At 45.0% G+C, this 576,716-nt stretch overlaps 2 protein-coding genes across 4 annotated transcripts in view; both read right to left on the reverse strand.

Annotated features, from left to right (window-relative positions):
• Nucleotides 1-19,945: 19,945 nt before the first annotated feature.
• NR1H4 (nuclear receptor subfamily 1 group H member 4) lies at nt 19,946-462,637 on the reverse strand. 3 transcript variants are annotated; one of them, XM_086918025.1, is made up of 10 exons: nt 462,495-462,637; nt 357,956-358,092; nt 294,288-294,656; nt 215,600-215,740; nt 172,972-173,111; nt 118,519-118,617; nt 111,027-111,126; nt 86,697-86,843; nt 42,042-42,155; nt 19,946-21,090 (listed from the first exon to the last, which is right to left on the reverse strand). In XM_086918025.1, the coding sequence occupies exons 2-10, from the start codon at nt 358,038-358,040 to the stop codon at nt 20,852-20,854; spliced, it is 1,434 nt and encodes a 477-aa protein (XP_086774151.1). In that variant the 5' UTR covers nt 358,041-358,092; nt 462,495-462,637; the 3' UTR covers nt 19,946-20,851. The 3 variants fall into 3 exon arrangements, with proteins under 3 accessions (XP_086774151.1, XP_086774149.1, XP_086774152.1); XM_086918023.1 differs by lacking the exon at nt 462,495-462,637 and adding an exon at nt 461,947-461,988; XM_086918026.1 differs by lacking the exons at nt 357,956-358,092; nt 462,495-462,637 and adding an exon at nt 338,100-338,293.
• Nucleotides 462,638-488,364: 25,727 nt separating this feature from the next.
• Nucleotides 488,365-576,716, reverse strand: part of SLC17A8 (solute carrier family 17 member 8) — a 323,457-nt gene continuing 235,105 nt past the window's right edge. Inside the window, exons 9-12 of the mRNA XM_086936990.1 lie at nt 567,809-567,941; nt 507,213-507,323; nt 489,528-489,655; nt 488,365-488,962 (exon numbers count right to left, since the gene is read on the reverse strand). Of these exons, the coding sequence (XP_086793116.1) occupies nt 488,606-488,962; nt 489,528-489,655; nt 507,213-507,323; nt 567,809-567,941 (729 nt within the window). The 3' untranslated portion in view covers nt 488,365-488,605. The remainder of the gene's footprint in view (nt 488,963-489,527; nt 489,656-507,212; nt 507,324-567,808; nt 567,942-576,716) is intronic.

Genomic DNA, 576,716 nt, shown 5'->3' on the forward strand with positions numbered 1-576,716 from the left:
TCGTTTGATTTTAATATCGTCCTGTCCGACCGTCCGGTGGCGGTGAACCCATGATATTTTCGCAATCACAAGACACGTGCGCTCCTGGCCAAGGCCATCGACCTATACTTCTCCGAAAATGTAGGCTCGGTTGGCTCGGCTGTCACCTTGTGGGAGGCATTCAAGACTGTGTTGAGGGGTGAGGCCCTTGCTCTCATTGTGGAGGCCAGGCGAGTTAGGGATGCCGACCTCGCGCATATTGAAGATGAGATTCTGTACCTCGAGTCCCGTTTGGGGCCCGAGCCCGACCCTTCTCTCTTGCATGACCTCTCCCTTAAGCAGTCGGAATACCATGATCTCGCCACGAATGCTGCTCTTATTTTGGCCAGGGACCAGCAGGGCCGCATTTATGACGTTGGGGACAAGGCCGGAAAGTTGCTGGCCTGGTTGGACAGGCGCAAGATGGCTAGCCGGGTGGTGCCGGAGATCTTGGGCGATGACGGAGTGACTGTCACGGACCCAAGTGCCATTGCCGAGTCTTTTGCTGATTATTTCCGGGGTGTCTATACTTCCAGCTCAGACCGCTCCGAGGCTGACTCGGCCGGGTTCCTCTCGACGATTGACCTCCCGTGTCTTTCTGACGAGGAACGTGCCGACCTGGATCGGGACATAACCGCTGACGAGGTTGCCTTGGCGATCCGTGCATTACGGTCGGGTAAAGCGAATGGCCCCAATGGTATTCCGGTCGAGTTATACAAAATTCGACCGGATGTGGTTTCCCCGTATCTGAGGTCCATGTTCCTGCGTGCTCGGGAGGAGGGCCTCCTCCCCTTGGATCAACGGTTGGCCACCATTGTGGTTATTCACAAGGAAGGGAAACCGAGAGACGTTTGCAGATCCTACCGTCCCATCTCTCTCCTCAACGCGGAGCCTAAGATCCTAGCCAAACTGCTTGCTAATCGGTTGATCGGAGTCATCAGTGACTTGGTGCACCCGGATCAATCGGGCTTTATTCCCCGCCGTAACACTGCCCTTAACCTGCGTCAGCTACATGGCGTCATGGCCAGAGCTCACACCCTGGAAGAGCCGGCGGTGCTTGCTTGCCTTGACGCCACGATGGCCTTTGACTCCCTTGAGTGGAGTTATCTTTGGGCGGTGCTAGCAAAGCTTGGATTCGGACCGGGCTTCCTGAGTTGGGTGCAGCTTCTTTACGCTGGCCCGTTGGCTACTGTTACAGTCAATGGCCGCATGTCGGCGTCCTTTGCTCTTCATCGAGGTACTAGACAGGGTTGCCCCCTGTCACCTCTTCTGTTCGCACTGGCCTTGGAGCCACTTGCGGCCATGCTACGTTCGCACCCGGACCTGCACGGTATCACCTGGGCCCCGGGTTTTGAAGATAGAGTTTCCCTATACGCAGATGACATCCTGCTTTATCTTACTTCTCCCTGTAAGTCACTCATTGTAGCATGTGACGTGCTCCGGCTGTTTGGGCGCCACTCTTGCCTGGTCATTAACTGGGCTAAGTCCTCCCTTTACATTCTGAAAGGAGACACGCCGCGCCTCCCTAGAGGTTGCAATATCCAGTTGGCCGGACAGGGCTTTAAGTACCTGGGAATATACATCTCTGGTAGTCCGAAGGCGCGATATGATCACAATCTCCTTCCCCCTCTCCAGCGGTTGCGGAGAGATGTGGAAAGTTGGCGCAAGCTCCCGCTCTCTCTCCTGGGCCGGGCGGCACTGTTTAAAATGATGTCCTTGCCCAGGTTCCTGTATGCCCTACAGAACACTCAGGACTCGGTTCCGGCTCGCTATTTCCGAGAAGTTGAGAGCCTGCAACGTGCCTTGCTCTGGGAGGGTCGACCCCTTGTCGCCATCCAGAAGCTCACATTACCGTGGTATGACGGAGGTATCGCTTTACCGGATGTACGGCGGTATTACTGGTCCTCTCAGCTCACTGCCATCAACCATGGTCTCTATGGCCCCGTGGATAGCCCGGGCTACGCAATGGACAGATGGCTTTTGCGCGGTGGCAACTACTATCGCGCCCTGTATTCCAGGTCCTTTGATCGGCGCCTCACGGGCCCGACCAAGGCAACGGTTCACACCTGGCGGACGATTACTAAAATACAGGGTTGGCAGGGCAGACTGACTGGATTCACCCCACTATACGACTCTGATATCCTGGGCAAACTCTGGCACACCAAGGGTTTTGATAAATGGGATCTCATAGGTATCTCCAGGGTTGACGATATGGTTGTTAAAGGAGAAGTCAAGACCTTCCCCCAACTGCAGGCCGAGTATCATTTGGGCGGCTCGGAGTTTTTCCGCTATGCCCAACTGAGGCACGCGCTAATTTCCGCTAGGCCAGCGGAGGGCGAAATCCCTGAAAGCTCCCCCTTGGAAGACAGGATTTTGGACGGCCATATGCCTGATAGTGCCATTTCCTTGTCTTACAAGAAACTGATCAATGTTAGAACTGATCTCCTCCTGCGCTTGAGAGAACAATGGGTAGCGGATGGCCTGGAACTAGACGACGAGGACTGGCAGAGTGCAGTGTCCTCCCCTAAGGAGGTCGCCATTTCCTCGCGTCTCCGGCTGGTGCAATTCAAGATCCTTCACCGGGTGTATGTCACCGGCCCCCGGCTTGTGCACATGGGCTTTTCGCCCGATGGCCTTTGTCGTCGTGGTTGCGGGGTCCTCGCTACCTTTATGCATATTCTGTGGGAATGCCCCGTCATCGCCCCTTACTGGGAGAGAGTGCATCGGATTATGAGGGAAGTGACTGGAGTTGAGTTGGCTGCGGAGGTGCGGAGGTGCCTCCTTAATGTCTGGGAACCGAATGATTATAACACGGCGCAGACTCGTTGGGCGACACTAGGCAATATGATTGCTAAACGAGATATTGCTCAGAAATGGGGTGCTGCCACGGCCCCCCTGGTGGTACAATGGAAAGCCAATATGGATTGGTGTATGCTCCGAGAAAAGACGGTTTATGCTGCCAGGGGGAGGCCTCAAACGTGGAACAAAGTATGGGGGGCATGAAATGCATACAGGGGTGATTTGTGCCTACCACCAGAGCCTATTCCCCGGGACGAACGCCTGTCACCGTAACCTGTGACACCAACTGCGTAATACTGATTGTAATTCTCCTGTTATTTCCCCCCCCCCCCTCCCCATCCTACCATTCATTCTTTTATGGATTCTCTACCTGACCTCCTCTGCCTCTGACTGACTCACACACGTCCTCTCTACTCCATTGCCTTTCCTACGCGCCCTTTGGCGTTTCTTTCTTGGTTTTGGTTATCTTTATAAAAAATAATAAAAACAACCTGCAATGTTCTGATGTGAATTGTCTTGCACTATTTTCCTCCTGATACTATGCTGCCTTGCCTCCGGGATGTTAGGCTGAATAGCTGTGTGCTCTTTTCTAATAAAGGTTTTAAAAATGTAAAAAAAAAAAAAAAAGAGCACAAAAAGATAACGAATCTATCGAGAATTACATATCTGCTTTGCGTGCTTTAGCTGGATCCTGCGCATTCGACACTATCAACTATGAACAGGTTCTTAGGGATCAAATAATGATGAAAACTAAAAGCAAGAAAATACAAGAAAGATTGTGGCTGGGAACTGAAACTTCACTTAAAACTGTTGTTAATATAGCAAAAGGTATCGAACAATCTGAAAAGTTTGTGACTGAAATAAGAGGTCAAAGTCAAAGTTTGTCTGTCAAGATACAAGAGTCTATACCTGAAGTTTCAATTATCAAAAGTCAAGCTGTCCAAAAGAAAACTGTTTTCCTACTTTCAAAAAAGATGGTTTTACGAAGGAGAACAAGTTTAGTAACAGACGCACATTTATAATATGTTATAGATGTGTAAGTTTTGACCATGTGGGGAATTTTAAAAGTTGTCCTGCCTTAAATAAGATTTGTGTAAAATGTAAAAAGTCGGGACATTTTGGGAAAATGTGTTGTTCGCCTCAAAAAGAAAATTGTATTTCTTTAGATGAAGGAGAGTCAGTAGAGGAATTTAGTGAATTCAACTGTATTTCATGTATTTCTTCTGATAACTGCAAAAGTTTTCCTTCAAGTTTATTTTACATTGATGGTAAGGAAATTTCCATGTTAGTGGACTCTTGTGCTTGGTACTCTATAATTGGCAAAGATGTGTTTGAAGAGTTATGGCCTAATAGGGAATTTTTAAGTCCTGATATCAAACCTGGTAGTTATACTGGGCATAAAATTTAACTTATTGGTTTCTTTAGGGCCAAAGTAAGTTTTAACCCTTTCGCTGCTGATGACGAGCTCAGCTCGTCATCACCCACGGGTGTCGTGTGCTGATGACGAGCTGAGCTCGTCATGCCAGCAGCAAAATGGCAATTTGCAGCACAGCGCAAAAATCACAGCAGCAGCTATGCGGTTAAAGACAGGTCTACTGAAGCTAAAATCTACATTGCTCGTAAAGGGGAGTCTATTTTAGGATGGCCTCATCAAAAAGAGATGGGAATCAAACTAGACCCTAATGCTTCACCTCCTGTATACATTGATCCCAATGTTTCACCACCAGTTTTGTTGTAACCCAAAGTAATGGTGAATTTGTTGATAATATAAAGAATATTTTTCCTAGCGTTTTTGAGGATAAACTAGGATAATATGCCAAATTTAAACACAAAATTATTCTTAAAGACGATGCGGTACCAGTTAGACATAGGGTTAGAAACGTACCTCTAGCCTATCGTGATAAATTAAAAGATATCCTCAATAATTTTGTTAAATCTAACATCATTGAACCTATCGAATCATCTCCCTGGGTTTTTCACATTGTTTTTTCCCATAAAGCTAATGGCGAACTCCGCTTATGTGTGGACCTTCGCGGCTTAAATAAAGAAATTTGGACTGATATGCATCCTTTACCAAAGATTAATGAACTTATTTCCACCCTATCTGGTGCTTGCGGGTTCTCAACGTTAGACCTTGCTAGCGCATATCATCAAGTTGTACTACAAGAGGAATCCTGGAACTTGACAGCTTTTGTCACACCTGAGGGTATGTTTCGCTATTTGCGCATGCCATTTGGTCTTGCGAGTGCTGCATCTGTCTTTCAACGCTTAATGAAAGAAATGTTGGATGGTTGCAAAGGGGCTATTGCCTTTCAGGATGACATTCTAGTCTTTGGCAGTGATGTAGTACAACATGATGAGAATTTGAAAGCTGTTTTGGGAAGCATTCAATCAAAAGGGTTAACACTAAAGTTCTCTAAGTGTAAATTCAGACAACAGAAAGTTGAGTATTTGGGACATGACATTTCTAAAGAAGGTATTAAACCTAAGTTTGATCATATTGCTAGCATTTCCAAAGCTCCTGCTCCAGTCAATAAGGATCAACTGTTTTCCTTCCTAGGTTTAACTGAATATTTTAGCAAATTTGTAAAAAATTACGCTTCTAAAGTGTCTTCCCTTCGAGTTTTAGTAAAAAAAACATGCAAAATTTTCATGGAGTAATTAACAGCAATTGCAATTTGATGCGTTAAAAAAGGAAATTTGTTCCGCTCCTTTTTTAAAACCATTTGTTTTGGGTAAAGAATGTATTGTTTCTGTTGATGCAAGTAACACTGGATTAGGGGCAGTTCTTATGCAGAAAGGTATTGGTGAAGAAAGCATTGTTTCGTATGCTTCAAGAACGTTGAAGGGTGCTGAGTATAATTATTCAACAATTGAGAAAGAATTGTTGGCATGCACTTGGGCAGCTCAGCATTTCCGACAGTTTTTGTGGGGTACTAAATTTGTGCTTAGAACCGACCACAAGCCCCTTGTGAATATGCTAGCTGCAGGTGGTGGAAGGATTTTAACAGCTCGTTTGGCTAGGCTGGCAGCCAAATTACAAGAATATCAATGCATTGTGGAGTATATTCCTGGTAGACTTAATGTGCATGCCGATTGCATGTCTAGGTTGGCCTTACAGAATTTGTGGTGTATGCATCGAAATGCTGGTACATCCCCAGATGAGGCACTCCGTTAAAGATCAAACAATGATTCAGAAATTGTTATCCAAAAGTCGTTATTTATTCAATAAAGTTCATGATGATTTATATGTTGATATTAAGATCATATCAATCCCATTTAAGGTGAAGATAACTTTAGATTAGAGAAAGATGAAAGCAAACTCCTCCAATGCGTTTCGGGCGGGGGGCCCTTTGTCACGGAGTGCTGAAAGGAAGACGATTCAGGGTCAGGGTGGAGATGACTCAGCGTGAAAAATTAATCTGTTAAGTGCCGATCAATGGTGGTGCTCGGTGTTAAAATAGTAGAGGTAAAACTATGAGGGGTAGTGTCGAAATGTGAGCTAATTAAGTGAGGGAAGGGTCAGCGCGGGACGTGGATGAGGCTTACTTCGAGTGAGGGTGACACACCTGGCTCCTTGAAACGCTAACGCGTGGAACGCTAAAGCGGACTTACTTCTGGGCACAGGTAGCGGGGCTCGCTACTCCGGTGCTTCGATGGGTTAGTTGGACGCCGAAGCGCAGGTGAGAGGGAGGTTAATGACTCGTAGACATTAAGGTAAAAAGCGGACTGGAGGCTAGGGAGGTGGAGGTAGAGAAAGGACTCATGAATGACGTGCGGGGGCCATGATGGAATGGTGTGTAAGGGTGAAGGGGATAGAAAAAAGGTGAAAGACAGGTTGAGCAAGAGAGAGCAATGCAAAGCAAAACATAAATACACAACAGTTAGCAAACAGAGTACAACTAGTTTACAAGTAGCAACTATACTCGATCCGATCGTTAAGACCGTGAGGTTTGAGAGTCTGTAAACGATAAATCCATTTGCGTTCTCTTTTAAGGAGAAACTTGCGATTGTCAATCCCTTCTTTTTTGGAAACTGTTTCAAGGATGATGAATTGTAATTGTGCTATGGTATGGCGTGCTTCAAAAAAATGCATGGCTATGTTGGATTTCTCATATTTTAGACGTATGTTAGATTTGTGTTCGTTCATACGTACTTTGATTTTGCGCTCCGTCTTACCGACATACAGTTTGCCACAAGGGCATTTCAAGGCATAGATCAGGTTTGTGGTGTCGCATGTGGCGTTTACTTGGAGTTTGATTGCGTTACCCTTCATTGGGTGTCTGATGATATTCCCCTTGATGATACAGTTGCAGTGATTGCAATTAAGGCATGGTTGGGTTCCTTTGTAATGTTCGGTGGTGAGTGTGGGTTTGGAAAGAATTTCTTTAATGTTCTTGCTCCTGGTGTAAGCGAACAAGGGAGGACTCTGAAAGGCGTCCCGAAAGTCGGGTTCCATTTGTAGGATCGGCCAATGTTTAAGGATAATTTTTATGTAGGTTGTGCTTGCCGTAGAGTATTTAGAGACTAGCACCATGCGTTGTTCTCTTTAGGTTGGCCTTACCTCATCAGGGTGATGAACATTCTGATGAATGTGATGTAGCTTTTACCATGAAGGGCAGAAATGTGAATGATATGGAGGTGATTTCTGAAGATGTTTGGGTGAAGGCTATGTCTGAAGATGACACCCTTGGTCTTGTTGTTACCTATCTGAGGTGTGGATGGCCTGAAGAAAGGAAGCTGTCAGGTGACTTGAGTTCTTTTTTCAAGGTCAAGGATGAACTTATGTGTTCTCACAATATTATTACCAGATGTGACAAAATTATTCCCCCTTTTTCTGTCAGGTAAAATTTGATTAGGATTGCTCATGAAGGTCATATGGGCATGTCAACCACTAAGAGGCAGTTTCGGGAATACTATTGGTGGCCTTCAATGGACGCTGTTGTTGATAGATGGGTCAGGAATTGTCCTCCTTGTTCCAATAGTGATAAAACTGTCAAACCTTTATCCTACTTCAGTTACTCCCATTGAGTTTTCAGAGGGCCCCTGGAGAAGATTAGGGATTGATATCATTGGTCCTTTGAGTTTATCTGGTAGTAAAGAGGTTTATGGATTAGTCTTAATTGACTATTTCTCGAAATGGACGGAGGTCAAAATTGTGGAAAGGATCACTTCTAGTCAAGTCATTGACTTTCTAAATAACATATTCAGCCGTGAAGGTCTTCCTTCTGAAATAATTTCTGATAATGGCATGCAGTTTATCAGTTGTGAGATTGAATCATTCTTTAAAGAGCATGGTATATATTACTCACAAGAGGGTTTCCAATTATAATCCACAAGCCAATGGTCAAATTGAGCGTTTCAACAGGGTGGTTAAGGAATCCATCCAGTTAGCTGTTAAGAATAATTTAACTTGGAAAAAAGCACTTTCTGCTACTTTACTCACTTATCGTATCTCGCCCAATTCTGTAACTGGTTGTTCTCCTTTTGAATTACTAAGGGGTCACAAATCTGGTTCTAAACTGTTGCCCTGGTGGTTAAAGTCTGATGAATCTGCTGTGTCTGGTCCAGATATTAAGAAAGTAAGAGAACGTGTTAAAACTTATCAAGAAAAAATGGGTAAATGTTCTAACAACAACAAGAGAGTTTCTAGTCACAAGGTCAAAGTTGGTGATTTGGTTTGTGTAAAATTTGGAAGTTCACTTTCTAAAAGTTGGGCTAAATGGTCTGATCCTGTTAAAGTAATCGAAGTGTTTAGCAAAGCTGTACGTGTTGAAGGGGGAAAAATTTGGAATTTTAGACGTGTATCTATTGTTAGATCTGATAAATTGTTTGCCAATCCTAAAAAAATTATCTTCTCATGTGTGTGATAAGGATGATGATCAGTTTTTTTGGGATGATTTTTGTTCTCTGCAGGGTTCTCAAAATGTTATGCCTAATGATTCTGTTTGTTCTAATGAACCTATTGTTCCCATTTTTGATCCACAGGATATTGTCAACAACACCGATGATGTTTCTGGTGTTTTGAGTGATCATGGGGTTGTTGATAATGATCCTGTTGTTCAAAATGAGTCTGTGCAAAGAGTCGCAGATTGTGTAATTAGGAAAAGTTCACGTGTTTCACATCCACCTGTAAAAATGAAAGATTATGTTTTTTTTTTTCCTCAATGTAGGGAGGTGTGTTGTATGCTACTTGTGTGCTTCTTGGCATGCAAGCTTCTTAGAACTTAGAATGTTCTTGTAGATGTTTCTTGTAAAGGTTCTGTGATAGTCAGTTGAAGCCTGACTGTCCTGCTTGCCAGTCTCCGTGGTTGTTAAGCTGTTCCTCAGATCTGTAATTAAATCCTGTTCCTGGAACCAAACCAACTTTTGCGGACCTTATTACTTCTCAACAATAAACTGAAAATTGTTAATTGCATGTTAACAATGAAGGTGAGGAACATTTAGAAACATTTCCATAACTCCAAGTGGAACCATCATCTAAAACCACAACACTTTTCCTCACTACTTTGACTTGAAAAGGTTTAGAAAACTTACTATCTCCCTTGGCAACAGCACCACCCCGTTTCACAACCACCCAGTCACCCACTTCAATAGTAGGAACCCTGACACCTTTTATTTGATCTAACGAGAAGCAGCAACTAATTGTTGACACTTGACTCTTCTACCAATACTCTCACGGTCCACCCACACACACTCCTTATCTTTCAACCAACCAGGTACCTCCTTAACCCCTGGCTCTCTTCCCTTGAGTGATACAAAAGGTGACACACCAGTCACTGAATGAGGTGTTACTCTATAGGACCAAATTAATTTCCTTAACTCATCTGACCATGACAATCCATTACACAGAGAAAGCTGAATATTATCCATTATCAACCGATTAATTCTCTCCACTAAACCATTCGCTTGAGGCCTGAACATAGCAACTCTTTTATGTCTAACACCTTTACCGTGGAGAAAGTCCTGCATAGCCCTAGAAACCAACTGAGGACCATTATCTGATACAAGAATCTTTGGAAATCCTTCATTCATAAAGACCCTCTCTAAACATTTTATAACCTTCTCAGATACAATAATATCAGCAGTTTCTACAACAAACCATTTGGAGTGGTAATCCACTAAGACCATAAAAAACTTACAATTTGACCCCAATTTAGAAATGGGACCAAGGAAATATATTGCTACTCTTTCCCAAGGACGTTCAGGAAACTTAACACAAGAGAGTGGTGGTTGACGAACAACTTTAGTTTTGTCACTAGTAGCACAAGCATAACAATCCTTTACAGCATCTTCAACATCCTTATCTATTTTTGGCCACCAAAATGACTGACGTATGCGTCTTTTTAGTCATACTCCTTCCCAAATGACCTTCGTGTGCAATATTGATGATCTTGGCTTTCAAACCCTGAGGAGGTACCAGTTTATCCCTTCTCCACAACTTACCCTCTCTTACACTCAACTCTTCCTCCACATTCCTGTAACCTCTTAAAGACACATCAAGAGAAAAAATAACCCTTCCAACCATTAGACACCTGCATAATGACATCTTTTAATACAATATTCTCCGACATTGCAATTTCCCATTCTTCCTTATCAAAGGATTGTTCTTCAGTATAACATACCAAATCCTCAACAACCTCCTCCTCCTCACTTATTTTAACAGGCAATCTGGACAAGCAATCAGCCACAATGTTCTTTAAACCTTTCAAATACTCAATTTCAAAATTATAATCCAATATAGAAAGAATCCACCTTGAAATTCTCGGGGTTACACTTCCTTCCAATCCCTTTTCACCTTTAAATAGGTGCACGAGAGGTTTGTGATCAGTCCGAAGTTTAAAGGGAATACCCCACACAAAATACCTGAAGTATTTAATTCCCCAACAGCATGCTAAAGCTTCTTTCTCTATCACAGAGTAGGAAATTTCAGCATTTTGTAACCTTCTAGATGCAAATCCAATCACCCTTTCTTTACCATCCTTTACCTGAGACAAGACTGCTCCGATACCCACAGCACTAGCATCGGTTGTGACATATCTCTTTGCTTTCACATCAAAATGTCCTAAACAAGGAGCAGACAAAATCCCTTCTTTAACTTGTCTTAATGCTGTTTCACAAACTTCACTCCAAACAAACTCTACCCCCGTTTTCATTAACAATCTCAAAGGTTCAACAATGTTTGTAAATCCATTTACAAAATTTGAACAGTATTCAGCTAATCCCAAGAAACTCCTAAGTTGTTCTTTGTTTGTGGGAGTAGGAGCATCTCTGATAGCTATAACAATGTTTTTTTAGGTTTGATCCCATGCTTAGAGATTTCAAGACCCAAATAACATACAACATCCCTTCTTAATTGACACTTTTCTCTTTTGATTGTCAAACCATTTTCTCGCATCCGGCATAGAACATCTTCCATTACCATATCATGATGTTCATAATCCCTCCCCACAATGAGCACATCGTCTTGAAAACATAGTACATCTTTCAATCCTTTTAACACTTTTTGCATAACTCTTTGAAAAACTGCTGAAGCCGAAGCTAAGCCAAATGGCATTCGACAATAACGGAAAGCACCTAGGGGAGTCACAAATGATGTTAAGTGTCTAGATTTTTCATCAAGATCTATCTGATGATACGCTGCTGACATATCCATGACACTAAATATACACTTCCACCACCCATTGCAGTGAGCATTTCTGATATATTTGGCAAAGGTTGACGATCCACCCATATATTCTTGTTTAAATCGCGGAGGTCAATGCATAAACGAATCTTCTTCCCACCATCCTTCGGTGCGACTACAATGGGTGACAACCATTCAGAGGCCTCAATTGGCTCAATAATACCCATTTTTAATAGCTTATCGAGTTCTTCCTGTAAGGGACCCCTCATTAAATGAGGTAGTGATCTAACCTTATGAACAATGGGGGTAGCATTGGACTTAAGAATAATCTTATGGGAGAAATTCTTGAGCTTCCCCAAGTCTTCAGTAAAAACATCAGCGTATCTGTTCATTATTAAGGATTCATAATCATCAATGCTACTCAGTATCACAGATTGAACTGGTTCAGCAGCATTCGGATTCAAAACAATCCCCAAATCTTTTTGATGTCTCCATCCTAATAGATTTGACCCTTGCTTAGTCAAATAAACACGTCCATAAACTTTTTAAGATTCGAATTCAATCGCCATCCATTTCAACCCCAAAATATCAATAATTTTTCCACTATAACCTACAGCCTTAATATCTGGAGGATCCCAATCTTTTTCACTACTTGACTCCCCCCAAGTTTTAAGATACATTTCTTTGGACAAAAGAGTATAGAGGCTTCCCGAATCAATCAACATTCTTACCCCATTAGAATCTAAACTGATAACATAGTGTGGTTTTTCTAACTTACTCGTACTTTCCATTTTGATGGATGAATCAGTGATGATAGAGTTAATTTTAACAGTAGAACCATCAGTTTGAGTAGAAATAACATTGATGGAAGGAACAAATTCATGAACGCTTTCACAAGAATCATCAATTTCATGTACAACGGGCATTTTAGTCTTACAAACTTTAGCAAAATGTCCTTTTCTACCGCAAGTTCTACAAATTGCATTCCTTCCCATACACCTAGTGCTAGAAGCAATATGGCCTGGTGCACCACAACGATAACAAGTAACAGGTCGTGAGCCAAAAGATACAGGTCCTTTAGATTGAATAGATTCATTATTTCTATCAGGGACCTTATTAAAAGGTGGCTTAGAAAAAGATTTTGTTACTTTAGTTTCGTTAATGGCAGCTTCAGAATCTTTAGATGGCATAACTTTTGACCCAGACTCTTTGCTCATCATAGAAGTAGTACATTTGTCCATTTCTTTAATCCAAATATCAGTATGCTCCAGACCTTTCCCAATTTGAATTGCCTCTTCTAACGTAGAATCTTTAATTAATAGCTTTTCACGAACTCTTTTATTATTTGTAAACCTGACAATTTGATCACGAATTAGTGAATATGCCAATTGTTCAAATTCACAAGTCAAGGATAATCCCCTCAAGGCTGCTACATAAGATAAAATATCTTCATCTATTTTTTGAATTCGGCAAAAGAATTATGCCTCTCTAATACCACATTAACCTTAGTGATGAACCTGATGTCTAACATTTTCATACTCATTTCATATAAATTAATAGTCTGACCATCACCAGTACCCAATGAAACCTCGGGTAAATTTTCATACAACCTCCTACCCTCAACTCCTAGATTATGAAGTAAAATAGCCTGTCTGCGTACTGGTCCATACTTATCTGCACCTGTAGCAAGCATATATGTAAGAAATAATTGTTTCAATTCCTTCCAGGGAATAACAGGCTCCCCAGGAGTAGCAAGAAAAGAGGGAGGAGCAGACAGACTTTGGTCACCCATCCTAAAGGAAAGTAAAACGACAAATATAACAGTCCCCCTGTAAGAAGGAAAATCAGTTAGTAAAGAAAGAAAATAAAATAACAAACTAAAATAAATACAGATTAGCTTTTACTTGAATCGACTGAAATTCTGTGAAAATCCAATGCAGAAAGAATCACAGAAGAAATCACTTCAGTTCAAATTGTCCATGTAGTGCAGAAACCGCTTCGATTAAAATGCTGGAAGTTTGAAACAATCGATCGGAAATCTATAATAAACTTTCTATTCCCGAGAAAATTGGACGCATCCACAATGTAACACCTTTAATCCTTTCCAACGACACAAAATGGCCGTCACGTAACGTGGTTTACGCTTGTTTCTGAAGGAAATTCCTTCTGATGCAGTGATAACGTAATTCACGTTTGTTTCTACAGGAAATCCTTCTTTATCGATGTCGCGTCCTTCAAAACTTCGGAAGGTTCGGATGCAGTCAGCGAGGACAACGCATTCTTCAAAAACGCTGTAGTTGAAAGCGCATTCAGCATGTAAGCGATATTTTCTTTCAACGATAACGATGCCAAACAAAGATTTTCAAGTGAGAATCCAGAACAAGTCTCTACAATCTACCAAAATATTCAGTAGAGCATTCACTCGATATCATATTAAAATGGCATTAATTATCGGCATTTCTGCAAATTCAATTGTTCATCCTTATGACTTCTTTGGGTTACTTCAACACATAACCCATGAAAAATCGAAAATCGACTTCTGCACAAACAAATTTGTATAGAGTCACAAATCAAATCAGATAAAGTCACAAATTAAATCAGGAATTATGTTCCAATACTTCCAAAACTCTTCTTAGTTGAAATGTTCAAATGAAATTCAGCATAGTACTTCTGAATTTAAAATGCTCGAATTAAATTCAATACAGGCACTCCTTTTTAGTTTGAAATAGTACTCACAGGCTGGATGAGGCTTCCTTTCTTTTTCTTATCAATAAAAGAATAATAATCCAAGGGTGAAGAATCCAAAACTTGCCCCTTGCGCAGAAATATCCACAATCATCCCATTCTCGTCGCCATTGTAAAGATGAAATGAAGAGAAATGCAGGATTGTAGGATTGTAGATATATGTCTTTATTTGAGAATAGGACACAGGAAACTCCAGCTCCTTCATCCACCAGCTCCACACTGTACTACCTCTGCCTTTCCAATGATAACATTCTACGTTACCTAGTTACACATGAGCATTCTAACAGAGACATCTCTACACATCCCCACAGAGACAAGGAAAACAGTCACCCATGCACTCATCATCAGCAGACTCAACTACGGAAAGGAAGTCTATGCCAGTACCACAAAAAAACTCCTAAATTAACTGCAACACATTTAAAACGCCTACGCAAGACTTATCCTAAACATCCCTTGCCCCAGCCATGTCACCACCCACCTGAGAGACCACCACTAGCTCCTGGTCAACAAAAGTATCACCTACAAGCTCCTCACACTTGCCTAAAAAGCCCTCCACAATGCCGGACCTGCATAACTCAACCACCGCCTCTCCTTGCGCACCCCCACCACACATCTTCACTCCCCCCATCAGGCCTTGGCCACCATCCCACAGATCCGCAGGACCACTGCTGGAGAAAGATTCTATTCCTACCTCTCTGCAAGGATCTCAAACTACCTTCCACTGCTTCTCAGGCAATCACAATCTCTTCAATTCGGGAAGGTCCTCAAGACCTGGCTTTTTTATTGAACAGCAGACCCTCCCTCCCCACAACCCCTTGAGACCCTTACGGGTGAGTAGTTGCACTCTACAAATCCCTTATTGATTGATTGAAAGAACAGAACATAGCCATATGCCTCCCGTTTCACCTGCCTAAATATACCTCATTATCCCACTAGCACAGTCAGTTACATTGGTTATCAGTGAAAAAGCAGATTATATTTAAAGGACTGCCAAGAGCACATGCAGGCTTTTGAAGGGCTGGCCCCAAATACACACATAACAGACTGTTCCCCTACTCTCCTAAAAGACCCCTGAGATCTCAATCATCCCTTTTGCTATGCACCCCTCCTACCAGACAAATGAAATGGGGAAGCTCAGCCTGCTCAGTATTAGCAGGTAGACACTGGAATGCTCTTCTGGTAGCCTTTAGAAGCATCCAGGATATCAACATCTATCATAAACAGCTGAAAACCCTCCTGTTCAATGACTAAGATGGTCCTTCTGCCGTTGGGCCTAGTGCCAGGACACTCTAGTAGTAGCTGGGCACTTTATAAGTTCTCCAATTCATTAATTCATTCAGAAAGGTCACTCGATCATGTCCCTGTCTTGTTGGGCAGCCTAACCCCTCAATATTGACCAGGCGATCTACCTATCCAGCCCATCTAAGGTGTTAAATAGATGGGGGCTGTATAGCCTGTGTTCTCATGGGAACTTCAACTGCAATTTGGACCCCCTTGACAGACCCCATCCCTCTCTTTCACACTCCCCTGCGAACACAGTTGTAACAACACTCCTTCAATTGCTATCACATTGGTCCTGCCTTTAGAGTTTTATGGGACTTACCCCGCACCCTTGGTTGCTAGATTAATCGCCAGAATGCCTTCAGACCTGACAGATCCACCTCTCCCAAAATAGCAGCTCCCTGCATGTAGCCCTATTCCTCATGCTTCGTTTTGGACCTGAAGAAAGCGTTTGATATTCTATTAATAGCCCTATCTGAATAGCCATACCCACAACACCATTTCCCCAGTGCCAGCATTAGAGTTTGTTGCACTGCCCCTATTCTTGCAAGTTGTTGCTCATTATTCCTTGCCCAACTTTATGCAACAGCTATTGTTTTTTCAGAAGAGAGCAAAGCTTTTGATGATTGCTAGCGGAGTTTCCAGCTACAAAGAGACAGAGAAGTAGCTTAGATTCTATCCATTGAGGATATGTGCTAGATGCTAGTAATGTGGTGGTATGGATTCTTATGGACCTGTCTACAACATTATATATGGTGGCTCATGTTATACTACTGCATCATTTTAAAGAGATTGGAATTAAGGATAAAGTCCTTCTTTGTTTTGCCTCTTTTTTGGAAGCTCAAATTGAGTTAGTCAATGTGCCAAAATTCACTCCGACATCTGTCTGTTCACATGGAAGTGCCAGAGGGATTCTCCCTCTGACCATAAGCTCTTGAATGTGTATTTGTGTCCCCTCATCCTTAGGCTACTTGGCTAAAAAACGTTGTCTTCGGCATACAACACACAAATCATTGTTCAGTTGAACAGTCAATCTCTACTATCCCTATCTAACCAGAACTCTCTTGAGGTAATCCAACAATGGATGGGGAATCATTTCATTAAACAGAATTCCTGCAAAATGAAATTCTAATTTTGGAAAATATCAGGAAACATTAGGGTGATTTCCTTTGGCTGAATTATATGGGTGAGCCTTCAGAGCCTCTTTCAAAGTTAAAATTACCTGGCACAGTCAATGACCAGTAAGTGCCTTAAACACAATGCATGTGAATGTAAGAACTCTGCCTTTTCTGCATGGTCATCCTGTTTTTATCACCTTTTGCTGGGCCCCTATATGTTTGCTGACTTTGGACCCCTGTGTATTTTACCCCTGCTAACCAGTAATAAAGTGCCTCTGGTATCTCTTAACCATGGTCGAATTGGCATATTCTATACATTCCTAGTATATGTTACAAAGTATACCTAGGACTTGGAAGGTAAATGCCACTAGTGTCCTGCAGCACATATTGGTCCATCCACTACAGTGGCAGTGCAATCATGGCTTCAAGTCTAAACTGTGTAGCCTGACTCTAGCAGTGTAAGAATTGCAACTCGACCTTTCAAAATAAACCAGTTTGACAGGTCAAAACCTACCTTTTGAATATTAATAAGACACACCTCTGTAGGTCTTGTTGCCCACTAGACAGGGTGCTTGATATTTAAAAGTACAACCTGTAGAAATGTAATTTTAACATGTACTTACAGTGACTAGCACCCAAAAATGTTTTTCACGGTTGCAGGAATAGCTGTCTTATGAGAAACCAGAATACAGATTAAAATACTACAACTGTATCTCAGAAAGAGGGCTATCTAGAAAAATTATTAAAAATGCAATTCAATAGTGAAGTTTGATTTTAATAAATATTAAGGAAAAGTAGCTTTTAGAAAGTTATCTTTTGCCCGGCTGAAGCTCCTGATAGTTAATTTGGATTTGCTCTCAAACTACTCTGAGCCACTGATCCCCCCCCAGGTCAAACAATAGGCTTACCTGAATGGACAGAGATGACTCCTCTGAAACATCAAGAATATGCAGGGTGGGTGTTGTGAGCATCATTTCTGAGTTTACAGTGTCAAATCGTGCTTAATTGTCAAAGTTTCTTAGATAGGTCCGCAGGGTGTACATAACACTTTGGGCGCACTTGAAGAACAGAATGCCAGGATAATTTTTGCGTATCCAGTTTCTGGTTAATGAAAGACTTGCTTTGTCCCCGCAGACATCTGTTTCTCAGGTTTTAAATATAACACTGGGGGCGCAATTTAAAGGAAGGAAAACCGGATTCCAAAACTGTTTTTTATATTGAATGCCTGGTTGCTGGAAAGTCCTACTTATCTTCAATCAGACATCTGTCTCTGGGTTTATTGCAGGTACGGAGCGTGCCCCACACTGGGTTTTAGTGTTAGATGTGGAGGAGACAAGGATTAAAATAATACACTAACACACACACACACACAGTGGCCAAAGACTTTTGCCATCTTGAAAATGCCCAACATGGGTAGGATTCACCCCGGGACCTTTTACCCCATTGTTTGGGGCATCCCCGGGAATCAATGTCTCCCACAAGCTCATGCCAGGCATAAATGTGGTACTCTCGGCCCACATTTTAGAACACTCCTGGACCTAAGGAAGGTCCGAAGACTATACCTTCTGTCTGCAACTTGAGAAGAGCCCTGAAAGACTGGATCTACTCTCCAACGCTCGCAGGGGAAATAAGTGGACTCAATGGTAAAAAGGCTGACCTCCTGTTCAAACTGCAGCGACACAACAAGCTACATGAGGGCTTTCTTGCAAGGAAAGAGCAAGTTCGGGTACAATCTGGTAAAATATGTTGGTCACAGTTCTGATGGTGAGGGAGTGAGCCACGAGAAAAATCTTTAATTTGCCGTGATTTATTACACTATTTTCCAGAGATTTGATATATAAATATTCAAATACGTCTAAGCATCCAACCCTCTTTTGGCCATGTACTAATCTCAACTATTTGAGTGCACTGGCTCTTGTTCTGCATGTTTTTTCAGGAATGGTAGCTTTATTTAATTTCTTCAATACCAGCCTTTACTTGCTGCTGCCAATAACGAACGGTGAAAATTGGTGTTCTTTCGTCAGAGTTTGTTCATAATGTAGAAAAGAATGTATACAGGGTTAATGGCATATAAGCCGTCTATTCAGGCAAAGGCAATGACATTCCGAATTTGCCCGCATTTTTTATATATCCCAGAACGAGTTATGCAGGGTATTTGCTCCAATACACATTTGTGAGAGTCTGAATGATTTTAGATCACTGATACTGCTCTTTCAAAATAGTTGATTTACAGATTTCCAAAATGCATTAAATGAGGCACAGCATTGAAATAATCCTTCCCGGATGAATACATGCCATGATTTAAATTCCTGGAACACTTTGTTTAATTGGAACATTGGGGCATATTATCAAGGGGGTTTATCTCCGCTTTTTTGGCTTTAAAAGCCAAGAAAGCGGAGATAAAATTATCTCCCTATTACCAAGCTGTCGCTAACACCAGTTAGCGACAGCTAGTAGGAGATAGCAACCATCTTGGGCCCCACTTTGCATGTCAGTGATATTTATCACTAATGAGATGCAAAGTGGGCGTGCCAAGATGTTAGAGACTGAAAACAGTCGCTAACATCGCTATCTCCTATTACCAACTTTTGGAGATATTCGCGCTAAGCGGGAATATCTCCAAAAGCTAACACCTGCCCTGAGCAGTTCTTAGCCATGTTATCCAATGGGAGGTGGATAACATGGCTAAGAGCATTTGCTCGATAATGCATGAATATCGCTGACTTTTCAGCGATAATCATGCATTTCCGGCGTTTTTTATCGCATTTGCGATAAACCTTGTTAATAGCAAGGTTTATCTGCGATAAAAATCGCCGATGTGCGGCGATAATTTTTGTCTCTAAACAAGTTAGAGACAAAAATGATCGCTAGTTGTTGGTAATATGCCCCATTGTATTTTATTGTTTTCAGCTCATCAATTGCTTTTTCAGGGCTTTACTCTGTGAATCATGTTGTCATTTGCGATCATTTTATGTTTTTATTAGCTTTAGTTTTTCAACGAATGTTATAATATTGAACGTGAATTATACCTCAATTGTAATTTATCCCCAAAGAAAGAGTATGTAAATCATACCACTTGTTTTTACCTGTCAGATGTTTGTCCAGATTTTCCTCTTTAGCTGCTTCTTCAAGTTTATGTTTCCAAACTTTATGATGAAACATTAGTAGAACATGGATCTGACGTGTATCCAACACATAACCAACCTTATTTGTTGAGCCCTGTTTGATTCTCAGCTTCACCAATAAACAGGTGTGCGAATTTCTGAGACTTTTTCACTTTCTCAACCAGCACATTTTAAACAACACTCAAACTGCAAATTTGGAATTGGCCACAAATTCATCGTTAGCCACTGTGTTATATTCATTGTCTTTAATGTAGCGTACTGTCGGACTAACTTGTAGATGCATAAAGAGCCATATTGCATGATAAATGATGCATTTTCTTGCAGAGGAAAATAAATATATTATGAATTATGTGCATGGAGCAAGGGAGTATGCATTATTAAAAGGCCGCCATATTTACATCATGTTAGTAAACTATCTGAGTAGTATGCTGTAATTTTATTATGTTTTTTTCCATCTCGATGGAGAAGCTTCTTCTTTAGAGGCTCTTCTAGTAACACAAATTCATTGTTCACAAATTATGATTTAACATAGTTGACTGAATTAATATTTGATAGAATAATGTATCAGTAATTATCGTTTGTGCAAATTAGTGATTATCAGTTGAATTATACACATTGTGATTGTGAATAAAATGAAGAATTAAAATGCAAGGTAGCAAAAAATAAATACAATTCTGTGCTTCAACTACACTGAAAGAAGTTAACCTTGATCCACCGGAATTTTTTTCAAAGTGTTACAAATAGTACTGAAAAATAATATTCTTTTATAGGCTGCTTTTACGTTCTAATTAGTTTTGGGTGGGTTGAGCCATCCTTGAACATTATAAATCTTTCAACTTTATATTAAATATAACACTTCATATTTTTTTAAGACAGATGTAGGTAAGCATGGCCCATACGCCTACACTATTAAATATCAATCCACACGTGCAGGCAAAAATGTACATGTAATGCATAAAACGAAAAAGAACGTTGACCAAATGAAGAAAAAAGTTAACAGTTCCTAAACCAGAACACAGATTCACATATTTGAGCAAATCAAGCTTCTATGCATTAATATACGCTGGTGAAATCCAGCTGCTATTAAGTCCTAAGTATATATATATAGGCTCTCATTTCTCAAATGTATCATGTAGAAATTATTGCACATCCCATATCTCACAGAGAAGAGGTGTAAATTTGTGATCTTTAACTCTCCAAGACATGAGCATCTCTGCATGGTGATGATTAAATGTTCTTAATTCTGTGAGTCGTCCAAGAAGCCGTGCAAAGTGCTGAGGATTGTCTGGGTGGTAAAGCTTGCAGAGTTTCTGTAGAACTTCGAGCAATGGTTCTTGAAGCTTTTCAACCAACTCTTTATTGTTTATGTATTGTCGATCTGTTGAAATAGAAAAAATAAAAAGAATTTTAAACAAGCCAGGTAATATATTAAAAGTTAATTAATGCTTTTGAACATTTTGAATCATATAGTGAACTTAAATGCTGATCTTCATAGTATTTCTACTACTACTACTCAACATCCTCACAACAATAATAATACAATTAGCAATAATAGTAATATTATAGTTTCTAATTGTATTATTATTTCCACAGACATAGTGTAGGAAATTGATGTGTCCTGGTAGTAATCCGTAATATATTCATTTATGTGCAACCCTAGGATTTGACCTCAGCTTGGTTGGAGGCCTGTGAAACAGTCTTTAGTCACTGTTCGCGCGTTTTAAACTGGCATGACCTTTACCTCTATTGTAGCCCAAAGATTCGAAGATCTGTTCTCACATGAGCTGTTAGCACTAGGATGGCAATGGTAGGTGTATACAATTTGATAAATAGAATCCTCAAACATACTGATAGATGTATAGAATGCATCTGCTGTTACCTGATTGGCAATGGAGTGGTTAGAGAGAAACAATCTTCCTAGCAATTTAGACAATGTGCCTTCTGTCCTCCAACCTACACCACTGGGATGGTCTGTTTTATATCCCCTATGTGTTTTGACGCTATTTGACTCCTCAGCGCATGTTGCAAATTGATCAGCATGCAGTTGTAAACCTAAACATTGTTTGTATATCATACTGCTATTGTCTGCTCTAAGCTGTTATTTGATTCTAGATTCAAGTTCTATTATGTCCCCAGTAGTAAAACACGTATAAAATAAGTAGTCTGAAAAGCATAGATCATCAAAGTATACAGGATAAAAAAATGCAATATCATTCTTCTTACTGCACTAAGAGTTAATAAAAATTACCATTTAAAATACCACAATTCAAATCACAAGCCTCCAAACAGTGGGGGTATTGGGTTATATGGTTAAACTGTGCAAAAATGTTCGAATCAATATCTATAATTTGTGCAATAAACGCAATAAAGGGACAAGTAAAGTGCTACATTATCCCAATTACAGATAGATTCGTAAATAAATATTAAAAATAGTTATCTTAAATAAAAATACACCCTTTTAAAATTATAAAACCATTTTAAAAATATTATTACAAACCCTATGTCACATTGGGCCTAATTCGGGTAATTTTCATAGTATTTCCAGAAAATAAAATAAATATGAGGCTATGGGTTAGCAAAACTTTTGAGATCTAATGCATGTCTCCTTCGCTTACAAGCCCACAGGAAAGAAGCTACAATGAAACATACAAAAGGGTCTTGGAGCTTCTTTATAAAAAACAGGGCGAAATGACATTGCTTAGAATTGTGCTGCCTTAAAAGAGGTATAATATATTTAGTTCTCTGTTCCCCATAAAAACGAATAAAGAAAAGGAGGTGAAGGTCAGACTCGGGGGATAAATTATCACATGGGGAAGTAGTCAGGTCACTAAACATGGGCGAATTTTGCGAATTCGCGATCCGCAAATTTGCGGATTTGCGAATTTGCGATCCGCAAAATTCGCGAATTTGTGCGAATTTTTGTTTTTTTGCGTGTTCGCGGGGTTTTTTGCGTGTTCGCGGGGGGTTTTGCGTGTTCACGGGGATTTTTGCGTCTTCGCGAGCCGCTTGCATAGCGAAGTTACCCATGCAGTTGTTTATGGGAGAGGGAGAGAGAGATAGACAGATAGATAGATAGATAGATAGATAGATAGATAGATAGATAGATAGATAGATAGAAAAAGAGAGAAAGAGAGGGAAAGAGAGAGGGAGAGAGAACGAGAGAAAGAAAGAAAGGCCGGATCTCTGAAGGGCCAGATTCCTGAGTTGCCCCTACAGAACATACAGCTTTTTATTTTGAGCAAAATGCATATGAAAATTGTGCTGTAAAGGTCTCTTTTAGTTTAACCCCTCATGACAACTCGAATTGGGTGTATTTGCCATCCTCTTCCTTCTTCCTGTTTTTTATATCTGTAAGTGCTTCCTGATGAGGTTTAATTCCTTGGACAGGTGCCTCGTTGCCTACTTGTAACTATTCTCTGACCCTGCTTCCAGGGTCAGAGCAGGGTCAGAGAATAGTTGCAAGTAGGCAACGCGGCACCAGGAAGCAATTAGCAGCAGGTGTCCAAGTTGAAGTTAATTTGTTTGTAACCCTTTTGTAAAAGGTTACAAAGAAATTAGGTTCAACTTTTGCACATGCTGCTGTAACCCTTGCTTGGCTGAAAATTCGTCCCCGCTGATTCGCGGATTTTACCGCGATTTCGCAAAATTCGCGGATCGCGAAGTCGCAGAAAATCCGCAAATTCGCCCACGAAACGGATTTTACGCCCACCCTTACAGGTCACTGAAAACATAATTTTTCGAAGGGAAACCCAACATCAGAGGGATCAGATTTACATGAAACCTTAAATGGATAAACCTATGCTGCAGGTTCCTTGCCGCCACCAAATACGAATATTCACCCTCTGTCAAGGGGGAATCAAATAATTACATTTTGTAGTTGATTTTGCCTTTTGAATTTCCTTCCCTACATCAGCTAGCTTTGCAACGAATAATGCCTTTAGCCTCTTTTTTAGAAACCTTAAGCATGAACAAGGATTTACATACTAGTCCCAGCGAGTAGAAGGTCATTTTAACATACTCTAGCCAGGGGATTTTATGAACCTTATCCAATAAAATACAATTTTGTATAGTAGTCTGATTAAGGTCCACTGTATAATAATAATAATAATAATAATAATAAAACCAGTTATAAAGCGCATGGTTGCACTAGGGAACAACCCTAATCAATACTGAGTGCCAAAGCATAATCAGGGCTACTCTCGCCAAGTCAGACACATGGGGCAAGTCCAGCTCTAGGTGAGTGATGTTGTTTAAGAATGAGGGAGGGAAGAAGGCGATCCTCTTTAAAAACCCATTCTCTATCTTCTGTAGGGGGTCAGTTGGTACTATGCCCCAAAGCCCTGCCCCATATGTTGTTGCCAAGATTGTTTTGGTAGTGTAAATCTTTTTTGTCGTTTCTAGGGGCTTTGAGCCCAGTGTCTTAGTAAAACTGGAGACTGCCGCCAGGATGCGCTCCATTGTTGTGCCCTGCTACCCACCATGTGTGACCAAGTTTGTTTAGTATCAAAAACAACTCCCAAATATTAGAAGGTGTCCACAACTGCTAGTTTGCGAGTCCCAATATAGAATGGTGGAATATTTTTAGGGAGGGGTGAACCTGAAACTGAGATAAAGGTTTTTGACTTGTTTACTTTAAAATCCATGGATGACATGAAGCTCACATAGTGTCAATTTGGCATTGGAGTGCTACGCCTGTCCTTGCTATCAGGCAGGCATTGTCCGCATAGGCCAGGATTGGCAATGCACCTGAGAGAAAAGATGGAACATCAGGAGTGCACCTTTTCAGGGCGGCATCCACTCCATTGGTGTAAAGTGAGAATAAGAATGGGGCAAGGACGCAGCTTTTCCTGACTCCTCTCATGATCTTAAAAGGTCTAGTGCATTCCCCATCCCTTCCATAGTGGACTGACCCCAACACCTGTGAGTATATTTGGCGTATAGGGATTATCAACCTTGGGTTTATGCCCATCTCAGCCATGGTTGCCCACAGTTTTAGGTGAGCTTCGCAGTCAAAAGCCACAGAGAGGTTCATGAAGGCGACTTATATATTCCCTCTCTTTGCTCTGGTGTATTTAGAGATGATCAGGCTTAGATTTAGGCATTGGTCAATCGTCCCTCTCTCCTTCTGGAATCCATATTGAGATGGCATTAAGATATTATTTTCTCTTGCCCAGTCTTCTCGCTTGTTCAATAAAACCCACCCCAAGAGTTTAGCAGTAAAATCGAGAAGGGAAATAGGGCGGTATTTCTGAGGAATGGATTTATACCGTTTTATAAATTGGAACTATAATACTTGTTCTCCATAATGGGGGTGGGCCTCTCTTGGAGATTTCGTAAAATATATTGGTCAACAGAAGGGGCCCATCAATCTTGATATTCTAGAAAGAAATCAATAGGGACCCCATCTAGCCCTGGCGCTTTGGAGCAACTACATTTGGCCAGGGCAGAACTTATTTCCTCCTGATTAAAGGTCATTGGCTTAAGTGAGACCTCCAAGTGATTAGGCAATTCAGTCCCAGATGGAGTCTCAGATCCAAAGATAGTTTTGAAATGTGCTACCCATGTATCTTCATCCACAAGGTTGTCTAATAGTTTTTCTTGCTCCTTCTTAGAAAAAGGGGCATCAACTATCTCCCAGAACTCCTTACTGCTATTTCTGGATGCGGCCTTAGCCACATTTTCCTAAGCCTCTTCTTTTATCTCTTCTTTCCAATTTGTACGGGCTTTATAATACACCAATCTCAGATCCTTCATCTGAGATTGATTTTTAGGGAATACTTTTAGATCCCCACGAAGGTCCTTTAAGGCCCGGATACAAGTCTCATCGAACCATCGTGATTCAGGTCTCTCCATATTGCTTTGGGTCCAAGTCATGGCCAGTTTAATCTCCTGAAGTATTTCTGCAAAATTACGAATTAAAATCTCTGATGCAGCGTCTTGGTCTAGGCAGGTTATGACCAAATTCAGCTTGTTAGTTACAACTTGCTGAATAATTTTATAGTTTTCTATGTTGTCCCACTAAAGCTGGAAGCCATTTGACCTGGCTAAGATTCATTTTGGAACACTGTCCGTTTGTCTGGAGTGTATTCGAACTCCAAAAAGCTCAAGAAAAAGGCTGCAGGGTCACTTAAAGAAAATATAGTGTTTGTATGAAAAACGTATCCCTGACAATTAGTAGATGCAAATAAAATAAGTGGTTAAAAAACAGAAATGTCTTTGTGATCTATATGATCACAAAACAAGCAAAACACTAGCAGCAGCATGAAGCACAAGTTGTTAAACTCTAGGATGGGTGCTACCAATTAAATTTTTATTAGGTTTGTTTTAGCTGCTTGGATACCCTCTCAAGTGATTAGCCATGCTGTATATATCCGAGTAGATTGATATGAAGAAACCATCAACAGATTTTTGTTTTTGTTCTGGGTTTAAGTGTAGGAAGTTCGCCTTTTCTGCATGGTTACCCTAGAATGTCTGCCATTTTCTGGACCCCATGTTTGCTTGTTTTAGAACTCTGTGCACATCATCTCTGCTAACTAGAAATATAGTGCCTGCGCCCCCCTTTAAACAAGGCTAAATTGACTTAACCTTGATGATCACATTCTACTTTTCTGTAAGACCATAGTACATGGTGTGGAAATACACCCATGGTCTGTAGAGGTAAATACTCCTTGTGGATTGCAGCACATACTGCGCGACATCCACTGCTGTTGCAGTGAAAACATGACTTCAGGCCTACCCTGTGTAGCCTGACAGCAGCAGCTTTAACCCTGCTACCCAGGTCTGTTAAAATCCCCCTTCTGACATGTAGGTGAACCTGATCAAAATATTAAACGAGGCACTTTTAAGTGCAGCTTTCTGCCCACAAGGTATATTTAAGAGTGGAAATATGTGACATTAAAAATGGCATGTCCTGCCAGTGACTGGGCCTATTGTATTGTATTGTATTGTGGTATACTTATATAGCGCAAACCTGTCACCACCAAGGGCATCCTGGCGCTTTCACCCATGATCCAGCAAATTCAGCAGCTCAGCCTGTCCTAGGAAAGAGGTGAGTTTTCAGCGCCTTTCTGAGGCTGAGAGATCCTCAAGACTTCTCAGGGATATTGGCAGGGAGTTCCAGAGTTTGGCCGCCGCTACTCTGAACGAACGGCCACCCATCCTCACTCTCTGGAAGCGCGGAACTATAAGTAGCCTGGATGAAGAGGAACGTAAAGCTCGGGATGGAAGGTACCAGGCAAACATTCTCCGCAAAGGGATTGGGCCCAGGCCATGGATAGCCCTGAACACAATGCACGCTGCTTTGTAGCGAACGCGTAAATGGACCGGCAGCCAATGGAGTTCCTGTAACGCTGCCGTAGAAGAGCTTTGGTAGGGGCGAGAAAGGGCGAGTTTGGCAGCCATATTTTGCACCCTTTGAAGCTTGCCCAGAAGTGTTACCGGGGCCTCCAGAAGTAGTGCGTTACAATAGTCAAGTCGACTTAGGATGGTACTTCGCACTACTTCTGGTCTGGCTTGCTCAGGGAGGAGGGGTAAAACCTTGCGCAGCATGCGGATCAACATCATGCACGTAGAGGTGGTCTTATTTACGTGCAGATCCAGCTGCAGGTTGGGCCCAAAAATGACGCCCAGATTACGTGCCGATTGTGCGGCTGACACCGTCTCTGAAAAAGACGGGGCCAAAAGTCGTCTGGGAGATCTCGGGGAACTCGGTCATTGGAGCAGTACAGGACCTCTGTCTTGGTTCCATTGAACTGTAACGAGTTCAGACGGAGCCATTCCGCTATAGCCTGCATGCACCGGTGGAAGGTCTCCAATGGGACTGCATCCTGTCCCTCCAGAGAAAAGACCAGCTGGGTATCATCCGCATAATTAAATGCGGAGATCCCAAATGATTTAATAAGCTGGACTAGAGGGCGGAGGTAGATATTAAAGAGTATAGGGCTGATGGCTGAGCCCTGAGGTACTCCTTGTCCTACTCTCCGCTCCTCTGAACTGAAGGGAGGGAGTGAAACCCGTTGCTGACGGCTGTCCAAATAGGAGATTAACCAATCCCTGGCCTTATCTTTGACCCCGCATTCTTCCAGCCTCGAAATCAAGGTAGGATGACTGACCGTGTCGAACGCGGCCGACATGTCGAGCAGCACCAAAAATGCTGCCCGACCACTGTCGACTCGCGCTCGCAGATTGTCTAACACGGTCACCAACGCGGATTCCGTCCCATGGGCTGGGCGAAAACCGAATTGCGTCTCGTCCAGCCAGGTGTTCCCTTCTAAGAAGCCGGACAGAGTGCGGGTAACCAATTTTTCCATGATTTTGACTGGAAAAGGAAGCAGGGAGATTGGCCGGTAGTTGGAAAGGCAACCAGGGTCGAGTGTAGGTTTTTTTAAGAGCGGAGATACCACAGCCTTCTTTCAGCAGCCCGGTACCGTCCCTGTTTCAAACGACTGGCAACAGATGGAGTGCAAGGGCTGGAAAAGATCCTCTTGAAACACCTTCCAGAGTTTTGGAGGAAGAGGATCAAGAGGCGAGCCGGATGAAATCGTAAGGGCTAGGCTGCCAAACTCCTCCAAAGAGGGAAGGGGAAAGCTGCTCAGCTGGGGTCGACTGGCCTCAGTCGCCGGAGCTCCCAAACTGAGATCTGGATCCAAGGAGGGAGGAGAAAAGCTACTCAGCTGGGGTCGACTGGCTTCAATCGCCGGAGCTCCCAAACTGAGAGCCGGATCCAAGAAGGGAGGGGAAAAGCCACTCAGCTGGGGTCGACTGGCCTCACTCGCCGGAGCTCCCAGACTGAGGGCCAGATCCAAAGAGGGAGAGGGAAAGCTACTCAGCTGGTGTCGACTGGCCTCAATCGCCGGAGCTCCCAGGCTGAGGGCCAGATCCAAAGAGGGAGAAGGGAAACTACTCAGCTGGGGTCGACTGGCCTCCATCGCCGGAGCTCCCAGGCTGAGGGTCTGGTCCTCTGGTCGGGGTCGACTGGAAGGCGTGGCCGGAGCTTCCAAACAGAGGTGAGCGACCCTCTGCAGGGGTCGACTGGCCATCTCCTCCGGAGCTCCCACACCAGTGGTGGGATTAACTGGGTCCTGCAAAACCCTCCAGGATTTTACGGATTTTCTCCTCGAAGGCATCCGCAAGTGAGTCACAAAGAGCTTGCGATGAAGGGACGGCGCTAGCCACACACGTAGGGTGGGCAAGGTCCCTAACGATTTTAAAGAGGGCCTGTGCCTTGTTTGGGGCCTGATTCAAGGTGGATTCAAGATAGGTCGCTTTAGCCATCTTGATCTGAGCCTTGTATTTTTGTATAGCGGACCTAAACACCGTTTTCTCCGAGCGTAATACTGTTTCCTCCAAGCCCTTTCTGCGCGTTTGCAGTCAAGTTTAAGCTGGCGTAATTCGCTCGTGTACCAAGGGCTAGCTCGATTCACCCTCCCTCGTGACTTCCGAAGGGGTGCCAACTTATCCAGCCAGCTCGATATGGACTGGCAGAAGAGAGTATAGCTCTCTTCAGCTGTGTTGCCAAGCTTAAAGTCCTTACCTAAGATGTTCGGCAATGGAGAGGTTTTGAGAATTCAGGACCAAGGTCTCTCTAGCTTGGCTAGGGATAATCCAGCCTTTCGCGAAATATGGTCCTCTGAAGAAAGGGAAAACATAATCAGAGAGTGGTCTGTCCAAAACTGGCACTTGATATCATCTAATGACACCCACCGTGGGTCCGCAAACACTAAGTCCAGGATGTGGCCCTTTCGATGCGTGGAGGCGTTCACCAACTGTTCCAGATTGATATCTGTACAGGCTTGGCTAAGGGAAAGGAATGCATTGTCCAGTGAACTGCCTGCCCACAGATTAAAATCTCCAAGAATCAATAACTTGGAGTGGGAGCTAGAGAGTTCGTAGATAAGGTCAATGAGGAGAGATATGGAAGGTGCCGGTCCCGGGGGACGATAGCATAGGACACCTGAGCAGAGTATCAGCTCCTGCTGTTTGACTGTAAAACCCATCAGTTCAAATCCCGGTACTTCTAAACCTAAACCAACATTATTACTGATCAGCCTGTAAAAAGCACATAGCAAAGTCAAAGTATAGCTTATATTCTATAATCACTAACATTTGAATTGTACTAGCTACTTCACTTCAATAATTATTTGTATATTTAATAGAAATCCCATCTAACGGTTAAGTCAGATTATTATTAAATATAGAGTAAATGTAACTTTAAAATAATGATCTTCACCCCGAAAGTGAGGTGCATTGTGGGAGTTGTTTGCTGTAGGGCAAAGAGGTGTTGCTGAAAAAGTTTGTAGCGGTACAAAAGGGGTTGGTGGTGGACGGAGCCTCTGAATCAATCAGACACTCACACCCAGTCAAGAGATCTGGGTTTAATCCATCACCGTTCTTTAGCCCACTCTGCCACCCCAGTTCAGATATGGCTATATGCAAATCAGACTGACCCTGTGCCTCATGGGAACAGTGCAGCCCGAACTGCCAAGCCATGTCTTCCCTGGACCGGAAACAAGCTTCCGAGGACCAGTTTCTGGCATTACAGCCGTCTTACGCCCGGCTTGCTTGAATCCAGTGGCAAAGTGAGCAAGGGACTCACGTCTGAGTAGACCCTGCCACACTTATGGCGGCCAAAAGCGGTACAAAAGGGGTTGGTGATGGACGGAGCCTCTGAATCAATCAGACACTCACACCCGGGCTGAAGACGGCTGGAATGCCAGAAACCGGTCCTCAGAAGCTTGTTTCCGGTCCAGGGAAGACATGGCTTGGCAGTTCGGGCTGGACTGTTCCCATGGGGCACAGGGTCAGACTGATTTGCATAAGGCCATGTCCGAACTGGGGTGGCAGAGTGGGCTAAAGAACGGTGATGGATTAAACCCAGATCTTTTGACTGGGTGCAAGTGTTTGATTGATTCAGATGCTCCGTCCATCACCACCCCCTTTTGTACCGCTCTTGGCCGCCACAAGTGTGGCAGGGTATGCTCAGACGTGAGTCCCTTGCTCACTTTGCCACTGGATTCAAGCAAGCCGGGCTGAAGACGGCTGGAATGCCAAAAACCGGTCCTCGGAAGCTTGTTTCCGGTCCAGAGAAGACATGGCTTGGCAGTTCGGGCTGGACTGTTCCCATGGGGCACAGGGTCAGACTGATTTGCATAAGGCCATGTCCGAACTGGGGTGGCAGAGTGGGCTAAAGAACGGTGATGGATTAAACCCAGATCTTTTGACTGGGTGTGAGTGTTTATTGATTCAGATGCTCCCTCCATCACCACCCCCTTTTATACCGCTCTTGGCCGCCATAAGTGTGGCAGGATATGCTCAGGCGTGAGTCCCTCGCTCACTTTGCCACTGGATTCAAGCAAGCCGGGCTGAAGACGGCTGGAATGCCAGAAACCGGTCCTCGGAAGCTTGTTTCCGGTCCAGGGAAGACATGGCTTGGCAGTTCGGGCTGGACTGTTCCCATGGGGCACAGGGTCAGACTGATTTGCATAAGGCCATGTCCGAACTGGGGTGGCAGACTGGGCTAAAGAACGGTGATGGATTAAACCCAGATCTTTTGACTGGGTGTGAGTGTTTGATTGATTCAGATGCTCCGTCCATCACCACCCCCTTTTGTACCGAAAAAGTTTGTAGGGTTGTCCCAGGAACTTTAACTCAATTGGCTATGGAGTGCCCGAAATTCATCCCTACCCACCATCTAGAGGCATACATGTGGCACCCCACAGCAACCCCATTAGAGCATGAAGCACTCTGAAGGACTGGGTCTGCTCCCACTTATATACATATGGCAAATAAGTGGAGACCAAGGGCCTGCTGGCTCACCTAATGTGTGGCATCATGGACACAAACAACTGCAAAGGCCTTTTCCATACAATCCTCTGGTGACCCGTATCAACTGTAACTTAGGCTGGACGCTTCTAGTGGCCTCTGGCTGGCACATCATTGGAGTGTCTAGGTGCCTCCCATGAGGTCCTTGGTTCTTATAAGTATACTACTGTGGTTGTTTTGGCACCAGGAAAAAGTTTTCAAACTGTTGAAAACCTTTGCTACAAAGACAAGAGGACCTACCGTGAAACATACCTGGCAGTTCGATTGCATCAGATTTAATTTTAGATTTGCCCCCAAAAGACTCCAGAATCTCTGAAAAAACAACTAAGTACCTTTCTGTGGTGAAACCGTTTTAAGCAAACACCTGCAAAGCCCCAGAGCCTGAGTGGAACTGACGTGCGGTAGGTGTGCGACTGACTGCAGCAGCAACAATTTTTATGTGCCTTACTGGGAAACAGCTTTTTCCTCACAAAAATGTCCCTTTTTGGATTAAGACAGTGAAACCATTTCATCCCACTTGGTGTGTCCGACCAGCACTTCATTGCAGTTGGCCTCAAATTGTGCCTAGGCCCCGCTCTACCACATCCATTGACCTCCATTGGTGCTTTGCTTTTTGGTGCTATTTTCCCTTACATTTTGTAATGATAAGAAGTGGAATTACCTTACCACATACCAGGAAAGTGTCTATGGCCATTTTCTTTAAGTTCTAACCACTGTGGGAGCTTTAACAGGTTTGCTGGATGTATAATTTTAGGGGGCTTGCCTGTGGCCTATATAACCGCCTTTCGAAAGGAGACTTTGGTGAGGACTTTCTTTTAGGTATTCACTGGAATGTTATTAATTTATTTTTATATTTACATTTGCTTTGCTTCAGCATTTGCACAACACAGTTCCTACTATAAGGCATGTTTCTTCCCTTTCAAATCCTTGGCGAACAAGTTGGCTTAAGTTCATCTGTCTTCCTTTACAGTATAGTCCATTAAAACTCTCACTTAAGAAAACACACTGTTTTGAAATGTTTAGATTTTTTTTTAACCTTTTATCATGTCCCTGGACTGACACATTTCTTTATGTTTTTATATTTCTTTTATTCCAGTAAGCCTCAGCCCATTATCTGAATTTCATAGAATTATATTTGTGAGACCGTAAACATATAACACAGTGTTTGTGATTCATAATCATAATTTAATTCCATTGATTGTGGATTGGACTGAAAAAGACAAACCACCCAAACTCTATTTTGGGAATCTTGTGACAGCTAATAACATTGTAGCAGATAACCTAACAACCTGAAGCTGGACCCAAATAATTCACTGTGATATGAGCTAGCCAAAGAGCTATCATGTCCTTTCATCCAAATTCACAAGCTGTTGGACTTAGCTCTCTCTGCTGCCCCAAATGTTTAATTCAATCCTCCTGTTTTTTTAACTTGTTTTTGTTGGTTAATAACTCTGTGACCACTGCTAACTAGGGCTAAAGTGCTTGTGTTCTCCCACAAAACATGGTACAGTTGGCTTACACCTGTTTGGTCTGTTTAATTTACTTGTAAGACCCTTTATATGGTACTAGGTGTACCCAGAGCCTGTAAATTAAATTATACTACTGGGAAGCACCCCTCATTGTGCCACTCATTGAACATATCCTTTTAAAACAATTCTCAGGCCTGCCATTGTAGGGTGTAGTGCAGTTTTAAATTGCTAATGCAAACTGGCAAATTAGACCTTCCTTTTTAATACATATAAGGCAGAGTGGATTGCTCTTAAAAAGTTGGCCATGTACATTTAAGTGTTACATGTACTGGTTGTGAACAACTCTTTAATGCATTTTTCTCTACTGCAAGGGATATTTCACCCTTAGGATAACATTGGGCTACCTAATAACATTTGATAAGTAATAACTTTTTCTTGGGAACAGGACCAAATATCGTGTTTGGTTTCTAGAGAACTGTAATTTGAACTAGTCTTTAATGGTATTGGTTGAATTTTAAATCACAATTCTGATAATGCTATTTTTTGGAGGAATTTGGCATTTTATTGTCCTAACAATTTGGTGCCTGTTTCCGGGTTCACGTGACTAGGTGTAGTTGGCCTTTGTTTATCTATTCCAGACAGTGCCAGAGAGGGGGAATACGTGTTGGCAGGGTGGGCCATCCTGACCAGATGTGTGAGGTGGAGCTGTCATCTACCACTCTTGTACTTTAATAGGGGCTGTCTCCCATACTCACAAAGAACTTCACCCTAACTTTTTGTGTTCCCGGAAACCTGTGAAGACTGGGCAGGGAGGCAGGAAATTCCAGATCCTTTTGTGGGGAAGGGGACTCCAGAAGTTTCTTTCATTGAAAAGGTAGCACCAGATAAAAAAACAGGACCCTCAGATGCACTCTTCAGTATGCTTCTGCACCTGTGAATACTATAGAAGAATGACTGCTCTGCTGCCAGAGAACTACCTTGCATCTTGAGGGCTGCCCTGCTCTTTAAGAATGAAGACTGGACCTGCTCCCTTCATCCCAGGCAGAGTAACGCCAAGGGTCAGCTGATGACCACATGGTCTAAGCTACAGGGACACACAAGACAAGCTCTGGAGGACTACTTGCAGTTGCTCAGATGGCCTGCTGCAACTGGACCCCCCCTAGACCCTGCTGGCCTCTACTTGAGGGAGTTCAAGATCCCCAAGAGGTGCCTGAGCCTTTGGTTTGCATCAGATGCACTCTTCTGAAGAAAAAGGGAAAAATCATGAAGGTTTAGGCTCTTTGTGTCAGCGAATGGGCTCATTCGAGCCAAGATTTTTCTGACCCAAAAAACCTCCAATGGACCTGACTCCGTGCTACAGGGACCACCAGCGCCATCAGCAATGCAAGATCTGTACTGTGTGGTACAGCATTGACAGCCTGCCAGCCCACAGTAACCACCAATGTGAAGCTCCAGCAACAACTGTCAAAGACACCCAACAGGATCTTCGTGAAACATCGGTGATCATTCACAATACCAGGCCTGCTCTTTGCGCTACAGCGATGACCATCTGTGAAGCTCCATCGCAGTCAGCCAGAACTTGTGACTTCCCCCAGTCTAGCACAAACATATAACTGTGAGTGGCACTTTGTGCTTTTAGGTGCCATACTGACCTAAATCTTTTAAATTGCATATCCCTGGTCTGGGTTTTTGTCCTGGTGTCAAATCATTTATTACATTTTACCATATTTTCTTAAATTGGTGGGGAATTTTACTTGTGTTGTGTTTTCACTTTATTAATTTTTGAGTGTTGCATAAATATTTTACACATTGCCTCCGAGTTAACCCTGATCCTGACTTTTGTCGCAACCGACCAGAGGGTTAAGCAAGGTTAATTTAGTGACTTTTGGTTCACCCTGACAAGGATTGTGGTTGTTCCTCGAGAAGGGTTACCATCCTCCTCAACCATCTACACATTCAAGAACTTCAAAACATTGATGTTTAACTGTGACATTGTATACGTAGACAAAACAAATGCAATGAGCGTCCGAGCATAGGTGCAATGCAGATGATTTGTACAGAACCCTGTTCCCCTCATTTCAGGATGAAAATAAAATGAAACGGTAAATTACAAGCACATTTTCCTTTATGATAGACAAGCGAAGGTATGTCTCCTGTTCACACTAGTGTTTGTGCATAGCATGAAAAGAGAGAGCTGCAGAGGGAGAAATTACAATTGCAGGCTTGGTAACAAAATGTGAACACACCCAAAAAGGGACATACATGCATATCAATGACCATAGAAGCAAGTAGTGATGTCATTAAACTTTAGAGGGTTTGCCTGCATGGTATAGTGGAGGGGACTCCACCACATCTCTCTTCCATAAGATCCCCAATTTCTGACTTCATTAATTCCTTTTGAGTAAAGTTATCTAACAGATTACACAGAACCACAGGCTCTGGACTTAAAATAAAGGGCTAAGCTTCATGTGCAGCACAAGTTACAGGCTCACTTCTCACATGTCTGAATTCACAGTTGCGCTCACTCCCTACAGATATCTGTTTTTCACCACATCTTTCTTGTCCCTCTTCAGAAACAGTCTGACCCTCCTCCAGTGCTCTAAGTTTAACGCACATTTCTTAATGCCCTGTACCGGCATAGTGAAAGCATTGAATAAAGGTGGAGAAACACTCAACAAAAACCATGCGTTGTCTAAGACTTTTCATTCCTGGACTTTGAAACAAGAAAACAATATCAAGAAGAATGGTGCAAGGTAGGCTTACTTTGAGTTCTCCGACATTTCTTTCTGTCCTGGAAGGGAATTCCCTCATGACGTAATGACTGTGACGAGGACGAGTAGAATTAAGAGTAATGAAGATTACTGGTAAGTAATCAGGACATTCCTTCTGCACAACAGAGCCTGCTTCACTCTTTGGCCTCAAGAAAGAGTGCATAGGGAGAATCCTCATTATTTCCCATCCCTGAATTGCTCATATTGGCGGTCCCTGTAATGTCAGGGGCCCTCATAATTTCAAGAGTGGCAAAATGACAATAATTACAAGTCTTTAGAGCAGTTGTCTTCAAACCGTTTGCTGTAGAGACCCCCCATGAAAATGTTTTAGGCGTAATGGACCAGCTCACGACAAATATTTCTAGAACTTGTTAATCCATATCATTGACAACCATAATGTTCTCCAGATAAACGGTCAATCTATGGTTGCACCTCATTAGTACCAGTTTCACACCCAAAAATAGCAATAAGCAACAAAAGGTGACCAATACAGCTTTACAAAGGGCCTTCTACAGAGCGACAACACCTGTTGCTGCTTTTTAGTAACTTTTAAACCTTTTGAGTCAATATTTTTTTGGGGTTAAAACCAGCAGAATATGCGGCACATGATGGATTATGTGGCAAATGCAGCAAATCTATAATAATGCTAACACTGCTGCTGCCACATAGTCACATAATTCCAGTGGCCCTTGGTATAATAGCTGGAATGCATGACGTGCAACTTTACTGCACGGCATTAGAGGAAAACCATACTATATTTCATGGGATGCTGACAGCTTGGCATTTACACCTGTTTGTAACTGGAGGTAGCTGAACATCATTCATCAAAATTAAAACATACATAGTTTTTTTAAGTCTCTCCCGTAAGGTAGCTACATATAAAATAACAGGCAGCTTCAATGAATAATAAATGCCTTTTAAAAATGCACTATAATAAAAACTCTGTGTGAAATCAGAGATCCACAGAATAAAATCGTATTTGGTGCAGTGGAGAATAGTGACTTGTGTATTTTTACTACTGTGAGGTCACAGCCTGTGAAAAGAATGCATCATGCATATGTAAGTCATTATTTTATACTTGCATTACACACAGTATAAGATAGGCTGCTACAAAAGGCGCAAAATGTGCAAAATGTTTTCGATAAAATGGTGCTTTCAAACTATACTGGCTGCTTCCAAAATATTGGGGCTTATTTATAAGCCCCTTGCGCTGCCGCTGAGTCATTTTTTTCCCCGCTCTGGTTGCACAGAGAGCAGACCCATATTCACGAGGCCACGCAAAGTCACTTTGCGTGGCTTTTAATTGGCTCCTATATATGGTGTAAGGCAACGCAGTGAAAGCCGGTGTATTGCTTTACACTGTGTCATGGGGGCCTTCCAGGGGCGTTACCATGGGTTTTCCCCTAGGTTTTGCCACATTGCCAGATTTACAAGGATCTGTAAACCTGAGGATGTGTCAAAACTGTCTGCTGCCCCAGGGGATGCCTAACGAGGAGAAATATCTTTATTTCTCCTCAATTATTTCCTCTTTCTATATGTAGAACTCATAGAAAGAGGCAAAGGCCTCCATGGGTTGTTTTTGTGCAGGAAGGCATGCCTTCTTGCCCAAAAACAATCCTGCCAACAACGCAGACACCCTTGCACCATGGTCCAAGGGTGCCTACGTGGCCATGCACCAAGTTGTGCACCTGCAAAAACGACAGGATTGCACCGTATCTTATGAATACAGTCCATACCTGCCCTTTTGAATTGGCATAGGGCGGCGCAGCAAAAATACTTGTGGAGCAGTTCTACACAATTTCCTTGTAAATGAGACCCTTAGATTGTAGTAATTTCCAGACCCTATGTAATGTAATTTTTTTTAAGCTAACTCTGTGCACTACCACTCAAAAATATTCAGGTGATTCGAACAACTAACTGCAATAGCACTCTCTTAGCCTAAGAAATCAAACCCAGGCAGGCAGCTAAATACACCTTTCAACCAGTGTGCTGCTGGCCTGAAAGAAATGCAAATGTGCACAAAGAGTTAACCTGCAAATCCTTTACATTTGCAGATTAACTCTTTGTGCACATTTGCATTTGTTTCAGGCCAGCAGCACACTGATAGAAAGGCATGTTTAGCTGTCTGTCTGGTTTCGATTTCCCAGCACAGAGAGTCCCTGAGTAACACCCCAGGGAATGTTCCCTGTCCCCACTTTTTTCTCAATTTCTTTCTGTGCTATCTATTTCTCACCTTTCTCTTTCATAACCTGTCTCGTTTGTACCCCTCAATATAACCTTTTTACCTCCCTCACTCTTTCTCTCTGTCTTTTACGCACACACACACGCACACGCCCACACCCACACCCACACCCACACACACACACTGCCTTTCATGCATAAACCTTTTTTCAGCAGGGCCCGAAGTGCTTCGCTTTTACACGGGTAGCTCGGTGGCACCAGGGGCAGGTGGTAGAAGTGGGGACAAATATTGATCTCTGGGTGCTCTACTATTATAAATGCAGTATTAAGGGTTGGAGAGGGTGGGTTGAAACATGCATGCTGGGCACTCTGCCCTTAAGGAGGCAACCAGGCAGCAGCCTGGGGAGGTGTTAGGGATGCTGAAACATGTCCACTGCACACTCTTTCTTAACAAGAGCAGCCCAGTGGCAGCTACAGCAATAAGGGGAGAAAGCAAGGATGGGGCAAGCAAGGGCAGGATGGGGAGAAAAAGTGATGATATGCAGCACTACATTTGAAACTCATCATCATAATAATAGTAATGGACAATGTAAAATTCCATAAAATGCCATGGGCTTGTAGGACAGCCCATCAAAGCAGTTGTGAATCATGGTAAAACTCAGCAGAGTCAATAGCTGAAAGGAGGCTGACCCAAAGCTCACTCTCCCTGTATTACATCCTATCCGAATGTGCTGAATGTACTATTTAAGTTATTGGTAATATGAGGTCTCCTAGACAAGGAAAGCTGGACCTAGCAAGACCTAAAAAAGACGAAAGCAGGAACAAGGAAAAAGGATGGTGCCTGAGTTTTTGCTGTTGAAAGGAAATGTCTGTCTGTCTGTCATTCCTACTGTTGTTGAGAGGTTTACAGTTTACGAATTTGTGTACTGTTTTCATAGGATTCACTGTGATGTCCACATCTGGAGATACGGCATTAGAAATATTATCAGGTAGTATTACCTGGTAATATTAGAAATATTACCAGGGAAGTTGCCTCTGGTACCCCATACAGAACACGTCAGGCTAGTGATGAAATATCCCATAGAGCTAAACTGTATAAGGGTGTCCGAGGAAGCGCCATGCATTACTTTCATAGGTGACAGGTTTCCCCACCACCTCTTCTCATTCAAAGATTCCAATCTTGCAGACGAGTGTTTTATTTTGTTTAATGTTAAAGTATGTAACTCTGTATCGAAATGTTTCTACCATGATCCTATATTAGCTGCTCTTCATCAGAGCCTGGGAACAACTGTAACAAATTAAACAAGTTGACTGGCAGGCTGCATCTCAACACAATGCACGAGATGACAATCTTTAAGCAGAGTGTGGGCACAAATTCGATTTATTGGAAGTAGTTGCAGTAGTTTCATTTCATAAGAATCTTAATGGTAGCTGTACCTTTCCACCTCATATTGCCCAAATGAAATAACAAGAAATGACGTCACACCACCTCTGACACCAATTGATGGCACATTCTATGTACCTTTTCAAATAATTGTGAAAACTATACAATTCAGCATGTTAATTAACATCAATCATCTATTTAAACTTATACGCCCTGCAGAATACCCAAGATCCGGTTCCCGCCCGATACTTCCGGGAGATCGAAGGCCTTCAACGCGCCCTGCTTTGGGATGGCCGGCCCCGCATCGCTATCACGAAGCTCACGCTCCCGTGGTACAATGGGGGTATAGCGTTACCAGATGTACGTAGATATTATTGGGCCTCCCAATTGGCGGCCATTAATCATGGTTTCTATGGTCCGGACAATAACCCTGGATACGCAATGGATAAGTGGCTCTTGAGTGGCGGTAACTATTACAGGGCGCTCTACTCGAGGTCTCTGGACAGGCGGATGTCGGGCCCAACGAAAACGGCGGTCCACATTTGGAAGGCTATCACCAAGGCGCAGGGCTGGCAGGGCAGGCTGACTAGATTCACCCCATTGTACGATTCGGACATCCTGGGCAAATTATGGCACACCAAAGGTTTTGATAAATGGGACCTCATAGGTATCTCCAGAGTGGATGATATGTTGTCGAGAGGTGAGTTTAAGACCTTCTCCCAGCTACAGACTGAATACCAGCTGGGTACTTCAGAATTTTTCCGTTATGCCCAGTTGCGACACGCACTACTTTCTGCTAAGCCTGAGGAGGGTGCGATCCCGGCAAGCTCCCCATTGGAAGACAGGGTGTTGGATGGCCATATGCCTGACAGCGCCATTTCACTGTCTTATAAGAAGCTTATTAATGTTCGCACTGACCTCCTCCTGGGCGTGGGTGATCAATGGGTACGTGACGGGTTGGAAATTGATGATGAAGACTGGCAGAGTGCGGTTTCCTCCCCTAAGGAGGTCGCCATCTCTTCCCGTCTCCGGCTGGTACAGCTTAAGGTCCTGCATAGGGTGTACGTGACTGGCCCCCGGCTTGTGCATATGGGCTATTCGGTCGATGGGCTTTGTTGCCGCGGCTGTGGTGCCCTTGCCACTTTTATGCACATTCTCTGGGAATGCCCCGCCATAGCCTCCTACTGGAGACGAGTGCACCTGATTATGGATGAGGTGACTTGGGTGGTGGTGAATGCGGAAGCTAGGAGATGCCTCCTCAACATTTGGGGACCGACGGACCACAATGTAGCTCAGACACAGTGGGTGACCCTTGGCAACATGGTGGCTAAACGCAATATCGCTCAGAAGTGGGGGGCCTCGGTAGCTCCCATGGTGGTGCAATGGAAAGCTAACATGGACTGCTGCATGTTCAGGGAGAAGACGGTCTATGTTGCCAGGGGTAAGCCCAAAAAGTGGCTGAAGGTGTGGGGGGCCTGGAATGCGTACAGGGGAGACATTTGTGTGCCCCCGGAACCTATCTCCTTGGCGGAACACTTGTCGCCATAGCCTGTGACGCCAACTGTACCACGTTATGCACTTTATCCTGTTTTCTCCTCTCCCCCTTCCTCTTTCCTGGTCTATTCTCCTGTTTCCATGCTTATGGTCCCTATGCTCCCCCCCTGCCCATGCAACAACGCTTCGCTGTTTTCTTCTTTTCCATTGCCACTCTATCTGTGCCTTCCTGGCGCCTCCCTTTTTTCTTCTCTCTTTATGTTCCTTTATGACTCTACAAAACAATAAAATCAAGCTTCATTGTGCTGTGACATCGATCCTTGCACTATTGTTCTCCTGTTCAATTCTGCTGCCTTGCCTCCGGGATGTCAGGCTGAATAGCTGTGTGCACTTTTTCAAAATAAAGGTTTTAAAAAATTTTTTTTTAAAAAAGAAATCATCTACTTAAACCAGCTAAAGCTGAACGTATACATACTTTTTAAATGCTCAGAGGGGGCGATGTAGGTATTTCAGATTCGGTAAATACCGAATCTGTAAGATTCGATATTTACCGATTCTGTAAATACCGATTCGGTATCCCACATTGCTTCCTATGGGCCTTGAAGCCCATAGGAATCAATGGGCATTACCGAATCGGTAATTACCGATTCGGTAATTACCGATTTGTGCAAGGGTGCAGGGGGTGTCACTTTGACACCCTCTGGCACCCCCAAAACAGGCATGTGAGCCATGTGGCACACAGACATGCCCTAAGGGCATGTCTGTCTGTCACATGGCATAGGTGTGCATGCACACATGTGCATGTACACCTGGATTCGGTATTTTAACACCCAATTGGATTGGGTGTTAAAATACCGAATCTGAAGGGCCTGTGGGACAGAAAGTAGTCCCACCTACATCCCAAATTTAAAAATCGGTAAAATTACCGATTCTGTATTTTTGCGATTCGGTAATTTTACCGATTCGGTAAAATACCGAATCGGACAAAAAAAGGTCCCCTACATCTCAGTAGGCCAAATACCGGTCGGAAACGGCCGAAATCGGCCGTTTCCGACCGGTATTTGGTACCTACATCAGGCCCTTAGTGTCTATATATATTTTGATTCAACATCTATCGTACATAAATTTCGGAAAAAAGAGAATTTATGAAATATTAGTATTATCTCTTTCATAAGCTGGTCAAATGAATTAACATAAATGTGGAAAATACCTGGTGTTAGAATTACGACTGCCGTAAGAACGGCATATTCTTCTTGTGTCATCTTGAGTTCTCCAACACTTTTGTAGAAATTAAACATTGGCGTAATGTAGTCTTCAGATATACCTGGACTCGGAAACATAAAAATAAATCCTGAGTAAGGTATTTATCCTCTTGTATTTAGAAAATATTGTAGTCCGCATCAATGTGCACCTACCTATGTGCACCTACCTATATCTGCGACTTTACCAGTTGGGTAACTAGAGTAAGAAATGCACTCCTAAATTCCATTGAATATTCATAGTATCAAACTTCATATCTAGTTGGGTGCAAGAGAACTACTTTAACCCAGTACCCAGAGTTCCTACTGAAGCGATAACAATCACCTTCATAGGAAACATAAGTAGGTTCGCACTCCGCACAGTTTTAGAAAAATAGTTTGGTTGCACCAGTATATCAAAAAAATCCTTAATCATTGATTTAACAACCTCACAAATTGAATTTTAAAATGATATTATGTATGCTTAATTTATAAAAGAAAGAATGATGGTGGCCAAAGCTCTGCTCAGAAACTCTCGCTGCACCGAATACCAAGGCTGAGTCTTGAAACCACCTTGGGCCGTATTACATATTGGCATTGTTTGCGCCCGAGGCACCTCTGAAAAGGTGCGCTGGTCGCAAACAATGCCAATGCGTCCCATCAGGGTGAATGCGCTACCCTGAGGGCAGGCGCGAGCACGTGCTGCCCTGAGGACAGCACATTCATGTGAAAACACGGAGCAGCCGCTCCGTGTTTTCACAGTGCAGGCGGCACCCGCCTGCACTTTTCAATGGGGTTTAGAGATCCTCTTGCAGGCGGGGGCAGTCAGTGATGGGATGACTTGGGGGTCCATGGGACCCCCTTTACCCCGTACAAAGGGTTGCTCTCAGGAGCCTCACGACAATGCTCCACCTTATAAATGGCAGACTATCAGTGTGCCTCCTGATGGCTTCTTTGACTCAGTACCCTGGTCTATAATATGGCGCGGGCGCAGAGTTAAAAGAATCCCTTCATTTGCATAGGGTACGCCCCTATGTAAATGAGGGAACACCCTCTGTTGATAGCTATCAGTATTTTAGAAGGGGATGCACATGAGTCTGTGCCCCTTTCTATTATACCAAAGTTCCCCTCGGCGTGCAAAGCAGACGCAAATGCCCGTTGCACCCCCCGGAGCACCTTATGCAATACGGCCCCTTGTAGTTAATTAACTACCCGACACGTCCGGCCACCTTATCTCTCTCTTAAAGGTTCCTGCTTCCTTCCTCAATTAGGGTTTTGGGATCCTTCTCTTTCTACATCTTTATGATCTGTGTGTTTTCCCGCTCTTCCCTTAAGTAAATATCTGATGTGCAAAAATAAGTGTTGGTCCCTGAAAATAAATACAGTCCCCCCATGGGAAACCACAGGCTCAAATTAAGCACTGTCATATTTACATTAAATACACAATTCATCCAACCATGTGCTACAATACACACAAGACTAATCCGGCCAGCATGTGTTTTGTCAGCTGGGTCATTCCCCAATCACTTCTTCAGTACATACACAACGTCAGCAAACATAAGAAAATCCATTTCAAAATTGTCAAAGTGCAAGTTGTTCAGTCTCCTTGTTTTAATTTTCGTATTGGAGGACTTATTTATTTAACTTTTTTCCAGGGTTTGTTCTCTACAGTACACTCTCCTGTATGTACTACTTCCTGTGTCATTCTTTATATCTATTTCTTGGTGTCCGCACTGTCATATCTCAGATAGATAACCAACGAGGAAATCGTTGGGATAATAATGATGACACCAACATGGGTATATATTTAAAGGCGTGGACACCAAGTAATATCTAAGGAGAATGAAAACATAATAACCACACACAATCAATTCAGTAGTAGATATTTGTTTTTGCAGCCAAATTAACTATCTAACAAAACAAACAAGCACTGAAAAAACAATAGGTCTCGAATGTAATACGGGAGATTTCATTTAGGTTTTATTTTAATTTTATGTTATTTAAAAAGTTTTGTACAGTGCGAACAAGACACAAGTGCTTTACATATGGGTTGAGGGAGACATAGGCAAATAACTGTAGACAAGACTAGGGAGAAACCATATACAACAGGAAATAGAGAAGCAATATGCAACAGGAACACCATGACCAACATCAAATACATAGGAACAATGACAAATTGGAGGGGGACGCAGGTCATAAAAGATGCCAGGTCATAGCTAAAGTAGCTAGACCAGAGCAGATGCAGGAGGAGAAAAAGTTCTAGATCAGGGCATTGTTTATTAGGAGGGTCTTAACTTACCTTTTGAAGTCAAATATTGAGGAAATCAGTATAGTTTCCGCTGGGAAGGAATTCCAAATTCTCGGGGCAATGCCAGAGAATGCGCGATTGTAAGTTTTCAATTTTTTTAATTTCTTTGGCTTGAGGAGCAGTGTGCTTGTGCTCTTTGAGTGCCGGTTGCCGTTGGAGTGTTCTTGCTTGTTTTTCAGGTAGAGTGGGGTATGGCAGTGTAGGGCTCTATGAGTCATACAAGTAATTTTTAGGTGGATCCTTGCTTCAAATGGAAGCCAATAGAGCGATTTCAGGTCAGGAGAGATGTGGTTGGATTTCTTGGAACCAGTGATGAGTCTGGTCGCCCCATTGAGTGATGCTCTGAGGGGGGCTAGGCTGAGTTTTGGCAGTTTGCATAGAGTAGCACTACCGTATTCTAGTCTAGAGATGACCAGTGCGTGCACCACCGATTTGAAGTCCTCTTGTTGAAGGTAAGGTTTGGGTCTTCTTAGGACGGTCAGTTGGAAGTTCGCTCCATTGGTAGAAGCTCTGATGTGGTCTTGCATGTTATGGTTCTTGTCTATCACCACTCCCAGTGATTTCGTGGAGTCAATTATGTGTGGTGTACAGTTGAGAGCGTGAGGTTACTTCGAAATTTCACAACAGTGGGAGTTTGCTTAGTGGGTGAGATGAGTAGGAATTCCGTTTAGTTTGAGGTGGTTGGTGATTAGCCAGTTAAGGCTTTTGAGCAGGGTTCTGTAGAGAGACTTGATGTCATCGGGGAAGAAATGTTCATGTACAGTTGGGTGTCACCCGCATACATGTGGTATTGTATGTTGGATGCTCTGAGGATTACAGTTAGTGGTTCAATAAAAATGTTAAAATGTGTGCGGGAGAGAGAGGATCCTTCAGGGACACCCAGAATGCAGGTTCTGGATTTGGATAAGGACTTGTTGGATTTGACTCTTTGCATTCTGTTGGTGAGAAAAGAGGCAAACCATTTGAGGAATGTGCCTGAGAGCCCCATCCTGCGTCCCAGTAGATAAGTAGATTGGCATGTTTGACAGTGTTGAAAGCAGAAGAGAGATCAAGTAGTATTAGTAGGCATGTGGGTGATGGCTGTTTCAGTGCTGTGGCCAGAGTGGAAGCCTGATTGGAATTGGTCGAGGAGTTGGAATTTCTCAATGTGATTGCGCAGTTGTTCATGAACACATTTCTCCAGTAGTTTTGCACAGGTAGGGTTTTTTGTGATTGGTCCGGAGTTATTAAGGTTTTCAGGTCCATTGAGGGTTTTTTGAGAATAGGGAGCACAAGGCTAAGCATGAGCGAATTTTGCGGATCTCGCGTTCGCGAATTTTGCGGATTTGCGGATTCGCAATCCGCAAAATCCGCGAATTCCCGCGAATTTGCGGATTTTTTTTTTGTGTTCGCCCGTGTTTCTGCAAGTTCGCGAGGGTTTTGTACACTTTCGCAAATTGCGAACTTACCTGTCGGGTCGCAAGTTTCGCGAACTTGTTGTTTCTACGTGTCCAGCCTGTTTGGGACACTCTTCTTCATCACTGCCACTCTCTGTCACCACTGCCACTCTCTGACTACTCATGCCACCCTCTGGCCCACCCATGCCACCCTCTGGCCCACCCATGCCACCCTCTGTTTCATCACCACACCCTCTGGTTGTCCAGTGTACATTATTTTCGGCAAAGCAAATCACACCTTCCCTGCCTCAAGTGACCTGAATTAATTTGGGGCTGATTAATGTGTCACAGAATATTTTTTTAGCTGGCACCTGCTTCCTTAGTGCGCCCTGATTAGTGATCTTTTGCACTTGCTAAGTGCTTTCATTGTTGCAAAATTAGTTACAACACCTGCCCTGCCCCAACTGACAATAATGAATTAGGGGCTGATTAATGGATTTTAACTTCCAGCCTGGCTCCTGCTTGTCTCCCTTAGCTGTAATTCAGGACCTTTGTGGCATATGTGTAACTATTCTGAGGTTCAGAGCAGGGTCACATAATAGTTTCAACTGGCAACTGAACTCTGGAGGGGCCCCTCAGGAAGCACTACAGGAAATGGCTACTAATGATGAGCCTGAACTTTTGAACCTGGTAAGTAGTTACTTTCAGTTTTGCTAAGATCGTATTTCTGCAATTTTGCACTTATTCGCGGGGCGCGAACTCACGCGAACTCACGCGAACAGTGCGAGCAGTGCGAGCAAAATCCGCTGCTCGCGGATTTGCGGATTTTGCGGGAGATTCGCAAATCTCGCGGATTGCGGATTTCCCGAAAATCCGCAAAATCCGCGAGCGGAACGGATTTTCCGCCCATGCCTACACAAGGCCCGCCTGCAGGCAGTCAGGGATTTCACCTTGAAGAAGAGAGGCATTGATGATGTTGACCAAAGTGGGACCAGTGATCCTAATGAAGTTAGGGGGTCATTGAAGTGATTAGAGATTTTCAGGGTCGTGGGTAAAGAGGGGTCAGGGGAGGGTGTGAGTTCAAGTAGAACAGACTTAAGATCTGATTCGAACTTGCTTGCTTTACTGAGGAAGAAGTCTGCAACCGCATCACAGTTTGGTTGCGGGCAGGAGACGTGCAGAGATTGGATAGAGGTGTTATTGGATTGTGACTTAATATGCTCAAAAAGCCGTTTCGGGTGATTTTTGGCCTTGTCCAGTTGGGATTTGAAGGTTTATTTTGCGGTTCTGATGAGTTTGTTATATCTGCTTCTTTTTCATCTTAGCGATTTTAGGCGAGCCATGGATGGTGAGGATCTCCAAGCGTGTTCTGCTAGTCTCAGGGAGCGTCTGTCAGCATTTAGGCTATCATTGAACCATGTTTTGGAGTTTTTGATTGGTATTCTTTTTAGTTGAAGGGGGGCAGTTGCATTTAGGGCAGACATCATGGAATTACTATAGTGTTCAATGAGGTCGTGGAAGTCAGTCATGTATTTAGGCTGCGGTAGGGAGATATTACAGTGCGATATGAGATCATAAATGTTTGTATTATGGAGTGACCTTTTCCACTGTTTTTGTTTTATTAGTTGTGATCTTTTGGGTTTCCAGCTTTCAAGGATGCGGAAGTTGATATAGTGATATAGTGATGGTCTGACCAGTCACAGGGGTGAATAGATTCATGATGAATGGTGTTAGGGTTGGAGATAATTAGATCAAGGGTGGAGCCTAGGTTGTGGGAGGGACTGTCACAGAATTGAATCACAGAGAGTTTGGTTAGGAAATTCTAAGAGTGTTAACCTCCTGAGCGTGCTGGTCATTCCAATGGAGATTGAAGGCCCCAAGGAAGATCTGGGGACGGTGTCGGCCCAGGTTGGAGGAGATGTTCTGCATAGTTTGTTCAATGAGATGGAGGCTGTCTCCAGGTGTGTGGTAGAAGATGCGCATGGTGCATAGTGGTCTATGTGTGAAAGTGATGTCAATGCATAAATATTCACAGGAAGAGAGATTAGGTGAGGTGGACTGTTTTGCAGACAGGGAGTTGTGGTAGATGCAAGCTGTGCCCCGCCAATTTTCTTAACTTGATCTAGTCTAATAATCTTGTGGCTTGGGGGGACTAGAATGTCCACGATGGGGCCTGAGGTGTCAGTAATCCAAGTTTCTCTAGAAGGGCAAGTTCTTGAGCAAGGATGAGAACTGCAAGGTCCGAGGCATATTTCACAGCTGATCTACAGTTGAGTAACATGCATTTCAGGTATGATTTGTTGTCAGAGATCAAGGGCTGCGTTGTGGGGACCTGCTTGAGGAGATTGAGATTTAGGGTATTGGTGTTACGTCTGGGCGCTCTATGTGGATAAGTAGTGATGCTTTGGATGGCCCCCGAGTTCCCTTGCTTGGGATGGGCCTAGGTAGGGGCATTTAGAGGGGCAATTAGTGGGGTTCTAGGACATACTGGTGTAAGTGTGGGTGGGGTGTTGTAAGCACAGAGGAGGGAGAGAACGTCTGTTTCTGATAATTGATTTTTTGATCTGGCGGGTCTAGAGGGGGCATTCGGTAGGGAATGGTAATCCAGGTCTGGGCTGGAGGTTAAGGACTAGAGGCACTCAGTAACCAAGTAGGCGGCGGTGGGCGAGTAAGGTGGAGTTGGCACATATGCCAGATCTTCTGCGAGAACTTGTTGGAGGAAAGATCGAGGGCCAGCTCCTCAGTGGAGTTAATGAGATTTTGAATGAGAATTTTGAGATTTATAAGTTCCTGGTTTATTTCCTTGAGCTTAGCAGCAGGGTCCGGATGTGGATAGTGGGTTTTGGGGGGAGGAGTGAGGTTATTCTCTGGGGAGAGGGTAGGCGAGTTCAAGGGCAGGGGGGCCAACAACAGAGGTAGAAATCCATCTCTGATGGATGGGAGAGCACATTGAGTGGGTGTTGGAGGGGGTGTGAGTGGGAGATGAAGTCCTGGTGGAGAGTGGGTGAGTCATCTGTGGGGAGATGGAATTATGTGGGCTAGAGCTAGTGATCGTGGGAGTGGGGGAGGTGGGGTTGAGGAGGTCGGTTCTGGGTATAAAATTTGCCCTGTCAATGCGGGCATGAGGTTCATATTACATAGTTCACAGTTATTGTTATTGTGATTAAAAGCTTACCACGAAAGCAGCTAGCTACCCACTCAGTGAAAGTGCCTTATGCTCCAGTGACAGAAACAAACACATCTGTCTTATCCTGCAGACATTTCTGTAAACACAGGGCAAGATACTACTTAAACATATGCATTCCTAAGCTTGGAAAGGATTAGGGAGGAGAAAAGACTTGCATCAAGAGAGCTATTGTATTAAATTCTGTGAAAACGTGCGCGGAAGGGGCAGGGCTACTGTGGTGTCTTGTGATATACACTGGGAATAGTCTGGCGGCACTGGTATTTTTTAGTTTTGTTTTCTGCAGTTTTATATAGCGCACATTTGACCCGAAGGTATTGAAGCACTTTACATGAGCGCCAGTTACGTTAAACGAAGACCGAGGGTGGGAGGTGGTCATGTGCTGTAAGCATACTTCAGAATCAAAATTGATGCAGCGTCCCGCATTGCTACTTGGTTAAGTACAGCATATTTTGTGTGTGACACTGGGGAGTGCATCTGCCAAGATTTCCTTAAAATATGTTCCGGAACTTCCGATCTGTATTAATTTTACTTTCAGGGTCACAGAAAAAGGAGGATAATTCGTTTTTTTTCAAAAAGAACTGACAATAGCATGTTAAATGATCAATAACAAACTGCTTTTACTTATGTGATCCATAAAAAAAAACTACTTTTACTTGACACAAGTTCCGTGTTCGGTGTGTGCACTAACCAGCACTAGGGAGTTATTTTCTTAAAAAGTTGTAACAAGAGATTCCCCAAGCTGCACATGAAACGCAGCTTCCGACACTTTACATCATCACCAGTACTGTATTTATGAAAATATTTGCGTGGAAGAGGCGGGGCTACTGTGATGTCCGGTGAGATGCGATAGGAATAGGTAAGTGACATTGTTTTTGCAAAGATCTTAAAGCAATCAGGTTACAATTACACAGTTGTGGTTACCGCGTTTAAAAGTTTAGCATGAAAGCAGCTAGCTACCCACTCAGTGAAAGTGCCATAGGCTCCAGTGACAGAAACAAACAACTGTGTTCCCTTCCGGACATCTTTAAACAAGCATTGGAAATGCAATAGGTCTCGCAGCATTAGAGTTAGTGCTTTTAGAATTGTTTATGGGTTTTTTTTGTAAATCTTTAGCATTTTTGTTTCCTGTAGCCAATGCTAAAGAATTACAAATAAAAAAAGCCATAAACAATTCTAAAAGCTCTAACTCAAATGCTCCGAGACCTATTGCACTGTGTGAGGGTGAGGGGTTGAGGGTGAGTGAGGGTGAGGGTGGGTGAGGGTGAGTGAGGGTGAGTGAGGGTGAGTGAGGGGTTGAGGGTGAGTGAGGGGTTGAGGGTGAGTGAGGGGTTGAGGGTGAGTGAGGGGTTGAGGGTGAGTGAGAGTGAGGGTGAGTGAGGGTGAGGGTGAGTGAGGGTGAGTGTGAGTTAGGGTGAGGGGTTGAGGGTGGGTGAGGGTGAGGGGTTGAGGGTGAGTGAGGATGAGTGAGGGTGAGTGAGGGGTTGAGGGTGAGTGAGGGTGAGTGAGGGTGAGTGAGGGTGAGTGAGGGTGAGTGAGGGTGAGTGAGAGTGAGGGTGAGTGAGGGTGAGTGAGGGGTTGAGGGTGAGTGAGGGTGAGGGGTTGAGGGTGAGGGGTTGAGGGTGAGGGGTTGAGGGTGAGGGGTTGAGGGTGAGGGGTTGAGGGTGAGTGAGGGTGAGTGAGTGAGGGTGAGGGGTTGAGGGTGAGTGAGTGAGGGTGAGGGGTTGAGGGTGAGTGAGGGTGAGGGGTTGAGGGTGAGGGGTTGAGGGTGAGGGGTTGAGGGTGAGGGGGTGAGGGGTTGAGGGTGAGGGGTTGAGGGTGAGGGCGAGTGAGCGTGAGGGGGTGAGGGGTTGAGGGGGTGAGGGTGAGGGGTTGAGGGTGAGTGAGTGAGGGTGAGTGAGGGTGAGGGTGGTGGCCCGATGGGAGAGAGCAGCCAGGATGGGAGAGAGTGTGAGAGAAATGGCAGGATGAGAGAGAGATGGCAGGATGGGAGAGAGAGATGTCAGGAAGGGAGAGAGATGGCAGGATGGGAGAGAGAGATGGCCGGATGGGAGAGAGTGTGAGAGAAATGTCAGGATGTGAGAGAGATGTCAGGATGTGAGAGAGATGGCAGGATAGGAGGATAGGCGAGAGGGCGTCAGGCAGACAGAGAGAGAGAGTGGGAGGAGCAGTGACTCTGTTACAGACAGATCGAGGGAAGAAGGGAGAGAGGTGAGGGGAGGGAGAAACGGCGGCCGCGATTACTGACACTTCAGGAGAGAGGGCGCGTGAGGAGAGCTGAGAGTGACAATGTCAACAAAGGACGGGAGGGCATGAAGAAAGGAGACCCCCTTGCAGAGGTGACGGGCAGAGAAGAAGAGACAGCGACTGGTGAAGGGTCATAGACAGAGGGCAATGGGAGAGAAAGGCGACATTGGCAGGGAGAGAGAGCAGTGATGGAAACACAGTTCATTAGACAGGAAGCGTAAAGGGTGTGAGGCTGGAGGGGGTACCAGGTGCGGCCCCCGCTCGGGGAGACGAGGTGGAAACAGAGAGAAGCGCTCCACAGCCAGAGGCAAAAGACGGGGTCCGGGCACAGGCGAGGAACAAGGGCACATTGGGTACAGGCATCATTCATAACAGGGCGCGCTGGTGAGCGCCAAGCCTTCCTGCCCCCCAGGCCTGGAGAACAGACAGCAAGGCCCAGCTGCAGCCGCCCTGGCCTCCCGCCAGCCCCAGGAGATCAGCCGCCTGCAGGAGGAGTGATTCACCGCGGCGGCACAACGGAGCCTGTGTGCAGCGGCAGCGGCGGGCCGAGGGCCTGCTTGTTTTGGAACAGACGTATTGCATTGAAAAAATAAAGTTTACGAGGGCTTGAACCGGAGCTCAGCGACCGCTGCTCTATTTTAAGAAGCGTCTCGCGCTGTCACATAGACGCAGGCAGCGCGAGGCGCGTCTTTGCTCGCTGAAATGGTTTGCGAGATGTTTGTCACGAGCAAATGTAGCGCCTTGAAATAATAACGGGGCACTGCGCTGAAATATTGTGTAAATCAGTGTGCATAAAAAAGGTGGCGTTCTGAATTGAAAATGTACATACTGGCTGGTTTGTCACTCCTTGATTCTGGTGGTGAAAACCCTAACAAGACGAAGAGAGCGAGAGTGAGCTGGCCCTGGAAACGCCTCCCCTCCCTGCTGTTTGTTTCAACAGGAAGAGGAGAGGAAGCAGCGCTGCTTGCCAGCACAGCCGCCCATAGGCAACAAGACGGAGGGAAGAGAGGGGAGGGGGGAGGAGAAATGCGACACGGCGGGAAGTGGAGGGGGCGGAGCGGGTAAAATAAACAAGACGGAGGGAAGAGAGGGGAGGGGGGAGGAGAAATGCGACACGGCGGGAAGGGGAGGGGGCGGAGCGGGTAAACAAAGACGGCAGTGCACGCGCTTTTAAGCTCAATGCGCATGCGCATTGAGCTTAAAAGTCACGGGCACTGCAAGGAATCGCCACGATTCCTTGCAGTGTGGATAAAGAGTGGATAAGTCCCAATACTCTCGCCTTGCTCGATGCGCATGCGCATCGACAGGCGAGACCTAAAAACTGTCCCTAGCATGTTATGGGATGAATAAAAAACAGCTTTTACCTGTCACAAATTCTGTGTTCAGTGCTCACACGAATTTGCACGAGGGAGACATTTTCTTTTAATAGGATTTCCCGTGCTCTACATGAAAAGCGACTACCGACGATTTACATTGAGAGAGCTACTGTATTAAGGGTTGTGAAAACATTTGTGTGGAAGGGACGGGGCTTACTGTGGTGATCGGCGAGATGTGCTGGGAATAGGGTGCATTGGGAGGGGGTCCTGTTCCAGTGACAGAAACTAACAATTGTTTTCCCTGCGTTCATTTCTGTAAACACAGGTCAAGAGGCTACTTATACACATCAGATGAGATTCAGATCAACTGCGCTTCTGCATTAATTTTGTGAAAACACTTGTGTGGATGCGGCGGGGTTACTCTGGTGGCCGGTGATATGCTCTGGGAATAGGCAGGTGGCATTCGTAAACCAGGGAAGGGGGTTATGTGCTGGGGTTATGTGCTCTAAGCATACTCAGAATGAACATAGATGCAGTGTACCACATTCAAGTTGCCACTGTGTTAAGTACATTTTATTTCCTGTATGATGCTGGGTAGTGCGCTTGCCAAGATTTCATGAAAATATGTGGACTTCTGATTGGAATCAATTTCACTGCCAACATCACAAAAAAGGAGGATCATTTGTAAAAAAAACAACTGATAATAGCACGTTAAGTGATTAATAAAAACAGCATTTACTTGACAGAAGTTCTGTGCTCAGTGTGTGCACGAACCTGCACGAGGGAGGATTTTTCTTTTAATAAATTGGAACATTGGACCGCCCCCGTGAAACACGGCTTCCTCCCTCTGCACTCATTCGTAGTCTGAATAAGGAACACTCTTCACTTGACCTGGGAGGGTGGGGAGTGGGCATAAGCAGCAACGCCAGGAAGCAACTGAGTGAACAAACCTGCACAAGAGAGGTTTTTTCTTTTAATAAGTTGGAACAAGGGACTCCCCCATGAAATAGGGCTACCTCTATCCGTGCCCATTCGCTGTCCGATTAAAGGAAACGTTGTGCTTGAGCTTGGAGGGTGGGAGGCGCGCGGATGCAGATTCGTCGGAATCCAACCTTTGAAAAAAGGTTCTTCAAAACAACAGATAAAGAATGCATGTGTAAGGAAACTGTGCTTGGCCGGTGCTCCTCAGCCTTGACCAGAAAGGGAGCTACGGGCTGCGACTTAGGAGGCAGCAAAGAAGAGCGACACTGGAGCGAACCACTGGTATAGCAGGCGGGAAAAAAGTACTTTTTTATTACAACAGGTCTTGCAGACAGTGCAGGTGCGCTGAAGCTCGACCTAAAAAGAGTCAAACAGACCTGATCTGAAATTAATGCTACAAAACTCAAGGAGGTTAGTGTTTGTCCAAATGACCATACCAGAATATGACTGAAAATATATTCAGATGTACATTTTAAGAATTGAGTAATCTAGCCACTGCCATCACAAGAAATTAATCAAAGAGGAATTAGTGATTGCATGTTAACTGCAGTTTGAAAAATGTTTTTTATAATTTTCCTTTTTAAGAAAAATTAGGCAAACCCTTTAAGAAGAGGTGAATACATTAAGGTATTCATTGCTGAAAGAGTAGTAACAATAACATTGTTCAATGAGAGAGTATGTTCAACTACGAAAGCTACCATTTTTAAATTTATCTAGATCTCTGTCACAAAATCGAAATGGAAAGGTTTACTTTTGATAATTATTATGAGTAAAACCATCTTTTTGTAGTTTTTCACAATTAATTTTTTCCTTAAGATATTTCACATCTCTTGATCAGCTTTTACCTGCTGATCAGAATCCAGCTACACGTGCTGTGACCACAAAATGAAAAAGATTTTGCTCTAAAGACACGATGGTTGACAATTTAGTGAGGCAACTTTAACTCTGCATAGTCGTTTGTTGCATTTACACAAAAATTAATTAAGGGAATCACGAGTGTATGAAATCTTTCCACCGACCATCTGAAAAACGAGCATGTCTGTTTTCTGCTCCATGCACCAAAGTCCTTACTTTAAAGTTACAATGCAGATATAAAATCCAAAGCTACTAGCTTATGCTATAGCCATAGCCCAAACTTCAAATTTATAAGTTATATGTATTCCAGTATTACAAAATAAATGGAACAATTATATTTGTATTTCCAGTACCATGTACCCATATTTTGTTGTACTGGGTGACTGAAACATAGCTGAAGTGTTTAGCAAAGAGGCCTTTTTAATGTCTTGGCTGGCTTCCTACTGATTACTCCTGGTGATAGCTCATTTTTAGATAGAGCCTAGAGTCCGCACGCAATCGCATATTTTCATTGGGTGGTGTCTTTGTCCTTCGTAAATGCTGCCTTCTGATTCGTTTATATTCTTGTTAGTCCCTCCTTATTACGGTCATGCCATCATTTGTATCTTCCCATGGCTACTGACCCCTTTACTTTGAGTGTTACACAGTACATGTTATTTAAACTGTGAGCACTATTTTCTTTAATGAGGTTCTCCTACTGCCTTCTCTACTCCCCCACCCTCCCGCTGTCCATGCCATCGCTAGCCCTCCCCCACCCGCACTCCCGTTGTCCATGCCTTCTCGCCCCTTCTCCCACCTCCCCCCGCCCGCACTACCGTTGTCCGTGCCTTCTCCCTCCTCACCCCTCACTCCCTTTGTCCGTGCCTTCCCCGCCCTCTCTCCCGTTGTCTGTGATGACTATCGTTTGCAATGCAATAGCTCTCATGTAAATGCGAGTCCTATTGCATTGCAAATTCATGTTTCCCTTTTGTTCATGCTGCACAGCGGCACCATTTTGCCAATGCTGTACATTATGAACAAAAAGCATTGGCAGAGCCATTTGGTCTCAATGGCGAGACCTATTGACTTTGCCGTTGCTTATTATTCAAATTTTGAAGTCTTCCAGTGTTTGTAGGAGCCTCCCACCTGTTAAACTATTTTGTTTATAAAAGAACAAATTGAAATGGTTCATCAGTTTGTGCTGACTTAAAACTTGCATAAAAATTACTAGATGTTTTACAGTCTACTAGAGCATGTTAACGTAGTTTCTTTTTAAAGAGTTCCCAACTATTGACAGTACAACTCTGCCTGGGAAGAATAGACTATTACATGGGTTTTATATGGACAGGTCAGTTTAGCACATGGTTGTTATTGCAACTTACAAAGTAAAAACAGGAAGCAACGGAGTGCTGTATAATGGTTAGGGACGGTGAACTTTTCAAGAAGGTATAGGGATAGGGGAGAGAAGTCTTGATTGTTGAGCTTCCCGGTCTAGTGTTTGAGAGCGGGTCCTCATCCGTGGCAGGTTAGCTCACTGGAGCGACGTCTGTCTTCTTTTGGAATTGCAGAAGCAGAGGACGTCAGTAACACACACCTAATTGGTTTCCTGCTAATTTTGTTAGAGATTTTCACGTTTTGATGCTCTCTCTAGTGAAACAAGCTGTATGTTTATATGGGTGGGGCGGCATTCTTACCATTTCGTCTTTGTGGAGTCCTTCATTCGTGGGCCTCTTCAGAGTGTCCCCCAAAAAGTACACAGTGTCTTAACTCTTGCATCTTAAATCCATTAAAGACCATTTATAAGCCAGCAATTCTTGCATGCGGAGAGTCAAATTCCCATAATCAAAGCCATTTCCCAGCACCGGGTGTTTTCCGCACTAATTCAATACAGAAGATGATGATGCAGAATTCCAGGCTGGTTGCTAAATGTCAGACTGATGTTTGTAATGAAGGGACTAGAAAACCATTTTCTTTACGGTTGAATAAGTCTGTGCGCAAGTCTGAAATTGAGTTTTTCTAGATAGTTTGGTCTTTAAGAAAAGCCTTTTTTACTCGTGCAGTCAGAAAATGTATCTACATTTATTCTAATGCAATATACACCAATCTTTGGCCACTTTAAAGCACTGTTTCAAGGTCAGGTAATAAGGGACTTGGACTATGCTTGAAAACAACAGGAGGTGGGGCTTGCTCACCTCACCTTGGTGACCTGGGGGCAGACTCCTCCTGCAGTATTTCCGAAGTTTTTTGTTTGCTTTAGTGTTACATTTTTCAAATGCCTGATCCAGAGCGAAAAGGTTCACTGCAGATTTGTTTGTGTAAGCAGTAGGGGCAGTTTTTAGACATGTGCTTTGCCTTCCAGGCATGTAGCATAGAGAATTAGCATCTTGGCCCATGGGTGTCGAACCAGTAGTGCTTAGATGAACCTAGCATGGTCCCTGTAGGAATATCAGATTGCTTGCTGCTAGACGTGGATGCTGTGGGAGGAAGTTTCACCTTGTTGAGCTTGGGGGCCGCCTTTCAAAGATGTTCCATCAGGTTGTGCAGATGACGTACATTTTAAGAGGTAGACCATAATGTTTTTACGTCCAGATAAATTTGGAGCTCTAGCCTTGAGTCAGGTATTTTCAATAATATGTGCTTTAACTTTAGTCTATTCAGAAAAGGGGGTGGTGATGGACAGAGTATCTGAATTAAACAGAACACTCATACCCAGTCAAGAGATCAGGGCTTGATCCATCACCGTTTTTTAGCTCACTGCACCATCCCAGCTCAGAACCTGGCTACATGCAAATTAGTCTGTCCCTGTCCCAGTGCATCATGGGAACAGGGCAGACCAAACTACCATGCCAATTCATATACTGGGAAGGAAACAAGCTTCCGGGGACCGGTTTCTGGCATTACAGCCGTCTTCGGCCCGGCTTGCTTGAATCCTGATGGTGCAATGAGCAAGGGACTCGCATCTGAGTATACCCTTCCACGCTTGTGGTGGACAAAACGATTAAGGAAAGGGGGTGGTGATGGACAGAGTATCTGAATTAAACAGAACACTCATACCCAGTCAAGAGATCAGGGCTTGTTCCATCACCGTTTTTTAGCTCACTGCACCATCCCAGCTCAGAACCTGGCTACATGCAAATTAGTCTGTCCCTGTCCCAGTGCATCATGGGAACAGGGCAGACCAAACTACCAAGCCAATTCTTATACTGCGAAGGAAACAAGCTTCCGGGGACCAGTTTCTGGCATTACAGCCGTCTTCGGCCCGGCTTGCTTGAATCCTGATGGTGCAATGAGCAAGGGACTCACATCTGAGTATACCCTTCCACGCTTATGGTGGACAAAACGATTCAGAAAAGGGGGTGGTGATGGACAGAGTATCTGAATTAAACAGAACACTCATACCCAGTAAAGAGATCAGGGCTTGATCCATCACCGTTTTTTAGCTCACTGCACCATCCCAGCTCAGAACCTGACTACATGCAAATTAGTCTGTCCCTGTCCCAGTGCATCATGGGAACAGGGCAGACCAAACTACCATGCCAATTCATATACTGGGAAGGAAACAAGCTTCCGGGGACCGGTTTCTGGCATTACAGCCATCTTCGGCCCGGCTTGCTTGAATCCTGATGGTGCAATGAGCAAGGGACTCACATCTGAGTATACCCTTCCACGCTTGTGGTGGACAAAACGATTAAGGAAAGGGGGTGGTGATGGACAGAGTATCTGAATTAAACAGAACACTCATACCCAGTCAAGAGATCAGGGCTTGTTCCATCACCGTTTTTTAGCTCACTGCACCATCCCAGCTCAGAACCTGGCTACATGCAAATTAGTCTGTCCCTGTCCCAGTGCATCATGGGAACAGGGCAGACCAAACTACCAAGCCAATTCTTATACTGCGAAGGAAACAAGCTTCCGGGGACCGGTTTCTGGCATTACAGCCGTCTTCGGCCCGGCTTGCTTGAATCCTGATGGTGCAATGAGCAAGGGACTCATATCTGAGTATACCCTTCCACGCTTGTGGTGGACAAAACGATTCAGAAAAGGGGGTGGTGATGGACAGAGTATCTGAATTAAACAGAACACTCATACCCAGTAAAGAGATCAGGGCTTGATCCATCACCGTTTTTTAGCTCACTGCACCATCCCAGCTCAGAACCTGGCTACATGCAAATTAGTCTGTCCCTGTCCCAGTGCATCATGGGAACAGGGCAGACCAAACTACCAAGCCAATTCCTATACTGGGAAGGAAACAAGCTTCCGGGGACCGGTTTCTGGCATTACAGCCGTCTTCGGCCCGGCTTGCTTGAATCCTGATGGTGCAATGAGCAAGGGACTCACATCTGAGTATACCCTTCCACGCTTTATGGTGGACAAAACGATTCAGAAAAGGGGGTGGTGATGGACAGAGTATCTGAATTAAACAGAACACTCATACCCAGTCAAGAGATCAGGGCTTGATCCATCACCGTTTTTTAGCTCACTGCACCATCCCAGCTCAGAACCTGGCTACATGCAAATTAGTCTGTCCCTGTCCCAGTGCATCATGGGAACAGGGCAGACCAAACTACCAAGCCAATTCTTATACTGGGAAGGAAACAAGCTTCCGGGGACCGGTTTCTGGCATTACAGCCGTCTTCGGCCCGGCTTGCTTGAATCCTGATGGTGCAATGAGCAAAGGACTCACGTCTGAGTATACCCTTCCACGCTTATGGTGGACAAAACGATTCAGAAAAGGGGGTGGTGGTGGACAGAGTATCTGAATTAAACAGAACACTCATACCCAGTCAAGAGATCAGGGCTTGATCCATCACCGTTTTTTAGCTCACTGCACCATCCCAGCTCAGAACCTGGCTACATGCAAATTAGTCTGTCCCTGTCCCAGTGCATCATGGGAACAGGGCAGACCAAACTACCAAGCCAATTCTTATACTGGGAAGGAAACAAGCTTCCGGGGACCGGTTTCTGGCATTACAGCCGTCTTCGGCCCGGCTTGCTTGAATCCTGATGGTGCGATGAGCAAGGGGCTCACATCTGAGTATACCCTTCCACACTTATGGTGGACAAAACGATTCAGAAAAGGTGGTGGTGATGGACAGAGTATCTGAATTAAACAGAACACTTATACCCAGTCAAGAGATCAGGGCTTGATCCATCACTGATTTTTAGCTCACTGCACCATCCCAGCTCAGAAACTGGCTACATGCAAATTAGTCTGTCCCTGTCCCAGTGCATCATGGGAACAGGGCAGACCAAACTACCAAGCCAATTCTTATACTGGGAAGGAAACAAGCTTCGGGGGACCGGTTTATGGCATTACAGCCATCTTCGGCCCGGCTTGCTTGAATCCTGATGGTGCAATAAGCAATGGACTCACATCTGAGTATACCCTTCCACGCTTATGGTGGACAAAACGATTCAGAAAAGGGGGTGGTGATGGACAGAGTATCTGAATTAAACAGAACACTCATACCCAGTCAAGAGATCAGGGCTTGATCCATCACCGTTTTTTAGCTCACTGCACCATCCCAGCTCAGAACCTGGCTACATGCAAATTAGTCTGTCCCTGTCCCAGTGCATCATGGGAACAGGGCAGACCAAACTACCAAGCCAATTCTTATACTGGGAAGGAAACAAGCTTCCGGGGACCGGTTTCTGGCATTACAGCCGTCTTCGGCCCGGCTTGCTTAAATCCTGATGGTGCAATGAGCAAGGGACTCACATCTGAGTATACCCTTCCACGCTTATGGTGGACAAAACGATTCAGAAAAGGGGGTGGTGATGGACAGAGTATCTGAATTAAACAGAACACTCATACCCAGTCAAGAGATTAGGGCTTGATCCATCACCGTTTTTTAGCTCACTGCACCATCCCAGCTCAGAACCTGGCTACATGCAAATCAGTCTGTCCCTGTCCCAGTGCATCATGGTAACAGGGCAGACCAAACTACCAAGCCAATTCTTATACTTGGAAGGAAACAAGCTTCCGGGGACCGGTTCTGGCATTACAGCCGTCTTCGGCCCGGCTTGCTTGAATCCTGATGGTGCAATGAGCAAGGGACTCACATCTGAGTATACCCTTCCACGCTTGTGGTGGACAAAACGATTCAGAAAAGGGGGTGGTGATGGACAGAGTATCTGAATTAAACAGAACACTCATACCCAGTCAAGAGATCAGGGCTTGATCCATCACAGTTTTTTAGCTCACTGCACCATCCCAGCTCAGAACCTGGCTACATGCAAATTAGTCTGTCCCTGTCCCAGTGCATCATGGGAACAGGGCAGACCAAACTACTAAGCCAATTCTTATACTGGGAAGGAAACAAGCTTCCGGGGACCGGTTTCTGGCATTACAGCCGTCTTCGGCCCGGCTTGCTTGAATCCTGATGGTGCAATGAGCAAGGGACTCACATCTGAGTATACCCTTCCACGCTTATGGTGGACAAAACGATTCAGAAAAGGGGGTGGTGATGGACAGAGTATCTGAATTAAACAGAACACTCATACCCAGTAAAGGGATCAGAGCTTGATCCATCACCGTTTTTTAGCTCACTGCACCATCCCAGCTCAGAACCTGGCTACATGCAAATTAGTCTGTCCCTGTCCCAGTGCATCATGGGAACAGGGCAGACCAAACTACCAAGCCAATTCTTATACTGGGAAGGAAACAAGCTTCCGGGGACCGGTTTCTGGCATTACAGCTGTCTTCGGCCCGGCTTGCTTGAATCCTGATGGTGCAATGTGCAAGGGACTCACATCTGAGTATACCCTTCCACGCTTATGGTGGACAAAACGATTCAGAAAAGGGGGTGGTGATGGACAGAGTATCTGAATTAAACAGAACACTCATACCCAGTCAAGAGATCAGGGCTTGATCCATCACCGTTTTTTAGCTCACTGCACCATCCCAGCTCAGAACCTGGCTACATGCAAATTAGTCTGTCCCTGTCCCAGTGCATCATGGGAACAGGGCAGACCAAACTACCAAGCCAATTCTTATACTGGGAAGGAAACAAGCTTCCGGGGACCGGTTCTGGCATTAAAGCCGTCTTCGGCCCGGCTTACTTGAATCCTGATGGTGCAATGAGCAAGGGACTCACATCTGAGTATACCCTTCCACGCTTGTGGTGGACAAAACGATTCAGAAAAGGGGGTGGTGATGGACAGAGTATCTGAATTAAACAGAACACTCATACCCAGTCAAGAGATCAGGGCTTGATCCATCACTGTCACTGTTTTTTAGCTCACTGCACCATCCCAGCTCAGAACCTGGCTACATGCAAATTAGTCTGTCCCTGTCCCAGTGCATCATGGGAATAGGGCAGACCAAACTACCAAGCCAATTCTTATACTGGGAAGGAAACAAGCTTCCGGGGACTGGTTTCTGGCATTACAGCCGTCTTCGGCCCGGCTTGCTTGAATCCTGATGGTGCAATGAGCAAGGGACTCACATCTGAGTATACCCTTCCACGCTTATGGTGGACAAAACGATTCAGAAAAGGGGGTGGTGATGGACAGAGTATCTGAATTAAACAGAACACTCATACCCAGTAAAGGGATCAGAGCTTGATCCATCACCGTTTTTTAGCTCACTGCACCATCCCAGCTCAGAACCTGGCTACATGCAAATTAGTCTGTCCCTGTCCCAGTGCATCATGGGAACAGGGCAGACCAAACTACCAAGCCAATTCTTATACTGGGAAGGAAACAAGCTTCCGGGGACTGGTTTCTGGCATTACAGCCGTCTTCGGCCCGGCTTGCTTGAATCCTGATGGTGCAATGAGCAAGGGACTCACATCTGAGTATACCCTTCCACGCTTATGGTGGACAAAACGATTCAGAAAAGGGGGTGGTGATGGACAGAGTATCTGAATTAAACAGAACACTCATACCCAGTCAAGAGATCAGGGCTTAATCCATCACCGTTTTTTAGCTCACTGCACCATCCCAGCTCAGAACCTGGCTACATGCAAATTAGTCTGTCCCTGTCCCAGTGCATCATGGGAACAGGGCAGACCAAACTACAAAGCCAATTCTTATACTGGGAAGGAAACAAGCTTCCGGGGACCGGTTCTGGCATTACAGCCGTCTTCGGCCCGGCTTACTTGAATCCTGATGGTGCAATGAGCAAGGGACTCACATCTGAGTATACCCTTCCACGCTTGTGGTGGACAAAACGATTCAGAAAAGGGGGTGGTGATGGACAGAGTATCTGAATTAAACAGAACACTCATACCCAGTCAAGAGATCAGGGCTTGATCCATCACCTTTTTTTAGCTCACTGCACCATCCCAGCTCAGAACCTGGCTACATGCAAATTAGTCTGTCCCTGTCCCAGTGCATCATGGGAACAGGGCAGACCAAACTACCAAGCCAATTCTTATACTGGGAAGGAAACAAGCTTCCGGGGACCGGTTCTGGCATTACAGCCGTCTTCGGCCCGGCTTGCTTGAATCCTGATGGTGCAATGAGCAAGGGACTCACATCTGAGTATACCCTTCCACGCTTATGGTGGACAAAACGATTCAGAAAAGGGGGTGGTGATGGACAGAGTATCTGAATTAAACAGAACACTCATACCCAGTCAAGAGATCAGGGCTTGATCCATCACTGTCACTGTTTTTTAGCTCACTGCACCATCCCAGCTCAGAACCTGGCTACATGCAAATTAGTCTGTCCCTGTCCCAGTGCATCATGGGAATAGGGCAGACCAAACTACCAAGCCAATTCTTATACTGGGAAGGAAACAAGCTTCCGGGGACCGGTTTCTGGCATTACAGCCGTCTTCGGCCCAGCTTGCTTAAATCCTGATGGTGCAATGAGCAAGGGACTCACATGTGAGTATACCCTTCCACGCTTATGGTGGACAAAACGATTCCGAAAAGGGGGTGGTGATGGACAGAGTATCTGAATTAAACAGAACACTCATACCCAGTCAAGAGATCAGGGCTTGATCCATCACAGTTTTTTAGCTCACTGCACCATCCCAGCTCAGAACCTGGCTACATGCAAATTAGTCTGTCCCTGTCCCAGTGCATCATGGTAACAGGGCAGACCAAACTACCAAGCCAATTCTTATACTGGGAAGGAAACAAGCTTCCGGGGACTGGTTTCTGGCATTACAGCCGTCTTCGGCCCGGCTTGCTTGAATCCTGATGGTGCAATGAGCAAGGGACTCACATCTGAGTATACCCTTCCACGCTTATGGTGGACAAAACGATTCAGAAAAGGGGGTGGTGATGGACAGAGTATCTGAATTAAACAGAACACTCATACCCAGTCAAGAGATCAGGGCTTGATCCATCACCGTTTTTTAGCTCACTGCACCATCCCAGCTCAGAACCTGGCTACATGCAAATTAGTCTGTCCCTGTCCCAGTGCATCATGGGAACAGGGCAGACCAAACTACCAAGCCAATTCTTATACTGGGAAGGAAACAAGCTTCCGGGGACCGGTTCTGGCATTACAGCCGTCTTCGGCCCGGCTTACTTGAATCCTGATGGTGCAATGAGCAAGGGACTCACATCTGAGTATACCCTTCCACGCTTGTGGTGGACAAAACGATTCAGAAAAGGGGGTGGTGATGGACAGAGTATCTGAATTAAACAGAACACTCATACCCAGTCAAGAGATCAGGGCTTGATCCATCACCTTTTTTTAGCTCACTGCACCATCCCAGCTCAGAACCTGGCTACATGCAAATTAGTCTGTCCCTGTCCCAGTGCATCATGGGAACAGGGCAGACCAAACTACCAAGCCAATTCTTATACTGGGAAGGAAACAAGCTTCCGGGGACCGGTTTCTGGCATTACAGCCGTCTTCGGCCCGGCTTGCTTGTATCCTGATGGTGCAATGAGCAAGGGACTCACATCTGAGTATACCCTTCCACGCTTATGGTGGACAAAACGATTCAGAAAAGGGGGTGGTGATGGACAGAGTATCTGAATTAAACAGAACACTCATACCCAATCAAGAGATCAGGGCTTGATCCATCACAGTTTTTTAGCTCACTGCACCATCCCAGCTCAGAACCTGGCTACATGCAAATTAGTCTGTCCCTGTCCCAGTGCATCATGGGAACAGGGCAGACCAAACTACTAAGCCAATTCTTATACTGGGAAGGAAACAAGCTTCCGGGGACCGGTTTCTGGCATTACAGCCGTCTTCGGCCCGGCTTGCTTGAATCCTGATGGTGCAATGAGCAAGGGACTCACATCTGAGTATACCCTTCCACGCTTATGGTGGACAAAACGATTCAGAAAAGGGGGTGGTGATGGACAGAGTATCTGAATTAAACAGAACACTCATACCCAGTAAAGGGATCAGAGCTTGATCCATCACCGTTTTTTAACTCACTGCACCATCCCAGCTCAGAACCTGGCTACATGCAAATTAGTCTGTCCCTGTCCCAGTGCATCATGGGAACAGGGCAGACCAAACTACCAAGCCAATTCTTATACTGGGAAGGAAACAAGCTTCCGGGGACCGGTTTCTGGCATTACAGCTGTCTTCGGCCCGGCTTGCTTGAATCCTGATGGTGCAATGTGCAAGGGACTCACATCTGAGTATACCCTTCCACGCTTATGGTGGACAAAACGATTCAGAAAAGGGGGTGGTGATGGACAGAGTATCTGAATTAAACAGAACACTCATACCCAGTCAAGAGATCAGGGCTTGATCCATCACCGTTTTTTAGCTCACTGCACCATCCCAGCTCAGAACCTGGCTACATGCAAACTAGTCTGTCCCTGTCCCAGTGCATCATGGGAACAGGGCAGACCAAACTACCAAGCCAATTCTTATACTGGGAAGGAAACAAGCTTCCGGGGACCGGTTTCTGGCATTACAGCCGTCTTCGGCCCGGCTTGCTTGAATCCTGATGGTGCAATGAGCAAGGGACTCACATCTGAGTATACCCTTCCACGCTTATGGTGGACAAAACGATTCAGAAAAGGGGGTGGTGATGGACAGAGTACCTGAATTAAACAGAACACTCATACCCAATCAAGAGATCAGGGCTTGATCCATCACAGTTTTTTAGCTCACTGCACCATCCCAGCTCAGAACCTGGCTACATGCAAATTAGTCTGTCCCTGTCCCAGTGCATCATGGGAACAGGGCAGACCAAACTACTACACCAATTCTTATACTGGGAAGGAAACAAGCTTCCGGGGACCGGTTTCTGGTATTACAGCCGTCTTCGGCCCGGCTTGCTTGAATCCTGATGGTGCAATGAGCAAAGGACTCACATCTGAGTATACCCTTCCACGCTTATGGTGGACAAAACGATTCAGAAAAGGGGGTGGTGATGGACAGAGTATCTAAATTAAACAGAACACGCATACCCAGTCAAGAGATCAGGGCTTGATCCAACACAGTTTTTTAGCTCACTGCACCATCCCAGCTCAGAACCTGACTACATGCAAATTAGTCTGTCCCTGTCCCAGTGCATCATGGGAACAGGGCAGACCAAACTACCAAGCCAATTCTTATACTGGGAAGGAAACAAGCTTCCGGGGACCGGTTTCTGGCATTACAGCCGTCTTCAGCCCGGCTTGCTTGAATCCTGATGGTGCGATGAGCAAGGGGCTCACATCTGAGTATACCATTCCACGCTTATGGTGGACAAAACGATTCAGAAAAGGTGGTGTGATGGTCAGAGTATCTGAATTAAACAGAACACTCATACCCAGTCAAGAGATCAGGGCTTGATCCATCACCGTTTTTTAGCTCACTGCACCATCCCAGCTCAGAAACTGGCTACATGCAAATTAGTCTGTCCCTGTCCCAGTGCATCATGGGAACAGGGCAGACCAAACTACCAAGCCAATTCTTATACTGGGAAGGAAACAAGCTTCCGGGGATCGGTTTATGGCATTACAGTCCTCTTCGGCTCGGCTTGCTTGAATCCTGATGGTGCAATGAGCAAGGGACTCACATCTGAGTATACCCTTCCACGCTTATGGTGGACAAAACGATTCAGAAAAGGGGGTGGTGATGGACAGAGTATCTGAATTAAACAGAACACTCATACCCAGTCAAGAGATCAGGGCTTGATCCATCACTGTTTTTTAGCTCACTGCACCATCCCAGCTCAGAACCTGGCTACATGCAAATTAGTCTGTCCCTGTCCCAGTGCATCATGGGAATAGGGCAGACCAAACTACCAAGCCAATTCTTATACTGGGAAGGAAACAAGCTTCCGGGGACCGGTTTCTGGCATTACAGCCGTCTTCGGCCTGGCTTGCTTAAATCCTGATGGTGCAATGAGCAAGGGACTCACATCTGAGTATACCCTTCCACGCTTATGGTGGACAAAACGATTCAGAAAAGGGGGTGGTGATGGACAGAGTATCTGAATTAAACAGAACACTCATACCCAGTCAAGAGATCAGGGCTTGATCCATCACAGTTTTTTAGCTCACTGCACCATCCCAGCTCAGAACCTGGCTACATGCAAATTAGTCTGTCCCTGTCCCAGTGCATCATGGTAACAGGGCAGACCAAACTACCAAGCCATTTCTTATACTGTGAAGGAAACAAGCTTCCGGGGACTGGTTTCTGGCATTACAGCCGTCTTCGGCCCGGCTTGCTTGAATCCTGATGGTGCAATGAGCAAGGGACTCACATCTGAGTATACCCTTCCACGCTTATGGTGGACAAAACGATTCAGAAAAGGGGGTGGTGATGGACAGAGTATCTGAATTAAACAGAACACTCATACCCAGTCAAGAGATCAGGGCTTGATCCATCACCGTTTTTTAGCTCACTGCACCATCCCAGCTCAGAACCTGGCTACATGCAAATTAGTCTGTCCCTGTCCCAGTGCATCATGGGAACAGGGCAGACCAAACTACCAAGCCAATTCTTATACTGGGAAGGAAACAAGCTTCCGGGGACCGGTTCTGGCATTACAGCCGTCTTCGGCCCGGCTTGCTTGAATCCTGATGGTGCAATGAGCAAGGGACTCACATCTGAGTATACCCTTCCACGCTTGTGGTGGACAAAAAGATTCAGAAAAGGGGGGGGTGATGGACAGAGTATCTGAATTAAACAGAACACTCATACCCAGTCAAGAGATCAGGGCTTGATCCATCACCTTTTTTTAGCTCACTGCACCATCCCAGCTCAGAACCTGGCTACATGCAAATTAGTCTGTCCCTGTCCCAGTGCATCATGGGAATAGGGCAGACCAAACTACCAAGCCAATTCTTATACTGGGAAGGAAACAAGCTTCCGGGGACTGGTTTCTGGCATTACAGCCGTCTTCGGCCCGGCTTGCTTGAATCCTGATGGTGCAATGAGCAAGGGACTCACATCTGAGTATACCCTTCCACGCTTATGGTGGACAAAACGATTCAGAAAAGGGGGTGGTGATGGACAGAGTATCTGAATTAAACAGAACACTCATACCCAGTAAAGGGATCAGAGCTTGATCCATCACCGTTTTTTAGCTCACTGCACCATCCCAGCTCAGAACCTGGCTACATGCAAATTAGTCTGTCCCTGTCCCAGTGCATCATGGGAACAGGGCAGACCAAACTACCAAGCCAATTCTTATACTGGGAAGGAAACAAGCTTCCGGGGACTGGTTTCTGGCATTACAGCCGTCTTCGGCCCGGCTTGCTTGAATCCTGATGGTGCAATGAGCAAGGGACTCACATCTGAGTATACCCTTCCACGCTTATGGTGGACAAAACGATTCAGAAAAGGGGGTGGTGATGGACAGAGTATCTGAATTAAACAGAACACTCATACCCAGTCAAGAGATCAGGGCTTAATCCATCACCGTTTTTTAGCTCACTGCACCATCCCAGCTCAGAACCTGGCTACATGCAAATTAGTCTGTCCCTGTCCCAGTGCATCATGGGAACAGGGCAGACCAAACTACAAAGCCAATTCTTATACTGGGAAGGAAACAAGCTTCCGGGGACCGGTTCTGGCATTACAGCCGTCTTCGGCCCGGCTTACTTGAATCCTGATGGTGCAATGAGCAAGGGACTCACATCTGAGTATACCCTTCCACGCTTGTGGTGGACAAAACGATTCAGAAAAGGGGGTGGTGATGGACAGAGTATCTGAATTAAACAGAACACTCATACCCAGTCAAGAGATCAGGGCTTGATCCATCACCTTTTTTTAGCTCACTGCACCATCCCAGCTCAGAACCTGGCTACATGCAAATTAGTCTGTCCCTGTCCCAGTGCATCATGGGAACAGGGCAGACCAAACTACCAAGCCAATTCTTATACTGGGAAGGAAACAAGCTTCCGGGGACCGGTTCTGGCATTACAGCCGTCTTCGGCCCGGCTTGCTTGAATCCTGATGGTGCAATGAGCAAGGGACTCACATCTGAGTATACCCTTCCACGCTTATGGTGGACAAAACGATTCAGAAAAGGGGGTGGTGATGGACAGAGTATCTGAATTAAACAGAACACTCATACCCAGTCAAGAGATCAGGGCTTGATCCATCACTGTCACTGTTTTTTAGCTCACTGCACCATCCCAGCTCAGAACCTGGCTACATGCAAATTAGTCTGTCCCTGTCCCAGTGCATCATGGGAATAGGGCAGACCAAACTACCAAGCCAATTCTTATACTGGGAAGGAAACAAGCTTCCGGGGACCGGTTTCTGGCATTACAGCCGTCTTCGGCCCAGCTTGCTTAAATCCTGATGGTGCAATGAGCAAGGGACTCACATGTGAGTATACCCTTCCACGCTTATGGTGGACAAAACGATTCCGAAAAGGGGGTGGTGATGGACAGAGTATCTGAATTAAACAGAACACTCATACCCAGTCAAGAGATCAGGGCTTGATCCATCACAGTTTTTTAGCTCACTGCACCATCCCAGCTCAGAACCTGGCTACATGCAAATTAGTCTGTCCCTGTCCCAGTGCATCATGGTAACAGGGCAGACCAAACTACCAAGCCAATTCTTATACTGGGAAGGAAACAAGCTTCCGGGGACTGGTTTCTGGCATTACAGCCGTCTTCGGCCCGGCTTGCTTGAATCCTGATGGTGCAATGAGCAAGGGACTCACATCTGAGTATACCCTTCCACGCTTATGGTGGACAAAACGATTCAGAAAAGGGGGTGGTGATGGACAGAGTATCTGAATTAAACAGAACACTCATACCCAGTCAAGAGATCAGGGCTTGATCCATCACCGTTTTTTAGCTCACTGCACCATCCCAGCTCAGAACCTGGCTACATGCAAATTAGTCTGTCCCTGTCCCAGTGCATCATGGGAACAGGGCAGACCAAACTACCAAGCCAATTCTTATACTGGGAAGGAAACAAGCTTCCGGGGACCGGTTCTGGCATTACAGCCGTCTTCGGCCCGGCTTACTTGAATCCTGATGGTGCAATGAGCAAGGGACTCACATCTGAGTATACCCTTCCACGCTTGTGGTGGACAAAACGATTCAGAAAAGGGGGTGGTGATGGACAGAGTATCTGAATTAAACAGAACACTCATACCCAGTCAAGAGATCAGGGCTTGATCCATCACCTTTTTTTAGCTCACTGCACCATCCCAGCTCAGAACCTGGCTACATGCAAATTAGTCTGTCCCTGTCCCAGTGCATCATGGGAACAGGGCAGACCAAACTACCAAGCCAATTCTTATACTGGGAAGGAAACAAGCTTCCGGGGACCGGTTTCTGGCATTACAGCCGTCTTCGGCCCGGCTTGCTTGTATCCTGATGGTGCAATGAGCAAGGGACTCACATCTGAGTATACCCTTCCACGCTTATGGTGGACAAAACGATTCAGAAAAGGGGGTGGTGATGGACAGAGTATCTGAATTAAACAGAACACTCATACCCAATCAAGAGATCAGGGCTTGATCCATCACAGTTTTTTAGCTCACTGCACCATCCCAGCTCAGAACCTGGCTACATGCAAATTAGTCTGTCCCTGTCCCAGTGCATCATGGGAACAGGGCAGACCAAACTACTAAGCCAATTCTTATACTGGGAAGGAAACAAGCTTCCGGGGACCAGTTTCTGGCATTACAGCCGTCTTCGGCCCGGCTTGCTTGAATCCTGATGGTGCAATGAGCAAGGGACTCACATCTGAGTATACCCTTCCACGCTTATGGTGGACAAAACGATTCAGAAAAGGGGGTGGTGATGGACAGAGTATCTGAATTAAACAGAACACTCATACCCAGTAAAGGGATCAGAGCTTGATCCATCACCGTTTTTTAACTCACTGCACCATCCCAGCTCAGAACCTGGCTACATGCAAATTAGTCTGTCCCTGTCCCAGTGCATCATGGGAACAGGGCAGACCAAACTACCAAGCCAATTCTTATACTGGGAAGGAAACAAGCTTCCGGGGACCGGTTTCTGGCATTACAGCTGTCTTCGGCCCGGCTTGCTTGAATCCTGATGGTGCAATGTGCAAGGGACTCACATCTGAGTATACCCTTCCACGCTTATGGTGGACAAAACGATTCAGAAAAGGGGGTGGTGATGGACAGAGTATCTGAATTAAACAGAACACTCATACCCAGTCAAGAGATCAGGGCTTGATCCATCACCGTTTTTTAGCTCACTGCACTATCCCAGCTCAGAGCCTGGCTACATGCAAACTAGTCTGTCCCTGTCCCAGTGCATCATGGGAACAGGGCAGACCAAACTACCAAGCCAATTCTTATACTGGGAAGGAAACAAGCTTCCGGGGACCGGTTTCTGGCATTACAGCCGTCTTCGGCCCGGCTTGCTTGAATCCTGATGGTGCAATGAGCAAGGGACTCACATCTGAGTATACCCTTCCACGCTTATGGTGGACAAAACGATTCAGAAAAGGGGGTGGTGATGGACAGAGTACCTGAATTAAACAGAACACTCATACCCAATCAAGAGATCAGGGCTTGATCCATCACAGTTTTTTAGCTCACTGCACCATCCCAGCTCAGAACCTGGCTACATGCAAATTAGTCTGTCCCTGTCCCAGTGCATCATGGGAACAGGGCAGACCAAACTACTACACCAATTCTTATACTGGGAAGGAAACAAGCTTCCGGGGACCGGTTTCTGGTATTACAGCCGTCTTCGGCCCGGCTTGCTTGAATCCTGATGGTGCAATGAGCAAAGGACTCACATCTGAGTATACCCTTCCACGCTTATGGTGGACAAAACGATTCAGAAAAGGGGGTGGTGATGGACAGAGTATCTAAATTAAACAGAACACGCATACCCAGTCAAGAGATCAGGGCTTGATCCATCACAGTTTTTTAGCTCACTGCACCATCCCAGCTCAGAACCTGACTACATGCAAATTAGTCTGTCCCTGTCCCAGTGCATCATGGGAACAGGGCAGACCAAACTACCAAGCCAATTCTTATACTGGGAAGGAAACAAGCTTCCGGGGACCGGTTTCTGGCATTACAGCCGTCTTCAGCCCGGCTTGCTTGAATCCTGATGGTGCGATGAGCAAGGGGCTCACATCTGAGTATACCATTCCACGCTTATGGTGGACAAAACGATTCAGAAAAGGTGGTGTGATGGTCAGAGTATCTGAATTAAACAGAACACTCATACCCAGTCAAGAGATCAGGGCTTGATCCATCACCGTTTTTTAGCTCACTGCACCATCCCAGCTCAGAAACTGGCTACATGCAAATTAGTCTGTCCCTGTCCCAGTGCATCATGGGAACAGGGCAGACCAAACTACCAAGCCAATTCTTATACTGGGAAGGAAACAAGCTTCCGGGGATCGGTTTATGGCATTACAGTCGTCTTCGGCTCGGCTTGCTTGAATCCTGATGGTGCAATGAGCAAGGGACTCACATCTGAGTATACCCTTCCACGCTTATGGTGGACAAAACGATTCAGAAAAGGGGGTGGTGATGGACAGAGTATCTGAATTAAACAGAACACTCATACCCAGTCAAGAGATCAGGGCTTGATCCATCACTGTTTTTTAGCTCACTGCACCATCCCAGCTCAGAACCTGGCTACATGCAAATTAGTCTGTCCCTGTCCCAGTGCATCATGGGAATAGGGCAGACCAAACTACCAAGCCAATTCTTATACTGGGAAGGAAACAAGCTTCCGGGGACCGGTTTCTGGCATTACAGCCGTCTTCGGCCTGGCTTGCTTAAATCCTGATGGTGCAATGAGCAAGGGACTCACATCTCAGTATACCCTTCCACGCTTATGGTGGACAAAACGATTCAGAAAAGGGGGTGGGGATGGACAGAGTATCTGAATTAAACAGAACACTCATACCCAGTCAAGAGATCAGGGCTTGATCCATCACAGTTTTTTAGCTCACTGCACCATCCCAGCTCAGAACCTGGCTACATGCAAATTAGTCTGTCCCTGTCCCAGTGCATCATGGTAACAGGGCAGACCAAACTACCAAGCCATTTCTTATACTGTGAAGGAAACAAGCTTCCGGGGACTGGTTTCTGGCATTACAGCCGTCTTCGGCCCGGCTTGCTTGAATCCTGATGGTGCAATGAGCAAGGGACTCACATCTGAGTATACCCTTCCACGCTTATGGTGGACAAAACGATTCAGAAAAGGGGGTGGTGATGGACAGAGTATCTGAATTAAACAGAACACTCATACCCAGTCAAGAGATCAGGGCTTGATCCATCACCGTTTTTTAGCTCACTGCACCATCCCAGCTCAGAACCTGGCTACATGCAAATTAGTCTGTCCCTGTCCCAGTGCATCATGGGAACAGGGCAGACCAAACTACCAAGCCAATTCTTATACTGGGAAGGAAACAAGCTTCCGGGGACCGGTTCTGGCATTACAGCCGTCTTCGGCCCGGCTTGCTTGAATCCTGATGGTGCAATGAGCAAGGGACTCACATCTGAGTATACCCTTCCACGCTTGTGGTGGACAAAAAGATTCAGAAAAGGGGGGGGTGATGGACAGAGTATCTGAATTAAACAGAACACTCATACCCAGTCAAGAGATCAGGGCTTGATCCATCACCTTTTTTTAGCTCACTGCACCATCCCAGCTCAGAACCTGGCTACATGCAAATTAGTCTGTCCCTGTCCCAGTGCATCATGGGAACAGGGCAGACCAAACTACCAAGCCAATTCCTATACTGGGAAGGAAACAAGCTTCCGGGGACCGGTTTCTGGCATTACAGCCGTCTTCGGCCCGGCTTGCTTGAATCCTGATGGTGCAATGAGCAAGGGACTCACATCTGAGTATACCCTTACATGCTTATGGTGGACAAAACGATTCAGAAAAGGGGGTGGTGATGGACAGAGTATCTGAATTAAACAGAACACTCATACCCAATCAAGAGATCAGGGCTTGATCCATCACAGTTTTTTAGCTCACTGCACCATCCCAGCTCAGAACCTGGCTACATGCAAATTAGTCTGTCCCTGTCCCAGTGCATCATGGGAACAGGGCAGACCAAACTACTAAGCCAATTCTTATACTGGGAAGGAAACAAGCTTCCGGGGACCGGTTTCTGGCATTACAGCCGTCTTCGGCCCGGCTTGCTTGAATCCTGATGGTGCAATGAGCAAGGGACTCACATCTGAGTATACCCTTCCACGCTTATGGTGGACAAAACGATTCAGAAAAGGGGGTGGTGATGGACAGAGTATCTGAATTAAACAGAACACTCATACCCAGTAAAGAGATCAGAGCTTGATCCATCACCGTTTTTTAGCTCACTGCACCATCCCAGCTCAGAACCTGGCTACATGCAAATTAGTCTGTCCCTGTCCCAGTGCATCATGGGAACAGGGCAGACCAAACTACCAAGCCAATTCTTTTACTGGGAAGGAAACAAGCTTCCGGGGACCGGTTTCTGGCATTACAGCCGTCTTCGGCCCGGCTTGCTTGAATCCTGATGGTGCAATGTGCAAGGGACTCACATCTGAGTATACCCTTCCACGCTTATGGTGGACAAAACGATTCAGAAAAGGGGGTGGTGATGGACAGAGTATCTGAATTAAACAGAACACTCATACCCAGTCAAGAGATCAGGGCTTGATCCATCACCGTTTTTTAGCTCACTGCACCATCCCAGCTCAGAACCTGGCTACATGCAAATTAGTCTGTCCCTGTCCCAGTGCATCATGGGAACAGGGCAGACCAAACTACCAAGCCAATTCCTATACTGGGAAGGAAACAAGCTTCCGGGGACCGGTTTCTGGCATTACAGCCGTCTTCGGCCCGGCTTGCTTGAATCCTGATGGTGCAATGAGCAAGGGACTCACATCTGAGTATACCCTTCCACGCTTATGGTGGACAAAACGATTCAGAAAAGGGGGTGTGATGGACAGAGTATCTGAATTAAACAGAACACTCATACCCAATCAAGAGATCAGGGCTTGATCCATCACAGTTTTTTAGCTCACTGCACCATCCCAGCTCAGAACCTGGCTACATGCAAATTAGTCTGTCCCTGTCCCAGTGCATCATGGGAACAGGGCAGACCAAACTACCAAGCCAATTCTTATACTGGGAAGGAAACAAGCTTCCGGGGACCGGTTTCTGGCATTACAGCCGTCTTCGGCCCGGCTTGCTTGAATCCTGATGGTGCAATGTGCAAGGGACTCACATCTGAGTATACCCTTCCACGCTTATGGTGGACAAAACGATTCAGAAAAGGGGGTGGTGATGGACAGAGTATCTGAATTAAACAGAACACTCATACCCAGTCAAGAGATCAGGGCTTGATCCATCACCGTTTTTTAGCTCACTGCACCATCCCAGCTCAGAACCTGGCTACATGCAAATTAGTCTGTCCCTGTCCCAGTGCATCATGGGAACAGGGCAGACCAAACTACCAAGCCAATTCCTATACTGGGAAGGAAACAAGCTTCCGGGGACCGGTTTCTGGCATTACAGCCGTCTTCGGCCCGGCTTGCTTGAATCCTGATGGTGCAATGAGCAAGGGACTCACATCTGAGTATACCCTTCCACGCTTATGGTGGACAAAACGATTCAGAAAAGGGGGTGTGATGGACAGAGTATCTGAATTAAACAGAACACTCATACCCAATCAAGAGATCAGGGCTTGATCCATCACAGTTTTTTAGCTCACTGCACCATCCCAGCTCAGAACCTGGCTACATGCAAATTAGTCTGTCCCTGTCCCAGTGCATCATGGGAACAGGGCAGACCAAACTACCAAGCCAATTCTTATACTGGGAAGGAAACAAGCTTCCGGGGACCGGTTTCTGGCATTACAGCCGTCTTCGGCCCGGCTTGCTTGAATCCTGATGGTGCAATGAGCAAGGGACTCACATCTGAGTATACCCTTCCACGCTTATGGTGGACAAAACGATTCAGAAAAGGGGGTGGTGATGGACAGAGTATCTGAATTAAACAGAACACTCATACCCAGTCAAGAGATCAGGGCTTGATCCATCACCGTTTTTTAGCTCACTGCACCATCCCAGCTCAGAACCTGGCTACATGCAAATTAGTCTGTCCCTGTCCCAGTGCATCATGGCAACAGGGCAGACCAAACTACCAAGCCAATTCTTATACTGGGAAGGAAATAAGCTTCCGGGGACCGGTTTCTGGCATTACAGCCGTCTTCGGCCCGGCTTGCTTGAATCCTGATGGTGCAATGAGCAAGGGACTCACATCTGAGTATACCCTTCCACGCTTGTGGTGGCAAGTGTGCAGTGAGCAAAGGACTCAGACATGCGTAGGTGAGCCGTATCAGGATGCACGACAGGTATCCATGGTCCTCCACTTCATTGTGCTATTTTTACTGCCATTTTTGCCTCCCTCCGCTCCCCCTCCCACTCCCAAAAAATTGTAAGTGTGCCATGTGTAATTGTCCGATAATCTGGAGGTCAGTTTTGATCGGAATTGTCTGAATAGAAAAAGCACATTGGGTAAGACCGCCATTTGTACGAGGTGATTTGACCATACCAAGATAATAATCAGTTACGCCAGCTTTGTAATTCTGTTTGGGTATCTATTGCTAGTGGTGGGGAATTTGCATTGTGTAGGTTCTGCAACTTAGTCCCTTGTTGGATTCCTAAATATTTTATTCTAAAGGCAAATGATGAATTGGGTTTAATGCACGTCTCGACTCGTTGCTCTCCAAGGTGTTAATCCCAAGGGACTCTCATTTAGTCTGAACTCTTATATCTTGCAGTACCAGTGGAGTTATTCCATGATCGGTGATAGTGATTGTTTCGGTTCTGTGATGGCCACTAATATGTCTCCTGCAAATGGGGATAATTTAAATTCGTCCCTGCCAAACATCACACATTTGATTGCAGCTATATTTCATATTTGTTGTGCCAGTGGCTTTAAGTAGAGCATAAAGACCAGGGTTGATAGTGAGCATCCCTGTGTTCCAACCCCACCGCCTATACCATCCTGGCTAGGTGTATCTAGTCGGCCATCAAATTATAGATTCGATTAGCTAATATTTTGGTATAGATCGATGCATCTATACTTTGGAGCAAGAATGGTCGATAAGAGTTGCGCTCCGCAATGTTCTTCACCTTTTGAAAAAAAAATGTCAGATTTTTTTTAAGTGGTCCCAGATCCCCGCATCTGTCATTGAAGATTTCACTTTCCTCTGCAGTTATGGGGCTGTCTAGTCTTTCCTTTTTGTTGGCTGTTAGTTTGCCTAAATTGACCTCTTCTATGTATGTAAGTGTTTCAGATGAATGTACTGGTTTGGCTGACTATAGGGTTTGAGAAGTAGTTAGAGATCTCCATGTGTTTATTTTGAGGTCGAGCCTAGCGGTGGTGAGCATGCACTACTCGCTCTGCAAGAATTCTGTGGTAGAGTATGGGAGAGAAGTCGGGCCTACTCTCCTCCCATATTTTTCATTAGCTTGTGTCATTGTCTTTCATGAATGCTGCCTTCGGGTTTGTTAATAGGCCTGTTGGTCCCTCCTTAGTACGGCCTTGTCCTCATTTGTTCCCTCCGGTGGCGACTAGCCCCTTTACTTTGGTTGTTACATGGGACCTGTTAATTAGTCTGTTAGCACTATTTACTTTATTGAGTTTCTCTTACTGCAGGCCGGACATGCGCTGCCTCAGCTGAAACCCCTTGTGTTTTTTTAAGCAGCACAGCCGCCCCCATAACACAGGCCGCTGCTTTCAATCACAATAACCCGGCATTATCTTGTGTCTGTTTCAACCTCCCAAGTAAAATGGATTTAGAAATGATTGTGCGAATTAAGTCATGAGAATTCCATGTTGCACATAATCCTGTGCTAATGGGCTGAAGCTGACAACAGCACATCCGTGTTACATATCATTTGCACTGAAGCCACCTGACGGTTTGTTTTCAAAAGCCTGTTTTATTACCACCACCAATACTATCAATACCACCAACACAACCAATACCACCACCACCGCAAATACCAACACCACCGCAAATAGCACCACCGCCACCAATACCACCACCACCAATACCACCACCAACACCACCAGCAATACTACCCCCAATACCACTACCACCACCACAACCAATACTAACACCACCACCACCAATACCACCACCATGGATACCACCACCACCACCACCAATACCACCACCACCACCAATACCATCAATACCACCACCACCAATACCACCACCACCACCAATACCACCACCAATGCCATCAATACCACCACCATAACAATACCAATACCACCACCAATACCGGTACCACCACCAGACCGATACCCCCACCAATACCACCGCCACCAATACCAGTACCACCACCATCAATACCAATACCATTGCTACCAATATCGCCACCCCCCAATACCACCACCACCGATACCACCACCTGCAATACCACCAGTGCCACTACCAATACCACCACCACCAATGCTACCACCACCAATATCACCACCTCAGCACCTCTTGCTCACTAGTAATAGCAAGGGCACTTTACGAGGCCAGAGCAGCAGCTGTGACCATCCCTCCCTCCCTCCTTGCCTGCCATAAAGCACAGCCCGTCCTGCTTGATCTTGCTAGTTTGTTCACTTGGGCATTCATTGATAGCTTGGAGTACATGGCCATTCCAAGGTTTACGTCCTTTGATTCTAATCATCAGGCCACGTGGCAAGTGGGTCATAATGATTCCAAATGCCACACATGAGTATCTCCATGTTGGAAGCATTTAATTTGAGATGGTTTCACATCATCCATTGATCCACAGCTCTGAGACAATTGGTAATTGGCGAGTTTACAATGTTTTTGGGGCATTCCAGTTGAAGGAGTCTTTGCGTGTCATCTGCATAGTTATAGCACGTGAGCTGAAATTGTTTGATTAGTGCAAGTAATGACTTCATGTAGATGTTGAAAAGCATGAGTGAGATGAAGCCTTGAGGGACCTCTGATTTTGTGAAGTATGGTTTGGACGAGAAAGGGGGTGATATTAGTTTAGTTGGGAAGGTAGGATGCGATCCAGTCGAGAGCAGTCCACTCTATGCCGGCTTCGTAGAGTCTTTGTACTAGAGTGTCATGGGCAACTGTTTTTTCAGGGTGTGGGCAAGCCATACCCAATTTTTCCAGTTGGTAATTCCTTTCCAATTCCCTAATTCCTTCCCAAAAAATTGCATAAGGCTTAGAGAAGGTGGTAAATGTATGCATTTAAACCCCAAGGAATTGTGAAATCTGTGTAGTTTTTGGATCCGAAAAAATGGTCTCAAACCGTAATTCCCCATTCCATGGGGTTTTATTTGTAAATGCACTGTGCTGGTGCATATTTACCACACTGTTATGATACATTTGCAAGGATATTATAATCAGGCAATTTGTCTTTCTGAGAGTTATCATGAAAGCATGGATGAGGTTATATTATGTTGTATCTTGCCATATGTGGAAAGGCTGCACTTTTCAAGTCGGCATATAAACCTCAATTTTTTCTATTACTGTAAACTTCGATTTACCAATCATTTTTTTTAATCCACACTTATGCTCTTTATTTGTGTATTTATTCCTCCTTTCTCTAGATATTAAAGTGATGGATGATTTTTACAACATCCTGCTATTTTCTCATTTCGTGTCATATAAAGAGCTTCTTCTGGGGCTTTCCCTTTTGTTATTCCCATACTGCTTGATTATGTTAGAGACAAGTTCTGTGCGGCTTTTCTGTTTGTAAAGATTGTTAATAATTATGACTGACATTTTTAATTCCTGGCACATCACATGGCACTCGATAGAAAACCCATAATAAATAAACCCCTAATGATCTGATGGAGGGTGGTTGTAATTAGTTTGGGGGCGGCGCCTTTCATCTATAACTGCTGATAAGACGCTTTATCAGACTGCAGCTTTCAAGGAGCCAACATGTAACCACATAGAGCTGTTGCCATTCAAAAAACTTTTAATAATGCTTTATTAAAAGACGATGTTATCTGAAGCGGTACAATGTTTGTTTTCCCGCAATGAGCGCCAGGAGCCTTCATCAGAAGCCTGCTCAAATATTACAGCTACTTTGACAAATAACAGGGAGACATCCAAGTGAATTCTTTCAATACAAACGAGCAATGTAATTAACTCAATGTTATCATACTGAAGCTGTCAAGTAAATTCCTAAAAATTAATTCTACTTTCATTTCCATTTCTAAAAATAAGAGTACAGAGAGACTGAGGACCTGTTGGTCATCTTAATACTCCTGACCCTGACACAGGATGTGAGACTGGAGACAGTAGCAAGGTCTACGCAACAAAGGGTGGCTGAAGCATCATTTATAGCACTCTGCAGTGGATTAGAATCTGACATGTTCTCTGATGCTGCTTGCCACTCAGGCTGAATTTGTGAAACGTATGGGTCCACAATCCCATTTGGAAGCTGTCAGCCTGAGTCAGAATCTGACTGTAGAACAAAGCTATTTCTCGTTGAGTGTGCCTAGAAACCTGCTGGCCCTGTCCCCTCCCTCTACTGCACATGGAGACAAAGCATGGCCCCCTTCATGAAGAATGTGACGACCAACATCTGTGGTACTCTCAAACACCATGTGCCATCCAGCATTGCCAAGGGTAGAGGCAGCATGACACCCCCTTTTATTTAGCTGGAAGCTGTGAGCAGCACACTTCTTCTTTCATGTTAGAACTGCAACTATCACACGCCCCCAGCGTATTTCATTGGACTTGATGGTCATGCTAGACTGGAGTGTTTTTTAATTCAGCTCTATGAAACATTCAAGAAGAAAAGAAAGCAAAAGAATAGTTCTAGAAAAAAATATGTGTTGTTTTTTAAAGGGATACAAGTTGTCAAAGTAGTGTCTACATATAACAGATCTCCATTCCAGCCATACTATCTAGTGTCTCCGCTATATGGCTTATGCTCTCCTCACCTCTGCTTTTCTACTTTTATCAACTCCTCCCTCATATCTCTCCTCATGTCTACTCTGCCAGGCTTCTCTCTAGCTGGGTTATTACTTTTTTTTTTTTTTGGAAGACCTTTATTATACTTAGCACAAGAACACAGCAGTTGGCCTACAACCCAGAAGGAGGGCCGGCCGCAAAAAAAAACGGAGAAAACATTGCACATATAATCGGTATCATCTGGAAAGTCTTTACGGTGAAAACTGAAGGCAAGTGATATAGAATGTACCATGCAATGAGTGTATCTTGTATTATCATTATTCATATGATAAGCACTCTCATTTTGTAGTTTTATAAGAACAACAACTTAGAACATCAACATCCCCCCACCCAAACATCCCAGAATTCAGATCATGGCATTGTCGAGTTATACAGAAGAGCAGAAGGCAATTAAGGTATATAATATATATGTGCAGTTAAAGTGTCGGTCAGATCCCGCATCCCGCAGAAGACCATCCCAGTGTAGGAGATCATGCCACCGGCATACAGAGGTGAAATCGATGTGTCTATTCTATTATCTAGTAAGAGTCAATCATTGCAGACGGGAATAACCACAGCGCAATAGTCACAACTGTATGGAATGTATTGCACAGCTAAATCCCACCAGGGCATCCCTCACCTGTTGGTGAGTCCCCACTGACACTTTTCGTACTATCATCATCAAGCAACGAGAACATGTATGCTGTGTATAGGACCCAGATATCTCGCGGTCGGGATGTGACAGGCAGTTCCTCGTAATAGCATGTCAGTTGATCTCGGCAATATGCCATGTCTTTCAACCACATTCAGACATCTGGCGCTCGCCTCCCCCCCCAAGCCATAGCCACCCTGCGCTTAGCAATCTGTAGCGCCAGCACTATCAATCGTCTCACACCTGCCGGTACTCCAGAGGCCAACCCCAGCAAGCACAAGCGTGGGTCTAGCGCAACTTCAACTGATGTCATCTCAGAAAGCGCCGCAGTCACTGCAACCCAGAACTCATACACAGGCTCACAACCCTAGGCCAGGTGAACAAAGTCGGCGTCCTCCATACCACAACGGACACATTTAGACGTATCACGGAGACCATACCTAACCAACTGCGCAGGCGTATAGTACCACTGGTGTAAGAATTTATAATGAATGAGACGAAAATTGCCATTAGCGAGAAATCCACCAGTCATGGAGCAGCATTCAGACCACTTATCATCGGTTAGTGGTTCAGGTAGACATGCATCCCATCTAGCTTTAGCTAACACTCTACCCCCTCCTTCGTCCTCCTGTGAAGCCCGGTATAGTCTCAAGATTAATTTCACTCTATTTGTCGTGGTATATAGTAATTGTAAAGCACCCAACACCGGCGGTTCATCCGGATATGTAGGGTATAAAGCATGTATGGCAGCCCGGAGCCTAACATATATAAACGTGGTCATAGTGGCGTTAGTGGTCTGTTCCAACAATTTCTGTAATGAGAGGAATGCTGCACCTGGAAACACATCTCCAATAGTGTTAATCCCCGCACCCTGTAGCAACTGTAAAGCCCCAATTTTGCTCGAGACCGAAATCTCTGCATGATACAGCAATGACATATTCGGGGCATACAACGGTAGTCTGTTCGCTCGTTTACCCAATTCCCGCCAAGCTTTAGAAGTAGATTGCACCGTGTCCACTTCCCCTTTGTCAAATACCGAGTGTGGATTTACAATCATTGCCTTTAGGGGAAGCGGCAGGACAGCACTAGCCTCAAGTGCTACATGTGGCGTATATGGTGGGGCTGATAGCCAGTAAGTGGCAAAGTGTGCCTGAGCGCAGAGATAGTACAGTTTCATTTCCGGTATAGCGAAACCCCCCAGCTCGTATGGCTTAGTTAACACCTCCCACTTCACTCGTGGCTTCTTCCCGGCCCAGGTCAAGGTAATCAACAAGGATTGCAGTCTTGCAAAAAAATGTGACGTCAGTGCGAGTGGTATGTTAACAAAATAATACAAAAATTTCGGAAGAACCACCATTTTGAGCAGGGATACCCGATCAGCGAATGTGAGAGGGAGCCGAATCCAACGCGTAACCTGGTCCTCTAATTTCGAAATGGCCACCCCATAGTTAGCCCGGATTGTTTCTTGGCTATCCCTATGCATCCAAATCCCTAGGTAACGCACGGGTTCTGTCGCCCATTCCAACGGAAATTCCAAGGGGAAAGGCAGTGTGATATCCGTGAGTGGCAACATAATAGATTTCTCCCAGTTGATGAATAGGCCCGAGAAGCGCCCAAACCGAATGAATTCCCGAAGTATTGATTCCAAATTTCGAGCAGGTTCCCGTACATACAGGACCATATCATCGGCATACATGGATACCGCCAGGGACCGGAGAGGGAATCTCAATGCCGTATCTACATATCTTTGCAGCAGAATGCACGCCAGGGGTTCCAATACAATAGCGAATAGCAAAGGCGAAAGGGGACAGCCCTGCCTAGTCCCCCTCTGCACAGGGAATGGCGCCGATACATGACCGTTAACTCGTACGCGCGCTATCGGATTTGTGTAAAGCAAAGTGATTAGGGACGTAAAGAAAAATGGTACTCCCATGCGGTGCAGCACCGCTATCATATACCGCCACGCAACGGAGTTGAATGCTTTCGCAACATCTAGTAGTACAGCCACCGCTGCCAGGTCTGGTTTGAGGAGATGTAGCACTGCAAACAGAGCCCTCAAGTTGTGAGTTGTGGATCGGAGGGGAATAAAACCGGACTGATCCGGCAACACCATAACCGGTAGTAGCAGGCGCAACCGTGTCGCGAGCACTTTGGCAATGATCTTAACGTCGGTATTCATAAGGGACAAAGGCCGATATGACTCACACCTATTACGCGGTTTGCCCGGTTTTGGCAAAGCCACCAGGAGCGCTTCCCTCATCGTAGCCGGTAATTGACCCTGCTCCAATGCCTCCTCCAGAACCATCGCCAAATGTGGGAGCAATAGATCCACATATTCTTTATAAAATTCAGATGGTAAACCATCAGTTCCGGCTGCCTTGCCATTTGGCAGAGCCGCAATCGCATCTCGAAACTCCCCTTCCGTTATGTGATGCATTAGAAAATCCTGTTGACCCTTCGATAGCCAGACCATAGCTATATCTTCGAAATATTGCACTATTTCTTCCTCCCCTGTCGTCTCCCTATGCTCATACATCTGCTCATAGTATCGTACAAAGCAGTCGAGGACACCGGCCGCACTAGTCACAGTGGTATCCCCGTCCTCAATCTCCTGTACTCCACAGTGCCTAGCCCACGGTTCTCTTATTCGGTCCGCCAGTCCACGTCCCGGACGTCCCCCTTCGCCATAATACCGCGCCCTAGTACGTTTGGATAAGAATTGGACCTCCTGATCTGCTAGATCATTATATTCAGTAACTTTCAGCCGAATGGTAGCTAATAAGGACTCCTCCGGTAGTACCTCATGTTGGCGCTCAAGAGATAACAATTCCCCCTCCAATTTAGTCATAGAGTCCCTCAGCGACTTGAGCACTCCCGATCGCAGCCCTATACATGCTCCCCTTATCGTCAACTTAAAGGCTTCCCATACTGTGCCCTTGCTCTCCACAGAGCCAACGTTTTTATAAAAGAATTCCTCAATAATGGTTCTTAGTTTTTCGCGCAGTACTAGGTCAGTCAAGGTTCAAGCTGGGTTATTACTTGTTTATGGTTTCAAATCTCCCATATTTATCAAAGTACTCATCTATACCAACGGCCCTGTAGTATTCACTGCCGCATCTATACTGGTTTCATCAGCCTTGCTGTGGAACATCAGCACCTTGTGAGTCACTATTATGAAGTCCATTATAGCCCTGTACTAGTGCTAAAATGGTAATTTGCACTCATTTTGGGCCATATGTATGAAAATGGCCATTTGCGATTCTCAAATAGCGATTTTTTGCGAATCGCTATTTGGGAATCGCAAAACCCTATGTATGTAGGATTAGCAAATAATTTTTCGAATCCTACATATTCCTTAATTACGAATCGCAAATTGCAATTCGCAATTAAGGAATACCTCCCCATTCATTCCTCTGGGCCTAGAGGCCCAGAGGAATGAATGGGAAGACATTCTCAATTTGCGATTCCCAATTAGAGAATCGCAAATTGAGAATGCAATTTCAAGGGTGCCAGGGTGTCAAAAGGACACCCTGTTGCACCCCTGAAATGTGCACCTGCATGAGGACATGTATGTGCGCCACATGGCACTTTGAAAAATGGAAAAAAGTGAATTTTTCAAAGGAACTTGAAGTTGGTGGTAATTTGCGATTCCTTATGGCCAAATTGCACTTTTTCTGGGCCTTATACATTGCATTTAAGGAATCGCAATTTGCGATTCCTTAAATGCAATTGCAAAATAGAGAATTGCAAATTTGCAATTCCCTATTTTGCAAGGCTGTTTTTATTTCATACATACCACTTAGCTATTTTGCGATCGCAAACGTCGAAATTCTGCGAATTTCGGCATTTGCGATAGCAAAATTGCCTTCATACATATGGCCCTTTATCATTAGTGCCCCACAGTTATGTGCAAATAGTGCTCACTCATTTGTTGCATAGCCACGCACCACCAGATCATCCCCAGTCGGCAGTAGGAGTTCCTGCAGGGCGATGATGTGGGTAGGGGAGGGGCAGGGTGGGGGGTAGTAATGTATGGATTACATAGTTTAACAAGTAAGTAAACATATACATAAATACAACGAATTTCGTTGCGCGCACTGCATCGCATTTGGTGATGCAGTGCACGCAACGAAATTCGTTTTATTTATTTATATGTTTACTTACCTGTTAAACTCCGTAATCCATACATTCCTACCCTGCACCCTGCCCCTCCCCCTCCCCACATCACCGCCTTGCAGGAACTACTACTGCCGACCGCGGCTGCACCAGATCCGACCAGAAGCTAGGATTCTGTGCGGCACAAGCACAGAAGGGTCTGTGCATTTTTTTTCCCCATCTCCAGCACATACATTACTTAACAAAGCTCTGAGTTAGTGCATGGGCATCAGCAGAGCTCAGACACGCAGGTTAGTAGTTGCCTCTTTGTTCTACTGAGCTTTGCTGTCAACAAAACATGCACTAACTCAAAGTTTTTCGAGTTAACGAATTCCATGAAATTGCGAAAAAGAAAAGCAAACACCCGGCCAGCGCAGCACAGAAAACAGGGCCCTGACACAGCACATCCTGAGCAAAACCACTAGCTAGCAGCCGCGGTCGGCAGTAGGAGTTCCTGCAGGGCGGTGATGTGGGGAGGGGAAGGGGCAGGGTGGGGGGTAGTAATGTGTGGTTTACGAAGTTTAACTACTTGGCTGTGGCGGTAATTCCACCGCGGCACTGGGGGGAAGGGGGGGCCGCAAGCACAGCGCGCCCGTGACGGAGTGGTTCCGTCACGGCCCTGCCCGCTCAATAGAACGCGCCGCACAGGCGCGAAATTGATGCCACTCAGGCGCGGCGACCGGGCGGTGACGGAACCATTCCATCACCAGCACAGCGCGTCCGTGGCTGGTCTCCGTCACCAGCACGCAAGGAGTTAACAGGTAAGTAAACATATTAATAAATAAAATGAATTTTGTTGCGTGCACTGCACCACCAAATGCGATGCAGTGCGTGCAATGAAATTCGTTGTATTTATTTATATGTTTACTTACCTGTTAAACTCCGTAATCCATACATTACTACCCCTCAGCCTGCTACCCCCCCTGACCCCCCCCCCCCACACCTGCCCCCCCACGTCACCGCCCTGCAGGAACTCCTAATGCCGACCTCGGCTGCTAGCTAGCAGTAATAATGTGTGCAAAATAGGTGCAAATTGTTTTGTGTGGTTTATTTCACATTTTTAGCCTTGATTTGCAATCGTGTGGAAAAGCCCCACATAATGATGGGTGCATTTTGCGTTCTGCGCCATGGTGTTTTTTTGTGTCCGATATTATCAGTAGTATTTTGAAGTCTTAAATATTTGCATCAATCCTACAATAACAGTATAACTTTGGCACAAGGTAGCAGAGTTATAATACCTCTTAACAAAAATAATGCTATAAAACAATTTTGTTTAAAAAGAACCTACCACTATTGCGAATTCTCTCCTCGAGTGCGTCTGTGTGCCCATTTGGCAACTTCCTGTTGAATATCTCAGCTGATCGAAGAAACATGGCTTCCATTGCGGAGCCCTTCAGCAAGGCTATTTGGTCTTCATGGTCCAAAGATTGAAATCCTGGAAAACATGAGGTTGATTGTTGAAAGGTGTATCTTCAAGTACTCAAAACGCAGAGAATCATTGCTCTTTTCACGTGTTGGGGTTAAAAACTACTTGTGCTCGTTGTACAAGTACACCCGACACGAGTATTCTTGTGGTTTAATAGTCCTGAGCCAACGTTCTTGAAATATACAGTTTAAGTGGCTAAAAAGATAGAAGGGGTATTTCTAACAAATACCTTTCCATGGACAAAAACATAAAAAATCAAAAAAACTACATGTTCTAAGGTAACCAAATTGATTAAGGCACTGAGAAAATAGTAGGTCATTTGTGGAAAATATTGTCAAAACATAGCAGCCAAAGTACCCTTTTGGTTCTGCTTTAGAAAATGTTCTTCTTTTCAGCAAATCTTATTAAATAGCATGGCATCCAACAATCAGCTTCCAAAACCAGCCGAACTTTAATCACACTTGTATTCTTTATTGTATAACTTGTCTTTAACGTTTTTTGGGATGGTTTTTTCCGTGGACATCAGACAGTTTAAAAGGTCTTCAAAATGAGATTCACTTTTACAAAGTTGTCCTGTTTTCTATACCTTAAATCTATTACCTTTTCATGGTTAAATGTTCCGCACTCATCTTCGCTTAAGTTAAATCTCCCCCTCACAAAACTTTATTATTAGGGATCTGTGGGCGGCCGCTAACTAAAAAAATAAATAAAAAAATACGAAAAAGGCTAAAAGCAAAAATATTTTTTTACTCTCAAAAGGACACTATCGTAGTAGTTTGTAGCACTGCAGGGAACTACTTTGTGACTTACGGCCTGATTTAGATCTTGGGGGATGGGATACTCTGTCACAAAGGTGACGGATATCCCGTCCGCTGTACTAGAAGGGCCCTAGGATATAATGATCTCGTAATATAGCGGATAGGATATCCGTCACATTTGTGATGGAGTATCCCATCCTTCAAGATCTAAATCAGGCCTATATTGTGTGCATGTACTCCTTGTGAAAGGGCAAATTGCCCTCAAATAAATTGAAGTTAGCCAATGGCGGAAGTGAGCTGACCCATTAGCCCATTCTGTGTTCAGTGGTGGGCAGAAGAAATGTCTTTAACCGACACAATGTCAGAACAATGGACGAAGAGGGCTGGGCAAAACCCTGCTATGTAGGTATATTATAAATATAATTCTAGTAATATCAAAAGGCCTTTGTTTACACCAGACCCAATAATGCATAACAACTCTGTTTATGTAAGTTTTAGCAGAGGACAGTGATTTAGGGCCCAATTCACAAAGAAAGTTGGCTATTTGCTCCTGCATGGTTTCAACTGCCCTTAAGTAAATTCTGAAATTTTCGAAATTTGCAAAGCATTCCCAGAGTACACTGAATAATAAGATGTAATGCATAACTAAAATCTCACTTGGTCTTTGCAGCAAAAGCATTGTTTGGGTGTTCTCTCCTCTTTCCCACCCTAAAAGGAATGTAATCTGCTCCTTAAATGGAGTATATCACTGACCATTTTCTAAGGGTGGGAAACTGCCTGCATTATTTTATGTGTTTCCACAAACATGTGATTTTATGGGTGTTCACCAACGTTAGGAGGTGCCCCCACTGTGGAATGCTTAAAACAAACAGTTATTGTTTTCTTTCTTACACATATTGTCTTCTGGAGCTTTCAGTTACAATGAATATGTTATACACTAATGACTGATTGGCCGAAACATGAAAAAGTACTAAGGGCCAGATCTAGAATTTGGCAGACAGTACTCTATCCATCAGATTGCGGAGGACCTAACAACAGCCAACCTGACAGAACACCATCTACCAAACTTAGAGATCGCCACCGGCTCAGTGGTGATCAATGAACCTTGACAGGGGGAAGGTATAAAAAGGTTGCTGGACAGTTGCCATTGGTTGTGCTGGCCGTCCACCAAAATTCATCACACACTCCCAAAGTGGGGCCTTGTTATTGAAAAACAAAAACTACCTGGTGGTGATAGACAGGGAAAAAAGGATATCACGCTGTCCACCCTTAATCAGACCCCCCAGGATATAGCGGCATGGATTAGCAAATTTAGCGGCACAAAAATGGAAATTTAGCGGCACAAATATGGAAATTTAGCGGCAATTTTGCGGCATTTTATGTGGCCATTTTTCCTACAACAAACACAGATATCTTAGTTTTTTTTGTTATTTAACAACATGAAGCTATGTATATTTGGTTTATTTACAATGTAGACACTTTGGGGCAGATTTACAAGCCCCTTGCGCTGCTTTTACGCCGCCGTTGCGTCACTTTTGTGACGCAGCTGCGGCACAAAAGATGAACCATGGTGCGGGGTATTTACTATGTGACGCATCTCCCAGATGCGTCACGTTGCAAAGCCCTGCGCCAGAAGAGGCGTACCATTGCAGGTCAGTTTGTGTCTTGCAATAGCCTTAGAGCTTGGTGCCACTGTACCTGCTGCACTAATGATGGTTATACCTATCGCCCCTTTTATTAGTAAGCACGTTAAATAGTACAGTGTATTTTGAACACGACCTGATATCCCACCGGATGCCCGTTCGACAGACCTAACCACTAGAGAAAGAGCAGTCAAAACCGCCAAGTGGTCACTTGTTAAACAGTAGCGAACTGCATGTTGGTACTTGTAGTTTCGTTGCAAAATGTCAGCCTGCAAATCGTCTCCGATTTAAAAGTGGGGACCGGTTGAAGTTGACACCCATGACATGGGGCCACTTGACGCCCGTGTTAAATTTCTTGCCTCTAGGATTTTTCCCATGGCTCACTCCCAGGGGGAAATGGTCTGCAATAGGTGAGCTCAACCCTCTGACTTCATCCCTTGTCCAGCGCGCCTCTGCAGATACCCCGTCCCGTGTGCGCCTCAGCTCTCTCGGCTGAGTGGTTCTGTCTGTTTATCTTGAGGGACAGACATCTCTGCACGGCGCTCCGTCTCCAAGCCAGCGAATAGGGTGACCAACTGGCATTGGTGCAAATTCAGGATGGTGAGTGTAAAAATTCAGGACAAAGGGTCAAAATTCAGGACACAAATTCAGGACAGGAGCTCAAAATTCAGGACAAAACTTCAGGACAATAGGTACGTTTTACAGACACATCAGAGGTCGCGCAATAGTATATAAGTAAGCCCAGCCATTTCCAAACATATTCAACCGTTTGCAAACCTATCCATCATGTATCCTTCCATCTATCATTTCACTCATCCATCCCTTCATCCATCCCCTCATCCATCCTTTCACTCATCTCCATTATCCATCCACCCTTTCACCCTATCCATCTGTACACTTATCCATCCACTCTTCATCCCATCCATCCATTCACTCATCCATTCAGCCATTTACCCTTTCACCAATCCAGCCATCCTTTCACTTACTAATCCTTCCACCCATCCACTATTTTAGTCATCCATCCATCCTCCCTTTCTCTCTCCATCGACCCTTTCACTTAGCCATCCTTCCTTCCATCCATCCTTTCACCCACCCATCATCCATCCATCCATCCATCTGTCCTTCCCCTCATCATCCATTCTTCCCCTCATCACCCATCCATCCTTTTCCCTCATCATCCATCCATCCATCCTTTTCCGTCATCATCCATCCATCCATCTACCCACCCACTCTTCATCCATCCATCCTTCCCCTCATCATCCATCCATCCATCCATCCTTTCACCCGCCCCCTCATCATCCATCCATTCCCTCATCATCCATCCATCCACCCTTCCCCTCATCATCCATCCTTTCACCCACCCCCTCATCAACCATCCATCCATCCATCCCCTCATCATCCATCCATCCTTTCACCCACCCATCCATCCATCCTTCCCCTCATCATCCATCCATCCTTTCACCCGCCCCCTCATCATCCATCCATTCCCTCATCATCCATCCATCCACCCTTCCCCTCATCATCCATCCTTTCACCCACCCCCTCATCAACCATCCATCCATCCATCCCCTCATCATCCATCCATCCTTTCACCCACCCATCCATCCATCCTTCCCCTCTATCCATCCCCTCATCCATCCATCCTTCCTCTCATCCATTTTTCCCCTCATCCATCCATCCTTCCCCTCATCCATCCTTCCTTTCATCCATCATCCATCCTTCCCCTCACCCATCCATCCATCCATCCATCCATCCTTCTCCTCATCCATCCATCCTTCCCCTCCATCCATCCATCCTTCCCCTCATCCATCCATCCTTCCCCTCCATCCATCCATCCATCTCCTCATCCATCATCCTTCCCCTCATCCATCTTTCCCCTCATCCATCATCCAGCTACCCTTCCACCCATACATCCAGTTATTTACATTTTCTCTCCATCCTTCCCCTCTCATCAATCCATCCATCCTCTCTCATTATCCATTTATTCAATCTTTCATTCATCCATTCACCCTTTCACTAATTTATCCAGCCATTCACCCATCCCTTCACTTACTTACTCGCCGACCTTTCAATATTAATTTATAGCTGAGCCCTTTTGAGAAGAGGCCCATCAAGAACTTCACCCTCGCTGCAGGGGCCGTTCCAGGACTGGGACAGAAGCCACCCAGGGCGGAGACAGGATCCACCACAGGGGGGGACAAGAGCCATCACAGGTGTAGGTGGACTGGAGCCACAACATGGGGGGACAGGAGCCATCACAGGCGGGGGGTGGACTGGAGCCACCACATGGGGGGACAGGAGCCATCACTGAGGGGAGGGCAGGAGCCATCACAGGAGAGGGAACACAGGGGTGGGCATGCAGTATTCTAGTATCATCTTGGGCTCCTCTCTTGCACAAGACAACGAGAAGACAGGCTCTCTGTCCAAAATGCCACCCCCCACTGTGATGTACTGTACTTACAGGAGATGCTCTAAGAGAACTGATTGAACTGATTGTCCTCCATACTTTGTTAATCAGTGTGTGTGCGATTGTGCCATTTCTTTATTTTCTTACATTATAGACTGCATGTTTGAAGAACCGAGGTTTGCTTACAATTTAGTGACAGTAATTACGCTCTGTGAAGAGAAGCAGGTGCCACCTCGGTGTAATCAGGGGTGTAATCTGGCCGAGTCTCGGATGTTTGGGGCCCTGGGTAGAAATGGAATGTGTGAGCCCCTCTCTAAATAGCAGAGACATGACACATTCAGGGCTGTTTGCATGTGAATAGATGTCGCAGCTCCTGAACCGGCAGCCCCTCCCTCTCAGTCACCTTCGAGCACCTCTTAACAGCTCATCAAGGGCTGGAGGTGTGAGGGTTGCCATCCCGCTGTGCCTCTCCAATGCTGCTGGGCATCTGCGGAGCTTTGGTGCAGCATCGGAGACAGAGGCACAGGCGATAGCCACATAAAGCAGAACCCCCAGGATATAGGGAAAAATGCCGCGATTTCTACAAAAATGCCGATTTCGCGGGCATTTTTGTAAAAATCGCGGCATTTTTTAAAAAGTGCCGATTTCGCGGCAAATCGCGAAATCGCGATATCCTGGAGGGTCTGCTTAATAGGGTGTTTGCTGTAATGTGCTCTTTCTCGGATGGTCTCTACTCTGTAGGGCCCTCGGAGAAAGCATTCTGGCGACAGAGCTAATGGGGCCTCCTTTGATGGAAAGCTCTCAACCCTAAATGGGATGGGTGGAGCATCAGCTCATAAAACAATAATTTCTCATTTTTAGGCAATGAAGTGTATTGTATTCCTTGAGCACTGTAAAATCGTTTTTAATACTGCCATGTTAGGGTTGTAATAATTAAGACACAGGCAGCCATAGGGGTTATTTATTTCAGTCACTATGATGAATGTGGCAAAGGGACTCCTGGATTATTGATTTTCCCATTGCTCTTGATCATCAGAATGTGCTGAAGTTAACCATGTAGGCAAAAAGCAGTGAGTTTCCTGAATCTATACTGAGGGTGGTAGAGGGGGTCAAGAGAGGAGTATTTGATGCTCATCGTATTAAGCTTTCCCCAGTTCTAAATCAGTCTCTGAGAAGGTGCTCACTTTCTCTATCAGGTTCATCTTCTGCTTCCTCAGGGCAAAAGGAAGGAATTGTAGACAAGCCACGAGGACTGTAATCCCTGTTCTATTTTTTATATATTAACAGCTAATGGATTGGCTCTCCACTATCAAATCAATCTTACTATGGAATTCAAACTATCCAGTAAAGTAGCAGCTAAGATAAGAACATCTGGTACCATAGGCCTATTTTCAAAGGTCTACATAAGCAGAGGGTTTTAGATCCTCTTTCTCTAGCTGTCATTTTTCCATTCAGGGTATTGACTTTCAAATGGTTTATGGTCTGGCCCTGCAAAACCTCCACAGAGTTCAAGAATTCCATTATTAACCCCTTCACTGCGGCGGCAATTCTGCCGCATTGCTAAGGGGGCGGGGCGGCCGCGCGGTGGCCGCATGCTGGTGACGGAACCGCTCCGTCACCAGCGTCGGTTGCGCTGTGCTTATGACGGAGCGGTTCCGTCATGGCCCACCCCGCTCAATGGAACGCTCAGCGCATGCGCGGAATTCGCGCCGCGCTGGAGCGCCGAGCGGGCCATGACGGAACCGCTCCGTCATCAGCACAGCTCCATGGCAGCTGATGACGGAGCGGTTCCGTCATCAGCAGGCAAGGGGTTAATAGCTAGCACTACTTACATTTTGTTCTATTACTGGGTGAAGTCAGGAGATAACAGTGATGTTCTTGAATTGGTAGGCTTCTTTGATGGATCTTCACCTCCTAACTGAAATTAAGTTCACCAAAGATCATCAAAGTTATTATTGTGAGTCATTCTAAATGAATATTTGCCACTTGGAGGGGCTACACATTGACACCTTTATTGTTGTGTACTTGTCTTGGGGCCTGATATAAAGTATGGTGGTATGTACTTTGTCAGGGTGGCAGAAGGAATTATATCTTCACAGCAGGTCCTCTGAAGGAACCAAAAGTTTGGCAGACAGCGACGGTCAGTTCTTGTGGCCAATCATTAAACTTTTTGTTTTTCAAAAACAACCTCCCAAAGTGGGAGGTTACTCAAGAAACACAAAAACCTAATGCCCCTACGCCAAGGGATTTTATACTGTGGTGGTCATTATTTGTATTTTTCTGTTCATCACTACCAGGTTTTCCATGGGGGTGAAGAGCAGAAAAAATGGACATCAAATCATCAGCCCTAAGTAGGGTAGGAGATGTGGGGCCCTTACTCTGACAGCCAGCCCTCAGTCAGGCCATTGGATTAAGCTGTCCACCAAAGAAGCCAATTGGGCCCTTGTTATGGAAAGCTGACAGTCTGTCCACATCTAAAAAGGGCGGGTGACCCAAGAGTTGGTGGACAGGCTCCTCTATACCGGTCAAGCAAACCCTAAATATGGGACTTTGTCTGAAGACCACTGGACATGAGACAGACCATAGCAAAAGCAGAAAAGGCATTACTTCTAATGTCCATGTTTTTTTTAAGTTGCTACCTTAACAGAGCTCCATAGAAATCATCTAGGTGTTCTGAAGCACCATCAAGGGGTTGAGAGGCAGAGCTTTAACAACTATGTTCTCTACAGATGTAAGAAGTCTAGATATTGCTGTGTAATAATATCAAAGTTGAGAATCCCTTTCTTGTTACATCCTCCCTCAGGGTATTTATTATAAATTGCAACAACTTCATATGTTACTGTCCAAATAATGCTCCACGTCACTTATTTGCACAACCTCACTTACATTTGTCAGACTGATCTAATCTCGATAGCAAAATCAATATTTACAAAATATTCTTTTGATAGAAGATGTGTGTTCCCTTAGAATATAATTGTGTGGAACACCTCAGCAAAAACAAGCATTTGCAATGCAATAGGTCTCGCATTAGGAAAGTTTGAGCTATTGGTATAGTAAATGACATATTTTTTATTTATGTTTTGTTTTTGAAAATAGCTAAATTAATAGCTTTGTCATTAACAATGCCAATAGTTGTAACTTTCGCAAATGTTGCACCTATAGCATTTGTAATGTAATATGTGTTGTATGTACCTGACTTACATTTATTGATATTACAAATAACAATGGCTTTTAATTTTGTTTATTAATTAATACTTAACTAAAAGTTATTGTAATTGATAATGGCAATAGCTTAAACTTTTGTAAATAACTTTTGTGAAGATTATGTTCAGTGTATTTTATTGTGACGAAAATCCAAGGACAGTAGTGAAATATTAACATCTTTTTGTTACATTTGTAATAAAGCTTGAAACATTGACAGAACATATTTGAACCAGTTGTTGTTGAATGGTTGCACAGATTGATGCTGTGGTGGCGCTGAGTGATGTTGTGATGGCGAACGAGTGATGATGTGGCGTTCAGTGATGCTGTGGTAGCGCATAGTGATGTTGTGGTGCCCCTGAGTGATGCTGTGGTGGTGCTGAGTGATGCTGTATGCTATGCTATGTTTTGTTTTGCTATCCTATGTTTTGTTTTGTTATGCTATGCTATGTTTTGCTATCCTATGCTTTGATTTGTTATGCTATGCTATGCTGTGATTTTTTATGCTATGCTATAATTTGTTATGCTATGCTATGTTTTGCTATGCTATGCTTTGTTATGCTATGCTATGTTTTGTTATGCTATGCTATGTTTTGTTGTGTTTTATTATCAAATGCTTTATTTTGCTATGCTATGTTTTGTTATGCTATACTATGCTATGTTTTGTTGTGTTTGGTATGCTTTGCTAGGTTTTGCTATGCTATTATATGTTTTGTTTTGCTATGCTATGTTTTGTTGTGTTTTGCAATGTTTTGTTATGTTATGTGTTGTTGTGTTTTGTTATGTTATGCTATGTTTTGTTATGTGATGCTATGTTTTGTTATCCTATGCTATGTTTAGTTTTGCTATCCTATGCTCTGTTTTGTTATGCTATGCTATGATTTGTTGTGTTTTCTATGTTTTGTTGTGTTTTGCTATGCTATGCTTTGTTATGCTATGCTATGTTTTGTTGTGTTTTATTATGCTATGCTTTGTTTAGCTATGCTGTTTTGTTATGCTATGTTTTGTTATGCTATGCTATGCTTTGTTATGCTGTTTTGTTATTCTATGCTATGCTTTGATATGCTATGCTATGTTGTGTTTTGTTATGCTATGCTATGTTTTGTTGTGTTTTTTATGCTATGCTATGTTTTGCTATGCTTTGCTATGTTTTGCTATGCTACGTTTTGTTATGTATGCTATGTTTTGTTGTGTTTTGTTATGCTATGCTATGTTTCCTTGTGTTTGCAGTGAATTCTTGCGCATTTGCCATATAAAATGTAATGTCATCAGATGAGGGGTTTTCACATTTCTGACCAGTATATTACATGCTATATCCCTCCCAGGAAAGTTGGTCAGCTCTTCATCTGGATGAAGGTTTCCCATACTCTGGTATTGCCAAACAGAACGTGTTGAATATCCAGAGCCTCTTACAGCATGGTCTGTTGGGCTAAAGGAGAAGTAACAGAGTTGGACTGGGAAAGGAAATAACACCAGGCATCAAAATAAAAGTGTCCCACATTAGTGGATTAGAAAGCTAACACAAAAAGTGGCTAATGTTCACAAATTGGGGCAGTTTTGTATGTGTAAAGACATGCTGTATAAGTGTTTTGCATGTATGGAAGCCTGCAAGGTTATGTGCTTGCTGCAAGCAGTGTTTGTTTCACTATCAGGGAAATAAACAGTAAAAGCCAGACCAGCAGAGCATACTACAGGTCCACAATCAGCCAGAAAAATAGCCCACACAATGACCTATCAGACCAGCTAATGGGGCACTGCCTGATTGCCCTCATGGTTTGAGAAGGTGGTGATATACCAGCTGTTTTTTGAGCAGCTCCAATTAGTGGTAGCCAGAGTGTAGGTTATGTTTGGAGAACCATTGCGCCCTATTCATGTCAGCAATGAGGCTGTTGGTCGTCAGTGTGATGTGTCATTCTCTCTTGATCACTTTGTTTGGTAGCCTTATGTTGATTCAGGGCCTGATGCTGCAGGGCTGCTTGGGCTTCCACATGACTACCATGGACAAGTCCACGGAGTGGGGCCAGAGACTTTCTCTATTATGCCTGCCTCTACTTTTCGGAGTTCTTCCTCCAAATCTGGGGGATTGTGGAGCAGGATCTATCTGTCCCATAGGGCAATTGGTATAATGAAGGTAGATACCTGGAGAGACACCAGGGGCACCCACAGTCTTTGAAGATGTGTGGAAAGTCCTGGAGGGCATAGCTGATATTTTCGTCATTCAAGACCTGCGCTAAATGGATTCGCTTGAGGTCTCCTGCTGTGGCACAGCTGAGGAGAGTTTCAATGCCCTGAGATGCAACATAGAATTTGATGCTGAATGAAACAAGGTCATGTTTGATGATGCATTGGCAAACCCCTTCCAGGTAAAGCGAAGAGAGCCACCATAGGCAAAGGTGTTTGTAGGAGCCAGTCGTGGCTGAGGGTTGAGGAACCGAACTTTTGCCTTGCTCATAACAATCATGGATACTCTGGTGTTGATAAAGGACACCACAGGAGTGACGGCAATAGTAACCCAGCAAGTTGGGCAAGTGTGGGTGGGCTTGTCCTTGGCCCCTGTCATGCAGGAGATGAGGAACATCTTGTCGTCGTCTCTGTCTTGGTTGGTGATTACTTCTACTAAGAAGGCCATTCCCCACACAGAGGAGATGTCCTTGCCTGTCCAAGGTTCATTCACCTAGGCACCTCATGTTTCCTTTGCCACTCAAAGGTCTGTTTCAGTGCCCACCCTGGCAAACCTTCGCAAAGTGGTTTGGTCTTTGCCAGCTGGAACATGCCTTGTCTCTTGTTGGGCATTTTGGTAGGGGGTGCGCAAGAGACCGCAATAGTCACTCTTGACATCCCTTGGAGCACTTGAGGATGTTGCTCTAGGCCTGCCTGCCGAGAGACAGCGGCCGCTGACTCCACTTTAATTAGCTTACGCCCTGGATCTTGTGTGTTGAGAGTTTGCTGAATGCCATTTCCATCTGTTTTGCTTGTTTATTCGAGAGTTAATGAGAATTTGTGAATGAGGCTTTCATCGAGTGCCATGCCGGCCTTACATAGGATCTGGCGATGTAGGGCAATCAAACAGCAGCCCTGTTTGAGCTGGACCTGTACTTCCTTTTGAGGGGTCATCGTATGTGCAGGTACTAGACAGTCCTCAAAGCCTAGCATGGAATACATAAATGGATTTCCCTCCTCGTTGGTGAGCTTTAACAGAGTCGCAAAGTGTGCATTGCCATTCACAAAGGCCTTTATGAATCACAATGTAACTTTTGTGCATGGGGACTGACAGTTTTGCAGCAACAAAGCCTGGAACTTTGCAAGAGAGAGCGAGAGAGAGAGAAAGAGAGAGTGTTTGTATGGGGGTATATGTGTGTGTGTGTGTGTGTGCGTGCGTGCGTGTGTGTGTGTCCGTATGTGGACTCGGAGGAAGAGCAGTCTTGTAGCTGCTCTTGATGATATGTTACTTTTCCTGTACATACTTATATAGTTGCATTAAAAATCTCTGTCTTAATAACTGGTAAGTCCTACTTCATAAAGGCAACATAGAAGTAACTTCCCTTATTACAGGAGTAGCCTAACGAAAAGCTGGTTCCTGCTATATCTTTATGGACAGAAAGTAGATGCAGCTGCAGATATAGAATCAGAATTTATCGAAAAATCAAAGCATGGAGGCTCAATCTGACAAATATATCTGACATACATGGGGCCTGATTCACAAATGTAAGCTTAGGCGGTTCTCTGCCCGAGTGTGGACATAAAGATAGTACTGGTAAATGCCCTTTGTGATTTCCCAAATTCATAAACTTAGACTTTTGCTCTAAGTTTAGACTAAACAACTAAGTTTACCTTTGAAAATCAGGCCCAGAAATTTCACATTCCAGAAAATATAAGAGAGGAAAGAAACGTTTGAGATATGATTAATTGTATGTGTCCCTACATTGATTTGAATTCCTGATAAAGTAGTTATTCTTTCCTCAAAAACTCTCCTGGTGCTTATGTAAATGAAAAGATTTTCTAGGCTCCTTTCCAGCTTCTGTTTCCAATCATCAAAAACTACTGATTTAACATTTTACATGACTCCTGACCATGTACATCCGCCAACCCAGGGCTCCGCCCATGCTGGTACAGAACAGACTGACAGAGGTCTGGGAAGACTGCAAGAAATATATGAGGCATTGAGTAAGGCAATAGCTCCTTTCTTCCAGTGTAATGTAAGAGAGCAAACAGAGTCTGGAAACGAAGACAAGTAAACTGAATAATAAATCTCTCTTTGAACTTTTAGTTTTGGTGCTGCCACACATGGAGAGTAGCTCAGAGGAACATTCCCTGTCGCTGGGTACTGAGTGTCCCAGGTTGTCAATACTGCCACGTACGCCCTTGTCATGCTACAAAGTATCGCCGCAGCCCCACTGACACAGGGGCTTTTTAAACTTTTGCCACCTTGCCACTGGGAACATTCCCTGCTGCTGGGGAGTACGTGTTCCAGGCTTCCCAGAGTGCCATGCTCCCCAGGACTTTCTACAAAGTATCGCTGCAGCCCCGCTGACACATGGGCTCTTTGAACTCTTGCCATTGTAGCCGCCACACCTGGGAGAAGCAGCGGTAACATTCCCTGCAGCTGGGGACTGCGTGTTTCAGGCTGCACATATTGCCATGTCCACCAGGACACGCAACAAAGTGTCATCGCTGCCCTGCTGCGCGGTACTCACCCGGCCAAAACACAGGCCATGGACGGGCCCATCCGTGGCCGGGTGAAGCTGGGCTTGGCTGGGCCCCCTCTCTTTGATCTTCGCACCAGAAGGAACCATTAACTTTGCCTTACATGTGGAGCACTGCCTATGGGAAGGTGAGAAGATCTACCGCTAACTTATATGGGGAAGCGCAAGGTTCTTGGGGGTACCGTTACTGCACATCCTTCTGTTTCTATCAACAGCATGTTGGAAAGGGTTGTTGGGACTACCACGAACGAAACTGAACTGATGGAGCATAGATTCTCTTTGGATCATAGGGTGTTGCTGACTCTGCATATTAATATTGATTCTACTGCAAATACTGCAGTTAACAGTCTTTTAGGTGAGAAGGGGGTTGATCAACAGCCTATATTCCTTGCACTGGTGAATATTCTGATGTGGTCGTTATCGATTAGCCCATACCTAACCTGGGCTATCTCCCATTGCTGCAGTCTTCTCTTGCTATAGCTGTCATGCGCAAAAGACAATTGGCGAGATCTGAGGCTGTAAAGTGGAAACAGCCACCCCACACTGCCAGTAACAACAGCCACTTTCTCTCCTGGATCCAGCCCCTGCCGGCACCTAAACTCCAACCCCAACCTCACCATTTGACACAATCTTCTGCCTGCCAGACATGCAACTTTCTGCCTCTTGACCCTCTCATTTTAAAGCTCTTTGTGTGAGGTCTAGCGATATTCTTGAGGAGAAACTCAAGCCATTGATTGAGCATTTGGATCAGCTCGAGGGCTTTTTGGGTAGAGCTCCTAATCATGTTCCCATTGTGGGCACGAGCAATAAAGACAGTTGCCCACTAGCACTTGACCAATTATCCTTGAGTAATCCCATCAACACTGCCCACCAGGACGCATTCAAGTATCCACCTGCGATCGTTTTGGATATTCATAGACATTCATTAAACACCTTGGATGGGGGGGGTGAACTGGGGATAATTGTAACACAGGTGCTTTGTGTAATCCAGTTTGTCATGTTGTGTCATCTCCTGACCCAACCCCCCAATCTGCTGGTAGCTTGCTGATTCCCCTTGTCAAGGTATTCCAAGTCTCCCCCTCAACTTATCCTTAAGTATTGATCCTGTTGAGGTCTTCCCTCTAAGAGCTGGTCAACAGGAGTCATGGGACCAGCACAGGAATAAGGCTGCACATTGGCTATATAAGTACACACACTTTAATGCCTGGGGGCCCAAAGAGCTAATCATCGTGATGCAGGTTGGGTGGCTCGGACACTCAATGAGAAACATCATGGGAGACGGTATTGTCATAAACTTTTGAAGGCCTTCATGTGTCCGTAATATATTGAGTATAACGGAATCCCACAGTCTAAATTAAACAAAGGTTGTTACCCTTCCCCTGGGATTCTTTTACAGACCACCAACCCATTTTTCTGCTCCAACACCAGGATTTCGAGTATCCCCTTTTAGTATCCCTTGCACTAATATGTTCTCAACACTCAGCGATCTGGAGAAGGTAGATTGACTTTATGGGAGCTCACCAACGACCAATCAATAATGATACGCCCATAGAGTGCATTAGTATCACTACTCCATCACAGAGTTTTAGAGTAGGGTGATGAATTTCATTTGCCAGTTACCCGCAATGAGGATCGAGCACGGCATCCAGCCAGTGCCAATTCAGGGGCTTTTGTTAGAGATAGGAGCAATACTAAGGACAGAGGTACAGAGTCCCTTAAAATAATTAGCTGGAATGGGGCTGGCCTTAGATCCAAGATCAACTTACCAGATTGGCTCTATTTTAGTAGGGGTTACAACATCGCCCTGTTTCAAGAAACATGGGACATACTGCCTGTGTTTGTGGGCGGGTACCATTGTTTTAGTGTCCCTGCTATTCCCTCATGTAGAGGGGGTAATGGGGGGGCTAGACACCTGGGTGAGCATTGTATTAGCGGGGCATGTTAAAACAATAGAGCCCCATGATAGCAGCTTTCTAATTATAGTAGTCAAAACTGTTTTGACCCTGCACATCGTGAATTTTTTATAATAATGACTTCAGTGGTATACCAAACACTAAATTTCCACCACTATTGAAATATATCTCCAAAATACCGAATGACTTGACATTTTCAGGGCACATGCTGTATCTCTGTTTGGCTGGAGACATTAATGAGCAGTTGCACAACAACTTTGGAATCCTCATTTACAGGCAATCGCAAATTGAGAATGTCTTCCAATTCATTCCTATGGGCCTTTAGGCCCATATGAATGAATGGGGAGATATGCCTTAATTGTGACTCGCAATTTGCGAGTCGCAATTAAGGAATATTAAGAAATCGCAATTTATTTAGCGATTTCTTGATGCATTGCATTTTGCAATTCCTTAATTGCGATTCCTTATTTTTCGCAATTAAGGAATTGCAAAAAGCAATATTGATGCATGTGCCTGTCTCTGCCCTGTCCCCCTGCTAGTACTGACCCGCAGAGTGCAGAATAAATTTGTATTTCTTGCTGCACTTGACTTGGTAAATGCACTGGCCATCGCTGGTTTGCCCAGCTGTGAGGTTCCTACTTTTAGAAGTCATGGCATGGCAGCCCATCAATTATAGACTATGTTTTTGTTACTCACAACTTAGAGGTCTTACTCTCACATGACATTGTCACTCCATCATGCTATAGCTACCACAATCCCATTGAAGTCACACTATCACTGTGTCCTAAGGGAAGGTTTAGCCGGGAAATTAGGGCCTGTAATTTGTAACTGGCCACTGATAATTGAATATTGGTCTGAAGATTGTGTGGTCCTCTTCAATTTTTTAAAGTGATAATTGGGGTTCACTTGGAATTTATGAATTTGTGTCTGACATTGGAGGTTCAAGGTTCGTAAGTGGTGGAGGTATTCACCGATCGCTGTTCAAGGGTTTAGGAAGGCTATCCTGAAACCCGTAAGGCTTATACCTGACACCCCTAGATGGTTCAACTTTGAATGCTCAGCAGCAAATAGGGCTCACCGTTCAGCCCTGGAATCTAAAACCAGAGACTCAGCATTAGTGGCCCTTCAGCATAAGCAATACGAACAAATCACTGCTAAACGATAGCAGGAGGCTGTTGTAGCACAATGGGAAATGTTAGCTCAGGCATCACAGCTGGGCAATAGCAAATCATTTTCCGTCTCTGTAGCCGATTTAAAGTGTAATAACAGATCATCCAGCTTAATTTCCGGTCATATTGTTAGCAATATCTGGGAGGAGCATCTTGGCAAAATATAAGCAGCACCTACCTCTCTTGACATTTTTATAATAGAGTTCTGCCTAGTATCTTGTTTTCAGGCAACCTTAGTGGAGATGGGGTACATCCATCATAGTCATTATTTTTTTGAAAAACGGATCACTCCCTTCCAGGTTTACTGGCCAATCTCACTCGTTGACACATCTGCTGAAATACTCTGCCGAATTTCTACAATGAAATTATGGTTCGGGTGCATGAGGAGTCTGTTTTACATTAATGCCAATATGGGTTTAGGCACAAATTAGGAACAATTCAACAATGCCTCAATTTAAATTTAGCCCTAGGGAAATATATGGTGGCAAAACAATCCCTACTTTATTCAGCGTTCATGCACCTCTTGTCAGCATGTGAATTGGGCTAAATTGTGGCATCTGCTTGTTGCACGAGGCGTGGACACAGTTTTAGTTTGTTTCCTTGCCTACCTGCACATGGATTTGAGGGACAGGATCAATATTAGTATGCAGGGGGAGGTGTCAGGGGACATTGCCATTCATCGTGGAGTGAGGCAGGGATGAAGGCTGACCCCCCCTTATCAATCTTTAATATAAATGATTTACACTTTCACTTAATATGAGCCACTCCAGACATACCCATTAATAAAGGTAACCCCCTTCCCACGCTCCTCTATGCGGATGATGCAGTGCTCATGTCATGAACTCCCAGGGCACTTCTTCAGTTAGTGCATGCCTTACTCAATTTTATCTCCTCCCTTGATCTTCAGACTAATTTGACCCAATCTCATATTATGTCCTTTGGCCCTAAGTCCAGATCCCTTTTGAACTTGTCAATTAGTACCATTGCTTGAGTATTATTAACAACTTTCTTTACTTAAGCACTATTTTTTCAGCTCAAGGATCATGATGGTCTCCTAATTTTGTGCATCGAACTACCAAACTTTCCATGCCCAATGAGTCACTATGTAGCCTCCCACAAACTGGGAGGTGGATGCTTCCTTGTCCCCATACTACAAATATATAGATCACAATGTTTGTCCAGTGCTACGTATGGGGCCGAGGTGTGGGGGATTTCTAATTGTATGGACATCCAGTGTGAAGACATCATATTCTGTAGAATGCTTTTATCTGTCCCTATATCAGAATCACATTGTATTTTCCACAAGGAACTAGCTATGGCTTGCCATTTGGCGACATTATGAGACTGTCCTATCAAGAGAGACAATTATGGATTGTCTCTCTTTTAAATAAAAGATTATCAGTCACCTGGCTTGCCTTTGTGAAGGCTAAATTCAGCAAAATCACGATGCAATCTACTTTTATGGACCAACTGTCATGTCATGCTGTAAATAAGAAGGCTGCGGCCAATGCTATTGATAACTGCGAAAATCGAGGCGGCTAAGGGACATGGAGGGGAAGACTAGCGTGGCTTGATATCTTTACTTGCGTGAAATAGATTGTACCACCGCCGACTACATTAGGTTTGCTCGCACCTGCTGGGAACTTTCTCTGCTTTTCGGTTTTAGATCTAATACTGTGAAATATTTGCTTGGCTTCCCCTTGGTACTTGCACATAACCTTGAAACCAAGCCCTGTCCTTGTGAGGATGTATCTGGGCAATCCAGGCTTCATTTTATGTTTTTTAAACATTTTATGCAAGCTATACCAATTTCTTTTTAACTCAATTTAAGAAAAAGAACTGTGTAATATTGGCCAATGCAGACCCGCTTTTAAATTCTTATTGCTACTAAAAAATGAGGAAACTGTTTTGCATTGTGGGTCCTTTTTAAAATTTGCTGTTTAAGCACGCAGGTCCATGTTATTTTAAACATATCGCTGCTATTGATGTATTTTACTTTTGTTCATTGATTTCTTTGTATATCTATCTGTTCTTGCTATGATTGTTATATTTCTATGTTTTTCACTATGTAATGCTTTTATCAATGGCAGATTTCCTCAGAATAACGTTTTACTGAATTGAATTGCATAATACATGGAATACCCCATGAGAGGAGTCCTACAAACATTGAGGTTGCATGTTCTGTCTTATATTGAAAATGTATGTGAGGAGTTTGAGTATGGTGTCAATAAAATGTAAATGGTAAGCAAATGTTGGTAGTATGTCTCCAAAATGTAACACCACTAGCATAGCAGAATCAAGCTAAAGAGAAAATTATTCTGTCATCGGTATTTTGGTAAAAAATAGTAATAATCCAGGATATCTTCGTCTGAGCATGTCTTTTAATTATTTCATGCATACAAAAAGAAAGCATCTTTTTCATGGTAAGCGTTTTTCCATCCACTGTGGTGTAAGCATGGTAGATCAAAATGGATACCTACAACCATTCATTGAAAAACCATCAAGGAGGACTCTGAGTGGAAATATTAAAATCGCAGCACATAAATGCAAGCAACGTGCAATATTTGGAAATCACTGAGTTGAATCTTTGTAGAACGGATATCAATATAGCTTAATACAATTTACAGTACCTCCTTCTGCATAAGGAATGACACTGGAAAATGTTCATCCTCTCATGTTCATCTTAGTTTTCCTACTGAGGCGGAGGCCGGGAGGTGTGCTGTGTGCCCTGCTAATACTGTGTGTGTGACTTCTCTGTTGTGCCACTCGTTTTCTTAATCCTGTATTTTAATACTCACCTTGCACTTTACTTAAAATTCGCCAGATTTTAAAATCGCTTTCCCGCATTCCGCATCAGCCGAGTTAGGTGCTGAGACCCGGGCGGTGGAAATTTGCAGCGGCCATCTTTGATGGGAGAATTCACCTTTAGCAGTCTAGTCGCCAGCATATAAGGAGCATTCTTGGGCAGGCGCAAGATCTTGCTGTTTGTTTTCCTCCTGAGGCGGAAGCCAGGGGTGTGCTGTGTGCCCTGCTAATACTGTGTGTGTGTGACTTCTCTGTTGTGCCACTCGTTTTCTTAATCCTGTATTTTAATACTCACCTTGCACTTTACTTAAAATTCACCAGATTTTAAAATCACTTTCCCACATTCCGCATCTGTCGAGTTAGGTGCTGAGACCCGGGCGGTGGAAATTTGCAGCGGCCATCTTTGGTGGGAGGACATTCACCTTTAGCAGTCTAGTCGCCAGCATATAAGGAGCATTCTTGGGCAGGTGCAAGATCTTGCTGTTTATTTCCCTCCTTAGGCGGAAGCCGGGAGGTGTGCTGTGTGCCCTGCTAATACTGTGTGTGTGACTTCTCTGTTGTGCCACTCGTTTTCTTAATCCTGTATTTTAATACTCACCTTGCTCTTTACTTAAAATTCGCCAGATTTTAAAATCGCTTTCCGCATTCCGCATCAGCCGAATTAGGTGCTGAGACCCGGGCGGTGGAAATTTGCAGCGGCCATCTTTGGTGGGAGGACTTCACCTTTAGCAGTCTAGTCACCAGCATATAAGGAGACGGACATGCCTCCGCGCAGCGGACATGATCAGCGGATGCGCCGTATTAGCGCCGGAGTCGCGCCTGATTCCAGCCCGTCTGCGCCCGTCAGCGCCAAGGGAGCGCCAGGGGCCAGGGAGTCTGGTACTCCATATATCCTTCCCTCAGTAAGTTACTCCTTATTTGCATTATTGCATTAAGAGCACTAAAACCTCCCTGGCAACCCTGCCATCATATGTCCCCCCTGAGAGGCTATTAGATGCTCTTGAGTGCCGATGTACTGAGGAAGGAAGTGACCCCAATCCCCCTGACTCCACTAATAAGCTGCCCAAGCCCAAGAAGCAAGAACTCTCTTCTCTGAGTAAGGAAACTGGATTTTTTATTAATGCACGGTCCCTAGTAAAGAACAACATTGCGTTCAGGGACTTTATTTCGGACAGAAAACCTTCATGGGCCTTTATTACTGAAACCTGGGCCTCCGAGTTCACAGGGCCTGAGCTCATAAACGCTATTCCCAAGGGATACGCCCTGTCAAGAATGGATAGAATGGGTCGTAGGTGGGGGGTCTGGGCATACTATACAAAAGCTCAGCAAGATGCTGTACCGAGCCCCTCCCTTCCCCTCTGGATTCTTTCCAGGCCATGTATTTTTCTCTCAGATCCTCCCCCACTGTGTCCTTTTCTGGTATTCTGATATATAATCCCCCGGGCCCTAGGTCTACTTTTAGCCATGAGCTACTGACAATTTTAGAACCTTATATTGACAGACCTAATATGACCATTTTGGGAGACTTCAATTTCCTTTTGGAAAATTCAACCTCTGGCGACACCTCTTTCCTGCTAGACTCCCTGGCCTTGTGGACTGCTGCAAGAAGTAAGAAGTCCCACCCATTTAGCTGGACATATCTTGGACGGGGTTTTTACCAATGACCCGAGGATAGAAATAGGTTCCCCCCTTCCCTTGTCCTGGTCAGATCATATGGCCATCCCACTTGAAGTTACTCTTCAATATACTTCCGTGTCCTTATTGGATCCCAGTACGTGGGTAATGAAAAGGAATTATGGGGAATGAACAATGAGACGCTTGCCCTTTTGATGTCTAGTCTTAGGCCCCTTGCGATGAGGGACACTGACACAGCTGCCCTTGACCTTTATAACACTATTGCAAGCGCCGTGGATACTCTGACTCCGGCCAAGCAGCGCTACTCCGCCAGAAAGTGAGCTTCGGCTCCCTGGTACTGTGACTCCCTCAGACTTCTGAGACAGGGTTGCAGGAAACAAGAGAGACTTTGGAGATCTCACCTTAATCCGAAGGAAAGAGAAAAACACAAAAATTTGCTTAAGGGGTACAAAACCGCGGTATTTACGGATAAGAAGGCCCACTTCGCCAAGCTGACTGCCTCACTTAGCTCCCCTATGAATTTGTTCAAAATCATAGATTCCCTGTCCGTTCTCCAGTCACCCGATCCCATAGTGGCATCCTAGGAACTGTGTGATCAGATAGCCACTTTCTTTCATTCTAAGATAGTGGACATCCACACAGCCTTAGAAGTTCTCAATTTAGATTTAGAGGCTTCATCTTCTTCTTCGGTGGCACCCCCACTGGAAGATCCGGGGACCGGACCTTGTAGCAATTTTTCAAACTTCCCCTCCCTCACATTGGACCAACTGGGCAGCCTTCTGGATAAGCTTAAATCTGGGTCCCCTTTGGACCCCTGTCCCCTGAAGATTCTTAAAGAGTGTAGGGAGGTAGTGCTGCCTTCACTCTTGGAAGTGATGAATCTGGCAATCTCCGAAGGGGCCTTCCCTACTTCGTGGAAAATGGCGATTGTCAAGCCCCTCCTAAAGAAAGCCACCTTAGATCCTGGTATCTTGAAGAACTTTCGCCCCATATCCCTGCTTCCTGCACCCGCCAAAATGCTCGAGGCTCATCTCAACCATCATCTGAGTGCCTTCCTGGATAACTCTAGCCTGCTGGATTCTTCTCAGCATGGCTTTCGGAGGGCGCACAGCACTGAGTCTGCCCTTACAGTGGCTATCAATAACATCCGGGCTAAGGTCGACAGTGTTCAGACTACCCTTCTGATCCTGCTCGACCTGACATCTGCATTTGATACCCTGTCCCCCTCCATTATGGCTACCCGCCTTAGTGAGATGGGAGTGGACGGATCAGCACTGAGCCTCCTGACATCCTTTCTCAACCAGCGAACTCAAAGGGTTAAGCTGGGTAACTTCCTATCGCCCGTTTAGCCTGTGCAGTGTGGGGTCCCTCAGGGCTCATCTTTGAGCCCCACACTTTTTAATATCTACGTGGCCCCACTTGCCAGGCTTGTAAGATCGTTCGGGCTGGAAGTTCTATCATATGCTGATGACACCCAGATTATGGTCTCCCTTTCTCAATTGGTGAACGCCCTTAACTTCAGGAATTGCATGGAAGCAGTTGCGGGCTGGATGATTAAGAACTTCCTGAAATTAAATGGGGAAAAAAACGAAGTTCTTATCTTTGGTGGCAAACAGGAGATCTGGTCAATGGACTGGTGGCCTTCTGCTCTTGGTGCCTGCCCCTTGCCCTCCCTATCTGTCCGCAACTTGGGTGTTATTCTGGCACCACGTTATCTTTTGACAAACAAGTTAGCAGGACTGTTTCAACCTGCTGTGGTGTTCTAAGAATCTTGAAAAGATTACACACTACTTTACTATTGAAGCACGAAAACAGGTTACGGTTGCTCTCATTTCCTCCAGGCTGGATTACTGCAACGCACTGTTTCTCGGCATAAATAAAAGACTGGTTCAACGCCTACAAATAGTGCAGAATGCGGCAGCCAGGTTCGTTGTCGATGCCCCTAGACACGCATCAGGCTCCCTTATTAGGAAAGATCTGCACTGGTTAGCTATTCAAGCCAGGATAAATTTCAAGGTCCTATGCATCACCTTTAGTGCGCTGCATGGGTCTGGAGCTTCAGATATCAGGTCCCTTGTGTCCTTTTATGCTCCGGGAAGGGCCCTACGCTCCGCCAATAAGACCCTTCTGTCCGTCCCTCGAGTTCATAAGGCCAGATACGGAGGGAGGGCCTTTTTCGCCCTCGCTCTTAGACTGTGGAACACTCTTCCTGCCGAGCTTAAAGGGCAAACTTCACTTGCATCTTTCCGCAAAGCATTAAAGACCTAGCTCTTCTTAGCAGCCTACCTGTAGTTGGCGCATCTTTACACCTCAAACAGCTGTACCATCTTGTACGCGCCTTTATGCCCTTGGGCTAAGTTGCGCTCTACAAATCCCTCCTCAATCACTCACTCACTCATGTTGCTTTTGCCTAATAAAATTATAGTATCTTCTAGTTATTATCTGACTGACATTATTGAAGAGCTTCTTTACAGTATGTGAGATCTTTGACATTGTTAGGTGTTGCAAAGTCATCCTGTGTGCCCTGTGCACCCCCATTTTGTTGCTGACTTGTACTGGTGGTATCTGACTCTGTCTGTCCCTGGGCTCTGTCAAACCAGCCCAAGGGCTAGTGCTATGTTGACAATACAGTGAAAACATACACATACATGAGGGAACACTATATATTAGGGTATACTTATAATTTGAATGACCTACTCTGTAAGCACCTAGTAGTTAATAAGGCAGGGGTATTAAAACTATCTATAGGTTCCTTGTATATAACATAGCATGGCAGTTTAGACTCCAGCAGCTTTGTCCGCACTTGCATGTGTGCACTGCTGAGAGCCTGAGGTCATTTTAAAAACAGCCTTGTGTTACAGAACTGCTTTTAAATGTAGATCATGAACAAACTTTACTCTGGTGGTAGGGGCACTAAAAAAGTGATCAACTACAATATGTTGTCATTTTAGGTAACCCAGGGTCTCCCCTAGGCGCCCAGGGGTGTGGGGGTCATGTTGTTATAAGAAGGTCCCTTATAAAATATGTTCTATTTCCCCTGGGGCCAGAGAAATTTCACTTTCCCCATTGTAGTAAAGTGCCTCCCAAAATCAACTTTGGTGCTAGGAGCACTGTGGAGTCTACACTATTATTGCATATTCAGGACCCCTAAAGTCTCCCCTAGTTGTCCCAGGGTGGGGGGCATCTAACTATAAGCAGGGCCTTTATAAAAGATGCTTTCTATATACCCAGGTGATGGAGAATTTTCACATTTTCCCGATGAACACATAACTATTACTAGAAATTAAATCAAAAATACCATTCATGTGCTAAATATTTAAACATTCATATCTCCGGTTCCCTTAATTGGATGTCTATCATTTTGGTGTCATTTTAAAGATAACAATATTTCCTATTTTTATAAATTGATGTTGGATTTGTATTGCGTGTTGTGTTTTAATTATTTACTGAACTGGTGTATGTAATTGCTTTACAGTGTTAAGCCTTCCTGCTCATAGCCAAGCTATCTAAGTTGAGCATGGGAATAATTTATTGAATTTGAAACCTATACTTAGCCCTAGACCATGTCAGTGGCCTTATTGACAGTGATAGCTGCATATTTACCACTACTAATAACTCACTTTCCAACATTAGGTTTCTATTTTTGACTATTTCCTTGTTGTCTATTGCAGCCTGCAGGGGCTATTATAGTTTATCTTGAAACAGACTATTTATAAAGCTATAATGACTGAAGAGTACTACTCAGCAAATTCTAAACACAATTCCATGCTTCCATTTGTAATTCAGTATCTTTCTAGACCATTGGTGTTTCTATTTAAATTGGGGGGTTTCTCCGTTTTCTGGCTTTAGCTCTGTCATTTTTTGATTCTCCATTTCTCCCACCAAGTGTCTATGAAGTGCAACATGAAGCAAACATGAATATCCTTGATATTTCCATAGAAATGTGAAGTTAGTATACCTGGTAATTTTTTTGTGAATTCCACCAGGACCTGGACGTGGCTTGTAGCCATTTCTGTAAGAAGTAAAAAGTTTTCCTCAGCATTGGAATCTTCCTGGAGCTACAAAACACACAAATAAATAAAAGATGAATCGTAAATGTAATACTCAAAATATCATTACCACTTATTATTAATGATAATCTTCAATGCGGATCAGGCAGTTTGTGTACACACAACAAATGTAAAAACCCTTGGAAATTATACCACAAAAGATAGTTAAAGCGATTCAAAGTTTTATAGGGCCTTATTAAACAAAATATCTCTGGGTCTGAGATGCGTCTTCTTTTTCAGGGGAAGTGTGTCATGGCAGAGAGGAATTACATAAATAATCCCTCTTTTAGGAAAACTGATTCTGACCCATGAAAACCTCCAGATTCTGCTTTTGGACACTATGAGGGCTATTTGACCATCATCAATTTTCTATAGTACACACCAAATATAGTTGGCGGGGCATTTTCGCAGGTGCTCCCATTGTTTTTTCCACCTGCCGGTTTTATGCGTAGTTAATATTTTGTGTGCAGTATTTAGTTTGGTGTATATTAAAGTACCATCCTTAAAAAAAATCTGCTTCCTGTACATTGATATATCTTGTGTTATTTGTTACATTGGTTATTTCTGCGTTTCTTGCCTACAGCACATCCTTGAGTCAACTTTGTGTTGCTCTGCCTCACTTTCCTGAGAGTCAAATGCTGAAAGGGCTACTTTTCCTCCAGCCTGAGCCTCTGCAATATATAAGCCAGTGGACATCAGAAGCCAAAGACCATAGTACTTACACTAGTGGCCCAGAAACTAAATATTGCCCCCAGCTCCTATAACCTAGACTTCTGACACATTTTTACTGGTGTATATATAGTAAAGTAGACTGGAAGAACAGTAATGGTTTTCACACAGGGTATTTTGGAGGTCCTCGCACTCAGGATTTGGGAATGAGATCACCTGGATCTATCAGGAAAGCCCCTGCACCATTGTATGTCACAGTTGAAGTACTATATCAGAAACACCACCAATCGGACCAGAAAAAGTTGAAACATTGTTTGTTACTACTAGTCTACTTCTAAGGGATGGGAGACATTTACCAATCCAGACTGTGAGGTCTGAAGTCAGGACACATCTAGTACTGGATCCAACCATCATTTACTTTCAAGCCAGAAAGCCAGGCTCAACAAGTATACCTACACCACCTATGACCAACTCCGGTCCCCATTCAGACATTTACGGCTACAACGGAGTTAGGCCGATATTTATTATTTGATAATTTGGACTCTTTTTTGAGCCACTAACTGTGGCCCTGTTTCAGGGACCACATGTACATTGTCTTAGAAGCTTGAATAAGACTTATCACGCAATGAATCAGATCACATACATCCTACCCCTACACTTTCCCTCACGTCACCCCCTTCCTGTTGTGAATGTGGGCACACATATTATATATAAACTGTGATAAAAAGTATGTTGAAAATGAATATGATATCCATTGAATAGGATATATGCAATCTTGAATTAAATTCTCTTTTGCTTCCAAAAAGATTTTTTCCTTTCTTTAAATTGTGTGAATACAAATGGTATAATTTTGCAATTACCTAACTTTGGTCACGGGACCCCTTCCTTTTGCATCAATATAATAGGCAGACCTCCCATTGCCAGATATTGCTAAGAGGGGCTCTGATACCCTATTACAAGCAGGCAGTTGGTAAGACTGTGACTTCAGTGATCTAAGGCACAACATTACCCATTTGTACGGCAGAACCTGGTCACCTGAATATGCTGTACACCCAGCAATGCAGGGGCAGTATTAGTAAACTGCAAGGTTGTACATGAGTTACCAATAAGCCGATGAACCAGCAGCCACATACCAAAGGCCATTTCCCAGAAGCACTTACTAGCCACCATTGTCAGGGTCAATCTTCATAGATGTCTACAAGTCAGACACCAGCATGCAAGCTACTGTTATCTATTTTACAGGCTCTTTAGAACTAGTAATCCATTTGTAGAAGAAATCACAGAACTCACCATCAACACATTAACAACTCCAGTAACATCTGCCACCTGAAACATGGCTCCATCACAAAAGTCATAAAAAAAGCTTTCCTCTCCTAAAACCTATAAACATCAAAGAACACCCCTTCAACCCAACTGCCACTAAAATCAATACCCTCAACGTGGCTTCAGATTCTCACTTTCCACTACTACTTGACTTGTGTGATCACAATGGCTTCTCCATCAGCATTCTGAACCCTTCTTAGCCAACAAACATCAATACTGATCCTTTTCAAGAACTTGATTCCACCTACAGCATCAGCTCCAAGCCAGACTCACTCAATAGCACATTAGAAGCCAAGTTTTGACTTCCCATCTTTCAGTAATCATGTACCCTAAATCTAAAGCCCTTTATACTGTGGAAGCCAAAAATATTTGCAAAAAGTGAGTGGGCCATCTAGAGACAAAAAAAGCAATGTCAAAAAGCTTACCTGAAGAAGACCCTACTACTCAAAAACAGCTAGTCCATTAACAAGAACCTTATGTTGACAGCAAAATACACCCACTTCACAGTAAATGTGTCAGTGAGGCCTGAATCAGCAGTTCCGTGGCACTTTCAAACCTAAAAAAACATTGCATCAGCTCAGCCCTCCATTACCAATCATATTGATAGTGCCATATATTTTACCACGCAGCTGCAGTCCCCCATAACATCCTGCCCAACTTGCTAATCTTCCAGCCACATGGGACCCCATGAAGCTTTCCTACTGAGGTTCTATGCTTGCAATAATTTCTTGAAGCATTGGGATTGGACCATCAGCAGACATGTGTCTTTACATTATCAAACTGTAGATTTGGCTTTTATGCTGTTTCACTGTCTCTAATGCTTATGGATAAATCATTTTTCTGCACGTGTGTGGGTCTGGCTTGTTGGATGTGTGCATATGAAGGAGCACTCTGCTGGTGCCCAGAGCCTCACATGCAGTTTCCTGCGATGGCACAATATAATGTTCTATAAGGTTGGTGTGTGAGACTGGACAAATAGCAGTTGGAGAGATACTGAGAAACTGCCAGGAAATGCAGTGCTCCTTTAGCACATTCTAGCATCCTATGGATGCCACATCCACGGGAAGATCCCTGGGCAGGCCTCAGGGCTCTTTCCATCTACTCATATCAGTGCTCTAGGATCTCACTTATAGGTAGTTAATTAGTGAAGGTATCCACTTCTTACAGAAACAAGCATTGGTAAATGCATTAGGCTTCATCTAAGAAATACATATTAAGTTTTGATGTGTGGGAACAGTGTATGAGTGCAGGGTGAATGGTGTGAGTGCTCTCTGTTCAGGGATTGGTGCATGAATGGAGGTTGATAAGTGTCTCAATACAGGGTGAAAATGCATCATTGAATGATAATTGATGTGTGTTCAGTGCAGAATGATAATTGTTAGAATGGACAGGGTGAGATGTGTTACCCTGTACAATACAAAAAGGTATGTGAGCATAGGGGGAGCACTGACATAGGAAATGGCAATTTGTCTGCACAGAAGCCCAGTAAGTTCATTAGTTTGCATTTTATGGAGATATAAACATATCTATATACATAAACTGTCATCACTAGACTTTCATGTGCTTAGTTTTGAATCTACTCACAAATCCCAATAGTACAAATCCAGCCTTTCTGGATCCAAAACAATGTATGACTGCAATAATAATGGGTCTTGCCGACCATAAATGCCGCAGCAGATTAATTTGCATATCTGAGTCAGCTGCATCCCTGCTCTTGCTCCCATTAATATTGTGGTCGAAGGTTGAGAAGAATGTTCCTTCAACACAAGCACTGCTGACAAGAGAAGACATCAATCAATACTTATAGAGTCTGTGCACAAGTAGCACAGCTTGCATAAGTATTGTATTGTAGGGACAGCTTGCGAAATGCCAAAAATATATCTTCACCAAAAGTACAATTTAATCTACTCAGCATTGGCATGGACTACCAGATTCAGTAGTGAACAACAAAAGACAAGTGGCAAGTCGAACTGTACTCCGCCTATATGACAGAAATGTATAGGTAAGGTTCTAAATTGATAAACAAAATGGTGGACACCCTTTACAGTGAGACACAGCTGTCTATACTGTACACATTTTAAACACACACTACATGCAACACTACCACATTCAACTCAATCTTATTTACGAAACATATACGTGTGGCTCCACTGCCATCAAACTCAAACAAGTACATTTTGAAATAAAAACTGGCCACTATTTCTTCAAGAGCAATGGGGTGGAGGGAGCAAGCAAATTGTACATGAAGGGGAAAAAACGACATGAAGAAGGGGGGTAGGTTGGGGACAAGAAAAGTTCGTAAAGAGAGGCAAAGATAATAACCAAGTCCAAAGGCAAACACATTTAACGCAAACAAATACAAGCCTCATAAACTGGCAATGCATACAACACTTGTACAGAAACGCACGCATGTCATACAATGTGATACTCATCATTGTACACATGTTTTACACAGACATATATATGCTCACTTATATACACAATACGTGTACACAAATTCACATATAGCATTCCAATGGTGTACACACACATTTTTAATTGTGCTGCTAAAAATATGCAGCCTTAATATTAAAAGCAACTGCTTAGCTTTAGTAAAGAAATGAACTTAATAGGATATACAATGAAATAACATTATCTCACAGAAACATCACTGTTTCCCTTCTGCTAACATGAAACATCAGCAGTTTCCTTTCAGCTCTTGAGCCGGAGCTTCCCTTCCCTAGAAAACAATAATCCAGTGCTTGTTTTTGTTCAATAATGGCTTCACGCTCCTGCCCTCCGCCTCACAGCTCTCTTATGAAACACCCACGCACCCAAACAGCTTCTCATCAAAAGATCTCAGATAAAGAGACCCTTGGGGGACCCGTAGGGCATTGTAGCGCTGGCCAGACGAGGAGCAAAGCCCAAATGATGAAGCATGACATCCTTTGGGGTGTGTGAGGGCATTATGATAAGGGCACACTGTCCCCCACAGATAGAGTAGCACCCAAAAAAATGTTCTTCCTCTTTCATCCTCTACAAGGAACAGTGACTCCCTTTGTGTACTAGATACTTTTCGGGAGCAAGGTCGCTGGACCTATTAATAAGCTCCGAGTGTCCCCCCTCTCTATAAATAGGAATATTTCATAGGCACTGCTGTGGGAACGCCAAAGAATAACCTGCCAGACAGGAGAAAACTCCCAATAAAGCAGGTGGTTCAACCAGCGATTTGGGGTTCCAGGAGAGGGGCGGTCCCGCTCCTGCACCGCCAAACTCTTAAAGAGGCCCTCAGGAGTGAGAGCTGGGCTTTCCTTGCAGTATTCAGATAACAATAAATCAGGAAGACCTTCTTTTTATTCATAGACTTGTAGCCAAAATGGCTAAAAGACCATTTTGCTTACGTGTAAAGCACTATGTACTTTGCGACATAAGTAAACCAGTCCCACATTATGAACTGTTGATTCATGACAAAATGAGTAGCTATAATTGCATCCTGATGTAATGCACTGCTCAACTTTTTATTTTTATATAAAGGTTTCATAAATTAACCTGTTTTTTAACATAGTGTGTTAATCCATAGGTTGCTTGTAAATATAAACATAAGGTTAGGTATTACCAACATTTCAATAAATTAATAATCTCAAATGCTTCTCTCAATTAATCACAATAAATATTCTGGCTGTAACGGACACTCTGAATGATTATTGGGAACTCAACATTCCATGAAGGCAGACTAGTTTATATCTAACCTAACAAAATTTTCCTAATTGGGGCATTTTTGGTCGACCACATAGCCTTTTTTAGGAAAGGTGAAGGCATTTATCAATAAAGAGGATCACTGTTGCAGGATTTACTCATCAGAAAAAAGGATACTGGCATTATGCTTTTTCTAAGGTTGGCAGTTTTAGTGGTTAAAAGAACTCAGCGTGCCCTAGGTTAGCAACAAGAGTTCTTCCTGAAACTGACTGCACAAGGAAGAACTTAAAAAATAGAAAATGTTATACTGTAGTGATAAATTCATGTAAACACATTCATGTTATATTGATTGCTTTATTTTCCCGGTTTTTGTGCAGAACTGTAATGTGTTGAATGTCCCCACTGATTGCGGGTATCTGTGTTGTGTTCAATGTTTCACTTATGCAATTTAATTTGTGCTCGTTTTCCTTCTTTCACCATAGATCTAAAAAACATTATGGAATGTATATGGGTGCACAGGTAGACTTAACATCTTCTGATAAATGTACTCATGATTGATCTAGTCATTTTCCAGATGGAAATGAATTCTTTCATTGTGGCATGAATATGTTTACATGATTGTATCCCTACAGTATACATTTTCTATTTTTTAGCGATCTTCGCCCAGGTTACGTGGGGTTAGATGGACAAACCCCTCTTTTGTACTCTCTGCATATGCTACCGGAGGAAGAAAGCAAGCACTTCAGACAGTAAGCAAGCACCCCTCTCTTTTCACCTGAATGCAGTGCCTGAAAAGCTGACCTCTAACCAGTGATTAATTTGTCAAAAAATATAACCTGGGGACCAAGGTTTTGCTCAGAAGCACATCTATCGAAGGTTGGAAAGCCAAATACCAAGGCAGCATAATCTTGATTCCATCAGATATAGACCACCAGATATAGAGGCAGAGACCAGACGGTCTCTGCCTCTATATCTCACTCATACAGGTTCATTTTCATGCAAGCTTTCTCCCTTTATCACTGTTTTTTCATCTTTCTGCTCCTCCTTTTCTCATCTTGTGTTTTTTTCTGTCTTGTTCACATCAGGCACATATCCTTGTGAAGAAAAATAATCAAAGCGAGAGTCACCAATCAGAATTCAGACCACCCTATATCACTGAGATGATGATTAGTCAGATCAAAGGTGATGCTCTTCACATCAGAGACAGTGCTAACGATTTCTTTCTTGACCTCATTACTAGGCCTGGAAGGTAATTCAAATTAAGATTTCTTTACCATGCCTATATGGGTGGTCAAAATGTGGGATACCAGCTCCATTGGTGACGTTTTATACTCAAAATAAATTAATAAACTACGTCATTTCCTTCATGTGACTCAGTCTGCGGTCCTGAAAGTCCCAATGATAGTTCATTTAAAGCATGAATCCCAGTCAGGGCTCCAGGAGCTCAAATACATTGCGTCAAATGTCCTCCTATGTCACTCATTGGCACAGATTTCAAGAATGGCAAGTGCTCTGGCAGGCCTAGGTTTGGGACCCCTGGGGACCTGGTTTTTGTGTGCCGCAGGAAATCTAAAATGCATTAAACAAAGGTATGTAACAAGGACAGGTGAAGGAATGAAATACAAAGTAAGAAAAGGTACCATTGTTACATTGTATTGTCATAACAAATAGAGAACTGGGTAATTTACAGATGATTTTAGGTTTCTTCAAACCAGTGTCATTTACAGTACTCACAAGTTTTTTGGTCATGTCTTGCGGGATACATTGTCGGTTATATGACTCCATTATGTAACATAGAAGATCCTGTTGCTCTTGTGTGAATTCAATTTTCTCCTGTGCTGACATAAAGGCAAAATATATGGCTTTAAAGAAGGAAGTTATCATCAAAACTCAGTGTGTTAAAAAACATAAAAAAATTGTACATCAGAATGCAGAATCTAAAAATGTATTTTAAATGGCTTCCATTTAATCAATATCTTCATCTGAAAGAATAAGAGCAAAGAACTAAGGCAAGACCTTTAACATATGGACAGCACTGGTGATGCATATTTTACTTACCCTAAATCCAATTTTTTATATGATAATCTATTATCTTCATGAAAAATCATGAGAAAAAGCTGATTTCTCACAAGTCTTTGTATTACATTAACAAACTAAAATATACATTGTGAAATGTATATAGGGACTTAAAAATCACATGAAATTCTGAAATCAAAGTAGTCCAACCAGCATAAAATGTACATTGTGCCCAAAAGATGTTGACATGCTGCTGTTTGTCACTCTGATGATGACCAAGTAATTATCGAATGACAAGCTACCCCATATAGACATCTTACACCCTGTGTTGCTTCTGGCACAAACCTATCTCTTCTTCATCTCAGTGACTTATTTTATCTCTTTCACATTTTAGGGCAGCTTCCTTTGGTCACCTATGGTACTTATTATCAGGATTTGATCCACAGAGAAGGGCCCAGTACTTATACATTAAGGAAAGCCTGTACATTACAATTTGTAGAACAATTTATACATGCACATTGCACACTGCACACTGGCACCTAATGGCAATAGCAAGTAATCAATGTGTATTCTACTTGCAGACATTATATTGCTGCCTTTTTACACACGTTGCTATTACTTTAAGCGACCAAGTCTTTTGACAAATCGATAGCCATTAAGTTAGTTTCTGCTATTTCTACACTGATATATTTAATTTTTTGATTTTTTTATGTTTCCAATGTTTATGGAATGGTGTTAGGTTACAATTTTTTGTTTCATTGAATATTTTTATAATTATTATGAGCATATTTAATTTAAAGGTATACATTTTTCAATATTTACATTTCTTTTCTTGATTTTGTTTTTACTTTATTTTTTTGTTAATTGCTTTAACATGTGACAAATATTAATTTTTGCAACATTTAAAAAAATATTTTTAATTCTATAATAAATGTATTACGTTAAAAATTTTAAAAATATATTATCTAGAATTATCCATGTTTATATTGAGTTTTACTCTTTAAAGTAAATTGTTGGCTCTTAACCTTTTCACTTAATAGACACCCAATGAATGACTACTGAACACCAGAGGCCTCCGCCTAGACAATTTCTGTGATTTCAACCTCAAAAACTACACAAAGATACGTAAACAAGGGTACATCAAACATATGCACAAATACGGAATATTTTATTTAATTCTCGAATAAAGAATATACAAATTTTGAATGTGACCTAGCATGTCTGCACATATTAGTGCTGCTTTAATTGAGACCACAAATACTTGGAAGATTTTAAAACGCTCTGAGGAATTAAATCAAGGAAGCTAGGACCATATCACTGTCAATGAAGTAACAGATGGGTGTCATGGCAAATCTTATCGACTTTGGCATCAATTAGACAGAAGTTGGCCCTTTATGAGAAATTAGCCAAATGTGAAATCAACAAGTGGTGGGAAGTATCATCTCTTGAAAATTACGGAGAGGTGTGTAGAGTCCCACTGGGTTTGCGAATTTTCATCATGCCTACTTATTAGAACCCACTTCCAGATCTCCTCAATGAATGGACACAATATATGGCTAAGACCTGCAAAGGGATGCTTGGAATCTCGTGAAATATGATAAGACTGACATAAAACCCACCAAAGTTGAATTGGAAAAATCGAAGGAGGAACTTGACAAGCATAAGGACGACAGATTTATAAATGAATTCCTGGAAGTGCCTGAGGACAAAATCTAGAAATACAAGAAGGATATCAATATGAAAAAGAGAAGGGAGTTCTTGAGGGACAAGAAGATAACACAAAGGATATAATCATAACATTAACCAGAAATGTGATCTATCCATGCAACAAATGCAACCCATTCAAGTTGATAAAAGACCAGTGATGTCACCAATAGCCTCAAACTTGGACATCATTTCTGGAGTGGATGAATCACCTGGCTCGTCTGCAGGCATTCATTTATCTTACTGTTTTTTAGAGGAGATCAGACTTATCAAGAAAAACCAAGAGTCACCTAAAAGAGGCAGACCAAAAGGAAGAGGAAGAGGCAGATGCAGCAGTTACAGGCACCAATGAGAGGAGGGAGAAGACCAGGAAAGAGCATCACTGAAAAGAAGGAGTGATGAAAACAATTGAATTACCAAAATGCCACGTGGTGGTAATAGTGAATGGCTACTACAAATCCCTGAATCTCACCTTATTACTGATTTGGACGCCAAATGCCCTCATGGACTGCATCCGGATGAGGAACTGACAATATATTTGGGGTCAAACCTTGAAATATGATGGAACCTATTTTCATGACCTTATAGGACCATATTTACTGAGCTGGCTAACTCTCTCGTCTGTTACTTCATTAATACACATGTGATAGTCCATTTTCTTACATTATTTTCTATATTGTTGCATTCTTCTCCCTTGCTATTATTTCTACTACTGGTGTATCATCTCTTTATAGTTATGAGCATATTACAAGATTTCTGTAACCCTTAAGTTGTCCACATGGATAAAATTGTATGGATGCCTCATATTTCCAGTTGAATCATAAAATTAGATTACTATGTTATACATTGAAGCAGGTTAATAAACAGTATGTTTATTAATTTTCAGAAGGGTAACAGAAGGTCTTGATGTTACCCACTCGGATGATATGCTTGTGAGACACCACATTATTATATCATTTAGATAGCATATTTGTTTTACATGTGAATTTTCACCTTATCTTCTGTTTTTTTGCCTACTGGGGCTATTAATTATTTTAATGGCTGTGATTTACAAGCTTGTTTTTCTGAGCAATATATGTATTGAATGCAGTTATCGCATTTATTTTCAGATAATCAGTTCAGGTGGTACGTTCGCATCTTGAACACTTACAAGAAAATGGGATGCTCAATAATTACATCTTACGATGATGGGACATTATTTAAAATGGATACCCCTTTATTCCATCAAGACCAGCGGACATATAACTCATTACTGGTTGTCCCGACAGGAAGTTACTTATGGGGCCTCATTGGTAATGTAGTCCTCCTGAGTATTACATAAGAGATGTAATGTTATGTTTTACTTAAATGTCTATATGTTAACACCATGAATTCAATGATGAGCAGAACCATGAATGATTAAAATTTATCAGTTATGTTTTTGATGATGATATTGCAAATTGTGAAATCTTTTTAAAGATACAATATTTTTGTTTTGCTCATTTTAAAGACTTTTTACTACTTTTGCACTTAGTGCACCATATGCATCATAAGGTAAATTGAGTTTTTACATGAAAAAGGCCCTGTGAAGCTGAAATATGTTGTCTTTGAGGTTTTAGGTTTTTAATTCTATAATGCACTTACATTTAACATAAATTAAATTAAAGTTTTAAATTTGTTTTAAAAGTTAAAAAATATTATAATTAAATAAAAATGTAGCTTATAACCAATTTTCTTTTATGAATTAAATTACCAAAAATGTATCCGTGATGTCGGGTGATTAAAATTGTTAAAAAAGCAAATATTGGCCTGGTGGCTTAGATGGCGGCTCGGTAGGACGTGTTCCGCGGTGGCTCCCTGGACCCTATCCCCCGTCAGGTATTTTAGCGGACCGCCGCCCTGACCGAGCCGTCCACCGTCAGTGGACAGGGTCCTCTCCAGCAGCTGAGGCACAGGAGCCAGAGCCGAGGCTCAGAGAAAGCGAGAGGCGCGGCGCCACGGAGACACCCTACTGCCGCCGATAGGCGCAAAACGTAGCAACCCGGGCACCGGTGTCTGGCGGCCCGGTGTAGCCCCCCCCCCCGCAAGCATCGCTGACACAGGAGAGGTGGAGTCGGGGGTTCCTGCGGCATCTGCGGGGGCCAGGGAGCGACGTCCAGCAGCAACAGACGGTGAGTCCGGCGGATCGGAGGCGGACTGCGTAGTGCCGGGTCCGCCGGCCACCAGACCTACGCGAGGCCCCGGCTTGGGCCTGGTTGAGGAGGACGCGGCCTGGTCGTCTTGGCGGCCAGAGCGGCCGGACCACAACACAGTGCGGGGCCCGGTTGGCAGCGGCAACAACTGGTGCACGTACAGGCGGGGGGTCGGTTGGGAGGACACCCCCGCCACGCGACAACAGCTAACGTGGCCCAGGCGGAGGACAGGGGTCGCCGGGCTGCGGCTGGGCCTTGACAATCTGGGCGAGGAGGAGAGAGGCCAAGGAGTAGCTGGGGGTACAACCGGGAGTCCCCCCCCACCACTGGCAAGAGAGGCGCGCCCCGCGACAGGTGACCTCACCGGGCCCCATACAGAGTGACCTCGCCTGCAGTAGCGGCCAGCCCCCCCCCCCACAAGGGACCAGCCTCACGGGGCAGGGGGGAGACGGAGACCCCCCGAGTTGGAGTGCAGACTGCCGGTGGGATCGCATGGGACTGGGGCCCCAGCTAGCAGCGGAGCAATCGGCTCATCCCAGAACGTAGGAGCACCTGGGGCCGGGCAGGGTGACGCAGAGGCCCAGATCAGGGACGCCCAATGCACCAGGACAGGCCACAGCAGAGCCTCCGGGAGGGTTCGAGGAGGCGTTGGACCACGAGGGCGGCGGGCCCTTGGTGGTGAAGGCCCGGGCAGGCCGGCGGGAGCCTGGTAATCGACCACGTGTGACACAACCTGCACAGCACACAGGAGGGGGCTGCAGCACGAGGGCCTCTGGCAGAGGTACCAGGGACACGGAGTCTGACACGGCGCGGAACCGAGGCGCTGGTTGAGCACAGGCGTTCCCCCCTCACACGGCTCGAGCACCCCGAGGAGTTCTGCAGTCATCTCCGGGACTAAGACCTAACTGAGGCCTGCAGCCGGGACTGGGATCGGCATGGCGGCCCACAACCGCAAAGGGAACCACAACATCTCTGAGATGCTGACCAAGGGACCCCCCAAGAGCGACAAAAGCCCAGACAAGCCGACCTCGGGCCCCCCCCCCAAGGGGAAGGACCACACAGAAGGCGAGACACCGGCGACTAAGGCATTCATGGAGGCCCTCTTCACCTCCCTGAAGGAGGACATCCAAACCTTCCGGCAGGAAATGACCGGGGAATACAAAGAGCTCTGGAGAGATGCCGATGATCTGGGGGAGAGAGTGGCTGCCAACGAGCTCTCAGGTCAAGCCAGAAGTGAAGAAATAGAACTCCTCCGGCAGGAGATAGTTCGCCTCCACGACCAGCAGCTGGACCTCCAGACCCATACTGAGGACCTGGAGAACCGCTCCAGGCGGAATAACATTCGAGTCCGGAACGTGCCGCCCAAGGCAGAGGGAGACGACATGGCAGGGTACCTACAAGCGCTCTTCCGGATGGTGCTGGGGGAGGAGGACGACTTTGTGATTCACATTGACAGAGCCCATCGGGTGGGCCCAGCCTGCCAGTCCCAGGGCCCCCCGCCCAGATATCCTGGCCTTCCTGCCGGATTACCCCCTAAAGGAGTGTATACTGAGGGAGGCGCGTCACAAGCAGCCCCTTCGTTTCCAAGACCACAACGTGGAACTTTTTCAGGATCTGGCAGCGACCACCCTACAGAAACGAAGGGCATTCAGGGTTGCCACCGCCTTCCTACGTAAGGAGGGGGTCCCCTACTCTTGGGGGCACCCTTTCCATCTCGTCTTTAAGTGGAATGGCGCCCTGCACCAGCTGCATTCCTTACGGGACACCTGTGCTGTACTGGGCATCCCCCACGAGGAACCGCACCAGGATGACGTGGACGAAGGCCGGTCCTCTGAGACCGCATCTGGCTCTCCTAAGACGGCGGGGGACGGCTGGCAGAAAGTGCGTCAAGACAGGCAGCGGAGGAAGACTCTCAAGCCTAACCCAGACACAGTGGCCCAGGAACAGGCCGCAGCGATCCAAGTAGTATCTAAGGACACCGGCGCCGATTCATGAGTCGACTCCAGCGAAGGTCGTCATCAGCTAATTTTGACTCCTGGTCGGGGGGGGTCGGGGGGCCGAGAGCCGCCACTGCCACACACCCATACATTGACTCATTTACCACAGGCCTAGACTGTCAAATGATTGGCCTGGGACTATGTTCACCTGTTGGGGGTGGGGGGGACGAGGGCGAAGGTTGGGGGGGGAGTTGGGGTTAGGGTGGGCAAGGGGGAGGGAACTCGGTGTGTTCAACCCAGACTAGCGACAGGCGTTCCGGGGAGGGGTGGCTCGGGGCTAAATGTAGGGCAGGCAGGACGCTCACATACCCATGGCTGCTGACAGCATTCGTATCTTCTCCCTTAATGTGAAGGGACTTAATAACCCTATCAAAAGGAGAGCAGTTCTTTCATTCCTCGAGCGCTCTGAGGCGGAAATCTGTTTGTTACAAGAAACGCACTTGTTAGCGAAAGACTGGCACCGCATGAAAGCACGAGCCTTCCCTCACCAATTTTACTCCGCGACCACTGAGAAAAAAGTGGGAGTAGCTATACTGGTAGCCAGGCATTTTAGAGGGCGGGTGGGGAGCAAGGTGGCTGAGATCAGGGGCAGACTTCTAGCGCACACAATACATATAGGCCCTTCTTCCTTCACGCTGGGGTCGATCTACGCACCTAACACTAAACAGGAGGCCTTTTTGAGGGGGGGCGCTGTCTGAAGCGCTGTCGGGAGACGTGAGGCTTATGCTGGTGGGGGGGGACATAAACCTGGTCATGGACAATGAGATGGAAAGGTCCGGGAGGCGGTTTTGGGACACAGGGGCATTGTCGGCGACTGGGAGGCAGTGGCTTAGGGACAGGGGGCTGATCGACATATGGCGGGACTTGCATCATACCACCCCAGGATACACCTTTTATTCACATGTGCACCACACGTATGCCAGGATAGACCACTTCCTGGGCTCCACAGACATGATCCCCATGATTCAGGGCATTGACGTAACACCGGCGGCGCTTTCAGACCACGACGCGGTGGTCCTCCAACTGACAGTCCCACGCACACCTCCACACAGGGGAAGGTGGCGACTCAGGGAAAGTCTACTCTCCTGCAAAGGAGTGGTACAACAATTGTCCCAAAGCATCACCAATTACCTGGATATAACGACACTGGGGAGGTGGCCCAGGCGACATTGTGGGGGGCGCTCAAGGTAGTCATTAGGGGCGAAATCATGGCGATCGCGGCGTCGGACAATAAGGAGCGTAAGGAACGCAGGCGGGAATTGGAGGCGCAGGTGTTGGAGCTAGAACAGGTTCACTGCCAAACGGGCGCTCCCCGGATTTGGCGCAAATTTAAAGCGGCCAGGGCACAATTGGCGAGTCTGGACCTAGACAGGGCAGAATATGCAGCGCTCCGCCTCCGCCACACGTACTACGTAGGGGGAGACAAGACGGGTCGCCTGCTGGCCAGTAAGCTTAAGGCTAAAACTGTCCACTCCCAGATCCCTGTTATACGCGGAGACGACGACGGCGAGGTCCGGGAGGACAATCGCATAGCGGAGGCATTTCGTGCCTTCTATGCGCAGCTATATGCTGCAGACCAGGCTGTGGGGGAGGAGGCAGGGAGGGCCTACCTGGAGACTATGGAGGTCACTGCTCTTACTGAAACAAACGGCAAAGCGCTGGACGCCCCTTTCCGCCTGGAGGAAGTTATATTGCCCATTGCCCGTCTCAAGCCCTTGAAAGCCCTGGGCCCAGACGGCTTCTCCGCGGGCTTTTACAAGTCCTTTTGCCCTCTTCTGGCGCCGGTCCTCACGAAACTATTTAACTCGTTCGGGGGCCCGGGCTCGATCCCGAAGGAGATGTTAGAGGCAGAGGTCATTGTCCTGCCAAAGCCGGGCAAGGACCCTTCGCGCTGCGCGGCATACAGGCCGATATCGCTCCTCAACCTCGACCTCAAGCTCTTCACGGGCATTTTGGCCTCCCGTCTGGACCCCTGCCTGCCAGGCATCATCGAACCGGACCAGGCAGGCTTTGTCCTCTCCCGGCAGTGCGCAGACAACACTAAGCGCATAATGCATGTTATAGACAAAGCTAAATTCAACGCCTCTGATGCAGCACTACTCTCGGTCGACGCCGAGAAGGCGTTCGACAGAGTTGTCTGGAGATTCTTGAACACACGCTGACGAAATTCGGCGTGGGTCCCCGCTTCCGCTCATGGGTGGCAGGCTGCTATACGTCCCCAAGGGCAACCATCAAAGTGAATGGGGTTAGCTCCAAGCCATTCGACATCCAAAGAGGCACGCGGCAGGGCTGCCCACTCTCGCCGCTCCTGTTTGCTCTCTATATTGAGCCCAGCGTGTTCGGGACAATAACTCCATCACGGGGATCCGGTTCGGAGGTGTGGAGCAGACCATGAGCCTCTACGCGGACGACATCCTTGTGGCAGTGGATAGTCCGAGGGTCTCCTTACCGGCCTTCCTGTCCGAAATGAACACGTTCGGAGAGGTGTCGGGCTTCAAAATGAATTTACAAAAGTCCGTTGTCCTTCCGCTAGGTAGCAACACCCGGCCAGCCAACAGAGACTCGCTGCACATAGGGGGACTCGAGGTCAGCACCACAATACAGTACCTGGGGATAGACCTGACGCCAGCGACTGCCCAAACGGTTGACCTTAACTACACTAAACTCCTGTCACGCGTCCAGGGGGACATAGCGAGGTGGAAACAACAGCCGCTCTTGTGGTTGGGACGAGTGGCAGCCATCAAAATGTCCCTTTTGCCCAAGATCCTCTATGTATTTCAGACTATCCCGGTCACCCCCCCCACTGGGGATGCTGAAGAAACTGCAGGACACCCTGAACCACTATGTTTGGGCTAATAAGAGATCAAGGCTGCGGCGCGACTTGATCACGAGGATAACGGCTGAGGGGGGCTTAGGCGTCCCGGACTTGCGGCGCTACTTCCAGGCTACGCAGCTCAGATTCCTTCTGGAGTGGTCCAGGCCGACTTCGGAAAAGCACTGGTTATTCCAGGACAGGGCTATGGCGGGCCTGCCCCTTTGGAAAGTTCCCTTCCTGGCAAGACCTGACAGACCGCCGTACCTCAAGAAATCCCCTATCACCAGGACTCTTTTACAAGTATGGGACGCAACCGCTGTCCCGAAGGGCCTGACGACCTTTCCCTCCCCCATGACGCCTCTGCTTAATAACCCGCCGTTCCCCCCGGGACGGTCTCCGGGCTCGTTCCCCCAGTGACGACAGTCTGAATGCCGCTCCGCAGGCCACTTGTTTGATACGGATGACTTTTTGACTTGGGACATAGTGAAGGCGGACTACACACTTGATAAGCCGCTCTGATACCAGTACTTCCAGCTTAGGCACTGGCTAACGCACGCAGACGTGGCACCTCTAGCCAGTCGTCCTCTTACCCCCTACGAGCGGTGGATCATGACCAAAACATCGGACTCACGGTCCATCACTGAACTATATCTAATGCTGTCCCCGCCTCCCCCTACAGAAAGATCAGCCGGGCAGAGACGTTGGGAGAAGGAACTAGGGCGCACTCTTTCTGATAAAGAATGGCATGACATCTACTACCGGGCTCACCACACGGCCAGAAATACAGCTAGCAAAGAGGCGGCAGTGAAGATCGCCTATTATTGGCATTTGACGCCTGAATGCCTACACCAGGGGAACCCGAGCAAAGACCCCAAATGCTGGAGAGGATGTGGACACACGGGGACCATGCTACACATTCTGTGGGAATGCACCGCGATACAGGAATATTGGGAGGTTGTGCTTAAAGACATAGACACCCACTGTGACACCGACATTCCACGTTTCCCTGCTTATGCGATTCTGGGACTCCCCAACAGCCTAACGTTCCCTCTCAAGTCAATAAAGGGGAAACAGATGGGACTGGCGATGGGAGCAGCGACCCAACATATCCTGTCGCTATGAGGGACCACGAGGAAGCCCACACACACGGGGTGGCTACACAGATTGTGGTATGTCATGGGGATGGAGAGGATACAGGCCTCGCTCACACAGACATCGGAAACGTTTAGAGAAGTATGGCAGCCACTTATCTCTCTGCTCTCCCAAGAATTCACAGAGCTCACATGCCCGAAGTATCTCAGAGTTCTAAAACTGGCAGAGGGATTTCGTGACGAGACGGCCAGAGTGGAACACAAGGTTTAGCCTGCGCCCTGAATAGTCACTTCTGGGCGCCACAAGGAACACACCGAGTGGGGAGGGGGTGGGGGGGGGGGTTGTGGGGGTTGAGGGTAGGATACAGTTGGGGTAGGTTGGGACGGGTGGGTCTCTGGGGAGGTTGGTGGAAGAGAGTTCTTGTGGACACTGCGGGGCTTGTCTCCCACCATGCGAGCATACATGGACACCCGGTCACTCCGCGCTAAACGGATATACGGTTGAGTACAGTACAGCCCTGGGGACGGGTGCAGCAGCTTTGCTCATTTTGTTTAATGTATGTATGGTATCGCCTTGTGGAACTCAATAAAATACATTTGATCTAAAAAAAAAAAGCAAATATTCAAAAAATAATTCATATATTTAAATTAATTTATAATTTAATACAATTTAGGTGGTGATGTGTTGTATACTTTTCTTGAAGTAGTCCTGGATTCGTGTTATTTGCTCATGTATTTTTTCATGGAACATGTAATCAATTTGATTTATTTCTTTGTTTAAAAATTAAACAAATTTACACTTTTAAAATTCTCAACATTTCCTATAGGGAAATTGCCGCTCCACAAATTGGTCAAAAGTTAGGAACAGCAACCTCACACTCCGATCCAGTCTCAGGAGTTTTGACTGCCTCATTTGAAGGTCTGGAGTCTCTCAAGTAAACTAAACTAAGTAAAGTGACATAGGTGATGAATAGCTAAAAAGTAGAGAAATGAACCTATGATTAGGCACAGATCTACATGACAGTAGATATACACATGCAAACTTACCTTTGGGAATCTGGCCCATTGTGTGTCAGGTCAAATAACAGACAGACAGAGAGAGTTGTATAGAGACAGACAAACTGGGAGGGTTTCATAGAGAGAGAGGGTTGTATGGAGACAGACAGAGAGGGTTGCATAGACTGACAGGGTTGTATAGAGACACAGGCAGAGAGGTTTGCAGAGTAAGAAATGAATGAATAGAGAAGGACAGGCAGGAATGGGAGCATGGACAGACAGGGATTGGTAAATAGACAGACAAACAGAGAGTTTTGTATAGACAGACAACAGAGACGGGTGTAGAAGCAGACAACAGAGAGGCTTTTATAGATAGAGAAGGGTGCATAGTCATACAGAGAGAGACAGAGACAGAGATACAAACAGACATACTGCTACCCTTGTTGCGAAGAGAGGGCGCACTAGTTCTGGGCGGCTACTTTTACCTTACTGGTGACATCTATAGGCGCCATTTTATGCGGCTCTAGATGTTCAATCAGCTCCCTCAGATGGGTTATTTCAAGGAAACCTAAGTGCATATGCCTACTTAAATTAAGAAGGGTGCAGGTTGTTCAGTTGTCCTTTGAAATCTATTTACTTCGATTGTTATTCTGTCATCTTTATTTTTAGTTACCATTGGGTCATGGATGGAGAAGACGTTAAGTTTGTTTTTTAGCATGGTGAGTGTTTTATGTTTTTTGCTTTGCTTTACATGTTTTTATTGACACTGTAGCATTTTAGCAAAGATCAAAAAAGCTTAAAAAATCAAATCTCAAATAATCACTCGCTCATCATTATCTCATCTGTGCTCCATCTTCTCTTTGTAGGCCCTCCAGTCTGCTTCTCTTTTTCTGGAGAGGGCACGCTGGTTGTTGGCGGCCACATTTACCTTTCTGGTGACATCTAGAGGTGCAGTTTTGATTGAGTGTGCACTCTAGATGTTCAATCAGCTCCCTCACATGGGTTAGTTCAAGGAAATTGAAGCTTGAATCCCCGCTTTAAGTTAAGGAGGGTACAGGCTACAATGTCATGTTTATTTTTGCTTACCAATGGATCATGAGTGGGGGAAATGTAAAGTTTGCATTTGAGCATGGAGTGTGTTTTCTTTGTTTGGCTCCCTTGGCATTTTTTGTTGACATTCTCACATTTTAACAAGTGTAAAAAAAGAATTCTTAGATAGTCACTTACTATCATTATCTCACATTTTCTGTATGTTTTCTTCGTATGTCCTCTGGTCCGCTACTCGTTTTGTGGAGAAGGCACGCTGGTTTTTGGTGGCACCTTTTACCTCTCGGTTGATATCTAGAAGCAACAATCTGAGTGGGTGCGCACTCTAGATTTTCAATCAGTTCCCTCACAAGGGCTATTTCAAGGAAGCCACACTGTGGATGGGCAGTGGATACATGCAGTGTGCATGCAGCTGGCGCACTGAATGTGCACCAAAGCAAGCCCATCTGCACCCATCCATGTCCATTCGATGGCTAGCACCAGCCATAGTGCCTGTTTGAAGGTAAGGATGTAGGGTTCAATTACATACTTAAGAGAGTCCTTGTTAGTCCTTAAAGTACCCTCTATGAATTGTGACAGTCTCTCTTTTGATGAATCTACTATATTGGATTTGCATGAGAATAGTCTTTCCTCGTTAGGCTGTATTGTGTCTGAGGTGGTGTTGAGGTACACAAATTGTACCGTTTTGGGGACTTTGAACCTGCATATGGATGTATCGAATGATAGGGATGGTCAGTCTCTGATGGATTTGTGTAAGGCTTTTAATTTGTATCCTTTGTTCTTAACGGCTACTCACCAAACTGGGTTTTCTTTATATCTAATACTTTTTACTCTTCCACTCACGGCTAAAATCCCATTAGCATTAGGTTGGTCTGATCATTTTTTGATCCCTTTCAGCTGAGGCAAAGGTTGCGCTACCTTTAAATCCGGCAACCAGTGTAGTTCTGAATATCGGTATCGAATAAAATCAAATTCTTTGAAGAAAATATTCTAAAAATCCATATTGCTCTGTCCATGTCTCTGCAAGATACATCTGCTATGTCTCTGCAAGATAGATCTGATATGACTCTGCCAGATACATCTGCAATGTCGAACAGTAGTTTGAGTCGGACACCTAATGCTATTGCCTGTAATTTGACTGAATTTAGGCCTTTTCCCCTTGAACAAATGTAGCAGGCCCTCTTGCTTTGCAAATTAGGGTCTCCTGGAAATCTTTGTCCTCCAGCTATGCTCAACAGGCCTAGCAAGACTATTGTTCCAGTGTTTCAGCAACTTTTTAACTGCTCATTGGCTTCAGCAAGAATTCCTCTCTGCTGAAAAAGGGCCAAAGTAGTCCTTTTGTTAACAAAACCATCCTCTAACCCAGAGGTTTTGTCTAACTTGCACCCTATATTTCTACCGCCTGCAGCATTCATAATTTTAGAAAATTAGCTAATACTCAGCTGACTTCATATCTGGAAGATAATGCCCTTTTGCATTATACCCAGTCAGGCTTTTGTTAAGGTCTTAGCATGGAAATAGTTATTTTGGAAGTTATGGAGACTAATAAAATCACGTTGGACAAAGGGGAAAGTGCCACTTTTCTCTACTTGACTTGTCAGCAGTGTTTGATACAGTGTCTCACCCTTTTCTACTACAACGCTTCCGGCATTGGTCGGGGGTTGCCTCGAGTTAACTCAAATCCTTTCTTGAGGCGAGAGAACAAGAAGCATGACATGCTTGTCATCAGCAAGGAAGCTTGTTTTTGGGGGTCCTCTATGAAATGGATCCAAATAAGGAGCAGGATTCATTCTTGTTCCCTTGCGAAGTTGATCCAAATATCCGAGTCAAGCCCAAAGCAAGAGATATGTACTTACTGTGGAACATGTGCTTACAGTGGTCAATTCTCTGATGTACAACATTAAAACTGGCCTTGTCTTCATGCCGCTAAGTTAACCCTGATGCCAAAAACATGGATTGACTTGCAAACAATGAATGTTAAAAGTGTCAAGGGAATGCATTTCAGTGATTTAATTCCTCTCTTCTCTCACATACTTTACCTAACCCCTTCACTGCTAGGCCTTTCCCCGCCCTTTGCGAAGCCTTTTTTTGGCTATTTGGGGTAGTTCACGCTTAGGCCCCTGTAACTTTTTGACCACATGAGGTATCCACCCCAAATTTGTGTACTTTTTTTCCAACATCATGGGGATTCTAAAGGTACTCAGGGTACATGGATTCCCCTGAAGGGGACCCAGAAAATTGCCAAAATACTGCTAATTAATATTATTATTCTTATAAATATGAAAAAGGGCTATAGATGAAAGCGTCTTTTTTCCCTGGAAATGGTATAAAAAAAGGGATTGTGGTGCTGAAATCACAATCTTCCCAGCTTTCAGGGACAAGCAGACTTTTGTCAGAAAAATAACATTTTTACACAGTTTTGGCATTTTTATGGGACATAGCCAATTTTTGCTATTTTTTGTGCTTTCAACCTCTTTCCAGTTAATGGTAGAAATGGGTATGAAAGCAATAATGGATAATGGAAAGCTATACATTTAAAAAAAGTAGAAAACATTTTGAATTCAGCAAGGGATCATTTGTGTAGATCCTTCAAGGTTTCTTTATAGAAACAAACTGTTGAATATGGGAAAAATTGAAAATTAGTTGAAAAAACAGCCATTTGTGTCACAGTTTTCCCCTGTAACTTCTTCTAATTATGACAGCTGTTTGAAAGCAATATACCGTTACATCTGCTGGATCTTCCTGATTGTGGGGATGTATAGTAATTGTAGGTTCACCGAGAACCCGATGAACCCAGAGCCAATAGCTGAGCAGCGCCTTGTAATGGTTTTTTATTTATGTACCAAGTATATAGCAGTTAATTTGGGAAAATATATAAATGGATAAATCTGTATGAAAGACACTTATGTATTTCTGAAATTGGGACAAAATATAGAGGAGCAGTGTGTGTGCTTTGGTGCAACCTGGGACTGTGGAGATGATCAGCTGATGTTTGTGTGCACCGGAAGAAAGTGAGTCTCTGCAGCGCGGTGTCCGTGTCTTGGTGCCAACTGAGACTGCAGGAGGGAGTGCCTGTTGAACGTGCATTAGGAGTAGACATGAAGTCCCATCATCGTTGTGTGTGTGGCTTTGTGCCACAGGAGACCTGGTGGGTGCTGTGGTGAACGTGCGCCCGGAGTAACATACTCTCAGAGGCGTGGGGTACGTGTGCCCTGCGGCCGCATGAGACCATCCTAACAGTTGCGGCCCGGACCGTCAGCCCCGAAGGAGCTGAGCTGCCAAGCCAAGCTGCTGAGGCTCATTGAGAAAGTTCTGCACGGAAGGCCCAGTTCACTGAAGGAGGAGAGGAGTGTGGGGTCATGCCCCCAGGTAACGTGGATCACTACCTGGGAGGGGTGCAGGCTCAGAGGGACACTCTCTCGGCCTCTCCGTACTTCTGGCGATGTGAGCCTTTGCTTCCGCTCAGATTGAGGCCCGTACTGACCAAAGGAGTGGCAGTACTGCGGCCAGAGTAAGAAGCTGTACTTGATGTCATCGTTGATACATGTGGGAGGCAACTGTTATCAAAGAGGCTGACTGTCGTAATACACATTGCCAATATTGCTGCTAACGAACTGCCGGACTGTCTTATGAGGTCTGACATTATTTCTGCATAACAAAGTACACGATTGAAGCGCTACGCATTGCATTATTTCTCCATTGCAAAGTACAGGATTGTAGGGGCCCGCATTGCATTATTTCTTCATTGCAAAGAACATGATTGTAGCTACACATTGCATTATTCGTTAATTGCAAAGTACATGATTGTAGTGATGCGCATTGCATTATTTCTTCATTGCACAGTACATGATTGAAGCGGTATGTATTGCATTATTTCTCTCATTGCAAGGTACCGGGGTGCATCGTTACGCATTGTATTATTTCTCCTTTGCCCAGCTTTTAACCTACCAGCCAGCCGGAACGAATAGTACCCTTTATTATATGTTGACTTTTTTATCGTTTGGTCTGATTGTATATCTTTTTATATAAAGTTTATACTTCTTTTATCAAACTCGTGTGGAGTTCATTTGTGGTGTCACCAGTGGGTTGCTGTGAGTGTGGTTACACATATTGTACACTGGTGCCTTGAAGATAGGCCCAGCTGCTCGTGCCAAGCTATTAAGTGGGTGAGCAGGGCTATCTCAAACGGTGTCCTTACTTGGCTTAACGTTGAGTGAGGAGTCCCGGGTCTTGCTTTTGGTGACAATGGTGCGGGACTGGGACTCTGGCTTCCAACAACTAGTTACAGCCAGCATCTGTGGGTGCTTCTCGGAGTCTGGTTAGAGCATATTTTTCCAAAGTGAATGCTGCATGCAGTGCAAGGCACTGGTCAAGCATACATTTTAATGGGCTAAAGTTGTCATGCTGTACAATTTACACATTACAGTAACTGTTGAACAAATTAATGCAGGAGGATATGGGGCAGTTTTTAATGTATTTAATATTTCAAGACTATACTTCCCCACTGCTTAATAAGACTTGCTTGATTGCTACATTCATTTGCCTTAAAATGCGCCATTTGACAATCTTTTTTTCATTTCTTTCTTGGGATAGGGACTCACCCTGGACCACAGGCTTGTCCATCACTAGCTATTTATAAAAGTCATGCCCGTTTACGTCCAACCACTTTCAAATTTCACCAACTGCAACTGGAGAACTGGCCACCGTAAGCACATATCTCTCACTTTGGGCTTGACTCAGATATTTGGTACAACTTCCCAAGGGAACAAGAACCAAAACGACTCCTTATTTTGATCCGTTTCGCAGAGGAGCAAGTGCTGCAGCTCCACTTCTAAAGGAATGAGCAATGTGCAACGATGGCGTGGGGTGTCACAATTGGAGAGGTTAGCTTGAACACAGCCTTAGCTTGCAAACACTTACCATTACCAAGAACAAGGCACCGGATAAGACTTGTTTGCATCCACTCTCACTTATGACGAAAGGGTTGGATCTACGCCTTTGAATGGCGGACGTCTAAAATCTTGCAGGGACGAAGTCTCCGACGCGCGAAACCATGATGCTTATTGCGTCACTGGCCTACAGAGTGCATACAACCAAAGACCACAATGGCAAAAAAGGGCTTTACAACAAAAAGCCCTGCATCATGCATTACCGTTAGAAAGTTGATTTACTGCCTGTCTTCCGTCTCCTGCTTCAGAGCGATCTGGGGCAGGCAGCCTGAAACACACCAGCCCAGACTTAAATACATCAATTTATTTGGAGATAAGATTGTATCTCTAAATAAATTGATCTATTTCATTTTTTTAATGTAAATTTGTAGGCATTCAGAGGGGCGCAGCTCCTGAGCCCTAATGGAGAAACCGCCCATGAATTTTGGCTGGCTTGAATTTGTCAGCTAGTGATTCAAGGTTGCACTTTATCTGCTAGGAACTTACAGTGCACGGCCAAGGAAAGCCAATAGTGTTGGAGTTATTAGTAAAAGTAACTGAAATAATGTTGATAGAAAATAACAAGTGAACAGATAACAGTTGGAGCCGGTCTAGGCGAGGCTGGAAGATCATAGACATGAATCCAGCGAAAATACGTATACAGCAATGCAAAGTAGAATCAGTTATGCATTCAGCTAGCACATCAGTAAATATGTATCTTTTGTGTTAGCTGAACACAACCAGAAAAATATTTTTTTTAAACAACTATCGCCTGGCTGTCATAACATGATGGCAAAAACAGAATCATTTTCGGACAGCAATGATCAAACCAGACATTCTTGCATTAAAGGTCTGCACACTAGCTATCATGCAGAGTGCACATACAGGGTAGCTGGCCGACACCTGCTTTTGCCTATGGCCTATTTTTAAGTTGGCAAAAGGGAACGAGTGAATCTTTGCATCTACTCCACAGTAGAAATGCAAATGGCAGCAGTGTATGCAGATGCAGTTCTGAGAATAATACACAACTGTTTGTGCTTTCAAAGTCAGTACAGTATGTCTTTATAAAGTTTGGCATTACGTATAAGGCAGGGCATAGAGCCTGGCAAAGAATGCAACTATTGTCGGATTTCTAGGTAAGTTCTCAATAGGCTGCCTTCGTAAGTTTCTCTTAACACTGAAAAGGGTTCCTTCTGTGTACTGTTTCTCAGCCAACTTGTCTTCTCAGTCTGGTGTATTGTATGCTCAATTGTATTTATCTATAGTTTATTTCAGGCAAAATCTCATTTCACCTGTGCATTTCAGCACTTTTATTTTGTTCAAGTACAACCTTATTTGAGTTGACATTAGTCTTTGGAAAGTAAATAAAGGTACAGATAAAATATTACTTTTTCATTAAATGAATGCAACTAAAATAACTTTATCAAGCACAAAAATCGATAATTACTTGATCTAAGAAAACTATTTCTTGCTGGTAATCTTTATTACCCCTTGAATAGTTCTTCTTTTCATAGTAATAACATTTGAGGCCATTCCACCTCTAGACAGAGACCGATACACAAAATGTTTCTATTTCTAGAGTCAGCATGAATGGGACATAAAGGTTCCCTCCCCTCACCCCATTTCCTGCTTTGTCCGACCTCATGTAATTTTGTTGCAGAAATGAGGCGGGTGGAAACATGCTGAGAAGAAGATGTCATTGTCTATCCTAAGAGTAATGAAGATTACCCATAAGTAGAAGGGTCTTTACACCCACGTCTTTTCTCTTCATCATAGTAACAACATTTGAGAATGTACCAAAGCCCAAAACCATATATATATATATATATATATATATATATATATGTATATATATATATATATATATATATATATATATATATATATATATATCCACACGGGTTTTCATCAAACAGCGATGAAGTATCATGTCACATCAACGCCATCAGAAAACAGCAGACCCAAAGTTTTCCGTGAGTAAGATTAGTTTATTCTCCAACACACGGACAGCATAACGTTTCGGCCTCCCAGAGGCCTTGGTCACATGGCATTCCAGAGGGGAATGGCAGAATTTTAAAGTGCAAGTGCATGTGGCGTTAGCCAATCAACATAGTCAAGTCAAGTCAAGTCAGAAATTTATATAGCGCGCTACATACCCATAGGGTCTCAAGGCGCTTGAGGAAGGGGGAAAAATTACTTGTCGAATATCCAAGTTTTAAGTTGCTTTCTGAATGCTAGGTGGTTCTGAGTAAGCCGAAGGTGAGTGGGAAGAGAGTTCCAGGTTTTGGCTGCCAGGTAGGAGAAGGATCTACCTCCCATGGTGGCTTTGTTGATGCGAGGAACAGTGGCCAGGGCTTGGTTGGAGGATCGTAGCTGACGGGAGGGGGTGTAGAAGGACAGTCGTGTGTTGAGGCATTCGGGTCCAAGTTCGTAAAGTGCTTTGTGTGCGTGGGTTAAGAGGCGGAAGGTAATCCTCTTATTTATGGGGAGCCAGTGGAGGTTTTTCAGGTGACCAGAGATGTGTTCTTTACGCGGGATATCAAGTATGAGCCTGGCTGAGGCGTTCTGGATGCGTTGGAGTTTTTTCTGGAGTTTTGCGGTGGAACCGGCGTATAGGGTGTTTCCGTAGTCCAGGCGACTCGTGACCAGTGCGTGAGTGACCGTTTTTCTAGTTTCGGTGGGGATCCAGCGAAATGTTTTTTAGAGCATGCGAAGAATGTTGAAGCAGGATGATGAGACAGCGTTGACTTGTCTGGTCATTGAGAGTGAGGAGTCCAGGATGACGCCCAGGTTCCGTGCGTGGTCCGTCGGGATGGGTGCTTTTCCAAGGGCCTCTGGCCACCAAGATTTGTCCCAGGCGGAGGGGGAGGTACCTAAGATTAGGACTTCTGTTTTGTCTGAGTTCAGTTTCAGACGGCTGTGCTTCATCCACTCGGCTACTTCTTTCATTCCTTCGTGTAAGTTGTTTTTGGCGGTGTTGGGGTTCTTGGTGAGTGAGAGGATCTGTTGGGTGTCGTCAGCGTAGGAGATGATGTTGAGATTGTGTTGGCGAACGATGGCTGCGAGGGGGCTCATGTACACGTTGAAGAGGGTGGGGCTGAGTGACGATCCTTGCGGCACGCCGCAGATGACTTCAGAGGCCTCTGATTTGAATGGAGGGAGTCGGACTCTCTGAGTTCTTCCGGTGAGGAACGAGGTGATCCATTCCAGAGCTTTTCCTTGGATTCAGATGTTACTGAGGCGCTGTAATAGGGTGCTATGGCAGACTGTGTCGAAGGCTGCGGAGAGGTCAAGGAGGATGAGGGCGACTGTTTCTCCATTGTCCAGTAGGGTTCGAATGTCATCGGTTGCTGCGATGAGTGCGGTCTCAGTACTGTGTTTGGCTCGGAATCCGGACTGTGAGGGGTCGAGGGATTTGTTGCTTTCGAGAAAGGCGGCAAGCTGGTTGTTGACAGCTTTCTCGATGACTTTGGCCGGGAAAGGAAGGAGCGAGATGGGGCGGTAGTTTTTGAGTTCGGTGGGGTCCGCTGTGGGTTTTTTCAGAAGGGCGCTGAGTTCTGCGTGTTTCCAGCTTTCCGGGAAGGTGGCGGAGTTGAGGGAGCAGTTGATGACGTCTCGGAGGCGTGGTGCTATGATGGAGTCTGCTTTGTTGAAGATGTGGTGAGGGCATGGGTCAGTTGGGGATCCTGAGTGGATGGAGTTCATCAGGCGGATGGTGTCCTCAGTGGAGATTGGGTTCCAGTCGTTAAGGATGTTCAAGGGGGGAGAAGGTCCTGCAGAAGGTTGGGTGGGTAGGTCTTCGGGTCGGTTGTTGAAGCTGTTGTGGATGTCTGCAATTTTGTTGTGGAAGAAGGAGGCTAGGGAGTCGCAGAGGGCTTGAGAGGGGGTGATGGCGTTGGAGTTGGCTGATGGGTTGGTAAATTCTTTGACGATGTTGAATAACTCCTTGCTATTGTGGGCGTTGTTATCTAGTCGGTCTTTGAAGGCGGCTTTCTTGGCAGACCGGATTAGTTGGTGGTGTATGCGGGTGGCGTTTTTGAAGGCATCTCTGGTGTTGGAGTTTGGGTCTTTTTTCCATGCTTTCTCGAGGGAGCGGCAGAGTTTCTTGGATTTCTTAAGATCATCGTTGAACCAGGAGGCCTTCTTGCTGCTTAGTTTGTTTTGATGTTTTTTCAACGGTGCTAGGATGTCGGCGCTTTTGGATAGCCATTGGGTGAAGTTAATGGCTGCTTGGTCGGGGTTTGAGGAGTGGACAGGAGGGATTTTGAGGAGCGATGAGGAGATCTGGTCGATGGTGAGTTTGTTCCAATTTCTACGCAGGGTGGGTTGAGGGTGGTAGTGGATTGTGGGCTTATTGTAGAAAAAGTGACCGCAGCTGTGGTCCGTCCAATGAGGAGCTGTGGTGTGGCTGAATGAGACGTATTTGCTGGAGGTGAAGATAGGGTCGAGTGTGTGGCCTGCAATGTGGGTGGGGGAAGTGACAAGTTGTTTGAGTCCGAGGTTTGCGAGATATGTACAACGGTGTGATAAACATAGTAAACATACTACGTGTTAACTTAATGTTGAAATTAACCGTACACCGCGACTTTCCAAAATCCAAGTATTGGGATAAATCCTTAAAATCTACAAAGCCTGTAGTTACATTGAACGCAAACAAATAGACAGGCCCATGACTGTAGTGATGTCTATTGCTGCAAGAAGTACAATGAATGGATAAATCCATTTGTAAACAACCCTGATCAAGATTATTTAAGCACATATATACATGTTGGTCAATATATACATAAAAATACATGGTCCGGTTACATACCGTGTAAACCATACATGGCTAAATCCAAAATCATAATTATGCATTAGAAACATGTCAGTGATATATATATATATATATATATATATATATATATATATATATTCACAGAAAAAACCATAGGTTATAGACCATATATAGTTAGGAATTCGCATTTACAAAACCTTATTTTACTCACACAAAACCATTGAAATTCCATATATAGTTAGTTGCACTAACTATATATCGCGCACCCGCAATCCACTGCTGATGATGTAACATATTACATCATTCATGACATGGTCAGTGACATCACTGATGACATCACTGATGACATCTCAAATGACATCACTGATGACATCACTGATGACATCTCATTTGACATTACTGATCACATCACTGATGATATCATTCATGTGATAATACGATGAACCTCTTCAGACTCTAATATAACCTTAGATACAATCAGTGTAAACAGACACTCACAGACTGTCACTCATCCATGGAGTTACTCACACACCTAGTCAGTCATGCAAAGAATCAATCACACCTCCATTTCCTCAACTATACAGTTATACAAACTTTACTTATTCAAACATATACTAACACATATTTACTCTCTTATACAATCCCTGATACAAGTTCACAATGATCCATACAGCCACTCACACATTCACTGGCTCTTATGCACAGTTATTTATATATGTCAACTCTCACATGTACTGTGTTTTACATATGTACTTACTTTGACATGTAGCACTGAGATATCCATTCACTCACCAATACACTCATGCACACAGTCAACCGCCCATACAGCTGTTTCCACATGCACTTTTGAAACCATACATCTAGTGAATCAACTGCTCACACATCTATGCACAGAGTCATACACCTCCCAGCCACCCACACACACACTCAGTCTCCCATACAAATACTTGGGCAACCAATCAATAACCCATATAGTTACTCATATAGCTACTTATCAACACATGCAACAGTTTACAGAACAACAGACATAATGATGCACAAATTAAGACAGTTTAGTCACTAACCCATGCACTCAGTGAGACACATTTAATCACTCACTCATACAGTCAGTCATGCACCTACTAAATCCTTCATCCAGACACTTATACATCCACTCATTCTTCAATATGTAAGACATATTTTAACTTTACAGAAACATACAGTCACTGGATGTTGTCATCAGTGATGTCATCAGTGATGTCATTTGAGATGTCATCAGTGATGTCATCAGTGATGTCACTGACCATGTCATGAATGATGTAATATGTGACATCATCAGCAGTGGATTGCGGGTGCGCGATATATAGTTAGTGCAACTAACTATATATGGAATTTCAATGGTTTTGTGTGAGTAAAATAAGGTTTTGTAAATGCGAATTCCTAACTATATATGGTCTATAACCTATGGTTTTTTCTGTGAATTTTCAAGGTTTTGTAAATGCTAATTCCTAACTATATATGGTCTATAACCTATGGTTTTTTCAGTGAATTTTCAAGGTTTTGTAAATGCTAATTCCTAACTATATATGGTCTATAACCTATGGTTTTTTCAGTGAATATATATATATATACATACATATATAAACATATATCATCTGTATATCTATATAAATACAAACATAAATGCATGCATACATATACATATATGCATACAGATGCATGTTATTTACATGAAAGTTGAAAAAACACTAATAAAAGCAAAGCTAAAAAGCCACCTCATTACAAACAGAATGGCTTTAACTTAAACGAGGGCGAGATCTATTGCATTTTCAATGCTTGCTTACTTTGGTTCCATCAAGAAGGCATTCAGATGTGTCACACATTTGCCATAAATTCTGAATGTTAGCACTCTAGTTGCACATTAGATCACTGTAGTAAAGCTACTGCTCACCAGGGACGTCTGCTGCTGGTATTCAAAGTGCATGTTTCAGTCTGCATGTCAGAATTTTTTTAATGAAATAGAAGAGGATTTGAGAAGTCACTCAAAATGATCCTTAATTTTTGTTTCTGAAGCACTAATCATACTTTCTATGGCAAAATTAACCCCCTCATGTTGTTCCTTTTTAAATTGAGTGTTTTCAGACTTACCACTTCATTCCAATCAAGATGGCTTCTGGTGTGCCATACTTTTGTCATAAGTAAGACTGTTAGCGCTCTAGTTGTTCTTTAGAACACTCTGGGACATTCTGTCATTGGGCTATACTTGGGGTACATCTGGGTGATATTTGGGCTACATTTGGGCTCTTTTGCCTCTGGTGGCCATTTTGGGAGACTGCATGTCAGAATTTTTTAATGAAATAGAAGAGGATTTGAAAAGTCACTCAAAATGTGCCCTAATTTTTCTTTCTGCAGCACTAATAATACCTTCTATTGCATAATATACCCCCTCATTTTGTTCCTTTTTAAATTAAATGTTTTAAGAGTTACCACTTTATTCCCATCACGATGGCTCCAGGTGTGCTATACCTTTGTAATACGTAGGACTGTTAGCGCTCTAGTTGTTCTTTAGAACACTTTAGGAGGCTGCAGTAGAGCACAAAGGAATCAACTGACAGTCTCTGTCCTTGTTGGATGTACATGTTTTACTGAGAATGTCAGACTTCATTTTCACATGACTGAGAAAGATAATGTGAATTTACAGAAAATATGCTTTCAGTTTAGCTTATAGATCCCCTTCCAAACCACTGTGGGAAAATCATGAGATATTAGTTTTCTTTCAAACAATATTCGTGATATCACAGCAGAAGGCTTTTTCACATGGTAAAATCACCTTAGAACCCACCACAATTCCTAAAACGAGTATGGTACCATCAACAAATGATTTATAATGTAACTAAAGTCCTAAAACCCTCTATTAACTACAATGCTTTTTAATGAGGTGCTATCATGTATATTGGTCCCAAGATGGCTGCCAACACTTCTTGGATGAAGTGCTGACAGCCAATCAGATCAGATGTGTGGTTAGGCTCCGCCCAGATATATATCTTTTTTTTAACCTAAATTACTCAAAATCCACTGGAGCACATATATTGAGACCTAGCAAAGGCACATCGGGCTAACAGTCCCTACAATTTTGCCAAGTTTCGTGCAAATCCATTCAGCCGTTCGAGCTAAAAGTGAGGCCAACCGCCCTATGGAAATTAACATGGGAAAAAAGCGTTTTGGGACCCCCCTTTTTTCTCGGCCCCCCCTTGATGAAACCCCCCCAAATTTTCAGGGGCTGCTCAGAAACAAAATGTTCCATTTCCCTGAAAATTTCAGCCAATTCCGTCTACAAACGCCAAAGTTATTAGACATAGAATTTTCAAAAATCCCATAGAGAAAAAATCCTAACTATATATACCTACTGGCGACCGCCAGTAGGTAATATATATATATATATATATATATATATATATATATATATATATATATATATATATATATATATATATATATATATGTATGTATGTATGTATATATATATATATATATATATTCATACAATAATTACTTCATTGCTCTTATCAAAGACGCTCGAAAATTGTCAGTGTCATTTCAAAACTAATCTAATTTGCAGTGAGATAGAAAATTGTTTGAGTTTCCCCATGTGACTGCCCTGCATATCTCCTGCGGTGATACACATCCTGACACTGCCCAAAAAGTTCTCATGGCTCTGGTTGACTTTGGTAAGATGTTCCCCAGCAATGTATGGCCTACAGAGAGATAGGCCTGAGTAATTGCTTACCTTGCCCATTTGATTGTAGCTGTTGTAAATTTATTTTGCTCATTTGCTGCCCCATCAGGGGGAAAAAAGTAACTGATATGTCCTAAAACCCTTCAATCTTTCAAAAATACATTGACAAAGCTCTTCTCCCATCAATGGACCAGGGTTGGACTGGTCTATAGAGCAATCAGGCAGTCCACGATAATCAGTGTGTGGGCTTGTTGTTTATCGGTTTGTGGGTCTGTTTTATGGCCACGTGGTCCGGTTTTTACTGTTTATTTCCCTGATATTACCACAAGCTATGCCCCAGCACACACAAATATATCCAATCTCCAAGACTCATACAGTGTGTCTTTACAAGCCCAAAACTGGTTTGATTAGTGAATTTGGGCCATTTTGTAGCAATCTGGTTCACTAATGGTGGCCACTTTTATTTTGGTGCCTTGGCCTATTTTGTTGTTCCAGTCCGACAATGCAAGGGACGAAGGGACATTATCTAAAGATTGAAAAAATAGAAGAATTATTTCTTGGGAACAATGGAACCGAGATTACACTTTCAGTTTGAACTTCCTCTGGGAAGAACTTCAAATAAGGGAAGAAATTAACAAGGAGGGTAATTTCTCCAGCCTTCTGGCAGAGGTTAGTGCAACCAAAATCAGCACCTTAGATTACACCAAGAAATATTCAAATGGCACCTTTTGTGCACTCTGTAATCCCAAAAAGAGATCTTATGAATGGATACGGGTAGGGACTACTGGTTTCCTTAACTTAAACGTTTTTAGGAGTTTTTAGTTAATGGAACAATCTCAGATAGATTACCCCTAGATTATATAAAAGATTTAATTGCAGCTCACTGTGCTTGTTGCAAAGAAGGATTAAAACTTTATAAACTCCCTCCCTCACAAAATTTCAAATTTTGAAATGATTTACAGATGCTGCATCACAGACTGTCTTTTTGCACTGGGTACGGAAATTCCTTCTGTGCTTGGCGCTTGGAGAGTGGAATTCTCTACACCAATGTACTCTCAAACCACCACTGATTTGTATCTGTTATGAGTATCTGGTGTAGGGGTTCCACCACTGCAACCCCTTTCTGTTGGTTCTCTGTGGAGTAACCACCATTGAAGGTTTTGAATAACATCTCTGAAAATTAAAATCTGTAAGGCGTATTTAGAAGAACTGACGTATCAGAATTGTGGCACCTGCTGCAAATGCCCTAACGAAGCCATGGATGCGCTATATTTACAATACAGTGCTCCATAGCGCAAGGATTAATGGATGCATCAAAAATTCTGACGCATTGTTTGGTGCTAAAGTGACGATTTGCTGGAGTTGGCCGTAAGACTGATGCAACTCTAGCAATGCATCAGAACACAGAGGTGAGTCCCATGTTAAAAGCCCTGTGTCAATCTTCAAGCCTTGTTTGAGGAGGAGTAGGGATTTTGATGCAGTCAAGTCGTAGAATGAATCAGTGAAAAGTTGTAAAATTTCCTGTTAGTTCTGTGTGGCTTTCAACATAGGAGCACCTACATTTATTATACCTTGCGCAGGTATAATGTCATGCAGGCCTCTACAACAAGACTCTTTGGGTCTAATGTGTCAGTTTATAAATATGGAGCAGTGTGGAGCACTGATTGTGCCACCGCTGCAGCAGCGTTAGCTCCTTGTAAATATGCCACTGTAGTTGGTAGTTCAAAGATGGGGAGACCAATGAGTTAAAACATGTTGGTCTGCAGGTTTCAAGTGGTCTCGAAACCAAGGCACTTCTGGGGTACATGAGGACATCAGGCCTTGAATTGTCAATTACTGCCATGTCGTGGCAAATCAAAATTGGAGTAGTTGCTGAAACTGTAACTGAAGATTTATGGTGACAGGTTACTCCATCACAATGGTGATGGATATCCCATCCTCCGGAATATAAATCCCATAGGATATAAGGGGATTTATGTTTTGACAGACGGGGTATCTGTTACTGCTGTGATGAAGTAACCCATCTGCCAAGATCTAAATCAGGCCCCTTGTTTTCTTGCTTGCGTCAGAAAAACATCTTGCTTTTTCTGTATCAAACAGAGCTTCTATAAAGTCCTACTGACATGCTGGGGGCTGTTTAGATCTCTCCATGTTGGAAAGGAAACCCAGGGAATCCGGAACATTGAATAACAACTTTGTATCTCCCTCTGCCTTATACAGAGAGGATGCAGCATTTAACCATGGGTCCAAACAAGGGAATAAATGAACATCACACATATGCAAATGGACAAATACCAGAGCTAGCTCCTTTGTGAAGATCCTCAGGTCAATGAAAGACCGAAGGGTAACACTCTGAACTGGAGATGTTTGTTCCCCACCGCAAATCGAAGAAATCTCTGGGGTTCCCTATGAATAATTACTTGGAAATATGTGTCTTGTAAGTCCAGAGTGCTACCACAGGAATCACCTTCTTAGAGAACATTTTAAAAGTGATATGTTTTACATATTTGTTGACATTCAAGTCTAGTACAGGACAGTGTCTGCCATCTGCCTTTTGAGCAAGAAACAGAATAGAATGGATCCCAGACCTCCTCGAGTTTTGGTATTGGAATGATCACTCCCTCTTGCAGAAGGGCTTGAATCCCTTGCTCGATTGCATGTATCTTCAAGGGTGAATTCTGCTCTGGCGTCTGAATAAAATAATAATGATGTGTGCCTTTTTCAGGAAACTTGGGCTAGGGAGGAACAATTACGAAGTGGCTTTGCCTCATTTTTAGTCCCGGCTAGGTGGAGGGGAAAGGGTCGGCCATCCGGGGGCCTAACTATTTGGGTGGGTTCCCATCTGGGTTGCAAAGCCAGGATCATGAATACTCTGTCGGAGGATGTACAATGCGTAGTCTTAGAGTGGCCGAACGACGAAAGGCTCGCATTGGTTAATGTGTATTCCAGGCCTACGAACATTACAAGCGAGGCCAGAACCATTGAGTAGCTCTCTTCATTTTTGAGCACCATTCCTCATGGTACTTCATTTGTGGTAGGGGGTGACCTGAATTGCCATTTCGAGCCACTTCCGGGCTTGATGGATGGTGCAAACCTGAATGAGGACGAGCACTGGAATATACCTCCGATAGAGGGCCCCCGACCCAGGTCATGGACCCCCCTAGCCATCCAAATGATAGCCTTAACACTTAATCACTCAATTAGGGCCTGTAATGTACGTGCAAAATCTGATATCCCCCCGACCTGTACTTTCAACAAGCTTGGCCAAGAGTCTCGCTTGGACTATATATTTGTCGAAAGCCGTACATGGGCCAAGGTCATTGATTTTAGGGTCGTTCCCAGAGGCGAGAGTGATCATAATGCGCTGATCTTGGAGCTTTCCTCTCCTGGCATTCTTAAAGATAACTGCATGCCAAATGATGCTCTCGATTCAAGGGCGGTTCTTTCTAGCAATAGACGTAGAGTTAGATGGGAGAAGTTGGTAACACACCCGAGCAAGTGGCTGAGCTTTATGCGCGGTTTGTCCCTGTATTGGAAGCTGTTGGTGCTCTAACCACGCAGATTTGTACCCCTGACATATATCAAAAACTAGGGGACTTACATCAGGAGCTAACCAACACCCTAGCAGAGGTACTAAACCCCCCGGTTCCAAATCGGACAACCAGGGGTACAAAAGCCACCTGGTACAATTCTACCTGTAGAAAGGCGAAGGCAGATTTGCTACGGGCTGTGAAGCAAAATAATAACAAGGCATTAATAAAATCTAGGAGACTGGAATATAAGCGACTTATTCACTACGCCAAGATTGAATGGGATAATGACAACTGGGTCACCCTAGTGTCTGCACTCAAAACAAGAGATGCTCGGAAATTCTGGCAAATCGTGAATACAGGGTCGGGGGAGCCTCTGTCGGCAGCTGAACCAAATATTGCTGCAGGTGTGTGGGAGGATCACTTCCGCACCCTCTATGGTGGGACCAATGTCCAAAGTAATGGGGACCAAGGGGGTTTGCTCTTAAATCTCACTCCTCAAATCGATGGGACCCCTTTACTGTGGAAGAAGTCTGTGCAGTAATATCCAAGCTCGCAGCTGGCAAGGCGCCGGGGTTGGACAAACTCCCAGGCGATCTATTCAAGCATGAACCTATGGTCTGGGCTCCCTACATAACGGCTATATTCAATGCAGTGCAGAGGGGAATGGCGGTCCCTAGTACTTGCTGGGAGCAGAGATTGTCCCTGTCTTCAAGAAAGGCTCCCCTCTTCTCCCAGCCAACTACAGGCCTATCAGCCTCATCGATGTGCCACAAAAGATCTTTGCGAGGCTGATTTTAGACCGCCTCCTAGACTGGATGGATGAATTCTTAATCCTGAGTCCCTACCAGGCAGGGTTCAGGAAGAATGTATCCACCACGGATCAAATATTTCGCCTGACCCTCCTATTCTGGAAAACTGTCAAGATTGAGGGCGGTACACTTTATACTGTCTTTGTGGACCTCTGTGCGGCCTTCGATCTGGTCCCACGGGGAAAACTATGGTCTGTGCTACTAGAGTTGGGAATACCTTTCCAACTTCTGAACCTAATAATACGGCTCCCCAAAGAGAACTTTGCACAGGTCAGGTGCGTAAAAAACGGTGTGTTGTCGCCCAGGTTCCCCGTTGACAGGGGGTGAGACAGGGCTGTGTGCTTGCACCGACCATGTTTTGCCTCTATGTCAACGGGGTAATCGCTCACCTGAATGCGGTACCGAACAGTGATGCCTCTAAGCTCGCCGGTTGCAGGGTGCCTGCAATTATGTTTGCAGACGATACTCTGCTATTGTCTAAATCCCCCTTGGGTATTCAACACGTGTTGGATGGTTTTGAGGCATTTTGCTACGAACAGGGCCTAGAGATAAATGCCCTCAAAACCAAATTCATGATTTTTAATCCACCAGCAACCACACGCCCAACCTCGAGGATAGGTGTAGCTAGGCTGGAAAGGGTCCAGACCTTTGAGTATTTGGGGGTGACCCTAAATGAAACCATGACTTGGGCCCCCCATCAAATTAAATCTCAACTCAAACTGGCCCAGCGGGAGGGGACCATTTTCAAGTTATCAAACAAATCCTCCGTCAAACCGATTGGCCCACCCCTAGAAATATATAAACTACTGGCAAGGGGGGCAGTAACGTATGGCGGAGAGCTCTGGGGCCACAAGTGTAGACCCGAGATTGTGGCCACTGAAAATAACTTTCTAAGGCGTCTCTTGGCTCTGCCCCCCAGCACGCCCCTGGTACCGGTTAGGCTTGACCTGGGCCTCAGACCCATTGATGAGGAACTGGGTCTGAAACCATTAACGTTTTGGCGGAGGTTTTGGACCACCCTAGAGCTCATGAACTACAGGTTGGAGCTCCTGGAAATCCTAAGACTCCCCACTGTGGGGAAACTCCCATGGTTTAAGTATCTGAGGGAGGAGTTTGGGAGGTTAGGTCTGCCTCTAATGTGGTCTGCTCCAGAGACAGCCTGCAGTCGGGTCCCACGCAAGCATTTGGCAAGGTTGTATTATGAAAGTAAATTATCTGCCCTGACACAGAACGCACGAACTGGCACTTTATCTGCAACATTCTTACTCACTAAAGACTTTCATTACTTTGAAGGTGAATTAAATGATATTTATCCTGTTTTAACTAGAACATTTTATCTACAGTGGAGATACGGCACCCTGCCAATTAGAGATTTTACGAGCAAGTGGTGTCCGTCTTCTCCAAGAAATTGTCCAGGCTGTAATAGCGAGCAGGAAAACGATTTGCACGTATTGTTTTTTTGTCCAGCCTACAAAAAGCATAGAAGGTACTGGATTATTCCTCTATGCAAAAACCCGAAAAACCTGGGCTTTACACATTCTTTGCAAGCCTACAGAATTTTTAAAACAGATCTCTCCACTGTGACTGTATTTGCGGTAGCTAAATACCTGGCAGCCATGTGGAACAAGAGAAGGCTGCTAATTAACATTATCTGAATGCAGATCTATTTATTTCATAACTTACAGATGTACTGATGTTTATATGAATCAATTGATATTTCAGACACGCAATGGATGAACTTATGGATGTTTCTAATTAATAACGGACCGTTCAATATTACCAGGCCCTTTGGTTATTTGTGCTTCACTCGCTTTTACTACTTGGATAATTCGTGTAACCTGTTTTAATTCTCTTAAAATGTTTAATTTGTGTGAACTCTTTTATGATAAACTTGTCGAAATAAAGATACAATGAATAAAATAAGGTTCAGTAGAAAGGGAAACAAAACTCTATCTCATAACCATTTTTTTACACTGGATAGCACCCACATGTCAGATATTAGTTCTTGCAGTTTTACTGAAAAATATGTTATTCTTTTCCCCCACGGTAGAGTAATAATTATCATTTCCTTTGCTGTTGGGCCTGAGACTGCTGTGCTATGGTTGTTCCACTTGCCATGGCGCCCAAACTGGGGTTGTTTGTCCTGGAAAACCTTGAGACGAACGCTTCTGTATAAAAGATTTCCTGATATGGAAAAGACTGAAAGGCTGAAGAATATTCTTCTCTTTACCTGCTATCTTCTCTAATATCTTCAAGAGAAAATGCAGAAAGTTAATCTTGTTAATATTTACAAAATATGTTATCAATGGCCTTATGAATCTGGGGTGCATTAACTGGAGGAGTATTGTATGGTGCAAAGGAGTGATCAGCTGGGTGCTCTTTAGGTTTATATTCCAACATTTCTCTTAAATGTTTCAGGAATTCTTGGAGCTGGGTGTTATGTTGTGCTTTCACTTATTTCATGTGTATTGCTTTAAGGCTCGTGTTAGAGCGAGCCACTCTGTAGAATGCCTTTGTTCTGGTAAGTTCGTATTCTATGTGGGAGCAGTTGAAGCCTTCCTGAGCTACCTTGCAGCTGTGCCTCCTGGCTCCACCTGTTTTATCCTTTACCACAAATAAACCTTATGAAAGGAAACCTGCCTCCACCTCTACTTTACAATTGGCGACGATCGGGATCGACACCCTACAACCTACAACTTCGTGAGGATTTTTTTTTTTTCTTTAACAAGAACAAAAGAGAATCGTTAAAAGAGAATCGTTTTTTCTACTTTCCTCCAAACCATCTACATTTCAGAAGCTATCAAACATTTCCTGGTTCGTATATTTTTTTTTATTATATTGAAGATTTACTGACTGTGAACTTTCGGTTGGTCGCGCATGCCGGCATCTTTCAATCGGGAGCTGGATTCTAAGCACGATCTCCCGACGCGCGACCACAGAATGCCATACGTCAGTCACGCATTCCTTGTTTGATCGCGTGATGACACAATTGCGCTAGGTCACGTTGCGTGACCCTGCGTGGCGGCCATTTTGGGTTGGTTGTGAAGTTCTCGGCGGTTCCTCAGTCACTGAGGCAGACTTTTAAAAAAAAAAAAAAAAAGAAAGAGAAACGAACATAAACGAACCAGCGCTGAACCAGCCTTTGGCTTATACCATTGAAAGACGATTATTACATGTAAGGAGGGTGAAGATAAGCAGGTGAGACTGTCGGGGCACTTGTTTTTTTTTTATTACAAATTGTATTATTTGGAAATGAGGTACTATTGAATAAGCCCTTTTACGTACTCTTTATATATGGATTCTGGGGATCAATCCCAAAGTGAAAGCGTTTCTGAAGAAGTAATGGCTCAACAAAGTTTTGTTATTAGTCCCCCACAACCCTTTTGGGCTACTGGTTCACAACCAGACATGAAGTGGGTGGAATGGAAAGAATATTTTAATAATTACATTTGTGCAATTGATGAGAATGCTAAAATGAAACCGGAGCAAAATAAAAGAATACTTCTACATTCTCTAGGTCCTAAAGGATTAAAAACATATTCACGTATGCAGAAGTTAGCTGATGCTGATTCAAGTGAATTTGACAATGCCATTGCTGATATGGACAGATATTTCGCACCTAAAGTGTGTATAGGTGTAGTGAGACACAAATTCTTCCAAAGAAAACAGAAAAAGGATGAATTGGTGGATGAATGGGTTGATGACCTTAAAAAACTTGCTATTGACTGTAAGTTCGGAGACTTGCATGACGAACTTATTCGAGATCAACTGGTTATGCACAACGACAATTCTCCGATTCAAGATCGCCTTTGGGTAAATGGCGATGCACCTCTTGACGATGTACTTGCGATAATGAGGAAATCGGAAATGTCGGGAAGATGCGCCACTGTAGTTAAAGATACTGTTAAGGATTCTGACAAGGCGTCATCTGCTGTCTTCAAAATCCAAGGAACACCAAAATATCAGAATAAGCAAGTTCAAAACAAAAACTTTGGTCAACCTTTCAAGAATCAAGGAATGGATAACAAGTTGGAAGATAAAAGGTGTTACCGTTGTGGTAGCAGAGAACATATGGCTTACTACAAGTCATGCCCTGCCCTATGGAAAAAGTGTAGTGTTTGTGGTCTTATAGGCCATTTTAGCAAAATGTGCCGCAGGCGTACTAATGTCAAATGTATTTGGAATGAGGATGTGTGTGTTAATGAAAGTAGTGAAGATGAGGATGGCTGTGTAAAGAATGTGAGAGGAAATTACATGTTGAACATTACTGAGGAAGGCAATTACATGTTAAACATTACTGATGAAGCTATGGAGGGCAAACCTATCTGTGAAGTCTCCTTAGGTGGCGTTAAAGTTAAGGTATATGCAGATTCAGGATCTCCATATACGATTATCAACGAAGAGATATGGAGAAAAAAAATTCACACATAAAATAGGTGATAAGTTAAATGCCTCAGATGTTAGTCCTGTGAGTTATACAGGTGGAAGAATTGACCTTTTGGGTTTCAGATGGCTCACCTTCATTTTTAAAGGTAGGGTGACCAGGGGCAAGTTATACATAGCAAAAAAAGGACCTTCTGTTCTGGGGTGGTATGACCAGAAGAATCTTCATATCATCTTAGACCCTAATAGCAAGGAGAAGGTGCTAGTTGTAGATGAGGGCAGCAAATTGGAAGATATTTTGAAGAGTAAATTTGCCAGCGTGGTAAGCGGACAGTTAGGCAAGCTTAAGGGTTTTGAGCATAGAATCATGCTCAAAGGAAATGCACAACCCAAGGTACATAAGGTTAGGCCTATTCCCTTGTTGATAAGAGACGAAGTAAAAAAAGAAATTCAGGGCCTATTAGCTAAGGGTGTTATCGAGGAGGTAGACTCTTCGGAGTGGATTAGTCCAATAGTCTTAGCGAGGAAATCCAACGGTAAAATCCGTTTATGTATTGATTTACGCCATCTTAATCAAAATATTGTGATTGAACGTTTCCCCTTGCCCAAAATTAACGAGATGGTTTCCTCCTTAAGGAGAGCGACTTGGTTTTCCACAGTAGACCTTTCCGCTGCCTACCACCAGGTAGTCTTAGAACCTGAGTCTAGGCATCTAACAGCCTTCATCACACCATTTGTCTGTTTTCAATTTATAAGGATGCCATTCGGCCTTGCATCAACCGCGGCAGTGTTTCAACGCTTAATGCACAAATTATTTGGCGATATGGATGGCATTTGTTTTTTTCAGGATGACGTTCTAATTGCTGGCACTGACAAAGAAGATCATGACGTGAAGCTGTGGAAAGTTTTTAACACACTTAGTTCTGCTGGGTTGACTGTTGAATTGTCTAAATGCAAATTTGGTGAAAGAAGTGTTTAATATCTTGGCCATATAATTAGTGAGGAAGGTGTCAGACCAAAAGCTTCACTAATAGAGAGTATTGTTACCTCACCTGCACCTGATTCTAAGGAAGGAATCAAATCCTTTTTGGGAATGGCTGAGTATTGTGCCAAGTTCATCAAGGACTTTGTTTCAAAGGTATATAACATTAGGTCCTTACTGAAGAAAAATGTGAAATTTGAATGGACTAAAGAATGTGAGAAAGAGTTTTCTGAAATCAAGTGGGAGTTGCAGAAAGTGAGCGCTTTGTCTAGTTTCGACCCTAATTTAGATTGTTTCCTGACAACTGATGCTAGCGACAAAGGTTTGGGCGCAGTCTTGTCATAAGTGGATGAAAAGGGTAAAGACAGAATCATCTTATTTGCATCTAGGGCCTTGTCACCAGCTGAAAGCAGATACCCCATTATAGAAAGGGAAGCTTTGGCTTGCGCTTGGGCCTTAGAACACTTTTGTGCATTTGTTTGGGGGAAAATGGTTCACATCAGGACGGATCACAAACCGTTGGTCCTCATTTTATCCACTGACGGCACTGCTACTGCTTCTGCTAGGTTGGCAAGGATCTCTATGCGCATGAAAGAATACATTTACAATATCACATATGTACCAGGAAAAGAAAATGTTGTTGCTGATTGTCTGTCAAGACTCCCTTCCCCTCTGGAAGAATGTGTTGATGATCCTTGGGGAAACGTTAGTGTGGCGTTTGTACACGATTCTGGGTTCCCGGCCATTAGCAGGGAGGATTGGATAAGAGAACATAATGCAGATAAGGAATTAGTAGAAGTCTCAAAGTTTATTTGTCACGGTTGGCCAAAAGAAAGATTTTTATCTGGCACTGTGAAGCCATTTTGGGAGGTACGATCTGAATTATCATTTGAGAAAGAGGTTTTATTGAGAGGGGACAGGATTGTTCCACCTTCTGGGTTAAGGAAAAAGATCCTACAATTATGTCATGAGGGGCATTTTGGTATAGTAAGGACTAAGTTATCTGTTAAAAGTTTGTTTTGGTGGCCAAAAGTCGACAGTGAAGTAGAGACTTTTGTCAGAGGTTGTTGCCCTGTTTGCAGTTCTGCAGACAAATCCTTGAGGACTTTGAGACCAGCTATGAGTGATGGACTCATTCCTAGCATGCCTTGGGAAACTATCGCTGTGGACATATTTGGTCCTGTAGGGGACCCGAAGGAATATGGTTTGGTTGCCATTGATCTGTTTACCAAGTGGCCTGTAGTTAAATTTGTGGATAGAGTAGATACTCAGGCTGTGTTGAAGTTTTTAGATAAAATTTTTATAGTTGAAGGTTTACCTGTTAATATCTTAACGGACAATGGTGTACAATTTCTGTCCAAAGTTGCTAAAGATTATTTTGTGAAGTGTGGTATTACGCACAAAACGACCTCATTGTACAATCCTAGCGGCAATGGAACTGTTGAACGCTTCAATAGAGTGATTAAAGGCATTTTGCAAGCTGCAAATTACAAAGGTTTGGATTGGAAATTGGAAATACAAAAGGCTGTGTGGTCTTACAAAGTGACTTTGAATAATTGCACAGGAATTTCCCCTTTTGTGATGATGAGAGGTAGGCTACCAAGGTGTAAGGTTAACCCTAGCTGGTTATTCAAAGACAGTGTCCAACAGTGGTCACCTGTTGAGGTCAAGAAAAATTTGGAATTGGTGCATGACAGGAGTAAGGCTTACTATGATCAGCACCATAGTGTGAAAGATGTCATTGTAAAAACTGGAGATTGGGTTAGGATTAGGAAACCTTACAAGGTCTTGAAAGGTGAGAATAAATTTGATTTGCCTAAACAAGTTCTTGAAGTTCTTAGGAACTCAGTCAGGTTAAGTGATGGAAAAGTTTGGAACCTGAAAGATGTGGCTTTGGATATTTGTCAGAATCATGATGAGAGTAAAATCGTGAAGAGCAAACTTACTGATTTTGATTGGGTTGAAGATTACTTTCATGGCAGCGAGCTGCAGTCCCAACTTGCGCCTAGTGCTTCACTTCCTCAATTAAGGGAGGGGGATGTGGTAACCGGTTCTCCTGTTTCTCCTGATGCTGAACATGAACCCAGCTCTGTTGACACCGGTCACATGTGTGATAATGTGACTTCCTTCTCCAATGTGAGTTCCTCTTCTGTTAGTAGTGACACAGTTTCAGCACCCACATTACCTGCTGTTAAAGTTTCCAATAGGACGCGAGTGTCGCCTTGTTGGCTAAAGGATTATGTTAGGTAGTTTTTAATTTTCACCTTGTTTTTCTTTCCCTCTTCCTTATTTTCCCTTGTCACTTCCCTTGGAGTTCCTTTTGTTTTATTATTGTGAGGGGGGGGATGTGTTATGTTGTGCTTTCACTTATTTCATGTGTATTGCTTTAAGGCTCGTGTTAGAGCGAGCCACTCTGTAGAATGCCTTTGTTCTGGTAAGTTCGTATTCTATGTGGGAGCAGTTGAAGCCTTCCTGAGCTACCTTGCAGCTGTGCTTCCTGGCTCCACCTGTTTTATCCTTTACCACAAATAAACCTTATGAAAGGAAACCTGCCTCCACCTCTACTTTACACTGGGCTGTGCTCCTTGCATACATTTGCCTGTTATGCTGAATCATACTCGTACTCGAACTCACGGACCATCTTTTGCTTTTTGGAATTGGCTGGTATTGGGATGTGTTTACAGCATCATTAATCATAGCTTGAAAGGCTGACCGAGAGACGGTCAGCACCTCCTCATCATCCGGGGAACATCCATTACGACGCGGTGTTTACACCGCACTACCATTACAACGCTGGTTTTACAACGCAAGTCGTTACCGCGACTTGCGCTGGAGGGCGCTCTAGGCTAAGGAATAGTAGATTTACTATTCCAACACCTTCCCTACTGTACGTAGGCTGGTGTTGGGATAGTAAATCTTACTATTCCTAAGTCCAGCACCCTCAAGCGCAAGTCGTGGTAACGACTTGCGTTGTAAAACCAGCATTGTAACGGTAGTGCGGTGTAAACACCGTGTTGTATTGACATACAACCCATCATCCACAACACTGTCCCTAGAAGTGCCTGCAAGTGGCTCCATAAAGGGAACCAAGTGGTGCTGGAGCAGCAACTCAAAACCAAAGGGGATGATGGACGGAGTGTTGAACATTGCAAGCACTCACCCCTAGTTAACTGATCTGGGTTTAATCCGTCGTCATTCTTTAGCTCACTCAGCCACCCCAGTTTAGACAACTTCCTGTTTAAATAGGCTGTAGGTTGTTTAGCAGGCCGGTCTCGTCTCGCAAAATGATCCTACCGCTACAGGCATGCACCAATGGGCCCAGTGACAGTTGCAGATAGTCACTGCCATCTGTGCATATGATAATGCTGATATGCACAGGCAGTGCTCAAACAGACCCCCAGGGCAGTGTGCAGAGGACACGTGCCACTGCAGTTCAAGCTCTCACAATAGCAGTGGCTCTTATGAGCTTCCTTCTGTAAGGAGGGCCAAAATACCGAGTGAAGGAGCCAGAGTTACCCCACAGTGTAGAAACATGAAGACGCAGGGAGACCTAAGTATACTAAAAAGAACAGGTGACTAGAACATGGAGAGAGACACTATATACTTCAGGCAGAAACTGACATCTGCACATCAAGACCTGGAGTCAAGCAAACAATGAAATAAAATCCGCACAAATGATATGCGCCGAAGGCAGAAATCAATACTAGCATTCAAAGATTACATGTACTTCCTTATAAATCACATCGAATATGGAGAAGTAAGAAGTTGTCCCTCCTGAGACTGTCCAATAAATATCACAGGCTTCAAGAATGAATAAAATCTTGAACCTTTAAGATGAACATATGCCTGGGTCAAACCTGAGAATGTGGAAAAAGCAACAAAATACAGAGGGACTAGTGATGAAAATATAAGACAATGGAAACACTATTTCTATATAGGGCGACTATATTGTATGGCCTAGATTTGTGATCATGGCAGTATACGATAGGGACAAATATAGGGAAGTAAACATGAATGCAAGCATTATGTAGATATCCAATTTGTTACAGTGCCTACCACTGTGGCAAGCCTGACTCTGAATACTAAATTACATAAACTGAGACACAAACATGACAAATATGAAATGCACTATACTGTTCTGAAAGCTGGGGCCAGATGTACTAGGCATTTTAATGATCGCAAACGCTTCAATTTAGCATTTGTGACAATTAAAATGTGTTTTATTAGGTACTAGTCCCTTTTTAGGGTTCCCAATTTTTTTCAGACACCTAAATGGGATTTGGAATGGATACCAATTCAGAATAGGCGTCCACTTCATATTCTGAGTTGGTAACTAATGTTTACTGATTCCTCAAACGAAGTGGTAAAACATTCACATTTGTACTTTTAAAACAAATTGTAAAAGAGCAGCCAGTGTCCCATGGGGTCACTGCTAAATGCAAAGCAAACAAAAGGAGAAAGTAAACTTTCCTTAAAAAAAAAAAGCTGACTTTTTTCAAAGGCAATCACAGACATGGTGGCCTCCTGGCACAAATTATATTGAGTCACCATTTGCAACATACTTCAGAATGTTCATGAGGTAGGTTGGTTTGCCACTCACTACAATCAGAAATGTTTACGAACTAACTTATTAGCCCATAGGGCGGTTTTAAAAAATCTTTGCTGGTGGCAAAAATACTAGTCGTATTTTGCCTCCAGATATTCATACATCTGGCCTTAGTTTTTAATGGAAAGAAGTACTGAATAATTTCCAGACAATTTGGAATTTCATTAGTGCATATTTTGTGCCTCCTTAGGGCTTAATCAGTGCCCTCGGCTTTGTGCCAATCCGAATTTGGACAGATAATTGAATAAACACTTTGCATGTTCTGCCCTAGGATACGTAGGCATGTGTTTGAAAACCACAATCAGTAGACAAATAGTGACTGCCTCCTTCTTAGGAAATATTCTGCTTTGCACAGACCCCCCCTTTTCATCAAATCATTTACATATTTTTGCTTGCTTGAATTTGTCAGGCAGTGATTCAATGTTGCAATTTCTCTGCTATGAAGTTTGAAGTTACAGGCATGGCCAAGGAAAGCCAATAGTGTTGGAGTATATAGTAAAAGTATTCGATCTAAAAAACAAAATTACCTATTTCTTGCTGGTAATCTATATTATTTCCTCATCCCTCCCTCACTTCCCTGCATTGCACATATCAAACATTTCTGCCTCACCAGACACCCATGCCACGTGATAGAAAATCCTTATAATAAGCCACCACCCCCTCCAACCTCCTGTTTTTCCTTGTTTCAACTGACGTGAGGCGTGCGTACCACACACTGGCTGAGTGCGGTGCTGCGGTCCTTTCTGTATTGTTGTACTTTTCCTTGGATATTCATTATTGTATTGGGCATGCTGGGGCTTGCCTGGACAAAAGGGTGCATTCCCTCGCTGAGTCTGGGGTCGCGGTGCACTCTTGGCGGCAGAACGGGCTAAGGGCCTCATTAGGGTGGCGGACAGACCTGCGTCCGTCCGCCACCCCAGAGGAGGAGGGATCGTCCGCAGGGGCAGCGGCGGTCCCTCCGTGCTGATTAGGATGTGACCGCCACCCTGGTGGTCACATCCTGTATTTTTAACATTGCGGCGGGTGCTGCTTGAAGCAGCACCCGCCGCAATGTTAAAAAAACATGTTTTTCTTTGCGTGCACAAAGCGAAGCTGCAGGCACCGCGTGGTGCCTGCCGCTTCGTGCACTCAAAGGCAGGGGTTACCATAGGTACCCCCCATGTGCACCCCCACCCCCCTTCACCCCTGGGGGCCTGCAACGGGCCCCCAAAGAAAAGTCAGTATGCCTTTCCACGGCGGAAATGCCGCTGTGGAAAGGCATAGGACCACCGACAACCTAATATGGCTGGCGGTGTCTGATAGACACCGCCAGCCATGTCAGAGCTTTTCTGCCGCTGTCGGAAGGCGACCACGGCGGAAAAGCGGCGGACGGAAAAAAGATCCCCCAGCCATCCTAATCTGGCGGGGGGTCTTTTTTCAGTCCGCAGCGGTTAATCCGCATCTTCCGGGCCGGCGGTGGCTTCCGCTGTCCCGGAGGATGCGGATTAACCGCAATCCTAATGAGGCCCTTAGTACGGATGACGGAGTCACTGGCTCGGCGTGGCTGAGGCTGAACTTCCTGGTTGAAGGCCTGTTTGAGAAGTGGCAGCTGACAGGACAGCATGGCTCCTCGGCTGTATGTTTGTAGATTCAGTGACACAGTAAGGGCTTTGAAAAAAGCATTTTTTTAAATAATTTTGGCAATCCTTTCTATTGTTCTGAGATTGGATGATTGTTTAACCGTTGCTTACTGGAGGCTGGGGCTTCTTCCTAGTTTGTGAATGCTATACTGGTTGGGTATTTCGTAGGGGGAGCTATACCTATATCCAGGTGTCTCCCTGCTGTTTTTTTTCTTTTTACTGTGTGTCATTATGGTGGGGAAACGTGCATTCAAGCGCAAGCATGTCCTGTCCACTACTGACGATGATGAGCCCATTCCTGCTCGTTGGAGTAGGTCAGGGGGTCTGGTGTATTCTTTTGCCCTACTCTCGGCTTCTGAGGTTCAGGCTATGATTGAGGCCGCTGTGGCTGCTGCTCTGGAGTCCAGGGTTCTGTCCAAATGTAGGGGCTCTTATACGGTGGTAGGCCCGGTGAATTCACCCTCAGAAGACTCTTTGGCTTCTGAATCTAGCCTTCCATCTACCTCTATGGGGAAATTTGTGCGTAGAGAAGAGGTTCCGGATATTCTGCAACATATCCGGGAGAACTCGGGATTTGCACCTTTTTCATCTTCTGAGGGGACAGAAGGCATTTTCCCCAGTATGTTAAGCCCCCTGTTTTTGCTATGCCATTTCATGGTCAAACCAAGGACTTGATAGCTGTTGAATGGCGTGAGCTGGAACACTCTTCGTTTCCACGCTTTCTACATAAGCTTTACTCTCTGGAGGAGAGGGAGGACTCTCTTTAAGGATTGTTCTCCTACGGATGCTAAAGACAAGAAAGTTGATGGGGCTCTGTAGAAGGCTATCTCTGTGGAGAATTTGACTTTAAAGGCTGGTATCTTCTCTGCTTATGCTGCTCAGTCCTTGGTATCGAACTTTGAGAAACTGGCCACGGCAATTCAGGAGGAGCCTGAATGCTCTGACTTACTGGGTCACATGGAACAACAGGCAAAATTATTGGCGGACATCTCTTCAGATGTCCTCAAATCTTCTACCACAGCTTTAGGTTCCATGTTTTTGGCACAGAGGAATCTGTGGATGTGAGACTGGAAGGCAGATTTCTCCCAAAAATCTTCTCTTCTTAAAATTGCATTTGAGGATGAAATGCTGTTTGGGGAGCAGCTGGACAGCATGATTACCAAAGATTTCAAAGATCGAAAGCAGGCCCTTCCTACAAGGGGAAGACTTCATCATCTTTCTACTTCTGTGACTTCCTTTTCTTCCTCCCGTCAGCCATCAAGCCCTTTTCGGATTATAAGCGAAAGGTCCAGTCCAAGAAGGCCTCTTTCTTGGCAGGTGCCAAGGGTCAACCTGATTCCTTCTAGTGGAAGTCCTAACGACGATTGTGAGACTGCCTCAAGGACTGTGGGTGAGAGGCTGTTGTATTTAATGGAGGCTTGGAGTCGGGATGCCAGGGATCATTGGGCTTTGAATACTGTCAGGAGCGGTTATCACATAGACTTTGTTACTCTGCCTCCAAGCTGGGGCACCATCCGTACTCCTTTCCCCAGGGATCCAGGGAAATTGCGGGCTCTTCTGGAGAGGGTACAGGCTCTTCTGAAAAAGAAGGTGATCATTCCTGTCCCCCTGGAGGAGCAGGGAATGGGTTGGTATTCCATTCTTTTTCTGGTTCAAAAGGTGTCCCGGGTGGTTCAGGCCAGTTCTGGACCTAAAGAGAGTGAATGGGTGAATCAAGACCATTCACTTCAAGATGGTGACTTTACAGTCCGTGATTCCACTGGTAGGGATTCAGGACTTTATGGCGTCCATAGACCTTCATGAAGCTTATCTCCATGTTCCCATGGAACAGGAGCATCCGAAGTTTCTGTGTTTTGCAATAGGGGACTGCCACCTCCAGTTCGCAGTATTGCCATTTGGGCTGAAGTCCACTCCCAGGGACTTCACAAAACTGTTTGCTCCATTGGTGGCTTTGGCTCACAGTCAGGGGTTTTTTCTCCATCCCTATTTAGACGACTGGTTGGTTCACGCTCCCTTATTCATGTTGGCTCTCAATCACACAGGGGTGGTTCTGGACTTTTTTCAGGAGCACAGTTTTCTTATCAATCAGGGAAAATCCTGCCTTGCTCTGTCCCAGGATCATCTCTTATTTGGAGCAAGATTTCATACAGATTTGGGGGTGGTCACATTGCCCAAGTGTTGGCTGTCCAAGATCCGGTCTCATATTTTGGCTCTATTGTCCAGGTAGGTCCAGGTGGTGGCTTGTTGGCTCCAGGTTCAGGGGGATCTGGTGGCCACTGTGTTTCTGGTTCCATGGGCCCGGTTTAATTTGCATAAGCTGATGGCACACATTCTGGCGCATTGGTCTCCCCATTGTCTCCCCCTCTCTTCTCCGATACCGTTGTCCCCTCAGATCAGGATCTGGGTTGGTGGCTGGTTCAGGATCAGCTGCTGTGGGGGTGCCTCTCTCCCCTCCTGCCCCTTTAGTGATCACCACAGACGCCAGCCTCTCGGGGTGGGGGGCCTGGCTGTGGGTTCATCAGACCAGGGACTTCTGGTCCCAATCTCAGAGCAGGAGGCATTCGAAACAGAGGAAACTGGAGGCTGTTCAACTGGCTCTGAGGGCCTTCTCGCTGTTGCTGAGGTGTTTGGTTGCCCTGATAATGACAGACAATATTTCGACCATGGCTTATGTTAACAGACAGGTGGGGACCAATATCCCTTCTCTGGGCTGGTGGCGGAGAAGTTATTCTGTTGGGCGGAGTCTCATCTGTTGGTGCTATCAGCGATTCATATGCAGGGGGTGTTCAATTCTCTGGTGGATGCTCTCAGAGTGCCTATCCATCATCAGTGGATTTTTGCCCCCTTCCGGAGTTGTTTGTGGAGCTGACAGTGCGCTGGGGTGTTCCAGTGGTGGACCTTTTTGCAAGTGTTTCAAATGCCGAAGTGTCCAGATTTGTTTCCTGGAGTCTGGAGAGTTCGGCTTGGGTTGTGGACACTCTATCCTGCCTATGGCCTCAGGGTCTTCTGTACGTGTTTCCTCTTTTTCCACTGCTTCTCTGGTTCCTTCTCCAGGTCCAGTCTTTGGGGGCGTTGGTAGTCCTGATTGCCCCGGCTTGGGCTCAGGCCTTTTGCTTTTCTCTTCTGGTGGAAATAAGGTAGGAGTTGGAGTGGTTATTACCCCTGACTCCCACGCCCTTGATGTTCCATGTATTGCAGCAGGATGTTCTGTCCTGGATGCGCTTGGCGGCCTGGAGGTTGAACGCTAGGGCTGCTGCATAAGGGGACCCCAGCAGGTTTGACCTTGACTCTGCAGGCGACTAGGCACTCATCTACCAACAAATCTTATTTAAGGTAGCAGCATTCTTTCAGTAGGTGGTGTCAGGGTAAGGTTTGGATCCTGCTTCCTTTGGATGTTATTAAAGCAATGTGTCACCGCTATGCCCCTACCAAGCAGCTCAGGTCTGCCAGCAAGAATCTGAAAAAAGGTTAGATGGGGAGATAGGGCTTTTTCCACCACTGCTGCTAGGCTATGGAACTCTCTTTCTTATGAGCTGTCAGGCCTTGTGCCTCATGCTCTATTCCTCAAGGCCTTGAAAACTTGGCTGTTTACACAAACTGTGATATGATCATCTTTACTTGCCTGTGCACTAGTCCTCTGCAGCGTCTTGATGCCCTTGGGCTAAGTCTGTGCTTTATAAATCTATAATTCATTCATTCTTTCATTCTCTACCTTGTTTGAGGTGATGTTATTTCTCCAGGATGGGGCTTCTTTGGGATTAAAGGTTGTATTCCTTCGTCTTCAGTGGGCTGTGATTAAGCCTTTCCGGAGTTCTTGGGACATCTCTCTTATCCTGATGGTCTGATTGGATGGCTTTTCAAGGGGTTGTGTAATGTTCTCCATGACCATAGGAAGCACTTTCCGTCTCGGGATATGTCTTTGGTTTTGGAGGCCGTTTCTTGCTTTTAAGACCTTCATTCTGGTGGCGATTTCTTCTGCTCACCGTTTGAGTCCATTGGTCACTTTGACTTTCAAGCATCCCTTTTGTAAAGTTTTTGATGACAGGATCATTTTACGACCAGTCCTTTCATTTCGTCCTAAGGTGGATTCCAGTGCCATCAGGACCAGGAATTGATCTAGCCTTCATTTTTTTATTCTCCTTCCGTGGAGTCTGCGCTACGGTTGCACCCGTTGGATATCAGGAATGCTCTCCTGATCTATATGGAACGTGTAACTTCCTTTCGTCTTTCTGATTCCCTTTTTGTGAAATTTGGATCAGTAAATCGGGGGTTGCGTCCTTCCATTTCTTCCTTGAGTTGGTGTGTTCTGTCTCTGATTTTTCTGGCTTACAAATCAGCTGGGCAACGTACTTCCATGGGGGTTCAGGGTCGTTCCACTAGGTCCATGGCGGCATCTTGTGCTTAGATCCAGGGGGCTTCCATTTCTGAGATCTGTCGGGCTGCCACCTGGGCTTCCCCTTTGACTTTTGCCTCTCATTACCAGATTGGCCAGGAAGTTGACCGATCTGAGGTTTTTGGTTCCCTCTGACTATTGCATCTCATTACCGGATTGGCCAGGAAGTTGATCGATCTGAGGTTTTTGGTTCCAGGGTTCTTTTTGCTATGGGTCCTGAATAGCCGTGCTTCCTTGTCTGCTGTATTTTTCTAATAAACCTATGTTTGTGCATATCCAATTTGGATGTCCTGTTTCGCTTTGTACATTGCATTGCTCTGAGTCCTACTGCCTCGCTTCTATGAATTACATCCCTCCCTCACTGGTAGTGCAGGCCAACCTTTTGGTATGGTTTCGGATTATGTGGTATTACAGTTGGTTGGAGGGGAGTGGAGGCTTTTTATAAGGATTTTCTATCATGTGGTATGGGTGTCTGGTGAGGCAGGAGGGCCTCATATGTGTAATGAATAGAAGCGAGGAAGTAGGACTCAGAGTAATGCAATTACCGTTAAGTAGTTGATGCACTACCCCTTGAATAGGACTCCTCGTTATTACACCTCCAGACAGGGACTAATACATAGGATTTTTCTATATGTTCATGATTGGGACATAAAGGGTCCTTCCCCGCACCCCATTTCCTGTTTAGTCTGACCTCATATAATTGTGTTGCAGGGATGGGGAGGGTGGACCATGCTGTGAAGAAGAGGTCTATCCTAAGAGTAATTAAGTTTACCCATAATTAACGGGTTCATTACCAACAGGTCTTCACTCTTCATCATAGTAACAACATATGAGGATGTACCAAAGGCCAAAAAACATATATGTATATATTTATACAATAATTATTCATTCCTGTTGTTATTACAGACACTCCAAAAGTGTCAGTGTCATTCGAAAACAAATCTAATTTACAGTGAGATAGAAAATTGTTTGGGTTTGTCCAAGTGACTGCCCTGCATATCCCCTGTGGTGATACACCTCCTGACTCTGCCCCAGAAGTGCTCATGGCTGTGGTTATCTTTGGTGAGACATTCCCTGGCAAATCATGGCGTACAGAGAGATAGGCTTGAGTTATTGCTTACCTCACCCATTTGATTGTAGGCACTATGACTTTCTTTCACTCATTTGCTGCCCCATCAGGAAAAGAGTGACTGAGATGTGCTAAAACCCTTCAATCTTTCCAAATAAATTAACAAAGCTCTTCTCACATCAAGAGTCCAAAGGAAGAGTGGTCTATAAAGCAACCAGTCAGTGCCCGATGGGCTGATTTGACAGATCAGTGTGTGGGCTGGTCTTTTAGTAGTTTGTTCGCCTGTTTTATGGCCCAGTGGGATGGTTTTTACTGTTTATTTCCCTGATATTACCACAAGCTTTGCCCCAGCAAACACAAATACAATCAATCTCCCATACCCATACAGCGTGTCTTTACAAGGTCAAATCTGGCCTGATTAGTGAATTTTGGCCACTTTTTAGATTTCTGGGTTACTAATGGTTGCCACTTTTATTTTGGGGCCTGGGCCTATTTTTCTGTTCCAGTTCAACAATGCAAGGGACGAAGGGACATTAACTGAAGATTGAAAGACCAGAAGAATTATTTATTGGGAAGAATGGAACCGAGATCAGAGTTTCAGTTTGAACTCCATCTGGGAAGATCTTCAAATAAGGGAAGAAATTAACAAGGAGGTTAATTTCCACATCCTTCTTTCTGATGTTATTGTGGCCAAAAATGGAACCTTAGATGACACCCAAAAAGATTCAAAAGACCCTCTTCTAAACTCCCTAATACCAAATAGAGATCCCATGAATGGTTAGGTACTATTGGGTCCCATAACATAATCGTTTCTGAGTTTTTAGTTGATTGAACAAACTCAGATAGAGTACTCCTAGACTCTCTACAAGATTTAATTGCCACCCACTGTGCTATAAATAGTGGCAACACTAGGTACATATATTCCTCTTGTGCTTGGCACATGGATGGAGTGTGGAATACTTCTTAGAGGCTTTGATACTCCAACGTTGCTCCCCAACTCAACAGATTTGCATATGTTATGAGTATCTGGGGTAGGGTAGTCCTTAATTTGAGCCTGTGGTTTCCAGGGCTCAACAATCGGCACTTAATTGTCAACACCGGGGATTGTAACAGTCTTACGCATAGTGCCGCCTATAGAGGTGTCTAATTTAAAGATGAGCACAACAAAATGTGTTCCTCAAGTCAATATGCATTAAAAAATCACTATTGACTGCCATCTAAGCCATGCTTATAGCTTTGGGGCCCTGGAATAGTCAGAATTGCCACACTTGTAGGAATGTGATGGTTTGCAGTTGTACTGGTACTGTCATTGCCAGCGCTGGCAGGGGCAATCTGGTGCAAGCTGCAGTGGCCTACTGACGAGGGCATGGCACTTATATTTTTTTTTACAAATTAAGCACTGGCAGTTGGAAGATTTTAAGCAGGCCCAAAAGGGCCACAGGTTAAAATATCCGGTAATCATGTGAAAAAGAACCTCATTGAAACCGTTCAAGCCTACAGAAAAGAAAATGTCTCTTAAATGGATGAACGCTTCTAGATGTTCTGCAAGAAGTATTCCTATTGTTTCCTAGGCTTCCGGGCAAGATGAATGCTACATAGGCTGGCCCTCGTCTGGTAAATGAGAGAGGGAGCATGACCAACAAAGTGGTTGGTCTATTGCACGGAAAAAAAGTAGGAGCTAACTGGGCTTATTACGTCAATATGATGAAAGTCTACCACAACCAATTGGAGATGGAATTTTTGGTGTGCAGTTTCGATGAACCCCTCTGCCTCAGAACCACAACAAGATTGTTAGATTGGAAGGGGTGAAGCTAGAGGTAAAACACAGCTGCCACACTAACGAAAGAGGCAATGTGTAGGCTGGGAAACTTCATAAAAATATTTATTCAATCCTATTGGCATTATGTAGAGGATGAATTGTAATGCGGCGCCTAAGTTTCACATCTCATGCCCAGCAATCTCTCTGAGGCCACTAAGCCATGTGGCATAGGATGCAGCTTTCAATCAGGAACATTTTAACAACAGTAGTGATGGCTTTAGTTCCAGAATTGATCTTGTCCAGTCATTTTGATTTTGAAATATGAGTCAATGGATTCTATTTTTTTTACCAGGTCAATTACAAAGCGTGACTTGGGCCCCATGTTCCAAATATACAAGCTGCTAGTCAAGCTAGAGCTCTCCAAGGATTTCTACAATTGATCGCAAAGCTCTATATTAACAATTGAAGCTCACACATTCGCATGGTCAAATTAATCTCCACCTGCCCAGATACATTCTCTAAGTACACCATCATGTTTTTATTTCTCTTCCAAGAATACAGTACAGTGCGGTTGGAACTCTATGTATCAACATGTCGTAAATAAATTGAAAGTTAAGATCAGACTGGTTGTGAGAAATTGAAATTTCAGATGTACTGCACTTTACTACACCTGAATCAAATAATCATGACCCAAGGTGACCTTTGGCCCTACTTTTGGTATAGCCGGAGAGCTTTGAACTCTGATCGTGTAAGAGGTGCTGGAGGATCCTGTGTCGGGGAAAAGGTTGCTAGATAGATAAGAAAAATATATTACCCAGAAACCCCTAGGTGTTTGATAGCGTAAAAAGTCGCATTCAGGATAAATATGAGCTTAACTGTTTAATAGAGTCAGAGTATGGTGTCTTAGGCAAGTATTTATAAAAAGGGTCCATCAAATTCTACGCAATGGCAAAAAAAATTAAAAGATTACTTTTTTAATATCCTCATGTATCGGTTTAGCATCACGGGTTCCAACAGGAGGGCAGGACTTCGACTCCAGAGTGAAATAGAATATTTCATTGGCCTTTGGCATGGAGTCATGGGGCAGGTAGTCCCTCTTTGGAAGGTGTCTTCTATCACTAGGAATTCTGGCAAGCCAAAATTCTTCGACAGGCAAGGGGACCCACTTTTCTTTTTAAAGATACAGCCATAAAGATTTTATGTGTACACCTGATTTCCAAGAAAGCTTAAATACTCCTAAGAAAGCTATGCACCTGCCCAATTCTGATCCATCTGCAGTAGATACTTTGTTATTGGGGTCATTGTATAGATAGTGATGTATCGACTGAATGAATGCAACAGCAGAGCAAAACTTAATTGTGCACCAGAGTAGGCACACTTCTGCTGAGTGATTCCGAAAATTGGACAATTGACTGTGAATATCACATGAGTGTCTGTCAATCCTTAACCATCCATAAAGTACTGTGTGAATTGTTCAAGCAATTCATAATCTCCCAATTGGGTTAAAACAAAGAGTAATAGAATGGCAAGCTGATTCATAACATGCTATCTCTTTAGGGACCAGATGTACAAATGTACGACTGTTTTTTGCAGAGACAAAAGGGAAATCAGCCCGTTTGCGTCTGCAAAATTGGTCTGCCCCATGTACAACCCCTATTTTGTGAGTCAGAAACCTAATATCGATTCGCTAAATAGGGTTTGCGACTCACTCTTAGGAAAGGGTCGTGCCAAGGGCATCCCTTCCTAATATCGACTCACACTTCAATGTATGATTGTTTTGCGACCGCAATTGCCTACATCAAGCATGTGGTAAACACTCGTAAACCCCTGGTGAATGGATGCAAAAAAATTTTTAAAGAGTAGCGAGAGGTCCCACAGACCATTGCCTACTCTTAAAAAATGAAACAGAAACGTTTCTTTTTTTTTTTAGGAAAATGGGCTGCATTTAAAAAAAAAAATAACTGCTCTATTTAAAAGGGGTCGCAAATTACACCTGCCTCATGAATATTATTGAGGCATGCAATTTGCAACCCTAATTAGAAATTGCAAACAGTGTCTGAGACACTGTTGTACATTACATTTTGCAAGTCGCAAAACGACGAATTGTAAGGGTCTTACATCTGGCCCTAGGAGCACAAAAGACAAGAACACACAAATCTCAAGACAAGGGATTTCGAATAGGCTGAATCATGGATTCATACTGGCTCATACTGGGCCAGTCATGCACGACACATAGAGGGAGCATATGCACTCTGCAGAGTGTGTTCAAAGGTATAAATGCACGCCAAATGTGTTGTTGGCCCCATGTGTAGTGAGCACTTATCTATGGATTGAGGCCATCCTTATGTTTTTAATATTCAAGTGAACATCTTTACACAGGGTAATTGTGCTTGAACAATACCCAGCCGCGGCCCTTGCAGGTAAGAGCGGTGGGGTGGTGGGGCCGGGTGGGGGGATTTCGACAGACGATGATGAGGGAAAATGAATTATTTATTTAATTTCCCCTCTTCATCGTCTGTCGAAATTAGGCCCCACCACCCCACTGCTCTTACCTGCATTGGCCGCAGCTGACAATACCAACCTCAGGCAGACTAAAAATAGTTATCCAAGGGTGAACGTCTATACATAACCATCTGACTGTGTCCTATAAACTGAAAACGCCAATCAGTCTCTCAGAACCTCCTACTCCTATAGTACACATTGAAATATTGAAGGAAGAGAAACCTACTACAGTGGTTAAGTGACTGATATCTGTGGAATGAGTACAGCGCCTCCGCAGCATTGAGTGCACATGAGTCACAGACATATTTGATGCTTCTTCATGTTATCGACATAGGCTCAATCCATGGCATTCTCTGCCTCTTGTATCTACCACACTGAGAGAGGTTTGCTGGCAAACCCTGTGACTAGATAGTTGCTTGCGTGCATACTGCTAACACCAGGGTATGTTGCAATTGCCTAACAGCAGGATGCCTCAGGAGGTAGGGATTTCAATGATTCGGAATGCTTTAGGATTGTATTCATAGTATGACGCTGAAGTTCAGAGACTTTATTTAAATGTTTATTGGATTGAAATATAGCCCAAATACTTTTCATTGTGTGGGTAACATATTTTTCAAGAATGTTCCTTAGCCTTATTTTCAATGTGCAATTGCCATCTTTTTAACTCTGTGGACATTGACTATTTCAATTTAGCAAATTATGTTTGCAATTTCAATAAAAAGTATCACACTCTGGCATTCACGTAAACACTGCAAAATATTTGGATATGTACTGGTTTAGTGCATTTTTAAGGCTGAATAAAACCGTGAAGAACAACAGATGTATAGACTAGTTTTTCCTCTCAGACTGGCACTTTCTTGCACTCTTTCTCACACAATTTCTCACTTGTGACAGTCTTTCCAATCAAAGAGGTAGCAGATACTGGTGTCTATGGTGGGACAACTATCGATCTGATGCACAAACAAGTCAGAAATGACCCAGGAGACTGTGTGGCAATCGCTCCTTCGTACTTGCATCTTCATGTTGTATGCAGGGATGTACGGGCACTGATGGACAATGCTTTGTTCAGAATTGACTAAGAAGGAAATGGGTCATCAATATGTGTGTGTTTAGATTTTTTGTCCTTGTGGATAAAAATGTTTTCCTCCACATCTACCATCATCTATGAGAACCTGTGGGATCTTAGAAGGTATTTGGACTTTGGTGGATGGCCTGCCAGTACATTAGTCAAGTTTGCCAAACTGTCTGGCCAGCCTTCTGTGTGTCTACATGTGTTGTTTCTGCATTGACTTCTTGATAGTAAATCGTCCAGCGGCTTCATACTCCTGCTGTATTTTTTTTACGTTTTTGGACTGCGAGGGGCGACCCACCGAGTGCGAGAAAGGAATCCCACTGGGATCCAAAATCCACTTCTTAACAAATAAAAATCACAGAGAAGCACAGAACAACATGAGCAATCCAGAAAAGCCTGTCCTGCTCCTTTGATTTGGTGCACAAGTAAAAAACGCCTAATAACCTTGACACTTGTTAAGTCGGAATCAAAAACCCTTTGTTGTGTCCTCTAAGAATTCACCAAACCCTTGTCCTGGAGAGTACCGCCAAAGAAAAAGTGGGTTCGAAACACATAGACTGGGATCAATGGGGGATCATAGTTCAACCAGTATCAATATGGACGTATAGATTCCTTTGTCTAAAGAAACTATTGGAAGCCCATATTAGATACCTTTGGTCCCTTTAGACGTTCCAGTACTACGAGCACTTTCTGTGAATGTAATGCTCTGGTCTTTTAAAATCTTGGATTGGTGAAGATGCAATTTTAGCCTAGTTCGTGTAAAAATTGTGGGTTATCAGATTGTATATTTGATTTATCCTTCCATATTTCACAAGTTTTTCAAATATTTTCCACTGTATATCCATCGAGTTGAATGTGGATTGTCCTTTCTTTTGTCACACCAGATGTGAAAGTTAAAAAAACAAATTGAGTTCAATCATTACTAAAACAAATTTGAGGTCATGCTTATTGAGTAAAATGTACCTCATGCATAAGTAAAGATGTGTTTAAATCTCACAACCACCTGATGTTGTTTTGTGTATGCAATTTTCTACGGCCCAAGGTGGTTGTAGGTAAGGGCCAAACCCCCAATGCACACAGTTTTTGCATATAAGGCAGACGTTTACCATATGGATGTCATGTTGCTTAAGTGACACTTGGCAATCTTTTTTAGCTTCTGAATAACAAACTCCCAAAGAAGGAGTTTGTTCGTGAAAAACAAAATAGCAAAGGCCCTGACATACAGAGAGGTTTTTCCCTGTGCATCAGAAAGACTATTTGATGTTCCTTTCCAGAACTGCTCAAATAGCTCTTCCAGGTATGGAAATCTACTGATAGTCGCCATTGTCACATGATCTTTCAGCTCTGTTTTTCTATGCACCTTCATGTCAAGTTTTTCTACATACTTAGCCAGCTTGGGATCTGCCAATTGAAACAATGTCACACCCCCATCTGTAAATGAGGTAGAGGCACCGTGCATTTGTTGTTGTGGTGTGAACCCCCAGTTTGAGGCAGCCCAACAGCTCCACAAAATTTCACGACACACAAAAGTCTAGAATTTGCCCCTGGGTGGCAGTATAGCATTATCCATTTTGAAATAATCTCCATAGGCATTGACAAGATGGCTGCTGGACTAAAGGTGGGTGATGGAGACAGATGTCATCTGTAAACCCTACGATGAACCACAATCCCCATAACTGGATGCCCAGGAAAGATTTCCGGGTATCTGAGCCAATGTAAACCTACTCCTAACTCTACATTTAGGCATTCTCCGGGGAGGATAAATCAACCAACCCTAACTGAGTTGGGGCCAAGACACCGGAAATTACCCAAAGGAATGAATGGGCAGTAGTAAAAAGGTTGTTGGCTTAACTAGGAAAGCAATCATCTGCATTGGAACCTCCCGCAGTACAAGAACCATTTGAACAAGGTCCGTAAAACGAGAGTAGCTGTGTACCGTTGTAGGAATATGTTGGTAGTTGTCTTGCTTGTTTATTTACAGAGGCATTATGGTAGGTCCTTGCTCTGGTGACCAGGAGTAAAGCAGGCCAAGGTTTAATTGGGCTATCTGGTATTCTCTCCATTCTGGTGAAGGTTAAATGATGGATGTGCAACAAACGTACTTCACAATAAATGTAGTTCCTAGCTAGACTAAATCGTGTAATAAAGCTACTACATGCACTGTAAAAAGACATATAATAGTAACAAAACAGAAGCATTGCATTACCTGATCGAACAGTGTTGTAGATGTGGACACTACCTGTTTCAATTCAAAATCATGCTCAGGTCCATTGGTTGCAGCATCTGATGAATGTTTCCCATTTTTTCTGAGTCGTTTTGATTTACATTGTATTTCAGTTAATAAACCTACAACAGCAAGAAAATGAAGCTCACAGGTTTAATTTTAAAAACAGAGACATGCATCGACATTTTAGTGGTAGCTTTTGTGAATACGTCTTTGGAAATAATGCACATTTTTCAATAAATGAGAATATTGTGTAATGGCCATATATGGGCATGGCCAAATGAAGGAAAGTTAGGGACAAATATATATATATATAAAACTCGAATATATATCACTGGTCCATGATTGATAAATATGTGATCACATCACAATCAAACGTTATATACTATGTCTGCAGAGACATAAGCAAAGTTTTGAGAATATTAACATCCCTACTCACACACAAACCTAAACAACATCATCACCACAAAGCATAACACAACAACACAAAATAACAGAGCAACAACACAAAATAAAAAACAAGAAACTTCACAACAACAACAGACGCTCACAGTCCTCTTGAAGTCCTTAGCCTGACTTTCCCTCTCTTCCATAGACATACATTTGATACATAAACTTCAGTTCATTATCTCTAACTTCAGAAGTGGAAATGACATGTTTGTTATGTAAAAACACACTACATATATGCATACTCATAGGAAGGACAGTTAGTTAAAGTTTAATTAAAGTTATCTGGGAGACACTGACTACAATAGAAAACTGCTGCAAACTAGACAGCAAAGCGGCTAACTTAAATCCCAACAACGCCAATCGTCTTTAAAACATCCCACATTATTTTGCTCATAACATACCACATTCTATCAGCTTTCTTCACTAATGTTTGCTCATAGAAACATGGATAGTTATGATTGATACAATCCTTCATAGGAAAACGAATTTGGCATTTTTAGTACTTGCCCTCCCCACCCCCATCACATTTGCAGCAATCTTGGAAAACATAGCAATGGAGCCCCAATTCCATCTTGTGAAAATATGTACAGATTGGATACGGAGGGTGTGAGATTTTGAAATGTTATTTGGCACGGGGTACCTCACCAACTTAATCATAAAAGTATCTTATTAGGTCAACACATAGTCCACCGAAAAGGAATTGCTTAACTTTTAGCTTGTGACAAAAGCAACACAATTTCCACAGATGAATGTCTGCTCAAGCAATATCAAACATGAATAAAGATTTTTTTTTTAAAGTAAAATTATTGAATTATTGATATGAATTATCAAAAATCTACCTTCCCTATTGAACTAGATTTTGAGAAACATAAATATTAAAACGTGGAAAAGAAAGTCCACATGTATGTATGGAGTGAAAAATGCACTTTGTAGCTCGTCTCTGTAGGAGCATGCTATTGTTTTTTAATTAGCATGTCCATACTTGTTAACTACAAGAGCTCTTAGGTGTGACCTACCTACTGTCTAAAATGAGTTTTCCCAACATGCCAAAGCACTTTCCTTTTGATATGTGTTACTGGCGTATTTATACTGTAAACATTTAGGACAGAAAGGTGAACCCCTCATCAGCCAGGCCAGCATGATTCCAGTGGCATAGGACCCACGTCTGGGCATACCCGGCACACTTAGGGTGAGAAAGCAAAAGACACACAAATGATGGATGGAATGCAGAGCAAATCAAACATTCACTTCCCGTCTAGAGATCTGGGTTAAATCCATTGTTCTTTTGCTGACCATGCACCCCAGTTTAGACCCAGCAAACAGTCTTGACCCTATTCCTCATGGAAAACGTTCAGTCCGAACTGCCCAGCCAGGTCCTCCCTGGACCAGAAACAAGTATCCTGGGACCTGTTTTGGAGTATCATACCTCATCAGCCAGGCTAGCTTGAATCTTGGGTCCCATGCTCGCTATGCCACTGGTTTCAAGCTAGCCTGGCTGATGAAGGGTGATACCCTGAAATCAGTCCCAGGATGCTTATTTCTGGTCCAGGGATGACCTGGCCTTGCAGTTTGGGCTGGACTAGTCCCATGGGAAGCAGGGTCAAGGCTAATTTGCATATGGCTCGGTCCAAAAGGAATGGCGTGGCGAGCAAAATAACAATAGATGAAAATCAGATCTGTGACTGGGGTGAATGTTTGACAATGTTCAGCATTCCGTCCATCATCTTTATGTGTTGTAAATCACATACATGATTAGCTGCTATGAAGAAATGTAGTTCCTGGGTACTGTGTCAGACAATGAAGCAGTGAGTATTTTATGGCTTAACTATCAGGACTGCGTGTAAAATGTATGAATTTCTGCCAACATACTTGTGAATATGAGCTGTAAAATGTATTTGGGCAGAACTCTTAGTGCCACCTAATCCTACCATATAGCTTAGTTGTTACAGTGCCTTGCTCTACACAACGTTTAACTGCCAGCAATATTTTTGCCAGTGCTGTTTTTTGTGCCCGATCAGGCATTCCCCAAGACATCTGGGATTATATGGTTCTCTGGTCAATGTGTTCTCAGCATATTAGGGACTGCGATATATAACCACAGTTTGCTGCATAATTTGAAGATGTCAACAAAAAACAGGTTGTAGCTCAAACTCTTTCAAACTTACTAATAGCATGGGGCATTTGTTGGGTGTAGTTGGAACTAAAAGCATGGGTGTGAATGCACCACAATGCCAGGAGTAGCGGAAGAGACATCCTACTTCATTTGACCTTTACTTTGACTCACACACACATGTCCTAACATACACACACATTCACGCATTCTCTCTCAGATAAACACACTCACCTGCAAGCATGCATAAAATATGCATTTAAAAGCATTTCTTATGTACCTTAACTGTCAGATAAGGTCATATTCCTGCTCATTATACTCCATTTTTATTACACTAATAGGAACCAAACTATTCACTATTTCTGTAAGAAAATATTTGACAGAAAACCAGGAAACTATTATCTGGAAGAAATATACCTTCTTAATGCTGATTACAATAAAAATAGTTATTAAAAAACAAAAAGAAAACCAGGAAACTGCAGCTTCAAACAACGTCCATTAGAACAACATTATACAGTGTTCCAGGCAGTGACATTACCACCTCTGAGGCCAAAGGTCGCAAAGGCAGTACCAGTGGTAGCAAGGGGAACGAAAGGGGTCAAAACGACCCCTAAATGGCGCCCAAGACTAAAAGTAAGACACATCTTTCACACCCTGCAGATTTCTGCTCTGCACATAAAGCGCACAAACTTGCGTTGGCTGGACACATGTGGTACATTTTACCAGTGGCGGCCAGCACAGGTAAGAGTAGGGGGTGGTGGACGGGGCAGGGGCGGGGAGGGGGTGGAAGTAAACAGATAGGATAGGTAATATTACATCTTTTTAAAAAACACTTGCCTTGCGCTCAAGGCATCTATTAGGTAACATTAAATAAAAAAATTAATAAAACCATTCCTTGCGCTCTTGTCATCGCTGAGTTGGCGATGCCCTGAGCGCAAGGTAAGTAGTTTTATTTATTTATTTACTATTTCCTAATAAAAGCTATGAGCGCAAGTTAAGTGTTTCGTTTATAATATTACCTATCCCGTCATCTGTCGATTTCCACCCCCCAACCCGCCTCACCGCTCTTGCCTGTGCGGGACGCCACTGCATTTCACTGCAGACATCAGGGATCCCGGCTCCAGCTGAATAGCAGGTGTGGAGTATGGCTGAATCCCCCCTATTTCAGCAATGATCCCATCATATGCACTGAGAAAACTGCACCTCAAGTGCTTGATCCGCGTGCCACTCAGAATTGTAGGCTGGCCTCAGCTTTTTAAAGGGCCCACCACTTCTGCACTGTCAACATAACACATGCATTATCTCTGCCAATAATAGACAGCTGTTTTTCCATCCATACACGTTACCTACACCACGGACTTCATGCTGACATTGCATTTCACAGTGACACACAATTTCACTTTTATCAACTCACCCTTATACCACCGCACTGACAGCCTTTGCTCTGTCGCTAGAACCACAGCCCTGTCACAATCACTAATATCTTTTCAGTAATATTTCACTGATTTACCTTTTACACTGATGCACTGTCCTAAATTCTATTACTTCTCTCTATACTACTTTCAAAGACCAAAGTTTCCCGCACCCTCTACATCCTCTTTCTTTCTCACTCTCCCATGTCTCTCTCAATCGACATTTTCTCATTTCTGAGATGTTTCTATACATTATCACCATCTAGAATCTTGGAACCACAAATCGCCACCTTCCTTCCATTTTAGAATGTCGTATGTACAGTGGTGATGTGTCCACTAGGGTGCAGTAGCTTTGCCCTCCCCGCTGCCATCACAGCAAACATGAAAAATAAAACGGTAATAAAATGGTTTTATTACTGTTTTATTTTTCAGTGCATCCAGCCAGCTGGAGCTAATAGTTGGGGCGGTACAAGCATAGCTGACTGGCAGCAGAGGAAGGGGAATAGTGCACACCTAAGCTTTAAAGTGCGCATGTCACTTTGGTCGGATGTCTTAAGACGGCCACCCTGACATGTGCACTTCAAACCTCTCCACACAAGCTGTCTTAGATAGCTAGAAGGAGAGCAGGCACAGGCCTCCAGTGCATGTAGGAGTGTTGAGCCAGCCCACTCCAGCCAGTTGTGGTGCTGCTCTCATGCTGGTTAACAGCATGAGAGCAGCTTCTGGATTGGCTAGGGGAGTTGGCTCAAAGACTCCTTGAGGTCGAACTGCGGGATCGGAGAGAACTGGATTCACTAAGTTTTTTTTTCTTTTGAATTTATTGTAATGTTTAATTTTTTTTCACACACAGCCAGGCAGTGTGAGAAATGTGCGCTGTCTTCAGTCTCAACTCCAGAGCTCCTAATCGTGGCCTGTTATGAAGAACCAGGTTTTTAAACCCAGCGGCACAAGGGGCACGCCCAAAGTCTTCGGATTCACCTGTCTTGGTATACAGAGACACGGAATACTTCTGGGTGGCGTCAGAGACCAAATTTATTAGCTGCAGCTAGTAACAGAAGTCCTAGAAATACAACACGGTGTACAACTCAGGAAACTGTTCAATTTTGTAAGGCAAGACATCCCTTTTTATGACAAAATCCACATTACGAATGCACACCCACTGCGCAAGATTCTAGCCAATAAGGTACATTCTCAAACAGAGTATCACATAGCAAAAAAAACCTTCAGTTTACATTGCCCCAACCTACAAGTTAATTATTAGGAATGTCCCAAATCCAATCTCCACAAGCCGGACAAACCCATAATTGAAAGCACAATGCATGTAATGAAAGAGCATAGGAAAGGAAACAATGACAGATAGCGAGCAAGATAAAGCATGTGTAAAGAACCTAAAAGTTAACGATGTCCTGAACCTTGATTGGCAATCTCAGACAACAATCAACCAAGGAAATTGGCTTAGCGAGGTCGATTTCAGATGAAGGGGTCAGTTTCTTACAATGCACCTTAGAGTAAAAAAAAGGCCTAGTTAATAAGTGCATGAACAACGAAGCCCATGCAATTTCGTTCGTTCGGTTACCTCCACGGGCCCACGGGCCTAAGTGATGGCAACACAAAATGGAGGCACAGACAAAATGGAACCCATATTCGAAACGAAGTCTCTGAATACGTAATGAACTCGCTAGTTAACGCGACAAATTCACTCCATATTAGCCGCACTTACTAAATACGGTACAACATCACCAAAACCGTGACGGAACCATAACCTCACGAGACAAGACAGAATTTCACAGCACCTCAGTTATAAACACTGCGTATAACGGACCATGTTTGAAAGCTTCGGGGTTGCACCTAGGGGCATTCTAGAGTGCCCTTCTGATTGCCCCCTACTTTTAAAGGGGATCAGCCACCACTGCTGATTTACAGAATAGAACTGGAGCAGGGCACGGTTGGAGTTGGGAGCTGTCCTGAGCGCATCTCACCTTTCCCCCTCCTGTTGTACTTATGCATCTTACTTGCCACTAAGCTGTTCAACACTACACATATATTTGCGTTGCAGTATCTTCTTCTTGGCTGCCTGTTGCACTGATGAGGTCGGGAATTTAAACTGCAGTACTAATGGTTAATGTTCTTGTCTCCTCATTTGATAGCGTTACATCATGCTTCTCTTTATTTAAATTTGTTTTTTTCAGTTTCTTCAGTTTGTATAGCGCCATCTTCTTCACATGTCAGTCCTTTCATCTCCTCATCATTGCTGTAAAACAAGATGAGAAGTAGAAATACGAAAGACATATTATTTTATTAGGTCATGGTTCATTCCAAGTTAATTTGATACACGAATGACTCCAACCAGGACCAGGTGTTATGGCTGAGATACCCGCCACCCCCTCTCAACACAATCCCCAAAGGAGGGAAACAGGAAACAGTTCTTGAAGTTTTTGGAAGAGGGAGGGAGTAACCCTCCCGGCCGTATTTATTAAAACAAAATTAAAAACATTAAATCAACGTTTTCATATTATGTACAATTTCATTACCACATTGCGATGTTTGGCTAACCTTAACAGATTCTCTAATACAGAGGTTCTCCTAGCCGAACTAACATCCTACACACATTTACTTGAAATTATGAAATTGTACATCCTAACGTTTAAGGGCCAACGGCAAGGTCGTAACCGGTGTCAAGATCCCTAACCAGAAATACCCCCCCCACTTGTGAGGGGCGACAGCACTGAGGCGTACCTCAAGTGCAACTACCAATTTCCCTTTGACTTGACGGGGGCACCAATAAAACTCGACGCCACTTAAAGGTCGTTCGAGGACTCGTGTGAGGTATCTAGAAGGTAGCGTAGACCCCCCCCCCAAACCCCGCACAACTTACCACATCTGCCGTCGCAGACGTCACTGGCCCCGGGAAATTCCCCAGGAGGGGGCTGTAACCCCTCCTACACAGGAAGGGGCCTTGACCGCCTTTCCTTTTCTTTCGGCGACCCATCCTTAGAAGGGACCGCCTCCCCGTTGAGGGGCCAATGGCCACCTCTCCCGAGCGCTCCCATCCGTGTTGGGTGACGCCCACTCATAGGGATCTTCCAATTAGTGCTCACCGATCATGACCTTACCGCCCGACCAAAAAATAAATACGACAATGCTAACTAACCTATTAAACTAAAAAATACATTGGCTACTACGACCGTAATAAAAGCATGCTTATAAATGCACTAAAGCCGAATTTCTTTAATCATAAAACATAAATGACATAGACCATTCTTTATTACACACTCAAAATCAACACGATAATACCACAACCTGTAAACGAAATTTAGAGTTATCCATCAACTTTTATTCAAAACAACTGGCTGTCTTCAGGGGCTGGTGGGTGGGTCAAAATTGGCTCTTCGTTCCGTCTCGAGCTCACGTGCAGCGAGGAGGTGCAGCTTCAGAGCACAGGAACAAGAGGATGCCTTCTGGTCTTGCGTTCCCTTTTATCCGTCTTCAGGGCGGGCGTAAACCCGCCCCTGCCTGCCCCGAGGGCGTGGCCAGCCGCGTCAGTGTCTAGGCCAGCCCACTCTAGGGCGGGAAAAAGCGCGCCCCGGCTACGCCGCTTCGGGCATACCAGCCGAGACACGCCTCCCGCCCAAGATGGCTTCCCGGGGGGATCGTGGTACTCTGCCATACGTGCGGGGGGACCGAGTGGTCGCCCCTTTCCATATGGCTGAGATACCCGCCACCCCCTCTCAACACAATCCCCAAAGGAGGGAAACAGGAAACAGTTCTTGAAGTTTTTGGAAGAGGGAGGGAGTAACCCTCCCGGCCGTATTTATTAAAACAAAATTAAAAACATTAAATCAACGTTTTCATATTATGTACAATTTCATTACCACATTGCGATGTTTGGCTAACCTTAACAGATTCTCTAATACAGAGGTTCTCCTAGCCGAACTAACATCCTACACACATTTACTTGAAATTATGAAATTGTACATCCTAACGTTTAAGGGCCAACGGCAAGGTCGTAACCGGTGTCAAGATCCCTAACCAGAAATACCCCCCCCACTTGTGAGGGGCGACAGCACTGAGGCGTACCTCAAGTGCAACTACCAATTTCCCTTTGACTTGACGGGGGCACCAATAAAACTCGACGCCACTTAAAGGTCGTTCGAGGACTCGTGTGAGGTATCTAGAAGGTAGCGTAGACCCCCCCCCAAACCCCGCACAACTTACCACATCTGCCATCGCAGACGTCACTGGCCCCGGGAAATTCCCCAGGAGGGGGCTGTAACCCCTCCTACACAGGAAGGGGCCTTGACCGCCTTTCCTTTTCTTTCGGCGACCCATCCTTAGAAGGGACCGCCTCCCCGTTGAGGGGCCAATGGCCACCTCTCCCGAGCGCTCCCATCCGTGTTGGGTGACGCCCACTCATAGGGATCTTCCAATTAGTGCTCACCGATCATGACCTTACCGCCACAGGCCGGATAGTTGACCGGCTATCCGGACCCCCCACAAAGCTCCTACCTAAAGGTCATGTTGTAACGTTTTTAACCATGCTAAGAAGTCTCCTATGAGTAACTCATTCCCCACCCGAGACAAATGCACACCATCCCCCAAATACATACTGTCATCATTAATACAGCCATGCGAAATAGAATGCAATGTCCTGGAACGGAACAACCTACTCACTTTGTTATTAAGCTTTCTCACAGAGTGATTCAAAGCAGGAACAGAAATAGCCCCTCGCCACACCTTTCGTGGGATCATATGGGACCACGCAATTGTGCACCCCGGAACTCTCCTCGCCAACCAACTTACAGTGGAAAGCATTGCCTCCAGGAGAAGTCGTCTACCGGTGGTGACCAAATCATTGCCCCCTAGATGCACTATGATTATAGACGGCGGTGACCTCGTCCGCCCTAACAAACCCTCGAAAAATGCTTGAAACTGGTCAATACAGAGCCCGCCTCTTCCGTAGAAGGACACCCTGTACCCGTATTCCCCAGCTACGTGAATCATGTCACCTGCTTTGAATACGTCCGCGGCACGCCTCACGTATGAGTGGCCCACGACCCACACCTCCTTCTTCACAGCCGGTGATGTCTGACCGCTGGCCCGGTGTTGGGTCGACTGCATAGTCCGCCCCGCCTCGTAGGCTTGCGCAACTGAAAACCAAACAAAGACAAGAAGCGTGAGTACATCATTACAGCTTCACAACATGTGCAACCGCACATACCTCTTATAACACTTGGAGGACCAACGCCCCACTCGTTTCACTTGTTCAACATTAAGACCTCTAGCTGTAGCTTCCGTAGCAGCCCCTATCCGAAAGGAGTGGGTCCCAAACTCGCCCGGGTTCAAGCCCGCAGCGGCAATTGACATCGCAAGCACCCGCTGAAACTGAAATCTCGTCAGTGGGGTGGCGTCCGCGTGTCTCAACAAGGTCCCCCCCCATGATGCCACCCTTCGTGCTAGGTAGTCTTCTAAACACTTTACCGGACACATGGAGGACCCGGAAATCCTGCGTATGATTATGCAGTCACCCATCCCATCTTGATCGGTCTTGGACCTGACAAAGGAGACAGTCATTGTCTCTCCTTTGATCTGAACGTGTTCCTGGCACAAACCCCCTGCCACATCCCGTTTGTTCCTTGCCACCAGTTCGCTTACCCGCATCGCTCCATGAAATGCCAGCGTAAAAGCGGCTCGGAACAACACCGTCTCAAACTGAGATGAACATGTGGCAGGGAGTGTGGCCAACAACTGGGCCAACCTATCCAAACCTATCGGGCGCCTCTCATCAACTCTGCGACCCTCAAGGCGTTGCCACCCACGCAGCGCTTTCTGTACAATGAAAGACGCTGTCGGGTCCTGGATACCATGGGCCCTGGCAACAAAGGAAATGGCAGCACGATGCCTCTGGGCCGTAGCCACCGATTTCCCAGCCCTACGTAAGGACATCAGAAAATTCACTACCCATTCCTCGTGGCCCCAAAGCCCCTCTCCATCAGTCCCCAAAAAGGCTAAATAGGACCGAAACGCCCCTTCATATGCCTTCCTTGTTCTTGGTGCTAGGCTCTCTCCCACGAGGTGACGAAGTTCGGGGCACCGAGAGACCAGAGAGCTTCGGGAAAGGGTGCCGGCTCTGGGTCCGCTGTGGGAAGGAAACCCGAGAAAGCCTGCATATGAAAACGAGACAGTGCATCAGCCGCCTGATTCATTACCCCCGGGACATGTTTTGCCCTGAAAAGCACATTCAGTTGCATACACAGTAAAACAATTTCTTTGAGCAGTCTTAAAATCAGTTTACATCGTGCTGCCTGGCTATTGATGCACTCGACCACGGTCATATTGTCAGACCAAAATACCACAGAGTGATCTTTGAACCCTTCGGGCCAGGTTCTTAGGGCCACCAAAATGGGGAAAAGTTCCAAGAAAGCAATATTACTTGTCAGTCCATTGTTATGCCACCATGCCGGCCATCTTTGTGCCGACCATTTTGTGCCGAAGATGGCACCAAAACCTATGCTACCTGCCGAATCTGTCCATAGCCCCAGCTCTTCAGAGGACACGGCCGGTTTATTCCAGACGACTCGACCATTAAAATCCGCCAGAAATGCTAACCAAATGCGCATGTCCTGGCGGACCTCAGCCGATAGTCTTGTGCGATGATGACCCTCCTTTAGGCCGACCATAGCTTGGGCAATTGAACGGGAAAAGGGGCGGGCCATCGGTATAACCCTCAGGGCAAAATTCAACTGTCCCACCAACTGCTGCAATTGATGCAGCGTAACTTTAGATCCAATTATACACATCTGCAGGGCTGCCCTGAACTTCCCCACTTTGTCAGCTGGCAAACGAGAACAACCCTCACTGGAGTCTAACTCGATCCCCAGAAACTCGAGGCAAGTCGCAGGACCCACCGTCTTACCCGGTGCCAATGGCACACCAAACTGCTTCATTAATACACAAAATTCGGCCAAGGCCTGGCCACATTCAAGATCCCCGGCTGCCCCAAGGAACAGAAAGTCATCAAGGTAATGCATTACATGTTGGAAACCCGTCTTCTTTGTGAAGACCCATTGTAGAAAACTACTGAATTTCTCGAAATAGGCACAAGATATAGAGCACCCCATCGGCATACACCTATCCATGTAATAATGACCCTGAAACATGAAACCTAGGAGACGCTGGTCATCTGGGTGTACCGGGAGCAATCGGAACGCTGACTCGATATCCGACTTCGCCATCAGCGCCCCGGGCCCCAGGCGATTCAAAATGGCTACGGCCTCATCGAAAGATGCGTACCGCACCGAACACACTTCTGGGTCTATTGCATCGTTTACAGAAAGACCACGTGGAGCTGATAAATTATGAATCAGTCGGAACTCACCCGGGTCCTTCTTGGGGACCACCCCTAAAGGAGAACAAACAAAACTCTGCACCGGGGGTACACTAAACGGGCCGGCAACCCGACCTCGAGTAACCTCTTTCCGGATCTTATCCTGTACCACGGTCGTATGCTGCAGGACCGAAAGTTGATTTTTACACTTCTCCACTCCCTGAAAGTCCCCTACTGGGATGCGGAAACCATACGAAAACCCGTTCCGCAGCACCCCAGCAGAAGTACGATCCGGGTATTCACTGAGCCAGGGAATCATCGCCAAGGTATCAATCGGGGTAGGTAAAGGCGCCCCTCGGACTATGTTAGACCTGTTTGGCGCCTCCTCTACCCCCGTTATCACCCGTTTTGGCTCTGCACGTGGACTCAGGATGGGACGACCCGCACCCACTACATTCATGTCTAAATTTACACGATCCCTGGGGCCTAGTACATTTACCTCTGTTGAAATTCCAGCAGAACCCCCTTTTCCCTGTATTGCTGGCAGGTCTCGAGTAATCGTCGGTACCCGTACCTGATCGAAAGGGCGTCCCCCCAAATTGGCGGGAGGATTCGCCAACATTACCCCCTACCAATGGCATTTTCAACATACCTGTCTCCTTCATTTTATCCCATGTCAAAGAATCGTAACAATCCCAGGTTAAGCTTTTATTATGCTCTTTAGCCTTTCTAAAAAGATTATCGTAGCAGAACCAATGGTTACCCTGGTATGACGTCGAGTACCCCATGATTCCCGACTGATAGGTCGGCAACTCGGAAAGTAACTCGGGCCTACGTTCCCCTAAGATCGACGTAAAAATCCCCCATGCTTTACCCCAATTGCCAATATTCTCATTCACTTTAAAGGCGGCCATTTTTGCGCGCCAAACACTCGGATGCATGAGGTCTTTCTGGCCCTTAACATGCTCCACCTCATAATGATCAACAAGCAACGAGAAGATGTTCACATATTCCCCCGCCCAAATCTTCTCTTTGATTGCCAAAGGCACATGTTGACCCAACCTTTCTCTACGAGAGGGTGCTGACTCATCCCTCGCAATCGGCAATGGCCGCTTACCTGCACCGGACGCTGCCTCTGCGGTCGTAATCGTCCCTTGTGGTTTGTCAACTACTGCAGCCGGCACGGACACCTTGGCTGCCTCCCGTTTCTCACGCAGTTGCTTCATCAGCGCCTGCGCGTCGACAGCCGTGGCGCCCTCGCTACCTTCGCCCAACCACGCTGCAAGTTGTGCTGCCAGCTCGGGCGGCATATCTTCATTGGACACCGGGGTGACCACCACGGGAATCGGATTCCCCTCGACGGGTACTGGGGTTGGCGCTTCGAGCGGGGTACGGGGAACCGGGACGTCTCCCCCAGCTGGTCCCCTCCTTGGCCTCTTGGCTCTCCCTCCTGGGGCTGCTCCAGCCGAAGGACGTTCCGGCCCCCCGTCCCCCTCTCTCTCCGCCACCCGCTTCTTCAGCTCGGTCATCTCCTTCATGAGGACCCGAAGCATCTGTTCAGTCGTCATTCTCTTTCCGCCTTTCTTGGGCATTTCTCCGACAGAGTATCTGTAAGACAAAAGAAAGATTACAACGCTCAAAATTGGCTCTTCGTTCCGTCTCGAGCTCACGTGCAGCGAGGAGGTGCAGCTTCAGAGCACAGGAACAAGAGGATGCCTTCTGGTCTTGCGTTCCCTTTTATCCGTCTTCAGGGCGGGCGTAAACCCGCCCCTGCCTGCCCCGAGGGCGTGGCCAGCCGCGTCAGTGTCTAGGCCAGCCCACTCTAGGGCGGGAAAAAGCGCGCCCCGGCTACGCCGCTTCGGGCATACCAGCCGAGACACGTCTCCCGCCCAAGATGGCTTCCCGGGGGGATCGTGGTACTCTGCCATACGTGCGGGGGGACCGAGTGGTCGCCCCTTTCCAATCTTCCAGTTAAGCCCTGGTGACACTGTCTAAAGTTCCGCCAAAGAACCCTCACTACCTTTATCAGCATTGTTGACATCATTAGGTGTCCAGACAGGCTGGACACCTCTCAAGGTCCAAATGAATCTATTGAGGATTGCTGTATTAGAATCTTTAGACTCAAGTTGTGAATTCTAAAAAATCGGTTGTGACCAAGTGCTAAGATACCATAGGGCAGATTCATCATCCTTTCACGCAGTGCAACGCAGCAAGCCACATTGCCGCACTGCGTGAATTGGTGATAAACAAAAAATTGGAATAAGCAGGGTAATTAATTGTACTCTGTCTGAAAATAAATGTTTTTTTGATTATTCCCTGAAATACCGTCTTTCTGTTAATTATACATCGTTGATGTCTTGTGCTCAGGTATTTGAGGGTTAGCTGGACGTGGCCCATTGTGTATATATATATTATATATATATATATACACGCACTGCGTGAAAGGGCAAGAATGCGCTGTATTTACCATTATATGGCACATTTCTGTCCTTTCCTAGTGCTGCCGCACATTTGGCTACCTAGCACCAAAGCAGGCACTCTTTCGTCATGTTGTAAAGGTGCCTGCGTTGTAGGCAGGATTGTTTTTGTGCAAGAAGGGACACCTTTCTGCACAAAGATAATCCTCAGAGGCATTTTCATCTTTGGAATTGTGCTGCAAAATGCAGCACACCTAGAAAGAGCAAACAGCGAGGAGAAATAGAAGATATTTCTCTTTGTTGCGCCTCTGGTGGGGAGGTGTACAATTCTAACGCATTCTCAGGGCTACTAACGCTGGTAAATCTGGTAATGTTTCAGAATCCATGGGTGGATGCGTGGAAACACCCACACTCCACCCATGGAACGCGTCCCTGCCGCAGAATACCGCAAGGCATTGATTTGTGCTACCTTGCGTTATTCTAGGTGGCCTTGTGTGGCTTCATAAATCTCAGTTAGGTTTTGTGCCACCCTTGCCCCCCTTGCATGGCGCAAGGGTGACACAAAATCTCGATAAACATGCTCCAAATCCTCATGCATATCTGAATGCACATTATAAAACAGTATCGGAGAAGTATTTAGGCATTTTACTGTTTTCTTAACACCTGAAGGGATGTACCAGTACAAGTGTATGCCTTTTGGCCTTACTAGAACAGCATCGGTATTCCACCGAGTTATGAAGGACACCCTGGGAGAACTCAAAGGAGCGAATGTATTCCAAGATAATATTTTAATAATTGGTATGGAATTTTCTCAGCATGATAAGAATTATTGAAGAAAGGTATAAACCTCAAATTGGATAAGCGCAAGTTTAGATATGAAGCAGTGGAGTACACCATATCTAAAAATGGCATTAAATTCAAAATTGAAATTGTTGAGGCAATTGTGTAAGCTCCCAATTCCAAATCCAAAGAACAATTGATGTCTATCACAGGCATCAATGAGTTTTACTCGAAGTTTGTGGAGAAAAATTCAAGTGCGTTTAAGCCCTTAAGGGTCTTTATTAAAACAAAGTGTGACATTTGTGTGAGGTGCCAAGCAAGAAAAGGCATCCTAGACTCTGAATAATGATATTATGAGTGCACATTGTTGAAAACTAAATGTTTTAGGCGAGTAATATTGATGGCAGTAGATGCTAACAACTGTGGCTTAGGACCTATTTTAATGCAACAGGATCGCTAAAAAGAATTGGTTGTAAAGCGTTGGTCCAGCCTTTGAGGAAAACTAAGAAGAATTATTCCATATAGAGCATGAATTGTTGGCAAGAATCAGGGCAGTGGAACATTTAGAACATTTTTGTGTGGGAAGAAGTTCTTGATCAGGATGGATCACAAGCCTTTTGTTAACATATTTTAGCAAGGAGCAGGGAGAACAATATTGGCTGGGCTGATTACATTTGTCACTAAACTTCACTTCTTCCAGTTCAAGATTGGGTATTTTCTCGGCACTCAGAATTTATATACTGACAGTATGTCATGGTTTCCATTAAATGTAACTGACCAACACATGAATGAGGGTAAAGAGTGTGAGGTTCCATTATTATTAGTGGCATGAGCCCTAATGAAGTAAAATCAGAATCTGAGCAGGAATGGGAGAGAGCAATGTGTATTGATATGGTTATTTTAACGTGAAACAATATAGCAAGGCATGGTGGTTTGAGGAAAGAAAATGACATAGAGAATTGACGTCACTACTACTTGTACAAGGGGAATTAGCGTGGATTGATGGTATTCTAGTGAGTGGTGATTCCGGTGAGTGGTGATTCCTCGTTCATGAATAAGTAATGGTATCTTCAGAATGGGTCAAGAAAGACACCCAGGTATGCCTGTACAAAAATGAGAAATTGGGAGTATTTCTGGTGACTTGGGCTAGATGACATTGGTAGATAGGTAGATTCACAAGCATAAGCTGTGCAATCAGAGAGGAACATCAAAAAAGCTTGTGCTCCAGGTGGATGCCCAAGCGTAAACTGTGCATTCGGAGTGGAAAATCAACTGAAGCTTGTGCTCCAGGTCTGTAGCTTTGTCCAAGGGCCCAAAGTTAGATTAGAAGTGAACTATTCTTGAAAATGACCTCAGCAGAAAACTGTGAAGAGTGTAACCACTGATACTTCTGTAAATATTTGGAGGATTTCTTTTATCTGAATGTCTTCTTTTCAACAGTGGGCCAGTTCTCTAGTGCTGCGTTTGCTGGGTATTCCACAAAGTGTGTCATATGCCACAAGAGATTTCCACTTGGTCATCCTAAAGCCAAAGGCTAGGTTGAGTGATTTGATTGGGTGACAAAGAAAGCTATTCATCTGGCCGTTAGAGGTATTTATTGGACTAAAGCACTGTTAGACATGGCACCATTGGCGTGGGTCTCCCTTCGATTTTTTTGCTGTTGCCTCATCTGTTTTTGCTGGTCTAGATGCTTTGGGCACTTTGCCACTGCTGTTCAGGGCCAAAGTGCAAGTGCCCCCTGTTGTAAATTGTTGTAATGTATTAGTGACTCCATGATTGGTTATTTGATTTACCTGTCAGATCCTAGTACAGTGCACCATGTGTGCCTAGGGCCTGTAAATCAAATGCTGCTTGTGGGCTTGCAGCACTGATTGTGCCATCCACAGGAGCAGCCTGTAAAATGTGACTCAGGCCTGCATTTGCAGAGCCTGTGTGCAGTCTGGGACTGCCATGTTGACTTGGCAAGTGCACACACTTGCCAGTCCCCAAACCTTACTTTTACTACATGTTCGCCACCCCTAAGGTAGGCCCAAGATACCCCTGTGGGCAGGGTGCATTGCATGAGAAAGGTAGGACATGCCCTGATGTGTGTGGCATGTCCTGATAGTGAAATACTGCCAATTTCGTTTTTCACTATTGCAAGGCTATCTGCCTATAGGCCAGAATGGGCAGTTACTTTATAACATCTTATGAACATGACTGACCCTAAGAACAAGATAGGAAAATAAAAATAAAGTTTAGTATACCTGAACTCAGAATGTTGAAGTGCATTTTTTAGTGAGGGTAATTTTTACATTCTGTGTTTGAAAATACCACTTTTAGAAAGTGGGTATTTTCTTGCCTAACCAACCAGTGTGCCTTTGCTAGGTTTGTGTATTGCACGTCTGGCTTGTGAGTGACAAGCTGGGAGAGGGCAGTGGCTCCGGCAGTCTGATGAGCCAGGGCTGGGCTGAATGGGACCTTGGTTGAATTTAGAGTAGGGGAAGGAGATTTCCTTTCACCGGGCTGGGCCCGGTCTGCTTTCAACAAGGCTGTCTCCAACTTCTGTCAGGAAGCTGCACCAGTGAGCACAGAACTGGTTTTGTCTGGGTACAGACACATTCTGCCTTCAGAGAACAAATCATTTGTGTGCATAAAAAGGGTGACCCAGACCCCAGAACTTTAGATCACTTCTGGGAAATCAAGAGGAAACCTTTGCCAAGTAGAAGAGCTGTATAAGCTGAGGAGGAATACTGACCCTGTGCTCTTTGCTGTCTGGGTTGGCCTGCAGTGACTGCTTGCTGCCAAGGAAAGGAGAAAAGGTCTTTGATGTTTGCTTTGTCATCTTGAGGAAGATCTCCAAGTGCTTGAAATTGAGCTTGCCTCCTGTTCTGAGGGCTCAAGGACACAAAGACTTCACCACCAGCTTCCCTGAATTTCATCTCCTACGCGGACGACACCCAGCTGATCCTCTCCCTCACCAAAGACCCCGAACCCGCCAGAACCAGCCTCCACGAAGGGATGAAAGACGTCGCCGAGTGGATGAAGAACAGCCGCTTGAAACTGAACTCAGACAAAACGGAAGTCCTCATCCTTGGGCCATCACACACCGCCTGGGACGACTCCTGGTGGCCCCCAGCCCTGGATGCCGCCCCCAAGCCGACAGACCACGCACGCAACCTGGGCTTCATCCTGGACTCCTCACTCTCGATGACCAGACAAGTCAACGCCGTCTCCTCTTCATGCTTTCACACCCTCTGCATGCTCCGGAAGATCTCCCGATGGATCCCGATCGAAACCAGGAAGACGGTCACCCAGGCCCTTGTCACCAGCCGGCTGGACTACGAAAACGCCCTCTACGCCGGAACCACAGCCAAGCTACAGAAAAGACTACAACGCATCCAGAACGCCTCCGCCCGACTCATCCTGGACATCCCTCGACGCAGCCACATCTCCGGCCACCTGAGGAACCTGCACTGGCTCCCCGTCAACAAGAGGATCACGTTCAGGCTCCTCACCCACGCACACAAGTCTCTCCACAACCTGGGCCCCAAGTACCTCAACGACTGCCTGACCTTCCACACGCCCACCCGCCAGCTACGATCCGCTAGCCTCGCCCTCGCCGCCGTACCACGCATCCGAAGAGCCACCGCCGAAGGCAGATCCTTCTCCTACCTGGCGGCCAAGACATGGAACTCCCTCCCCATCCACCTTCGGCTGACCCAGAACCACCTCGCCTTCAGGAGACAACTCAAGACCTGGCTGTTCAGGCAGTAGTGGCCCCATTCCCCCAAGCGCCTTGAGACCCTTCCGGGTGAGTAGCGCGCTATACAAGTGTTATGATTGATTGATTGATTGATTGAATGTCCTTGCTGGGAATTCTAACATGCAAAGAGGTGCCTGCTGCTGTTTAGGACCTCTTGAGACTGCCACGGGGAGCTGGAGGATCGACGCAACTAGAGGAAGCGTGTCATGTCCGCACCGATTCCCAACGCATTGCCGAGCCACAGTGGGTTCCGAAACCTCGCCAAGCAACCAGGAAGAAGCGCCCTGCATCCACACCGGGTCCTGATGCATCGCCGAGAAGACCGTCGCAGCACCTGCTGTGCGGCTGCCAAAGATCACGCATCGTACCGGACCGTCGCATCGCATCAAGCCACCATTCGCATTGCACTGGATTGTCACCACGCATCGAGGCGCCATCTTGTCACATCGTAACTGGAACGCAGTAAGAAACAGATGCATCCCCTCTCCTCCAGTAAGGAACAGACACATCACCTCCCCTGCGCTGCAGTAAGGTACCAACGCATCACCTCCCCCGAAGCAAGAAAGTGACTCCTCACCTTCCCTGCTACCCTTTTTGTTTGTTTCGCGTGACACATCTAAGGTACTTTGTGAGAAAAGTGTCGTATTTACAACGCATTGAACTAAACTATTTCTACTATTTGAAAGTCTTATTTTTAATACAGTATTGTGAATTTTTGTCAATTGGTCTTGCTTAGATAAAGATTACTTATTTTTCTATAGTGGTGTGGTGTTCATTTGTAGGGTTTTCACTATGTTACTGTATGTGTTCACAAATACTTTACACACTGCCTCTGCGATAAGCCTGTCTGCTTGTGCCAAGCTACTAAGGGGGTGAGCAGGGGTTATTTTAGGAGCATATCCCCCTTACCCAGACTAGAAGCAAGGGCCCCTACTTGGACAAAGGTACCTACCTCTACCAACTAGAGACCACCATTTCTAACAAGCCATACAGACCAATATGCTTTCACATAGGACTACCCCTAATTCCATGACGTTGAGCTTTTCAAAGAATAAACCCTAGGCTCCTGGTTGGTACCATTGAGGGTGAAAGAGAAAATTAGAGTCCCTAATGAGTTAAATGATTCTAGAAGCAAGAAGAGGAAAGAAATTGGCAGTTGAGTAGGGCAGTGCAATGATAAAATTATAATGTATTTGTTAACAAGATAAGTCTAGGGTACTGCTTATTTGACTGTCATAGGACCTTTCTGCATAGTCACCCCAAATTTTTTGCCTGGCGCTGTGCTGGTTTTTGACTAGTCTGACTGGGATCCTACTAATCGGGACTCCAGTCTATCTGCTTTCTAGCTGTGGGCGGAATTTGCGTAGTCGCGTTATTCAAAGTTCTGCAAAACTGTAAAAAATCTCTGTGAGCTACACAGAATTCCGGGAGCATGTGGAATTGCTTGTTCTGCGCGCTTGTGATGCATTTTTCCTGTTCAGGGATGCTATTTGCATGCTCGGGTGAAATATTTCATGAACTTGCCCATGCAGTCGCCAATTGGCGCGGCCATCTTATTTCACTTGTACCACCCTCTCACAATGCGTGTTTCATCTTCGTGAACGTGGATGTCCGATGGCGCGTCCGAATGACGTGTTCGCGATCACACACTCTCGCGGGATCGCACGGCCAGCTACCAAAATCACGTGGCGCCCGCGAACGGATAGGAAAACTCATCAGCAAATGCAGGGATCCTGGTAAGTCACCACCGCGTGCGCGATCACGCATTTTGAAAGCGCGAACAAGGAAAATATTTGCTAAGCTGCAGATCGCGGTATTTTCGCAAGAGGAGCGGAATTTACCGCCAAGGCCTACTGCTTTCTCCCTAAAATTTTATTACATGTATTTTGGTACATTCCAGATTGGATACTGGGGTACCCTCGTCAGTCCCTAGTATATGATACACATGTACCCAGGGCCTAGGTACCCCAGGGACCTCCCATGGATGGGTGTATTATGCCACCCATTAGAGGCCATGCAATATAGAATTACAGGTCTGCAATTGCAGCCTGTGTAAGTTGGTGCATGCACCACTTATTTAAGATATAGGTTTACTATATCCAAGGGTCACTCATTTTTTAAACAAAATTTATATTGAATACTTTTAACAACTTTTATCCCTTTTATGATGTAATAGTTTTTTAATTCAATTTATGATGTATTTACTTTTATGATACTTTGCTATCGAATAAAGTACTACACACACACGTTTACTATATCCAAGGGTCACTACACCTAAAGCATATACGTCACCCTTATAGGAGGCCTTACCAATCCTGAAGGCAGGGTGCTTGGTTCTAAGTGAGAGGGTGCCACTGCATGAGGTGGACACTCCTACAGCCTACGGAGTCCATTCTCCAGAGTTGCTAGTGTAGCAACCATATACAACACATAGAGTGGCATTATGCGATGTTGTAATGACCAAATCTAAAACGGCTGAAAGCAACCCTATCGTGTTTGGTATGAAACATGCCATATCCCAGTAACCGGTGTGGAGGTATGATTCCACCCCTAAGAAGCGAGCTTTGTTGGGTCCCTGGTGATCATGGTGCCAGCCTTGTGGTTCCGGGCAGCACAAAAAGGTTGCTGTCAACCAGAGACACATTTCTGCCCTCCTGCTGCTGAGCCAAGTTTGAGCAAAGGAAGGTGGAACAATAGGCATCCTGTCACAAGAAGGTGTGACCACCTCCCAGACAGCATTTAGTGTATTAGGGCTGGGTGGGTGAGCTTGCCAGTGACCGAAAGTCTGCCTGAAGGGCATATTTGGTGTCCTTGTGCATAGTCCCGTTCAAGCGAGTCCTGGGGGCCATTGGCTCTTGCGCGAAACTGGACAAAGGACATGGGAGTAACCTCCCCACTGTCTAAGCCCTCTCCTGGGAGGGTTCCCTTAATCTGTCCAACCCTCTCCTGTGGGTACTTAAGGGCTTACCTAGCTGTAGGACCCTAGATTCGACGTGGACAGAATTCTGATCAAGAAACCACTAAACTTCCACCGTCTGGACTTAGCTGGAGTTCGTTTGGGTCCAACTTCATCTCCCTCTCAGTCTGAAGCATCATCTGTGCCTGCGCACCATACAGGCACCATACAGGCTCCATGCAGGACCTGTGGAGCATCATGGAAAACCAAAAATATCTCATTTGGAGTGCATTCATAGGCACCGCAATACATCTGTCCGGTCTGCTGATCCTGAGCCCCTGCAGACTCTGACGGCTCCAGCAACACAGGAGGTGGGTTCCTACATCCCTCAAGGTCTGCGCTGGCTTCTCACCAAGTTTGAGGTCAGAATCCTTCGTAGGGCCTGCAATACCCGAACCCCTGTGCACTGCATACATTTGCAAGTGCATATGGTTGTTGGCGTTGCCCGAACAAGTGCACCGGGCTGCAAGTTGTGCTCGCTTCAAAATCTCCACTAATCCTAACTGTACTTTATCAGGCCTGTTTATCTACAGACCGCCGGGGCCTTCCACGAAATTCACGGAAGAGCTCATTGAGGTAACACACGCTATGATTACTGACTCGGCCAACTTCACAATCTTGGGAGATCTCAATCTCCATTTAGACAATTCATCAGATGCTAAAATCAACAACCTGACAGCGGACCTAGCTGCTCTTCAGCTAATTCAGCTTGTCCGAACCCCAACACATGTCGCTGGCCATTTACTGGACCCAGTGTTTACGAACATTCCAGAGGCCAGAGCGGATGATCCTATACCCATGGCCTGGTCGGACCACTCACTTGTGACCTTCTCCGTCCCTAATAACCATCCCACCATAAAAAAGTCTCCAACCTCCTGCCTTAAACGACCTTGGCACAAAATCCAACAAGGTGACCTTGTAGCAAGTTTGGGGAGACCTAACCTGGAGGATATAGACGATATTGAGAAATCATATATGTCCTTCCAGAACTGGATTACCAAGGGACTGGACGCCATCATACCAGAGAAGTGGACTAAAGGGCGTAGCACCCCTTCCAATCCCTGGTACAATGAGAAACTCAAAACTATGAGGAAAGCCTGTAAGAAAATGGAGAGACAATGGAGAAAGGAGTACAAACAGGAGGACAAAGACGCATATTTGACCACTCTCAGAACGTATCATAAGGCAATCCGGGTCGCCCGTGCTGCCTTTTACGCCACTGAGATAAATGCTAGCCCTAATCCCACGAAAACGATCTTCCAAATCGTGCAAAAACTTCAAAACGGAAATAAACCAGCTTCCCACATTACCTCCACGCAACAGTGTGAAGACCTAGCTACCTTCTTCACGGACAAAGTGAAAAAAAATTATAACGCCTTCACCCAGGACAGTCCAGAGGACATCAACCCTCCCATCACCATCCTCGGAGACTCGAGTCTCACACGCATACCCGCCATCTCTGGTGAAGAACTCTCCAAACTTTGTAGAAAGGTGAAATCGGGTGCACCCACAGATCCGATGAGGCCTACTCACTTTCTGGAAGCCTTGGAATTCTTCCTCCCACCCTTGACCTCACTCCTTAATCTTTCATTTACCACAGCTACGGTCCCCACCTGTTGGAAACAGGCCTGGGTAACACCGATCATAAAAAACCCTCCCTAGACCCCGCTAAACCAGAGAACTACCGGCCCGTCTCTCTGCTCCCATGGGTCGCGAAATTGGCGGAAGCCCACGCTAACAAAATTCTAAGTGAGCACATGGCGAAAAACAACATCCTGGACCCCTCCCAGCACGGGTTCAGGCCGGGCCATAGCACGGAATCCGCGCTCCTAGCTTCCACAGAAAACCTACGGGAAATTATGGACTCCGGCAAAAGTGCCGCGCTGATATTACTTGATCTCAGCGCGGCCTTTGACACGGTCTCCCATGCCATCCTATTGAAACGCCTTGAAAATATAGGTATCATAGACGCGGCACTCCAATGGTTTAGATCTTTTCTAACCAATAGATCGTTTAGGGTATCTGCCCCCCCGTTCATCTCCCAACCTCAAAACATAGGACAAGGAGTTCCACAGGGCTCTGCCCTCAGTCCCTCCTTGTTTAACCTATACATGCAACCACTGGCGGAGGTTGCCAGAAAATGGGGTCTCACAATGGTGTCGTACGCCGACGACACCCAGTTGGTCATCAGCCTCAACCAGGCCCCTTCTCCTGATGCCACTAGATTCAGGGATGGTCTGAGCGCCGTTGCTAAATGGATGACGGCAAACTGCCTTCAACTCAACGGCGGCAAAACAGAGGTGCTGATAATGGGAAAGAACAATAACAACTGGAATGACCTCTGGTGGCCCCAATCACTGGGCCCAGCACACCCCCCAAAGACTCTAGCTAAAAACTTGGGAGTGTGGCTGGACTCAGCTCTTAGCTTCCAGTCGCACACAAAAAAAGTTGCCGCAACCTGCATTGGCTTACTGAGAAGCCTTACCCCCATCTTAGGCTATTTTGACTCTAAAACTCGACAACTCATCGTACAATCTACCATTCTGTCCAGACTGGACTACGCGAGTGTCTTGTTATTAGGAGCTAATAAAACCGAACTGAAGAGACTCCAACGGATACAAAATTTAGCGGCAAGGGCTATAGTAGGTCTCCCAAAAAGATGCTCGGCGAGAGCAACCATCCACAGATTACATTGGTTACCCATGGAAGCCCGCATCCAGTTCAAAGCCCTCATATTCGCCTTTAAAATCATGAAGAACGAAGGCCCGGAGCTGCTCCGCTCGCTGTTGACCCCCTACACTCCCAAACGGAACCTCAGGTCCATGGGGCAACACCTAGCAATGGTACCCCACACTAAGTTTTGCCGCATTGGAGGACGCTCCTTCAAACTACTGGGGGCCAAATTATGGAACTCCCTTCCCCTCAATATTCGAGGCATGGACAATATCCTAGCTTTCCGTAGAGCCATTAAAACCTATCTCTTCCCCCCCTGTTAGGTTCCTCCCTTTCCCCCTTTCTCAGTTGGTTGTGTTATGGTTCCAGCGCCGGGACGCCCCGTTGCGGGGGCAGCTGTTGCGCTTTACAAAACTGCTAACATAACATAACAAGTAGCCCCAACCTCTGGCACCATTTCCTGAAAAGAACTGCGGCCTCCTTGCACTGAGTGCTCCTTGAGCTGCTGCTTTGTGAAATCACTCGAGGTCCTCTCGCGGCTCTTGTGCCTCCGGCCTGTGAGTCCACTTGAGGATCATCTTTGTTGGTGGTCTTGCCAGACTCGACCCCTCAGCACTCAACATTTTCCATGAGACAGCTCGTTTCTGTCTCCTGGTGCCCGTAGCTGCAGAGTCAAGGACTCCCTCAATGCACCTGAAGCTCCCAACATCGATGGGCATTCGACTACTGAGCCCCTGGTCACTCCTGAGTGACCCAGACTCTGTCCCCTCTGCTTTCAGGTACTCTTCAACAAGAATCCACCTTTGGATTCCAACTGACACTTTTCTTCCTTCCAGCACTTTTTCGAAGTCCTCCATTGAGATCGACAGTAGTTTCTGAAGCCACTTCAGACCTATGCACCCGGCTTCCCTGGGATAGGTAACTCTGGTACAACAATATCTCCAACGTCCTAACTTCCACAGGGTTTCTTCGAAGTCCACTGGGAAGGGTCCTTAAACTTTAAAACTTCAACTGTGACTTCACCATAGAACTGTACGGAGCATGCAGTCGTGTTCCCACACTGCACCCGTACTCTGTGGGGTCCCTACTTACTACTTACTCACCTTGGGTGGTTCCTTGGGATCCCAGCAATACTACGTCCTCTAGACATTATCTCGACTCATGTCGTGGTTCTTATACGGCTATTTTAGTATATGTTTTGGTCTCCCCCTGGAGCCCCCTGTGTATTCGTGCTATTTACTATTGTTTATGTGCTACAGTATTGTGTGCTTTGTGAGTATCTTTGTGTAGAAGATACTGTGTCGTACTAGAGAGTATTATCTTAATAAATATATATTTTTATAACTACTGTAAGGTTCTCTTTTCATTTAACCAATACTATGAGGTTGCATTCTGGTAAAACGAGCTACTTAACATTCCTTCAAGGCTAAGCCTGAAGGCTGCTCTCTACATCTACCACTTGGATAGCTTTCCAAGGTTAACTTTGACCTCTTAAATCACCATAAGGGTTTTTTGGACTGGTGCAAGGTGCCCACCTTAATTAGTAGACAGCATATACAGGCCAACTTCTCACAACTACTATATTGATAGATGGAACTAATATCATTGTGATCCCCAGAAGTATTTCCATAAGGCGGAGCACCAGGTTCCGGGTGTTCCCAGGCAATATAAGTAAAATGTCCTCTCTTAAGCTTACTACATCTTCTAGGTTATTATCACTATTATTGATCTTTAGTCGGTTAATTCAAAGGGGAAAGGTGTATGGAGAAAGGTGAATATACATAATTAAAAGAGGAAAGGTGTATATACATATTATCACCATCTAGAACTTGGAACTGTAGTCCACAACACCTTCTTTCCATTACAGATTTGTTATGATTTAGAGCACAGAACTATAGAAGTGCACGATTGGAACTGGGAGCTGTCCTGAACACATCTTATTTTCACTCCTCCTGCTGTACCTAATCATGTTACCTGGAGGAAACCTGTTCAACACTACCCATGTTATGTCTCGGGATTTATTATCTGCTGCATCCACATCTTCCCTCCCTTATTTATTATTTATTACCCTCTGTATTCCTATATATATTTATATGTGGCATAGTAAAATAACTGAATAAGTTGGCGCCTTCTTTATCCCCACCCACCCCCAGGATCTCTGTGTCCAATAACCACATGGTTATTCCCTTGCGATGTCACTGTCAGAAAAAGGTCATATGATGTCACGTCCTATGATGGCATTGCTATGCTAATGAGCATTTTTGAAATCTGGAAAGTTCTACCTCATTTCACAAGTGCGCTATTCTGCTAGCACGGTGCAGAGACAAACATTATGCCCGCCCTAAAATCTAGTGAAACAAACTTAGCATATCAGGCTGCTGCCAGGGTTCAAAAACCATGCAAGTAATAATGAGAGAAAATCATGAAAAATGTTCTAATTATCCAGGACAGCCTTTAAGGGGCAAAGGCATTGCTTTAAATAATTTAAAAGTCAGTACTGTTGCCCTGTCCGTCAATCCGTTGCACTTATGTGGCACAAATACTACAGTTTCCCAGGGACAATGTGAAATAGAGGCTTGGAGCCAGCACTGTACAAGCTTTCTACGACCCCTATGAAACTATGGCCTAGATGTATCAAGCATTTTGCGATTCGTTAAGGCCGAAATTCTGCGAATTTCGGCCTTAACGAATCGCAAACTGACATTTTGCATCTTTTGAGATGTATGTGAAATTAGCAAAATAAGGAATCGCAAAAAATTGCGATTCCTTATTTTGCTTAAGCATTTAAGGAATCGCAAATTTGCGATTCCTTAAATGCCATGTATGAAGCTTTTTTATTTTGCGAATTCAGGTTAAGGAATCGCAAATTAACACGAACTTGAGGTTCGTGTTAATTTGCGAAATCCTTTAAAAAACCAAAATGTGGCAATTTTGAGTGTGGCATGTGACACACATACATGCCCATAGGGCATGTATGTGCGCCATATGCACACACATGTAAGTTTCAGGGGTGCAGCAGGGTGTCCATGAGACACCCCTGCACCCTTGCAATAATTCTCAAATTGCGATTAGCAAATAGCGAAATCGCAATTTGAGAATTTTTTCCAAATCATTCCTATGGGCCTCCTGGCCCATAGGAATGAATGGGAAATTATTCCTAATTTGCGAATTCGCAACGTGCGAATTCGCAAATTAGGAATCATAAGGAATCGCAAAAAAAAAGCGATTTTAAACATACATCCCATTTTGCTAATTCTTAATAGCGATTCAGTAAAAATCGCTATTAAGAATTCGCAAATGAGAACGATGATACATCTAGGCCTATATTACTATTATGTGACAAAACAAGTAATTCTAATTTACCTTCATTTTCCAGGGCAGTCTCAAATGCTCTCTAAGGTAAAATATGGCACATGCACTATACCTCTTTAAGACTCCACAGCATCCATTTTAGTACTTAAAGACTCAGCCCCTGCACTCTGAGGCTATGCTCACGCCAGAAACAAATCCGTGCATATAACTTTTTTCCAAGCCACAGAGAGGAAGCGAGCAAATCTTTTTTTTTTTTAATTCTTTATTGACACGAAGGCATATGATGTATATACAGAGTTACATTAAAATCGTATTCCATCAATCATGTATCTGTTCGGCTATGATGCAGTATATCCATATCACATTTGTTACATAAAGTGAGTTCGACCTAAGCAGTAATGTGCAGGAATGCAACTATGTGTCCATAAGTCAATGTTTGAAGCACATTGTATATGTCTTCTATTACCTGTGTTACATTATTCTAACCTTCATAGCATTAATACATAAAACTAACATGAGTCATCACATTTTGATATTCAACATATTTGTACATCGAGTTGGCAGCTATTCCATAAGTCCCTTTTCCTACCCGTCAGTAAATCAGGAACAGAATGGGATCCTGCTCGGCCCCGGAAATTGAGCAATCCATCACCCAGTGGTCTATTCATCCTCCCCTTCTGAGTCCAGGTCTTCTCCTTCTGGTAAGGGTTCACAAAGTTCTCCCCTATATACATTCCATGCCGCCCATACCTTGTTCCATTTGCGGGGGCATGCTCTGAGCCCTTTCCGTGACCATCAGCATGTCCATATTTTTAGCCCACCTGCTTGCTGTAGGAAGTTCTGGTGCACCCCACCTCTGTGCAATATCTCGTTTAGCTACTGTAATGGCTAGTGTAGCCCATATCAATCCGTATCTATCCAGATCATTGGGGTCCCAAATGTTTAACAAGCATTTGCGAGGTTCAGGTAGTACTGAGATCTTAAGCGCTTGCGAGACAGTGCCCATAACCTGCTTCCAGAATTCCTGTATCTTTGGGCATTCCCACAATGTATGAAACAGTGTCCCTTCCTCCCCGCAACCTCTAAGGCAAAAGGGATGGGGTGCTCTATGTATTTTGTGAAGTAGCGTCCTAGTGTAGTAAATGCGGTGTAGAATTTTTAGTTGTACTAATCTGAATTTAGCGGAAATACCTACTTCTCTCGGGGAGGCTAATGCTTCATTCCATTCTGACTCATCAACTTCGCCTATCTCTCCAACCCATTTCTCTTGTAGTTTCAATGTAGGGTCTTCTAGGTTGTTGACCAGTTTTTTATATGTGAGGGAAGTTGCGCTCTGTTGTATAAAGTCAGTCAGTAGTCTATCCTCTAGCGGAGAGGATTCTGGTATGTCAGTGCCTGCTGGGATCGCCTGTAGTAGCGCGTGTCGAATTTGTACATATCGAAACGTTTCGGTGGAGCTTAGGCCATACTGTTGCTGGAGCTGTGGAAAGGAAATCACCGTTCCTTTGTCCCACAGGTCTCCTACTGTGGAGAGTCCTATGCAGTCCCATTGTGTAAACCCTTTACAGGATCTGAGGTTCCCTAGAGACCTCGTGTCCCACAGCGGTGTCATTTTGGTGATTTTCCCTTTCCAGCCTAACCGCGTTATTGCAATATGCCACAGGGCCGCCGTGTGCTGCGTCGGTCCCACCAGTCTCTTGACGTGCGGCTTGTTGTATAGTACTGTAAGCATGCCTTCTGTCCTCAGCTGTGACCAGTCCGCTTTGTATGCCGGGTCGTTTCGCGGAGCGTGGATCCACTGGTTAATTATTTTAAGCTGGGCTGCCCAGTAGTACAGTTGAACGTTAGGTAGAGCAATTCCTCCCTCATACCAACTTTTTATCAACTTGTCATAAGCTAGATGTGCCGGGCCATTATTCCACAGTACGTTCAATACTAGTGCTGCTATTTGTTTGAAGTATCTTGGTGCGACAAGATACAGGGTGTTTTCTAGCACGTAGAGGAACTGGGGGAGCGCCATCATTTTATATAATATTTAACAACAAGGGGTGGTGATGGACAGAGTTTCTGAATTAAGCAGAATACTCTCACCCAGTCAAGAGATCAGGGCAAGATCCAACACCGTTTTTTAGCTCACTGCACCATCCCAGCTCAGAACTTGGCTATATGCAAATTAGTCTGTTCCTGTCCCAGTGCATAATGGGGACAGGGCAAACCAAACTACCAAGCCCATTCTTACACTGGGAAGGAAACAAGCTTCCGGGGAACGGTTTCTGGCATTTCAGCCGTCGTCGGCCCGGCTTGCTTGAATCCTGATGGTGCAATGAGCAAGGGACTCACATCTGAGTATACCCTTCCACGCTTAGGGTGGACAAAATATTTAACAACAAGGGATGGTGATGGACAGAGTTGATGGATCAAGCCCTGATCTGTTGACTTGGTAGGAGTATTCTGCTTTATTCAGAAACTCTGTCCATCACCACCCCCTTTTCTGAATCGTTTTGTCCACCTTAAGCGTGGAAGGGTATACTCAGACATGAGTCCCTTGCTCACTGCACCATCAGGATTCAAGCAAGCCGGGCTGAAGACGGCTGTATTGCCAGAAACCGGTCCCCGGAAGCTTGTTTCCTTTCCAGTAAAAGAATTGGCTTGGTAGTTTGGTCTGCCCTGTTCCCATGATGCACTGGGCCAGGGACAGACTAATTTGCATGTAGCCAGGTTCTGAGCTGGGATGGTGCAGTGAGCTAAAAAACGGTGATGGATCAAGCCCTGATCTGTTGACTGGGTAGGAGTATTCTGCTTTATTCAGAAACTCTGTCCATCACCACCCCCTTTTCTGAATCCTTTTGTCCACCATAAGCGTGGAAGGGTATACTCAGACATGAGTCCCTTGCTCACTGCACCATCAGGATTCAAGCAAGCCGGGCCGAAGACGGCTGTAATGCCAGAAACCGGTCCCCGGAAGCTTGTTTCCTTTCCAGTAAAAGAATTGGCTTGGTAGTTTGGTCTGTCCTGTTCCCATGATGCACTGGGCCAGGGACAGACTAATTTGCATGTAGCCAGGTTCTGAGCTGGGATGGTGCAGTGAGCTAAAAAACGGTGATGGATCAAGCCCTGATCTGTTGACTGGGTAGGAGTATTCTGCTTTATTCAGAAACTCTGTCCATCACCACCCTCTTTCTGAATCGTTTTGTCCACCATAAGCGTGGAAGGGTATACTCAGACATGAGTCCCTTGCTCACTGCACCATCAGGATTCAAGCAAGCCGGGCCGAAGACGGCTGTAGTGCCAGAAACCGGTCCCCGGAAGCTTGTTTCCTTTCCAGTAAAAGAATTGGCTTGGTAGTTTGGTCTGCCCTGTTCCTATGATGCACTGGGCCAGGGACAGACTAATTTGCATGTAGCCAGGTTCTGAGCTGGGATGGTGCAGTGAGCTAAAAAACGGTGATGGATCAAGTCCTGATCTGTTGACTGGGTAGGAGTATTCTGCTTTATTCAGAAACTCTGTCCATCACCACCCCCTTTTCTGAATCATTTTATATAAAGCCGCTCTCCAGAGGAGGGTCAGCGGCAGGGTTGCCCGTAGGCGTTCCATAGGTGGTTTCAAGTTTTTGTCAAAGAAGTCTGTGGCATTATTCGTAACGTTAATGCCTAGATATTTGAAGGAGTGTGACGTCAATGCCAGGGGGCAGTCCGCCTGTAACCTCGGTTCCGGACCCTTTAGTATGTATATCACCGACTTGGACCAGTTCAGGGTATAGCCTGATGATCTCCCGTGTTACAGAGATTCAGCAGGGCCGGGATCCCGTTGTCAGGGTCAACCATGTAGATGAGCATATCATCCGCGTATAAGGAGAGTCTATCTTCCCATCCATCCTCCCATGTGATGCCCCTAAGCAATGGCGTTGTTCTAATCAGGATTGCTAGGGGCTCCAGCACTAGTGCAAAAAGCAAGGGCAACAGTGGGCACCCCTGCCTAGTCCCCCGTCCCAGCGGGAATGTTTGCGAGATGTGGCCGTTCGCTACCACTTGCGCCACTGGCTTTGTGTAGAGTAGTCGTATCCATGCGATATATTTCGGTCCAAAACCCATACGCGTTAGGACCGCAAAAAGGTACTCCCACTCTACTAGATCGAAAGCCATTTTGGCATCAAGGGAGAGAATCACTGCCCTTTCGGAGAGAAGGTGTGCACGTGCCAGTACCCCATGGACCCGCCTGAGATTTAGTGCCGTACTTCTGTGAGGCATAAAACCCGACTGGTCAGGGTGGATCAGTTTCTGCAGGTGCTGCGTCAGACGGCTAGCCAGTAGCTTTGCCAGAACCTTGGCCTCCACGTTTAGTAGGGAAATTGGGCGGTATGAGGTGCATTCGGTCGGTAGTTTTCGCGGCTTTGGTATGGTCACAATCGTGGCTGTACCCTGGTCCAGCGGTAACTCCGCCTTATCCCAGCTCTCCATATACATGTCTAGGAGTGGTTTACTGAGAATGGACGCCACCGACTTATACCCTTCCACGGGTAATCCATTAGGGCCCAGCGCTTTACCTGACTGCAGGGCCTGTATCGCCAACTGAATTTCTTCTTCTGTCGGGTCAACCTCTAGTTCTTGCGCTGCTTCCTGTGTGAGCTTGGGGATATCAATGTGCTCAAGCGAGATTGACGCCGCTAAGGCGGTAATATCGTGTTCTGGGGTATATATCGCTTGAAAATGTCGCGCCAGGGTGCGCACTATTTCTTCTGGATGTGTTTGCAGCTGTCCGTCATGTGTGTGGAGTCTTTGTATCCCTCTATTGCTCCCCCCTCTCTTATCTAACCATGCCAGCATTTTCCCAGCTTTGTCGCCTACATCATAAATTCTATGTGCAGTGCTTGCGATATAGCCTTGGACTGTCGTTTTAAGGTGGGCCTGGTATTGCTGCTGTCGCAGCTGTAGTAAGTGCGCTGTTTCCTGGGTGGGAGTCGCCATGTGAGTGGTGTTCGCGTTGTGGAGTATCAGCTCGAGCTCTTTGAGGTCTCGTCGGGATTCTCGTTTGTGTCCTGTGACTGCTGCAATCGCTTCACCTCGCAGGACCGTTTTGTACGCTTCCCACAGGACTGCGGGAGAGGAAACCGTACCAGTGTTTTCTGCAAAGTAGTGTGTGGTTGCTAATTTAAGTTTGTTCCTAATTTGAGGGATTTTTAAATAGTTTGGGTATAGTGGGTAGAGCCTGGCGCATTTTTTCACCTTGGTGGTGAGTGATAGAGATATGGGTGAATGGTTAGATATGCCCCTGGGCAGGATATCTATTTTGTCTATTTTCCCCAGTCCAACCCCCAGGAACAGGAAATAGTCTATTCCTGACATGCTATTGTGTGCAGCGGAGTAAAATGTGTATTGTGTCGCTGCGGGTTGTAACTGCCGCCACACATCTGTTATGCCCATTGCTTCTAGAAAGCCAGGGAGCGTTGCAGTTCCTCGGGGGCGGTCCCTGACGGGGTAGGTATCTAACATGGGATCGATGATTGCATTGAGGTCCCGCTCCTATGATTGTGTCTCCTTCTGGGAAGTCTAGGAGGAATTTACCTAGAGCAGGCAATGCAATAGAATGGAGTGCCAGGGGGACGTATACGGACACCACGTTGAGGGGCCTCCCCTCCCATTGGCCGACTAATGCTGCGAATCGACCTTGGTCATCCGTCTTGCGGTGTTCTACCATAAAGGGTGACGTCTTTTTTATAAGTATCCCTACCCCCCTGGAGCCTGCCGTGAATTCTTCATGCACTGCCATTACATATCCGCGCCTATCAAGCGCTTTACAGGTTGTTCCGGAGAGGTGCGTTTCTTGGAGCATCACTAGATCAGGGCTCTGGCGCTTAATAGCTTGTAGGACTAACCCCCTCTTTATTTTATCCCCCAGTCCCTGGACGTTCCAAGTGAGCAGGCGCAGTAGGGGCACTTCTATCGTCGTAGGGGCGCCCTCAGTGGGTGCAGTGTGTAACCGCTGGGCCATTGGATTTCTTGGGTAGTATTCCGGATGACATGCTACTGGACTCAATGTAGGTGTGGCGTTCCGGGACGGTGCAAAGGAATAGCTTTGTATCAGGTGCATTTGTGTACCTTGTGGCGTGTGTGATGACTACTAACAGTAACGTTAACTGTAAAACTCCCCTCCCTTCCCCCCTCCCTGCTCCCCTGCGCCACGGACATATCCCCGCCCGCATCCCCAACTTTGCAGAGTGCTTTAACCCATTCCCAACTATCTTACTTGCTCGTGGGGTTGGTGAGTCCCCTACATGCACCGGCTCTGCCCACTCTACTCCGCTTCACCAGGTCCAAGGTCCATTGCAAGGCATACGGTCCTTCCCGCCCTCATTCTGTCTTCAGACTGGGGCCGGTTGTCCAGAGTCAATTGGATTCTGGTCCACGTCGGATTCTGCTCCTGCTGTGCCGTCTCGTTGTGCCAAGTGGTCGGTCCGCCTTCCTGTGTGGTCGCCGCTGTTACGGGTCGGTCGGTCCCTGTGTGGACGGTGAGGTTGTCCCACTTGTCTCCAGCCGTCAAGCCAGTCCTGTGCCACTTCCGGCTTGTCAAAGAACCACGTCTTTCCATCGGCTACAATCCGCAGTTTGGCAGGGAACAACATTGAGTATGGCAGTTCCCTGTCTCGCAGCGCCTTTTTCACCTCGTTAAACGACTTCCGGCGTCTGGCCACTTCTGCCGTATAGTCCGGAAAGAAAGCCAAGGTTGAGTTTTGGAGTTTAACTGGTGGTGAGACTCTTGCCGCTTGTAGAATTGCATCCCTGTCTCTAAAATTGAACAGTCTAGCCAACACAGGTCGCGGCGCTGCTCCTGGTTTGGGTGTGCCGCCAGGCACCTTATGTGCCCTTTCCACGGAGAAGAAGTGCGACAGTCCTTTAGGTTGCAATTTATTTTTGATGAGATCTTCGACGTAGAGGTCCATTGCCCTTTTCCCTTCTGTCTCCGGAAGGCCAAGGATGCGTATATTATTTCTTCGAGAACGCCCTTCTTGGTCGTCCAGCTTGTCCTGCAGCTGCCTGGTGACCTTCTCCATACGCTCCATAGCCATTTGCAGTTCCGAAGTGTCCTCCACAAGAGATTTCGTAACCACCTCTACCTGTGATACCCTTTCAGTCATTTTTTGGAAGTCTGCTCGCAGTAGAGTAACCTCAGAGGAGATGGAGCCAACTGTCGTTCGCACTTCAGAGAGGGTTTTTATAATGTCCTCCAGTGTCACCTTCTTGGTCCCCTCTGTTTCCGGGGTAGCGCCTGTTGAATTGCGCCCATTGACCTGCGATTGTCCGTGTTGGCTCTAGGCGAATTTATCTAGTTTGGCCTGTGTTGATCCACTCCTGGTTCCTTTGCCCGCCATGGCTCGAGGGTCGTGGATACAGTTCCTAGTTTCAGTTAGTACTGTGGTCACTGTATTGCTAGCTGCTGGTCGTTCTCGTCGTAGGCCAGGGAGGGGCAGCGTATCATGGTCCCAGTTACCCTGTGGGTTTAGTAGATTACTGCACTACGGATATATGTATTGCCCTTCAGCTGGTGAGTTCATCAATACGTTGGCCGTTGCGCACTTGGGAAAATTACTTATGGCGGAGTTGCCTGTGTGACCCAGCCCCTTCACCAGTCGTGCATGACGGTTACTGCGCGTTTCCTCAGGGCCTGCACCGGTTTGCAATCCGAATGTCCATTTGAGGTGCTTGCGACCCACAATGCCGCACCTCGTATACGTTTATCGCGCAGTGTCATAGCAGGGCTATGATTGCGCTGCAGCGGCGACAACCTCGGTGTGCGTCGAGCTGTTGAGTTTGTTTCAGCTCAATACAGGCCTTGTAGTTCTCGAGAGTACGCCGCGCTTACCAGTGCCGGCTCAGTAGGTTGGTCACCCACGTTGTTGGGCGGGCTCGCCCGGGTAGAGACTCACAGGGATTTAATCTGACTTGGGCACCTCTCGCTGCTCTCCTCCCAGGCCGGGACTGCTGCTGCTCCTGCGACCTTCTTGACCGTTGCCGACCCCTCCGATATATTCCCTTCGTCGTCTATGTTTTCTGCGGGACCCCGGGGGCCCCAGTACTCACTGTTGATCGCTGGATCCCCGCGTAGTTGTTCGTGTTGCCGCCGAAGGCGAAAGGGGTCCGGTGGTTCCTGGCACGTAAGTGCTGCTTCTGTCTTGTTCTCACCCCCTCCGGGTCAATTCACGCTCACGCGGGGCGCCGCTGGCAGTCCGGTCGCCTGCACAATATGGCAGCCGCTTCAGCCCCTAGTCCTTATCTGCAGGCTTCGGTAGGTGTCCCCGCCTGTCTATGCTCCGGTGGCGTCCCAGAAGCTCGCTGTGTGCCGTGCGGTGCTCCCTCCGCGCCTATCCGGTCAGGGGGGGCGAGAGGTGCCTCCGTGAGCAGGCCGACCAGCCCTCACTTCCGCCGGGGTCCAGCAGTCACTCGAGGCGGGTGCTGCACTTCCGTCTCAGGTCCAATGTCAGCAGGGTGCGCCAATGCAGTTCCCGGCCCCCGATTTCCACCCGGATTGGGTCGGACGGTGCCGCTCCGGCTCCGGACCTGGTAGCCGCTCCTTCGGGTGGGAAATGTAGCGGATTAGTGTACCGGATTTCAAAAAAGGCTGTGACGCCTCAGGGAGCTCTCACTTTACGCTGCCGCCATGCTTGGCTGCTAGCCACGCCCCTCGCGAGCAAATCTTTTTAATAGTTATTTATTTCTACCAGTTTCTTGTAATTGTATGGGCCAGATTTATGAAGCTTTTTGGGGTTTGCAGAATCAGACCGTTTGCAATGCAAAAAAGGCATTTTCAAATGTACAAAGCCCAAATTGTGATTTGGTAACCTATTACCGAATCGCAATTTGGGATTGTGAATCGGTATTTGGAAGGGGTGAGTTTAGGGTGCCCTTTCCTAATACCATGGAACCCCTTCCTGTTTGAGAATGAAAAAAAAGATATACTCTTAAAAAATGAAAAGGAAAACTTTTTATTGTTCATTTTAAATGCACTGCCTGCGTTAAAAAAAAATATATTGCTTTATCTAAAATCTATCACAGAGATGGTGGTCTGTTGCCCTCAGCAGGCCACCATCACTGTGATTTATACGATTCCCAATAAGTCGCAAACTGAGACCTACCTCATTAATATTTATGAGGTAGGACTATTTGGGACCCACTGGGAATGGCAGAAAGTGTAACACATACTTTTGTACATTAGTGTTTGAGACGACTGTTAGACCTAGTATCTTTTGCCATGGTCTCCCCTGACCTTTTCGACTTCCAACCTCCTGTTTGGACCTTGTTTTGCTGGTGTAGGACTTTGAGCATTTTGACATGGCATTCAGTGCCAAAGCGCTGTACTTGTCATATACATACAGGTGATTGGTGTATACATGATTGGCTGATTGGAGTCATCTGTCAGTCTCTTGTCCAGGGGTAAGATATATACCAAGGGCATGTATCTCAAATGTTCCTCCGTGGGCCTGCAGCATTAGTTGTACCACCCACAGAGGTAGCTCTCCAAATGCGCCACAGGTTTGTCCTGGTGGGGCCTATGTTAGCAGGTTACTGTTGCTCACTTTGGCATTTAAAAAGCTGCTTGCCAAGGTTCTGAATTTCTGAAGAGGAAGGGCATGGGTGCAGCTGTGCTAACTGAAGTGGTAGTGAATGGCACCGGAAGGTGTGTTCTCCCAGGATGGTGTGTTCTGTATGATGGGACCTACTTCTTGCACTGATTAACATGGAGGACTAGTGGGAAGGGTATTGATCAACATTTCCTACGTGCAGAAGAATAGCAGTATAGTGTTTGATATCGATGGGTTAGTACCTGTCAGCCTGACTCCAATCCACATCTGAGTGCTGGGGGCAACTACATCTGTGCATTCCTGATAGAAGGCCATACAATAGGGGCTTGGCCCTACTAAAGATATAGATCAAGCACCCCAGGGTAGGATGCCAGACAGGACAACATTTAGAGAGGGCCTGTGCATTTCAAATGTGGCCTTTTGAACTGATCTCATCTTCAAAGACCATTGTTGGTATAACTACTGGGGCTCTGCCCTGAGGAGTTACAGGTGCTTTTGGGATTGGAATCATACTACTCTGGTTCGATGCTGGGACATTAACAAGAGGAACCATTGGGATAGGAGGGACTGCAACTGGAGTATCTGAAGACTTGTGGTGGCCTGGGGCTTGTCGTGCTCCATGAAGGGGTCTACCACTTGGTTGATCTTACCTGGATGTTGCTAGAGTACAGCTAATTGCCAACTGTCGTGGCCCGGGTCCCTAAGCAGGCGCCAAGGACTGGCTGGCTGGCCTCCTGTCCACTCAATCCCAGGGACAGCAAGGATCTCTCTGTTTCCTTGAGATTACAAGGACCGGGCAGTGTGCGTGGGAAATGGGTGGAAGTGATTGTTGGTTGGGACAAAGGCCACCCTGATGTACAATGTAATCACACTGTGCAGAGAAGTGTACTGGTAAAGATCAGCACCCCACCTGGCGTGCTGGAATGTGAGGAGTTCAAGGAGTGCTGGGGAAGTTTGCTAAGTCGGAGGGACCTGTGCTTGCAACCAGAAACCTATGCTAGCTTGCACTTTGTAGCGTGTGGTGTCCGAGTAGTGTTGGGGGATGTTTGCAGAGTCTGTGGGACTCGACTGGAGCGTAAAATGTTTCCGACCTCCAGATCGGTAGGACGACAGTGCTGACATTGTGGCATCCATCCTAGGTCACCGGCTCTTTCTGCCTGGACCAACGCCTCAAGGTACTCTGTTGTTGAGAATATTGTGACTGCACAGAAGGGGTTTAATTTTGCCTTGTGTGCAGCTACGGCTGGCTGTCTGGAGCAACTGCAGCTCACTCCTCGGCCTGAGGGGAAAGATTTTTCCAATTTAGAAGTGTGCCAGATTCTGGTGTCACAGTCTTTTGTCTATGGGGGGGATAGTGATCCTGCACTCATGCAGGAGCCGCTGGGTGCCTTAAGGCCTAATCTGGAGGGACAAAACCAAGTAACTGTTTCCTTCCGCTTTAGGTGATCCTGACAATCTAATCAGAGTGTCCCCAGAGGGTGCAGCGTGTATCGTTGGCTGATGCAGTTAGAGTGCCTGAGGTGCTGGGTCATGAGGCGTAGTCAAAACCTATGATTTCTTGACAAATATAACTGTTTGGGATATGTGATATGGGAATTTCATGTTCTATGCTAATTTGTTAGCAGGAAAGTGGAACGCCTCTAAACAGGCTTTATATAAGTTTCTGTCGCTTTTGATGTGGAAGGATTGCTTGGATCGGTGAAGTGCACACATGACTTTATGTTGCTTACGAGATTGAAGGGATAACAGGGCAGGTGAATACATAGGACTAGTACATATATGTTCATGCCGTTCTGCTGCTAATGGGAAAGTCTGACAATTGCATATAGCTGTAAAGCATATATCCAATGTGTATGTCATTTTGATTTAAATGTGTGGGTAGTACAATGACCAATGTTTTATACAAAGTTGTGAAGTCTTTTTGTAGTGTACTCAGTGTGATGCGAGGGTGGTGTTGTGCCAATACTTTACACTTTGACCCGGAAGATAAACCTGACTGCTCTGTGCCAAACTACCTGAGGGTGAGCACTGGTTATCAAACAATTGTATCATTCTCATCCTATCTAGGACATTTGATATTTTCTGGCTTCAATGCATCGCAGCCAGTCAGAAATCTCTGGATCTAACAATTACCAAATAGCGAATTGCAAAAATTCGCAAATTGGTAATCGCTAATTCTAAGCTTCATATTTCTGGCCCTTTGTTTCTGTGTTGTTTTTTTCACTTCCAGGAATCCATGTGATGTTTTTGGAGTCAAAGTTCATCTATAATTTTCCTTTGTCTGGTGTGACCATAGTGAATGTTTTTAGTACTTCACTGATTGTTATGTACCTGTATCACATTGCTGTTAATTTTCTAGAGCCCGATTTACTCACTTCAGTTTTTCTGGGCCCACCTAGGTTGACTCTGCTCAAAATCTTTACCCTTTTAATTTCAGGGGTGAGGTAAGTCTCCAATTCGATGTTTTGTATGACTTTTTTTCATGAGAGAGAGCAGTGGCGGCTGCCACAGAGTAACAAGGGTGAGACAGGGGATGGGAGATTGAACAATAAATTAAAATAAACGTACCTTGCTGCCGACCGCCAGGCTGCTGCCTCACCTCGCGACCTGGCCACCTCTGAAGCAGGAAGTACAGGGCGCCCCAAACCAATCACAATGCCGCAACGCAGCATTGGGATTGTTGGTCTGAGATCCGCAGTTCGGTGCTCAGACAGGGAGTGGGAGCCTGTGCATGTTCCTCATCAAACTGCGTAATTCAGCCTGGTGAGGAACATGCAAAGTGTGCAAGGCTGTTTGGCCGGCCCAAGTGGACCGACCAAACAGCCATGCTCTCACAATCTCTCCCCTTTTTGGCTGTGACAACAGCCAAGCACTGCCCCATAAAGCTGCATCACAAAGGGAAAATAAAATGATAATAACATAGTGTTTTCCTTTTTCTACAGCAGAAAATGCAGTGGGATGGCGCTTCTCCACCTTAGCGGAGGTGCCGCCACTAAGAGGGCGATTTAGTACCAGTTATTAAACTCTTTCTAAAGATCCAATGGAGTCACTTTTTTGCCAGATCAGAGTGGGACTTTTTCCTTTGGAGAAGCTGAGAGTGAAATAGAGTAAAGTATTTCCCAGAAACTGTTTGCCCAATTCAGGTGTGATGGGCATAGATTACTAAAATGCAGTGGCGGCTCCTCAGCTAAGACAGAGAAGAGTCGCCCCACTGCCAGGAAGCAGCGAAAGAAAGGTAATAACGGAATGTTATTATCATTTTATTTTGTCCTCCTGCTGTGGCAGCATGTGTGCGGGGATGGGGCAGGGTTGCAGAGCAGGGGAGGAGTGATAAAACACTCCTGTGCGCAATGACTGGCCCTCTCGGGTCACCCAAAACACTCATGCGCACTTCCCTGCTCTCCATGCAGGCTGCTTCACAGCATGCATCAATAAATCAATCAATCAATCAGTGGAATTGTAAGCACACTACTTACCCTTGTGGGTCTCAAGGCGATGGAGAACATGCCCATCCCTCTAGCACCTGGCTTAGCGCTGTGTCACCAGTCACAACACTGCATTGCAGCATTGTGATTGGTTGCTTGGAGCCTGGGAGCCCTGGTGCTTCCTGCTTCCTCACAAGAAGCTAGGAAGAGGACGGGATTGGACACAGACGACTCAGAATAAAAAGCAAAGTCAATTTGAGTAGCATTAGGCAACCAAGAACAGTCCCTGCTTGAAGTTTAGACTGCATTTCAAAAGAAAAGATAATGGTTAGTCTGTCCCTACACTATTCTAAAGTGACATCCCTACTTAACATTCCCTTCAGACCAGAGTAAAGGTGTCAGCAGTGAAGACTTCCAAATAAGTACATTCAATTTATTCAGGCAGATAGTCTAACTATCAAGCTCGTTCTAAGATGCTCCTTCTTACACCCCACTTTGCCCTAAGTTCCCCAACTCTCTCTACAGCTACCTACATCCTGCTCTGTCAATCATCTAACAAAATCTGCTCTCCACCCTCTGGAGCTCTCCCTAATACAAAATCCCCAAAACAGTCGACACACCCAGAGGTACGACCCTCTGGCAGGTACAGATCTTCAGACTTTTCCAGCATGACACCTTTCCATCAAGCGTCCGTTGGTGTGTCCTTGGTCCCAGGCACCTTCCTCGCTAAATGTTGCACTCCCAAATTCTTTGGCAGCTCCTCTGAACTCGCGCCACTATCCTAACTCCTAAACAATGGACTCTTCTACCTAACAAGACTTGTGGCCTTGCACCTGCAAGCTGAAACACATGGGAACATCTCTGCTAACATTCGAGGTTACAATTTATTATTTGCTGAGACAGCTTCTTTCCCGATGAGAGAAAATCATTCCTTCTCGACTAAAGCTAACAAAAGAAAAGTTAGGCCTCTACTGGCTTCAGCATGTCCCAGGCCCTTGCACATTTAAAAGCAATTCTTAACACAACATGACATTACATTTCACCACTATAAAGCATTAATTCTATTTTCAAACAAAAATATATTTTCATATTAAAAGCCTACGTTAATCCACTCATTAATAGGCACATGTATAATTCATTAAGGCACATCATTGCTAATGCGACATTTCACATATGATTACATTTCTACATTATGCAACACTACACTTTGATTAAGGCACTACATTAGTCTCTAATTAATAAACACATCACTACATATTGTGCTGATTCCAGCCTAACGTTACATCTCTAACTTCATTAGTAAGATCCTCTAAATATGTGGGTGCTGACTACTCGGGATTATGGTGCACCTCTACAATTTTCAAAAAGACATGGCGCTCTCTCAAAACGATTGCATTTTTACCCAGAAATAAAAGATATTCTTATGCACATTAGATACATCTGCAATGCTGCAGAACAACTGCATCTAGAGGTTCAAAAAGTACAATAGCTGTTGTGGCTCCTCCCACACGTCAAACATATCATTGTAGAGATGGAAAGTCGGTATAAGGTTGCAGTACCATGGTCAACATCTGGCTGTCCCTGAATAAATCATATTATAATGAAGGTTGCTCGGTTACGGCCACAAGCAATAGATGTGATCCATGGCGCTATGGACATTTTCCAGGGCATAGTTAGTATGCATTTATTTGTGTACCATTTGTATCGTGTGAACATGGCCCACAGGCAGCAGAGCGCTGTCCAGGTTCACAGGCGGAGATATAGAGTGAATTCAGGGAAGGGGTGCTGGGTTATGAGAATGAACACCAGAGATTGGGAGCTTGTCGTGTAGCTAGGCAGAGCACAGCTGTTCTAGTACCATATAATTGACATTTGGAAGTTACCCTTACCTGTTTTCCAGGGCACACACAGGATCTCAATACGGATAGCCCGCATTATTCCAATGAGACCAGTCACATCAGTTTCTGGCCCCATGGGAATTATATGGTTTTAGGAATAATGCAGCTCTGTGGTGTTTTACCTGTAGATTTCACCTATGGCAAGCAGACACAGTCTCCGGGCGAAATATTCAGCAAACACATGAGATTTATTACAATGAATCTGATTCTCATATGTTTCCCCCAAACTTGCAATCTCCATTATATCCCCACTTTCCCGAATTGTCAAACCCATGGAAATAGCAATTTCAGGGAAATACCAAGTATTATTATGGACCGCTTGTAACGAGGGCCCTAGTGTTACAGGACCACATGATACACATTATTGTACATTCACCCAACTGCCTACAGAAACACAGTCTACACACTGTAGGTGCCTAGAGATAGTGCTTTTGTCCTGGGTGGGAGAAAGAATGGGACTGAAAGAATATACGTTTGGAAAATTGCGTATGCAATTTACGGATAATTTGTTTATCATGTTGCCAATAAACTTACATTCTGCAAGCATGCCCATCTGTTTGCACTTCCTTAAGCGGCATTCTTGGCACTTTCTTCTCATATACATATCCATTTCACAGTTTCCGTCATTTTTACATTTGTATATTGCATTTTTAGTGATACTCCTCCGGAAAAAACCTGTGAAAATAATACCAGAAGGGTTAGAAGCTGCAATATGCAATCTAGAGAACATCATATAATAACATGAAATACTGTATTAATATGCCGAAAATTTAATAAAATAGTAATGTGCTGAGCCTCTTGCGTGGAAAGGCCATTTCTTAGTGCTGGCCTACCTATAGGACTGATTGGTGCACCTGTCCCGACTATGGGTTCACCTTTTCTATCCATATGGTTCTAGATCAGAACAGCAATTCCGTAATCCCTTTTTTTCTTTTGCAGTTTTATATAGAACAAACTCGGCCCGAAGGTATTAAAGCAGTTCACACGAGCACTAGCTACATTACACAAATACACATTCATTTTTTAAGGCATGAGGGGGTTAAATGATTTGCCCAAAATCGGATGATGAGCTGTCCCCATGATCCAAACCTAGTTCCCCAATTCCAAAGTCGACAGCACTGGCTGTTACGCCACATCTTCTTTTTAATACATGCACTTGGCACTGTGAACAGCGCGTTGGTACTCACATGAAGAGATGTGGAATGAAAGGGAGACAAGAGCTAGACACCATCTTGGCCTACCAAGAAAGGATCATAAGTTATGCCTGGGGATTAGAAATCAGGTAAGCTCATTGAACCCCTAAAGAATAGGTAAGGTATCCCTTAAGACCGTAAGCCATCTGTTAACATGTAGCCCCTGTAAGTATAGTAAAAGTCCATGCAAATGGCCAGGCCAACCTATTGCAGCTTTGACCACATGGCCGAAGAAAATACATACTTGGACTTGAGCCGTCATCTATCAATGCCCGAATTGTTAACACTTTTCCTACTGAACGACCTGTAGATGTATTCCATAGACAAATCCTGCACAGAGAGGCATCATGTAGGACGTCATCTGTCACATGGAGAACACGTCTCCTATTCATCTACACATCATGAGTCCTGGTTTGTTAGCAATTATGGGCCAATCAACATCTGAAGAGGACCACATACACCATCATGTTAGCAAGTGTCCATGGATTCCAAAAGTGCCTTCAGATCCCTCAAGGACTGCAGTACCAGTGAGCTACTCTCTGAATGAACCGGAGCATGTAGTAAGATACTATGTGTTCTGCTGACGAAAAGTTGCTAGGAACGCTGGGATATTTACACCATCTAAACATCAAACCTTCATGTCAAGGCCCTTTAGTGTCTTCCAGTTTGTCTGGAAATGGAAACCTCTCAGTCCATGTCCATAACAAGGTTGCCTAACTGTTTAAGGGTGTGGGAGAACCTATGGTTACAGAAAGAGGATTGCCTGTTGCCATTAACTCAAAGGCTATGGCAAGTTGTCTGTTTCTGCAGCCTCTAATTACTTAGGGTCTAGGCGGACAGGTTACTCCATCACAACAGTGACGGATATCTTGTCCGGCAAAATATAAATCCCATTATATCCCATCGGATTTATATTTTGGCGGACAGGATATTCGCCTCGGCTGTGGCACAGTAACCCGTATGCCATTGATTACCTGGTACAACCTGCTGCACCACAGCGTCCATTTATTACAATCAAGTGTTACCTCACTGGCAGTGACAGGCTACTGCACCTCTACTGAGGCATGAACTTTGCAGTTGCAGCATACTACCCCCTACTGCCTGTGGTGTGGAGCAGACGTCTGCACATCAAGTAGCGCTCCCCTTGTACTTCTGATTGTACGCGCTTTAAATTCCTGGCATGTGTCAATTACGACTAACCCTGAACTTGTGGGGGGCTGCATTGCACAGGGTTAGGAATCAGACACATTAAAAAATGCGTCTTTTGGTTTTGTTTTTTCCACTCCAGGGAGACGTGGTATCATCTTAACCAAATCTTCAGATCTTCCAATAAATAGTCACTTGAAGCTGGACCATGCACATTCCTGATCCTCCTCTATGTTTCTGCGCACATGAAATCCTAATGCGAACATTAGGCAGGAATTGATTGTTATCTTTCTGGCTGATGACATCATGCAAAACCTCCTTCCTCCTCCTCTGTGATGAAGGGCACCTTTTGTTAAGGGTTCAGAAGGCTCCTCCCAACCTTCACTGTTTGTCCACATCTATATCACTATCAATGTATGCAGACGACACACACACATGCGTGACTGGGTGACAATCTAACTCTATGAGATAACACTGCTGACGGCTTAAGACACACTCAACTTGAGACTGAGGCGGCTATCCAATAGAACATTTTCTACCAAAGACACAATGCCTTGTGTCTCAAAAAGAAGCACAAGAAATGTCCAGCACCTAAATAATCTTGTCACTAAAGAATCAGGCTTTAGTTCTGCCCATGGGCCCAGTTTGTCCTCCAATGCCCATCACTGGCTACTATCAGTGAAAGCCTGTCTAACAAAGGTGCCTGCACGCAGCACCAAAAGACACAGTGGTACACAAAAGTAGGGAAGCTGAAAAGTGTTCCATGGAGAGAGACCTTCGGCAGCTTAGACATTCAACAACCCGACATCTTCTACCTAGGAAGCCGTGGGGAAAGGAGCCTGCTTTCCATAGTCATGCTCTCCTAAGAAAGGCAGCTGGCCTAAAGAAAACAAAAGAGGTCTGCTAGTGAGACTAATAGTGCCTAAGAAAGGCAGCTGGCCTAAATAAAACAAAAGAGGTCTGCTACTGAGATCAATAATGTCCTAAGAAAGGCAGCTGGCCTAAAGAAATCAAAATAGGTCTGCTAGTGATATCAATAATGTCCTAAGAAAGGCAGCTGGCCCAAAGAAAACAAAAGAGGTCTGCTAGTGATATCAATAATGCCCTAAGAGAGGCAGCTGGCCTAAAGAAAACAAGAGAGGTCTGCTAGTTATATCAATAATGCCCTAAGAAAGGCAGCTGGCCTAAAGAAAACAAGAGAGGTCTGCTAGTTAATATAATAGTGTCCTAGGAAAGGCAGCTGCTAGTGATAATAATAGTGTCCTACAAGAGGCAACTGGCCAATAAGACAAAAGAGGTCTGTAAGTGAGAATAACAGTGTCCTAAGAAAGGCAGCTGTCATAAAGAAGACGAAAGAGGCCTGCTAGTGAAAAAAAGTGTTCCAAGAAAGGTGGCTGGCCTACAGAAAAGAAAATAAGTCTGCTAGTGAGACTAATAGTGCCCTAAGAAAGGCAGCTGGCCTGAAGAAAATAGAGAGGTCTGTAAGTGAGAATATTAGTGTCCTAAGAAAAGCAGCTGACCTACTGAAAACGAAAAAGGTCTGCTAGTGACAATAATAGAGTCCTAAGAAAGTCAGCTGCTAATGAGGATAATAGTGTCCTACGAAAGGCAACTGGCTAAAAGAAAACAAAAAAGGTCTGCTGGTGAGAATAACCGTGTTCTAAGAAAGGCAGCTGGCCTAAAGAAGACAAAAGTGTCTGCTGGAGAGATTAATAGTGTCCTAAGAAAGGCAGCTGGCCTAAAGTTAAAAAAAGATGTCTATTAGTGAGAATAATAGTGTCCTTAGAAAGACATGCTTCGAAGAAGGAAGACTGGTCCTCCCAGGTAGGGGTGCTCCCAGCTGCCTTCATTCATCAACTGTTACTGATCGCTCTCCATGTAAGCCATCCAGCTACACTGGGTCATTATATTTTACACTCTCGCTTTCACTTATTCCCAGTACCAACATTATCCTTCTTTTGTTCTTTTATCCTTGCTAACTTATCTATCTCTTCTTACAGGCTCCTCATCCTATTATTTTTCACAAATTTTCCATTCCTGTCCTGTTTATATTGCTTTTCTGGCATCCTCTTTGGCTGCATCTGATGTGAAAAGAAATGTTATTACAGCTTTTCCATGGTATTTAAAATTGCATCTGCATGTTGAGGTCAAATTGTGAACTGCATAATACGAACAGGAAACCCTGAGACATGTTTACCCATTAGATGCAGTGGAGCAAACTACCCACCCACAGCATAGGTGCTGGCACTGCTGTGCCGTTCAGACTGATGTCATTTACTTGCAGGGATGGGCTGAGACAGAAAATAGGCTGGGCACCAAGTGAATTAGAAAGCTAAAAAAATGGACCATGTTTGCAAATTGGGGCATTGTTGTATATGGTTCGCAAGGTATCGAAGTCTGAATGCATTTGAGCTTTCTGCAGCCAATGCTTGTTTTATTATCGGGGAAATCAACAGAAATAACCAGCCAGCAGACCATAAAACAGGAACACAAACAGCCACAAAACAGGCCCACACACTAACGTGTGAAACCAGCCCCTGGGAACCGACAGATTGTCCTATTGGCCAATCGGACTTGTTTACCTGTAGGAAGAGGAAGGACTCGACGCCTGCTCTGACCTTGGCTTCTGCTCTGACGCACACCTCTACTTCAGTGATCAAATCATAACAATCAAGGCAGCCAGAAGAATACCACTGATCAGCTCAGAGAAATTCAATTCAATTCAATTCAATTCAATTGATTTATATAGCGCACTACATACCCAGAGGGTCTCAAGGCGCTTGAAGAAGGGTGGAGGATTACTTGTCGAATATCCAGGTTTTAAGCTGTTTTCTGAAGGCTAGGTGGTTTTGGGTAAGACGGAGGTGAATGGGAATGGAGTTCCAGGTCTTAGCCGCTAGGTAGGAGAAGGATCTTCCTCCCATGGTGGTTTTGTTGATGCGTGGAACAGCAGCGAGGGCTTGGTTGGAAGAACGTAGCTGGCGGGAGGGGGTGTAGAAGGATAGTCGCGAGTTGAGGCATTCGGGTCCACGTTCGTAGAGGGCTTTGTGTGCGTGGGTGAGGAGGCGGAATGTTATCCTCTTATTGACGGGGAGCCAGTGGAGGTCTTTCAGGTGACCGGAAATGTGGTCTTTGCGCGAGATGTCTAGTATGAGTCTGGCTGAAGCATTTTGGATGCGTTGGAGTTTTTTCTGAAGTTTTGCGGTGATACCGGCGTACAGGGTGTTTCCGTAGTCCAGGCGGCTTGTAACCAGAGCGTGGGTGACTGTTTTTCGAGTTTCGGTGGGGATCCAGCGAAATGTTTTTTTGAGCATGCGAAGAATGTTGAAGCATGATGGTGAAACGACGTTGACTTGTCTGGTCATCGAGAGTGAGGAGTCCAGGATGACGCCCAGGTTCCGTTAGTGGTCCGTTGGGATGGGTGCTTTTTCTAGGGCCGCTGGCCACCAAGAGTCGTCCAGGTGGAAGGGGAAGTACCTAAGATGAGGACTTCAGTCTTGTCCGAGTTCAGTTTAAGACGGCTGTGCTTCATCCATTCGGCTACTTCTTGCATCCCTTCATGTAGGTTAGTTTTGGCGGTGTTTGGGTCTTTGGTGAGTGAGAGGATCAGTTGAGTGTCATCAGCGTAGGAGATTATGTTGAGGTTGTGTTGGCGTGCGATGGCCGCGAGGGGGCTCATGTATACGTTGAAGAGGGTAGGACTGAGTGATGATCCTTGTGGCACGCCGCAGATGACTTCGGTGGCCTCTGACTTAAACGGTGGGAGGCGGACTCTCTGAGTTCTTCCGGCAAGGAACGAGGTGATCCAGTCCCGAGCTTTTCCTTGAATTCCGATGTTGTTGAGGCGTTGTATAAGGGTGCTATGACAGACTGTGTCGAAGGCTGCGGAGAGGTCAAGGAGGATGAGGGCGACTGTGTCTCCGTTGTCCAGTAGTGTTCGAATGTCGTCTGTAGCTGCGATGAGGGCGGTTTCGGTGCTGTGTTTGGCTCGGAAGCCGGACTGTGAGGGGTCGAGGGATTTATTGGTTTCCAGGAAGGCGGCGAGCTGGTTGTTGACGGCTTTCTCAATGACTTTGGCCGGGAATGGTAGGAGCGAGATGAGGCGGTAGTTTTTGAGTTCGGTGGGGTCTGCTGTAGGTTTTTTCAGAAGGGCGCTGAGTTCGGTGTGTTTCTAAATTTCCGGGAAGGTGGCGGAGTTGAGGGAGCAGTTGATGATGTCTCAGAGGTGGGGTGCGATGATGGAGTCTACTTTGTTGAAGATGTGGTGGGGACATGGGTCTGTGGGGGATCCTGAGTGGATGGAGTTCATCAGGCGAATGGTGTCTTCAGTGGAGATTGGGTTCCAGTCATAAAGGATGTTCAGGGGGGGTTTAGGTTCGGAGGTAGGTTGTGTGGGATGGTCTCCGGGTTGGTTGTCGAAGCTGTTATGGATGTCGGCGATTTTGTCGTGGAAGAATGAGGCTAGGGAGTCGCAAAGGATTTGAGAGGGAGTGATGTCGTTGAAGTTGGCAGTGGGGTTGGTAAACTCTTTGACGATGTTGAATAGTTCCTTGCTGTTGTGGGCGTTGTTGTCTAGTCGGTCTTTGAATGCGGATTTCTTGGCTGACCGGATAAATTGGTGGTGTTTACGCGGGTGGCGTTTTTGAAGGCGTCTCTGGTGCTGGTGTTTGGATCTTTTTTACAGGCTTTCTCAAGGGAACGACAGAGTTTCTTTGAAGAAAGTACTACTCAAAATAAATCACCACATCACAGTATGTTGGTCTTGCTTCTACAACATCATAACAATGCAAACACTTTTGTATCCATCCGCGCCGAACTGAGTGCAAGCTGCAACCCCCCCCATGCAATATATAGTTGTGCCAAGTATTCTCCCAGATTTTGTTTCGATTTAGAGATCAGTGATTAAAATGAGGAACAGCCCCTGCAAACGTGTTTTTGTACCTGTTCTCCTTGTCTTCGCGGTTTTGATCAGGAGCAGACGGTGAAACCTATCTCTAAATCTCTATGAGCATAATTAGCACTTCACTTATAACTGGCATAACTGTAACAAGTGTTGGCAAAGAAAATAGGTCTTGGTAATGTTAGGTGTGTATGCTCGTTGTTGTAATGGCTGTATGTGGTGCTATGTCACTTGTAGTGTTAGTGTGTGTGGCAGAGTTGGTGTGCGGTATTTTGGCTTATTGAAGTGTGCATTAGCACTGAATGCTACAAGTACAATTGGGTTCATATGAGTATGCACACTTTATAATGAACTTTTACCCTGCTGCACTCTGTAAAAATAAAAACTGTTGACTAGTTTTGTTTTAATTGGACGTGTTGATTTTAAAACTAATTCCCTTGTATACCAACAGAAGGCAATGCCTGAGTCTTTCCCCAAACCTTTTGTTTTCACCATCCTATTTTTCTGAATTTGTTTTTGCTGGCCTTTGTGCACTTTACGACTGCTAACCAGTGCTAAAGTGATTGTGCATTCTCCTTTAAACGTGGTGAAATTGGCTTACACCTTCTTGGCATAATTAATTTACTTATAAGTCCTTAGTGAAGTGGTAAACCATATACCAAGCCCTATAAATTAAATGCTAATGATGAACCAGCAGCACTTATTGCGCGACCCACTTAATCTCTCCCTTAAAGCATGCACCATTGCAGCCTGAATGCAGTTTTAAAATGCCAATTCGACTTGGCATAATAACCCCCTGGCCAAGCCATACACTCCTCTTTTATTGCACATAAGTTACCCCTGAGGTAGGCTCCAGGTAGCCCATAGTACAGGGTGCATCATAATTAAAAGTTTGGAAGTTTTACTTGTCCTGGTAGTGGAAAACTCCTAACTTTGCTTTTCACTACAGTGAGGCCTACCTTTCTTATAGGATAACATTGAGTTGCCCTATTATATTTAATAAATACTAACTTTTGATTTGGAACAGGTCGGAAATTCACGTTTTTCAGACTCAAAAGTACTTTATTTCTAAGAAATGTATTTCTATAGAAACATTACATGCATTTCTCGTTCATAAAAAGAAAAAAAAGAAAATAAGAGCAGATAATTTTAGTAAACTAAAACAACAATTTATGGTCACGACTACTTATAAATTGCGCAATTTCAACAATAACAACATTAACGTTTCCCCTACCCAGACCCGATTCAATCTACAGTCCAAATTCTCACATATATTTGTAGAATACAACACAAGCGATTACAACACGTTGTTACAATGTCCGTGTTGTTACATCGCAGTACCGTTACAACGCAAGTCGTCACAACGACTTGCTCTAGTGGACGCACTAGACTTAGGAATAGTATAATTTACTATTCCAACTCCAGTGTGTGCAACAGTAGGAAAGGTGTTGGAATAGTAAATTATACTGTTCCTTAGTTTAGAGAAACCACTAGAGCAAGTTGTTAAAACGACTTGCGTTGTAACAGTACTGCGATGTAACAACGCAGTCGTTGTAACAACTGTGTTGTAATCACTTCGTTGTAATGCCTGCGATGTGATGGGTGTTTCCCATATTTAAACCTTTTATTAAAAATAGTAGAAAATTGATCAATATAAGAACAGTTTGTTCAGCCCCAATAGCATTTTAAAGTGCAAAGTATATTTTACTAATGACAAACAGTTCGTTTTACCCCAATCAGGATTCTAAAGTGCAATATGCATATTAGCTTTTCACAACCTTGTAATTAGAGAATTTACTAATTTACTTGATGTCACCTTATGTAGTATAGTTACACCCATACAGACCTGGATCTTGAACCCTATAGGGAAGATAATGCGAGATGAGTCTTTATGATTTTACACAAATATTGACCAACGCCAATGGCTACATCTCGAAATCTAAGAATACGTATCAGCTCTAGCTCCATTTCTCTTGTTTGAACCCTGATTTTTTTTTAACACAGGCCGACTTATGTTTTTCCTTACCTCAGAGAAGAATACGCAATCCACCAATAAATGGCTCACTGAATATTTCCTACATCTCCTACAGGGGCACTGGCTATTGTTCTTAACAACCTCAGTTTTTAATCCCTTAATACACCACTTCGGGTCAGTTCCCACTCTCAAGCGCAAGTCTTCATTTCAAAAGTGCTTGTCTGGAATATTATATAGTTATGGGAACAAGTCCGTGCCCTCCTGTGAAATCAAGAAAAGAATGATTGGGCTCTCAACTTTAAGATAATGCAAATCCTCTGTCCAACTAGTTTCTTTGGCACTTTGCCTAAGTAAACTCTTTATCTGGTGAATCAAAAAAACTTGCCCTCCTTCTATACACTTCTCTGGAACATTCAAGCACTTTTGCATTATTGTCACTGGGTTCTTTTTATCGGAGAAGGTTGTCATTATCTCCGGTGAAAGTTCTGGTAAAATTTGCTGTGACAATTTGTTACATGGGGCCCATCTTTAAGAGACAAATGGAAGCATAAGGCTCTGGCATCAGCCAGCACACTCCAGACCACAATTTTTAACTCCCTCCTTACAGCTTGAATCAAAACATTTTGGGGAGATCAAGAAGCAATTTTACGGTGGGCGTGGCTTGGCCGGCTGCAAGATGGCCGCACTCTGAGTGGGCGCCATGTAAGCGGACAATGTGACTCTGTATGTCCGCCACCCCCAGGACAACCTCATCCCCTTGGTCAGGGAAATCATACAATTTGGCGGTCGTTCTGGCGTACAAATAAATTGGAGTAAGTCGGTCTTGGTTCCTCTGACGGACGCCACTCTCGTTCACCCCCGATTTTCAATTTGTGTGGGCGGCTGGCCCAACGCGATATTTGGGTATCTGGTTGAGTAGAGACCAAGACGAATTGTGGAGGTCGAACTTTGGCTGCGCAGTAGATTGGCTGGAATCTAGGTTTCCGTTTGGGGCAGGCTTCCACTGTCTTTGGCCGGCTGGATCGCTATTGCCAAGATGGTGATGTTGCTGAACTCCCTCTACTTGTTCCTGAATATCCCGATCCTCCCCACCACCCATTTATTTCTTAAGTTACGCTGTTTGATCATTTCACTCGTTTGGGCAGGTAGACAACCGAGTGTGGCGTATGATATTCTCACTCTCCCCATGTCGGCTGGTGGTTTGGGTGCTCCGGACTTCAAGATATATGCTCTCTGTGCACAGACCAGTTTCTAGCATTTCTGGGTTCATCGCATTCCTTACCAGCCCTATATGGCTGTCGAGGCTGATATAGCCTCTCCTTGGCCCTTGACTACTGTGCTTTTTGTGCCTTCTGTTCGCCCCCGGACCGAGGTGGATACTGTTGAGACATTGCGCTGGGCTTGGTCTGGTCTTTGCCAGCTTTCGAAACTTCCTTTACACTCTGCAAATGCTGTGCCAATAGTGAGTCACCCTGCTTTCCCTCCGCTTCAGTCCTCTGGTATGTCTAAGCATGCAACACATCTGGGACTGCGGGTGACTGCTGACCTTTATCCCGGCGACACTTTTTCTTCTCTCCTGGAGATCTCCGGTCCGCTGGACACGCTATTATTCCACCATCTGCGCTCCATTTGCCGGACTTTGCACCCCACATTCCCCCAGCCCCCTCCCACCATGCCGGCCCTTGACCTAGTGTACACATCCCCGTCCCCGCACAAATTGGTCAACAAATTATACGCTCTTACACAAATGGCAACCTCTATCTCCACTGACCGTGGGCGCGTGGCGTGGGGTGCTGACTTCAGCATCGACATAGCGCAGGCAGACTGGCTCTACTGTTGTAACCAGACGAAGAAGCTGTCACCTAACTACCGGCTTCGTCTGATACATTTCGAGTTCCTGCACAGGATATGCAGATGATACTGAAATCTACTTGGAAACCTCCTCCTTTAACGACATCCTAAGAATCAACAACACTCTCAGAGAAGTCCAAGAATGGCTATCAAAGAATCACCTCAAACTCAATCAAGGAAAAACCGAGATCCTCCTCATCTCAAACAAGGAAGAAAACCTGCAAATCGTCGAATGGTTGAAAGCAATTGATGCCCTCAACGGCAATTTCATCCTGGCATCCTCGGTCAAATCATTGGGAATCACCCTTGACTCCAAACTATCCATGACTAATCACATCAAGAACTCCGCCAAGAGCGCCTTGCTCAATCTGAAGCTCCTCAACAAAATCAAACCCCACATCCCTCCGCTCGACCTCAAACAGCCACCCAATCTCTGGTGCTGTCCAGACTGGACTATGGGAACGCAGTCTTCACCGGTACAGCTCACACACACCTAGCCCCTCTCAAAACTACTCTCAATGCAGCAGCCAGAATGGTCACTGGAATCAAAAAATTTACCATATATCTCCCGCTATCAGAGATCTAAAATGGCTCCCCGTGGAAATGCGAGCCAGCTTCAGAACTGCCTGCCTCACACACAAAGCCCTGCACACAGGGAAACCGGAATACCTAGCCTCCAAACTCAAGAAAGCTGGTCAATCAAGAAGCTTCAGGAGTTCCAATGCCTTCCTCCTCATCCCCCCGAAAATGCATAAACAAAAGACTGCAGCCCACTCTTTTGCTGGCAACGCTGCAAAAATTTGGAACTCCATCCCAGTCGACATCAGAACCACCCCCTCCTTTCCAAAATTCAAAAGCCTCCTAAAAGCCCTTTACCTTAACCGCTCTTTCCTGAATGCAATTACGTGACTCACACACCCCCATCAGGCAGTCACCTGACATTGCGCCCCCACCAGACAACCACCAGACACCGCACGAACAATCACCCCTTGGGTCAGCACAGCTAAGAGAAAACTCCAGCACTAGACTTGCGTTCCCTAGTCTTTGAGACTTCCTCCCAACCTCTTTACCTCAATCCTACTCCTCGGATCCCGAGACCTCTCTACCTCATCGATGCACCTCTGACGTTAATCAGAACTGTATTGTCTTTCTCCACACTTCTGCATTTTTCTACCATGCCATTATCCTGTATTTGTCTTCTCTACATCAAGTTGTAAAGCGCTCCGATACCCTCGGGTCTGGCAGTGCTATAGAAAACCACTAAATAAATAAATAAATAAAAATAAATATACCGCACCCCTACCCAGCTCTACAAGCTGGGACTCATACCTACCGACACCTGCATGCGTTGCGGCGCACCTGATGCTGACTTTGTGCACCTGGCATGGTTGTGCCCGAGGGTTTTCGAATTTTGGCAGGGAGCATGTTCCACAATCACGGCAATTATCGGTACCCTGGTTTCCCGTGACCCCACCTTGTGCCTACTGGGGTTTGTAAAATTCTGCCAGGATGCTTCCTGCCTCCTTATCGCTAGGCTACTTGTTCTTGCCCGTCGCAGGGTGGCCATGTGTTGGGGTCGCAGGCCTGCTCCCAAGGTTGAAAGTTGGCTGGAGGACGCTGCGCGGTGCCAGACTCAGCAATCGGAGTTTTGGGATCTTATGCCCTCCAACTCCCGGCCAGTTGATATTTGGGGTCCCTTGGTGTCCTACCTTCATTCCCACTCACCCTCTAGTGGTGCCGCATCTCCCGCGCACCCTGCCTGCTTTTCGTCCGCGGCGGCCGCCATTGCTGGTCGGTCCCCACCCTCCTCTCCTCCTCATTAGGCCCCCGAAATATCCTTCTCAGCTTCCCTTGAGGGGCGGTAAAGGTGTGTCCTGTGAGGTGGGCTCCTCTTGCACTCTATGATGTACTTAAAACATATTTTTGTGCCTCAGACCCCTTCTTAGTGGGATTGCTGTTTTCTTTCATTCACTCTGGTTGTAATGGCTTGCTACGTGTTGATTTACTTGTAATTGCTGCACACTGTACCTGACTTGAAAAGCTTAATAAAGGTTTTTTGAAAATAAAAATAAATAAAAATAAAAAAAAGCAATTTTAGGTAAATAACTTCTAGCCCTTCCCATATGACTCGCCTGTCCAAGGCCAACACCTTTGTTCCATATAAGGCCAGTGGAATTAGCTTACCCTGAACAACATTGCTTAGTGGCTCCAAGGTGTGACTGCCAAATTTACGGTCAAACCTTTTTATCTCATTCACTACTGCAGACAGAGCAAGCCAGGGCGTAGCCATTTGTTTATCCCACCTCAGATCATCTGAAATGGTTAGCCTTAGATATTTATACTCTCTAACTTGCTGTAATCTTACTTTGCCAAGGAACCACGCAAATTTCCTTTTCCTCCAAGCGAAGAACATTGTTTAAGTCTTATCAACGTTTATTGTAAGTTTATTTTCAAGGCAGTAAATATTTAGATCATTTAGTTTCTGTTGCAGCCTGATGGGTGTACGATACATCACCACCAGATCGTCTGCGTACTTGAGGCAACTAATGTGCCTGCCTTCAACCTGTGGTGAAAAACTGTGAGTAGCATGCTGCAATGTCTGGGGAAGGTCTGCAACAAACAGACTGAAAACAGGGGTGCTAAAACGCACCCTCCATGTCTGATTCCCAAGACCATCAAGATCAATCTGCACCCAATTATCACTATTGAGCTTCATCGCCAGGCCCAACTGGTGTAATTTGCACCACAGAGTATCTATCTATCCTGTCGAAACCTGCTCAAAATTCAACGAAGCAGCAACAAAGGCCACCTACCGACTCCAATGATTTCCTTGTAACTCCCCACAATGTGGATCATTGTTCTATTGTGGAATGCTTCGGCCTAAAGCCTCCTTGCTCCATTGGAATCAGACCAGTATCAAATGTCTAGGACGCTAAAGTGCTCTAACAAAGTTTGGGCATATAATTTGGATGAGTTATTTAAGAGCGAGTACAGGCTGTAGTTATCTGGCAGATCCATTTTGCTCTTTTTATGAATGGTTTCACCCTTTCCAAGACTCTGGAAGGGAGCCGTCAGTGTTACCCATTGGAAAAATCTGCTCAAGATGGAGCCCCACATCCTTTGATCTTTTTTAAATATCCCCAATGGAAGATCATCTGGGCCTCATGCCCTAGAAGCTTTCAAATTACAGATTATCTTGGACAGAATTACTGCAGTGTTTGTATTAGCTATCATTTCAATATCAAATTCAGAGTTAGCCTGCATCACTAACCTATTCTCTGTGTTTCCACCCTTATATACAGAGGCGATAAACATGAATCTGTATTCATCCTTTATTTGAGCCTCTAATGAAGAAGGTGAAATGAAGGTTACAGAGTTCACTAACCGCCAGAACTGCTTACTATCCTTGTCAGCTATTGTCGCTAACATTGCCTCCCAGTTTAACCTACAGAACTCCATCTTTTTATGAGCACATACGTTTCAATAGGCAGCTCGCAAGGCAATCATTTCTGTTCTTAAATTATCGTCATTTGGATTTGACATCAAGTGGCTGCGACTCCTATTTATCACCCTTCTGCCCTTCCGACATTCATCGCCAAACCAAGAATTCCTCTTATCCCTTGGACTGTTACCTGAATATGGGCCCCTTTTAACCAGTGTAAATTGAGCTAATAATTTTTTCATTAGCCTACAGTACCAATCCAATGCACCTTGGCCTACTTCTAATGGGAAGGGTTCAAAATCCACTGCAGAAAGGGCTTGCAATGCATCTTCCGTAGTCTGGACTCTAATTCTCTTATAACATATGAGCGTGGTGAAAGTACCTCTTTAAACTCCAGGCAAAGGGCAAGATGATAACTGGGCCCTATATCGGCAACTCTATAGTTTTTCAGACAATGGAACTGGTGAACTGTGACCAACACATAGTCAATGGGCATTTTACTAAACCATACTTAAATGATTTCCCAGCTGGAATATCAGCAAATTCAATTCCACTAAAGAATGCAAAACCTTCACATCTTCTTCCATGGGGTTTTCAGGGAAAATACACTCCAGACTATTTAACACTAAGCGCAATTCTTTCGTAACCTCATCGAGAAATCTTATTTTTCGTTAATATTCCTCCACATACACTTTCACGAACACGGCATCCGGCAACTCCCCAAACATTTTTTTTACATCTTTGACCAGATATGCAGCTCGCACTCAGGGAGAGGGAGAATTGGTGGTACATACATATTTAAACATTTCATTTTCCTAGCCCCTTCGGATTGGCAAACAGGTCTATTGAAGAAGCAAGAACCCATAAACAAGTGATTTGGAATTTTGTTACCTTTCTCCCACAGCAATTTGAAACCAGGGTGAGAAATCCACCTAGTGATCTTTCTCTTGACGAGGACCTAGCATTATAGGCTATGACAACAAACAACTCCCTGTAGGGCACTTCAACGACCAGGTTTCCTGAAGGAACAAAATAGAGTGATTCTTCAAAATCTCTCTATGATTTTCCATATCTGTAAATGTTTTGAATTCATGAATGTTCAATACTAGGATCCGAACTGGCTTTGGTTGCCCTGTCTCCTACAAATCGATCTAATCGACCCCTCCACTTATCTATGGAGGAAAGTATCTGTCCTGAACACTTTTGAAAGTGCAGCACTCTCTCCTCAATGGGAATTACCCCCAAGTACATTTTTATTTGGTTTATAATAAGTTGTAATTTAAAATCCTCTTCAATGGTAAAGTCAGGTTTTAAGTTTCAATTTTGAAAAGGCCACTTACTTTATGCCTGCAGCCTGGGTCGCATGATTGGGTGCAGTTGGCAGTTGGGCTTTGTTTATTCCTCCCAAACAGCCACACAAGAGAGGGATTAAGTGTGCCTGGATGGGCCATCACTGGCAGGATGGGGGGGGGGCAGAGCTGCCACAGCAAGATGATGGGCAGAGTGCTGAAACCTTTCAACCACTCACTCCAGATCTGGGTTTAATCCATCGTTCTTTTGCTTACTATGCACCCCCAGTTTGAACCCAGCCATATGTAAATCAGTCTTGATTCTGGTCCTCATGTGAACAGTCCAGCCCGAACTGCCAGGCCATGTTCTCCCTGGACCGGAAACAAGCATCCTCACACTGGTTTCAGGGTTTCACCTTTCATCAGCCAGGCTAGCTTGAGTCCAGTGGCACAGGGAGCAAGGAACCCATGTCTGGGCATACCCTTGGCCACTTAGGGCGAACATAGCAAATATAAGAAGATGATGGCCAGAGTGCTGAAACTTTTCAACCACTCAATCCCAGTCACAGATCTGGGTTTAAACCATCATTCTTTTGCTCACTATGCCACCCCAGTTTGGACCAGCCATATGCAAATCAGTCTTGACCGTGTTGATCGTGGGAACAGTCCAGCCTGAACTGCCAGGCCAGCTCCTCCTGTAGTGTAGTTCCTATTTTCCCAATAGGCTCTGCGCATTGGAATAACATAAACAGCAGTGTAGACGTAGGACTGAGGTCTTCTAGATCTCTACTGACTATATTAGACTTAATTCAGGTTTGCGCCAGCTAGCTCAGAGGTCACTGGAAACTTTCTAGAATGAATAGGGAGAGATCAGCTTCCCTGGCTCAGACAAGAAGGGATTCAGCTTCCGACAACCGCATAAACATGACAACTTTGCTCCCTCGGAATAAGAGTAAATCTCTAGAGTCGTGTGGAAACAATAGACAGCTATTTCACTCAGTCAGATGTGCGTTCTTAGTTTCACCAGAGTGCAGAGAAGAGAGAGATGGGCGTTTTCAATAAAAGATATTATTTATTGAGCAGTCTTCCTTCTCATGCAAGAGAAATGAATTGCCACAATTGCAATACTTAATATAAAGTAAAGTACGTACAGTAAAAAGGAGTATTATGAAATAATACTGTAAAAACATTGATATGGTTTCCTAGCCATAAGACACTTTAAAATGGATAAAATATATACATACATATACATTGGCTAACGTGCTCAACTGGTGCTTCTAAAATACGCCTACCCCGGTGTACCTGACCTAAGCCTAATACGTGGGAAGGAGTAAGTAAGTAGCAGTTTAAGTTAGGTTGGTTTTGCCAGGAATCTGGTTCAAGAATTCTCTCTAAGGGTTTAGTCAGCACTGTACCTTGGTAATAGAATGTAGGAGGTCTGGTATCTCTCTCTCAGGACTCGATATCCCAGTCACGCGCAAGGGTAGGCTGGAAACGCCGGAGCTGGATTTTCTCGGCAGGAGAAAAGACAGCGTCTTTCTCAGCGCGTCAAAGAGGAGGGGCAGCGCCCGTGGGCTTTTCGCATCAGCTGGGCTCTCGGAAAGTAGATCGCTGCTCTGCTCCAAAACCACCACTGTGTGTTTGCTTAAGGCAACGTTGGTATATTTATACCTGAAAAGTGCTGAGTTTGACGTAAGGTTTGGACATAAGACGTCAATAAAGATGTCACTTAGAACTGGACGTTCTTACAGTGCTCGCAGGAGTTCTATTACAAATCAAAACAAAGCAAGCGGGGATTTCCCAGTTTGCTGGAGGTTTGGTGTGTTGAAAGAACTCGTTGTGCTTTCTCGGAATCTAAGGAAGTAGCTTTTGCCGTGCCTTGGACTGCAAGGGCGATTTACTGAAATATGGATCTGATTCTTAGGCCATTAAATGGATATTATTGATTATAGCCGTACAACAGCAGAAAATGGTAATATTGATTCAGGTTCCTAAATAAAAACACAATACTCCCTGGACAGGAAACAAGCATCCTGGGACTGGTTTCAGAGTTTCACCCCCCATCAGCCAAGCTAGCTTGAATCCAGTTGCACAGCAAGCAAGGGATCCACGTCTGGGCATACCCTTGGCCACTTAGGGCGAACATAGCAAACACAACAAGATGATGGGTGGAGTGCTGAAACTTTTCAACCACTCATTCCCAGTCACATATCTGGGTCTAATCCATTGTTCTTTTGCTCACTATTCCAACCCAGTTTGGACCCAGCCATATTTAAATCAGTTTTGACCCTGTTCCTCGTGGAAACAGTACAGCCCGAACTGCCATGCCAGGTCCTCCCTGGACCAGAAAAAAGCATCCTGGGCACAGCCTCATTTGCGATTTAATAGGCAGTGCCATGCACTTACACAATGTATTTTACATTACCTCTTTGTTCATGAGCTAGGCTGGAGCCGGGGCAGGGAAGACAGGAAGCTCCTAGTACTCCAAAGGGAACTTCTCCTTCTGCAAAGAAGGCACCAGGTATAAAAATAGGACCCCCAGACTCACTCTTTAGTTCACTTTCTGGACCTGCAGAAGGACTCTCAGAGCAGTGTCTGCTGTTGTGGCCTGCTGTGTACTTCAGAAGACTGATTTGCTGCACCTGGAAGGAATGCTCTACTGTCTGAAGCCTGCCTTGAACCCTGAGTAGCCTGTCATGCTGCTTGAACCCTGCTCCAATGATTGAAGCCAGGGCTACCAGAACGACTCCATGGACCAGTTAACTGACATACTGATCAGAGCCTCAGGAACAGAAAAGGCTACCATCTTGAACCCTTATCTGGACCCTGGCAGTGAATCCTGACCTTTCAAGCGATGCCTCTCCAGTCCCAGACTCTTGGAAGTGGTGCTAAAGGTGCCCAGACAGCCAAAATCCGAAACTTGGGAAGTGTTCTGAGAACCAAGAGGAGACCAGGAACAATCTGCTTGCCAATCCACCAAGCTGTATCAGCAGTCGGCCTGAGTTCATGGCAGCTCCTGCAGCAGCAAATCTTGCTCCTCTCCACTGCAGCAACACCAAAGAGACAAAGGGCCTCATTAGGAAGTCAGAAGGAAAGCCTCCGACCACAGACCTGGTTTGACTTCCGACCACCTAATTACAATGCAGGCGGTCGGAAGTCAAACCTTATGGTCCTTCTGGCTGGCTTCTGATGAGCTCAAGGAACCCATCAGCCAGTTTGAAACCACAATATAACCCCTACGGATGTCATTTCCGCTGTCGGGGTTATGCTGTTGGTTTCGGACAGGCTTTCCATTTTGAGCGTTCCGACATGGAAAGCCTGTTGGAAAGCAACTTTCGGGGCCCCTAGCAGGGCCCCCTTCTCCCTGTGGCCTCCAGTTGGAGGCACCTAAAAATTAGGGCCTAAATGAGAACGTAGAAATCTTCACCTCAACTTTATCCAGCGGCTCCCTGAGGAAGACACGTCTTCCTCAGACACCGCCTGTAGCCTTATCCCGTTGAACTTTATCATCTCAGACATTGTTCCACTACATTTCTTCTGAGTCCAAAGGTAGCGCTGACCGGGCCCAATCCACTTTTTGTACGCTACCTGTACGCATCATGGTTAGCCATATTATTTAAATTGACCTGGTCTCGTGTGGCAAAAAGCCCATGGTTGGCACTTTGATCTTTTAGGCACTGGTGTTTTACCTTAAACCTAAAACATTAATAACTTTGGTTCTACCAATTCGATGTTTGTTGTTGTAATGTCAAATAATTTGTTAAAATGTACTTTATTGTTCTAAATTGGTGTGGGATTTTTCTTGTATTGTGTTTTCACTTTATTGCTGTTTGTGTGCTGCATAAATATTTACACATTGCCTCTAAGTTAAGCCTGATTGCCAAGCTACCAGAGGTTTAAACAAAGGTTAAATGTGTGCCTTAAGTGATTCACGCTGACAGGGATTGTTGCTGTTGCTTGAGCAGGGTCTCACCCCCTCTCAAGCAACAACCCAATTTACCACATGCACTCTATTGGAAATGCCTTTGACTATCATCATTATTCAAGTATTGCTCATGTTATGTCAGAGACTGACCTACTGCTAATGGCTTGTTCCATGGTTAGTGAGTACATCAGACCTGTCCTGATCCATGTAAATGGTGTAAATTCAAAGCCAGATGGGTGCAGGAAAGCATCACATGTGGGGCATGTATGGAGAGAAGGTGCAGATAGCTGCACTGACGCAAGAATACTTTGAGGAGGACAGTACACCCATAGCAGCTGTATATATCTAGGGGCACCAACTCTTAGCTTCGACATCTCTCATGTAACAAAGCACTGTCATGCACATCACATACAAAAAGGGAGTTAGGGGCCCAGTCATGACATACTATGGCATTATTAAATAGCTCACGCAGAAGAATACAAAGTTCCCCGGGGAGAGTGCTACAGAGTGGAGAAGAGAGTTGATGTCACAAGTCAAGGGACTGGAAGGGTTCCCTTGTTGGAACTTAGAGAGCCTCACACACCCTGAGAATTAGGTGTGAAACACACCCTGACTGAAGGGTGTCCAGTATCATCATCGACTCACTGCCCATCGACAGACCGGCACTGCAATGTCTGCCGGAGTACCCGAAGGGACTCTTTTGGCGGGGTTCTTTTGTTCCTTGCCGATGGTGGGTGTGAGTGAGGATGGAAGAAAGTGTAGTCGGTGCAAAAGTGAGTGAAAGTTAAAAAGGGTAATCAGTCCACAATTAATTTTATTGACGTGGCTGATTCCCTGATTAAAAGGGGTGAGAGGGGTGCTAGTGACCGTATATGTATACAGAAAACTAACTCAACCCCCTGGTGTGGTCAACATGTTTCTCGCCAACCGGCGATTCGTCAGGACCTCAACAAAGTACTACACAAGAAGACACAAAGATATTAGATGCTCATTCACTTAGTAAAAAGCAGATACAACCTCTCTGGGTCGAGGGTAAAGAGGGCCATGGGGTCCTGCTCTAATTAGGCGACCTAGAGGTAGGGGAAAAAATTGGTTAAAAGAGAGCAGGTCAAGTCATATCTCACTTATGTGACTAATTACTCAGAAGATATAGAGTGACTTTGGTGAATACTCTCCACACTGTGAGGGGTGAGGGGGGGTGTGTGCAGGGAAACCAATTTTACCGGACACTGGGTAGAATTTTCCCTTCATAATCGGTCTAGTGATGGCACGATTAATATCTCACATTGGAGGTTCCCAGAGTGCAACTTAAACACTAAACTGAGGTGTGATGTCGAAGCTTTCAAGGAGACACCCATTCCTAGGAAAACAGCAAGAAGGTTCTTACCCTAAGGGAAAGTGACATGGGCCTCGCAGCATGCTCCCGTGAGGCCAGCGCTGTCTGGTGGATGAACCTGTAGGGTATGTAAGGGAGGGATGAATTGGTGTATTACCCATCAAGGAGGGGTTTTCGGAAGTGTCTGGTGGTGGAGGCTAGTTGAATGAATAACCTCCAGGGTGAAACCAGTGGATTTCATAAAAATCAGAAACGTGGAGGAGGGATGACCACTCTATCGGTCCCAGGACTGAGACTGGTATCTAAAGTTGGCATTAAGATGACACCCCATACTAAAGTGCCTAGCGTATTGCTGACACCGGCGCCGTGATGTTGTGGTTCATCGCGCTGATCACAGCCTTCCAAGTAAACATAAAAATGAGTGAGGTTAACTCATGTCTAGCGATTTTCTGACATCGGCGCTGTGATACTGTGGATCAACACGCCGATCACAGCCTTCAAATTATAAGTGTAAATGAGTAAATTTATCTCGGAGGCAGGGGGGGAAAGAACCAAACAAAGAAGGAGGGAAAAACTAGGGACACTACCCACACTCCGTTAGACTCTTGGCCGTGCTGCAGGGAAGCGGAGTGTGTCAATGGTGGGGTTGGGGAGCAGTATCCGTTGTCACCAGGACCATCTGGTTAGAGGGACAGAGTAAGGTAGTATTGGTACTATAGGGAAACGGCGCGAGTCCAATTTGGGGCTGGGAGCAGTTCCCGCCGCTATCAGCAGAAATGGGCTGCAGGCAAAAGGACGAGCCTCGGGGAGTTCGGGAGTGTAGATAGGGCTTACCTTTGTGCAGACGCTGGATCGGCGGGACACCTACCCCTCACGCTCGCGGCACCTGGTCAGGGTGCGGAGCAGCTGGTGAGGGAGCCCTTAGGTGTCCGCCTATAAGTAGGTAGTCTCCAGATAAGCCGGCGCACCATCAGTAGCGTCGCGCCTGTCGCACGTCATGCGCATGCGTGGAAACAGTGCGGTTGCTTAGACCTGCATCCGAATCCCGATGGCACGGTGTAGCGGCCATATTGGAAGGAGCGCTAATACCAAGCATGTATGGTCTGTTTGGGATAGCAATAGGCCAGGTGGAGGGGGAGTTAATTTGCAGCAGTGATGTGGGAAATAGGGAGGGCGGAGTGCCGTCGAGCTGTGGGAGGGAAGGGGCTATCAGTAATTGGAAGCCCCGTCAATGTCATGGGCAGCCCCTCTGTTTGGCCGAATTGCATGGCTCTTCTGGGCGATAGCAAGAGTCGATCAGATGCTTTATCTTATTCGTGATGGGTCAATGAAAATGCATATCAATAATCCTCTGTGGGTGGAATAGCCTATATCGAACTGAGATGTAGGTGCTTAAGAGGGTAGTTAAGGAAACTGAAGGTCTGGCTCGGGAATGTTAGTTTGAGGTGCTAGCCCAGGGAATGTCATCGTGAAGCCCTATGACATATGTGAAGCCCAGGGAATGTCATCATGAAGCCCTATGACATGCCAATGGCCCTCTATATTGGGAAGACATATGCCTGTGTGTGTAATACAACCTAGGTAGGGGGGCTGGCTGGGGGATATTATCTGGAGACGGTAGCCCAGGGAATGGAATTGTTGAGCCCTACTATATCAAGCCGGAGACGATGTACCCATCTCTGATTAAGCCTGAACAGTGCTTGTTTGGTCATGGCTGGTTGGGATTCAAGCACTAACCATTGGATGCTGTCAGCAGAGTGATTGTGTAGTTGGTAGTGTTCGTACAATCTCGTGTGGGTCTTGGAGCATCGTATGTTGCTTTTGTGCTCCGTTATTCTGAGCTTCACCTGTCTCGTGGTCATCCCTACATAAAATTTGTCGCATGGACAAATAAGGAGGTAAATACATTTAGAGCTGTTGCAATTTGTGTGCCTGCTGAGTTTCTACGTAAAGGAATCGGTAAGCTTGATTTCTTTACATTGTCTGGACTGAGGACAAACCGCACAACCCCCACCAACCACTTGTAGGGTCATGGCCTGGTCATTTCAGTAGTCACCCATCTTTAAAGAAGATACTCTTTAAGATGTGCCTCTGTTACCTAGCACAGTCTAGCATTCTTTTAGTGAGCAACTTCTCAAAGCAAATACAGTACCTGTCAGGAGGGCTGTGGAGCATCCCTTCTTTCCCTATCCCCGCAAAAATGATGCAAATTGTGCAAGGCTGATTAAATGTTGTTATTTGTTCACAGCGTTAGGGACTTTACACCCTACAAGCTAGCACTAATATTTACAGACTTGGTGACTTACATTCTAAGTTAGGGCCACAGTGACAACTAATTACAAATTATTTTAACTTTGTATCATTTTCTTAAGTTGAACCACCAGTGTCCCCTTGGCTGTAGTATTTTCTTCTGACTCATGTGGGCAGGCACTATCTCTTAAATTGAAATATTTTTATAGGTTGGATGTTCTTTAGGTATAGATGTGGAATTAATAAAATAACAGACTTCAACCCATTGGTGACCAGTGGTATTAACTGATTTGTTTAAGTACAGCCTTTGAATACTTATAAGTAAGTGGGTACAGTTTTAATGCTCTTCCTTAGATTTCACATTTTTTGCAAACCATTTCTAACTTCAGACTAAAGTAGTTGAGAAATGCCACCTAAACTGAGTAAATGTGTTTGCCCTAAGTTGGCAGGGTATGCCCAGACGTGGGTCCCTTGCTCATGTTTCCGTTAGATTCAAGCTAGCCTGGCTGATGAAGGGTGTTACCCAGAAACCGGTCCCAGGATGCTTTTTCCGTTTCATGGAAGATCTGGCTTGGCAGTTCAGGCTGGACTGTTCCCATGAGGCACAGGGTCAAGACTGATTTGCATATAGTTGGGTCTGAACTGAGGTGGCGAAGTGAGCTAAAGAATGATGATAGATTGAACCCAGATCTGTGACTGGGGGTGAGTGATTGAAAAGTTTCAGCTCTCCGTCCATCATCTCCTTGTGTTTGCTTTGTTCGCCTTAAGTTGGCAGGGTATGCCCAAACGTGAGTCCCTTGCTAACTTTGCCACTGGATTCAAGCTAGCCTAGCTGATAAAGGGTGTTACCCAGAAACCGGTCCCAGGATTCGTCTTTCTGATTCCGGGAAGACCTGGCTTGGCAGTTTGGGCTCGAGTGTTCCCATGAGGTACAGGGTCAAGACTGATTTACATATAGCTTGGTCTTAACTGAGGTGGCGAAGTGACCTAATGAATGATGATAGCATCAACCCAGATCTGTGACTGGGGGTGAGTGTCTGAAACGTTTCATAGCAGCCCAGGTTAACACCAGAACCTGGGCTGCTATGGGAGTTCACAAGGGCATATTATCAAGCCCATTATTGCCGCTTTAGCGGCAGTTTCCTGACGATAAAGCGGCGATCATTTTATCACCTGTTCTTGATAAAATGCCCCTATATTCTTAAAGGACTTTCTCCTACCTGCTGTTGCAAGCACAACACGCTCTCTTGTAATCGCTTCTTTTGCAGTTATTGCGCAAACCCGACCAGTAGGTATTGGAGTGCTTTATGTGAGCACCAGTTCTCCAGTTCCAAAATAGCAGCTTGCCACCATAACATTTTCCAGCAAGGACACTGGACAGCATTAGGTTTGCTCCTCGACTCACTTGCTAAAAACCATGACTTCAACAAATGGCCCTTACCCTTTCTTCGAATTGTTCTTCTGTGAAAAGGATCTAAAAACAAAAATAAACACGGTGGCTCCAAATGTCGTCTTCTTCTGACATTTTTCCATTCCAAAGTGCAGCCTCGGAACGGAGACAAAAAAAAGGTATAAAATACAAAAAGTGTCCAGATAGTTTTTATTCACAACCAAACACATTTTTAGCGCCACTTTATAGAGTTTGCCAGTGAAGCGCTAATTTGGTTTTATCACCTCTCTTTAAACTACAGAGTTCACTTCTCCTGCTCTGCCGCTTCCCCTCTCCTCTCTCTTATTCCCTCTTTGTCTTTGTCTCGCTCCTCCTCAATTGCTAAAAACCTTCACTTCAACCAATGGTTCTTACACCCTCCTTCCTCTCATTGATTTGTTCCTCTGTGAAATGGATCTAAAAATCAACACTTTAACGTTCCCTGCTGCTCCATGTGTCAGGCAGAGGCACTTGAAGACGCCTGAGTGGAAGGGGGCTGTCAGCACTTTCAGATTTACTTCAGTAGCTGGTTCGGTAGCCTCAGGCGTGAATCTCTCGTAAATCACAATTATTGTGAATGTAATCTGTGCAACATGAGAAGCCTTGAGGAATAAACAAGCAGTGGGCGTGGTAAATGCATATTTGTTCGCACCACGCTGACCAAGTGCACAACTGTGCTCCAGTGAGTTCACAGTCCTATAAGGGAACAGCGTTCCTTGTTTGTCACCACTAGGAGGACTGCTGTTTCACGTTTTTCCGTTATGTGGCATCTGTTTGCCCCCTCTGGCTCATGTCACCTGCTCTGGGGTATGTGGGGCGCTGATATCTTGCAGCCCTACGTTTTTAATAGGGTAGTAAGCGTAAAACCAGGGTCCACTGGTTACCACAGCATGTGTACACATGTTCCAAATAACCAATGTAATTGGACCACATTTATTTTCATCAACGTTGCCTAAACCTATTCAGTTTAGGTACAGCCGGCCACGAAACAGGGTGCACTAGATATCTTTGAAGATACCTCTTCAATCCTGAAAAGTGTATGTTGTTTTTAATATCCTGAATTGAGGATGCAACAAAAGTACTGCTATAAGCTTGAAAGCCGACATTTTGGTATTTGAGCAGGTTTGCTTCTATTGCCTTGCCTATGTGAATACACTGGCGAATATTGACTTGCTGGTATATAAGCACTGTGCCTTGAAATGCACAGTGAACATTTTTATGTGTCCATTGTAAAGGCACTGCTGTTAACGTAGAGTGCATTGGTGACATTTCCTGTGTTAGGCTTTCTGCTCTTTATGGGAGTAAGCAAGAGATTTATCAGCAGTTTTCCTTTTTAATACTTTATAAAATCTCTACCGCAGGACTCTGTTCAGGAATGTGGTCTTTGTAAACCATACTGCTTACGTTTTGTAAGGATATAAGCAATGAACATTGAAACAGGTACTTTCCAGCCCTGTAGTCATAGTCTTACCTTTTCAGGCAAAAACACTCAAGGATTTCTCAATAATACATTTAACTCTTAATGTAACTATATTGTTCCTGCTTACATTTTACATGCTTGACTTAAACTTCCATTCACTATGAGTGTTTGCAATTTCCAGGATGTTGTTACTTTTTTTCCAGCCAGCATATTACTCTTGTCTCCCTTCCCTCATAATCTGTTCCCCATTTTGTGGTTCTCCAGCGCCACAAGTTCATACAAATGGCAATAGCACAAGTCAAATATCATCACTCCACTATATAAAAGATTAACTAAAGTAAAAAACTATCATTTTCAACACTAAGGGCACATTAGTATGCCATACCAGTGGGAAATGGGACCGCCCGCCATCGGTGCGGGGGTCCCGTTGGTGGTATTGGATGCACCCGCCACAGTGGCGGGCGCATTCTGCATTCCTGACATTGTGGCGAGCGGTGCACTCAGCACCGCCCGCCACAATGCCAGGAAGGCATGTCGTGCACTTCCATGCACAAAATGGCAGGCACTGCGCGGTGCCTGCCATGCTGTGCATGGAACTGCTAGGGGTACCATAGGTACCCGCATGTGCACCTCCCACCCCCCAGAGAAGCGATTGAAGGATGTAACAACAGATATTAGGGCTGCAGGTAGGTGCGAGGTAGGTAGATTCAGACCTGGGCCTGGGTCAGCACTGCTTGAGCGGTGCTGCAGGGGCATTGGAGTGATTTTCCAAGCCACAAAACCAGGGATCACTCTTCACTTCATGTGCGCGCTGCATCACAGGAGCTAGGACTATTGCCATGGTGTTATTGTCTCTACTTGCCCTCCAAGCCATCTAGAGGTCACAATCTTATGTTAAATGATTATACAGCATGTGAATTTTCCTTACCCGGTAGCTATTCCAGTCCAATATTTATGTTGCATTCAGATACTTGCAGTCTTGACTGCATATACAGATGAAATAACACTTCAGGCTCCATAACGTAAAGTAAAATACCCGGCTGGATAATGTATACATGTATCTAACAAATTACAAAGCGCCAAAGTAACTCTTGGCTTTGTAAATACTGAGCTCAATGTACAACACCATTCCTGTAGGTCAGGGGCAATAGGGCTCCTTTTGGTTGAAAGCTATGGTTACAGCAACATATGCAAATTCTTCATTCCTCGATTCCACATTACTTCCTCCAAGATTGCTGGCGGGCTAAGGTTAGTTTCAAATTTCAATTGGGAAACAATCACACTACCATCTGGCACATGTATCAAGCTAGGATTTTGTGAGTCCTTAATTGCGAATATTAAGGATTCGCAAATAAGGACTCGCAAAATCCTATGCATGTAGTAATCGCTATAGTAATAGCGATTCCTACACATTCCTTATTTGTGACTCGCAATTTGCGAGTCGCAAATAAGGAATAGCTTCCCATTCATTGCTATGGGCCTAAAGGCCCATAGGAATGAACGGGCAATTGCAAGCGCAATTTGCGAGTACCAATAGGTACTCGCAAATTGCGCATGCAATTTCAGGGTGCAAGGATGTCAAAAGGACATCCTGTTGCACCCCTGGAATTGGCCTGTGCACATATGTTGCACACACACATGCCCTAAGGGCATGTGTGTGCACAACATGAAACTTTGAAAAATGTACTAAAGTGCTTTTTTTCAAAGGTTTTGCAAATTACCATGAAGTAAAACTTCATGGTAATTTGCGCCCCCTGTTACTGAAATCGCTAATTCTTTTACTTTAATGCATTGCATTTAAGGAATCTCAATTTGAAATTCCTTAAATGCAATCGCAATTTAAGTAATCGCAATTTAGAGATTACTTAAATTGCAATTTTTGCATTTGGGATGATGCATCCCAAATGCAAAAATACCAGTTGCAAATGGGCAGATTCTGAGAATCTGCCCGTTTGAGACCGGTTTTTCCTTTGATGCATGTGTCTGATTATGAGCAAGGGGAATTCCCTGCGCCTGACCTTCAATTGTATTACTTATTTATTTATTCTGAAGTTTAATATAGCGCTGGTCAGACCCGAGGGTATTGGAGCACTTAGCAACAGTCGAACTGCAAAAGATCAAAAATACAGTGATAGTATCAAGCATGGACATAGTGTTTCAGCGGGTTATGTAACACTGGGCATTGAAGACTTGGAGTACCTTCCCCGAGTGTCATAGTTTAGGGCCACGCTCCCGTTCCAGGGAGTAATGTCATCAGCACTTCAGGGGCTCCTGTCCCTTTACTAGGGAACGATCCAGGAAAAGATTTTTGAGCTGTTCCTTGAATTTTGGAAAGGAGGGGATAGTTCTGATGGGGGGGTGGGAATAGAGTTCCAGATTTTGGGCATGTTACTTGCGAAGGACCGGACCGCGGTTTTTTATTTGCGTGCTTTCAGCGGGATGAATAGTAGAGTGTCGGAACTCCTGAGAGTCCTGGTCTGACCAGCTTTTTTGAGTTTGGAGGCCAAGTAGGTTTGCCTGTGTGAAGGACTTTGTGCGTGAGGCAGGCTGTTCTGAAACTGGCACGCAATTCGACTGGGAGCCATTTTGGCTCTCTGAGAGCGAGTGAGATATGATTGAATTTCTTCACTCCTATGACCATTCTAGCTTTGGAGCTGTTTTGAGGGGAGCAAGGTGTGCCTTTGATGTGCCTGAGAGGGCTGCGATCCCATAGTCTAATCTAGATAACACCAATGCATGGGTAGCTTATTTGAGGTGCTTGGGAGGGATGAAAACTTTTATTTTGTTCAGTAGCTTCAGGTTAAGGTAAGCGCTCTTGGCAGAGTTCTTAATGTGTTTGGTCATGTTCAGTTTCGGGTCTAGAGTGAAACCTAGTGATTTTACAGAGTCCGCCAGGGTGAGGTTCCCATTGAGCGCATCAATCGCTTTAAGCCATTTTGCAATTTGTGGGTTCTCTTATTGGTTAGAAGTGAGGATTATTTCAGTCTTGTCTTGATTAAGTTTTAAGTGGTTACTTGACAGCCAGTGTTGGACTTCTCTAAGCGTGTCATTGAGTCTCTTAATGTCCTAAATGGAGGTGGTTTCCAAATAGATCTGGGTATCCTCAGCATACTGGTGGAAGTGGATGTTGGCTTTTCTGAGTAGGGTTGGGAGTGGTTCCATGTAAACGTTGAAAAGTTGCTGGGAGGGCACTGAACCTTGGGTACTCCCCTGCTGACGCAAAGTTTTTGATTTTTATTCTTTTTTTATAAAAATTTTATTGCAGAAACACAGAAAATATCAGCCTACAAGGAGCACTTCAGCTGAACCGTATTTTGGAATGTCATAATGATTAGTACAGTGTCAGACGGCCACTCAGCCCACTCCCCGGAGGTCGGACGGCAAGTGTCGACCATATGCTGAAGGCATATCCACAAGAACCAGGTTAGGCATTCAAAGTCATGTCAGTATTCTGCTTTTTCTTTTAGCCCCTACCCACCCCCCCCCCCCCCCCAACTTTACATTTCAACTGGAACCAGTGCTACAGTCACGGAATTAGCCACATCAAACACTTCTGGCTGCATTCGTGGTAATTTCTCTAAATACACCCGTACAATAGTGTGCAGCCCATCTTCCCCCATCCCATCACCACCCAACACAAGACTGTACTCTTCATTACCTTGTCTCTCCGCATTGCACTCCGATCCTCCAATGATCTCACTCAAGGCTTTATAGTCCATTCAGTTCCATCCTAGATGTCAATAGCGGTCTCGCGCCCCCCCTCTCCCCTGGTGTCTCCCCTCACTTCCCCCCCTCCAATCCATGATATTGTCTCCATTTGGCCCATACTCTGCGGAACTTTTTGGGACAGCCTCTTGCTTTATAGGTCACCCTTTCTGCAGCCATGTAAAGGTCCAGACCCCGTCTCCACTCCTCAATGTCTGGTGTCTCTGTGGCCCCCCAGTATTTTGCGATGTCCCTTTTAGCTACTACCAGAGCTGGCACCAGGAACATGAGCAGTGGGCGTGGCAGGTCCACCTCATTCGTCATGCCCAGCAGGGCCAGCTTAGGCTCCAGTGGTAGTTCCACCCGTAGGACTTCCCCCAGTTCAGTAAAAATTTGTGACCAGTAGGTACGTATTTTGTCGCAAGCCCATATGGTGTGGTAGAAGTCCCCCTGTTGCTGGCGGCACCGAAGGCATGCCGGGTCAGTTATTCTCCCCATTTTAAGGAGTCGTATTCTATCGAAGTACGTTCTGTGAAGCACATTTAACTGAATGAGGCGTAGCCTTGATTTGAACGCTACTTCCCGGGGATGCATGAGAATTATCTCCCAATCCAGATCTTCCATCACCCCCATATCTGCCTCCCATATGCCCCTAAGTTTTGTCAGGTCACCTAGCATGTTATTAGTCAAAGTTTTGTAAGTAAGGGAGACCGCCTGGCTCATAATCTGTTCCTGAAGGAGTCTGCCCTCCAGTGGCGCGTATTCCGGTATCTCTGTGAGCGTGATATTTTGGGCGAGCCAAGCATGTCTCAGCTGTGTGTGTTTGAATATCTGGTGTAGCCCAAATTCAGTCTGAAGCGCCTGGAATGACTTCAGTGCTCCCCTTGAGATCATGTCCCCTATGCTCGATATGCCTATGTCATCCCACCTCTGGAAGCCCCTCAGCTTACAGAGTTCTTTTAACCATTGGCAGTGCCATAACGTTGTCTGTTTGGTGGGTTTCCCCTCCCATCCCATACGTTTTGTAGCCTTGGACCAGGCTCTCAGCGTGATTACCATCGCCGGTAGGAGCGACTTCCTCGCCGTACCACCATATAGATAGTATAGTATGTTTTTGGGTGACATTTTGTACCTTTCGAGCGCATACGTCGGGTGATCCGCCAGCGTGTGGATCCAATCGTTTATCAGAGTCAGGTGTTCTGCCCAGTAGTAGCCTCTGAGGCCTCTCGCGAGAAGCCATGAATATCCGGGTTCTGTCTAATCTTCGCTGCCAGGATTTCGATGGTTATCGTGAATAGAAGGGGCGATAACGGGCACCCCTGGCGTGTACCCCTTTCAACTCGGAATTCACGGGATAATCTCCCATTCACCCTCACTCGCGCTCTCGGTGCAGTGTAAAGGAGCTATATCCACCTCCGAAATTTTGGGCCAAGGCCAAACCTCTGTAGCGCCGCCATGAGAAAGGGCCAGTGCACCGCGTCGAACGCTTTTTCTGCGTCGAGGGAAAGAAACCAGTGGGGTTCACTCCTTCCCTTGACTTCTTGGAGCCAATTGTGCGTGCGCCTGAGGTTTAACTTAGTTGCTCTATCTGGCAGAAACCCCGACTGGTCCATATGTACGAGGTTTGGGATTACCGATCTCAGGTGAGTAGCTAAGATAGTCGCTATAATCTTCACCTTCATATTAAGGAGAGAAATGGGGCGGTAGGAGGCACATTCATCCTTTGGTTTGCCCTCCTTATAAATTGGCACAATTGGTGGCCAGTGCAAGGTCTGGTGGCAGGGTCCCTTCCTGGTATGATTCGGTGGAGAGGGTTTTAAGGTGTCGCGTCAAGAGATCAGTTGCCCGTTTAAAGAATTCCGCTGGGAACCCGTTTGGTCCCGGCGTCTTACCCGTTTTCAGTTTGGTTATAGCTTCTGATATCTTGTCTAACGTGATATCCGCTTCCAGAACCGTGCAAGTTTTGGAGGACAGTGTTGGTACCTCCGTCAGTTCCATATATTGTAACGCCCGGTCGGCAACCCCCAAGTCTTTGGCCGCGTAGAAGTGTTCGTAGTGTGTCGCGAATGCCTCCGCTATCCCTGCCTCATTGGACACCAATCCCCCTTCCGCCGACTTGACTTGTTCCACCCACCTTGCCGCCCTTTCCTTCCTACTCAGCCATGCCAGGAGCCTACCAAATTTATCCCCCACATCGTACATACGATGGAGGGTCGCCAGGGACTGTGTCCGCGCCTCATTTGATACTACCTCTCTATACGTCCTTTGCGTATCAAGCAGTTGCCGCAGAGTCTCCGCGTCCTTGTGTGCTTGATATTCCTCTTCCAAGTTCAAAATTGTGGCTTCCAGGTCTGCTACCTCTGCTTGTTGTTTCCGTCACTCTTCCCCCAACCTCCTCTGTATTCTGTCCTGTAGGACCGGCTTCATCGCCTCCCAGAAGGTAGTCCCTGAGGCGACTGATCCTTCATTCTCAGCTACATACACCTTAATGTCTGCCCTAATGCCACGTGTAATCTCCGGAGTCTGGAGATCCCAGGCCGCCAAACGCCATTCAGCACCTCTTCTCTCCCTCACCCCTCCCACCTTTGCATATAGGGGCGAGTGGTCTGAGATTCCCCTCGCCTTGTATTCTACCACATCATCTGCTGTTAGGAATTGCCTTGCTACGAATATATAGTCGAGTCTCGAAAAGACCCTATGTGCCCCGGAGTAGAATGAGTAAGTGGTCCGTGTAGGGTGACGCCACTGCCATATGTCAGTGAGTCCTATATCAGTCATCTGCTGTGACAGCGCTGTCTGTGTTCCCCCTCTACGTGCTTGCCCCGTACGATCTAGCTCTTCAGACATCACATCGTTGAAGTCGCCCCCCACTATTTGTATGGTGTCCTCTGTATCTAAGAGAATGGACGTGATGGCCTTGAGCGTATGTGCTTGGAGTTTCGGTGGTGCATAGACCGAGATTATAGTGTACCTATGTCTCCTCCACGTCCCTTCCACATATGTCCCTTGGGGGTCACTCCATGTGCGCGTGGCACAGAACGGGGATGACTTTTTAATTAGGATCGCCACCCCTCTGGAGTCCGATGTGTACCCTGCATGTGCCAGGACCTTATGTCGACCTCTCGCTATGAACGCACATTTATCCCCTCGAAGGTGTGTTTCTTGTAACAGAATGACATCCGGTGCTGTTCTCTTAAGGTATGCATTCACCAATCCCCGTTTAATTTTGGATCCCAAGCCGTTCACGTTCCACGTTAAGATAGTGACTCCCCTGTCCTCCTGTTGTGTTGTATCTAATGTACTGTTGCGTGTTTATCTAGGTTCCTGATCGATACTGTGACCTTATGCCCCTATTCGGCTATAAATCCATTTATTCCCTATATTGGCATAACCGTTCAAGTGCGATTTTCTGAAAAGTCATCTCTGGCCTCACACGGACAGAGCCACCTTCCAGCATAGTTCTCTCTGCCACTTCCTTTGCGACCAATTAGTGCAATGACAGAGCAGAAGTCACTATCTGATATTCCTAGATTAACACTCCGAGTTCTTCAACAAGATAAAAACTCAGCAAACCTGGAAATCCCTGCTTGCTGTGTTTTGATTAGTAATGGAACTCTAATGAGCAACTGATAACTATCACTTCCTAGTGACATCTTTAAATGACGTCTTATGTCCAGCAAACTTGCGTCAAACCCGGCACCTGTCAGGTATAAATATTACCAACGTTGCCTTAAGCAATTGCTGTTGTACGAGCTACTGTTGCTGATGCAAGCTGCCTGCAAGACCCGTGTTGGTGAATCTAGCACTCTGTCGCTGCAGCCTGCTGTCCCTGTGGTGGTGAAGCTACTGATACCATTATCGCTGCTAAAGCGCCAACGATGGTGCAGTACGCTTAGGAGCTGAACAGCCGTCCCTCTGCGAAGACATCCAGCAGATTCCAGCTGCCCGCGGACGCTGTCCCCCCTCCTTCCTCGACGCGCTGAAGAGAGCCGCTGCCTTTCTCCTGCAGAGAAATCCAGCTCCGGCGTTTCCTGTCTACCCTCGCGGGTGACTGGGATATCGAGAGTGACCCCTGAAGGAGATACCAATCCTCCATCATTCTATTCAGAGGTATGGTGTTGACTAAACCCTTAGACGAGAATTCTTGAAACAAACCTTGGCAAAACCAACTTAACTTAAAGCTACTTACTTACTCCCCTTCCACGTGTTAGGCTTAGGTCAGGCACACTGGGGTAGGCTTAGTTAGAAGCACCAGTTGAGTATGTTAGCCTAATGTATATATGACTGTATATATGTTTTATTACTTTTAAACCATTGTATGGCTAAGAAACCATATCAATGCTTTTACAGTTCTATTTCGCAATCCTTATCTTACTGTACGTACTTTTTTTAATAACAATTCTTGCAATTGTGGAAATACACTTCTCTTGTATGAGAAGAAAGACTGTTCAATAAATGTTAACCTTTATTGACAAACGCCCGTCTCTCTATTCTCTACATCTCGTGAAAGTAAACTGCACTAGACTGACTGAGTGAAATACATGTCTATTGTTTCACACGACCCTAGAGATTGACTCTTGATCTGAGGAGCAAAGTTGTCATGTTGCACGGTTGTTGGAAAACTGAATCCCTTCTTGTCTGTGCCAAGGAAGCTGATCACTTCCCATGCAGAGAAGAAAGTTTCCAGTGACCTCTGAGCTAGTTGGTAACACAACCCAATTAAGTTTAGCATAGTCAGTGGAGGCCTGGAATATAAGCAGTTCCACGTCGATACTACTGTTTATGTTATTCCAATGCGCAGGGCCTAGTGGGAAACTAGGAACTACACTACATGGCGCCCAAACGTTTGGTAAGGCGATAAACTAACGCAAGACGTTAGAGTAACTCAGTCGTGCATATTTCACACAGACCCCTTTCTCCCGTAAATACTCCAATAGACGTCTGGAGTGGGTGAAAGGTTAAAATCCGCCCGAACTCAGTAGGAAGAGATTCCTATGTAAAGCTCTGGTTTATTCAACGTTGAAGGATACAGTGTTCCAAAATATTGTGCACCTAATCTTTGTCTCCTTGGAGACCTACTCTGCAAAGCCTGCATTTTTAAAATGTCAGACAGTGAAGAAGAAAGGGAAGCAGCTAGGCTGGCATCCATACTAATAGAGGAGGACTCGAGTCTCCTACAGGCTGACCCGGATGCTATCGACATCCCGGTCCACTTAAGAAGATCTATAACTTTAAAACTTATAGAAAACGGACTGACACCTCAAGGTGGTACAGTAATTTTCGTGATAGAGGCTCACGAGTATCGGCAGACAGAGGTATTCTATTCATGGATAAACTTTCCAGCGGTAAACGCTATAACAAAAGAGTTTCACTATTACAAAATAGAGAAACCTCCGGAAGAGTACGCTCCTTTCGAGGAGATTGAAATTCCACTTAAATTTCAAGAGCACCTGCTCTGGTTTAATGGCGCCCTAAAACACAATGATCACATTACCAGGCTCGGTCCACTAGGTAGACCAGGAGCCACGTGGCCGGTTCTAGCCAGCTACACACCACATCCGGTCATTGTAAAAATGTCTAGAGAAGAGCTGTTAGTACAGCTAAACACATTAATAAAAATACATAGGCAATTAGTCCAATATGTAATGAGGACTGCAACAGTCCAGCCAGCTGTTAATATACCACAGCTGACCCCTCATCAGGGGAACACAAATAAAATTACACCACAGAACATACAGTCATGTCTTGGTAAAACACCCGTAAAACGGGAACAAATTCCTTTCTGGTTAGCACAGAAAATCACTCAAATAGAGGCAGTATTTCCTGATACTACCCCTATAGAGAAACACAGAATCTTGACCATCTGCCTTCCTATGGGAATCGCACCACACGTGGAGGACTGTGACACTTGGGGTACAGTCTTTGCTTCCATTTACACAAAAACACACGGTGTTCCGTCTATGGCGGTAATACCAGAAGTGCTAAAACAGATTCAAAATGAATTCGGTCCAGAGCCCGCTTTAAATCTAGGTATGAAATTACTGAAAGACTTCAAGCAGGTCTCGGCTATATTATTAGCCAATATAAAAGGAGAAGCAGCATCTGTGGCGATCCGCCAGAAGTTGAAGGAAACAGATATAAAAGATCCTGTTGAGCTTGCAAAAATCATAGAGAAATGCTATGAAGAATTAGGTAGAGACAGCTTGGGTGGAAAACCGGTAAAGCCCCAACTGCTCGAAAATCCTGAAAAATTATTTATTAAAAATAATTTAAACACTCCTAAAAAGAGCTGGGATGGAAATAAACAATCCACTCCCAAGGAAAAAGTTTTCCAGTCCAGAGGAAGGTCTCCTCGACGGAGGGAAAGAACTCCGACTCGAGAACGCCAGTCTCACCAAGAGGGAGCCCTCTGAGAAAAGATATAACCTTAGAAATAGGGATAATCTGAACAAACCTGATAGATATCAAAGTATTGATACACGTCCCTCTCGATCTTCTCCACAGAATTCGGAAAGAAGAGGACGGTCAGACCCAGGAGAGCACACCAAGTCCAAAGACAAGGAACCTGCTCAGAGTAAAAAATCTCAATTTCAGAAAAAGAAGGTAGCCAGTATTAGAGTAATCAACCATGCCGAGAATACTGAGGACACAGTTGAAAAACGGGGAGTGGGCATTGACAATGTGGGACAGTGCAGCAGAAATCAGTATAGCGCGCAAAATCTTGATGAGTCATCTGGAGACAGTGGACACGAATGAATACATTCAGGTTGAAACTGCCGACACCAGACTTAGCGAGCCCCATAAAATATACGAAATAACATTGCGTATGGAGGGTGATAAGACTAGGAAAATAAGAGGTCTATTTTGGGATAAGCTCTCAAAAGGCTATGATATTCTGTTAGCTGAAAAAGATTGGCCCCCAGAGTTTGTCAGGGAGTGCCCTCGTGGCGAAGAAGTGATTATGCCTGCCTTCTCGAATCACATTCCGATTCACAAAAAATATACCTATGCAAGGAAATGGGCAGTAGCCCAGGCACCTGCATTGTATAAAAATCATGTAGGATGGGATGAGGATTCACCTCCTCACAAAATCCAATTAAAAAGTGAACCAACTGCCCAACGGCAGTATCCCATAAAGCAAGAAGCTAAAAAACAGGTCAGGGAGATCTTAGATCAACTTGAATACCAGGGGGTGATTGAAACATGCACCTCTCAAATTAACAATCCTTTGTTTCCTGTCTCCAAGCCAGACAATTCATATCGTCTAGTTTTGGACTACAGACATCTTAATACATGTTGCAAAACTTTTGCAGTACAAAACTCGCATAGTGCAGCCCTAATGAATAATATAATTAGGAAAAAATATAAAACGACATTAGACATTTCTAATGGCTTCTTTTGTCAAAACATGGCACCGGAAAGCAGATATTTGACCGCTTTCTCTGCATTTGGGTCGCAGAAAAAATTCTGTCGACTCCCACAGGGGTTCAAGAACAGCCCAGGACTATTCTCAGCTAGGGTAACAGAGTTACTACAAATCTATGATGATGAAGCATTATCTTACGTAGATGATATCTATCTCACAGATGACGACTTGGATACTCACTTGAAAAGAGTGAACACCATAATACTTGGGTTCGCAGCAGAGGGTTACAAATTCAACTTTAAAAAGTCTCGAATTGCCCATCTGACAGTACTATTCTTAGGGTACGAATTATCAAGTGAAGGAAAAAGCCTAGCGGACAACTTCTTAGAGAAGTGCGCTGTACTCCAAGCTCCAAAAACGCTGAAGAATTTACAATCCATACTAGGTTTTCTGAATTTCGGAAGAACTTACATTCTAAATTACGCAGAGAGGGTTAAACCTCTCTACGAACTAATTAAACCTGATTTTAAACAAATCAATTGGACTCAAAAACACACAGAAATTTTGAGATCACTGCAAACAGACATGTTAGCAAAAACAAAATTAGATACACGTGACAACACACGTGATCTTGTAATCCGAGTCATCCCAGGAAGATGCGGATTCACGTACCTAACCTCTAATGAGGGAGAAAAGGTACCAATTTCAATTAAATCTCACTTGTACACACAAGTAGAAAAAGCATTCAGTCACACAGAAAGAACTGTGAAAGCAGTGCAAATCGCATTAGCAAATGAACGAGAACTAGCACACGGCAAACGGATTAATATCCTTACAGCGGAATCCGCCTTCGAAGCGCTATTCAGCCCAGTAAACCTGCCTACAGTGTCACTGGATCCGAAATGGATACAGTGCATAGATTCTCTAGGAGCGGAAGATGTGAAATACTATTTCGCCCCACAATTCGAAGAACTGAATGATTTAGAGTATGAAGAAGAATATCCTCTGCCAATCGAAATTCTGCCTCTCCCACAATATGCCTGTATAATCTATACAGATAGCTCTGTACAGCATTTCAACGTAGAGAGAGAATCCTACGATGCAGCATATGCGATTATTAAATGTCGTTGGCTGAGCGGTAAAATTAAACCGAAAGTAACAAAAACTGAATCAGTTAAGTACTGTTCGGTTCAGAGAACTGAAATCAGATGTTTAAAGATGGCGCTCGAAAATGCAGAACGTGAATTTCCGACACTTATCGTGTGCGATTCTCATTTTTGCGTCAACTCTTACAACAATAAACTGCAGAGTTGGATCGAAAACGACTACAAAGATGACACAGGTGCCACAATAAAGCATAAATTGCTCTGGAACGAGGTAGCTCTTTTAAGTAAAGAACTACAAAAGACTCACGTGATTCACGCACAGAGTCTTCAACGTGATGGCGTTCACTTTGCAGGGAATTCATTGGCTAATACAGCCACAGCGGAAGCAACTAAACCGGCTTCCGTAGCCACAAAAAAGCGTACAGATAAATACATAGACGGGGAAACCATGCTGGCAGTAAAAACGACCGTAAAAGGCGACTGTGCAGCACTACCCGTGAACTATCCACTCAATTATGCATACGTAATCGATGCAAACTCCGTTCCTTTTGCTCGAATCCCTGGAGTGGGGGACAGAGTAATTCCAAACAGGAGCAGGAGGGGCTTCCTCTTACTGGAAGCACACTTGGGGTTGGGTCTGAGACACCAAACAATCAAAGCCTCTCTGAAAGAATTACAATCAGAGTACTGGTGGCCAGGAATGAGTATAGATATTCAATGTTTTGCTCAAAATTGTGAAAACTGCAACAGAGATCGCAGTAATGAACAGGCCAGTGTAGTTTCAGGATCCCTTCTAGACAGCATAAGGCGGTCTATCTGCGCAATCAAAGAAGAGAAGCGCGTCCCAGTGTACACCATTAAGACTAAAAGCACTTAAATAATGAGGCCTCCAGCGCTCGGCTGACGCTAGAACGGTTATAAAAGATTTGCGAGTCTTTATCGGCACATACGCAATTACCACATTCCATTCTGACCAGGGTCCTGCTTTCAGCTCTCGAGCTTATAAGGAGGCCATGGCTAGCATGGGAATTGGGTTGAGGTATTCTTGTCCGTCGCACCCCGAAGGGAATAGTGTGGTAGAAAGAAAAAACCGGGACATAAAGCAATCTATAACAGCGAAGGTATTAGGTTCAGGCGCTGGGTGGGTCAAACATTTAATAAGTGTCCAGACTAGTCTTAACAACATGCCAAGAAATTCTCTAAAAGGTTTCAGCCCATACGAACTATTGTTCGGTATTAGAATGCGTATTCAGGACCTCGATAGTCAGATGTCAGTGGTACAAGAAAAAACAACAGACTTTGACATCAAAGATCGTTTGGCTGTTTTACAGGAACTGAATGAAACAAGAAAATCCTTAAGCAACATAAAGTTAAAGCAACAGCCAAGTACCACTGACGAGGCACCACCAGCAACAGCCCCAGCAAGGCCTGTCTGGATTCCAAAGATTGGGGATCTAGTCAGAGAAAAGATCGCGGTTAAGAAGGAATTTGGGCCTTCTTACAGAAAAGCAGTACCTGTCTTGGCAGTCACCGGAACAAGATCAGTTGTGCTACCGCCCCTTGCTGGTAAAAAGGAGAACAGAGTCGTGTCTATCGATCTGGTAAAAGCACAAGCATGTGGCCGATAATCAACAGTAGGCCCAGTGGACTCCCAAGAAACAACAGAATACCCAAACTTGCAACAATCCAAGAGGTTCAAACTGAAAGACTCATCACATTCGATCAGCCAGCAGTGCACAATGAAGGACTATGCAATAATGCCATGGAACTCGTGCCTCTTGAAACACAGATTGAAACAGTTCGTCAAGAAACAACACCAGTCTACACTAATGTGGCATCAGAAAGTGCTACCGAAAGACAGATTGAAAAAACAATCCCATCAATTGACAGAACTGCCTCTGGTTATTTCATCAACTTCGACAACTTCTCTGAAGATCAAAACGACCCCGAGGTGATGCCAGAAACAAAAAAGTCTTTTAAAGAAAAAGCAACGGAACTCTTTCATGAACTGAAGGAAATCTACCTTATTTCCCCTTGGCTAGAGTTCTGGTTCGGTCTAGGTGTATTTTTCCTCCTGCTTTGGCTCATCATGGTACTGTGTTTGGGAATATTCATTGAAGGAAAATATATTACAATGGACACAGCAAGTCAGAACATCAACCTAGTCCTGAAACCACACAGATCATCCCACGTGAAGAAAAGAGAACTGTCAACAGTAAATGTCACAGCAATTCCAATACCTGGTGGGGTAGTATGGGAGAAAACAGACTATGAGATCTATGGTCCGGTCGAAATCCTGAAGTATCCTCATCAACTGAAGGTTTCCTTAAGTGACTTTGTTACACCTAGTACATTCTCTGATGATTGGGACTTTAACAGTATTAATGACATGATGTCTGATTTAGTAATGTCAGCTAGATTCACAGATCATGATTATTTACAAGGTTCATCTACTTATGAGCAGTTATTCTGTTACACCCACTATGGGGATCATTACTTGCATAAATCTGCACAGCCTAGAAATGTTTTTTATGTATAATCAATGGGAACATTGTTCTACACCACCTAAAAGCAGTTCTAAAGCATTTTTTGAGAAATTCAAATACTTCTCAGGGTTTAACACCAGTAATGCAGAAACGTTTTATTACAAACTGTTAGATAAAACAGGAATGAAAACAATGCTGACAAATTCTAAATTGATATATTCAGAAGCTTTTTATGATAAAATGATGACATTTGGTTTTGATTATTGGAAAAATAATATTGAAACGAAAACAATTTGGGGTACAAAAGATTGGCAGGTGCAAGGCATTGAAGCACTGTTTAGAACCTGCATGATACCAGAACAAATGTTGTTTTTAAATGACACAATACACCAAACATCTTGTCTTGGCCTAGCTAAGATCAAAGACCTTAAAACACCGTCTATACCAAAGCCAATACCTGAGAATGCAACCACAGATATTGAGTTAGACGTGTCACAAATTTTACATTTCAACAGAACACATCCTGATTGGAAAAAATGGTTAATCTGGCCTACAGACACAAATAGCTGTCAAGATAGATTCCTGAACAAAACACAGGGGTTAAAAATGACCAGATTAGACTCAAGATACTCCCAGAGACAACATCCAGGGATTATAACAACATACAGTGTAGGGAAACTCTGCCTTGAATGGCTAACATCATCCACACTGGCTGAAATTAAGCAACACTTGTCTTTACTAAAAGATGGTGCTGATTTGCGCGATTTCATTCTTGGACCACGCAAACAGCGTCAAAAGCGTTTCATAGCGACCAGCATCTATGCTGCTTACAACGAGGCTTGGAAAGTCAAACAAATTGAAACTGCTGAAAAAATACGAGAAATTGATCGTATTAATTTGGAGAAATCACTTTCTGTGGTAGACAATGGGTTAATGACTCTGTCTTCCAGAATATATTCGTTGGACAATATTGTATCATCTGCCTTTGATGTGATAGACAGAGACTTGCTAATGTTACAACATGGCCAATCTCAATTGCGTTCTATTATAGAATTAGGCTGGACGCTGCAAAATCTTCATTCAGGCTATGTACCTTGGCGTTTAATCAACACAACGTCATTATTTTCCATTTTTAACCTTACTGATAAACAGATCAGTTTGGCACAGAAAGGAGCAGACTATACAATCCTGAGCATCGAAAAACTCGAGAGATTACCATTGACAATGTCAGAGAGTCCTGTCATTGAATGGATAATACATGGAATTATCACAATTCCTTGAATATATACCTGCTGGCCAGTATGAACAATTGGGTAAAGGATATGTAAAATCTGAATGGAAATTACCATACACTCATTCTTGCTATAGTGACAGCGACAAAAATGTATTTCTTAGTGGTGAGAACTGTAAACATTCACTAAGCGGTATACTTTTGTGTCAGGGTATTAATTTACACGGAGCATGTGATGGAAATTCAAACAACCTTTCATGCCACCAGCTAGTCACACCTGCCACTCAGATAGAGCCCTTCTTTATGCAACTTTCGAACGGAAGTTACATTCTTAGAACGGATCACAGATGTTGTGGCCTCGTGCCAGGGAAAAGTTATCTAGTAGAAGTAACATCCATGGTCAAATGCTGTATGCAAGCATTGTTTCCGAGTGGGCCTGCAGACACAGTGACTCCCATCTGGCCTCGTCTGAATCTCTATTCTATACAAATTGATACTTTAAGCAAAATGAAATCTGTACTTTTACAGACAACAGTGCCTATAACGTCATCAAAAGAGACGTATGATCTTCTAGTTGCAAGGACAGCTACTGAAGTTCATGAACTTTTATCAACAAATTGCCCCGTGCATTTCGTAGAAATGTTGAGCCAACTCCTTAACATGTCTAGTGCAACAAGCATCCCAGGCATATTTAAGACAGTCTTTACGGGACTGCTAACACCCTTCCAGGCAATTTTGGGAATCGTTCCTAATTTTGTACACTCTGTTTTTGGCGGGATACCATTATTTTTGGGACTTGTAGCAGGGATTTTATTTTCGACCCTCCTGCTTCGTTATGGCAAGCCGAAACTCAGACATAGCTCCCATGGGATTGGAAGAGACAATCCTAGCAATGCGCTACCGGGACAGGATAACTAACGTCCTTGGATTGGCCAGGCTGAGAGATCTAAACATGACCTGGTTCCTTTCATTCAGACCTATATGGCAGAACTGTATCTTACCGGTACTAAGATGTATGCTTTGCGGACATGAATGCGTGTTGGACATCTGTCTTTCACTTCCATCAGCAGTACCAATGGACGTCGATACTTTGCTTAGTCCAATAACGGCTCACGCATTGTGTTGTCCCCAGCGGCTACCAATCCTGATGACGGCATTTGTGGAGACTCCTGTACTACGACTAGGTGGTAACAGTGGAGCAAGCGACAAAAGCAGCATCACCCAGGTACAGCCATCTGTGAGCATTGCTGCTCCCGACTATGATGACAGCAATCATTCTCACACCTGCCAAGTTACAGCACTATCTAATTTGGTTGAACTGTCACCTGATTTTGTAGACCAATTTTTTGAGAGCCTGTCTGATACGATGTTCTCACCCATACAGAAACAATAACTTTTGGAGAAGCTTTCCGACACACAGCGTTCCCATGAACTCTGAATTCGGCCTTCAGTTTTGATCAACAAAAACTGCTAAAAGCTTTGGAACTCTATTTCCCCGTTCAAGCCATAATTCTTTTGAATTGGACATTTTTAATATTGACCTTTTTTTGGCACGAACAATTCTTTGCTTAACGTAAAAACTATTCTTAGAGAACAGAAGCTTCACACTTCTATTTCTAAACACATCTAGAGACATAACAACATTACATCAGCCTCTAGCACATGTTATTGCAATGCATTTATATGTGATGATTTATCTCGCCTTTCTTCTGGTAGAGATACTTCATGTGTAATTCTTTTTGCATAATCGTTCAATGATTTCATATGCAATAATTTTTTGAATGATTACTATGCTTTAAAAAACGTACAGTACCTAAATTTCATGTATTTCAAGTACGCCTATTTCGAATGCATTTATGTATTTTGGGGTGGGCAATGTTACACATGCATCTAATTGCTTTAGTTTTAGTAATTTGATGGACATGAAAATGTGGAGTGGGTGTTGCGTGTTTATCTAGGTTCCTGATCGATACTGTGACCTTATGCCCCTATTCGGCTATAAATCCATTTATTCCCTATATTGGCATAACCGTTCAAGTGCGATTTTCTGAAAAGTCATCTCTGGCCTCACACGAACAGAGCCACATTCCAGCATAGTTCTCTCTGCCACTTCCTTTGCGACCAATTAGTGCAATGACAGAGCAGAAGTCACTATCTGATATTGCTAGATTAACACTCCGAGTTCTTCAACAAGATAAAAACTCAGCAAACCTGGAAATCCCCGCTTGCTGTGTTTTGATTAGTAATGGAACTCTAATGAGCAACTGATAACTATCACTTCCTAGTGACATCTTTAATTGACGTCTTATGTCCAGCAAACTTGCGTCAAACCCGGCACCTGTCAGGTATAAATATTACCAACGTTGCCTTAAGCAATTGCTGTTGTACGAGCTACTGTTGCTGATGCAAGCTGCCTGCAAGACCCCGTGTTGGTGAATCTAGCACTCTGTCGCTGCAGCCTGCTGTCCCTGTGGTGGTGAAGCTACTGATACCATTATCGCTGCTAAAGCGCGAACGATGGTGCAGTACGCTTAGGAGCTGAACAGCCGTCCCTTTGCGAAGACATCCAGCAGATTCCAGCTGCCCGCGGACGCTGTCCCCCCTCCTTCCTCGATGCGCTGAAGAGAGCCGCTGCCTTTCTCCTGCAGAGAAATCCAGCTCCGGCGTTTCCGGTCTACCCTCGCGGGTGACTGGGATATCGAGAGTGACCCCTGAAGGAGATACCAATCCTCCATCATTCTATTCAGAGGTATGGTGTTGACTAAACCCTTAGACGAGAATTCTTGAAACAAACCTTGGCAAAACCAACTTAACTTAAAGCTACTTACTTACTCCCCTTCCACGTGTTAGGCTTAGGTCAGGCACACTGGGGTAGGCTTAGTTAGAAGCACCAGATGAGTATGTTAGCCTAATGTATATATGACTGTATATATGTTTTATTACTTTTAAACCATTGTATGGCTAAGAAACCATATCAATGCTTTTACAGTTCTATTTCGCAATCCTTATCTTACTGTACGTACTTTTTATAATAACAATTCTTGCAATTGTGGCAATACACTTCTCTTGTATGAGAAGAAAGACTGTTCAATAAATGTTAACCTTTATTGACTAACGCCCGTCTCTCTATTCTCTACATCTCGTGAAAGTAAACTGCACTAGACTGACTGAGTGAAATACATGTCTATTGTTTCACACAACCCTAGAGATTGACTCTTGATCTGAGGAGCAAAGTTGTCATGTTGCACGGTTGTTGGAAAACTGAATCCCTTCTTGTCTGTGCCAAGGAAGCTGATCACTTCCCATGCAGAGAAGAAAGTTTCCAGTGACCTCTGAGCTAGTTGGTAACACAACCCAATTAAGTTTAGCATAGTCAGTGGAGGCCTGGAATATAAGCAGTTCCACGTCGATACTACTGTTTATGTTATTCCAATGCGCAGGGCCTAGTGGGAAACTAGGAACTACACTACAGTACCTGCCATTGGGAAGATTGATACTCAGCTATCGTTGGTACCGGTGATGGATGCATGGAACGGTGTGTCGAAGTGTATGACTGTAGCTCTCCCACCACTGTTCCCCACCCCAACTTTGCTCCTCCCCAACTTGTTATAACACTGTACCCCCTCGCACCCCCCCTCCCCACCACCCTCCCCTTCCAGACTCATCCCCATACAGGACAGAGCTTTCAGCGGGAGCCGGTCTGTCACCCACCCTGCCCCCCCGTAGTTCAACTACACCTCACCCTTCCCCCCAAAGTAGAATGTTGTGGGGTTACTAGTCCAGACTCTGCGCCCAGACGGAACTAAGCCAAACCAAAACACAAACTTTTAGAAGTTAAAAAACAAGGGACAGTGTCAACTTGCGTGTCTCAGGTCACCCCGGCCGTTGTCTCTGGTAACCCACTCGATCATTGTTCATGAGTGTGAATCTTGTGTAGCTGTATCAGTCCCGCTATTCTTGTCGGAGGAGTCCTGCTCTAGGTTGCGTATCACCTTCACCAGTGGATGTATCGAGTTCGGCCCCTCTCCTTGCTCGTCCTCCTCTGCTTCCGAAGCCCCACACTCTACAACGTCCTCCTCCTCTCCTTCTGAGCGTATCTGCTTACGGAAACCCTGCAGTCTGGAGCCCGCTGTGGATGATTCTCCAGGCGACTCCGACCTCCCTCTCCTCACTCCCGTGGAGGTGCGTGCCTGGTACGTTGTCCCGGGCGTGCGTGAATGTAGCCGTCTAGATCTCCGTCTTTGCGGTTTAGGGAGACCCCATTGTGCCTTTTCCCTTAGGGTCCTGTCCACTTCCTCACGCCCGGCCGCCTCTCTGCTATTTAGGATTGGTCTCTCCTCGAGCCACTGCCAGGCATCTTCAGGGTGGTTGAAGAATATTGATTTTTCTTTGTATATGACCTTGAGTTTTGCCGGGAAAAGCAGCATGTAGGTGATGTTCAGTGTCCTAAGTTTCGCTTTCACTGTGTCGAAGGAGCGTCTCTGTTTCTGCACCTCCTGGCTGTAATCCGGGAAAATCATTATGTTAGTGTTCTCCAGCCGAATCTCTCCCAATTTCCTTGCTTCCCGCAGTATCAAATCCCTGTCCGCGAAATTGAGAAAGCGTGCGATAACCGGTCTAGGTCTCGCACCCTCCGGAGGTTTTGCTAGCAGTGCTCTATGCGCTCTCTCGATGACGAAGCACTTAGAGAACTGTGCCGCTGGGAAGGTTGTAGACAGCCACGTGTGAAGGAACGCCGCCATGTTATTTCCCTCTATTCCTTCTCTAAATCCCACAAAGCGCAGGTTGTTGCGGCGTGCCCTATTTTCTGCATCGTCCACTTTCGATAATAATTGTCTGTGGGAGGCTTGGAGTTCCATCATATCTTTCCGGAGTGTAGTGAGCGAGTCTTCCGCCTCCCCAATTCGCGGTTCCGTCTCCGTAACTCTAGCTGACAGGTTCCTGAAATCTTGCCGCAGGAGAGTGACCTCCGTCCCCACCTCTCCTATTTTGATTTCTAGGGCCGCTCGGGATTCCTGGATGTCCGATCTTGAAGCTTGAATAGCTGCTAGTAGCTATACCAGTGTCTATTGGCCCCTCAGAAGCAGTGTTGGGGGTCTCCCTGCTCGGGCGTGATGTCGCAAAGTTATCCATAGGGCCCTGTTTCGGAGGTTTGGGCAGTGCATCTTTTTTCCCCATGGTTGGCTGTCTCGGATCAGTTCCGCTCATATGCCGCCGTCGATGTTGTCCGCTGCCCTAGGCCCAGTCGCGACTGTTGCTCTGCCCTTATGGTGTCTCCCCGGGTCTGGTCCCGCATGGTATGCCAAGTTATGTTATGTTATGTTATGTTACTTTATTTCTTTTATAGCGCACGGCTACTCCAGGGAGCATCCCGGCGCTTTAGCAAAGAATAACAGCATAAAAACGGCAGTCACACAACAGAAAAAAGCAGAGAAAGAAAAGGGTCTATTTCATGAAAAGCCATGTTTTCAGGTCCTTTCTAAAGGCAAGAAGACAGGGAGCCTGTCTCAAGGACAGTGGTAGGTTGTTCCAAATTTTAGGTGTTAAATAGCGGAAAGACCGACCTCCCAATCGTGCGCGACGAATTACAGGAACAGTCATCATAGACAGAGCAGATGACCTGAGAGTCCTGCTCGGTGCATACCGGGAAAGACGTTTCCCGATATACTTGGGGCCAATACCATGAAGGGCCTTAAAGGCCACAGTCAGGCATTTGAAAGTAATTCGCTTGGCGATGGGTAGCCAATGAAGGGTGTTCAGTAAGGCAGAGGCACCAGCTCTCCTCGGGAGTCCAAAGATGGTACGGGCTGCCGAGTTCTGGACAACTTGCAAACGGGTCATAAGATATTTTGGAAGACCCAAAAAGAGAGCGTTTGCGTAGTCCAGTCGTGAACCGATTAATGCCTGAACAACTGTTTTCCTGTGGTTAAGTGAGAGTAGAGGAAGAAATTTCCTCAACATCCGTAAAATGCCGAAGCATTTCCCAACAAGAGACAGGATGTGAGGTCTAAAGGATAGTTCACAATCTACTATCACTCCCAAATTCTTGGCCTTAAAAGAGGCCTTGTCAGGAGGAAACATATCTTGTGGCCACCAAGATTTCCAATCAGGTTCAGGGGCGCAACCGAAAAAGAGAAGCTCTGACTTGTCTGAGTTGCATTTTAAGCCATGACATCTAAACCACTCAAACACCGCACCAAGGCAATCCCTGATCTGTCTGCCATTGAAAAGCCCACCCCTATCACATGTGAACAGGAGTTGGGTATCATCAGCATATGACACGATCTGGGCGCCAAATGATTCCGCGACTTCCGCCAGAGGGGCCATAAAGATGTTAAACAGCATAGGGCTGAGAATGGAGCCCTGTGGGACTCCCACCTCTAGCGGAGCCATATCAGCGGAAAAGGGAGGCGCCCAGATCGTTTGTCGGCGGTCGGCCAGAAAAGATTTTAGCCAATTCCACACCGTTCCGCGAAGGCCACACTCCCAGAGTCTTGCAAGGAGGACCTCATGAGGAACGGTGTCGAAAGCCGCCGACAAGTCAAGCATGACTAACACGGCCTTTCCCCCAGAGTCGAGTACTTCCCTGATGGCATCGGTGACCTCAAGCAGGGCCGACTCCGTGCTAAAATTAGCGCGGAAGCCGGACTGCGAGGCGTGCAACAGGTCGTTCCCTTCGATGAAACTGGAAATTGTCCTGTGCACGTATCGCTCGGCCACTTTCGCCAGAGCAGGGAGAAGGGAGATTGGCCTGTAATTGGCATGGATGAGGGGGTCCAAGGTGGGTTTCTTGAGCAGAGGTAGAATCATGGCACGCTTCCATGCCTGCGGCACCACCCCTGTCAACAAAGATGTATTCAGCAGGGGGTTCACCAAGATGTTAATGGCGGATGCCACTTTCCCCAAATATTTAGCCGGACATGGATCTAAAGGAGAGCCGGATTTCAAGCCTGACAAAAGCTCCAAAGATGTACTAAGATCCATGTTAGGGAATTCGGAGAGGAAAGGACCATGACATTCCACAGAGCATGGTGGCACTAGATGGCTCAAGTCCGATTGAGCGCTGGAGAGAGAGGCCTGGATATCGGTGATCTTACTGACAAAAAAGATGGCTAGTTGTTGTATCCAAGAGTCCGTGTGAGTGTGTTTAGGGGTACAGACAGCAGGAGAGGTAAAATCCTGAACCACTTTAAAAATTTCTTTGCAGACATTATCAGCCTCATCAATACGATGTGCAAAATAGGCCTTTTTTTCATCCCAGATTGACTGATGATAGACTTTAATTGCTGCACGAAATTTCACTTTCTCAATTGGATCATAGGCCCGCCTCCAGGTCCTCTCAGCCCTTTTACACTCCTGTCGTTGTGTCCTCAACTGAGGCGAAAACCATGGGGCCGACACTCTGCGCTCTCCAGGTTTAGGTGTCTTAGCGGGGATGAAAGTCTCAAATCTGGCTAAAAGCCATTTTTGGAGGAGGACAAGATTCTCTTCCAAACTTCCCAAAAGGGGGCAGGGAAAGGTGATAAGAGCCTCAGATAGCATATCCCCGGAGAGCAGATGAAACGGGCGTGAAGCCCGTGTAGTCTCAACCTCTCTCTCCCGAATAAGGGCAGTGACAGGCAGAGAGAAGGAGATTAAAAAATGGTCCGACCAGAGTACTGGCTGTATAGCACAGACCGAGATAGGTCTCGTTGAGAATACCTGATCTAAGGTATGGCCTTTGTTATGTGTAGGACCTTTCACAAACGGAGATAACCCTAACTGAGCCGTGATATCAATAAGTTTAGTAGCGTCGGGGTCACAGCTTAAGTCCATATGGACATTAAGATCTCCGAGAAGAATGCAATGATCAGACCTAAGACAGGGAACTGAAAGAGCTACTTGCAATTCGTCAAAGAATGGTCCCGTTGATCCGGGGGTTCTCAAGTGTGCCCTCTGGAGGCCAGCCTCCCGATCCCTTTGCAGTGCCATGTATCAGTGGTACCTCCTAGACGTGGGTCTTCTCGCTTGTGCCGTTGCCGCTTCTTGGGTCAGTCACTGCCAGCCTGTTACCCCCGTCCGTGTTCACAAATGCCCAATAGTGTTCTGGCCAGCTTCCGGACTGTATTCTAGCTGGAAACCTCCCCCATACACTTTGACTCGCCAGATCTCAGCCTCCTGCTGATTATAATGTTACGTTCCTCAATTTATTGATGCGGGGTCTGTGGATCTCCAGTGTCGGGATTAGCGTGATGCCTCCTCTCTCAGCCCGTTGGTTGTCCCAATGGTAAGTGGCACACCGTTTCCGGGCCTGTGGCTCTCTCACCACTGAGTGGCCCTATATCGGCCGCCGCTTGGGTCGTCCAGCCTCCGACCTCCACAGCCTGGTAGGCAGCGGCCGTCACCCCCCTGCTGCTGATCTGGTGCCTCAACCCTGTCAGTCCCCGCAGGATCCCCTGCTTCAGCGGACCCGGCTTTCAATCTCTTTCGTGGTGCCTCACAACGTCCTTCTGGGAGCCCAGGTGGGGCGCGCGCTTTCCACCGGCGCTGGCTGTCTCTCCTCACCGCGCCGCCCTGTTGGTAAAGGGCGACCGGGTGTGCGCTGTCTAGGTGGCTGCCTCCCGATCCGCGAGCTCCTCCGTTGCCGCGCGGCGCCTCCCCGGGACAGTGCTCCCCTCTCTGCCTCTGGCGGGGCCCCCCGGTCGACTCCCGATCACCACCAATGGCTTAGGCCACCATCTTGGTGAAGGGTGGTAGGGAGTCGGGGTCTCTCACCTGCTGTTTTGGGCCTGTCCGGGCGGCTTTCCAGCAGGATCTTTTCCTCCTTCCCGGATCCGAAGCCCGACGTGGCTTCGCGGCCCTCCTCTGGTTCCCGACCGCTGCCTCCGAATCATGGCGCCATGTTGGTACAGTGCGGCCGGGCGTCAGGAACGTCCGCCACCGAGGGGTCCGGCTGCTGGGCTCACCATAAGTGTCCCGAAGCCTCTCAGTGCCCACAGACGTCCTTTCCACTGCAAAGGGACCCTCCACGTACCTCGCTCCCGCTTCAGTACTAGGGAATCGCTGGCGTCGCCATCTTGCCTTCCTGGAGCCCTTGCTGGCCGGCAAGCCTAACTTCAGTTGCACGGCTCCGGGAGCTCCGGCGAGTTCCGCAGGATAGCGTGGCCGCTTCAGGGGCTCAAGCTACACGTTTTCAGGAATTTGCAAGTGGGTATTCAGCACGTAAAAGTCGGATTATGTAGGCATCGGCAGGGAGCTCCCGGGCTGCACGTCTAGCTCGGCATGTTGCAAGCCACGCCCCCTTTGATTTTTATTCTTAGGGTGCCGCTGTACCACCTCATCTAGACCTGCCCTTTCTTGAAGCACTTTAATGAGGAGTTTGTGGTCGACTGCGTCGAAAGCTTCTGATAGGTCTAGGAGAATGAGAAGGCAGCATTTGTCCGTATCAAGTGATTTCTGGATATCATACATGACTTTGAGGATCGCTGTTTCCATGCTGCAGCCTTTTCTGAAGCCCGATTGGAGGACATCGAGGAGGTTGATGCTATCAAGGTAAAGAGTTAGTTGAAGGAGCACGCATCTTTAAGGTTTTGAATAGAAGAGGTAAATTAGAAAGTGGTTTGAAATTATTCAGATCTTTTGTGTCTAGGCCTGTTTTTTTAGCAGTGGCGTGTCTTTACCAACTTTGAGGCAGTCTGGGCAAACTCCGGATCTCAGGGAGCTGTTTATAATCTTGCACCAGAGTGGGGCAACGGAGAGTTTGAGCTTTTTGGGCAGTTGAGGATAAAGAGGATCTAGAGCGTGGGAGGAGGGCTTGAATGTGGAGATCAGTTTGACTAGCTCAGTTTCTTGTATAGGGATAAAAGATTTCCAGGGTTTTGTAGGGGGCTTGGATGTGTTGTCCATGGTCCCATGCGAGATGCTCTTGATGAGGGGAGTGATGTTGATGTCCAGTGAGAGCTCAATCTTGTTGGTCTTGTCCTCAAAGAAGTTTGCGAAGTTGTCACAGAGCTCTTTGGAAGCCTGCACTGAGGAGATAGCTGGCTTGGAGTTGTGTTGTCTAAGGATGTTTAAGAGCTCCCTACGCCTGTTTTTTGAGCTGTCTAGGGCGGTGCAGAAAAATGACGTTTTTTCACTCTGGATGTGTTGTTTATACTTCCATCGAGCTGCTTTGAGTTGCTTACGGAGGATGTCGGAGGGGTTGCTTCTCCAGAGTCTCTCTGTGGCTCTTAGTTGTCTCCTTTCAGAGATGATGTCAGTGTTAAACCATGTTCTCGATGGAGTTTTCCTGTTTTGTTTAATTTCAGGGGGGCTAATTGATCAAGATTGGACATCATATTGGAGATGTAGTGAGAGGTGAGTGCCGTTGCGGAGAGGTGATCAGGTGCGCTGGGGAGGAGCAAGCCTATTCTTTCCTCTAGGTTGGTTAGGGGAATCTGCATTAGATGTCTAGACCATGTAGGCGGGTCTTGCGAGGGGGGCTAATTTAAAGCCTTTTGGTTGATGTGGAATAGGATGTTGTGGTGGTCAGACCAGTCCACGAGGAGGACGTGGTCGATCATAACTGTGACCCGTTGTGCGATAAGGGCATCTGAGGTTGCTTCTTTATTGTACGTTTCTTCTGAGCAGAATTGGGTCAGATTGTTGTCCTGAAGAAGATTGTTTAGGGTTAGAATTAGTGAATTGTTTACCTCATTCAGATCGGACAAGTGTTCCCCGAATGCGGAGGTGTTGCCTGGGGGGTGTTATAAGAGATGGCAAAGTTTTGCTGTATTGTTGTTTGTCTTGATGTTGGCGGTAAGACATTCAACTGTGCTGTAATTGAAGGTGTCCCTTTGTAAAATGGCAATGTTGTTTTTATGTATGATTGCTATGCCTCCACCTCTTCGGTCTTTTCTGTCCTTGTTGATGATAGTGAAGCCTGGGGGCACCACCATATCTAGGCTTGGTGCGGAGAACTCGTTTAGCCAAGTCTTGGTGATGTACGCGATGTCTATGTCATGGGAGAGTATGGTTTCTGCTAATTCTGATGCATGTTTGGAGACTGATCTACAGTTTATGAGCATGCAGTTGGTAGTGGACACCACTTTGGTGTGTTTCTTTATGAGAGGGGCCCTGGGTATGGTAGTGAGGAGGGCCGGGGGTCTTGGTGAATTCAGACCGTGGTGATCCCTTCCGAAACCGGTGATCACTTGGACCTTGGATATATGGGGGGAGAGTTGTAGGTTAAAGATAGCTCCGCCGCCTCCTTTGAGGACATGGCTGCTCTGGTTCTTCCGGGTCTCAATGTTCGGAACTCTGTATCAGTTTCTCTGGGTCTCTGTGTCAGGGTCTCAGAGGTGGTTGGGAACTCACTCGGGCGTGGCATGTTGTCAGGTCTAAGATGGGAGGAGCTGGTCATAGTGGGAGTCCGGTGAGGAGTTAGCCTAGTCTTTCGGGCCAATTCGAGTTTGGTTAAGATTACGCTCTGGCCCAGGGTTATCAGTTCTAGCTGGCTTGCTAGAAGGGCGAAAGGCTGCTCCATTTTTACCTGGAAGTGGGTAGGGGTGGCTTGGGCAGAGACGTCTCGGGAGGAGGTGGGCATGTTAGTGTTGTGAAGCTTATTGGTGGTGGAGCTGTCCGTGATTTGGACCTTAGGCCGGGGGAGCAGTGGGTCATGGCGTGGTTTTGCCGTCCTATTGTCCACAGCCGGAATGAAGTAGCTGGAGGTCTGTGATTGCAGGTGAGGGTCATTCCTAGCTTGAAGGATGGGGTGATCGGGGGAGGAGGATGTCGGTGGCACTCGGCGGGAGGTTGGAGCTCTTGATTCCTGGGGGCGGGGGTGCGGGTGGTGACTCGTGTTTGGAAAGGTGGTTGTTCTGTTATATGGCTTGGGAAGGTTTGATCGACTCTCATGGCAAGGAAGTCTGGCCAGGGGTACGGAGTAGGGTAAGGGTGCTAGGGGAGTGAGCAAGGGGGCGGTTTGCACCGAGGGGAAGAAGGAGTCGAAGGCCTCTAGATTCTCATTGTTGGATTGAATCAGGACTGGGCCGTTCGTGTAGATGGTCACAGAGGTGTTCCCGCTCCGTAACGAACAGTTAGTGAGTGAGGTCGTCAGTTTGCAGCAGTGAGGAGTGTTTGTAGTTTTTGAGATGGGTAGCTGTGTTCTGAATGTGACGGTTCAATTATCAGGTCTTTCTGTGTGGAAGATTAGGTCAATTTTTATCTGCCCTTCAGAGGAGCAGTGGTAGGTGTTTGCGAAAAGAGTTTCAGGGTGCTGTCTAATCAGTCTGTGTTTAAGGTTTCTTTTCTCTTTAAGTGAGAGGTTGGGGGGAAACTGATCACGAAGGAGTTCAGACCGTGAGGTTTCAGGTAGGTCAGTACAGGGGGGGGCTTGTAAAAGTTGGCGTGTCTGTGCCATTTTCGTTCTTTTTCTTGATTGGATGGCAGGTGCGGGGGACCTTGGTCTACTTGTGGACTAGTAGAAGAGAGATGGAGACCACTCTTGTGGGATCTGCTCTAGGTGTAAGGTCAGGCTAGATAAATTAGTGCATTAATCTGCTTCCAGACTGGTTGTAGTGGGATGAAGACAACTCTTCATGGGTCAGATGTTGATAGAAGATCAGGTTTGCTCTATTACAGGCAATGCTTCAATTGCTATTGTAATTAAACAACAGGGGGTGGTGATGGACAGAGTTTCTGAATTAGGCAGAATACTCTCACCCAGTCAAGAGATCAGGGCTTAATCAAACACTGTTTTTAGCTCACTGCACCATCCCAGCTCAGAACCTGGCTATATGCAAATTAGTCTGTCCCTGGCCCAGTGTATCATGGGAACAGGGCAAACCAAACTACCAAGCCAATTCTTTCACTGGGAAGGAAACAAGCTACCGGGGACCGGTTTCTGACATTTCAGCCGTCTTAGGCCCGGCTTGCTTGAATCCTGATGGTGCAATGAGCAAGGGACTCACGTCTGAGTATACCCTTCCACGCTTATGGTGGACAAAATAATTAAACAACAGGGGGTGGTGATGGACAGAGTTTCTGAATTAAGCAGAATACTCTCACCCAGTCAAGAGATCAGGGCTTAATCCAACACCGTTTTTTAGCTCACTGCACCATCCCAGCTCAGAACCTGGCTATATGCAAATTAGTCTGTCCCTGGCCCAGTGTATCATGGGAACAGGGCAAACCAAACTACCAAGCCAGTTCTTTCACTGGGAAGGAAACAAGCTACCGGGGACCGGTTTCTGGCATTTCAGCCGTCTTCGGCCCGGCTTGCTTGAATCCTGATGGTGCAATGAGCAAGGGACTCACGTCTGAGTATACCCTTCCACGCTTATGGTGGACAAAGTAATTAAACAACAGGGGGTGGTGATGGACAGAGTTTCTGAATTAAGCAGAATACTCTCACCCAGTCAAGAGATCAGGGCTTAATCCAACACCGTTTTTTAGCTCACTGCACCATCCCAGCTCAGAACCTGGCTATATGCAAATTAGTCTGTCCCTGGCCCAGTGTATCATGGGAACAGTGCAAACCAAACTACCAAGCCAATTCTTTCACTGGGAAGGAAACAAGCTACCGGGGACCGGTTTCTGGCATTTCAGCCGTCTTCGGCCCGGCTTGCTTGAATCCTGATGGTGCAATGAGCAAGGGACTCACGTCTGAGTATACCCTTCCACGCTTATGGTGGACAAAATAATTAAACAACAGGGGGTGGTGATGGACAAAGTTTCTGAATTAAGCAGAATACTCTCACCCAGTCAAGAGATCAGGGCTTAATCCAACACCGTTTTTTAGCTCACTGCACCATCCCAGCTCAGAACCTGGCTATATGCAAATTAGTCTGTCCCTGGCCCAGTGTATCATGGGAACAGGGCAAACCAAACTACCAAGCCAATTCTTTCACTGGGAAGGAAACAAGCTACCGGGGACCGGTTTCTGGCATTTCAGCCGTCTTCGGCCCGGCTTGCTTGAATCCTGATGGTGCAATGAGCAAGGGACTCACGTCTGAGTATACCCTTCCACGCTTATGGTGGACAAAGTAATTAAACAACAGGGGGTGGTGATGGACAGAGTTTCTGAATTAAGCAGAATACTCTCACACAGTCAAGAGATCAGAGCTTAATCCAACACCGTTTTTTAGCTCACTGCACCATCCCAGCTCAGAACCTGGCTATATGCAAATTAGTCTGTCCCTGGCCCAGTGTATCATGGGAACAGGGCAAACCAAACTACCAAGCCAATTCTTTCACTGGGAAGGAAACAAGCTACCGGGGACCGGTTTCTGGCATTTAGGCCGTCTTCGGCCCGGCTTGCTTGAATCCTGATGGTGCAATGAGCAAGGGACTCACGTCTGAGTATACCCTTCCACGCTATGGTGGACAAAATAATTAAACAACAGGGGGTGGTGATGGACAGAGTTTCTGAATTAAGCAGAATACTCTCACCCAGTCAAGAGATCAGGGCTTAATCCAACACCGTTTTTTAGCTCACTGCACCATCCCAGCTCAGAACCTGGCTATATGCAAATTAGTCTGTCCCTGGCCCAGTGTATCATGGGAACAGGGCAAACCAAACTACCAAGCCAATTCTTTCACTGGGAAGGAAACAAGCTATTGTGGCGCTGGAGAACCTCAGCAGGGGGTGGTCTTTTTAGGCCACTTTCACTGGATCAGGAGGTAGGGGTTCCTGGCCTACTGTGCAATCCCTTATCTTCCATTCATGTTGAACACTTCCGGTTCCAGGCGATCCTAGGTTAGGTGGACATCAGCCTGGGCAGTTTGGTGGCAAAATTGTTGCATGGTCCATGTGCAGGATTGTCGTGGAGTGAAGACGCTCTTCCTGTTATCAGGCCACCATTATAGGGTCAGGCATCCGGGTATGATTTTCAGCCCGTCTGTGATTCACTGAGGGCAAGGCTGCTTATCGGGGGCGAGTTGATGCACGGGGTACCTGATGCGCACCCTTTTAGTGAATGCTAGGGTCACATCGGTGGGGTTATGCCGGTCTTGGGTGATTCAAAGTCCAGCTATGGATGGCCGTTTTAGTGCCAGGTATCAGGGATATTTGTGGACTGGCCTATGGTTCCCTGATGCTGGGACAGGCATCTGAGTTATTTGTTAACTGGCCTATTGTTCCTTGATGCTGGAGCAGTCGTGGCAGTCAGAGGGGGATAGTTGCTTGAAAACTCTTTTTTTTCTAAAGGAACTCGGGGTCCCGCCAGTGTAATACCGATATCCGAGCGAGATCCATGGTTGCATCATGGGCGGCCATCTTGTGATTGGCAGAGAAGTGGTTGCATTGCAGTGATTGTCTTTACACTTGTTCCTTTGACGGGAAAACTCCAGGGGGACTATGGCTGGCGAGTGTGGTTAGTCTGAGGGTGGGAGGTAGTCAGCCCGGCAGTGGCATGGAAGTAGGGGCTGCGTTGCTACGATTCCTTGGCTTGAGGGGTATCCGTGAGTACCAAGAGGTGCTCTTCTTGGGTCACTTAGTGTCCTAGGGATGAACTGGTCATAAGAGGCGCGTGATGCTCCCTGCGTCCCCGGATGCGCCAGTGGCAGTCAGCAAGGGGCAGGCAGGTGGTATTAATTAGGTAGAAAATCACGAGTGCGTCCATCTTGGGGTCAGGCTATTACTTGTGGGTGCAAGCACATTTCGGTCAATACTGGTATTTTTTACCTCGTTTTAGCCATTAACCACAATCATCACACGTAACGTGTAAAACTTGGAAGAAAGAAATTGAAGTTGTTAAAACTACAGTCCATGCACGGCAGAGGATGCATAGCACCCCATGTTGTGTTCCCCTGAGTAACTGTTGAAACATCATCCTCATCCATCACAACAGTGGAAAAGGCACTGTGCATGCTGTGGCAGGCTAAACTAACAAGGCTAGGCGATCTGCTGTTCCCAAATGGCAAATTTAATAATTTGGATGACATAACTGGAGATGTAGTACCAGTGGCGAGGCAAGAGGAGTGCGGGGGTGGTACCACAGGCCTGCCACATCCGCGCTCTTACCTGCAGCCATTGCGGGGCATCAAATGCGATCACCAGCACCCCTGCCAGGGCCGGACAGGGACCACAAACCAGCCCTGGCAATTACGTCAAACCACCCTCCGAGTTAGAGATAGGATATGCAGGTGGGAAACACTACTGCTGCACTTTTGTTACTGGGGGCCGGTATTGCTGCAAAACCGTCTCTCAAGAAAAAAAACGGCCCCCACCGGTCTAAAACCGGCGCCACACCTTCCGGCCCACTAGGAAACACCCGGTGCCCACTAGGGTCAGTCCGGTCCTGATTCACGCGCTCTTACCTGCAGCCATCTCGGGCGGCAAAAGCAGGGATCTCCACCCCAGCCTCCACAGCAGGGCGGAAAATGCTGGGACCACCACGGGCAGCAAATGTGTGATATCCTGTTCTACTCTGTCATGCACTCTATGTCTCTATGATCTTTATCCTTTCTTCCCTTTTTACTTTAATGCTCTTCTGTGGTAATTTGTTGGAATGTATATATGTCATAAGGGAAGTGGCAGAGAAGCTGTAGTTGGAAGACAGTTGGTACCGCTAACCCAACCAGTGGATGAGAACTTTTCATGAAAGAATAAACTGGATGATTCAACTTCAACCTGCTTCCTGATTGTTCATCTAGAATATCACAACAAGCATTTGCACTGCAATAGGTCTCGCATTAGGAAAGTTTGAATTATTAGTATTGTAAATGAATTTTTTTTTATTTATGTGTTGGTTTTGAGAATAGCGAAATGAATAGCTTTGTCATTTATAATGCCAATAGTTTTAACTTTTGCAAATGTGACATCTTTAGCATTTGTATTGCAATATGTGTTGTATTTACGTGACTTAGATGTATTGATATTACAAAGAACAATGGCTTTTATTTTTAACAATAATTAATAGTAAAATAAAAGTTAGCATTAACATTCCCGCCGGTGGCGCGGTAGTACAGTGAGCCACTGCCTCTTGACTGCCCAATAACGGAGACCCTGGCGGGGCCTGACCTTAGCAGTCTTTGCATTACAGGTTGTGGCCCGCGTGGGGGGCAGGTGATCGGATGTGACCTCACAAGACCTGGAACAGGCAAGGTCTGTCAGAAGCAGAGCGGGGCCGGGGCCTCGACTAGAGTCACTGGTCTAATTTAAAATTAATCAACATCATGATACCACGAGGACTGGACTAAGGGCCTGAAGAATCATGCTCGGGTGGCGCGGTTTGCCGCCGATGGACGAGTCATTGCGGCCACTGTAAAAACATTCCTACGTCGCGTGATCCCGGAGCTGCAGCATATTCGCTCAGGAAGCCTTCGTGAGTTGAGTAAGTTATTCCCAAATCAATACTGTAGAGTCATCCTGCCAAGACACACGTTGTCTGTGAATCCCGTGCACATATAGGCTGTGGGAGAGTTAGGGCGGGCATAGTTTAAACTTTTGAAGCCAGAGCACGCAGCCAGGAGCCCGACTCTGCTGCAGCTCCGACTGTGTTGTGCTGCGCTGCTGCCGGGGCTCCCAGCGTGGTAATGAACACTTACTACAAAGCTACCAACCCCCGGCAGACTCGCGGGTGGCCGCCGCTGGAGTTGTTGCCTAGTGCCGTAATACTGCAGCCTGGTCCCCAGGTATGTCAAATAAAACTTCAGAATTCCATTCCAGTCACAATGTATTTGCGTTTGAGTGTTAAGTATAAACATATGCTCGGTGGATTCTGCCTCAAGATGTCCTTTTACACACTCGTGAGCTAAAGCGCGAGATTATGTGTGTGCCTAGTACTCACTTCTGAAAAGATGCTGCCACCACTTTTGCTCTGTGACCGCGGCGGCTGGGACACGCTAGTAGCCAGAAGGAGGCGTGCTCGTGACAGGCTGGGGAGCACGCACACATGTTCCAGAAAGCGAGGGAGGCGTGGCGCGCACCGCCTCCCTGTGCCGTGTCGCGCACCGTGGATCTCGTCTCCTTTTGCTCTTCCCAGTGTGCGCACCGCGGGGGCCTGTTTCTTACGCTGGGGGCCTGCAACCGCCGCTCCCTGCGATGTTGGCGGAGGCTGGCGGGGATGCGCCCCCAGTCTGGGGCAAGCTGCCGGTTTTGCAGCCACTCTCGGTCCTTCCCCTGAAGCCGGGCCCGCCTTCCCACCACTGCCTCCTCCACCTGGAGCCTCCGGAGCTGCAGAGGAGCCTGACTCTTGACTGGCCGGAGTACGAGGAGGAAGAGGTGGTGATTCCGCTGACCGCTCCGGCGCCTAACTAGTAAGTACCGAGATTCGGGGGTATGGCAGATCTCCCGATGCATGGAGCGAGGGGGTGTGTCTGTGTGTGCGTGCAGGGGGGTAGGGGGCGGCGGCGTGTGTATGCGTGCATGTCTGTATGTGTGTGGTGGGGGGCGGCAGCGTGTGTACGTGTGCCTGTGTGGTCTGTGTGCAGGGGTGTGGGGGCTGGCTGGGTGCGCACAGGAATATGAGGCACGAGAGGGGCACGGCGCTGTGCATGCCCACGAGGTCAAATCTGCGCTCGTGCCACTCTCGTGTCTACATTCCCAAATACGGGCAACAATAGGTCTCGAGCAGATGCTGCTCGACCTAAACAGGTCTAGCTACACCACTGTGAAATACGATACCTGCTGTTTGTCTTTACATTTAATAGGGTAAGAGAGGCTATAAAAACTGCCTTCCACACCTACCCCACTGAACCGCCAGAGTTGAAAACGCTAACACTACTATTAATCAGGTCGCTAAGGTACAAATTAATAAATTGCATGTATAACCACCTGCAAACAGAAACCCGGATTAAGACACCTGCTGCAAGAGAGCAATGGAATGCAACATTAGAAACCCACATGCCTGTCACAGATTGGACTTTTTGCTGTACACAAACAGGGACAATGACATCTAATTACAGGCTGCATATAATACACTTTATATTTGTGCATTAACTTTACCACACAATCGCCACCCTCCAGAGACGAGGACTAGACGAGATGCAAAATGTGCTTGGTGCTCAAACGATATAGATATTCCCCATTTAGTGGGTGTCTGTCCCCAGATCTAAGATATCTGGTACATTTATCACAATAACTGATGTGACATTATTTACACTGAAGATATCCCCTCAACTGTGTCTACTAGGAGTGGGGAGAAACATATCCATGACAGTAACGATGTTTGTGGCTTTTGAGCTACTCATGGCAAAGAGAAGGGTCTAACATATTGCAATGACACACATGCTTAACAGCTACCTGTAGCATCTGTGCCAAGATGGGGACGATTACAATATTATTTACTAACGGTAATGGTTCAACTAGAAGTAGAGACCAGGACACTCCAGAAACTGGCTATTCTCTTGATTCATTTATATTTTGTTATCCGTATTGTATCCTGAGAACAAGAGCTTTCCGAATGTATGACGAAAGTGATGTAAAACACCGTGTTTGTGACTGTACTGACTGCAGCTGTATACAAGGAAGATCCTTGTATTTGATTGTTTTGAAAAATAAAAAATAAAACAGAGAAATATTTGTTTGCCTAAAATAAAGTAGATTTAATTGTGCAACATATTTCGAGGAAGAGGTAACATTTGAAATTGGTTTACAGTGTTAACAGATACTGGACTGGAGATGTTACATGTAGCTGGAGTATTGGCAGCCGGAGATTCTCAGGGCGGCTCCTCCGTTGGAGCGGAGGAGTGTCGACCCACTTAAGACCCCTAAAACCCCAGAGATTTATTACCATTTTATTTTTCATCCCCAGTCCTGCACAGAGCATCAGGATGGGGGTGGGCCACTGCTGAGTGACAGCAGAGAGGAGGGTGGGCTGTCTATGCACTGGTTAAACTGTGCATATCTTTTTGGTCGGCCGTCTTGCGACACATGAGCACTTAAAACATTTCTAACCCAGCTGTTTTAAGCCAGCTGGGTTAGAGCAACTGCAGGTCTCCATAGCGCTATGATGCACCGAGTGAGGACGATCCCTCCAATCAGGGCGCTGGTCTCATGCTGCATGAGAGCCATACCAGAAATTGTCAAGGGAGTTTCTGCATCCAGTTCCTGCGGAAAGAAGATGACCGGAGTGAAGGACGTCGCGTTCAGTACGTTTTATTTATTTTTATTTTTTATTTTGTACGATTTTTAGATCTAGAGGGATGTACTAAGCATGCCGTCTCACTGACATAGAATTACTGTCCTTGTGCTCGGTTGTCAATACTAAGCCGAGGTTGCAGAGAACCATTGTTATAATTCTAGTACTGAACAGACCTTTTGTTCTGATTCAAAATTAATATGGCTCCAACTGGCTCCTTTCATAGAAAGTTCAGCTTGCATGAGACGCCCAGTGTTGCTCAAGAGTGCATGTTAGCAGGACTCCTTGTAGATGTAAGTGTAAGATTGCCTATACTGGTGGGATCCATATTGGATTACCCCTGGTTGTATCTGGCACAAGAGGACGCGTGGGGTAAAGTACTCTTTATGCTTTGCATTATTATTGATTGGGACCATGCAACAGAATGTAGTACCCTTTCCATCCTTGTTAGCTACTCCAGGTTTACCTGTCATTGAATAGAACAGTGGAAGGAAAGTTTTGAGGCACATTTGGAGGCCATTAACCGTGATGCCTTCACCCAACAGAAAAAGAATGCTTTGCTTAGACATTGCTTAGGACCTAAAGGCAGGATGGTATTGAAACATTCCCCCAACGAGACAATTTTAGGTGAGGGCGATGCAATTGATGAGTATGCATTTGCCCCGAAAATGCTTGACACTTGCTTCAAGACAGACATTTTTTTTATTATGGAATGTCACAAGTTTTATAAAAAAGCACCTATTACCTGGTGAATCTGTGCAGAACTTGTGGGTGTGGGTTAGCTGCATCTTGCGAGTATAAACAATTTAGAGGATGAGATGATCAGAGGTCAAGTGGTTGAACACACCAATAATAAAAAGATCAAAAAAAGCATTGCTTACCACAACACAGTTAATTTTAGAAAAGAAAGTTGAAGTGTTATTGGGTATCGAAAGCACCTCCACATCTCCGGAGCAAATGTATTTATGCTCATCTTCCAAAATACCTTTTGTCCACAGAATGGGGTCCATAACTAATTCTGAAAAAACTCTAATCTACCATTTGTCAAGAAAAAAACAAAGCACTGGAACTTTATTGTTGGAGTAATAGCAACTGTTTAGGGAATTCTCTTTCTTGTCTGGCCATGGATTTAATTTGCAATAAGTGCAGGAAAAGATGGCATTTTGTGAAGGTGTAAAGGGCAAATATAAAATCTTCCTTGAGAAAGATGGATCAGGTGCTATGTGTTGAAAACAACATTGGTGAGACAGAGAATCCTAATTAGCAGGTTTCAAAGGAAATTGTAAAACACCAGCATTTTTACATATGTGTTGTTAATGGTATAGTGAGAATGGTGGTCGATTCTGTGTCACCCTTTATCTAAATTTGTAAAAATTAGTCAAAATAATTTCCTGATTTAATCTTGTCTTACACTAATATCAAACCTGTTCCATATGAAGGTAGACAAATAATGCATTGGATGAATTCAGACTAGTGCATCATTCAAGGTTAATTCTACTACAGGTATTGTTTATGTAGCAAGGAATGGATCATGCCCTCTTGATTGGCTAGAAGAAAAAAATACACATATCATATTGAATCCCAATGATACATAGCAGGGATTATTACCTACTGAACTTCTCATGAACAACTCTATTCTTTTGAATGTGGGAGTTTACTGTACATTCCAAAAATACCTGATCATGTTTTTGCCCTAGCCAAGGGATCCCATAAGTAATAAAACATGACCGAGAATTTGGGTTACCTGCAGGCAATTTTAATATAGATCCTTCATAAAACACAATCAAAGAGCTCTGCTGATAAAAAAAGCGGTGAAGCCCATCCTGGTGCTTTATGAATAATGGATGAGGCCCCAAGGATAAAGCATGGCCACCAATATTATTGGTGGGGGTTCTATTGAAAGAGGTGTTTCTATCCATCACCTTTAGGAATAAATCAGTGTTAGGGAGGCAAGATTATAAAAATCACAAGTTATCTCTCTTTTGGTTATGTAATTCTATTCCTGTCAGCGCTATGTTTAGTACTGGCTGGGAACAAAAATTTGCAATGGTTTTTATAGATCAGTTAGGTTAACCAGAGGGATTTTTCCACCATAGTCAACTCAAATCAGTTGTTTAACCGGTTGTGTACCTAGAGTACCTTTGTTCATATGTGAAGAGTTAAAAAGGAAACTTGATCATTTGTGCACCCATAGAATAATTGAAGTAATGGAGGGGTCCGAATTGTTATCAACTGTTGTCTTAGCCAGCAAAGCCAATGGTTCTATGAGATTATGTGTCTTTCTTAGATACCTGAACAGCAGAATATCGGTGGTTAGACATCTCCTTCCAAAAGTCAATGAAATGTTATCATTGTTGAAAGATGCTAACATTTTCTCCACTTTAGACATTGCATCCACCCATCACCAAATCACCATTCATAAGGAATCCTGCCATTTAACTTCTTTCATCAGTACAGTGGGAGCTTTTAGTTTCAAACAAATGACATTCAGTTTAGCGCCTGCCTCCGTGGTGTTTCAAAGGGTAATGTGGACTATTTCCATAGGGATTGTCAGTGTTTTTCAAGATGATGTTTTAGTGTATACCAATGATGTGGATGAATATGACACAAGAGTAGCACACTTTTTAAGTGTGTTAGAAGAGAAAGCTGGTCATCACTTATCTGCAAAAGGTATTGAGCTCAAAGAGTGTGTGGTACATGCCACAAATAAAAACACTCAAGTCCTTTATGGGTTTCATGGAATATTCCTCACATTTTATTCCCCAATGTGCAGAAAACACATATTTTATGTGGAAATTGTTAAAAGAATGAGAAATCTGTGTTGTACAAGTTTGTGTTAAGGAATTCACTCTCATTTAAGAAGAACTATCAGTTGTAATTTCTACAAATCATTTGACACCAGTGATTCTAGGATCATAGTTACTGATGCCAATCAACATGGGTTGGGTGCTGTTTTGTTACACATTAGAGATGGCAAGGAAAAGGCCAGTGCTTTATCTGCACATAGCCTCAAAGGCTTAATACTTTATGATTGAACATGAAGCATTAGCTTGTTGATGGGGCATACATCACTTTCATAAGTACCTTTGTGGAACTCAATTTATTGTGCATGCTGACCACAACAAACAATTGGTGAATCTATTCTCTACTAAAAGAGCTAGTAAAGTAATCACCCATATAGCAAAATAGCTGCACCATTTGCAATATTAATGCTACAGCATAGAATATATTCCAGGAGTTAATAATATCATTTGGGATTGTTAATCAAGATTACTTTTGGATACCAAAGATGAGTGCTTTCATAAGCTGTCAGGTGATAGTAATTTCTAAAACAAAAAAGGGGATGGGAGGAATGCTTGCAATGTCTCTTATCATTGGCAACCACTTGGGGTAGCATCCCAATTCATTGTTCTTTTGGTTGCCATGCTATTACATTTTGGACTCAGCCACAAACAAATCAGTCTCAACCCTGCTCCAATAAAAAGCTCAAACTGCCATCCGGTGCTCTCCAAACCGGAACACAAGCAACCCAAGTACTGCTTCACCCTCATGAGGGCTCTTCAGTTGAATGCAGCCATTCCAGTGGAAAAGTGAGCACAGGACCCGTGTCTGGGCATACCCTTGCAACATAGGGCATACATCTAACACACAAAAGGTGATGGGGATTATGCTTACAATTTGTCTCACCACTGGCAATAGCTCTGGGTCGCATTAAAAACGATTGTTCTGTGATAGGCATTGTGCATACAGCATAAAGAAGGGGACAGAGAGATAGACATAGTCAAAAGTAAAAAAGTAAAGTTTATTTAGACCGTAGATCTATAAACCATATAAAACATACACTGTTTATTTTAAAATGACATACATTCTTTAAAAAAGAAACCTCTTATTCCATTGTAACTCATAAATTTCATAGAGGGCATCCTAATTTGTTAAAAATGCGTCCAACCAGGAGAATTGACACACTCAGGATAGACTATTTGATTCAATATACTAAAATATAGACAATAGATGTACGGGGTTGCTGCAGCACTCTCAAGATAACTGTGCTGTGCTGTGGTTCAGAAGGTGAGTAAGCAATCAATAAAGAAACAAAAAATATTTCTTTACGTTTGTCCTATTTGCTTTGCTTTCAAGGACAGGGGTCAAATGACAGGCAATATTTTCTAACAGATTGCTGCTTAATCTTCGATAATGTAGATTGATGTTTACTTTTCTTTCCCTCACTGCAAAGTGAGCGCATTTGTAAAGTGAATTATCTGACAACTATGCTGAGTGTGAAAGGAAAGGCTGTAAAATGTAAAGTTATTTTTAACAAACAACAAATTTTAATTGCCTTTAAATTAACTGTGCACATATTTAAAAATATATCAGTAGTTAGGAAAGCAAAAATTAAGCAAATTGTTTATAATTATAAAATGTAATGGAAACAAAGATTTTAATAGGATTTTAAAAAATAAGACACTTCACATGCTGATGCACAAATCATAACTATTGACCGAAACTCAATTTCCACCTATTATTGTTTGTGCACTGTGAGAAAGTGGATTATTAGTTGGGGTAGATGGTCACTATTCTTGTTAGGTCCAGTAAAAATTTCAGTAATTTAAACCTGAGCTCAGCAGCTGGTAGCTGTAGCACAGAGCAGATAGACTTAATTTAAGAACAGATTTAAAAAAGTAAAAATAATCAACACAAGAAAAATCCCACTCTAATTTACGAAAACAGAGAATTTTATAGTGAACAAAACAACACTAAGACTACAAAAATCCAATAGGGGGAACTGGAGGTATGTTTTTTTAAAAGTTTTAAATAAAAATAGAGCCAAAAGTGCAAGGTGCCAACCACTGATAACTGGTAACTCTAGACCTGGGTAAGGGCATGGTTTGAGACTAACCATGATGGAGAGTGAGTCGGATCTGATCGCCAGGTTGCTCCCGGTCAAAGAATTACTTTAACACTTAACAATCCTCCACTGGGCAAGGGTGTAGCCTGGATCCAAATTCAGGCTCGTCGAAGATGAGCTGAAGAAGGGCGAGGTCTCATTGAAGCCATTGACAAAGGCAGGAAAAGCTCAGAGCCTGAAAAGTCTAGAGTTCATGCCAAGGAATTTAGCAACATCAATCAGATGCTGCTGTTTGTCGGTCCTGGTAAAGAAGTCTATCTTCAAAGTGGCAAGGTTGCAGGCTGTAGCTGGAGAGGGTTCAATGTCATCAGATGCCAGTCCACTTCAGGCCAGCTGAATCAGGTTTGCTATTGTAGAGAATAATAAGGAGATTCTGTACAAAGGATTCTCTTCACAGCTCATAACACCAGGCGTTGTCCTTTTTTATCGTTCTACAGGTGCAGTAGTGTTTTGAGATGAGTGCCCAAGGGTGCCACATCCATGCCTGCCTAACAAATAGGGAAAAGGTTTCCAGTGATAACCCTACCCACTTTTCGTTGTAGTACCTGTGTGCTCTACTACAAACAATCCCACAGTGCACCTCTATGCCTAGAATCAAGATGGCAGAATCAACCCTTATGCCCTTATGCAGAGCTCCTGGCCCCACCCGGGAGGTGTGGCCAGGAACATGTGTAATCCCTTCTCTATGGTCATTCAGTACTAGGTCTGGGGGCAGTTCTCCTCCCACTGAGATTGGTGTCTGGCTAGCTATTAGGACCAAATGGGAGCAGGACCGGATGCTAGCTACATCTGACACAGTAGGCCTCTTTGCAAATTAAATACATTTTTGGGCATTGCCCAGATGGTCACACTGTCAGAGGAACCTAACATGCCATCACACCTAAGGCCTTTGTAACAGCTCTGAGAGTTATTTTACACCCCATCAACTAGCTATTTTGCTCCTGGGGGACACAAATTGGCTTTTGGGGGCTTTATGCAGGCAAAAGGTGATTTTTATAAAGTATTGTTAGTAAAATATGTTGTTGAACTCTGACTTAACCAATGAATTGGATTTGTAATACATATTTTAAAGAGTCCACAAATTACATTGTAAGCAGCTTCCTAGTAGGAGGTAGCATTTAAAATGTACTCAATATGCTTTCATATGGAACAGCTAACACTGCGACACTGAAAATAGCTTTTTCGGGCTTTGTCACTGTATGGATGATTTACATTAAACATTTATATGTCCTAATTTTAAATATCTTTGCATCCAGCTATGCGGTATTAAAGCTTACTTAGGCTGACTTATTAGTATTTAAAAACAGGGGTAGGCCTGTCAAAAGAGGTTATTTTTACAGGTCGAATTCGCAGGTTAAACCTGCACTGGTATAGAAGTTTACTGGTGGCAGGCCTCCAGTCATATTTTGTATTACCACTTTAGTGGTGCACAATATGTGCTGCAGTACTCTAGTGAAATTTAATTTATAAACCCTAGGTACACTTTGAACCATATTCTAGGAAATTATAATTAAGTTAAATATGTAAGCAGTCCCAGTGCGCAGAGTAATAAAAATGAAGGATTCAGTCAAAAAAGTGGGTGACCATGCATAAACAAGCATTTTCATAAATGTGATAAATAGTTTTATCAGTAAAACTGCATGTCTCTGCAAACTTAGGGGCATATTATCAAGGACGGCGTTAAAATTATCGCCGATTTAGCGGCAGAAAACTGCTGCTAAAGCGGCGATAATGGGCTTGATAATATGCCCTGGAGAATTCCAATAGAAGCCCATGTTCACACCAGAACAGGGGCTTCTATGGGAATTCACAAGGGCATATTATCAAGTCCATTATCGCTGCTTTAGCAGCAGTTTTCTGCTGCTATACCGGCGATATTTTTTAACGCCGTCATTGATAATATGCCCCCAAGTGACTATTTAATTTGAAAATGTCCTGTCTGTAAACGACAGAGTGATAGTACATCATGGTTTAGTAATAAATTAGAAGTATATTTGCAACAGTGTTCTCCAAAATATACCAACTCCTGCATACTACACATATACCACCCACCTGCTGAAGGGGCTTAGCATATTTGCCATAGCTGTTCTTTGAGTGATATTTGGATTTTTTACAATGCCTATGACTTGAGTGATGTAGCATTGATAACAGCACCGCCACTGTGATAAATATTCCAGCCCCACTGGAGATTGAATCATTTAAGCTTATGGCATCACTGCATGTTGTCAGTTGATTTGTACTCTAAAGATTTGCTACCTACGCGGGGAGGGAAGTTCCACCATTATGTGCTTTCTTTACTAAGTCAGGATGGTCTGAATAATTTCAGTCTAGTGCATAGGGCTTTATTCTGTGAGCATGTTTGAAGTTTGAATAAAGGGTGGTCCAGTGGGTATATTTTCCTTTTCAGTAATGCAGAAAGTCTTGAAGGAGGACTGGCTGGCCATGGGCAGCCAGTAGAACACTTGCAGGGCGCAAGTGATATGATCAAATAAGCTATGGTTTAGCAGCTGTTGGTCATCTGCATTTTGGATTTTGAAGCCTTTAGAATCAGCAAAGCAGTGCTCCTAAGTAGAGTCCATCTGTGTCCTCCAGGCTCATCAGAATCATAGTCTTTTGTAGGGCACCTCTGTGTTGGATGTAGGTGCAGAAGCTGCTTCAGGTGACGTTAGTCAATTGATGGAAGATAGAATGGACGATATAGAGGTGTCCATGTTTCTTTATTTCAGTAAATGCCGCTGGAGGAGAGTTCAGCTCTTGGGAGCATGTGACACCTTCAGTTAATTTAGATTCCTGGTCAACAGCATTTTACATACTAAAATTGTATTCCTTTCATGTAAATTAAAATTAAAATTACAAGCACCAGAATGTGATGTTGTATTGACTAAGCATCAAGAATGTAATGAATTTGTTACAGCATCTTTAAACAAATATGCACTGTGAGAAACTGGGTTGATGCTTGACTGGGGTGTGAGCCTTAGTAAAGCAAAAGCCACAATCCCTTGCAGGGTGTAAGACAAAAAGTCACTAAATTAACCTGTGCTTAACCCTAGGTAGCCTGGCACAAAAAGGAGTCAGGCTTAACTTAGAGGCAATGCGCAAAGTATTTATGCAGCACACAAACAGTAATACAGTGCAAACACGACCCAAGAAATATCCCAAACCTGTTTTGAAAAATAGAGTACATTTTATTAAATTATTTGACACTAAAATGACAAAAATCCAATCAGTACAACTACAGGTATGAATTTTTAAAGGTTTAAGTGAAAAGGGTGCCAGAAAGCACAAAGCGCCAACTTGGGTTATCTGGTTGCGCTGGACCAGGTCGAAGTCAAAAGTATGGGCTGACTGCGATGGAGGACAGATCAGATACAGTCCCAGATTAGTTCTCCTTAAGTTTTACCTTGTCAAGTTCTGTGCCAAGAGTCCCGTTCGTGTTGGAATTTTTATGCAGCGCGAGGAGAGTGTCATGGGCGGTTGTGGGCATGGCATAAAGAGTTGGCTGGGTGTCGCGGATGGGAAGGTTGCTGCTTTGTATTTCCAGTACCAGGCAGGTTGTCAATGCTGCTATGCAAATAGATGGGCTGGCAGTGGCTTGCACTTTATTTCAGTGCAATCAGTGCTGTCTCAGTGTGAACTGGCCCATTCACAGTCTCAAAGAGCCCAAACGCTTGATTTAGGAGCCCCTAAGCCACACTAAAGCACCTGGACCTGAGAAGCACCACTTGGAGGTTAGGAACTCGCTGCACATGGGTTTAGAGGCTGGTTGGGCTGTCTAGTATGTCCCTGAGACTGAGAACAGGCCACCAGACTATCCCTTGGAGTCCCTCTGGGGTCCTGGGTTCAAGATGAAGTTGCAGGTCCAGTTCTCCTTACCCAGGTAAGAGGACAGCAGGTCATCACAGCAGGGCAGCAGTTTTTTAGAGCAGCAGTCCAGTAGAGTTGCAGTCTTTGTAGCAGCACAGCAGTCCTTCTTCGTGTTAGAGTATCCACAGGCTCACCAATGTACTGAAGAGGTGGGTGAGGGTCCTAGTTTTAGACGCCAGTGGCCTCCACTTGTAAAGTGGGTCAAGCTTCTGCAAAGTTTCTTTGAAGTGGATGGAATTTCCTGACAACCCTGGCTCCAAGCTGACTGCAGTGACGATACATGGCAGTTAGGCCCTTTGTGTGAAGGTAGAGCACATGCTATTCAGGTGTACGTGGGGTAGTGCTCAGGTCCACATCTCATCCTGCCAGCAGATGGCCCATTGAGGCACACCTAATCCCTCTATTATGTGACTGTCTGGGAGGAATTCACAAAGTCTAACTGTCAGATACACCCAGCCATGTGACTCTAGACAGGCTTTGGGCACAAAGGGCTGATGGCACCAAAATGCCAACTTTATAAAAGTGGAATTTTAAAAATTTGAATTAAGAATTCTGACTTTACAATTAAAGAGGGTTTATCATTGCAATTTTATAGACACCAAACATGATATAGACACCAGCTCCCAACTGGAAATTACAGCTTATTAAATATAATAAGTAATCCCTAATGTTAAACTCATGGGAAGGGTAGGCCTCATATTAATGGAAAACGAATTTGGGAATTTTTCGCTACCAGGAAATGTAGAACTTAAAGATACATCTCCAACCTTTTAATTACACAGCACCCTGCTCTAGGGGCTATCTAGGGCCTACCTCAGGGGTGATATATGTAATAAAAGGTAAGTTTAAGGTTTGGCAAGGGTGTTTTAATGCCAAGTTGACATGATAGTTTAACACTGCATTCAGGCTGCATGGCAGGCCTGGTACAAGTTGTAAAGTGCTACTTAAATCGGTGGCAAAGTAAGTGCTGCTGGCCCACCAGGAACATTTCATTTACAAGCCATTCTGACCACGTTTTAGGGACAGAGAACAAGCACTTTAGCACTCTTAAGCAGGGGTTAAGTTGACCAAGTCCCAAGACCAACAAACATTATTCCAGCAAAGGTGAAGGGTAAAATTAAAAGGTTTGGAGGTTACCCTGCAGGCAGGGCCAGGTCCAACATACACATGATCAGTAAAATAGAAACTTAAAAAAATAACACATTTGGTCATCATGGTGTCTGAACTGGGCCCATGTACTGCAAAATGATGAGTTGCAGATGGTAAAGAATGATGAAATCAGTTTTTATGTTACCTAGACTTTAGACTTAGAGAAAATAAACCTCCCTATCGCTATACAATAGATTGCTTACGGAAATTAAAACAGAGATTTTTCACATTCGACCAATTCACTGAGAAAATGCAGTCTCTACCCCTTTGCACATCCTGTATATTTCAATACTTCTCAGAGGATAAAGAAAGGCTTCTAAATGCCTCCAACATGGACATTTAAATCTCCTCTTACAATGAAATGATGTAAGGTAAACATATCCTTGAAAATGGGGCCTTGTTTGGCATGTGTCTCACAGAGAGCAAAGTGCAGTATTGCTAAATGCAGGTTCAGCTGCTGTTTAAAGGAGCTTATTTATTGAGTTGATCACCACTGCAGAATGCGGAACAATTCTGTTCCTATTCTTCTGTCGTCCAAAGAAACCTTCCAGTCACCTTCAGTTCATCTCATTGTATTCTGTCTTCATGTTTCAGAAAGCAACTCCGATCCATTCTATTTGTTCTTACACACATGCACCATATTTTCAATGGCAAACCCAATTGATCTAACCTTTGGAAGTGATTGGTAATAGCTATGTGACTCTGGGCCTGATATGCATGTCTATCGTAATGATGATGAGATGCACATGCTACCAACATTATGGTCCGCCTGCCAAATTTATTTGCGGGCGGACCTTAGGTTTGGCTACGTCGGTGACTGCTCCATCACCACTATAGCCAAATGTCTCTGACAGCCCGACAGAATAAGGGCCATCAGAGAAATGGCTGTATGTCTGCCCACCCAATCAGTATGAGCAGACATATAGCCATTTATATTGTCTGTCACTGGCACGCAAACCCTGGTGGTGAGGGATATTAAAATGCAAATAAAGGTCCCCTCGCCAAGGGGGATGATTCCTATTGCAAGGTGAGCATTCGTTTTTTTATTTCATGAAGCAAATCCTGTATCACCACCTTGACGATCATTCATAATTTTGATAGGCGGTCCATCAAAATATATAAATCAGGCCCTTTGTCTGTGTTGGTCTGAGAATCACTCTCAACCTCTCATGCAGCACTCACATCACACCTGAAGAAGCTCGAAAGGACCTCCAAACAAAAACTAGCCCAATTAAAACTCCTCACCCACACTATCAAAGTACTAGATAATGCTGGCCCAGCATACTTCAACAATCTAGACACCTTCACTCACCCAGACGTCTACTTGCACACATCCTATGCATATGAAAAACATGATCACTCCTAAAGCATGGAATTACCTAGTACTACACATAGACTTCTTTTCACTGCTTGAATTCCTCTAGAAGCTGAAGGCCTGGCTTTTCAAGTATTGCCACAAGGCCATAGGTTTGGCTCTGCTCATTCTGCTCAGTGCCAGGCCATACCCTGGGTGATAGTGCACTATACAAATTTGTGTGGGATAACATAGCACACTAATTCATAGAAAAAAATACTATAATCAAACAACATTTGGGGTTACAACAATGCGGAGGCTGTCAACAGGACCCTTTGCGGGACAGACTGCATTAGCAGAGATAATCTGTACCATCAAAGATTAGCATTATAAAAAGAAGTCAGAAGATAAGATATGTTACCTAAATGGAGATCCTAAAATGCATATTCATCAAAATATTACATAGTAGGTACCTTTTAAAAAGGGTTGTTTATTGCTATGTCTTTAAGAAAGCATGTGGGGTTGGACATTTTACTTTTTGGACCAAAAATGCAATACCTCATACAAATTATTATCAGGACAACAAAGTAAAGGCGAAAGGGTAATACGTGAATTGCACTGTCCTTTTATGGGAAGCCAAGCATCAAATAAGCACACACTTCCTAAGCAAAAGAATCATAAATCGGCAATTAAAACATCATAGTCTCAACAAAGTAAAGAAATCAATGAACGCACACTGGCTCTCAATTACAAGCTGCATGTTATGTTGCAACTACATTCAAACAAAAGGATGACATGATACCACACCAAACCTAGTGGGCTTGCAAACTGGCCATTATAAACATCCTCAAAATGCCATGTCCTTGATATACACCCCCGCCATCCCCGCCGGGCAATAGCAAACCAGGTAAACCACATTAAAGTAGGTGACTAAAAGGGTCTAAACTAAAGCCCACTCGCTATCTCACTACTTCTCAATAGAGAACTGATGATATGAGGTCCTAGGCCATGCCAAGCTATATCCTCATTCCAGCTGAAATTTTCAAAGAAGTAACATAGGCAGAACATGAGTACATTGCACGCGTACATATGTTTTAATGTACTTTAAGTCTAAGAATTGCAGGTGACATCTGGGTCATTGAAAGGTTGTGTAGGTTATTTGCTTGCTCTTCTATTCATTCTTTTAATCTCAATAATATCTGCTCATGTTAGTAATTTTGATTTACAGCTCCAACTGATACTGCACTCATTTGCATAATTGTACTGATTTAGCAATGTCCCTCTCTTAGCAAGGTTGTATTGCCTCTGCACTGGATGGCTGGGCATATTGTAATTATAGTCTTTTAATGCAAAAATGCACAGCACTCCATAGCTCCTCCGTCTATGTCAGTGATATGTAGGTGACCATAATCAGGAAGGAAACCAAAATGCTTGCCACCAAATAGTAATGAAAACACCCAAGAGAACATATTAGACTGGCCACATTGCATTCATCTAACACAATATAGATAAGCCAAATAGTTGACTGTCACAATGTTAACAATAGCAACTTCAAGCAATACATTGAACAGACCTCCTAACAAATATTCAACACAGCTCAAATATGCCATGCAATAAGCTATTTTGGAATCCAACAGGTCTTGACACTTTCACCTAACACTATCAACTTCAGAAAACCTTTCCAATCACCCGCCCAATTTTCTTCTCCCAAATAGGACATGCTAGGCCAACACCCTGACTCCTTCATGTACACACCACTGAAGCTGAAGCTGTATAGCTGGCAAAGTGCTGCTCACTCAGTAGCACTCATACCACAATACACCAATGCAGCTTTTAAAACCATTCAGCAAATATGAGCGTTAGCCCCCTATACCTTCATCCGGACAACATCACATCAAAGCTATTTATTTGGTTAGACATGTAGTAGCGAAAAAAATCTTAATATACCAACAACCAAGCTCAAATGAGAAATAAGCAAAGTCCATGGGCACAGACATTCATGCACACAACACAATCGTAAAACAATTAGGAGGTCAATCTCTTTTATCAACCACCACATTTCTACTAACCATATACAATCAAACCACTGTATACAGCTGATGGACGGAGATCCAAGAACCCTACTGTTGGACCTGGCCCTTTCTGCAGGGTTACGGCCAAACATTTTGCCTTCCTCTTCCCCTTTTTGCTGAATTCATTTTGTTAGCTTTTCTACTCTTGGCACTGTAACACTGATAACTAATGCTAAGTACATGTTCTTTCTGCCTAAAACATGGTATAACAACTGGCTTATCCACAATTGGCATATTGAATTTACTTATAAGTCCCTACTAAAGTGCACTACATGTGCCCAGGGCCTGGAAAATAAAAGCTAATAGTGGGCCTACAGCACTGATCTAATTTTCCCACCCACTAGAATAGCCCTTTAAACATGTCTCAGGCCTGCCATTGCAGAGCCTGTGTGTTCAGTGTTAAATTGACATGTTGACCCGGCAAGATAACCCACTTTCCAGGTCTAACCCTTTCTTTTTATTACACATACGTCACCCCTAATGTAGACCCTAGACAGCCCCATGGGCAGGGTGTAGTGTAAATATATTAGTTTTTCACTACTGCAAAACCTGTCATGCCCATAAGTTAACATTGGGATGACCTTATTCAAACTTCTCAGTGCAATTTCCAATTGGGACAACATAGACATTTCGAGTTTGGTGTCTCTAGACTCACAGTTTAAAATCTCAATTTATGGTGAAGTTACATTTTAAATTGTAAATCTGAAAATGCCACTTCAAGAAAGTTGGCATTTTCTTACTTCGAACATTCATATGCCTCTGTCTGTCTCGGAATACACGTCTGGGGTGGGTGACAGCGGAACTTTGTGCATTCCCTGTAGACACATACACACACAAAGGGAGCTGAGGTGTGACATTCACATCCTGTGGGCCCATCACCAGGCCTGGGCTAGGTGGGAGGGAGCATTTGAATGAATGAATGAATGAATGAATGAATGAATGAATGAATGAATGAATGAATGAATGACTACACATTTGTATAGCGCATGGTTACCCGGAGGTATCCCAGCGCTTCAGTGGTCCATTCATCCCCGATGATTTAGGGGAATAAAAAAGTTTTCAGCATATTCCTAAACCTAAGATGGTTCTGCTCAAGCCGAATAGCATCGGCCAGTCTGTTCCAAAGTTTTGCCGACTGTACAGCAAAACGCCTGCCACCCATGCGGCTTCTCCTTATCCTAGGGACTGCCAGTAAGTTCATATTACTGGATCTATGGGTCCTATTAGTTTGATAGGGGTGGAATAGAGGTTGAATGAGATCAGGTCCTGTCTTGTTCAGAGCTTTTTGAACGATAGTCATAGCCTTAAATTCAATCCTTTGTTGTACTGGCAGCCAGTGTAGTTGTCGGAGCGCTGGCTTGGCTGAGGTTCTTCGTGTGATCTGTAAAAGCATCCGAGCTGCACAATTCTGTACAGTCTGTAGGACCCTAAGTGTCCCCTGTGGGGCCCCTAGGTAGACTGCGTGGGAGTAGTCAAGGTGAGTTAAAATCAGGGCCTGTACTAATATCCGCCTCGCTTCAAACGGACGTAGCCCAATGATTTTCCTGAGTGATCTCATCAGGGCGTAGCAGGTAGCTGCTACCTTCGGAGCTTGCACCAAAAAATTAAGCGCTGGGTCCAGCCATACTCCCAGACTCTTAAGTCTCTCCTTTGGGAAGGGGGGCTGGCCCAGAGTATTCGGCCACCATCCCTCAACCGAGGAGGGTGCATTTTGTCCTAGCATCATGACCTCTTTTTTTGCTCCGTTGAGTTTCAGGAAGGAATCATCCATCCACTTGCGGACTCTGCTGAGGCAGGAGGAAAGCTTGTCATAGGTCCATTCCTGCCTAGAAAAAGTGATGATAAGCTGAGTATCATCAGAATAGGTCACCAATTGCACCCCCCAAGGTAGCACCACCTCAGCCAATGGTCTCATATATATATTAAATAAGGTTGGGCTGAGGGATGAACCCTGGGGAACGCCAAGGTGTAGATGCATAGGGGGGGGGGGGGGAGATGTCATCCTCAAATACCGAAAAAGTCCGCTCGGAGTGTAAGGATTGTAGCCACCTCAGTGCGGTCCCAGTGATACCTATATTACTCATCCTTTGAGTCAGATTTTGACACTTGCACCTGAACAGGGCTGTGCCTGTCTCCACACCAAGAGCTGCATGCCCCCCTGTAGTGACTCTGGAGCCAGAGCAGGAAGGGCAGGGACCTTGTGTACTTCAAAGGCCTCTTTTAAGTCTCCCCCTACCCAAAGGTACACATGGGTATAACAATTGGATCCCTGACCTCACCAACTAAGTACGATCTGAACCTGAGGACATTCTGCCAGGAAGAAGGACTATGTGCTGCTGAAAGGACTGACACACTGCTGGGCTCTGCTGGATTTGCTGAACTCCTGCTCTGCTGTGCCTGCCCTGATGCCCCCTTGCCTGCTGGTGAGAAGGACTGGACCTGACTTCATCCCCAGAACCAAGTGACTCCAAGGGCTTGCTGGCTTGCCTCCTGCTCTGAAGTCTCAGGGACATCAACAACTTCATCCAACTCTGCTGCACTGCTGGACTCTGCCAACTGTAAGTCCTGCATTGCCAAGAGGTGCCAATGCAGTCCTGGGCCTTCAAGAAGTGTTCTGCAGCATTTTCAGCCAAAAGCCATGCATCAGCTGCTTTGTGCGGTTGGAACTGCCGAAATTGCCTTCAACCCAGTACTGCTTTGGAGACTCAACAGTGTCAACAGCACGGCGTGACAATGACACAGCACCTTAATCATACGGGGTCCAACGATGATGCAGGATCAGACTGAAAGGCTCGACAACCACACAGTGTCTTCATCATAAGTGGTTAGATGACAACGCAGGACCCAACTGCTAGGCTCATAAATGACGCACTGCCTTCATCGTGAAGGGGCTGGACTATGACACGGAACACGACTGTGTGATACGGATCCAATGCAGTTGCTCCTAGATGTCAACACATCCTCTGGAAAGATACTGTTTTCAGTGGGGCCTGCGTGACTTCTGTTTCCGCCCTGTGCTCTATCATGGTTGGCTTGACTTTACATATTGGCCCAGTCCAGCACGAGCAGATACCTCAGTTGGTACTTTATGCTTTTAAGCACTATATTTCAATATAATCTTTAAAAATGCATAACTTCGGTTTTACTTATTGGATTTCTGGTCTTGCTTTGCTCATTAAATTAAGTTCTATTATTCTAACCTAGTGTGGATTATTTGTATTTGGTGTTCTCACTGATTTACTGTTTTAAGTGTTGCACAAATATTTTACACATTGCCTCTTAGGTTAAGTCTGGCTTTCCTGTGCCAAGCTACCAGAGGGTGAGCACATGTTAATTTAGGGTGTGTGTGTGGCTTACTTTGACTAGAGTGGTGGTCCCTACTTGGACAGGGTGCAAACCTGTGCCAACTAGAGACCCTATTTCTAACACCTACTAAATGATATACCAGATTTATAATAGTTATTTGGTCAAAATTGCATTTGTATTTAGTGTTAAGACTCATGCTTAATTTATCGTTCTCTGCTAAAAGCCAGTTTTCCACCACTAAAAGGTTTGTAAATTGTATGCTTGGTGTGAGCAACAATTAAAGAGAGGCACATAAACATCCTAATTTACAGTGAATATCAGAAACCAATATATAACAGTTAATTAGACATATTTACTTAAAAACATTTTAGAAAAATCAGATAACTACTTTATGTAAAACTGAATTCCATGTCTATACAGTTGCATGCTAGACACATAGCCACAATATCTGAAATTGACAAGTTAGGGCACAGCAGTTTCTTTTCCACATTTCCCTTGATCAGTCTTCATTAATTTATATGATTTTAAAGGATTTTTACCTTTACACCCCTCACACGTAAGTGCATTATAGTGGTATCCAGAAGCTTTATCACCACAAACGACACACAGTTCATTTCCCTTTATGCGCCCTGCTGCATGTCCCATTCTGGGCTTTCTCGCTCCAGGTGTGTCCATGCTGTCCATTATGTCTGCTTTGAAAACCTCATCGGCGGACATTCTCTTGATTTCATACACCCCAGAAGAAAACCAGTCTTCTCTATGCTGGGTGCAGTAACTCAGACTGGAGTGATAGGGTGACTGCGACATCTGAGGCAGCATTGTGGGAAACTGTAACGTACTGTATTGAGCACCGTGGATCAAAGTTTCGCGGTCTTGCAGTGGTGGGCGGTCTGGTTCTGCAAATGTAGCTGGAAAAAATATATAAAACAATTGTGAACTTTGGCGTCACAAAGAAAGGGGAGGCATTTCTCACTAATAAAGTATGCTGATTATTGGTAATAATTTACAACTGTGTGATTATTTATCAATATGTGTTATCATTTGCCTAACTCTTGTACAAAAAACCTGGTGAGCCCATATCAGAAAATCAATTAGCCTGCAGTTGAAAGGGGCATTGTATATTAGAAGTATGATACAGTATAGTTAGTACAAGCTTTATCTCCAAACCAGTTTAATCATTAAACACTTCAGCTAGTAAAAAAGGTTTCATTGCTAAGCATTTCCAAGAAACTTATAGAGTCAGTGGATTTGGTCAATAAATGTATTGAAGTGAACATTGTATATAAGCTTTCAAAATCACCAAAAACATTTTCTCTGAAGACAATTCCCTCATTCCATTTTGTACTTTTTTATTAAGAAATATATTTTTTGTCTAACCTTTGCTTGTGTTTTTCAAGTTTATTTCTCACACTAACTAGAATAATATTTTCTTTACTGAGGAATAGAACAAATATATATTGCAACATATATATATATATGCAAAAAAGAAGCAGAGATCTCTGGGTTGTTCTCAAGTTTAGTTGGGAAGCAGCACCTGTGGAGAGCACCCTCAACACCAGCAACACTCTAAATTTGCTGAACTCAAATGTCTGCTTTTGTATCAAAGTCTTTAAGCATAAGATTAGCACAGTGCCATCCACCCCGAGATAGAAAGGGCCAAAGTATTTTCCACTTCTACAGCAAGCATAGGACTAGCCTATATGATAGACATCATAGAATGCACAGAAAGAATTTTGAAAAAAAGAAATATAACATATCTATATGTATATATATATAAATATATATTTTATTCTGAAAGTTTTATATAGCGCGAACAAGATCTTTGCAGATATCAGAGCGCTTTACAAAGACAAGGGGTAATAAAAGGGGAGTGCTTAACATGCTTTTGGGCATAGCATAATAGTAGGTAATAATTGAGGTAGGGTAGGTACAAGGTGCATAGTCAAACAGGTAAGTCAATAATACAAACAGTACAAAAAGGGGGAGCATTGACAATCAGGTAAGTCAATAATACAAGTAATACAAATAAGCAAAGGGATCAAACAGGTAGTACAGATCGGTGCAGAGTCTTAAAAAATCCAGAATAATAGATCATGTGTATTTAGCCATGAGGATAGCTTTTACTTCATTCTTAAAAAGTTTGTTGGAGGAGATGAGCCTGGTTTCAGGAGGGAGTGAGTTCCAGATACTGTGTGCCATTCCTGAGAAGGAGCGTTTATAAGTTTTTTCCTTCCGGAATCTTCGAGGCTTCAGCAGAAGATTGTTTGTGCTTCTAGTGGTTCTAGAGCCGCCAGAAATTGTCAGCTTCTGAGTGAGGTAGCCGGGTGAGTTCAGGTGTACAGCCTTGTGCGTCATGCAGGCGATTTTCAGATGTATTGTGGCTTCAAAAGGCAGCCAGTTCAGGGATTTAAAGTCAGGGGAAATATGCACGTGTTTTTTTGAACCAGTGATGAGTCTCACTGCAGCGTTTAGAGAAGCTCTTAGGGGTGCAGTTGTAGTTAGGGGGAGTCCGCAGAGGGCGATGTTGCCGTATTCTATGCAAGGGATGACTAGGGATTGTACTGCAGTTTGGAAGACTTTGGCTGGGAGGAAGGGTTTAAGTTTCCTCAAGGTATTGATTTGGAAGTTCACTCCTTTGGTTGCCTTGCTGATATGCTGCTGCATGTTGAGATTAGCGTCAAGTGTTATGCCTAAAGATTTTGCTGAGTCTACGATGGTGGGTTGGACATTGAGTGCAGTTAGGTTTTTAAGCCAAGTTTGAGTGGTAGAGATTTTTGGGGGAGGTGAGATCAGGAGGAACTCCGTCTTCAAAGCATTGAGTTTGAGGTGATTATCGGCAAGCCAGGATTGGGTGTTTCTGATCATTGAGTTCAGGAGCATAATGTCATTGGGGGATTGTAATTTGAGATATAGTTGGGTGTTGTCGGCTTACATGTGAAAGTGTACATTGGATGCTTGTAACAAGGTAGTGAGAGGTTCCATAACTAGGTTGAACAATGTTGGGGAAAGGGAGGATCCTAGGGGGACGCCTAACGATACAGGTACTGGAGAGGACATCAGGTTGTTGCTCTTGAATCTCTGAGACCGGTTGTGTAGAAAGGAAGTGAACCACTTGAGAACAGTCCCAGATAGGCCCATTCTTGTGTTTAATAGTTCGAGTAAGTTCTCATGTTTAACGGTGTTGAATGCTGAAGAGAGATCAAGAAGGATGAGGAGGCAGGTATCGTTTTGATCTAAGATTTGGAGAGCGTCGTCAATTATGTGAGTCATAGCAGTTTTGGTACTGTGCCCTGCTCAGAAGCCTGATCGATGAGGGTTGAGGAGATCAAACTGATCTATGTGTTTAGTCAGTTGTAGTTGTACGCATTTTTCCAACAGTTTGGCGAGAGTGGGAATATTGATAATAGGACGGTAATTGCTTAGATCAGTGGGGTCTGCTGTTGGTTTCTTTAGTAAAGGTGTGACTTGTCCAACTTTGAGGGAGTTAGGGATGGTTCCTTGTTGAAGTGAGCTGTTAATAATTTTGGTCCAGAGTGGGAGGAGCAAAGGGGTAAAGTCTTTTACAGCGTTAGCAGGAAGGGGGTCAGTGAGGTGATTGGATGGTTTCAGGGTGCTGAGCAGTCTGCCAGTTTTCTTCTTCAGAGTAGGTGCCAAAGGATGACCATGTATCACTGTTCTTTGGTTCAGTGGATGCTATGTGGTGGGGTTTGGAATAGAGGCTTGGGTCATTGAGGAGATCGCTCCTCATGTTGTCAGTTTTTTGGTTAAAGAAAGCGGAGAAGCCTTCACAGGAAGGTGTATCGCCCATAGTGCTGAGTGATTGGGGTTGTTCCTTGGATTGTGTTCTGATTAGCTCAAACAGTTTTCTCGGACGGTTTTTAGCTTGGTCGAGCTGGAGGCTGAAGAAATCTGTTTTTGAGCGTTTTATTTTCCTGAAGTAGGCGTTTCTCTTTTTCTTCAGAGTTTTTAGGTGCAGTGCAGAGGGAGCTGATCTCCAGGTGCGCTCTGCCATTCGCATGGCCCGTCTATCTTCATTGAGACTCCCGTCGTACCATAGAGATCATGGTGGAGACTCTTTTCAGTTGCATGGGTGCAGCCTCATTGATTATTGAGGTCATAGCATTGAGATAGTGGTTAGTCAAGAATTGATCGTCCGTAGCGCCGGTAGGGGGAAGTAGGAGATTGCAGCTGTTAGGGGGTAATGAGTTTGGGTTGAGTTTCTTCAGGTCTCTTTTCCAAACTTTGGGCTTGAAGGATTGAAATGGGTTAAATTTAACTTTTTCATTGATGAAGAATGTGACAATATGATGATCTGACCAGTCACAGGGTTGGATTGACTTAAGTTGAATAGAGTCCTCTTTGAAGATGATAAGGTCGAGGATAGAGCCTTTGTCATGGGTCGGAGTATTGCATATTTGGGTGATATCAAGAGCGTTGAGGAAGTTTTTGAGGCTATTTACCACTGTGTCACTGCGATCATTCCAATGGAGATTGTAGTCGCCAAGGAAAATTTGAGTCTTTTGCCGTCCTGAGTTGGTTGAAATTGTGTCCATGAGTTGTTGGAAGAAGGTAAGATTGTCCCCAGGTGGGTGGTAAATGATGTGTAGTGAGCATACAGGTTTGCTTTTGCTGGTGACATCAAGGCAGAAGTATTCACAGGAGGTAAGAGAGGGGGCGGTGACTTTATTAACTGAAAGGTTGCTTCTGTAAATACATACGATTCCACCGCCTGTCTTGCTGGACCTGTCAAGTTTAATGATGCAGTAGTTGGGGGGGACTAGGATATCCATGATAGGTGTAGAAGATTCAGTTAACCATGTTCCAGCCAGAATGGCTAGATCAAGTTCCAGAGTAATGATGAGATCAGCGACCCCGCGGAGTGTCTTTGGGCCGATCTGCAGTTGAGAAGTATGCATTTGAGTCTGGGGGTGCAGAGGGTGGAGGAGGGTTCTGAAGTGAGGGGTACATTTGTGAGGTTGTTGGGGACTGAGCCTCTGTTGTTTTGCGTGGGGTGCCTGAGGGGGTTAGAGAGAATCGTTGGGATGGACAGGTGTGTGGTGGCTAAGTGATTTTGGGGAACCGGGACGTATGTGTGGAGGAGGGTGTGTATGTCGTGGTCTGAAAGCGTATTGGTAGTGCGTCTGGGGCGATTGGTGGTATTGCGAGAGGGGATAGAGGTCCAGTGTGGGGAGTGTTGTGTGGTAGGGTGAGTAGGATGTGAGGGGGATATGTTGTTAGGTGGAGAGGTGGTGGTAGGAAGGGGGTGTCTGTGGTGTGTGAGGAGTAACTCTTTGACGGTGTGGAGTTCTTCTTTCACTTGGAGGAGGGTGGACATAATCATGTCCAGCGTGGGGTTGGGTACGGAGTTGGGGAAGGGCACTGGAGGTGAACAGGTTTATAGGTTACTGGAGTAGGGGGGGAGTGGAGGTGGAGTGGAGGTGTTAGTGAGGGGGTTGGAGGTGTTAGTGAGAGGGTTGGTGTTCGGGTGGGTAAGGAGGTTGTGGGGGAGGGAAGTGAAAGGATTAGTGTGGGTGTTGGCGTTATTGGGCAGGGAATCAGTGATAAGAGGGGAAGGGCAAATGGGGGAGGTGTGGAGGCTGGGGGTTGCGGGAGTGAAGGTGGGATAGCGGGGACTGAGAGTGGGAGGTGAGAGGTTGAGGGAGGAGTGAAGGCTAGGCGTGGCGGGAGTGCAAAGTGTGGGGGGGAGATGGGATGGGAGAGAGTCATGTTGTGTGGGGTGCAGTTAGGGGAGGATGGGTGTTCTGAGAAGCTAGTCGGAGGTGTGAGGGGTGGGTTATGTGGGGGTGGGGGTGTGGGGGTTGATAGAGGAGGTGGGATCGGCATCTGAGGTTGAGGAGTGTGAAGTGTCTGTAGCCGGAGGGTGATAGAGTAGAGTACTGGGGGAGGGAGGAGGTGCGTGTTAGTGTTAGGAGGTGCTGTGGAGTCAAGGTCATTGGGATTGGAGGCCGGAAGGTGTGAGATCTGAGAGTTGGAGATGTATTCTTTGAAAGTGAGGAACAGGTTGTCAAATAGGTCAAGGTTTCTGTCTGTGGATTGAATTAAGATGGTGCCGTTGTTGTAGATGGTGATGGCTGCTCTAGCTGGGTAGAGTTGGGATGATGTGGTTGAAAGTGTTACGCCATGGGCAGTTTTCCTAGTGGTCGAGATGGTGAGTAGGGTGAGGACTGCTTTTCTCCATTGTGCTCTGCGTGTAGTGTATAGGATGATATCAGTGCTCTTGGCTCCATTGTTAAGAGAGAAGTAGGTGTCTACAAAGGGGGTTTCAGGGTGGGACTTCAAGAAGTGTGTTTAAACCGTTTTGCGTGTTTTTGGGAGAGCTCGGGGGGTAATTAATTTTTTATGTGTGTTTGCCCGTGGGTTCCATGTTGGAAGTAGGGGGAGAGGTAGGTGAGGGGGTGATGTGTGGGTAGGTGTAGGAAAAGAGCTATGGTGAGTGCGAGGAAGGTGTGGGTGGAAAAGTTAGGAAGTGGGTATGGATGAGTAGAGATTTAGACTAGCCTAAGATGGCCGCTTCTTTAGGCTTCTTTAACCGACAATGCATTGATTCAATAATTATGCAAGTTTTACCCTATTGTGATCATTGTTATGCCATGTCGCAAATTAAGTAATGTCAACCACTGAAAGTATTAACTACTAACTTTTCTTATTATGTTAGTAATGGTCTGGTTTCCGTTACACGATAGTAACATGTGAATGTCATTAGCATCTTAAATGAGTAAAGTTTTGTAAACTAAAAAAACGTTTTAACAAAACACAAAAAAAGACAAAAAATTGAAAGAAAAAAAGTGCTCACCTATTTAATGAATTGCCATTGGTAGTGAAGTGTCATGTGATCAAGTCCCCAAAGCAGGGACGAAACATGACATGGCTGCCAGCGTTTGTTTGTTACTGACTATGCAAATAAACTAAAAGGCATTTAAAACAGCTTGGTGGTCTGTGCTCTCTGTGTGCATCCTGCGAGGGAAAAGCAGCAGCAGTAGGAGTTTGCAGCGATTTTGAAACAGCAGGCTGGGACTCCGCCTGCCTTTACAAGGACCCCCTCGCAAAACGGGCACAAAGGAGTTTTCTTTACCTGGGAACGAGTGAGCAGTGGAATCCGGAAGGATTGATGGCAAAGTAGCCCCCCAGCAAAAGCAACTTCGGGATATAGCCACGGACGTTTCGAAATCCGGAAGAAGCACGAAGGTGAGCGTCAGGAGTGTCGGAGGACGCGACTAGCGGAACACTGGTGTACCGGTAAGAACAAACGCGGCATTTAACCTGGGAAAACAGTTCAAAGCAGGGAGCGAGGAAACAAGCGTACTGTGTAACTCTGGAGCAGTAAGCGGCCAGCGCGGTCGCCGAAGGGGATTTCTTTATCGAGCCCATTAGTCTAACAGGAGCCTGTGAAATTATAAAGTACACGAATTAAACACAAACACAATGTCGGCAGCCGACGCCAGAAGGGAAAGGGAGGAGGCGGCAGTAACCATGTTTAGTGATGATGCAGTTCTGAGAGTGGACTGCAACTACCAGAGGGCAACAGTATCAAACACCAACATTGGGACAAAAGAGAAATGCAAGCAGTTAGAAAACTGTGGAGAACTGAGCAAAAAAGATGGTAGGAAGCAAAGTCATTACAGCGATATATTGATGTAGGCAGAGTTCCTCACAGACTGAGAATACTGATAGCGCCAAGCTATGAGGCACCGGATCGCGAAATGATGCAGGAATGGGCAGAGACCAATTTAGAATCATCCCGTAAATTACTGTTTATACTAGTAAAATACGCTGAAAAGGACTGTGCCAAATTGGCTGATGAAATTGACACCCTAACCATTGAACTTGATGCTATGGAAGAGCAAGAAGAAATTACCAAACTAAAAGACGAAATGAAGAAACGACTCAAAAAAGAGGAGGATGTAATTCGGGAACGCAAAACCTATACATTTCACTGAGACCGCTGTGATTATGAGCAAGGCAGAATATTTACTTTTGCCAGGAAATTCAACGCTCTGAAAGCTGACAATAGGGCATCCAAGCAGGGGCCTGTAACAGAAAAACAAATCTCTGAACTGACCTCTGCATCTGAAGATAGCTCAACAGTGGAAAGCGGGTCAGAATCTGATACCAGAAATAAGGCAAAGTAAACCAGGGGACGCAAGTTCTCACTCTCTGAGGAAGTTGATTTTTTATGCTGGGAACAACTGCAAACATTAAGACCAAGGAAGACACAATCAGGTGAAAACTAAGGAGGAACAAAAGCAGGCGGGAAAGGAGAAAAGCCTGTAGAAGACGGTTTGCCAAACAGCAGCAACAAAAAACAACAACAGAAAAAGAGACACCAGAAAAGTTTCTGGAAAAAATAACATCATCAAATACCGAGGAGAGCAGTGCCAAAACAGTAGTGAATTTAACTGATTTGGTATTTAATAAGGCTGAAACCCAATTGCTAGCACTAGGATTATCATTTTGTCCAGAAAGTATCTTCAATTATACCAAAATCGAGAGTTGATGTCTACAAAAGCGTCAGAAAGCTCAAACTCCGCAAATTCCATGCACAAGCAAGCAAGAAAGTCGTGGATGCAACACCATCAGACATCACTAACATCCCACCATCAACATTAGAAATACATAGTAACAGTCAAAATCCAACAACACAAGAGCTGGTGGAAATACTACTGGATACAAATCAAGAAGTCAATATTCCCAGTGGAAGAGAAAGACCATTTGAAACTCGAGTGGTTACACCATTCAAACCACCTTCAAAATTCTACCCATTGATGGTGAAGGACAATATCGACATATTCCAAGAACAGGTTATTACCGATCTGAAAAACCTCAATAAAACGACTATCAAAGAAGCAACAAAAAGAAAAAACAACAGAGCACTACAATATCATCAGCTTATGAAGAAAATCAAGAGCAATAAGGAAATTGTTTTGCGTAATGCTGACAAGGGCGGAAACTTCGTCCTATGGAAGAGACAAGATTACTTAGAGAAAGGTAATGTTCATTTGAGTGATGAAACCTGTTATGCTAAAAGCAATAGAACATTGTGGAACAATATTCAAGTTACATACAAAATTAAATTGATGGCATGGAGAGAAAAAAGTATGATTACTAGTGATGAATTAAAATTTCTTTGGAAACAAAATCCCACCATCTCAATTTTATACTTTATCCCAAAGATACACAAAGACAGATTAAAGCCACCGGTCAAACCTATTATTTCTGCAAGAAACAATGTATTTGAGAAAACGTCGATTTATGTGGATTATTTCCTTCAAGAATTTGTTCGAAACCTGAACTCATACATCAGAGACACTTGTGACTTTTTAACTAAGATAAAAGATTTTGAATGGGACAGCGAATACCTTCTGATTGCTTTAGATGTGACCTCACTATATACATCTATCAAACATAGTGATGGACTGGGAGCTATTAAATATTATCTGGCTAGAAAAGGGCAAATATACAACGAACATAGTAAAATGATCATGGACATGTTTGAACTGTGTTTATTCAACAATATCTTTATGTTTCAGGATGTAATGTACCAGCAATTAAGGGGTGTTGCTATGGGGGCCAGCTTCTCCCCCAGCTACGCCTGTTTACATCTGGGCTGGTGGGAGGAGCAGGTCCTCATGGTAAAACATGCAGACACATTCAGGAAACATGTTAAAGGATGGTGGAGATTTATTGATGATCTTTGTGTAATCTGGCGTAGCAGTGAGTTGGAGGCCAATAACTTCATTGAATCTTTAAATCAGAACGATCTAAATCTCAACTTCACTGCAACAATAAGTTCAAAGACAATTACTTTCCTTGATGTTGAGATCTATATTGATCAAAACAAATTGGAAACAAAGTTACATCACAAGCCCACGGCGGGCAATGCGATTCTTCATGCCAGTAGTGCCCATCCCAGTCATTTGATACAAAGTATCCTCTATGGAGAACTATTGCGTATTAAAATCTTTAGCAATAGTGATATGGCGCAAACAGCACAGGCGGACTGTTTGGCCAGATTCACAGAAAGGGGTTACAGCAACACATGCCTTAAAAAAGCTCTCGTAAAATGCAACCAGGTGGAAAGGGAAGCCTTAGTCTCAAATAGGAAAAAGATGATTGTGAATGGTGAGACTCCCAATACTTTCAGGTTTATCTCAGACTACAATAAAGAACACTTGGCAGTACGTAAGATTATCAGAAAAAATTGGAATTACATTAAACATGATCCTGTGATAGGTAAGACTGTCCCGACAAATCCTTTCATTACATACAAGAGAGAAGTATCAATGAAAGACACCCTTATGGTGAATGATCGATGTGGACAGCCGGCCAAGAGCTCTTGGCATTCACAGAGAAAAGAGTTCTATAAATGTAAGGTGTGCAAGGCTTGTCAGCATGGAATCAATACTACTGAAATTGTAACACCATTTGGAGGCCCAAATAAGGGGAAACAACAAAGAGCCTTACCTGTAAATCAGACCATGTGGTTTATGTGTTGGAGTGCCCCTGTGGATTAAAATACATAGCGAGTACCACCTTACCCGGGCATAAGAGGATACTCCAACACATAAGAGCGATTAAGAACCAGGATCCAGCTTACCCAGTACCCAGACATTTTCATGAACGTCATGATGGCAATTCAAAGGATCTCAAATACTATCTGATCGACTCTGTCCCAAAAAGTAAGCGAAGTGAGGATAGAGAACGAGACCTGAGAATATTGGAAATGCACTATATCCTCAACCTTGATAGTAAACATCCAAACGGGCTAAACAGCTCACAGGAGTTACATGCCAGTTTACTATAATAATTTATTTATACAATTCCGTTGAGTGAAACTAGTCTTACCATACAATGCCTTTAGCCAGTACCCCAGGGTGGAAATTGTTGAGTCAAGCAAACAACTTAATAAAATCACAATTTGCCCTGGCAATTAGGCCTTAGATTAATATATACATGTGTAAAATATTAATACACTCATGCAGTGTTTCAACAAAAACAGGGCCTACCCCTTCCCCCTACACCCAAAAAAAGTCCCTTTCTATTTTGTACTACCTTTTAATCACTTTGAACAAATATATTAGTCACTTTTTTTATAATGTCGAGCACCAGCACTTTATATTAACCAGACCAAACTACATAGCATAAAGACAGTGACAAACGGCAAACTATTTAATTTTAGGAGTAATGTCAACAATAGAAGGTCAAATACGTTTAAAGTGAGGGTTGTCACAAGGAAAATTGTAATTTACATTATGAGCAATCAAGTAATGGGATGGAGGTGTGTTCAAATAAGATAGTATTTATATGTGATTTTATGGATACACTTATATTTATATATGACTTTATTGAGATATTTATTGAAAATTGCATTTTAAATGTTGTTGAACACCTGTACACTCCGGCATTTATGCCAGTACACCGTCACCTTTAACCAACAATGCTTGATTCAATAATTGTGCATGTTTTACCCTATTGTGATCATGGTTATTCCATGTCACAAATTAAGTAATGTCAACCGCTGAAAGTATTAACTACTAACTTTTCTTGTTATGTTAGTAATGGTCTGGTTTCCATTACACGATAGTAACATGTGAATGTCATTAGCATCTTAAATGAGTAAAGTTTTGTAAACTAAAAAAACGTTTTAACAAAACACAAAAAAAGACAAAAAAGTACAGAAAAGAAGTGCTCACCTATTTAATGAATTGTCACTGGTAGTGAAGCGTCATGTGATCAAGTCTCTGAGGCAGGGACGAAACGTGTCATGGCTGCCAGCGTTTGTTTGTTGCTGACTATGCAAATAAACTAAAAGGCATTTAAAAACAGCTTGGTGGTCTGTGCTCTCTGTTTACATCCTGCGAGGGAAAAGCAGCAGCAGTAGGAGTTTGCGGCGATTTTGAAACAGCAGGCTGGGACTCCGCCTGCCTTTACAAGGACCCCCTCGCAAAACGGGCACAAAGGAGTTTTCTTTACTTGGGAACGAGTGAGCAGTGGAATCCGGAAGGATTGATGGCAAAGTAGCCCCCCAGCAAAAGCAACTTCGGGATATAGCCACGGACGTTTCAAAATCCGGAAGAAGCACGAAGGTGAGCGTCAGGAGTGTCGGAGGACGCGACTAGCGGAACACTGGTGTACCGGTAAGAACAAACGCGGCATTTAACCTGGGAAAACAGTTCAAAGCTGGGAGCGAGGAAACAAACGTACTGTGTAACTCTGGAGCAGTAAGCGGCCAGCGCGGTCGCCGAAGGGGATTTCTTTATCGAGCCCATTAGTCTAACAGGAGCCTGTGAAATTATAAAGCACACGAATTAAACACAAACACAATGTCGGCAGCCGACGCCAGAAGGGAAAGGGAGGAGGCGGCAGTAACCATGTTTAGTGATGATGCAGTTCTGAGAGTGGACTGCAACTACCAGAGGGCAACAGTATCAAACACCAACATTGGGACAAAAGAGAAATGCAAGCAGTTAGAAAACTGTGGAGAACTGAGCAAAAAAGATGGTAGGAAGCAAAGTCATTACAGCGATATATTGATGTAGGCAGAGTTCCTCACAGACTGAGAATACTGATAGCGCCAAGCTATGAGGCACCGGATCACGAAATGATGCAGGAATGGGCAGAGACCAATTTAGAATCATCCCGTAAATTACTGTTTATACTAGTAAAATACGCTGAAAAGGACTGTGCCAAATTGGCTGATGAAATTGACACCCTAACCATTGAACTTGATGCTATGGAAGAGCAAGAAGAAATTACCAAACTAAAAGACGAAATGAAGAAACGACTCAAAAAAGAGGAGGATGTAATTCGGGAACGCAAAACCTATACATTTCACTGAGACCGCTGTGATTATGAGCAAGGCAGAATATTTACTTTTGCCAGGAAATTCAACGCTCTGAAAGCTGACAATAGGGCATCCAAGCAGGGGCCTGTAACAGAAAAACAAATCTTTGAACTGACCTCTGCATCTGAAGATAGCTCAACAGTGGAAAGCGGGTCAGAATCTGATACCAGAAATAAGGCAAAGTAAACCAGGGGACGCAAGTTCTCACTCTCTGAGGAAGTTGATTTTTTATGCTGGGAACGACTGCAAACATTAAGACCAAGGAAGACACAATCAGGTGAAAACTAAGGAGGAACAAAAGCAGGCGGGAAAGGAGAAAAGCCTGTAGAAGACGGTTTGCCAAACAGCAGCAACAAAAAACAACAACAGAAAAAGAGACACCAGAAAAGTTTCTGGAAAAAATAACATCATCAAATACCGAGGAGAGCAGTGCCAAAACAGTAGTGAATTTAACTGATTTGGTATTGAATAAGGCTGAAACCCAATTGCTAGCACTAGGATTATCATTTTGTCCAGAAAGTAGCTTCAATTATACCAAAATCGAGAGTTGATGTCTACAAAAGCGTCAGAAAGCTCAAACTCCGCAAATTCCATGCACAAGCAAGCAAGAAAGTCGTGGATGCAACACCATCAGACATCACTAACATCCCACCATCAACATTAGAAATACATAGTAACAGTCAAAATCCAACAACACAAGAGCTGGTGGAAATACTACTGGATACAAATCAAGAAGTCAATATTCCCAGTGGAAGAGAAAGACCATTTGAAACTCGAGTGGTTACACCATTCAAACCACCTTCAAAATTCTACCCATTGATGGTGAAGTACAATATCGACATATTCCAAGAACAGGTTATTACCGATCTGAAAAACCTCAATAAAACGACTATCAAAGAAGCAACAAAAAGAAAAAACAACAGAGCACTACAATATCATCAGCTTATGAAGAAAATCAAGAGCAATAAGGAAATTGTTTTGCGTAATGCTGACAAGGGCGGAAACTTTGTCCTATGGAAGAGACAAGATTACTTAGAGAAAGGTAATGTTCATTTGAGTGATGAAACCTGTTATGCTAAAAGCAATAGAACATTGTGGAACAATATTCAAGTTACATACAAAATTAAATTGATGGCATGGAGAGAAAAAAGTATGATTACTAGTGATGAATTAAAATTTCTTTGGAAACAAAATCCCACCATCTCAATTTTATACTTTATCCCAAAGATACACAAAGACAGATTAAAGCCACCGGTCAAACCTATTATTTCTGCAAGAAACAATGTATTTGAGAAAACGTCGATTTATGTGGATTATTTCCTTCAAGAATTTGTTCGAAACCTGAACTCATACATCAGAGACACTTGTGACTTTTTAACTAAGATAAAAGATTTTGAATGGGACAGCGAATACCTTCTGATTGCTTTAGATGTGACCTCACTATATACATCTATCAAACATAGTGATGGACTGAGAGTTATTAAATATTATCTGGCTAGAAAAGGGCAAATATACAACGAACATAGTAAAATGATCATGGACATGTTTGAACTGTGTTTATTCAACAATATCTTTGTTTCAGGATGTAATGTACCAGCAATTAAGGGGTGTTGCCATGGGGGCCAGCTTCTCCCCCAGCTACGCCTGTTTACATCTGGGCTGGTGGGAGGAGCAGGTCCTCATGGTAAAACATGCAGACACATTCAGGAAACATGTTAAAGGATGGTGGAGATTTATTGATGATCTTTGTGTAATCTGGCGTAGCAGTGAGTTGGAGGCCAATAACTTCATTGAATCTTTAAATCAGAACGATCTAAATCTCAACTTCACTGCAACAATAAGTTCAAAGACAATTACTTTCCTTGATGTTGAGATCTATATTGATCAAAACAAATTGGAAACAAAGTTACATCACAAGCCCACGGCGGGCAATGCGATTCTTCATGCCAGTAGTGCCCATCCCAGTCATTTGATACAAAGTATCCTCTATGGAGAACTATTGCGTATTAAAATCTTTAGCAATAGTGATATGGCGCAAACAGCACAGGCGGACTGTTTAGCCAGATTCACAGAAAGGGGTTACAGCAACACATGCCTTAAAAAAGCTCTCGTAAAATGCAACCAGGTGGAAAGGGAAGCCTTAGTCTCAAATAGGAAAAAGATGATTGTGAATGGTGAGACTCCCAATACTTTCAGGTTTATCTCAGACTACAATAAAGAACACTTGGCAGTACGTAAGATTATCAGAAAAAATTGGAATTACATTAAACATGATCCTGTGATAGGTAAGACTGTCCCGACAAATCCTTTCATTACATACAAGAGAGAAGTATCAATGAAAGACACCCTTATGGTGAATGATCGATGTGGACAGCCGGCCAAGAGCTCTTGGCATTCACAGAGAAAAGAGTTCTATAAATGTAAGGTGTGCAAGGCTTGTCAGCATGGAATCAATACTACTGAAATTGTAACACCATTTGGAGGCCCAAATAAGGGGAAACAACAAAGAGCCTTACCTGTAAATCAGACCATGTGGTTTATGTGTTGGAGTGCCCCTGTGGATTAAAATACATAGCGAGTACCACCTTACCCGGGCATAAGAGGATACTCCAACACATAAGAGCGATTAAGAACCAGGATCCAGCTTACCCAGTACCCAGACATTTTCATGAACGTCATGATGGCAATTCAAAGGATCTCAAATACTATCTGATCGACTCTGTCCCAAAAAGTAAGCGAAGTGAGGATAGAGAACGAGACCTGAGAATATTGGAAATGCACTATATCCTCAACCTTGATAGTAAACATCCAAACGGGCTAAACAGCTCACAGGAGTTACATGCCAGTTTACTATAATAATTTATTTATACAATTCCGTTGAGTGAAACTAGTCTTACCATACAATGCCTTTAGCCAGTACCCCAGGGTGGAAATTGTTGAGTCAAGCAAACAACTTAATAAAATCACAATTTGCCCTGGCAATTAGGCCTTAGATTAATATATACATGTGTAAAATATTAATACACTCATGCAGTGTTTCAACAAAAACAGGGCCTACCCCTTCCCCCTACACCCAAAAAAAGTCCCTTTCTATTTTTTACTACCTTTTAATCACTTTGAACAAATATATTAGTCACTTTTTTTATAATGTCGAGCACCAGCACTTTATATTAACCAGACCAAACTACATAGCATAAAGACAGTGACAAACAGCAAACTATTTAATTTTAGGAGTAATGTCAACAATAGAAGGTCAAATACGTTTAAAGTGAGGGTTGTCACAAGGAAAATTGTAATTTACATTATGAGCAATCAAGTAATGGGATGGAGGTGTGTTCAAATAAGATAGTATTTATATGTGATTTTATGGATACACTTATATTTATATATGACTTTATTGAGATATTTATTGAAAATTGCATTTTAAATGTTGTTGAACACCTGTACACTCCGGCATTTATGCCAGTACACCGTCACCTTTAACCAACAATGCATTGATTCAATAATTGTGCATGTTTTACCCTATTGTGATCATTGTTATTCCATGTCGCAAATTAAGTAATGTCAACCGCTGAAAGTATTAACTACTAACTTTTCTTGTTATGTTAGTAATGGTCTGGTTTCCATCACACGATAGTAACATGTGAATGTCATTAGCATCTTAAATGAGTAAAGTTTTGTAAACTAAAAAAACGTTTTAACAAAACACAAAAAAAGACAAAAAATGTACAGAAAAAAAGTGCTCACCTATTTAATGAATTGTCACTGGTAGTGAAGCGTCATGTGATCAAGTCTCTGAGGCAGGGACGAAACGTGTCATGGCTGCCAGCGTTTGTTTGTTGCTGACTATGCAAATAAACTAAAAGGCATTTAAAAACAGCTTGGTGGTCTGTGCTCTCTGTTTGCATCCTGCGAGGGAAAAGCAGCAGCAGTAGGAGTTTGCGGCGATTTTGAAACAGCAGGCTGGGACTCCGCCTGCCTTTACAAGGACCCCCTCGCAAAACGGGCACAAAGGAGTTTTCTTTACTTGGGAACGAGTGAGCAGTGGAATCCGGAAGGATTGATGGCAAAGTAGCCCCCCAGCAAAAGCAACTTCGGGATATAGCCACGGACGTTTCGAAATCCGGAAGAAGCACGAAGGTGAGCGTCAGGAGTGTCGGAGGACGCGACTAGCGGAACAATGGTGTACCGGTAAGAACAAACACGGCATTTAACCTGGGAAAACAGTTCAAAGCTGGGAGCGAGGAAACAAGCGTACTGTGTAACGCTGGAGCAGTAAGCGGCCAGCGCGGTCGCCGAAGGGATTTCTTTATCGAGCTCATTAGTCTAACAGGAGCCTGTGAAATTATAAAGCAGCAGCAGTAGGAGTTTGCGGTGATATATATATATATATATATATATATATATATATATATATATATATATATATATATATATATATCACAATCCTCGAACCTCCACGCCAACAGCGCAGCGCGGCGAAAGAAGAGGGCAGACCCCACGTTTTCAGGCAGGATGATCTTTTTTATTCACGACCCTTCAGATGACGCGTTTCGAGTACCACGTACTCTTGTTCACACACCATATAAACAGTCTGCCTTTCATTTTATATGCTTTTTTCACTTGACCCTCCCTAAGGGTCACACCTCCTGTTTTGTGTCACAAGACTGTTACATAGAAATAGAAATACGTGCAGACATTAAACACAGGGAATATAAACGACTGAAAATGTAGTGAAATCACAAATCATGATGATGGCAATTGGATAATAAAATTGTTTGGGCATATAGTGTATAATACAATATATACAAAAATACAATTAACCAATTCATCGAAAATTCAGTCGTGATATTTACAAAAAAACCAAAAGGTACATAACAAATCATTATGAACTTGGTCGTTTCTCCCAATAAATGTTCTTGCACATATCTATATACAGGTCTACCAAATATCATGACTGCTTGAATGCAGAAACACCCGACCTGCGAGTTATAAAATTATCTAATACTGGAAAAATCGCTGCTTGAATGCAGTAATCCAAATTTCACAGATACAAAGTGCATAGTGCTCATTATACATATTTGTAATCCAGTATCAAAAATATAAAAGATAAGGCCTATAATTCATGTGATATTACTTATAAGTGACAGCTAAATTGTGTATTGCCCATGAGCTGAAGTCTACAATATTTATTAAAATTCACAATTCATGAATTTACAATTTCATAAATATTATGACCTATGTACAACTATTTACAAAAACTACAAGTGCCTAAATATGTACATATGATGTGATTTAATCACCTCTAAAAGTGCTCATGATGTGTATGTGTGCGTGCAAAACATGAAAAAAATGACTGAATGGAAAAGGGGGATAAATACATATTTGTGCAGATCCAGAAAAAGGGATTTGGAAAAAGGAAATTTGTTGTATAGTGGCAGCATAACTATAACTCATGTATATACAATATATGTAAACTTTCACTGGTTGGCGAGCCTGTTGGAAACAGGAGCTCACTGGGCTATCTCCCATCAGAATAAGTAAATACATTCCAATGGATGTGTATGCTGTCACTTGAATTCAAGACTAAATTCACAGGAACACTTCCCCCATCTAGATGTATACAGAGGAGAAATATATTGGGGAGTGAAAAACGAGAAAATGTGAGTCTGATGAAACAACTCTTGTTTACAAGAAGTTGTGTAGATCCTCAGTTGCGTTGAGGCCGTTAGGCTGTTTACTGTCTAACGCCACAATATATTGACTCTCTAATCTTCTGAGGATTTTGTCCCTATCTCCCCCTCTTCTCAGATTTGGTACCGCATCAATGACATAGTATTTAAGACACGCCAGGTCCCTGGCGTGAACCATGTCAAAATGACGTGCCACGGGGTATGTGGAGTCATGATTGACTATTGCCCGGAGATGCTGCAATATCCTAACATGCACCTGCGACCTGGTACTACCTACATAGCTCAGGCCACAGGTGCACACCAGGACATATACAGCAAACTCCGAACGGCAATTGTAGTTACCCCTGATGGCCACCTTTGCGCCAGAAAAAGGATTGTCATAATGGGTGGTGTTTTGCCCAAATTTACAAGCGCGACACGAGCCGCACTTGAAAAAGCCCTTTTTAGTGAGCCAGTCACTGCCACTTGCTAGCTCCGGGCTAGATCTAACCAATTTACTGTGCATACTGTATGCTCGTTTAAAGGTGACCATCGGTTTGTCAGAGACCCTAGAATTCAAAACACCATCAGTTCTTAAAATAGGCCAGTGCCTATTGATGATTGCCTTGATTTGTCTCTGTTGGCGGCTGTATGAGATAATTAGTCTTGGCGCTGAATCAGTATTCTCGATCTCAGCGGGTTTGGGTGAAAGAAGGGACTCTCTAGATCTTTCTTTCGCTTTAGTTAATGCTTTTGAAAGGGTTGATTCCTTGTAGCCCCTAGCCCTCAATCTTTCCAACATTATATATATATATATTTTTTTTTTTTCGAACAAAGGACGCCGCACACAGCAACTTCTTTTCACTGATTTATTACAGTGCCCAGTCAGGTGTTAGACTGGGCACTGTAATAAATCAGTGAAAAGAAGGTACTGTGTGCGGCGTCCTTTGTTCGAAAAATTGTCTTTTGGCCATTGGTCTGGCCCAACGCCAGCACCCGCTGTGGAGCAATCCTGTATTAAGACCACATTGTGTGAAAAAAAAAAAATATATATATATGTATATGAATTAACGTAGCATGCATAGAAAGAAAATTTGAAAATTAGATGTATGATATATATCTGTATATATATACACACACATATATATTATATAAATTGTTTCAAAATTTCTACCTACGCATGATACAATGTCAATACAGTTAAATATCATTATATTGTATACACTCAAGTTTGCTCTGATAGACTGAGGCACCAAAAGCTAACACCAGTGTTTGTAGAAGGTACACCATCCTTAATGCACTATGAACCGAAATTATTATCCCTAGCAAACTGCAGTACACTTAAGCCTCTTTTACTACAGCCACATTGTACTCACTTTATTTGTACAGCATCAAACTGATCTCCCTTATCACGATTCCTATCAGTGATAAGATGATAGCCGGTGATAACCCAAGATCACACACAGAGGTATTCTCTACCCTACAATCTACTATATATTGATCACCAACACTTCAGGTTTTCATCAAATAGGCTTTTCTGGTTTGAGTTCAATCTCATTTTCATTTTACATTGCCAATTTATGTTAGGCTTGGCATTTACTGTCCTTCTCATTTAGAAAATGATCGCAGTAAGGGGGAGGGGGGTGGGCAAGCGGCTAGTGCTGCCGACCACTGAAATGAAGAAACCTTCTCAAATCCTGAAAGAGGCGACACCATTGTTCAGCCCCTCTTACCAATAGAAAAAAGTGTCTTTTTAGCTAGGTCAGGCAAACGTGGTATGGGGGATCTTATGGACAAGATTAAGGCTTCTTGGAGCAGCGAAGCATGGATTCCACTTTTATCTGAATGGTCATATAAGCACTGAGTGTGTTCACATGTATCCACAGAACATGACTGCCGGACAATGACAGCAATAAAGGACACAGCTTGCCCGATGGTTGCAGAAATACAGACCATAGTAACTAACAAGTTTGCTTACATGTTTTACTACTCATGGGACACAATAAACACCTGAAATATACATTCTTCCAGTTGATCCAGCAGAAAAAGACCACCACATCATGGCAAGAAGTACCAATGGCTACACATAGCCATGGAATGAATTGATTTGGCAAACATAAATTGCCTCTTTTTTTCAGCGGCTATAATTTTTAAATAGAATCTACTTGTTTAAACACTGATATTACACTTAGGGCCATATTATCAAGAACGGCGATAACAAGGGGTTTGATAATATGCCCTAGAGAATTCCAATAGAAGCCTAGGTTTGTAGTCCTTCACACCAGAATCTGGGCTTCTATTGGAATTCTCTAGGGCATATTATCAAGCCCCTTATCGCTGCTTTAGCTGCAATTTCCTGCCTCTAAAGCGGTGATAATGATATTGCCGTTCTTGATAATATGGCCCTTAGAGTTAACATCTTGGCTAGTTGCAACTTTATTTGTGGGAGTATGTTGTGTGGGTTTTGTGGGTTTTGCACGATAACCGCTACTAAGAAGAAATAATAGAGAATGGTTGTGGTGGTGAGCCAGCCTTTGCCAGCTGCGATTGCAGTGGTGGACACTTCTGTACTATCTTAGAGCATTTCTGGGTTACCATTAATCGCCGTCATTTTGTAACACAGTCGAGTTGCTCTAGCAGGGATGCCACAGAGTGAATATTATTTATTTGTGCAGACAGCACTGCGGTAGCATGCCCGCATATGCCATCTGCTACCAGAACATGACTAATGGCAGGAAATGCTACCCGTCATCTCATGATGTGATAGGTAAGCCTGAATTGCCCTATACTATGGATGAACATCATATATTATTACTATACAGTGCAAGCTAGATAACTCTTGTAAACTGATGTTATAGTCCTTAGGGTCTCTTAACTTCATATGCTCTAAACAATAATTCCATTATCTGAGCCCAGCATGAATAAAACAAAGTGGTGATTAGCTTTGATTTTTAAGAAATCACATAAGCGTAAGAGAGTGTTCTTGAATATTCATTGTGCACTTAAGTTACTTTTAGTCAAAGTAGCTGATTGGGATCTCCTGAAGTGGAACCTACTACAGTAAATGTAAATGTAAATGTGTTGTATTTGTATAGCGCGAACAGTCACCCGTAAGTATCCCGGCGCTTGTACTCCTACCACAAGGGAACCCCTCCTGGCTTTTCCTTGTGGGGTGTCCACTCCTGGGCATCCCATGGTGAAACCAGGCATCCCTTGTGCATCGGGGGCCGTTGTGGAGACTAAGCTAGCTATTGCCCAGAGTTGCAGCGTGGGGCCCATGCTTAGATTCGGCACTGAGGCGAGAATATCCGGTCAGAGGAATTTAAGCCCGATCCCGCCGATGCGGGAATCGAACCCTGGTCCCTGGCCAGCGTTCTGCATCAAGGTCTGCCGCTCTAACCATTGAGCCACACTTCTCCACAGTAGTATTGTCCCCCTCATAGCTGCCCAAAAAAACTCAAGCCTGTCTGAACAATTTTATTTATGACAGTGAAAACCATCATTTTAGAAGGCGTCAATCTCAATTTTTATATTTCTCCCCATACTGTTTAATGTAAATGTTTTGATCTATTTTCACTTACAATCTCTCTCTGTCAGAGTGTGCTCCCACACAAGATGGATACATATTAATCTATATACTTTTATGCATTTAACTTTTAAATGCGAACAAAGTTTATTTGATTTGATTGATTGATTGATACATATTAAATATAATCTTTGTTGATAGCACTCTATGTAAAATCGCGACCTCTTTAACGATTCCTTGGTCAAATGTATGTATGTATAGGCATTTATATAGCGCACTACTTACCCGGAGGGTCCCAAGGCGCTTCGACCGCTGCGAAACCCTTCCTGGCTTCCCTGAGAGATGGTCCCTTAATGGGTATCTCCAGGGTGAGACCAGGCATCCCCGGCGGTCTGGTGGGGCTGTTAGTGAAGATGAGGCAAGCTAATGCCCAGAGTTGCCTAGTGTGATCGCTGATCAGAGTGGGCACCGAGGCAAGAGAATTATCGAGTCCGCTGACCCTGGTCCAGAAATCTGCCGCGCCGGGAATCGAACCCTGGTCCCGGGCCGTCCTCTGCTCTCGGGTCTGCCGCCTCTAACCAGTGAGCCACACTACTTCACTGTCAAATCACTGTGCTATTCCTTTTTTTTAGTTACTTAAAATCGTTTGCAAAAATCTGTGTGTTTGACAGTGAACAAATTAGTTTGTACGTGAAATAAGTTGAATGGGAATATTGTGGTGACCCACTACATGCTAGCCACAGAAGTTTCATTTGGTAAAGTGTTTTAACTATCTAGCAGAAATAGCTGCCAACCCTAATGTGAAGCTCTTACTATCTGATCTTGGAAATGCTAGGCTTACATCAGGTAGTTACAGGGCCTATGCACTCAGTCGGTCATACCTCAGATGTCATCTTTCCTAATTCCAGGCCCATGCACCCAGATATTCCAGAGCTCTTAACATGGACTGACCATTTTACTGTCAGCTTTCAGATTCCAACCAGGGTTATCCTTTCAAAACCTAACACAAAAGATTGCATGAGATCAAGACCTCATAGGTCTTGCTACAAACTGCGAATTTGAGGATATGGTAAATACTTACATAAGGGACCAATTTGAATTTTACTGTTTTTCAAAGAAAATACAGGAAAGGCTCTTAGCTTGTCGAAATCCAACTTTGCAAGAAGTTTTAGATATAGCTAAGGGTTTAGAACGATTGTTGGTTTCTACTAAAGAGTTGTCAAAAGAAAGTGAAACGCTAAAGTTTTTTCATTACAGGAGAAAAAGAAATATGAACAGAAAGCATTTGAAAGAAACAAAAGTGGGAGAAAAAATGATGGTTAAACTTAAAGTTGTTACAGATGTGGATCTAACAGTCATCTTGCTGATTTTTAAGGGTGCCCAGCTATCGGAAAAAGGTGTGTTAACTATAAAAAAAGTGGGGCATTTTTCAACGTCATGTAGAAACACTAAAGTGTATTCAAATCGCAGAGTAAAAATTAATGCAATTGATGAGTTTGATGAAGAAATGTGTGCAAATAATGTATTAACAGTTGATATTGCAGATGGCAAATTAAAAGGACCTTTAGCTTATGTATTCATTGGTGAAGTTGAATTGCAAATAATGGCAGATTCAGGATCACCAATTACCATCATCTCAGATACCACTTATAACGTAAAATGGAACAAGGTCAAATTAAAGGAAACTGACGTAAACCCAAAGGCTTTTGGAGAGTATGATATAGATATGGTCGGATATTTTGAAGATACCCTTGAGTTCAAAGGCGGGGTAATCCAAACCAAAACTTATGTTGCTGAAAGAGGATGGAACCTAGTAGGGTGGAAAGATTTTTCCAGATTGGGTATTATTTTAAAACCTTGTGCCATTGAACCGATTGTGTTAGATGATGAAAATGTAAATTTTGTACAAGTACCAAAAGATTTGACACATTTAGAATATGTATTAAAACAAAACCAAGATGTGTTTAAAAATTAAATTTGATGTGTAAAGGGATTTGAGCACAAAATTAAATTAAAAGAAGCGGCCATCCCTGTAGCACACAAAGTCAGAACAGTTCCTTTATCCGTAAGAAATGATTTAAAAAAAACATTTTGAAAAACTATGTAAAGAAGAAGTTATAGAGCCTACTGATTCCTCCGAGCCGGGACCCGCTAATCCTTTTCTTTGCGCCAAACGCTGCCTATTTAAAGCTACCCTCACTGTCTAGGGGAGAGAGGGCAAGAATTACAAATCCCAGTGTTCCCAGTGAGGCGCACGAGCTACAACGTCACTGGGAAGCACCAGGGGGCCTTTAAAGTGCAGCGCGGGACGCGCGCAGGCGTGCCCAGGCAAAGCCCGGGCCAAGGGCAGGCCCGTCCATGCCCGTCATAACCCGGAAGAGGCTGGACTGGACAAATCCCCTAACACCTTGCTTCTGGGAGCTACGGATCAGACATTTGCTGGTACAGGAAGGTACTGTATATTGAGGATCCCCCACACATTGTTGCTCTGTTCCCTGTTGTCTCTTGCTGTACGCATCACCAACTGAGCCTTACTAGGGAATGGAGAAACGTAAGTGAGCAGTGGGGACACTAGATGCCTTCTTGGTAAGGGCAGAATCACTACTGATCCACGAGATTGAACTAACTGAGCGACGTCTCTCTCTGGGCCCATTAATCCAAAGAGGCAACCATTTAGCGGACACTCATGCAGTTGGAATGGGTGTCAGTGTGGATGACTGCTTTTCTCCTAAGTCCCCCATTAATGCTTTATCCTCGTCTCACTCTCCTCTTATTGCCTTAACCCTAGAATCAACGCCAAAAGTGGCGGCGGGTAGAGCGACCAGGACTAGGGTATTGAAAAATGTGGTAGCACGAAAAACCGAGGTTTTGCCCGTAAAAAGAAAACAGGGGGCACCTACAAAGAAACCTAAATGTGCGATGGCCCCCCCAAGCAACGGACAGGTCAAATACAGAACATGATACAACTACATGTCATACCAAAGCTTTTCCATTGGTACACAGACAGACATGGTCCATGTGTTCCTCGATCCTAGCTGTGGTAACACCAGGGAAGTTGCCACAGGAACTGACGCTACCATCAATGGTGTAACTATTGGTGTAATGGTTAATGATGTCCAAGACTTTTTCAATAAGGGCTTCACACAGCTTTGGGATAAATTGAATCTTCTAGAAAAAGCAATACAAAATTAGGCCAGAATAAGGAGGGCAGAATGGTAGAGGAGCTAAGCAGGGGAAATTATGAGAGGGTGGACAAAACCATACACCACATACAAAATATTTGAGTAAAGATGCTAGCCCCTCAGTTAGAGGGAGGCCCTCAGGAGGCCTCTCTATCTGGGTAAAGGTGACTCTAGGCATTGATGTTAAGCTAGTCAAAACTTGCTCGCAGGACATCTTGGGAGTAAAATTTTACACACCGGATAAAAAGTAAGTTTATATATTAAATATATACTCCAGACCATATCCAACAAGCAAGCAAACGAAGGTCATTGAGCAGTTAGACAATTTCCTAAGCTCGATTGAATCAAGGGCCCTGATAATTGTGGGGGGCAATTTCAACCGTAAATACGAACCTACGATTGGACTAGAAAATATCTTTGGGGAAGAAGATGTGGCTAATAATATCCTGTCCTTGGAAAGCACCCCGGTACTGCCTTGTACAATAGCAGAATTGTTTCGGGGTACTGCTTACGAGCCTGCAATTGCCGCTTGCCCTCTGATAGTCCAAAAGCCCCCACATTTACTAGAAGTAATCTAAAGAGCCACAGAGACTATATATTAATTTTGATTGAGCTGTGGTCGATGGCCCTTGACTTAGTAGTTGATGACATAAAAGAGAGTGACCATTACCCATTATGCTTGACATTGGCGGTCCATCTTTTCCAGTTGGTCATCCCAAGGCCCAGAGAACTTGATAGTGACAATATAGATCCACTATTAAGTAACAAACGGAGAGCTTTAAAATGAGCCCTCAATAGGGGGAAATGTTGCAGCGATTAAGCAGATCTATGACACTTTCGCAGATAGGGTCTCCCCGTATGTAGATCGACTTGTTCCAAAAATTCCGATTGTGGAAATTCACCATAAATTAGTCAAAGATTTGATACCCATATTTATTTATTTGTTTATATAGTGCTAGAATCGACCCCTGAAGGGGTACCTCAGCACTTAAACGAATCGTGAGGGTGTAGGTGTGAGGCAGCTCCAGCGAGGTTAACAGGCGAAAAAAAGAGTGGTTTTAAGAAGCTTCTTGAATTGCAGATGATCTAGATGCTATCTCAAGGATAGGGGGAGCCTGTTCCAGTAGCGGTGGCCAAGATAGGAAAGAGCTCTTCCTCCTAGTCTTGCTTTCCTTACTAGAGGCACCACCAACAGGTGTTTAGCACTCGAGCGAAGGGATCTCGATGGAGCATAAGGCATGAATCTCTCAGAGAGATAAGAAGGACCCAAGTTGACCAGTGCCTTATGTATAGTGCAACAGATTTTAAACTTGACCCGTTGGCGGATGGGGAGCCAGTGCAGCTTCATAAGAAGAGGGTGAGAGGGAGTCCTGGGGGTAAGATTAAGGACCAGCCGTGCCGCCGTATTCTGCATTGCCTGCAGTCTGCCAAGTGAAGCATCATTAGCAGAAGCCAGCAGAAGCCAGCAGGCTTAATACAGGCGTCTGCACTAGAATTTTCCAAGAGGAATCCGGAAACAGAGGGATAACTCGGCGAAGCAGGCCCATTACGTAGAAACAGGACCCAGCTGTCTGAGCAGCATGCTCCTTCAGAGTAAGTGCCTGATCCAGACGGATACCCAAGTTTTTGACAGTCAACTTGGGAGAGGGATGGAGACCTAGATCGGTCGGCCACCAGTCGGAAGTCCATAGAAGGGGGGCCTCTCCAATGAGCATGATCTCTGTTTTTCCCACATTACACTGGAGGAAATTATTCTTCATCCAGTGCGATATGGCTCTCATCCCATTAGAGAAGGCCAGCTGTACCACCGAGGTGAATTTATCGAATAGAACGAGTAACTGGGTATCATTGGCATATGATATGGGGCTGAACCCATGTGTCCTCAAGAGATTGGCCAAGGGAGCAATATAGATGTTAAATAATGTAGGGCTCAAAAATGAGCCCTGAGGTACTCCCTTGGACAATTCTATGGGGGCTAGAGGATATGGGCCCAGGTTGACAATCTGGGAGTGATCAGATAGAAAGCTCCTCATCCATTACAAGGCAGCTTTTCTTAGCCCAACGTCTTCCAGTCTTTTAATCAAGATATTATGGGAGACTGTGTTGAACGCCGCGGATAGGTCCAGCAGCACTAGAATCATAGAGTGGCCCTTACCTGGGGTCATCCTGATGTTATCTGTGACAGCTAGTAATGCTGATTTGGACTAAGAGGGATCTAGGCATCCTGTTCATACTACAAAGTTGGAGAGGTGGATGTTTACATGCTTTTCCATTAATTTACTCTTGAACGGGAGGAGCGAAATAGGATGAAGGTTGGAAAGATCCATTCATGGAATTTTAGTGCTCCTACGAATTGGTCTAACCTGAGCAACTTTCCACTCCAGTGTTACATGGCCCTCCGTTAGGGAGAGATTAATGAGAGATTGCATAGATGGAGACATATTTGTGGCCACAGACGGAATGATTTTAGTTGGAATATGGTCAGCAGGGTTGCCAGACTTTATCTTATTAATCAGTGATTCAATTTCCATTAATGTAATTGCGGGGAAGTTCTCTAATAACTGAAGATCTGTAAGATTCAATTGGTCCAAGGCCATAGGGCTCTGCTGCAGGCTACCTGCTGCGATAATTTTTTCATAGATAAGCTCTATCTTTTGTGCAAAGTAAAGAGCAATATCATTGCATAGTAGTTGTGAGGGGGCCTTTAAGCTTTCACAGGCCTTGGGGTTAATGAAAGACTGGAGAATTTGGTACAGGGTTTTGGATGAATTACGGGACTGGGCTAACTGAGGTGGTATGTAGGTTTTCCATGCTATTTTTATATTTTTATGATAGCTGGACAGTGAGGAATGAAATGATCTCTGTCCGTGTCATTGTGAGAAGCCTGCCAGATTCTCTCCAACTTCCTGCAGAGTTGTTTTTGAACTCGCAATTGAGTCGGGAACCAGACTGTCTGAGGTGCATTAGGATGGCTCTGGAGAGATCTCAAAAGTGCAATATGATCAATGGCCAATGAAACCACCGAGTTATATTTGGACAGTGTTTCCTCAATATTATCTGATGCAAAATTTTGAGGCCTCTGAAAAAAGGATTGAAAGTTTTCCGCAGAGACTTTCTGCCACTGAATGCGAGTATGGAATGTGGTTGATTTGGGTATTTTGGGATCTATAGGGTCCTGAATAGAAAATTTGATGACTGAATGGTCAGACCAAGTAAGTTGTTGTGGGGGATCGCACTGAATCATAGAAGAGTTTGAAAAAATAATCTCTACAGTGTGACCAGCTATATGGGTCGGACCTTCATTGAGCTGGGACAGGCCTGGCAGGGATAGATCAGCCAAAAGAGTCTGTGCATCTAGGTTGGAGAGACATTCATTATGGATGTTAAAATCTCCTATGAGTAGGAAATGATTGCATGTATTCACTTATGGGGCCAATAGTTCAACCAATTGTAGGGAAAAATCGGGCAGGGGTCCTGGGGGATGATAAAGTAACGCCCCTTTCCAGCTAGCTTGCAAGGAGGAATCTATCCTAAAGACCAGCATTTCCATATTAGCATCCTTACGTTGATCTAGGATGGAGACCTTGATTCCCTCTTTATGCACAATGGCAATTCCTCCCCCAGTTTTCATAGTTCTATCTAGCCTAACCATTTTATGGGAAACATCCTTTACAACGCGGTGTTCACACCGCGGGGCCTTACGACGCAGCCATCACAACGCAAGTCATTACTACAACTTGCGCTGGATGGCGCTCTTGTTTAAGGTATAGTTTAATTTTCTATTCCAACACCTTCCCTACTGTTACGTAGGCTGGAGTTGAAATAGAAAATTTAAATAATCCACTATCCAGCACCCTCCAACGCAAGTTGTTGTAACGACTTGCGTTGTGAAAACCGCATTGTAAAGTACTGCAATCAAAATGATCGCGTTGTACTAACATACATCCCATTTTATACCCCTCCGGTAAGCCTAGAGCTATAGCAGGCACAGTGTGGGGCATGAGCCAAGTTTCGGTTAGAAAGCCCAGTTCAAGCTCAACCGAGGACATTAGGCATTAGCGTGTTTGGGCAGGGATTGAACATTGCACAATAGATTTTTCCAATCCTTTCGTAAAATATTAATGGAAGTGTTGCTAGCCTGACCAGGGGAGAAATGGTTTGCCTGAAATCGGCGTGCTCGGCATGCAAACGGGCCTTCTAGGTATGGCCAGGTTTCCATCCGACACACGGGGGCAGAGTTGGTCTGTAGATTTATTAGTTCTTGTCTGGTATAGTGTATGTGCATGGGTGGGCCATGGTTGAAAAAAGATTGACCAGGGTCTCTGGCTCCTGGCGACGTCCTGGCACAGACGGGCGCAGAAAGGCTTGCCTTTGGGGGGTCCGCTGTGCGCTCCGTTCAGCATGTCAGTTTATGTGGATGTGGGGGTGGGGACTAGATCTCCAACCGTCAACTAACCGAAAATGGCCTCCCTCCACACAAACGGGATTAGGACCCGCGGTAGACCGGGGAAGCGAACCAGAAGTGTGGTTCAAGGAGAAAATGTTCTCAAAACAGATATTTCCCTTGTGGGTTTCTTTAAAAATATTATTTTTAAAACAGAATATGTGCACAGATTCAGATTTTGTAGTGACAGTTTAAAATGGCAGCAATGGGCGTCAAACAGCTAGCGCTGGGCAGAATAGAATACAACACAAGTACAACTACCTCACGCACACTCTGTTCAGCATGTCAATTTATGTGGAAGTGAGGGTGGAGGTTAGACCTCCAACCCTCAACTAACCGGATATGGCCTCCCTCCACACAAACGGGATTAGGACCCGCGGTGGACCGGGGAAGCGAACCGGAAGTGTGGTTCAAGGAGAAAATGTTCTCAAAACAGGTATTTCCCTTGTGGGTTTCTTTCAAAATATTCTTTTTAAAACAGAATACAAGCATAGAATCAGATTCAGTAGTGATAGCTTAAAATGGCATCAAAGGGCGTCAAACAGCTAGTGCTCGGCAGAATAGAATACAACACAAGTACAACTACCTCGAAAATGGGATCGCAGCTGCTACGGAGTTGAAAAGCCTGTGGTTTAACAAGGTATGACGTACTGTAAAAAACGAGCTTATTTTGGCTTCAAAAACCAAAAATATAGTGGCCTTAAGGGAAAAAGGGCTGAATATTAGCAACTACTAGCCTTTACCAGAAAAGAATGGTAGGATAAAATTTGGGCAGAATTACTTGTAGCAGCCAAAGCAAAAGACCAAATTGTTTTTGGGTGTTTGATATCAAAGGGCAATAAGAAAGGAAGATGTAGCAAAGACCTTTTCCTAGACGTAAATACCTGGGTAAAACACTTCTCCAGTCTTTACTCCTCTTCCTCAAATGATATTGACTACTGCGCCCTAGATTATAAAATTACCCCAATTGTATCCCCATTATCTTTTAGCTTCAAGGAAACATTGGCAGCCATAGACACAGTAAAACCAGGAAAGGCTCCTGGTCCTGACAAAATACCTGGAGACTTATGGAAGCATGATAAAGCTGTTTGGGGCTCTTATATTAATCTGTTGAGTAACTCTGTTGCCTTTGGCACACCCCTACCAGAAACTTGGAAAGGGGCAGAGATTACTACCATTTTTAAGAAGGGCGATTGCCACAACCGCTCACACTATCGACCAATCAGTCTTATTGACGTTTTACAAAAGATACATGGTAGGCAAATTTTTAATAAATTGATCAACTGGATTGAGGAATATAACATGTTATCACAATATCAGGCAGGTTTTAGAGCAAAGACTGGCACGATTGACCAGGTTTTTAGATTCCTTTGCGTAGCCTGGAAATATATATTATTCAGGAAGGGCCACTTGTACATCGCCTTTGTGGACCTAAATGCAGCGTTCGATCTTATTCCCAGAAATCTCATGTGGAAGTCCCTAAAAAACCAGAGGGTTCCGGTGGAAATTCTTCTACAGATAATAAGATTACACGAAGACAACTGGGCAAGGGTCAGATGGGGTCCACTAGGTGAATTAACTGAACCAATAAGGGTTAATAGGGGTGTAAGTCAGTGGTGCGTTTTAGCTCCCACTTTATTTTCACTGTACGTCAATGACATCCCTGAATACCTTTTGAGCAGCGATCATGATTCCCCCAGGCTAGGGGGGAGGGGAGGTGCCTGTACCGGCACTCCTCTTTCCTGGCGACATGATTTTAATCTCCCAAATTCCGAAAGGTTTGCAAAATTTAATACATTTATTTGGGATATACTGCAAAGCCAAGGGGCTAGAAATAAATTCTAGTGAAACTAAATACATGGCAGTTAACCCACATAAAACCCTTAGGAAAAACTTAACTGTGAACAACCAGAAGATTGAGTATGTGCATGATTTCAACTACTTAGGTATTACTTTGGATTCAAAAATGACTTGGAGACCACAGCTAGAGAAAAGCAAAACTATACTAATCTAGAACACTTTCACATTAATAAGGAAAATAGAAAGTAGTTTATCCAAAGCAGCTTTACCTGCTCTTGAAGTATACAAATATAAGGCACAATCAGCTTCACTGTACGGGGCAAAGCTGTGGGGCCCCCTGACGATTATACATTCAAGGTAGGTGAAAACAACTTTCTTTGGAAAGTACTAAGTCTCCCAACATGCACACCACTGACCCCTGTTTTGATGGATTTAAACTTTCACCATGTGGATGACCAGGCTAACCTAAGACCACTGTTATTTTGGGTTCGCCTGTGGTGCACGGATGAGCTAATTCATTATAGAGAGGGGCTTGAGGAAATCCTAGGACGTAATAAAGGTATAGGTTTGACCTGGTTAAAGCATATACACGATTAGTTTTTTAAACTGGGACTTAGGCACTTTTGGGATGAGCTGTCTGGCTTGACTATTAGCTCAAAAAAGCTTCTAAAGGAGACCTATTAGTCTTTTATACATGACTTTTCGTCCCATTCTTCTACTGTGGGATCACCGATATCACAGTTCCTCCAAATAAAAACAGTTTGGAAAGTTGACCCCTTTCTAGATTAAATATAGCTGCAGCTGGCTAAATCTTTATACCTTAAATATCGCTATGGTATCCTACAGATAAAGGCAAATACCGTGAAATGGGTGCCAGGCGAAGTGGAGGAGGGCAGATGTGTATTATGTGATTCAGGTGCAGTAGAGAATGAATCACACCTACTATTCTTCTGCCCAGCCTATTTGCGATGTAGGAAGAAATGGATTAAACCCATTTGTCATCTGCTTGGTGCCAGAGCCTGCCCTGAAGCAGAAAGATTATTATGAACCGATACCACGCAAACAGTGGTTTTTAGTGTTAGTAGGTATTTTTTGGGCGTAAGCTTGGTAAGGAAAAGGGAAGGCCTGAAACTCTAGGCTGACAAAAATGTAAAACCATAATGAACTTGGCATGTGCACTTTATTATTAAAATATGAAATATACATTGATGTGTATATCAGTTTTAATATTTTTTATAGAAGTAAGCTTTTTATATACTATTTGACCTGATCCTCAAACCTGTTCTTATTAACTTTTTTTAATATTACTATGCAAAATTGCAACATTTGATATATCTTTCCAACTTCACAAAATTGGTCGACTATTCCATGTAGAATCCATTGTAATTAGTAGTACTGTATCTTATGCTCAACACGATGTACTGTGGAAATTCTTGTATTGTTTTATTTTTTTGAAAACCTTCTATGGTTCTTTCTACCGAAATAAAGAGAGATTCGTACAAATGGGTTTCAGCAATTGTTGTAGCTAAAAAGAAGAAAACAGGAGATATCAGACTTTGTGCAGATTTAAGATCACTCAATAAAAATATAATAGTTAATTGCCATCCTTTACCTAAAATCCATGAAATGTTAGCTTCAACTGCAGGCTCAAAAGTCTTCTCAATAATTGATTTAAAGTCAGCATTTCATCAGATATTTTTGACAGAAGAGTCAAGAGACTTAACAACTTGTATTACTCCCTTCGGAGCATCAGGCTTTCATTTGGTCTGGCTTCTGCTTCTAGCATTTTTCAAAAATTGATGGACATACTTTTTAATGGCGTTAAAGGTGTAGAAACTTTTCAAGATTAAATTCTTGTGCATGCTAGCACAATTAAAGAGCACAATTAAAGAACATAATGACATTTTAAACACTGTTTTAACGATTCTTAAAGAGAAAGGTATGACAGTTTCAAAAGACAAATGTAAACCAATGCAAAGTAGCGTAGAATATTTAGGACATGTTTTGACAGCTGAAGGAATTAAACCCAAAAAGGATATACTCAAAGCTCTCAGGGAGGCACCTACACCTACTGATAAGGAAACGCTAAAGTCATTTATGGGTTTAAGTGAATACTACTCTCGCTTTGTATCGGGATATACTAATAAAGTAGAGCCTTTGAGAAAATTGTTAAGAAAAGGTACTAAATATGAATAGGGAAAGGATCAAGAGTTTGCTTTTGAAGAGACCAAAAAATCTATTATTTGAGCAAGCACCTAATCTCCATACTTTTGATGCTAATCTCAGAAATATTGTAACAGTAGATGCAAGTGCCGTTGGCATTGGTGAAGTTTTTTGTCAGAAAAAGGGTAATGAAGAGTGCAAAGTAGCAATCATATCCAGGAGACTCATTAATGCTGAAAAGTTCTATAGTACCATAGAGCGAGAAACTCTCGCATGTGTATGGGCTGTAGAAAAATTGAAAACATACTTATGGGGAAAAGATTTTGAAATATTAACATATCATAAACCTTTGGTGTACATGATGAATGGATGTGGTTGTGGAAGTGGCAAAACATGTTCAAGACTAGTTAGATTGATGTCTAAGTTACAAGAATATAATTGTACTATAAAACACATACGGGGGGTCTGAAATGTAGAGCTGACAGCTTGTCCCGCCTACATGAATCTGATAGCGAAGAAGAAAAGTTAGAAGAAACAGAATTTGCAGTTGCACATATTGATGCTACTAATATGTGTGAAGGGTCTGTAACAGAAAGTGAGTGGTTGGAGACTCAAAACAGTGATATAACTATGAAGCAAGTCATTGAATATCTCACCACTAAATGGCCACCAGTGAGGAACTTAAAAAAAGAATTTAGAAGTTTTCAACAAGTAAGTGATGAACTAACAGTGGAGAATGTTTTTTAAAAAGGCATGATCTTTTCGTACCACCATTAAAGCTACGGAAAAAACTCATTTCTTTAGCACATAAAGGACATCCAGGCAGCACTGCTACAAAGAAAATTGTACGCAATTATTATTGGTGGCCAGGAAAAAATTCCGATATTGATTTATATATTGATCAATGTGAACAATGTCTTAAAGCTGATAAACACTGGAAAGTGCGTAACGACGAAATGCAACAAATAGAAATACCCGATGGGCCTTGGGTAAAAATTGCAATTGACTTTGCAGGGCCATTTAATCTACTTGGCAGTAATTACAAGTATTTAATTGTTTTAACAGACTACTACTCTAAATGGGTACATTATGAGTTTGTTCAAAATATCACCACTGTGTGAATTCTTGCAGAGAATATTTGCTTCGGAAGGTCAGCCTAAAATTTTAGTTTCGGACAATGAAACCCAACTTGTATCAAATGCTATGAAAAAATTCTTAAAGAAACTCGGTGTCAAACAAGAAAAAACTCCACTTTACAGTCCATCATCTAATGGGCAAGTAGATTGTGTGAACATATTTTTAAAAGAAGGGGTACAATTGGCATTAGCTTCAAACTTACCAGTAAAAGAATACATTAGAGAAAAAGTCAACAGTTGCAACAACATCACTAATGAGATAACAAAACATACACCTTTCTACCTAATGAAAGGAAGAGTTTGCCATAATGCTTTCACACAGAGATTAGACAATTGGTTCAAGACAAATGCAAAAGGAAATGAAATAAATTACAAAGAAACTAAAGTTCATGAGAAAATTCTTGCTAAGCAAATAATGACTAAACAATATTGTGACATGAATAACAAAGCTAAATTCAAGATGATACAGAAAGAGGATTGGGTCATCATAAAGAAACCATAAAAGGTGCAAAAAGGACAATCTACTTTCACTAAACTTTTTTGTGTCAAACAAGTATTTAAAGGTGTCATATTCTTGAGAGATAAAGGATGGTGGAGCAAAAATTATATTGTTAAGTTAAAACCAGGTCAAGAAAAAATTGTAATGAATGGAAATGTTCAGGGAGAACTAGATTTAGATGACAGTATGTTAGGTTGTGAAGACTACAGTACAAGAGAAGTTAGTTTAAATAACAGCAATGAGGATCAAATTGAATTTATTATTGGAGACTCTTCGTTTAGCCCAAATGACAGCTGTGATAATACATATTCTAATGTTGATGCTCAAGCTTGTGACGAAAATGTGTTACAGGACAGTGCTAGAGTAGAGCTTAATACTGAGGAGAATGTGGCTTCACAGAATGTTAAATGCAATGTTAATGCTAACAATGGTGACTCTCAGAGCACTTTTGGGAGAATAGTTAAAAGGCCTAAGCATTTCGAGAATTTCATATTGTATTGAATTTGTTCTTTTGTAAGACAGGGAGATGTTGTACATTATCATTCGTACATACACACATGTTATTTCTTCTATTTCCTTTATTGTACTCTTGTTGGTTATTTGCATACTTTCTCTCCCAACCTATCACATATCTTAATTGTCGTTATGTCATCTTAGAACCTTGTTGAAGTACTAATGAGACGTCATGGAATGTTGGGATCATTACGAGGCATTACCAGCTTATCAGCTGTCACCCGGTCCTCTTCTGTATGCCTGTGGGCCGTTTTACTATTTATATTAATAAATTAATCCTAAAAGCATCTTCTGCGTCTTTCCGGACTACATGTCTCTGGAGAAAGGTGTCCCACATGGCTCATGTCTGAGCCCTACCCTTTTTAATATATACATGGCTCCTCTGGCAAGGGTAGTGGAGCAGTTGGGCTTCGAGATCATCTCATATGCAGATGACTTGCAGCTAATGTTTACCATCAGGAAAAACCTAGAGCTAGAAAAAAATCAGTTTCTCCACTGGTATGAAGGCGATCTCTGACTGGATGACTGGAATCTGCCTTCAACTAAATCCAGAAAAAACAGAGATCATGTTGAAGGATGAAGATTCTGACTTCTGGACAAATGAATGATGGCCTACTCAGCTTGGTCCAGCTCCCCCCCCCCAGTTTGTCAGTGAACAATTTGGGCATAAAAATCGACTGACAGCCATCTATGAAGGACCAAATTGCGGCCAAATCCAGCGCATGCTATTACAGCATTTATTCCTATCCTGCACAGAAAGACACTAGTGCAGGCAACCAGCCGCCTGGACTATGACAACGGGCTGCTGGCAGAAGCAGGACAATCATGTCTGGCCAAACTGCAAGTAGTGAAAAATACAGCGGCTAGAATGATTCTGAACCGCCCGGCGGGTACCCCTTCTACTCCGTTGCTTAGAGAATTACACTTGCTATCGGTGAAAAAAGATCGGTCTTCAAAATCTGCTGTCTAACCTTTAATGCCTTGAACAACAGAGGCCCCCTCTACCTGCAAAGAAAATTACTCAAATACTGCCCTTCAAGGACACTTAGATCCAGCTTCTGGGGTCTTCTCCAAGTCCCCCGTATTCGCCTTACCGAGACGGGTGAAAGAGCTTTTTCATTTCTTGCTCCAAAATATTGGAACCAGCTCCCCCAAACTCTACGAGAAATCCCCAGTCATGGTATTTTTAGAAAACAACTGAAAACCTTTTTGTTTTAAATCACTTTTATCCCCCGTGCTCCTCTCTTAGAATCCTATTCGTCTAGTTAGCACCGAGATGTCCCAGGGCGAGTTGTGCGCTTTACAAATCACAACATAACATAACATAGCCATATTGCTTAATTTGGGGAAGAAAAAGAAAATGCTGCTGCCTGAAATTTCTCTACAAAGACCACTGACGACTTCAGCCAAGGAGACGCGGCTTACTTCTTTGTCGACCCTTATAATGTTATTTTGATCTCTGTCCATCTATCCATCGCCCCCACGTGTTTGCCCTTCCTTTTTATCCAGAAAGAACTAATATATTAATGGCTTTACCCCAGCCCTACCTGACTGTTACTAACTCAGCCACCTCTGTGCTGTGTCCAGACACATAGAGAAACACTGCCTTCCATTCCTGAAAACAGCCACTAGAAGAACTTGCTTTCTGCTTGAGAGCATGGTGGACTTGGGGTGTTTGCTGGCAGTGCAGAGGTACAGCGACTGGCCAGGCCTGCTTTACTTTGACTCCGAAGAGTGAGGGGGATGTGGGTCACATGATAGCTGATGCAGGCTCAGGTACAGGCAAAGGTTCACCCATATGCGTCCGATCTGCGGTCAGCACCAGCCACTATGTAGTTCCAATACAGCTGAGGCTTTAACCTCTGATTTTTGAAAGAGTCTAAGGCCCAACCCAAAAACGAATTGCCATATCTAGGACCCAGAATGTTTAGCAGGCCCAGCTGTCTGTTATGGGTCCAGGAATGAGTTTGGAGTTTCATCTGCAAGTCCACCTAAACTCAACCCTACCTCCTGCTCTTGGCAGGGAGGCCTAATTAATGTTCGTTCCTTAAGCAAACATGCACACGAAGTAAACTACTTAATCACTGATAACCAAATCAATGTCCTATTCATTACTGAAACCTGGCTAACGCCTTGGGCCAATCCTGATATTGTGACTGCCCTTCCTCCAGGGTACACGATCATTAGACGTGACAGAGAGGGAGGCCGTGGGGTGGAATAACCAAACTAGCCACAATAGACTCACTGCAATGTAGTTCCTTTGATCTTGGTTTTTGCCTGAAAGTCAACCCATCACAGCCTACTGGGGGCTCAATCGTGTACTGTAAATTGCTAGACCGCAGATGCCACCTAGCCAAAAACGAAGGTGATTTGAATCAATTTATGGATTCCCAAAAACATATCATAAATCAATGAAGGAATCTAAAATATCTTTTTACACTTTAAAATTCGATATCGAAGAGGACAGGTATGATTCAAAAGCCATTTTTCATATTGTCAAAACGTTTCCCCAACCCAAAGAACTTGCCAGGGACATTCCTCCCTCCCAGGCTCTTTATGACCTTATCTCTACTTTTATTGAAGATAAGATATCAACCATCCAACATGGCTTCACCTCATCTCTGAGCACTCACCTATCAAAGAACACACACATAGATATTGGTAGCACTAACAGAAAAGCAGGCCTAACTGAATTCCAAGAGGTTTCTTTTGCACACTCTCGTCAAGTTATATTGACATGCAAATCTGGGTCTCCACTTGATCCCTGTCCGCCATCCATTTTGCATGCAGCTATCGACATCTTTAATCAGATATTAAGTACCTCTCTAACAGAAGTAGTAGCCCCCTCAAAGTGGAAACTAGCAATCGTTAAGCCCATGCAAAAGAAACCCCTAGCATATCCGACTACCCTGTCCAACGTAAGGACTATTTCTTTTCTCCCTATACTTAGCAAAATCCTGGATAAAAAAATCATTCAACAACTTATGACCTTTCATGAGAATTCCGATTTACTCCATACTCGACAATCTGGCTATAAGACCAATCATTTAACAGAGTCAGCACTTCTTGAAATCTTGGATAAAATCTAAATGCCCTTGGCTGATTTTATTAGATCTTTTCGCTGCATTTGATACCATTTTCCCATGGCATTCTATTGCAGCAAATTCAGAATATTGAATTTGTCATAAAGCTTTAGTCTGGATAAAATACTTCTTAACCAAAAGAAGGTAAACAGTGTCTCTTGGACAATTGTTGTCATCTGAAGGAGCAGTTACAATGGTTGTGCCTCAGGGCTCTTCCTTGAACTCTGCCCTTATAACATTGATATGGTCCCTCTCATCTCACTATTTGCCTCATATGGGATGGCCACCACATTGAATGCAGATGACACTCAATACATTTTGTCCTTAGATAAAAACTAATTTGCCTCAGAAACCAATGTCCAGAATTACTTTGCTGACAATTTGTGGATGCAAATTAATCATCTTAAATGTAATTCCGATAAGATGGAAGTTCTGCTCTTTGGCAAATTTAGCTCTTTTTCCCGCAGGAATTTGTGCCCAAACTCTGTCCCTCCCCCCACCCAGACACTGTAAAGGTTGCAAAAAACATTGGACTCAAATTTGATACCGATTTATCTTTCCTCCCCTATTCTCAGGAGTGGCAGCCATATGTTTTAATCTCATTATTCTTCAATGTTTTTTCTCCACTTTCTACCTTTGGCTGCCAAAACAGTAGATTTTGCACTCATTACTCCAGACTGGACTACTGTAATAGTCTCCATGATGGCTGCACTAAATGTCTCATACATAAACATCAGATGGTAGAGAATGCAGCAGCTAGACTGGTTTTATAACTTCCTAAGCAGAGTTCTGCATCAGCTGTGCTTAACAAATTGCACTGGCTACCTATTTATAAAAGGATCCTCTTAAATACCTTAATGACTGATTTTGCCACTATATGCCCAAATGGACTCTAAGACTGTTGAACTTTTTGCCTTCCTTCTGTATTTTTTCTGACCTGTGGCTGGTGGTTTTATGAACCTGGGCACTTTATCCCGGCTGATCAGAGCTAAAGTAAAGGTGTTCTATATTATAAACTTGAGAAGATTGGTCTACACCTGTTTTGCATACATAAATTACCTATCGGTCCCTTGTACAGTGGTGCCTGAGCCCTTGATTTTGAAAAGGGCGTTGCGGGTCGAGCCCAGGACGGTGGACCGCGTACATTACCGCATTTCCCTAAGGGGAGAGCGGAGACTTCTGTGCTCTACTCTGAGTGGAGAATTACTGCCTCATAAGGTAATGAGGCCCTATGGCAAGTTATAGGCGTTATGCCCTGATGTGATTAGGTTTTAGGTATTACATTGGAAGGGCTGCACCCGCCTGTACAGTGAGGGGATGTGTTCATAAAACTGCATGCTGCAAGTGTTTACTATGGTGCACTGCTAATTATGTTTTGCCTAATGCTTGGTGTTAAGTGCAATCTTACCAGTAGATTCTGGTTCGATTGGCCCTGCAATTTATTTAATCCCTGTAAAGTCATCACAAGTGCCTAGTGGCATGGTAAAATATGTGATTGTGTTCATAATATGTTTTTATGGATAATAAAAAGGCTATTTTTTTGTTTATCCTTGTATGGGGTTTCTTTTGGGGTGTGCCTAGTGTGTCGCTGCTGTGTGAGTGTGTTGCGCAAATGCTTAACACATTGCCACTGGGATAAGCCTGACTGCTCTGCCAAGCTTCCAAGGGGGTGAGCGGGGGTTATCTTCAGCGTGTAACTTCCTTGCCCTGACTAGAGTGATGGTTTCTGCCTGGCTTAGGTGCATACCCTAGCCAACCAGAAACCCCATTACTAACAAAGACCATCTTCTGCTAACCTTCTGAAAGCGCCCTTTTTTATTGAAATCTCATGGGGGAAAATCTCTTGCAGTACTAGGCTCCAAGGCATGGTTCTTCCTCCCTAGCACTATATGTTCAACTGAATATGAAATATCTTTTTAAAAAACCTAAAACCTGACTGTTCCGAGCCTCTAAGTCACTCTGTTGGTCGTTAGTCTAGTTCAATGTCTCAGGAAATTGTGATAGTCACCAGCACAGCCCAAGGATGGTCTCTTCTTCTACAAGTACCTGTCATTCATTCATTCTTGCCTGACAGGCCAGGTACTTAAAACATATTAACTATCAGGACCACCCCACAGGGGAGGGCCATCCCCAAACATAAGTGCTGGTGAAGTTCATCAGCAGCAACTGGTACAAAATAACCATTGGATATGTGTATTTTCCATCAATAAACAAGCTACAAAACGTAAGAAATACATTTCAAATAGCTCAAAATCACTAGATCCGCTACATTTGTTATGTCTAAGGCTACAGCAGAAAGACAATGCAGAGACAGACTTTCGGCCAACAACCACAGGGACAGCCTGAAGCAGAACTCAAAGAACTTGGATATAACCATTGTCTCAGACCAAATATTCCTGGGTGACAGTTTCAGGCTGTCTATGCTGTAAAAAGGGCCATCGTTCCTAAAACGTAACCACTGAGTTAACATTACGAGCACTCTATTAAAGGTCAGCTTGCGAACTACAGCATCCCTACCAAAAAGTCAACAACAAGTAGTAGCAAGTGTCCGAAATGACTCAAACATACTACTCAAGCTCACACTAAATAACATTACGACCGGACTAATGATTCAATTTAAAATCTGCACCATGAACAACGCCTACAGGAGTGAGGATCACATTACCTGCAAAGGCTGGCTCCCAACCACACAGGTATCATAAACCTACTTTCAGTCATCGTGAAGACAATCTCCCACCGGTGTCTGAAGTGAGAAAGATATGGGAGCAGTCTCTTGGAGGCCTGGATCTCAGATCGTTGGCCGCATTCCTTTCATCTTGAGAGAGCAAGTATTTCACTTTCTTTTCATAAAATTACTGTACACTAAACAGCAGCCCTCAAATGATGTATGGCACCACGTGATGCAGTAAATGAGTAACAATGCATGGAATCCCGCCCCATAACCCGCCATGAGCCATTTCCCATGGCACTGGCTTCACCATCCACATTCCCTCTATTACAAATCACAACCCCACTGCTATCACACCACCCCGCATAATTCAGATTCCTAAGAGAACAGTACCTTATTAACCTATCAGAATGTTGCTTGAATTAGTCAAGTGGAGTCACTGGCATACTAGTCATTTAGGACAAGGAGCCCCCACTCCTTGACACCCATCTGGTCAGACTGTCGAAAAGCCTTGAATCTATAGCCCAGCTACCACAGGGCTGCTGAGTCACATTGATCAATATCCTCTCTTCTTTAGGGTGGGGGGCGACCACTGATTTATCCACCCCAGGACGGCTGTGCGATGCATGGCAGTCCTGGGCAGAAAAAGCGAGAAATGTCTCTGCTATGTAGGATGAAAACTGTCAGCATGTCAGGGATATTCTTCTTCTGCTGTTCAGAAACCAAACCCCAAAAGAGAATTCTGGGCAGGCCATATCAACATGGCAGCCACTTGCCATTCCGCTGTGGCAAGAGCATCTCTACATCACCGATGGTTAAACGTCACATCACAGAGATCCCCACGAGGCAAGGGGAGATCCCTCAATGATCAGGCAGGCGTTCCACCACCACCACCACCACTACAGGGATAGACGCTTGGGTCTGCTCTGACCAATCATACTGATGGACCATCCAGAAAGAGCATAGTGATGTCCCTAATGTGTGTGGGTAATAATAACAAAATGCTCCGAAGAAGCCAAAATGCAACTTGGTTTGTTTTATATCAAATAATCACGTCAAAATACTTAACAGAAAAATATAAACGACAAAAATGAAGACTCAAAAATGTATACTGCAAAACATAGACCATACAAAAATATAATGAAATACAAATATATCAATATGCACCTAGTTCCACTGTCACACGCTTGAGTCCAAAACATGCTAGAATGGGATTTAGGATAGCAATCTAACCCATTCCCGTAGTAGGTATAAAGTTAGATTGGCGGTACATGAGGAATCTTTAACAGGTCAATTGTCAGTAGGTATTTTTGCATGGTCTTTATACAGTCTAAGTTATTGAGGCTTTATGTTTTTTATAGAATATATTTGTTATATAATGCATATTCTCACAGTAATAACTGAATTTCCCATAAAAATGTAATCATTCGCCCTATCAGCTAAAACGGTTTTATGAACCTAGCAGTGGGTTTTAAAGCGGCCCTTGAAAAAGGTAATTTCCAATAGAAAAATAGCCGATTATAGCGATGCATTTTACATTGTGTAAAAAATGATCTTTAAAACGACTTCCCTAAATACTAATAGGGGATAGCTGATAGGGATAAGGACGACATTTTGTTGCGAAATGCAGTCATCACTGGCACCACATACTGATGGTGCAATAGGACACATTTTAAAACAAAAATCAGTGGCGCGATTCTGATCCTATTTGAGGATGCCTGCTGCATGATACTTCACCAGGGCACTGGCCCAGAAACATTCCCTGCACCTCAGTTTTCTAGAATCACTTTTTTATTCTTTTAACATACTCTCAAGAGTGCAACGTTATTTTTGTTTCCAAATGCGATGATCTATCTAACATTGCTTAATTGAGGAATCCACCGAGTACACGAATGTAGCACGCATGCTCTCACAAAAGGCCGTATGTAACCCAACCGGCATATAATGTTGTCATGCTTTTTCCCCCCTCGGGCGACCTATACTGTACTCCTGTATACTGTGCCTTGTATATAAAACTCTTTCTCAATAAAATTCACTTGAAATAAAAAAAATTACAAAAAAATAAAAAAAATCAACTTTTTTTTACATAAGATTTCTAGGAAATGCGTTGCTGTTTTATGCAATGTCTGCAGAAATATTTTTTTATGAAGGACACTATTGTTTCCTCTCTCCATTTGATGGTGCACTTTAGGAGATCCGGCCCCCAAAGCCCTCAAGCTTTCTCAATAGTAGAAGTGGGTGTTATTTCCATCGAGCATGTGTTTGTACAGAAAGGCTACCCTTCTGGTACAAAAACTATGCGTAGATACTTTTCCCTTTTTGTAGATGTGCTTTACTGTGAAGCACACTCGCAAAGTAGGAAACATTTGGAAAGTTTTGAAACTAGATCCACAGTTACAACTGTTTTGCGGAGTCCTGATATTTTGTACACAGTTTTTTTTCTGCCAATGATAGTAGGTGGGGATTTGCGTCGAAACTGATGGGAGGTTATATGGGAACACACATGTGTCTCACATGGTATGCCCCTTGGGGCAAAATAGTGCATATCGCTTCTTTGCGTGCATTGAGGCACCTTTCTAATACTTTACACAAAAAGGACGAAAGTGTTAGTAAACGTGGGCCTACATTCTAACGATAGGCAATGCTATTTTTAAATTATTATGCTTTTTATCAGAGTCTATCACAGTAAAGAACGCACATGTCAGCAACAGGACAGGACACGGAAGTGTGGCGATGTCGAACTGTCGTGAAACGTAAACACAATTAAACCAACAAGCGTTAAACACATTTTCAAAGTCGTTACCTTTTGCGTGCCCCTTTCTAAATACTTCCATTGTGGCTGGCAGGTAACCGCGGGGTGTCCTGGCTTCCTGTATGTCAAATATTGGACAGAAATCTGTCCTTCCGTTCCCAGTGGCATTTGTCAACAGAAGGCCTGCGTCGCGGTTGAGCCTTCATGCTGCTCTCTTGCAAAGGCAGCTTTGTTTGAGAGCCGCTGCAAGGTGCGGCCTGGGACCGAATTTTATAGAGTTTACTCATTAACTCGGGGATACTTGCAGCGGGCTGTTAATGTGCGTGTGAAATGACCCCAGCTCGTTCGACTTTTTAATGTAAAGTCCATTATACACAGAGCTGTGTAACAGTCTCCGGAAGAACAATGCTTTTAGTAGTAGCACTGATCTGGGTTCAGTCCATAAACATTATTTCCACCAGTTAGTAGCATCTGAGTACCAACCCTCAGATCTCGACTCCCTAAAACTAGAGTTGTATTTGCCAAAATGTCAGGCACAAATGCAGAATTCCTGGCGGGTGAGTGGAATTTCGCAGTTGTAAATGATACCAAGGCTACATGGATGCATGTCTGCATTTTTTTAAAACAGAATTTTATTGTACTTTAACCTAAATCCTTTGGCAGTGCCCAATTATACAGTAAAATATCAACAGGGCAAGTATCATTGTGGCTAAACGCCTATGTATGTATGTACTTCTGCATGTATGTGCTATCATCTGTATAGAGTGATCCTAGCAAAAAACTAATAGGGCACTGAATAGGTTCAAAGGCAAAGATGAAGTTATCGTGTGATTTTAGGAGAGGCTGGAATCTGAGAACAAATCTGTTAATGCATTATGATGGAGGGTTGCACTGGTGCTGGTCAGCTTTTGTAATGGTTCTGGGACATTTTTCGGTAGTTTTTAAGCTGGCACATGCAATAGCTGACAAAGGGGCAATTACTTTTGTATTAACTGGTTGGTGCAAATGTTTGATCAAGACTAGAGCATAATTGCATGCCAGCAGTACCATTTTTTCTTTTCCCATTGCAAAAGTCACTGGTACAACTGCAAATGTGTCATCAGGGGAGTGGATATTACTTGATTTAATATATTTTTTTGTTTTTGATTCCACAAATTCACTGAGATGTTATGAATGCACTTTACGTAGAGATAAAGCTAACTGGAACACAACAAGCAATAACAGGTAGTAGTGCTTAGACAAAAACTTTTTTTAAAACAACAGAAGATAAGAGAGTCCACATTAGTACAAATAACTTTCTGAAAAAGAGTAAACTGACTCGAGTGTTTCACTGGGTTAGTTACTGCCCCTTTTAATAATTTATTACAGTACTAGCAGCCCGTCCCGACATTGTCCGGGAGCAATCAGACTTCCCCGACCCCCGCCCGCCCCGACATTGTCCAGAAGCCCGGGCTCCCGCCCGGCCCGTGCCCCGCCTGCCCCGGCCCCCGCCTGCCCCGACATTGTCCGTGGGTCCCCTTACCTCAGCCGCCGCTCCTCCCCCGCGATCCTCAGTTTACCGCTCCGCCGCTCCTCGCTCCTCACCGCCGCTGGTCACCACTCCTCCCGCCTGTCCGCTGCTTTCACCTCACCGCCGCTGGTCACCGCTCCTCCGGCCTGTCCGCTGTTCCTCACGTCACCGCTCCTCCCCCACGCCATGTCCGCCGCTCCTCGTTGCGCTCCTGGACGCCGCTCCTCCCCGCGCTCCTGACGTGAGCACGAACGTCGCGGCCGGTGCTACTTCGGAGGGACTACTTTTTTTTTTTACTGTACATTTTTTAAATAACGTTTTTTTATTTTTATTTATATAGCCTATAACCATCTGCACACCCTGACGATTACAACGGTGTATCGGGTGTGTGGATTAGCGCTGTGGTTCCGGAGTTTACCCGCCTCAAAGCCTCAAAGTTGTTCCTTTATTATAGTAGTATAGATTTAAAATGTTGAATTTCGGTTTCTACATGTACAGAGAGTTTCCTCTATGGCTCCTTTAACTCCTTCGCTGCGGCGGCAATTCCGCCGCAGCGCTAGGGGGGGGGGCCGAGCGGCGCTCGCATGCTCGTGACGGAGCCGCTCCGTCACGAGCCGCGGTTGCGCTGTGCTCATGACGGAGCGGTTCCGTCATGGCCCCGCCCGCTCAATAGAATGCGCCGCGCAGGCGCGAAATCAACGCCGCGCAGGCGCCGCGGCAGGGCCATGACGGAACCGCTCCGTCATGAGCACAGCGCAACCGCGGCTTATGACGGAGCGGCTCCGTCATGAGCATGCATGGGGTTAAAAGAGATGGTGAGCAGGCCAGCCTGAGCAGGCCAGCCGCCTGAAAGGGTGGTTTCTTTAAATCATGGCTTTGGATATCAGAGCAGATCTTGAATCTAATTCTTCCTTCCAAAAGGTAATGTAAATCTCTCCAGATTGAGCAGATGTGATCAAATGTCCTATTGTAGGAGGTGCCATGGTCTCCTGAAGTGAGAGGAACCTTAAGAATGGTATGGGAAGATTGAGGAACGTCTAATAAGATGACCTTGGCGGAATCCACTTAACAGCTATTGTAAAGGCTGCTATTTTCATTTGGAATGTTGACCAAAGGTGTTTCATGAAGACTGAAGTTGTCAGATTGAGCTAATCTGCTGTATAAGTATTTAGCGCTTCGAGTACTGCAGGAATAGTGTTTTCACTGCCTGAGCTCGAAAAGTCAGTTTATAGTTTGTTCATCAAAAGGCTTAATGAACATTTTGCCAAGACTATTAAATATTTCAAATTAAAGCCAACTTTTAGAAGGATGCACCTTGAGAACTACTGATTAACAGAACAAATCAGTGATTAACAGAAGAATTCTACCAATCCAAAATAATGTCTTGCTATAGAAATGCACAAGTTGCATACATGCACTTTTGAGAGGCACAAAGCCTAAAATAAACATGCCTATCGCAGACTTTTGGAATGTTTGCCCATTTTTTTATATGCTGAAAATGCAAGTGGATGGCAAAAAGGGGAAAAGGAATGAATGTACCTGCAGCATTTCTGAGAAAACGGTGTCCAAAAGTGTTTTACACCAAAAAAGCAGTAGGTTCCACAAAGTGTGCTGATAAACAAACAAGAACAAATTATTTTCCCCGGATTAAGTAAAAACTGGGACTCGGGCACATGGTGAGAAATTTCTGTTATATTTACTAAAGGAGCTAGCCTCTAGCACGTGGTCTGTCCTGTCTCCCAAGAACACCACTTTACCCACTGGTGATGTCGAACCAGAATTGTCACAGAAGGAAGGGTTAATGTGAGAGGATCCATGAAACAGTTGTTATGTGTTTTGCAAGTCAAGCAAGAACTTTGGGCCTGATTAAGATCTTGGCGGACGGCTTACTCCATCACAACGGTAACGGATACCCGGTCCAACAAAATATAAATCCCATAGGATATAATGGGATTTACATTTCGCCAGATGGGATATCCATCACCGTTATGACAGTGGAACCCATATACCAAGATCTAAATTAGGCCCTTTATCTATATAACCTTCTCCAGTTCTGTTAGTTGCTGCAAGAGGAAGTACTGCAATTTACAGTGATCACACTGGACATGAAAGGAGGAGCACTTCACCTGCTGGGACGAATGAGACGCTGTTTGAGTGAGGCCCTGCGTTCCGGGAAATACTTCATCTTGGTGAATCTCGCCAGATTGTTCCAAGTGTTGCTGTTCTTAGAACTAGTGCTATGGTTCCATCCAATCCAGTGAGGATTGCCTCTGCCACAGAATACTGCCACCACACTAGCTCAGTACTTACCATCTCCAAGCTCTACTGTAATAATGTTCAACAGATGTCTCATTGGGTTCCCTCCTCTATTGTTTAGTGTTCCATTGCTCCCCAGTTTGAACTATAAAGTACCTCTACATGCTTACTGCTCATTCTGGACATAGTGAGTGATCCATTCTTCTGACTGGAGATTAGCTAAATTGGTTTCTGTTACTATCTCATGAGAATACCCCCTCCACTGTTCTACACTTTTGTATAAGAAGCCAAAGCTGTCGGGGGGCGTGGCTTGCGCCCGACGTGAATGGCAGCTTGTCTGTAGCTCTCTGGAGACAGCGGGAGCGGAGACGGACCGACAATGCCCTTCTGCCTCATAACCTGAGCCCAACTTGGGGGACTGCGCCTGAGAACTCGCAGGGATCACTTTGAAACGACCTGCCAACCTTTTGCGCTAAAGGTACATTGCCGTTTTCCGATTTTCTTCTGCCGCGGCTCCGTATTTCGCCCGGCCGCCATTTTGTACGCTACAGAACGGCTCCCTTTGCGCTTCCTCACACAACAGCGCTCATGATGCTCCCTTGCCCAGTTTGCTCAGTCTCTTAGTCTGCCTCAATGGCCTGTCAGGATATGCTGCTGGACTCCCCTTTAAAGTGCTTTAAGACTCTTTTCTCCGACTTTTAAGGGTTTTTACAGCTCATTCAACTCCCAGCCGCCATTTTGATTTGCAGTTTTTCGGCATATTCACAGTCAGAGCTTCCTACTCCGTTTCTTCTACTTTGGGTGCCTGGAACTGTCTTTTATACTGCTTCACCTGAGAGGAAATGTTCACTGATACCGAGTGTTGTACCATTAGCGCTGCATTAGTGTTTCTTCACTAGTGCTGTGTGCTTTCTATGCTCTCCCTCAGGAACCTTTCATCACGTTGACAGGAACAGTTCTGCTGCTTTGCTTGCCAACCATCGTTTGTGCATTTCCTATCTGACTGTCATCCAATATGTTGACCCAAGCATACACAGCGCTTCTAATGAGGTTCTGAATACTTGTTTTCGCTCTATAACTCTTAGCGCTGTTGGTACCACTGTCATGCTGACTTTTACCTACTTTTTGACATACTGTTTATAAGGAGAATGACCTAATATCATTGTTGACCTGATATCATTCTTAACATCTTTTTCTTCACGATTAATCATCCATATACAGCGCTGGCTTTTTACTCTTCTTAATCCCTTACATATGGGTAAACAATTTAAGGAGACTTCCCATACTAAAGCCACTGCGCGTAAGTTCTTGCTTCACACTAGTTCACACTATCGGTGTTTGACCATGGATGATTCAAATACCTCCCCACCACAATCTGCCTCACCAAAAAAGACGTCTTCGGCAACAAGTACTCCGACTACTCTTGGCAATAAAGTTTCCTCTAAAAGGCTAAAGAAAGACCCGCCCTCTCCTCCTATACCAGTCTCTTCAGTCACCATGGACCTGCTGCTTGAGGAAATTAGGGCCCTACGCCCCTTTGTTGAGGAAACTACTGCGACTCTCCAGGAAACTACTTCTACTCTCCAAGAACTCTCTAACAAATGGTTAAATGTGGAAAGTCGTGTCACAACGTTGGAACAAAGTGTTGATTCCTTAAATTCCTCTGCTTCCAAGGTTGAATCCCTTTGCTCCCAAGTATCCAGCCTACACAAACAAATTGAGAACTTGGAAAATAGAAATCCTCGCAACAATCTTCGCATTTACGGCTTGGTGGAAAATTCAGAGGGATCGGATCCAATCTCTTTCTTCAAGTACTTCTTGCCCAAGCTTCTGAAACTTCCGGAAAGCACCTCACTAAACATCCAGAGAGCTCATCGATTGGGTTCTTTGCCGCACCATGCATCTTCTACTTCAATGAGTAAACCCAGAGGAATGATACTTTATTTTCTTGAATATACTGACCTTTTAAAAGTTTTGGCTGCCGCCAGAGCTTTGAACAAAATCACTTTGTCTGCAAATGCTCTGTTTTTTGATCAAGATTACGCTAAATCAACAGCATATCGTCGAAGAGAATTTTTGGCATTGAGACCTCAATTACGATCTATTGGTGCAAGATATGGTCTCTTCCACCCGTGTCTCTTTAGGGTTACTATCAACAATAAGACTACTACATACGAAGATCCGCTGAAACTTAAAAGTTTTCTCTACTCCTTCAGTGCTGAATCCATGGATACTGCATCTCCATCTACTTTTAAATAATCTATTTTGGTTTCCGTTACATTTTTGCTATTTGCATGTGTTTTGCCTAGTTAAGGATGTGCTTCTCACTTTCTTCATTCTTCAATGTGATTACACAGTTTGATATTCTTATGGTTATGCTTCTTTCTCTTGTTTTTTCTATTTCTTGACTCCTTCACTTTGCAATCTCCCTTATCTTCCTGCAATCTAATTATACTTCTTAGTCGCCTGTTTTTGCACTGTACGATTAACTTTGTTTCTTCTTTTTCACAGGTTGTTCGTCCAATCCTCCTCCCTCTCCTAGTTTATTAGTGGCTCGTTGGTGCTGTTTCCCTCCTCGCTCCTCCCTCTTGAGTCCGGATAGCGTCATTCCCTCGTATGGCCTCCCACCCTCCCTCCCTCTGTTTGATCTACAGTTTCTGTAAGTTTTTCCTCCCTTTTCTTTTTTCCTTTTAATGATCTACTATGTTCTCTTTTATGGATCTTAGGGCCATATGTATCAAGCCTTTTGCGATTCGTTAAGGCTGAAATTCGCAGAATTTGGGCCTTAGCGAATCGCAAACGGCCTTTTTACCGATTTTGTAATGTATGAAAAATTCGCAAAATAAGGAATCGCAAAAAATTGTGATTCCTTATTTTGCTTAAGCATTTAAGGAATCGCAATTTTGCGATTCCTTAAATGCTATGTATGAAGCTTTTTAGAATTGCGATTTCAGGTTTAGAAATCGCAAATTACCACCAACTTGTAGTTGGTGGTAATTTGCGATTTCTTGTAAATATGCACAATTGTGCATTTGTGAGGGTGGCATATGACGCACATACATGCCCATTGGGCATGTATGTGCGCCATATGCACACACATGTAATTTACAGGGGTGCAGCAGGGTGTCCTTGAGACACCCCTGCACCCTTGAAATAATTCTCAAATTGCGATTAGCAAATTGCGAATTCGCAAATTCAGAATTATTTCACAGTCATTGCTATGGGCCTCATGGCCCATGGAAATGAATGGGAAATTATTCCTTATTTGCGAATTCGCAAATTGCGAATTCGCAAATAAGGAATAATTGGAAATCGCTAAAAAATACCGATTTTGTACATACATACCATTTAGCGATTTCTAAATAGCGATTCCTTAAAGTTCGCTATTTAGAAATCGCAAATGGTGATGATGATACATATGGCCCTTACTTTCTTCCTTTCCTTTTTATCTTCTTTCCTTACTCTTTCTCTCCTTGTTATTCTATTCTTTCCTTTACTTCTTCATTTTATGGTTCCGTACTTTTCTACATTGCTTATAGTTTGCTTTTACAGATGTTATGTTGTATTGTATGCTTTTTGTATCGCTATAATACCTTTATCTTGTTACATTCAGAGTTACCTCGTGGAATATTAAAGGGTTAAACAATCCTATTAAAAGACAGCGTGTGCTATCCCACATGGCTAGGTTAAAAACAGACATTGCTATGCTGCAAGAGACCCATCTCTCTGACACTGAAGCTGCTAACTGACAAGATTGTGGGTTGGTAATGTTTTCTTCTCCCCAGCTTCAGGGAAGAAGAATGGGGTGGTCATTTTAGTTCACAAAAAGTTCGCAGTTTCTGTTCTTCTTCCGGAATTTGATTCTGATGGTCGTTGGGTGCTTGTTAAATTACTAATTGACAATGTATCTTTGGTTATTTTTAATGTTTATGCTCCAGTGTCAGTTGATAATACTTTTTGGCCACATATTTCTGATAAATTAGTTGCCCTTGATGATGATTATATCATTTTTGGTGGAGATTGTAATCAAGTCCATGACCCCATTCTTGACGGGCGATCCCCTGTTAAATTTGTCCATTCTAAAATGCATATTCAGTTTACCTCCACCGTTCGTCGCAAGCCCTTAGTTGATATATGGAGACTTTGTCATCCCGACCTCCAGGAATTTAGCTATTTCTCCCCTCCTCACAAAACACAGTCCCGCATTGACTACCTTTTCCTTAGTAAGTCCTAGGCTCAATGCGCCCTTGCCTCAGACATAGGCTCTATCCTGCTTGCTGACCGTGCTCCAGTCATTGTTGACTTTGACCTAATCCCTTTCTCCCCCTCCTCTGGCAGATGGCGTTTTAATAACTCGCTCCTTACGGACCCTAAATTCTCTGACCAATTCAGTTCATTTATTGAAGACTTTTTTGTTACGAATTCCACTCCTGATTCTTCTCCGACCATGATATGGGATTCTTTTAAAGCAACCGCTAGAGCAGAGTTCTTCAAACTGTGGGGCGCGCCCCCCTAGGGGGGCGCAACACCATCCTTGGGGGGGCGCGAACTCCTCTCTAAATTTTACAACTACTCTCTAATTTCACCTTTGTTCTCTGTGGCAAGTCGAGGGAGGAGGGAGGGGAAATCGACGAGGCACGATGTGCCCATTCTTTTATTATGTTTACCCTCCCAGGAGGGGGTTAATTCATTCAGCTTCAGCAAGGAGGCAGGAAGTCTCCTCTACTAAACCGAAAACTGCCTTTCGAGGACATTTAATTTAGGAAAAGAGGTCTGTGATGGTTTCTGATGATATTCACAGAAGCCATGGTGACGTGGGAGACGCTGCTTTAGGTGACTGAGCCCAAATGCAAATTATGGTTCGTGAAAAAATGGGAACAGCGCCAATTGCAAACATGAAGCATTTGAAGTTGACACGGACCCCGGCCCCCCTTTGAAATGAAGTGAATCCATACCAAGAGCACAAAATCGTAAAGACACATTTATAGCAATTGATTTGTGGCGCTTGCCAATGGTCCCTTAACCCACATTCCTGATTGTCTGTCCCCAGAGGTGAAATACAGAAGCCTCATTATCATACAAATGGTCTTTTAAAGACCTGTGAAGTGCTTGGGTGCGGGTGTGTGTGTGTGTGTGCCATTGTTTTTTATCCATTTGTTTTTAAAAGCGTCCGTGGTGCATTATTTATGTAGCACTATGTTCCAACGTTGCATTAGGGGCGAATTAATACATTCCGTGCTGCTTGACTCCCGCACAATAGGAGCATCAGCTGAGAGGCCACTATTTGAATGGGCACAATAACAAAGCTGTATTTAACTGCCTTGAGGACACCTCTATTTGGAGGGTTGCGGCTAAGTACTGTAACAATTCCCGCATCTCCATGATAGTCATTTTCCTGACAGTGGGAGGACGGTGCGCAGCCGGCCCTGCTAGGGTTCAAACTCACACTCTGCAGCCTGCGAGGACGTTTCTCCAGCAGATGTGTGAACCCGCTCAGTTACCTCCTACCACCATCATGCACTCTGGCAGAAGTTACGAGGGGTCAGCTGGGCTATAGCTCACACGAATCATGATGACCTTGAGGCGCTTTCAGGCAAAGCCCCATCTTAAAAGAGTGAGAAATGCTAAAGCAAGTCAAGGGTCCATGATAGTGCTACAAGGTGTACATCTGACTGTTGAGGCAAGCTAGTCCAGATGCATTAGGGGCGAATTTACACATTCCGTGCTGCTTGACTCCCGCAGAATAGGAGCATCAGCTGAGAGGCCACCATTTGAATGGGCACAATAACAAAGCTGTATTTAACTGCCTTGAGGACACCTCTATTTGGAGGGTTGCAGCTAAGTACTGTAACAATTCCCACATCTCAATGATAGATGTACTTTTTAGTGTACTTTTGATAAATATACAAATATATTTTTAAAAACGTTAAGGAAGCTAACAAGAATGCGTTCTTAAATTATAATATTAAAAGTACCTTACCTTATATTTACGTACTAAATATAGCAAGGCTTTCAGCTTTACAATTCACCGAAGTGTCTCCGTTGGAACAAATGTTTGCAAATGCTTGCTTGTGTGTGCTTAAGTAGAGGAACGGGAAAGGGAGGCAGACAGAGGGAGAGCGAGGGAGGGAGGGAAAGGGAGGGAGAGGGATGGAGGGAAATGGAGGCAACAGAGGGAGAGCGAGGGAGGGAGGGAAAGGGAGGGAGAGAAAGGGAGGCAGACAGAGGGAGAGCGAGGGAGGGAGGGAAAGGAAGGAGGGAAAGGAAGGCAGACAGAGGGAGAGCGAGGGAGGGGAGGGAGAGCGAGGGAGGGGAAGGAAAGGAGGGAGGGAATGGGAGGCAGACAGAGTGAGAGCGAGGGAGGTGGGAAAGGGGGGAGGGAGAGGGAGGCAGACAGACGGAGAGCGAGGGAGGGAGGGAAAGGGAGACAGAGAAAGGGAGACAGAAAGAGGGAGACAAAGAGAGGGAGACAGAGGGAGACAAAGAGAGGGAGAGGGAGGTAAACAGAGGGAGAGGGAGGGAAACAGGGAAACAGACAGAGGGAGACAAAGAGAGGGAGAGGGAGGGAGACAGGGAAAGGGAGACAGACAGAGGGAGACAAGGAGAGGAAGGGAGACAGAGAAAGGGAGAGGGAGACTGAAAGGGAGAGGGAGGGAGACAGAGGGTGACAGAGGGAGGGAGGGGGAGGGCGACAGAGTGAGGAGGGTAGGAGAGAGAGGGAGGCAGAGAGGGATAGGGAAGGAGAGAGAGGGAGACAGAGAGAGAGGGAGACAGAGAGAGAGGGAGACCCAGACCGAGAGAGAGAGACAGAGAGAGAGAGGGAGTGAGACAGTCAGAGTGAGTGAGACAGGGTGGGAGAGAGAGGGAGTGAGAGGGAGTGAGACAGTCTGAGTGAGACAGAGGGAGAGAGGGATAGAGATGGAGAGAGAGAGAGAGTGAGAGAGAGATGTGTGTATGCCTGGTCTGGTGGCTCAGTGGACGAAGGCGTCTGCTGCAGGGACCTCTGTTCAACCTCAGTTGTTTTTGTTTTCTCTGGCCCTGCCCCCTCCCCCACTTACCCTGCCCCCACCGGTGCGGCCCTCGGACACAAACCACACTGTAAATTTGGCCCCCGGGAGAAAGTTTGTGACTGCCCATGGTTTAACACGTTTGAAACCCTACTCTGCCCTCAATAACATTCTGAGTTACTTCAAGTGTCTTGTAATGCACCTTGCATTCAGACAACTCGCTTCTCATTCTCAAAAATCCATCCACAGATTGAGCGTCTGTGACGAAAAACGGGCACACCCGTAACATTTATGTTGGTGGTGTTATCAATCAATGTCATGTGTAAAACAAAGCATCCTAGTAAAAACAATTTGCGCACATTTTATCTAGGAAAATGGTGGTTTGAGCTATGTAATAATCTGTCATTTCAGCACCCCCACTCACAAACCTGCACTTAACTAAACACTCTTATTATGTTGGACATTATATGCTGGATATGGCCCCGGGTTTGGCGCGGCGGTAAATTATGTAAAGTACCAGATTCCAGAAATTTCTGTCAGGTTTTGGGGGGGGGCCCGACAGCTGAAAAAAGTGAGCTGGGGGGGCTCAACCTACAAAAGTTTGAAGACCTCTGCGCTAGAGGTTTTGTCATTAATTATGTTTCCCAGAAAAAGAAGAGATTCGAGAAACAATCTTCCCAACTTTTGGCCCAAATTAAGCAATTAGAGCATACTTACTTTCATTCGTTTTCAGACGCTTCTTTGAAAAATCTTATCACCGCTAAGGTCGCTTTCAATAAATTGTCTACTGACGCTGCTGCATCTTATCTTTTGAAAAGCAGCGCTCGTTAATATGGAGGTCAAAACAAAATGGGCAAACTCCTAGCTAATTATTTGAAAACTCGCCGTGATAGAACTCGGATTACTTCCATCATTGATTCTTCTGGTACTTCTCATTTTAAAGATGATGAGATTTTGCAGGAATTTGTCACATTTTACAAGAGCCTCTACACACCCAAATCTTATCCTCCTTCCTCTGATCTATCCTCCTACTTTCAGTCGATTACTTCTCCTTCTTCCCCCCATATTGATTTTGCTTCGCTTGAAACAGATATAACTCTTAAGGAACTCTCCCATGCAGTCTCAGTTTTAAGACGTGGCAAAGCCCCTGGTCCCGACGGCTTCTCTATCGAATTTTATGATCATTTTTCGAAACTTCTTCTCCCACACATGCTCGTCTTATTTAATTAGGTCATTATTAATGGTTCTTCTCAAGGTACCTTTCAAGACGCTATGATTTGCCTCATTCCCAAAGATAATAAGGACCCTTCTTTTTGCAAGAATTACCGCCCCATTTCCCTTGTTAATACGGATTATAAGATATTTGCCAAATTACTTGCTCTACGTATTGATCCCATTTTACCCAAACTCATAGGCCCTGAACAATCAGGTTTTCTTAAAGGACGTTTGTCTTCTGACAACTCCAGAGTTTTCTTTAATGTACTCAGTAAGGCTTCTTCCCTAAACTACCCGCTTGCGGCCATCACATTAGATGCCGAAAAGGCGTTTGATAGGATCTGTTGGGACTTTATGTTTCATGCTCTCACTTGGATTGGCTTTCCCCCTAAATTAATTTCCCTCATCTCCCTTTTATATTCCTGCCCCAGAGCTTCTATCTTTGCCAATGGAAACATTTCTGATTATTTCTTTCTTTCCAGAGGTGTCCGACAAGGATGTCCCTTATCTCCCCTATTGTTTATTGTGGCATTGGAACCATTTCTTACCAAACTACGACAAGACGCTCACATCACTGGTTTCAACCCTGGCTCTAATCAAGTCAAATTGTCTGTCTATGCAGACGATATCCTTTTCTATTGTTCCAATCCTGAGTCCACCTTACCTGCCTTTCTACTTTAAGTTGACGCCTTCTCACGAGTCTCGGGTTATCGCCTCAATTGTGATAAATGTGAAGTATTACCCTCAATGTCTTATGTCAACGTCATTACTTCGATCACACTGGTTTCTCCTGGCAGTCGACTAAGGTTAAATATTTAGGATTGTGGTTTTCCCCTTCTATCTCAGACACTTTGAAGGCTAATTTCGAATATATTGCAAAGAAATTAACTGATTCTATTACCAGATGGCATCCCCTCTTTCTTTCATGGTGGGGCCGCTTGGATTCCATAAAAATGATGTTAGCTCCTATCGTCCTATACTCACTTTCCATGATTCCTGTCCACATACCTTGTTATTATTTTAAACGGTTAGACTCACTCTTAATGAAATTTCTCTGGAGAAATAAGCCTTCGCGGATCGCCTTGTCTTCCCTTAAAAAAGATAAAATGTTCGGGGGTCTTAAATTTCCGGACTTTAAATTGTACCATCATTCTTTTATCCTCAAACAAGCCTCTCGTTGGCTTTCCACAGAAGTTCCCACTTATCCTCCTGTTTGGTTATCTTTGGAGAAATCTCTTATTTCACCGTTTGATTTCACGGAGACTCTTGCCTTTTCTGCTAATGTTTCTCTCTTGAAATCTCCTGTCATTGCTCATACCGTCATCTTTTAACCCCTCTTTTACCCTCCTCTTATCCCCTCCTCTTATCCCTCTCTTGCTTCTTTGTCCCACCAACCCATCTGACATAATAAATTACTTCGCATTAAAAACCGTTCTTTTTACTGGAAATCTTGGAAATCCAGGGGTTTATCTTGGATTTCCCAACTCCTGCTTAATAATGTTCCTCTACCTTTTGCTGATCTTCAAAATCAATTTCTTCTTCCCACTTCCTTTAGAAAACAATATGACCTTTTTATACCTGCTCTTCATCAATATCTTCAATCTCTTCCTTCTTCTCTGTGGTGCCTTCTTTTTACTCTACTATTGGCCCGCTTTTGGAGGCCTCTCCATCCGCTTCTCGCATTTACAAATGTCTTATAAATCCTTCTGAACGACTCAAATCAAAGACTGAATTGGCCTGGGAACGGGATTTGTCAATATCTTGGCCTGTCTCTTTATGGGATAAGCTGTGGTTAAAAATACATAAAACGTCCAGAGCTGCTAATACTACCCAAACTCTTTACTTCGTATACCAACGTTTATTACTAACCCCGCAGAAATTGGCATCATTTTCCCATGACCTCTCACCTAAGTGTGGGTCCTGTCCTTGCCAGACTGCAGACTTACTCCATATGTTGTTTCATTGTCCCAATATCGCTTCCTTTTGGCAATTAATTTGGTCCTGCATGCACAATATCTTTAGTTTTACACTCCCTTTCTCCCTCTCCAATGTCCTTTTGGGTTCCTTGTCTCCTGATTTGTCTCATTCCCCTTCTCACTTTGAGTTGTTTGATTTATTTTTGGCTATAGCCTTTCACCTGATTACCTCCAATTGGAAAGACTCCTCAAAAATCAGTTATTCAGCTTGGTGGAATGCTATTTGCTTCCATCATAGACTTGATACCAATTATGTTACCCCCATTTCCTTAGCTGTTAAAAGGGATTTATTATGGATTCCTCTAACTACTTACCTCTCCAAACTCTCTTCCTCTCCTCCCGCTATTATTGTTACTCAACGAAATTCATCTGATGATATTCATAAACCGCCATGATTTTTCCCATTTGTCTTTTTTCTTCGATTTGCTTAGTTTTATAATTATTTGTTATTCGCTGTCTATTTTATACTACTTATTTAATTTTACTATTTGCATACAATGTTTTTACTCTACAACTTTGCCATACTTAGCTTACTTTTTTGTTTGTTCTCTTCCCCCCATTATTTCCCTTTCCATGGTTTTGATTTAGGTGTTTATTGATTCCGTTTTATTGTAACTTCTCAAATTATATTTTCTGTCGCTTTTCATAGGTCTTTCATTGATTGAGAATACCGTATTATGTCTTTATTCTATGTTTTGGGTTTCAATAAACTTGAACTTAAAAAAAAAAAGAAGCCAAAGCTGTCACAAAGGAGAATTGGCAGAGTAGGCATTATGCCCCGTACTCCAATCAACCGAGGGCCCTCCAACCCTCTTGCAAAATGTATTTATAGATTTGTTTTTATTGAAAGTAGACCTGTTGTATTCATTATTAAAGAGCCAGCTTATATAGACACACCACTGGATGGTGCAGGATGCTGTGTTTTCACTGTTCCTAGAAGACAGATTCATTTCTATGGTCTGACTTGACAATGCGGCTATCGCCAGACAATTATGTGAGTATTACTAGAGTGGAACTTTATATCCACCAGCATGTTGGGAGCCAGGAGTGCATGTTTTGATTAGGCAGATGTAGTGTGCTTCCACAAAAAAGTGCTTGCCCTTCACTCAGCTATAATCATTTAGCTTATTTATACAGCTGCCTGACAGAGAACTCTCAGGGCCAGACACATGACATTGTAATGCTATTAAAATATCTTTGATAACTAGATAATTCATGTTCTTTTCTCTGGTAGCTGCAGAAATGGGAGGAGGGCAGCCATTAAGCTACATAGATTCTGGCATGACAGTGGAGCCGTCACCAGATTTTTAAACCTACACCAATAGTATTCTAGAGTTCTTGGCTTCTACACAAATATATATCAAATCCAATGCCATCCACTTATAATGCTTCATTTTGCAATAAAATATATTTTTTAAGCCACGACTATTAGCATTGCCACTGCTTGCTATACTTAGAAGAAGTGAAGGTTGGACATAATAAATAAAGAAGAAGCATTCAGACAGCCCACATACGTTTTTGCAAGACTCTCAAAGACTTCTGCCAAGCCGGAGAGCAGCAATAAATCAAAATATTTTTCCATGCATTTGGCCACTAGCAAATTCCTTGAACATTATTTGTATTAAAATGCTCCTAATGCATACTTCACATTCATTTTCATGTTTATCATACATGCCAATATTTTAGAAGAGAAAAGTGGGAGATTTAAAAAAAATAATCAAGAGAATACAATTCTCCTGTTGACATCTATTAAAGAAGAGGCAATTAGAGGTGGGAGACAGCCATATTAAAGCCATTTTTGGCTTAAAAAATCCATAGTATCCCACCTGAATCGTGTCTATTGGCACATATGGTTCATTTGACACTATACATAATTTTACAGATGATGTATATGGAATTGTTAGTGAAGCACTTTTTGAGTAGGGTCGCCCCCTGCATGGTATGCAGACATGTTCCCCTACCCGCTCCATATATCTGTTAATGTTGAGGACAGCCATCAGATTATCCTTTGAACTTGCAGAACTTTTGAAGGGGCTAGGGAGCTCTATTTTTTAACATTAATTTCTTTAATACTAATGAACGTATTTACATCAAATTAAAATTCCCTATGGAACTAGCGCAGGTGACACGTGTTTTGGGACCCGTTCTTTTTCTTATCCTCTAGTTGACGGATTTCCAGAAGAGTTGAGGTGGATTCATTTTTTTAGGAAAGTTTCTTGAAGATTTGGCAATTAGTGCCAAAGATATTAGCAAAACAAAAAAATATTCTTCCAAATATTCGGACCTAATGCCGCACAAAATGCTTTATCAGTGAGAAACTTGGGTAAATATGATTTAAAAAAACACACTTTAAATTCCCTGTAAAAAGCAAAGGTTAAAGTGAGGTTATAGTTAAGTCTAATAATAATATCTAACTTTAAGTTTAAAAAAACTTTGCAAATTCACTGAAAAAAAGGTTTTAGTGACTTTTTAGTAAAGTGAAAATGTCAGTTATAGCATAACATTTTTAACTAAAAAAAGACTGAAATCCACCAGTTATAGTTTTTCTGAGCTAACTGTAACGTGCAAACCGTCCATTTACTGTTTATGACCTCAAATATTACATCACTCATGACAAGTTCAATAAAGCCAATACAAGCCAACGAATAAGAAGCAAGTAAAGGTAAGTGACAATTAGGCCTACCAATGGTCTGCAATGGGTGGGCTGCATGCTCACTGTACTTTTTTGGTAAGCCCACAATCAGTCTTCCAGAACCAAACAGCTTCCGCTGTCTGATAGGCGAGACCTAAAGAGTCACTTAAGACTATAAACTTGGATCTCGTCCTCTGTAACTCACTAATGCTCTGGTTGCTACTAACAAGGCTGCTATGAGGGGACATATGAGAAGGGAAACCTTAGAGATCATATAAGTGATAATTAAAGTCAGAGGTGGATCACAAAACATTTTGTCTGATGCTACTTCAAGGTGGTGATAGGTTAAGGCAGCACTTGCTGCAAACACATTTTACTACCATATTAGATCAGCAGGTTCAGAGGCAGTAATGTGTGGAAGGAATGCTTGCGCACATCTGTTGTGTGCACTATGTTGTGGTATTGGTGTGTTATGTTGTTTTTTCTGCTGCTGTGTTTTGTACTGAATTATTGCAATTCAATATTGTGTTGTCTTGTGGTTGTTGTTGTGCATTTTGTTTGTTGTTGACTGCATTTTTCTGTCTTAATTGTGTTGTTATGTTGTCTGTTGTATGCTTTTGTATTATATGGTTGCTTGCTTTGAGACCTCTAAAGGTGTATGTGTTTTTGCTGCATATTCTGCAGCATTTGTTGACATAGATGTAGTAAACAACGGAACATAACATCATAGTATACCTAAAGAAATGTAGCAACACAAATAAAACACAACAGGGTGCAACAAAATACAACCCAATAACCATAGTACAACACAACAACATCCAATTGCAAAAAGGAAGCACAAAAACTCAGCAGCACAAGAACAATGTAATATATCACCACTCCAACACAATACCACACAACAGATATGCACATTTTTGTCCACATTACCACCTTGAGAAACCTGCTTTCCTAATACAATGGTACACAGTGATGGCGCCACTACCCCAACTTACCACCAAGGACATGAAATAGTGCCAGACATAAAAGTTTTATGAGTCTGAAATTCGTATTCATTATATTTTTGTGCCTTGTAAATGGCTTCACACAAGGACCTTTCCTGAAAATTCTGACAATGGCGCATACCATATTTTGCATCGAGATTTTTTGATGCAAAGTAAGAATAGATGCTATTTAGTTGAACTCGTTACTTTTGTTGTTTATTGGTTGAAGCTACGTAATTTCAATAGTTAAAAGTCTTTGAGTAGATTGATGGGAACCGTAGATGTGTTTAAATATCTGTAGTTGGTATATTGTTTGTGGTACTATTGTATTTTGCTATTAAGCAAAGAATCAAGAAACCAACTGAGGGGGGTTTACCAGATCTGGAAATTAACCCAGTAGGAAGAGGCATCAGAGATGGCAATTCAGGATTCAAGTAGTTTGAAGCTCATGTTCTTATCAGTGATGTCCAAGGAGGCAGATCATTTTAGCAGCATGGGTACAAATAGTTCATCTGTTCAGGGGTAAAAATAGGCTATGAAGATGCCGCACTGCAAAGGGGTCTCAAGATGGATTGTTTGGCCTACACTTGTGCAGCTACTATTGTGTCCTCATAACAGCCTGCCACCAAATATTTTAACCCTAGAATATTATAAGGTTATACTAAGCAAGCATATCAATGTAAGGTGTGGTCATAACAGTGAATGCTAAAGGAGGTATTTCATAGATCTTTTCAAATAGCAACACACCATGTTATGATGTGTTGCCATTTGATGTGTTGAGTAGCGGTATGGTCTTTAAATGGTGTGTTGTGTAGCTGTGTATTGTATTTTATTGCATCATTATGTGATATGTTATATTATCACTATATCCTAGTATAGTTTGGTATGAAACAGAATGGGATGGGGTGAGATAGTATCGTTTTGTATGGATTTCCATGGACTGCTTTCAAGGGCTTTCATTCACAATCCCTGCAATAGACATCAGTTTGGTGTGGCCCCTGTTGTTATGAGGAGGAACACTGGCCACATTTATACTATTGCCAGCCGTGTTTGTGTGGGGCTTGAGCGGCTATGTCAGGCCTAAGAGATGCCCTTGTGGGGAGATCACACATACATTCTGCCTGGAAAATGTACAGTGATCCTATGGAAGACTGGCCTAGGTGGGCCGACTGCACAAAATACAACTCTGCCATTTTCTTCACCCGCGAATCAGAGACGAGTCTGATTGCGGGCTCCATCCCCGCACGACATTGTTGCCTAAATATAAAATGTATATTCCGGTTTAGTTGGCTTGCAGGGACAGAGGGATATGAGAGCAGCTGGCACTATTTTGACGGTCGATAGCACTATTGTCTTATCGCACAGTGTTGCATGTTATCTGAGTCATTATGTTATCTTAAGATCCAGAAAGTCATTTCTTTACACATCAAGAGGTTAAGATAGTGGCACTTGTCCGTTGGCGAACATTTGTAGGGCAATCATATGACAGGCAAAAAAGATAACACAGCAGACATTTTATCAAATTAAAAGTGCTTCCATAAATAGCAAACTATCTAAGAGTGCAATCAAAAACGAATTCTTGAATTTAAATATGAGCTACTTAACTAACCAATCTGTAGCCAATAATACAAAGCTGCAAGAGGTTCATCTTCTAGTTTTGTTTCCTGGTACAAGGCCGTAAACATTTTCAAAGTATTTTGCACAAGTGACCTTGAAGTGGTGCCTCTGTAGTACATGCAATCAAATCATCCACGTGCAAGCCAGTAACACTCCGATTGAAGAGACAGCTTGTAACATACCGAAGTTCAATTTAAGCAAACTCATTTTCCATTAAATTTCAGGCTTGACAAATATGTACTTTTACGAGGCAAGTTAGTTATAAATTGACCCACAATGGCATTCAACAGGATCATTTAGGCTTCTTTCTGAACATGGCAATTATAACCCGAAACATTTAGACACTGTTAAATGTTTAACCTTGGGAGTATATTGGCGCTGGTGCAATAAACTATGACTTTATTGCTCACGAGCAACTTCAGAAACATTGGCATACATTATGAATATGCATTATAAGTTGTGCATTTCTCTAAGATGGGAGAGGTCTCATATAAGAACAACCGTGACATTATTGTATCTATTTATCAGAGCGTCCAACATAGGTCCAGCAGGACTGAGTCCATGCCAGAATTTGCAGGAAATCCACATAAAATAAATTTACAGTCAGTGAATCTCAGCGGTCACTTACGTATCCAATGGTTATCGTGAGCATCTGACATGGAATCTACCACGCAGACCTGACAATTCCTGGATAATCAGTATGGAATTACGTACCAAGTAGGTGACTGTCTTCTGAAAGAGAGTACTCATAACTCCGTGGAGACCGAGAGGGATCAAGTAAATTCATTTTTGATTCCATCCAACGCTTCAACCCGGTCTAAAATCTCAAACTGGAATGTGGAAGGTGGACCCTAAAACATGGAAATATGCAATGACTTTAGATAAAACACTACACATGTTTAACTTTAATAATGTATAACATTCTCAAAACCTACCTTTCCTGCTTTTGTTTGATGAGGCTGAAGCTTTAACAACAAGCATTGGCATAGCCAATAGGTCTCACCTTTGGGACCTTATAAGTGTTTAGCTGTGCAACAGTTAATGTTGTTGCAGTAAGGATATTGTGCTGCATAACTAAAGACCTATAAGGTCCCAAAGGCGAGACCTACTGGCTATGCCAATGCTTGTTAATGCTTGTTAACTGTGCAATGCAGTCCCATTTTGCCACAGGAGGAGCCCTTAGGCTTGCAGATTGCTAATATATTGGAGGGGTGGGTGGGGCGATGATTTGAAGATGAATGTTTTCCATTTGTGTAGGATTCTGTGTCAGTTTTGCTTAACTATTTTTGCTATGTTGCTTTTGGTACAGTACACCCACCACACGGACAGTTAAAGCTAATGATGTGCTTTTAAACAAGAAGAATGCATTTATACATAACCTTTCTAGCACTGTTTCTTTGCTCTTTTGGCAACTGCTGATGGGCACAATTGCCCCTTGCCATAAACCAACGTGTAATTTTGACTAAAACGTGTTGCTCATATATGACCTCAAAGTTATGAAAATAAATACATTTGTCTTTGAAGTTTTTTTTACATAGACCATCATTGTTTATTGATTAGAGAAGACCTGTCTTGTCCTCAACTTTTAGATCGATTGCAGTGGTTATATGGAGATTCTTGTGATGTGCAGTGACGATGTAATCGGAATAGCACGCCCTAGTGACACGTCTCAGCAGAGCCTGCATCAGGGAAGCGGCTAGCCAATCAGAATGCCTCCTTCGAGTAAATGATGCTTCTTCTATTGGATTTTCGAAAGTGTTTTCGAAAGACATCGGGTGTTTCCGCCCTGCACTAATTCATGTAATTTCCTTTTTTTCATTGTCACTTCTAAGCAGTGCAGAACATAATAGTTGCAGAAATGCTTGCACCAAAACTGGACTCAGTGAGCAATGAAGAAAACAGGATTGAGTGAGCAATGAAGAAAATAAAAAGAGGGAATTTTTTTAAAAAGGGAAATAAAAGTGATCTGTGAACACATACTGTAGAATGTTAGGAGAAGCACAGCAGGGGGAAAACCAGAACAGCGCAGAGCTAGAAAAAAGACACAAATGTGCCCTGCAAGAGCAAAAACCACATCGACGCAGAGCTCTAACAAAAGAGCAAACACGACAGTCAGAACAGGGCTAGAACAAAGAGACAAGAGTGTGCAGCAGCAGCAAAACCATAATCACGTAGAGCCAAAACAAAGACATAAGAGTGCATAGCAGTAACAAAACCAGAACAGTGCAGAGCTTGCCTTGAACAAAGACTCTAGTATGCGCAGCAAGAGCAACAAGCATGGGCAGTGCGGCCGTGAAAGAGACGCAGCCGAGAAAGTGATCGCGATCGCGTGCTGCGAATGATGCGCTTAATGAGCATGACGAGGACAGCCAGATGGCGCCTCTGCTCATAATTGCGCACCCACGCACGTAACCGCAAGCTTAAGGCCAGCAAAAGCGTGTGGTAGCATTTTCTGAAGCCCACTTACTAAAAGCCTCGCCAGAGCACCACATGCGCTGGCTCAGGGGAGACCTAAAAAACCTCCTGGAGAAGTCTAACTTACCAAGCGATACTTTTTATTGTGAAGAAGTGCAAAAGAGGGAGGCAGAGGCAAATGTGAGATGCAACAAATAACTGGGAGGTAAAGCACAGCAGAGGGAAGGAAGGGACGTAAATTAGGTAACGCAAAACTTATTTATGGTGACTGGATTATTATTTGAGGTGGGTGACAGCTCATCTCAAGAAACAACCACAATTCTTGTGAAAGTAAACAATTGAAATCACTAAATTAACCTGAGGTCAATCCCCTGGTAGCTATTGTACAGAGCAGACTGGCTTAACTGAGGGCTACTTGTATTTCTGCAATACCAAAACAGTAATAAAGTTAAAATGACAAACAATAAAAAATTCCAAACCAAATTGAAAAATGAGGTTACATTTAATAAATAAAATGACACCAAAAGGCCAATAAGGTGGACCGGACATATGATTTAAAAAAAAATATGTAAGTGATAAACATCACAAAAAAATGAAGCAAGAGTGATAGACAATGGTAGATTGGGACTCGGGTGCAATTTCAGGCTGACCGCTATAGAGACTGAGTCAGAGACTATAAGTGGATCTGTCCTGGTGAAAGTCTGGAAGTCAAAAAGTTCTAAAAAGTTTCCAAATACCACTGGTCTGGTGGTAACGTTTTCAAAAGTTTCCTAACTTTCTTCTGGTATCCAAACTTTCACAGGAGTACACTTCTAAAGCCTCAAGTGAGGCATTTGGATACTTGCATGGTGTCTGACAGAGGCCAACAAGAGTGTCTAGGTCCAACTGTTGTTGGTCAGCTAGGTACTTCCAGGAAAAGGTCTTTTGCAGGTTGTTGTATCCCTGTAGACACACAGGAGGTCAGCCAATTGACCATTGTAGTCTATGGCTTTGTTCTGAATACACTGACAAACAGGTCCAGTCATTCAAGGCCCCTAAGGGTCACAGACAGCAGATCCAGTCGTCTTCTATTCTTCCACAGGTCCAGAAATGGTTCTGGTGTGTGCCTTGCCAACCCTAATTTTGCCTGGCGCTGAGTATAATAGAGGGTAGTGAAGACTCATGGGTAGCCCCTAACAATGAGGCATAAGTTCCTGGGGAAACCCTACACACTTTTTTTCAGTAATTCCTGTTCCTGGTCCAAACTGGCATGTGACCGGGCATTTCAATGTGGTAAATGTCTTCACCATTCTAAACATGGACTCTGAAGGTTGTGGTTGCATAGGTGAGTGTACTATGGTTATTATTACTGTTCTCGCTCATCTAACACTAAAATCCAGTTTGAATCAGGCACTGTACCCACAACAAGTCCTGCGACATACCTCTGGTAGGACGAAAGCAGGGTCCTTTAGCAACCAGACACAGGATGCTGAAGAATTGTCCTGGCCTCCTGTTCTCTCCTTTTCAATTGCACCAAAGTGTTACATGTGGCTGAATGGACCTGTCAGACTGGATTTGACACTTTTCCTTTTATAGGCAAGATGAGGGTGCCATTAAGGAATAAGTAAAGTTCACTATATTTAAATGGAGAGCACATCCACTTTACTTCTGGTTAGCAGCGGTAAAGTCCACAGAATTCTAAAGCCAGCTAAAATAAGGTCTAGATAAAGATGAAACATCTGAGGTGACCACATAGAAAAGGCAGATTTCCTACAGTGGCAAACTTGGTGACCAATAATGAACATAGGTTCAATATTTTGGTATTCAACGTATTTTTTTTCTTCACTTTAAATACAATTTGAAATAGTTTTTTTTCATAGAGCAATTGCATTTCTTTACTAATTCATTCTCCTTCTTCTCCTAGGTTCTAATTCATTCTCCTTCTTCTCCTAGGTTCTAATTCATTCTCCTTCTTCTCCTAGGTCTGACTATTTCCTGTAATCCAGCCTGATCCCGCTGCATTGGTCCTTCAGACGTATTGTTATTTTCTAGGAAAAGCTAAATGATTGCTGAAGGCTTTGTCTTGGTGTAAGAAAGGACAACATTTTTGTCATGATTCCCCACTTTTTCTGTGTGGTTTTGTTGACGTTAAGACTGCTAAACAGTCGCACAGCATGCATGCTTTCTCCTAAAACATATATTATGCATTAGACGTGGGCAAGCCACTGAAAGCTCGAGCCAGAGTCCAGGCTATGACTCAGGTTGAGGTCCTCTTGGAACCTCAGGCCCTGAACAAGCTGAGTTTTTACAAGAAGGAATTTGGCCCAGTGGCTACAGCTGCTGAACATATCGCATGGGGAGTAGATTTGAATCCCGTGCCAGTAAACAAACTACGTAAAACAGCCTGTATCTTTTGTGAAGCACTCTTCTGTCCTTAGGCAAGGTTTGTTCTATGTAAAATGTTGATTCTCCCTTTCACCCACTCTAATCTCATCCTCTAAGAATTAAAGAGAAATCATTAACTTTTGATATTTGAAAGAGATACCCATCTAGTGTTTGAATTGCACAATATAAGCCGGGAAAATCTGGGATCAATCTCAGCTTCCCTATTTGACCAATTTGTGTGATCGTTTGCAAATGCATTATTTCACTGAGCGCCTTTTTTGTTCATTATCACACGGTAGAGCATTTTTAAATGCACGCATTCAGGATGTGCTCTGTGTTTAATTTAATGGCCCAGAATGTTGCTACATCTATACTAGGAATGTAGCCCACATACAAGATTCACAGGATCCGTGGCTTGCGGCATAATACTCTAATACCAATGTCATAAGGATGGTGGCACAATGCTTCTCAGTTCTTTTTTAAAAACTACCACTTTTAATAAATACTGGTCTATGCAGAGATATAATATGATGAACTAAGATCAAACACTTCAGTGTGTTGAATACATTTTTGAATTTGGGAGCCAACTTATAATTTTCTCACATTATCTGTGTGTTTATATGCAAAATATTTTCAAGGTTCAATGTAGGAGATCTCAGAGCCAGCGCCAACCCTTGGCTTAGCTCTGGCTCAGCTCTCCCTGTCTGGACCGCGCCCAGCGCCAGACCGCCTGCCCCTCATGTGCCACGACACAGACGCCAGTACAACGCCAACCTCCTCCACGCACCGCCTGCTTCCAGGCTACCCCGAAGCACACCCACGGACCATTTACCTGCCGAAGCTGCAGCTTCATCAGCCGGCATACACCAGCACGTCCTACCCCCGCCCCACCAAGGCAGGCAACGCCACCTCACATGCATAACGCTAAACACCCGCTCCGTCCACAGGCACGCCATTGAACTCTGGGACCTGCTTGACTCATCCTCCCCGGACGTCACGTTCCTAACGGAGACCTAGATGAACACGTCATCGGTGTCCGAAGTTGCCGTAGCCATCCCGGATGGCTACAAGATCACACACAGAGACCGCATCAATAGACCGGGTGGGGGAATCGCCATTGTCCACAGAAATACCCTCAGAATCTCAACCAACACCGAAGACTCCCTCAGCACCGCCGAACACCTGCACTCCCAGATCTACATCCATCCCAACACCACCCTCAGATGAACCCTCATCTACAGACCCTCCGGAACCCAGACCCCCCTGCCCCTCATGTGTCACGACACCAGACACCAGTACGACACCAACCTCCTCCACGCACCGCCTGCTTCCAGGCCACCCCGAAGCACACCCACGGACCATTCACCTGCCGAAGCTGCAGCTTCATCCGCCAGCATACACCAGCACGTCCTACCCCCCGCCCCACCAAGGCAGGCAACGCCACCTCAGATGCATAATGCTAAACACCCGCTCCGTCCACATGCACGCCATTGAACTCTTGGACCTGCTCAACTCATCCTCCCCGGATGTCGCGTTCCTAACGGAGACCTGGATGAACCCCTCATCGGTGTCCAACATTGCCATAGCCATCCCGGATGGCAACAAGATCACACACAGAGACTGCATCAATAGACCGGGAGGGGGAATCGCCATTGTCCACAGAAATACCCTCAGAATCTCAACCAACACCGAAGACACCCTCAGCACTGCCGAACACCTGCACTCCCAGATCCACATCGATCCCAACACCACCCTCAGATGAACCCTCATGTACTGACCCTCCAGACCCCGGACACAGTGCATCGACTCCATCACAGACGCCATCAGCTCACACGCCCTGGTCTCCACAGATTACATTCTCCTTGCAGACCTGAGCTTCCACCTCAAGAACACCAACGACAGCAACTCCACCAAACTACTGGACAACTTCATCAACCTCTGCCTCAAACAGCTCATCACAACACCCACCCACTCCGCCGGACACACACTCAACCCCATTTTCTCCGCCAGCAACCACGTCTCCGTCAGCCACACCACCGAACTCCACTGGACAGACCACCACTTCATCAACTTCTCCTTCATGAAAACCCCCGCACACAACCACCAGCAAAGAATGCCCCACCGCAGCTGGAACAAGGTCACCGAAGATCAGTTTATCGCCAGCCTCACCCGAAACCCACCAACCGACCACACCGACACCGACACAGCTGCCTGCAACCTCAGGCGATAGATCAATGACTGCGCCAATACCCTCGCCCGATCAAGAAACCTTCAAACAGACGCACTGACAGAAGAGCCATCTGGTTCACCGCCGACCTCCAGACATCCAAGCCGACCTGCAGAAGACTAGAGAAGAAATGGCGACATGAGTAAGCACCGGACAACCATGCAGCCCTCAAGAACACCAGCCGCAGACACCACCAACTCATCCTTACGGCCAAAGAACGCATCAACAGCAGCACACACAACAGCAAAAAGAGCTCTTCAATATCGTGGGGGAACTCTCCAACCCCAGCTCCTGCTCTAAGGACATCCCGCCATCACAAGACCTCTGTGACTCTCTAGCAGCCTTCTTCCACCGCAAGATTGCAGACTTCCATGACAGCTTCAACTCCCAGACCCCTTCAACAGCGGCTGACACCCCAGACCCACTGCCCCCAAGTCACATCGGCTGCCTGACCTCCAGGAACCACGTCAACGATGAAGACACTATCAAGAACATGAACACCATCCACTCTGGCTCACCTTCAGAGCCCTTCCCACATCACATCTTCAACAAAGTGAGCTCCATCATCGCACCCCAACTCCGTAAGATCCTCAACAGCTCATTCGAGACCACCACCTTCCCAGAAAGCTGGAAACCCGCAGAGATCAACGCCCTGCTCAAGAAACCCAAGGCAGACCCAAAAGACCTCAAGAATTTCCGGCCCATCTCCCTACTCCCGTTCCCGACGAAAGCAATTGAGAAAACCATCAACAGCCAACTGACCCAATTCCTCGAAGAGAACTACACCTTGGACACGTCCCAATCCGGATTCCGCACCAACCACAGCATTCTTCCACCTCGCCGCCGAGACATGGAACACCCTCTCCACCCACCTGTGCCAGACCCAGGACCTGCTGACCTTAAGGTGACTCCTCAAGACCTGGCTGTTCGATCAGTAGCTGCCCCCCACCCCCTCCCCTCAGCGCCTTGAGACCCACACGGGTGAGTAGCGTGCTTTACAAATTGTTGATTGATTGATTGATTGATTGATTGTTAATCTCTTCGCTCACCAACCTCTACCATGCATTTGTTTCACCTAACTGGCTTACTTAACTTTTAGGTAAGGCCAGAGTATATAGGGCAAGAAATGCACCAGTGGTGTGAAAGTTAAACATCCTAGGTGGGCGATAGTATATATTTACACCATACACATGACTATCAAAAATTAGGGCCCTCATTCCGATGTCAGTGAGCCCACCACTGACAGGCAGGCGGATTACGATCCGATGGTCGGAGGCATCTGGGGGAGGGACCAACCACTGTTGTTCCGATGGGCTCAATAGAGGCAGTGCCTTCTTAGGCACCGCCGTAGGGATTAAGATGTTCCTTTACATCTGTCTTTCTATGTCAGTCCCACCTCCATAGAAAGGCAGATGGAAAGGGACATTGGTGCCCCTAAGAGGGCACCCGTCCCCCCTGGGTCTCCGCTAAGGGACCTGGGAGGCACCTGTGGTGCCCCCCCAAATATCCATGCATCCTGTGGCAGGCACTGCATGGTGCCTGGCACAAGGTGCATGGATGTTTGAGCCCTTTTCCAGCCACCGTACAAGCTGCAATGGAAAAATTGAAGTTTCTGACCACCCATAGTTGGTCAGATTCCATCCCGCTACGTGTTGGTCGAACACTCATCCAACTGACATCGTAATAGGCCCAATGGCTTTATGAAGCACCATTGACTAGGCTGCAGTTAAAAGCACTACAGTCTCCTACCACAAAGAAAAGTGCCTTTGCCATGCAGATTTTTGTTCTACATATTTGCTACGTCTCCCCTGATTTGAGCCTTATAAGCTTAAATTCTGGAATGGGTCAGCATCTGCTCCTGCGCTAAAGCGGAGGAGCGTCACACCACTGCTTTAAAGCAGTGCAAAGGAAAAATAAACTGATAACAGAATGTTATTATAATTTTTAGTGTTGTCGTAGCACTGCAGCCAGGTTAAGTTAGGGCAGGGCTAGGCCGGGCTCCTGTGACGGCGGAGAGAGGAGGAATGGTGGCTGCACTGTAAGTGCGCCTGACAATTTGGCCAGCCGTCTTGGGCCGGCCAAACTGCCATGCGCACTTTCCATGTTCTCCACAGGCTATGTTGCACAGCCTGGGTAGAGAACATTCACCGCCTCCCAGTCCCTCTCTGAGTGTCGAACCACAGCTCCCAGACCAATTACAACGCTGCTGTAAGGCAGAGATGTGATTGGTCAGGGGAGTTTGGGAGCCTGGGGGCTTCCTAGTTCCTGCGTCGGAGGAGTGGCAGCAACTGGCAACTAAGTATGGGCAGAAAATACGTTTCGCTCGCGGATTTTGCGGATTTTCGGTAAATTCGCAATCCACGAGATTCGCGAATCTCCCGCAAAATCCGCAAATCCGCGAGCAGCGGATTTTATGGCTTGCTCGCACTGTTCGCGTGAGTTCGCGGCTTCCCAGTACAACTTCGCGCCCCGCGAATAAGCGCTAAATTGCAGAAATACGATCTTAGCAAAACTGAAACTACTTACCAGGTTCAAAAGTTCAGGCTCATCATTAGTAGCCATTTCCTGTAGTGCTTCCTGAGGGGCCCCTCCAGAGTTCAGTTGCCTACTTGCAACTATTATGTGACCCTGCTCTGAACCTCAGAATAGTTACACATATGCCACAAAGGTCCTCAATTACAGCTAAGGGAGACAAGCAGGAGCCAGGCTGGAAGTTCAAATCCATTAATCAGCCCCTAATTCATTATTGTCAGTTGGGGCAGGGCAGGTGTTGTAACTAATTTTGCAACAATGAAAGCACTTAGCAAGTGCAAAAGATCACTAATCAGGAAGCACTAAGGAAGCAGGTGCCAGCTAAAAAAATATTCTGTGACACATTAATCAGCCCCAAATTAATTCAGGTCACTTGAGGCAGGGAAGGTGTGCTTTGCCACAATAATGTACACTGACTGGACAACCAGAGGGTGCTGTGATGAAACAGAGGGTGGCATGGGTGGGCCAGAAGGTGGCATGAGTAGTCAGAGAGTGGCAGTGGTGACAGAGAGTGGCAGTGATGAAGAAGAGTGTCCCAAACAGGCTGGACACGTAGAAACAACAAGTTCGCAAAACTTGCGACCCGACAGGTAAATTCGCGTTTGCGAAATTGTACAAAACCCTCGCGAACTGGCAGAAACCCGCGCGAACACAAAAAAAATCCGCAAATTCGCGAGAATTCGCGGATTTTGCGAATTGCGAGTTCGCAAATCCGCAAAATTCGCGAACGCGAGATTCGGAAAATTCGCCCATGCTTACTGGCAACGGTGACCACCAGGTAAGTTTTCTTTTTTTTTTCCCTACCCCTACCTTCCCCTGCCACTGTTACCTACTAGCCACCACTTGAATGGATATTAATCTCTGTATGGTTTGTTTCCAGGAAATGAGAGACTACGGGTGCTATATTTACTTGTCACCTCATCTTGAACTTTAGACGACGGTAGATCCCATACCCAGGGCAGGGCACGAGTCGAGGGTACACGCGCGTGGATGGCGTCCACCCACTTATTTCCTCGGGGGGACGCCGTTCACCCTGCCAAGAAGTTGGGCCCCACTGATAAAGATTCTGAATTCGTCCTGGTGTAATTTCCAAACACCGGGAGACCTTCAGCCTTCACCTTGTTATCTGCTTTCGATCAGCGACAATGTGCAGGTAGGGACGGGGGTCTCTTATTTCTAACATCTGCTGGCTCTTAACAAAGGCCGAGTCTGAAGGGTCATCAGGCCTCCTTTTGTTCGAGACTCCTGGATGGCAGCAGTCAGGAGCTTCACACTCAGAAGCAAATGCAGCAGAAAAGAAACAAAGGCTCACACCTTGTTAGCACTTCACATATACTTAAGAGGGGCAGCTTTTCACTTTGTTCAGGCCCTGTTTAGGAGATATGCATGCACTGTAAGAATGGCAGATGTGTTGGTCTTTCACAGTATTTGCACAAAATAAATAGTATTTATATAGTGCTTACTACCCCTGAGGAGGCGTTGTAATTATTTAAATATTACTATTTTTTCTTTTAAAGCACTATGGCTAGAGGAAGCTTTAAGCTGACAAAAGGCAACATTGTTTTATGTGTAGCGTACACAAATGTGAATCTTCTGCCTAATTCAGGAGAGTTTACAAGTATACTCGAAATGTGCTCCAATGTACTCTTGATACACCTGCTAAATATGTATGTGAGGGCTTAAGATCTGATGTCACTTCTTGTGATGCCACTTCCTGTGATGCCACACGCTGTGATGTCACGTGCCGTGATGTCACGCGGCATGATGTCACGCACTGTGATGCCACTTGCTTACTGATTAACTAGGTTAGTCCCCCCACTTCTTTTTTTAGGACTTGTGCCCTGCCCATAACTGACTAATTGGTATACATTATAGCCAAAATTATTTTCCACTCTATTCTGTACACGTGCAATACTTGACTCTGAAGCCATTCCTGAATACATAAACTTTGAAAACCTGTTAAATAAGCTTGTTAACTCTCATCGTCGCAGCCATTGACATGCTTCTTGTACCTGCAATTAAGTGTTTTCCATGAGGCCACCTATTCCTAAATTAAGGAGATGTCATTTAATTAATTACTCAGTTTTCCTCTATGTAGTTATCCTTACAAGACAGCTGTTTTTTACCTATATTCCAGTGAGTGATGTCCCACTCTTGAGTGCACTTTCACTTGCATGGCACCTTTGTTGTTTTTTTTAATCAGCCTAATTTAATTCAATGTTTCTACTTCATTTGAATACCTTGTAGAAGTCAGGGATCTCTCAGCCCCTGTTTCATCTTTTACTAAGAGACCTCTTTGTTCTTTTATATATACTACTTTCAGCAAAGCAACAGACCAGCAATGTTTAATTTATTTTCAACGTGGTCATAATTCCAATCCCACTTTATTTGCTATTGCAGAAATTTCAAGCTTATGCTCCCATCATTCCAGGTCCTGATGATGAACCCTTTAATACTTCTGGGTTGACACACCATTGCCAAATAGAGCAAAAAGCTTTGCCTATGTTAGGCATGTTGGATACATGCAATTTATGGTGTTTATTTTTTTAAGCCTTTTGCAGTAACCTGTTCAGTACATACACGTTTTTCAGAACGCATTTGCACCGTGTCAACACATGAGCACTAAGCACCACTGTATATAAACTGCTTCTCCATGTTGTAAAAAAACCAATTAGATCTACAGCTTCTCAATTATTGGCCTTTTGCATGGTTCTATGTTCTCAGGGTCCATCAATCATTCATTGTAGCACTTTGGATGTAAGCAACCTTGTGTGCACACTAATTAACATTACATAGCGACACTTGTGTGAACCTTTATTATCTAGTTTGTATTATTGCCATAGGTTGTTTAATGAGCTGTTCCTGTTGCCTTTCAGTAATTTACATATAAAAATGGGGTGTTGAAGGCTAAGGAAAATGCATGCTCCCAGTGAACAACTGGAACAAGCTGTTTTTACTGTACAGGCAAAGCTGTCTTTTCTAGGAACAGACCTCGTTATGAATAAAGTCACTTTTTAGGTCTCACCTGAGCCAGCGCTGTCTCTTCGAGACATTTAGTAAGTGGCTTTTAAAAGTGCCACCAGAGGCTTTTGCTGGCCTACAGCTTGCGTTCACGAGTTTGTGCACGTGCACAGCTGCCATCTGTGTTTTTATTGCTGTAATCAGGCTCCTCTGCTTGCACTACCCCCTCCCTTTTCCCCCTCCCTCCTGGTCAGCTTCATTTGTGTCTTCAAGCTGTGAATCATGCTCCTCTGCTCACACTCCCCCTTCCTTCTCCTCCTCCCTCTTCATCAGTTTCATTTGTGTCTTCTATCACTGTGAATGCTTCTGCTTCCACCAGGCACACACACCATCAGTCGTTAGGGCACGCTTTCAGCAGGCACACACACCACCAGCCGTCAGTGCACACTTCCACCAGGCACACACACCACCAGCCGCCAGTGCACGCTTCCACCAGGCACACACCACCAGCCGTTAGTGCACACTTTTACCAGGCACGCACACTACCAGCCATCGCACACACTACCAGCCGTCAGTGCACGCTTCCACCAGGCACACACCACCAGCCGTCGGTGCACGCTTTCACCAGGCACACGCACCACCAGTCGTCGGTGCAGGCTTTCACCAGTGAAACACACACCACCAGCCATCAGTGCACATTTCCACCAGGTACGCACACCACCAACCATCAGTGCACAATTCCACCAGGCACACACACTACCAGTCGTCAGTGCACACTTTCACCAGGCTAACACACTACCATCCATCACACACTACCAGCCGTCAGTGTACGCTTCCACCAGGCACATACCACCGGCCGCCAGTGCACGCTTTCACCAGGCACACACACACCACCAGCCATCGGTGCACGCTTTCACCGGGCACACACACCACCAGCCGTCAGTGCACGCTTTCACCAGGCACACACACCACCAGCCGTCAGTGCACGCTTCCACCAGGCAAACACATCACCAGCCGTCAGTGCACGCTTCCACCAGGCACACACACCACCAGCGTCAGTGCACGCTTCCACCAGGCACACACACCACCAGCCGTCAGTGCACGCTTTTACCGGGTGCACACACCACCAGCCTCAGTGTACGCTTCCACCAGGCCCACACACCACCAGCCGTCAGTGCACGCTTCCACCAGGCACACACACCACCAGCCGTCAGTGCACGCTTCCACCAGGCACACATACCACCAGCCGTCAGTGCACGCTTTCACCAGGCACACAAAGACTATCAGCCATCGGTGCACGCTTTCACCAGGCACACACCACCAGCCATCAGCGCACGCTTCCACCAGGCACACACACCACCAGCTGTCAGTGCACGCCTCCGCCAGGCACACACACCACCAGCCGTCAGTGCACGCTTCCAACAGGCACACACACCACCAGCCGTCAGTGCACACTATTACCAGGCACACACACCACCAGCTGTCAGTGCACGCTTCCACCAGGCACACACGCCACCAGCCATCAGTGCACGCTTCCACCAGGAACACACACCACCAGCCGTTAGTGCACGCTTCCACCAGGCACACACACCACCAGCCATCAGTGCACGCTTCCACCGGGCACACACACCACCAGCTGTCAGTGCACGCTTCCACCGGGCACACACACCACCAGCTGTCAGTACACGCTTTCCCCGGGCACACACACCACCAGCCGTCAGTGCACGCTTCCACCAGGCACACACACTGCCAGCCATCAGTGCACGCTTCCACCAGGCACACACACCACCAGCCATCAGTGCACACTTTCAGCAGGCACATACACTACCAGCCGTCACACACTACCAGCCGTCGGTGCATGCTTCCACCAGGCACACACCACCAGCCGTCAGTGCACGCTTTCACCAGGCACACACACATCCCCAGCCGTCGGTGCATGCTTTCACCGGGCACACACACCACCACCCGTCAGTGCACTCTTTCACGAGGCACACACACCACCAGCCATCCGTGCACACTTTCACTAGGCACACACACCACCAGCTGTCAGTGCAGCAGGCAGGCTCTTCTCAGAGTTTCTTCGTAAATATGTGTTCGATGCCTGGGAGGGAGTGGGTCGAGTTTCCTTGAACCATGCTGAGTATGCAGGTGCTGTGCATGAAGTCCTGTGTGAGTGAGCCATGCAGCTTGGGGCTCACTCACTCCACACTTGTAAATTGCGCCTGCACCAGGCTTTTTCTCATTTGCAAAGTTCCGCGCACAGCTAGGCAGCCCCCTCACCCCCATGAATGACTGCTTCCTACAACAGAATGGAAAAAACATTCAGAGCAATGAAAACAAGTTCATTTGATGCAAAGAACTGTTAACAAAAACCATGTGCAGCTATTGTAGATCTGGCAACTTAAACAAAACAACAACAAAAAAACAAACAAGCATTGGCATAGCCAATAGGTCTCGCTTTTTGGACCCTATAAGTATTTAGTTATGCAGCAGAATATCCTTGGTGCAGCACCAACTGTTGCATGGCTAAACACTTATAAGGTCCCTAATGCAAGACCTATTGGCTATGCCAATGCTTGTTCATTTAGACTTGGGAAAACATTGCTTGTGTCATTAAATGTGAATTTCTTCTTAATTTTTCAAATGATGCATGTAGGTTTCTGATAACCCTAATGGATTTTTTTTTTAGAAAAATGTACGTTGTGCTTCCTGAGCGTGAATAGTTTTAAAACTGTTTTGACTTTCAGCCCTGCACCATAGACTGAATACACATCCTTGGCAGACTTGTTAATGACCCTCCTCGTAGAAGTTAATCACTGGATCGCTCGCAGCAGGAAGTCCATAGCAATGTCAACAGTTTCACAATTTAATCATCCATTACAGGGCGCGCTGGTATAACGAGGTGCTTTCACAGCTCCGTATTTGTAGTGCTAATGCCAAATGAGTCTGGCATTTACTGCAAACAATGATTCTTCGAGCAACCCTAGAGTTTTTGTCTGCATCCCTGGAAGGAGGGAAATCCCGCCCTAGCACTGATACCGAGTAGCACACCTCGACTCCACTGAGGAGAAGCTAGAGGGGAAGGCTAAGGCACCTACAGTGGAAGTAGGCTTAGGTGATTTTAGTTGAGGTCACTGTGAAAGTTTGCAAAACATCGAAAAAGAAAATGCTTTAATAAGAAGTAGAATTCCCTGAAAATGCAGTCAGGAGATTCTCCAATCACTGGCTAGTGCAGGGATAAGATTGGCACCTCCCTTTGGGATAAAAATATCTTATAGGAACAAGACTTTACTTCAAATCTGGAAAAATAATGTTCACGGACTCATGTAATAATAATAATAATAATAATAATAATAATAAAAACATTTATTAAGCGCCTGGTTACACAGGAAGACAGTGCGTCCCCGCGCTGTGGATACATATCGACAGAACTACGAACAAAAAGCCCAGCAACCCAGGGGGGAGAGAGCAGAAAGCAGCAGGACAACTAGACCTTGGGGAACAAGTAAGTTTTCAGTTTCAGCCTGAAGCGCAGTTCCGAAGGCTCCATCCGAAGCTCGAGTGGGAGTTCATTCCAGTATTTGCTGGCAAGGAACCTAAAGGATATCCCTCCCATCCGAGCACAACGGATGCGGAGGACCATCATCTGCATACTCCCCATAGATCTCAACAACCGTCTAGGGCAGGGGTACTCATAGTAAGGCCCGCGGGCCACTGGCGGCCTGGCAAGCCTTCCCTGGCGGCCCGCGGACCTTTCAGACATCATACCCGAGTTTGTTTTTTTAATTAAAGGCTGTCTGCAACCAGAGCTCGACTCAGAGACTCTGCTGCATGTGGGGGCCGGGCGATTTCTGCCATAGTCAGAGTGGGGCTGCAGGGGCGCTGAGAGGTGAAAATAGCCTCATTAACTTGCAAATGGTCTTTGAAAGACCTGTGAAATGCTTGGGTGCAGCTGTGTGCGCGCGCCTGGAAGCTGTCACAGCCCGGGAGGGGGAGGGCACACAGGCAGGGTCACCCTTTTGGCCATGTCAGAGCAGTGTAGCACTGCGCAGTTCTTGACGCCTTTGGCCCCGTCAGTGCTCAGATTACTTAATCGGACAGAATCCCTCAGCGAATTAAACACTCATGATTGAGACATGCAGTGATCTGCAGGTCACAAATTCGAATCCTCGCAAGGCTGGCTGGGACTTCTAGCCTTCTGGTGTCGTTCAATGCAGTTCTGTGACTTTAAGTAATAGAAACATCTTTTAATCACGGCACTTACAAAGAATAGATGTGTGGCTTGATGTGCTGTATACAAATCAATAGTACTGTTGTCAAATACATGTTCAATTGGGCATTTCAGTTTATGTAATATTCTCATCATTTGTTTTAATACAATCCGGTCAAAAGAAAAGAATCTGGGATCAGGTGTGCATTGTAAAGGCACTGCGGAATCAAGCGAGGGCCAATAAGCAAGACATGTTGTCCTACATTTAAAGGGAGGACAAAATGTCCCCCCCCCTGCCAAAAGGGTGACCCTGCCTGTGTGCCCCCCCCCCCACCTCCCCTCCCCCCCGGGCCATGACAGCTTCCAGGTGCGCGCACACAGCCGCACCCAAGCATTCCACAGGTCTTTCAAAGACCATTTGCATGTTAATGAGGCTATTTTCACCTCTCAGCGCCCCTGCAGCCCCACTCTGACTACGGCGGAAATCGCCCGGCCCCCACAGGCAGCAGAGTCTCTGAGTCGAGCTCTGGTTGCAGACAGCCTTTAAAAAAAAAAAAGGAGGGAGACAGAGGGAGGGAGGGAGGGAAAGGGAGGGAGGGAGGGAGAGCGAGGGGGGAGGGAGAGCGAGGGAGGGAAGGAGAGCGAGGGAGGGAAGGAGAGCGAGGGTGGAGGGAGAGCGAGGGAGGGAAGGAGAGCGAGGGAGGGAAGGAGAGCGAAGGAGGGAAGGAGAGCTAGGGAGGGAAGGAGAGCGAGGGAGGGAGGGAAAGCGAGGGAGGGACGGAAAGGAAGGCAGACAGAGGGAGGGAGACAGAGGGAGGAAAAGGGAGGGAAAGGGAGACAGAGGGAGGGAGAGCGAGAGGGAGGGAGGGAAAGAGAGGGAGAGGGAAAGTGAGGGAGGGAAAGGGAGAGCGAGGGGGGAGGGAGGGAGAGCGAGGGAGGGAAGGAGAGGGAGGGAGGGAAAGCGAGGGAGGGAAGGAGAGAGAGGGAGGGAAGGCGAGGGAGGGAGGGAGAGCGAGGGAGGGAGGGAGAGCGAGGAGGGAAGGATAGCGAGGGAGGGAAGGAGAGCGAGGGAGGGAAGTAGAGCGAGGGAGGGAGGGAAAGGAAGGCAGACAGAGGGAGGGAGACAGAGGGAGGAAAAGGGAGGGAGAGGGAGACAGAGGAAGGGAGTGCGAGAGGGAGGGAAAGAGAGGGAAAGTGAGGGAGTGAAAGGGAGAGCGAGGGGGAGGGAGAGCGAGGGAGGGAGAGGGAGACAGAGAGAGGGAGGGAGACAGTGGGAGGGAGACAGAGGAAGGGAGGGAGGTAGACAGAGGGAGGGAGGGAGGGAGAGAGTCAGAGTGAGTGAGACAGGAAGAGAGGGAGTGAGAGAGTAAGAGTGAGTGAGACAGAGGGAGAGATGGAGAGATGTAGACAGAGGGAGAGATGTGAGACAGAGGGAGTGAGAGGGAGTGAGAGAGGCAGAGGGAGACAGAGAGTTAGAAAGTCAGAGATTCATAGGGAGACAGAGAGTCAGAGAGTCAGAGGGAGAGGGAGAGGGAGAGGGAGGGAGGAGAGGGAGAGGGAGAGGGAGAGAGAGAGAGAGAGAGAGAGGGGGAGAGAGAGGGAGAGGGGGAGTGGGAGAGAGATGTGTGTCTATGCCGGGTCTGGCGGCTCAGTGGACGAAGGCGTCCGCTGAAGGGTACTATGATCAACCTCATGGTCACAGTTTTTTTTGTTGCTCTAGCCCCACCCCTTCCCCACTGACCCCGCCCCCACCGGTGCAGCCCTCGGACACAAACCACACTGTAAATTTGGCCCCCGAGAGAAAGTTTATGAGTACCCATGGTCTAGGGCGATATATGGTCATCATCTTCTGGAGGTATGTAGGGCCACGTCCATGGGCGATGCGGTGGGTGATGCACAAGGTTTTAAACCGAATGCGTTCTTGCATGGGAAGCCAGTGTAACATATGAAGTGCCTGCCTACCAGATGACCTCCTAGGCAGTTTTAAAACTAGCCTGGCCGCCGCATTCTGGACACATTGAAGTTGTCTCAGGCCCTTCCTACTAGGCCCACAGAGCAGAGAGTTCCCATAATCGAGATGCGGGGTGACTAGGGTGTGCACTAGGGTTTTCCTGGCTTTAAACGGAAGAAGATCTAAGATCTTACGGAGGACCTTGAGTGTGCCGTAACATTTCCCGGCTACAGTCCTCACATGTTGGGAATACGAGAGATTAGAATCTAAGATAACCCCCAGATTTTTCACCGTGGTGGATGGAGAGGGCATAGTACCCAAATCAGCTGGCCACCAGGCTGAGGTCCAGACGGAGGGAGACGGACCAATAATCAGAAGTTCCGTCTTATTGCCATTAAGACGCAGACAATTGCCCTTCATCCAGCCAGCAAGTGCCACAAGACAGGAAGAGAAGTTCTCTGCTGCCCCAACTGGGTTATGAGATGTCGTAATCACCAGTTGGGTATCATCTGCATACGAGACAATATCCACCCCATAAGACTCCACCAATCTTGCAAGGGGTTCCATATATAGATTGAACAGCGTAGGGCTCAATATAGAGCCCTGCGAAACCCCTTGTCTAAGGGATCTCGGACTGGATTTATATGGGGGAGCAGTGAACTTGAAATTTCCTGTCCGCCAGAAAAGAGCTAAACCAATCATAGGCTTGGTCCACTATTCCCATCTCACTCAGGCGTGCAATAAGACCCGAGTGCGACACGGTGTCAAAAGCCGCACTCAGGTCCAATAATATCAACGCCGTAGTGTGACCGTCGTCAGCTTTACGGCGGAGCAGTTCGGTGGAGAAGAGAATGGCCGTCTCCGTAGAATGCTTCGCCCTAAAACCCGATTGGGAGGGGTGAAGAAGAAGGTTATCCTCCACAAAGCTAACCAGTTGGTTGTTCACCAGTTTCTAAACTACCTTCGCACAAAAAGGCAGCAGGGATATGGGACGAAGGTTATCAAACTGAGTCATACTCAGATTGGCCTTCTTTTTAATAGGCACGACCTGGGCCAACTTCCATTCCTCAGGCACCCGACTCTCTCCAAATGACAAAGTGGCCAAGTTGCCAATATGGTCACTCAGGAGCTGTAGATGGTTTCTCAGGATCTTGGTGGGAGCGACATCCATAGGAGATCCAGATTGTATATCCGAGATAGTATTTATCAATTCCTCCCGTGGAGGAACCCTGAATTCCCCAAGAGCGCAGCTCTTCCTGGGTCCATTACAGGTGCCCCTAACCGGGATAGCCACTGTTGTACTCTGCTGAAAAGATTCATAGATCTTCTCCACTTTATATAGAAAGTAATCCGCTATGTTTTCGCAGATCTTCTAGCGCCCAGGAGTTAAGTGGTTAGCGTTAGCCTATATTACTTGCTACTTGATATTAGGACACCAAAAGCAGAAGGAACCCCAAGTCCACAAATGACAATTTAACCACTAAGTACTAAATCTTGCAGGAGCTCTAGCTGTTGGGAGATCTAGTGCCTAGAAGCCTGCCATGTGGGATCAAAGGCTTGAGGAGTGACTTGGAGGAACTTTCCTTGCAGTTGGAGAAAAGTGGGACATAGTAATTATTTTCATCTTTGGAAGACTGGGACCAGTTGTTGAGGATTCCCCGGGCAGGGTGCACCGTGTCTCGGAAGAAAAACAATGGGAATTTGTAGCAAATGTATCCATTCTCTATGAACACTGCCCAGCTTTTACTTCCAGTCTTGCTCCACTTGTGGATTTTGCAAACAAACAAAAAAATTGCTAAAATTAAAAGTTTAGAACAGGGTACTCGTTTGCAAACCTTCAGTCTGCCTGTCTCATTTAGAGAGGGGTGGACTTTAAGGTTTCCGTTGGCAGAGCCACTGTTGGCTCCATTTATGGAAAACGTCCCCCAACAGCCTATGAAGTAGGGTTTTTTTAAACAAACTCCTGCTTGGGAATTTGTTTCAGAAAAATATAAACTTCTAAAAGGTTTGGTGAACTGTCATCCACTGACGACGGCCGTCCACCAAACCTTTTGTATATTGAAAGGGGCTGCATTTGCCAGTCTGACATCTGACATCTGTTATTAGGGCGAGACTTCTGCGTCTGTTTTGGCTGCCGCTGCGAGGGAATCAACACTGCCTTGCTAAGGACACATGCATCACCTGGGGAGAGCCACTGACACCGATCCCACTGCTGACTGCATGTCCCACACCCACTTTGCCAAACACCTGAGGCTCATTGGCGCTATTTAAGGAGCGCTGTAGTCCCATTCATCAGGGATTGCGTTTGCCATTCTGACACTGCCTTGCCAAGGATAGAGGACATTGGCATCACCTGAGGAGAGCCGCCGCAGATGATTCTGCTGCTGCTGGGGATTGCATGTCGCACAAACCCCTTTGCCAAATACCTGAGGCTCATCTGTGCTATTAAAGGGACACCCGTGTGCGCCCGTCTGAGACTGGAAGAGGCCGGGCTGGGCCCCCCCTCTGATATCGATCATCTGGAGTAAGTCTCTACCTTCACAGCTTTTCTTCTTTCTTCCCAAAGGACTGGGACTAAACATCTGGTGTTAATATTGCACTAGGAGGATTTTATATTCTTGTCTGCTGTATGTTGAACTGGTTAGCCTAGGGTTAAAAGAAAGGTACCAGGGGGAATCTTTGCCCAGAGCCCCCAGCAAAATGCAAAGCAATTGATCACATGTTGGAAAGAGCTATAGGGGTAGTAAATGCCGAAATTGAACTCTTGGAGAGAAGGCTTTCCATGGGTCTTAATATTGCCCCACTAGATGCCCTGCTTGAACTGGAAAATACCCAACCGATGACCCTTGTTCCTGCAAGTGATTTGATTACTATGTCTGATATGGCTGAGTGTTTTTGAAAAACAGAGCCCAGGCACAAGTCCAATACCGAGAACAGGCTTGAGGGCAAACCAGAGCCAAAGCTAAATATAAGAGTCCAAAAGAATGCAAGCTTACACAGAAGAGGCATGTGACTGCAGAAGACCATGGGTTGGTAAAAGGCACTGCCACTGCATCCCAATCTTCATGTGAAGATACAGAATTTTGATTTTCTAACCAAGACTTTATGGATCTCTTTCTTGAAAAAAAGTAGAGTGCTTTAGAAAAGTAATTGAGCAAGAACTCGCCCCCTTACTTGAACATCTTCACATTTTGGAGTCCCAAATAATGATGTTAAAATGTACACTACAAAAAATGCAGGAGCCAAGTAACATGAATATTTTGGGCATTCCTCCAACCAACATGATTCCTAGGTCATACGCGCAACTGTTTGAGAGACAGGGACCTCTGGCAGGAGGACAGAAACAACACATGCCCATATAGCCCCCCGGTCATCTAATCAAACATAAGGCATAAGAAATAAAGCTGTAAGTGGCAAACTAGATATACAAGAAATAGCACATGGGAAGGACCAACCACCACTAAGAGTTATCCTCAACTACCCCCTAAATTGTACCCCCTATATTATATTAAAAGATGACCCAGTGTTATTAAATCAAAACTGTTAGAATTACACAACACTGAAGAATAAGATGGTACAGTGGATAAAAATGTATTCTGGATGGTTGTGGGATCTACAAAGCAAACAGAAGAAGATGATGGACGGAGTCACTCACCCCCAGTCACAGATCTGGGTTGAATCCATCATTGTTCTTTAACTCACTTCGCCACCCCAGTTCAGACCCAGCCATATGCAAATCAGTCTTGACCCTGTGCCTCATGGAAATAGTCCAGCCCGAACTGCCAAGCTAGGTCTTCCCTGGACCGGAAACAAGCATCCTGGGACCGGTTTCAGGATAACACGCCTCATCAGCCAGGCTGGCTTGAATCCAGTGGCACAGTGAGCAAGGGACCCACGTCGGGGCATACCCTGACAACTTAGGGCGAACAAAGCAAACACAAGGAGATGATGGACGGAGCACTGAAACTTTTCAGACACACACCACCAGTCACAGATCTGGATTGAATCCATCATCGTTCTTTAGCTCACTTCACCACCCCAGTTCAGACCCAGCCATAAGCAAATCAGTCTTGACCATGTACCTCATAGGAACAGTCCAACCCGAATTGCCAAGCAAGATTTACCCTGGACCGGAAACAAGTATCCTAGGACAGGTTTCAGGGCAACACCCCTCATCAGCCATTCAAGCTTGAATCCAGTGGCTAAGTGAGCAAGGGTCACACATCTGGGCATACCCTGCTAACTTAGGGGGTACAAACCAAACACAAGGAGATGATAGACGGAGTGCTGAAACTTTTCAGACACTTAGTCCCAGTCACAGATCTGGGTTGAATCCATCATCGTTCTTTAGCTCACTTCACCACCCCATTTCTGATCTGACACAAGAGGTAGTGCATGTAAGGAGGACACCATGGCTGGGAGCTCACCCGAAAGAGACAGCAAGGGATTGCATGTCTTAGAAGGCTATGCATTGTTGAACTATAATTACAGCGCCTTGAACAATTGACCCCGTGTATGAACAAAATAGAGGTTCTTCCACTAGGGTACTTTTATAGACCTAATAGGCAAGGCAGATCGATGACTTTAGCGCCAGATCCCTGCGTAGAAAGTGCCAACCAGTCGTAGGATAGACAGTGCAGCAGGCATCAGGCCCAGAATTGTAAACCCCATTGTTCTATTCTACATCACATATATTTACTACGCTAACCAAACTAGATTACCAGGATTGACAGGATGAGGCAAAAGAGCAGGGTGTTTGTAAAAAGGGAACAGAGACGCAAGCCACCTATGGCTGTACAAGGGGTAGGCAGGGGATGAAAATATTATATGCAACACTGACGAGTTATCTAATAAATAAGTCTTGGAATGTGGCAGGTGCAAAATCTAAATTTAATAATTTGGATTGGTTAATTGTTATAAAGTCTACAATTAATGATCCTACACAGGGCGTACCTCACCCGTCGTCGATTGCAAGCTATATACCCGGATGCTGCAGATACGTGCCCGAGATGCCATGATTCCGATGCGGGCTTACTACATATGCTGTGGTCCTGTCCTAAACTGGGGTACTACTGGAATACGATCCGTAAAGTGTTGGCTGTAATCGTCCCAAGAAGACCCTATGACAACCCAGATTACTGCCTTTTGGGCCTGGGCAGTAGGGAAAGAAAGAAGAACCCATCCTCTAGATTTATCAACTTGGCCCTACTCCTTGCTAAGAGAACAGTGACAGCACATTGGAAATCCGCTAGACCCCCACACCCGGAGGACTGGCACAACGAGGTGGTGAAATGGGGAAAGGCTGAGGGAGCCGAGTTACAGCGGGAGGAATATAGGGGACTAAGAAAGACGTCAATCTCGTCAGATTGGCAGATGTTGTTAGAATTTGAAAATAAAGGTCCCTCCTTATAGAGAACTTTTGCCTTCTATGGTCAGGACGACAATTGTAATGCCTCTCACTTTAACATCGCAATGCCGTACCCTTTGAAGATGCGCAGGTCGGGGACGACTCAGGCTGCACACACCAATACAAGCTGGAAGACACACACAATGTTGCTGCAACAGCACATAATACTTTACTAGCACATACATCAAGCCGACATATGCGTATTAACACCTTGGCTGCTAAGGGTTTTCCCCTCCGGTGCGGGACTTTGACTCTTTCCCATTGTTCATGACGAGCTCAGCTCGTCATCAGCACAGCTCAACCGTGCCTCATGACGAGCTCAGCTCGTCATGAGCATGGAAGGGGTTAATGACTAAGTTTGAATGTACCAGGGGAGGGAAATGGGGGAAGTAAAGTTGTTTTTACAAGTTTTATAATAATCTGTTATGACAGAACCTTTGTGCACTGTTTCTATGAAGTATGCATGTGGATATTTGCCGCAAAAGATGGAACTAGCAGTGATATTTGTACTTATTGCAGATTTCTGATACAGTATAATGTAACATGCTTGATTTCATTTATTGTTTCTCTGGAACAGATAATCCTTGGTAAAGCCCAAGATCGATTACTTCACTGATTTTGTATTACATATTGAGACTAGATACGGTATTTGGAGATATGTTTTTGTATATTGTTAATAAAAAACAGATTTAAAAAATTTTTTTTATAAAGTCTGCCCACTGTCTACAGGAAACGTGGCTCAGCAAAGATTTCTAATAGATAGATTTGTTTCCATTCTTACCCCGGTCAACACCCTTGGCTAATGGACGTCCCAAAGGTGGTTTGGTGATACTCATCTCAAACCTATCACCTACTGTCATTAAGAAAACTGTGAACAAATCCCCCTACTTCCAGTTTGCCTACCTTCTAATAGATCGAATGTATGAGGTTATTTTAATAAATTTTTAGAACAATGTTTTTAACAATACACGCAATACTATTGTTATGGAACTGAAAAGGAACTTGAGACACTTGCTAACAAGATGGACTCCAACTTTGTGTACCTTTGATAGAACAGGAACTAGGAGAGCATGGAACTGCGTTGCCAACCTTCTATGGAAATGGGCATTCCCACACTATTGACCGCATAATATTCTCAGCAAAAGATCTGAACCTGATAAAAAAAATGTCAAATGGAAAATACAGTGCTTAGTGATCATGCAGTACTTAAAATCATTTTAAACGTTACTTATAACAAATCAGAGGTATTGGGAAGTGCTCCCCCAATTAAAGCTGTGGGTAGAAATTGTGTCAGCATTAAATGGGCTGGTGTAAATGTGCCAAAAATGCTTGAAACTATAGTGAATGAGCATTGGGAAGCCTTTATCATATATACATAATGGGGGTGGATTATGAAAGGCTGTTGGAGGCATTTCATAAAATAAATTTAGCAATAGCAGAAAATTTGAAAATTCATTTTAAAGATCTAGGGAAAATAAGAACTGATCAAGGGTGGTTAAATTCTCACTGCACAAGAGCAAATCAGGCACTAAGCAACACACTGCAAAAAACTTTGAAAAACAGGGGAAGGCTCAATGAGCTAAGATGTAACTATAAGGTAACGCTAATTACAAAGAAAAAGGAACTTCAGGATCAGGTGTGGGCAAATCTGAAAGAATCCGGTGATGGTAAACTGTTTTAGAAAACCATAAATTCCCCCTTTCTTAAAGATCATTCTATGTCTACTACAGAGGGCTCAGTCCCACCAGACACTAGTGTTACACATTTTGAAGGCATTTTTCATCCAAATAAGGCGGTCATTGATATGCCTCAGGGTCCCCATAATGTAACGAATTTTGAGCCCCTGATGACAATAATCATGGAGGAAGTTATTGCAGCCTTAAAAAGAAATGTCTTTGTGAAAGCCCCTGGGCCTGATGGGGTCCAAGTGGATGCTTATAGATCACACACATCTCTATGGGTACCAATTCTCACTCAAATTTTTAATGCAGTGGCAAAAGACTACACCCCAAAATCTTGGAGTGATAGTGTGACCATTCCTACATTTAAAAAGGGAGACGGAGGAGATGCCAGAAATCATTGTCCAATATTGCTTTGGACTCCTCCGTGAAAACTATGGGAAGGGTGATTCTAGGTAAGTTAGAAGCCTGGGCCCAGGAAAAATGCATACTGAAAGAGTTGCAATATTGGTTCAGGAAAGAAATAAGCACTGTGGAGCAGGGTATAAATTTGCATCTCATTATTAGCAAATACAGAATGGTACATGAGGGGCATATTCATCTGTGTTTTTCAGACCGGACCAGTGCCTTTGATCTTGTGAACCATGCAAAACTAAGGCATGTGTTAATCGATTTGGGTGCTCCAACAGATATAATATGTCATCTCTCCCAGCTGTAGACAACCGTAACATCTTGCATGTGTTTTGGAAACAATGGGGAATGCACTGAGAAATTAAGGGTAAAATGTGGTATTAGGCAGGGATTTATCCTTCCGCCACTCTTGTTATCACTGTATATAAACGCGGTGGAAGGTCTCTTGCAAAGCATAAAAGCCAATGCATCCATAGTGGGTACCCGGGTGACTCTGAATTTGCTTTGAGCATACTTTGCAGTGCTTTTATCCAGGATGGCAAATGGTCTCCAGCAACTGATAAACAATTCCATAGCCCTTATGGAGGGAATATACCTAAAACTTAACTTAACCAAAACGTATACCAAGGTCTGTAGCAAAATACCAAAAAAGACGAATAGTTATTATTTCCATGGTTGAAAGCTAGAAGTAAGATATTAAGTTACTTTGGCTTACTGTTTTCACAGAGAGGAGACTAGACACCACATATGAAAACTGCCAAATTTAAATTTATAAGAGCTCCCGGTTCTGTTAATAGATTTGCCAAAACGATAGGCAGCAAACCCCTAAGAGTAATTATGAAGTTATATGAAACCAAATGCCCCCCAGTCTCATTAGATGGATGCTATTTTGGGGTTGGACAAACTGCGAATTGTTATAGATTCAGGAAAATATCATCTTAAGTAGGCTTCGGGCAGTGCCAAGTTCAACCCCTGCCTATATTGCTCACAAAGAACTGGAGATTGGGTATATGGAAGATGTCATTAATCTTAACAGTCTAACTAGATGGCACAGTTTTTGGACAACACAAGACACCAAGTTCACCAGGGATATCATAGGGGATTGCCTGGGTCTCAACCATCACAAAAAAATACCATGGCTCCAGCACATAAATGTTTTATTACCAGACCTGGGAGAAAGCCTAACTATTTTAGTCCCATACCGTATTTAACAGTTTAGCAAAAAGGAAAGAAGATCTATTTTTATGGGGAAAAGAGAGCCCATCGGAGAGCCCCAGAAAAGAATTAAGCCCATTGTGGATAAGTGTTGTATGTGTTCATTCCCGCAGGCGATTCAAGGATACTTGGTAAACGTGACCAATATTTAGCATAGGTTACTGCAAACTAGTTTATACCTAGAGCTGCTCCATCATCTAGTGGCATTCCCAGATTCTGATTTGTGGCCTTTGAATCACCCAAGGTGCCCATGAGATGGAAAGGCCAGACAAACGACAATCCACTTCATGTTATTTTGTCAATTTTATAAAGATATTAGATCTTGTACAATACGTCAACATTTTTTGATGCAGGGTTTTATTTATCATTAAGAAATCTATCCAACCCCCAAATATATTGTACAGTTTCTGGTTACATAAAGAAGGCCATTCAAAGACATAAATCATTGATAAATCTAGACGGCCCACGCTACGAAGAAAGTTGCACTGGATATTGAGATGCCTAATGATTGATTTACGATTTGTATTATGGATAACACTTTATAGAGTAACTCAATGAAATGTAAACTTTTAACCTTCTGGATTCTTTTATGCGCAGTAGTGTTTCCTCTTTTGCACCTTGAAACACTGAATTTATGTTGATTGCCTTCTCTCTTAAATTAATGTCCTTTTAATAGGAGGTGGCTTTTATATCTAGTACTTAAGGAATGTGTAATTATAGTGTAATATTTACTTAGTTCCTTTGTACTATAAGCTTTGCACATAATGGATCTGGCCCCTGTCTTTTAACTGTTTTTAATGTGAATATGTGGTTTACAAGTTTTATTGAAACCATATATATATTATGTGATTTTTAAGCTGTTTTACTCAGCTTTTTTGGATTTGTATGTAAATCGGAATAAAGATTTTTGGCTTTGCATATTGAAAGGAACTGTTGTGACAGAGCCTCCTTTCAATGTGCAGAGATGGCCACTTGGCTGGTGATCATCTCTAAGTTTGATAGGCAGTAGTCCACCAGGATGACAGACGAACTGCCCTCCACCACCATGACAGGCGGAGTACCATCCACCAAATGTTAAACCAGTCTTAAAGTAAAACCCTAGACTAGCAAATCTACCCAAAGGTGAAGTGACCTCAGTAAAATCCTGCTTTGTTCTGCTCGGAGATTCTGGTGTCCAAACCATCGGATTCAGATGGACCTTGACGATGTCCCTCCTCAAGGGACCCTTGCCAGCTTCATCTTTAGCTTGAGCACCCCCAAAAAAGTCTGAAGATAAAAATAAAATTGACCAATGCAAGTTGCTTGGCCTACCCAACCAACCACCAGGCCCGGACTGACCATTGCGGGCACTGGGCAATCCCCCGGTGCGCCGCAAGGGTGGGGGCCGGTTTTGGGCCCCAGGGGGCCGTTTTCGTTACAGGGCCGTTTTTGCAGCGGCCCTGTAACAAAATAGGCCTAAAACCGGCCCTGGCAAAGAGCAGGGGGTGCCGGCCGAGCACTTTGCCAGGGCCGGTTTCTGTTCCCAGTCCGGCCCTGCCAACCACTCCTCCATCACGATAAGCCTGAAATTGTGTTTAGCTTCCAGTCAACCACAAAATGGACTAATGATTCACCTTTTGTGTATTCTTGGCAATTTGTGTCTAAAATCTTTAAAAATCCATATCTCTGATGACTTGCATCCATTTTTAATCAATATTGTGTCTCTTTGCCTAAAAGATTTTCTCTAAAATTATTTGGGAATCTTATTATGTTTTACTCTTTACTTTAGAATAGTTGGCATCATATGAACTTAACATGTACTTGACTGGGAAATTGCATGCTGGTTATTCTGCAGGCATCAATGGTTGAGCAGAAAGTCTCTTAGAACTGTGTTGTGACCCAACCACAGTACGTTTATTAAATTGGTAAGATCTCCACCTCCCCAAATTAATAACCCCCTTTCTGACACTTGAATTTCTAGCAATAAAGTGTATTGAAAGTATCAGAAACAACAGACTCATTTCACATTCCAAACATGTGTAATGGCTAACAAGTATGGAGACATTCAAACATATTATTGTGTAGTTTTAAAAAACATGCCTTAAACTAGCAATCATTGATAGTCTAACTTACTACTGATATAAAATAAATGACAGTGAAATACTCACATTATTGAATAACAAGTTCATATATTCTAAAAACATTTAGCCTGTACACCAAGGTAGCTTTTTGGATTCATATTCTTGTCATAAATTGTGAAAAAAAACTCCATATACATATTTTAAAACTGCCACCAATCTGTTGCATATTATTTCAGTACCTCATACAAAAGAAAACAATAAGGGTGGTCAATTTTGAAATTAGGTTAGTTTTTGCACTCTATGTTCCTTTTAGAAAAGAACAGCTCATTACAACATATTTCAGAGCTCTCATTTAACTCTCAAACTTGGACAGAAGTATGAGTAAAACTAGGTGCCAAGGTAGATTGCCATTTTGTGTACTCATGATGTTAAATGGTGCATAATCAACTTTGAAAATATGAGTTACGAATAGAAGGAAAGAAAGATGATAGTTGTGTGTTCACGCCATTATCTGATGAAGAAATGCTTATTATCTGTTTTCTTTGATAACCCTTTGTATATTTCCATTCAAGAAGCTGTAGTTTTTTATAGACTTTTTCCCAAAAGCTAAGCCGATCTTTGATGAATGTATATATTATGACACAGATAAAAACATTTTTGTTCATGGCCGGATTGAGAGGGACTGCGAGTATTTAGTAATTCGCTTTTAAGCCCAGTGATTGTACATCTTAACCACTTTCCTAGTTAAGTTTGGGTGGGTTAGGAAAATCCTCACTTCTGACCTTCATTGGTTTCTGTCATAATGCTTGGTATTTACATTAGCTTAGCATCTAGTAGCTTGGAAACCTACAGCATCCGAAGGGCACTGGAAGTTCATAAACTCTTTTTGGATACTTTTGTTGGAATAGTCATCAAGCTCTAATGAGCCTGCAATCTAACAAACTGGCCCTGAAAAGGTGGCTTTTCTCAAATATACCATTGAATTTAAAGTGTCTGAGGTAGTATATTCCAAATGTGCTCAATAGGTTTTGTGTAGCAGGAGATCACTCATGGATCAGCTGCTCTGTGTTTTCCGGTATCTAAAGAGCATAACTCATTTTCCTAACATTACATTGTTGATGGTTGAGCAGGGCATGCTTGCCCAACTAAACTGATTGAGCTTAAGACCTCTCAGTATTATTTTAAATTGTTGCCAATGGACACCCCTTGGAGAATTCTGAATGAGTTCCAAGTTGGCTTGGTCAATGACAAAAAGTTCAATTGGATGAGCAGAAAACAATCTTGTTTTACTCCATGTGTTGTAGATATGCTCTCTGGGAACTGCCCTCCGTGCTCATAATTCTTATTGCTATCCCTGTTTCTGAATATTTGATTATGAACAGTTTGAGAAGACCATTAGGGTTTCCCAGAGATATTGATATACAAACTTGCCATATGCCACCTTCAAGTACATAAGACTACCATATACATTTCCTTGTCTCATATTCCCTTGTCTCATATTCCCTTGCTTATCAATTAGTACGGTAAACAAAAATATAGTTCACAACTAAAGTGCTATTTTCTAAACCCGGCTTACTATGTTAAACAGATATGTGATTTCCCTAAATCTTGTGTCTTCTTTCAAGTACACATAGGGCCTCATTACAAGTGAGTCGGTGCTTTCCGACTCATGGGTTATCCCCTGTTTGCCTACAGGTCGGAAATATAAGTTGGGAGCTATTTATCACTTTCAGATAATTATTGGATGTGTTAAATATCTCCACCATTGTTAAATAATCATCAAAGCTGCCAAAGCAGGTGAAATGTTTATTGTATTTACCATACCATGTGGATGTTGGTGCATTAACCACAAAAATCCACGTTATTTCCTGAAAACACTCAATAGGAGCTAATGATCTTACCCAATAAATAACCTACCCTGGGCAATGGTTATTTATGAGGTGTGATAAATAGCACCTTTTCCCAATCCACTCGGATTAAGGCCCAAAATATGTGGGGCTGATTCACAAAGGTATACTTACATTTTTGTGTAAGTTTAGTTTTTCCAGTATTTACAATGTCCCATTTAATAGTACTTTAGGACTGAGGAGAGTCAACAGTCAGGGCGGGGATCTCCGGACATAAAAGGGTGGGACACACCTATCATTTTATATGCTGAGTTCTCTGCTCCAACTGTGAAATCTCCGTAGTCGTAAAGTTACTATTAAACTGCAGTTTTGTGAATACAGAAAAAGAGTAAACTTTATAACTTATCTGGAGTCAATCCCCATGCGTGATTTTCAAGGACTGTTTGTAAGTAAAGCAAATGCAAGAGCAGTGTAGATGGGGTATCTCTGTTCCCACTGCTTCTGAGCCAATTCTGCTCCCCAGATTTTACATTCTAAAGGCCAAGTGTGTGTTTCACAATTTGAATGAAGACCACACCCTTAATAAACATTTGGCATGTGATCACAATTTGAGATTTATTGGTTATAGCACGAAACTTCAAGCTCAATGGATGATTCAGGGCTGTGACAGCGAGTGAAGCGAAACTCTTGAAAAACACAGGTTTTGAAACCTTTCATTGGAGTAAATAATGTCCAAAGACCTTATCGCAACATGCCATTAAATAGGTGCCTATAAAAGTAAGAATGGAAAGTGACAACGCCCTGCTGGTAAGTAAAATATTCAAACTATGTGTCAGAGGCATGTATGTCAATGCTTTAATGCAATCAATATGTGTATACTATGAAATACGGTGCAGTGCAGAAACCATATTAATTTATTTGCTCACTTTATACAATGTCAAGAAGTGGATGTATTATGTATACATTTTTATAATTTCTGGTGCCGTAGGCAGGTTAATAATGTAATGCAAAATACTGTGCAATAAAATCTAGATAGAAGTCAATGCAATACATACACAAGGAACTTAACACTATAGGCACATACATAAAAAGATTTTAAATATGAAAATCTGGCAACTTCAATATAAATATAAATGAGTCGTATTGCTGGCAACTAATTAAATCTTTATTGGCAATCACTAATAAATATGGCATAGAGCACAAACAAGAGATCAGCTTAACTAGAGCCCTTAAATCTGTCTCTATTAAAAGAAGATGGCTTCAAATCATACAGTGCTTTCACAACTGCTAACAATGTTTTATTTTATATATGCATTTATTGAAATCCATATAAAAAGAAACTTTTTATCCATCCATATAATTCATTAAATGTGTCTAATAATACAAACGCAATAAATACCACCAGAAGGCCTGAAAACAGTAAATCCTAAAATCATTAAAAGAAAGACAATATATGCATTTAAGCCAGCATTCGACAGATGAAACACCTAATATTTTGGTATATCGTCCACTGCCAATATTAACATAAACTAAATGATTGATTGAACCTTAGGTACCGTAAAACATATGCAGAGAAATCAGCAAGTATATCCAGAATAGTATTTCATCCTATATCAATCAATACAGCTATGTAACAATAAAATCTAAAGTGTTGTATAGAACAAAAATACTAATTTTACTATAAATAGGATTCAAACATGTTGAAAATACCTCCTGAGATATAGGCTCTATATTAAGATCTTAATCGAAATAGGCCAACCAAACCATCTCAAACTTCTTAATCTCTCCGATTCGCAGTGCATAGACTCGTTCGCTTTTTTTAACCTGCTTTCCTTTCTGGACCCATTTATTTTTAGTTGGTATAAGATCTGATTGCCATATCTGAAGCAAAACTGATCTAGCGACTACCTTTGCGATCGCGATATATAATAATTTGATCACCTTGTCAGAACATTGAAGATCTGGGGCATAGCCAAACACCATCAGCCGAATATTCAAATCTATTGTAATTAGGCATTTGGCTTCAAGATAGCAAAAAATATCATTCCAGAAGCTCTGGATCAGGGGGCATTGTGATATGATATGTGTCCAATTGGCTGAAGGATGGTTTAGGCAACAAAAGCACTGCCCAGATCGGTTGGAATAAACTTTAGATAAGAAAAGTGGGGTTCTATAAAGTTGCTATTTTGCTAAAAAAAATAGCATCCTACACCAATTCACGCCCCTTAGAGTGCACACGTTGAGATTATTGACTACTGACCACATATTCGCTGTGATTTCCATCTCCTCATGTTTTCCCCATTTAGTTATTGCTTGCTACACAAGATCCATACCCTTGATAGAGGCTAAACGCTTTTTCCATTCCCCGGGTTTCTTAAATTTGGGCTCATCTAGTAATTCATATACTAAGCATTAACGTTTGATTATCTGAACCAAATCAAGTTTACTCAAACATGTACTACAATTGTTAAATGACCCAAGGAGAAGGAAATCATTTGAAATTAAATAAGACATTTCAACTATATTAAGCCATCTATTATGCCTTAGGAAATCAGAGATTGTCCCAAACCCAACCTTGGCCAATTTGTGTGTAATTGCCGACGTCTCTAATCCCAGATGGTGAAATGAGGCCAGATAACGGAGTTGGGGAGTTAATTACAGGAAATTAATATCTTCTATAAAAAGCCTGACGTTTATAGAAAAACCACTGCATACACTTATAACGTACTAATTTAGGAGATTTTACAATTGTTAGTGGGCACTGAATCTGATTCCCTTTACCAATTAAGTTTATAAAAGAATTAATAAATAAACCCATTTGTAATTCCGACTTAAACCTTGACATATATTGTGCTAAATATGCAGAATAATAATACCTAAAGTTAGGGAGAGCTAATTCACCATTTTCCAGCTCCTCATATAAAGTGCAATTCGAGGGACCTTCTTGCCCCAGATAACAGATGTAAACATAGACTAATTAGCAAAGAAAGAGGCCGTTAAGACACAGGGAAATGTGGAAAATAAGAAATGAAATTAGCGGAAGAACAGACATTTTAATCAATGCGACCCTGCCCAATATGGTTAATGGGAGAGAATTCCATCGACACATTAAGTCTTGAACTTTTCGCAGAAGTGAGGAAAAATTGAAATCATATCATTCAGACATTTGAGCCGTAAAATAAACACCTAGATATCTTTTCGGTTTTGTATTCAAACAGGGAAGAATATGAGGATGTAAATCCATAGGCTCACAGTTACACTGTATTATTTCTGCAATCTAGGTGGCAGCTCGATGCAGGCTACCGGCTAAGCACGCCGTAGCCTCACCACCCTCCTTCTTCTAATGCCGGAGCTGACGTCAGACACGGGATGCAGCTGAGCTCCACGAACACGCCAGGGGGAGCCAGGAACAACAGCACAACAGGAGCGGAGCAGCGCGTGTACCGTTGTGCCTTTCTCTCGCCGTTAGGGTCCCTGTCCTGAATAATCCAGTGCAATGTGCCTACCCTGCTGTTGTGGTCTTCACCTTGCTGATACCATATCGGCTCCATATTGACCTAGTGCGGTTCAACGGACGGCCTTCGTGTTTCACAAGCCTGCATATTTCCTGCATGTGCTCCTTGGAGTTGCAGGGAGGGACTGCCTGTGGGGGGAATTAGACTCACCTCAAGACTACGGCCCTCAGGCAATCAGGCGGAGAAAAGAGATTTTAAATGTGTACAGCTTTTTCTTCCTCTATGCCATTGGGACCACCAGGTTGCTCTCCAAGAGGGGGTGCACGTGTTTTTCTTACCTACCGGTGTATGGGTGTTCCCTATGCCAACTTGGTTGAGGGTCGCTGGAGGGGTTCCCAGGTATTAAATTTAGCTACCTTGTTACAGGATCTGCTTGATAACTGCATTATGCGAAATCTCACCAAAGGCACTAAAGGTACTGTAGCATCCTACTTTGACTCCCCAAGCCTGGGTCAAAGGGTGATGAAACAAATTGGCCAGGCTGCTGCTCGGGCAAACCGTGCTGCGGCTCTTAGGAAAGATCTGGACTTGAACACCGAAAACGCTAAGATGGCAGGTTCTGAGTTTGCCAAATAAGACAACCTTGGAGGTAATTCTGTGAACCTGGATTCTAGCATTAGGTCCTTCTCTATTGCCTCTTCCAGGGCAGGTACCTCCACTTCATCAGATCTGACCAAGCTAAAAACAGCGACGCTGGTCAATTCAGTTGGGGAAACCAAGGACCTCAAAAAGTGTCCTTTATTTTTCAAAGCCAAACCCGGTTTATCATCTGGGGAGCCAGATGGGACAGGGAATGTCCTCCCTCGAGTCGACAACGCTATGGATCTTAGTAAAGATGGGAGTCCTCAAGATCCTAGGGATGGCAGCCACTCTCCTTCTCAATCCCCTTCTCTGTTTTTTCCTTCTTCTGGGGGGAGCTCATCTGAACTATCTACTCCTGTGGACGCTGGCTTGACCATTCTAGTTGAGTCTATATCCTCAGACCCACTGTCTTCACAGTCCGATGCCAGGCTAGAATTGACCCAGGACCTCCCAGGATAACAGAACCTTCTCTATGCAATGGGATGCCAAGAGCCTCCATAACTTGATTCTGGAGGAGATTTGAGATCTGAAAGCCCCCCAATCCACTGAAATCACTGTAATCCACGCCAGTTTAACTAAAATTGAAGAAAACATGGCTTAGGTCCCAGCACATCTTCTTGAGGCAGAGAGTAGGATTTCTCAATTGGAGGACCGAGTTTCAAGTATGAATAATAAAGTTGCGCCTTCCAGAGCCAAACAACAGCATTGGAGTTCAAACTGGAGGAATTAGAGAATCATTCTAGACATTCCAATCTCCGTATTCTTGGTATTCCAGAGGGCCTTGTGGGCCAGCAGACTTTACAATGGGTAGATTTGTTTATTTAAAAAAATTTCCTCCCGGAGTTTACTGGTGATCTGACTCTTATGCGAGCCCATCGGGTGCCTCCCAATGCTAAACATCCATGGACAATCCTGGTTAATTTAGGGGATTTCAGGGTCAAGGATTTTTTTTTAACCAAGGCCATAAAGCAGCGACATTTTACCTCGTCAGAGGTCCCACTTTGTCACATCTTCCCGGACATGTCGGCATCCGCAGCCAAAAGGCCGAAAGAGTTTGTTAAAATGCTACATCTGTTCAAGGAACAGGGGGCGCAGGCAATGATGGCAGCGACAGAGCAACAGAGCAAGTTAAAAGTGCTCATAAAAGGCAGATTCAATGTATTTTGCAATGTCCCGGAAGCGCAGGAATTACTGCAACAAATGTCTTTGGATAAGTCCTAATGGCCTGTAGACTCCAAAATGTTAAATATAATGTCACAGTGTTAATGTAATGAGTTTACAAATGTTTTCAATCACTTGTTTTGGCGTCTTATTCTGATGTTCTTCCTTTTCAAGCATATCTTCTTAGGCAGCTTCTTTCCTATTGCCTTCTGTTGTTTCTATACTTTTTCTTTCTCTTTTCTTTTGCTTTTCTTCTTTTGAAGGGGGGGTAGGTAGACCCGTAGCACTTGGCACCAAGTCAAGGTGCCAGTTAAGGGGGGGCGGGTTAGCCTGTCAGGTATAAGTAGGGACGGCGGTCTGCTCATGGTGGCTTTGGGAGGAGGGTGGGGTCACAAGGTGGAAAAGGGAGAATGGGGAAAAAAAGAAATCAATTTTTTAAATCCAGAATCATCCATTCATTGTTAATGTACTCATATTTGGTTAGGCTTAGAATGGGGCTTTGGACTGATACCGTAGTTTTCCAGAATACTTTTGTCTATGCTGCTAGGGTGTCTGGATAATTTCCTGCTCTCTGCTCATGGATAAAAAGGACAGTTTGGAAGTGGTTTCTTTTAATGTCAATGGCCTCAACAATAAGAAGAAAATGCGGGCCATTGAGGCATTGACTAAGACAGAAAATCCAGCGGCCATTTTGATACAAGAGACTTATATACCGTGGGGGAAACTACTAGACTTACCACTGTTTAGGTCTTTGGCAGCTCATATGGGCTTCTCCTCCTCTTTGGTGTCCCATCGGGGTACAGCGATCTTCCTTAGCCAAAAACTTCAGGCTGAGGTAGTTAATTTTGTAAGCGATCAGAGCGGAAGATGGTGCTGGGCCACCTGCAATCTTGGAAATAGACTTTTAACTTTTGCCAGCATATATGCCCCAGCAGAGGACAAACCCTATGCCATACGAAGAGTTTTTTCAATCTTAAATTCAAATACCTGGCAAATTGATCATAGGGGGAGATTTTAATTTCCTAATGAATCCTAAAATTGACTCCTCAGCTATATCCAACTTTAAAAGTTTTACAAAACTATGGCAAGACCTTGGACATATCTGATCTGTGAAGGGCAGTATTTCCAACTAAGATCGCCTATACTTGTTTTTCGGGTAGATTTTGCACTTCCTCATGCAACGATGTTTTCCTCATTTGTAGGAGAATGGTCTTTAGCCAGCAGAGAATCCTTCCGATTGGATTTTCGGATCATGTGATGGTCATTATGGAGTTAGAGCTGGAAAAATATATTATGACTCCTAAAAGATGGATGTTAAATAGGCAATATCTATCAGAAGAGAGCTGGGTGCTTTTGATTAAAACAGAGATAAAGGAGTTTCTTGAGCGAAATCATGGCTCAGCTCTACCACACATGGTCTGAGACTCGCTTGAAGCTTATGTACGGGGAATAGCCATCAGAAAAGATGCTGGCAATGCAAGGAAAGTCAAAGAAGAAAAGCTAATTTTAAAGCAGAAAGTGCAAAGGTTTTTTGATATCTTTCTCGGTAGCCCCTCTGCTTTTAACCAACGGCAATTTGAACAGGCTAAACGGGATCTTAGCAAAAAATATTATGTTAAAAGTGAATCCTTTTATCAACACCATAGGCAAAAGGTCTATGAACAGAGTAATTATACCGGGAGGTTCCTCACCTGGCAAGCCAGGGAGCAGGCAGTAATCAATCGATAAGCACACTGAGATAACCGGTAACCGTTCTGATGACCCGGGAGTTATAGCAAATAAAATGTCACAACATTATAGGAATATATATGGCTGACAACAGCCCATTGACAGGACCTCTCTGGGAGAGTTTCTTCAGAGATATGAATTACCTGTACTTTCAGATGCCGATAAAATGAGTATGCCGAGTCCTTTCACGAAAGAAGAATTGGGGGATGTTATTAAAAATCTCCCGAATGGTAAAGCAGTGGCCCGGAAGGCCTCCTTGCTGAATATTTTTAAACCTTTTCGAGCACCTTTTCCGAATATCTTTTGCTGATTGCTAACTCAATTTTAGAGGGTGGTTTAATACCATTTTCTTTTAGAAAAGGGACTATAGTTAGCTTTTTGAAAAAAGGAAAGGACTGTGAAGACCCGACTTCTCATCGTCTCATCACACTTTTAAACTCCGACTATAAAATTATGACTAAATTGTTAGCTAATCGATTTAATGGAATTGCCTTGCACTTGATCCCTCCTGACCAAAATGGTCTTATCGGAGGGTGGCAGCTAGGGACCAATACACACTATAACGCTGAAGCACTGGATTATTTTGAGACTCAGAAGATACCAGCTCTGGTCTTCTTATTAGATGCCGAGAAGGCTTTTGACCTAGTTGTTTGGGAGACCTTATTTTTTATCTTGTCAAATTTCGACATACATCCCAAATCCCTGGGCTGATTCAGAAACTGTACTTGAATGCAGAAGCCAACATTATGATCAATGCCTCAGAGGTTGGCCAAGTCAGTGTTAAACAGGGGATTAGATAACGCTATCCACTGTCTCCGGTGTCAATCGCCTTTATCATTGAACCTTTGGTGATAGCCATTCGGAATAGTTTGGGTATCTGTCCTCGTCTACTAACTATGGGTAAATTGAAATTATACACTGATGATATCATGCTCATAATAAAGCCTGAGAAGGAGGTGCAAGCAAAAGATTTTGAGATTTTTTTAACAATTTGAGTGATTTGGCAGTTATACAATCAATTTTTAAAAAACTACTAACAATGTGTTTGTCTATGTACTCATTTATGTTTAGGGTGCCACAAAGAACAAAATCGGGTCAAAAGAGTATTCCAAAATTCTTTGATACAGCTTTAGTTGTATCATGTAATGAACCAACCAAATCAAATAGGAACTACTAATGCCTAGAGTTTGGGCATAAAACTGAATATGTCATAAAGGAAGACATACTGAAATGACAATGCTTACCTATCTTGTGTGCTAAGCCTATGCCCTGAGGGTATTGTGAGTGACGAGCCAGGGCTGCTTCCAGTCATTCTTACCAAGTGTTTTTAAGTTAGGTTTACTAACTAATCTGTGAAGATGCAAGGATTCTTCAGGCAGTGTGTGACTGCTACTCTGATAAGTGTGGGGTGCTACTCTTAGCACTAGGCCGCTAGTATGTGAGAAGTATAAGAATGTGTCTGGTAGTGTGTGACTGTCTGAGTGGTATAAGAGTGCTTTTGGCGTGTGAGTGTACTGTTGGTTTGCTATTCCACCATAAGGTCCTGAACAGTTCCTCTTGTGGTTTCATTGACTCAGCCGGTGAAGTTATGCTGCACCAGTTGTTCCTAAGAAAAGTAAATCTGCTTTCCCTATTAAGGCCACCCAAATATGACAGAGCTACAATTACACAGGCTGTCCTTTTATTTACCCTTGACCAGTGACTGCTGGTGGCTTACCCACAGCTAGTTCTTTCCCTGACATTGCCGAACACCAGTTACACCAGCGAACTGAGACTTAGGACCCCATTAGGATGGTGGGCAGATTGCCCCCGCCGGGCTGGCGGTAGCCACCGCCGGTCCGGCAGGGGCAATACGCCCGCCACCCTCACTGAAATGACCCCGCGCCACATTAGGATGGCTGGGGGGTCCGCGGCGGACGGAAAGACCGCCCGCCGCTTTTACGCTGGTCGCCTTTGCGACCGGCGGAAAAAGTGCGTACATATGGTGGTGGTGTCTGCGAGACACTGCCAACCATATTACAATGCTTGCGGTCCTATGCCTTTCCACGGCGGTATTGCCCCCGTGGAAAGGCATACGGTCTTTGCTGTGGGGGCCCGTTGCGGGCCCCCAGGGTAAGGGGGGGGTGGGGGGTGCGCATGGGGGTACCTATGGTACCCCACTGCATTTGAATGCACAATGCGGCAGGCACCGCATGGTGCCTGCCGCTTTGTGAATGCAAATTATGCATTTTTAACATTGCTGCGGGTGCTGCTTAAAGCACTGCCCGCCTCAATGTTAAAAATGCATGATGCGCCCGCCAGTGTGGCGGGCGCATCATAATGTGCACGCGGGACCCCCGCACATATCGCTGGCGGTCCCTTTTCCCGACAAAGTCCGGCCGCCATCCTAATGGAACCCTTAGTCCTTTCCTACCAAGATCTTAGTGCTTGCAAGCTCTTCACCATCTACTCAAGGAATCTACCTTTATAGAGAATACCTCAGCGATTTCTTGCAGCTGCTCAACCTCATTGTCACAGGTCCCAATCCACCAACCTTAATGCTATTGCATATTTCCTGATACTGTTTCTGTATTAATTACCAGAACATGGCCCAGGCAGAAATGGGTTTTCTAGACTACCTGGTACTAAGAACAAACATGAGACAGAAAACACTATAGTTAGTGGGACCCAAACCCTCTTTTAGATTGGTATGGAAAGGCACGCTCAAGAACTCTAGAACCCAGGAATATATTTTCAAGATTAATTTTAAATTAAACTCTTATCCTAAGGTATACAATATGAAATAGTAACTATTATTTACACAAACAAAATAGTGGCAACAGTACCTAACAAGAGGGTGTATAATACAAATATTGTAACATTATGATCAACCACACCTTCCTCTTGGCTAACTAAGTTAAACTAAGCACTAAAAGAGGCCCTTCATCGAGTTTCCGAGATCGCCCACACCCGCATCATTACCTCCTCTGAACAATAGAACCAATGTTCAGCAAAGAAACAGCAATCAGCTATTCTCATCTGCGCCTGCAGGCAGATTAGCCAGCCACATGCAGTCTAGATGTGTCTTCCCTACAGGTTTTGGCAAAGGAAGGAGATTACAGCGCAGGAAGACGCTCAGTCTTGAGCCCCTGGAATGAAGTTCCTCTCTATCTCATTACACTTTGTTCTAAAGAAGACCAAGTTTACACATTTGATAAACCAGCACAGCACGGCTATGAATCAAACCTCACTCACACCGAGCACGAGGCAAGCAAACGCTACTCACGCTAGGTGAGTTTACCCTAACCGTTTAATCATCATTCATCCACGTATACAGCCATCCGTTTACGCCTTCCATCCATCAATATGTCCGCATATCCACCTATCAATACTTTCACCCATCCATCCTTTCCATTCCTTATCCTTCCACTCATTTACCCTAAAGCCTATTGAAGCGTCTGCTTTTTGATTGACCCACTCAGCCTTCCATCTATCAATCTCTTTACCCCTCCATCCTAACTTTCACCTTGTACTTCTGCATTCTTGTGTTTGGACACGGTGATCATCTTAGAACTGTGGACTACAGGTTCTACCAGCCCTATTACTACTTGCACATTTGACATGATACCCTGTTGCTGTTCTTTTAGCAGAGCTGCAGCTGTTGGGATTTGCCATCCTGTTAGAGGGGTACAAAACAGGTGCAGCACTGTAAACCCAATAAGAACCATGGATATGTTAATATAGCAATGTCAGTGGTTCACGGCGGTATCATAAATATGGTTATTCAAACAGATTCTGCATTTAATGGACGTCAATTAATGAATGAGCAGCTTCAAGAAAATATAGAAATATTTTTTTCACAGGCAGACCCCAATAGAATGTTTTGTGCTCATAGCATTCAGTTGGCAAATGCAGTAAAAAACAATGTGTGAAAATACAAAGAACAACAACATAAAACCAATAGTCAGCAAGGGATTGGACTCTTTTAGTCAGAATGTTCTTGACATCTAATCTAGAGAGATAACTGCTAGTAATATTGTTTTGTGACTCGAGTGCATTTCTACTCAGATATTATTCACTAATCATCATCATGATATTCAACCAATAAAAGCAGAGAATTATAGGGTCCTTGTTAGAGAAAATAGCAGGAAACGATAGATACGATGATGGATTTCAGCATGAATTATAGTGTGGAGAAGCTACAGAGAAGAGGTAAAAAAAAAATTCAAAGGACTTGACTGACAGGAATCAATACATGATTCTGTGTGATAACTTGGACCTGAGGGATAGTAAAGAGTCAATTAATGCTAAGGAATTGCGCCTAGTGGTAGTATAGTAAATGCAAATGCTCAGTGATATGAGGAAAAGGTTGGTAAGGTGAGGAAACCTTATTTCTGGGCTGCAATTTGGGCAGTCTGAAAGTATTGCACTGCCAGATGGGCCAGCTTGAAAGGGCCAGTGTAAGGGCTGTTTTCATTTCTGGCCTGTGGACCGTGGCGTGTCCGAAAAAAAGCCCACCCACTAGTTCTTTCAAGCTAGCCTATCCGGGAGTACCAGACTGTCAGACTACTCAGAAGCTTAGTCTAACAGTGGGAAACCTCAACCTATTGAATGGCAGCTTATCTGCCGAATTGATGAGCCAGGGCATAATACTCGTCGACAATGCAAGTACGTATAGCAAGAAAACTTGTATGATGAAGTCAACAAAAGATTAATGCTAAACATATTGGGGGCATCAGGAACAAATAACAAAAGAACTGAGGGTGGAGTAAACCATCCCTTTCTGTGTGCAGAAAAATCACTCTCTAACATGACTTGCTGCTGTCCGAGCTAAATAAAAGGAATGATACTACCCTCGGGAGAAATTATTCATTAATACTCAGGAAAAGGATCTAGGCGGCAGTCAGCAGTTTCTTCCCAGTAAGCAACGTAGTAACTAAGGGGCATATTACCAACGAGTAGTGATATTTATCGCTAACGAGTTTTTGCAACAATTTTTTTATCGCTAAGCATCGCCGGAAATTATCGCTGAGATAACTTGCTATTAGCAACATTTATCTCAGAAGTGATAAAAATCCTCACGATAACTGCCAAATGAGAGATTATCGCTGGAAAACCAATGATAATCTCTTGAAGTTTGGCGTTAGCTTGGTGATTCGGGCTCACAAACTTAGCCATGATATCCACCTTCCATAGGATATTATGGCTAAGTCAGGAAAATACCATGTGTAAAAAAAGCAGCGCTAACCACGGTTAGCACTGCTTTTTTCATCACTAACAGGGTTAGCGATATCCTTGATAATAGGAGAAATGTCACTTAACAACATTTCTCCTATTATTTTTCTCTGGAACGCCCCCTTTGCATCTCATTAGAGATGCAAGGGGAAGCGAAGAGAAAAAGGGTGCTAACATGCGAATTTGCGTGTTAGCACCCTGTTGCTGATAGGGAGATAATTTTATCTCCGCTTTCTTGGCTTTTAAAGCCAAAAAAGCAGAGATAAATCCCTTGATAATATGCCCCCTAAGATAATAAAATCAAGAATGGACTTCTCCAAAAATGAAGGTATTTCTAAAGTGCCGTCTTTTTCCTTCAAACTGGGACACAAGATCAAGGACCACGTTGTATGAGCATTTGACACTCGGTGATAAAATGAATCCATTACAAGTTGATGGAACTTACCCACAACTGAGTGTCACTTTAAATGTGATCAGTGTCTTGCATACAAACTCACCTCAAATAATAAGGGCATTGTGGCATAAAATGTCAAACAAACTGAGAAAAAAACCTGAAGTAATTTTCTAACTGCAACTTCACCAAATTAATCCAATCAATCTTCTTAAGTATACTAGGAAGGCTAAAACAGACCAATCAAAAGTATAAAGATCAGAATCAATCAGGATAGGAGTAGTGTTAGAACTGGGGGTCTCTAGTTGGCTGAGGCAGTTGCTTCTAGTTAGGCAAAGGAGGGACACCCTCTTTGATACGTCCTGCTCAACCCCTGGTAGATTGGCACGAGCAGCCAGGCTTGTCTTCAAGGCAATGTGTAAAGTATTTGCAACCACACTCCCAGTGACACAGTGATGATACCACAAATGGACACCATACTGATGTATGAAAATAGCGGTATCTTTATCAAGAAGAAAAATACGGTGAGACTAAACGATAAAGATCCAACAGATGCGTATTCGTAATATTTCACTTTGCCGGTTATTAGGCCAACAAATACTTGTAGGTTCTTGCGGTATTAATGAGCAGTTCACGATGTTCAAATGCAGTTCTAATGCAATGCTATGCAATTCGTAATGCAGTTCGTATTATCAGACCAATGCAGTTCATAATGCAAGAAAAGTGCAATCCTCAATGCAGGTAATCAAGCAGGTCGTTCTGCAAGAATAATGTAATTCTAAATGCACGTAATCAGGAAGTTCGTAATGCAAGTCTAATACAGTCCCTAATGCACATAATCAGGCAGTTCGTAATGCAAGTATAACACACCCCTAATACAAGTAATACGGCAGTTCGTAATGCAAGAATAATTCAATCCTCAATGCAAGTAATCAGGCAGTTTGTGATGTAAGTATAACACCAGGCCAATCAACGCAATTAGCGCGGGCACCACTAGGCCCCAACCACAGACAACAGTCCTGAACTTCCGAGGGCCGCCCGGGTCCTGCCCGGGCTGGTCTGGGCTGCTCGAGGACTCAGCGCATCTAATGCGATGCAGCAGGACGGAGACGGGAGCACTCCTTTACTCCTCCTGCACGCCTCCCCAGGCCACACACGCTTGCGGCTCCCAACCAGAGTCCAAGCCTTACCTGGGGGATGCGCTTCCTCGCTCTCTCTCTCTCCCTGCTCATCGGATGTCCTAATGGGGACTTTCAATGTTGACGCAGCTCCGATGCAAAGCGACGCTGTAGCCAGACAGGTTACGGTGCTACCTTCTCCGTTGGTGACGATCTTAGGCAGATTCCTCTTGCGACTTCCTTGGCTTTTCAAAATCCTCCATCACCTTGTGGCTCGGACCAGCGGCAGTGATCTTGATTCCCAGCCTCCATTACGATGATGGCTCGGGCCTCAAACAGCTACACCTCAGCGTGGATGATGATTCACGCTGCGGGGGCATTGCAGTCACAGGGTACTTTCCAACCAACCCCACACAGTCTCAGGCTGCACACGCACAAAGCGCTGCTGAGACTCGGTTGGGTTTCGGGCCACATAGTCCTGGGGCAATGCTTACAATGGTCTCAGGCTGAAAAAAGCACACTTTGATGTTCCTGAGTTTCCACAACAGGGAGCCAGCTCTCCTCAGCCCCTTGGAGACACGTTACTTCAGGACACACCATACATCAAAGTCCTTTCAAGCAGGGGGACACAGCACACAGTAAAGTCCCTTAGCCTCTCCTTGGTTAAATCAGCAAACTGCAGGCCAGCCCTAGAACACACAACAAGGGTCAGTCCTACTCTTCAGTCTCTTAAGCGGTTCTTCCTTGGCAGAGGTTCCTCTTGACCACAAAGCGGTTTTAATCCTTTTCAGTCTTGATCAGTCCAACGTTCAGGGGTTTCAGCTTCCATAGTTATACCCCTAAATATCTTTAAAGTGTTTGTGTTCAGGGGGCACTGGCCCCTTTCCAAACCAGTTCTGGGTGTCTCCCTGCCAGTGACACCTTCTTCCTTTGATAGTGAGGGTCTGGTTCCTCAATCACTCAGCAGGAGGTGGAGCCATTCTTTTAAGGCAGCAGCCCAGGACTCTTCACATCCAGGGACAACTCCTCCCCCCTACACTCCAAATGCCTGTTGCTGACTCACCTACTTCTCCCCTGGGTCAAGGCATTTCCCAGATTCATTCACATTAAAATCCAGACAGTCTATCCACAACCAGGCAGAGACACACATAATTGTTAGAACAAAAAAAACAACCACTTGGTTTCTATACACACAATTCAAAAACCACCTTCACAAAAAGATGTGTTATCAAATTGTGAGTTCAGGCACACTAAACTTCACCTCTCCATTTAAACCTATGGGAAGATAGTCTGGAAACCTCTTACACAGCCTTCCCCATTCTGTCCAATGGGCAACATGGCCTTGCAACAGTGAAAAACTAAATGGAGACTATTTCACTTTTAGGACATGGTACACACCTCAGTACATGTCCTACCTTTCACAGACACTGCACCCTGCTCAGGGGGGCACATTGGGCCTACTATAGGGGTGTCTGATGTGCATGGAAAGGGAGAAGGGTAAGGCCTGGCAAGTGGGTGCACTTGTCAGGACAACATGGCAATTAGCAAACTGTGCACAGGCACTGTAGTGGCAGGCCTGAGTTCTCTCTTTAGGGCTACTTGTGTGGGTAGCACAATTAGTGCTGCAGGCCCACTAGTAGCATTTGCATTACCAGCCCAGGCACACATAGTGCACTTTACTAGGGACTTTACAAGTGATGCAAACATACTAATTATGGACAACCAATTGCCATAACACTTTATACAGGGATCACTTGCACTTTGACACTGATCAGCAGTAGCAAAGTGCCCAAAGCATCTAAGTCGGCAACATAATGTCAGAAAAAGTTCTAGGAGAAAGGCAAAAAGTTTAAGGAAGTGTCAAGCACTGAATGCACTCTTAATTCGACATTTTAATGAGATCAACACAACAAGATTAGCAGTATGTTCCACATCTCCAGAATCAACCAATATTGAACTATTTGCAACAACGCATCCCTTCTGTGACCTTTTTTGTTACATCATAGAAATACACATAGACATTTACATTATTACCTGTATGATTTTTTGAATGATTGTTAGACCTGCCAGCCTAAGGGTGGTCTTCCCCAAGCTTTGCTTACTCCCCTTCTATTTGCTCAGATTCGATTTTGGTTGGCTTTAGGACTCTGTGAACTTTACCACTGCTAACCAGTGCTAAAGTGCTTGTGCTTACTCCTTAAAACATGGTAAAGTTGGCTTACATCCAAATGGCACATATAATTTACTTATAGTCCCTAGTAGGGTGGTACTACATGTACCCAGGGCCTATAAATTAGATGCTGCTATGTAGGTCTGCAGCATTTATTGTGCAACCCACTTAAGTAGCTCTTCAAATCATGTCTCGAAACTGCCAGCTTTACTTGGGCAAAATAATCCCTCTCACAGGCCAAAGCCATTCTTTCTAATACATATTAATCACCCCTAAGGTAGGTCCTAGACACTGCATAGGGTAGGATGCAGTGCATTTTAAAATTTGGACATGCACTTTTAAAGCTTTACATGTCCTGGTTGTAAAAAATGTTTAAATTTGTTTTTCATTACTGCAAGTCCTACCTCTCTTATAGGATAAGATTGGGTTATCTTATTACATTTAATAAGTGATAACTTTTGTTCAGAGACAGGTAGAAATGTCATCTTTGGTCTAAAAATGATTGTAATTTAAAATCCTCTTTAAAGGTAAAGTTGGATTTTAAGTCACACTTCTGAAAATGCCACTTTTAGAAAGTTGGTATGTAGGGGCGTGGCTTGGACGGCGGTGGTAATGGCCACCTAACCTGATCCCTACTGCGTAGGAGAGCGCTTCATGCCGCAACAGGAGTGATCCACCGTAGTCACAGGGCAACTTTCACTGGATTCAGGCTTCCGACACCTAGAGGCACACTCGGTGTGTTGTTGCAGTCTGAATCATGGACGGGAAGTGCCTCTACTAGCTCCCGCATCTCAGTGCTCGTCAACCCATGCACACCAGTGGAGGAGCACCTGAGCCGCTTCCCGAGACCTGCCCGCCACTTCCAAATGCACCGCAAAAGTCATAGATGTCCCCAGAGGTGAGACATTAACAGCGCAGCCCGCCACATACCTGCCGCCAGTGTCCCTCTGCCTAATTTGCACGGTATTTTTACCGATCCTCAACTAGCTATCCGACCCTCATGTCCCGGCCATGTCTGATCCTAAAATGGCGGCCCGCTTCTCCTGGTTCAGCTATTAGTCGCGTTTGAGGCCCCCACTGAGTGACTCTGTCACCCCCAGCCTCATCACCAGCTACACAGCTCAAGAAGGGGGCTACACTGGAGCGACCCTCAGCAAATGTGTGATTTCTGGCTCCCATATCCCACACTGGTCGGTCCTTCAGGGGAGCCTTGCCTGACCTCAAAATGGTGGCGGCTGGGGCACAATTTCGGCGCGAAACTCCCTGAAAATATAGAAAGAACCCACCCAGCATGCCTAAATACTCCTGGGAGGCATAACTTGTGACACCAATGATGCCTATACTAGCATTAGAATCAGCAGGGGCCACAGGATGCACATCAACCCGACAATGCTGTTAAGCTGATACATACACTGCAACCTCGATCCAGGGACCCTGCAGCACTGCCTCAAAAAGTACAACAGCCACACTTATACGCTCCAGAATTGCTGAGTGCTCTGCTGCCGCCAAACCACATTTCGCCCAGTATCCTAATGCCCCGGGGCACTCTGGGAAATCTCGGGTGACGTCGAGACTCGCAAACCTGCTCTAAAGGGTGACACGACGACCAGCACCATTGCATTACGCCAACTTTGCAAACAGCTGTTGTGTAACGTGGAGACTCACGCTAATCCTTGCGGCACGCCTTGCGTCGCCTATGGATAACGATATATCCATAGGCGACGTAACTCTTGGGGTGCCCACCCTACATCCAGCTCACCTCGCAGGAGATAGGGCCTGCACTCAGCCTCTGCTTCAACCTACCTGCCTCCACTGGAACTGGCCCTACTGTCAAGCTGGAGGATCTCCGCCCCACCGTTAGCCCGTTAAAGAAATCCAACAAAATGGCAGAGAGAGAAGACAAGAAGAACAACAAGAAGGTGAGACCGGAATCGTCCCTATCTGACTCACCCATCAAGGCAAGAGCGAACCTTAATAGCACCCTGATATGATCCTCAAAAAGCTGGCGGAAGTGCACGATCTCACCAAATCGACGAAGAGCAACACAGACACCATGCAGCTTGAACTTACTGCGATAAGAGCGGACATGAACACGGTCCACAAGAGCTTAGACGAGGCAGAGCAAAGAATAAGCGACTATTCTACAGCTTCAAAGATCGACCGACTCCCTCAGACGCCAGAAGGCTTAATTGGAAGATAGAAATAGGAGGGGCAATGTTCGCATTTTTGGAGTTCCTGAGAATGCAGAGAAGGATGCTGATTCCTGCGTAGCTTTCTTGGAGGCTTGGATCCCTTCAGTGACAGGTATTTCGTTCAACCATGGGCTTGAGCTTGACCGGGCTCACAGGGTTCCAACCTTCATACCTCATGGGTACAAAGGCCCTCGACCGCTGATCTGCAAACCACTGCACTTCCAGCACACTGAAGCCATCTTGCAATTCGCTAGACACAACCGCTCCGTCACCTGGGGAGGCCACAAAATCATCTTCACTCAAGACTACTCGAATGACACGATGGAGGTCAGGAAAGGCTTCCTAGCCCAAAGGGAAAAACTGAGATCAAAAGGTATACAGTTCTCCTTTGCAGGCCCGGCGAAATTTAAAATCATCACCAACGGCAAACCTCGCTTCTTCTCCAATTCAGCTGAACTAGCGCAGTTTCTGGAAGACACACCTACGCAAGCAATGGACTCATCTAACATTGCATCTAATAAAAGAAAGACGGAAATCCATGAATCTGAAAACTCGAGCAAGGTTGAGCTGTCCACTGATTCTCTGTGAACTACAATCACTTCTTGCTTGCCCGCTTTCCTAAGTCGACTACATATGCCTACATATGTCTGCTTACCTGCCTACCAAATATAAGTTCGTGTCGATGAGGTACTAGCTGGTTCCCAGTATCCAAATTGACCCTCGCCACCAGGTAGGACCTACTCTTACCCACTTTTGGGCCCCATGATACGTCTTTGGATTGTTCCCTCTATTACTTGGGGGAACCGGAAGGTCCATGCTCAAAGACTCGCTAAGGACACTATTGTTATCTTTGCTCTGAAATGGGAACATTCACGCCTGTGGCTCTTACATAGTCATTGTGCTCTGCTGTACTTCCTATAGTTTTATAGTCCTGTAAAGTGTTAAACTTGTAGTTCTGACCAGTTCTTGCCTGTACAGGCACTTTACCAATGGCTTAGATTAGCATAAGATATGCTCTACTACAAAATACTAGCTAGATTTAATGATTTCTCCTGTTATGATGAGCACTCTTACTTGTGGGAGCCGGAAGGTTCATATTCAAAGTCTTGCCTAAATGACATTATTGTTATCTTTGCTCTGTAGTGAAATATTTACGCCTGTGGCTCTTGCATAGTCATTGTGCTCTGCTGTACTTTCTATAGTTTTATAGTCCTGTAAAATGTTAAACTTGTAGTTCCGACCAGTTCTTACCTGTATAGGCATTTTTACCAATGGCTTAGAATAGCTTGGATATGCCCTGTTACAAAATACTAGCTAGCTTTAACGATTTCTCCTGTTATGATGACATCTTTGACTAATCCTACGTTAAGCTTGGACGGTACTGCCGTCGCTGCTCCTACATTCTAGTTATGGGGGGATGGGAGGGGGAGGGCTGGGGGGTTGGTGGAGTGGGTAGAGAGAGAGGGAGGGGGTTGAGGGGGGGAGAAAATGTCTGGATTGTTTCAGTATGCCTTTTGTATTCTTGATTTACGTGTTGTGGTGTCCTTTTATTTGCAACAGTACAGATCTCTATCAAACAGAAATGCTTATGGTTGATTGTTTGTCACATGCTCTTCCAGCCCTTTTCTGACCTGCACATACCTTATCGCCGACCAGCTCCCGAAACCAAATATGCGGTACCTCTTACCACAGTAGGTTTATCAATCCACAGGCGACACCCTGCAGCTTCATGACCCATACCAAGTCTATATCGGAAGGCCTTAACATTGTCTCCCTAAACGTCAAAGGGCTTAATCACCCGGTTAAACGGAGGAAAGTCCTAGAATATTTAGCCAAATCCAAGGGCGATATTTTCCTTCTCCAGGAGACCAAATTGACTAACGAAGACGCTGAATTTATCAAACAACACTAGATTTCACACACTATATGCTCCTCAGCCGTACACAAAAAGAGAGGGGTACTTACCCATATTGCAACCAAATCTAATATTTCCTTAGTTTCACACACTCAGGATATCAATGGTAGGTTAGTCATGGCACACCTTCTAAAGAACGATAATATTTATGACCTGAATGGTGACGATCTGATCTTTTGGGACTCCCTCTCCCCCATACTCGAAAAAATACCTCAAGATGAACTACTTATCGTTGGGGGGGACTTCAACTTACCCCTAGACCCGGTAATTGATCGCCAATCAAATTGTACCTACCACCCCACCCGTTCACACAACAGTTTAAAACGCCTCTGCTCCAAATTCGGCCTACAAGACCCGTGGCGACTGCAACACCCTGACGGTCGTGACTACACGTTCTACTCGACTCCCCATAATTCCTACTCCAGAATTGATTATATCCTTATCAATAGCCCTTTCACTCACCTTATTGAGGAAACCAGTATTGCCCCCAAACTGGTCTCAGACCACTCCAGCATCCAAACTAAACTAGTAGGCTCCAGATCTATCCTTCCCCGAAGAGATGGCGCTTCAATGACGATATTTTCACCGAACCAGAAAACAAGAAAAAAATTGAATCTGCCATACAGGACTACCTTGCCTTAAACGATATTCCGGACTCGGACATAGCGAATGTCTGGGACGCACTTAAAGCCACTATAAGAGGGGTAATTATTGGTATCCGGGCGCAAACTAACAAGAAACTAAATCTAGAGCTCAATGCGTTAGAAAGAGATATTAAGAATCTGGAACAATCTCATGCGGCGGACCTCCACAACACTTCGATTCTAAATGACCTCACTAAAAAGAAATACGAGTACAACGCGATTCTTAGCAGGAGAGCGGGGGTCTGGGTTAATAAATTCAAGTCCTTGAGGGTATGTGAGGGTAACAAAGCAGGGAAGCTACTGGCATCCTATCTAAAACATAAAAAAAGGCAGTTCAACATTGCTTCAATCAAAGATCAAAATAATACTATCCAAACTAAACAAAACTTCATTCTCCACACCTTCAAGTCCTTTTATGAGGATCTTTACAAGAATAAATTAGACTTCGACTCTCAAGTGTGCTCAGACTACCTGAACTCCTTAGGCCTCCCAAAACTCAATGATGCTGATAATTTGAGGTTGAATTCCCCGCTCACCCTACAAGAAGTCTCGGCATCCATTAAAACCCTCAAACGCAATAAAGCACCAGGCCCGACGGCTTCTCAGCCAGTTTTTACAAGGAACTCGGAGCTTCATTAAGCCCAACCCTACTAAAATTGTTCCAAACCTTTGCCTCAAAAAAGGGGTAACAAAATCAATGAGTGAGGCCACCATTATTATCATACCCAAAGAGGGGAAGGACCCGCTACTGACAAAAAACTATAGACCTATATCATTGATAAATCTGGACTGCAAGATCTACGCCAAAATCCTCGCGTCCAGACTGAACTCGCTCATCCACAAATTAATTAGTACTTCACAGGTTGGGTTCCTAAAACATCGCATGTCTTACGACAACACAAGACTTCTCTGCCATGTTATAGAAAAGGCCAAGGCGTTTGATGCTCCCTCCGCAGCTATTATGCTAGACGCAGAGAAAGCGTTCGATAAAGTCTCTTGGCTCTTCCTTAAACATTGTATGTCCACCTTCAACCTAGGTAACACCTTCATAGATATGGTTATGGCTTTATATCTCTCCCCATCCGCTTGCATTGCCATAAATGGCTCATTGTCGGATCCATTCGACCTTGAACAGGGGACAAGACAGGGCTGCCCCCTCTCCCCGTCACTCTTCCTCCTAGCAATGGAACCCCTCATCGCCGACATTAAAAAGAACAATAGCGTTAAGGGAGTAAGCTTTGGAGATACCTGCGTTAAATTAGCCGCTTATGCGGATGACATCCTGATAGTATCTGAATCCCCGGAGCCCTCCATCGCCGCCTTGATGTCCACCATTGAAACATACTCCACCCATTCAGGGTATAAACTCAATCGTGAGAAATCGGAGGTCAAGCCTCTGAACATCCTAGCCACTAAAGACATGTTGGGGAATTCTGGACTCTGCTGGCAATCAGGATTTGTAAAGTACCTGGGGATAGAGTTTGGGGGCTCCCTTATGGAAACCCTTCAACAAAATGAGAAGACTACCTTAACTAAAATAAAAAACCAACTGGAAGGATGGTCCCCTCGCTTCATCACGTGGTGGGGCAGAGTAGAGACCATCAAAATGATGATCTCCCCCCTGGTGAACTATCTTATTTAAATGCTTCCTCTAACCTTCACCCAAGATTTCTTCCACAAACTCGACCAAATTCTCGCCAACTTCTTATGGAAAGGGAAAAAAGCGAGGATCAGCATTATAAAATTACGATTGGACAAATCATTAGGAGGAGTCAACCTACTGGCCTTTAGGCGCTATGAGACTGTGTTCCTAGCGAGACAGGGTGCCCACTGGTTAGTCCCCGCGGTAAACTACACCCCGGTTTGTCTGGAAGCCGAAAAAGCGATTCTAGGCGGAATCACCCCTGCTGCGGCCCTTTCATTCAATCTAAACATGTTATCCCACTCGAAATCGATCTTCCATAACACAAAAGCCGCACTTCTTAAAATCGACAAATTTCTAGATCATAGCATTTGCTGCTCAGGTTGGGAGTCTTTATGGAATAATCGATCCATACTATACAAGGGCAAACCTCTGCATAACTCGCAGTGGGTTAAGAAAGGCATCTTTTTCCCGCACCAACTATTCAAGGGGTCATATTCTATCCCGTTCAGAGACTTACAAACTACTTATAGTCTTGCGCCTATAGAGTTCTACACCTCCTTAAACATAAAAACCGCACTCTCTAAGGCGAGACTCTCTCTAACACCACCCTCTCTCCCATCTTACCTCACTAGGTTAAACAGACTAGGACATCAAGTGTTCCATCTCTACAAACTTATTCGCCCCCAACATACCAATCTCACCGCACCACTCACACAGTTCTGGTCTGAAATGTCATCCAGACCGATTTCGGAAGCGGATTGGACCAATTCCTGGGAATCTTGCATGGGACACAAAATTAGCCCGACTTTATCCCAGACCAAATATTGGTTCCTCCACAAAACCTTCTGGGCTCCGGCACGTCTCTATGCTCATAACATCAGCCAAGACGCCTTCTGCTGGAACTGTAAACGGGCGGAAGGCGACCTAGCACACATTATTTTGCATTGCGACTGTGTAACCCCCTTCTGGGACAAGATATTTGACTTTATCAGTAAAATTTTCCCCATTTCCCCGTGCAGAGAACTACCGTACCTAGCCTTCGGTTTCACCCTAGAGCCCTCCCTCCACCCCGACGACAGAGCACTACTTGATCTCATGCTCACTGCAGCTGTCAAAATTGTCCTTAGTAACTGAAAGGACTCTAGCAAAGCTACCTTTGCTTGCTGGCTCAACTGGATAATTAACCTCAGGGGAGCGGATAACATAGCTCTCCAACAATCACCTTGGCGCCCCCCTATGAGAAGGATGTGGTCTACCCTTGACAGTTATTTTACCACCCATAAACCACCTCAGGTATCCTCTCCCCCCCGAAGTATTTGACCTGATCTGACACCACCACAATCCAACAGTGTGGAGTCACCCTGTTAGATCGGTTCACTCTGGAATCCTGAGTCCCATCCCCATAACTTTGGTGCTATAATTTACCTATAATGTACCGGATAAGCCGACTAATGAAGTATGTATTATCTTGTAACCTATTGTACATTACTTTTTACCCCTTTCGCTGTATTGTACTGCACTGCTCTTCTGTAATAATGTATGTCTTTAAGTCTGTACTATTTGTATTTTATTTGATACTGAAACACCCAATAAAATTTATTTGAATTAAAAAAAAGAAAGTTGGTATGTACTTGTCCTAACCATTTGGTGCCTTCAGCCTGTGTGCTGGGTCACATGACTGTGAACAGTTGGCAATTGGCCTTTGTGTATTCCTTCCAGACAGTGAGACAAAGGGAGACTAGGTGTTGGCAGGATGAACCATGTTACCAGGATGGGAGGGTCGGAGCTATTCCCTGCCCTACACACATTTCAAAGGAGCTGCCTCAGCACACTCACAAAGAACTTCATGCAAGTCTTTTGACACCCTCTTGGAGATTGAGTAGGGATGAAGAAAATCCCAGAACAATCTGTGGAGGAGGAAAACTCTAGAAGTTTCTTCAACGTTAAAGCTGAAACCAGGTATAAAAATAAAACCCTCAGGCCCACTCTTCAGTTGACTCCCAGACCTGCAGAGGATACTCAGAAGGCCTGCCTCAGAAGCTTCAAAAGGCTATAGGGTAAATGAACAAAATTATTTTGACCAAGCGTTACCTATAAAACAAAAGAGGTAATTAACAAGAGCTACGTTTGGCCTGATCCCATTAAGGGGCAACCACTACAGCAGAGTTAAGAGAGCCTTAGGAGCCAGGTGTTCGACCATTCCATTTTGCGCAGTCTCAAATTACGTCATTTTGCAACTTGCAATTTGCGACTCACAAAATGGAATGTACAACAGTATCTCAGACACTGTTTGCAATTCCCAACGGGGTCACAAATGACCTTTCTCATTAATATTCATGAGGCAGGTCTCAATTTGTGACCCCTTTGGGAATGGCCAACACTCACAGTGGTGGTGGCTGCTGGGGTCAGCAGACCACCATGTATGTGACTGCTTTTTAAATTAAGCATTTTTTTAAATGCAGCCCGTTTTGCTTATATGAAAACAGAATGCATTTAAATAAGAAAAATGAAACGTTTCTGTTTCATTTTTTAAGCTTAGGCAGTCGTCCTTGGGAAATGTTTTCACTGCCAGTCACAAAGGGAAGGGGTCCGCTGGGGACCCCTTCCCGTTTGCGAGTGGCCTACCATTTACTTGAAGTAGGTGGCAAAGTGCAAGTGTTTTGCGACCGCAATTGCAGTCTCAAAACAATCGTACATAGAATGGCGCCATTGGTGCCTCTTCCTAATAGCAAGTTGCAAACCCTATTTTACGAGTCAGTAATAGGTTACAGACTTGCAAAATAGAGTTTGTACATTGCACAGACCTATTTTGCAGTCGCAAACAGGCCGATTTCCGTTGTACATCTGATCCTTATTCACTCAAATTGCTGTCTTTGTGCTCTGGAAACAAGACTCTGATGCAGATAGTTTGCTCATGTTACAAACTGATGCCATTAGGAAGATTCTGGTTCAGACAGGTGTTAGTAAAATTAAAAGTAAGAGGAAGCCCAGAGGCAATTTTTGCATGTTTGATAGATCTAATTTTTTAAGTGTATGTATTTTGCTTTTGAAATGTTAGAAATGGCTTTTGATAGTTGGTATATATAATTATCTATATTTTATGTATTGGGAAAACTAATGAAAGATGTTAGAAATATTTAGGCTGAATATGAGGAGAAACTGCATTGTCATTTTTGTAGGTTGATGATGATGTTTACTTGTTTAAAATTTGTAATGAATATGTGGTGTCTCTGAAGTCCTTGTTGTGAGATTGTGCAGTAGAAGGTGTTTTTTTAAAGGTTACTTTTCTCAAATGGGACAGAATTATGGGGTGGTATTGGTGGTATTGGTGGAGGTGGGGGTATTGGTGGTTGTGGTATTGGTGCTGGTGGTGGTGTTGGTATTGGTACTGGTGGTGGTGGTATTGGTGGAGGTGGTATTGGTGGTGATGGTGGTTTTGGTGGTGGTATTGCTGGTGGGGGTATTGGTGGTGCTGGTATTGGTGGTGGTGGTATTGGTGGTGTTAGTGGTGGTGGTATTGGTGTGGGTGATATTGGTGGTGGTGGTAATGGTATTGCTGGTGGTGGTGGTATTGGTGGTGGTGGATCTGGTGGTATTGGTGGTGGGATTGATGGTGGTGGTGGTATTGGTGGTGGAACTAGTAATGTTGCTGGTGGTGGTGGTATTGGTGGTGGTATTGGTAGTGGTGGTGGTATTGGCCGTGGTGGTTGTATTAGTGGTGGTATTGGTGGAGGTGGTGGTGGTATTGGTGGTGGTGGTTTTAGTGGTGGTGGTGGTATTGGTGGTGGTAATATTGGTGGTGGTATTGGTGGTATTGGATTGGTGGTGGTATTGGTGGTGTTTGTATTTGTATTGGTGGTGGTGTTATTGGTGGTGGTGGTATTGGTGGTGGTGTTAGTGGTATTGGTGGTGGTATTGGTGGTGGTGGTGGTACTGGTGGTGGTATTGGTGGTGGGCAGCTGGTGCAGCTGGTGGTGGTATTGGTGGTATTGGTGGTGGTGTTGGTGGTGGTGGTATTGGTGGTGGTGGTATTGGTGGTGGTGGCATTGGTTGTGGTGATGGTGGTATTGGTGGTGGTGGTATTGGTGGTAGTAGTGGTGATTGTGATATTGGTGGTATTGGTGTAGGTATTGGTGGTGGTATTGATAGTGGTATTGATGTTGGTGGTATTGGTGGTGGTGGTGGTATTGGTGGTGGTGTTGGTGGTATTGGTGGTGGTGGTATTGGTTGTGGTATAGGTGGCGGTAGTGATGGTGGTGAATGTAGATGTGGTGGTATTGATGGTGGCGCTGGTATTGGTGGAGGTGGTGGTATTCGAGGTGGTGATGATGGTAGTGGTATTGGTGGTAGTTTTGGTGGTGTTGATGTTGGTGGTGGTATTGGTGGTGGTGGTGGTGGTATTGTTTGTGGTGGTGGTATTAGTGGTGGTGGTATTGGTGGTGGTATTGATGGTGCTGGTTCTGGTGGTATTGGTGGTGGCGGTATTCATGGAGGTGGTGGTATTGATATTGAAGGTGGTGTTGTTAATGAAACAGGCTTTTGAAAACAAATTTGGTTAGGCAGCTAAATGCTAGCTTTCAAAAATCGGTACAAAAGGGGGTGGTGATGGACGGAGCATCTGAATCAATCAAACACTCACACCCAGTCAAAAGATCTGGGTTAAATCCATCACCGTTCTTTAGCCCACTCTGCCACCCCAGTTCAGATTGCTTGAATCCAGTGGCAAAGTGAGCAAGGGACTCACGTCTGAGCATACCCTGCCACACTTGTGGCGGCCAAAAGCAGTACAAATGGGGGTGGTGATGGACGGAGCATCAAAAATTTCGAAAATCGGTATTTTCTGAATAGTAACTTAAAATTCGACTTTAATATTAAGGAGCATTATAAATTACAATTCAAATAAGTGAAAAAAGCATTTCTATATCTGTTGTCAAACTGAAGTTATCACTTATTAGGTATAATCATGTAACCCAGTGTTAGTTAATGGGATAGATGGCCTTGCTACAGTAAAAACATAGCCTGAGGAGTTTTTAGGTCGAACCTAGCAGCAGCTAGGTTCTCCTGTGGTGTATTGGGTATTGGTTCCCAACTTGGGGAGAAAAGGGGCCTTGTTTCTAGAGGATGTGGGCCTTCCTGACAGGATGCCAAGGAAGGAGTTGTGCCCTTCCTTTATTACGCTTCAAAGGACCATACCTGAAGCATACACATAGGAACTTGACTCCAGGCCTACCCTTGCCTTAGTCTCCAGAGACAGTTTGCAGCTAAATGCAGGTGAAAGGGAAGAATTGATCAGAATCAGTTTGGAAATGGGCCAGGATTTTTCCCCTATGCAAAGGCTGGCACTATGAGAATCAGAAGAGGTGCCCTGCTGTCTGAAGAAGGAAGACTGGACCTGCGTGCCTTGATCCCAGGCATCCCAGATGTGATTCCAAGGGTCAGTTGGCAGGCCTCCTGTTTGAACTACAGGGACACAACATGCTTCCAGAAGCCTCTTCTACAACTGCCCAGCAGACCAGCATCAAGTGGACCTGCCTGCGTCCTATTGCTGGACTCTGCTGGAGTGGGACATGATCCCCAAGAGGTGCCCCTCCAGGTCCTGGACCCTTGGACGGTATTAGGGAGTACTCCTCCTGCACCCAAAACTACAAGTCCTGAGCGTCAGGTGAAGATCTAGAATTTTGTGGGCTCTTCGCGAATGCAAAAGGACTCCTTGCCTTGCTCAAAGACCATCCACGATGCCCAGCAATGAGAAAATCTAGAGGTGGACTGCCCTTCACATCTGCTTTGAGGACCACCGGCGGCAGTCCATGTTGACTGATAATGCTAAGCGCCAATGAAGACCGGCTCTTCGTGGCAAACTGGGGCCATCTGACCTGCTCCTCACAATGACAATGGTCTCCTCATGTCGACGGCCAAAGCGAATCTCTGCTGCAATCCCCACGCAACTTAGATTCTGAAAAGGTGAAAATATACACTGGAATGAATCTAGTCCTTATATCCTACCCATGCTCTATCTCAGTCGGCCAGAACTTTGACCCAGTCCAGTGGCACCAGATAAATGCAATTGGAGCTTTGTGCTTTTAGTCACTATTTTCACCTAGAACTTAAAAATTCATAACTCTGGTTCTACTGATTCTATTTTTGTTGTTTTGGTGGTATTTTATTTATTAGAATTAACTCTAGTGTTCTACAGTTGCCACTGAGGGACCTTCACATATTCCTAGTACGAGAGGGGCTATAGAAATCTGGTCTTCATTGTGTGCATGGTTATGTTTAGTATGTAGTTGTTGTAAGAAATTGGGATATTAGTTGAGAAGGGTGGAATCCCCGCTCAAACAATAAACACAATCCTTGCAAGGGTGAACCACAAAATGAGCCTGTGCTTAACCCTCTGGTAGCATGGCACAAAAACAGTAAGGCTTAGCTTAGAAGCAATAGAAGCTTAGAAGCAATGTATGAAGTATTTTTGCAGTACAAAAACCATAATAAAGATACAACACAAAAAAATGCCAAACCAATTTAGAACAGACTAAAACTTATTGAATAAAATGACACCATAATAACTAAAACCAATCAGTAGAACAGAAATTATGATTTTTTAAATGTTTTAGTGCAAAATAGCACCCAAAATATCAAAGCCAACCATAAGTGTCTGGTCGCACAAGACCGGAGCAAAGTCTAGGCTGACGCAATGGAGTTTGGGTCCAATACAATGGTTGGATTCGGCCCGGTGGTCTTGATTTACCTTTTGACTTAGATGAAATTATGAAGAAAAGTTCCTCAGAAGGTAGAGTTAAGTGGGGCAAGGCAGCCAGCAGTGTCTGGGTAGGAGGCATTGTTGTCAGGGAGCCACTGGACGAAGTCGCAGTAAAAATGCTTACCTTCAGACTTAGGCTCAATTTATTTCTTGGCAGTAAGGTACTCTGTTGTAAGGGCAATGAAGTATCCTAACTGCCAAGAATATAGTGAGCCCACCATATTTATTTGTGGGTGGACTTTAGGGTTAATCATGGTGGGGACTATTCGGTCTCTGTTGTGATTTAATGAGTAAGGCCAAGGAAGGCTGAACTGTACACCCATCTAATTTAGATCACTGGAACTAATGGTCAGGTTTCATTGCACCATCACTTCCAGGAAAAATCTGCCGGAAAGTGGCAGTGAATACTGCTAAATGTTCCCCTCGCCATGGGAGAGGACTCCCATGGTGAGGGGAACATTGCCTTTTTTATTTTCAAAAAGAAAATAGAGTTTCTCGTTTTTTGTTTCAAAAATAAAAAAGGAACCTGTTGGGTCAGGTCTCTATCACGCTGATGGAACCCTGCACCAAACAGAAAAATGCATTGACAGAAACCGCCATGAAAACGAATCCTGCCAATGCATTATAAATGACCGCTACCTTGGTGGTAATTTATACATTTGGCTGGCATTTCCCCCACTAGATTGACTGAGTATTTCACTCTATTGCCTTGGTGAAACAACGGCCCTACTGCCCCAAAATTAAATCAGCCCCTTATTCAACTTTTTGAAAGTTGAAAATCTCCAGCCAGACAAAGCATCAAGTTGTAGCCAAAGAGAGCTCGAGGAGGCAGGATACCTTTGCGGAGAGGTCCTGGTGAACAGGATTTACTGCTACAAAGAAGAACGTAGCTGGAACTGGAGCAAAGTCCAGCCAACCCACAAATCACCTTGTGCGAATCATCTGGCAGGGAAGTCTGATGTTCTGTTGGTTCTTTGAGCGCTCAATGGTGAAACTTTTTCTAAGTCCAAGATCAGGTTTTATGGTGTACGTTTTGCGGAATATATAGAGCGCACGCTCACCCGAAGGTATCATGACACGGAGCACACAGTCACCCGAAGACATCATGATACTAAAATTCAATCAGAGAAGGAAAATAGCCAGAAGAAATTATGTGTCAGAGCCTAAGGCCCTCCTAAATAGCTAGGCTTTCAATGAGTTCCTGCAAATATCCAGAGAAGACAATGAGCGAATATGCAAAGGAGGAGAGTGCTATACTCTGGGATCCAGGATCGAGAAGCTGCTTCTACTTCTCCTAGACTTAGAAAACCAGGGGACAACCAGTAGATATGTCTTGGAAGGCCACAAATTCCTCCTAGAGGTGTATCTAATTACGCATTTAGCAAAGAAATCTGGTGCTAACCCATGGAGAGACTTCAATACTACTAGCCAGCATCCTTAAAACTAAATCCTTTGGGCAACTTGGAGACAATAAAGTTGCCTTAATAGCAGTGGAGTGTGTGTCCTAAAGGGAGCCATACACATCATCATTGCCACTGCATTCTGGAGTAGCTGAAGACAACTCAAGTCACCGTATGCAGGCCTAAATAGATGCTGTTAGCATAATCTAAGTGGACCCCAATAACCGCCATCATAATTGTCTTCATGAAATCAGCAGAGAGAGATATAACTTGCATCTCTTTAACATTTGAAGAATAAAAACTCCTTTAGAGACCATGCTGCTGATCTGAGTTTTTGGCAACAAATATTGGTCTACTAAGAAGCCTATGCTTTCTGCTTTCCCTTTAGGTGTAGGGAGAGGGTGTAATTCAGTATGCCAGTAGAGATTTGACCAAACTGTGGGGGTTCCATTACAGACCACCACTTCAGTCTTATAAGCATTCAGCTTCAAATAGTTTGCCTTAATCCAGCTCGAGATAAAACACATCAAATATTGGAACAAAGCATGACACTTGTGATGGTTCTCTAAGCAGAGAAGTATCTGCAAATCATCAGCATAATTGAATATCTGACATCATCTGCCGACTAGCTCCTTGATCAAAGGTTGTAAATAAATATTAAACAGATGGGGCAAAAGGGTGGAACCTTGAGGGACTCTACAATCCACTTTTACTTCAGCTGCTTTAAAGGGAGATAGATGAACTGCTTGAGGTCTATCTTCTAGGAACAAGCTAATCCTTTATATTTTGTACCTATAAACCCTGCTGCTTTCACACACTTTAAAAGAACCTCATGATCTACTGTGTCGAAAGTAGAAGATAGATCTAACAATACCAGGGCCATAGAATGGCCTGCATCCAGTTCCATTCTCAAATCATTATTAGCCAATACGAGAACCATGTTTGGTGTTGTATTTAGGTATGTACCCAGCTTGTTGAGAGTCTAGGAAGTTTCCAATATGAACATGGTTACATATCTCCTGTGCAACAGTAATTTGGCACCAAAAGGGATTCATGAGATAGACCTGAAGTTCTTTAATACAGTTGGATCATTGGGATATAGCCATTTGGGGAGCCTGATTTAATCTGATCTAGAAGCCTTAAAAGGGCATCATCTTTTATAAAGGATACAATTAGCAAGATTAGCCTATGCCTTTGCTACATCCTCTGGTTCTTGCCCCTCCACTGTACGGCAAGCTTTTATAGATTCAGTGATCAAGCAGATCTTATCCACAAAGAAATTGTTACATTAATTTCAGTGTTTTGACTGGCCAGTACTAGTTGGCTAACTGTATCAGCAGACGAAAGGTCTCTCTTAAGCTTAAAAAATCTCTCTCTGGGGGCTTCATCCTACCAGAATAGTAGCATTGTTTAGTTTGAACAATCAGTCTCTTATAAATGAACAGTGCTATTTAAAAGCTGCTTTAAGATCCAAATTATTTTCATTTCACCATTTTCGTTCAGGTTACCTCAGTTCTAGTTTTGCCTTTTTAAATTGCTGAGAAAACCAAGAAATGGAGCTCCTATTATCTGAGTCATATTTATTTGCCGGGGGAGCCTAGGAAAGTCCGGCCTTGTCTAACTAGAGATAAATGCACTGCTTCATTCACCCCATTGAAAGAATTCGGCCAGGAGCTTTCAAGCAGCTCCACCATCTTTTCCTTATCAAGTTTATTCTATTCTCTGACCACCCTTACATCCATGTTGTACTCTTAAAGGCATCAATGGTGGTCAGATCAAATTGAATAGCATAGTGATCAGACCATGCACAGGGTTTAATGCAACATGGGGTAAGCACACAGTCAAAGGTACATACCTGGCCTAGTGCATGACCCTTCAAATGAGTATGTTTAGTAACGTGTGTCAGCCCAAGGAAGGACATAAGCTCTATGAATTGCTGGCTTTTAGGAGTGCCAGTAGCTTCTCCAGCTCAGTGATTGAAATCACCGAGAATCAGCAGTTTTTTACAGTTCATCACAAGGGAACAAACCAGTTCATATGAAAGTGTGGGGAAGTCTGCTGTATAATGTGGAAGACAGAACACTACCAGAAACCAAAAAATCAGTTCCTCACGTTGTGGATTGAAGAGAAGCAAGTCCGCCTCTGTGATTGTGTCAAGCTGTAATTTTTTTTATATATTAGGATTATATGGCTGTAATACCACCACCAATTTGACCAGATTGATGAGCCACACCAAGAAAGGAATAACCCTCTTGTATGGCTTCCAGAAGAGACGCCGTGGAGGTATTGGTAAGCCATTTTTCAGAGAGTAATAACACGTCAGGTTGTAGGGTATATCAAATATCAAACATTTCTAAACTGTGTTTCACCAAGGATCTTGCATTTAGATAATATTTCTAAAGAGCGACTTAGGCCATTTTTTGGCGATCTTTCCAATAAGTGACACATCTGTCAAACTACCTGGAATTGTTTGCAGGCTTGAGAATTTCTAATACAGTTAACCTGTTCCGAAAGTCTGGGTCAAGCAAGCATAACCTTATAACAACTGTTCACATGGAACTCATTTTTGGAAAAAGGTTCCTTAATGACAAAAAAAAATCCTCTATGAACTTAATCAAAGAAAAGTAAATAACAATATAGCAGAACGTATCTGTCACAAATCAATTGAAAAAGAGATTTGCAACCCAACCTGTAGTCACAGAATCCGTTCAACCGAGCTGAATTATTTATTCTAAGTATAGTACAAAACATGTAAGCGCACATTGTTTAAGTGAATAGTGATAAGATTGAAAGTGATAGGAACACCAAGTGAAGATACCATAACCTAGCAAGTAGAAAAAGTGACAATAATGTGACTTTCTATTTAAAAGGGTTATTGGTATGTACAATAAGGACATCTGAAATGATCACTTCACAATGGAAAAGAGCAACCAGACAGATTGTCTGGAGCTTCTATCTAGAGACTGTCCGTTAATTGGTGTTGGCGATGTGTCGACCTTGTTTGCAATATGAAGGTCTCATCATGACTATAATGACCAGGGATTAAAATATGCACTTGATTATACAGATGTATATCAAAGGGTGATGGTATATTTTACTATAAAATAAGTGAGAACCCTAGGGCTGTGTAGGCAGAACAATGTCATGCTTACCTAAAGAGTTTTGGTGGACCGCAATTATTATTTTATGATGTCACAGTATCCATAAATTGTCTGATTTCTTAATCACATCATTTGTGGTCCAACCCATACTTTAACTTTATTCGGAGGCAGTTAGCCATCCATAAAAGCAGTATATAAAACAGTACAAATATAAAAACATAAAAAAGATACAATTCATGGGACCAGCTCAGAATAGATGCATAATTATACCTTAAAAACACAGTAATAAAAAGGTGTTTACAATCAAATACCAATACCACAGTATATTAATAAAAAGAATTGATGTGCAGCACTTAATAATTAAAGAATAAAAAAGCAGTAGTACCCATAAAATACTGTTGTTTTACAATTATTGATATTAGCATTGTTAATTTTCCATGTTATTTGTAACCATTTTTATTGCTTCTGCTAATGTTTTTGTTTATGGATAATTTTTCTCTTAAATAAAAATTTTCGAACAGTAAAAAAGCATTCGCAACTAGGTGGATTATTTCCCTGCATAGACACAAAGTTCCTATAGCGTAATTGTCCATAATTCAGCACACTAGAGTGAAGAAGGAGGACAAAAACCTCATATTAGGTCCGCCATGTGCTCCCCACCTGCCCTAGCAAGCATGCTCAAATCTAATCAGATGTAGGAACTCAAAAAATGGGTTGATGATATGTACTTAAAACACATATCGCGTCCCGGCGAAACACCGTAGAGATTCATAGCTGCCAAGGTTTCAGATTGCTGTGTGTGACATTTTCATAAATGCAGTATAATTATGTGTGACATTTCAACAACTATGAGTGACACTTTGTCGCAACCAAAATCAAGCAATGAAAAGCAGGAAAACATATAAATATGAGCAGTTCAACCCATTTGAGCAACAAGACATTCTAAGACGATGTTAAAACTGGCAGCAAAGCACCAGAAACTAAAGCACGTAGTTCTCTTCTAAGATGATCGTACTGTTAAGCAAAACGAGGACACCGGTCTGCACCAGTGATTTGCAGTGTGCGCCGTGCCACTACAAACAAAAGAATGCTTCTATAAATTTTAGCGGTCAGTTATTGTAAGGGGGGTTTGGGGGGCAGCGGAGCCGCGAGGTCTGCCCCCCGGCAGATTTGGGAGGGGGACGGGAGCGAGAGCGGCCATTTTGCTGCTTTGGGCTGCCTGGGAGTAGCCCAAAGGCAGTCCAAGTTTAGATTTAGTAACCCAAGGGTTTTTTAACGGGTGTCCGAGCTTTCTCAGCCACCATTTTAGGTACTGGTGACCTGGTGGCTGGGAGCGTGGTAGCCAGGTTTTTTCTTGGTCCCCGCCCCCCCTCCCTGGGCTTTGGGTTTTGTGGGAGGTTTTTTCTGCCTGAAGATTTTTGGTTAGGGAGGCTTTGTTTGGGACAGGTGCATAGGGGGCTGTTATGTAAGTTGTCGCTTGGAACAGGTGCGGGTGGAGTTGTTTTTGATGTTGGCCAAGTTTGGCTGGAGTTCGGTAGTTTATCGTTAAGTTTGGGGAGTTGGGGAACGGGAGCGGGGAAATGTTAAGCAGTTTGGAAGTTACATTAGAGAGTAGATAGTTACAGTTGCAAGAAGGCAAATAGGACTGTAGGTCTTGGGAGGTTTGGAGTTATGATGTAGGTGATAAAATTGTGTATTATGTAATGTATTTGAAGTTATATATTGTATATTGCAGGGTGGGGGATTTTTATTATGTGGGGATCGTAGGGGTGGGGTAGGAAAGGTAAAGGGGGTCAGGTAACTTGATGTTTAGAGAGGTTTTAGTTTTGTAAGGCAGTTTGCCAGTTTTAATAAAGTGTGATGTGCACCTGTTTCAATAAAGCGGCCTTTTACACACACAAATGGTGGTCGTGTGCTTGCCCCCCCTTTCTCCCTCCCAATAGGGTTAGATTATGTTTTTCAAAAAACGGTGCAGTTTGCTTGCCACTTACTCACCTCAAGTAGAGAATAACATAACTGCTGTAGTGGGGGATAAAAAGAGAGGGAGGCGGGTAAGCACTCTCTTCACGGGTCTCCTCACTTGAAATCATACATCAACATTTGCTGGGGTATGGAATGTAGCCACGGTGCACTGCAGACTCCACTACCGACATTTTGAGCAGCTGTTCTATAATTTCTTCTGCTGCTCTGACTAAAGTAAAATAAGCTTTACCCAATTGCTTTCTTGACTGCTCCGCTATAAATCTGGCCTAATCAAATAAAGTAAAGAGACATCCATTTTATTTAAGAACACTGATAGTTTTACGAGTAGTTCAGGGGTTTCACTTACTTCAATTCGAGGCAGGCGACAAGCTAAGATGGCGCCATGGCACTAGGTACCTCCCCGGGCTGGGACATGCTCTCACAGCTGCAGGCAGCAGCCCGCCAGCAGGCTCCGGTCAAGTCCGAGTTGGTTGACCCCTAGTCCAGGGGATCAACCCTTCATCTGAACCCGACCTCCTGATAGCCACCCCTGAAGGCTATAACATCCTCAGGCAGGACAGACAAATAAAGACTGGAGGTGGAATATCTATTATCATTCGGACCAAGTTCAAGACTACAATTAGTTCGGTACCACTTTCAACCTGTGAGGCTTTGCAGTTCTCTGTAGCACTAGGCCCATCCCAACGATTTAAAGGTGTCCTCCTATACCGACCACCAGGCAGCAAAACTCAATTTCTAGCCACCTTTGCAGAGACGATGGAATCTCTCGCCACTGACAACACCACCATCCTTGGTGACTTCAACTTTCCCCTAGAAAACCTCACCAATAATGATACCAAAACCCTTATTACTGATCTAGAATCTTTGGGCCTAAACCAACTGGTCGAAGGTACCACATACAAAGCAGGGCACACGTTAGACGGTATATTCACCAATGACAAAAACTTACACATCCTTGAAATCCTCCCTCTAGGATGAACCGATCACCACGCAGTTACATTCACAATCCCGTCCAGCCCCCTTCCGCCCACTGGCACTACATGGAGAAGTGTGGCTCACCGATTAGAGCGGCAGACCCTGAGGCAGAGGTCTGGCCCAGGACCAGGGTTCAATTCCCGACGGGCAGGGTCTTGGGCTCAATGTCCACGGACTCGATAATTCTCGCCTAGGTGCCTACTCTAATCATGGGTCCCACTCTGCAACTCTGGGCAATAGCTTGCTTAATCTCCACAACGGCCCCGAAAGCGCTAGGATGCCTGGCCTCACCTTGGAGGTGCCCAGTAAGGGGCATCTCACAGGGAAAGCCAGGATGGGTTCCACAGCGGTATACAGCGCCAAGATACCTTCTAGGTGATAGTGCGCTTTACAAGTATACACACATTTACATTTACTATAAAGACATCTAGATCATGGAAAAATCTTGACTACCAAAAACTCCGTGACCTTCTGTCCGTTTCCACCACCGACCTATCTCAAAATCCCAATATTGCAGCAGAAGAATACTCCACCTGGCTCACCCTGGCCTTAAACAAATGAGTCCCTATCACAACCACATCCAAGAATCGCAAAGCCCCATCGGCACCTTGGTTTACCGAGGCCCTGAGACTACAGAAACAGTCTGCCGAAATAAAGAAAGAGACAGGAGGAAAACATACTCCCTCGAGGACAAGAAAAATTACAAAAAAGAACTTACCCGATATAAAGTTTCGATCTGCCAGGCCAAAAGCAATTATTATTCCTCCCAAATCGAGCAAGCTCAACATTCCAACAAGGAACTCTACCAAGTAGTAGCCAAGCTATCACACTTGCCCCCCCAATCAATTCCTATACCCACCCAATCCCTCTGCAACAACCTGGCCACTTTCTTCTTCGATAAAGTACACAACATGTACACTAAATTCGCGGAAATAACAAATATGAAATCCAACCCCACTGTAACCCCCTCAGATCACCCTTCTTTCTCACAATTTCAAAACACCAACCCTACGCAAGTTGCCAAAATCATGAATAGCATCAAATCAGGATCTGCCGGGGCGTGGTTTGGACGCCGATCGGGATGGCGGCGTGAGCCTGCAGCTCCGTGCCTGATCCCGCATTTATCCTGGTATTCCTCGCTTCCGAGCTGGCTGAAGCTCGGAAATCCTGCCTAAAGCACCGGACAAACGGCGGAACGCAACTGTGGGCCGACAGGCAGTCGGAAGCGGAGCCGAGACCCGATGTCGGAGCTTTGAAGAGCTGAGCGTGGAAAAGTAAGATGGCGGCCGCCCCGAGCTGCGGAGGCTGATCTGCGGGGAGCGGCGGACCGCGGCTGAGGTGCGGCGGAGGCTGCTGCCCGAGGACTCTAAGAAGTGAGGCCCTTGCCGTGCGGGGACGGGAAGCTGTGAGGGCGGTGTGGAGCGCTGTCTGCCGCTCCGGAGACCTGCGGTCTGAAAGCCCATCCCCCACCGCTGGACCCGGCGGCCATTTGCGAGGGGTCCTGGCCCACGGTGACGCCTGGAGACCCCGCGGCAGCTGGGAGCCTGGCGGCGCCGGAGCACTGGCGGGCAGTACAGAGCTGAACAGTGCAGCAAAAGAGAGTGGGCAGCTCAGTGGACCTGGCGCCCGGACTGGGGATTATTCAGCGGCCGGAGCGAGAGCCCTGGGGGAGAGCCGGTCCATGAGCGGAGGAGCGGAGGCTGAGGGGAATACACCCGGGCAGGCCCTGTGAGCTCGATGGGACAGACAGAGAGCGGCTGTCACTGACGACGCATTGTTGGTGTCGGGCCAACCAGAAGACGGACAAGCGGGACCCAGGTGGCGGGGGAGGTCGCTGCACTGGGCTGCTGGGAAGCGGCGCCCTCACCCGGATAGAGCATCCGGCTCTGGCCGGTCCCTGTTTGCTTGCTTGGGGGCGCACATTCAGCTCCCCCGCGCTTCCGAGCTGGACACTTTCCTGCACCTGGCATTGCTGGGGCCTGTCGTGGGGGTGCGGTGAGTCCGGAAGGAGACGGCGACTGACATTGTAAGAAAGGGCCCCTGAGCAGCGTGGAGCCTATTGGGGTGCGACCGAATGGAGTGATCAATGGACGGCCATTTTGAGCACGAGAGTGGGTCTCTGGCCGGGGGACGACCTGCTTCCTGGAAATGATGGTCGTAGCTGGGAAGGAACGCTGAGCCCACTGAGTGAGGAGAAAGAACGAGGGGTACTCCGCTCGGCTGACGGAAACTTAGGCCGGTCCATCCACTAGAGGCAACCCTGCCACGGTACACACGGCGACTCAGATGGCCACCATTGGCAGTGATTTGAACATGAAGCAGGGAAACAACCAATCAAACATGCCGGACGCGGATGGCGGACTCCGCACGGCCCCGGATGCATCGGCGCAAGAACTGAGACTGAATGCGTGGCTGGATGGCATACTGGACGCGATCACTGCGACCAAGGAGTCCCTACACCAAGACATAGCGCAGGTGGCCACGGGACTGGGTCTCTTGAGGGCAGATCACGCAAAACTTTCCGACAGAGTAAAGGAAAATGAACGACTGCTCCAGGAACTAAAACCGGCGGTGGTCACCGCAGAACACAAACTATCTGATATCCTTGACCGGTTGGCGACACTAGAGAAACGCGCGGAGGATTCCGAAAGCCGTAATCGGAGTAACATCGTAAGGGTGGTAGGCCTGCCGGGAAAAAATTAAGGGAGATGATGCCGTGGCCTACATGGAAAACTGGTTTAAAACGGTCGTGGCCCCGGAGGGCCTATCTCCATTCTTCTACCTGGAGCCAGCGCACAGGGTCCCGGTCCGCCCACCCATGCAGGGCCGCCCTCCTCGGCCAATGGTGGTCAGACTCTTGCACTTCAAGGACCGAGACTTCCTGATACAAAGGGCGCGCTCGGTGGGCCCTTTCAAGGTAGACAATGGCTCGGTCACGGTTTTCCCAGACTATACACAGGAAGTCCAAAGGAATAGGGCATCCTTTCTGACCGTGAAGAAAGAACTGAGAGGCGAAGGTATACAATATTCCCTACTCTTTCCGGCCAAATTGAGAGTGATCCTGGATGGAACGACCCAATTCTTCCAGACCCCTGACGAGGTGTGGTCATGGCTCGAGCTGTACCGCGCTGGTATGGATCGTCAAAATAAGGGCGAAAAGGAGAGACAGAAGCCGGTCCAGATCCGAAAGTCACAACGCATCCGCAAGTTGAACAAACTTAAGGGAGCAATGCAAACCGACCAGATGACGGCGGACAGAAAGGGAGCACTGGCTGCAACGGCGATCATCACAGGATCACAGCAGGAGAAGTTATCGAACGACTCAGAATCTGTAGAGGAGAGCAGAAAATCTGGAGAAGAACTGTCAGAGGCAGATAGCTCTGTGGGGCCGAAGGTCACACCACAAACGGCAGATGGACTGTTCAACGAATGATACTCGAAGTAAAGGACACGTTTGCGGCTCCTGTTGGAGTGGTCTACCCCTGGTGCTTGGCAAATTAGCAGGTACTCTGTTGTAATTATCATATGGGATCATGGGCTTGGGGCGAGGGCCTGGCTTGCCCCAGGTCGGCCCTGACCTACCCCTCATCGTCCTTAAGGCTTTCTGTGGTGACGACCACAGAGTAGTGGACTGTGTGTGATGTTACAAGTTTGGATGGGGACTGATGCTGCGTTATTAGGTCCTGTTCTGGGGAGAGGTGTTGGGGGAGTTTTTTGGGGTGTTTTATATGGGGGGGATTACTGCAATGATGTGGGTGTCCAACTGACACGGCTGAAATGGAGGGGGGATGGCAGCAATGGGAACGTTACCTGATTTAAAAAGCCTTACATGGAATGTCCGTGGACTTCGAACTATGTCTTGGCGAAGCAAGGTGCACGCCTATTTGGTGATGCGAGGCATCCAAATTGCACTGTTGCAAGAAACCCATTTGACCAAGCAGGAATGCACTGCATTGCAGAAGAGGTGGCATGGCCAGGTGTTTGGCACGACGTATTCGGCGTTTGCCAGAGGGGTGTTGATATGGGTGAGAGCGGGGTTCCCGTTCCAAGCCACGAATCAGCTAGTGGACCCTGAAGGTCGGTTTGTGGTGGTAGAGGGTAGGCTGTATGGCCGGGAGGTGGTACTGAGTAGTGTATATGCCCCAATGTTGACCAAGCCCCTTTTTTTGATAGTCTCACAGGCTCGCTGGCACACTTCCTGGCGGGCCCCATCATAATGGGTGGGGACTTTAATTCGATCATTGATGTGACGCGAGACAGATCACATCCGCCACTGGTCGACTCCCCAGTTCGTAGGCTGGCCACACACAGAAAAGACTGGCAAGAGAGGTGGGGCCTTGTAGATGTATGGAGGGAGCAGCATCCTGAGATTAGGGACTATTCTTTCTTCTCGGCATTGCATGCATTGCATGTTAGGATAGATTCCATACTGTGTAGTGGACCCCTGGCTGCCATGATAACGCACACGGAATACCTCGCCAGAACCATTTCGGACCACAATCCCTTACTGATGACGGTACAATGGCAGCGGGCGAGATCTGCGGTCCCGACATGGAGGCTGCGGCCTGACACATTAGAGGATCTGGTGTTCAGTGACACGGTCCAGCAGGGCATTGAGCATTACTTTGGCGTGAACGAGGGTACAGCCACCACGAGATCGATTGAATGGGATGCGATGAAGGTGGTGGTGAGAGGTGTATGTATGGGCAGTTTCTCGAATGCAAGGACCTCTGTTTTAGCTGATCTGGGGAAGGCGGAATGCGTGCTAAGAGATCTGGAGCAGCGCAGGCCTGAGCGACCGGACCTACAGGGCTGGCTACTAGAGGCGAAAGAAGTAGTGGCGACAGAAACAGAGAGGCTGCGGTGCTATGATTACAAGCTATACCTCACCAAGGTGCATGGGGAAAGAGATAAGGTGGGCACATTACTTGCTAAACTCGCTAACCCGGAGCCTAGGAGTTGCCCGATCATGAGCATTAAAACGGGATCGGGGGAGGTGGTTTACTCACAGACTGCGGTTTTGACTCGCTTTCAGTCATACTATACGACTCTATATGAGAGTCAGTTGGAGGTGGACAACGCTGTGATAGGCGACTACCTGGACACTGTTCAGCTCCCGGTGCTAGATGACGAGACAGCGAAGGACCTGGGCGGCCCAATAACGCTATCAGAGATTCGGGTGGCCATTAAGCAGATGGCTAGAAACAAGACGCCGGGGGTGGATGGCCTGCCGATTGAATTCTATGTGAAATACATAGATGTTTTGGCACCAAGGCTCTTGATAGTGTATTCCGAAGCCCTGACCCTAGGACGCCTTCCCCAATCAATGAGGGAAGCTTTAGTAGTGCAGCTGCTGAAACCTGGTAGGGAGGCCTTGGATGTGACGTCCTATAGACCCCTGTCTATGCTGACGGTGGACTACAAGATCTTAAGTCGTATTCTGGCCACTAGATTACTACCACACATGACCACGTTGATACATGAAGACCAGGCAGGGTTCATTCCCACTAGGAACACATCCATTAACATCCGCCGCCTGATCCGTATACTGGACAGCGCCTCAGACTCGGAACATAAATCTGCAGTACTGTCGGTGGATATCGAGAAGGCCTTCGATAGTCTTGAGTGGCAGTATCTCGATAGGGTACTAGAGAAGTTCGGCCTAGGAGGTAGCTTTGGCCGATGGACGAGGGTCCTCTATGCTGCTGCTACTGCCAGAGTGCGATTGGGGTCTGTTATATCACCCGATTATCCGGTGCGCAGAGGGACGAGGCAGGGCTGTTCGCTGTCCCCTCTCCTGTTCGCTCTAGCGATGGAACCACTGGTGGCACAGGCAAGAACAGGAGAATTGTATAATGGAGTTCGATGTGGTGAGGAAACTCACCATATCTCACTGTATGCGGATGACCTGTTGCTCTATCTGGAGGATACGGAAGGGGCTCTTAGAGGGGCGATGGAGATGCTCTCTCGCTTTGGTAGGTTGTCAGGCCTCAGGGTAAACTGGAATAAAACCTGCGTTTTTCCGTTGAGGGCGGATGAGCCATATCCCCCTCTTACAGTGGACGTGGTCTGGGAGGACTCGTGTTTCACTTATCTAGGAGTCCGTGTTTACCACGAGGCCGCGGATCTGCTGGAGGGAAATATAGGCCGCTGTATACGGGCGCTGCGGGGATGCATGTCCTTTTGGGCCTCTCTTCCTCTATCAGTGCAGGGCCGAGTAGCATTGTTAAAAATGGTGGCTCTGCTGAGGTTGCTCTATTATTTCCGTACCCTACCGATATGGATCCTTCAGAGGATTTTCAAAGACCTGAGATCGATGGGATGAATCCCAAATGCAAAAATTGCACTTGCAAAGGGCCAGATTCTCAGAATCTGGCCCTTTTGCGAGCACATTTCGCTTGATGAATCTGGCTGTATATTTGAGGTAATTCAGCTCCTGCCCGAGTCTGGTGTTTTGAATGGTAGGTCTTCGTAAGGTAATTACATGATTTACTGGCTGATTTAAACATAAAGCAAAAGGGTAGCTGGGTGACATCCTCACTCCCTGTCATTACGGGCCAGGTTTCCATTCCTGAACCTTTAAATCATTGTTATCAGGAGTTACGGTTTCTTCTACGGAAGAAAACCAAGACTACAACATGCACAGTGTCTTAGGCTGACACAAAAAACAGCCCAGGACTGAAAACTGTCCATATGTCATGGAGTGAGTGCAGCGGAAGTCAATTTAAAAAGAAAATACAATCAATTGTTTTGCACCCAACACTCAAACGTGCAGAAGGGTGAAACACACATTTCAGCGAAGCAACGGTGAGGACAGTGGAAGCCACAAAAAATGTCCTTACTCTATCCAGTCTTTTGGAGAGAAGCATTTTAAGACACTCGACCTATTACACGAGGCTCAAAGCTAAAATGTTGTGGCCAATAGTATTGCATGTCAAGCCATGGTAAATGTGTGCAGCTGGCCCCACCCTCATTTGTTGATGTCTCTAGTGCATGGGTACTCACAAACATTTTGCCCGGGGCCACAAAGTATGGTCTATGGTCTGACCGAGGGCCACACTCATGCCAGTGGGGGCTATAAAGTTGAGGTAGAGGAAGAAAAGCATGTATATCTAGTGTCTGTCTTTAAAAACTAAGGTGTCCTTAAAGTTAAGGGCCAAGTTACTTCCTTTCCCTAACTGCAATTAATCTTTAAATAAGTGATTGTAGTATGTTAAAAATGTTCTCCATGTGAGTGCTGAGTCGAGTCAACAGCAGCCCAGTGCTGCTGCTGCCCAGTGGGCCGCATGTAAAGGTCAGGAGGGCTGCATGCGGCCCCGGGTCATACTTTGAGTATCACTGCTCTAGTGGGTGGGTGGCCATTTTACCACTTCCTGGGCGGATCCTTAGTGCTTAATCTTTGTAAGGGCTAAGTACCAGGGCACCAGAATCCAATTCAGTTGAGGTATGTAATGATACAATAACACATCCCACCACATGGTGGTGCTGTGAGTATGCAGGTCTTACCATGAGTAAGTGTTCACTTTGGCTGGCTTGGAGTCAGCAGGCACTCACTACCTACAAATCTCCCTGGCTGAGGGTCACAGCTGTCCAGTGCTTATACCGGCCATTGCTCGCAAGACGTGGGCGCCTTTCGTTCATGCTGACCATGATGAGATGTGTTTTTCTTGCAGGTTTATATAGGGTGAGCACGACCTGAAGGTATTAGAGCACTTTACATGAGCACCATTTACATTACACAAGATCACAACTTTTTTAGGCACAGGGAGATTAAGTGAATTGCCTAGAATCACAGGATGTTGAGGCGACGGCGAGACTCGAACCCGGTTCCCCAGTTGGCAGCTCTAGCAGTTATCCACTCCTCTACTTTTTCGGAATCCTCCATGCCCAAGGGCACAGAGTTCAAGGAGAAGGCGTCATCTGCCATGGGCTCCTCCAGACTCCTGGACTGGCCTCTAGTGTTAGAGACAAACGCTGCCACTGGCCTGGCTACACATACACTACTTACCAAGTGCTGGTCAGGACTCAAGCACCAGGAGCAGGTAGCAGGACCCTGGTGCCAGTGATTATGTCCTGCTCTATGAGCCTACCCTGCCATACAATGCCTACCTTCCCTGCCGATCATCAGTGAAGTCCTCAGAGCTGAGAAGGAGGAGCAGGGACCGGACTGGGAAACCAGAGCAGCCCTGGGCAGATGCTCAGACCAGCCCCACTCCCTTCTTCTCCTTGCAAAATCTCTCCATTCATCTATCCATTCTCTTTCCTTCTCTCCGTTCTCTCTTCTCCCTCTCTAATCCCTTTCCCTCCACCTTGCCTCTCCCTCTGTGTCTTTCTAAACCTCTTATTCCTACTGCAATCAACTTCAGGGAGCTGGGGAAAGTGACAGAGGCACCATGAGGGGACATGGACTCTCACAGCCGGCCGCCAAGGGCTTCAGCCTGGTTGCCCCTGTAGAGGACTCAATCGTTCCCGAGAGGCCAGTTCACACAGAGGACTAGAGCCAAGGAGTAATGCTGGGCCTGTGATTCTGCTGAGCTGTTGCAATATATGTTCAGGTGTGGGGGTCGAACAATGGTGGACGGTCATTCAAGTACTGGCCCAGGCTGCATATTTGATTAAAGGTCATTGCAGGTCTGGACGTAGGCTTTTGGCCGAAGTGTTTTCATAAAACTGCAGTCCCAACATTAACGCATACATGCAAAGTGATTGTGTTTTTAAATGATACGTGGAATTTTCTCATTTCCATTTTAAAAAAGTGAGTTTCCACTTTTCTGTTTGCCAAAGATTTTTAGATCACAAGTTGATGTGCTATTAGGACCCTGAGTCAATCATCTCCCAGAGAAACATACAACCCCCAGACATTTCTGAAAACTAGATTCCTAGAGGAGTTCACAGTGGTGTAGCTAACATGGAGCTCATTACTTTTTCCTACATAGAATCTTCTGCAAATGTCAAACTTTAAACAAAATCGCTGAATTTCCTCAGATTTTAGTGAGAGAAAGTTCAGGAAGCAGCAAGAAAGAACAATAGTCCTGCAGTTCAGCTTGAGCACACTTCTTCCAATAAAAAAGCCTGTTGGGTGGGCCTATTGCATATGGTAGGAAAAGCCCTAAAACGCACAGTGAAAAGGTTAATACTTTTCTTTTGAATTTACAAAGATTGTTGTGATCTAAGTAGCTGCACTATTTGGGCCTAGAGTTGGTTGGCACATAGGAAAACCTACCATCTAGGGACATTTCTGAAAAGTAAACTTCCAGGGGAGTCCCTGTTGGGGCTCAGGGGCGGCTCTAGGCTCCTGGCGGCCCTGGGCAGGGAGCGTAGGTAGGGGGCCCCGGAAGAGGGGGTCCGGGCGGGGCAGAGCCCCCCGGAGCTCAGGAAGGTGTTTTAATAAAACGTCCAGAAAAGGCATTAGATGACCAGTACCTGCGGCTGCTCCTACCCTTCCGAATGCTTCTCACAATGATAAAATTTAGGAGGAGGGTATTGTGACACACGACGTGGCCAGCAGTGGGTAGGGAAAAAAGAAGCCAATCAGGAACCAGGAGGAACGCAGGTGTGGAGACCAGTGAAGGGGGGGGGGAAAGGGTCAGGGTGTTTGGAAGTGGAACAGAGCCGGATGCCGCCAAATCCCTGCCAGGGGCCACCACGCAAATATGTATCCATCCTCAGAGGATTATTATATTAAGGATTTATATTGGCGTGGTGGCCCCTGGGGTTTGGCGGCCCTCTGCAGGTGCCAGCTTGCACATGCCTAATGACGCCCCTGTGGGGCTTATCTGCAGATTCCAGAAATGACAAAAGGTCTACCACCAAGATTGCATAGTTCTCCTGATAAAAAGAGTAAACCTCTTGTGTTGTGTCTATCGCCCAGGATGGGAAAGGCACAAAAATGAAACAGTAAAATTTCAAGAATTTTGCTTTGAAATGACATTGATTTTTGTAATGTAGGTACCTAAGGTTTTTGGGCCTGAGGTCGGCTAGCACCCAGGTAACCCTACCCACTCCACATATTTCTAGCCATTAGAGTGTTGTGCTTAGAACTGGGAAAAACAATTGCTCATGGGCCGTATGTGGTGAGACTGATCTGCAAAACATGGGATAGGGTAGGAAATAAGTTGAAAAAAGGGTGCCATACACTGCAGAAATGCCTATTTGGGTTCCCTAACCATTTGTATATGGCAACGGCTATGTCGGTAGAACAATAGTCAAGGGGCGGATACGCCGATTTTAGAGACGTGTACAAAGCTGGATGATTCATTACAAGACCCTGGTGGCAATGCTGGCACTGGCAGGGGGAGGGGACTGATTTCACACTTGTACAGAGCCCTGCGGGAAGATTGTTCTGCGCCACAGCTAAAAATACAAGCAAAATGGACAGTACCAATGTCGGAGGCTGAGTGGGGAAAGGTGCATGGAGAGGTGAGAACGGTCTCTTCCAATGCACAGTTTAAACTGATATAATATAACCAGGGCTCGAGTCGCTGTACTACCCGGGTGGACGGCGTCCCCCCACTTATTTTAGCGGGTGGACGCCGTGCCCCCTGCCAAACAGCTGGACCTCACTCTTTGGCCTCTCTGGGACGAGATTGGAGCTCACAGCACGCTGCTCATGCTCACAATAGATTCTATTAGGGATGCGACTCTGCCTGGCGGGGCTCGTGTTATCACGGAGAACGGTGGGAGGCGAGCTGGAAAGAGGCAGTTTAGATAATCACCCCTCACTCAAAGAGAACTCACTCGGCGCGGGCGGCTCTTTGGAATAAATTAGAGATTTCAGGGGAATCGAAGTCCTCCACCAGGCAGTCAAGTGCTTGGAAGAGATAATGGTAACTCGAGATGGAAATACGACTGCCAGATTTTACGTTTTGATCATATGAGACAGTTTATTTATGTTTCCCCGTTTTTGTTGTTGTTTTTATTGGCAAATAAATCAGTTTCTCCCTCTGACCATTAAAAAAGTGCTATGAAGTGATATATATGCCATTATAGCGCTACCGAAAATAAATAGGTATACAACCTTCACATCTTCTCAGATGCAATCGCATCTAAGGGGTGAGCGAGGGGAGGCAATGAGTCCGATGGTGCAAACCACCTTTGGTGACGTAACTTCCTGTTGTGATGTCACTTCCGGTGACAGCGCCCCCACTTCTTTTTTTAGGACTTGTGCCCTGAATATAACTATGGCCACCAAGTGTACCTCACTCCAAAGACGCTGCATGTTATATACCCAACACAAGCGGCGAACTGTTCATGATGTGAGGAAAGGGAAGCAGATTGTATACACGTAGACTAGGCCTGTCGATCCGTACTGGCGAGAGGTGGTGGACAGACTTAATAGGCCCATTGGTTGGATGGTGCAGCTGAGCTCAATATCAAGGTGGTATCGCTGGAGCTGCTCCAGAAGCTGAAAGGACGGAAACTAAGTAGGAAGGGCCTCATTTATGAAGTTTTGCCGTAGCTTCCCTACGGCAAAAGAAAAGGGCAGGGTTGCGCTGTATCTATAAGGTACGGCGCATTACTGTCCTTTTTCCCTGCGACGGCACACAGTGGGCTGCCGAGCGCCAACGGAGGCACCTTTGTACAATGGTGCAAGGGTGCCTGCCTTGCGGGATGATTATTTTTGCACAGGAAGAATAACCTCTCCGTACAAAAATATTCACAAGAGGCTTTTCCTCTTCCTACGTGTCCTGCAGAATGCAGCACACATAGAAAAAGGAAAAACGAGGAGTTGGGCCTCCGATACGCCTCCCCTGGGGAGGCGTAACATTTTGGCACTGCCTCAGATTTACAATTTCTCGTAAATCTGGGGCAGTGTCAAAATGCCATGGATGTTGTTGGGAACGTCCCCAGCAACACCCATTGCACGCCCCTTTAACGGAGAGCACTGCGTTAAAGGGACTGTTATTTATCAGGCAGCATTAAGCCTAAAAAAGTGGCTTAGTGCTGCCTGATAAATATCACGCAGGCTTCTGTGCCACGGAACATCGCAAAAAGTGACGTTCCAATGGCGCAAGGGGCCTCATAAATGAGGCCCAAAGTTTCTGCTCTTGGGGGTAATTTAGCCAAACAGCACATAACCATTAGATGGCTGGTGAAGGACCCTCTCGGTGTGGGGGACTGGGTCAGAGACATGTCGGAGTGGGCAGTCCCGAAAAAAATCCACTTGAAACAGACTCGGGATGACAGGGTCATGGATGACTTAGGAGCACAGACCCACTTTGGCCGCTTTGTTTGGTCCCCCTGACACTGACCATCATGAAGGGGTCAGCAATGAAATGCATATTGTGCTAGGATAATCTGATTGAATGGACCGGCATGGGGCGGAGGGGAGGCTTAGACTGACCCGGATGAGACTGCTCCATACCAAGGACATTTTCAGTGGGGGGGGGGCACTATAAACGTGCACACAAGAGGATCAGGGTTGAAATCAGTGACATTGTTACTTTTATTGAACTGCCACAGTCATTGCATTTGAAGAACGACAGAGCCATAGGGAAATAGGGGAGTTGGGAGAATTGTTTGCTGAGTAATCGAATAAAGTACATGGTAATTGTTGTATTGAACTGCACCTACTATGACAAAAAGCAATAAAAACTATATGGAAAAAAAACTAGAGTGGTGTGCTTTGTGTGGATTGCAGTATGTTTGCTTACCCAGTATGCACTGCAAAACATATTGAAAACTCCCAATTCCCATTGACTTTCCGTCGTAGATTGTTGCGTATCAGGCCTGGAAGTGGCCGAACCCAGAGACCTTTTCCAACTTTAGCCATTTCTGAAAACTAGATACCAAGGGGAATCCAGTGTTGAATGGTTTTGGCGGATTTCAGTATGTTTGTTAACTTAGAATGTCATGACACCATACCAATTATGCCTATAAAAAACAATGTCCTCTCATTTTCAGTGCAGCATGGTTGCAGTATTCAGCCCAGCACCCAGGGAAATCTGCTAATTTTACACATTTCTTGTGCCTAGCAAACCATGGTAATCCAGGACTGTATGACTTGTGTGGTTTCTACCACTGTTTCTGACTCATATTACCCGGCAAATGTCAAACTATCTGTGAAAAATTCAATTTCCTCATATTTATGTGACAGAATTTTCCAGAACTCGCAGCCCTCAACAAAAGTCCTACTAGCCTGTATTACCACACTTTTTCCAATGAGAACGGTACCAAACATCTGTGGTCGGGCTGTTAAACCTGTCAGCCTTAGGGTGGGCTTCCCCCAAATGTGATCTCGTTTTTGATAGTAACATTTGCTTATCTCCGATTGCCATATTTAATTTACTTATAAGTCCATAGTAAAGTGGTATTACATGTACCCAGGGCCTGTAAATTAAATGCTAAAAGTTTGCCTTCCCACCTAAGTGTCCTTTAAATGCTTCTCGGGGAGGGGCAGGGGCGTGGTTACATACCTAACAAGATTGCTGCCTGAGCACGGAGCTCTGGCTCACAGCCCAGTGCACGTACTGATCCTGCCATCCCCTAGTGTGTGCGTATGTCGGCCGCCATTGGGGACAACACCTGAAAGGCAGCAAAGCGGCTCGGCATTGCTGAAAGGCAGTGGTGAGCAACACTGGCAGTAAGAGAGCCAGGCACCAAGTGAGACACAGCCCTACAAAATGGCAGCGGCCGCGACATAAAGACCTCATTCACATGGCTGTAAGGAGATCCATAAGGCATACCAGAGCAGGAGGCAATCATCTCCCCCAGTAGGAAAAAGATAGCAGCAGGCCAGTGGGGATGTGACACCTATCCGGAGCCCTTTATCTTGAAGTAAGACTAGCAGAGAACCGCAGCCCATGAGAGAGGGGTGCCGGAGGGTTCCTGAGCTGAGACATTGGAGGAGGCCTGTTGAGGGTGTAAGGGAGCTACCTGGTGAGAGGCCTTACCCCCGGGAGATGCTTGCATGCCGCTTGAACGTGCCTAGGTGTGCAACAAAACAGAGAGTCCTTCCCTTTACAGATAGCACCTTTCAGGACTGAGCCTTAAGGTGAGCAGGGGTGCTCATGCCTGTGGGGGGTAGGGGTGTGGCCTGGGGTGGGCCTGACCTCCTTAGGTATGGGCCCACAGAGGTAAAGAGGCCTGGGGGGGCCTGGCCCTGGGGGTGGCATCCAGTGCCCTCTGTGAATGACAGCCCTGTGGCACGAAGCACATGCTTACAAAGGTGACAGGATGGAGAGACGCATGGAACTGAAGATTGAACACCGGCATTGGATCCCCCAAAATGAGGAAAAACTCAATCAACCATAAAATCCCCAAAACAGGATCGCGTCTGGCAGCCGCCACCACAGCTGTCCTGGCTGCTATTAGGGACATACAAACCACCTGGAGCTCAAAATTGATGATGTCGCCCTGGACCTGGGGCTCCTATGGGCAGACCACAAAATGCTGGCAGGCAAGGTGGGTGAAAGCGTAGAGGATCAAGGCTCTTCAGAAGACCATTAGTCAACTCCTGGACAAGGTGGAAGGCAGGGAGGGGCAACCCCCCTCATTAAAAGTGGCTGGTGGATGTCCCAGAGAAATCAGAAGATCCGAGCATGGAACTATTCCAGGAAGATTGGCTCCACACAGAGGTGTGGGAGGGCGGAGAATCTGCTATATTTACAGTGGAAAAGGCAAACAGGGTGCTGGGCAGGCCGCCGGTGCCTGGGGCACCGCCAATGCCGATTGTGACTCTCTTGCTCAATTTTAAAGACAGGCACCATATTCCACAGGTGCAATGCGGCCACTGCATATGGCAGATAGCCAGCAGTGTGGTGAGCATATACCCAGACTACACCAAAGCAGTACAGCGTAAAAAATACTTCTTCCTGAAAATTAAGAGACACCTCAAGACACTCAACCTGAAATATGTACTATTCTTCCCAGTGCTGCTGCGAATATTGGCCAAGGGAGAGTCACACTTCTTCACCTCCATCCCGGGGAGTGGTACTGGCTTGAGTCACAGGGCTTCTCGCCCCCAGTGCTAAGGGTGGCAACCAACTGGTGCAGTGGCAAAACCAAAGGTCAAGATGTAGATCATGCAGGTGTCCACAGGCAGCCCGAGTAAGGCACAGGCAGAGACAGAAAGAGCCTAAGTGGTCACCGATATTCAACAATAGCACTTTCTCGTAGGACTCGGAAAAGAGGTTCAGCGACTTCAAAGATCCCTGGGAGGATGGGGAAGACAAGACACAGCTTTGCCTGTTGTCTCCCTGATGACCGCTATCACTATCATCTAAAGGGACTGGCACCTGTCAGGGCCTGTTATATATTCATAATTTCACATTTCCTTTCTGTATCTTTTATAAATGCCAAGAGTCTCGTGGTTGCAACTGCGAGACTAGTTCTATGTTTGTGTTCTGGAATGCCGCCCTTCAGTCGTGAAGATTCCCCGAGCGTCATTCTGGACGTTGGCCTCTTCACGACTGGATGGCTCTGGTTGTGGGTGTATTGGACTTTAATTCTTAACAACAAATAAACCTGCGATTGAATCACCACAAGTCTCCGGTGCTTCACTTAACATTTTGGTGACGATCGGGAACTTTCCTGCACCCACCGCCAGGAAGACAAGCTCTTCGAAAATCGGCCAGACTCACCGAGACACTGCCATTTTCCTTCCTCACTTGTCCTGTCTTCGGCTCAACTCTCCACCTTCGACTTCGCTGTCAGGTCGTATTTGTGGAGTTATGATGGGCAATGTGAGCGGATCTTGTGACAGTTTGTCTTTCCCACGCGCATGAAAGCTTTCATTTCAACAGCCTCTTGCTCGCGCTACATCACGCGCATCACGTCACAGCATAATAATTCAAGCCTACTGCCTGTCGAGAGTTACGCTTGAATGTAACCCTGACAACGGCGTCGGTCGGCCATTTTAAAGCCTTCGTTCACATTTATTCAGCGATAGGCGCGCTTTAGTGCCTACCACGTTCATCTATTATAGCAAAGCATTCATAAAAGCAATACTACTCTACAGCGATAGGCACGCTTTACTGCCTACCATGTTTATTTACAATGCAGCAAAGCATTTATAAATGCAAAGCTTCTCTACAGCGATAGGCATGCGTTACTGCCTACCATGTTTATTTACACTACAGCAAAGCATTTATAAATGCAAAGCTTCTCTTCAGCGATAGGCACGCTTTACTGTCTACCACGATCTTCTACATTACAACAAAGCATTTATAAATGCACAGTTTATCTTCAGCGATAGGCACGCTTCACTGCCTACCATGATCTTCTATGTTACAACAAAGCATTTATAAATGCAAAGTTTATCTTCTCAGCAATAGGCACACTTTATTGTCTACCACGTTTGTCTACACCTCAGCAAAGCATTCACATATTCAAAGCTTTTCTTCAGCGATAGGCACGCTTTAATTTTTCACTTGCCTGTCACTGTTTAATTGTTCTTCAATGCGCAAATACTGTTTTTAATACTTTTCTTCTTATTTTTATTACAACTCACTCTCAGAGTTACAACCTTAGATACAAAGTCCTTTTCACCATGGCTTCTTCTCAGCAGTTTCAAACGCCAGCTCCATTTTTGCAGACTCCAGGCAAGCCTCCTCTCATTTGGCGCAACTGGCTAAAAGGTTTTGAGAACTATTTGGTAGCCATTGACGCCACTAAATTTGACCCTCCTCGCAAGGTTGCTATTCTTTATGGTTGTCTAGGAGTTGCTGCTCAACAAGTTTTTGAGAATCTTCCTCATATTCCTTCTCCTTCTGTTGATTCTGGTGACAATTGGAACGTTTATCAAGAAGCCATTGCTCGACTCAATAAACAATATGACGATGAGCCCAGTATTGTTTTGGAACGTCATAATTTTTTCAAACGTAAACAAAGTATAGATGACAGTGTAGAAGACTATATTGCTAAACTCAGAATTCTGGCCTCTACCTGCGATTTTGGCGCAAGTATAGATGCTTCTATCAGAGACCAGTTCATTTTTGCTTGTTTTTCTAAAAAAATTCAGGAACGTTTGTTGAGTTGTAAAAATCCCTCCTTGTCTGAAACAATTGATATCGGAAAAGGGATTGAACGAGCAACTAATTCCTCTAAAATTTTGCAAGAAAGCATTTCTCAACCTTGTATTCATATGGTTGATCAAGCTTCAACTTTTGGCTCCATTGACCTTGTTAACAATTTTTCAAGGCAACAGAATAAGAAACCCGTCATTTGCTACAGATGCGGTTCAAGAAATCATCTTGGTAATTCGCCTACTTGTCCTGCATCTGGAAAAAAAAATTCTTCATGCAAAAAAATTGGACATTTTCCATCTGTGAGCAGGGGTCGCAAAAAATTTACTAGAGTCAATAATATTGAATTTCAGGAAAATTTAGAATCTTGCTCAACCAGACTTAATGATGTCATGTTGTCTATTAAATGTGATTCTGTTGAATTTTCTAGCATTAAGGGTCCTTGGTGTGAGTTAGTGGCTGGTACAGTGCCAATTAAAGACAAAGCTGATTCTGGTTCACCTATCACCATTTTATCAGACCTCACATTTTATGCCAATTGGGGTAAAAAAGTTGTTCTTTGCAAATCTGACATCAATCCTAAAGCTTTTGGTGAGAAGGATATCGACATGCTAGGTTTCTTTTATTCAGACATTGCATGTCTTGGTAGATACACCTTCACGAAAGTTTATGTCGCTCTTAAGGGCAGAGATATTTTGGGTTGGTTTGATCAAGCCAGAATGGGTTTGATTCTCAGACCCGGTTCAGATCAACCTATTGCTTTAGGTGATATTCCTCATGATTACTACACCAGTCATGATTCTGGGAACTTTAATGTTTCAGATCTGTCTTTTCCTAATCTCAAAATGGATAACTTATTCAGTTCTTTTCCAAACTTATTTAAGGATAAGGTTGGTACAGTTCTAGGTTTTAAGCATAAAATTCGACTTAAACCCAATGCTCAACCTGTTATTCACAAGGTTCGTTCTCTTCCATTGAGTGCAAGGGATGAACTTAAAAAGGTTTTGAAAAATGTATGCGATGAAGGAATCATTGCACCTTGTGATTCATCCGAATGGGTTTCTCCAATAGTTTTAGTTCGCAAAAAATCTGGGGAGGTTAGATTGTGTGCTGATTTACGCTCACTGAATAATAATATAATCGTGGATTGCCATCCGCTACCTAAAATTCATGACCTATTGGCTAATTTGGGCGGGGCTAAATTTTTCTCCCTCCTGGACCTTAGGTCTGCCTATCACCAAATTCCTTTATCTCCTAAATCTCAAGAATTGACAACTTTTATTACGCCCTTTGGTACTTTCAAGCACCTTAGGCTTCCTTTTGGTTTGGCTTCGGCAGCCAGCATTTTTCAAAAACTGATGGACAACTTATTGCAAAATATTCCTGGGGTGCAAGCATATCAGGACGATATTTTGATTTATGGGAACGACATTGTTCAACATAATCACACTCTTAACACAGTTTTACAGGTGTTAGAAAAAGCTGGTTTGACTGTCAGGCATGATAAATGTAAGTTTGGGGTTCAAGAATTGGATTACTTGGGCCATTCACTCTCTCCCAATGGCATTAAACCCAAGTTCTCTTTAATAAAAGCAATCAGAGATGCCATACCTCCTAAAGATAGAGATGCCCTTCGCTCATTTCTGGGTTTATCAGAATATTATGCAAGGTTTGTGCATGGCTATGCACAGATTGTTGAGCCGTTGAGAGCGCTCTTAAGAAAGGGAGTGAAGTTTTCCTGGTCAGAAGACTTGCCAAAAGTTTCTGAGCAAGTTAAAAAGATTATTGAGGATTCACGAGCTTTGCATCCTTTTTCGGATGGTTCGAAGTGTTTTATCACCGTTGATGCCAGTCTTACTGGTTTGGGTGCCGTTTTGGGACAATGGGTTGAAGGCAAAGAACAAACAGTTGCCTTTGCATCCAGAACACTTCTTTCTGCCGAAACTAGATACAGTACAATCGAAAGAGAAGCCTTAGCTTGTGTTTGGGCTATACAAAAATTCAAATCTTACATTTGTGGTCGTGAGTTTGAGATTTACACGGATCACAAGCCCCTTATGCACATGCTTTCCAACAGTACTTCCAATAGGGCTTCTGCTAGACTTGTTCGTCTTCTTTCAAAACTTCACGAATTTCACTTCGTCATTAAGCATATCTCCGGGGGCAAGACTTTCAGGGCAGATTGTCTCTCAAGAATGCCTTTAGTTGATAATTCTGTTGTTGATGATGACATTGAGTGTGTTGTTGCTACAATTGATGCAATTGCCGAATGTCAACCCATTTCTGAGGTTCAATGGAATTCAGCCTATAAAAGTGATGTTACACTCTCTAAGGTCAAAGAATTTATTGTTAACAAATGGCCTGAGCGCAAAACCCTGTCTTCTGATTTAAAAGGTTTCGCAAATGTGTCTGAGGAACTTTCTTTAGTTAATGACATGGTTATGCGTAATGATTTATTTGTTCCACCTCAGTCAGTACGAGATCATATCATTCGTTCTGCTCATCAAGGACACCTTGTTATTGTAAATACTTGTCAACGCATCAAACAATTTTACTGGTGGCCTTCCATGGATTCTCACATTAGGATAATGATTGATAATTGTACCGAATGTATACTCTCTGACAAACATTGGAAAACACTTTCCACTCCTTTATGTCCTGTTCCTCTTCCGGCAGGTCCATGGGACAAAGTGGGTTTGGATTTTTCCGGTCCATATGATGTTTTACTAATTGAAAACAAGTATCTGATTCTTTTAGTTGATTACTATACCAAATGGTTGTATTACTCTTTTTGCAATTCGGCATCAACTGAAAATGCTGTAAAATTTTCATAATCTGTGTTTGATGTTGAAGGTTTTCCAAAAACCATTGTTACCGACAACGGTACTCATTTTGTTTCCCAAAAAATGTGCTCTTATCTTAAAAGTCATGATATTTCTCATTACACAGTTGCTTTGTATTCACCCTCCTCTAATGGTTTGGTTGAGAGGTGTAATCGTATAATCAAGGAGGGTATACAAACTGTGATTTCCTCTAGGCTAGATCCTTTGCCTTTTGTTCATGACAAAGTGTGGGCATACAATACCTCTCCACACTCTACAACTGGTGTTGCACCATTTACTTTACTTAGGAAAAGGAAAGTTCATTCATTTCTCAATCCTAGTTGGTTACATAAGGATTGTAATTTGTCTGATAACTCTTACTCCATTCAAGAACATGTGAAGGCTAAACAACATTCCATGAAATTACGTTTTGACAAAGGCAAACATTCCTTTGATCAGCCCTTGCAAAAAGGGGATATGGTGCTCATTAAAAATCCCAAAAGAGTTTTGAAAGGGAAATCTAAATTCTCTTCTCCAAATTTGGTTACACAAGTCAATAAAGCTTCAGCTCTTCTTGATGACAAGGGATGGTGGAACAAGCGGGTTCTTGTTAAAAGAGTCAGAGCACTGTGATTGGTTTGATTTAACTTATGAGCAACCTCCTTCTTTTAATTCTGTCTTCGAAACTTCCACAGTTTCACAACCTGTGGTCTCTGACCATTTGTCATTACCTTCGGAAGAGAATCCTGGAACATCTTTATCTTCACAGTTTGTTGTCTCTGACAATTTGTCATTACCATCAGATACAGTTGTGGAGGAGTCTCCTGAAGTGGCAACCAAAAGAGCTTTTCGTTTAAAACAGTTGTCTTGTAGATTGAGAGACTATGTTTTGGAGTAGATTTGTATTCGGAAATGTCTGTTTTCTTTGTTACCCTTTCAAGGGCGGAAGATGTTATATATTCATAATTTCACATTTCCTTTCTGTATCTTTTATAAATGCCAAGAGTCTTGTGGTTGCAACTGCGAGTCTAGTTCTATGTTTGTGTTCTGGAATGCCGCCCTTCAGTCGTGAACATTCCCCGAACGTCATTCTGGACGTTGGCTTTTTCACGACTGGACGGCTCTGGTTGTGGGTGTATTGGACTTTAATTCTTAACAACAAATAAACCTGCGATTGAATCACCACAAGTCTCCGGTGCTTCACTTAACAGTGCCACAGAAGCCCGGACTGAAAGACACACAGGGATGAACACTATCAAAGACCCACCGCAACTGGCCAGGGCACAACGTGGGCATGGGGCTAAGCCTTCCCTGCTACTTGAACAGAACTCCACAGCTGTGGTATATGATGTTTCAGTTTGTTATATTGGGGTGGCAGACACCTTGGGATGGCAGGTAGTTATAGACCTGCAGCACAAGGGAACTGGGATGGGGTTTTCGGGAGGGAAAAACTTGGGAACAACTCACATTCAACACCATCCCACAGTACCATGCATCCATGGTGAAGCATTTAGCACAGTCCACTAACCCGGGGCTAACACTTAAGATGTTGTTGTGGAATATGAATACCTTGTTAGTAAACTCAAGCGGGGAGTCATGTGGAAGTACCTGGGGCACCACAACCTTGACATCATCCTACAGCAAGAAACACACCTGGCAGGCAATACATGCAGAGTACTAAACCATTGCAAATATACTCTGTTTGTCCAAGCAGGTTTCTCTGAGAGGTCCTGGCAAGTGGGCAGACTGGTCCAGAAAACCCTCTCTCTCCAGGTGACCCGGAAATGGGTGGATGCCATAGGGTGCCAGGCAGTGGTGGGCTGATGCTGGAATGGGGAAAGCCTGCTGCTTGTCTCCTGGTGCTTTCCCCCGGAGCTGCAAGCTGAGTGACTGAGCAAAATGGGGAGGTGGATAGCAGAGACACAAGTGGGGCTTCTCCTGATAGGCCAGGGACTTGAACGTGACCCTGTATGTAGGCCTGGACAGGGCATTGGGGTCTGTGGATAGACCCAGGCCAAACACACGGCTGTCCTCCTTATACTCCCTGGGGATGACAGACCACTGAAGGGAGGAGCACCCTGGGACTAGATAATACTTATATGCTGCAAACCAGATGCGGACCATGTCCAAACTTGACCACGTCCTGATGCTTCACCACCAATCACATAGATTTACTCACAACAATCCTACTTCGAGGCATCTCAGATCATTCACCACTGACAATGCAACTGACCACTGATACCACAGGGACAAAGGGGGCCTGAAGCTAGACCCATGGGAGCTCTCGGATGGGGCCCAGGAAAGCTGATCCAGATATCCACTGACCTCTATTCTAAGGAAAGTAAGGGCACGGTGGAACCGGGGATAACGTTACTGGGAATCATACAAGGCAGTAATACAACAGCAACTAATTGTCCACGTGTCCAGGTAACAGAAGAAGAGAGAGAGGGAAGACAAGGAGCTGGACGCAAAGCTGCTCCAGCAGGACACAGAATATGTCAAAGCCCCCACCCTAAGTTTGGCATCCACGATTGAGGGGATAAGGGATGACCTGAGATGTCTGGTGGAGCCGGAGGTCAGGGCACAATTCAGAGCGAGACAAGGCAGATAAATTATTAGTGTGGTTGGCCAAGAAAATGGAGGGATAGATATGGAAATCCCTGATAGATACAGGAGCTGGGAAGATGGCAGAGACCCCGTGGAGGTGGCACAGGCCTTGGCTTTACACCTGGCCAGCCTGTACTGGGCAGAGAGTGAGATAGACACAGGGCCAGCTTTAGGGCAGTGCGACTGGTGCGGCGCACTGGGTGCTGTGACCTAAGGGGGGTGCTGTGCTTAGCAATATACTATGATAGGTGAGATGAGGGACACTTTTGCAGGTGGTAATGAGAGAATCTGAGGAGGGGAGTCATGGGATATGAGGGCGCCAAAAGTGATTGTCACACCGGGTGCCACCAGCGCTAAAGCGAGCCCTGGATAGGCACGCTTGCCCTAGAGAAATTCATTATGGACATCTAAACTTCTGAAAGAAGCGAGCTACTCCATGGACAACGTTAATGCTCTATGTGATCACCTCCAGCACAAATTGAGGAGTGCCATTGATGTGGTTGCACCTCTTCGCAGGACAAAGAAGGTGGCAAGAGGAGTTGGGGCACCTTGGTACAACGACTCCCTAAGGGAGATGAAGCGCGGGGTGAGAAAGAAAGAACGGGCTTGGCGTAAAAAATATGACGCCATCTCCAAACAAGAATATGTCTCATCCTTGGCTCAGTATAAATTAGCCATACAATCTAGAAAGGCCATTTTTTTCGAGGAGAGGATAGTGGCTGCAAAAAATCCACAAAAAGAAATCTTTCGGGTTTTGGCAGAGCTCAGGGTCAACAAAGAGCAAAGTCCCGAGTTTACTCAGGAGGACTGCCAGAGGTTTCAGGACTTCTTTGTAAAGAAGATATCTGACATCCTACACGAAACTGAGGAAATGGTACCCCTCGATTGCCCCTGCCCATTAGACCCTATCACCCCATTAAACATCCCACCTTTAGTTGAGTTCGTCCCCATGTCTAAACTAGAATTACTCAACACAGTAGGCCGAGTCAAATCGGGTTCCTTGGTGGACCCCTGCCCTCCTGACATATTTAAGATGGCAATGCCAGGGATTGAGGAAGAGGTCCTGCACTTACTGAACACCTCTCTTCGCACAGGACAGATCCCCCTAGCCTTCAAAGAGGCTCGACTGATCCCCTTACTGAAGAAACCCGGTGCAGACACTAAATGCCTGAAAAATTTCCGGCCCATCTCTCAGTTGCCTTTTCTGGCCAAAGTGATCGAGCAACATGTGTTAACCCTTCTCTCGGCCCACCTGGAGAGTAACAACCTGCTGGAAACCAATCAGGCAGGGTTCCGCGCTAATCATAGCACGGAACTTGTTATGTTGTCTATCCTAGATGAGCTGAGAACCCGGGCTGATGTAAAAACACCAAGTGCCTTGATACTATTGGACCTCTCCGCGGCGTTTGACACCGTGTGTCATAAACAGCTTCTGTCGCGGTTGAGTGCCTTTGGTGTTATAGGCACAGCACATGCATGGCTCGCTTCTTTCCTGCAGGGTAGGACACAACGAGTGCAGTTGGGCGATTTACTCTCCACCCCCGCGCCTATCACCTGCGGCGTCCCACAGGGCTCTGCGTTGTCACCCCTACTTTTTAACATCTACCTGCAGCCACTAATTGCTCTCCTGAACAAGATGGACTGCCTAGTGTATAACTATGCTGATGACACCCAGATCATCATCCGGCTGGATGATGGCCCAGGAGCATACACTAGGCTACAGGACATACTAAAAACCACAGTAAACTGGATGTCTGAGAACTCTCTGAAGGTCAATCCAGACAAGACGGAAGTCTTGCCCATTTCCATCTCGGGCAACCCCTGGAGCGACAAATTCTGGCCTAGAGAGTTGGGTACACCACCAAAACCGGCAGCAGCAGTCAAAAGCCTAGGCCTATTTGTGGATAACAAATTATCCATGGAAAAACAGGTTTCCACGGTTGTGGGCACCTGTATAGGCCTTCTAAAACAGCTTAGGAAGATCTCTGCTTTGCTTTCATTCTCCACTCTGAGACATGTAGTCTCAGCCACAATTCTGGCTAGGCTGGACTACGGGAACTCTCTATACTTAGGCCTGCCTCAGCGGCTGCTGGACAAGCTTCAGGGTGTCATGAATGATGCAGCTAGGCTTATTTTCAATAAACCCAGGACTGCCCATGCCTCTCCCTTGATGCAGGAGCTACATTGGCTCCCAATACGTCAGCGAATCGTATTCAAGGGATTGTGTATTGCTCACAAGGCGTTGTACGGCAAGGCACCCAAATATCTGAAATCCCGAATATCCCCCTATACACCGGGTAGGACCTTGCGTTCATCGGACGCTACTTTCTTGTCCCAATCTCGCTTCAAGCTGACCACAGTGGGGGGCCGCGCGTTTTCCAACGTGCTTCCAGCTTTGTGGAATAATTTGGATTCAGACCTCAGGAAGGAAAGTAATCTACTTCCCTTCAGAAAAAAACTAAAAACTGTGTTGTACAAACAAGCATGGAGCAGATCTTAGCGGCATTGCCGATTTCAAGTGAATGTAACATCTTATCACGTAACATCTCTCACGTAAATTTGGACAGACAGCGCTTAGAGACCCCTGAGGTTATAACGCGCCATACAAATTAAATAAATAAATAAATAAATAAATGGACACAGACCTCATGGACCAAGAGATCACTGATGCATTTGAGGCAGATAAAAAGCAGCAAGTCCCCAGGTCCCAACTGCCGCCAGCATGAATCCTTTAGTTCTGTCAAATCCCGCATTGTGGGCCCACTGCATATGATGTGTAGTGCACGCATGGATGGGAGGGGGCCCTGCCAGCTGCAGGTGGTCGATACATTGGTGGCCCCAGACCAATTGGGTTTTATGTCCTATATTGTGACACAACATAACCTATGCAGACTAGCTCAATGTTAGACACGGCATGACTGGGTCAGGGAGTTGGCTGTGTTGTAAATGAAGTTGAGAGACATATAAAAGGGTTAATGGGTATTTATTAAGCACCACAGAGAATAACTGGTGTTCCCATCAGAAAGCAGGGAGCTAACTGACTGAGCAGAACACAGTGGGAGATGACATCAGGGAAAATAGAATGTAGGACTTAAAGAGGTACAGTAAAACATAAGTGCAGAGAATACAACATATCCTCTTCCCTTCATATAGAAAAAACAAACAAAAGCCTATAAAAAAAACAAAAATATAAAGTACATGCTCTACATTACAGAGAGAGACCTTACTTGCGAACAAAATCACGTAAATAACCTGGAGGTCTTCTCACTCTCTGAGTTCTGCTAACAGCAATCTCATTAGGAGGTACACTCCCCCCACACTCAGCCTTCTTATACAGCGCTACACGCCTCAAATTCCAACTCTCACCGTTAAATAGGGTCACAAATCTTTTATGAACGGACCTGACCTTAAATGGTCCCCTGAACTTTGTCAAACCGACGCCAACTCGACCAGGTTTGACTTTCACCCAATCATTCACTGCAAATTTACACTCTCCATCTGGTTCACACACAACGTCAGGATTATCAGGACTAACGGGAACATCAGCGTTCAGAAACTCCTTCATCCATGCAGCAACGAGCTTAGTGCCAGCTGAACGCCCCCTCATGACACAAAACGGAATCATACCAGTCACACCATTTTCAGTAGTTCTGTAGGCCCAAACCAAGTCATTAACCAAACCTCTCACATCCATCCTAGAAGAAATCGCCATCTGAATGGCACCTTTAACCATCCGGTTCGCCCTCTCGACTATACCGTTTCCCTGGGGGTTGTAAAGTGAGGTCCTCGAGTGTGCAATACCGCACTTTCCTAAGAAATTGGCCATCTCCAGGGAGGTAAGTTGCGTCCCATTATCAGTAATAATCCTAGTAGGAAAGCCTTCCTCTCTAAAGATTTCACACAACACAGCAATGGTGCTGTTCGTAGTGATCTCCTTCATGAATTTAACCACTAACCACTTGGAAGAAACATCAACTACCACCAACCCAAATCTCATATCTTGACTCAACTGGTAGAACGGGCCAATGAAATCAAGACATATGGTGTGCCATGGACACCCTGGGTCTGCTATTGAGCCACAACCAGTATGACTACCGACCTTAAGCCTTTTCTCACTTTCCATGCAGTCAGTACATTTTTCCATTCCAGGGCCACCAAAAATTCTCCCTGATTCTCCTCTTAGTGAGGGACTGTCCTAGGTGACCCTCATGGGCTAACTTAAATAGGGTAAACCTCACCTCCTGTGGAGGAATGAATTTATCTTCCATTAAAATCATGAAACCATCTTTATCCAAGACAGACAATTGTTCCAAAACCTTCAAATAAGGACGAAGTGCAGGAGATAAGCAACTCTCTCTCCTTGGACCCTTCACAATCAGGTCTTTCACCTCACTCAACACCACATCCTTAGCCATGGAGGTATTCCACAAACTCCTACTAATTGCCCCAGCACACATATCTACCACTTCATCCACAGCAGCCACAGAGCCCTCTGAATTGAGAGATTCCACTCCTAACTTGTCCACCATCTCCCAAGGTAGTGGAAGTCTAGAGAGCCCATCCGCTTGGCAGTTCCTCCAACCCGGAATATACTCAACAGTGTACAAATACTCTTGGATCCTAGCAGCGAGTCTAGCTAACCTGGCAGAACCCTTGCCAGCCCCACCAGGTGAAAGGATTTTGACTAAGGGTTTGTGATCTGTCAATAACGTAAATTTAAACCCCCACAAGTACATTCTATAATACTCACAACCCCATGCTGCAGCTAGGGCTTCCCGCTCGATTATAGAGTAGTTCCTCTCAGCCGTTGTGAGTGTCCTTGAAGCAAAAGCTACAGTCTTGAGTCCAGATTCGTGCACTTGAGCCAAAACCGCACCAACCCCCACAGCACTCGCGTCCACTGTCAAGACTGACTTACGGTTCGTGTCAAACGGTGTTAAGATGCCTGCCTCACAAATTTCAACCTTGATTTTTTTAAAACATTCCTCTTGTTCCACACCTCACACGAACTTGCATCCATTCCTCAACAACACCTTGATCTTTTCGGTTTTCTCTGCAAAATCTCTTACAAACTTAGCATAGTATTCAATGAGGCCGAGAAAAGACCTCAACTGATCTTTGTCACACGGAGCTGGTGCATTCCTAATGGAGTCCAATAAGTCCCTCTTGGGTTTTACCCCGTCAACAGACAGAGTATACCCAAGGTATTCAACCTCCTCCACCGCAAATTTACATTTCTCTTTCTTAAGAGTCAATCCTGCTTGTTCCATCCTCTCCAAAACAGTTTTCAAAATCACATTGTGTTCTTCAACAGTCTCTCCAAATATCAGAACATCGTCTTGAAAATACACCACGTTGTTCACACCCTTCAGTACAGCCCCCATCATTCTTTGAAATACCCCAGCTGCAGAGGCAAGTCCGAAAGGCATTCGTGTAAATTGGTATATCCCCTCAGTTGTTATGAACGCGGTCAATGCCTTGGAGTCTTGATGTAATTTTATTTGGTGATAGGCGCTGCGGAGGTCCAACTTAGAAAAGTACTTTCCCCCTTTTAGTGATAGAACCATCCTCGTCGCCATGTGTTGTAAATGAAGTTGAGAGACATATAAAAGGCTTAATGGGTATTTATTAAGCACCACAGAGAATAACTGGTGTTCCCATCAGAAAGCAGGGAGCTAACTGACTGAGCAGAACACAGTGGGAGATGACATCAGGGAAAATAGAATGTAGGACTTAAAGAGGTACAGTAAAACATAAGTGCAGAGAATACAACACTGTTCTATTAGCGTTAGACGAAGAAAAGGGCTTCAATTTGGTGGAGTGGCCCTAATTGTGGGCGCTGCTACACAAATTGGGGATAGGCCCACAATTCCTGGCATGGGTGCAACTGTTATGCAATTACCCATTCGGTAGGATCAAGGCAAATGAGGTCTTCTCTGGAGAGTTCCCACTCGGCAGGGGCACCCTGCAGGGGTGCCCCTTTCCCTACACGCTGGCCATAGAGCCCCTGGCCTGCTAGTTATGAAAGGATCCCCTGATATGGGTGCTACACTGGGATGGGGAATGGGAGAATGTAGTATCTCTGTTTACAGACAATATTCTTCTATTCCTGGCTGATTCAGACTATTCATTCAGCAGGGAACTGCAGATTGGGAGTGTTTGGCTCCTACTTGGGGATTTGCATCAAGTGACTCAAATAAATCATATTTCCATTGATGGAGGGCAGCACAAAACAGGGTTGGAACTATGCCCCAAGGTGGGAACCATATCTGGGAATCTTTATAATAAGGGATCCGGACCAGGTCTTCCGGGGAGACCTGGACACAGTTCTGGACTCGCACAGATCTGATGTGGCTTGCTGAGGCAAGCTCCCAATCTCCTTGATGGGCAGAGCGGCCTAGTTGCTGTATACCCTGTTTGAGGTCCCTAATAGCTTCTTTTAGGTGGTGGCCATTGAAACACACACCTTGTTGTGGGAGGACGTGCCACCATATATTGCCATTACCACCCTCATGAGAAAACCCCTGGAGGGGGGCATTGCCCTCTGAAACTTGAAATTATAATACTGGGGGACACAACTACAGGTGGTCACTGACTGAGCCTTTTCCTCACAGCAGGCGCCTTCTGTAATGACAGGCAGATGGACAATGGACCCAAGGGGTACATGAGCAGGCTCTACGGAAATCGGGGAATGACAGCCCTCCCGACTGCAACAGTGGTGGTGGTCAAGACTTGGAATAAGACGACTCAGACCTTGGGTTTGTAGATGAAATTGACAATGGAGATCCTGTTGTGAGACTCCGACCTGCTACAGGGTCTGTTCACAATGGAGGGCTGCAAAAAATGGGATCAGCTGAGCATTTCTAAGGTGGGGGACATTTGGAGAGGAATGGAAATTATCCCATTCTCCGAACTACAGGAGCAATATGAGTTGATGGTGGCCAATATCTCAGATATCAGCAATTGCGCTACCTCCTACGACCCCACTGGGAGTTGATACAGGAGGCCCCTGATGAAAAGCCCCTCAAGTACAGACTACCAGGGGCTTACTTGGCCAGTCATGCCATGTCTCGGTTCAAAAGCCAGCCTCCTCTGGACAAACTCTGGGGCAAATGGGAGCAAGACCTGAGCAGGGTAGAAGACAAGGACTAGGAGACGGCTTGCTGATATCCACGGGAAGTGGCCATCAGTGCAGGCTTTAGGGTAATCCAACTAAAGATATTCTATAGAGCATACTGCACCAGAGCCAGGCTGTTCCGCATGGGACGGGTTGACTAAGATCTTTGCTAAAGGGGGTGCAGACAGTGGGCACCCTGGTCCACACACTCTGGGGGTGGATGCCCCAAGATCCAGAACTACAGGAGAAAAATAGGCAACAGGCTGCCAGCAGTCTTGGAGGTCATCTTTGAACTCACCCCACAGGTGATTACTCTGAGCATCTGGGGGGAACAAGCATTGGACCATTACACACTCCTATTTTGTAATGTGGCCAGAGGAGACGTAATCACAATGTGGCAATAGCACGGTACCCAATTAGTCCACACCTGGGAAAGGGTGCTGGACTGTTGCATGAGGGCTCAAAAACTGGTCTACCATGCTAGGGGCTGCCTGTGGAAGATTGAGAAAGTTTGGGGACCACATGGGGCAGCAGGGGACATGCAGTGCTGAAATAGGCCTAAAGTGGAGGGGCCCCAGGAAGGGAGGTGGACATAGGGATGGAGACTCGACTGTAGGAAGCTACTCGATAGCAGCAGAGTTGGGAAAGAGCTAATCCATTGATCGCCGATACATGGCTGCACCGACTGTGATGATGGTTGGGGGGACCGGTGTGCCTCACTCTTTGTTACTTGCTTTATGTCTCATGAATCAACTCAATAAAAAGAAGTTTTAAAACAAAATGTGTCTCAGGCCTGCCATTGCATCCCGTGTGTGCAGTTCTAAACTGCATTCAACCTCACAAAATAAACCTTTTGCCAGGCCCAAATTGTTCCTTTTAATACATATAAGCCACCCCTAGGTTAGGCCCAGGACAGACCAGACGGCAGGGTAAAATGAATTTAAAAAATAGTACATGATATTTTAAGTTGTACATGTTCTGGTAGTAAAAAAGCTGTTGTATTCGTTGTACACTACTGCAAGGCCTGCCTCTGCCATTGGATACAATTGGAGTAACCTTATTACACGTAATAAGCTGTGATTTCCAAATGAAGCAGGTGACCAGTTCATGTTTGGCATCTTTGGAATAGTAATGACAAATCCTCTCTTATGGTAAAGTTGGATTTTAAATTACAATTATCAAAATGCTACTTTTAGAAAGTTGGCATCTTCCTGCCCTAGCCATTTAGTGCCTGTAGCCTGTGCCTAAGTCACATGACAGGGTGTAACTGACAGTTGGACTTTGTGTATTCCTCCTAAACAGCTACACATAATAGCGAGCTTAGGTGTGCCTGGATGGGCCATTACCGGCAGGAAAGTAGGGCGGAGTAGGGCACAGCCCTACTTACACTACTTAAGCTTGAATAGACTGTGTCCTGCCTCCTCACAAAGGGCTGCATACCTCCCTGTAATTAGTCTGAAACCAGGAAAAGGTAGGCAGGATGCCTGGGGACTTCAAAGGAAAACGTCTAGAAGCTTCCCCCACTTGGTAGAATAGGGTATGAATATTGGACCTCAGACACTATGTCTCCAGTACACATCTAGACCTGTGGATAATCTTCCAGGAAGAAGGGCTGCTGTGCTGCTGGAAGGACTATCCCTCTGCTGGACTCCAGCTCCGAAGGAGTGTGTGCCCTGTTGTGCTGATCTGCTGCCTCCTGCCCTCTTATCTGGATAAGAAGGACAGGACCTACACCTGTTGAACCCAGGACCCCAAATTGACTCCAAGGGCTAGTTGGCTGGCCTCCTGACTACACCCTCAGGGACAGAAGGCTCAAACAACCTTGAAACTAGCACCTGGTATCTACCATCTGTGAGTCTTACCTTGGCAAGTGGTGCTACCCTAGTCCTGGACCCTTGGAAATGGGTCTGAAGGTCCTCTGCCAGTTCATCTATAGACCCAACAGAACCAATGTATCTCCTCTGCTGTGTGGCGCAAAGTGCAAACCAGAGCAGAACCCCTACATCGCCTCAGCTGCGAGGGTTCACCCAAAGCTAAGGACTCCGTAGCAGCCTCGCAGCCCGCGTCATAGCCGATGCCTGTGTATAGCTTTCCTGATGCAAGCCTTTACATTGCAACATTTCTTGCCGACAGCAGACTCAATGATGATGCAGGTTCTCATATCGCAGCCTCACAGCTCTTTGGAACTGACTGTGCGACACATCCCTAACACCGGACTTCGCATTGCAGGCCCTCCTCGACAGAATCCTCTACGACCATGCAGGACTTCACAACACAGCTCCTCAGAACTGACATATCCTCAGTGCGGGACCTCGCAATGCTCCACAACCAGAATCTAAGATACTCTGTTAAGCAGGACTAACTGGGTCCCTGTAGCTGGCTCCCACTCCATTGTGGTCGGCCTCAACTTCTAACTTTGGCCGAAGTGACCAGATATCCAAAGTTGGCACTTTGTGGTAAGGGGCGCTATTTTTTCTGAAATCTTTAAAGTGTCATATCTTCGGTTCTCCTGATTGAATGTTTGTCATTTTGATATTGTGTGATTTATAAAAAAAATAATCTGTGTTTCTAAACTGGTATGGGATCCATTTATTGTTTTCACTGTGTTACTGTTTGATGTGTTGCACACATATTTTACACATTGCCTCTGATTTAAGCCTGACTGCTCTGTGCCAATCAACCCAAGGGTTTAGCACAGGTTATTGTAGTTTTGCTTGTGACTTCACCCTGACAAGGATTGTCGTTCCTGCTTGAGTTGGGGTTCACCCTCCTTCCCCAACCAGTAACCTAATTTCTTACATGGGCTCATTGTATTGGTAGAAATTGGTCAATCTGGGAACATGTGAAGTCAATATAGTGTTAAGGTAGTCTTCTCAAGGCTACACTTTGGATTCCACTGGTCTTTTTTCTGAAATACCAAGGGTTGGTAGCATTCCCTGGGTGATGGCCAAACATTAGTCTGAATACTGCAGCATTCTTCAAAGGAAATTGTATTTTGTTAGGCATAGTTTTGACATTAAAAGGGCATTCTGAGCAAAAAAGCTTGCTGGAATCCATGCAAGCCACTCTGCCCTGGATTTCTCTGGGCCCCTAGTTATCAGAAAAACCTAGGGTTGTTAGGTTTCCCTGGATGCTAGCTAACCCCATGACTGAATACTGCAGCTATTCTGTATGGAAAATGCCATACTGCAAGTGCCCTTCATAGGGAAACACTACCCAATTTCAGGCGTTTGGTGGCTAGCACCTCAATCTATCGGATTCATTTCCAGACCACCACTATGTATTCCATGCCTAGAGTGGTCCTCCTGCTGTTTTCCTCTGCATCCTCTAGATCAGCTGCCTCCTAGTCCAGTAACGTCAGGGGTAGTACTGCCTCTCACAGGACCAATATCCCTCCGCTAAAGCTTTGTCTCTTTTTTTCCTCTTCTGTTCTGACTGGAATTCCCCAGTCTCCAACACTGTTAGGCTGAGTCTGAAGAACCTAGGATTCTAATGGAAGTTGGTGGCGGGGGTGAGCTAGGCCAGGGCCTCTTGCCTATGCAGTCTTCTTGGTTCCCTCCTAAGCTACAATCGAAATAAAATTATACATGAAGGAATGTTTTAAGGCTAAACTACCTAGTAACCTCTCAGAATTGGTAATCGGGAATGCCTTTCAGGCTATCATGCAAAGACCAATCAAAGAATTAATCTTTAAAGAAATAAAGAAAAGATTATTGTACTAAACCGTTATAAGAAGGGTTAATTGTTTAAAGGAGGACAGGGAAATTGTTCCCATAGTACTAGCCATTGAATGGTCATTTTTCGGGTTTAACTAAAAGTTCTTGTTTTCTGATAAAGACAAATATGCATTGCTGAGCCTATGTGTGAGAAAGTGGATCATTAGATGGGGTAGATCGTAGTCCACAACAAGCAGTAATGTCACTATTCTTGTTATGTCCAGTAAAAGTTTCAGTAATTTAGGCACAAGCTCAACCCCGGGCAGCTATATATATAGCTGTAGCACAGAACAGACAGGCTTAAATTAAGAAAATGTGTTACGCATTTAGCAGTACAAAACATTTAAAAACTCAAATCAATATAAATCCTACTCCAATTTATAAAAAACTGAGAATAATTGATTTAAAAAATGTCCAGCCTGAACTGCCAAGCCAGGTCCTTCCTGAATTGGAACACAACCAAGGACCAGTTTCTCCCTTGTTATGGGCTGAGCAGCTGGGTATAGCTTGGTTGCTGTGACACAATATGCACAGGACCCACATATGGGCATAGCCATCCCACTTAGGGCAGCACAATAACGTTTTCAAATCTCTCCTCAGTTTAGCAGCAGCCAGTAGGTGGGGGTCATTCCTGCCCCCCGCCCCCTACCCTGAAGGAATAAAAGTTCCAAGGGTAACCCTACCCACTTTTGCAGCAGTTCCTGTGTGCCCTGCTGCAACAATCCCACAGTGCCCCTAGCTACCTACATCCAACATGGCAGAACCTTTCTTCCACTGTACAGAGTGCCTGTGCCCACCCTAGAGTTGTGGCCAGGGAAATGAGCAAACCCTCCTCTGTGTTCACTCACAGTTGGTTTTGGAGGCAGCTCCTTTCCAACAGACAATTGTGCCTGGATGACCATAGTGACAAAGGAGGGCACAGTGTCAGGTGTTAGCTACATCTGCCTGTGACAAGGCAGGCCTCTTTGAAGTTTTTTAAGTTTTTAGGCATAGCCCAGATGGTCATCCTGTCACAGAAACAGAAAACCTCCACCTTTGTCTCAGCTGTGGGAGCGAATTCAAACCTCATCCAGTGGCCTAATCAGCTCCTGAGTGAGAGATGGAAAGTCATGCAAATAGGCTTCCAGAGGCTTTAGGCAGGGAAGAGGTGGCTTTCTAAAAGTACCTTTTGCTAAATATTTTTTACAAATGTGGCTTTGCCAGTGAATTGGGCTTGAATACAAATGTTTAAAAGTCCAAGAATAAACTTTGAAGCTGATTCCTAGGCAGAGATAACATTATTAATGTTACTATTGTGTCCCAGTGCATCCTATGGAACAACTAACCCTGCCTTAGTGAAAATAAATTGAGGCCTTAACATTAAAAAGTTATATGTTCTTCATCTTTTAAATAACATGCACCCTGCCTTATGGGCATTAATGCCTACTTAGGCGCGATTTTTTAATAGGAGGGTTTAGGCCTGCCAAAGTGTTTGGTCACCCTAGATCACAGGTTGAATTCACAATTTTAAAACTGCATAGACAAGCTACAGCTGTAGGCCTGCCGTCATGGTTGTACTGTAACTATAACAGGTGGCACAATGGGTGCTGCAATCCACTAGTAACATTTTACTTAGGCTTGGGCATATTTAGTACTAGGGAGCTATAGGTAAGGTAAATATGCCATTTAGGAGTATTGTCAATTTCGGTTTAAGGGTCGGACCATATGCAATGGGGCCTAGTGCTTCGTTTGAGCCTGTGGTTTCCGGTGCTCAGCACCGGCACTTAATTGCCAACACTGGCACTTATGACAGCTGCCACATGGTAGCGCTGTTTGTGAAATATAAAGATGAGCAGAACAACAGTTGTTTATTAGTTCAATATAAATTAAAAACAACTAATACCTGCCACTCAAGCAATTCTTATTGCTTTGGGAGTCTCAAACAGACTGAATTGTCATAAGTGTGGGAGTGGGATGGTTAGTAGTTGTGCAAGTACTGTCAGTGACAGCGTTGGCAGTGGTAATGTGTGGTTCAATTTGCAGTGGACTCCTGACAAGGACCCTGGCACCATTTCACAGAGTAAAAAAGAACAGCAGAATCAGTCCAAAAACTGGTGGTGATCCTGAAAAAAGAGGCATTTTCCTACGTTAAGCAAAAGACATTATACTTTTATAAATAGGGCATGTAAAATATTTCCATGGGAAACTAAAAACAAGTAACCCATGGATTCCAGAGACAAAAAGTGCCAGGAATGAAAACTACCAATCCTGATATTACAAGAGAACAGGCAAGCTATATAAACACCTCAAAACTAAGCAACATATGGAGAGACCACAGTAGGATTCTGAAGATACCAAAACAAGAGAATAAAGTAATTAAACCAACAAATAACCCAAAACAAGCAAATCGCTAGGCCCGCATGGCTTTACTTTCAAGTATTTTACTCCCTTTTTATCGGGCAATTTAAACTTATCACTTTCATCAAAAGAGGTTAAGTTGCAGATGCAAAGTAGACGTGAGAGAAGTGGCAGTCTCATTCGTCCTAAAGCAAGGCAAGTATTCTAAAAGATGCACATCATGTAGGTCTTGCACGTAGAAATAGTTACCACAACTACACATAAACGGTAAGACCTTACACCGTCAGGGCCTGTTGGCCTCCATTGTTGATTCCAGTCCTCACACCATTTTGTAACATTTGGAAGTGGGTCGACTGGATTTTTTCTGGCCAAACCACCGTTTCAGATTAGGCCCAAAATGTTTGAAAAGGCTTTTAGGCAGGTGCCCTATACCAGCCAAATAATAGACAGTCTACTAATGAAATTTATTTTGAGTGGGGTTACCCATTGCACCCTTTCTCCTGAGGGTGTAATGGGTGACCTTCAGAATTTGGCTCTCTGGCAATGCAAGCCAACAATCTTTGCCAGGAACATACTCATGACACTGACTAGCCTTGGGTTGTGGTGCTTAGAGTCAATATAGAGCCCAACAGGTCTAGGTATTTGTGATGGTTTAAGAGAACTTCGGTACTTGATCAGATTCGAGTCCAACTGGGCGATATCAAACATTTCTGAGCTTATGAGATCCTAAAAGGGAGTGGGACCCAACTCCTGGCTTGTTGCACCGTTCATGCAGACGTTGATGAATCCTCTTTTTGTGAAATGCCAGATGAGGTGCCTCCATGTTGGTTCTGTGTCATGTGTGCTTCTGTTGCATTTTGAACAATATTTAGGCTCTGGTACGCTGCACCCCTTCTGTTGGACAAGGTGCTCCTATCCCAGCTTTTCATGGACGTGCTTCATAACATTGTATCCTCATATAAATTCGAAGTTTGTCACTGTGCTCCATCACCAGTGCTATTTTCAAGCTAGAACAGAGCACATTCGCACACTTTGGTGTTCTCCCCATTGCAATAGTGATCTGTTTATGGCTAGAGGGTGTACACTAGACCCGGTAAAAACCTACACACTCTTCAGGGCAATCCGAATTGTTGCTTCAGGCTGAAAAATGTGCCAGGTAAATATTAATGAACATAAGAATAAATATATTATTAACCCATTATGAATATCTTTATTTTGATGAGACATGTATGTAGAAACCGTTTCAAAACTATTTTTTTCTTTAATTCTTTTCTACTTTATATAACTTAGATGAATTTTTAATTTGAAGTCACGCTTACAACTACACAAATTGACATTTTTTTTCTCTCCATATATAAAAAAAAATACTGACCTGAAATCTTGTGTAGTCCGGTTTCATCTCACCACTTGAAAAGCAGCCATTTTCATCAACTTGGCAATGCATTGTGACACTCTGGACTAACTAAGCACAGTTAAATACACAGAAGCCGGTACCTTTCGGTTAGTGATTAATCACTCAGAGATTAACAATGCCGCGGTTCTTCTAAAATCGCCTCAAAATCTAAATTTAGCAAGTTACCAACCTTAAAAAGAACGGAATTACACCTTTTACAGCGCACTAGAAGGTAATATGTTGTTTTGAGTGTGTGCTTGTGTATATGGGTGTACACATTCACTAAAGTATACTCTTTAAGAAACATTAATCAATTTACGACCGTGGTACGCTTTCTCTTTTGTTGTAAAGGTAGGGCAGTTGTTAAAATCAAGCAATAGTTACTAATCGTCTTCTGCGCACCATTTTCAGAAGATGGGCATGTTACAACTTTTAAAATTCTATTTAGGTGTTTGATTACATGAACACCTCTTAACATGGCTAAATGTTAACAGTATTCTAAACGTACACGTGTATATTTTACTTACTAGGTAATCCTTCTGCAGTCTTTCTTTAGATGCAGTAGTTGGAAATTGTTTTCGCTCAAAACAACTGTCAGCAAGATGGTTGTCCCCAAAACTTCTTGTGTGCCGCTTTCATGTCGCTCTTCATGTGTTAACAAAGGTTCAGTGATAAGGTTCTGTTTTTGGCCCATGTCCATTGATTCACTGACCAAGAGACGTGGACGGTCCATTAATCATTAATCAGATCCCCCTTTGAAACTGTCGAAACATATATCGGGAGTAAAAGTCTTCCAAATATTGGAAGACTTCAGATAGAATGAATGCATAGATCGCTAACTGAATAACGGGGGTGTTTTACAGCAAGAAGTCCTGAGTAGCATGAAACAAACGGCTGCAAAGAGAGGTTCTCCATAGGAATAAATTCACAAACTATTTGGTCAACTTTAATACCATTTTATTGGACATGTTGTGTAATCCAGCCGAGAATAATATTTCAGATAATACTACACACCTCCATTCTGCCCATAAAATCTTTTTAATACCTATACATATAATTTAAATATGGCATTTTTGCAGTACATTCGAGAAAATGTATTAGCTCAATCAAAAGATTAATCTAGCCATAGAGTCCAGATATACTCTAATCTTGTTGCTCAGTTAATTGATGCCAAGGCGTTCACTTCACTATTTCATTCTGTGGTCCAGCCTATTGGCCACACAGCAACCAGTCTGCAAGGTTCCTGAATGCCCAAAAATGGTCATATAATATCCTCCAGGCAGTGCTTAATTTGTAAAAAAAAAAAATAAGTGCCAGGGTCCTCGACAGGAGGCCACTGCTGCGTGTGCCACCCATTGCCCCTGCAAGCGCTGCCAATGACACTACCAACATAACAACTGACCATCACACAGCTGACAATTCTGACTTTTCCAGGCCCCCAAAGGTACAAGAATGGCTTGGGAGGCACGTATTACTCATTTTCAAGGTATATTGAAATAATAAACATCAGTGGTTGTGTTCTTCTCTAAATTAGACAAACATCGCCACCATGTGGCAGGCTGTCATAAGTGCCGGTGCTGACAAATATATGCCAGTGCCGAGCACTGGAAACCATCGGCTCAATTTAAACACTGCTTCCAGTATATTTCCTTTATGTTCCTATGAGTATGTTGTTGTGCTCCTGTGATCAGATTTCGCTCCGCATCAGCCATGAATAACCCCTTCTCTGCGGGGGTAATTCCCCCGCTGTGCTGGGGGGAGGGGCGCGCGCACATGCCCGCATGCTCATGACGAGCTGAGCTCGTCACAGGTGCATTGGCTCCTGTGGAACGCTCAGCACAGCGGGGAAATTCTCCCCGCACCTGAGCGTTCCATGGCCCATGACGAGCTGAGCTCGTCATGAGCACCGGAGCACCGTGCCTCATGACGAGCTCAGCTGGTCATGAGCATGGAAAAGGTTAAAGCCCTCCTCAGAACAACAGAAAGGTCTACTGCCAGTACATTCACCTTTACCAGGATGGGAGACCTACCAATGCTGGGAGGACTGAGATGCTACACACAAATCAGTTGAGGCTGGCTGCACACCGGGCACTTCTGAGCTGATTTGCCAAGTCAAAACTGCCTCGTAAAGATAAGGCATCGAACAATGCTGATATAGGGAAAAAGAGTGGAACTTAGGTTGTCTATCGTGTCATTAGAAACTAGAGGCGAAAAACGATAGAATTATAGATGGGTAACAGTGAATTACGGGTGTGTTTTCACCAAGGGGTTCTGAGTGACATGAAATAGACACCTAGAGCGATGCTCAAGTTGTCTATGATGTCACTCTGAATCCCAGAGTGAAAAACATCCCTGTAATTTGTTTTTTATGTCACAGCAGTGAATTATCAGATTTATGATCTGATGTTTACACTGAAGGCTCTCATTGAGAGCCATACATAACATTCCTGTTCCTCACAGTTACTCCTCTATAATTATATATATTATGCATGTCTCTCATAGAGAGCATCCATGGTTTAAAGCAGATTCTAAATCTGAAATCTCACTGCTATGAAATAGCATCAGTTGATCAGAAAACTCGTTACCCACTGTTGCTATGTCACAAAGGCCTTCCAGGCCAGGCTCTCTGAAAGCCTGTCTGTGTAGCGCTGTCTGTCTGCTTGAACTGAAAGCAGAAAGCACAGCTGCAGGAGGGGCAAGGAAGGCAGCAACGTTGGTGGGGGTTGGTTAAGTGTGACAGGTATTTTTTCACATTTGGGGCAGGGAAGAGATGCCATGTTATGTATGGCTTTGCCATTTCTCCTTTGCCCCGGCATAGCAGTTGGAAGTAGGGGCAGATGATTTTGGGAGCCATACATAACATAATGTTAGTGGGTGAATAGTGAATTACGGGAGTGTTTTTTCATCTCGGGGTTCTGAGTAACATCATAGATAATTTGAGCTTCACTCTTGTTGTCTGTTGATGTCACTCGGAACCCTTTGGTGAAAAAATCCCTGTTACCCATCTATAATTGTGTAGTTTATTCACAGAGGGGTTCAGAGTATTGGAGGACCTATGCAGAACATATAAAAAGTATAAAAAACATTTGGCGTTTGGTAGGCTTTGCTCTGTCTTTCTTTTCTCCTACTGCTATATTGATGTACATTGTCTGAATTTGATTTTAGAAAAATGTGTTTGCTTTGCGGCACTGCTATTTTAAAAATATTTTAAATACTTGTTGCACTGAATATTAACTTAGGTGCCAGTCAGACCACGGTGCGTTATTGCGCATATCTCAGAAAACGGGCTATCTGGCTCATTCCTGTATGGGGCAGCCATCTTGATGGTGCCGCTCTCCTTCAGTAGTACGCGGTCCAGTCCCACATTATGGCCCTTCATAAAATGGCTGGGGCCAAAAGAGCACCTAAGACAAGCTTGTCTGCGCCAGTCCGTGTCTGTCCTGGGCCAGGGGCCATAACCCCTGGACCTTATCTCTTTGCAAGAACTGTTGATGCTGCACCAAGGGCCCTCTTCCAGCTGGCATGCCATTAAGATTGGGGATGGGATACTCACTTGTAAGAGCTGTGAGTTTTGCATGACCTCCTCCATTAAACACAATGTCCACAACATAGGGATTCTGAGCGAAGCTAATGACTTTAGCCCTCATTCAAACAGGGGTCTCCATAAGACAACGCCCGCGGCCCTCAAGAGGTCTCCACTGAATTTCTTTTTTTTAATATTAATTGTCAGTCCTTCCCTAAACATCAATTATATATTTTTGAGTTTTTAGTGGATAGGCAGCTGGACGTTGTCTTCTTGACAGAGACCTGGCTCCATGAGGGCTCAGCCCCCGATATAGAAGCAGCCCTCCCACCTAATTACGCTATTACTAGAAAGGACAGGCAACACAAGATAGGTGAGGGTGTAGCAATTATCTACAAGACTACTTTTGAGTGCAAGACTGAAGACTTTACAGCTCTGGACTGCAAAGCTGTACTCTTCAGACTCGCTTTTACATCCAAATTTACATTTTCGGCATTCTGGTGTGCCGCCCGCCCCCCTAGCCCAGATGGAAAATGGTGACTCTCCTTAGCACTTGAAATGCACTGCAGGAAACCTTACACTGGAGAAACCAAATTTACTTATAAAAATGCCTTGAGTAAATACCATAGTCTTTGAAAAGCCGCCATTGCTGAGTTTTACTCCCAAAAGATTTTAAAGGCTCAAAATTGTGTTAAAACTCTCTTTAAAGTAGTGAAGAAACTATCTGGGTCCAGGAAAACCATCAACCTCTCCAGCCCTCCCCCACAGTCAATGTGAAGAACTTGCTCTCTTTTTTACGGACAAAGTTGCTAACATATACTCTCTGATGGTGAGCAAAGGATCCTCAGATGTATTGTTAGATGAAGTTGACTCAAGTAATATTAGGCAGAACAATAGGCTTCCTTGCGCAGCTAATTCCGCACATAGCATCAGCCCCCCACTTAAACTGGGTCCCCTTGGATACCACTTCTTTTAACTGCATTCTCCACTCCACCAAAACAGGTTCCCATCCTAGATCCCATGCCTCCCCATGTGTGGGGTCAGTTGGATCCTTCCATACTATCGATGGTAATAGAGCTCCTTAATACCTCTCTGAAGGTTAGGCCCCCAAAGATTTAAACATGCAATGGACCTCCCTCTCTTAAAGAAAGCGAATTCGGATGCTTCCAACCTATCCAACTTCCGCCCCATCTCTCTACTGCCCCTTTTCTCAAAAATTATGGCGAAGGATGTTAATTGCCAACTGTCCTCCTTTGTGGAACCCAGAGTTTTCTTCATCCCTCCCAACCTGAGTTCAGAGCTGGCTTCTCTACTAAATACACCCTTCTGGGGACCACAGAAAAGCCAAGGCACTGCTTGGACGAGGGTGAAACTGTGGTACTCATCCTGTTGGATCTTAGTGCTGCCTTTGACACGGTGTTCCGCCATATTCTCCTAGGGGAACTGCAGACATTGGGCCTGGACGAAATAGCCTTGGAATGGCTTCTCTCCTTTTCCTAAGGATTAAACCTTCCAGGTCTCCTCTCTATCGGCCAGTTCAAACTTAACGCTCTTCCCCTATGGAGTTCCAGAGGGCTCGGTGTTGAGCCCTCTGCTATTTAATATATATGTCCGCCCTTTAGCTGAGGTCATTGAAAATGCGGGGCTGTCTCTCTTTTCTTATGCAGACGATACACAGATTATGTTTTCCCTCTCTTCGTCGCATGGCCATGAGTTCTCCGACCTCAGTTTGGGTCTGAACAAAGTCTCCCTCTGGATGCAGAGTAACCTGCTCAAACTTAATGGTGATAAAACTGAAGTCATGATCTAAGGCAAAAGGCCTAATCTCTGGGGGCCTCAAAATTGGCCCCCCGAACTGGGAGCTCTTCCCATGCCTGCTAGTAGTGTTAAGAACCTTGGGTTATTTGTGGATGAGTCACTACCTATGAAACAACAAGTGGCCAAGGTGATATCTACCTGCTTTGCGGTCTTGAAGTTGAAAAAGATCCTATGGTTGATTACCCTCCCAGCTCAGAGAACGGTGGCCCAAGCTCTTGTGATTTCATGACTAGATTACGGCAACATCCTGTATCTGGGAGCCGATAAATCCACCATCCATAGATTGAAATTGGTGTAGAACGTAGCGTTAAGGCTTCTCTATCGCCTACCCAAGTTCACCTCAGTCTCCGGTATTTTGTGTGACTTACACTGGTTGACTGTGTCAAAACATGTTAAGTTTATTCACTGGGTTATATGTTCAGGGTCAAATTGTAATGTAAAAGTAATGTATATTGATACTTGTATAGCACACTACACACCCGCAAGGGTCTCAAGGCGCTTGTACGAATACCGCTGTGGAACCCATCCTGGCTTTCCCTGTGAGGCGTCCACTCCTGGGCACCCCCAAGGTGGAGGCCAGGCATCCTTAGCGTTGTGGGGGCCGTTATGGAGATTAAGCAAGCTATTGCCCAGAGTTGCAGAGTGGGACTCCATGATTGGAATAGGCACCGAGGCAAGAATTATCAGGTCCGTGGAATTTTGAGCCCAAGACCCGCCGAGGCGGGTAATTGAACCCTCGTCCCGGGCTAGACCTCTGCATCAGGGTCTGCCGCTCTAATCATTGAGCCACACTTCTCCATCATTGAGCCACACTTCTCCTGGTCCACTTCTCAATTGGGATCTACCCCTAAATATTTAATTGATCTGGTCCATCTATATCACCCTTCTCTTCCCTTGCGATCCGCTCGACAGATCTAGTTTGTGGTTCCTAAAACCCGACTGGCCCGTATGAAAGGCCGGTCTTTCTCCTACCGGCCTTTGGAGCTATCATATGTAGCTAAAGTGGAACTATCATATGCCCGGTGGAGCTATCATATGTAGCTAAAGAGGAGCTTGCCTCTGGTTCACCCCCTTGGCCGGCACCTACCCAACTGGACATCAGACATTGTTTTCTTTCTCATCTCCCCGGTATGTTCTCCTCCCTCCCTCCAGCGTTCTTGTTTTTCTATGTTTATTAAATGCACTAGCAACGGATGTAACTGTAATGTAACTGTAATGTAACTGTAACTGATGTAAGGCTGTAACACGTCTTAATCCTCATGTCAAGCGCTCTGATACCTCCGGGTCTAGCCAGCGCTATATAAAACTCAAATAAATAAATGAATACCTAGGGCTGACATTATGGAATTCCCTGCTGCTTCTCTGAGAGACGCAACATCTCTTCTCGCTTTCCGCAAGGGTCTAAAGACCTGGCTGTTCTAACTGCCTCTCTGTTTCTCCCCTCTCTGTTCCCTACCCTCCCTTGGCAACGGTAAACCCCATGGAGTAGCTGTGCACACTACAAATTTCGGAATCATAATCATAATAATAATAATTTGGTCACCTGCCAAACGCCCCCACCACCCTCGACATACACACCCCACCACAAATGAAAAAATAAAAACCTGGCCTCCGGCCAATATAAAAAATAAATCCCTACTCCACCCATCTCCCAAAAAAATAAATAAATTCTGGCCTCCTGCTACCCACCAACACAGCCGCTGCAGATGCTACTTGGCACTTCATTACATATAGTGGATCTAAAAAATACCTGGTGTCTTGCCACCCACTCCCACCATACTCTGCCAATCCTTCCCCCCCAAACCAAAACAAAAATAACTTTTTGTCGTGCCACCACCCCTACCACTCTCGGGCACTCCCACCCCTGACCCAGGACTGAGTGCCACTCTTCATTCTCAGTTTGAGAGTGGATAGCCGGCACTGTGCTGACATTGGCATTGTGAGACAAGGCAAGACCTATTGGCAATGCCAATTCTTGTTCTTTAGGCCACCAGAAGGTCAAGTGCTTGTCTATGGCTCACTCCAGCCTAGTGCCCTTCGCCTCTCATCGGCCACTGCCTTGTTTGTTCTCAATGTCTCAAATCTGTTATTTTGTCATATTTTTACTTACAGCCTCATTTAAAGGTGGGTGGTCAAAATAAACATCCTGCAAATTGACAGGTTTCCTAACCGCCCTCCATAGCTTTCCAATTCCAATCATCTCAGGAGGCCGCCTTAATCAGAGCGGACCTATTAATGCAGATTTGTCCTATACGTCAAGGTGTTCCTCACTTGTTGGGAGAGGATAGCCTGTTATTTAATAACAAGACTCAAGTTGGGGGTTTGTTTCTGGCAAACACAAAAGTGCCGCTGGCTTGCTTTGAAAGGTGGGCCGGGTCCTACCACAGGTCCTTGAGTGGGTAGGCAAGACACGTTTCAGCACATCAGTCTCAAACGTCCAGGTGAGAACTATAGTGACCGAGATTCGTCAATAATGCAAAAAACGAAAATGAAATACATTGAATAAAGATGTACAGGCGATACTGCAATCACAAAGCAGAAATGTGATTGGCCGTAGCATCAGTTTTCTTGAAAGTATCTGAAACCATGGAGCATAATTTGATGTTTTACTACCTGGAGCTCCAAACTTGAATAGAATTTGAAAATCCCTCCCTCCCATTGTTTTTGTCATACTTCCTACCTGTGTTCATTCAACGTGCTTAGTTCTCCATGACTCCCACGTTACGTAAGCACAATATGTACATATCTGTACAGAGGCTGTGAGTAAAAGGTCTCAATGTTCGGAATTCAGTGCCTAATTTGTGAATGAATTAGTGAAGGATCCCCAAAGCTCTGGTAAGAAGCCTGCAGCCGATGCAATTAATTGCTAGTGTGCCCAGTACCAAGGCTGTTTAGTCTTTATTCCACCTCCTGCCTCTTTAATCCACTACCAGACACTCCCTGCCCCTTTATGTCACTCTTACTGGTTGTCGCTTTCTCTCTTTATGACAGTTTTCATTCTTGCTCTTCCTGGTTATTTCCGTTTTGTGTGTTGTTCTCTCACTTCTCTTGTAAACGTCTCAAGCAGAAAAACAAGTGAGGGTGGCCTAAAGCCTTGTAGAATATACGGTGCATGTTATTAAATCTCAGCAGTTGCTTCTGTTGTTCATCTATAGTGGCCAGATTATGGCAATAACAGCAACCAAAAATAATGCCTCCTCAAAAAGAGCATCTTCCACTACTAGAAATAATGTTACACAATTCAATTGTGCAATAATTCTTATTACAAAAGAGTTTGTTCAAGAAAAATAGTGCTGAATAGGCAGTATTTTCAACTCTAGGCAAGGTAATAACTAACAAATAATCAATCACTGGCTCTGTTAAATTTGTCCAAAGACCTTGTGAAGCCATAATTTTGTTAAACATCTCTAGGGTGAGAATGTCCTCCAATATTTGCAGTCATGTTTTGCAGCTTGTTGAACCAGAAGGAACTGCACTGGATTTGCTCCTTTAGACAATCACAACAGGTCTGAAAAGATACTTTCTGACCAAATTTAAAACATCATTATTTCTCAAACAGTTTGTTAGACCTGTTATCCTTAGGGTAGCCTTCTCCGAAAGTTTTTGCCTGCTTACCTCCTCTTTTTGCTGATTCTTTTTATTGGCCTTAGGACGCTGAGCACTTCACTACTGCTGACCAGTGCAAAAGTGCATGTGCTTCTCCCTTAAACATGGTAACATTTGTGTTAACACAACTGGCATATTTAATTTACCTGTAAGTCCCTTGCGAAGTGGTATAATATATACCCAAGGACTAACTGGACTAGGAAGACCAGGGAGACCAGAACCAAGGACAACAGTGCGCCCAAGACTAGGAAGACTAGGATCAGACCAATGGCAACTAGATGAACTGAAGAGATCAGAACCAGTGGGACCAGGAAATGTACTAGGAGGACCAGGCGGTCAAAGACTAAGGGGACCAAGACCAGAGTTCCATTGGGACCAACCCATAATAGAAAGACTAGGTTGATGAGCCAGGAGGACCATCGGATTACAAGAATGATGAGGGCCAAGGTGACCAGGCCAAGAGGACTAAAAGTAACAGGACCAGTTGATATAGTACCAGGATGAACAACAGGACAAGGAACAGGGTAGAGTGGGCCAAGATGACCCAAAGCAAGATTTTAAGGACTGGGAGGGTTGACCTAGAAGTAGTAGAGCACGAGGGTCACATGGACAGGCAGCAATGAGACTAGCAGGGTCAGGACCTGTAATACAGACCCAAAACAACAGGGTGAGGAGAATCAGGAGGAACATGAAAAGAGGGGCCAGAGGAACCCATATGGAACAGGATCAGCAAGCATCAGGACTACAGTGATCAGGAAGAGCAAGATAGAGCACATATCTCTGAAAGAATCGACTCAGCTCGCAACAAATCAAAAGAAGTCTTCAAAATTATGAACAACTTTTCATCAGACCATAGAGTGCTTCCCACTCAGGCCCCAACCCAAGAAACCTGCAATGCGCTCAACACCTTCTTTATCCAGAAAATTGTAGATATTAAGAATGCTATCTCTTCCCCCCTCCCTGCCAGCCCACTAGACTCCTCTCTCAATCCCTGCTCCCTTGCCCAGTTCCCAGCTTTTACCACCAGTACTCTTTCAGATCTTACTACTCGCATCAAATCAGGATCTCCCAAGGACTGCTGTCCTCCCCAAGTCCTTAGAGCAGTCTTCTCATCCTTACCTGATAGAATTCTTCCCCTCCTGAACGCTTCCCTGAGCACCGGTTCGGTCTCTAGCACGTTCAAGGAGGCCATACTTGTCCCTCTTTTAAAAAAACGGGTGCCGATCCCGCTAACCCTGCTAACTATCGGCCCATTTCCCTCCTGCCCTACATCTCTAAACTCCTGCAGGCTCATGTGACCACATGCCTGTTGGCATTTATAGAGAGCTCTGGCTTCCTGGAATCCAACCAAGCTGGCTTCAGGCCAGCGCACTCAACTGAAGCAGTCATTCTGAAAGTCCTTGACACTCTGCGGGAGAATGCCGACAGGGGGTCCCCACAGGCACTGGTCCTCCTGGATCTATTGGCCGCGTTCGACACGGTGGATCATGACATCCTTCTCCACCGTGTCGGACAGGCTGGCATCCGGGGCCCCGCAAGGGAATGGATTAAGTCCTTCCTCTCAGGCAGAGTGCAAACAGTTCACCTAGGCCCCTTCACAGCAACGCAGATGCCCCCCACCTGTGGAGTACCGCAGGGATCCTCCCTTTCACCACTACTGTTTAATTTATACCTCCGGACGCTAATCCACTCATTGAGAAACTGGAAATGCACTGTCCTCAACTATGCAGATGACATGCAGATCATCTTCCCCTTAGATACCCCTGATGTTGCATCTGATTTTCAGGCAGTGATGCTCCACATCCAACATTGGATGGTTTCCAACCAGCTCAAATTAAATCCGGAGAAAACGGAACTCATTCTGCCTGGTATCAGTGCGGCTCACTGGGGTCCCCAGTTTTGGCCAAAAGAGCTAGGTACGCCCCCCAGCCCGTCAAGCTCGGTAAAAAGCCTGGGCGTCACCATTGATTCTGACCTCTCTCTCAAATCCCATGTTGGAGCTACCATCTCGGCCAGCATGTTCCAGCTAAGAAAAATCCGGAAAAGCTCTCACCTACTCTCGCCCGATGCATTGGTGCAAATTGACATTTCCCTTGTCCTTTCCCGCCTCGACTTTTCCAACTCTCTTCACTGGGGCCTACCCAAGTCCCTGCTCCATCGCCTCCAGATGGTGCAGAACCAGGCTGCAAGGCTTATTTATAAAGCCCCAAAATGTCAGTCAGCAAGGCCCCTTCTGTCCAAATTGCACTGGCTGCCCATTGAACAAAGAGCTGCTTTTAAGATCGGCTGCCTAATCTACAAGGCCCGGCAGTGCACGTGTCCGGCCTTCCTGAAATCTCTTATCACCTCGCACTGTCCAGCCCGTAATCTTCGTTCAGCCCATCTTCACCTCCTAAACACCCCGGTGGTTAAACTTAAGAAACTGGGTGGCCGTAGATTCAGCTATCTGGCACCCATATTATGGAACTCCATCCCCCTAGGAATCAAGACCTCTAACACCCTACTGAGCTTCAGGAAGAGCTTAAAGACCTGGCTCTTCTCGAACTCCAACTAGCCTCTGCCACCACTCACTATCATCTTTATCTCAGCGCCAGGAAACCTACGGTGTCAGTGCGCTTTATAAGTGTAGCCTAACATTAACATTAACATTAACATTAACAAGATCGCATAGGGACGAGGCAAGCATTGCCAGTGCAGCAGGGCCAGGACTAAAGAGATCAGGACTGGGATGGCTACAAGGACCAGGCCAAGGAGAACTAGGCCCAGGAGAGCGTCAAGAATAAGATCCAGAACCAACCAAACAAGAAAGACCAGGGAACAGAGGACCAGGTGAACCTGGAGGACCTCGCATACCAGGGATAGAGGATCAGGATGACCCTAAACAGAGGACAATATCAAGAAGTGCCATGCCTAGAAGCACAAGAGGCCAAGTTGATTAGGACCAACGGGTTCAGGAGGGTCAGGACCTTTAGGACGGGGGTCAGGTGAACAGGCTAAGGGGAATTTGGAGGACCAAGAAAAGAAGGATAAGGGCCAGGAGGATCAACATAAGAGGACCACGAAAAGACGACCAGGAATACAAGCACTAGGCATAGGATGATTTGAACAAGGAGAACCAAGATCAAGAGAGGCAGGTCCAATGAGCACAGTACCAGGAGGACTGAGAAGACAATGAGCAAGGCCATCAGGACCATGAGAACCTAATCCAAAAGGACAAAGACTAGGAGGGTGTCAGGCTCAGGAGGACCGGAACACAAAAGACCAAGTGGACCAGAACCAAGGGGTCCAGCATGGGCAGGGGCTGAGGTACCAGGTCTAAAGTAACAGGGTGAGGAGGATCTGAATTAGGAGCCAGAGCCAAGAAGACCACAAAGAAAGAGGACCAGGAAGAGTCTGGAGTACAGGAGCCAAGAACAACCAGCATAGTCAGGAAAACCAAAACCAGGTGGACCAGCACAGGTCAACAATAACAAGGAAGACCAGAAATAATATTAGTAAAGGGACTAGGACTAGAGTGGCTAAGAGGTGGAGGCCCAGGAGAAGTAGTCATCAGGGGAACCAAATAAGTAGGCCAAAGAGCAGCCACGGCCGGTAGTAGGTGTAACTGCAGGGCGGTGACGTAGGGAGGGGGAGGGGCAGGGTGGGGGGTTGCAATGTATGGATTACGGACTATAACAGGTAAGTAAACTTATAAATAAATAAAACGAATTTCGCTGTGTGCACTGCATCACCAAATGCGATGCAGTGCACACAACGAAATTCGTTTTATTTATTTATATGTTTACTTACCTGTTATAGTCCATAATCCATACATTACAACCCCCACCCTGCCCCTCCCCCTCCCTATGTCACCCCCCTGCAGTTACACCTACTACCGGCCGTGGCTGCCAATGAGAAAGGGGTTCAGGTCAAATGGACATAAATCAGGAGGCTGAAAATGACTGTGACCATGGAAGGACGACTACAACCAGAAGAACAAGAGTCAAGAGGACCAAAGAAAGTGTGCCAAGGGGGACCTCAACCAAGGGGAATAGGAAGATCTGGGCACCGAAGTCAAGGGGGAACAGGACCTGACTTACTTGCAAGTGTGCAGGAAACTGCACAACTTGTCAGAACGAAACAGGTAGGCCGATAGAACTTTCAGGACTGGCAGAGGGGAGTGTCTAGAAAAATCTGAAGACCAATGTAAAAGGGGCAAGGGGTTTCTGAGAACCAGTGGTGTTTGTTAAGGGACTCTGAGGTCTATTTTAAAAAAAGGTTTTATCAGTTTTCATAGAAATACATTAAAAGAAAGAACACAGTGGTATGGGGTGTGATGGTTCAGGAATCAGTTTGTTATAAAGTTCAAGTTGATCATTACAGTATGTAACATTCCATAGCCATAGTTTTATCCTCAAGGCACAGCTACGTCCCCAGTGCTTTGTCACCAATTGCTTAGCTAATTGTAGATAGAGCCAGGGTGGTTATTATGCATTGGGATTTTTTTCACCTAACCCAGCAGCACTACCTGCAGAGAAGTTTGTAGGGGATCCTCCCTAATTTGTTGAATAGTGTAAATCCCCTTGCCCCAGAACATGAGGATCTGTGAACATCTCCACGCTAAGGGAAAAAACCTGCAGTCTTGGGGCATCCGCCAGGGGTGTGACTTCACAAGGGGGGCTTGGGGTGTTGCACCCTCCCTCCCCCAATAAATGTATTTTCAGATTGGGTACAGGTGCTTTCAGTTGGATATTGTGAAATGCCTGTTGGATTTCACCTGGTATTTTCACTTAGACAAAAAGCAAATACAATCCTCTGCCTTTCTCTATTTTGAAAGTCCTGAAAAATGTTGGTTATTTTACAAAATATTGTGTTTTCTCTCACTTAGTACTCCTGCCAATCCACATTCCTCTCACTTTCCACAGCCCCTTAAGCCCCTCTCATATGTCCTGCTTGTTGCATAATGTATTTTAACATTATATGCCAGTCTGATTGTTGGAAAATCTGAAGCCCCACCCCCGAAACTTACTGACCAAGCTATGTCCCTGGCCACAGCGCTCACATCTAGAATTATGTTTCAAACCCCACCTGTGCAGAGCTTCTGGTATGTAATATACAAAGCTCAACACAAAGGGGAGGATCAAGGAAAAAAGTCCTGCACCAGTCAATATACCTTATCTGGGCTGTATTTCCTATTTAGAGATTGGTGCAAAGGGCCTGGGACATTACCTCCATATGCCCAAAGGAAATGACATGCAAGTCATCTCCTGTGTTTCTATGAGGTCGTCTGGTTCAAAAATAATAATAAGGGAGTTTTATAAAGCGCCTGGTTACGCTCAAATGGCGTGTCTCAAAAAGAAAAGTCAAGACTTTTTGAACCAGACGACCTCATACAAGCACAGGAGAAACATTTCCTGCATTACTGCTGCTACAGAATTACACGTGCTATTCGGGTCTCCTCAGATTTCCTGGTTTGATCCTGACGTACATAATTGTGTGCACTATTTTATATTGTTTTGTTCTGCAATTTGACCTGATTACATTTATAAATTCTTCAGCTCGAGAATTTTTTGACTACAGCAAGCCCTGAAGAAGTCCGCATGAGAACAAAATGTGTCGGCGATCTCGAATTTCAAGAATTTGTCTATGAATAAAGAATAAAAGAACTTATTTACCTACAATCAATATCTACCAGTGCCTTTCTTTGATTGGGAAGATCGTGAAGGACTGTTTTCTCTTGCATTATGATTATGGTTAATAAGTAGCCTCTACTCATAATTTTACTCATTTGAGTGCAGGGCCACCCATTGTTCAATTGGTATGTAATATACTCTAATAATGTAATGAGAATGGATTACTCATAATCAACTAATAAGCAGAAGCTCTCCGACTCTGACAGTTTGTTGATGTGGTCACAAAGTGCATAGTCTTGATTCAACCTCATGCCTCTTTCATCCACCAACAGACACTCCTTGCCCATTTGCTTTCTCTTTCAGATTCTTTTTCATCCCTGATTTCTTTGTGTCATTGTTTTTCTTCTTTCTCTTCCTCCTTCCTTCTATCCTTTTGAGCTTTTCTCTCCCTTGCTCTGGGTCAAATGATGAGGAAAATTAAGTGCTGTTCCCATAAAATGAGTGCCAGTAGACCCAACCTGCAACCACTGGCTCAAGGTAAACACTGGTACCAGGGGATCAAAGGAGTCAATCACTATGAGATACACAAGCGATGTAAATGGGTAAGAGTTAGGCTTCTTTTTGACTATCTCATTCTTTATATAGATACACTTTGCTGGAGTCACATGGAGGGTATGGTTGTATAGATGAGAACCACTTCTGGTGGTTGAAAGCTCTCTGGACCAAGGCTACATTAAAGGATCCTAGTCTATTGCATGATGTAACTCCAGTTATTATTGGAGGCATTACCCTTGATTGTTCTTACTGTTCTCCTGCCCAAACTACTAATGCTTTATTAAAATCCATCTGAGACAATCAGTACATCACAATGTTACTTAATTTAGACACCATATTAGAATATGTCTGTGTTTATCTTAAGGACATGTGCCATTACATTTAAAAACATAACAACAGATTACATTGATGGTGGGTGATATCTACTTCCCTTCCTTCAGGACAAAAAAGGGTTGAATTGAAAGCTCACAGTTCTTTGTGAAGTAGGGAAAAGAGGCATGACTGTGGCATTCTCTGGTTAAAAAAATGTTGATGTTTCTGCTTAGAATTGATGGTATTGTCCTAAAAAAAAAGTACAAGCACTTCTTTAGAATGCTCATATGTGCCGCTTATAGAAGCAAAAGAAAGCTTGGTAGCATCCTTATGCAGCTCGGGGTTATTATCCGTATCCTTTGTTAGTACTTTCATTTAGTACTGGTGTTCCAAGCCATAATGGCATTTTTCAACTACTAGATAACCAGGTTTCTGCCTTTGGACACTTGAATCTCAGTTAGTGACTGCAAGCACTCAAGGCTTAAGCCAGTATGTGGTAGGGTATAAACGGATGAAGTAAGACAGTAAACAACATTCAATAATGGCAATGCTATCATAATCAGAGGAAACCTATTCTGACAAATGAAATTATCTGGAAGCCTTCTCTCCATTCTCCAGCTAGCACTAGTTTCATGGAGAGGGGTCCTGGGAAGCAGTATGTGTAAGCTAGTATGTCTACAATGGATTAAAACAGTTATATGTGATCTAATGGAAACATTATTTCATGTAATGGCATTACGAAGAAACCATTACACCTAAACTGTTCAATGGAAATTGTCAGTATGAATAGCATTTACCATTTCAGAGAAAACAATTAATAGAATGTCTCTTTTTTTAAATTGGCGTTTGCATGCCTGCTAAAGGTGCAATCCATTAGTTGCATCTCTTACTTTAACCCGTTTACCGCTGCGGCAATTCCACCGCGGTGCATGCGTTCGACGGAGTGGGCGGGGCTGCGTCGGCCAACGGTTGTGCGCAGCATCCAGCAGGTAGTGCTCGCGTCGGCCTTTGGACGACGCGAGCACAGAAGGGGTTAGGAAACAATTTTGTCAGAGATATTAATTTCATTGCTTTACTTCAGGTGAAATAATTTAGGACTCATATCTTTTACTTTGGTGCTTTTAATTCGCAGAACCCCCACCAACCCTAAACACCATCCGTCCCTGACCCCAAACACCCCCATCCCATCCTTCTACTCTAAAAGCCTCTCTAGCCCTGAATTCCACCCATCCCTGAACCCCCAAAACACCTCCCAATGCATAACTTACACCCATCCCTAACCCCTAAACTGCAGCTTTCTATAAATAACGTTTTCAGAAAAAATAAATTGCTCTGATGTTAGTTCTGTAAACAGGTCTAATTGAAATCTCAAGTATAGCTGTGGCCAATGTGAGAATGGAGTGAGATGTCTGGTGAGACTCTGGCCATGCCGAGCATGATTCACACCCCCAGAGCCCACAGTGATAGTGCATGGGGGTCAGAGTGATTGTAATAACATGCCTTGCAGCAACATAAAGTGCTGAAATGCAGCACAGAGGAAACTTCGGAGCAGTTTACAGATGTCTGGAGAAGATGATAGCAAGTAACTGAGAGAAGCCGGAGTTCTGCACTGGGGAGAAGCAATGAGGTGCAGGGACCTGACTTTGCCCCAGGACTTGAGAAAGTGGATCGGCCATGGATGTACGGTGCAGTCACCTCGACTACCCATGACTACAGAGTTGAGAACTTCCTCACTGGGCACACTGGTCTTGGCAAGCAGTCAGGTACTGGTGTTCTAAGCTCCAGGGCAAGTAGTCTTTGTTTCCTTAGGTGATGTTCCCTCACCCAGCAGGGAGAGTAGCAGGCTTTGGCTCCCAGTCCTGATCACAAGCATAACTCTAGCAGAACTTCTTTCCTCATACAGCCGATCTGGATGCTTGGGAGATGACAAACATTTTGGGGGTCTCAACCTCCACTTCTTACAGTCCCTTTCCAGACAACAAATGTGATTTAGGGTCTAGGTAGGGCAGGCTTTGGGGCAGTAGGACTGGTGCAGCCGCACTTGGCGTTGACCTGGAAAGAAGGTACTGATCTGAGGGGTGATGTGTTTAGCAATAACTTACGATTTAAAAGCACCTAGTGCAGAGTTCCTTGTGCGTCAAGCTTTCAGCAAGCAATAAAATATCAAGATAACTCTTGTGATCAATGTTCCTGCTGGATAGTAGCAGTTTGACTCACCATAAAGTAGTACAGAGGGTTCATAACTACTGCAAAGAACAGATCTGTATTTTCTGTGAACTACTGAGTAGATTAGTGAAGCCAGCCTTTACCAACACTTTAAAACAAAAGAAATGTACATGAGTGGGTACCTATAGAGAGATGAGGGGTACTTTTGCCATGTGGTAGTTAGGGAACAGAGGAGGAGATCCTGGGGATGGGGTGCCAAGAAAGACTGTTGAGCCAGGCGACACGTGCACCAAAGACGGCACGGGGTCTAGGTCTTTGAAGTTTTATGTTGGTGTTTTCTCTTCTTTGGATGTGTACACTTTTCTCTCTCTTCTTCTCCCTCTTGAAAGGCTCTCTGTCACAACAGGAGAGACTCTGAAGCGGATAGTCCCCCAAGAAAGGCCATGGAAGTGACTTTCACATCTGGATTTAAGCCACAGTGATATGTGCATCAAAGGGTTAATCCCGGGCTCCCAACACTACTCTTTATGATTCCTTTACAGCCCATCTTCTTTCTAAAATGTGCTCAGGCCCTTTCCTTGTGATCTATCACAGAATCAAAGAGCATCCTCTTGAAATGTAGAGGGAGAGTATCTCTCTCTCTCCCTTCTCCTGTGTGTCCCACCCAGCTCACAGGAATGAAGCAATACACAAATCTGTCTGGGATTCCTCTACACTTCATGTCTTCATCAGGCAGGCCTCGGAGTCCCAAAATGGAACCCAGTGTCCGCCATGTGATGTAACTTTGCAGCGATGCTTGCATTTAGTATATAGCCACAGCACATCCACTATCCAGCACTGTTACCTTCATGCACTGTGCCTTCACAGACACACATACATGTATCCCGCACATTTCATCTGTATGCACTGTTCTGTACTGTAGCCTTTCAGTAAATTGATACTTGTATAGAGCACTACTCACCCGCAGTATTATGCCATGGTGGGCTATTTGCAAACACACACACTGCCAGAACATGCACTCACTATGTGTGTGCAGTGCAACACTTCACCATTCATGTATTGTACTTCTCTCAAGCACACATACCTAGCACATGCTTCCACTGCAAATGCACATGCACTGAACACCACTACATCTCTCATGTAATGTATTCCTTCCAGGTATACATCAACCCAAGTACAGGCAATCACCATGCATGTACTGAGCAGCACTGCTCTATGCCTGTACTGAACCCTTCCCCAGGCACACATATATCCAGTGCAGAGTCACCCCACCTGCACTGCCCAACACTCTATACAGAGCAAGGGGAGCTGTAGAAGGGGTTCATGTTGAGCAGCTCATTAGCAATTTCAAGATAAATACCCGGATAGAGCTGCAAAGCACAAGCAAGCATGGGTGGGAAAGATTTGAGCGATTGGGGATTGTACTGAGCTGGGCACAAGAGAGAGTATTATTATACTTATATTGCTGCATGTTAGTTCGGTTTGGAAAAAAAAGTAATACAACCTACAAAAAATGCTGAAAGAGCAAATGAGTTTTAATCTGCAATGGTGTCTGAATACCTTTGTCTCAAATTTTCGATGCTTATGTTGTGTTCCCTCATATGGAGCCATATTATGAAAGTGCCCCGGAGCATTTTGGTATTACAGAAGGGGACGCATACATTTGTGCAGCCGTTCTGTAATACTGAAAGTGGTGGCGCACATGTAGCGCCAGCGCATTCTTAAGAGGGCATTCACTTATTTGAATGGGGGTGTGGCCCCATGCAAATGAGGGAATCCCTTTACCTCTGCGTATTGTAGTCTGGGTGCCGAGGCAAAGAAACTGTCAGAGCTGCACTGACTGTGTGCCACCTAAAAGGTGCAGCACTGTCAGTGAGCCCCCAATGGCAGCTCTCTGAAGGGGGAAAATAGAGTTTCATGGACCCCCCGCAGACATCCCCTTGCAGGTGGCTGCAGTCATTTATTGCACCCGATTTCAAGGTGATCTCTAATCCCCCTTAAAAGTGCAGGTGGTTTGCCATCTGCACTGTGAAACACGGAGCAGTTGCTTCAAAGCCGCTTCGTATTTCACTTGAATGTTCTGCCCCCAAGGGGGCCACGCATTCAATGTAGTAGGGCACACTTTCCCTGTTTGCGCCCGGTGCACTTGTTTTAAGGTGCACTGTGCACACTTGGGAAATCTACAACCTATACATAACACGCCCCATCCAAAAACATTTATTACATGGCTAACCTTGGCAAACATAACTACATTTTGCCAAGGTTTGCACAATATTAACCTGATAAACCTGCTGAAATTTTGAAGGCAACCTTGTGGTTAATTGCAGAATTCAAATACTACAGGCAATTTTTCAGTTCCCAGAAGAAAAATCAGAACGATATGTTCTTACTGTCCCAGTAAATAAAGTACCATCAGGTATCAGTATTTATTGGATGTAGTAAATAGCTCACCGTTTCCTATCACAATCATAATCAGGGCCAATCTTAGATGCCAGACTTACACTATATTTAAAGGGGAGCTAATTTCTAGATCAAGATCAAAATGTTGTAAGCTTTCCAGAAATAAAATGTAGTTTATTAGATGGCCATGGTAACTACTAAGAAGATTATGTTAGGGATCTGAAAGAGCACTAGAAATCCGACCATTGATAACTGGCTTTCAGACTGTGACTCTTTGGCATAGAAGAAAATGTCAATTATCCACATTTCAATGTATTTGCCGAAAAGATCCACATTGCCACTAAAGGTTTTATAGTAGTTTTCCTGCTTGCAGGGTTCCTTATATTTCTTTCCTTTTTTCCTGTCTCACACCTGATAGACCTGGGTTGTTGTGAGCTGTTGCGCCATGTTTTTGTATATGTATTTGACAAATTATATGCACCAAAAATTGGACTTTTCTTCATCCAACGCAGTCGTCTCGCCAGCTTGTAGCAATTCATGATGTGGGATCAATAAATGCATAATTGAGGAGGAGCTTAGCGCGCATCTAAGATGGTCGCGTGAGCTGTGAGCTCCCGAAACCCTCGCCGCCTCCACCATCTATCCTGGCGTAAATCCTGTTTCTGACGACGGGTTCTAATAGCTAAGACTCTCCTGATCTGAAAGGCCTTTTTCAGATTTTGATTCGGATGCCGGACGCCCGAAATACTCTTTCCTGAAGCCTGGAGGCCTACACCGTGGCTCATCCCAGGACTTGGGCATCTGGAGCACCCCGAAAGTTATTGAACAACAACGGCCTGTGGTAGGGGACGGCTACCCGGGGTCTACTTTCGGTTTCGTTTTCTCTGGCTACGAAGATTGGAGGTGGCTGCCTAGTGACCAAGCTGGCCTGTGAGCGCAGTTGCTTGACAGATCTTCGCCGACGCCCTGCATTTCAGTCTCTCGTGGTTCTTCCTTGTGGGGAGCCATTTACACCAGGTCCCAAAAGCCCCTGAGGGGCGCGCAACCCACCCAAGTCTGATAGTGAAAAGCGGTCCCTCAAGAATGCGACTTGCGGTGGTGGGACTCAGACCACCATTATGGACAGATTTGTGCGCAATAAAGGCTCGCCCAGCGGGACTGGTAAAACCCCGGAGGACCTTGGTGGTGGCCCCCCTGAGTCGGAGGACCCAACTCTTCGAGACGTGATGGGCGCCATCGCTAGCATACAATCGTCGATGGGCCAACAGTATGAAACCTTGGCAGCCAAGATCGACACAGTGGCTGTAGATGTGGGCCTGATCAGGGCGGACTTGGCCAAGACTAACGAAAGAGTCAAATCGTTGGATGTCAAGACAGCCAGTCTCACCACAGATGTCTCCGAACTCCAGACTGAGATCCAAACGTGCCCACAGAATTCCGGGCAGCAGACACAAGCAGGGGACTGCCCCGCGACCCATCATTGCGCGGATCTTTAACTTCAGGGACAGGGACGCCATTTTTGCAGGCTTCGAGGACTAGCGTCCCCACTAAGTTCGAGAATGTGTCCATTAACATTTACCCGGATTTTACCCCTTCGGTGCAGAAGCAGAGACTGGGATTTTCTGGGGTGAAGCGGAGATTAAGGGACCTGGGCATGAAGTATGCTATGCTTTTCCCTGCCCGATTGTGCATCAAGCATAATGAGCGGGTGCTCTTCTTTGATATGCCAGAGGTGGTCAGTGACTGGTTGGACACGTTATTTATGCCACGGGACAATGCGGAACAATCCAGAGGTGCTGAAGGCAGCCAACGGGACCAGGAGGAGTAAGGGCACCGGTGTGTGCCTCCATCGTATTGTGTTACGGTGGATTGTTATCCTTTTTTGGGTCGATGACTTTCTTAAAGACAAGCCCTGGGACGGCGGGGAGTTCGGGACTTTTCCTCCTCCGGGGGTGTTTCCTTTTCTACTTGTAGTTTAGTTTTCTGGGGTAGGGCGACAGGCACACTGCTGAATGGGGTGGTTTTTTGGTTTCATCGCAGGGGTGCAGGGTGGGGGGTTGTTATTCTGGTATCCTGGGGGAGGGGGGCGGGGCTTTCTTTTTCTTTTTTGTATTGTTTTTGTATGGCTTATTCTGTGTTTCCTTCGTGGGGTTTGGGGGACCCGACTACTCATTTTCGGGATGGCAGGTTAGGGGGTTGAGAGTCTTGAGTTGGAATGTCAACGGCTTGGGGGACAAAATAAAACGGGGAATTGTACTCCAATATGTGAAGCGCCACACTCCCGACATTGTATTACTGCAAGAAACGCATCTGGCGGGGAACACGTTCCATGCAATGAATCGGAGGGGCTACCGGCTGGTGGCACACTCGGGATTCACTTCAGGCTCTAGAGGGGCTGGTGTTATGATCCGTAGTTCCCTTCCCTTGGAGATTGATGACACGGTACTGGATGATAGGGGAAGGTATGCGGCGAATGTTGGTAGGTGGGAGGGGAGAACGGTTGCCATCCTCTCGATATATGTCCCCCCGGGTTTGCAGGTCACTACATTTGTCGACCTGGGGAAATTGGTACTGAGGCTTCCTGAGGGGCTCCTGGTGGTTGGAGGGGACTTCAACTCGGTGGTCGATGGTTTGGAAGATCAACATCCTCCCAGGGCTCTTACACCGTCGCAGTCCTGCCTGAGTGGTTTCTTTAAAACGTTTGGTATGGTGGATTGTTGGCGGATGCTTCACCCAAGTCAGGCCCAATATACTTTCCACTCCGGGGCCCATGGGAGCTTAGCCAGACTTGACTATATTCTTGTGCCCGCAGCTCAGGCCACGACGGTGTGAGAGGCCCGACATTTGCCCAGAGGCATTTCGGATCACACCCCGCTATGGATCCATATAGATCTCCATTTAGACGCAGGAGGCTGGGTCGCCCCAATTAATCCCTGGCATTTCCGTGTTCCAGAGACTAGGGCTGGGGTGCTAAAAGCTATAGACCACTACTTCGCTGACAATGTGGGATTGGTGTCTTCGTCTGTGTCCCTATGGGAGGCCTTTAAAACTGTGATACGGGGTCAAACACTGTCGCTGGTCGCCAGCTCTAAGAAGTGCCACAATGGGGAGGTTGAACAACTAGAGTCTGATATAGTGGCTTTGGAGAAGGATCTTGAGTGTGGGGTAACGCGTGAAAAAGTGCATGTTTTGCAACTGAAGCAGTCTGATTATAGAGCCTTGGTTACGAATGCCGCGAAAGCTATGAGTCATGAACAACAGGGCCGTTTGTATGATGTGGACGATAAGGCGGGGAAGTTGATAGCTTGGTTGGACAAGAGGGAGAGATTGAATTGTGTGGTGCCTGTGGTTGAGCGAGTGGATGGTGTACGTGTGACTGATCGGTTGGAGATTGTGGAGGAGTTTGATTGCCACTTTCGTAAGGTGTACGCTCCGGTCTCGGACAGGCCGGAGGAAGACTCCCATCTTTTGCTTCGGGATATCGCTTTGCCTTGCCTGTCCGACTCTGATAGAGAGCTAATGGAGGCGGACTTCTCCACTGATGAAGTAGCGCTCGCTATTCGCTCCATCCGCTCTGGAAAAGCCACGGGCCCAAACGGGATTCCCATCGAGCTGTACAAGTTGTGTCCGAACAAAATGGCGTTGTATCTTCGCTCGTTCTTGGAGTCCAGGGAGAGGGGTTCGCTTCCCCGTGACCAGCGTTTAGCGTCTATCGAGGTGATCCCTAAAGAGGGAAACCCCCGTGAATTCTGTACCTCCTATAGACCTATTTCACTCCTGAATGTGGAACCTAAAGTTTTGGCGAAAATATTAGCTAACCGTCTGATTAAAGTGATTGGAGATTAAGTGCATCCAGATCAGTCTGGCTTTATTCCAGCCCGTAATACCGCGCTGAATTTACGGCGTCTTCATGGCGTGCTGGCGAGGGCGGAAACGCTACGTGAACCGGCCAATTTGGTTTCTTTGGATGCCACCATGGCATTTGACACAGTGGAATGGCCATATCTATGGGCGGCTCTGGCGAAGTTTGGCTTCGGACCGGTGTTCATTGGGTGGGTCCGCTTACTTTATGAGGAGCCCCTGGCCCAGGTTGTCGTTAACGGTCGAGTGTCGGCTCCCTTTGTTCTGGGGAGGGGTACGCGGCAAGGCTGCCCTCTCTCTCCGTTGCTTTTTGCCTTGGCTCTGGAGCCCTTGGCCGCTTGGTTGCGATGGGAGCCGTCCCTCAGGGGTATCAGGTGGGCCCCCGGTTTTGAAGATCGCATCTCACTTCATGCGGACGATATTCTCCTTTACCTCACCTCCCCTCGGAAATCCCTGGTGGTATTGTTTGACGTCCTTAATTCCTTTGGGAGGAACTCTGGACTGGTCATCAATTGGGGCAAGTCGTGTGTATATTCGCTCACAGACGATACTCCACTCGTACAGCGCAACTGTCCAATACAAATTTCGTCCACCGGGTTTAAATATTTAGGGATCGATGTTTCGCGTGATTCGGCTGTCAGGTATCAGCGCAACTTACTCCCCCCGCTTATTCGCTTGAGAGCAGACGTGAAAGCCTGGAGCAGACTGCTGCAGTCCCTGGTGGGCAGAGCAGCCTTATTCAAAATGATGTCCCTTCCCCGATTTTTTGTATGCGCTTCAGAATACATTGGATCTAGTGCCTTCCAGCTACTTCCATGAGATCGAGTGCCTACAAAGGAAACTGCTGTGGGCTGGACGTCCCCGGATTGCCTTGGCTAAGCTTACGCTGCCTTGGTATGATGGCGGTATTGCGTTGCCAGATATACGACGATATTACTGGGCCTCACAACTGAGCTCAGTTAATCATGCGATGTATGGTCCAGCTCCTAACCCGGCTTTTGCTATGGATAAATGGCTGCTGCCTTGCGGAGACTATAACAGGGCGCTTTATTCCAAACGGTCCGATGTGGCTTTGACTGGGCCTACCAGAGTTGCGGTGCGGGTCTGGTACAATGCTAATGCTGCTATGGGCTGGTCAGATACTCTCACTCGAGCGACTCCACTTTACGCAGCTGAGAGGCTGGGCACTTTGTGGACTACCAAGGGTTTTGATAAATGGGACCTTATTGGGATTAGTAAGGTGGGGGACCTTTGGCGGAAAGACAAGATAAAGTCTTTTGAAGAGTTGCAACTAGAATTCAAACTCAGTCATCGAGAATACTTTCGATACATACAGGTCCGACACGCCCTTTCCTCTGTTTTTCCGGCTGGCACGCCTGTTCCAGAATCCTCACCCCTGGAGGACAGAGTACTCGATGGACTCGTCCCGGACAGTACAATGTCTCTTATATATAAAAACCTGATAAACGACTGAGCGGACCTTCTTCTACAGCTCCGAACGGCTTGGACCGGCGATGGACTGGAACTTGATGATGAGGACTGGCAGGCGGCGATATCCTCCCCGAAGGAGGTAGCAATCTTGGCCCGTCTGAGATTGGTGCAGTTAAAAATCCTACACCGAGTGTATATGACGGGTCCTCGCTTGTTGCGTATGGGGTATGTCTCAGATGATTTGTGTAAGCGTGGGTGTGGCATGGTGGGTACATTCCTTCATATTTTGTGGGAATGTCCGGCGGTAGCGTCCTTTTGGAATCGTGTTATGACTGAGGTGACGGGTGTTTCGCTTTTGCCTGAGGCCCGACGGTGTCTATTGAATGTGTGGGAGCCTAATGATTATAATGTGGCACAGACGCAGTGGGCCTCCTTGGGTAACATGATCGCTAAGTGTGACATTGCGCAATTGTGGGGATCGTCTAGGGCACCCCGCCTGTCGGCCTGGTCTAGAAACATGGATTGATGCATGTTTCGTGAAAAAACAGTGTACATCGCTCGGGGCAGGCCCAAGAAATGGGGGAGGGTGTGGAATCAGTGGAACCAATATCGTGGCAAAATTTGTACCCCCCCATTTGAGCCTCCACCGGAAGTGTTGCACTCCCCCTAGCGTGATGTTCCATCTGCTTTGGATTTTGTCTATATATCGCTGGCCATCTCTTTTTCCCCCTCCCCCCCTCCCGTCTGCTCTTCCTATAGATTGTGAAACAGTTGTGGATGTGGTACTCCCTCCCCAGAAGGATCACTTATGTCTCTGCCTTCAGTTTAGCATCTGCAGTTATTTTCTCACTTTTTGGTTGGTTGGTTTTTTCTAAAAAACACAAAACAAAAACCTGATTCCTCCTGCGATGTAATGTACGACATGACATGATTGTTTAACTGCCGCCGGGGCCTAGGGTTGTCGGCTGAAGGGCTGTGTGTTCATTCATCCTGATATGACTATTGGAAATGTTGCCAGCCGACCTGATGTGGCTGTATGACTGTGATTGTATCTTCATGTTTATCAATAAAGGTTTTTTTTTTTAAAAATGCATAATTAAAAAGAATAAAAAAGCTGAGAAACATGTATGTTTTACTGTAAAGCAGATAACCACTTACAAATATTATTGCATTGGTAGACATTTTACAAATAACGAATTACAACTTGCTGAATAAATCAATGAATATTCTGAATTCTATACCATGTGTTACTGTGAAAAACGAAATGCAATAAATAACAGTGTGTTATCAACAGAATTTCAATGAAAAGATCTCTAGATAAACATGTGTCAATGCTATGCAACAAACTAACAATTCAATCCTGGGTGTTGTAATTATTTTGAAAATTTCCATTTTCGTAATAATGAGGCACCTCCTCATCATTGTCCTCAGTTATCCCCTTTTGTCTCCTCCACCCTTTCTTTGCCATTTCATTATTGTGAGCTGTTGCGCCGTATGATGTTTTCTTGCTTGGATTAACATAAGAGTCACTATTCAATTCAGTCTCTTCTGCTAGTTCATCTTCATCTATGATTCCACATTTTTCTTCACTGAGGTTGTCTGGGTCAGCCCATTCTTGTTTCTCGCCAGATGCAAAAATGCCATAGAAAATGACACCACTGTAGTGCACTATGGATGCTATCAAAAATACATTCTGCCACTCCTCACGGGTCTAAAATTAAACAAAGAAGATTTCATTAGCCCCTTATCAAAGGAAGACATAAATAAAGAAGATGTTCAGATTTCAGGTATATATGTAAAATGCAATACCACCACAGGACTTTGCATTTGGTGGTGGAGTCAGTCAACCCCCCAGACAAATAAAACAGCACTAGAAAAAGCAACCGTTCATTCCAAATTTCTCCAGACAGCATCATTCGAACACAAGTATGAAATTATTGTATTTTATATATTTAGTTAAAAATATGTTGACCTAACTTCTTTGTACAATGGTACCTCGTGTAATGCACAAGACATAAAATGATACTTGAAGTATTCTCTCATACATTTTGCTATATTGTGGAACATCCCAGGTTTATGTTGGGTCTTGTAGAACATTATTCATTGATGCCTTCAAAAGCACCTTTGATGGCTGAATACAGTAGAATACGCTTTCTATAGATGTCACACTGTAAAGTTGGTTATTGAATTAAGAATCAATTACTTCAGAAGTACACAGAGGTTGCTCAGCACATGGGTCACACATTTAGTTGAATACAGAGTTAGGAACGTCTTACCTTATGCCTTGTCATAGCACCTACAATGAGTGGGCAGACCATTCCTGACAATGTGCCAACACCATTGGATATCCCCATGAGAATACTTGCATACCGAGGAGCAATGTCTAAATGATTTACATTAAACCCTGAAAAACAAAGAAAATATATTTATCTCACAGCATATTAAATGTTATTATGTTTGAAGTTTCTATTATCAAGACATGTCCATGAGTAACTTGTAATCGAATTCTGTGGTTAACATTTAAGCCTGAACTTTCAATGTGATACTCCATGTAGCTGTCACACCTTCCATGTGATGATTATGGTTTTCACATAGTAATATTTTACTGTACACTTTGCTCTGTACAACGAAAACAATAATAATCACACCACATCCAGATAGCTATAGATAACAATTTGTTTTGGTTGCTAAGATCTTTATGGTAAAAACATGCAAGTAAAATATTTCAACTGTAATGTTCCCATCTGGTCAATGCAGGATTTCTACTAAAAGCATTTTTCAAGGCAATTTCATTTTGTCTGGAGGTAAGTTCAGATGACAATATAGCACAGAACAGTGGCTAACGAGAAGTCCAGTGATCGCCTGGTGGACCGCATACCTTATGTTCACTTGTGACATTGATGCCGATTCTAAATAATTAGACCTGATTGAAACAAGTAGACTATATCAATTCTCAATTTCACGAATTCTTTGTCCGTCTTGTGCAAGCTACTTAATTGTCATCATTTACAGTTATTTAAAACACACAACTATTAGATACCCCAGTCGCTGACTGTCATGATTTGATGTGATGCATCATCAAGAGACTCCTGTGTCCTAACCGTATAATCAAAGCTCTACCAATGCTAACCAAATCTATGAATGTCCTGATGATAATGTCAAGTACTATTGGTACGTTACTTCCAGGGCCGATTCTCTGTGAGGAATGCTTTTGTGGGTTTTGGGGATTTCCCTCCAGAGCTCGTCCCACTGCTTGTAGAACTCTGGGAATTACTTTTGTTTCTCCCGTTCACAGGCTGCCTAGGAGCTGTTGCTTCCTTCGGCGTGGTCTACATGTGCTGTTGTGTGTTGGATGCGCTGTTTGCGCACTAGGAGGGTTTCCACCTTGTCTCCCTTATCATAGAACTCTGTTTTAAGTATGATAGTCAATGCTCCAAGCAGTTTGCCCCTTATGGCCTGAGTTGGCCACATAATGTTCCCTGGAAGGATTTTGGTGGTCTCGATGTTCTAGCATTTTTATGTTGACTGTTAGAGTAGTTTAGAGCAGGCATGATTCTGTATCTGTGTCAATTTGAGGGTAATGAGGGTGCCCCGTATTGCAGTATTGAAGGCATCCCATAGCTTGTGTAGGAAGGTATCCGGATGGGAGTCCATGGTGAACTAGTCTTTTCTAGCCATTACCTTGTTTACCGGGTCACACAAGATACTCGGGTTCAAGCACCATTGTGTTTGTCCCAGTGGGGGACTACAGCCGCTTGACAAGGATTGTTCCAAATGGGCTTGGCCCAATATGGAGATTTCCGATATCTCTGCCGAACCTATATTCCCCAGAAGCACATAGGACACAGAGAGATAGTCAATCCGAGAGTACAAGTTGTGAACATGAGAGTAGTAGTTGCAATCTCTCCTCCAAAAGCATGAGGTTAAGGGGCCTAGGAGACCCATTGTTAGTTGCCTGGGCAATTGGTGTGCCATGGAAGTGAGGGAATGGGTCTTCCCCACATGTTATGCCAACGTTGTTGATGTCCTTTTGTGAGCCTCCGGTGTTGAAGAAAGCATTCACCTCATTCATCTTTTCCGCAATTCTGGCTCACATTTACCTTGCCTATCTCATGGATGTTTTCTGGACCTGTGCTTCAAATAACTGGCCCTGAATTATCTCCTCTACTGTCACAGTTAGCTCATTTAGTGAGAATCTAGGTTGTCTTCTACAGACATGTCTGAATATTGTCGGCGAAGAGCTCTGATGCTGCTGCACGTTGTGGGTAAATGGTTTTGTGGTTTCAGGAGCATCTTTTGTAGTGGGAATTACAGGTGTTGTTGATGAGTTGATTTTGACCAGGTTTATTTTGGTGTGCGTGTCCGTCAACATTGACAAGCAAATCTTCCATCAGGTGCCCCATCTGCCATTGCTGTTCTCTGTCTCAATGGTACCTCCATTTCACTCTGACGGCTTTTAACTCTACATACCAGCATTGACAGAGGGCTGTCTGATGACACAGGACAGGGGAAACAGATGGTCCTTTCTCTGTCATGACAGGGGGCAGTTTAACGGTCAGCCACATCACTAAATATGCAGATAGTTAACTACCAGCCTGATGGACAGATCCGTTCTGCCATGGCAGATGAATTTTGGTCTGTCCACCAAATTCTGGATCTGGTCTTATATCAACAACAGCAAACCTGTGGTACCAGAATTGTATGTCTGTGCCTACGAGGCCTCCGGGTAGTTAGCGCTATACAAGTGCAATTTTCATTTCATTCATTCATTCATCCACTGTTTCTAATTCATGCAAAGTATTCAGTGAAGTACAATATTATATCTACCTTCAGGGCAACTATATTACTAAGTACTGTGGTAACAACTGTGATTATTAAAAAAACGTAGCTAATATCAGACCCTAAGACCTATGATTCTTTAGCCAATATGTTGTCAAAAAATGCTCTGTTAAATCTAATCTGGACCATACTTTCCAATAATTGTTTGAGGTGCACCCATCTAAACCTTCACTGGAATAGCAAGTTTACACTGTAACATACAAACTGCTCAAAGTCACATAATTTAGGTAGATGATTGCAGTTTTCAAAGGGTTATTGGAAAAAAGCTTAGCCACAAACACGATTTGAATGGATGACACCAGGAGCCGTAACTCATGCTGCCCAGGGGGCTGCGCATTCAGGTCAAAACACGGAGCAGCCGCTTCGTGTTTTCACAGTGCAGGCGGCACCCATCTGCACTTTCAAGGAGGATTAGAGATCCCCTTGCAGGCGGGTGCAGTCAGTGACTGCACCCGCCTGCAAGGGGATGTCTGAGGCCAGCACTATCTGTATTATAGAAGGGGATGCACAAGAGTCAATGCCCCCTTCTATAAAACCAAAGTGCACCGGGGGCGTGCAAAATGGGCGCAAACGCCCGTTGCGCCCCTGGGGTACTTATTGTAATACTGCCCCAGAAAGATGAATATTCTCCCTACAGCAACCTAAATTCACTTGATAGCACTTCAGAGACTGAATCTACTCTCTGACTTGATGAAGCTTATTGAATATCTCCTTGAGGAATCAGGAGTAAGATGATCCAATGCTTTACTGTGAAAAATAAAGCATCAATAATGTTTCACCATGGTGGAAGTTTAAGTATTTGAGCTTCAGGGAGTGGTAAGATTTGTTCCACTTCTAGAGGATAAAGAGAGCCAGACAAGAAAGCACACCTGGTTATCCTTCACAAAGATTTATGATTTTTCACAATTAAATTAAATAAAAGGAATAGGCATATACCAAAAGGTGTCAAGGCGCCAGATGCAATATTTGACCTTCTTCCACCATCCATTACAAGCTTCTCTTTTACCTTTTATGGCCCTTTATGGTCTTGGTGAGTACTATGAAAAGTGAGTTCCTTGGTACCTGTTTTGATTTAGTTATCCACTACATTGAATGAATATTAGGAGGCTGATTTTACTATTTCAGAAATCTATCCATGTTCAGGACAGACCACATGGAATTCTGATTTGCCAGTCATTTATTACTTTGGATGTTTTGAATAGTTCCGTCCACAGTTATGGGATTGAGTTCATGTAATGGGTAGCCTGAATCCCATTCTAGCCCAATAAAATAGGAAATAATAAGATCTTTAAAGAGGACCATAGGCCGGTTCAATCTTTTTGGCCTCAGGAGCTGGGTTCCCCTCCTACTCCCAAAAAAGCAGTTAAGAGCTTCGACATTTGATGAATATCTTTCAATGAAGCCTCGGATTGGAGCAGTGACTTCTTCCTGCTTCTTTCAGCTCTGCAAAGTAAAAAGAACAGGAAAACAGGAATCTTTCTTTTTTGAGGCCATCATTCAGATCGTAATCTGGTGATGTCCCTTTTTAGGTCTCGCCTACGCAGCACGCATGCGCTGCATAGGAGAGAGACCTAATGCCATTGTTGCGCCTTTTCAGGCCAAAACATCCACGCATCCAATTGCCTTCAATGGCAACGCGTGCATGTGTGGCGATTTCCTTGCGGGAGCGAGGTTTGGACCACATATGGTGCCCCTGGCTCGATCTCGCAAGGGAATCAGGCGCAGGCCCCCTCCTCTCGCCCTCCCCCCTGCTACCAGCGCGAGGTATGCCGCTTATTTTTTTCTGTCAGTCCTCCCAGGGCACAAGCAGGCATCCACTTCTGTCTTTTTGCTGCGATCAGCTGTAATGAGAGAAGTGGATGCCTACTTGTGCCCCGGGGGAACTGGAGGCCAGAATTCACCCAACATTTTTTCTGTTCACGGGGTCACTGAATTCAAACACCGTTCTACTGAGCTCTGGGACATGAAGTTATTCCTCCCTTTTAAACGCACTAGGAGCACCAGCAGCTGAAGGTGCAGGGACTACATGGCCCATCATGTCAAATGTCTTTTCATGTTGTTACTGGTGCCGCAGCGGAGGATCCTAGAAGAGGTGGCTGAGGCCCAGGAGCAGCACCGGGCGGCAGAGTAACACAGACCGGCGCTAGCCTGACCCTAGATCACTCCGCAGAGTAGCGCCTGACCAGCCCCTGGGGGCAGAAAGAAGCCGCGGAGCCCCCCGCAGGTCCCTTTTATTTTACAGCTTTGTCATTGGAGGGTTGTTTGATATTTGACATGTGTGATGCTTTCTAGAATATGTTGCCGCCTTACGATTAAAGAAATACTGATAACAACAAAAAATGCAGTAGGTCCAGAAGTAAAACAACCCTTCCAAGAAACTGATGCATAGAGCTCCTTTAGCACACATGCCATCTAGCTTTTCCTCTTAGGTTGCATTAGATGTCGTCCACAGCTGTCTTCCCTGCACGCCCTCGGGTGTTTGCTTCGTGCCCGCGTGCGTGTGTCCAGTACACCCCGAAGTGCAACGCTATAAATATAAAGTGTACGTATTGACAGCACGAGGAAAATATTTGCAGCCGTCATTGTTGGTATAACCTTGTCACGGCTCCAGGTGCTTTGCAGAGGCAGAACCGATTCTAGTCCCAATCGCCCGCTAACTGGTGTCGCAGCATTAAGCTCCTAAACCAATCAGGGGGAAAAGGGGAAGTGGATTGAGAGAAGAGACACTCCCTCCGCTGAGCACCCAGGTTTGAGTCTAGAATCTTCTTTACGATTTCTTCAGACTGTTTTGGCGTGGGTGTCTAATGCACAAAGGGAGGGGAAAAATATTGAGAACAACAACTACATACCAATAATACTCTAACTGCTATTCTCTAATTAGTACTTATCCTACCAGCTGTCTTCAGAGCCTTTGCCTCTCTTCTATTGTTATTGTAATGACTGGAAGTTCATTTCTAAAAGGGAAACACTACATTACTAACTTCCTAATTATTAGTTCACTCTAACTTAACAGTAATTCCTATATAGTACCTGAGGACTTCCAAATGATGCCTTGAACTGTTTATATCTACTTCTGGTTGAGTGAGTCACAGGAACTATGTACAAATCCAGTCTTGGAAACAAAAGTTATCCTCCAGAAGCGCGCTAAAAGGAAGAAGGAAGGAACAGAGGGAAGGAGAAAATAGGGAAAGCGCAATACAGGGAAGGAAGGTCTTTGACCAATTAGTTTATGCTTTTACGCTGCAGCTTAGTCTTACTGTACACTTATAACTGAAGCGTCTTGCTGCGACACGGAAAAGTCGAAGGTCTCTATTCCAACTCGGCTCTTGAAACTCTAATGCTGTCCCAAAATTAACTCTGGTACTTGAACTCGAAGTCCACACAACTCGCGCTGCAGAACTCTACTGGAAAATGTCAGGGAAGAAGCTACTTCTAATTCCCTGCCACTCGGTACTGAATATATTCTCTGACTGCCTGGATACTAGCACTCAAGGGCTCTGATACGGGAGAATTATTCCCAACTAGAAACTCGAAGGAAACTCTAAGGCCCGTTTCCTCCACTAAGGAATTAATACGGAGGAACGAACTTGGGCTGCTTTCTCTCAGAAACGTTCGTTGAAGTGCGCAGCTTGCAGCGCTTGCGCCTCCCACGAACACTAGACTGTATAGAAAGGTGACCCCCACCGCCCTATCCACATTGGTGGCCATCTTGGGGAGGTCACGTTTCTGCTAACAGTAATGCCATACATTGACGGTCTTGGGTTTTAAAATCACTCGTGCCTGCTTGCGCCCTTCAGAGTAGACAGTCAAAGCCACAATATGATTCCTGACAGTACCCCCTCTCAATGACCGATTTATCAGTCCTGGCTTGGACGATTTCTGTGCATGAAATCTTTTTAGCAATAAAGGGGCATGAATGTTACTTACACGTTCCCAAGATCTGTCTTCAGGACCATATCCCTTCCAATCCACTAAGTAGTGCAATGTTCCTTTTCTAATTTTAGAATCCAAAATCTCTTTCACTTCATACTCTGGATGACCAGAAATTTCAAGGGGATCTGGTGGTCTAGTCATTCTCATCTGAGGGGCGGTCTTTTTCAAAATGGAGACATGAAAAACTGGGTGGATACCTAATTTAGCCGGTAACTTCAACCTTACTGTGACTGGACCTACAATCTTCTCAATTACATAAGGTCCCACAAACCTAGGTTGAAACTTTCTGTTCCCTTTCAAATGCAAATTCTTAGAGGATAGCCAAACCTTATCTCCTACCCGATATTGTGGAGCTAGTTTCCTATGCCTATCTGCGTATCTCTTGTAGGACTGCTTTGTTTTGATTAAATTGGTCTCTGCAGATTTATGAAGTAGAGCCATATCTCTCATTAAGGTTCCCACTGCAGGAACTTCAAGATCTTCATTCATCAGAAAAGGATCAGGATGACGACCAAAATTTAAATAGAACGAAGAGTACCCAGTAGAAGCACTCTTTGCATTATTACATGCAAATTCTGCCATCCATAACATGTCTGACCAATCTCCTCCTCGATCAACCAGGAACAAACGCAGATACTGCTCCGGTTCTTGGTTGATGCGTTCCGTCTGGTCATCCGCTTCAGGATGATAACTGGTGGTTACCCTGCTCTCCACTCCCAACCCTCTCAAGAAAGCCTTCCATGAATGCGAAACAAATTGTGATCCCCTATCCGATACTACCACCATTGGAATTCCACGGATCTTTACAATATGTTCACCAAAGACCCTCGCTAACACTGGAGCTGAAGGAGTACCCTTTAACGGAATTAAGTGACTCATTTTAGTGAAAGTGTCTACAATGACCAGGATAGTGTTAAAACCCTTACTGGTAGGAAGATCAACTATTAAATCCATAGAAATGGTATGCCATGGTTGAAGTGGGGTAGGAAGTGGCTGCAACAACCCTTGTGGAGCTTGTCTACTAGGTTTACTCCGAGCACATAACTCACAGGATTGAACATACTTTTTGACATGAGAAGATAAGCCAGGCCACCAGAAATATCGCTGCACCAAATCCATAGTCTTTGTGATTCCTTTATGACCAGCTAGAGGATGATCATGGCACTTTTGAAGGGCCTTCAACTGTAAGGCAGAGGTAGGAAGGTACAGAGCTTCTTTATAGTAAGGCAATTGCTGAAGTAGTCGTCTATCACCATCTAAAGCCACCCACTCTTGAATTTCATCTGTGGACAAACTTTTCCCAACTTCTTCTTGAAAATCATCCATAGCAACAGCACAAATAATCTTTGATTCTGGAATGATTAGTTGAGGCTCCACCGGATGTTCACATTCTTGAGTATTGAGATGAGATAAAGCATCTGCCTTACCATTCTTGGGACCAGGACGATAAGTGATAACAAAATCGAAATCTGAAAAATACAAAGACCAACGTAGTTGGCGGGGAGTCAGAGTCTTGGTTGTCTTTAAAAATTGCACATTTTTATGGTCCGAATACACAGTGACTGTATGCTTTGCACCTAGCAGATAATGTCTCCAATCTTCAAAAGAGTCTTTTACCGCCAGAAGTTCCTTTTCTGCAATCGTATAATTCAATTCTGCTGGACTCAACTTTCGAGAGCGGAACGCCACAGGATGAAGTTGCCCAGTACTCCGGTGCCTCTGAGAAAGTACTCCACCGATTGCCTGATCGGAGGCATCCGCCTCAACATAAAAAGGTTCGGAAGGATCGGCATGTAACAGAATGGGTGCCGAGGTAAACTTTTCCTTCAGATTGCAAAAGGCTTGCTCCGCTTCGGTAGTCCACTCAAATCTCACTCCCTTCTTGAGTAAACGAGTGATTGGTACGATGAGCTGAGAAAATCCCTGAATAAAACGCCGATAGAAATTAGCAAAGCCCAGGAATCTCTGAATTTACTTGACATCATGGGGAGAAGGCCAATTCTCTAGGGCACAAACCTTTCCAGGATCCATGACCACACCTTGCGCCGAGAGTACAAACCCCAAAAACTCCACTTTGGAAGCACTGAAGACACATTTCTCCAACTTGACAAACAATCGATGGGTTTGCAGCCACTCTAACACCTTTCGAACATGTTCCTGATGATCTTGTGGATTCTTGGAGTAAATCAAGATATCATCTAAATAGATAATGGCAATTTTGTCAATTAAATCCCCCATAACATCATTGATAAAATATTGGAATACGGCTGGGGCATTGCAAAGACCGAAGGGCATTACCCGATATTCAAAGAGACCAAACTTAGTTCGGAAAGCGGTCTTCCACTCGTGACCCTCTTTCATTCGGATAAGATGATATGCTCCTCGCAAATCCAATTTCGTAAAAATCTGAGCTTCTTTTACTTGGTCTAGTAGAACCGAAATAATTGGTAAAGGGTAACGATTCTTGATGGTCACCTGGTTTAAAGCTCGATAATCAATACAAGTCCTCAAATTTCCCTCCTTCTTAGGTATGAAAAACAAAGGAGAGGACACGGGTGACTGAGAGGGTTGAATAAATCAGTTGGCTAGGTCGCGGTCCAAGTACTCTTTCAAATGTTCATTCTCAGCCTCAGTTAAAGCATAGATCCGACTGCGGAGCAGAACTGCTCCGGGATCTAGTTCAATGGTGCAATCATATGAGCGATGTGGAGGTAAATGCTCTGCTTCTTGCTCACTAAAAACTGCCTGAACTCCTGATATTCAACAGGGATAGCCGCAGAAGGGATGACTGCAATTGACTGACCACCAAATGAAAGTAAATTCGCTTGCTATGGATCCAGTTGACATTCTTGATTCTGATAACAATGTTCCTGACAATAAGAAGACTTCATCTTCACCATCCGATTCTCCCAATCTATGGTTGGATTATGCATCGACAACCATGGTAATCCCAAAATAAACTGAAATTGGGGAGCATCAATAAGATTATATTGTAGAATTTCTTGATGGCCATCAGATTGAATTAACTCTAAACCTTCAGTGTGACTGGTGATTGGTCCAGACAACAAATTTGTCCCATCCACAGCTCGTACTGGTTCCTTTCTTCCTTTCTGTATTGCTCTGATTCCAATTCTCTGGGCAAATTTGATGTCACAAAAATTGCCCGTGGCTCCAGAGTCCAACATTATGGCAACACTTTGAAATTCATGTTCTCTGAACCGCAAGGTCATGTGAAGAATAACGTGTGGTGACATGGATTGTAAGGTATTCATAATTAAATGAGCTTCGGGAGTCGTCTTAATTTCGTTAACCACCAGAGCGACTCCGTCTACTGATGGCTGGAGTCGTTTCCCTTCATCGGAATCTTGGGACGTTTGAGGCATTCTTTTACAAAATGGCCTGAACCCCCACAATACAGGCATAACTTTTTCAGACGACGTTGCACTTTCTCTTCTTTACTCAAGGGTCCTCTAATAGCTCCAATCTGCATAGGCTCGGACTCATTGTTTCCTTTTCCGCTGTCAGTTCTCATTCGATCAAAGCAGGGAAAGCTCATTTTCCAATCCTTCTTCTTTTCTCCTTTACGTTCGGAATTACGAAAGTCTAACTCCAACACTAAATCCACCAATGCTGAAAGTTCTTTAGGACGGTTGGGTATCTGAGCTAAGATGTCTTTGAGCTCATCACGTAAACTTCTGTAAAATAAAGCCGCTCGCTTCTCTTCTAGCCAATCGGTTTCTATAATCAATTTATTAAATTGCGTCAAGTACGTTAATAAATCCTTAGAACCCTGGCGCAACTCCAGCAGCTCATTGTTGGTGACCTGTGAGACTCTTCTCCTGTCAAAAATTCGAAGAAATTCCCCTTTAAATAAAGCAAAATCATGGAGGAAGGGCATCATCTCTAGTCACTAACAGCATTGCCCAATTAGCCGCATCTCCTCCCAAATAGGACAAAACAAAGGCCACTTTGGACTGGGCATCTGGGAAAAGAGTCGGGCGACACATAAAATGTAAGGAACATAGGGTCAAAAATAATTGTGCTTTTTGAGGATCTCCCTGAAATCTTTCTGGGGCTGCTAGAGGAATAAGAGGAGAGACTGAATGAATCACCTGTGCCACTGTCTTGGGATCTGAACTGGGAACTGAAGCATTTACAGTTGAAGCACTGGCTACTGGATTTCCCATGGCTAACCCATCCAACTTTTGGGCCAAGGCACGAGTTTCCTGTCGAGGCGCCCATAGTTCCTGTTTCAACACTTTATTTTCCTCACGTACTGCCACTATTTCTCGTTGGATTCCTACCAGCATTTCCCCTAAAGCTTTTAAATTGAAACCCTCTGCCATTCTGCCCGGGCAAAGCAAATACTTGGTCACTTCAATCTGTCAGGGCTCTAGGTGCTTTGCAGAGGCAGAACCGATGCTAGTCCCAATCGCCCACTAACTGGTGTTGCAGCAATAAGCACCTAAAACAATCAGGGGAAAAAGGGGAAGTGGATTGAGAGAAGAGACACTCCGTCCGCTGAGCACCCAGGTTTGAGTCTAGAATCTTCTTTACGATTTCTTCAGACTGTTTTGGCGTGGGTGTCTAATGCACAAAGGGGGGGGATATTGAGAACAACAACTACATACCAATGTCAATCAAGTCAAGTCAGGATATTTCTATTGCGCACGTATCACGTCCAAAGGAGTCTCGCATGCAGACGATTCTGACCAAAAGGGTAGGTAGCGAGATTAGCAGAAAAGCCAGGTCTTAAGCTTCTTTCGGAAGCTAGTGTGATCAGAAATTGTGCGAAGGCTAAGAGGCATTTTGTTCCAGAGAGAGGGAGCCGTATAGGAGAAAGCACGACCTCCATTTCTGGCCGTTTGGATTCTCAAAGGGGTGAGTAACCAATAATACTCTAACTGCTATTCTCTAATTAGTACTTATCCTACTGTCTTCGGAGCCTTTGCCTCTCTTCTATTGTTATTGTAATGCCTGGAAGTTCATTTCTAAAAGGGAAAACACTACATTACTAACTTCCTAATTATTAGTTCACTCTAACTTAACAGTAATTCCTATATAGTACCTTAGGACTTCCAAATGATGCCTTGAACTGTTTATCTCTACTTCTGGTTGAGTGAGTCACAGGAACTATGTACAAATCCAGTCTTGGAAACAAAAGGTATCCTCCAGAAGCGCGCAAAAAGGAAGAAGGAAGGAACAGAGGGAAGGAGAAAATAGGGAAAGCGCAATACAGGGAAGGAAGGTCTTTGACCAATTAGTTTATGCTTTTACGCTGCAGCTTAGTCTTACTGTACACTTATAACTGAAGTGTCTTGCTGCGACACGGAGAAGTCGAAGGTCTCTATTCCAACTCGGCTCTTGAAACACTAATGCTGTCCCAAAATTGACTCTGGTACTTGAACTCGAAGTCCACACAACTCGCGCTGCAGAACTCTACTGGAAAATGTCAGGGAAGAAACTACTTCTAATTCCCTGTCACTCGGTACTGAATATATTCCCTGACTGCCTGGATACTAGCACTCAAGGACTCTGATACGGGAGAATTATTCCCAACTAGAAACTCGAAGGAAACTCTAAGGCCCGTTTCCTCCACTAAGGAATTAATACGGAGGAACAAACTCGGGCTGCTTTCTCTCAGAAACGTTCGTTGAAGTGCGCAGCTTGCAGCGCTCGCGCCTCCCACAAACACTAGACTGCATAGAAAGGCGACCCCCACCGCACTATCCACATTGGCGGCCATCTTGAGGAGGTCACGTATGCCATACATTGACGGTCTTGGGTTTTAAAATCACTCGTGCCTGCTTGCGCCCTTCAGGGCAGACAGTCAAAGCCACAATATGATTCCTGACAAACCTACTGCCTCTGGGGCGAGGGAAGAGCCAGAAAGCTGCGAGCGCGCGCCAGAGTATGTCAGCGATATTCCCAGCGCGTAGCCTTTGTTTTTGACAGACTCGGGCCATTCTGTAAGTTAAGTCGTGATGTTTCATAGATATTTTAGGCATGCAAGTAAATTCTAACACTGTACACAGCCCGTCGTGAATGAACTCCAGGACATTACTTTGCGTGATTTTTCATAGCCACGAGGGTGTGTATTTTTAGTATTCTCATGCAATGGCTGGCCACGGAGTTACCCTCTGGGAGCGTTTAAGACGCGGGTATTTCTTCCAGTTCTTTGTGTGTCTGCGGCGCGTGGGAGGGTGCGGGTTGGGCTTGTTGTGAAAGGGACAGAGGAAGGCGTGGTGCAAGTTATTTTAAGGCATGCCCCAAAAGTGCGCCGCAAATCACCCGTAAAATGTCAGCCTCAGAGGAGATTGCTGTCTACCAGCCAAAGATGAATATCTTATTCTTGCAAGTGATGACCCCGGAAGAGAAATGGGAGGTCAAGAAAGTGCAAGCTGCCAGAGGTATGGCTCCTATCCCAACCCGACCACAAAATACCTAGGTGTTGCTTAGCCTGTAACCATGGACTTTTCTGCCTAAAATGAGGGCTAATTATTTTTAAGAATACTCAAAGGGAAATTCCAAATGAATCAGCTGTAAATGGTTTTGGCTGGACGCAGTTTCTGGCATGTTGGTTTTTGGACGTATTTTTCAGTGGTGTGTAGAAAACTACAGTAAATTCCAGATGAATCTCGGAGCTCGTAGTGTGTCAGATACTGTCAGTTGCTTTCAGTTAGTATTAGTTATTTACAGGTTCAGGTTCAATAAGTCTTTATTTCGAAATAAAATTCATAAAAGACAAGTATACAATACATGAAATATTAATGAGTCATCATATCAGAAGAACATTTAAAAAGTTATTAAACAATTGATAAGAGACTTTACAATAAAAATGCCTTCGGACATTGTCTATTATAAACCAGCATCAATATATAAAACCATCATAAAATGTTCGAATTCCTAGTACGAATAATCCATGCCCAACCTAGGAACTTGGCCACACCAACCACAATAAACTCAGACAGGTTAGTACGAAAAATCCTCAGGGCTTCAAGATACCCCTTACTATCCAGTCTACAACATAAGGGTTTAATCCATTTTAGGCGTGGGGCACGATAGGCTGGGCAGGCAAAAAAAAAGTGACCAATGCTCTCTAAATGATCCGGACACCAAGGACAGCTGTTATTTGAATTCACAGCCCACTTAGCAGTAAAGGAATTAAAAGGGAGCGTCCCGAGACGGAATTGATGATATAATTTCCGGTCAAGGGTTTTACAAATCACATCCCAATATGGCTCAAGGGAAGGTGTCAGTTTGTAAGTCAGAAAGAGACCTGTTAAGTTGGTATCTTCCGATTGGGTGACTGCAGGTAACTTAACAGCTGCCCAAAACTGGTCTTTAAAATCTTGTTTGGAGGTAAAGATGGAACCCCCCGGATTAATCCAGAGCTGATGGAGACCCATTTCTAACAAAACCTGTTTCACTTCCCTAAGCCATGGGATTCTAGAAGCTCCCCACAAAGATTTGACCTCGTCTAATTCTTTGGCAAAAAGGCTGAGCTCCGGAGTCGTCCAGATCCGTCGCCATAATGCCACCAAACGCAACCGGGCCATCTCATTTAGGGGTTTACAACCTAAGTCTAGCAACAATGGTTTGGTAGGTGTAGACTGGGGAAGGCCTACCAAATTTCGCAAAAACTTATTCTGTGCTTTGACCAGGAGGGATAAATCCTTAAAACCCCAAAATATCCGCACCATACAAAGTGGCTGCATTTATCTTAGCTTCATAGATTTTTAGTACAGGGGCAATTCGTTTAACCAGGGATTTCTTTTGTACCAGAAGCAAACAACCCGTGAGACGTACGAATTTGAGATATAATGCCTCAATCTGGGGTTTCCAACTTAGATGATAATCCAGAGTCACACCCAGATAAGTCATTACCTTCACCTGTTCAATCAGAACACCATTCAAGCTAACGGAGCTAGTGATTGGATTTTTATTACTGAAGACCATAAATTTGGTTTTATCAACATTAATCTGTAGGTCATTTACCCTGCAAAACTCTGCAAACCTATTCAGGGCTGTTTGTAACCCACTACGAGTTTTAGAGAGAAGCAGGGTGTCATCAGCAAAAATTAACATCGGGTACTTAGACCCGCCCAAAGATGGTGCATCTGTCTGAGATTTGGAAAAAAATTTGACTACCTGGTTGATGAACAGGAGAAAAAGAGTGGGGGCCAACACACATCCCTGGCGCACCCCACGTGTTACCGGGAAACTGTCAGTCACCTGTCCTTGTTTACCCCACCTCACTCTGGCAAAGTTATCCTCATGTAATCGCATAACTATGTCCAGAAGTTCTACGGGTAAGCCCATAAGTCTCAATGAGTCCCACAATTTTGCTCTTGGAACCAAGTCGAAAGCCGACTTAAGGTCCACAAAGGTGGCATAGATAACCCCTCCACCCGGTAGAACCACCTTCCAATATAACATAGTAAGTCTGAAGACCTGATCTAAAGTGCTAATGCCCAGTCTAAACCCAGCTTGCATGGGGGACAATATGTTTTCCTGCTCGATCCACCCCTGTATTCTTGCCAGTACCATCCTAGCAACTATTTTTTTAAGTGAATCTATCAGACTTATAGGGCCGTAATTTCCTGGGAGTGAGAGGTCCCCTTTTTTAAAAACAGGCAAGATCTCTGCCCCTTTCCAAGAGTCGGGGATCCTAGCCCCTGCTGCAATGGCATTGGCCAACTTGGTTATATACGGAACCCATACATCAAGATTCAATTTAAAAAGATCTGCTGGGATTGCATCCAATCCAGGTGCTTTCCCTGACTGTACTGCACCAAGGGCATGCTCTGTATCAGTACATGAGAAGGTAAGCACGGCCCCATCAAAAAAAGTCAAATCTATTGTAGGCACCTGCTGGGTTTCATGTACTGCACTCGTATCTTTAAATTGAGCAGAGTTTAAGACCACCCAGTCTACTGCAGAAACATGATTCACAGGTATTTGAGAATCCGAATTCCTGCCCCACTTGACGGTCTCCCAAAACTTCGTTTGGTTGGATGATTGACACGCCAAGAGGAATTCTGACCAATATTTGTCATCCCACTCCCTCTTAGCTGCCCACAATACTTGTTTATATGATATCCGGGCAATTTTAATGTCAATAATGTCCCTAGATTCGACTACTGAAATTAGGTTACTGTGTGCTGCCCTACAACTCTTATTATACCACCTTTTGTGAGCATTATCTTTGTTTGACCTCAGTGGCTTAGTAAGCAAAATTTTTAGTTCCATGAAACATTTCTCATGTAAATCGATTATTTGAGAGTTAACACCAGCGTGAGATGGAAAATCCGCCATGGCACCCATTGTTTTCATTACTACCTCCTCTATGTCTTTGATAAGCAAAGGGTCTGCAATGGCCTTGGGCCATTTTACCCTTCTTCTGTCATTACACAGAATGACATCAGATGTTAGACATGCTGTTGCAAAGGGTCCAACCCCCGCACCGGGTATCCTAAGGCCCAATGAGAGAGGGTTATGATCACTCTCTGGCCGTACCACAACCTCCATATCAACCACGAAAGACCAAAAATCTACTTTAACTAGTACATAGTCAATCCGACTCATACTAATCCCATTATTAAAGGTAGGTTGACCAGACTTATCAGAAGGTGTACGCCCATTCACTGCCCTCAACCCCCACTCCAAACAAAATCCCATCCAAAGCAGTGCTGCCTCGGTTCCCCTGACACCCTTGCTTATGGACAATGGCGGGATGTTCCAAACAGTATCCTCATCGGCTCCCCCATTCTCAACTAAACTAAGAACAGGTTCAAATGAACAATTTAAATCCCCTGCCACTAGGATAAAATTGTCGCTGCCTAATTCCCTCAAAAGCAGATCAAGGTTGTTCAAGACTGGTTGCTTACGACCTCCTTGGCAGCCCCGGGCATAAATATTTATTAACCCGATGCTCCGATTAGTTATTTACAATTACAGCGTGTATTGTTTTTTTTTACTGCTGGAGCTATATAAGGAATGTTCAAAAACTCATGTTAAGTTTATGGATGCAGTAAAACCTATTTGTAACTGGTCTACTGGAACCTTAGATCAGAAGGGCCTAACAGCAAGCATTTGCAATGCAATAGGTCTCACATTTGCGAGAGTTTAAACTGTTGGCATTGTGAATGACAATGGCTTTCATTTATGTTTTAAAAACCAACTCGTAAATAAAAGCCATTGCCATTTACAATGCCAATAGCTCAAACTCTCACACTGCGAGACCTATTGCTTTGCAAATGCTTGTTGATTATGCCAGTGCTCTCTACATAGGTCTGCCTGAGGGCCTGAGCCAAAGACTGCAGCTCGCCCAAAACCAAGCAGCATATTGTTATATCAACAACCTAGCTACTGTCATAATAAACCTTTGCTAAAAGAACTAAACTGCCCCCTAGTTGGTCAGAGAACCGTGTTTAAAACAGGATGAATGATCTTTAAAATCCGCCACTGGTAAAAGCCCCACCTTTGCGCCTTCTAAAATACAGAACTACAACCCCAGGTGTAATCTCTATCAGCACACCACACTCTCTTAAAGGTTCTCAAATTCAATAGGAAAAGATTTGGGGAACAAAGTATGCTGTGCTAGCTACAAGCGTCTGGAACTCCTTCCCATACAACAATAGGGCCGGCACTTTGTACTAGCTTTTCAGAACCCTGTTAAAAACATGGATTTTCAAACAGGTCTACGATTAATTGTTCTTTTCATGTTGCTGCTGGTGCTCTCAGGACCAAGAAACTGTCTGGTGAACGTGCTCTTGAGGTCCCCTGTAATATAACATATTATAACATGTGGTCTGATTGATTTGCACAAGTTATGTACAAGTGATACATATCAAAACCATTGGCAGTCGTATCCGGTATGCCGCAAAAATGTACCCTGATCCATACTCCTCATAAATATCCATGTTAACCTAAACATATCCTTCATACACAGCTAGGTGTGACTTCCACACACATATGTAGTTCAATTCGTATTGCACCAATATAGATTGAATGATGGGTGGTCATTGCGTCAATTGGGTCTATTTACTACATGATAGCTAGATCGGTTTTATTGCATTAGGAGACGCAATTATAATTTAAGATTTCAGTGCTATCCATTGGATAAGATTCTTGGTTCTTAAATTCATATCACACAACAACAGCAAAGATTTGATAGCAAAGTTTACCTGAGATAGCAAATCCACTAAATCCTACTGCCAGCACTAAGAAGGAAATGGCCACTGGTTTTGTGTGGGAATATCCAACCACCAAAAGCAAGGTTGCTTCCATTCCAAAACCTGAAATGTAAAAACAGTTCCTATTAAATACAGCATTGTAATTAACACTGATGATAAACACAAGTTGAGCTACCAGAGGTAACGAAAAGTCTCTCAACTTAACAAACTCAAATGTGAGTGTCGTGAGCTGATCTGCAATTGTGCAGACATTCCAACAACAGTAGTTTGCTAGAGTGGCTACTAAAGCAGTCAGGCAGCAGAGACTCTAACTCTGCCAGACTGGAAACAACCTTCCTATCCCACTGAGACTTCTCTACTGCTGTGGGGGTGAATTTTCAATGAAATTCCTCCAAATGATGCAGGAGCAAGGGAGTAGCAAGACAATTAAAATATCCCTCACTTCAAACCAAAGCTTTTATGGCACCAAGCAAACAAGACAAGGCATCACGACCTACCCCAAAAGTGCTCTGTTACTTCTTTCTTCCAAGAATCTACCCATTCATCCTTCCATCCACCTGCTGAAATCCACAATATGTCACATTTAAATTCTGTCAACCATTCATCCTTTTATCTATAATTCAGCCTTTTACCATTTCCTCCACCCATCAGTATCCAAACCTATCCATTCATCCTTTCACTCATCCATCCATTCATTCTTTTATCCATCGATGCTCCCTTATATTCAGTCATTCTTTCACTTATCATTCACCCTTTCATCCATCCATCCTCCCTTTCATTGCGTTTATCTATCCATCCTTTCACTCGACCCATCCACCCTTTCTCATCATCCATTCACCCTTTTACTCATTATCCATCCTTGCTTTTATTCATCCATTCTTTCACTTATTCATCCATCTCCCCTCTCGCCCATCCATCAATTATTTCTCTCATCCATCTTTTCACTCATCCATCCACACATCCACCCTTCCACTCACCCATCCTATCCCATTCATCCCTTCACTTACTGAACCAACCAACCATCCACTCTTTCACGTTTTTTATGAGCCTTTGTCTGCTGAGTTGCAGACAGAAGAGGCCCAACAAGAACTCCATCCAGCTGTAGCTGCTAAAGCAGGGGGTTTGCTATGTTCCTAGTAGTAAGTAAATTAAACATGAAATTGAATGTGAAACCTTGCAGTAAGCAGGCTTCCAACATATGCTCATAAATGGCTAAATCAGGGGTAATTATACTGAGCCCAACCGAGTAACTCAGTTAAACAGTGTTATATTACTTATATTACCCACACTACGCTAAACAAGAGCCTTAGACTCGCACAGTTAGCAATAATGTGAACAAGCATTGGCATAGCCAATAGGTCTCGCCTTTGGGACCTTATAAGTGTTTAGCCACGCAACAGTTGAGGACATGGTGCTGCATAACTAAATACTTATAAGGTCCCAAATGTGAGACCTATTGGCCATGCCAATGCTTGTTTTCCTATTGAGGGCAGCTGTCACCAGTGATGGATGGTCTTTGGCCTCACCTGGGGTGGGCATCTTCGTGTGCAGAGTTGGGCTGAGATGGTCATTTTCATTCCATGCTTCAAAAACATTAGCAGGTTTTTGAATGCCTTTAACCTCCTACTTAGGCAGACTTTTCAGCAGTGAGCAAAGAGTCTGCAAAAGTTAAACTACCAATTTTTCTCCCAGAAAAGTACTTTAATGCATAGGATCAGCTCTCTGGAAGGATGTGGGGAGTGCTCTATTAGACAAAATACTATTTTGCCTCTACTACAGAAACCGTAATAAAGAAGTGCAGATTCCTAAACGTTGACATCTTGTTTTAATGTATTATCTCAACATTTGTTACATTCCATGTGCAGATGACCCTGCTGCTTCACAGTGATGTCATGCTTAATTAGGCAATGCATTCTGCAAAGGCCAGGAGATAAATAGTTATTCTTGTCGTCCTTCAACCCAACCAAGTCTTTAACAAAATTTAAAATGGGTGTTGTAGCATTTGAGTTGTGCTTTCCTCCAGGAAGGCCTAAACGTACTTACACAGTGGTCCTAGAAGTAGCTGCTCCTTTTGTTATGCATGTTGACAGCGCGTTGGTCTGGAGAGTAGCTTTTGTTGCTGCACCAAATGCATCGTCTGCGCACCCATTACCTTCTTCATCACTAACCAATCCGCTTATTGTACTCCACCCCTCGGGGAGCATCGCGTCCTCTGGAGCTCTTTCGTCGAATAGACCAGCCAACCTTCAGATATTTAATGAAGCAACATTTACGAGTGGCTGAGGAAGTGAGGGAACATTGCCTACACATTCTTCAGGATTGTATTTTTGGCTTAATAAAAGTCAAAAGTAGGTGAAAAACTTGCAAAGCACAAGCTTTGCTTGAGAAAAGATTAGCACTGAAGAGAATTGTTGAGGGAGAACTACATTTTGCTAGAAATGTTTCCACAAACTGTGTTTAAAATTCTGCCAGGTTTGCAAAGTTATGATCATCGCTCAGCTGTAGACAGAATTCAGATTCACAGCCCTAGTTAATACAATTACAGCGCCCCTGAACAGCAGAAAAAAAGAATGCAAGCCGCAAAAAAATATGTAGCCAATGGCCGTATCTTGTGGCCATAAATATGCTCAATAACTTGGCAATCTGAAACATTGTTCATACTAAACAAATATGTTACTATTGCCACTTATTCATTTGAAATCTACTTGGACATGTCAGATCCCTTAACTAAATGGGCAATATAGAACAATGTATTTATTAATATTTTGTTTATTCTTGTCCCCGAAGGGGAGGTATCTATTTTCTATACCTATCCTCGAAGTCTGTAATAACCTCATCACAGACTTCAGAGGAGTTCTGAATCATAATACATTTTGGGAAACGCTTGAAAACATGTTTTTAGTTACATGTATTTATTTCTGTTTTATGTGCGCCTTCAGATCCTCTGGCACTTACAAGTTCTGCCACCACGTTAAGTGCCTAAACGATTAAAACCAGAACTGAACCATTTTCAATGTTATGTACAAGGAAGCCACAGTTGTGGCTTATTTAGCTTAAGCATCTAAGAAAAATTGCCAAAGCTAATAGTCCAGGCTTGTTGTATGTGCATTGTTACTCGTTGTATTATTTATCTGGATACAATGACAGAAGCAGCACATTTTTCGGGAAGGACACTATGCAAAGCATGTTTAATCAGTCCTTGTTGTTATGTGGGAAGCGGCTTGTTTTGGGCGGTTTTTAAAAGAATGCAGAACTTGTGCTCTATACAGGAAATTATATAACTACGGAGTCTGAGCTTTCGCCTTTTGTAATTATACATTCTCGGGAGTGGCGAAGTAATCGAGGAGGTTCTTACTAGAATAGTTATTTATGGAGCGGGTAACTACAACATGGACACTGACAGGCACTGATAAAGATAGACAACGAGAGCTTAAGAAAGAAGGTTTAGAGGGAAGGTGGGCAGAAAGCCTGCATTCCTACTTTTAAAAACAGATGAAAGGGACATCTGAATGAAAACGCTGGGGAATTAAATGTCATTAGCAGCTTCAGAAACAGGAGTTGTCGACGATCAGCTTGCTATAACGTGCATGTGCGCGTGCGCTCTTGTGCGCGTTCCAACAAGCTGATCGCCACCAAAGTAGTATTTTTCAGAGCCCCAAAATGTCTCGGCCGAGACCAGCGCATGCGCTGGATCAGGCCAAGACCTAAAAATGATGAAAAGCTATTGCCCTGTTTTCCTGCTATCATAGAAGAAAATGGAGAACAACTTTTGTTACAGTCCTAATTCCCTACAAATGCTTGTAAACCTGTGGCAAAAAGTGAAACAAATAGAAGGTTATCTATTTCTACATATAAAATTATGCCAGAATCATAATCAATTTGCCACATTTCTGGCATCATAACTGGGACTAAATCATTGGTTTCATAAAAAAAAAAAAAAAAAATAAGGCCCATCATGAAGTAGGGTTTATGTTAATCAAAAAGGTATTAAATATGTATAATTATTCGTAGGCCAACAATGTGATACATCGTGTAAAGTTCCTTCAACCAGATTTAAATTACTTATCTGGTTTCCTTCAAAGCTTCAGAGAGCTGCTTACATCGAAGCTTCACTGCTCTCTCAGGCTGCAGCCAATCAGAATCTGCAATAGGTCATGGTACCTAGTGTCACATGCTGAAGAAAGGAGCCCTGGAGGTTGCAGTCCAACACAGGTAACTCACAAATAACACAAATGAGCCTGTAGACTACAGCCTCCGAGGGGCAGCTGGTCTCGTGCATACAGTTATGAGACAACACAGCCAGTGTTGTGGCTATGTTTCGGAGTCTCATTTAAATCGAACTGGTGAGTTTGACTCCCTGCAAACTAATCTCTTTTTGCCTAACAGGGCTCCCTAACACCATGCCTGCTCCAGCTAACAAAGGGTTGCAACGGTTGTTGTGAACAAGAAAAAGGTCAAAAATAAATATTGGGGTGTTCTATATATAGGACTTTTTAGAAAATTAGAAAAGGCTTGGGCATGAATGAAAATGAACACACTCTAGCAGAGGATCATCTCATCATGCTTACATTGGTCTCTATTATTACACTGTCTTAAACATATGTTTTTTGTTGCCACATGTATATGCAGAAATGTGTCCATACTGCCCTGCTCACACTTCCTGTGTACATTTGTTATGTTAGAAGTAGTATCACCCAGTAATAGTGCACCTAGTGTGGTAATGTAACTTTTGTAGTAGGTTAGCATATATGTTTAACAGTCATAAACTCTTAAAAAATACTTACACTCATTAGATGATGCCATCAGTTATGTCACTGACCATGTCATGAGTGATGCAATATATGAGGTCATAAGCAGTGCATTGTGGGGGTGTAACATATAGTTAACTCAGGTAATAATAATAACTGCTGAAATTTACTGGTTTTGTACAAGTGAAATCTGAGCCTAACTAAAACGTCCCTGTAAACTTTCCGTTTTTCAGTGAATTTCTAATGTTTTTTTTAATTCTGTTTCCTAACTGTAACAACCCTGTAACCTTTGGTTTTTTTTAAATGAATTTCTATGGTTTTTGAACTAGTAGTCGCGTTGGTAGAGTAGTAGAGAAAAGGGGCGGGCCTCTCACCAGCTCTCAGGAATCCAGCTGTAAGGGATGTACTGAATTAACAGGAGGGCTTCTTGACCCCTAAGGTCCCTCAGCATCCAAGAGGACTTTATCCTCCAACCAGTAGTGCGCTAGGAGGCACTTTTGCAGAGTGGTGGAGAAGGGTATGTGGCCTCTGACAACCTCTCAGCAATCCCGATGTGTGGGACTTACTGGAGGTAGCAGATGGGGTAATTGACGCCAAGGACCCTCTGGAGGCAAGGGGACTTCATTCCCCAACTAGTAGTCTGCCAGGAGGTGCGTTTGCAGAGTGATGGAGCAAGGGGACATGGCCTCCAACAACCTCTGAGCAATGCCTCTGTGTGGGACTCACTAGGGTTAAAGGAGGGGTAGTAGACCCACAAGGACCCTCTGGAGTCAAGGGGTCTTCATCTCCCAACCGGTAGGGTGCCAGGAGGTGCGTTTGGGTTTACAAAGTGATGGTGAAAGGGGTTGGGGTTGGGGCCTCTGGCGACTTGCAGTTTGGCTTTGTTTTTTGTTTTTTTATTTATTAGGGGACGGGGAAGCTGCATGTCTTCCTTCCTGGGACGATTTCGGCCCTGGTGACCCCTTGGCCTGGGGCCCCAGGATTTTTTTTTTAAATAAAACAATAAGGGGTGGGGTACCAGGGGCCCAGCCTCAATTTTGGGTGCCCTGGTCCCACCCAGGGCACCCACTGAGTATTAATGGGGACCGAGGGGGAAGCCGGAAGGCCCTCATGGTCCCTTCCAGCTCCCTGCCTCCTGCAGGAGCCGGCATTGCTTTTATACAAGGGTGCTGCTGAAAATGCAGCTCCCTCTGTGTAAAAGCAATTTTATTCCGCTTCTAGCAAGTGAGAGTATTTATGAGCACAGTTTGCTATGGCTTGGCAGGAGCGGTAAAGAGAAACACATATAAAATGTGAAAGGATCATGTTGCGATTTCATTTTGCTTTTTGTAAATCACTTGTTTGTTTTATATAAATAAAAAGCTGATGAGTTTAGGAATGGCTCAGTGTAGCAGCAAAGCGATGCTACTTGCTAGACAGATTGCAGTACAGTGACAGTTTTGTGACACTAATCTCACTACATGAGAGCTAAAGTGTGTGAAATAGTTTGCTCAAACAAGGACAAAGTGGATGACATGCCAAAGAAAGGCAGAGCTGCCTGAGGGACAGGACAGCCAGCTGAGTGCCTTTGAAAGACCAGCAGAGCCATGAGGGGAATAGTACCATAAGAGGGGCGGAAGGAGGAGTCAGTGAGCTGAGAGGCAACAGAGGGAGTCACTCTGAGTAAGTGCAGCATCCTGATGGGTAAAAAAAAACAGTGACCAGAGTTGGTGGAAGCATTTTGACAAAAAACACAAAAGAGAGAGAGCTGTAGCAACCTGAGAGGGTAACACCTGGAGTAACAACAGTGCACTGAGGAGAAAACTGCTCCTGGAGAGATGTTTAAAAGGAAGAGGGCAGTACCCAGAGAGAAGTCGGTATACAGAAGGAGAAGTCATAACAATACCTGGAGGGGTTTGTTTCTGAGACAGGGATAGCACCATAAAATACACCATAGAAGAGGGTTGTGGCACACAGAGAGTACACAGAGAGTATTACTGAAAGCAGGAAGCCTTAACAGCACCCTGAGAAGGGCTTCACAGGAACACGGCATCAGCATCCCAAAGGGACCATAACTCATTGAAATGACTATATTGGTTATGGAGCAGCACACTTAGATAAAGATGCACCTAGAAATGTGATTTTCAAGACCGTTACTGAATATCAAGAGAAGGTAGCACATAGAGTAAGTAGACTGAACAGTAAGCTGAGAGAGGCTTCACAGGAAAGGAGAAGTATTTGAAAAACAACACCAGAGTAAGAGGGCAGTGACACACTTGGAAAGCAGCACTAGAAGAACAGTACTCTGAGACAGGTGCCACTGAAAATGGGTAACAGAGTAATCTACACTCCAAGAGGGTTTCACATGGAGGGGAAGGCACATAGAGACAGTAGTTCCATAAATATGCAACTGAAACAGCACCCTGCAAAGGGTTTATCAAGGACGGCTTATTATCCCATGAAAGGCAGCACCATGAGAGGGCTTCTATGGGTGGAGCAATACCGGAGAGGCTTTGGTCAGAATTCAGAGTGATAACAGCGCCCCAAGAGTATGTGTTTTTGTGAGGGGCAATGGGGAATCCAGACGAGTGAACACCTCCTGGGGAAAGGGTACGTCCAGAGAGATAGTAGCAAGCTCAGAATGGTGACAAGCCACTGGTAAATATAATAGGCCTGATTGGTTCATTGGAAAATGTATTTCAGAGGCCATAGATCTGATTTGTGTATTATGAAAAGTTATGGCAAAGGCAGTAGGACTGAGCAATTTAATATAAGTGTTTGCTAACGCCAATCGACCTTCAAGGGTGGGTTTTCAGAAGAGTGTGTTAAAAGCTGCACCTGGCTGCCATCACTTTCTTGAAGCAGTAATCAGAGACAGACAAAAGGAGAAGCCCTAGCTTCCTCATCTTGAGCAACAAAAACTGCAGTCCCACCCATCCCCCCACCATCTACCAAATGGCAGTGCCCAGGAAGAACTACTCAGCAGTCCTTTGCTGGCAGGGCCTTGTGGAATTGCTAATCGAAACTCAGCTTCAATCCTCCTCACGTCAGAGTCTGGCTCTCCACCCTCAATCCACAGGAATTTAGGCAATACACTTCCATTGTCTATGGAAGCTACGCTCAAACTCCGTCTAGTGCCATTCCAAACCAGGGGTATCCAAAATGGATCTCACTGCTCCCAGGAATCAGACTTGCACACCACACATAGTCTTTCTACCATACACGTGCTACACATGTGCTGTACATACACACACATTCAATATACATACAAAATGTCAGCTAAAGTTCTGTGTTTCACATTACAGCAGAACTTTACACAAGAGGGGCCGGTATACTACACTTTCATTGACACTGAGAAAAGAGTCTACAACTTCTCAAAACATGGTACCCAGCCACCACCACTTTGCATAATGTACCCAGGGAAAGGACAATGATATATTGTCTAAAATGAGGGCACACTTGGGTTGTCCCACCATGTTATAGGACGAGTTCTGGACCTTGCATTACCAAGGACAGGTTTAGGTCTCTGCTCACACAGTAGGATACATGATGTCAGATCCAAAAATGCATTAAATACCTTTTTACACATGCAGTCGGGCAACCATGGCATTGGGAAAACACCCATTTACCATGCAAGGGACATCCTCATCCCAAAAGTCCTGCTTTTGACATTTTTAATGTTGGCAGAACAGAAGGCTCCAATTTTCTAGTTAGGATTTGCTGGCACATGCATCAACAATGCCATTTGCGATTCCTTTTTAGCAAAAAATAAGGATTTGCTAATAAGAATAGCAAAAGGCTATGCATGTAGAAATCGCTTACAAAATATCGATTTCTAAACATTCCCTAATTGCGACTTGCAATTAAGGAATACCTCCCCATTCATTCCTATGGGCCTCGAGGCCCATAGGAATGAATGGGAAGACATTCTCAATTTGCGATTCTCAATTAGAGAATCGCAAATTGAGAATGCAAATTCAAGGGTGCAAGGGTGTCAAAAGGACACCCTGTTGCACCCCTGAAATCTGCATATAAGTACATCTTGCACACACACATATGCCCCAAGGGCATGTGTGTGTGTAAAATGGAACTTTGAAAAAGCACTTTAGTGCATTTTTTAAAGTTTTTGCAAATTTCCATGAAGTTCAACTTCATGGTAATTTGCTCCCCCTATTAGCGAAATAGCTAGTTTTTTTACTTTAATGCATTTCATTTAAGGAATCTGAATTTGAGATTCCTTAAATGCAATTGCAATTTAAGTAATCGCAATTTAGAGATTACTTAAATTGCGATTTTTGCATTTGGGATGATGCATCCCAAATGCAAAAATACCGGAGGCAAAGGGGCAGATTCTGAGAATCTGCCCGTTTGCGACTGGTTTTTGCTTTGAGGCATGTCGGCCTTAGTGTCTTTAAGCTGCGGGAAACTGGTGTGAAGAGTTACTTACTGCAACCAAGATACCCTTCTCAAGTCAAAGCAGTAGAGAATAAATTGCATTAATACAATGGTCCTGTGAACTCCATGTCTGTGTAAAATAAGTTACAGACTAAACAAGGACGTTAGGGGTTGCGACAGGGAGTAACTGTTAACCCTGCATTGTCCTTTGTTAACCCAGGCATTGCACTTGCAACAATGGGAGCATGAAATTTTCAGGCGAGTTTCAGAACGTTTGAAATTCACGCATATGTTTTTGCCCACCTGTGGAGTGGAATCAGAGTTACTCCTTGGATGGAAGAAATCCCCGCAAAGTTGTTCTAGGGGCACTGTGAGGGTTAAATCAATGTATTACCTTAATAATAACTGCATTAAGGTAAATATATTGCCCAGACTCTTCACAATGCTCTTGACAGCAACCTCCCTAGCATGGAATCCTGCATGCCGGGCCTATCTACAGGGACCTCCTGGTGCTCTAGCAGGCAGGCGTCATGCACAGGCTGGGACAGTTGCTTTCATGCACTATCAGGGGACAGAGGGTGTAATTTATCTGATTCAATTACTATTTACACCTTCCCGTTCTGACAGTGATGAGTTATTTTTGCATTTGTCACCCTAAGTGGGAAGGATATGCCCAGACATGGGTCCTGTCCTCTCTATGCCACCAGATTCAAGTAAACTGACTAATGAGGGGTGATCCCCCGAAACTGCCACAAGATGCTTGTTTCTGGCCCAGGGAGGACTTGGCCAGGCAGTGAGGGCTGGACTGTTCCCATGGGGAGCAAGGTCAAGATTGATTTTCATATTGCTGGGTCTAAACTGGAATGCCGTGGCAAGCAAAGAAATAATGGATCTAACCCAGATCTGTAACTGGGGGTGAATGTTTGATTTGTTCAGCATTGCGTCCATCATCTATTCTTTTTGCTTCTGACAGTGATGGGTGGCAATGGATACCTCGTGCTGTGCATTCGTCACTGCCCATCAGTGGAGCGTTGCCCCACTGTCTTAAAGCAGTACAAAAGAAAAAATGAAATGTTAATAATGGAGCGTTATTATCATTTTATTTTTTTCTATTGCAGTTGCTGCAGCACCATGTTAGGGTGGGGCAGGGCTGGGCTCCATGCGTCACAGTAAGGAAAGCGGCTGCTTCTGCTGCACCTGAAGTGCACATGACTGTCATGCACACTTTGCATGTTTTCCATCCAGTCTGAATTACAGCCTGGGTGGAGAACATGCTCAGGCTTCCACACTCTCTCTGAGCGCTGAACCACAGCACTCGGACCAATCATGACGCCTCTATCAGCAAGTTTGTTATTGGTCAGGGACGTCTGGAAGCCTGGGTGCTTCATGTTTGTGGTTCCTGACCTGCAGAGGAGAGGCAGCGACTTGCGACGGCTTGCGACGGCACCAGCGGGTAAGTTTTATTTTTAGGTCGAGGGACCGTAGCTCTCACTGCGAAGCAGTGGGAGGCGAAGTCCCGAAGAATTTATGTTTTGGAGTTAGGGGGCTTGGAACCAGCCTCTCTCCTCCATTCTCCTCCATTGACTGGCTTCCTAAACGGAGGCCAGCCATTGGAGGAGAAGGGAGTCACTCCAATAAAGCCCCGTCTCTTTCGGATTCGGGGGCGTGTTTTTGGCGTTCTTTCCACCTGTGACGTCATCCGTCACTCCTAAGGTCAAAAACACACCCCGAATCCGAAATTGTCGGATGTTTGCGGCCGCCATTGTATCCCGGAACAGCCTCGCTGCCACTACAGGTATGTTTTTTCTTGTTTCACCTCCCTTCCTCCTTATTCTTCCCAGTCATTTCTTGTTCTAAGCTACATTTTGCTAGCCAACACAAGATGGTGTTTTTCTTAAATTAACCTCTGACTTGCTTTTGAACAACTTAGACCCCAGGCTCCACCGTTTACAAGCTTAGAAGAGATGCGCATGTTAAACATTCTCCAGTCCCAGCTGTAACATGAGCTGGGAGGAGGGAAATTCCTCCTCTCACTCCCGCAGGCTACGGCTTTTTAGCAGTGGGCGGATCGGGATGACATCTTATTCTTTGTTTTCCACGTTTGCAAAACTGCTTGCAAGACAGAGCGAGAGCGCACCGGCACAGCTCTTCCTTGCCACGAGGGAAAGAAGCTCTCCACTTCCTTGTCACCTCTTTCAGCATGTTGGAATAGAAGCAGCCGCGTTACCGCTTGCTTGCAGCATCCCGCTTTGACGGCTGTGCTTGTCTCTCATTCGATTTCTCTTTCCTCCCTAGCTCAGTTCCCCGTGCCTAATTTCTTTTTGGTGCCTTGCTCCCAGATACTTATTTTTCCCACGCTACTCTGCGCCCTTATTTCACGCCACCGCCCTCTGATCCTTTTCTCCACATCTTACGGACTGCTCTCCTTCTAGTTCTCCTTCCCAGCTTCTCCCCAGCACTACCCTCCCCCTCCAGCCTGCTTTCTTCTCAGCCCCCCGTCTCCGTTCCTCTGCGCCAGGCCATAAACACTGCAGGGTCGGATATGCTTGGTGCTAGTAATACAACTTTGTAAGCTTGAACCACACATTACTAGTCACATCCCTAACATAGGCAAACGCTCTCTTCCAGGCACCCTCAACAAGAGGCAATGATAGAGCATCAGCCCATCAGCTCCGGGTGGAGGATTCCCAACAGAACAGCACCTGGTCAAATATTCTCCCAAAATTATTTTAGACCCACACTATAATACATGGGACAATATGTGTGCACACTTCAAAAACACCCACCGTTACAATGTTGGTTCAAAACATGAACTATGAAATACTTTAAACAAGGTCAAGGTGCACCACTTCAGAATTTACAAGAACTGATAACTTTGATGAGGTTAACAGCAATAATCACATTAGTTGTTACTTGTGTTCTTTAAGAGTTCCTTTATTGAGTTCAGTTGTAAGTAAAAAATCACACACAGGAGCTACAGCCGACGCGTTTCGTCCTCTTGGGACTTCTTCAGGGCGAAGTAAAAGATAGGATAGTGTCCTTATATCTTCTCCCGGGACTATCGGGGTGCGTGGATATATATCTATTTGTAGTCTGTACTGCCAAAATTCTCTTGGAAAGGTATTTCAATATTGTACATGTAAATATCATCAAAAATATGGATGATGGTCCAAAAAGAGCTGGAACCAGGGTAGTAGAAAATGTAGGTTCAGTCTGGCTATCTATTGTTGTTGATTTGTTATAAGGAAAGGGGTATTAATCCTTCTGCTTAGGCACTCTTAATAAAGTGAGCTAAGGCATCCCCTGGTTCCTAGATCCACCTGCAGTACAACGTCCTCCTCCGTCAGGTAGCAGCAGAAGGATTAATGCTCTTTTTGGACCATCATCCATATTTTTGATGATATTTACATGTACAATATTGAAATACCTTTCCAAGAGAATTTTGGCAGTACAGACTACAAATAGATATATATCGCCTAATAATAAGAACGACTCGGACAGACGAGATTCCTCCACAGAGAACTTTTTGTTCAACAGGATGCCCTTTCGAGCATAATAAATCATTACAGACATTTCCACGCACCCCGATAGTCCCGGGAGAAGATATAAGGACACTATCCTATCTTTTACTTTGCCCTGAAGAAGTCCCAAGAGGACGAAACGCGTCGGCTGTAGCTCCTGTGTGTGATTTTTTACTTACAACTGAACTCAATAAAAGAACTCTTAAAGAACACAAGTAACAACTAATGTGATTATTGCTGTTAACTTCATCAAAGTTATCAGTTCTTGTAAATTCTGAAGTGGTGCACCTTGACCTTGTTTAAAGTATTTCATCAGCTCCGGATCTCTGTCATGTCAACACGGCAGTACCCCTTAAGAGCCTTGTGAATGCGTGAAATTGTACCCCGCGTCGGTGGCCCTTGATTGTTAACATGTTCCTGCTGAAATATCACTCGGACATATTATTGACTTCTGGGGTGCTTGTTGAAATACCACTGTGGATGGAGCACCTGCTGACTGGTGAACTTTGTCATGTGTTGTGCATTTTATACGTATTCCTCAGACACAGGTTGTGGAAATGTCATAAAAAGTTGTATTAATGTAGATAAAGAAAGACCTCCAGAGACATAATGAAATAGCCGAAATAATATGTGCACTCTGGTTTAAGTCTCATGATCTCAGCATTAATTAGCAGTCAAATATAAACTTTATATATATTTTGAAATGCTATCAGTTTTTTCCCAACACACACAGGCTTGTTAATTTAAAAATAAATAAAAAAGTTTGTTCTCAAATACCCTTTTGCATATGTGAACTCAGTACCGCCACACAAAAGCTTACTAATTTAATGAAGGAAACATGTTTGTTCAGAAATAGCAGCACCTATTTAGTAGGAAATAGACGTGATCCCCAAATATGCAGTAAGACAGATACAGACTGGTTTTATTATGCATGCTAATTTATCACTTTCACATACCAGGAATGCTTATCATATTGCTAGAATTGTCACTCTTATGCTCGGGATGACTATACTTTGCCATATATCTCACGTCTGCTCCTAGCTAGGTCTCTGTGGGGAAGAGGCAGGGTAAAAACCACTCAGATAGATCTGAAGTCTTTCTGTGTGCTTGCTCTAACACAAAGATAGACTTCCTTTAGTCTTCCTGCCTTGCACACAATACCTACCTGCCTAATAGACCATTAAAACAATTTCTCTTCAACAGGTAAAGCATCTAATTCAAAATCGCTTTCGACCTTTCTTCTTCCAGCTTCAAGTTGTATGCTGCCTCATCTAATCTCAGCACATTGCTTGCATCACAGAAAGATAAGTTGTCAGACGGTTCCTATTGGTCAGGGGAGGTACTTAAACTTACCAACCATGGATGATGCACCTGGAAGGGTGGTAGGTCTGGGATAGAGTCAGTCATATCAGACTCCGCCTGACCCGAGTTAGGCTGTGCCCTGGCTCTACCGGCCTTTCAAAGACAGCAATCAGCTTGTCAGGCAGTCCTTCCTGTTTGCTGTCCTGCCCCCCCTCATTGTTCGTGTTTGCTGTCCTGCCCCCTGTCTGTGCTCGCTTTTTCCTGCCTTTGCCCCATGTCTGTGCTCGCTTTTTCCTGCCTCTGCCGCCTGTTTGTGCTCGCTTTTTCCTGCCTCAGGCCCCTGTTTGTGCTCGGTTTTTTTGCCTCTACCCCCTGTCTGTGCTCGCTTTTTCCTGCCTCTGTCCCCTGTCTGTGCTCGCTTTTTCTTGCCTCTGCCCCCTGTATGTGCTCGCTTTTTCCTGCCTCTGCCCCCTGATTGTGCTCGCTTTTTCCTGCCTCTGCCCCCTGATTGTGCCGCTTTTCTTGCTTCTGCCCCCTGATTGCGCCGTTTTTTTTGCTTCTGCCCCCCTGATTATGCAGTTTTTCTTGCCTCTGTGTGTGTCTCTGTGTGTGTCTCTGTGTGTGTGTTGGGCTCTGTGTGTGTGTTGGGCTCTGTGTGTGTGTTGGGCTCTGTCTGTGTGTTGGGCTCTGTGTGTGTGTTGGGCTCTGTGTGTGTGTTGGGCTCTGTATGTGTGTTGAGCTCTGTGTGTGTGTGTGTGTGGGGCTCTGGGTGTGTGAGTGTGGGGCTCTGGTTGTGTGTGTGTGTGTGTGTGGGGCTCTGGGTGTGTGTGTGTGGGGGGCTCTGTGTGGGTGGCTCTGGATGTGTGTGTGGGTGGCTTTGTGTGTGTGGCTCTGTGTGGGTGTAAATGCAATAGGTCCTGCATTTGCGAGCGATTACGCTATTGGCAATGTAAATGACAATGCCATTTATTTAACGATGAAGCTATTGGCAATGTAAATGACGATGCCATTTATTTATGATTTTTTAAAAAATCATGAGCAATGCCAATAGCTCTACCTTTAATAATGCCAAGACCATTGCATTGTAAATGCTTGTTTCTTTATTTCGCCTCACCCCCGTCCCTGTCTTCTACCAGTCACCACTACTGCCCAGACCAGGAATTATTATGCTACAGGACATTCTGCTGGCATTTTTCCTTTTTTCAATGGTTTGTTTATGTGAAACCAGCTAAAACGGGTGGAATCATCCTAAGATTTTTATCTACCTGCACAGAAAAAAGCCATTTGCCACCCCTACTTGGAAACCCTGCCTAAACTTCATCGATGCATTCCGAAGTGTTAGTCAAATAAGGTTGCATGCTTTGAGAAATTCAAATCATGCCGAAAAACGCAACATTTGAAAAAAGGCACTCTGGTTTCACAAGGAAAACAAGCAACAAGACTATTCAACTTGTAAAGAGAGAGCTATGTTCTATTACCTTTTAACATTACGACCCTACTAAATGCACACACTGTTGCACTGTTTAGATTGCTAGAAGTAGTTATTCTGTGTGCACCAGGAAAGTTCCCCCTATTTCGCTGTGTTGTAGCACTGCCACTGCACTCTGGTGTGATTTCCTGTGTATCCATATGCAAATGAGACCCCCAATTATTAATTAAAACCATGAACTAAGTTTTAATTATTCATTGCCAATCTCATGTCAAACTTACTGAAATATTATTAGTGCGATTAAATGTTAATCTCTCCTGTGCCTTGGAAATCATTCATTATTTCACTGCCGGAAAAACGTGGGAGTTTGGGTCTCTGCCATATGATTCTGAGTGGCTTGTGTCTCCCTTATGCACCTGCCTGTACCTTGCACTCAACGGATCTCGATATGGCGGAGAGCCTCGGGTATGCCGTTCCAGAGCGGGTGGCCACTCATTCAAGGCAATGGTCCCTGCCCTTTGTAAAGCCCTACCTCTCCCTACACGTAGCATCTCTGACTACTGGGCTGTTAAGACTTGCTATTCTCCGATTATTAAGCTGCCTCCCCTATACTACTCTACCACACAATATAGCACTGTCAGGCCCAGTTGCTGGGGCAGCCATGCGCTTTATAAATATTTTAACATAACATAACTTAAGATAACATAACATATTCCACCATGAAATACTCTGTGCATTGAACATTACTTGGTGGTTACCCGGATGCATTTCGTGGGCACTCCTTCTCAGCAGGTTCTGTCTTGTGTAAAACAATCTTTCCCCTTGGTCCAGGTTCAATCCTGGATTGCTAGGCACTCCTCTCCTGTCTAGGAGCCGATTTGCCAGCATGATGTTATTGTCAACAAATTCTACATTACATCATTCCTGAAGTATACCAGAGGGCGCCACCACTGGCTTTTTTGTGAATTGACGTCAATGAAATTGAACCTGCCAGTACGTATTTGTTTTATAAATGTAGATCTGCGAATGTTATCAGTGTCAGTGACTGTTGTCAAAGCAGGCAGTGGACCACATTAGTTGTGGAAGTGGTTGGCTCCAGCAGTGGTCCTGTACCTGGGGTTGTGGCCAATACCAAGCGGAGATGGCCGCTAAGTGATAAGCTCTGCTGTGAGCCCTCCTCCTTTCTTTCATTTCCAGCATCTTCCCGGCTGCCGAGCATTAAGACACCTGTAATGTCTTGGGCCCTAGGCCTACCTGCAATAAAAATAATGACACAGACCCATGACTATAGTGGCTGGAACTGGCCACAAGCACGTGCACTCAGGTCCTTTTATTAACAGGGACACGTCACTTGTGACGCTTGTGATGGATGGGTGTTGTGTACATGTGTGTCTAGCACTATAGGGAGTGGCTGGTAAACTCAGTGCCTGCTGAGAGACTAGAACGTGTCTATCAGGACACTACATTCCTCCCAAACTTTATTGAGAAACGAAACAAACACCAGTCTAACCTGTGGGGGTAAACAACTATTACATAAATACCACTGGGTCCATCAGCCTCTAGAATTGTGCAGCGGGAAGACAGCAGACATGGGGCTGGTGACTCAGACTGCAGAAGGACATCTTCACTTGCACTCATAATTTAACCTGAGTGGCTCAGGGCATGAATCCTGGCTTGGAGACATCAACCGCACTGTGGCAGCCTACCAATGGAAACCTGCCCGTTGGTTTGAAGTCGCTCCACTCCACTAACGTTGAGGATGATCTGTGGTAGGTCATAACAGTTCATAAACAGGGTGCGTCATGAGCATGGTTGGAGTCCATGGTAAAAGTTCACAACTGTGTTGCCTGATCAACGGAAACCTCCTTTAGATGAGCTTGCTGCATCCTGGAGTCTGTCAGTTTGTCTAGGTTGCCACAGGACTGTGTGTTGGCTGCACTAGGGCTGCATGTGTGCCTACGTGGGGCAGCTGCAAAACTACAGAGGAGCCAGTGCCTAGTCGCTCACACAATCTCATGGGTGGATGAATCTTGGTTAAAGACATGCTATCTCTGCCATAATTCGGATGCAAGTCAGGGTAGCGGGTAGTCTCTGGTTCTTCTTGTCAGTTCCCACGGCAAGGTGTGGGACTTCAGTCCACATGTTCAGTACTAGAAGTGTTTGACACACTTGACACCGATTGGCATGTTGGCTTGGCCAGCCGTGTGGAGAATCTGGATAACATTTGGTTATGACTTGCCATGGTGGATACAGGCCTTCATTTCTTGAGTCAATCACCTGGAGTGGGGGTGGCCAGGCACTTCCATTTTCTTTGGGAGACATGTGCATCCATGCACTTGGATGTCATGGTGACAATGGTGTGATGGGATCGCTGAGAAACTTGAGGCAGAGACTCTGTTCATTCATGCTTGCTGCTTGCTTTCGGTCTCCCGCTGGGCAGTCAACATGTCATTCTCAAGTTGTCATCCACTTCACTTGCTGTTGGTGTGTCGGGATGCACTCCTTCAGCAGTTTGAGTTTTCCTCAATGTCAGGTCTGGCCACTCACAACTACCCCTCCTGAACTTGGTCAGTCATCAGATTCATAGTGTAGACCATCTGGTCACACTTCCATATTTCCTGCTGGGTGCGTTGGCATGCGCATGGCAGTGATGTTGTGGTTGCTTTTGAACCTGGAGGACTGGTGGTGACAACTTTCTGGGGGAGAGGATTTCTGGAGGGACTTCACAGCCACATCTCTTTGTCTTGCTGAGGCTCTTCTTTACCCATAGCATCTGCAGTCGGGAGCAGGGATGCCGTCCGACTTAGACAGCCGATGCTCAGAAATAGACGATCGCACTGGGAAGCATTGAGGAGAGATGGGGTTCGCACTAGCTGTGGCTTACACTTGGTTCTCCCATTGAACTGGCTGCCTGGTGTCTCCAGAAGTGCCCTTGTCTTGTGGCAGTGCGAGTCTTCATTCCTCTCCCCTCGGTATCGCCAGCGCACCTGTGGTCATCCAGTTCTTCATGTTGACGGTATTGTCTCTCTTCTTTGCGTGGACCTCTTGACGGTCCGATCCCTTCCTTCGGGGTCCTCGCGATGCTCCTCTACCAGGATGGCAGGACTCCTTCTTCACTCAAGGGTGTCATGCTTGCGCCTCAAGCCTGCGCCATTGTGGCGCCTGCTCCTGCCTTTGTTCAGGCATGCCTGGCGGGGTCTGTAACTTTGTGTGACATGCTCCTTGCTTGCAGTGCGATGTGGCATCTGGCATGTGTTGCATGTCTTTGGAGCACATGTTGCAGTGGCAGCTTGCCACGGGGAGTTTGTGACTCTCCTCTTGCCTCTCTTGGGCCACTGGTGACTCCATCTTGAGGCCGTGTGAGGGAATGACACTCTGTGATGTCTTTGGCCCACTGCAAGGCTTCGCTGAGGCAGTGGAGATGTAGTGGCTCTCCCTCCTGCATTCAGCATTGTTTCTTCTCTGTGGAGAAGGTCTCTCCTGGACACCTGGCACTTTTATCAAGTTTCTGGGTGCATGTGTCGCCGACATCGGACTCTGCGCTCTTGGCCCTTCTTCTGGGAGCCAGGCAGAAACCACCATTCTAGTCAGGGCAAGGGAGTCACACGCCAAGATAACCCCTGCTCACCCCCTTGGTAGCTTGACACGAGCGGACAGGCTTATCCCGGAGGCAATGTGTAAAGCATTTGTGCCCGCATACAACAGCAGCAACATCCTAGGCACACCACAAAAGGAACTCCACACAAGGTTATATAAAAATAACTATTGTATTGTCAAAACACATCAGATAGTAATCACACAATATACATTGTGCCAACTAGCACGGGTAATATTCACAAGGGATTATTTACACCAGGACAGGGTCACGTGGGCCCCTGTCAGAATCACCACTTAGTAGAACTAGCACTTAGAATATCTGTCACACCAAATAACAATTATAGATCACAACCAGTAACCACTGGTAACAGGTAGGTACACACTACGCAATACTAATAACCATAGGCATAGATCACGCATGGACACATAACCTGTCTAGTATAAACTATACTAGGCAAAACTACCTCCTAAGCATGAAAGCACATCTAGAGGTATCACAGGCATAATGGCATTGAACATTACGCCTAACTCACATTTAGGCCTGACCAGTAAAAATACAGTAGGCAATCTCCTCACTAGTCTAAGCACATTAGACCCTATCCCCTAAGCATAACTCACATTTAGGGGCGTAAATCATAGTGAAACACAATCTCGCTAACACAAACCTCCACAGGTAAAACATACTAAATGCATTACATTTCCTAGCACCACATTTAAAGCACATATCACATTTAAATCAGATTAGCACATAAATCACATTTGGGCAATTATCCTCACAAACATATTAAAATCACATTGCGCAAAAATCACATTAGGCAATTACCATCATAAACATAGTAAAATCAAATTGCGCAAAAATCACATTAGGGCCTTGCGCCCTACCCACATACCTGCCCCCTGGCCAACTGGCCATCTCAAGAAGGGGCTCAAATGCCCTGTGTCCAGAATGTCAGGGTGCGCTGCCACGCAGCGCCATTCAAGGGTTTGCCACCGGCGGACACCTAAACGTTGCAGCTGGCACTAAGTGCTGCGCAGCTGTAGAAGGCCTGGCACCTTTGTGCCACTTCTGTCCCTCTAAGGGACTCTCTCTCCAATTGCGCCTAAACGGTGCAGCTGTCCACGACTTGCTGGCCAGCTGTGTATCAGCATAACTGCGACAGGGCCCTCACTGGACCTTTTGAAGACATCTGCGCCAAAACGTTGGAGCCCACTAGGCTCTGAACAAATCTGGGGCATTTTGGGGGAGCCCACTAGGCTCTGAAATACAATTACCACCCTAGGAGCACACTGGCTCCTGAAACAAGTATGCCCCCTCGAACTGGGGCCCTCAGGGGCAAGAATACGGGCCCCTCTGGCCCTCTGGACACCCCTGGGCCTTTTAAACACATAGGGGCCACTCAGAGCCTCTCAGGCTCTCTAAACACCTAAACAGTGCCCTTTCTGGAGCCTCCGCTGCTCTTTAAACAAATCTTGTGCCAATGTTGGAGCCTCGGGGCTCAGGAGCTATTAATGAAACGTTGGGGCGGCCCACTACCATCCGGGGCCTCCCTGAATGTGGTTACTGTGGAGCGCACGGGCTCCTTGAAATAGACTGGCCCCCACGGAGGAACCATGTAGGCTCGGAAAACATTCTCCATAGGGGATAGAGCGGCCCTCTGCCATCCGGGGCCACTCGGGGAATGAAACTGCCATCCCCCCTGCCCCGCCCTCACTTACCGGGCTCTAGTGCAGGGGGACTTCTTGCTGCCGCGGGGCTACCCGCGGGACTCCATCTTCCCTATGGGAGTCCCGCAGGGCACATTACTGGGTTGCGGCCCGTTCTGGCCGCCTCCTCTTCACTCGGGCTCCCTCCTGGGGCCCAGGGCTTCCACACTGGACGGGCGGCGCTCTCTCTTGCCGCCCGGTCTCGCGGCAATGGGGGGCAGTATCTCCGGTCTTCCTCTCAACATGGGAGACCAGTAAAAATGGGCAATGGCTTCCCCAAAGCAGGGGGAAGCGGAAGTGAGGCACTCCAGGCCCCGCCCACAGTCCGGCGGGCGTGGGCCTGGCTTCCGGTTTTGCTGCGACTGCGGCCGCACTCTCTTTGCGGGGCAGCACCGAGGGGTGGGCACCCTCGGTGCGTGAAATAAAAGTAGAAACGGGGTGGGCACCCGGTAAGGCACCTATCAAAAGGGGTGGCACCCTTATATAAAAAATATGTAATTGCTGGCATAAGGCAGGGTGGCACCTGCGGAGCAATGACAAGGGCAGGAGCGCTTCCCCCGAGGTAAAACAACAGCGCTCTGCCCACACATGGGAAAATAAAGCGCCACAAAGCGCAGGGGGCACAGCTAACATCACAGGCCCCAGAGTAGGAAATGACCCCTACAGCAAGAAGGGTCCAAAGAAGTCCTGGAGCATCAAGATGGAGCACAGCAGCTCCCAGCAAGGCAATTCCTCCAGCATCCAGGGATCCAGGGGCTGGGCAGGGCCCAGGGAGGCAAGCCTTCCCCTGGGCCCCAGCAGCAGCACGCCCCTGGTAGATTCCAGTCAGAAACAAGAACATTTTACAAGAGGTCACAGCCTCTTTTTATACAGTGAATCCCTTTGTCTAGCACGGTGTAGGCTGGCCTTCGGTGAGGGCCGTCTCCAGCGATCGTGCAGACGAGTAACTTCCCCCCCACAGATGGACACCACACAAGGATGAGGTCAACACACTTTATATACGATTCTTGAAGCAAAGTTATCAGCGATACAGTGAGGTCGGGACACGAGGGTCCTCTCAATTCTAGTCTCTGAAGGGGAAAGGGTAGCGGGACAGTCTTGGTACCGGTCCGGTACGGGGGTGGCAAGATGGGTAGCTCACAATCCTCGAGCTCGGAGTTCTGGAAGGTCGGGCCGCGGCAGCGCCAGCAGGCTAGGATGATAAGTCTCGTTTGAGAAGGGCCGCGGCAGCGCCAGCAGGCAGGAACGATGGTTCACGAGGATGGGCCGCGGCAGCGCCAGCAGGTCCCGACGAAGGTGTAAGTTGCAGAGGGCCGCAGCAGCGCCAGCAGGCAGGAACGATGGTTCACGAGGATGGGCCGCGGCAGCGCCAGCAGGTCCCGACGAAGGTGTAGGTTGCAGAGGGCCACGGCAGCGCCAGCAGGCAGGGACGATGATTCACAAGGCAGGGCTGCGGCAGCACCAGCAGTCCGTCAAGGATGAGTTCTTCAACGTGTCTCTCGACTCCAGGATACAACTGCCTTCCTGCTCTGGAGCTGCCCCAGTTATAGGTCTGGTCTCCTTTGATGTCCGGACCCTCACGCTTGGAGGTCGGGAGGTCCGGGATGAGGGAGTCCAGACACCCAGCAGGGGGGTGGAGCCAGCGCCCGGGAAGGCTGGGGGCGATCGGCACCTGGCGGGGGAGAGCCATCGACAATCCTCTCTCCCATTGACCTGCCAAGTGGTCTCTTCACTTCCTGGGTGGATGGTGGTGCCTCGATGTCGGGGCCTGGCCAGGCTCAGGGTTGGGGTTGAGCTGAGGCCACGCGGCCTCGTGGTGCAGTGTCCAAGATGGCGGCTGGGCCGGGGCAATGCTGCTGATGGAGGCCCGGGTCAGCCGATGTCGGGGTGTTCGAGAGCAGGCGTCCCTTTGGGGACGGGTTGCGGGTTGCTTCTGTGGGTTGCCGGGGTGGTTCTTCTGGGGACACCGGGAGAGCCGGTGTTCAGGCCTTACTAAGCGGGGAGGGAGCGGCCCCTTCACGAGGCCTGTCCAACATGCGTCCCCCCCAGCTGAAGGCAGGGAGAGTCACCCATCTTCTTGGGTACTCTCCTCGCCGAGGCGGAAAAAGTGTGACAGGCCGTCCGCGTTGGCGTGGTCCTGGCCAGGGCGATGCTCCACAGAGAAGTCCATCCCCTGCAAGGAGATGGACCATCGCAACAGTTTTGGGTTCTCCCCCCGCATCTGCATCAGCCACTGCAGGGGTCGGTGGTCTGTCTGTACCCTGAATTGAGTACCGAAGAGGTAGGGCCGGAGTTTCTTGAGGGCCCATACCACTGCGAAAGCCTCCCGCTCGATGGTGCTCCAGCGCTGTTCTCGAGCTAGCAGGCGTCGGCTGATGAAGGCCACTGGTTGATCGACTCCCTCGGCGTTGAGTTGAGAGAGTACTGCCCCAACGCCATGATCTGAGGCGTCCGTCTGGACGATGAACTCTCGGCTGTAGTCGGGGGCCTGGAGCACGGGGGCGGTGCACATGGCGGCCTTCAGCTTCTCGAAGGCCGCTTGACAGTCCGGAGTCCAGTTGACGGCTTTGGGGTTTTTCTTGGATGTGAGTTCTGTGAGGGGCCCCACAATGCTGCCATAGTCCTTTACAAACCGCCGGTAGTATCCGGTGAGCCCTAGGAAGGCTCGGACCTCGGTTTGGGTGACAGGAGGTTGCCAGGACTGGATGGCAGCGATCTTGAGCTGAAGGGGGGCCACCAGACCGCTCCCCACTTGGTGTCCGAGGTAGGTCACGGACCCCTGGCCAATCTGACATTTGCTGGCTTTGATGGTGAGGCCGGCCTGCTGGAGGGCGTGCAGGACTTCTCGGAGGTGGTGAAGGTGGTCTGCCCAGTGACGACTGTATACAGCGATATCGTCCAGGTAGGCGGCGCTGAATTCTTCGAGGCCCGCCAATACCTGGTTCACAAGTCGTTGGAAGGTAGCTGGAGCGTTTTTCATGCCGAATGGCATCACTTTGAAGTGGTAGTGGCCATCCGGGGTAGAGAATGCGGATCGTTCTTGGGCCCTGGGGGTGAGGCCGATCTGCCAGTAGCCCACTGTTAGATCGAAGATGCTCAAGTAGCGGGCAGCCCCCATGCGGTCAACCAGCTCATCCGCCCGGGGGATGGGGTGAGCGTTGGTTCGGGTAACAGCGTTCAGGCCCCGATAGTCTACACAGAACCGGAGCTCGGGGGTAACGCCCGGGGCGGCAGCCTTGGGGACCAGTACGACTGGGCTGGCCCAGGGGCTGTCGGATGGCTCGATCACTCCTAGGGCCAGCATTTTGGAGACTTCGTCCTGGATGCAGGTGCGCACCCGATCTGGCACTCGGTACGCCCTGTGTCGAATAGGTGGACTATCCCCAGTGTCCATGTCGTGAAGGCACCAGGGGGTGACCCCTGGGGTGAGGGAGAACAGGTTCGCAAATTGTAGCAGGAGAGCCCTACAGTCTTGGCGTTGTTCCGGGGACAAGGCCTCGGAGAGTCTGACCCCTTCCACTGAGCCAGCTTTTTCGCGGGTTCTCAGTAGGTCAGGGAGGGGCTCGGAGTCTTCTTCCGTCCCACTATCGGTTGCCATCAGTAGGCTGAGCTCCGAGCGTTCGAAGTGGGGTTTGAGTCTGTTGGCGTGGAGGACTCGGAGGGGGTTCCGGGGGGACTCCATGTCTATTAGGTAGGTGACAGGGCCCTTGCGCTCTATCACCTTGAAGGGTCCTGTCCATTTGTCCTGCGGGGCACACGGTTCGACTGGAGACATCACCCAGACTTGCTGGCCTGGTTCGAACTCGATGGAGGAGGCATGTTGATCGTACCATTTCTTCATGTCCTCCTGACTGGCCTCCAGGTTGGCTTTGGCGAGTTCCCTGAATCGCCGGGTCTGGTTGCGGAGGGTCAGGAGATATTTATATACGTCCGGAGGGGTCTTCTGGGGGGCCATCTCCCATCCTTCCTTGACCAGGCTGAGGGGGCCCCGGACGGGGTGTCCGTACAGGAGCTCGAAGGGACTGAAGCAGAGGGATTTCTGGGGAACTTCTCGATAGGCGAAGAGGAGGCACGGGAGCAGCACGTCCCATTGGCGACGTAAGGGTTCTTCCAGGCCCATGATCATCCCCTTGAGAGTGCGGTTAAACCGCTCGACCAGTCCGTTTCCTTGCGGGTGATAAGGGGTCGTGAACCGGTAGGTGACCCCGCACTGCTGCCAGAGAGACCTCATGTATTTTGAGATAAAGTTCGTGCCCCTGTCGCTGACGACCTCCCGGGGGAAGCCCACTCGAGAGAAGATCCCCATTAGGGCTCGGCCTACCACGGGTGCTGTCACGGTCCGAAGAGGAATGGCCTCGGGATAGCGGGTGGCGTGGTCCACCAGGACTAGGATGAACCGGTGCCCCTGGGCCGTTCGGGGGTCTAGGGGCCCCACAATGTCTATTCCCACCCGTTCGAATGGGGTGGTGACGACGGGAAAGGGTTGCAAGGGTGCTTTGATCTTTCGGCCGCTCTTCCCGCTGGCCTGGCAGGTGGGGCAGGCCCGGCAGTGGTTGGAGACATCATTTCGCATTTTGGGCCAGTAAAAGTGTGTTACCAGGCGGCTGTATGTTTTGTCTTGTCCCAAGTGTCCCGCAAGAGGGACATCGTGTGCCAAGTTCAAGAGGAAGTCTCTGAAGCCGAGGGGCACCACCAGCACCCGACTGGCCCCCCGCTCAGCGATTCTTTGCTCACTGTAGAGCAGGTCATTGTCCCAATAAATCCAGTGGGCCCCTGCGGTGTCTCCTGCGCTCTGGGCGAGGGCTTGCTGCCGGAGTCCCTCGAGGGAGGGACAGGTCTTCTGTTCTTGTCGGAATTGTTCCTGGGTGGGACCACCCTCTTGACGCCACTGGGCCAGTTCGGGAAGGTCCTGGAGTTGAACGGGCCCTTCTTCGTTTTGTTCTGGGGGATTGGTGCTTAGGGCGTCTCCCTCCGGGACGATCGGGGGCGGAGGTTCTGGCCATTCGGTTTCTTCGGGGCTGGGGATGGCGCGGGCGGCCATGGACCGGGTCATTATGCAGGCCCATTCAGGGAGGCCCAACATCCCCAGGTGCTCTCTTCTTTCGACGGCTGCCCAGGGGGAACTTTCGAGGTCGTTCCCCAGGAGGCAGTCCACTGGGGCATCATCGCGGACAGTCACCTTCAGCATTCCGGACACTCCTCCCCACTCGAAGGGGACGCAGGCCATCCGACGCAGGCTTTCTGAGTTATCGGCTGACCGGACGGGGCAAAGGACGTTCGGCAAGATCTGCTCCGGGGTTACCAGATGACAGCGGACTGCCGTCACACTGGCCCCGGTGTCGCGTAGGGCTTCAGCCTGGCGCCCATTTATGTTTACCCACTGGCTGTATTTTCTCGTGTTGGCGGGTAGGGGAGCCCGCGGAATCATGTCTCTTTCCCCTAGGCAGACCAGGGACATGGCGGCTGGTTCCCACTCGGGCTGGTCCGGTTCGTACTCTTCGTAATCCTCTGGGGTTTGCTCTTCTCCCAGGGCGGCGGCAGCGACCTGGCGGGGTATATGATTCTGGTTCTTCGGGCAATTAGGGTCGTTGGCATAGTGGCCGGGCCGCTGGCACCGGTGGCACGTAACGTTGGCTCGGAACCCCGGACGCATCGGGGGGTTTCCCCTGCCGGCCGGGGGCGGGGTGTTGCTGGCGGGAGCCGCCGGGACGGCGTCTCTGCCCCGACCCTGGCCTCCTCCTCCTCGGGGGCGATGGGGACCTTGGTTGGTTCTGTTTGGCGCGCTGGGCCCACTTCGGGCAACTCGAGTGCTTTCCCATCGGTCAGCTTCGGCGGCGAGTTGCCGAGGTTCAGTCAGTTTACTGTCGAGGAGGTGCTGCCTGAGCTCGACGAAGCAATTGTTGGAGAGGTGCTCCCACACAATGAGGTTAAAGAGTTGTTCATAGGTGGTTACCTGGCTGCCCTTGATCCACCCCTCGAATGCTCTGCTGAAAAAGTTCACGTACTCCACCCAAGTTGTACCCGGGATCCGTTTGCAGTTGCGGAACCGCTGGTGGTACATCTCGGACGTGAGTCCGTATCGAGTGAGGAGGGCGGCCTTCATGTGGTCGTAGGACGTCATCTGATGGTCCGGGAGTTGCAGCAGGGCGTCGCGCCCTTCGTTGACGAACCTCCCTCATAACCCGGCTCCCCAGTCACTTCGAGAAATCCGGTGAGAGGTCATGGCGATCTCGTAGGCTTTGAACCATTGCTGGATATCGTCGTTCCGATAATATTCTCTGACGACATCCTTGGGGATGTGGACTTTAGGGTCTGTAGTGCCAGGAGTGTTCGGGCGCTCGGGCACCCCGAGATCTTTATTCTGTTTCCAAAGCTCTATTTCTGCTAGATTGCGCTCATGTTCGTAGGCTAGTTTTTTCTCTTCTAACTCCCTCTGTTTTTGCTTCTCTTCCCGCTCCTCTCGGAGCCGCAAGTGTTCCAATGTTATCTTTTGTTCCGCCAATTTCAGTTCTCCGTCCAACCGAAGTCTCGCCAGCTCCAATTCATGGAGTCTGCTTTTTTCTCGTTCTCGGATCTCCTCTGGGGAGAGACCCGATCTCCTTCCTTCTGTCGGGGTGGTGCTCGTTTCTGGTGGTTCGAGGCTTTGGTTTTGGGGTATGGTCGTACCCGTCTCCGCCCAAGATTCTAGGGCCTTTTTGAAGTCTTCTTTCGTGCTCAGTCCTATGGTAGCAATGCCTAGTTCTATGCAAAATTGTTTTAGCTCTCTGTGGTTGTACTCTTCTAGTTTCTCCATCTGGAAGTTTTCTGTGGCTCCGCTCTCTTTTGTCGACATCGTGGTTGAGTGGTGGAGTGAGTTACCCTCTGTACGATTACGCGTTGGTTCGGATCGCGCCGCTGGCCACCAATGTTAGACGGGGACCCGGAGGGTCGGCCGAGGACAGGGGGAGAGGCCTTCGGTGAGGGCAGTCTCCAGCGATCGTACAGACGAGTAACTACCCCCCCACAGATGGACACCACACAAGGATGAGGTCAACACACTTTATATACGATTCTTGAAGCAAAGTTATCAGCGATACAGTGAGGTCGGGACACGAGGGTCCTCTCAATTCTAGTCTCTGAAGGGGAAAGGGTAGCGGGACAGTCTTGGTATCGGTCCGGTATGGGGGTGGCAAGATGGGTAGCTCACAATCCTCGAGCTCGGAGTTCTGGAAGGTCGGGCCGCGGCAGCGTCAGCAGGCTAGGATGATAAGTCTCGTTTGAGAAGGGCCGCGGCAGCGCCAGCAGGCAAAGGCAATGGTTCACACAAGGATGGGCCGCGGCAGCGCCAGCAGGTCCCGACGAAGGTGTAGGTTGCAGAGGGCCGCGGCAGCGCCAGCAGGCAGGAACGATGGTTCACGAGGATGGGCCGCGGCAGCGCCAGCAGGTCCCGACGAAGGTGTAAGTTGCAGAGGGCCGCGGCAGCGCCAGCAGGCAGGAACGATGGTTCACGAGGATGGGCCGCGGCAGCGCCAGCAGGTCCCGACGAAGGTGTAGGTTGCAGAGGGCCGCGGCAGCGCCAGCAGGCAGGGATGATGATTCACAAGGCAGGGCTGCGGCAGCGCCAGCAGTCCGTCAAGGATGAGTTCTTCAAGGTGTCTCTCGACTGCAGGATGCAACTGCCTTCCTGCTCTGGAGCTGCCCCAGTTATAGGTCTGGTCTCCTTTGATGTCCGGACCCTCACGCTTGGAGGTCGGGAGGTCCGGGATGAGGGAGTCCAGACACCCAGCAGGGGGGTGGAGCCAGCGCCCGGGGAGGCTGGGGGCGATTGGCACCTGGCGGGGGAGAGCCATCGACACTCCTCTCTCCCATTGACCTGCCAAGTGGTCTCTTCACCTCCTGGGTGGATGGTGGTGCCTCGATGTCGGGGCCTGGCCAGGCCCAGGGTTGGGGTCGAGCTGAGGCCACGTGGCCTCGTGGTGCAGTGTCCAGGATGGCGGCTGGGCCGGGGCAATGCTGCTGATGGAGGCCCGGGTCAGCCGATGTCGGGGTGTTCGAGAGCAGGCGTCCCGTTGGGGACGGGTTGCGGGTTGCTTCTGTGGGTTGCCGGGGTGGTTCTTCTGGGGACACCGGGAGAGCCGGTGTTCGGGCCTTACTAAGCGGGGAGGGAGCGGCCCCTTCACGAGGCCTGTCCAACATAGGCATTGTGAGAACCAGCTACAACTGGTTATGGGGGACTCCCTTTCACTGGCCAGGCTAGGGAAATCAGACGCACCACAGGAGGTGGAGCCAGGATTGTGTGGGGAAAGCCCAGCCCTATTCAGGTCCCAGGTGCAGCCCCTCCCTCACATCAGCATGCTAATCTCAACACTCACCACTGGGGCAGACCCATCCTGACTCCTGGAGCCAGGCTCACCAGCCAGCTTCAGCCAATCACACGCCCGACACAAACATGCCAACTTCTAGAAGTGGCACTCCACACTAGACACAATCATGCCGCATACATCATTGCGCAGCATTCAATCTCACGGGTTCGCTCATACCAAACTCGACCCGCACTCCCCACACATCAGGAATTACCATGGTCAGACATATTCCTTGCTGTATTTTGCTCTTACCTGCTGGAGACTGCTGCCATCAGCCTACTGCTTGCGGAACCCGCTCCGCGGGTCCCGCTACGCCAGGAGTGTTGCCTGCTGACCAAGGAAAGGGGACGCTGAGGAAAGTGCATCTGCCGGGGCTGCGAGCTAGTGCGAGCGCTCAACTGGGACTACATATCCCAGGAGCGCCCGCCTGCCTGCTTGACCAGTCACACCTGGGCCGCTCTCCCCGACCCCTCCCCCCTTCACCGAGTCCTTATTAACTGCCTGCCTGGAATTGGCGAGTGGGACGCCTTGCTGTATTTTGCTCTTACCTGCTGGAGACTGCTGCCATCAGCCTACTGCTTGCGGAACCCGCTCCGCGGGTCCCGCTACGCCAGGAGTGTTGCCTGCTGACCAAGGAAAGGGGACGCTGAGGAAAGTGCATCTGCCGGGGCTGCGAGCGAGTGCGAGCGCTCAACTGGGACTACATATCCCAGGAGCGCCCGCCTGCCTGCTTGACCAGTCACACCTGGGCCGCTCTCCCCGACCCCTCCCCCCTTCACCGAGTCCTTATTAACTGCCTGCCTGGAATTGGCGAGTGGGACGCCTTGCTGTATTTTGCTCTTACCTGCTGGAGACTGCTGCCATCAGCCTACTGCTTGCGGAACCCGCTCCGCGGGTCCCGCTACGCCAGGAGTGTTGCCTGCTGACCAAGGAAAGGGGACGCTGAGGAAAGTGCATCTGCCGGGGCTGCGAGCGAGTGCGAGCGCTCAACTGGGACTACATATCCCAGGAGCGCCCGCCTGCCTGCTTGACCAGTCACACCTGGGCCGCTCTCCCCGACCCCTCCCCCCTTCACCGAGTCCTTATTAACTGCCTGCCTGGAATTGGCGAGTGGGACGCCTTGCTGTATTTTGCTCTTACCTGCTGGAGACTGCTGCCATCAGCCTACTGCTTGCGGAACCCGCTCCGCGGGTCCCGCTATGCCAGGAGTGTTGCCTGCTGACCAAGGAAAGGGGACGCTGAGGAAAGTGCATCTGCCGGGGCTGCGAGCGAGTGCGAGCGCTCAACTGGGACTACATATCCCAGGAGCGCCCGCCTGCCTGCTTGACCAGTCACACCTAGGCCGCTCTCCCCGACCCCTCCCCCCTTCACCGAGTCCTTATTAACTGCCTGCCTGGAATTGGCGAGTGGGACGCCTTGCTGTATTTTGCTCTTACCTGCTGGAGACTGCTGCCATCAGCCTACTGCTTGCGGAACCCGCTCCGCGGGTCCCGCTACGCCAGGAGTGTTGCCTGCTGACCAAGGAAAGGGGACGCTGAGGAAAGTGCATCTGCCGGGGCTGCGAGCGAGTGCGAGCGCTCAACTGGGACTACATATCCCAGGAGCGCCCGCCTGCCTGCTTGACCAGTCACACCTGGGCCGCTCTCCCCGACCCCTCCCCCCTTCACCGAGTCCTTATTAACTGCCTGCCTGGAATTGGCGAGTGGGACGCCTTGCTGTATTTTGCTCTTACCTGCTGGAGACTGCTGCCATCAGCCTACTGCTTGCGGAACCCGCTCCGCGGGTCCCGCTACGCCAGGAGTGTTGCCTGCTGACCAAGGAAAGGGGACGCTGAGGAAAGTGCATCTGCCGGGGCTGCGAGCGAGTGCGAGCGCTCAACTGGGACTACATATCCCAGGAGCGCCCGCCTGCCTGCTTGACCAGTCACACCTGGGCCGCTCTCCCCGACCCCTCCCCCCTTCACCGAGTCCTTATTAACTGCCTGCCTGGAATTGGCGAGTGGGACGCCTTGCTGTATTTTGCTCTTACCTGCTGGAGACTGCTGCCATCAGCCTACTGCTTGCGGAACCCGCTCCGCGGGTCCCGCTACGCCAGGAGTGTTGCCTGCTGACCAAGGAAAGGGGACGCTGAGGAAAGTGCATCTGCCGGGGCTGCGAGCGAGTGCGAGCGCTCAACTGGGACTACATATCCCAGGAGCGCCCGCCTGCCTGCTTGACCAGTCACACCTGGGCCGCTCTCCCCGACCCCTCCCCCCTTCACCGAGTCCTTATTAACTGCCTGCCTGGAATTGGCGAGTGGGACGCCTTGCTGTATTTTGCTCTTACCTGCTGGAGACTGCTGCCATCAGCCTACTGCTTGCGGAACCCGCTCCGCGGGTCCCGCTACGCCAGGAGTGTTGCCTGCTGACCAAGGAAAGGGGACGCTGAGGAAAGTGCATCTGCCGGGGCTGCGAGCGAGTGCGAGCGCTCAACTGGGACTACATATCCCAGGAGCGCCCGCCTGCCTGCTTGACCAGTCACACCTGGGCCGCTCTCCCCGACCCCTCCCCCCTTCACCGAGTCCTTATTAACTGCCTGCCTGGAATTGGCGAGTGGGACGCCTTGCTGTATTTTGCTCTTACCTGCTGGAGACTGCTGCCATCAGCCTACTGCTTGCGGAACCCGCTCCGCGGGTCCCGCTACGCCAGGAGTGTTGCCTGCTGACCAAGGAAAGGGGACGCTGAGGAAAGTGCATCTGCCGGGGCTGCGAGCGAGTGCGAGCGCTCAACTGGGACTACATATCCCAGGAGCGCCCGCCTGCCTGCTTGACCAGTCACACCTGTGCCGCTCTCCCCGACCCCTCCCCCCTTCACCGAGTCCTTATTAACTGCCTGCCTGGAATTGGCGAGTGGGACGCCTTGCTGTATTTTGCTCTTACCTGCTGGAGACTGCTGCCATCAGCCTACTGCTTGCGGAACCCGCTCCGCGGGTCCCGCTACGCCAGGAGTGTTGCCTGCTGACCAAGGAAAGGGGACGCTGAGGAAAGTGCATCTGCCGGGGCTGCGAGCGAGTGCGAGCGCTCAACTGGGACTACATATCCCAGGAGCGCCCGCCTGCCTGCTTGACCAGTCACACCTGGGCCGCTCTCCCCGACCCCTCCCCCCCTTCACCTATTTGTGCATCTATCCTATATTACGCTCCTAGCATCCCCGCTGCGCGGCAGCGCGCGGGAGCGCCGGGAGAAGCCCGGGACAAGGGCGGGACCGTCTGTGGCCGTCCGGGGCCGCTGGAGGCCGGGCTGGGCCACCTCATTAACATCTACGGTCCAGGTACTGATCAACCCACTGTTTTTGTAACTGATTTGTGAACTACTTGCTTGTAGGTGGGTAGAAGGGGGGTTTCTAGCACTATGGCTTGCTCAACAAGTACTTCCACCCTGCTGCCTCCTTCGGGGGAAGCAGAGCCTGCTGTCATGGGCCCTCTTGACTCCTACTTCAAGCGTTTGCCGCAGGATATTGACAAAGAGATTGCTCTGGCGGAAAGACGAGCCGGGCGTAGGCTCTCGATTGAGCTTCTGAAAAACCCACCTGATAAAAATCAAGGTTTGAACTTTCCTGCGCTGGTTACACCATTATCATCTATTGTTTTACCAGCCACCCAGGACCTATTACTTGACGTGTCTCTGCTCACTGAGTTAGCAGTTAACTCTTCATCGGACATTGTAGCAACCAATTTATCTGTTGCGCATTTTGATGTACCTAGCCAAACAGTAAAAGGGAAAGGAGCTTTAGAAAATCACTGTGTACAAATGGAAGCGACTAAATCTAAGCCCGGTGTTAAAAGGAAATGGGGAGTTACTGTAAAAAAATCACAACCTTTAAAACCTGCAAGAAAGTACAGGAAGCTGGGTACTAAATCGACTTCTAGCCATGTCCCTCCAAAGAATGGCGTATTAATGACAATAGGGGAGGCCGAAGCTGCCCCAGTAGAAGTGGACCCTATAATCATGGTGCCTCCGATAACATTGGCGGTGCCAGTCCCAGATCCAACTATCATAGTACCCTCGGGGTCATTATCTCCCAATCATGATCTTCTGATAGAAGTGGAAAAAATAATGCGTTCCCTCCTAAATCCAGTAGAACTAAGACTTAAGAAGCTAGCTGAACAACTTGACCATCTTGAACAAGCTAGCCTAGATAACTTTTTTTCTATTAAATCTTTAATTAAGTCTGGCAAAAAAGTGGGTGAGACTGGGAAACACCAACAGACAGGCGATAAAGATCAAGGAGCCGTGTTGGTTGACCTACAATCCCCGCCTGTAAGTGGTATTCCTGTGCAGGATAATAAAGGGGGGAATAGCAAGAATGCACCTGATCTAATGTCCACCAAAACCATTAGTAATTGTGGGAAACCTAAGCCCAATAACACCAACAACAAGGGTAGCAAGGACAGTGTAAAAAATCCACCTACCACAACTAGCAAAAATGCCACACTTTTGCCAACCGGATCGGGAAAAACTATGGCCCAACGGTCGGGAAATGATAAAATCCACTCTAGTAATGGCATTGGGATCAATGCTCATTGTATTGGGAATGGGATTAATACTTGTGTGACAGTGGAAAACACTCTCACACAGAGCCGTGTTCCCTTAGAACAAGTACAAATACAGACCCAAATAACCAAATTGCCAACTAGGATCCCGCCAGTACAGCTCACCCCTGATTCCTACCCATATGTGGCCATACTTACTAACGTCCCACCCCTAACGGAGGGCCAAAGAGAAACTTATGACATGTTAAAAAACAAGGCCATGCATTGGCTTTCTGTCAATAGACCACTGCCAGGGGGAGTGGATGGCCTGATAATTGGGGCCAGAAGGGTCAATTGGATAGGGAATACCTTAAAAAAACAGGGGGGTGAGTGTATTATAATCAACTTTCAGGATCCAAGGGTTGTGGGGCTGATTACGGGACAGGGTTGGAACATTAATATTGGTGGGATTGGGGTTGTGGACCTCACTTTCTTTTATCCCAGACCGGTGATCTATTCAGGGGGCTCCAGGGAGCAACCGAGACCCAGTCTTTGCACCTGGGTAGAGGCTGGCCCCCCTGCTGCTCCCATATTTAGATCAAATAATTGCTACACAGAGGCATTTAACCCCTATAATGGGCAGGGGCAGACGAGGTGGGGATGTTGACAGAGATCAGTTGAACAATTACGACTGGAAGAGGACATGGTTGGGGGAAGCAACCCTGATGTAACATTGATACCCCATGATGAAACGAGCCAAAAATTCGAAGTGGCGAATGTGAGGGATGGGGGCATTAATGCATGTTTGGAGGGTTGTGTGGGTGAACCGGGTCTCCCAACTACTATTTGCACCAAGGAGGGTACAGATGCAAATTGTATAAATATTGTTTTAAGTGAGGATTGTGACTGTGGGAAGCAGGATGATTTATCGCCAACGGCACCTAACGTAAAGGGGATTTGCATAGAAAATACCCTGGAGAGACTTATGTCATGGAATGTTGCGGGGCTGGGGGCTAGATTGTTGTCACAGCATTGGATTGATTTTGTAAGTGGGTTTGAAATGTGCCTATTCCAAGAGACGTGGGCATGTGAGCCAATTCACTTCCCGGGTTACCTAAATTTCTGTATACCGGCAACGAGAGGCCCCAGGGGTAGACCTATGGGAGGCCTTGCAGTCTGGATTAAGCAAAACTCAAACGTAAAGGCAAAAATGATTGATCTAGGTTGTAAGGATATTCAATTATTGAGACTATCTGTAGCCAAGGGTACAATAATAGACATTTATAATATATATGCCAGGGGCATGAGTCTAGGGAATTCTGCTACCTTAGAAGTTCTATCCGCTTCCCTTGAATCCCAGTCACTTGGAAACAGAGTAATTTTGGCTGGTGACTTGAATAGGACATTCGAGCCTCTAGAAAATACTGCATACCCTATAGGACTAGAGGAAGATGCCCTCTGGGGCATCCCCAACCTAAACCTCCTACCTGTGAAGCGGTGGACCAAAGATATTTTGTTGTTGAATGCGTTATGTTTGGAGTATGGTCTGAGGGCCCTTAATGGCAGGACAAAAAGCGACCAATGTGGTAATTGTACATTCGACAATGGACATAACAAAAGTAGGATCGACTATGTCATCTGTAGTCTTGAGTTATGGCGTGGCGTGGGTGACATGGAAATTGTGGGGAGAGTAGAAAGCGACCATAACCCCCTCTGTGTCTCCCACTCATGGTGGAGGGCCGCACGAGTCAACTCAGTGTCAGGTAGTGGGAGCGTACCTGTTATGGCCAATGACTCAAGAAGGGTGAAATGGCCATATGTCCTGGCTAATTTGGCCACCTTGGAGTCTATTAATTTGGAGGTAGACAATGCTATTGCCGCCATGGAAAAAGTAGATCCTGTATTACCAGGCTCTGTCCAAATAACTGATATACATGACACATTCTTCTCTTTGTTAAAACCGCACTTTACTAAGCCTCTGAAGGCTAATAGGAAAGTACCAATCACATTGCCAACCTGGTTTAACAAACAGTGTAGGGTAGCTAGACTGGGGTTGGGCAGAGCACTCAAGAGCAGGGACAAGGCCTCGATTAGAGCCACCAGGAAATATTATAATGACAGTATTCGAAAGGCTAAGAGGCGGTGGGATGAGGAGTACTGGGAGGAGCTACTGGAGGCTTCAGGGCAAAAGGATTCCAGACTGTTCTGGAAAATTGTGAAATGGGGAAGAGGGGGCGCCCCCAATAATCCCGACAACAATGTCGATGAGGCATTGTGGGTCGAGTATTTTAAACCCCAGTATGCTGAGTGTAGGGATATAGTGGCCATAGAATCAATCCCTATGGTTTTTTGTAAGGGTGATTTATTCCTAACTAAGGACGCGGAACTTGTAATTTCAACTCTGCAGGGGGGAAAAGCCCCCGGGCTAGATGGAATCCCTTCAGACATCTTCAAACACGACAAGGTCAAGTGGGCAAAATATGCGACCCTGTTGGGAAATGGCTTGGCCAAAGGGGCAAAAATCCCCAATATATGGAAGGGGGCAATAATAATACCGATTTTTAAGAAAGGCGACCGGTCACTCCCAGCAAACTATAGACCAATAAGTTTGCTGGCTACTATGCAAAAAGTAGTGGGGAAGATGCTGGTCGACAAACTTATGGCCTGGGTAGATGACAACAATGCCTTATCCCCCTACCAGGCAGGATTCAGACGTGCAACCAGTACGGTCGACCAAATTTTTCGCTTCACCATGCTACGGTGGGGGACTGTACTCCTGGGTAAAGGCAGCCTTTATGTAGCATTTGTAGATCTAAGGGCTGCCTTTGACCTGGTGCCCAGGTGCACGCTGTGGGAGGTTCTGTCCAAAATAGGGGTCCCACTTGATTTGCTCACGTTGATAATGCGTCTTCACGAAAGCAACTATGCCAAGGTTCAGTGGGGGAGGAATGGGGAATCCACTACTAACTTTCCAGTTGAGCGGGGGGTGCGGCAGGGATGTGCAATGGCACCCCTGCTGTTCTCCCTGTTCATTAATGGCATTGTAGATAGGATATTGGACGCAATGGTTGACGCACCTTCGTTAGCGGGCATCAGAGTCCCTATTCTGATGTTCGCGGACGACACCTTGATTGTGTCCAAGACCCCGTCGGGTCTCCAGCGAGCCCTGAATATTTTTGACGCATTTTGCAAAGAACGGGGTCTCGAGGTAAATGTAAATAAAACCAAGTTGATGGCCTTTGGGCAAAAGCGCCAATCTCAACCTAGGGTATTTTTGAACAATATCAAATTAGAGCTAGTAAATGTTTTTACATACCTCGGGGTTGAGATATCAAGCAAACTTGGTTGGTCAAGACACATAGAGAAGGCGGTGTTGAAACATCAGCAAATTTCAGGAGCCCTCAGGGTTGAGCAAGTAAAATCCAAGACCAGGCCCATAAAACCTGTTCTTATGGTTTATGACGCAAAAGCCTTGGGCGCAACCCTCTATGGGGCTGAAGTCTGGGGCTTTGAGAGTCTTACCACCGTTCAAAAATCTGAGAACAAGTTTTTGAGAGGGATAACTAGTCTTCCCCAAAGTACCCCATTAATACCGCTTGGCCTTGATCTAGGCAGAAGATCGCTCAGGGACCGTGCCCGACTGAGGCCTATCCTCTATTGGAGACGGCTATGGACAACCATGGAAATAAGACACTACGCTGAGGGGTTCCTAGCATTAGCCAAATCAGATGTTTTTCGTAAAATTAAATGGCTAAAAACGCTTAGGGACGTCCTTGCTGAACTTGGGCTCTCCAAATTATGGGAAAACCCCCTTGGGGAAGTATTCCCTAGTAAATCCAATATCAAAGAAATATATTGGGATTACATTGACCAGAAACTTTGGAGGAGCGCAACCTCGGAATCCATGGGGGGTAGATTTATGGAAATTAAACAAAGACCATCCCTAGAAAAGTATTGGGACAGTATAACTGTCCCATTAGACAGGAAACTATTTTTCCAGTTAAGGGCAGGCTCTCTCCCCCTGAGGTGTTTGACGTCCAGCTGGAGAACTAGTAGTGGTTTGTGCTGTCCGTCATGTGGGGCCCCCAATGAAAACATCGCACATTTTCTTTTTTTATGCGAGGCCTATGTAACTCCAAGAAAATCTTGGTTGGCTCCAGTATGTAGGAATCTTGGTGTCCGAAGCGGTGTGGAGGGGCTGAGAATTATCTGTTCCTCCACTGAAATGTCCATCGTAGTTGGAACAGCAAAATATCTGGGGTGGGCATGGTCCATAAGGAGGAGGGCTCTATCCCCCAATGTGTTTTGAATTTTACATTTTCCTTTGTTTGACTTATCCTTGCAAATATCTACTGGGAGATATATATGAATTTTAACCACAAAATGCGGCTAATATGTATGGTATGAGTTTTTATTTGTATAAACTTTGGGAATGGTCCGTAACGCGGAGGTCCCTATACCTCAACATGCATTTAGTTTTTGCATATCATGAAAAAGCTTATTTTATCCCAATTGGTAACAATTTTAATGCTTATGTATTATGTATTTTCAATTATAAATTTATTGTAACAGAATGTTTGATGTTTTAAAAATGTATGAATTTATATGCCTGTGCTTTTATGAGTGTATAACTCGAATAAAGCTTTTTCATCATCATCATATTCCCTATGCATTCCTATGGGAGGGCAGGTCACTCTCACCACACACACAGAGAGCGCACGCACTTTACACTGGACCACAGTGAAAAAGTGCACAGAGACCTAAAATCACCAACACCAGGTTACAGAAACAGGCTAGGCTAAAGCAAAACGTTTCGGGGTGAACATGCCAAAAGGGCCAGGTCCAACAGTGCACATTCTCCTTGTGTTGTTATGGCATTTGGCAGCTTTTAATCCCCTTGCCTTCACTGGATTCTTGGTAGCTTCCTTGGCTGGGTATCTTGCACTTCTTGGGGCACTTGCACTGGGGTATAAAGTCTGTTACTGCAGTATGGGAAACAGGAATCCATGCACTCCTGTTCATATAGGGGCAAAATTGGCTGTTGTATAGCTTCATGTTAGAGCCTTAGACCTTTCCCACTGTTCAGGCTCACAGTTGAGCATGGGACCCACTGGCGCCAACTGTTCTGTTGAGGCATGAGCCTGGATCCTTCCACCAGGAACAATTTTTCATTCTGTTGAGTCTGCCACTGTGTTAAGGGTGCAGCAGGGCCTCTAAAGCGGCCTGTATGTGCTTGTGGGGGCACTTATGGCTATTTTCTCAGGATAGACAGCATCTTCCCTTTTGATATATGTATATTTTTTTGTTTTACTGAGCTCTGTCAGGGCTGCTTTGTTTGGTGGCATTGCAGGATGCAGGTTGCCCTGTTTTTTGTTTTTTTGAGTGTGGGCACAGTAGAATCTGATGCAGAGTATTGCCAGCTGCTTTTTTCACAGATGTGAACCACACCTGGGCTGGTCCTATGCAGGGGCGGCATGAGCCTCGTGCTGGTGTGTATCCTTTAGTTGAGGCCGCCTGGAGAGTCCTTGGTGTGGTGCACCACGTTGCAGCATGCCAGTGCAGTGAGCCACCGCCAGGTGGGGCCAGTCCCTTCCTGCACATGCGGTGGTCTGTACAGAAGATTACTGGGTTAGGTACAGAGGCCTGCAAATTGTGGGGGCAACGTGTGCACAGCTGACGCTGCTCTCTCAGCCACGGTTCACCAGATAATCCGTCAGTGGCACTGCAGCCACGTGAAGGGGCACTGTTGCAGCTTTCTAGATGCTGCGGTCACCACAAGGAGAGGTTCAAGGAAGACCTGGTGAGTGTAGATTGGTCAGGTACTTTTCACAGCAGTGCAGCTGCTTTGTGTGCTTTTTGCCCTCCAGTTCAAACTGTCAACACTGCTCACTCTAACCTCACTGGTCAAGCTTGCCGCTTCCCCTCATGAGCGCAAGTTAGCAGCTGTTAGGGCCATATCATACCAGGCATACTTCTGGGGTCTCTTCTGTTTGGCCTCGCCTCAAGGAGCCTTGTGTCTCACATCAGCATGCTGCTGATGGCACTACCTGGGCTTCTGTGTGCTGCTCCTTAACACGCTCAGTTTTGCATCAGGTAGCAGTAGCGGCGAGGTATAGGAGATGACGGAGCCTTTCTCTTTTTTTTTTTTTGTCCTCATACGCCAGTAAAGATATTTTCGGTATTGATTATACAGAGAATCTTTATGGAACCTCTTTTTGCAGACACCCAGTATACGACTTACGGTACCACAATGTCAATAGGACTGATCTTGGGGTGCTTCATTCCGCAAAAAGGCATAATAATTGGACATAGTTGGTTTATAGTCCTTCAAGCCAGTTAATACATGGGGTCCAAAAATGCTTCCTTCTCTTCCATACCACTTTATCTAAGCTAAGAGTGTGCCTAATTGCCCTGACCCAGTCTAGATATATTGGTGCGTTGGTATTCACCCACAATTTACATATTTCCCTACGGGCTAAAATAATTAAGTACAGAAATAACCTATTACTGTCTTGAGATATTTCCTCATAATTGGAGGGAAGTCCAAAAAATGCTTGTTGTGTACTAACCTTTATTTCATGCCCAAAAATGGCTTTCATACCTTCTTGTACTTCAAACCAAAATTGTGATAGTGTGGGACAATTCATAAACATATGGAAATCGTCTGCTTTTTCCAAATGGCACTTTGGGCAGCAGGGCGTGGGCCCCTTTGAAATTTTAGCAATCCTGGCCGGAGACCAGTAAACCCTATGAGAGAAAACAGGTGATTCCGCTTTAAATTGGCAGGTGAGACCGTAAGGCAGGGGTCTTCAAACTGTGGGGCGCGACCCCCAGGGGGGCCGTGGAACGATGCAAAGGGGGTCGCGCCTTCACAGTGTCACTTCTGCCTCCAGGGCTTCAGCCCCCCTCCTCCCCCATCCTGTCTCTCAGCCCGGGCTGCTGCAGTGCAGCTCGCGCTCCTGGGGCCTCGGCTGGGCAGTGTCTGGAGTCTTATCTCCGGCCCGAGTTTTCACAGGTCTTTAAAGACCATTAGCATATTTACATGCCTTTGTTAACCGATTACCAAAGATTCGTTTATTTATGGTTCCAGTACCCCCTGGGCCCCCACCCTGCCTATTTCTTACATTTGTATTTTTACACTTACTGCTGTAGTGTGAGAATGCATTTAATGAAAATAAATATAAAGTTGGGGTGCCAAAAGAAATATGCCTGCTATGTGTTGTTTAAAGATCCTGCAGAGGCCTACTCTTGACACTAAATTAAGTTATAAATAAAAAAGTATGTATTAATTAGGTATGTGACTTTTCTGTCTTTATTCTCTTTCATTATTAGTCATGGATCATTGAGGCATCCCTAGAACACAATTACAAGTGCTTTCTATTTATATTTGATGTTCTAAGTATTCACAGATAAGTGCAAAAAATACAGCTGTAGGTGACTGCTTATTTCTGGGCCATCAAAATAATGAGCTGGTAACCCTAATCATTAGACTGGAAGTTTGTTGCAGGATCAGCACATTATTTATTTCCTCCACCCTTGAACCCTGATTAATGCCATTATAGCAATAATTTAACTTATATCTGAAACCCTACACTTCAAGTTTTTGGGAATGCACCCTGCTTTCAGACTACTCACTTCTCATTCTCGCCTTCACTTTCACGTTCACCCTGCACTCCCAGAGATCACAATGCACTCACACTGATCACAATGCACCCCAACTGATCACCATGCACTCACACTGATCACCATGCACTCATACTGATCACCATGCACTCACAGCAATCACCATGCACTCACAGCAATCACCATGCACTCACAGCAATCACCATGCACTCACCCCAATCACCATGCACTCACACCAATCACCATGCACTCACACCAATCACCATGCACTCACACCGATCACCATGCACTCACCCTTGCTGCTCCCGGCCATGGCCAGGTGAGCTTCTAATGTGGCAGCGCGTATTCCTGCGGATTGGGAGGCCCTTCACAGAGGTTGACTAGACATCTTTCTGATGTTAGTTGCTTTATCTTGGTTATAAACTGGTACTGATGGGGTGAAATCTTTCCTCAGTATTACTGTGTTTAAAAAAATTCTAAATAATAAAGCAATGCTACCCCAAAATACGCAGCATCACAGAGCATTATTTACATTTTCTACTCGGACAATTTAGTCAAGCCTGTCGCATAATTTGGTCCTCACCTTCCTCATAACCTAGAGGTTTAGAAATTTTTGTCAGGAGGGGGTCCTTACGCTTGAAAATGTTGACAGGGGGGTCTCGGCATCCAAAAGTTTGAAGACCTCCGCCGTAATGTGTAAAAGATCAAAGGATACTTGCCATAAGTTCTGCAGATCGGCATCCGAGATTTGTTCACTCCATAGATGTTCTGGAAGGCTGAAGTCTCCATCCTCTCCTTCAAGTATTGTCCAGTAAAGAATTGATGTTTTAAGCGAACTTGCTTTCTTCATTAATAGTTCGTCCAAAATAGATTTGGCACCTTTATCCTCTGTAACAGTCTGGTCCCAGCTTTTTATGTGCAAGTACTTGAATTTGGATAGATTTTTATCTGTGAGAACTGAAATGTCTTCCCAACTCAAAAGATTACCTTCAGGCATCAACTGGCCCCATGATCTGATATTTGCTCTCCGGAGAGGTAGGGATAATAGATCTTTAGTCTATTCTGGAGAGCCAGGAGAGTCCCAGATTGGTGCTAGGTTGGCGTAATATGGGATGTTCAGCTTTTTTCTAACTCTGGCCCACACATATGCCATGTCTCTAAGAACCTTTAGACGCACTTTTTTGAAAAATCGCATATCACCAAACTTAAACATAAATGCATGAGACCCTCCCTGGATCTCAGATAGCATATTTTGAAACATAAAGTCTGTTTCTGTCCCCCCTAAGGTATCAAATAGACTGATTCCAGCTTTCAATAATAGGGTCCTGGCATACACTCTCAAGTCAGGTGCACACAGCCCACCTTTACCTTTTTTCCTTCGTAGTTTTTTCCAAGAGAAAATGTTATGCCTTTTGGGGCCCAAATAAACAAATTCCATTTAGCTTGTACTTTAGTTAATCTAGCTTCTTTAAAGGTAAGTGGAATGTTCTGGAATGTATATATTATTTTGGGTAGCAACATCATTTTTACTATATTGATCCTACCGATTAAAGTCAAGGGGAGAAGTGACCATTTTTTTAGGGATTCCGCCATTTCTTTATCGAGCTTTTCAAGGTTTTTTTCTGCTAATTGATTTATATCCTGTGTAATTTGAATTCCCAGATATCTCATTTGATTTTTCAGAATTGGGATATGATTAATCTGGGGTATATTCCAACACATGCACTCTGATTTAGTTTGATTAATTAAATATCCAGAGACTTACCGAATTGCTCTGCAGCTTTATAGATAAGTGGAATTGATTTGATAGGGTCAGTAGTGTATAACATCAAGTCGTCCGCATAGAGGGCAACTTTCTTCACCCAGTTTTTGTATTTAAAGGGTAGAATATCCTGAGCTTGTCTGATCTTTTCTGTGAATGATTCCATATATAAATCATATAATAAAGGTGATAACGGGCACCCTTGTCTTGTCCCCCTTTGGATTTTTATAGGAGGGGACAAGCTGCCATTTATTAGTAATCTAGCCATCGGAGCTTGGTAAAATGCTGCTATTCTGCCACAGAAGTTTTTTCCCAAGTTGACCTTAGCTAATACTTTGGCCAGGAATTCCCAATTAACGCGGTCGAAAGCCTTTGCGGCATCCAAAGTAATAACCGCTAATGGGATTTCGTATTGAGAGGCAAGATCTATTGCTCCCACCAATGATTGAATGAGCTCTTGTATAGAGCGACCTCTGATAAAACCCTTCTGATCAAGGTGTAGAAGTTTAGCTGCGGAGCCTTTCTCATGTATGGCGAGGCTGAGGTTTGCCCTCTTCTTGGGCCGACGTGCCCACTATCAGGGATATGCTGAAGCTTTGTTTTTCTTTATTTTGACCTTCGCGGCCTGCTCCTCACCACCGCACCTCGTGGTGCGCTTAAGGCCAGGAGGGTCATAAGCCGCTGGCTTACTCGCCACTCAATGAGGGGCATTGGGGCACTTCCTTGCTTGCGGCAGAGACCTCTCAGGCCTAACATTGGCAGTAGGCTCTACTGGGCATAACAGGAGCTTGATAGAGCCAGGTGCAGTCTTTTGTCTTTTCCTGCTTCAGGGTAAGTGCTTCCTCCTTTTCTTTGTCGCACAGAGGATGCCGGCAGAGGGGAGTGGGGAGGGAGCGAAGGGGGTCTGCCTGCTGGAGCACCTCTTGCCGGGTCATGCCGGGAGGCTCTGGGGGCATGCACTGTAGGCGCGGCCTGTGCTTTCTTGATTGCTGCATGGAGATGCCCGTGGGGCCACGCAGACGTTGGTGCAGGTATGTCCTCTGCAGGCGGGGCATCAGCAGGGTCGCAGGGCACCTGGGGAAGTCTGCGAATGCCTCCTACCACGAACACACCCCAGGAGAAAAGGCTCTTGCTTGGGGGTCTCCATGCACATCATGGGGAGGGCACTGCTCCCCTTTCTCCACTGCGTGGCAGATAGCGGCAGGCAGCGCTGCCGAAGGGCTCTGAAGCCAGCGGGGGGTGCCTCTTGTGCCGCTGTGGGCTGGTTCTGTTACCTCCAACGTTCACGAGATTCTGTCACTGCACGGCCAGTCAGGACAGTGGCAGCAGTAGGTGCCGGGTGGTGGGGTTCACTTGCCACCTGCAGCTTCATATGCAGGTCACGTCAGCCAGCCTTGAGTCGCAGGCCATACACTTCCTCCTCCTGGCACAGCTCTGAGTGGCTGTGGCACAGGTTACAGGTGTAGGGGGTATCCAATATGCAGGTCTACATTCCCCTTGTGAGGATCAGCAAATGCGGGGTCTGACCCGCTCTCGTCGCCATTGTAATGTCTTGGGCCCTAGGCCCACATGCAGTAGAAATAATGACACAGACCCATGATTGTAGTGACTGGAACTGGCCAAGAGCACGAGCATCTGGCCTTTTTATTAACAGGGTCACGTCACTTGTGATGCCTGTGATGGATGGGTGTCGAATGTATGTGTGTCCAGGCCTCTGGGGAGTGGCTGGTAAACTCAGAGCCTGCTGAGACACTAGAACATGTCCAGCAGGACACTACAACACCCTCAAATGGAAAGCAAGAGAATCCGACATGCCACATGCAGCTGACAATTGAAAGATGCATTGTAGGAACCCCACACAATGGCTGAAACCCCCCAGGACAGCAGGGTCAGCACAGCAGCAATATTAGAACATATCAGGTCCATGGAATTGAAAAGGAGGCCAGGCTCAAGTATATTGCCCTCCTATTAGCGAATCAAGGCGAAAGGTGAAGAGAGGGGCCACAGCCCTGCAAACTGCCATGCTTCTCACGTTAGAATAACGCATTTCCGGTAATTTTCCCGCATTAATGCCTTAGATTGTCACACAAAAGAACCGTGTTCTGGAGTGCGATATAGATGTGTAGTTTCCAGTTCATCTCTGCTAGAAGGGATGTATTAAAGCTGAACTTACTTTTCACGGGGCACAAGATGGCGCTAGTGTACAGCGAGAGTTATAGGAATCTCCATATATTATGATGTAGAAATATCCTGTTATCACAGAAACTCATATGCAAGCCAAACGAACTTCAAACAGATGTGGATGTCCAGCTGCAAAACGAAGCTTCTAAATGCATGAAAAAAACAGGTTCTGTCTAAACTGCAGTAAAAGACGTGCTTATTTGGAGAACTGTTCAGGAAGAAGATCAATGATGTGGCCCCTGTCCCATCCTGTAGTTAGCTTTGGGTCCCATGTGGCAAAGAGCCTGGACAGAATGTGAAAATTGATCATGATCTGATCGTGCCATTAATTTGAGTGTTTGCCAGCTAAGGATGTGCAGGCTGGCTAAGGCAGGGGGTCCCTGTTTAATTTATTGTTTCTCTGCTACTACTAAGTGTGGGTGACATTAAACTGTTCGCGAGAAAGTGCCATTCATAGTCGTTGACTGTCACTCATAATTACACCGAACTTATGAAAATATCACGCATAAACTCTCGGAAACCTTGGCAGCTTTGGGGTCATCAGACAAAGCAGAACACTACCTGGAAAGTACACATGCTAATTGTTTACACTCGTGAAACAAATGCAAAGTATCACAGAGGTTGAACACGCAGGAGGGCATGCCAATAATTAAAGGAGAAGTATAGTAAAGTATTTTTACTTGTCACTAACACCCCAATACCTGGTATTTAAGGATCATACTGGAAGAAAGGGGCTTGGCAGCCTGGACAAGTCAATTTAAAGTAAGACGCTATTTTCAAAAAAACAACAAGAGGGAAAATGTGAGTTCTCAAAGCAAAGACTGACACATAAAAGCAATTTACTCTGACTTTCTGCCAGCAATAAAAGCAAACCCCTAATTTATGGAAGTCCACAGAAATTTAGAATTGTTGGTAAACCAAGGGACTGTACAATGAAAACACAGAAAGTGACTTTACCGAAGACACTCAAGGAGAGAGAATTGCGACCAGGCAAAAGGGAAACATGGCCCACTTAACCAAGTAGGACCTACAGTCATACATGGTAGATCTCCACCTGAGTGTCTGAATCATAAATTACCCTGCTGCGAAGTGTGGAAGCAAAGTGGCCTCCTTTTTTTCTTATCAGTTAAGGTATGGTATAGTTTTGGGAACAGTTTATGTCTCATCAGTTTGACATTCTGTGAGACGTTTCAAAAGGCGTGAGTAAAGTGGGAAATTACCCTGGGCCTCCACCTTCCAAAGGCCCCCCCTGATAAAGTGAACTTTTTCTCTCCCTATCTCACCTCTCCCTATTTCTGTATATCAGCCTCTCTCCTCTCTGTCTGCAGCTGTCTATGACTCTAAAATTACTATTTCATCATAAGGATTTTGGGGCTACTGGAAAGACATATCTGAACTGTTTTCTTCGTCAACCTGTTTCTAAAAGTCTGGTAACCTATGGGCTTCAATGAGCAGAAATTAGGTAAAAAATATCAAAATTGTTGTAAACAGGGGGCTCAAAGATATGTTTTGCCTGACGATCGAACAAAATCCTTATGATCACACTGGACATCCTTCGTACGAAGATGGACCTTTTGAATATTGACTGGGTCTGGTGATTCATTTACTATCGCTCTTCACATTTTTTGCTGTTTAATCAGCGAATTTAATTCCAGTATGTTCCAAGTAAGAACTCTCACCATCTATCCACTAAGTGTGGAAGGAAAATGCTACTTACCAGTTGTACACTTAGCATTAGTTCGCCACCTGGTGTTGGGCTCGGATGATTACATGTTGTTGTCGTCTTGGAAGAAGTCTTTGTAGTCACGAGATAGGTGACTCTTCCCTTGGACGATAGTGCGCATAGGCATCGGCTCCATCCTTAGATTGTTCTTCGCCATGATGGGAAATTATGGAGTTAGTAGAAGTAAAGAAAAGGATGTGCATCTAAGTAAGACAAAACTGGAACGGATACAGGTCCCGCGGAGGCGGGAGGGCGTGTACAACTCTGCAGCTCTACATGCCAAGAACAGATGCATACTGGTAAGTAGCATTTTCCGTTCGAGGCATATGAGCTGCAGATTGTACACTTAGCATCGATTGTGCACCAGTGTCTCCCCTAGCGGTGGTCACCTGTATCCGTTGCAGTAGTTAGAAAGAGAGTTTTAAGGACAGCTAAGCCTACTGCAGCTTGCTGCTTGGCTTGCAAATCAACACAGTAGTGTTTAGTGAAGGTGTGTGTTGTAGACCATGTTGCCACCTTGCATATGTCCTCTAGGGGTATGTTTCCTAAGAAAGCCATAGAGGGTCCTAGTTTGCGTGTGGAGTGCACTCTAGGAGGAACTGTTAATGTACGTTTTGCTTTTTGATAGCATATTTGTATACATTTTACAATCCACTTTGCAGTTCCACCTTTAGAGATGGGGTTGCCTTTATGAGGTGGAGAGAAAGACATAAACAGTTGTTTTGTTTTTCGAAAAGGCTTAGTTCTATCTAGATAGTAGAGAAGAGCTCTTTTAACATCTAGTGTGTGTAAAGCCCTTTCTTCTACAGAGTCTGGGTTTCGGAAAAACACAGGTAACTCTACAGATTGATTTAAATGAAAAGGAGTAATGACTTTTGGAAGGAATTTTGGATTAGTTCTTAGAACCACTTTATTATGATGCATTTGTAAAAATGGTTCTTGTATTGTGAAAGCTTGTATCTCACTTACTCTTCTAAGAGAGGTAATAGCAATAAGAAAAGCTGTTTTCCACGTGAGGAATTGCAGTTCACATTTATGTAAAGGCTCGAAAGGGGGTCCCATGAGTCTTGTAAGAACAACGTTTAGGTTCCACACCGGAGAAGGTGGCAACCTGGGTGGGATTATTCTTTTTAATCCTTCCATAAATGCTTTAATTGCAGGTACTCTGAAGAAAGACAGATGTTGTCTGTTTTGTAAATGTCCTGCAATTGCTGCAAGGCGCAGGCGTATGGATGAATATGCCAAATTACACCTTTGTAAATGTAAAAGGTAGCAAACGATATTCTGGATGGAAGCACCCAGAGGATCAATTTGGTTATTGTTGCAGTAAATGGCAAATCTCTTCCATTTAGCCACATAGCACGCTCTGGTAGTAGGTCTCCTAGCTTCTTTAATGATGGTCATACAGTCTGGTGGTAGGTTAAGATAACCAAACTCTAAGATTTCAGGAGACAGATCGCTAAATTCAGTTGACTTGGGTCTGGATGTCTGATGTCTCCATGGTTCTGCGTTAGCAGGGATGGAGTCCGTCGTAACTTTTGGTGTGGAACTAGAGAGAATTCTAGCAGTGTGGTGTACCACGGTTGGCATGCCCATGTGGGAGCTACTAGAATTAGTTTGAGAGACTGTTGTCTGAGCTTGCGTACTACTAATGGTATTAGTGGTACTGGCAGAAAAGCGTACGCAAATTTGCCTGACCAGTTCATCCATATCGCATTGCCCTTGGACAGCGGGTGTAGAAACATGGCGGCGAAGGTTGGGCATTTTGCGTTTTTGTGTGTGGCGATCAGATCTATGTCTGGATGACCCCACTTGTGAAAGAATGGTTGAAGAACCTGCGGATGTAGTTCCCATTCGTGAATTTGTTGTGTCTGCCGACTCATCAGATCTGCTATCTGATTGTGAACTCCTGGAAGGTGCTCTGCCAACAGATATATGTTTTGAGGAATGGCCCATCTCCAAATGTTCTGTGCGAGCTGGGACAGTTGTAGAGAGTGTGTCCCCCCCTGTTTTTGTATATAATACATGGCTGTCATGTTGTCCGTCCGGATTAAGACAGCTTTGTATTGTACTTGTACTTGTACTTGAAATGTTTTGAGTGCTAAGAGTATTGCTAGCAGCTCTAGATGGTTGATATGGAACAATTTGTGTTGACTGTTCCATTGTCCTTGAGTTGTATGATGTAGGAGATGGGCTCCCCATCCTGTGAGAGATGCGTCTGCTGTAAGCACTAGTTGTGGAACAGGTTCGAGGAATGACCGCCCTTTTGTCAAGTTTTTGGTGTTCCACCACTGCAGAGAGCGATGTGCACGGCTGTCTACCAACACCAGGTCTGTTAGTTGACCTTGAGCCTGGTTCCACTGTTGTGCTAGACATTCCTGTAACGGACGCATTTGCAGTCTTGCATATGGTACTATGAAGATGCAAGATGCCATCATGCCTATTAGTCTCATGAACACTCCGGCTTGCAGAGAGTGCTGGTGTTGAAAGGCTGTGACTAAGGCTTGAATGCTCTGTATCCTTTCTGGACTGGGATACGCTAGAGCTGTAGACCTGTTTATTGTAGCCCCTAGATACTGTTGTATATGAAAGGGTTGCAGGTGCGACTTGGTGTAGTTTATTGTGAACCCTAAGTCGTGCAACGTTTGAATTGTCTGTTGTGTGTGTTGGACAGACTGATTGAATGACTTGGCTTTTATGAGCCAATCGTCTAGATAAGGGAAGACATGTATTTGTTGTCTCCTGAGATGTGCTGCTCCTACTGCTAGGCACTTTGTGAATAATTGTGGTGCCATTGTCACTCCGAATGGAAGGACTTTGAAATGATAGTGTTGTCCTTCCAGTACAAACCTTAGATACTTTCTGTGAGCAGGATGTATAGGAATGTGGAAGTAGGCGTCCTTTAGGTCTAGTGTTGTAAGGAAATCACCTTGTTGCAGCAGCGGGAGCACTTGTTGTAAAGTGATCATATGAAAATGATCTGATTGTATATGCTGATTGAGGGGCCTGAGGTCGAGAATTGGTCTTAGTGTTCCGTCCTTCTTGGGAATTAGAAAGTACAGCGAGTAAACCCCTGTTCCTTGTTCTTGTAAAGGAACTATTTGTATTGCATCTTTTTGAGGAAGTGACAGAACTTCTAGTTTGACCAGAGTAAGGTGTTCTGTAGACATTGGATGCTGCCTGGGTGGTATGTGTGGAGGGGTTGCTGTAAGTTCTAGGCAGTAGCCATACTGGATAATCTGTCTTACCCACTTGTCTGTTGTTATGGAGTTCCAGACATGCAGGAATTGAGTTAATCTGCCCCCCACAGGGGTGGAATGCTGTTAGGGGAGAAGAGGGAAGTCACTATTTTGTAGTGGAAGAGGTTTGATTATTGTTGTTACCCCGACCTCTTCCCTTGTTGTTATTTCTTCTATATCCTCCTCTAAAATATCCCTTGTTAGCGGATGTTTGTGTGCTAAATTTGAAGGATGTTGTACCGTCTGCCCCAGTTTGTTTGGAGCCTCCTCTGTAGAAGGAGCGACAAAAAGAACTCTTAGCTTGTGTGGACTGTAAAGCCCCCCATAGATTTGGCAGTGTCTGTATCCTTCTTCCTCTTTTCAAGTGCTGTGTCTACTTCTGGTCCAAACAGTTGGTTTTGATTAAATGGTTGATTTAAAATGGTAGTTTGCACTTCCTGTTTAAACCCTGAAATGCGTAGCCACGCATGTCTCCTTAGAACGACACTAGTATTTACAGCTCTATACGCAGTGTCTGCTACATCTAGTGCAGCCTTTATTGAGGCATTAGAAATTAGCTTGCCTTCTTGCATAAGGTCGTTTGCTTGTGCCTTAAATTGATCAGGTAGATGTAATGTAATGTAATGTATGTGGTCTTGTAAAGCGCACTGCTGCCCTGAGGCGTCGTGGCGCTGTAGACCGCTGGGGAACCCGTCCTGGCTATCCCTGTGAGATGGTCCCTACTGGGTATCTCCAAGGTGAAACCAGGCATCCCCGGCGAATGTGGGGGGCCGTTGTAGAGATGAGGCAAGCTAATGCCCAGAGTTGCAGAGTGTGATCCCTGGTTAGAGTAGGCACCGAGGCGAGAATTATCGAGTCCGCTGACCCTGGTCCACGACCCTGCCGCGTCGGGAATTGAACCCTGGTACCAGGCCATTCTCTACTTCCGGGTCTGCCGCCTCTAACCAGTGAGCCACACCACTCCACTAATAGTTTATCTAACTGATCTTAATGCGCCCTATCATATCGTGAGAGGAGGGCTTGTGTATTAGCTATACGCCACATGTTAGTAGCTTGTGCAGCTATTCTTTTTCCTGAAGCATCTATTACCTTGGATTCTTTGTCAGGTGGGGGTGCCTCACCTGAAGTTTGTGAGTTTGCCCTTTTCCTAGCATTTGACACAACTAGTGAATCTAATGGTAGTTGTCCTTTAATGTAGGCTGGATCTGCAGGTGCAGGCCTATATTTTTTCTCAATTCTAGGGTTTAGGATCCTAGTACTTACAGGGTCTTTAAATATCTTAGGAGCATGTTTGATGACCCCTTCAATCATGGGAAGAATTTGAACAGACCTTTGCGATTGTTTAAATGTGTCTAAGAGAAAGTCTTCCTCTGTCTCATCAGAATGCATAGTGACCCCATGGTAAATGGCAGCTCTGTTCAACAGGTGACCAAACCCAATGTTATCTTCTGGGGGAGAAGGTTTTGATGGGTATGACTGTGGGTCAGGAATATCTGCCACATCCTGTGGGTTTGGGTACTCCCAGTCTGTATCATCTACAGGGAATGGGAAAGGCTCCTCTGGGTCTATCCCTCTACCTAAACTATACGTATCATCACCTTGAGGTGAGTGTGAAGGAGATACCAGTGGTGAGTTGTTAACAGGAACAGGTGATGAAGGAGAAGGAAGTACAGGAGAAGAAGGGTGCATAGGAGATGTGGCAGAGTCCTTCTTCTTGGCAGGAACTACAGGTGTGGGTGTTACATCTGCCTTCCTCTTCTTGTGTGGTGTAGTGGATACATGACCTGTCTTTGGGTCAATGTAGATCTTCTTTTGCAGAGGATCTGGTTGGAAAAGGTCTTCTCCTTGTGTAACTTTTGTCAGCGCCAATTTTTTCGGTTCCAGACGAGGTTGCTGTTTGTGTTTAGCCTTAGGAGGTATTGCAATGTCCTTTGGCAAAGTTTTCGGCACTGAAGGTGTTGTTTTCGGTGTCATAGGCTGTTTCGATGGTTTGGGCGCATCGGAATAAGGCCTTGTCGGTTTCGGTACCGAAGATGATGGCTTAGGAGTGGAAGCTGGTCTCGTCGGCTTCGAGGCATCGGACGCTAGCTTCATACCTTTGTCTTTAGAAGTCGACGGTTTTGGAGTCGAGACTTCTTTCGGTTTCGGTGCTGAGGGAGCTTGTGGGATTGGGACGTGCGAATTGCTCGGTACCGAGCTACCGAAAGGCTTAGTTATTTTCTTCGGAGCCGGGCTCGATGGCGGGGCTGTCGAAGTGGTTTTCCGGTCGCGACTGGGCCCCAAAGGCAGAGTGTTGACCTTCGATCTGGGTGCTGTGTATGGTGCAGGGGCAGTAGTACTCACGCGCTGACCCAATGGTATGGAGTCATCTGAGTTGTCTGCCTCTGATACGATCTGGAGATCATCTGAATCTTCTTCGGGAATGAGCGGAACCTCCTCTTCGAAGATATCCACAGGTTCCGGAGCTGATCACTACATGTCGTGTCGACTGGCCCTTCGATCTCGGATGGTTTTCTTGGATAGAAAGGACGCACAGGCTGTACAGTTGGATTCGTCGTGTTCTGGCGATAATCACAGGTTGCAGACCTTGTGGTGGTCACTGTGTGGAAACTTTGCTCCACACTTGGGACATCTCTTGAATGGCGTACTTTCCAATGGCCCACGTCGACGACCGGAATCGAGCTGATGAAGTCGAAACAATGTTAGTCGATATCGAAAGTAGTTTGGTACGTTTTTAGGAAGTTTTTTGCGCTTTGAAGTGCTTGAAAAGTCTATTTCTAGCCGGAGCGGAAAAATTTCATCCGAACCCAGTGGCGGAAAAAAACAATCTAAGGATGGAGCCGATGCCCATGCGCACTATCGTCCAAGGGAGGAGTCATCTATCTCGTGACTACAAAGACTTCTTCCAAGATGACAACAACATGCAATCATCCGGGCCCAACTCCAGGTGGCGATCTAATGCTAAGTGTACAATCTGCAGCTCATATGCCTCGAACATAACATCTCTGTTGCCCAGTTGCATCATTTCCTATCTACCATGAAGCTATGCTTCACTTTATCTGTCTTTCTTCCCATGTCTAATGCAAGAGTTCCTTGACTAACCTTCACCCACTCCCCTCCACTCCAACTTAGTTAGTTTCTCCTCCTGAAAGATTTCTCCAGATTTCCCTCTGAAAGTGGGCGATAGAACCATCCCTAGCGTGGATACTATACCACACCAGGGCCAATTAGTCAACCCACTTCTAAGTCCACCCACTTCTTACTTCATTATTGCCAGAAATAGTTTCCCTTTTTAGAAAATTATCTCATCAGGTTCATAGTAGGTATGTGTCACCATGTATCAGGGTCGGCTTTAGGGCAGTGCGAACTGTGCGGCCACACTGGGTGATGACCTAGCAAGGGACACTGACCTGAGGGGGGTGCTGTGTTTATAAAAACCTAATTTAAAAGCACTAGCTGCACAGTTGCTTGGGCGTTTAGGTTTCAGGCAGCAATAAAAATGTCAAGATTACTCTTGTGATTAATGTTCCTTCTAGAGAGGGAGATCAGAGTGTTGTCTAGTGTCAGTTTTGACTCGCCATAAATTAGCATAGAGGGTTATTATGCCTGCTGCAAAGAACAGATCTGTATTTTATGTGGCTAGCTGAGTGGATTAGTAAAGCCTGGCTTTACCAGCTCTTTCAAGTAAATGAAATGTATGTGAGAAGGGGGCAATTAAGACATGAGGAGCACTTTTGCCGGTTGATAGTGAGGAAATCCGAGGAGGAGGTCATGGAAAGGGGGACCGAAAAAGATTGCCGCACCAGTCCCTGCCATGTATTAGGCTTTGTTCAAATAGCCAATTCATGAGTATTAGTATACTGTTGGCTGTTGACTAGTTGAATGTCAGGGTCTGTGTGATGCTCCTCCAGAGATCTTTACTCTTTCCCATCCATCTTTCTCTTGAGTCTGCACAATTTTTTTCTCTTAGCTTTCTGGGGGGTTTTCTTCGGTATTAAAGACAGTACTGCTTGTCCTCCTCAACCCTTCAGATGATATTTGTCTTTCAGTTAATTTGGAAGGAGGATGAGTATGGGTGCGCCTGTGATATTTTATCTGGTGCCTCCACAGTTCTTTGGTCATCTGTATCATGGTCCTCCTTTTATTTAAAGTACTATGTGAGAGGCCATAGTACAGTAGTACATTATTATCTATTAACGCAGAAGAAGTCAATTTTTGTGCTTTCTTGAGGATTCTGTCTTTGAAGGTTTCACCAGGACGCCTTGTGGTTGTGATTCCAGTGTTTTGTGGCAGGACCGCTTGATGGGCTTTTATATTATTCATTTGGACATCTTGGTCCACTTGTAGAAGTGACCTGAAGGAGATCAGTACAGATTCCTTCTATGTCATTTTCTTCCATGGATTATTTCACATTAGGAATCCTGATGTTAATAACCAATACCGTGGCCGCAAAGCAGTTGATCTCATTATAATGGAAAATCACCTCCTCATCTAGTGCACAGGAGTGGAAGACTTTGGTCATGGGTTTTGCAGCGGAAAGGCGGCAACTTCATCAGACCGTGGGACCCTTTCTTGAAGTACTTAACAGAAAGACCCCCCCACTAGCCTCTCTAAGATCCCTGATACAGAGAAAAGGAGACTGAAAGCAAACAGCATATTTCTTAAAACTAGAGACTCTCCTTGTCTTTTATTTACTTGTTTACTGATAATTAACTATGTCCTGTTTTAAAGGGGGAAGAGGGCAGACACCAGAAAAACTGATTTTTTTTAATCTCACTGAAACTTTAAGGCCTATCTAGTCCCTCCTGTTTAGGGTTATAATAAAAGTCAATAAAATATATTTTGAAACAATATGCTGGTCCGCAGCGTTTACTTTTTTTTCTAGAAATGAAGGACTGGCTATAAGATAGACAAGCTATAGCCGAATGGATGACTTAGGTGGCGTGAACAAATGAGAACAGCGGTCCCGGTACTATTTATTACTAACACAATACAACACTCTTGAGGAGTAGCAGACTCTGGCAGCTCCAGCCCATTATTTCCTTGCAAAGGGTGAGCTCAGCCAGGAAAATTGGCTAAAGGTTAGAAGATCATGCCTTTTCAGCCACACTTTTCTGATGTGCTGTGCTGAGAAGTAGGCCGGCCCACTGGAATTATGCGATTTTGTGGCTGCAACATTTTCTGCATTATTATGGATTTGCGACACAATCCATCATATGCTGCATAATCTGTAGATTTTAACAAAAAAATTCTAGTGGAAATGCAGCACCATGTCGCAAAGTTTGACTAGTTCTCTTTTTGTTGCTTAGTGCTGTATCACTGGTAGTAATGAGGTGAAACCTTTGCCCAGATAGTGTTAATGTGTAAAATTGGCAAAATAATGAGGTAATACTATCACCAAATGTGCTGCATTTGTTGCATAACTTGCCTTTTCTTGCTGCATAATTTAGTAAACCCTGTTTCATAATTTGTTTCACCCCTACCATATATTTCCAGTGGCCCTGGCAATGGGGCTTGTTAACAAGTCAATTTTTTCCAGTTCAGTGTAAATGATTGATCACTAGCATTTTGAAGTACACATTTGCCTTTGAAAAGCCATCTCTCCCACTAGTCTGAATCACTTTTGAATTACTCTAAAAATGTCTCTCTCCACTTCAGAATGGTGTCTACTTGTTTCACATTCAATATCAATGGAAGCCGACAGATGTCCCGCTGCCATGTGGTATATATCAACCCAGGTCTGGACTTTTTGTAAACAGTGGTTTGCATTCTGATCTGGTAGTTTTTGATTTTTAGGTTGAGCCTGAGCCCTGCTCTGCAAAGATCTGTGTTAGTTCAGTATGGAGAAAAGCTTCGCCCCTCCTACGCCCTTATTTTTCATTGGCTTGTGTGTTTGTCCTTTGTAAATTCTGTCCTCTGATTCAATATGAGGCTTGTTAGTCCCGCCTTAGTAGGGCCATGTCATCATTTGTATCCTCCCATGGCTACTGGCAACCTTACTTGGTTTTTGCACTGTATGTGTACTTCTTATTTAGTTTTTCCTACGTTAGGCACCACAAGGTACTTTGCTTACATTCAGTGGGCCACGCCCACTGTAACTTTTGCAGCCGCTGGGGCAATGGCGGCCGTTTGTTTGCAATGCCATAGGTCTTGCATTTAAATCCGAGACCTATAGCATTGCAAATATTTTTTTGCCTGCACTCAGTGTCTTTTTTTATGAGGCACTTCAAGCACTTTCACTTTAACAGCTATTACTTTTTCATATGTTTACATATTTACAACACTTTTACATATGATTTCCCCCCCCCCCCTTCTCCCCTGCTGCATGGATGCTGTGCGGGTGCTGCTGGGAGTGCGCCAAGGCCGAAGGCTGGTTTATTTAAGTGAGAAGCACGTTGCATACGTGATGTCTGCATTGATGCTGAGATCTCTGATGGACAAAGCATTTCTTCTCTTCGTGGCTTTGATGTGAGAATTCACACACGGGGCTATTTTAAGAAAATATTTTCAGATGGACTGCATGAATGGGCATGTTTTGTTCTTATTAGCGGATCGTTTAGGTCGTTACAATCCCATTACAGGGAGATAGTCAGTGAGAACAGAAACACAGCCTCTATCTTATCACACGAATCAGTGGTCCCCAAAGCATGGGACAAGCTCCCCCTCTGAGCTCCCCATTCATCCAGCCTGCGTCCATTCACAGATGAGCTGCTTGTCCAGAGGACAATAAACACACCCTTAGCTGATGCTCTAGGGCCCTCCCCTTGTCTTCAGCTCCTTTGCCCCCCCCCCCATTTTGGCCAGGAGCTCCACGCTCAGTACGTGACACTGTTTTTTATTTTTATTTATTTATTTAATGCGATTTGATATAGCGCAAACTTTACCCGAAGGTGTCAGAGCGCTTTACATAAGAACCAATTGCAAAACATAAGGACTTAGGATTACATGTGTTACATAAAAGATACACACAGAAAAAAATTGCAAATGTACAAGATGTTAAGTCACACAACGAAGAGACTGGTGATTATAGTTATCTCTATATACATAGTGAAGGGATAAGAATAGATATACTCTAAAAGTCACATAGGAATGATAGAGAGTACAATGGTCTACTGCATATACTAGTGATTAGAGTTATCTCTATATACATAGGGAAGGGATACGAATGGATATACTCTAAGAGTCACATAGAAATGGTAGATAGTACAAAGGTCTACTGCATATACTAGTGATTAGAGTTATCTCTATATACATAGGGAAGGGATATGAATGGATATACTCTAAGAGTCACATAGGAATAGTAGAGTATAAAGGTCTACTGCATATACTAGTGATTAGAGTTATCTCTATATACATAGGGAAGGGATATGAATGGATATACTCTAAGAGTCACATTGGAATGGTAGGGAGTACAAAGGTCTACTACATATACTAGTGATTAGAGTTATCTCTATATACAGAAAAGCAGAGTTCCAATCCAATCCAAAAATTCTTTATTTCGGTCATTTAGACCATAAAAGATGCAGTACAAAGACACAATAAAAAAAAGCGTAACTGTTATGAAACACATTTCATACAATTCATACAATTACTTCCCATATAATCAAGGCATAAGAGGGGTTTAAGAACAGTTCATAACATTGTCCACACATTAAAGGATTTTTTTTCCTTATCTGCCACATAGCCATTAAAAATTTAGCAACTGCAAACAAGATATGGGACAGAGTACTGGTTTTCAGTATTCTATACACATGCAGATAGCTCCTGAATCCCAAATTTCTGCAAAGCGGCACCAGCCAATATTTTCTGGGTCTATTATAAGCAGGGCAGAAAAACATGATGTGAATTTCATCTTCCTCAAGAATGTTACAGCATGGACAAGTTTTGTCATTACCCTTTAGCCATTTACAAGTGAAGGTTTTGATGGGCAGAGTGCCTAACCTCCATTGTATAAACAATGTTCTTGATAAAATGGGAAAGATAAAATCCATAAAACTTTCAAATGCATAGGAATTTTTGGATTCCAAGAAACGTTCAGTTAGAGTGCCGCTGTTTCGTGCAGACAACAGCAGTGCTAATCTTTTTTCCTTATGGGTTTGTACCAGTCTTTTGCGGGAAACCCTTCGGCAACCTTGTTCAGGGTCCTCCCATAACTCGGACAAATTCAAGGAGTACAATTCTTTTTTTACAAAAGCAAGGCAGGGGATTCTATCGCATTGGTTCAGGTTCATGACATGAATAAGGTCTTGCCTGTAGTGAACGAGTTCGCTGGTAGACCAAAGCCTATGCCAGAACCTCAATGGCTTTGACTCGAGCTCCTCAGCAATAGAAGGGAGGCCCATGTCTAATCTTAAGGGCAGGAGCGGTGTGCCTCGAGGGAGGGCCAGGAGGCGTCTGGGGAAATTATTTTCCACTCTTGCAAGTTCTTGCCCTGCTTTGTACCCCCCTAGCTCGCTCCCATAGGTTGCAGCCGCCTTGGCTTGGGTTTTATACATTTCAACTGCCGGGCTAATGGGCTTAAAGGTTGAGCTGTTTACAACCTTCAAAATTGCGCCCGACAGCTGGGACAACTTAAGCCGGGATCTTACTATCTGGGGGTCCCAGGATAAATTTTCATGTAGCGTTACCCCCAAGTACAGAAAAGTTGTTACCCTCTCAAGGCTGGCTGAACCCAATGTGGGGTTAGGTCTGGCTTTAGTGGATGGATTAAATATCATGAATTAGGTCTGTTCTGTATTGATCTCTAGACCATGTTGTCTACAGAAAACACCAAATCCATCTAATATCCGTTGAATCCCCATCGGGGATTAGGAAAGCAGGAGGGTGTCCTCGGCAAACATGATAGCCGGCACCCTCCTTCCTGCCAGGCATGGAGCGTCATTGTCCCTACCATGGTCAAGATGGGATATGACACTGTTGATAAAGAGGCAAAACAGGGTCGGCATAGCTACATTAAGTGTGGTCGGAGGGGGATGCAGTCACAGCACAAGGGAGGGACAGAGAAGGGCAGGAAAGTGAGACAAACGAGAGAGGGAAGCAGATAGTAATGAGTAAGACATTGAGGAGTGTGTCAAAAGGAGAGACAATAGAAAGGTCGCTGGGACAGAGGGGGAGGTCAGAGATCGCTAAAATGGCAGAGGAGAAAGGTAGAAGAAGAAGCGAGTCATAAAAAGAAAATGGCGGGGAGCATAAAGGTCCAAGTCCGAAAGTCCAGGAAGAGGGCTGCCATAGCTAGCAAGTACGGGGGGAGAAAGGCAGTCCGCAGCAAAGTCACAGCCTCATTGTCCATGAGGAGCTGGGGCAGAGGAGTTCAATTCGGAGACCAGGGGTCAGGGAAGAAAGACTACAGGCGCCAAGGCAGATGATCGCAGAACGGGAGGCAGCAAAGTCTAAAACAAAGTTTAAAGGGAAGGAGGAGGGGGCCTCTCACCAGAGCCCAGTTAAACACGCTGTGGGGGGTGGCGTTGTGCGTGCGGGGCTCAGAGGCAGCTAAAGGCAGGCTCTTGGTGGTCCGATAGTCCCGTAGTCTGCCCCCGAACTGACCTGGTGAGCTCCGGAGCTTCCCTGCAGAAAATGGCGCCCGCCCGGGCGCTGAGCTGTTGGTGGTGGAGGAACACGGAGCCTGGAGAGGTCTAGGAGCGCTGGGCTCTCCGTGGCGGGCCACTGGCTTGACTGCATCATGGACGCGGTGAGGCCCTGGCGCGTGCGGATATTTGATCTCCGGAGGCACTGAGGTGCGCTCGCGCTGCTCCCGGGCATCTTGAAGCTCGGCTCACACATGCGGCTGAAGGCACTCGGGGTGCCTCGCGGTGACTGCGAGAAAGGGTGCAGGCTCTGGGCGGACGCGTGCGGGCTGCGGAGGCAGCCAAAGAGAGTGTGATCCATGGCACGCGCCTCTCAGGCTCTGTCTGTGTTTGCCAACAAGCTGCGAGCACTCTGGTATCTCTGTCTAATTAGTCGCCGAGCATGTTAACACCAGAGCCGCAACAAAGGCGGGGCGATGGCCATTGTACAACTTCTGCCCCCGAGGGCGTGCTGTTAACTATTATTCACTGGTTGTGTGGTTGCTAGCCGCCCTTAAATCGAAACGCCCCAGGTAGGGGTGATTTTTGTTGGACTGAGTATCCCACCGTTACAAGCATTTGTAGTGCATTAGGTCTCGCATTTAAGCGACTTTCAGCTATTGGCATTGTAAATGACAATGCCTTTTATTTATGTGTTGGCATTTAAAACATAAATAAAAGGTATTGTCATTTGCAATGCCAATAGCTTAAACTCGCGTAAATGCGAGACCTATTGCATTGTAAATGCTCGTTTACATTACAGCTGTCTATCGGTACTGTCGGCGAATATTTAAGCCCATGACTTTTCTATCCGCACAGCCCATGATGCTACTCTCACCACCTTCCCAGCCCACATGGCTCTGTCCCCTACATCACAGTTAACATAGGTTTTGCACTTAGAACAACAGAGCACGTAAAGTAAACACTTTGCATCAAGTATTGTTGTTTATGATAATTAAACGATACTGTACCTCCGCAATTCATTATTTTTCTCACTGTGGTTGTCGACAATATCTTTCTGCTCCGTAAAAAATCTGCAATCTGCCCACCGATGGGAACGATGATTGTCATAACCATATGAGGCACGGCTGATAACAGGCCCACCTGCAGCAGAGAAAACAACATCGTACCGGCGTTTTAATCTTTGTGAACATCGTGCTCAATTTTAATTACCGGATTTTATTAAAAAATGTCTTATCCCGACCCACATACAACAAAATTGAAACAGCCTGTAACACAAAAATTAAAACATTTAGAAAGAGTTAAGAAATCTAAGCCTCACGTTCAGAAAAGAAGACTCGTGGCATGAAAACAGGCTATTGTAATCTCGGCTGGGCAGGTCTACTGAGAAATGTCTAGCTAGAAATGTGTATTTTTATAATATGTTTTTAAGTTTTTTCCTAGAGTCAGAACATATAATGTATATAATGTATACAAACATGTGTAATCTATAACAAACGAATGTGACCCTGTGTATTGTAACTGGGGTTTACTTGAATCACTCCAAACCCTGTGGGTCTAGTTTGCATTTTATAAAAAAAACCTGCAGAGGAATGCACAAAGGTAAAAACAAACCGTTAACATAAAAAGGAAAGACAAATAGATACCCATTTACTGTCTGATTAGTGCAAAGTCAAACCAGGCAAACAGGACAAATCACAGCTTCTCTGCTTGAATTGTGTGATCTTAGACACGTATTTTATTTCACCAATACTACTTTTTCTTTATTATCTTGTGTGAAAGAACTTTCAAATATGTGAGTTCAGAGTTTCATTTTGATTTAATAGATTATTATGTTCGCTCTATCATATAGTCTGGGCCGCCTACAGGGTTTACATGACTACTGTCATGCCTCATTTTAATAAGTACTTCTTAGTGCAGTGCTTTTATGTGATGTATTAAGGTAAAAGCTTCCACATGTTAAAAAAAATACACATTTGAGTTTTGAAGAGACATTATCATATTCAACATCATGTTTGTTATATGATTTACACAGCAAGCATTTTCAGGGCTTGGCAATACACAGGCTCTAAAACCCTAGGATAATGATCAAACCAAGGATGGTTATTAGCAAAATCAATAAAAGTTACAAACAATCATTTATTATATGAATTTATCCAAAAAACATGTATATCTATGTACTTATGCAATCTAAATTTGTATATTATAAAGAAAAAGATGCAAATTATAACATGTCAAGAGCACAAAATATAAAATAAAAACAGTTGGCACTTTATGCTTTTTGGCACTTTTTTGACTAGAAACCTAAAAGATTCACAACTCAGATTCTACTGATTGGATTTTTGTCATTTTGGTGTCATTTGGGTTATAAAAATCTTGTCACCTTCTACCAGATCTAAGGCACAACTTCAGGCTGACCGCAATGGATTGCAGGTCCAATATATGGACCAGGTTTGTCCCACTGAACCTTTTGCCTTTTCTGAGTTCAGGTCAATGCAAAGAGTTGCGAGAAGCAGTTGATGCAAGGATACCATTGTCGATACGAGAAGCACCTCAGGATCCACAGATGGTCGCTGCTCGGTGAGAAGAGTCCATCACTACTGGAGCCTTATGTTAGTGGTCGATGCATGCTGGTGCCATTAGAGCAGTTGTTTGACCGGACGAGAGGAGCAGGTTGTCCCTGGAGATTTGCGTGAGCTGGCAATGGGGATAGTCACTGGGCATTGCAAGGTGTGTTTTCACGGTCGCTGAGAGTGCAAAAACTTTGGACTCTTTACCTGGACCTCCAGACTTGTGGTTTTGAGGCAGGAGGAGTGCCCTCTTATGCCAGCCAAGGTTCCAGCACCTAAAGGGGCAGCTCTAGGGGCTCAGGACCCACTTCAGCAGAGGCCAGAAGCAGGACTCAGGTAGATCCAGTTGATCCTGGTAAGCTGGGCAGTTGCAGGGAGGCCTCTGGAAGCGTGTTGTGTTCCATGTAGCTGAAGCAGAAGGTCAGCCAATTGACCCTTAGAGTCATTTCTGTTGATCCTGGATTCAAGGCAAGCAGGTCCAGTCTTCCTTCATCAGGCAGCAGGGCAGTCCTTCTTCCTCTTCTTTCCACATTACCAGGAGTATTTTGATAAGAGGGTGTAAAGTTGCCACTTTTATCCCCAAACCCAGCCTGTGGGTGGGGGATGCCCTCTTTGTCTTACCTTCCCTCTTTTCTGGGGTTGGCTCCAAACTATCAAGGGTATTAAGGGTAGGGAAGTCTGGGTGTAATCTGCGTTTGTCAGTGGCAGGGCAGGCAGACCCTAAAAGCCAGGAAGGAGATGGGCAAGCCACGAGGCTATCCTCTGAAGCTCAGGAAGCCTGGATGCAATCCCCCAAGACATTCTGCTCGGGAAAGAAACACCCTGCCCCACACCCAAGTATCGTTTTGTCCTCATGTCTAGAAGCAATATGCAATATACAAAACAGACCTTGTCTGCTCTTCTGTGTTTTTTACCTTGGTATAGGGGAGCGAGCAGTAAGGTCAGTAAATATTTCCCCCCGACCCTCCACACACCTGTTTGTTTTTTCAGTATATAGTGCAGCTTTCTAGTTGCGGGTCGTTTTGATTAGGGCGCAACCTTGTTTGCACCTCATAGCTCACCTAACTTATGTGTGTGTGTTGTCTTTTTGTCCACCCTCACTGACACCCTAAGATATCAACCCCTACTCCCATTTAGGGTCCCCATAAGGTTTGGTCACTCTATCATTACACACTGACCCATGTTGGTATGTGTGCCCTTGAATTTAATCCAAATTGTAGATTTCCCCTACTCAGCGAGCCATAGACCACTCTATAAGTATGTCCTATCGTACATATTACACCTGGAGACTCATGCTGATCAAATTCTTGACCTGGGACAGCTGGCCCCCTATTTACAAACTTTTGACCTGGGACAGTTGGTTCCCAATTTAAAACCTATAATCACACGCCACGGTGGTTATGATGCAACATTCTTTTGTTCCATCACTAATTGCTGACACACATTACAGGAGCACTGCGTGATGACACTCGCCGATCTGGTGTTATTTAAACTCTATCTTCCGTGGTGTTATGTAAACGTGATCCTCAGAGCACAATGGATCTGCCATCATACATTATTAAAATATTCGCTCGTTAAGCTCCTACCGGGGATTTTTATATCCGTGTTTGACTAGTCTGATGGTCGGCGCATGCGTAATAGAGTAATGGTTCCTTGCCTTCACGCATGCGCGAGAGAGTAGCGGCTTCCGCTACGCGATTTACCGCGACTACCTTCAACCCCGACTCCACGGTTTACTCATTACCCAACCAACGCAGGTTTAAAAGCAGGGAGGGTGTGAATATTTTTCACCTCCACTTCCGCTCGTATTTGCAGCGAGAGCACCGACGGACAGGTGAGTCAGTGAGTGCTCGCATTTGAGTTCAGCGAGGAATCTATTCACGGTGTACCAGTCAGGTTAGGAGGACCTGGCAGGCCCCTTTATCTTTGTTAAGGCCAGGGTATTCCCGGTTTACTAATCAGCTCAGTCTGACCCGGCAGGGCCCCTACCTTGTCATCTTTGGGAGGTCCAGGGTATCCTACTTTTGGATATGGGGAGAGAGCTCAGCAGCCCTTTAATAGGGTTGGCCCAGGTAGCAACTTAGGGGTAATGCCCCCCAAAAAAACCCTCTCTCATACAGTAACGCTGGAGTCCCCAATAGGTCGTGACATTCCATAATATGCAATACTCTATATATGGGTTTAGGACATACAATACCTTGCAAAGGAGTTTCCTTGAAATACACATAGACACCAGTTTTCTGTGTGATGTTAAGGATCGCAGGATGTGCGATTTTTATGTACCCCTTATGAATCTCTGTGGTGTTCAGGGTTGGGTGTGACATCTTTTGTACTATCACACGTCAGTTGGGTTATATGTATAGAACCATTGAGTAGGACATTGTAAAGTTGTGTGCTTACTGTGTCTTTTATTTCTATACTATAGAGCGGGGCCTCATACTCCCGAGCGGTTGCCGGGTGAGGTGAGGTCATCACCCACACAAAGCTGGGTGAGTATCACTGAGAGGAAATGCCTCTGAGTGATTATAGATAATATGCTTGTTAGAATGCAGAATATAAATTATTCCTGCAGGTGTGTCTGCACGGTCTCTGTGTGTGTACGGTGGGTGAGCGTGTGGGATTCGGTGTTGTTTTGACATACTGTACTTTGTGTTCTCTCCTTCTCTTTTGCTAGGAAGAAGACACTTCTCTTTCCCTCCAGTGGACATTTAAGTATACTAGTTCCTGGTATATATGTAACTCTGTATCAGTACATTTACATTATTCTTCACTTATACATATCAAATGTAGTTGCAGTAGCTGTTTTCCTGTTCAAGGTCCTGAAGAAAGCTGAGCTAATGGCTCTTATAGCTGAAACATGTCGACCGTACTGCACAGCGCCTTTGAGTAGTCTTACTACTTGGCGTGTTTTTAATCTTTGACACTTGGACTCCTATTGTAATGTTCTCTGGTGTCCTGGTAGTTAATTTTATTTTACACATTTTTTGTTAGCACTGCACTTTTTCCATTTACAACACTTCATGGTGTCACAACAGGACTATTTTTTGACAACCCTTCCCGGATCGACACTATATGGTCAGATTTGGGTTGGGATGATCATTGATTCCCATATGACGTAATTCCACCACATGGGTGGTCTGATGGGAATTATTTTAGCCTTTTTGTGACTAATAGTCTCCAATTTTTAACAACTCTTTGTCCCAAGTGCTCTCTACCAGTGCCTCACGGTTGCTATTGCAGCCACACACCATCTGTAGACCTTGTCTGCTCTTTTGTGTTTTTTACCTTGGTATAGGGGAGCGAGCAGTAAGGTCAGTAAATATTTCCCCCCGACCCTCCACACACCTGTTTGTTTTTTCAGCAATATACAAAACACCACAGGAGACCCAATCACAGTCATATGACCCTGAGCAGACTTACAATTCGAATTTAACACTAAAGAGGATTTTAAAAATACAATTTATTTGAGCGGAAGAAACATTTCTCTAACAGTAAAAGGTAATCCAGTCTTAGTCTGTGAGCGAGATAGCATTACAACAGTGAAAAATCACTTTAGGAGGGTTTCACTGTCAGGACATATAAAACTTTAATACACATGTCCTACTTTTTAAATATCATGTACCGTGCCCAAGGAGTGGTTAGGGTCTATCTTAGAGGTGACTTATAAGTATTAAAAAGGAAGGTTAGGCCTAGCAAAAGGTTTACTTTTCAGATCAAAATGTCAGTTTAAAACTGCATTACAGGCTGCAGTAGCAGGCCCAGTCATGTTTTACAGTGCTACTTTAATGGGTGGCACATTGAGTGCTGCAGCCTTCTAGTGGCATTTCATTTCTGGGCTTTGGGAACATGTACAAGTTACTAGGGAATAGGGAAATGTACCAATTAGGTGTAGGCTAATTTTACCACGTTTGCTGAAATTTAAATCCCATTAAATCCTATAGGATTTATATTTTGGGGGACGGGATATTCATCACCATTGTGACCGAGTAACCTGTCCACCATGATCTAAATCAGGCCCAGAGTCCTAATGCCAACAAAAACAAGTTCAGTAAATAGTAAAGGCATAAAGTTTGGGGAATGCCTCGCCAAGGATGTCAAGTCTAACAATGGGTGGTTGCTTCTGGAGAGAAACTTCAGGGAATGACTCTGTTGGAAATCTGTAGATTTGTTTACATACATACATTAGTAAAACATAACTCTTTGGATGTAACTTCGCAACTTCATTGTAGTGTTTCTTGTGTACTTGTAGTAACATTAAGAGTTTCCTTAATGCTATTTATGTTCAGTAGAAAGATGGCTTGGTTTATTTATTATTTGGATAACAACATTATGGGGGCGTCAGGACTGGAACAATAAAGACTGGATGGGGAGGTGATGGCCTGATTACATACCGTGAGTATTTATTACTCATGTTCCCAGTCTCATTTCTTCTCATGAGAGTTTAGCATCACTCCTCTCTCTCCATATGTTTAATCACAACTTTATTTTTCCAGGCAGGTATGGTTTTCAGCAAGGGCTTTATGGGCAGAGAGAGTGTGTTCTGTTATCAGTAAACACTGAAGTAGGACAATGAAATGTTACAAGTGGAGGAGTTAAAACTGAAAGTACTTTTATTTAAAAATATGGGGCAATGAGACTGCCTGTCTTGAGGTGTGAGGGTGAGGCTTGCCTCATTTGGATAGGACTGTCACATAGAAGACCAGCACCAGGAGACATAAAGATTACCAGTAAGGAATCAGGTCATTTCCAACGTGAGCTATGCTGAGCTGTCATCCAAAGGTGCTGAAAAAATGGAGACCAACCATGGGTGATGTGATCTCCACTTTGTGTGCACAAACACCCCAAACACAAGTGGGGACTTTGGGAAGGGATATTCAGAGTATCACAAACACTTCTTGATGCACTTCTTATAAACTGGGGGTGATGGCTACACCTCATACCTAGAGACCGGGTTCTTTCTCAGATTTTAGCTGCAGATTCATGGTGTGAAATCAGACCACATGATCAGGTCCACACACCCTGGTTCTGTTCCAAAGGACCCCTGCAGCAGTTTTAACACATAGAATGACCATTGTTCCATCCACAGCAAGCTATAAATGTGACAAAACCTTTTGCCATTTTTGCAGAAAAGTCTTTATGTTTCAGATTAACTAGTGCTATCCACATTAAGCTGATGAATGACAAATGTATTTTAGCATTTCAGGCACAATATTACAGCTTTGGATTGGTAAAATACCATACAAGCCAACCTGGAATGAATAAAGGCAGCCCTGGTACATGTGTTTCGGACTAATTTGAGCGTGTCAGTGAAGCACACCTTTGTCCAAAGGGAGTATCCAGTACAGGTCAAAACAATCCCCACTCCAAAGCTGTAATACTGTGCCTGGAATATAAAGTATATATATATATATATATCACCGCCGAAGTTATGAGGCAGTTAGACGATTGTACTTGCTACCGTAAAATTGGAAAGGACCCCACATCAGAATTCCAAAATCTATTATTTCCTATACTTAAGGAAGGATTTGATGAGGGTTTCTTAGGCCCGAAAGAACTGGAATATCTACAAAACAAACACCCCAAGATACCCATGTTCTATGTCCTACCAAAGGTCCATAAACACCTAACTAAGCCACCGGGTAGGCCAATTGTAGCAGGATGTGACTCAATACTTGAGCCAATAGCCAACTATGTTGGCTGCTTCTTAAAACAATTTATGGACTGTGTTTCTTCTTACTTACAAGATACGACTGATTTCATCAATAAGTTGGAAACGGCCGAATTCAATAAGGACAATGACTTGCTAGTCACCCTAGATGTCACACAACTTTACACGCAAATACCCCAAGATGAAGCTGTGGCAGTTTTGCAACATTTTCTGGATTTAAGACCTAGACCAGTTCAAGTGCCAACTAAATTCCTAGTGGATCTAGCGACCTTTGCTCTAAAAAGGAATTACTTTTGCTTTGGAAATGAATTCTACCTCCAAGTCAAAGGAGTTGCTATGGGGTGTCCCTTTGCCCCAGAGCTGGCGGTACTGTTTATGTCGCTCTATGAAGACACCTATGTTCACAATAACACCCCTTTTAGTGAATACATAGCCACATGGTGGCGCTTCATAGAGGACGTCTTTATGATTTGGACTGGCGGTGAAGACAATTTAACATCCTTCTTCAATTGGCTCAATACTAGAACAATAGACATACAATTCAGCATATCACACTCAGCAACAAAAATTTCGTTCCTAGACCTGGAAGTCTTTCCATCTGACGGTAAATTGGCCACATCATTATTCACCAAGCCCAAAGATCGCAATAAAGCATTACTTTTCTCCAGCAATCACCCGAGGAATCTAAAAGAAAATTTGCCATTCGGCCAATTTCTACGTATCCGTAGAAATTGTTCTTCCACTGAAGACTACAAATTTCACTCAGAAAATCTAGTGTCCAAATTGTGTGATCGCGGTTACCCAAAAAAACTGGTCCGCAACTCAATGAAACGGGCGAGATGGATACCTAGAGAGAGTCTTCTCGAGCGAAAAACCAAATCCAAGCTTAAACGACAGTTTTGTGTAACCACCTACTGTCCCAATGCCAATAACCTTAAAAAAATAATTGGACAAAATTGGCACCTAATAAGAAACTTGGATGAAAGTTTACATGCGCCACCGCTGTTTGCCTTCAAAAAAGAGAACAGTATTGCAAATCATGTAGTAAGAGCAGCTATGAAAAAAGAAGAACAACCGTCTTTGAGAAGAATGATGGGATTGGCCCCTATCGTGGGCCACCACAAATATGAGACCTGCTTGTGTTGTGATCTGACCATAGAGGGATCGTTATTTCAACATCACAGCATCTCGTAGAAACATGAAACCTTTAGCAACTGTAAGTCTAAGTTCGTAGTATATGGAGTGCTATGCCCATGTGGACTCTTGTACATCGGAAAGACTAACCAAGAAATCCGCCAGAGAATTGCTCAACACAAATCAAGAATAAAAAACCAAGTAGAAACTGCACCATTGGTTAATCATTGGATCCGCTGCAAACATCGCATAAATGACCTCAAATGGACTGTCATCTCCCGTGTTGAAAAAGACCCACGTGGCGGGGACTTGGACCAAAAACTCTCTAAACGTGAAGCATATTTAATTGTGAAGTTCGATACAGCAGTAAGGGGACTAAATGAACTATCCGAAATATATAAACTTTAGGATTTTAGTGTCAGAATTATTCCTGCAAGTTCACCTGACCTACATAAATTCCATCATTTAATGCCTCCATATCAACACATTTACAGTGCACACGCACATCCACATCACCTCTGGTCCCAGAGCACACCATCCATCCTC

This window comes from Lissotriton vulgaris, chromosome 1_1 (genome assembly GCF_964263255.1).
Source record: "Lissotriton vulgaris chromosome 1_1, aLisVul1.2, whole genome shotgun sequence".
In the NCBI taxonomy this organism is placed as follows: Eukaryota; Metazoa; Chordata; class Amphibia; order Caudata; family Salamandridae; genus Lissotriton; species Lissotriton vulgaris.

Coding starts and splice junctions, on each gene's coding strand:
- NR1H4 (XM_086918025.1), bottom strand. CDS start 358,040: ATGGAATCAAAAATGAATTTACTTGATCCCTCTCGGTCTCCACGGAGT. Junction 173,112..215,599: donor GATGGGCATGCTTGCAGAAT/GTAAGTTTATTG, acceptor TTGCTGTTGTAG/GTTTATTAACTGAAATACAA. Junction 86,844..111,026: donor ATTCACAAAAAAATTACCAG/GTATACTAACTT, acceptor CATGTTTTCCAG/GATTTCAATCTTTGGACCAT.